Below are 503,059 nucleotides of genomic sequence, written 5' to 3' on the forward strand. Positions count from 1 at the left end.
ACTGACATATACCTGCATTACTCTAAGAAAAGCACTGTTGTCTGACGTCTTACATAAAAGATGTGAGGATGGGGTCTTTTGAGGCATGTGCTCTCTAGCTTGACCCTTCCTTCTAGCTGGAGGGGCTTTCCCAGTAAAGTAGAAACAGAAAAAGTGAATCATGGAAAAATAATCAAAGAAGTTTTGTTCTAACTCCATGATTTCTATTAACACAATAAATATTCTTTTCACCAAAAAATATATATTGATTTCTCACCATATTTTATGACTTCTCTAAAGACAAGTAAACTGAAAAATAAATGAGGTGATTATTGTTTTTTTTGCTATTGTTAACTTAATATGTATTTGCAGGTTTCAAAAGTTTTCCTTTTTACTGTTTTGATACTCTTATGTGAAACCTGTTGACAACATACATTTAAATTACCTTATTGGTGGTAATGTATGACACATTTTCTTGGTTAATGCTAGGCAAAAGTGAAAGAGGTTAATGCTTTTGATTATGTCACTCTGAAGAAACTAAAAATTGAAGCAAAATTCTCTACTACAAGATATCATGAACATCCTTCACATTAAAGGCTTCACTGGAGTACATTAAAAATACCAAAAACGTACATAGAATAGGTTAAACCCGTAACACAGACTTTTTGGGAAAGTTTTGTCCTATTTGCGAAGACTGTCACACTAAATTGCTTCCAATGGTCCACTTTCTCTGCTAAATGTTGAATCCCTGCCCACACCCACTCTAATAAAAAAAAAAAGCCTCATCACAATCCTGCCAATGTTGAGAGAAATACTTTATTGCATAATATTGAAGTAATCCCTGCTCAGGTTAAATCCAATCACTCAAACATCCTGTGACACACTGAACCCACTTAACCCAACGCAACCCGGATCTAACACATCAATTGGCTGTCTTTGACGCATTAGTCCCAAAGGTGAGGCTAAATCACACATGCTGAAATCTCTGGTGAGCCTGAAAATCCATCCTCAGATTCAAGAATTATTGCTAGACTAAGTATGCTCTTGTTTCTTTTTACTCCTGTGTGTCTTCATGTTTGTTTAGGGGGACATTTTTAAACATCCTTCTTTGCATTGATGCCAAAAATCAAAGGATGGGTCGTCAGAAATGAGTCTTGATAACTCTTGTGTGTTGCTCATGTAATCTGATTAAAGACTTACATTTGCTTCTTTATTAAAAATTATGGCCCCTACTTTAAGCTACAGCATGCTTAGAAACATGTAGAGATTAAAGAAAAGTTGAAATCAGTTTTGTTGAGTGCTTATTTTTTTCTTGTTTTGGCATCTAAAATCATCCTAAACTGCTTCTACTTTTATTCACTTTTAATCAATCTTACATTCCACCTTCTGATTAAGTTTCCAATTCTACATTTTTATTGCTTATAACAGTATTTGCAGAGTGAGTGAGTTTGACAGAAAGAAAAGGTACAAAGGTGAGTGTGCATTTTGACACTGATGTGGTGTATTCTGGGAGCCCACATGGTGGTGCCATAAGACTGTTGCATTGCTTACACACCCTAACAAATATGTGCAGAGGCAGCTGCCCCCTGGTGTGCCCCCTCATGATAATGACCTTGGTGACATTTTAAAGACTAAAGGTTGATATGTAAAACATTGTTTGTGTATCCAAAACTTCAGGTACAATGTGCCATTTCAGATTATTTTTTATTATTATTATTTTGCACTTAACTCACTGATATCCTAAGAATACAATAATACGTATTTATTTAATGCACACTTGTAAAGTGGTTTAAGAACAAGCTGTTTTTGTCCCTGGTATCAGGTCGAACACATGGCAGCAGATGTTTTGTGTAGAAGCTGTAAACAAATTCATTGTCATGTATAACCTGTAACGCTTTCTCCCTCTCTGTGGATGAGACAAGAATTCTAATATGAGTGAGATACAGGTATGCTAAGGCTCAGACATGCACGTCTTGATCTATAATTTATCAAACCGCTGAGTTCTGGCTGGAAAAAAAGGTTCTCCTGAGAAACTGAGGCAGACATAAACCTTTTCTGAAATGCTGTTGAGACGTTTGAAGTGAAGATATTCTGCTCAGACATGCCCCAGCCATGGAGAGCAGCTTACTTTGATCGACTGTAAACAAACTATAGCAGGCTAAAAACCGACTGAACCTATAGATTTCAGGAATATCCTTGATTTGCTCAACATGCATGGAGCAACAGATTTTCATAATTTCTGTGGATCTGGTTGATGAAGTTTTAGCCGTTGTACTTTACCTTCAGGGCTTTTTGAAAACACATCTGCACATGAAACACAGTCACAGAAGCAGCTGAAACAGAGTTGGGTGATTTATTTTTGTTAAAAGTGCCTTTACAGTACCCCATGAGGTATACAGTGTGACAAGAGGAGAGGTGAGGTTGTCCATGACTGACTCAAGATTTTATGTGGATGATGTTTTTGTTAAATGGAGTGACATAAAATGTATGAACAAAAGCTTTCAGAATCTCAATTTCATGGCACAGTCCAGCAAAAACAGAAAATTGGACGATGAATCCAGAGTAATGCTAAATGATAAAATCCTGACACTTCAGAGTGAGGATTTCATTTCACAGTTGTGGTCCTAGTTTGCTTTTTTTTAACATTCCAACAATCACAAGCACGTGCTGCACCAAAACTATCCCTCAGCCACTCAAAAACCTGAAGCACAAACGTCTAAACATCCAAATAAAACATCCTTGGTGAGGCTTTCTTCTTTCTAAATAAACCTTCTTACATATTGCTTATTTTTGGATCCATTGGTGCAAAACTTTCAGTGACGATTAACATGAACCAAAGGTAAACCCACACACCTGGGACATCACTAACGCGTTTTGTGTAAGGAGTGATATTGCACTGCTTCTAAACAACCAGAAGGTGTTACACTGACGTTGGTCAGTACACCCACGACACAGGCACCCACTGTGGAGTGGAAGTGGCCAGCTCCATGGCCTCCTCCACACCTTTCACACTTTCATCAACATCGTTGTTGACGAGGACCACGTCGAAGAAATGTCTGTATGTGGCCGCAATGGCGTCCGACTCTTTCTGGATCATCTGGAGGTTTTCCGTCTAAGAAACAACACACAGAGGATGAGAAGCTTGAAAATGGATTCAAAGTTTTAAAGTAACAAAACATGCACAGAGAAACGATAAGTACCTGAGCAGCTGTGTCAGTTGGAGCAATGAACACGACAAGAGGTGCAAATTCAGCAGTCCGCAACACTTTCAATGTCTGCAATAATAAAAAGTGAAGAACAAATGTATATGAAAAACAGCTTGTTCAAGAAAACAAAAAGGCTGCTTTCAGTTCTTCAGGGACAAGATTGTTATGTTACTAAATGTTATGCCTCTGCATTACAACTCCAGTGTATACATTTCTGGAACAAGGGGCGGGTCAGTGAAAGTTCAAACACCTTTCACAGAAATGATTGAAGGTTGAAAATTGACAAAACATTGCAACTCAAGAATGATTCATAGTTTGACTAGATGTTGTTTTGAGAGAGAAATTTGAAAAAGCAGCCAACTGAATCTAACCTGAGTACTCAACCTTTAGCACATCAGCCCAGCACTGCGATAAAAATCCGGATTATGTATATATTTTGCGAGAAATACGACTTATAAAGAAAAGCAAACAGATAGGCAACTTGTCCAACTTGTGTTAGCCTTCATTTACCAAGTATAACCTCACAAGGTTATCCATAATCTTTAGTTCTGCCACTTTTGATAGTTCCCTGAATTTTACTGTGCTGTGAGAAAAAACTAGTGTTTTTCCCATGAGCACTTGTACCTAATGTTGTGAGAATGTGCTGAGGTGTGCGTTTATTTTGAAGCAAATGAATGGAGAGATTTTCTTTTTAAAAGTACTGTTCCTTATTCAAGACAACTTTTTACCAAATACAAAGCACAACTCACAGGCCGACACAATGAGACATGTCTACAGTGTGTAATGTTAGAAAATCCTTGTTGGGTCCTACCAGTGCTTACAGCCTCACCAATCAGAGCTAACGTAACCTCACTCTTCATTTTATTGATAGACTCATAAGTTTGAACAGACCACTGCAGAATAACTGCTGACTGTGGGTTGGTATAAACATTAACACAAACAGTTTAGCCTGTGTATCACTCTCCTGTTAAGCTTTCTTCTGCTCTTTTGTCCTTTTCCTGTCAGACAGTTCAGCCCCAGTATCCACCATTACTACAAAATTAATCCAAGAGATGTTTTTCTTTTCACTACTAAACTTTGTAAGTTGGTGTGGTGTTGTCATAGGAACTAGTGCCTAAATCAATCCTGCCCGACTTGACTGGGAAGCTGAGAAATTGCATTTAGAAATAGCCTTCTTTGGTGCTGCTAATCTCACTGTAAAGTGTGGATTACGATCAGACATTTATCTAGAAGTGAGAGAGCTATGTTCTTGTAATTGCACTATTTTTGTCAGCTTTAATCAAAATGTAAAAGCCTATTCTCATACATGTACTTAAATGTTACCGTACAACTGCAATTTTCCTTAATTAAAACTAATTCTACAACCAAATTCCTGAAAAGCTCAATTTTGTTTAAACCTCTGTCCAAAATGACAACAAAGTTTGAATCTTCAAATGTTTTTGAATAGCTAAACATCACATTTTTGTGACTTCATAGCCACAACAAAGCAACAACTAACTTGACAGTTTAATCCTATGTGACACTGAGTTTCATTCTTCTCCTTTATAGTTTTCATTAAAACAGCGAATCTCACTAACAACCCTAAAATGCACACCTGTGGTTCTACATCCAGCAGGGCGATCCTGCCCTGGTCGTGGATCTTGTGAATGGTCTCGAGTTTGGTTCCAAACATGTTTCCCTGAAAGCTTCCGTACTCCAGCAGTTCATTTCCAGAGATGCACTTGGTCATGGTCTCATTGGAGATGAAATAGTATTCCTCTCCTTGCTCCTCATCCTTACGTGGTGGTCTGGTAGTGTCTGCATCATAAATAAACAACTCATCAAAATAAACAACAATCAAACAAAGCTGGTCTTTTATTAGAAAAAATAAATTGAGCGTATGGGTCAACTTACGTGGAGCAGGGTAGGAAAACTTCTCTGGGTATTTGGTTAACAGTGCCTTTTTGATGTGGCTCCTTCCTACACCAGGAGCACCTAAAGAGAAAACACATTTTAGTTTACAAAGACAAGACTCGTGTCTCAAATTTTATTTGCAGTTCAAAAAACATTACTAATCTACCTACAAAATCTTTTAAGGTCTGTAAAAGAAGCTCTGCATATTTGGACAAACAACTGGGCTGAAATAAACATCAAGAGAAATTACAGGCCTCCTTCCGGTTTCCACTTGTAAGTAAAAAATTTTGGAATTAATCTAGTTAAATAAAAGTCTAAAAGAAAAGCATAAATTCTGGTTCCATCTCTAACTTTTTGAGAACATTCACACCATTTTGAATGATAAAGAAAGTTTGTCCTGTCCTTACTAGGATTTCATGTCTCTAATAGGATGGTTATTGGACTCTTACCGATTAGCACCAGTGTTTTTCTTTTGAAGGCAGGAAGCTGAACAACCTCCTCATAAGAAATCACATCCAGCTGGTCAAAAACTGCAACAGAATGAGCTCAGTTTAAGAAAAGTAAAATGAAAGAGAAGCAGAAAACGTGAAGGAAAACTGACTGCAGAGCAGCACTCACTGGCGCTGTGTTTAGCCAGATACTTGTCTTTGCACTTCTTCTTCTTTCCAAAGGGGCTGCAGGATTGGCTGCCCTCTCTGGCTTTGCTTTTACTCGCCACCCGCCTGCAGTCAGAGAGGAGATTTAGAATAATCTCAGATCTGTGGTCTGTGCTGAAGGACAGAATGTCAGTCTTTGTCATGTCAGTACGACACGTCTGACAGATCACTTTACCATTCCTGCAGCTCTGGGGAGGGGATCAGTCCAGCGAAGTCAGCAGCGCTGCTTTCCACTCGGCCCTGCCACCAGTTTGGATCCTGCTTGTTGATGATCTGGATGATGTCACCAGTTTCGAACTTTAGGCCTGCCTCTTTGCACGGGATGAGGTCATCCTTGGTGGGGTCATATTCAAACTGAGCCCTCATGTACATCTGTGGATTAAGAGTGCAGATTAAATCTCTCATCACCTGCATAAATGAACCCTGATACCATGTTGCAGTTGAAAGAACTTTACAGAGAATCCTTTGGCTATTTTTTTTTTTATCTGTGGAGCTTTTCTGAGCTGTAAGAAGAAATTTGTTCACATTTTCTGCCAGATGCTTGACATTTTTTGTCTTTTAATATCTGAAAAAAAAGATAATACTTTTACGTATTCCATGCATTAAAACACATTGTAACAGTACATGTTGTTCAAAGATGCCTGTTTTTTAAAAAAAAATTATTAATATTACTTCAGATTAGTTTGCATACAACTGTAGAAAACTTTCTGAACCAAAGTTAAGAGAGCATAATCTGTTTAACGTTTGCCCTTCGGCAAACTGTGGACTACAAAGACCTACAGTACCTGTCTGAACAGGCTGACTACATGTGGAAACTCATAACTTACCAACACAAACATTTAAATTCTACAGTTAAAAAGAAATCCACCCTCAAAGAAAATTTTGTGCTTGTTGTGTGATCTTGGACAGCTTAATGTCTGTTGTGAGAGCAAATGATTTCTAAATTAAATCCTGCAGCTTGTTAGCAGAACAAAAAATGAGTGTCCCACTCACACCCAAGTGAGAGGCTGCAGAAATACAGTTTGTTCACAATACATAATGCATAAGCAAGCAACTTCTGGGAACTTATACATGCATTACTGAGTTTGTGTAGGGAACTTATATGTTAAGACCACAGGAGGAACACACATAAGTTCTCTTGAGGGTGGAGTTTTCTGAGGTTAGTAGAGTTCATGAACATTTTTGGTTCCCCAAAGTGACAGCAGTGACAGCTGTACTCATCAAAATGAAGGCTCACACTGAGGTGGTCTGGGTCACCAAAAATGATGTCATTTAAGCATCTAATTATGAACTAAGTCTACATTTTGATAGACTACAAGCTTTTAAGACTGCCATCACTGACCACAGCATAAACTTAACGTAGTGAGAGCCTATTACTATGTGTAATGTGTTTATTCTTTGTGGACATCAAATTACAGCTCTTTAAATTCATCCACGTTGTGGAATCAATAGTGGCTGGAAAGCCAGCAGCCATCTTTAATGCAGAGGAGGATCGTGATTGGCTAACGGAGAGCAACTGATGTGTTGTGGCCAGTAGATGGCAGAGTGAAACACGCTGACGTGTGTTTCAGTTCAGCTAGCAAACAGATGTGAATGTTGTTCTCTAGATTTAAGCTATTTTTTATAGTCACCTGGGTTGTTCATTGACTAACAGAAGATTCACCTAACAAAAAAACAAAATGCTTTCAAAGGTAAGTAGAGAGGAAAAGCTGAAGATATGCAAACAAACAAAACTTCGAAGACCAAACCACAGAATGATACAAGTGATTCAAAGCCGATCTTTTTGGTTTACACATGCAAACAAGAACACAAAATCCCTCACACCAAAAGACAAACACCACATGAGTAAAGCTGAGTGCAGATCATGCCAGTAGTGATATTACCTCACACGCCCTGGGTCGACTCTGCTGCTTGGGAATGATCTTCATTGTGACGACTCCATTGGTTTCTTTCTGCATGTGAAAAACCCCAGTTCGACTTTATTCACAGATCAAAATAATGTCATAAAAATCTGATTTTAGTGCCAAAGCAGTCAGTTATAAACAACTTACCAGGACCTTCTGTAGCTGATCTACGCTTTGGTTCGTCACACTCTTTCCGTTGATTTCTGCTATTTCATCCCCTTCATGCAAAGAGCCTGCAGAGAGGACATCAGAGAAGTGGATGAACTCCAGAAATGTTCTTAAGGATTCACTATGGTGCTGTAAGTATACTCCTAATAAGTGCAGAGAGCTGCTGGAGTTTTATTGATTCTCCTGCGACAGAGGCTTCTCCTCTCTTCTTCTTTGTTTTTCTACTGAAGACCTGACTGGATCTTGTTTTAAAGGGATATTGCACCATTTTTTTACTCAAATTCTCTCCTTGACACTTCTAAACTTTGTTTTAACTTTATACATTTCATTGATTGATTCCTTTTTTGTTTTGTGAAAAACAGAGTTGAGTTTGTAACTATTCGTCAAGTTGCAACAGATGAAGCCAGTGGATTCACTAACAACTGTTTTTATATTCAAGGGATACAACCAGATTCTTTGCCTTTTTCTATGTGAAATGTCAGACATAGTTCCACTTTTATGACTGATTAAACATTTTACTCTAGATTTTGTCTACAGTGATATATACAACACTATAGTAGCATTTAAGTAGTGCTCAGACAAATTTCTCATTCTAACCCAGCACACAGGGATGCTAACAGTGCTAATGCTGATATACCCTCTACTTTATGTTAGGACTCTTCTCTCCAACACACACACATGGTCAGTGCTCTACTCACTGACACTGGAATCCAATGAACGAGGAATGCTTACCTTGTCTGTGGATCATTCCCCCGTGCAATATTCTAGCCACTGTGCACCTCTGTCTGTCATTCATCTTCAGAGTGACCCCCTTAAATAAACAAAAAAAAGGATGAGAGGGGTCGGTTACAAAGGAAAATGTCACACACACAGTGTTTATGGAGATGGAGATAAATCAAGTACCAGTGGCTCTGAAGAACTCTTTTCAAATGCTACTTCTCTCATCCTGGTGTGCTCTGTGCCATTCATGAGTTTGGCACTGCCGTTGGTGTAGACCTCGGCCCCTTTATTCTCGTAGGTTTGCATAGTGGCCTGTTGGAGACAAGAAAGAGAACCAAAATAAATCAAGTACTGCTCAATCTCCTATCTCACTCACAACAAAGTCAACTTTGATCTCTTTTTATGCAAATACTTTAACTCTTCGATCTGCAGATTTAGCCGAGCAGATGAGATATTTGTATTTCCAGTAAGTGCAGTGAAACCTTTTTGCCAATTTGTGCTAACAGGTACGTTTCATTTGCAGTTTCAACATATGTTCAAGGTTGAAAATTAACCCAGTGATTTAACAGCTCATTAACCACATCCAGTGATCTTGTGAACCAGGTCCATGTGGTCATGGAGACCACCCGTGTCATCAGGTGGTCATCATCAGAAACAGCATCAATGTAGGAAAGCTAAATTTGTCAAATTAACTATTTTTGAAAGAAAAGTGTCTGAAGCTTTGAAGAAATGGTATACTGACTTTGTGGAGTCATTCTTTGCTAATACTCCTAAATGAACCTGAATATAAGAACAGAAACAGGAAATCCTCTAAGACAAAGATAATTTCCATACCCCTTCCATGTGTCAAACATTGTTTCCATTTTGAACCACCTTCAGGGAACAGATGCACGTGTTTCAAAGTTCCTAAAGACATGGCTATTAATACATGACCTCATGATATATTAGGTATAAGATAAGATAATGGGACTCAAGACATGATTTGGCATTTAATGAATGGCACTCGTTCTGAATATGGAGCACTGAAATTACAACCTCCAAAGGTTTATTAAGTGGACACTAAACTGACAACAGAAACAGAATCTGCTGCATCAGCACAAACTTTCTAACACATCAGCGCTGCTTCAGCAGAAAAATAAAATTATCTGTCCTCCAGAATCAGCTCTACCATAAAACAATAAATATCATTACAGCTCTCCTCCTCCTCCTCCTCCTCCTCTGAGGCTGTAACCTGAGCCCTGAAATAATGTGCAGACTGTGACAGCAAACACAAGAAAAAAAATAAGGATTGCTTTTCTTAAGTCTTGTTTAAAAACATTACTTCTTGGGTGGTAACTTTGAAACACATGCAGCGTTTTTAGCTGCGTCAAATGATCTTTGGGTGTTGACTGCAGCATTAGAAGATGATGAAGGAGGGGTCTTGTGAAACAAATAGTGGTGAAATGATCTGCTCTCCACTTTTGGACTTTGGTGTAGAGACTAGAAGACAGAAAAGAAAAGCTGTAGTACTTACTGGATGAGCCTTCAGTTTCTGTGCACACTTTTTACTTTAAAGATTAAATAACTTCAGAATAATGTTAAGCAACAACCAAATTAAAATGTTTTCTTGTGTTTTCACATGCACAAACTGTGACTCAGAAGACAACTGTAGTCAGTTGTTTTCGTGAGCTACCTGATAGTTATTTACCAGCTCTGTGCTGTTCCCTGTGAGAACTGTTGGTACCAGGAGGGAGGATTTGGATGTTGTCCCACAGTGAACAGATGAAATTACATACTCTCAGGAGGAATCTGTACTGCAGCCTTGCAGCAACGAATTTCACTAAACACATGCTGTATCTATCCTAAAACTCCAAACAATCATTTTTATCCGCAAAATCCAAAGGGGATCTGATATGTTATTTTTCATCCTGGAGCAAACATTTCATTCTGGAGGAGTCTGAACAACAGGATATTAATTTTGTGAATGAGTATGTTTGTGAACTTATGACTACTGTAATTTAAGACTGTGAAAGTGCAACAACAACGCCACCAACAACAACAACAACAAAGAGTTGAGCATCCAATAAAAACATTGTTTTTTCCTGATTTTGAAAAAACATTTTATGTTGCAGTTTTCATGAGGCACAAAGCAATGAGAAAGAGGCTGGGTACGGTATGACACCACACAATACAAAGGAAATGATATGATATGATATGATATGATATGATATGATATGATATGATATGATATGATATGATATGATATGATATGATATGATATGATATGACACACCACTCTATTATCCCCTTAAAGGAATCCATCTTGGACTTAAGTGCCCGACATCACAGTATTAACCCTATTGAAATAACCAACAACCTACACGTAATTAGGGATTAAAATGAGAGATCTCATAGAACAAAAATCTAATCATCACTTGTAAACTACTTAAGCTCCAAACCATTGACTGCAGAGTTTTCCCTCATTCAGCAGAAAACAAAAGATGGAAGTCCTTGACTAAGTGCTAAAAACTTTTGATGGGATTTGGTTTAGCACTACAAAGCATTTCAATGTCTCATTATGATTTACATAAAGAGCCCCATCAGCTCTTATCACACACAGTACCAGGCAGTAAACGGATAAAAACACATGATTTAACTAGCATTCATCGGGCCGAGCTTCAATCATTGCTAACAGTCGACACGTGTTGCTGTAACTGGGGTCAGGAGGCCCTCACAGAAACCTGAATGCCAGTTTTGGGTGTGGAAAAGCAACAGGATAAACAAAGCAGGCGAAGAAAGGAAAGAGCAGAGAGCTTCCTGTTCTGGATCATTACTCATCTGGACCACAGATGAAGCTTTTTTGAGTAGATTAAAGAGTGCAAAGAGTGTATTGGGTGATTTTTCAAGCACACCACTATTGTCTCACCCTCTGATAAAACCAGTACATTACAAAGATATCCCTCTGATTAATGTGTGCTTTCTCTGCAGATAATTAGGCTTTAGAGACGTGAAGCATGAATAATTCAGCCTTTCCCTCCGTCAGATTTGGGGTGGATCTATTGAGGGAGCACAGTAGGAGATCAATATCTGACCTTAATGAACCTCTGTCTTTAAAAAAGAAACAAACAATCAGGTAAAGGCCTGTCAGACAAACTTGAATGACCCTCTTCTTACTACTGACGTGCAGACTTTGCCTTGATTGTTGGAAAATAGCTTTAGGCCGTGAACAACCAGAACATTAAGTCATCTGTGTATGTTAAACAGTCCTCAGACATGGGGAAACATCTTGATCTTAATTTATACTGAGGTGGAGACTGAGACAAAAACAACAGGTGTGGTTTAACATGAGTTGCAATGCATGAATGGTTGTTTTTGTAGGGCTGGTTCACAGAAAGTCTGAGGTATGCACTCTAAGTAAATCAGAAAAACAACTGAGAGGTGGAAAATGGAGAAATCTAAGCCCACTCCACCATGTTTGTCTAAAAACTCAAGAGAAGGAATCTGTAAAATTCAGAAATAAGTCTCACTTTAAGTAAAGTCTATAACCATAAGGAAACCAGTTATGACACTCAGCAGTCAGCTCTGTGACTTAATGAACCATGTGACCTCTCTTTAAGTCACTGATTTCACAAATCAGCATCAAGCAGAAGAAGAACACACTGGTGAGATTGCAGCTCAAGGCTACTGAACCTTAAACTGCTGATGTCAGGAGAGGAGTTTCCTCCCTTCACCGTGGCTCTGTGCTGACTTTTCAGATTCAGAGAAGAAGTTTAGAACAAAGAGCTCCCTAGGTGCTACTGAATGCCAGACTGTGGCCTGGAGTTTAACTGGGATTTAAAGTTAAGACTCCTTGGTGGTCACACATGTAGGGGCTTGAGTGTTGTTTCAGGACAAAGTCAAGCTTAGAAAACATGTTTACATCTTAAAACAAGAGTCTGGAACAGTGAGATGGAAGTAAACAACATGTCATGAATCAGCTGACAGAAATTCTTCAGTTGAAGTCCAGTACAGCCTCAGGGAACTTTCAACAGCTCTGTCACAAACGGACTATCATTAACTTGACTCCTCTTTTAGATTGCACAATTACCTTACCAATGAAACATTCATTTTTCTTGTCACTGAGATCTACGATCACGACCACAAAGACTTTATGACGTGTTTTCCCCACTGTGTCAAGTGATTTCCATAGTTTTGTGGGAAATGCAGAAGTGAAATTGTCAATGTAATGTCTACAGGGTCCCAACTTCAGCTGACTGAGCAATGCAGTGGTTTGCTTACACAGACCTGCTGATTTGTGAAGAAACATCTGCATGAAGGGTTATATGTTAAAGACTGATCAACACGCTCAGGGTAAAACATAACGGGGTCTATTTTTAGAGATCAAGTCGAGGAACAAACAAATGATCATGTGCCCCATCTCTGCCGCTGCTTCCCCGGAAGCAAACATGAGCAAAGGGGGCAAAGAAAAACAGGTAAAAAACAAAACAAAACACCACCTTACCTTGTCAGACTTTGGTTTGTTTTGGAGAAGCTGCTCCAGGTACAGATCAGAGAGGGCTGTCCGGACGCTGTTCACAGGCTCCAGTATGACAGCAGGTTCGTTTTTATTGGATTTTAACGTCATCTTTACTGTTAGCTAGAAAAAAAACTATGAACCCTACGTGCCCTCAATCAAAGTCCACGGGAGGGTTGATCACAAAAAGCTGTGAATAGCTGATAACAAGGTCTGACGGTGAGATAATCTTTGAGTGATAAAAGTCCAAGGTTCTGATCAGCAGCAGGTGAGGGCCAGGAGGTATCTACTGCGGGGACACCGCTGACAAAGCAAGTAAACATGTAGCTGACTGCTACTCACAGGGGCTGGCTCATGCTGCGTTCAGCGACCAATCCTGAGCTCTGAAATAACAATACTCCAATTGTAGTAGGAAGAGTTAACTTGTCTCTGTACGGAAGTGGAGCAGAAAAGACCGTGCATACAACACATAGGCATGTAGGCCTACTTGTTTTTTAATGCACACTTCTCTTTTCAGTTTGGATTAATATGCGGGCTAGGAAGACTTTTTAATCTACCGTGGTCGTTTTAGAGCATTGGACACGTTTTATTTGCGATTTCTTATGCTTACTTACATTTATTAAACATTAAAGTAGGCCCGATAGACACGTGAAGTGTAGTCAAAGCAAAGTGTACGATTTTAACTCATATTTTACGTTATCACATTTTTTTCGTGTTAGGATTGCGACACGAGAAAATGATGTGTCTTTGCGATTATTCCCAGCTGCCTTGACCGAAATAAACTCTTACCACACCGTGAAGTTTAAAAGAGACATAAATATGGCGTCAAACATTGTATTTTCACAACATCCACTTTGTATGACTCGTCAAAAATAAGCCCCGTTTATGATGCCTTTTCTTTGTGGCCTTTCCTGCACACTCATTGAGAATTTTTCAAATTTCGGACAGTTCTTGAATGCAGCATTACCGCAGCGTTTACAGCAGCAGAGCAGAGCAGCACTCTCAGCTTCAGGGGAGAAAATAACGGAGTCCTGATGACTGAGATCTTAACAGCTCATCTGATACCAACAGTGCAGCAAAGACTGATTGCATTATTGCTCAATAGATAGAGGCAATCACAATATTAACGTGTAGAGCATACCGAGGCGAACGTGGCCATTCATTTCCGGGCAGAAATCTTCAAGTCAAATTGGTCTTTTTTAAATTTAGGGTACAGTTAACTAATAGGGTTCAGTTTTCTTTTTTTTACTCTTTCTGTCTGTGTTCTCTGTTTATCTAATGATTGCATTCCCAATTGAATCATCCCCATGAGGAGAAAGGCCTCATCAGACACATGGAACAGAGAGGCAGGTGAATGGTGAATGGAGCGCTGTCTTGATATTCAAGTTGTTGGATATTAAAAAGGTTGGATGTGGTTGCGTCCGTAACTATTTTTTTCTGTTTATATTTTATTTCTTATTATATATAATGATGATGAAACCAACTTGTTTGTACGAGGTCACGAGAATCGATTTAAAGAGAAACCTCTAGAGGGAGCCAGCGTGCAGGGTTGTATCAAATTCTCATATGAGCACCCAGTGTTGGAAAACAGCACGCAGAAAGAAAATACAGTATCTTAAAGACCCTGAGCTTAATATTATTGGATTAATCTTGGGAAAAGAAAAAATATTGAATTATTAAATTGTTAATACTATATAGATTTTTAAAGTTTTGGATTTTTTTGTTACAGTTTATTATTTTATAAAAGTAGTCTCCAAATGAATAATATTAAAATAAAATTAGGTAAATAAGTAAATAAATAAATAAACTAACAGTTAGGCAAGCAAAAGTTGGTTTGGATATTGTCTAAAACTAAGTTGTGATATGAAAAAATGGCATAGTATTATTTTGTTAAACTGATGGACACTTTGACTTTCCAACTCTAACTCATTAAGCAAATTTATTTTAGAAGGGCTTGTAAAAAAGTGGAGGACAATGTCACAGATTGTAAGCAAATACAATATATATATATATATATATATATATATATATATATATATATGCTTCTTTTGCTAATTTCTTATGGACAGTTTTGCACTTTCTATACTCTTTCTTACTTTTGTTTTCTTAAATGCTGCGGTGACTCCTGAATTTCCCCTCGGGGATAAATAAAGTATTTTCTATTCTATTCTATTCTATTCTATTCTATTCTAACAGGCAACTGATAAGTTATTTTGAGCCTAAATTTTGCCCAGTAGCTCTTTGTATCACCATATTTCTTGTCATAGTGGTTGCTGATTTTTTCAGAGGTGAACAACAATGGTTGTCAGATATCCTATATTCATACAACAAAGAACCAGCAAAACAGCTCTATAACTTGAAAGGCATTCAAGCCTCCTGGGCTGCATGTTAAAGGGGGGTAGCATTCAAAAGATAATAAATGAAATAGGCCTTTACAAATTGCTCTTTTTTGGCCTATAGCTAATTCCATCAAAAAATATAAAACATATCTGTAAACTGTGAAAACAACGCAGAACCCAAGATAGAAGCTTCCCTGAGAGGCTTTAGGTCACTTACTTCAAAATGAAGGGGAGTACTGTCTTGAAGTATTTACTTTGAGCTCTGGGATGCTATTTCAAATACACAATGCGTCATTGGAAAAAAAAAAATAATAAAAAAATAAAATAAAACAAAAAAAAGGTGTGGGATTACTAAAGATTCAAGGCTATCCCCATGATATTATTGTAAAAATCATTTTGGTCTTCGTTTAATCTCAGTAGTTTATTCTAGTTATCAGCCTTCTTCATTACTGAGTGGTTGATTCTCCATCACTGTATACTGTCACCTATTGACAACTGGGTGTTTTACTTATATTGGTATGACCTCCTTACTGGAGGCTGAAAGGAGCTGTAACTTGTATTGCTAAAACCAAACTGAATTTCAGTCATTTTTGCCAGCTGTTTCTCACCCTGGGGAACAAAAAGTAGCAAATGAAATATCTGTAAACTCATCAGCACATAGAGTGAGGTTGAAAAGTAACCAAAAAGAAAATTTAACCCATTTCAAGTAAGAAAAAAAAGGTTCAAATTATAATCCTCATTCAGGGAAAATTTACGCAGGATTTTCCTTCAACAAAGATTCAGTTGTTGCTGTTGTACGTGATATACTAACAGCTGAGTCTGTCAAAGTTGGCAAGTTTTAGGTGTGTCAGACATATTTAATATGTAGGTTCAAATGTAGGTCCACTGTGTTCTGTACATCTGGATGGGAATGTAAAGGACTGTGCATGTGCTCAAAAAGCAGAATGGTTCATAACACAGATAGCAAAAAGACCCTGAAACTGCAAATGTAGCAGTTCCCATTTTGACATTTTGTTTTGCTTGAGCGCACATAACATAAGAACATGGGGAGATGATTCACCAACTAGACAATCACTTAAATTCCAAACTGGGAGCATGGGAACAGAGTGTAACTAATGCTAAACAACAGTTAGTAAATAACTTCATTATTAACCACAAGAATAAGGAAAAAACACCAGCTGGCATCTTTATAAGATGAAAAAATATCAGTTTGCAAGGATGCTGTGTAAAAAACAAAATTATGAGATAAAAATACCAACCATGATAAGCTAATAAGCTTCTTTGAGGAACTTTTGGTCTGCAGAGATTTCAATACTCCTCTGTGGACAAAGTGTCTCATTTCCTTTGCAGGTATGACTTGCTTTGGTGTTTGTAAAGGGAGTTTTCACTAAATAACTTATTTGTAAAGTCTAATATATCAATCTTTACTTTTTTTTTTTTGCAATGAAGAAGGGTGTTTTGATAAAATGTGGTTTATTACTTAATGGTGTTGTGACAGCAATGTCAGCCATTTAAAAATGAAAACAAAAACAAAAAAACAGGAATAATATTTCTCATCCTTTAAACCTTTTGTGGCCCCTTAGGAGATAAAGCTATTAATGTCATCCCATTAATCACCAGTGAAGACTCCTCTGGGAGCTTTAAACTGACATTAAACAAGAAGCTTGTTTTGCTTCAGATTATCTTGCAATAGTGCGATATGGGGTTTATATTTATAAAAAAATGAGGGGATTTGTTTCACTGCCGGGAACTCTGGGGATATATACAACTATAGTTTAATAAACTTGTGAAATAATTCAATTTAACATTTCATGGAGTGCACTTCCGCATGTTTTCCTTGCCTGGTTACACCCCGGTTCGATAGGTGGCGGTAATGATCTTATTTGCTCGTTTGCTTGTCATCTGTCGAAGCAGGTCCTGATATGGTTCCACCGTTTCCACCCTGGTGAGGTTTAGTTTATCGTGGTTAATATTTACTGAAGTGAACTTTTAGTAACAGGAGAACATTTTATTATAATGTTTAATTATTGATATCTTTAGAGAAAGTGGGCAGTGAGGCGTAAAGGACTTGCATCAGCGCACACTCACAGTGCTGCATCCTTGGAGTAAATCTATGAAGCAAAAGTTGTGTGTTTACTGTCAGGATGTTTGGTACCTTGACTCACAGACTGCGGGCTGCTTTCAGACAGACTCATGTGCTGTCTGCAAACTGGATTCAAAACTCTCAGACTCGAGCATGTGCTGCTCGATCTGCAACTTTTCACTTACATGAAGACCACCTTGGTGAGTTTGATCCCTGTTACTTTCACAACATCGTGATGCTGAATTCTTAACTGTCTAACTTTGGGGATTTAACTCTCAGTGCTCAACTATGGAGGGAGTGGGATGCATTTCAACTATGTGTGGCTGCGGGATCACTGCCGCTCTGAGTCCTCATACAACTCTGTGACCAACCAGAGAAACCTGGACACTGCGAGCATAGACCTGAATATCCGTCCCGACAAGACCAGTGTGGAGGACGGAAACCTTATCCTCACATGTGAGTCAGCTTTGTTACACGGTTTGGGTGATAAGCTCAGTGACGTTTTTATTCGATTTCCCTGGTGGTATATATATATATATATATATATATATATATATATATATATATATATATATATATATATATATATATATATATATATATATATATATATATATATATAATTATCTCTTGCAAAAAAAACATTTTAATTTTAGAAATGCACGTTAAAGATTATATTCATGTCCAGAGTTTATGCATCACATCCACAAACAGATTTATCCATCAGAATTTACATTTGAGCTCAGATATTTTTGCATGTGTGAGTTCACCAGTTCATGTGTTCTTCTCAGGAGGTGAAAACTCTCAGGTAAATTTTGCTTGGTTAAACTGTCTCAAACAAACTGGCACACAGACATCTTCAGGTTGTACTTCAACTGTTAGGTATTTGTGGTCTGTTTAATTGTGGCATTGGTTTACCAAAGTTAAACTCTGATAGGAGTTAAAGTAACTGGGGACATCACAGAAAGTTATAATTATGGCCCAATAACCTAATGTTTCCAGATAAAATGTGGTTTTGTGTGGTGCTTTTGGCTTCCCTGAAATAAAACCATTTTGAACAGATGCAAGTAAGCCTAGTTGCTACTTGAATGCATCATATTTTGAATCTTTTAAACTCTGAGTGCCAGCTCAACAGACCAATACTTCATGAGGCTGCTCTAGTGAAAGTTTGAGGACAATGCATAGTGGTAATAAAACCATAAAAGATGCAACAACAGTTTTACAATGTGTGACCAGAAGTGGACTTTAATCTCTGCAGTGATAGGATTGTCTCTGTTCGCTGAATTAGATTTAGACCTCATCCATACAATAAAATAAAACTGTTAGAGTTGAGGAAAACAACGGGCCTCTTCTGTCTCAGGGTTGATGGGTTATGGGAAAATCTAAGATGTTTCTTTCATTACATACAGTTTTCATTTACGAATACCAGTATCAGGGTAATCTCTGATTTCCTTTCAAATACAGACACAAAATGTTAAGCGAAAAAAGACTTAGGCTTTTTTTCTTAGACAAAGCTTGGAAAATATAAGCCATATTTTTCGCCTGCTGAACAGGGTCAGGGGTAATCAGTAAGCTTAGCTTTTGCTAAGACTGGTGAAGCATGATTCCATGTGCTTTGTTATATTTATGGGTTAGTATTCACTGTATCAAGCCAGGTCAACCAACATTATAAGCCTTAAAATCACAGGAGTTGTTGGAGAGCAGCTTTTTAAGAAACATTCTTTGACCAGACTGAAATAATTCAGTGAATCTGATTTGGCCTCCTGAGGGAAAAATGCAACCAAGCATCCCTTTGTTCCCTCATAAAGATATTCCTCTGTTCTTTTCAAACCCCTATCCTCCACCTAATCACCCAGAAGAACGAAAACCTGAAAGCAATCCCTCTCTGAGCTGTTCCCTCTAGAGGTCTAGAGGAGGCAAAGTTCGATATAATTTCACCACCAGCCTTACAATTGGCTGGAGTCATCCCTTATTATGTCTCCAGGACTGTATCTGCTTGCTCCTGAACACAGAGGGATAAAAAGCCATGTGGGATTTAGCTGCTTCTTCTGAAGTCAGAGGAATAAATAGCCTTTCAGTTGCTACAGCTGCAGCCAGGTTTGAAAGATAGCTGGTGTAGATAACAGCAACACTCGAACATTTTCTCCCCTGTTTTATCATTGATTGTTGAAATAATGGATCTGTCTACGTTGACCCTACCCATTAGTTCATTGACTGGCTATTTGATGCCTCCAGCTCTCCATCGAAGCAGTCACTAGTTGCCTCTGTAGAAGGCAGAGCTGGAGAGGTGCAACAGGCTGGGACATGCTAGCTTATCAAAGCCATGTTTTGTCTGTATCTGTTGATATCCCATGTGAGAGTTTTCCTTTGTCTCTCTTCTACAGTGCAATGGTGGTTGCTGACCAGAGATTTATACGTATCAGACAAAGAAAGAATGGAGAATGTCTCCATGCAGACTCTTGTTCATCCACATCATGGTTATTCTGAAGACTCAAAAAACAAGGCGACTGGACTGTGTAAAGTTGGGAAGTTGTTTTGCCTCTCATCCAAGAAGTTTTATCAGTTCAGAATTGCTGGTGAGGGAAGAAGGTATTAATGTTACTTCTTTCCTCTTTTCCCCAGTTTCATAAACATGTGCTTCCCAGCAATTTGGAACTGATGAAGCTTCTTGAATGAGAGGCAAAACATCTTCCCAACTCTACTTGGAGATTGTTGTAGACAGGCTAACCTCTCCAGTGGAGAAGCACTGGCATTTTAAAACTTAATTGGCCAAAAAAGTCATGTGTGGCACAGATAACTGCTCATTATTACTAACACGAGTTAAAGGTCCCATATTTTGCTCCTTTTCTGCAGTTTAATATGGATCATTAATGTCTTCATGAAATGGTAGTAACATGTTTTGGTCCAAAAAAGTCAATAAATCAAGCACAGCAGCATTGTTTCCAGGCTCTCATAGCCCCTCTGTTCAGAACACTCTGATTTAGTGGGCGTGGCCTTCATATGTAAATGAGCCACCACTGATAATTCCTACTCTTCCACGTCACTGAGAGCGACGCTACGAGCTCCGAGTGCACAATGTTTAGAAAACAGAGAAGCTTGTTTATCATAACATTACAGGCTAAAACAACAGGCTAACCACAGCTTTAGTTAGCATCCTGAAGCTAACACAGAGACAGGGGGGACACTGAGGAAAAGCTCTTATATCTGCTCCACAGCACACAGCATTTAAAATGCTCACATTTCGAGAGTCCGAAGTTTGTTGGTGAATGATTGGTAATGCTCCTGGATTCAGGACCACTCTATTTGCTAGCCCTCTGTTGTACTGTCCAAAGTTGGAAAAGCAGTCGGCCGTGAAGTGACTAGCACACAAATGCACAGTTTTACTGAGTGTAGCTGGCACATTTCCTTGATAAATGAACTCTAGCCGCTTAGTCTTGTCTTCTTCCGAGATCGGAAGCTTGTGCATGGAACTATGTGGCTGTTTACAGCCAAAAACAGAGCAGTGATGGCTCTTCAAATTCGGCATTCTCGAGGCGAGTGGGTGGAGAGGGGGTGCGGGGGGTATTTGCTCCGGTGGACCAATCAGGTCAGACTTGCTCCTCATTGATCAAAGAAGGGAATCGCTGACGTCAGCAAATCCCCAAAATCCAAACAGCTCGTTTTAGGTCAGGATTTTACATTCACAAGCACTGCTAAGTACAGGTTTTGTCATTAAATATCACATATTGTGGGCTGGGAGGAAAACCAAATTTCACTAAAAGACTTAATAAAGTGATTTTTGCACAATATGGGACCTTAAAGTAAGGTATGTATAGTATAGGTAGTATAGTAAGTGGATTATTGAGCAAGTTACAAACACATCAGGGTGACCAGGACCCTGACTTATGAGGCCTCTTGTCTTGACACAAATAACACAGAAGTACACAACTTGGGCATCTTAACATGGGACCTAATGGGGAAGATAGACATTTGGAGCAAGCCTCAAGTGGCCTTTTGAAGTACTGCAGTTTTTGTCACTTTTCCCTTTATTTTCAGCCCAGAGGTTACTGCCAACTCATCACTCTTATTTAATCTCCCTGATTGGGTCCAGAATAAGCAGGATGATAATTACTGCATTTGGACAGCATTTAAAGTCTCAGAGCATTCAATGACACAGCAGTGTTGTCACATTGTGACAGACTGGAGATATTCAGCTCTCTCCCTTTCTCCCCCTCCATGCAGCATTTGTCTGGCTTACTATAAACTACTCAGACACAGGCTGAAGTCTCCTTCTGGGCTCAAGCTTTGATTGGATGTTGCATTGTCACAGGGATTTAGGCTTTAGGAGTACTCAGTGGCTCTGGAGCTTACATAAACTGACAAATGGGCACCCGTCAGATACTGTATGATGCAAACTCTCCTGTAGGCATACTGACACTCTGTGATTTGAACTCAAGGTCAGCCAAGTCTGGCTAAGTCTGGCTGAACACTGACCTTCACCGACTTGATTTAATAAATACTCACCCCTAATTAACTCCAGTCTCTCTCCTGCATTTTGTCCTTACTCTGTTGCCTTAGGTGCCCTCCAGATACAAAACAACCATTTCATTAACCATATCCTCTGTGTCTGTTTCCCAGGGCCTGATGGTCATGTGACAAAGTACAGCCTGAGCTGGCTAGCTGAGAACAGCTATGAAGCAAGAAAGCAAAAGCCTGTCCAGCCTCGCATCCTGTGGAATGCAGACATCTATACCAAAGCGAACGTCCCTGCTGCAAAATGGGATAAGTTCATGAGCTGTGATGAAGAGCTGAAGATGTTTCTGCAGAACTATCTTCTATATGGGTTCGCTTTTGTTGAAGGTGTTCCTGCTACAGTTGAGGCAACAGAGGCAGTAACTCAGAGAGTCAGCATTATTCGGTACTGAGTGGTGTTTTTTTTTTTTGTGAAACTCAAAGCTTCTCTGATAAAGTGGTTTGAATTCAGTGTGAACATTTTGAGACCTGAGCACTTTCTCTTACTCTACTTGTGTTTCTGTTCAGGGAGACTACATATGGAAGGATGTGGAGTTTTACTGCTGACTTTTCCAGAGGAGACACCGCCTACAGCACGATAGCTTTGGACCGTCACATTGATACCACATATTTTTATGAGCCATGTGGGTAAGTAGAGCAGATGTGCTGGTTTGAGTTTTTTGACACTGGAAATGTGATTGTTGAAGAGCTGCTAGGGAATGATTTTTACATTTTTATATTGATTCTGTCTTGACAAACTTTTTTACAAAACTAGTGATCAGAGGTCTTATCATTCCTTACTTCATCCTGCTGATTGTCACTGCAGGATCCAGGTTTTTCACTGTATCAAGCATGCAGCAACTGGGGGAAAGACCCTTCTTGTTGACGGGTTTCACGCCGCTAAAAAAGTACAACAACGGTCTCCTGAAAACTTCGAGCTGCTCTCACGTCTCCCCATCCCACATGAGTACATTGAAAACACTGGGAGTCATCGAAACCACATGATTGGCATCGGACCTTTGATCAATACTTATCCATGGAACAAGGAAATGTATCTGATCAGGTGAGAGGATCACTAAACTGATGTCAATATATACATTTCTGATCATATTCACTCTACTTTTAGAAATATTGTATTTTATGTTCAGATTTATTGTAATAAATTGCACAAATTCTTTGGTGAACAACTTCCTTTTATTCAGTTCTTTGGATTCGTAATGCAGCCACTGTCTCTAACAACAGAGAGGTGTAAAAATGTCACAAAACTGTGTTTCACTGCTGTAATTTGGTTTGCTAACACCACAAAACAACCCATAACAACAATAACATCACTTGTTTTGTTCCAGATTTACCACTAAGGTTACGACAATGTTGCTCATTTGCTAACGTCAACTAGTTTTAAAACAGCAAATTTATTAAGCATTAAGTCAGTGTCAAGCTAACATAGCTGTTTGCCAGTTAACAGTTTTATAAGCTAGCTAACATCGTCATAAGCTTTTACGTTGTGCTTTTTCGGCTGTCTCCTGTAACTTTAACATCAATGCTAGCTTGGAAGTGGTTGAATGCTACTGTTAGCTCCTGTCAAGCAAATGTATATGGTTTGTTAAACACGTTTTTAGTTTTAGTCCAAACCATTACCTTTTCTTCTTCTAGGGTCTTAATGTTAGTATAAAACATAAACCCAACATGACACATGTTTTATTAGTGTTACACTATTATTAATACATTAGTGATACAATCTGTGGCTTTAAACAGTTAAAACAACACAACATCAGTTTCATTGATTTACCCTACTGGTCAATGACTTTTATCTTCAAGCTCAACAGATTGTTATATCAGTGTCTCAGAACTTACTGTAGTTGAATTCATGTTAGTTTATTAATATAAATAGATGGGTTAAATATTTTAAACCTTACCATTTTTTTCTTACGACAGATACAACAACTTGGATCGAACAGTGATAAACACAATACCCCATGACCTTGTTCAGAAGTGGTACGTGGCACATCGTGACTTAACTACGGAGCTGAGGAGGCCAGAGAATGAGCTTTGGGTCAAACTGACTCCAGGAAAAGTAAGAAAGCTTTAAATACTTCTCTAAAGGGCTTTGTCTGCCAACACTGTTTTGGGTAGATAGCATCCGCGACCGTGTTGGTGGACACCGCCTTTATTGCCAGTGTAGTTGATCATTTACAGCTGAAGAATAAACAGAAAGACACAAACGCCAGTGAGATCTAAACATTTTACCCTCTTTTGTCTTTATAAGGTCATTTTCATTGATAACTGGAGGGTCATGCATGGGAGGGAGTCTTTCACTGGAGTGAGGCAGCTCTGTGGTTGCTACATGACCAGAGATGACGTCCTCAGTGCAGCACGCAGCTTTGGTCTGCAGGCCTGATCCTGATCCTGAGCCTGAAGAACCCTGATCTGTGCCTTACTGTTTTACTTGATGTGCATCTAGCAAGACTCTGCACTTTTTACTCTCATCATACTCTATCTTGAAAATTTATCCAAAAAGTTAAATCTTCTGTATTCTGTGTGGTCAACATTCAGAGTTTCATGTTGTTTACAAGAGAAGATGAATCAAATTGCACTGTGGTCTTGTTTGTGTTTACCAATCCACAAATCTCACTACCTGTTGAATCGAATCAATCTCTTCACATTACTTTGTGATCAGCTTTTATTGTTTTTGAACCATTTTAAAGTTTAATTTAAATTGATTCATTATGAATCCATGTACTTATGCTTGAAACATTAAAATATTTAATTTTCTCAGATCAAGTGATTTCTTTGAACTCAAACGAGCATGTGATCGCCACAGACCTTTAACTGACACTGCAAATGTTACTGACAGTAGAGTAAAAAAATAAAGCTCGGATGATATGAGTACATCTTATGGCCTCATAAAGATGCCCAGCAGCCAAGGTAATTAACCTCATGAAAGTTGTCATACATTAGCCATACTGTTATAAATGTATAGATAATATCTAAGCATTGGAAGAGGAGTATCCAGCTTGTTCTGACTTATGGATTATATGAGCGAAGCTAAGTGATATTTTATTAAACGGATAGGGAAATTATTAAAGAGACAACAAGATTCTTTAGAGCATAATGTCTGACATTCATCCACAGCTGATGTAAAATTCATCCACAGCTGATGTAAAATTCATTTTCTGATTTCCCGTTTTCCCCTGGAAAAGAAAAAAAGCTTCAATCCTCAATACTTCCCTTCAAACTATAAATAACCAGAATCAGAAATACAGAAATACATTCATAAATAAAAAGAGCCTTCATGTGCAGGATGTTATCTCTGGTGTTCAAAAGTTGAATCACAGCCAAGTTGAGGTGTGTCGTCTTATCTTTATGCTCAGAAAGAAGATGATGGTGATGATATGTTGTCTCCATGACTAGTTTTAAGAAGTTATTTTTGTTGAATGACTGAGTTTTTAGAGGGGTTTGACTTTCTCAGACTTTTCTGTCCAACACTGAAGCTAGAGCTTTAGTTTTTTTTATTACAGGAGCTTATGTGTGCTTAGCAGCTGACTCTTATCAAGTGTTACAGAGAAGATTCAATGTAAGTTTGCTGCCACCTAGATGACACTTTGTGTTTTTGGTCATGGTCACATGGGAAGAGCTGGATGACTCAGTCACTCAGAAAACACACCGCTTTATTAAAACTGAATCTCTGGACATTGTCACAGAAGATGATTTGTGTTTTCAAAGCCCAGCTATGAGTCATATAAGACTCCCTGGTAATATCCTGTGAAAGATTAATATCTGTGGTTGTTTTAAATTATAGATAAAAATGTACATAAGATAATTGACAGTTTAGGCTAGAGAAATGTCAGGGCTTTGTCAATTTGATATTATAACATTGAATATTTTTTTCAAAAAGATGACAAGACTAGGGAAAGAGCTTGTTGTTATTTATTGTACCATTACGGTGTCAAGAACAATCAGTCAGTCATAGTTGATTTGTTGTAAATTTAAAATAAATGTTAACACAAGACTCTATGAAAAGGATCCAGTTTATACTCTTTGTGATATTTTACTAACTCAGAAAAATATGCATATTCCTCTCACATCTCTTTAGTACGAATTAAAAATATTTGTCCTTGTATTGTGTAGCCTGTACAGTGTGACAAATCATTGTGTGAATGTATTAGCAAAAACGAAACAGTGTGCCAAATGAAAACAGTATGACTGTGTCTCCACTCACAAGCAAATTCAAGTAGAAGCACACCACATGGGGGAAAAAATAAAAGAGATTTTAAAGAGCAGATAGAATTGAACTTAAAACAACTTTTCACTGAACATTATCAGTCTATATTTAGCTGACATGTTTTTTATACTATTAAATATTCCAGAAAAGGAGAGATGAAACAAGCTGTAGGAATTTGAACAGGCAGTATTATTGCTAACTTTGGAGATGAAATATCCCACAAAATGAAAGCTCTGTGTTAATAAGATTTAAAACAGGATGAATAACATCAAAGACCAGACCTCCTGTTGCTCAGAGGAGGGACAGAGCTACAGTTGTTTTCATCAGGTCTTTCTTTTTTCAGACTTGTGCCTCATCTCCATCGGCATGGAGACTGAGGGCTGTGGTTGCCATAGAAATGCTGTGTGAGGCTGCCAGAGTCTGACAAGAGCTCCCCCTGGTGGACACATGAAGAGTTGATGACACCCACTTAGAACAATGGTAAGTGGATACTCCCTCAACTGAAGCTGAAGAATGTTTCTTTGACATTACTTCAGTTATGTTTCGCACAAAAACACAACGTATAGACTTTTTCAAGTATCTTAATAAATGATAATGAAAACATGCTTGCAGAAGACTCAGTCTTGCCAGTAAAGCTCCTGGTCTCTGCATCAGGCTCCCACGCTCACTTTGGCTGGTCAGAGTGACCAAGTGACCTGATTCCACGTCACTGTACTGAGCAATAAGGAGCCAATAAGGAGCAGAGGGGGTCTCCAACACATTACAAGAACTGCTGAATATGTTGGATGATTCAACATGTAGTCCACCTGAACCTCTTCACATTATTACTCCAGAACTGTAAATGCACTACACATACATTACTCTACTTTATGTTGTCATTAGACTGAAAATGAGATTTTTTGAAGGCATGTATGTATAAATTCTGCTGAAACATCTTAAAAATGATGTGAGACTGAAAAAGCTTCTGCTATTTATGATGTATGACAGGCTGCGCAGCCTCTTTTAAATATTTCTGTAATTCTCTGTGACAGCTAGTGATGATAGAAATCATCTTTGATCTCTTTATAGTGAAGGATAAAAGCAGCCTTACATATTCATGCAGCACTCATGTATGCAGCATACAGGAGCTGTCAAACCCATCACAAAGGTCGTACGACACAAGCATGTGGTTAGCATGCTGCAAAGGCTTGCACAGACACTCTGTATGCAGTTCAAGGACGCAGTCACAGTCCTACTCTGGTTTCCTACTCTGACAATAAGGAGACTGCTGCAGTAACCATGGAAACTAGTGAGGCCTGTGAGGTTGTCCCTGGTAACTTGCTAAATGAGAGGATTCAAACTGAACATTATGCCCTGATCACAGCTTTCAGGGCCACTATTTGAATAGATTTGTTAATGTTACAACACCGATAGCAGGGCCGGGAGGTTGGATTTGAGAAGAACAGGTACGTTTCATACACAGCAAAGTTTGCTTCTGTTAAATCTACCTGCAGGAATCGGATCAAGGACTTTATGTTTTCAAAACAGCTGAAATATAAGAGTCTAGCTTATCCACTCATGACAGATAAGCATGCAATCTGCATCAAATATGAGAAACAAACAGAAAGAAGGAGTCCAGAGACGAAGTCAAACTCATCAACGCAGAAAGCCGAGAAAAGTCATAGACTGAAAATGTGCTTGTGATCAATGTTTCACGAAGGACTCTCATAAAAGAAAAATTGCTGAGGTGCTTCGATGGCATTTACATTTGAGATATTTTTTTCTTCATCTGTTTCAGAAAAGCTGTTCTAAACAGTAAAAGCAGCTCATGCTGTCACACAGATACACACTCTTGGTTTAAACACTAGATTGAAAGTAGAACTGAAAAAATAGTATGATGATATTTAGCTGCCAATGCTTGTGGTATAAGTGTGGACTGAGAGAATATCACATCAGCGCAAACAGACAACAAATTCAAATACAAGCTAGTTAAGCATGTATAAGTCAAAAACAAATGCAATAGAGGAAACGTGTCTTCAAATACAAGACACACTTCAGTGTTACAAACACAGACTATTATTATAAAAGAGAATTGCTGCAGATCAAGCTGTTACACTTATTGCAGTTTTCATGTAAGTCGTGTTGTCCTGTAAATGGGGCTATTGTCAGTTTGATGTCTGGCAGAGACCAAATAGGATCCTAAAGTATGTAGTCTATGTAAAAAACTGACACTAATTTGAGTTCCCGCTTGAGGCTAGCTGTAGAAACTCCAGAAACCACATACACACCTAGCCAGAACAGTTGATCTTTAAAGGTGTTACAACCTGGTTCTCAGTGGGTTTGGTTTCTCTCAGCACGGCATGACCATATATGGTATGACTATATATGGCATGACCATATATGGGCAAAACTCAAAAGTTTAAGAGCTTTGAAAATGGAAAAATTATCCTTGAACAGTGTGTGTTGATAGAGAAATGAGGGACCACACCCCACGCGTTCTGTCCCTCTGATGCAAGCAAGAATTTAGACTAAGTGCAACAAAGTGCTTCAAGTTGGTTTGGCGGCAAGTGCTGCCATCTAGTGCCAGAATATATTTTTAATGAGCTTAATCAAAAGTAATGAAGCCAACACTTGTAATTTATCAACAATAATAACATTCAACATTCAACAACTCAGACCCAAGCCATGGATGTCCACCAGAGACTGGCTGCAAAAGCCAACAAAGACCCATTAGGTCCGACATCAATGTGCCCAACTGAATTCATACAGCCAATAGTTGTTGTTTTTTTCAGGCAAAAAGTGATACATAAATATGCAAGTGGTGCTAGAGGAGGGCTTAGATTGCAGATCTGTTGAATATCATAGCCTCACTTCAGCTCTACCATGGAACAGCCAACCACTAATCTGAGTTCAATAGTAGATCTGTCTTTCAGCTTCTAACATCTGTCGGCAAATTATTTTTTAAGGGGCCGTTATAGAAGTGACCGAAAGTTGTAGCAGTTAGATGAATCCATTAATTTTTGGATCTTGGACAGAGAAGGAAGAAAAACCAACATCACCTGAGGTAAATGAGAGCTGAGATTGAATAGGTCTTTAAAACCATTTCAGATATTAAAGCGATAACATGAATCAGAAATGTTACAGTTGTTTGACTTTGTTGTTTTAGGTTACCTTGTATTGCTTCCTTCAGAGCCCTTGGTTTTATTCATCATTACCAACATTTGGTTTCATGAAGCTGCACCAAAATATTTCCAAAGCTTCCAGTTTGACGTTTGTAATGCTGGTCAGTTTCCCACTGAAGCACATGTTTGTAGATCTTTAATAAACCGACTCGTGCTTGGTTTGCTCATGTTTCTTGTCCCATGACATTGATCTCTTGGAGCAGGCACAGGTCTATAACCGTGTGCTCACTCTTAATTAAACTGTTAATCATTTTAGAATGGAGCAGATAAAATCTTTGGAGAACCTGTGTGTACATACATTCATCAATAACTTTCATTTCACCGAAGCATGCTGTGAGAGTGTGTGTGTGTGTGTGTGTGGGGGGGGGGTTGACTTATTTGTCAGGTGAGTAGCACAGAGTGCAGTGACACTAATGGTTAATTCATTTTTCAGTACTTTGGCAGTAGTTTCACCACAGCTCATCACTCCATCCTCCTTGTCTTGTAAGTCATTCTGGGTCAGGGCCTCTGGCGGAGGAATTAATGTAATTTAATCTCCACCTGGCCTTTATCGCTCGCCTGGAGGAAGAGTAAGCCAAAGCAGAGCAACATGCTGCTTATCATTGGGGACTTCACTCCCCGGTGCTGCGTGCTTAATAAAGGAGGGTTCACCTTTGTCGTTTGTGCTCATACAGCGTGGAGCGCAAAGCTGCTGGAGAGAGACACAGTGAATCACACATGATTAATTGTCTATAATTACCAGAAGCTGACATAAGTGATTAACAATGTGAAAAGTGTTGATCAGGGGTGAGTGGAGGGGTGGGGGAAGGAGGCGCTGGATAATGTGGGCAGTGGAGGGAGGCGTGTGGAGCTCATTATCCTGGAGACACTGACGTGATAGGTCAGGAAGTGAGGCGATCTGAGTGTCCTGAGACCCTGACTGAACAACACACGTGAGAGCAGCTGTGTGTTTGAGCTGAAGTGCACAGTTCAACAACAGGAGAGGAGGGGGCTTTATATAAATAAATTCAACCGCATGACTCATGAACAACTCATCAGAAACGCGGACTGAGAAACATTTACAAAGAATCAAGATGCCAGTCTGAGGAAACAAGCGGTCAAAGAGGACTCACTGTCATTCTTATGTAGAGAGTCAGGGAGAGAATTAAATCTTAATCAATGCACAAATTTCCTCAACATGTGGTCCTGATTTTTTAAACTAGCTGTTAACAGTTCATTCAGTCTGTGGCATGCAAAGGCTCTTTGAAGGGCAGGGGCATATAGAAAAGAAAAGGCCTATACAGCGCACCTAAGTGCCACCTAAGAGGACCATGTGCTTTGCCGACCAGGAGAGCAGAGCTTGTGGCTCCAAAGAGGGCATTTGAGCATGTTTTGGATCCAAATTGGCCACTTTAGCGCACATTTTTTTTAACAACTGGGCCATGAGGCGGGTCAATTGCACCCCCTCTGTGCACACCATTGAATTAAATGATTGCTCTGCTAATGAACCGTTCACTTCTGATGCCATTGGAGAGTGTTTTAACAACCAAATACTGGAAAGCTTTATGTCTCGGTGGTTTTGAATATGACCGACAAAAGCTGATGCCTTCCCTCAAGCTTTTTGTCGTTGTTTAGAATTATTTTTTGGGACTTTCACTTTTGTTAGACAATTTATCTGAGGAGGGAGAGAACATGTGAGGTGTAGAGAGCAGGAGGAGGACATGTATGACATGTTCCAGGCCACTGGTAAATTCACCACCACTGTGATGTGGTGAGGTGAGGACTTCAAAAAACAAACAAAGAAATAATAATACATGAAAAAAAATCTTAACTGACTTGATAATTCAAGTTAAACTTCTTATTTCAGGATATTACAACTTTTTATTTTATTTTTTATTTTTTGCAATATCTTGACTTGAAAAGATTGTGTTGACTTGTCAGGTCAATGTGATTCACCATATCAAGTCCAGTAAGACATTTTTTTTACAAGCAATAAGACAAAAAAAAAACAAACAAAAATAAAACAAAAAACAAAAAACAAAAAAAAAAACAAAAAAAAAAAAAAACAAACCCCATCACAATTTGAGTTTTGATTAAGATTCACTTTTCTGGACTTGTAAGCTGAACATGGCTGAATTCAAGCTGAATAAAACTTTTTTTAAAAGAACAAAAAAACCTACTATTTCTAGATTTCTTTTTTGCAGTGCATGCTTGATGGTAATGATTGTATTCAGTGATGAAAAAATGAACAAAAGCCAGAATTAATGTTTTTGTTATTAGTGACACTTCAGATGTCTCTGGAGCAGTTTGCCAACAATCAATAAACCAAACAATAGGTTTTTATTTGGAGAGGCAATTCAGAATTTAAAGTAGTGGACATCCAAATTCACTGAATTTGTGATTTTTTTTTTTTGTCTTTTTGCAAACATGTTCTTTTTGTTCTTCATGAAAACAAGAGTCAGATCATACATACAGCTGAGCACAGCTGATCTTTAAGAGGAAACTCCCCCAAGTGCCACATTAAGAATTACATTAGCTCCTTTGTGAATTAAAATGTCAAAACAAAGAGTCTTGGGTCATGCTAGCACTTGGGTATTATGTTAAAATGCTAAATGCTAAATCACACTGCCATAAGCTCCTCTTTCACCACCTTGAATGGTTTAGTGACTTGCCATCATTTTCTCATATTCATAAGTTCGTTGTGGGTAGCAGATTTTTAAAGTACAAGTTTGAGGCTTTTTTTTTCAACTTTTATTAACTGTGTGAAAATCAATGTAAAATAGTCTGATTGAATTCTGAGGTAAAAGACATCTATGTATGTGGTGTGTGCCACTGGAAGCAAAGAGTAACATGTAAAGATGGTAGAGCAAAACATTGTTATATTGGATTAATTGACCTTGTATGATAGCAATCCTTAAAAATTATTCTTAAATCATCACTGGCAGAAAGCACTTGGGATCAGTCTGCCACAGTGAAATGAAGGTGTCTGGCTCTGAAACTACAGCCTACTCAAACCTCCAGCAGCTCTCAGTGCAATACCTCCACACAGACTTATTCATCCACCCACAACAAGCAGAGTTTCCTTGTCAGCAGACTGAGAGGAGGCATGAATCAGAGCTTTGGCTCAGACAAACAGACAGAGTACACACTAGAGTAGTCCTCTCTGACAGACCTGTCTGAAGATATTTTTGATGTTCCAGCAGCTTCATTGAGTGTTTATCCCTTAGTCTTAAAGATAATGTGTTATGTGGTATGGTATGTTTGGTTATGAAGAGGTTGGGCGGGACAGTTACCGTTGTTTCTTTTAAGAAAACTAGAGATGCAGTTGAGAAGTTGGCCATTAGGTGGCAGGCAAGGCTATTGAATAGTAGATCTCTGTGGTTCTCTGTTTGTGTGTGTAGGTGTTCTCTGTGCGTGAGGGGGGGCAGGGAGCTCTAGAGGGCCGATGGCAACAGAGCCAGAGGCGACACACTTTGGCCTTTTTCCTCCTCTCCCTCCTTTGCTGCTTTGAAGCCTTTTAAAAAATATAAACACATGCAGGCTAAGCATATCATATAATGCCATTACTTTTCCCTACATGTTATTACACAGTTTATAACAACAGTGCTGGTATAACCTAAGAAAGGTCAGACAGAGAGGTTCACAAATACTGACACAACTGTGCAGGTATAGGACAACATCTTCTGTTACTTTAGTCTTCCTTGGTGGTGAAGGTGACCTGTCATAGAGTATCTAAAAAAGACATAAAAGAAGGAGGTCAGCAGGTTTACATCAGCAAGAAGAGTAATTGACAGGCCATCAGTGTTAATATTCAGACATAACTTTCATAAAGTGCAGACAGTTAAGAAAGCAGCAGACGCATAGCTGACCCTTGTTGGCAAAAAGAAACATTACGCTTCATGGGAACACATTATAGTCGAATAAAAGCTTTGTCAGATGGCATCTCTGACCATCTGAACTCTGTCCTTCAATACCTGAAGAAAATACCAAAATAAATTCAGAGCAGACATTAATGTGCCAGAAAAAGTTTCTTGTATGGGTTTGAATTTTAAACTCACAAAAAATTTATCCCATGACCAAAGCCAGGGCTGAAAGCAGAAAACAGTTGAAGAATAAGTCAGTTTAAAGGAGCATTTATGCTGGTTGCTGCTGTATTGTCTGTGTGCTGGTCTGTGCACTTACGGTGCCTTTGAATAACGTAGTGTGCTTAAACACCCATTTTAGCAGCTTTATTAAAGTGGTGGTCATGTAAACTTGAGCACCCACCAGCGCAAACATAAACCGGCGCCTATGCTGCCCATAGCTCTGCTGCTGACAGGCCTCCAAAGGGCTGGCCAATCAGAGGGAAGGGAGTTCGTGGAGTGAGGAACCTTTAAGAAACAGCAGCTAAAATGAAGTCATTCAAATGTTGATCGACATTAGGCTTTTCTAAAACATCAGTGTGAAAAAAAAGTTTTTTTAAGCTTTTTCTTAAGTGCAATACAAATAAAATGTATTGTTATTATTATTATTATTATTATTATTATTATTATTATTATTATTAGTATTAGTATTATTATTAGTATTATTATTACTCTGTTGGGGCACCAGACTGGTATAAAGCCTAAAAAAAAAAACGCACAATAACAAGTCACTATTTCCAGTATGGTAACTGCCATTGTTGGGTTTACTCTTGGATGACATCACAGAGACTGTCTTTGTTTTATAGTCTTTGGTAAACCACCTACTTGCCCCAGATGTAACAATGTCTGACTTTATGACCTCTATCTTTGACTAAACACTCTTCTTGATGCTGCTGTGACAGCGCTCAAATTTAAAAATTTTCAAGCTGTTGGTAACATTTGAAGCCATTTTTCTAAAACAGTGATGATAAATCATATAACACCAGAGGGAATTCACAGTAGCCCTTCATTAGGGAGCCTGACTTGTTTCTCAGTAATCATGTGGCTTTCAAAACAATGTTGAAGCTAGTTAGCTAGTTAGCTAGTTTTTCTTGTTGTTTGTATATCTCTCAGTTTTGTCGTTAAGAAAAGTGAAAAACAATACAGTTATCTTTAACCTCATGAAGAAATTAATTTATTAGCATAGGCTGTTGGAAGGTACAGTTTCTTAAAAAAACTTAGTAAAACCTGTAAAGGTATGGTGTCATGATTTTCTTAAGAGTAGAGAAAAGGCAGACGATCAATGTTCACAGGAATAATCCTGCACAGTTGTCCCCTACGAGCCTCTAAATGTGTGTCAGTGTCTGCCTAAACCCTCTCCCTTGTTTGATTGCTGATGTTTAGGTTGTTGAAAAACACAACCAAAGTGAAACAAAACGCGTAACAGATTAAGTTTTTTTTTTACAAAATGAGGGTGAGCTTGGCTCAACTTTCATCGACTTTCAAGGACTTCAAGAGCAGCTCGAGATGAAAAGTGACGTGAGTTAGCTTTCTGCTAACCATGTGTGTGTCAATTACCCGCGATTAGCTTGTGCTAACTAGCCAAGTCAGGTGCACAGCTCTCAAGTCTCTCCCATGTAGAAATGCAGCGCTATGGGTGGTTGCTGATCTAGTGAGAGTGTTCACGTAGCTTCAGTCAGAGGGTGTGGGTGTGTGCTGCCGCTGGCACTGAGCCAAGGAGGAGGAGCCCAGTTTGAATGTTGTATCTACTAACTGATCATGAAAATTTGTGCAGATACTACCTTTAAGCTAGTGACAACAGTGCTATTAATGATTGAGAATAGATTATCATGCCTTATGTATACATTACAAAAGACCGATATTTGTGTGTGTGTGTGTGTGTGTGTGTGTGTGTGTGTGTGTGTGTGTGTGTGTGTGTGTGTGTGTGTGTGTGTGAGTACCTGAATGAAATCTTGTGTACTGATTAAAACCAGCAGAATAATGCTGGAGGAGACTCGTGTGTTCAAACACAGCCTCTGTTATCGATACAGTTGAACTAATTGTTTACCATGTGTACCTTCTTAATTATTTCTGTCATGTAATACTCAGCATTTACTTCTTTCCACCCACATTTAACCCCACCTTTAACTGCTCCCCCACCACCAACATCTTTTCTGTCTTTCTGCGTTTTCTCCACACGCTCTGATTTCTGAATGATGCCCCTGAGGGGGTTGGGTTTAGTGGTTCCAGCAGTGGTCACATTGCATAAAAAGGATGAGTCTTAATATTTTATTGGACACATTATGTTTCCACTCTTCTTCATCTCTTCACTCTCTTTTCAACCCCCCCAAACAAGAATTCTGTAGCAACACAGATAAACATCCTGAAAGAGGTGAATAAATAGACATGAGGAGGAAAGCAAGCCTCACATTTTATCAGGTCAAAGGTGACGCTAGGAGAAAGTTGTAATTCTTGTTGGAGGTAAACCACAAACAGAGTTAACTGTTTACTGGCTAAATAATTGATGGTTTTGAGGATGTTATCTGTCCAGCAGATCCATGAAGAAGTCAGTTCCAGGAAATCCCTCTGAAACTGTTTATCTTTGCCGTGTATCGGTAGAGTCGCTGTGTTGTAAATTCCACAACAGTGTACGCCTCTTTTCTTGAAACACCAGATTGATTTTAAAATAATTAGCAATCATGTCTGTAAAAAAGACAGCTCCACATTATTTAGTGTCTTTTAAAACAAACATCTTTGCATAAGAATATAAATACTGTAGACTGTGGTTCAATCATGAAGACAAATCTGTAGAATCGATGTATTAAAAGCACGAGTGTGGCAGAATTTCATGTACTAGACCACAAAGCGGAAGCACACAGTGCTCTTTGACCACTCTTTTTCTCTCATAGAGGAAGAGCCATCAATTTCTGACCCATGTTAATGGATCCTTTCAATATTTTATGTTTTTATATGGAGTGCTGACAATGGAAGGCAGAAATGGAGGGCACATTTCGTCAAGCTACTTCACAGCCTCTGTATCTGTCTTTTCTGCTGCGCTCTTCACTTCAGTGTAGAAGAGAGGCAACCCATAGAAAGGAAGGTGCAAACACAGGCAAACTAAACTCAGGCTGCAAGCTTATTCTCTTACCAACACTACACATTAATGTTAACAAGAAGATGTAGTAGTTGTACATGTCCTGGTTTGCCATTGGCTTTCCAAAGGCAGCTAATGGTCCTTTGTGATAAATCATAATGTGCATAATTTGATCTTGATATAACATGAGGAGATCTCAGTACATCCCAGCACGTTGGATGTATTATTTATATACCTTGGCTCCTTTCAAGGTGAACTCACTTAGTGGTGTAATCAACTGTCCAAGAGCTTGGTAGAGGAGACCGAGAGTAAATTAAAAGAAATCAATTAGGTGAGACAAACCTGTGCCTTAAATCTGCCTCGTATCTGAAAGCTGACACACAAGGAGAGGATCATTACACAGGTCACAGCAAGTAGAGGACGATAAAGGAAACATCATGAAATACTTCACATTACAAAAAAAAAAAAAAAAAAAAAAAAAAAAAATCCACTTTCAAATTTCTTATTTATGCTAAAAAGATAACTAAACTCTTTATAAATTTTTATGTCATGTTTAAAGAAGGGGTATTGGACTTCTGTTAAGGATGCTGTCCCTGTGGTAGCCTGTGATACTTTTTCATGATTTATAGCTCAAAACAATCATCATACAGAAAACACTAAGACACTTTTAAGCTGCTGTGTCTTTAAGGTTCCCAGCTCTGCAGAGCTCCTTCCCTCTGATTGGCCAGCTCTCTGGAGGCCTGTTGGACAGACCTTGGAGTTTGAGACCTCCAACTTGTCATGTACCAGATCGGGGATCCTTATGTGATGACTTCATCATTTCAGCAAGTCTCGTGAAGATCAAATGATAGTTTTGAAGTGGACTGTTAGCTAAAGTAACTAAACTAACTAAAGTTGACTAGTCAAGGGTTTAGGGGCTTCATTGGTTTACTTTGCTTCACAAATGGAGGTTTATGATGCTAGTTTGATGTAACTTGTTCTGGGATGAGTGTTTGCTCCCTGTACCTCCTCATCCTGACAATTATCAAATAGTTTAAAAAAAGGTTGGTAAAATCCAGCTATTGTCTTAAATATGCTGTGAGGAGGATCTGTTTTAATTGTACTGCCCTGCCACCTTCTGGCCTGGAGTCTCCAAACACTGTCATAAATGTGTGTAAATGTATGTTTGTTTTGGAATTAAAAGAAACCGCTTCAAACAAATTTTCTCTGTTCAACGCAACTTTTTGGTGGATACAACGCGCCAAGGTAAGGTATTTATCAGTACAGTCATGTAGAGCTACGGATTGAAACATGAAATCAAGCAAACCTTGTTGTAGCCGGCGATATGTAGCACCATTGTCAGCCTGGTGCTCCGACGTATCTGTAGGCTAATGTGACAACAAGTAAACACTGTCAGTTTGTAAGTAGTTTAGTAGACGTTTATATTTAGCACAGCTGACAGCCAGGTGCTCTAAGACATGTCTGTAATGTGTAACGTTAGCAAATCCTGGTTAGCTATGTCCTGCCAGTCATCTACCAAGCAGAGCTAACGTAACCTCACTCTTCATTTTATTGATAGACTCTCAAGTTTGAACTGACCACTGCAGAATAACTGCTGACTGTGAGTTGGAATCAACATTATCACAAACACTTTAGCCCCTGAGTTATAGAGTGATACAACCTGAGCTAAAGGCTCAGCTAAACAATTAGCTAAAGGCTAATTAGCCTTTAGCTCAGGTTGTATCTCTCTCCCATTTATCTTTCTCCTGCTCTTCTGTCCTTTTCTTGTCTGACAGTCAGGCTCCTGTGTCCACCATCACTACAAAAGTAATCACAGAAATCGTTTTCAGCAGAGAAAAACATGGATATCTCTTCTCACTTCTAAACCTTGTCAGCTGGTGTGGTGTTGTCATAGAGACTTAGACGTACTGTAAATCAGTCTGGTCCTGCTCGACCCGATCAGGAAGCTAAGAAGTACTATCTCGAAAAAACCCGTAACCTGTAATATTGGTGCAGATAATCTCATTTTTAAGTGTGGATTATGGTCAGGCATAAATCTAGAAGAGAGAAGAACACTTAGAAAATCCTCGAAACCTTTTTAAATGAAAGATGTTCTTATCTTTAATGTTGGAAAACAACCATTTCTGACTGACTTAACCGTTGATTTTTTTTTCTCAAACACCGGGCAACAAAATAAAAAAAAAGCCTCTGATTGGGAAACAGACATTGGTTTTCCATCTCCATACTCCCCTTCAGTCATTTGTTAAGATCCATTTAACCAGACTCCTTTAAAGCACTTTTGTGCACTTTGTGATCTGGTCTCACTTTGGTCCTGATGATTTGATTCCAGCTCCATTACTCCACCTGTTTGGCTGAACACATTTTTCTAAACAAGTGTCTCTACCACAGCTGTTAATGGCCAGTTCACATATTAGTGGCATTGATTATACACAAGCCTAAGGGCCTCCTGGTTATCTATTAGGCATTTTTCATCTTGGAATAATCAATACTTGACCACTGACCTCAGATTAGTCATGTTAATCTCATAAGTGAGCTCTCCAAAGCTGAAAAAAATGAGTATTCAGGTTACTGGTCAATAGAGATGTTGATGCCACTTAATGATCTGTTCTGTCATTTCCATGTGGTAATTTTTTTTTAGCAGTTTAATAATGATAAAGATTTAAACATTCTTAGTCTTTTTACAGGTTGATGTAGAAGCACACTGACTCTGAATTGTAATTCTGTCAGTTCCTCAGGAGTTAAACCATTTTCACTACTCTTCATGTCCTGACTGATCATTTGAGCGCACCAGCACATACCATGCTGTATATACTGTAAAGTTGAAGAGTGCTTCCTCTCTGAACTATGCTGCCTCATGCCTTTATGTGCCACAGTGCATTATTTATAACAAAACAGCTATGTCTCAAAAAAGAACTGATGTGGAGCAGAAAAAATGGTAGCTGGGGAACACAAGTGCAATGTAGGATGAGGCTATTATTCTAATGGTTCATATGTGGCTGTTTTGCATGTTTGATGTAAGGTCAGGAAATGTTACCCTACACAGAAAGAAAGTGAATACTTGTTTTTTCTGTTTTCTTTTGGGCAAATAATGAAGAACAATATGGTTCCACCCAACTGTGGTCGATACTTGGTTTCTTATTGGTCAAAACTTGATAATGGTGATTAATTTCTCACAACAAATGACTCATTTTACCTCTGCCTACTGACACTTGCAAAATAATTAGTTTTTATGTCAGACTGATCTTCAGATGGAAAGTATCCCACAAGCCTCTGCTGTTTTGGTTTAGTTTATTCGCAAATGTTATCCCCCTTATGTCAGCATTATGGCTATATAGACATGTTAGCATTGAGTTTAGACTCATTGAAATGTTAACATGTCTGGAAAAGTGTAGCTAAGGTTCAGTTGTTATTTAATTTCCCGCAGTTTAAAAATAGCCGTACTGAATGCGTCAGATATTCATCGCTCTCAAGATCTTGTGAGTCAAGATTTCTAGGGAAATCGGATTGGAAATACAGCTCACATGTAGCTTTTCCCTCTGATGCTTTGCAGTGTAGAAGACATATTTCCACATCATAAGTGGCTATTAGAAAACTCATTTGAACCGTATTCTAATAACGCCGGTAAATTATTCATCACCACATCCCATATCCAAATCATTTCCAAAATCTGCACACTGCTGATGAGTGAACTGTGCTTGCATGTCCGTTTCACTTCTCACGACTTACATCCTAAACATTGCACATGGAACAGCATATGTTGTCATTTGTATGCATGTGCAGCATTCACATGAAACCTCAGGTCGTGTGTCCTGATGACATTGAAGTACGAGCGTCTGGGGATGTGTCTGTTCAGAAATCATTAATGAAGCCCGCAACTGATGACTGTTTAAAGCCATCAATGAACAATTAACAACACGTTCCAATGTGTGTTGAATTAGACATGTAAAGTCCAGAGCTGTGAAAAAAATGAAATCCTATCAAATGTTTTTTGTCTTGTTCTAAGCAAAATTGTCTTGTTATACCTGATATGATCCACATTTAACTGGTCAGTCCAGCAAAATGTCTTGTTTAAAGTTATTTTCAAAACAAAAATGAGGTCTGAATTGCTTGTGACAAGTAAACAAATTTGCCCATGGAAAAAGAAAAATTTGCTTGAAAATGTGTTTAAACTAAAATAATGTCTTAATACAAGTAACTTTCTTCTTGTTCCATGTTCTTCAAAACTATCCTTGTTTTCATCTATTTAATTTTTTTTTAATTAGCGTGAATAAAGACATTTTTCTGGACTGGTCCGGTGAGTGTGGCTCATATTTAGTCTAAAAAAGCATTTTCCACTCATAATAAGACAAATAGACATGATACGATTTCATTTTTTACCAGTGCGGTAACCATCTAATTTTCAAACTGCTTGTTCTGTCAAGTGTTTCTCGGGGGAACTGGAATCCATCCCAGCATGCATTGGGTGTGTAAGGCCCAGGCATGTTGCCAGTAACACACATGTAGACATTCACACTGACGTTCGCACCTATAGGCGGTCTGCAGTGGACCTGCTGTGCTGCATGCCTGTGAACAGTGGGAGGGGAGTGGAGCACCCAGAGGACTTCATGCAGACATGCAGAAAACATGTCAACTTCATGCTGAAAGCTCTCTGATGGACATGTGTAGCAGGGTATAAGACGTCTCTGTGGTTCTGAGCTGTTGGGATAACATTTTTTTAGAGAGGTATATTAAATATTCAGTATTTGCTCAGTAGCATACATAGGTAGAATCAAATGCTGTTTTTATTACACAATTCAGCTTAATCATGCTCTGCTACTGCTTATTTAAACCTAAACGAAGTAAAACATCTTTAAAAACATGTTTCATGTTAGCAGCAATTCATGGAAAATGTTTTACTTCATGGCCTGATAGACATCAATAGACAAGTCTAGTTCAAGCATGCATGGAAAAAAAATGCGACAAGATGAGTCTTTGGACCTCAATTTCCAGTATTTTACCTGTTATAGACCTTTTCCTGATGTTTATGTTCACATACCCTAAACAGTATATCAAGTGACTTTTTAAAATGATATTTTTCATCTTTACACTAAAGCTGCTTCTAGGTCTAGAATTGGAAACAGGTTCAGGTCAGGTGTTTAATTTCTTTTTTTGTTGCTGCTATTGAGGGATGGGAGTTTATATTTCTAACCCAGAATGACAAACACATTATATTTGATACTGAAGTTTTTGAAAGAATACATATTTACTAAAATGTTGCAAAAACCGCCCCGAATGATACAAAAAAAAAAAAAAAAAAAGTCATAGCCAAAATGAGAAAGTGTTTTTTTGTGGATTTTGTTCAAAGGGTATATAAACATCTCAGTGGAACCTTCTGTCTGTTTTTTGATGGCTCAGGCCACACAGGGTTAAACAGATTCTCATGACAAATTAAAATGTGAGTAACCCTCGCAGTTTGCGATGATATGTTTTGGGGCAGCGCAGCAAGAAAAGAAAAAAAAATATCATTAAATAAGAAAGCAAAAATGTTTTAACATGATATAAGAGTACAAGATGCTGTATGAGACAGTCTCATTGGTCATGAGTCAAAGCCAGGCTCCACTTTGAAATGAAGACTCGGACTTGGAATCAGAATCTTTCATTAACTTCATTTGAAGCTGAACAATACACATGAGGACTCAGCCTTCACTTTTTAAACACTTTTCTTTTTGCAGTATTTCTGTGTTTTTGTACAAGGCCTGATCAATGGTGCACTAAGTCTGAAGAAAGAGTTGGCACATGTTATCTTGCTCAGTAACAGTTCTTCCCACAATGCAAAGAGAGACACCCAAAGCTGTGAATATTTTAGCATATTTTTTCTTTACAGTATGCTGCAAAAACTAAAATCTAAGTTAAGTTTTTTATGTCTTATTTTTTTGGGTAAAAATTGTTGGTAACACTTTATATTAGGAAATAGATATTAACTATTAATTTGTTGCTTACTAATATGCATGTAAGTGGCATAGCTTCATTAGTAGCTGCTGCCCAGCCAGGTCCCTCTTGACAAGAGATTTCATATAGCCACGTATACATGGACCCAAATATTCCGCTTGCATTCGGTTTATTTGCTCAAACAGAAAGAATTTAACCTTTGTATACACCTCATTCCGAAAGAAAAGTGCCAGTCCGAATGGACATTTAATCGGTTTCACAGGGGTGGAATATTCCTTTTCCCAAACCGATTGAGGTATCATGTATCCACTCAGACAGAAAGTTGTCAGAGTGCGTGTTTTCAGCGCATGCTCAGGTATGACGTAAGACGCAACAAGAGACGTTCCACAACTTTAAAAATGGCCACGAGCCGTCAGCACTGGACTGCTGCGGAAAGTTTGTTTTTGATCCAAACTTTGAAAGAAGTGAACATCATTTCAAGACTGGACGGACGACAAACTTGCAATATGGAGTATTGCAACACCGTGATAAACAAACTGTCGTCTTCCAGCTTTGATAAATCTCGTGATGTTTGCGTTTTTCTGTGCATGCCCCATTGACTATTCTGTTTGATTACAGCGGCGCATGTAGACCAGAGATTGGAATATTCCTTTCCATGTATACTAATGTTTTCAGAAAAGTCATTCGTCAAGATTCCAGTCGGAAAGACGAAAAACTCCTCATGTAAGTGAGGCTAATGAGGCTTTTATCTAGTTAAATAAAGTATATAATAATAATGATAAAAAATAATAATTATGCAATTATTAACACCTTATTCTACCTTTTTTACAATATGAATTAAGAGCTTTTTATATTGTATTAACTCCTTTTTTATCACTTATTGACTGTAAATGACTTTTTTCTGTGAATTTCAGGGTCCACATACTTTAAGATTTCAGAGTGATAAAGGAAGAATTACTTTTCTTGTTGTACTGCCCCTTTATAAGGCCCAAATAACCCACATCATTATTCAAATCATTATTCAGAAACAACAATGCATTTATCAACAAGCTATACGTGATAATTAGGAGTTAATACAATTCAAAAATCTGAATCTATATCGTAATAGAGATAGAATGAGGCCATGTGGAATAAGGTGTTAATAAGTGCTTAATGAATACTAACAAAGGGCTAGTATGCGACTTATGTGCATATTAGTAAGCATCTAATTAACAGTGACTATCTGTTCCCTAATCTAACTTGATACCAAATTGTCTCATTAGACTCATCATAAGCCACATCCACCTGAAAAATCGAGAACATTTTTTTTTTAGGATATTTAAAGACATGAGAGAAATGAGACCTGAATTTAGAAAAAAAAAAATTGCCGATGGTGTAAAACCAACCATTAGAGGATATAGTGCCATAACATATCTCTTGTGCTTTTGTGATACCATAATGTTTAAAACCAAAATCTGGGACATGCGTGTGATGCTGTTTGGTGCGAAAGAAGGTGTCATAACCATCTCTGTTGTGCCACTATGGTGCAATCTCCAGGGGTAAAGGGGACTCCTGACAGGATCTGAGCCCTCGAGTCTCTGGGATACAAGTCCTGTTTGAGCCATTCATCCCTCCGGCTTGATACTCTGCATAAACTGCATCAACCCCTTTTAGTGTGCGTTAAAACAATAAAACTGCAGGAGAAAGAAAACCAGAAGAAAACCTGAAGGTGTTTTCTTTTGAAGTTTTTGACCACTGTTCAAGGTAAACCTAGAGGGGTGCAACCCCCCCCCCCCCCCCCTCCCCCCCCCCCCCTAAAACACTGAGCTGATTCAGACGCTGGTGCATTGTCTCCCACAGCTGAGAGGCATATGTGGACTGTAATATTTAAAAAGTCACACTGGATCATTAGCGCTCTCCCTGCTCCGGGTGCAGTCACATTCAGAGGGCGTTCTCTTCACCTTCACCACCTCAGCACTCGGAGTATTTTGAGCCCAGAGTAGGAACAGGAAAAAAAAAACTTCCAGATGTGCAACCATATATAGCGTCATGACCTCCACATGGGGACAAAAAGTTTCAGCAAAGCAGTTTGGTTGCATCTGTCCTCTCCAACAAAACAAATTAATTATCTAGTGTTTTTGTAGATGCAGAGCTCAATGTGCCCCAGAGAGGCCACAAAGATACTTTATCAAACTTTTACTGGAGTGGAACAGTTGTAGTCATGTTATATTTGTCAGTAAGGTAAAAAAAAAAAGTGATTTATTATTCCTGAATTGAAAAAGGGGCAAATATTACACCGTCAGCAGGAGTCACTTTGCGTCTTTATTCAGGAAATAGGGTATGAAAGGAGGTATATTCTCATAAACGCGCAATGTTTTGTAATCAAATTAAAGAAGATACCCTTCTTCTTCTTTTTTTTTCTTTTTCAGACTGTTTTCTTATCCAACAGTCCTTATCAAAAGCAAGACACCAACCAAGAGGTGGGAGCTCTGACAACAACCTGTAAAAGCAATGGTAAATACCTGATTTTGTCCTCTTATTTTGCAACACTGAATGCTATTTACCTTTTGGGGACTAATATCTGGAAATACATTGATAAAAAGTCAAATGAAACACTGTCGAGTATTAGTCCTCAAAGGGCAAATGAAAAGACACTAGCTTTCTTTACTGTATAAGCCTTTATTTGTAAAAAGTCTGTTGTTTGAATGATAACCCTTTTTATACCACATACTTGAACACCTTGTATTTGTAAAAAACACATTTTGTTCAAACACCTAAAAAAGCTGATTGACACTATAACATTAATTTGCACTGACAAAAAAAATACAACTTCATACTACACAAAATGTTGATTCCATGAGTACCGAAACTCTGAATGAAATCAAACACCTTATTAAACAACTGAATCAAATAAGCGCCCAATGTGAACAAAACGATTACAGTACAAAAAACCAAATGCATTTTTCTTCCAGTGCCAATATATCAGATGAATTACATTTCCTTCTTATGAGAAAACAACAACACCAGTATAAGAATAACAATCCATAACAAATGCAACAAATACAATTAATCAGAAATGAACACAGAAATGAAAAAAAAATCCTTTATAACTCATATTGAAAAATAAATGGGCTTGTGGGTTTTTTCCTTTCATTGCCAATTTTTCTAAAGAGTTGGGAAATCTTTCTTACCAACCGGTTCAACATGAGATCCCTCTCTGGTACGCTCCTTCGGTCTGGGGAGGTATACTGGTGTGTAACTGGGAAACAGCACAGCTTCTTGCATGTATCATCACATGGTAATCGACAACAGACTATGACCAGAGGCAACTTATTGAAGAGAAAATACAGGGAACACCCACTCAGTGTGCAAACACATGGCTTACGTTCAGATGCTACAGCTGAGCATCTTTACATCCTTTGTAGTTGAAGGGAGGTCGATGTTAATGCTGAACCTGATAAAAACTACAGCATGCACCAGGTGCATCTATTCCAAATTGTGTGATTTACAGTAAATACATTGTATAGAAGTACATATTCATGATTCATATGAATCACAGCATGTACGCTCCATGTTTCCTCCAGTTTTACACACACACACACACACACACACACACACACACACACACACACACACACACACACACACACACACACACACACACGCACACACACACACGCACACACACACACACACACACACACGTTTGTTTCACAAGATTTAAAAGAGCTGGCTGTAAAACAAGTGCAATTTAAGCATGTAAACACTGGATCTTTCTTTTGTCCTGGTTGTGGAGATGAAACAGATGGTGTGGAGTAAAAATATATGAAAATAAACCTTTCAAAACTCAGTTCATGCAAAACAAAACCTACAAGGTACGTACAAAATAACGAATGCACCAGCAAAAGTTCTTCCAACAGTGAGGGGTCTGTCAGCCATGTTCGAGTGTTTGGTGGGTGAATTTTTTTTTTGTGCATGGTGGAGGTTTGCTGTTTTATTAGAGGTCAGCCTCAGTGCGATTCATAAGTCACAGTCAGCAGTTCAGTGTTTATGGGTTCAGCTTCTCATGCATATCTTTTTGGGGAGTGCTGAAATCCCAGAGTGAAGACTGGAGTCAACAAAAAATGACATGATTTATAACTTTTGTGATATTGGACTCCAGCAGGTAATTATGGCACTGGCTGTTTTATCACGCTACACTACTTGGCTTAAATTACTTGTAAAGAAACCGGGGGGAAACTGTATGAAACTGTTCTTCATCTTAAATGTATCCAAAGAACAAATTCTGATCAACACCCGCACAGGGCGAAACATATTTAGCTTACTTCTGTTAGCTAGCCTGCACAGACTTCTTCTCTTAGCAGCTGAGCAGCTGCTCTTGGGCAGTTGGCTATGTGCCTTGCTCAAGGGCACACATGACTGTCTTATTGAGGAACAGGAAAGAACATCCCACTCGCCCGCTTAAGGCTATCCTGCTCCTCTAGCCTCTATAAGCCAGCTAGCCAAACACGCCCTCTGTATTTCTAGCTTACACGTCTGTGCACGGTTGATGTCTGAGGTAAACGCTGCGTCTGTGCTCTACTAAAATCTCTAAAAGTTTGGATATGGTGAATGGGAAAGTCCATGAGAAAAGACACCAACCCATTCTAAGAGGTGAACTAAGGCAAACTGTAATGTCCAGTAATCCTTAACAGCGTTAGCATTAGCAGTAGCCTTGTTCTCACGAAACCAGGCAAGAAATACAACCTCAGAGCCACCAGAACCTCCTTCACTGTGAGAAAACTTTGCGTTGATTCCTCCATTATTTTGTTCACACCGTGTATTTCTTGTGTTTCATTTTTTAGGTTTCGTTTGCAGAAGTATGCCAATGCTAGAGAAGCTGTCCATGCCGTTAGCAGTGAGGCTAGCTGGTATTACGAACTGCCATGTTTTTGTTCATGCATTAAGAACTATTAAGTGAAAGATATCATATTTACAGTACAATTCACATATAATTACACATATACACTAGAGGCAAGAAAATTCACATTGAAATCAGTTCAACACTTTTTTTCTGCTCCTCTTCTCCTTGAAACATATGAGTCAAAAGAAATCTCTTTTCTGTCTTAAAGAAGCAAATATCCTAAAAGTTAAAGCATAGAACAAAAGGTCCTCACAACTTTTGGGATGAATGTGCTGATTTCATGTCAGGAAAGCAGGTAATACATGTTCTGAGTGAGATGAGTGGTATTTACTGAGAGCATGCAAGGGGCTGCTAATTTTTCTCCTCTGTGTGTTTAGAGTTTATCAAAACTGTGCATCAACTAACTTTAAAAAAAGTCACAAAAAGTAATACCTGATTAGGCATGTTCTTCCATTTCAGGGAAATCATCGACCTGAATGCGTGTTTGACTCTTGTGTCACAAAACAAGAGAGCATTTCTATTAGTAAATGGACCGGGTGTTTTCCTAGTTGAACAGGTTCCGTTGATTTACTCAAAATTAAACTTATGGTTGCCTTGAGTCCCACATTTTTTACACGCTGTATGTGTTTGCTCATCTTTTATTTGAACAAAAGTATCCCCAGGCCTCACAGTCTGACTCAACTCCAAGGTAAAGCTCCATCATATTGCCTTTTAACAGTTTGACAAGCTGTTAGTGTGCAGACAAGAGGAAATGATGCCAAAAGAAAAAAAAGGTAAATGGGATTCCTCTTGGACTCATTGCTATGAGTAAAAAAAAAAAAAAAAAAAAAAAAAAAAAATCAGAGGTTGAATGTGCACATAGGTCTCCACCTTCAAAGTGCCTGAATTAGTTAAAATTGCAGCATTTTTATCTCAGGAGTTTATATTATTAATCAAAGGCAACTCCATCAATATTACACACCAATGTGTGTTTACAGGTATTAGAAAGGACAAGGACAAGTTGGGAAAAAAAAAGTTGTATTAATCCTTCTCTGCCTCCAGAGGGAGCTGAGGGAAATTTGAGATCAAACAAACAAAACTCTAACACACACAGATAAAATATCTCCCCTTTTTAAGGACCAAAAAAAAATAAAAAATCACAAATCAAAAATAGGCCACTTAGCTGAGACTCACTCCCTCTGGTAAAGAGTAAACAAGAAAAATATTTTATTTTTGTGAGCAGAGTTTTGTTTGTGTGCTCAGACCTTCACTACTGTTCCTTCAAAAATGCTGTTTGAGCATCGGAGCCATTCGCTCTGCTACTGCTAACCTTCAATGTACAATGACTGAAGTGATGTCACTTGAGTCTTTGTCTGTTGGGCTGAAAATGGAAAACAACTGTAAATTGAAGAAGTATGTAGGGGTATAGATTCAGGAAAATTACCTTCTTATCTGTTCTTCATCTCTGCTTTAGGCTAGCAGCTAGATGCTACATTAGCTGCTACTAGCATAACATATGCCAATTCCCATCCTGACTGTTAGCAGTCAAGATGCATTTGGCAAAAGTAGGCACCAGATTTTGACCAGGATGAAAAACTTGAAATAAAAAGAAGATATCTCTGGTTTTGCTGCATTAATTTTGATCCTTTAAAAAAAAGGTTTCTATTCTGAGTGCAGCACTGTTATCAGAAAGCTAATACTTAACCTGTAAAGTACGCCTCTCAATCTATGATTTGTTTTTGTAAAGTGACAAATAAAATGCTACTGTAAACAAAGTTCATTGCATTTCAGTCAACTCACTTCCATTTGGCAACTTTTAGAAGAACTTCAAATTTGTTCACCATCACAATTGCACCATGTTGGCCTGTACTCTGACCTACAGTACACAATACTGAATATACGTCCTCTATTTAACACAGTACACACTGTTTTTTCGATGGTACCGTTTTTACCCACAGGTCATTTTCTCACAATATTTGCTGCTACTTTACATCATTGCTCTTATCACTTTGTCTTATAAATAACAACAGATTTACTCTCTTCACATTTAAGATTGATCACTATGTTTTGGTCGTGTAATCCTTTGGACTCACAGTTGACTGAGAGACAAACAACAGATTGTTCGGTTGCAGACAGAAACATAAAACTCAGCTCAGTTTTTCTCGTGTCCTCTCCTGATCGTAGACTCATACTGGATATCTGTATGGATAACTGGATATTTAAAGGTGATCTTTATATTCTCTCTACAGTACAATGACTACAATGCATAAAACTCAAACAAAAAGAAATATTAAACTCTGATCACAGCTCGGGCCACATCACTGTACACACTTCACTATGACTTACGGAGACAAATTGGTTTCTCATCAGTATTCCTTTTTGAAGACATCTTATGCACACTGCGCCCTGCGCTCCAGAGGGGAGTGGATATTTCTGATGATAAATTGATTACTCTGCAGCCTTTCCATCTTCCCCTAGTCCCCCATGTGTTTGCGAATACGACAATTTCCCTCTCTTTCTCCATTTGTATGATTCTCAGGGACCTGGCTGTGCTGCGGATCACTTTATTTTGCTACAGGATGCAGTGGTAGGTTTGGTTGGGTTAGTTTTCTTTTTTTTTTTTTCATTCAGACTGTAGTTCCCAGTAGAGCCCATCTGAAGTGAAGATGTCACCCGAGAAGATGCTGATCTGCACTTTAGCTGAAGCTCTACGGGCATGGGAGGATTCTGAGTTTGATGTCCTGCTTTTTCTGCACTGTCCATGTGTCTGTCACTCATTTTGATATGATAATCAATAACGATGTGTTTATGTTGTCTGATTTCTAAAGTACAAAGGTCCTTAAGTACCTTTCTCCCCTTTTGCATGAACCTGAGGACTGGAAATGCATCTTTTTGTGTTTGTGTGCATATGGATTTCAGGCTTTAACAATCCCTGGCAATGTAGCAAAACGTTTCATCACCCAATAATGACTACTACAATTAAAAAAAAGAAGAAGAAAAAATCCCTCCCCATATGTCTTCTCCCCTTTGTACCCAGTAACGCTCTTGCCTTCAGGAACTCCAACACTGAAGAAATGCCCAACAAGCAAATAAGTACTGTATACTGAATGACAACTGGTCAAACTGTGGGCTGATATGTTGACTCTTTTGAATATACACATCCTTACATATTCACTGTGGAACCATGTCCGACAAATCACAAAAGCACCCCCCCTTCCCTCTTTTTTTTTTAAGCAAACACAAAGCAGGATATGACGTCAATGAGCTCTATATGAATCAATAGGAGGAAATCAACAGTACAGTATACTTTCATGAGCATCTGAATGATAAATGTATAGAGTATGTTTCTTTTTTTTCACACAATCAAAATGAGTAATGCATACCTTTGACTCTTTTTATCTCATAATGCCCTAATCTCTAGAACATATTCTGACACTCCCGGAAATCACAGTATTTTCAAGACAAAATCATATCTACAATAATCAGCACTTGTTTGTAACCATAATGAAAAAGATTCCCCTCCCTCCCCTTCCCCGACCATCTTTCCCGAAGAATGTGTTTCTAAAAATAACATGAGAAGAGAAAGGAATAGAAGTTTGCGTTGACTCTGCGGCGGTCAAACATCCCATCCAGGCGGCCCTCTAATGGAGACCGATGTCTGATAAAGAGAACGATATCACTTCAAAAAACCCAAGGAACAACACATAATCCAAACAAGGTTGCTGTACATAGTAGAACCGGAGATTTCCGTGCATGTTATCCATGGGTAATGGGAGGAGGAAGGGGGGCGTGGGGTGAGGGTTGGGGGGAGGGGGGCGTCAAGGATCTCGCTCAGCTGATGCCTGAACAGACGAGCCACCAGTGATGTCATGAGCTGCAGAAGAGGATTTTTGATCACGATAAGTAGCAATAAAAAGTCGATGGGACTCTGAGACATCTTTTCTCTCTCAAGAGCTTTCATTTTCTCTTTTTTCTTGTTTTTTTTTTAGCAAAAATATCATGCAGTCTTTAGTTCCAAAAACCCCTGATGGGGTCGTGTTTGTTGTTTGTTTGTTTCTTTCAGGAGCAAAATGGAACTCAAAGCCTTGAAATTCTTCTTTCACAATTATTCTTAAACATTCAAGTCATCCTATTAATACTTTGTACAGCAGAAAGGTCCCTCAGGTTTCACATGTGTATATATAAATATAATATATAGAAATATGCATATACATATGTTCAACTTGTATATGTGTATACATATTTTAGGAACTGTATCAAAGCCAATTTAATGTGCTCTCAAAATATGGCCCATGATTCCTAGTGGGATGCACATCAATTCACATAGTACAACCAGTAGATTAGGTTGAAAAATCCAAAGGTGATGGGGAAAATGACCCGGGACCATTTGTCAATGGTGCTAACATCTGACAGGTTTGGGATTTTCAACTTGAGCTTGGAGGAGCGTCGCCGTAGTCGGCAGTTGGCTCGGCTCCTCATGGCACTGCGATCCAGAGAGTGGTGGCTGAAGCCGTCCCGAGGTGCCATGGGCTTCCTGAATTGGACCCCGGAGCTGTCGAAGGACATGACAGAGTTCCGAGAGTCACTGACACTGCTCCCCACGTCAGAAGGCATCACTTCGTTGTTCATCTCCAGCGTGGTGAGGAGGATGTTTCCATATGCATCCACCTATGAGGACAGGGAAGGGCAGGAGTCAGCGAGAGGGAGTGTTGCAAAAATAACCCCCAAAGCCCTCCTTATCCTGTACTTAAGTTACCCCCGCCTCCCATCCCAAAAGCTGTCAAGCTAAAAGCAAAATGTAGGGATGGTATGGAACGTCATTTTAAGCATGCAACAGAAATAGTTAGCAAAGTTTAAAGAGACAACTGTTAGTGTTTTTTTACTTGCAAAAAGGTGACATAGAGCTTTAATTATCTGACTTTCATTGCGAAGGCTGGCCTACAGTCGAGATGATTTCTAAATGCATGTACCCCAACTTTTCTTTGTTCCTCGAGATACAGATTTCTTCTCTGTGTATATGACCTGAAGGTGTTGGTTTGAAACGGCGAGGAAATGGAGTCCTTGCAATGTGAAAGAAAAATGAAGAGAACATTAAAACGGCCCTTAAAATCCTGGCAAATATGCACAATCATTCTACAGATTACACAAAGTATTAGACACAGAATAAACAGGTACAAGTTTGAACAAAGTATTTAGTACTTCACACACAGAAAACACCAAGAGTGGCTTCATTCAGTCTGACAGTTTCAACATTACACTGTTACATCAGACCTTGTTATTCTGTGTTTTAACATCTTATCTGGTTAAAATAGAGGTAACAGTACAGAGGCAGCAGATTGAGAGTGAATGAAGCCTTCGGCACAACATAGACGACAACCTAAATAAGAAATGAGAATGTTAACACCCTGTTGAGCTACATGAATCATTATCTCAATGCGAAAGGCTTTGCTCGATAAGAGGCAGTCAGTGCTTGAGGGGGAAGCGATGGATGATGGTCGGTGAATGCATATTGGGCTGTGGTGGCATTAGTATGCTCCTGGAACATTACTTCAGGGAGTACTCCACACTGTATGTGTCTTTGGATAAATGAAAATGGCTTTACATCGTATCGTTGTGTTGTACTTGAACTCTGACTGACACGGGGAAGTCATGGGACAGACAAAAAAAAAAAAAAAAGGTAGCAGATGAGGATGCAAACCTGTTCCCTCAGGCGCTTCTCTTCGTATCTCGTGCGCTCGTTGTTGACTTTGTTCAGCCGATCGCTGAGTTTCTTCTGTTGCGCAGGACCCCGGCCAAAGAACACGTAATTTACAAAGGCATATTCGAGCAGGGCCAAGAACACAAACACAAAACAGCCCATGAGGTAGACGTCGATGGCTTTCACATACGGGATCTTTGGGAGAGTCTCCCTAAGGTGGGTGTTAATAGTTGTCATGGTGAGCACCGTAGTCACACCTGGAAACGACAGCAGAGAAAAAGACACAGTAATTAGCATTTAGGAGAAGTGAAATGTCGCCTAAAGAATTAGCTAACAGGGCAATAATAAAGTCTTTGAGACATGAAGGAAAGATCAGTCGGCTTGTCACGAAATCAAAACCTGTTGACTTCACATAAAATTAAAAAAAAGTTGGATCTAAAAATCACGACAATGAAACTCACTAAATACTAAAGTAACTTAAGTCCTGCTGCAGTGTGAAGGCATGCACACTCCTCTTCAAGCTTCTTTTCCACCTTTGTTAGCTACTTTGTTGTTGCTGTTTTTGCTAATTAGTAGGGTTTACGAACACAGATTTTTGTCTGGTGTTTAATAATTAATTTGATTTTATTTAGAAATGATAAATTATAATATATTTTTTAAGAACTTTGAAAACAGTGGTTTGAAACAATAAATCTGTAATCATAGTAAAATAAATAAAGAAATAAAAGAAAAATCCTAAAATCACTGGCTGTTTAATATCAGTACCAGGAATGCTCATTGTGAAGTAAGCTGATTGTCCCAATTTAGAAAATAATTATGAAATGTCATTATTATTCCAATAATACAGTGTCAACTGAAAATAACCAATAAAAGTTGCATCTTGCTGTCATTGTGTACAAAGCAGAAAAAGGGGAATTATCTGAAGCAGGAAAAAAATGGCGTTGCATGTTTTTTTCCATTGTGCAGATAAGGATAACAGTATAAACATCCAGAAACATGCTGCAAGTTTTCTGAGAGGGTGAAAGGGCCTAAAGTTTTAACATGACAAACCTTTAAGACGCCTTAAAAGTCATAACCACAACTTTGGATTTACTAAAAAAGTAAGACACATCACTGGTGAAAGCTAGTAGTAGCATCAATAAAGGAGCAAGAGTTGATTTCAGACCTGATATTATCCCTGAATTTACAGAACATGATGATTTACTAGCTCACATCGAATTTGGAACAATATCTTGAGTGACCACCACTTCCATTACTACTACTTTTCAGACTTATCCACAACTGTCCAATAAATCAGTAATCTTACTGACTTTGACCACCTAAAGCAGATTATTATTGGTTGCCAGCAATGGCTCAAAAAACTATGCTGAGCATCCCTAATTATTAAATATAATGATATTTATTTTTTTCTCCTGATCCACCAACATTTGTAACTCTTATTTCTGTTTTATCTAAGGTCATATTTCATATCTATGGTCGCCTAGTCTGAAATATTAGTAACTGTTTGTCATAGTACAGAGTCAGAGTTATACAAATTCTGTACACTGCAAAAAACTGAATTCTTATTTAGTGTTTGTCTTATTTTCAGTTGAAAATGTCTTTTTAGACTCAATATAAGCCATATTTACCTGACTCGCCAAGAAAAATGTCTTGTTTTAAGATGTTTAAAGACAAAAATGAGGGCTGAATCGCTTGTAACAAGTCAAAAAAAAACAAAACAAAAAAACAGCCAATACTTGTATTAAGACATTATTCCAGTTTCAAGCAAATTGCTGAGCATTTTTTTCTTGTTCTATTCCAATTCAGACGACCTCATTTCTGTCTTTGAATATCTTGAAACAAAACATTTTTCTGGACTAGTCAGGTGGATGTGGCTCATGTCAAGTCTGAAAAGACATTTTCAACTGAAAATAAGACAAAAATACTTGATAAGATCCCATATTTTGCAGTGTACTCAAAAAATGCTACATATATTTGCAAATATTACATAAAAAGTGTCAATTTATCTCTGGATTAGCCGTGGTATGAAACAGGCACTTCATATTTTTTCAGCCTAACTCTGTGTTTTGTGCATAAATCGTGAGTAATCAAACAGACTGGAAATAGCTAATGTAACTTCTAGCCTTCAGGTGTGTAATTACTGTTGGGGTATTTTATAACCGTAAAGTAGTTTCATATAAATGTAGATTATGTAAATAGCATAATTGAGCACGTGATGCCCACATGTGGTTGGCTCCTGTGACAGTTAGTGGATCTCAATGAAGACAGGTAGAAGTTTAATAATGCAGCAGAGGCCGTGTCTTACCCAGGGCCACCCGAGCTGCAGAGGCATCGTAATTGATCCAGAAGGAGACCCAGGAGAGGATGGTGATCAAGATGGAGGGCATGTACGTCTGCAGGATGAAATATCCAATGTTCCTCTTAATCCTGAAACTCAGCGAAAGCCTTGGATATGAACCTGTAAGGGGGCGGAAAAAGGATAGAGTGATAGTACGAAAAGGAGCAGGACCGAGAGAAATCACATCAGTGGATTAAAAAAAGGGAGAAGGGGGAAACGTTGGCACAACTTAAGACTTCCAAAGTCTGCACTTTGACAACGCGCGGGGTAGTCATTTCTCCATTTGTTCAGATGGAGCACTTAATTTCCCCAAAGCGATGGATTCCTTTCCAGGGACAAGTTCGATTCCAATTAAACATGGCAGAAAGTCGCAAACACGGCAGATTTTTCTGCAACCCCCTATCTCAGCAGGCAGCTCCTGCGTCCCTCTGAGGATTGTCACAGAGAGCTACTCTGCTTTTCTTTTGCACTCTCTCTGTTCTCTAAACATTACCAAAAGGGCATGTTAGAGGTGCATAATTGCATTGCATGCTTTTACTCTCAAAGAGGAAGGAAAATATACAGTGTGTGATTGCAGAGGTGGTAAGTCATTTCATTGCACAGTTTGCAGGGGAATATGAGCCGGCTGTGCCAAGACATTAATTGCTCTTTTGACTGCACTTTAATTTAAACAAGCACAACAATACAATGCTGATGCGAAAAGCAATATAAACATCAAGGGGGGATCTCTCTGCGTCAGATAGAGCTGGATATTTATGAGGTTGGAAACAATACAAATTGCTCTAAATATAGTTAAGTCCTATTCCGTGTTTTTTTAATCTACGGTTTTATTTCCATCGTGTCACCAAAGAGAAAAGGCTTCAGATAAGCGTGATGGTTTTAATCTAAAAGGCTATTTGCTATGGGGCACACACAATGATGAATGACCTCATCATCTCCAGGTTGCTCTAAATCTTTTAATGAATCAATACCTTACCGTATGTACTTCATCAAGACTGGGACAAACGCCTTAGATCACCTGAGTAAATTCAAGATTAATGCCAGTTACAAATGTTTACAGATTTCACTAAACTCAAACATGACGACCACACTCACGTTTGACTTTCAGAGGCTGCTTTATGCTCAGGGGCACAGCTGAAATAAAAGTCTTGACACATTCACTCTGATTCTAAGACACATCACTTTGGATGGACATGACCACTGTCTTATGCAAACTGTATGGGTGGATCTACTTTCATTTACTTTCCTCTGCTTTTGTCCCATTTTACTCTTTAAAAGTTTCAGGTATTACAGATTACACAGAAGATATAGTCACATTTTTCACTGATGGTCTGGTTTGCTTTTGTGGGTCATGAAGCAACACCAGCGTTAATTCCAGTCTGTTTCATAGCCACCCAAAACCTTCTGACAGAAGCTTTAAATATCTCCTTATGTCAAGTCACTCCACAGAGAAGAGCTCTACATTTTGCTTGGTGACATCATACACAGTAAGGTAAGCACAAACCATTAGCATGCTAATTGTGCACAGATAAACCACATGGATATCTTCATTCTGGATCCTGTCCAGCAATCCCAGTGACACCGGAGGGGCAGGTGAAAGAAACCTAAGGTTGCTACAAAGGAATCTGAAACACGAGTGGTGGTGTTGATATTAGTGTTTGAAGCTGTGCGTGTGTCAACCACAGAGCTCAGAGAGGACGAAGAGTTGAATGAGGACAGTTTAATGCTAACATGACTACAACAGGCAGAGAAAAGTCCACAAATTTGGAATCAATGAGATGTTTTTAAAAAAAAAAACTGGACTCATAGATCATCTTAAATCAATAAAACAATCTATGAATCATATTTTTCATGTGTTTGTGACTTTAAGTAGTAGCTGGGTAAGAAGTGGGATAATGTATGGTTAGCATACTGTAGGTGCAAGTACATGCATGTGGAAACAGAGTTTAAAAACGTCAACCGTCTGCACCTCTAAAGTCAGTGATGATCATTTCCAAATCTACTAAATGTGAAAACGTGGAAAAATTTATTTAACTGGCGTGAGTTGGACCATGACAGCCTCACCTGTTGTGAATCTGACCTCCCTGGAAACCAGGCGAATATCTACGATGGAGAACTGAGGTAACTCTAGCTTGTCCACACCCGTCACGGCGCTGTCTCCTCCTTGCCAGAAGAACTTGATGTCATCTGTGGTGTATCCGTCTGTGTACAGACATCAGAGGAGGATTCAGGAGAGAGAAGAGGGAGATCATGATGAGTTAGTGTGGTGAAGAAACAAGCATGTTAACTACAAGTAAAGACCAAATAAATAGATCTGGTAATACTTGTGTTTTCGAAGTAGGAAAAAAAACAGTTTTTTCATTAACAGCAACTTAACAAATGACAATAATCTTTATTTTATATTTGCAAGAACCAGAAAAAAAATCTTTTAAATGAAAAAAAAATCTGTCCAACTGACAATTGTTTGATATATCAATTAATTAATGACCCAACCTGGAAAGGAAAGCTTTTTCATGATAATACTTGCAGTTCATCACAGCAAGAGTATTTCAATTTCGTGCAACACATGATTGGCTCCTCTCCAAACATTAAGTCTTCTGTATAATGAGTTTAAGCTCAACATTAATGTTGGAGGTGGCATTGTTTTTTACATACTTTCTTATAAATCTAATATGGATAGGGATGAGTTTTGGTGGTAAACTGAAAACTTCATACAATGGGATTCATATAAAATAGAAAATGGTACAAAATGAAAAACTCAAGTGGTGTAGGCACTGATCAAAGCCAGTGATATTAGCTGCTGTCTGTACTCTATCTGTCAAAATTGTTCATGGAACCACTTTTCATATTGACGACAGAGTTATGAGAGTTATACTGAATGTAGTATGGGAGGTAGACCTTTTAATGATCAGGCCTCTTCTTTGGAAGTCAACCTCCAGGAGGTAAACACCATCTCTGCTTTTAAGAGTGAAACTTTTCTTCATGATAAAGCTGATTGTTAGGGCTGGCTCAAGCTTGACCTGACCCTTTGTTATGCTGCTACAGGCTTAGACCAAGCAGGCATTTCTGAAAGGAAACCACCTTAACGTCAAGTAAAATGATAAAACTGGCTAAGCTAAAGCCCTGTGTCCACCACGCAGTCTGGTTTAGATCAGTACACTTTAGTTCAGGTTGGATTGGTAGAGTCTGATCCTGTTTGCATTTCCAAAGCCAACTGTCTCCTTTTGTGGTAGGCTATGGTGTGACACCATAGCAGCGTGACACAGTGTACCCCACTAATAAATCCAATGAAGAAGAAAAACGCGTCACAGTAAACAAAGAGCAGCAAAAGCAGACATCCAGCAATTCGCCTTCTTTGTAACTGGTATGTGGCTCTTTGTTATAAAGCCTTATGAAGCCCTGTTTTAGAGGAGAGATACAGCTGTTGTCGCATGGGAAGTGAAGATTCTTTACACCAACCAACGGTCTGCTGTGATGTAGCTCCACCTTCTGGGATCTGATCAGTTTAGTCTGGCTTCCCAACAGAAGGGTCCCAAAAAGTGGGACCAAAAAGTGGGACCAAAAAACGGGTTTTGGTCATTTGGGGATCGGTCCAGGGATAAGTTAATGCCGCAACAAGAAGAACCAAACTGAACCGCTTGGTGGAAACAGGGCTAAACTTTGACTGCTGTGCTTTCTTCTGTGTGAAGTGATTCAAACAAAACCTCCTCTGATTGATACCTGCACCTCTTTGTCGGCCTGCAGTCCCATGCTCCACTGTCCATCTCATATGCAGCCATATCCCTGCATGCATTACCACCTGCATGAATATTTATTAACATGTGTCACTTTCCACGGCGCTCCCACACATCCTCCACTGGCAGAGCAATCTAAAGTGACCACAGCAGCAGATTTATGTCAATAGGGCAGTATGCATTCACTGCAGAGCCATTCCTCAGCGGGCTGAGTGTTACTACATTTCACATCCTACTACCCCACGTCCAGACCTGGATGGCATTAAACTCACTAAAGGACCGGGATTCATGACCATTAAATCTTTCTCTGAGGTTATAGGCTAAGCAAATGTGACATTGTCCATGAAATTGAAACAACTGCTGGCCTAATCGATCAAACTAACGCTTCATGTGCACGAGCCCTGCCAGCGGAGAGCACAAACAGCAGATATTCCTACAACTTTTAATTCCTGGCATATCCATATTTCACTGCCGTCTGATGTCCCGGGGGTAAACAGTCGGCACTTTTACCCCCAAGAACAAGAACTGCAAATATCTGCTGTATCGAGCATGTGGGGGTGATTGATGTTGTGGTCAATGAAAATGATCAAGCAAATACAATTTTTAATTACAGCACCAGCACATTTTCTCCTGGATATTGATTTATCTAAATTAAAGCATTTGGAGAAAAAAAAGGGGAGACATGAAACAATGCTATTATAAGACATTGTGTAATATAATGTGAAACCTCATTTATTTTATCCTGTTTTTGTGTGTTCATACCTTTTCTGAGATGACTTCAAAAACCACGTGAGAATTTCTCTACAGAGTAAAAACACCAATTTATAAAACTTCTTCATATCTTTTTTTTTTTTTTTAATCTTAAAAAACATGAATAATGAACTCAGCTACTGCCGTGTGACTTTCATGTACATATTTTTTCATTGACTTTGAAATTTTAACTTGAACCAAAGCTGCTTTTCTTCTCCCTTCTCTGGGTTTGTTAAAATAATTCTAATTCTTTTTCTGTCAATTGTTTTGTCAGTGAAATGTGTCGCATAGATAAATTGCCTCACCTCTGCTAAATTAGTCTCTGGACAAACTGACTACAGAAGTATGACATTAAATTTGATGAGTGTTTGCTACATATCATTATAACTTCATCAATAAATACACATACAGACACAACCAGGGGTGGAAGTAACTACTTACATTTACTCAAGTTACTGTCATGGGTAACTTTTTGTGTACTTGTACTTTTTTGAGTAGTCTTAAAAACCTTTGTTTTTATTTTCAGTATAATTATATTTTGTGTAGATTGATGTATTGTACTGCATTTTACACTGCATCTGTTACTGGGCCAAAAAAAAAAAAAAAAAGCAGAAAGGATATAAGCTGTCAATCAGCAGCGTGACAGCCAGCTGATTGGCTGACTTCAACCACCAACTGATCAGTTTAACTTGTGTAGATAAGAAAAAAAAAAACAAGCTAACACAAATTCTTTCACGATTTGACCAAGAGGCAACATCCGGTTAAAGAAAAATTCAGCCAATGAGGAAGTGCTAAAAGTTTCTATTTCTCGAGTATCAGCTTGAGGCTGGCTGCAGAAAGACTGGAAACCATGAACACACCAAGCAAAAAACCAACAAACCAAAAACCCCACCGGCTGTTACCACACTAAAAGCATATTTAAAGCCAAAACAGCTAGGGTCTGAAACTGGAATTTCATAGAGAGACACAGCTCAGCTCATGTGACTGACGGGCGCTCTATAGCTGTTGGAAAGGAAGCTCAAAGCTCAAAGTTTGTATCATATCCAGTAGGGGTGGGAGAAAAAAATCAAAAATCGACATAGCGGGATGTTTTGTTTGACAATATCAAAGAGATTATTTGTCAAAACAATCGTTTTTGCTTCAAATTCAAATTCTTCATTTCAGTCTTTGTTTATGAACTGGATTGGAAACAAGTTACCACTTTTCTCCAGCAGAGGGTGAAATTTTTCTCTCTGACTCATGTAATGTGCATTTCATGGTAAAATATGGCTCCTGATATAGTCTGTAGACATTGTCATCATAGTTAAACTTTTTCACATGGTCTACTGTTAAAAAGGAAACTAAAAATCGCAAAAATCACAAATATCAAAGAATTGCAATTTAAATCAAATTAGCACCCCAAAAATCATAACAGAATCGAACTGTGAGAATAGCATATCGTCCCAACCCTAATAACCAGTGTGGCTGTGGTCAAGGATTGGCTTCATTTACCTGTTTCAGGTACAGACTCGTGATGTCGCAGAGACTACGTCCATACTACATACAGTCTATTGGTTTGTCCTACCAAGGCCAATAACTCATCAGTGAAACATTTCTTTCATAAAGCATCCTGAAAACAAGTCCTCTGTCAAATAGACAATTCATACTAACCCCTCAGTTGCCACGGTTACATGAGCAGTTTTTCCTCTTTCCAAATGGAATCTTTCTGAATGACTTTTACGAAAACAATAGTATACATGGAAAATAATATTCCAATCTCTGGTCTACATAAGCTGCTTTAATCAAACAGAATAGTCAACATGGCATGCACAAACAAATGTAAACATCACCAGCAGTCCAGTGCTGACGGCTCACCGCCATTTTTAAAATTGAGGAACGTCTCTAGTTGCGTCTAACGTCATATCTGAGCATGTGCTGAAAGAACGCACTCTGACAACTTTCCGTCTGAGTGGATACATGATACCTCAATCGGTTACAGGGATATTTCCCCCATGTGAAACCGATTAAATGTCCATTCAGATTGGCACTTTCCTTTCAGATTGAGGTATTTACAAAGGTTAAATTCTTTCTGTTTGAGCAAATAAACCAAATGCAAGCGGAATATTCAAGTCCATGTATACGTGGCTACTGATTTCATGCAGTGCCTTACAAAATCGACAGTTCTACTCCCTCTAAAGTAACATTTCATTAAACAAACTGTTATTATACTTAAGTAGAATATTTTAATATTCATTCCACCCCTGCACATAACCATGAAAGGTTATTTAAAAGACAAAATAAACTGGAACTGCTAATATGGAAACCACAGTCAGAGTAAATACTTTAATAATTGCACACAATAAGAAACTCAGTGTTGAAAAACTCACTAATCAAACATATAAGGACATGTTGACTCATATGCTGATTGTTTTTTTCTTTGAATTTACTTCATTTTGAAGCCACTGTATGGAAAAAGTCAATGTTTACAGAATCTTTTGTTTTTCTAATCCATCTCTATGACACATTAGTTAAAACTCTCTGTTTTTCTCCCCTCAAAGACAGAAGACAATGCTTTTTGTCTTGACATCACATCACAGTGAGAGTACAGATCTCTCATTTGCTTCTATAACATGAGACTGAACTTTTCCTACAGGAGAAATAATGACTAAAAGTTTAATATTAATGAAAATATGTTTGATGCTATCTTGCTGTGCTGAAAATCCAAATATATCTACATACTGATCAGCTCCTTAATGAGCTATCCCTGAATCAGGTGCTTAATGACACTTCACCAATAACTAATTATTTTTCCCTATTAGTCACTAGCTATGTGTCCCATGTGAAAATTGTTCATTAAGATGATTACAGTGGATGGGAGCTAATATTAGACTACATTTATTCAGGAGCTGCAGGACACTTATGTAATTTAGAGGTTAAGAGTCACTCTGAAGGTCAGCTGGAGTCCTCATATGAAAGTCATCATTTTGCCTTCAGCGTGCCGTGATCCAGTGGTGCCCTGTCCATCTGTCACTCTGAGGAAACAGTAATCAATGCACACCACCAAAGCTCTGTGATTTCACCTCTATTTCTCATGGCAGTCATCAGCTGCAGAGGTAACACGTCTGACAAACAGCACACATGGGTAAAGAGGGGGAATGTTTCTGTAATGACTCCACTAAATCATCACACAAAAATCTATTTACCAAAACAGAAATATAATCATCAGTGGTTTTAGTTGCAACAGTTCCTTCATTGGTTGCAAGGCGCTGCCCCGTTGGCTACGGCTGTCTTTTGCAGCTGATCTCTCTTCTTTGTCCGTTACTTGTAATTTTTTTTTCTCTTTTTCATAATCTTTGTATTTGGACTGGATAATTACTTTGTATGGCTCATTTGTTGGTCATGGACACCTAACTTTTTGTTGCTTCAGTAAAATTTTTACTACAGTTTCTCCTGTGTTTGTCTGGAGATCCTACATGTAACCATAGCTGCATTGTTTACATGTGAAATCAGCTGTTAGCAGCCTGTAGCATGTCAATGCTAACTGGTGTAAGGCCTGATGTCTTCCCACAAGGTGAGGAGAAGGAGGTGAGGATGACGTGCTGCTGTGAGACAGAGACTGAACAGACTGCTGAAAAAGCTCAGTCCTGGACCCTGTGGAGGTGGAGGCTGGCTGAACTGGACAATGATGGACAAGCTGTCATCATCTATTTTCTTATGGACCTTTTTGCACTTTCTATACACTTTCTTACTTTTGTTTTCTTGATTGCTGCTGTGACTTCAGTTTCGTTGTACTTGTTACAATGACAATAAAGTTCTATTCTATTCTATTCTATTCTATTCTATTCTATTCTATTCTATTCTATTCTATTCTAACAGTTTGAAGACATGGAGTGTTTCCAAGTGAGAACAACCTTCTGGCAAACATATGAAGGTAGTCTCTGTGACTTCACCTCTTTGCTTCTCATACAGGGCTCTGCAGCCTATTGATTATCAACAGGGGCCATATTGCTAATGCTAGCTAGCTTGGTTTAAGTAAGGATGAGGTAAAGAGGAGGCCTTTAGAAAACATGGCAACCACCTGTCAGTTAAGAAAAACATGTAAGTTTGTTGGCTAACAGAAAATAATACAGTTCATTTAATTATTCTGTTTCCTTGGATGGATTTTTTTTGTGTTGTCTCATTTCTCACATTGCAGTGCCCCTCTTTTGTGTTGTACTGTATGCCTGAGTTGTGTCATGGTGGTGTTTTTTATTACTTACAGCTTTCAATTTCCAGGGTGCAGTTCTGTTCATCTAGAGGGTATCTCCTCAGGTCCATCATACAAGCAGCAGTGGTGGTTATTCTGAGTGGAAAACACAAAAAACATGTTTTACTGCAAGTGAAATCATGTAAACCCAAAGAGTTCTCAAGTAGCTTCAACAGTTTCCAGATTTAAAGGTTTAAAGTTGAGGCGCAAGGTCTTGGTGTGCGACAACATGCTCTTTCCTGAAGTAGTTATATTGTCGTTACATTGAAAGCTTCTGTGATTTACTGCAGCAGTTAAATAATCTGCATGTTCTTTAACAGAAGCTAAAAAAAACAGCAAACCATCACAACGTTATTTCGAAAGGGATCAATTGTTGTGTTTCAACAATTTTTCAAACTTTTTTTTTCCAGAGACTTTAAAGTATGATTCATTTTAATGTTCCTGTGCGCAGCATTGTATTTTATGTGTACCACTAACTGCTCAGCATCTGCAATTTCGTCAGTGCCCGTTATTTACAGTTAGCTCTGACGATGAGTTTCTGCCAGGTAGTTTTAGAAAAGATGTATGCATAGCAGTTTATGAATGTCAATAAATCCAGCGGCCCAGAAAAAAAACAGCTTTGGCTACAAATTACATGTGAAGGGGTCTTTGGCATTCAACTGAAATATTTACCGGTGCAGCACATTTCAGTAATTACATTTCTGCTGTTCATACCAGATGCTGTGTGTTCATCACACACTTACTGCCCTCCTGTGTAAATGAAATAGAAAAATTAATTTCCAGCTCATCATCTGTGTGTCAGAAGCCAGCAGCATGTTCAGAGGGGAGGTATGATGTGCACAGTATGTGTCTCTGTGTGCATGTTAGTGCATGATGGGGGGATATGAAGTTTTACCCTTTAAAGCATGTTTCACGTTTTGGATGCATTATTAATCATGTTTACGTCAAAGCCACTGATGCTGCTACAGTGTGTTGTTCACACTAATGCAGCAGGCAGACCTGCACAAGCATGTACAGTACCTGGAATTAGTAACACAGTGGATAATAATAAGCTGTTTGCATTGGGAATATATTGCTGGAACATGGAGTTTTGTAAATTGGTCATGGTGAGCGAACAGCGTGCTGTCGTCAGGTAATTGGAAAACAAAATATGATGCTGCTGAAGCTGATTGGACCAGATGAACAAATATGGGGGCCCTCTGGGTGCATGATAGCAGAAGGCACCAGAAGGGTAAAGAAAATAATACATAAACAAAATATGTGACAGGTTTTTTTTTTATTTATTATTCACAGTGACACTGAGCTGCATTCTGCTGCACAAACACTAAGCTGCTCAAACTGCATTGTGTTGTACTCGGCTATGCTGCACCTCCCCGCTGTCTCACTGTGCTGCTCCGCTCCAAGAGTGCAGCAGGACCACAGCTCTACACACTGAGGGGAGATAACATCGGGCCTAATTACATTTACAGGAAAGGTCAGTTGGCCATCAGGATTATCTCGACTAACAGAGAAAAAAAGAAAAAGGAACATCTTTTCTTTTTTGCCATGAATGAGGCTGATGTCCATTTCACTCAGATCGACCGAGGGATTTTAAAAACACCTGAAGTAATGTAATGTAATGTATGAAAAATGGATGAAGAGTTTTTGAAATAATATCTAACCTCTTTCCTGCTTCTTTTACTCAGTCAGATGTCAGCTGCTGTCTACATATTCTATAAACAGTGTTTTGTTTACTCTGCTAAGGGTTTCCCTTTCAGTGCCACTGAAACAACGTAAATGATGATCATAGGATGCAAAGCATCATGGGAGTTGTTGTCTTCATTTAAAAAAAGCAAATTCTGTGGATGAGATTTATTTAATGTAACTCATAGAGAAGTCTATTCACATGATACTATTTCATTTAGAAATCATCTGAATCTCCTGTGAGGAACTGTCTGTGTATTGGCGCCCCCTGTGGAAAAGGTGGTACCTCCTACATCTCTACTGATTTTGTCGTGTACATACGTAGTTAGAAACGCCTTTTCTTCTGCATCATGCTGTGAATGGTCTTGATTGACTTTTCCACGTTTGTAACAGTAACAGTAATCTAAAGTTACGGTCTTGTTTGGACAAAAGTTGTCTGTTACAGGTCAGATAGAGATAAAGATGGGTACCTTTCACATTTGAAACAATACGGTACTGATGCCCGGTACCTGGCAATCGGTATTGGTACTCAACGGTACCAATTTTTGGTTCTCTTTTGTGCTAAAAAATATCAATTTGTTATAAATATATATATATATATAACAAATTGATATTTTTTAGCACAAAAGAGAACCAAAAATTGGTACATATATATATATATATATATATATATATATATATATATATATATATATATATATATAGCCAAAGTAGCCAAAGCTGTTTTTTTCTGGGCTGCTGGATTTATTGACATTCATAAACTGCTATATATATATCATTAGGGTCGTCAGGTGGACACCTCCTTTCATCAGTATTTACCACAGTACGTAACATCCTAACACTTTCAGTATTGCCATATTTAACAGACCCAGGCTTAAAGAAGTGACAACACTGATACTACCTACCCTCCCCCAAGCCGCCCCCACTATCGGCCTCAGCAAAAAGAGAAAAACATACGAAATACTGTTTTTTTTTCACGGGGGCGCCAAAGACAACATAAACATAAAGTTCCTTGCTGGAGCTTTAAGTGATTTCCAAATTGATGGGCTCATTATTTCACCATCTTCTCTAAATCACCTCTGAATTCACTCTTGGTCGATCAATAGAGAGGTGCTTGTATCAATTTATTGATCGTCCTCTACATAATTTAGAAAAACACATTCAGATAATAAAGTGAAAGTCAATGAAAAATGGATCATCTGAGGCTGCGATCAATGAGAAGAAGCTTAAGGTGACCTGAGAGATATCGAAACAGCTAAATCTATAAACTAAACTTGTTGTGTCCAGAGCTCCCTTGTAAAAAAAAAGATTTTGTATCCCAGAAGGAATGTATAAAATAAGGGTTAAATAAAATCCATCAAAGAAAACATCATGGGAATATTTTTAAAGTCTTTTATTTAAACAGCCATTAGGGTAGTGAGTGGGTTACCAGGGTGGGTTGAGCATGATGGGAGGAAATTTCTTAACCAGTCATTCCTCGAGTCTCCCTGCCATCTAAGAGCAGCAAGATTAAGAGGAAGACAAACTGAGATCTCTTGATTAAAAAAAAAGGGGAATCATTTGAACTTCGGAGTTTAACACAGATCATATGGTCGATCTCATCATTTGATGAAGGGATGCTCCGATCCAACTTTTCTGGTTCTGAAACCGATACCAATACTCTGGCTTTGGTATCGACTGATACATATACGTATCCAATAGCTGTGTAAAATAATAACCTGCATGACCTACTGTGGGATAAGACTGGTGATGTGTCTGTTGTGAAAGAGATAACTCAAAGAGAGGGCTCTTCAACGTGAACGATGGAAGCTGGCCCCTGGTTGGGAGCCAATTTTTTTTTTTTTTTAAGCTGCACGTCACTGGAGCCTATTCATTATTATTATTATTATTATTATTATTATTTTTTTTTTTTTGGGGGGGGGGGGGGGGGGGGGGGGGGAAACAACACAAATGCACTATAAAGGTAAAGTTCAGAAAATGAGTGACGGCAAGAAAAGGAGTAAAGTCTGCAAGATTAAAATCTCTTATTGAGCCACTGATTCTGAGTTATTATTTAAATTGTTTTATAGAAAAAAAAGCTAAAAGTTAAATTGTTAATGGTTACACATTTGTTTTTGCATTTTATAATTAATTTTTTAGCACCCTGTAGAGTGAGTAAATAAAGGCAATGTATATAAATCTAAAAACATAACAAAATGCTTTTTTTTACATTAATAATTAATTTTGCATACAATTTTACAATATTGTTGGTAATAGATTAATTTAAGCAATAAAAAAAATTGAAGAGCCGCTTGAAGCCGAAAGAGCCGGCTCTCTAAAAAGAGCCGGAATTCCCAACACTAATGTTTTGGGTAAAAGGCAAAAAATGACTTTATGGAATTACTGCAGTTACTATTTATTTAAACTATGAAATATTTAAATGTTTACTATCAAAACAATTCTTCAGAATGTAAACAAATTATTTTCAGTTGTGAACTTTTATACCCTGTTGACTGGTAATGTGGCAAAAACTAAAGAAAGTGCATCAGAGGTAAAATTTCAAATCAAGTAGCAAAGAGCGCTGGTAAAAAAAAAAAAAAAAAAAAAAAAAAAAAAGGCACAGAGCTGTTTGCCTGGATCGGCACCATGGATCTAGTCCTACTGATACTGATTGAGCCTTGAGGGACACCAATACAGTAATGACCGATACCACTGATCAGGATCGGAGCATCCCTAATTTAATGGTTTTATTTCTTAACAAAGAACTTTCGTGCCCTGTGCAATTTTCATGAGCCTATTTGTTCATACTGTTTTACATGAAGTAATGATTTGAAGTCTCAAAAAGTATAATACTGTTACACAACAGATCTGCATGAGGACTTACTCTACTGGTTTTACAATAAAGAAGGAACAAAACATGGAGAAACACCACAGATCTCTGCCCGAACCATTGAGATGAAGCAAGCTCCTATGTGATCAGGAACAGGAAGACTTCTCCTGTCAGCACTCAGTTACTGCTCCTTAAAGACAAAACCGCTGCTCACACAGCGAGGCTGAGAAACTCCTGCAGAGGCAGCAGCTCTGAGTCCTGGACAGAAATGAATTCTTTACCCCTTGGCAGGCAGAGAGGAAGAGGAGAAAAAAAACACTTCTATGAATAAAATGGACTTTATATGTGACAGTTAACAAGTGAGGAGAGAATAATCAGTGAGCAGGCACGTGTTGGGATGGCTCACGGCGAGGAGCTGGGATTTGGAAATGTCAGCAGATGTAGGTCAGCAAGTTAGAGTCCCAGCAGAGAGGGTCAGCAGCAGCAGCAGCCTCAGACTTGAGCAGACACTGCACGAGGACACTCAGCACTCTGTTTTACTTTACTCTGTCTAACATGATATGCGCTACAAGCAGGTCTGGAAAAAGGCTGCCCCCAAAGACTCAAACAAAGTGAGCCGATTACAGCTGTCCCAGCTGGGCAAGATTTTACTGGTTGTTTTTTGTCTGTTGTTGAATCTATCTGTGGTGTTGGAAACCTGGCATTGTTTTAAACAAGGTGGCTTCGTGAGTAACATATCCGTGTGAGGGACTCTTTCAGTTTTTGTAAAGGAAAGTTAACTGCTTCTTTTATATCTGTAAGAAAAGCATCAGGATGTAGCAGTGGCTGAGTGAAGTCCAGTGTCCCAATGTGTCCATGGGATGTGAGGTCACAGCTACTGGTTTTACAACAACAGCTTTTTTTAAAGATGTTTTTTTCAAGCCTTAAAATGACTTAACTTGGAGAGAACAGGACAGTGGATAGAGTAGGAAACTAGGCAAGAACAGGGAAAGACATGCGGGAAACAGGCGACAGGCTGGATTCGAACCCAGGCCACCCGCTCGAGGGCAAACCTCATGGTGTAAGACCTAGACTGCTAGACCGCTAGTTGGCCATCTGCGCCCCACAGCAACAGCTTTAAAGGTCTGTGTTGTATTGTCAAGTGCACCAAATTAATGAAGCTACATTTTTATGCAACCTTATGTCTATGTTATTTCTTTATGGAAGACTAATCTCTACTTCAGATTACTTTAAAAAGATTATAACTAAGGACAGAATCTGTTGGCCCAGGACAGGATTTTGTTCATGGAAATGTTCTGGGTTCTGTTTGTAGCCTAATGTGCAGGGATATCTGCATATACGTGCAGTAAACACTCTGCTCTTTGATTCTGTCGCTTGACACCACTTGCTTTTTTTTCTTTTGTAAACATTTTCAATCGAAACAGAAGCAGAGAATGGACTGTTTGTGTTGTTTAGGGATGAGTTCTTTTCACATTCAAAACATCATGGCACCGACACCTAGTACCTGGCAATCTGTATCAGTACTCAATAGCACCAATTTTCTGTACTTTGGTGTGTTAATGTGGTAAAATATATATATATATATATATATATATATATATATATATATATATATATATATATATATATATATATATATATATATATACATATTTAATAATCTTAAAGTTTGTCAATTCAACATATTTATTTTTCAATACATAAACTTGCAATGTTGTGTTCATGTCCAGCATGGAAAATCGCCTACTATTTCACTCCCTCACAGTCACAAGGATGGGTTCATGCTGTGTTCCATTTGTACTTGGAAGTCAGAATTTCTGAGTTACGCATGGAAAAGCCCAACTGGAGTGCGCCCCCCCCCGAGGTCGGAATTTCTGACTTGGAAGTCGGAGCACCCACACCAGTCCTGAGTTCTCAGTGGGAAATACCTATGAAAGTACCTAATTCGGTACCCATTCCTAATGTTGCTAACCACTGACCACTCAGGAAAAGTTGACTGTTGTTCCCAGAGGCTATGTTGATCTATTATAGCCTCCAGGTTCCAAAACTGCTTGTTGACAAGCTTGTAAGTTTCGTGTGAGACCTAAATATGGGAGATTTACCCAAATGATGCAAGAGGTCAGAGGAGTTATAGTAACAATTTTCAATCAAATTGATAAAAAAGGCTGAGCTTTCTCGTTCTCTACCTTGACACTTTTGAGTTTATTGCCCCGGCCTCTATTGTTGTTAACAGCTGGATGTGTGAAAATAATAGTTATTTTCTTAAGAGTTAAGGAGAGTAGAAAGAGCAGGAAACATGGTGAGAGTGGGGAGTGATATGCAGGAATGCCACAGGTTCAGATCATAGACTGTATATAGAGTGGACAGTGTGGCATCACCATTTATCATTGTTTGGTTTTAAAGCCAAAATACCCCCGTCACAGGCGCAGCCATTGGCAGCAATTGCAGCCAGAGTCTGCGCAGTAGAGACTGTGAGGGATTCTGGGAGAATCTGAGTGGAGCCGGGTGACAAAAATAATATATTTTTTTTCTTTGTGTCTAATCACTTCTTGACTCTGCCTTCCGACATATTTGACAATCCCTGAAAAAAATTACATGATAACGACAGCTGTCAATCATCATTAAACGTGTCGTAAAACCTTGTTTTTAACCTCTTATAACTAATGAAAATGAAACGTTTCAGAAAAAAAGAGGACTTGAATACAAGACAGCCAAATAATATCTTTAAATCACCACAACAATTGGATGTGAGAAACATTTCTACTAGGTGTATTAATCTTTTAAAGTTTAACCACAGCCCATCTGGAATGACTGGGAAGCCGGATTTTTAACATGTAAAGCAGCCAGCCACCAGGGGGAGCAGTTTTTTTTTCGTGGAGACCTCACTTCGAGCCGAGTGAGTGGACGTCCATTTTTTTTACAGTCTATGGTTCAGATTTGAAACTGGGCCACCAGCTCAAGGGCAAACCACATGGGGTGTGGCCTACGCACCACCAGGCTAAGGGCCCCCTTAAAAGAATGGTTTAAAAGCTAACAACATCTATTCTTTTTCTTCTGCTCTCATTTACAGGTGGGCTGGAGCTGCCATTGACCAGCCAACCACAGAGTAAACATGGAGAGACAAACACCTATGGACAGTTTTAACAAGCATGATCAACGTGACGACATCAACTCCACACAGGAGTCTGATGCCCAAATTCAGAGTGAGTGGCTGCAAAAGTAACAACTCCAGTCTCACTTTAAAGGAAATGAAATTAAGACACAGAGTTTAGGCCTGAAGCCTGAGGAAAAAGGAGCTTTGGATCCAACAATGAAAGGTGCAGTCCGCTCATTTCTACAGGCCTCTTCCAGCTCCAGACTGTGAATCGTGCCAACATTACGTGAGAACTAAAGCAGTGTGGAGGTGGATCCCAGAGGCTCTGCACTACAGACCGCGAGCGAGGCTTTCAGATATGTGAGCAATAGTTTTGACACCTACACAGTCTGCTCCCGTATCCCTGTCTGTGAGGTGTCTGGCTTACTAAAGAGGATCATAGTACTACTCCACGCTTTCACAAACAGAGGAACACGAGAGAGCACATTCACAGGACCGGGAAGAGAGAAAGCACCATCTGGACAAAGCTGAGCTCAAAAAAGCTCTCAAAGCTCTCAGGAGCCGATGCACTATACCAGACTGGATTGTCAGCTCACTAACGATGATTCAGCCTCTCGACTCACTGGCAAGTTAGAAAAAAAGCTGCTCCATCATTCACACCGGGCCGGACACTTCCGACTGACACATACTTCTGTTATTGACGTTTGGAGCAGATTCATTTGTTTGCAACACCCAGACACTGTCCTGCAACTTCTGCAGCGCTCAGCGGTCTTTAGACCCAGCCAGCGCCCTCCTCTCCAAACAGAAAGAAAAAGCAAACGATTAAAATCTGTCTCTTGGACATCTTAAACGTACAGAAATTAAATTCAAGCCAAGCTTTCAAAACATCATTAATTCTGGGTAGTTGACCAAGACTCCGGATATGAATTTAAAGCGTCTATCCAAACTATCCATTTAGAATAATCATAAAAAATTCATAGTCTGCTGGTTTACTCTGTTCGTAGAGCAGACGGCTCATATACAGAGGCTAAAATCCTCAACGTAGTATTCATGGGTCTGACTCCTGCCCTCTGCTCTTTGATGCACGCCTCCCCGACACTCTTCTCTCAAACACTCGCTGTGTCTAAACCAGGGGTGGCCAACCAGTCAGAAAAATTACCATGGTTCTACAAAAAGCCACATCACACATGTACAAACTCACTTCCTCTCACACAGACACCAAATGATATAAAATGAAAATCAATACATTTACAATTTTCAAAACGAGAATTTTTGAGTTTGTGTGTTTAAACTTGGAGCCGTGTCAAAGACAAATTTCTGTTTTTACTGCAGAAGACAAAAAAGTTCTATCTATCTATCTATCTATCTATCTATCTATCTATCTATCTATCTATCTATCTATCTATCTATCTATCTATCTATTGCTATTAGCACATGAGGGTTTGAGAGGAGCACATGTAGAGAAAAGAAACTGAAACTTAAGTATCAATCTCATCACCCAAGTATCCCAAGGTTGGCATCAATATATCAATGTTTTAGATTGATTGACACACCATTATTCATAACAATACATGTACAATACATGTATATTTTTTATGAATGGATCGAAAAGCCACACACCGAAAGGCCAAGAGCCACATGTGGCTCACAAGCCACAGGCTGGCAACCCCTGGTCTAAACATTTCACCTTCAGTCCTGTTTACCAACACACCACCACAACCTTTTTCTCTGTCTGAAAAAAAGTAATCATGGTAAAAGTGTTACAATCTGGGTTCAGTAACAGAATTTTTTTGATGTTGTTAGATCTGATGCTGAAAAAGAGATGGTTAAAACTAAAAAGGGCAAAGTGATGACAGAGAGGAAGTGAGGAAGCACTTAAATTGATTACGACAGTAGTAATAAGCGATTAACAAAGTTCAGCTCAAACTCAAGTATCTGTAAGCACTGGATATCAAGGTAAATAAAGGCTAAAAGAAAAGGTACAAACAGCAGCAGTCTCAGCACATTTCACAGTGAGTGGAGAGGTGAGAGCGCAGCACCAGGCGCAGCAGTGTGTGTAATGTGATTGTCCACAGTTTGCATTTTACTGTGCTCGAGAGTAGCACTGGGGACGGATTCGAACAGGCGGTCTGCACAAGAAAATGCATTTAAGGCAACAAAAACCTCAAGTGGTCGAACTTAAGAGGCGAAACACTCAAATGAACGGCGAGTACAACATTTATTGTTATGCTTTTCATCTAGAAAAAAATGTCCACACAACCCTTGGGCAAAGTCAAACATTCGAACAAAGCAGTTTAATTGCACACTTACAGGAGGACTGTAAAGGTCCTGGAATCACCACGGCATGCAGATTATGCACTGCTTCTAATTACTGTATGCTGCAGAAAAAACAGCGAGGACAGATCCAAGGGCTCAACACCATCTGCCTTTTACTATAACTGCAGTGTGTGATGCTAGCTGTAAAGCTCTATGCAGTGTGCTTCAAAATGAGATGTTGGAGGAATGTTAGTGTCCTCAGCAATGTCTCAGCTTTCTCTTTCATGTAGGCTCACAGCCAGCAGAGGTGCAAATGCAGGTGTAATGCCATTTTCTTCTGGCACAGGTCCATTTTACTCTATACATGGTCCAGCTTGGCATTTTAAGGGGAGGGTGGATGTGCAGAGGTACAGCTGGGTGTGTTTACTCAGACCAGGTGGTGTAGACTGGATCTGCTTCCAGTCTGGCTTGAAGCTGATCCTGTTTACACCAGCTGTATTTGGTGGAGGCACATACATGTGGAGTCTTATATCCGTAATATAGACTCTATACGAAGTCGATGAAGCAACCATCAGCCCTTGGTTTCTGAGCTCCTTCTCTGAGGTTTAAGGGTTTTTTTTTTAATTTCTCAGTTCATCATGTTTTTTTCACCATCTTGTTTTTTTTTTAGTCAAGATGGATTGTGTTTTAAATGAAAGGGTGGTTGCTAATTGTTACTTAAAACTTGTCATTTAAAGATGCAGACTATATGACATCATGTCCAGCGCAAAAGCTACCCTGAGTGAAGCTGAAAGCTCTCTCTGCTGACCGGCTACATATTAAATCTTAATTTGTTTAGTTATAAAGTCTGTTTTTCGATTTAATATATTTATTTCTCTATATATAAATCTGCAATGCTGTGATCATGTCCAGTATGGAAAATTGCAGACTCTTCCAGTCTCACAGTCAGAAAGGGTACGTTAAGGTAGCAAAAAAAAAAATGCCAGTTACAGTGGATATCAACAGTGTCAAATATATGGCGCAAGTTTTGTTGGAAAAATGTGGTGAGATTTTTTTGTTACCCCTGTTCAGAAAAGACATCAAGGAAGTGGCAATGCTTGTTGGAGACTTTGTGGGTCTGAAGGAGCTGATTCATCAACATATTAGTAATGTGTTTGGATTATACATTCCTTTTAAGTGTGAAACTGTGTACTTTGGTGATTTATTGTCTGTAAGTTGTAATACGAACAATAAAAAAGTTACTTGGTATACTATTGGCAGCTAGTAAAAAAGCCATACTGAGGAAATGGTTGACAGCAGATCGACCCACCATAGAGGTCTGGGAATGGATGAAAATTGTGCATGGGATCCATATCATGGAAAAGATAACATTTTTCCTCAGAGTACAAGAAAAGTTTTGTAATATGTGGTCTAAATGGATTGAGTATGTAAAACATGCAAGATCAGACTCTAACTGACTTTAATTATTAATTGTTAAGTTAAACCCTCTACACATTGTTCTTTTACCTTTTTTTTTTATTTGATCTAGAAGTGGTGAGCTCCCCGGATCTGTGGTTCATGTTATAGTGTATATTGAAAGGACTTAAAGGGGAAAAAAAAATCTGGCAAAGTATAATGGAAAAAAGTCACTCAGACTTTTTGTACTAGTCTGATGGATACTGAAAGCTTTGTGTAATGGAAAACAAACTGTGCTATTCCTAATAAAAAGACTATTGCAAAAAAAAAAAAAAAAAGGGATTGTTTTATTTCACGTGAAACGTTACTAAGTGCTATAGACAGAATTTGGTTGGTACCTATAAAAGTACCTGATTCAGTACCCATCACAAGTCATTACATCTTGTTTTGTCATGCTCATTAATGTCCAGGCGATCATTTTTACAGAGAAGTTTAATCAGCGCGTTACTCAGCACTATAAAGACAGGATGTGATGTCATGATTGACAGGTCTGTTGGAAACGTGGACACTGGTACTGACACAAGAGCCTTTAGACTTTGCGTAAGGATAAATGTTTGCTTTGAATCAACCTAAGACCCTGTTTTACTGAGGACTGAACCACCTGAGGGATCCCCTTTGTTTTAGCCGTAGGAAGCCACTCCCGAAACACACCCTGTTTTTATCGCCTGCTTTGTTCTTTGTAGAAATGTGATTTACAAACATGAACATCATCAGAGCACAAGTAAATTTGAAAGTCAGATAGGTTAGGGGTTTTATGTCACTTTAAAACAATGCAACATCCCTCTAAAATGCTAAAAAAAATTATACGTGTATACACATTAAGTAAGAACATGAATGGACTATTCCTTTCTAATAATGTTATTGACAGCTGCCTGCAGGATAAATGAGAGACTGGCTGCCATGACGTAGCTGGACAGAAGCACAACCAAACAGACACTTTGTACAGCGACACCGTGTTTCTTCACGGTCGCACACCTCCATTACCAGGCCAACTGTCAGAGAGGGTAAAGACGTCTGCAGACACCTTCAGCAGCAGTGAGACTGTGTTTCTGCTCTGCCTCCCAAAGAATCATCAAAAGGAAAAAGAAAAACTTCAGCCATCATATCTCCTTTTGTGTCGGCACCAATTCTGTAATTCAGAGTTTGTGAATACTGATTACTGCATTAATATTTCATCAGCTCATATGATCTACTCCCTGTCACTGCCGGTTTCTTTTATTCATGGAACAAAAATGTGTTCCCAGCACCATCAAAATACTTTATTTTAATAACTTGTGTTAAGAAAAGCAGCAAAGAGCTCGGAGTTTGAACAGACCTCAGGACATTTCTCCTACTTTTAGACGTCCCTGAAGGCTTTCAGATGGGTCCCTGTGTGCACACTCACTGACGGCTGACTCGTCTGGTTTGTCACAGTGATCTGGGACATTAAGGTGGGAAGCATTTGGAACCTGTTTTATCCTTTCTGGGGCAATGAAGTTTGGATTTCATGGACCTTTCTCCTTGTAAAATATTATTATTGTTTGTCCTGAATCAGACATAAAACTTTGTAGACAATCAGCTTTATAAATAAAGTCTGTTTGTCGCTGCCAAAAATACATCTGTCGTAACTCATCCTGCCTCAGGACCAAATACTAGCAGCACTGATCTTGTTTTTCTGGCGCTACATGTGATCACAACTTATCAAACTTTCACTTGTTATTTTAATGCCTCATGACAGAGATTTATTACAAAGAAAGGCTAATAAAAAGATATCATGACTATGACAAAAATAACTCCTACTTTTCCAACGGCAGTGAAGTGCTCCTGTTTTGTCTTGGGCTGACGATTTCTTTGAGCTTTTTCTAATCCTGTTTTAGATCAAATAGGGATGATAGGGATAGAGATGTATGAATAAAAAAAAAAACATTGAATATCTGCACATAAAGTTACTATTTGAAAATTCATTGTTTTTTTATTTGTTCATTTTTTATGAAAATTGCAGCCGCTGTGAGGTTTTTAAGTCCCTCTGGAAGAAAAATGCTGATATTAAGATGAAACCAAACAGGATGGAAAACAGCAAAATTATACAGTATTGATTACGAACATATTAAAAAGGAGAAATGCTGATATAAACCTCCAGGGGAACCACACAGAGAGTATAAAATCAATGCACATAACAAGACATATATCTGTATATATAGTATATCTGAAATAAAGCAGCCTTTGCACCGCTCTTACCTCAGCCCGTATAACACGGTGCCGTCAGGGTGCAGGCGGATCATCCGGTTTTTGACTGTCACACCATGAAGAAAGGACTTCTTGTCATTAAGGAAGTAGGTGTCAGGGAGCCACAGCTGGTCTGCTACACGGTTGTCCAGAGTCAGGTTCAGATTCAGCTCGCCGTACGCCAAACGCTTATCTCGCCAACTCTGCTGGAAATACATAGTGATGGTGTAGTCCTGGAGAGGGAGAAGAACTCGTCTTTAGTCTCAGAGGAAAAATATATCAGTCCATTCCTTGTATTCCTTATAACCATCTCTAAATAAACAATTTCATGTTAAGATTTCAGTAAGTCATGACCACAATAATGCCGTCAAAAGACCCAGAATCCCATTCACCCACAGTAAGACAGGACGAGCAACAAGGAAATGTGTTAAATCAGAAATCCATTGGTTTAGTGCTTTACATTGATATCACAAATTGCATCTTCCTTTCAAATAAAAAAAGTATTCATAGATGTAAAAAACTTTATTTTATTCTTGTGTTTGTTTTATTAACAAAGCTTTCTCTTTGAGCTTCCAATTTAATTCCCTGTGAAAAAAAGGCACCAAAACCTCTGTCAAGGAGAGTATTTTTTGGGGGGGGAGTTTGTTTGTTTGTTTGTTTGTCTGTGAACAATGTAACACAAAAACTAACGACCAGAGCTTGATGAAATTTTCAGGTAATGTTCAAAATGGGACAAAGAATAACTGATTAAATTTTGGAGGTGATCCGGATCACTGTCTGGACCCAAGACCTTTGAGAGATAGGGCTGTTTTCACCATATGTGTATATACCTCCATGATAAATGGTCAGATTGCTTTGCAAAACAATACAACACAAGGTCACAATAATTTCTGACAGATGTAAAAGTACGATCCAGATCCTGGCAATAATCTGGATACTTAGATCCAGAATATGAAATATGTTCTGGGTCATCATAATTTTCAACACTGTCAGGTAACAAATTATTATACAAACCTGCAACTAACACCAAATTGTAGCAGACAGTTTGCTGAAAGGGAGTATGACATTAAAGTAAGACTAAAGTGTTGGTGACAATAACAATATGCTTGACATCCAACCTGGGTGGCCTTTTTCAAAAGAAAGAAAGAAAGAAAGAAAGAAAGAAAGAAAGAAAGAAAGAAAGAAAGAAAGAAAGAAAGAAAGAAAGAAAACAAAACTCCAATACATTCTTAAATTTTGATTTTCCCTTTAATTTTGACCTCTCTTTTGTTGATGTCTGTTTTTTGCTTTGTAGATTATTTGCATTTTATGAAATCCTGTAAGGTCCATGAAGTAGAACACTTATGATTTTAAAAGCAGGTTTGTCTTTGTCTTTGTCTTTGTGGTACCCTTCAACATTACTGCTCCTCACTGTAAAATAAATAATGGCTGCAGGATTCTCTCATAGATGTTACCCCTGAACGGAAAGCAGTACTCAACACAAAGCAAGCAGCTTTCAAAGATGCAAAATGTCTCCACCAAAAGTTATTGAATCCTTTCCTTGAGTACATTTATATGAGACAGTTTGTTCAGATTTAATACTCAAAGAAGTGTGTTTCTAAAATACTTTTTTTTACTGTTTTTGTTTGATGTTATGTAAATATCTAGGTCTTTAAACTTAAATGAGAGCATAAACTTATTTCATTGTCTTTAAATGTGTTTCAACTTTGTCCAAGTCAAACCATGACTTTAATTTAACCAGTTTAATGCAAATATAACGAAAGAGGAAATCACATACGAGCAAGCACTGGAAAAAAGTATCTGCTGTGATCATCAAGAAAATTGTTGAGCTTTTTTTATTTTTACATACAATCAGAAAAACTCCACAGCTCAGCGTTTGTGTGTGGGGACATGGGCAGCAAACCAACAAATATAGCGGTGTTAGGACTTCTCTGTAACACTGCTCCCAACAAAGAAAAAATGCTTAAGTAGAGATATAATGCCTGACAGATAATACATCACTGCAAGTGTGCAGTCAAACTACCTGAACTTCTGTTCTACACGCACTAACTTAGTTTATCTACTCAGAACGGTGATTCCTCCCATGATGTTTTTAACACTACGTAAACAACCACCTTTTTTTGACAGTTATTAGGGGAAGAAACATTAACTATGTAACGTGGCAATCACAAAGAAGAGCAGACATTAGCTTTGTCATTTGGTGGGATTTTTTACTAATCCATGAAAACTTTGTAAACCCTCATAAATACCATATCACACGTGTTCACTCAGCATGTCCCTTTCTCTTCGACCAAGATGAGATCATTTCAAGAGGTTTAAAAGATATCAGCAACAAATTCATACAGTCTACTGCTGGTTCGACAGGGTTGAAATTATTTCATTGTTTCAAGAACAAAAGCATGACGGACAAAAACAGAGCAAGACAGAGAAAAAGAAATGAGATTAAAAAAGGCTAAAAATAGAGAGAAAGAAAAAACAACAAACAAAAAAGACAAACAAAGCAACAAGAAAAATAAAATCAAACAAAAGAAAAGAGGAACCATTGAAGCAGCCTCACCATGTGACATACACCGTAAGCTGCTTGATGTCACGCTGAGTGAAATAAAGAGAGCACTAAAAGAGTGATGTCACAGCTAAGACAGTAGCCATACTGCCTTTTTCAAACCTCAGCCTGCGCTCCTGAGTATTCGCAAACAACACAAAACAACGGCTAACATACAGAGCTGTGGATGGACTTCACTTCCACCAAATTATCAGCAGTGCAAGATTAAAGCACTCTGAGAAAAAGTTAATCATCAAAATCAAATTTGAGGTTTTATCCACGAGAAAGATTTGTTAAAGGGGCTGTGAGGAGTTTAAAAGTGATCTTAAAAAAAAAAAATTCCCTTCTAGATATGTGCCTGATGATAATCCACACTTTAAAGTGAGATTATCAACACCAATAAAGGCTATTTCAAAATGCTACTTCTTAGCTTTACGATTGGACTGAGCAGGACTATATTGGTTCTCAGCACATCAAAGTCTCTATGACGACACCACATCAGCTGATGAAGTTTGGTAGTGGGGAGATACATCTGTGTTTTTCTCTGCTGAAAACGATTTCTGTGATTAGTTTTGTAGTGATGGTGGACACAGTAGCCTAACTGTCAGACAGAAAAAAAGACAGAAGAGCAGAAGAAAGATAAACAGGAGAGTGATACAGCCCAAGCTAAAGGCTAACACAGGGGCTAAGCTCTTGGTGATAAAGTTCCCACTGTCAGCAGTTATTCTGCAGTGGTCTGTTCAAACTTGAGAGTCTATCAATAAAATGAAGAGTGAGGTTACGTTAGCTCTGCTTGGTAGATGACTGGCAGGACATGACTGAGATTTACTAACATACACATTATGACATGTCTCAGAACACTGGGTTGTCAGCAGTCAGCTATTAAACTGCTGTACAAACTGACAAAAGTTTGTTTGTTGTTACGTTAGCCAACAGATATGTCATAGCACCGGGCTGCTAGAAGGGCTACAATTAGACAGTTACTGATGTACGGTACAAACTTACAGCATTTGCTTGTTGTCACGTTTGACACAGTAGCACTACGTAAATGCACTGATAAATACCTTACCCTGTATCCAGTAAAAAGTTGTGTTGAACAAAGAAAATGTGTTCATACAGAAACACACGCCGTGTTAAAAGTCATGTCTTCACGACAGTGTGCGTAAGACTCCAGGCCAGAAGGTGGCGAGGCAGTTCAGGTAAACACATCCTCCTCAGAGCTGCTTTAAGTTTTTGTCCATCACTGCTGGGACTATTTAGTGCAACAAAACTGGAAACTGTTGTTAGTCAGTGAGGGAGATCATGTACATTTTTGGTCGGGCACATGATTCTTGTTCTACTTTGCTGAGTGCGAACATGGTGGTATGTGAAGGGGGCGGGGCTAAAAGAGAAACTTCCAAGTGTTAGACTCCATAAAGGGTCTTACTCCCTATTGGGTTTAATATACATTGTTGTTTTTAGTTGCAGATGGGAAAACCTTGAAAAAGTAAAAATTTATCAGATTTTCTGATGTAGCTTCAACCTGGAACATGACTTTATGATATTATAACCTGTACATAAAAATTGTAAGTTGAGCAGATTTGGTTTGTATGAAAAAAAAAAGTAGAGGCTGAAATCACTGACTACTAATGAAGATAGACAATGAGTCTAAAACTCCTCCAGCATCGCACAAAAATGAAGCCAAAATAATCCACCGTGGCGACATACTGTGCTGTGAGGAGGATTCAGGCAAGAGTCTGATTGATGCCGAGCCCTCTCCAGTAACCAAGCACACATTTATCATCCCAATAAAACGTCAAAGATGCAGCGAACTCGGTGCTACAGGAGCAACGTCTGACAACAGAGCTGTAAATCAAAGCGCCTTACCCCATTTTGACATTTAATAACTAATTAAAACTTAACTTCTCAGACAGATGGGTATTTGAAGATGAATCAGCATGAAGGGAACTAAGTATGATGACAGAAACCATGTTGAAGAGGAATTCTTTTCCCCGTGTATCTTAATTGTAGTCCGAGACACATCACCTACTGGTTTTTGAAGGGGGATCTCAAAGCCTGTCAGAGGTGACTCACCTAACTTTGAGTCACCCTAGAATCACATGGGTTGGTCTGAGGTTAGCTACAAGGGGCCACTTACAAGACAAGGTTTAGGATGAAACTCTCTCGGACGCCTCTCTTTTACATGGAAACAGCATTCTAGCCGACTACGGAAACTTTTGAAAATGGCCTCCAGAGTGGATTGTTTCTGAGACCTTGCAGCCACGGTCGCAGTGTATACAGCAAGCGAGTTTTCAGTGTCATGCACTTTCACTGTGGCGCCCTAAGTTGCCACGCATGAACTGGACAGCAACCACACTAACAATGGCAGACTACCTTGTTGTGCTCGTGCTGCTGGATCTGCTGACTGCCTGTCAACGAAACGTCCATCTGTTGCACTGCTTCTGCAATCACCGAAGTGTGAAGAGATGCCCATAATGTGTCCATTAACACTTTATTATTAGTTTGCCTGAAGATTTTTTCTTTTTTCGTAGTCGCGTGTGTGGTTACTTGTTGATCTTTTAGCGTAGTTGTCAAGTTTTCTTACTCATATTTATGAGAAATGGGCTTTTTAGCTTTCGTGTAAACAGCATCTTGGCCTCCTGGCCCACATACACAGTTCCTCGCTGTTTGTCGGCTTGGTCATGCCCCTATTAATGGAAATCCATGCATTTCACTTAGTATCTTTAAAATGGATAGTTAAAGAACTCACTCCTGTACTGTGAGTTTGAATTAAGGCCCATTTATTTTCTCTTTACATAAGAAAAATGTATTTGTCCTTTTCAATTTATGTTACCATCAGTGCTCACATACTTTCATGCTTTTTTTTACGTTGGTATTGCTGTTAACCAATACATCCACAAGGGGAGGCAGCCCACAGTCAAAAGTTTATGACAACAACAATCTCAAAAACAAACATGTCGACTGTGGGGGAGGTATTGCTAATGCATACCTCCCCCACAGTCGCTGTAGAAGGCCGTTGTTGGTGAGGCTTGTTAAGTACATAGTGAAAGTTCCGCCATTGTTATTTCTTCTTTGGGTCTCACCAAAGGTACGTATTGGGTAGTAACAGCAACACTGCCCCCTCAGTTTCCACTGGTACTGCTCTGTTTGGCTTTGGCTTTGGCACCCAGAAGCTTTGTAGAAACGTGCAGAAACAGGGACAAAATGTCTGTTTTCCAAACTGCCTACTACATCAGTAGTGCCTACTATTTTGGCTGAAATGCAGTATGTAGTCAGCGCTACAAGAAAACTTGAAAAATCTGCAGTATGCCAAAAATCCCCAATGTCCTACTGATCCAGGAATTTTTTCGGAGATTACCGCCCTCTACTGGAATGAGTCGGCATTACAGTACAACACTACAACATTAACGTTAGACAATTAAAAAAATTAAAGCCCATATAAACCAATAATTACCTTTCTTTAGCCATAAGTGGATTATATGGAAGTGTTTTTTTTCTATCAGCTGTAAAAATAAAAAGTTAATCCCTTCCAGATTTTTTTAAATGAACGATATAACTTCTGGTGTAAGATTAAATATAAAATATGATGTTTCTGCTGTGCTCTGATTATCAAAATAACTAAAATTTCAAGATCTACCCATTGCTTGTTTCGTAAATTTTTTAAAAAGTAAAAAAAAAAAGAAAAAAAAAATCATCATCATCATCTGTAGCTCTGCCGTACAAGACTTAAAACCAGAGTAGTAAACTACAAAACAGACCCAACAGAACAGTCGTACTACATACCACAAGCAAAAGCACTAGGTAGTATGCAGTGCCTACTACATACTGCATTCACACGTAGTATGTAGCAGGCGGTTTGGAAAACAGCCAATGAACACATAGCACAGGCAGAAGGCTCCATCTGTATTTAGATCTGTGTTTAACGTTGAGCCTTTAGGAAGCAAAGTATTGAGAACAAAAAAAATGTTCAAACCAGGCTGTAGAAATGTTCAATTTAGCTGTAAAAATTAGCATTTCTTTATGAGTGTTCATGGGTTTGACAGTCTCAAACGGACACTCCGGGAACTGTGGTTTTGGAAAACCTCTGTAATGGCTTCATATCTCAACAGAAGAGGGCCAAAGGAATCATCACGTTTTTAGTGTCATGTTAGTGAAGCTTTCATGCTGTCCATCTTTTATAGAGGTTATTGTTGAAACTCACCATGTTTACTTCTGAGATGGAGTCGATGCTTGCTATGTTGATGCTCATTCCTACGATGACTGGAGAACCTGAGGGAACAGAGGAGAAATCATCACTTTCTATCCCACCACACGAGGTTAATACAGCATATTTCATAACTAAATCAGCTAAATCAGCTTTTGTTAGCCGATACATTTCGAAGTGCAGTACTCCTGAAAGTACCACCAAAGTTTCACATTATGCGTTTTCCACACACTTGAACTTTGTTGCAGGCTACTCCTGTAGTGAACAATACACCAGAGACAAATCTAAATCTGCTCGAACAGCTCAGAGTGGGAGATTAAGTGTAAAACAGAAAGTAAAGATCACTTCCTCTCAGAGGCTTATACAACAACGCTGTGGAGACGCAGCCATCCATACTGATTTGTAGGCGAGGCGTTCACGTAAAGGACCAGGAAGAGCAAACTGTGCCTCATTTACATGATTACAGTACATGCTGCAGACATGTAAGCAGCTCTGCACATCTTCTTCTTTACATGTGCAGTAAACACTTAGAGCGCTTCAATATTCACACACAACTTAGAGTTTACAGGGATTATCCATTCACACAGCGGCAGAGTGCTCAGTGAAGATTCACCCCGACCAAAGGACGTCGTCTTTTAACATACAGATTGATTCTGGGGGAACTGCTCTTGAAAGTGAAATACAAGCTAAACTCCTGTGTGTTTGCTCTGTATTTTGAATAATTGCTGTGATTAATTAGTATTTACCTCAAGCTACTGTGAGCTATTCCCAGAGTCCCCCTCCCTGACTTTAATGTCTACAGTTTGTCAGCGCTTTCAGATTGAGTTGTACTCAAAATGAATCATTTCAAGTAGAGTAAAAGTGTAACTTATGTTTTTGTTTCAACAAAAAGTCTTGAAACTAAAACTGTTTGTTTTGTCTCGCCTGTTCTATGTTGGCCTTCTTAAACAAAGGGAGAAAACTCACACTTCAGCAGCCGTTACCCGAGGCAGTGGGTTACGATTTGAGTGAACAGCAGAGTTTGTCTGTTTCAGAATAATTTGCTCCCATTTTTATATGAATATTACCCCAAACATTATCTTCTGCACGTACACACTCTTCCTCCTCTCCCTCTTCTTCTTTGCTGTGCACCAGCGAGAGCGATCGAGCCACAAAATGTGAAAAATAAGTGCTGACACAGAAACAGCAGAGAGGGTTCAGTGATTGGTTCATATGGCAGTGCTGAATCAGTATATTCAGATGATGTTCTGTGGTATTATAGTGGAAATGGTATTAGCATATGGATCATAAACAACACAAGACACAGCTGCACTACAGTATGTTTGTAGTTTATCATATGCGCTGTCACAAGCAAAAGGTACAAAACACATAACTATTGGCGTAATTTATAACAGAGAATTTATATTTATTCTGATCTTTTCTCCTGCTTTTATCATCGTAGACCGTTTCCCTCCCTGCCATGCTGTTTGTCTTCATCCTTTTTCGCTTACTCACTGCACAAATTAGGAGAAAAACAGATGACGCTAAACAGTTTTTGTACTTTCCTTCACAGAAGTCACTTTATTTGTTCTATATCAGAGAAATGTGCTTCCACATCTGTTTGGATCACTTCCTTTGTCTTTATTTTAAGCTTTCCAAACTATATTTTCCTAACTATGTTTTCTAAACCATGAAACAGTTTCAATCTAACAGATTCTTAAGTCGGTGAAACTTTACACCTATTTTTACACTTCCATCGCAGGAAGCTTTTCTTTGCAACAATGTAATATGATTTGCACATTGTACAATGTGGACACACCAGACAAAGGTACAGACAGTGATGGGACACCGTGACTCATGTAGGACAGAGTGATTCATTTCTACACTCAGCTGATGAATGCACTGCACGTGTCCCCTGAACAGATTCTTTTTTTCTTTTTAAATCTGAGAATATATAGTCTCTGTCTGACCAGAACAGATCTACAACCCTCCCTGTCTTCTGCACCCTCTCAAAATAAAATGCTTTGAAATGCAAACAGAATGGAAAACAGATCCTGACAGTCGCTGCAGACAGCAGGAGTCAGGGAGATGTTTGTGGGTTGCAGGCTCGCACAGTTCAGAGCCCGAAAAGCTTTTTTGACAAGGTATTAAAATTGCTAATGTAACCCTTATCTTTCCAAAATACCTTCACAACCCTGAAATAAAAAACTCGGAGTGCATGAAAAGGCCGTATGACTCTTCTTCTTTTCACTGGATGTGGCTAAAAATAAAGCTGTCAGTCTGCACTTAAGCCTCACAGTAAAATAGACAAAAGAGCACAAATTGTGTCTCTAGCTTCAGTCACTTACAGCCTGAAGCTCATTGTTCATGGAGTTGTAAATAAGAAAGGGATGACGAGATTTTTTTTGTGTGATCTGAAACAATAAATTATGGACACAGTTTTTTTTTAGGTTTGTGATCTGTAAGGAAATCAAAATACTTTTGTTAGTGGGTCAAGTTTGTTCTTTGTTTTTTAAGGTGGTGCATGTGAGGGATGATGCATAGTGAGTGGGTGGTGATGCGAAACAGAACCCTTAAACCAGCTTGAGACAAGACCCCAGTGTCAAGTATGGAAGTGCTCACTCTGTCTTTTTGCATCCCTCACTCTGTGGTACATGTTTTCCCTCCTTTTATCGCTTGTCTCTGCTCGTGTAATTAAATTGTGTACTGGATAGCAGCGTGACATACAGGATGTTCTCGGGTTGCAATGACAAATCGATAAATCCAATGAAATTTTTTTAGTAAAAGCATCAACAAGGTTTTTCCATGATCATTGCACTGCGCTGCGCCATTACCGTGTCAGTTTCTCTTCTGTTTATTCGTCTTCTTCCTTTTTTGTTGGATTATTTAGCTGTTGGCACCGAGCTTAAGGTGCATCACCGCCACCTACTGGACTGGAGTGTAGATTACCTGGGCTGCGGGGCTGTATGTGTCACGTGTAAACAGATGAGCGTGGCAGAGGAGAAGCTGAGCCGGCAGGTGAGGGAAACAAGTAAACACGGGGATAATGGCAGAGCTGGAGAAGCCATTCGTGTCAAAAAAAACCCCAGAGTTTGGAAGTATTTCATGCTGAGTAAAAGCACACAGCGTGTTAATTGACAAAAACGATCTTGGATGGCACAGCAGTACGACTGCAATGATCCAGGTATGTCTTTAGGACTCGTCTAAACTTTTTATTGAATCGTCACCATGTTTGAAAACCACAAAGAGTTCATTAAACTAACGCTGGCATTAGCATTAGCTGCTAGAGATAGTGGTAGGTCAGAGGGGGTGAACTGTTTGACCTGCAGGTGAAAAGATTGAGGACACATTTTTATTTATTTGCATTTTTAGCCCACTAAGCTCTTAATCTGATGACAAAACAAGATATTTCTGTTATTTTGCCCTAACTGTTAATTCTTTAAGTGACAATACATTCGTATCACTTTTTTTACTTTATAAATGTAGCATCTGGTCACTCTAGTTATGCTCAATTATGCTGTTTCTTTGTATATCATTAAGCAAACAATAGTAATCAACTTAAATAACAACGTATGTTTGGTTTTAATTTTTACTTTTATGCATTTTCATCCTTTTTTTCCCACGGTTCATCAACTAATCGTCAATATAACTGTCAGAGTAATCAATCCCTAAAAAAAAATCATTAGTTGCAGCCCTAGTATATTTATGATTTTATGCTGCTTAAAGGAATATTTCACCACACTTTTATTTCAAAAACCTCTGTACATCCACATATTCTAGAGTAGACTAGACTAGTATGAACGTATAATGTGAATCCTAATACCTCATGGGATTCAGGACCCAAGACTCAGTGACCCACAGCAAACAAGGGGCCAAAACCTTCTAGGGATAAGGTGGTTTAACACGTGTTTGTTTGCACGCCTGGACAGGCTCAGACTCTCTCCTGCAGGGCACGCTGCCAGCATCTGATCCAACCTTAGACCACAAGGACTGGAGAGTCTGCACCAAAACGAGTCTGTCCCAATGAATTATTTTGTGCCTCATTCATGAGTGATGTGTCTTACCTCTAGCACAGTTCTCTCACAACCTTAGAGGAAAAAATACTGATGAATGAACTACACTAGCGTGAAACATATCATTGCAGTCATCCTTTTAAACAATAAAAAGTAATTGTGTTGCAGCTAGCACATATAATTTAACAGGCAGGTAACATATGGATGCACTTAACACCACCTGGCTGCTTTATGTGGCATGGATAAATGTTTGGAAATATCCTGAGACAGCTGCTTAGAGGGCGATTTCATTAAGCAGTAGGTCGGTACAAGACATGTTAAACATGTTCCTCAGCAGCCTCAGCTCTGAAAGTGAACATGTTTGTTCTTATTTTTACTGCTAAAAAAAAAATTGAGTCAATGTGATGGACTGGACTTATTTTCAAAATGTCTAAATGACCAAAAAATCCAGGGTCAGTAACCTGCACGCCAAGAGAGCTGCATCATGCATTAAGGTGGTTCTTTATTGTTTCCATCATTTCAGGCAACTAAATGTAAAAGCTGGCTAAGTTCCACCAAAACAGTTTTCCTTCCAACACTATTTTACAAAACAAACAAACAAACAAATAAAAATAAAGCAAACATTTCAGCAATTCTTTATGGTGCATCACCGTTAGAAAAACCTAAAACAAGAGATGGATACATGATTGTTGTACTGTACAAACAGTCTAAGATTAGTGCTAACACATATGTTTAACAGAGACTGTGGTTGGACGAGTGCTGGTGACCAAGGTTACAAACGTTTTGGATTTCTCATTATAGTTGAGTAGTAGTTAGTTTTGACATTTTTTCCATTACAGTTTAGTTTATAGAGCAGGCATTCTAGTTTTTATTTAGTTTTGATTTTTGCAACAAGGCTTAGTTTTAGTTTGTTTCAGTTTTTTTCATACCTTATTAACCAGGTGCAGGATTCAAAAAGGTCAGAGTAAATATTTTGTAATACTGTTTATTTTCAAGTCCAACATAGTGCTCACTGCTCAGTCAATGCTGATACTGAACTGTTGGCTGCTGCCTTAAACACAAGAAAATAATATAAACTTAGTGTAAAAACATAAATTATTTAAAAATTATGTTGCCATAAATTACATATAAAATAATATAAACATAAATTAAATAATAAAACAATATAATATGAGCTTCAATAATTAGACTTGGACTCAAAAACAATTAAAGGCAGACTCATATACAATTAAACTATTACAGATGCTCTGATTCATTGCTCCACTACGTTCGCAGCACAGTGCACAGCCAGTCAGTGCAGTAAACAAATACGTCCCAATAAGTCACTTTGATGGTGCTGTATGGCACTGACAACTGCCGAAAACTGTCGTGAGATTGGTTAGGAAAATGTGTTGCATTCATTTAAATCCTAAAGGCTATTAATATTGTCAGAAACGATAACTAAGGACATTTTGTCTATAATTTTGGTTAGTTTCGATTAGTTTTGTGAACACAAGATACAGTTTTAGTTTACTTATCATTTTTGTTTTCTTTTCTAGTTTTTATTAGTTTGAGTTAACTGCAATGTATTTTAAATTTTAGGTTTTGTTTTCAGCTTTGTTTTAGTTAACTATTATAACCTTGCTGGTGACACAATCTGTGATTGGATTTGACAAAAGGCCCCATGAAGTAACACACTGCAAAAACTGGAAATCTCATTAAGTGTTTTTCTGTCTTATTTTCAGTAAAAATTGTCTTGATATACTCAATATGAGCCACATTCAACTCATCAGTCTAGAAAATATCTTGTTTTAAGTTATTTAAAGACAAAAATGAGGTCTGAATCACTTGTCAACAAGTAAAAGAAAAAAATCTGCCAATAGAATAAGTTTTATTTTCCCTTAAAAATTAGCTTAAAAACAGAGTAATGTCTTACCACAAGTAACTACTCTCTTGACCCATTGGCAGATTTTCTTTAACTTCTCACAAGCAATTCAGACCTCATTTTTGTCTTTAAACGACTTGAAATGAGACATTTTTCTGGACTGGCCAGGTGAATGTGGCTCATACTAAGTCTAAAAAGACATTTTCTTCTGAAAATAAGACACAAACACTTGAAAAAATTATTTTTTTTGTAGTGCACTGTTGTGAGAAAATGTCACAGTTTTAACTAAAGTTGCAAAGTTGGAAAGGAAAGTGGAAAGACTGGTTGATTTGTGTAAATTGCAGCTTCTTGGAGAGATTGATAAATAACTGACATGAGGGACTAATAACATTACATGTCCTTTATCTTCAGGCTCTGCTTCATTCAGATCTAGGTACTACTCTGTTCTCTCCTGTTCCTACTATCACGAGATATTAGGGTCAGGAGAAAGTCCTCTGGGCCTGGAGGGATACAGTCGTGTCTTCCTTGGTCTCTGACATCACAGACTTACAGTAAGAGACAGAGTTTGAGTGTAAAACTTGTTGGAGCCTACTTCTGCTGAATGCAAACTGGAGTGGAAAGTGCTCCTATAGCTGAAAGACAAATAACACAATCAGATATGAAACCGTTATGGACCTACACTAAGGTACTCAAACCCATACTCGCCGTTAAGATGTACTCTGAAATATTCATTGAAACGGCTCTGAGATGATTCCTTTCTGCTCGATTCTGGTTAATTATGACGTTTCTCTTCAAACACTGAAGGTGCTAAAATATTAACCAGCGAACCACTTGGCTGAAATGGCCCATCTATCCTCTCCCTTACACCCTGTGATCCTGTTTCCCTCCCCCCGCCACTCCTCCCACTACACTAAATGCCCTGCAGCTTTGTCATATTCCCTGACCCATCTGTTTCGACAAAAAAGTAAAGCCATTTTCCATCGCACTTTGTGAAGGCAACCAGTAACAGTTTTCCCCAGAGATGTCAAAGTACATTCGCTCGCTAGATGAAAACAGAGAGCACCAAATCTCTCTCTCTCTCTCTCACACACACACACACACACTGCATATTTTGACCCTGCTTTAGTCAACGCTCACTTTGTTACCACAGCGTTCTTAAAATAAAACCACAACCTCTTGCACTTCACAAGTTTGGAGAAAAACAGCTTTAAAAGAAAAAAAAAATTCTGCATTTTTTAACGAGCATGTCTCCATCCACTGTCAACCACATTTGGAATATTTTCCAAGAAATGTTCGATGTTTTTTTCCTCCTCAGAATACTTGGAATACCTCTTCAGTCCCACCTGGTCGCCAATCCATTCGCCATTCATAAGACATTGTCAAAGTATTAACAACAATGTCTTTGTCAAGCAGCTGAATGCAACAGACCAGTTCACTGTTTGTAAACACTTACAGCTGCACATATTTTGGCAACAGAAGTGCTGTAGAGTACATTTGTTGGTGAAGCAACGTTGAGGATGTTAACCACCAAAAAACTTTTTTTTTTACCTGAATAACACCAATTTGACATATGGTAAAGAACTCACAGGTTCATGAGAGATTAATGAGTGGATGGTAGACGTCAACATGTGGAAAGACACTCAGTGGACAGACGTTGTTAGTGGAGAAATCCAGCGTGTACTCCAGAGTGGAGATTAAACACACAAGTCACTTGTGGACAATTACCAGACTCTGCAATAGAAGACATGAACTTCCAAACCAAAAAGAGCTCACAGACAACTGAGTCTGAGGCCTGAACCACACATATATGGATATATTCCTAAACACACATTTTTCTGTCAAATTGGGCCTCTCAACCACACGAACACGGCGATTTTGCCCACATAAACGGAGATTTTTAAAAACTGATAAAAAAGTGAAGAAATAAAAAATTATCCAGTTGAGTGGATCCGTGTAGCGGTGTTAAACGGAGCTAGTGTTGACGCGATGACGTCAAGCGCCTAGCAACAAGTCACTGTGTTTGACTGCGCCTTCTATGGTTTTCACATTTTGCTAACCTGCCACTTATCGGCCAGGCATGGCATTGCAGGCTTCAGAGGCGATCGTTTTCAGTTTGGCCTCTTCGTATGAACAGAGCTAGTTCTGTGGTGTAGACAGAGATTTTTTTTTAAACGAGGACAAAGATATCCGATCAAAAAAATATCTATATACGTGTGGTTCAGGCCTGTGACCTGGGTTATAGTAAAGAAGACAGACAACTATGCCCAGATAAAGAACTGCACCTCAGAATATCAATATCTTAGCATATCAATGGTTTTAGGGGCTGTTTTCACAGCAACGGTTTTAGGGTGAACGCAAAAGTATTGCTGCGTTTAGGCCTCCAATTTGGCAAATTGGCTGCCTTGTATTCAGGTCCTCTTTTTTCTGAAAAGTTTCGTTTTCATTAGTTATAAAAGGTTAAAACGAGGCTTTACATCACGTTTAACAATGATTGGCAGCTGCTGTTCTTCTGTATTTTTTTCGGAGATTGTAAATATGTCGGGATGTAGAGTCAAGAAGTGATTAGACTCTCGAAAGAAAAAAATATTATTATTTACTTTTTGTTAAGATTTTATGCAAAGAGAGGGCTGAGTGAAAGACAGGATACCGTCTCCAAGCAACCCATGTTGTCTCTGAACACTTACTGTATGAGTGTCTAAATACTCTTTGTACTTTTCCAAGACCCACAAATGTTTCATGTGTACTTTTTTCATTCAAACTGAAGTTGGCTGAAGTACAGTAGCGAGAGCTTACAGCAGGCTGGCTGGACATGAATGTGGTTTGTGAAACACAACAGAGAATGAAACAATATGTCCTTATTTGAAAGTATCAATCAGTTTGGCCTCCTGGCTGAACCCAGAGTGCAGCTCAGTGACAGTTTAATCAGAAGATTAAACAGATTGAGCAGAATTTAACAAAATAAAAGCAGCCCAGTTGGGTTTCTGACCTTTTTTGACACAGCAAATGAATGATGGCATGTTCTATCAACATGGACACCAGGCTGCACATGCTTGATGAGGGAAAAATCTGGTTTGATGTTAAATGCACTATTTATGAATCATACGAGAGAGTTGACTGATGTAGGTTAAACTGAGCTTGATAAAATGGGAAAACATTATGTGGAGTTTTACAGTTAAACTTTCAACAGTTATCTCTTAAAGAGATGCCTCTTTTTTATTTGTGGTTGTATGAAGTAAGAGTCAAAACTAAGTGTATTAGCCAAAGGGAAATCATCTCAGCCACTTTGTTGAGAAACCAGCAGGAGACCCAACTCTAAAGTTATGCTTTCAACAGCCACAAACGGGATTACTCATGTTATTAAACACATTTTGAGAAAGTCTAACCTAAGTCCGGTTTTAGGCGCCGCCCTGTTGGCTATGGCTGCCTTTTGCAGCAGCTCTCTTTTCTTTGTCCGTCTCTTGTAATTTTTTCGTATCTTTTTCGTCATCTTTGTATTTGGAGTGGATCATTACTTTGTATGACTCATTCGTTGGTCATGGACACCAAACTGCCTGTGCCTTCAGTGATTTTTTTTTAACTACTTTTTCACCTGTGTTTGTCTGGAAATCCAACATGTAACCATGGCTGCATTGTTTACATGTGAAACCAGCTGTTAGCAGCCTGTAGCATGTCAATGCTAACTGGCGTAAGGCCTGATGTCTTCCCACAGAAGTCACCAGAAGTGACGACTTGGACCCGTCCTTCCTTCCATCGTTATTGGGAACATAAGATCTTTCTCTAATAAGATGGACGAGCTAGCCGTGCTAACCCAGCAACAGTGGGAATGCTGGGAGGGAGGCGGAGTGGCATCATGCTGTTTGCGGACGTGGCTGGCGGAGCTAGCATCAGGCACCGGTGCCGCATTGGAAGAGCTTCACCTGCTGTAAGCAGACAGGATCCAGGAGACAGAGACTGAACAGACTGCTGAAGAAGCTCAGTCCTGGACCCTGTGGAGGTGGAGGCTGGCTGAACTGGACAAAGATGGACAAGCTGTTAGCATCTATTTTCTTATGGAGCTTTTTGCGCTTTTGGTGCACTTTCTTACTTTTTGTTTTCTTGATTGCTGATGTGACTTTAATTTTGTTGTACTTGTTACAATGACAATGAAGTTCTATTCTATTCTAAACACTGAGGGCAGTGTAAGTGAATACTCGGTTCCATATGGTCTCGCTGCTTTACTTTGCGGTTTTAAAGCTTATTATATTTGGCAGCATTTATAGACGAGTTGCATACTGTGCGTATAGCACTGCAGACTTTTAAGGGACAAAAAAAAGAATCAAACTAAATAATGATTTCACAGTGACATGTTATAACTGTTCCTGTCTAGAAAGAGTAAGTTCCTTGCTTTAGTCCTCAGACTGGGTTCTCAACAAAGAGGCTTAGCTGACTGGTGATCCCTGTGATTGATATATATATATATATATATTTTTTACACCACATGCATAGATAATATGCAGAACTATAGTATGGCAGAAAAATCTTGACTATTAAACTTGTCATTGAAAAGTTGACTGTTCCCACTGTGCTGAATCTTAAACCACTTTTTTTTTTTTACATATGATTTGTTGAAATAAAGTAAAGTAAACATGAAGTTTTTCAGAACAAGTCGTGTTAGTATGTACAGCAGTATTTCAGCTTTGAGTATAATTGACACGCTTTTTAAGTTACAGAAACTGGTCACATGTTCACACTGTTCCTTCCCTCCTGATGACTTGGTATAACAAGAGAATCTCCCTAATCTTCTGACCTCAGCCTGCAGCCTTACGTCTCTGATCAAACAGCTGCTGATATATAACTTATCAACACATTTTGCCTTTCACTATACTTCACATTTTAAATGGCAGACAGAAGAAATAACTCTTGAAATGGTTATTAATTTTGTCTCAGCAAGGTTAAAATAAATCCTTACATCTTGATTTTTTGGATTCATCTCGTCTCATCTTTTGTATCAAGTGTTCCCGGTCCCGGATCATGGCCACAGAATCTACTCCCAGACCAGGAACTTTGCAACAAGGACAGCTGTTGTGTCGAGCAGATTCCCCCGACGGCTCCAAAACCAGCCAGTCATCCATTTCGCTGTGCTTATCATGTTTTCACCCCTTGTTGACAGTTGCTTTTTTTATTTTGCTCAGCTGTCCCCTCCTTTGCTCATTATCTATGTATGCTGTCCTCTCAGTTCCAGCAACGTGTCGCCACATTCAGCTTCCAGTCTGACAGTCTTATCTCGCCTCGGGCGGACGAGCCGCTCTGATGTAGTGGGCAGTGAGGCTGCCCTAGTTAATGTTTTCCTCGGTAAAGGACTTCATATAAGAATGGTATAAATTCAGTGTCAGAGGGTGGTCTGGGCATTAAAGACATATTCAAACACCAGCTGAGGGCAGTGCAGGAGTGCCTCTGAGGGGGAAAACTCTTTCTAATCTGAATTACCTCACACAGTAAACGGGCCTTTGGGATCTAACATGAGCAATCTCCTAAGTATATGTCAAATGCAGGATTAACTAGATTCAGGTAAAAAGTCCATGTGATTGTTGAGACAATGCCAGCTGTACCCTGGATGGTCTACGTTCAGTAATGGGTGGTCATAGGTTACAGTTAATGTGGTTCTTCGCTGAGTGCTCGCCAAATGAGCAAAAATCATTAACTGCTTCTGTTATAAATTGTCGATGCGAGCCAAAGCTCATCCCTTTTCACATATTCCTCCAGATGAAATACATACACAGCTAAGCCTGCCTTTTATGGCAAACATTTTTTCTTCTGAGAATGTATAAAACGAAAATATAGACCAACAAAGCATGTTCAAGTTTTCTTTGCAGATTCTCATGAGATTTCCCTAGCTGGAAAGTACAGGACAGGAGACTTCTGAACTTACATTTGTTTGAGTGGACAGTGTTTATGTTGGACCCTGGTTTGGCCAGGTGGTCATGCCATGTGCCCAGTGTACAAAGCTTGTGTGCTGGTGTAATTCCAGCCCCTTTTCTGGATGTCACGTCCCCCTGTTGTCATGTTGCTAGGAGCTGCCCTGTTGGTTGTGGCTGCCTGTTGCGACACCTCTCTCTTCTTTGTCATTTCTTCGTCTCTTTTTTTGTCACCTTTGCATTTCGAGTGGGTCATTTCTTTGTATGGCTCACTTGTTGGTCATGGACACCAAACTGGTTTTGTCTTCAGTGATATTTTTACTCTTTTTTTCTCCTGTGTTTGTCTGGAGATCCTACATGTAATCATGGCTGCATTATGTACATGTATAATCAGCTGTTAGCTGCCTGTAGCATGTCAATGCTAACTGGTGTAAGGGCCTGATATCTTCCCACAAGGTGAGGAGGAGGAGGTGAGGACGGCGTGCTGGTTCTCAGGTGTGAGCTTAAAAGTGATGACATCGGCCTGTCCTTCCATCCATTGTTATTGGGAAGTTAAGATCTATCTCCAATAAGATGAACGAGCTAGCCATGCTAACATAGCAACAGAGGGAATCCCAGAGGGCAGAGTAGCATCATGCTATAACGGAGCTAACATCAGACACCACTGCCACATTGGAAGAGCTTCACCTGCTATGGGCAGACAGGATCCAGGAGACAGAGACTGAACAGACTGCTGAAGAAGCTCAGTCCTGGACCCTGTGGAGGTGGAGACTGGCTGAACTGGACAATGATGGACAAGCTTTTTTCTTCTATTTTGTCATGGGCCTTTCTTACTTTTGTTTTCTTGATTACTGCTGTGACTCCTCATGAATTTCCCCTTGGAGATAAATAAATTCTATTCTATTCTTTTCTATTCTATTCTATTCTATTCTATTCTATTCTATTCTATTCTATTCTATTCTAAATGGTCTGTTCTGAAAATAGCATGAGGTCTTCTAAAGATCTTTATAAGACCTGCTGAAATGAGGTAATCCCATAAGGATCTCTTAACTGGCTCCTGACAAGTTGGAGGGGCGGGCCTCAAACACCAAGGTCTGACAGTATCTCTTCTCCAGACAGGCCTCCAGAGAGCTGGCCAAGCAGAGGGAAGGCTCTGGATGACTCTGAATGAATGCTGACCTGTCACATAGCCTACAGACGGAAGGTGTAGGATACTTTTATGATCAGTGGTCAGAACAGAGCCCTGCGATGAGCTAGTGACCACTCCAGGGTGTACCCAGCCTTTCAACCAATGACACCACGTGGACATGAGGTATGATCACTGGGGCCACTCCTCTCGCCAACCGTTTTAAACGATACTGTGGATATTGGAGGGCTGTGTCCGACCATACTCTCCAGCCAGGGATCGCTGCTGCCAGGGGTGGGGGCAAACATGCTTGTGTATGGCACAGTTGGAGCGGCCAGTGTGATCGTGCCCTTAAGAATGATTTCTTTCAAAATCGAACATCACTGATGTAAAATAGTACCCACAAATCCACATTTGAGTGTCTGAATTTTTCTTGTTTCTCGATGACAGCCCTGACTTCTTAAATCTATCAATCTCAAAACAGCTCTTTACCATTTTAAAGTCTTTCATTGTGCTTTGGCTGCATTCAGGCTGGACACTGAAGCCTCTACTTGGATATGCTTTTACCACTCAACACCTGTAACTTCAGGGACTCCCACCTGCCATGATATCATGAACAGCCCCCATTAAAGGAGCAGGGGGGGTTATGTTCAATGTGCATCTACTGTCAATCAAATCTTGGAGATACTTGAACAGAAAGCATGTGTTTATGTGATCAGCTGACAACATGAGCTGTGAGGACATTGTTTCAGTTTTACATTGGGAAAATTTGGCAAACCTTACATCACACTACAGATTTTAAGGTTCTCCCCTGATATGAAAGGATGTTTATGTTTCTATCTCACATTGTGCAGAGCAAGAAAAGCAAGACAAAATAAACAGTGATGAGTGAAAAAAATGTTACTTTCTCCATTAATAAAGAGCTTAATCAGTCTGGTATCTGAATACATCCACAAGAGGGCAACATGATGGTTTCCCCCTCTCCATCCTCACCGCTCATTAACGGGAAATTGAAATAAACACAGCAGCATAAATAACCAGAGAGCAGGTGCTGAGATTAGGGGAAAGAGTTGACTCTTTTGGCATATCTGGGTTGATTCTGTATTTAAGCCTGGACAGATGAGATTTCAGCTGAGGAGGAGACTTCTGACTGCAGCTCACAGCACGAGCACACAACGAAACCCAAGTAAAGAGGCTGCTTACATGATTCTGTAGGTTAGACACAGGAAGGAGAGACACTGCTCTTCTATGACAGCAGTGATTACACCTGAAACCTTTTCATGATGTTTACATTTAATGCAAATTTAGATGGCTAAAAATACTTAGTATACCAAAAGAATCTCAGTCTAGAGTTTAAACTTACAATAACAGATCAGTTGAATAGATTTATATGTTTATGTTTCCTCAGGTCTTGTCAGTTCAGAAAACAAATTTGCTGGACAGAAAAGAAAAAACAGCTCTGCCTCTTATATTTATATAAATAAAGAAAAACTCTGATAATCAACCCATTGCCTAGCAACAGAGGGTTCCATAGCAACTGTGCAGCATTTTCCCTACAGTGTTGCAGGAGAAGCATGATGATTTATCTGAGCGAGTCTGTGTTTGCTTTTGTTTTCAATGGCTTCTGCTCTCACAAAGTCCTTTTCCTCAAGACGTGGACAAATAGAACAAAGTGTTACGTCTTCATCTGCCGTCAATAAGAGCAGCCTCATCAATTATTTCCATATTGGCAGAGAGAAAGCGATGCAGCTGCAGAGCACGCAGAAATGAAACAAAACCAAAGGCGGTCTCTGATCGGCGCTGACTTTCACCAACAGAGGGGATCTGAAGGTGTCTCAGATTTCAGTCAATGCAGTGTTTAAACCAAGAATGCTGAATTTGAATCCATCATGTTACCATGTTGGCAAATTAAAGGCGTAAATGATTTAAATGAGGCTCTGCAGAAATACTTAGAGTTGAAGCTCTAACTCCAGTTTTGTGTTTCACTGGTGACTAATAAAGTCTGTGATCTCAACATGCTCATATGTAGCGTTGTTCTGGTCTAATTCCAGTTTAATCACTAGCCTCAGATACAGGCTGGAGTCTTATCAGCAGTAAGCCTTTACATGCATCTTTCACATATCATTACAGAAAAAAGCCTCATATCAAGTATGCAACAATAACAATACAGTGTCCATGAAGAGTGGAGTATTATCCACTGTATTTGTTGGAGGAGTACTCTGAATCTGAAAACACTTCAGTGACCGCAAACATTAATTTCTAATTTAATTTTGATTCTAATCCGGGTGAAATTAGGGTTTAAATTACCTCTTCGGACCATGGTCTTGATAATTTGCTTATAGGCCAAGCCGAAAACAGACAAAAACAAACAAAATCAAGCCCAAGATACTTCATAAAGATGATGATTAGAAAATTAGACTAACTATGTGCACACATTGCCGTGTTTCTTATATTAATCTGCTCTCTCTGATACCACTGTTATCCTGGCTTCGTCTTGGGTGTCTTGTGGCAATAAAGATATGTGGGAAAAAGAAAAAAAACACTTCCTGGTTGCATGGTTTTATATAAACTTTAATCCTATTTTTATACATATTTTTAACATAATGAATCAAACATAAAATTTTTAACCGTTTTTGATTTTGGAAGGTATTTCGCCTGCATCGGGTAATGGTGGTAATGAATCGGTCCAAGCTGGACACTAAGGCTAAAATATAATTTAGTCTACTGGTACTGAATCAGGATCGGTCGATACCCAAAGCCCAGGTATTGGTATCAGTATCAGGACCAGAAAAGCTGGAACGGTGCATCTCTTCTCTGAATTGCAGACTGATTAAGAATTTCTCAGTGTTCAGATCACAAGTAACATCGAAAACATAGTTATCCACTGTCTCTGTAAAATGAATACTTTAACATTCACAGTGTTAAGACAGCACACATGAGATGATGAACATCTACCTTTAGTTTTTTAAATTTATCTATTAATTTCTCTTTTATGTGCTCCTTCAAGACTTTGTGGCAGCTGGAGAATATTCCCCAGCATGCACTGGGCTCCAGAGTCAGTGGTCTATCACACGGCTAACATGCATATAGAGCGACAAACACATTCACACCTGCGGGCGACTGAGGGTTTCCAGTTGACCTAACTTGCTGTGGACTGTGGGAGGAAAGTGGAGCACCCGGAGGACACCCACTCAGACACACAGGCAGCCTCACACTGCACACTGAGAGCTCAGTGTTGAACAGATTGACAGACTTGAACCCTGGACCTTCATGCTGTGAGGCGACAGTGCTAACCACTGCGCCACCATGCTGACATTATAAATATTCAGAACTTATAATTAATATTCAGAAACATTTAGAAAGATGCCTTATCAACAAATACCGTCTCCCCTGCTGATATTTCAGGGCCAAGCAAAACATGTTTGCTTATATCTGTCCTCTGAGCACCCACCTGTAACCACCTAGAACAAATACAAGAAATAATAGCTTTTTGTGCACGCAGGGATTCACAGCACAACATGTAAGATATTATTGCTTCACTGTTGTTTTACAAACACAACAGATCCGCACATCTCAGAAATGCACAAATATGTTGGTATTTACACGTCACATGTGAGTTCAGTATGATTTTCTTTTAGTTCTTAGGGACTGATGAAACTTGTGTTTCAATCACTTCAAGCTGTTTTGACATGTTTAAGCAAAGACTTTCTTTTCCCACCCAGGTTTAGAAATTTGTGCTTCAGAAGTTTAATGGCAGTTGGATGGTAATACGATCAGCAGTGAGTACAATTTGAGACTAAGTTGTACCTTTTTTTTCAAGCTTAGAGACCATCCTTCCCTTTATTCAGATTTTTCAAAAAGCCTTTCATTAAAACCTAACATCACTTAATACTTGTTTTTGATTTGTTAGAACCTCAAAACAACAATAATTTTTTCTCACTGGTAGAAGCAGCACCATGGACAATCTGATCTTGCACATTATATCATTGTTGGCTCTAGAAGAACCAAAAACCACTTGTATGCCAAGCCAAATAAGACGATTTTAAAGCAAAAAAAAAAAGAAAAAGAAAAGCAAAAAACTGACTTCAGTATAAATAACATACTTTTTATGACTCAGCAGTTTAGAAGTTATCACGATCTGGAGTTTGCTCAACCAGAAGCATAGCTCACCTGTGTGACAGGTAGCTGTTAGTCAGTGAGTAGGCTCCAAAGCCCAACTTCAGTTAACATTTCCAATATGGCTCCTGGCATATTTACTTAAAAATAACCTCCAGTGTGTACGAACGGAAGGATGGTTTAGGCCTAAAAACATGTTAATGACATTAGTAAAACAAGGCATATCAACATAGATGTTGATGGGTTTCCTTTCATTTGGAGCCAGACTTATGTGGATATCTGAAAAACAGCATTTTTGATTTTTAGTTCCTTCTTTCTTTCTTTCTTTGGCCTAATCTTGCAACAACTAAAAGCTTTATATTTTTGTTTAAATTCCTGACCTTAGTCATCAAACCCAGACTTATTCGTTACACCAGTGGTCCCCAAACTATGGCCCGGGGGCCGGATACAGCCCGCCTCCACATTTTGCCCGGCCCCCTGAACAATAAACAAAGACTTACACATGCATAGAACGTAACTTTCTATTCCACCCTTCTGCAGTTTGTGCCCTATCTGAAACCTCTCCCTTTAAAAAAAAAATCCTGTTATATAACCATACTGGTAGTGAAATGTATTGTGCTGGTATGTGTTGTATCACCTAGTTCTGTTTTTTAGCCTGCTTGCTTTCTGGTTTTCACAGTGAAGTTAATGAGAGAGAGCTGCAAACAGTGGTTTCTACAAGGAAGTTAATATTTAATGGTCTTTATTATCTGTGAAAAACCTGAAAAGGGTTATTTAGTTATTATTTATTTCATAAATAGTGTTATATATTTCATTAATAGTGTTATTATTGATTTTCTGTCAAGATCCCAGAAAGGGTTGTTAATATTTGGTTGTGTGGGGCTTTCTGGGAAAAAATAAATATTTACGTTTGGACACCTCTGCCATCGTCACACTTTTTTATTACAAACTGACCCTGGTCCCCCATCAGAGAAGGGAAAAGTTGTTTGGCCCTGATGAGAAAAAGTTTGGGGACCCCTGCGATATACTTTTGTGTCATACCAAATCATTCCTTTTCAGGAAACAATGAGCATAAAATCTGCCTGCACACCACATTTTTTTAAGCCAATGAAATGGGATTTTATTCTTCATTTCAAAGTGCACGCTCCATCTCTACAGGACCTTCCTCATCAAATGCAAGTTACAGCATTCACGATTATCTGAGAATAATAACCTTATACTGTAGCACTAACTCTGCTGAACATTAGGTACACTGTAAGGGCGACTCTGGACAAAGAAACAGCAGAGTAAGATTAGTGATAGCTGGTGAATAAAGGGAAATCATTAAAGCAGCTCTGGCCTGAGGAGTGAGGAAGGACGGAGGAGACGGCAGAGGAAAATGATGAGGGACAACAGAGGAGCAGAGGCAGTTCATCACACAGAGTCGGAGACTCAGAGGAGAAGTAAAGGTGGCCTCATCGGATCGTCCTCTCCTGTCACAGACCTCCATCTGATATATGAAACCTAATCAGAGTCCACGCGTCACCAACATTTCTCACTTACACCAATCCTTTCTTTAAATTATGAAACACACAAGCATTTTAGCGCCTGACTTGTACATTACAATTACATGAGGAGCATTAATAATGTATTCATAAAGACAGAGGAGTGAATTACAGGTTTGGTTTCATTTAAATTACATTTCTAGAATATTGACATACAATTTAGTGCCTCACTATTTAATGCAAAATCTTAACCAAAGTTTTTAAAAGCAAGAACAGAGCAAGTTTAAAACTTTAAGCTTTGGAAAAGTATTAAAAGCAAAACATTATTCAGCCAATGAGAAACAATGATGACAAAAAAACTCTCTTATCAGGTAGAAACCTCCCACTGGCCCAGACTCATAGGTGGAAAGTCATCTGCCACAATCTGCTGGGCCTGGATCTCAAATGTCCAGTATCATAGTAATGTTTAAAACTTTGAATAAATTGTATTTTTGAATGGACGCATAAAACCACTTCCACCTGTGAATGAAAGAATAGACTAAAATAAGTTAATTAAATGGACGTAGCGATGAAATATGTTGAAACAATACCTAACATCATCAAGAGGAGCAGACTGATTCACTGTCAGATGCTTTGGATAAAAGACAGTGTGCCAGTCATGATTCTGTTTCAAAACAAATCTAATTAGAGGAGAAAAAAAACTGTTGAAGGTTAAAAAACAAAGGCAGCGTGCCCATGTAAGGAGCGAGCATCTGAGGACAACTCGAGCCCACTGCAGGGTTTATCCTGAAGCCATTAGGAAACTTACTGGCTAAACACGAGTATAATTCATTAAATAGCCCTTTGTGCTCCAACTTATAACTTATTTACATGAAGGCCTCATTTATTCAGCAAGAAGCACACTGGCAGTTTTAAGCAACTCCATTATTTCCAGTCCTCTCTCTTATTTCCAAATGAACATATGGTGCAAAGAAGGTAAGGTCGAGATATTGAGGTATTTGGTATTCTTTCACTGCCTGTCTCTTTTAACTGATACCATGTGCCAAAGCTAATCTCCAGAGGAACTCGACGTGCAGTAAATCCCACTTCCCTCTCCGTGGCGTGCCGTGTTTGGCAAGTCCTGCAGAGGCCGTCTGCATAATTACATTAACTTGTGGTAATTATGTGCAGATCCTCCTCAGCGATCATGGCTAATACGTCTCAGGAGAGCAGGATTCTTGAATTAATTCTTTATTAATATGTTCACTTGTGACCATTAGACTCACTCCGGTGTGCATGCAGGGAGATAGGGGATCATGAAGCTGGCTGCCATTCCTGCAAATATGTTTTTAAATGACACCAAGTTCCAGTGGCTGCTGGAGAGGAAAGGGGCTGTACACAACGTTATACGTAGTATTTTAACAGTGTTTTAATGACATTAAATTACTTTTATTTTAACTTGTAGAGCAGGAGTGGCCAACCAGTCAGAGACCAAGAGCCACAAAAATTACCGTGGTACTACAGAGAGCCACGTCACACATGTAGTTTTACAAACACACTTCCTCTCACACATAAACAAAATGACATAAACTGAAAATCAATACATTTCCAATTTTCAAAGCGAGATTTACTGTGTTTGTGTGTTAAAATTCGTACTAGAGAAGAGAAACTGAAACTTAAGTATCAACCCCTACTGATCCCAACGTTAACATCCATTCATATATAGTTTAGATTGATCGGCACACCACTACTCATAACTTTATATATTTTTTTGTGAAACACCGAAGACAAAGAGCCACATGCAGCTCACGAGCCACAGGTTGGCCACCCCTGTTGTAGAGTAACAGTAAAGATGACCACTATCAGGAGTGCCAGGTTCAGTTTTCCCAGTTGGACCAGGATGTACCCATAAACCATATTCCTGAAAGTTAGCTTGTGTACATTACCCATTGGAATCTGGAGAGATGTTGAGACAACAGGTGATAGTGATCACCATATTGGAAAAACTAATTCAATTTCATTTGAGATCAGTTTAGAAATCGCAAAGAAAGAGGAGTTGAGGTACATCTGTAGCCTCCTGGAAAACAGCAGCAAAGTGTCCAACAAACAGTCAACCAACATGTCCCTGATAATGCAAGGTTGGCTTTAATATCACTATAACAGGATGGTTTTAGAAGAAATCAATCCATGTATAGTGTACAGAAAAAAACTTGCATTTGCTATCTTTTTTTAAACCACTGTTTTTGATAATTTTCCTTGTGTCTCAAAAATTGCCATTTTAACATAGAGCTGCCTCGGCCTGGGCAGTCAGCCTCAAGTGGACACCTGAGGAACTGTAGCGTATTGCACCACCACACTAGCTTCACACTCCATCCTAGCTCCTTAGGTTTTGCTTAGTGGGACATAAGTTAGAGGTGCGTTCTTCCTGCCGCCCAAGAACTTCCTGTTTTCTCCTGAAGCATGAGTCACTGATCAGACTCACTGGAGGCCTGGTGTGCAAGTCTGTTGCATCCAAACTGGAACATATGACCACTCAGTAACAGACAAGCAGAACATTTAATCCATATTTTTAGGGGATCCTGCATCCCGACTGACCAATTTTTGTTGCTAGGTTTAGGTTGTCCTGGGTGCTCACTGCAGACTTAATTTTTGTTGTCATCAGAGGAAAAAAAATAAAAATCACTGTATGACTAAAAAAATCTTGAGGTATCTCAACATTGTTCCATTTAAAATTGAAAATGTCATCACCAAAAAATGTCAAGACAGCATTAACAACACGCCTGCCTCTACATGTTAGCCCTGTGATCGGCTGGTGACCTGTTCAGGATTTACCCGCCTTTCACCTAACGACAGCTTGGACAGGGTCCAGCCTCCCAATGACCCCAAAAAGGAAAAGCGGTAAAAGATAATGGATGGATGAATCAACTCTCACTGGTTTATAGTTTTTGCTTCCTGCCAACTGGAGTGGAGAGTTCATTTATTTGCACATGAAAAGATGACACACAAAAAGAGCAGAAAAAGTCACATTGTGCTGAAGAGGTAAAAAGAAAAAAATCTTTGAAACAAATATTTCACCTCAAAGAAATAAAGGAACAACAATGTGACAAACACAAGTCAACAGAAGTGGATATCAGACTCTAGGTCTGAAAAAAGTGTTCAGGAAAGCCCTGCATGGATGTAGGGTGAGGAAAACAAAAATAAACTGATGAGGACTGGGGGACAAAAAAAACCCCAACAGAATCAAAAGGAGATGAGACAGTTTGTGTTTTGTATGTTCAAAGGCAGATAAAAGGGAGGAAAATAATTTATCTTGTGTTACCAGAAGTTGAGTTTAGCTCATTGTTTATCTGATTTATTTTACCTGTGAAGCATGAGAACTCACGGGTGTAAAATGTAAAGGAAATGAGCAACTTGCCGGTACAATATGATACAGTACAGTGGATGTAAAACTGTTTACAGCAGTTATGATTCTTTAAAGTACAAAATGTTCAACCACCCGCTGCTCAACTCTGTAAACCACAATGCAAAAAAGTCGACAAAAAAGCATTCTTACATTATATAAAAGCTTGTACATATCTGACCGAGACCAGTGAGTGGATAAAAGCTGCCACAGTGTACCCACACAATAATGTACTAACCCCCAAAATAAAATAACAAATCTTGAATAATGGATCATTTTTTGAAAGCATGTGTTAAATAAAAAAAAAACAGTGTAAACAAACAGCTGGCTGCTAGTGATGACAAAGCTAAACAGTTTGTGCTTCGGTCGAGCTCTAAGTTTAAAATGCAGGAGTCCAACTCTGCTGATGATGCAGGGAAGTTACACGGAAAAGGTCAGATACCTTAAATGTGACACAGATGTCTGAATAGGTTACTTTTAAAATGTCCATTACAGAAGTGGAAATTATACCAGCTGCTTAAAAACAGTCTGTAGGTTACCAAAGTCAAACTGGTTTGTTGAGTGTGACCAGTATGAGCTAGCACCAACAGCATTTAATCCTCCTTTCACATTGACTTGAAGGTCCTGCACTAAACAGATGTTCTAGTTTTACTGGTGACCCTGTTGGGTGGCAACTTTTACTCAAATGGACCTGCATGTCCACAGCTTTTAAAAAAGAAAGAGTCCCTCTTCATTAGAATGTCAAATATTACTCATCGGATACATCTTCAATGAATAACTGAACAAAGAGGCATCTGCGAGGATTCTCTCTGTTTTAAACAGTTGTCCTAACAACGACAACCACAGACGCATTGGCTGAAAGTCACCATTTAACAGGGTAACACATTGAGCTGAAACACCCGCTCGCAATTTGCGATCTTGGTGTGTCTGCAACATCTGTGCCGACTGAGTGAGGTCTCGACTTTCACCAAAGCATGTCGACGTGTTAATTCACTGAACAGAAATGTTTCATCAGTGCAGTGAGTGTGTGTTTGTGTGAGTGTGTGCTCTGTTCACAAGTTTTTCTGTTCTGATTGATGACAGGATGTTGTTGTTCGGCCCAGACATGTTGCTCCAGGCCTTCTGTTACTTTAAAGATTGAACAGTGGTGACTTCTGTTTATTTGTTGACGTGGTTTGTGGGAGAAGAGGACATGTGTTGCACATGTTGCAGGACGTGTCATAGTGGCAGATCATTGTATAACTGTTAATTTCTATTGAATGATTTTCAGACGTGTTTTGAGGGAGAACAAGACGAGTTCACAACACTTGACACAAAGAGATATCCAGCAACAAATAAAATGGGCAGCAAACTTATCATTGAAAATGCTGATGAATTGTTAACTAGTGATCAAGTAATTTTGAAAAGTGTTAAGCTTTTTAGCAAATTTACTGTTGGATCAACTTGGAAATTAGTCACTTAGAACATCCCATAACATAAACGAGTCGTGCATCTTAACATGCATTAACTCCGACTGCTCTGCTGTATATCATTAAGAGATGATGCACAGCAAAAAGACAGAGAAATTTTGTCAGCAAGCTTATTTTGTTTTTAAATCAGGCCAAAATGTGCCTTTTTTAATCCTGCTAACTCGACCATAAAGCCCCCTGCCTCATGCCAAACTAACACTTGAGTACAGATGTTCATGTTCTGCTGCTAAGGGCTGCTGCGCAAGCTGCCATGTTTGAGCAGTTAGGAGTGAGAAAGCGATGTGTGTACACATTGTTTGATTGTATGGTAATAAGCAGTCAGTTTAACTTGAGAAAGACACGAACTTTATTAAAAATACTATAAAGATCTTCGTTCAGAATAACAGAAAGTCTCACCTCTGTATTTTAAATCTGTGTCTCATACTGTTCTTGTTTTGTCCTCCAGCTCTGCGTGGTGCATAAACCTTTTTTTTTATGTAGAAACCCACTTCACATGTCCGGCTGCAGCAGTTCAATAATGGGATGGGCTTTTAAGCAAGCTTCTTGGTAGCGAGGATGACAACATCTATCTGCAGATGCTGTAAATGACATTTCTTTCCTTGTTCATCTTTGTGAAACAATTGGATCGCTGCATCTTGCCCTTGGCCAGCCAATCTCGGCCCTGTCAAGGACACACCTCCCATCAATCACCACAGGTTCAAAAAGTGACTCACAGGGGACCCTAAGAGGAGGAAAAGGGGAGGAAAAAAATATGCCCGGCATGCAGGATGCCTCGCCGATGTCTGACCCAGGCATTTAGTACTCTGCAGTCCACTGCGATACATTCTGGTGCAATTCTATCAGCATTTTTCTCCTTCATTTCAAAGTTGCTGAAAACAACACTTTGAATGGGAAGATGAAGTATGTCTCTTCTCCTGCATGCTTTCTCTCTGCACCCTTGCCCCCCTCTGCCTGCCTGCATACACACCTCATTTAATTCAAATAGAAAATCTAAGTGAAGGAGAGAGGGAAAAGCACCCAGCTCAAGCGTTTCTCCTATGTTCCCCGTGAAATAAATCACTGGGCGTTCTCTCTTCATCAGGATAGATTTCACTCGTACGAGGGCCGACATCCATCCTGGGATTCTGACAACACGCTCCTGTTTCCCGCTGAATAGGCATTACTTTGAGATTGAGTTACGATGGCCTGTGCTATCAGCTCGTATGCAAAGCAGCCCACCATCTGACATGTGGCGGGGCACAGGCTAAGAGAATGTCCTCAGTGCTGCAGAAGTGTCCACTGCTCCTGAAGGAACAGCTGCCATTTATCACCACAGAGCTACAGCTGACAAAACGCAGGTCGGAACTGATGTCACACACAAATCCATCAGAGCTGCAACGTTCACAGAGGGGAAAAGGACTGCGTGGAGGCTGTTTCCTGAGAAGAGCTGAGAAGAGGTGGGACAATTTGGTCTGATACAATGAGCTATTACACACACCATACATTAAGTAAGGTAGACCAAAAAATATACAGTATCACATCATAACTTTCTGCATCATATTATTACAGAAATGGAAAGTATTTATTCATAAATGATCAAACTAGAATGGGCAGTAAAAACACATCTTTTTGGTATACCATGATCTGTTTTTGATTAAGGCAGCAGGAATTAAACTAGTATATTTCATTTTAAGTCATATATGATTTTTTTTTTTTAAATCTAATAATACTAAGAAGAATACATTTTTCTATAGCGTCTTTCAAGAACTTAAAGACACTTTGCAACTGCTGAAATAAATATACAAGCAAGGAACACAAACACAAATTAAAAGCTTACTTAAAAAAAAGAGTTTTTAACAGAGATCTGATGATGAGTTAGAGCAGCTTTGAATATAATTGGGGAGTGATGACTGAAATACACCTGCTCTGTCTCTGTTTCATCACAACGTTGGATTGGAAACGTATCCACTCAAGCCCATCTGTCAACTTACACTGGATCCACTCTGTGGTGGTCTGGCTGAGAGGGTGGTCCAGCAGGTTGCAGGTCTTATGCAGCCATCCTGTTTTTGTAATTTGTGCTGTGCAGTGGCGATTGCTCTAAGACTGCAAGGGAAGCTCAGCTTTCCCTAAAATGTCCCCAAAAAAGTGTTGATATGTTCTGCTGTGTGTACATTTCATTGACAAAATATGCGTTAGAAGTCCTTCATCTTTTGTTCAGAATCAGCTACCTATCACAGGTAACTGGCTCCACCTCCTTCTCATTCATCCCCGCAGCGTCTCAGCGCTTTAACACAGTTTGACGCTGAGCGTCTTTTGACTTCAGCGGGGAAGCATAGAGTGGGTTGTTCCACTGTGGAAACTGGACTGTCATTGGATAAACGCTGGGCTTTTTTCCGTCCATCAGACGCTGAGTGTCTCATGGGGTCTATGAGGCACTGGGCTAGCCTGGACGCTGGGCTTCTGCATGATGATTAGATGATCTGTCTGAGGCCAAATCCCTTTTTGATTGACAGTAAAATGAGCCAGTCAGCGATCTTGAAGTATAACCCTCCATCGGAGTATCTTCTCTTTATCTTTGCTTTATCGATCCCCAGAGAGTTTACCTTTCTTAAAAACGATGAGCGTTGAGAGAACACTGGTAAAATCCCTGGAAGAAACACCTGGTTGGTACGACAGGGTCACAGATAGTTTTCTTGAAAGGAACGGAGGGTAGAATTTATGTTTAAATCAATGAACAAATTTTTGATGTATGCCGGAAAAAATTAGCTTCCCCTCCTTGACTGACCAGCAGCCGCCACTGGTGCTGTGGGAGCCGTGATGTATAACTTCAGCGTAGGAAAGATCAACCAGGACAGGAAGTCATGCTTGGAAACTACCCAAAAACAATCAGTTACTTTCAAGATAAAACAAACCAGATCATATTTAGCTCGACTACTATGATGTCAAATAGACATAATGGGCAGAGTCAGACCAGAAGTCAACAGGTTTGAGGTTTTACAGACCAACCAGAATTAAGAGAGACTTTTCAATGCAGTGAGAAGTGTGGGAACTTCTTGGTCTAACAACTCCAGCGGTTTGTCAACACGCAGCTGTTGTGAGTTAACAAACACAGTCAACACGCAATGGAGCAGAGCCAGACTGCAGACGGATCTGGTGCATTTAAGGCGTTACTTTCAGAGGGTGGTGAACAGGTTTTTCCTCACCTGAGACTTCACAGTCTTCAAAAATTTCCAAATTCAAGAAAACTACCACAGCTCAACTTTCAATTCAAACTTTATTTGTAAATACAAGTTGGTATTGTGTCCCTTCAGCTAAAGCTAATCTTAAGTGATAGAGATTTGCAAGTTTCCGTGTATTAATCTGAAACAGACAGTTTAACTATGACTTCCCTTTGCTAGAAATTCATTTACAGCCTCCAGCCAATCAAAATCAAGTATCTAATCTAACCAGGGAAGCAATTTATGTAGCAGCAGCACTAAGAATTTCAAAAAATGTCTGAGTTTGCTATATTGAATCATGAATTAGATATTGTGGTAATATAATTGCAGAGCCTCCGGTGATTTTATACTGTAGTACATTAGATACTGAATCTACAGCTCTGCAGCTCCTACTTTAACTCACACATCCGGCTCTTTCTTTCATATTCGGTCAATTAAGTGTCTATTCTACTCACCAGTCACGCGCAACTGAGCTGCTGTCTCACAGCCACATTTACTGCTTTTCCATTACAAACAAGATCAGGCTGCAGCTGGGACTCATTTGGGTCAATGTGAAATGAGATCAGTAAAAGCGGTATGGCAGACAGGGACAGGTGACCGTACTGTGATGACACGGCTGCAGGCTGCATCAGACTGCAGAAATAAGATCCGCCTGTGCTCAGAGATCAGGTGCTTACAGTTATGTCCACAAGCTTCCTTACTGAAGGAGTCCAGCTCCCACATCCCTGTGGTCCTGGCACCTATCGATGCCTTTTAATGTTTGAGATCGTTAAACTGCAAAATGCACACTAATGCTCTCTCAGTTGGAGTCATTAAAGGATCATTTCAAATTCCTTTACAGTACATTGTGATAGATACTGAGTCCAGTCATCGTGGGGCCAAGGCAGACAGAAATATGAAGCATGAGAGCAGCACTACTAGATACTGAGGTTACATAGCTCTCAACCTACTGGACAGTAGAAGTACAGTTTTTCTTGACGAGCTGAGTTTGACATGGTTGAAAAATGTCACAATGAGACTAGAACTAGGTTGTGTTCTTTGTTCATGTTCTGATGTTTTACTTGTGTTTGACTGTTTACTCTCTTGCTTTTTAATGGTCCTTTTTTTTATTAATGAACTATTGTACTCTGTTTTCTGTAAATCATTTTGCAAGTATGCTAAATCTTTTGCCATGTCTTATCTTTTATAGAGCTTGGGTCAAGCATGTTTAGAAAAATCAGGAAATTATAAGGGGTGCACCGATCTTTTATTTTTTATTTTTTTCAACTGACATTATATACCTCCAATGTTCCAATCTGATCTTATTGAAAATCATTGAACAATACCTGTGAAAGAATAAAATCTTTATGTTTTAACTTAAAAAACCAATTAAGTGTCCTAAGTATTAGGTCTAAGTGCAAAAAGCAACAACAGCTGTCTGTCAGGCCTTCCTGGAGGTATATAAGATCAGTTTCATACGAAAGGATGGGCCTATCGCTGATCACTAATCACCGATTACCCAGAATTAAGGAAATCAGCACCGATCAATCGATATATATATATATATATATATATATATATATATATATATATATATATATATATATATATATATATATATTGCAACATACAGGTATACAAGTTTTTAGACGTGTTAGAATTTTTAACCACAAACCTGCAATATTATTCATTATATAGGACTTGATTAGCTTTTGTAGCTAGCCTCAAGTGGAGACTCCAGGAACTGCAGTTTTTTTTTTTTTCTTCATTATTTGGAGATGAACAGACTTTTGTATTATCATGGTGATGTCTCTTAAATAAAATAATCTATTCTATAGAGATGATATCTAAACTGAAACAGAAATAGCACCAACAACCCTTAGAGAACCCCCTGAGACTGTAACAGCCACTTCCTTATCCTCTTTGTTCACTCAGTTGAGTAGCATACTGGTGAGACCTAACAGTCCAAGCACAGGGTGTTACTTTTCTGACCTCTCTGCATCTAAGGTAAGTGAGCTTGAACGATGCAGCTTGAACAGGCACACTTTTCATACTCACATGCACCTCAGCAGTCCTTTGTTCAGTGTTTTTAGCAGTCACGTGGATTTCTAAAATCTGCAGAGCTATCTCCATCAATAAACAACACTTCATAAATTACTTGAGTACAGCACCTTCTGTTAGACATTTACAGGCTCCACTGTTTCTTTGTCATCCTGTTTATGCATATCCACAGTATGCTCTGCGAAATTCATTTTCACTCTGCTGCACAAGTGACAGAAAACCATTCAACACACACTAAGCCCATATCACTGTTTATTACAGTGGACAAGGACAGAGTAAGGAAGCAGAGTAGCTTAGGGAAGCATCACAGAACTGTATTTGTGCTGATAATCTAACTTATTCTCCATGTTCTGTATAGGATGGAGAGAAAGGCAATGTAAATGCTGACATAATCAACAAACAGACAAAAGAAGCTGAATAGTATGAAATGTGACTTTCAGAGCACTCTGTATACAAACATCTGTTTATCACACAATCATGGCCTTCGTAATCACAAAGGGTGATTCAGTGCTTATTTAAATCATTACTACTTTATGCAATAGTTCCTCTCCACTGTCTTTAAATCTGTTTGGAGTCATCCACTGTTCCTTATTGAGCCTCAGAAATTGTATTATTTTCACAAGTCAACATCATGATGTTTCAGCTTCAACATAAATCACTGACAGTCAGGTTGTCTATTTGAAAAGAACCAATTAGTTAACATGAATTTGCTACCAAGTTTATATAAAGGGGAGAAGAAAATGAATGCATTCTCTAATTAGTTTAAGAGCCTCAAACCATTCCTGAGTAATTGTTCACTTAAATGTTGCATGTAAAGCAACTCGTGTTTTCCTGTAAGTCCATTAAATACAGTGGTATGTGCTGTCTATTGATTAAGAGCAGTGATAGAGGAAACACACACACTTTGACTAAAGAACCTCTTACTTAATGGAAATCAAATGTTTATGACCCTCATGCTAAGAAATGAACCAGTGTTGAAGGCTAATACTGAATTTGTTTGTGTCTTTCTGTAAACTATTGAAGGTGGGGGTTATATGAGGCACATTTTCCGAAGGTGTTCCAGTTAGTTTAGCCTTTTTGTTGAGAAACCAGCCAGGCATTAAGCTTAGAACCAAGCTAGACTATCACCTGCTGAAGATCAGGTCCACTATATTGCATAATTTAGAAAACTATAAAGACAGTCCAACCAAAACTTTAATATTGCTCTTAGTGCATTATATTTGACCCAAAGCAAATCTGTTTCTGCACTTCTTGTAGACCTGACAGGTGTTCTTCCACCAGCAGTGGGCTAATTTGCTCTGGTCTGCAGAGGAGACACAATAAGAGAGGAAGACTAAAAATATTTAATCTGACTGAGATGTTGATGTTTACTTTGTATGAAGTGCAGTTTACAGACGAAAATGAGACTCAGTGTGCTGACTGAAGAGCAGGGAGGTCTCTGGTTACCTGGTGGTGCAGCTGTGCAAATTTGGAGCAAATGCCGAGGAAGAGTTAATACTATTATGAGAGGGGCATTTTCAGCATTTGTTGCTTAAATTGATAAGATTCAAAACTTCCAGTGTTATCAGTTTATCAGTATACAGGAAAAAACATCAAGTTGACTCTTACATTACAGAGCCAATTTGCTTTTTGGTATCTGCAGGAGGAACAGAACAAGTGCCAAAACTAATGGGCTTTCTTTCTTTAAAAAATTAAATAGCAGAAAATGTTTTGCATAGGCTAACGCCAACATAAGGGTTTGGTTGCACTCTCTTCAGATTGACTGAATTACAGCAGGTAGTAGAGTCACAGGTAGAGTCTGCTGGATGAAAAATAAAATGTCAACTTGGGTGTCAGTGTCAGTGTCTGTGCCTCAAACCACTTCCTCTGCCTATATGCTGATGTTTTGGTTGTATCGGATCATTTCTAAGAGGAAAGTAAGCATGGTTACATAGGCCAATCATAGCTCACCCAGTGCACAAGTGACTTTAGTTGTTGATTAGCAAGTGTAAGAAGCTATATTGAGTGGCTCCAAAAGTGGACATAGCACAGAGCAAAGAAACAAAACAAAACAAAAAAAGCAATGGGAAACGAAACTCCAAACAGATAAAGCTTTTTCCTGAAAAAGGGTAAAGTATGGCTTGACTTTTCACTTGCTTTTTGGGAACTTGAACTTCAGGGTGAAGAGTGACACGAGTTAGCTTTCTGCTAAGCAAGTATGTGTGGAATACCCGTGATTAGCTTGTGCTAACATGCCAAGTCAGGTGCACGGCTCTTGAGTCTCTCCCACAAAGAAACAAAATGGAAGTAGTTGCTAGGCTGGTGAATGTGTTCACATAATCACAGTTAGAAGCTGTGAGTGTGTGCTGCCGCTGGCACTGACCCAAGGAGGAGGAGCCCGGTTTGAATTTGTTCACTAACAAGTAATGAAAATTCCTGCAGATCCTACCTTTAAATCCCTCTCTAGGGGAGGATAGCTTAGCTTTTGTGCCAGTTCCCCAGCTGGTTACTCAACAGAGGTGCTGAGCTGACTGGCCTCTCCTGTGGGTCATACACTCACAATTGATAAGACCATACTACCCCACTTCAAAAAATCTGACTACCCCTTAAAACGGCACCTGGTCCAGATGACATTTGGAAATACATTAACTTTACTGCTAAAGCTCATCCCAAAGTCACCATTTAAAAAGTGCTGCCTCAGTGTAAACTCCCTGGACATCTGTCCATAGTATTTAGAGGGAGTACTTTAAACTTCACACTTTGCTGTTCATGATCATCACTGGATTTGAACATTGTCATGCCATGTATCACCTTAATGCGGTCTGAACAGTTCATTTAGTCCAGCCGGACTCGTCCTCCACATGGTCAAGGCACAGCAGGAATGATGGCATGTCTCCAGTGTTTATGATATGTCACCCGTCATGCTTAGTTAATGGTGAGAGCTGAGATCATAGAACCTATCCCTGTGCTGTTGACAGCTTGATATGAAATACGTCCTCCAGAAGGACAAATGTGTGACTGAGATGAGAGCAGGGTCACCTGACTTGACGTCATGTATTTCTCTTCAGTAGAGGGACTTTTGCTGAGAGGTGTCCCAGTACTATTTATTATCACAGTTTTTCAGGAGAAACCAATATAAATGATAGAAAAATGTCAGATCACTCTGCCTTTTTCTAGGGGTTACAGTGCATGAACCCCCCAGCTGACTTACAAGGAAAGATCTCGGACTAAATCACAAGAAGAAAAACAAACACACACACAGGTTTGCAGACAGCTACTAAAAACTACTATTTTGATGAACACACATTCAATAACTGGCCTCTGATTCTTCAGTTAATATATACAGCAGGTAAAGATGAGCATGATATTTTCACAGGTTACAGGTTTAGCCAAATGTTCTACATCAGTAATAGTTTGGCCTTTAGAAATATGGATAAACATGGATGACAAATTAGCTGTCTTAACCACAAAAACCACAACCCAAAGAAAGCATCATTAAACATTTATTTGAATCTGTTGTTACTTATAAAACCTCAAATATTCATTCATTACGAGACCACAGCGTATCTGTAATGTATCGATCATGTATGGGTCATGTATGTAAAGGTCATGTGTTTAATCCTCTACTTGATAAATTCTGTCAGATACATTTTATGGGTCATTGCTTTTATGAAAGCAATTTATAATACAGCTTGACATCCCACCGCGCTAACATGTATGAGCTGGAGCCATATGGAAGACACACCATGCCATGTGGCTTCGAGGGTTTTCTATGCTGTGATGTGGGCTGTGTTATCCAGGATATTTTTTATGTGTTAATTTATAATTCAGAGAGATACTCATCTGATATAAAACATGTGACATCTTTAGCATGTGTTTACACCCCTTCAAGGATGTGTGAATGAAAAGGGGAAATATCAAACAGCATGTCAATATGCTTGCTTATAATCATAACATTACTGCAGTGCAACTATGTTTGAGTGAAAACTGATTATCTAACAAGCAAGCAATACATGTTTTGAGTTGGCATGTAACATTCTGTGTTATTACATGTTGCAACAAAAAACTTTAGGACAAGGAGTCCTAATTCTACAATTCTCAATGTGCAAAAATGGGTCAAATTCAACTGTATGTACTGAAAATAACTTACAAAATATCCCAACCAAACACTAGCCAGCTGTTTTTTCATGTCTTTTTATGACTTCCCCTTAAAAATATATACCAAATAAGATAATCTAATTTACATTCTAAAACAATGACTATTCTTTTAAGGTATTGTACAAAGTCTGATATAGTTTCTGCGTCCGTGCAAGAACAGAGAACAGAACTTTCATGCTGCAGTTATATGACACACTTATCCAAGCCAAAATGACAGCTGTAGCTCATTCCTGTCAGCTGGTTAAAACTGCAAAGCAAGAGCCAATTTTTTTTACGTTGGCACATCTCTGAGCACATTCAGTGATTTCTCTACACAGGGAGAGGATGGTGTTAGGTTGAGAGACAAGAGTCTTGATCGTGAAGTAGCTGGGCCCAATTTCATACTGCCCCGATGTCTCCAGGTGTGCTCTGGAGGAAAAAACAACAACCTGCAGGAATGTTTCCTAATGAATCATTTATGTGACTGAGACATGGAACTCACCACCACAACACTGGACATAAAGCATCACAGATAGACTCAACAGACTTTTCGCTAGTGAGCCTTGGTGGTATCAGATCCACTGGTGCAAATGGTGGTGTGTGACAGGGTAACAAGATGGTCTCAGTGCTGATAATTAGCACACCAGTCTCCCATGCTGACAATAAGTCAGGACTCATCTGGGTTTGGATAGCTCAAAGTAATTCCCTGCCCACAGTCATCTTGAGTACGACATGTCCTCAAGCAGTGTACAGTCATCTCTGTGAGCCTTCAAGCCACTGTCTTGACTGCTTGTGATTGCAACCCTATAAGGCAGGGAGTAAAGAGGAGCTAAACTGGCACAGTGTATGCTATTTCATTGCATCATTTCTCTATCAAAGACCCCAGGTCAATGTTCCTCCATTGCCTGTGAGTGGAGATTTGTGCAGGTCAAGGCTGCAAACACTTTATTTTGACAGGGCTATCAATTTACTCTGAGAGGGCCTCCACAGTTCAAGGAACAGATGAAGAACATCTCTCACTGAGTTGGACTTAAGAAACTAAAGTCAGGAACAACCAAGAAGCAACCTCGAACTTTAAAAACCTTTGAGGATAATAGAACCAAACAAAGGAAGCAGGATCCTGGAGTACTTCTTCAAGGATCTACAATCATTAAGAAAAATGGTCTGACCATCTTTCTACCAGAAGAACGGTCCATCTTCCAGATCATTAAACTTAGGACAACAATGTTGGAGACAAGCATACAGTGACAGCCCCTGACATTTATAGTCCCAGAAACCATGGACTGTCTACAACAAACTGATAGACTGTTGGCTCTCCATGATACCTGGCTATCCGCTCCAGGACAGATGTTGTCACTGAACACATCAGTGTGTTATTTAACAATAGGCTTAAGTTGATTTGTTTGTTGATCAAGGATTGATTGATCATAGACTGTACAGTAAATGGGTGTAGTCTCTGCGACGTCACCTGTCTGTTTCTGAAACAGATTTTTCAAGCAAATTTGCTGCCACCAACCAAAACAGAAATCGGGCAGGCTTCAGGTCTCTTCACAAACAGCTATAGGGTGCCCGTCAGTCACGTGAGCTGAGCTGAGCCTCTGATTCAGAATGTTCTGGGGAAGTTGTTGGGTACTGACTGAGTGATGTCTTAGCGACCAATGTGTCTTTGTTACCTACTCTGTTCTTTAAAGGGCAACTCCAGTTTTTTGACACCTGGAGCTTATTTATAGATGTGTGCATGCTCATGTACTCACTCAGACAGACATCGTGCAGCTCGGAGTCCTTCAGAAGTTATTTCGATCCAACCGATTTTAGCCGCACTTAGCGGGGGCCACGGCAAGGGAGCTTCAGCACGGGACATAATCTCTGCAAAATCGCTCATTTTAGCTATATTTTTTCATCCATCGCCAGTGTTATCATAAAGTCAGCCCATCTACCGTCTTCAGACTACGACTTTGAGTTTGACGGTTGTCCTTACCGGTTTGAGCCTGAGTACACGGACGAGGAGCTCCATGAAAGAAGGATGCAGAGGGAGAGAGACGAAGAGCTGGCTCGAGAATAACAAACAGGAGCACGTCCACGACTCAATGTGAACTGGTGGTGCGCTTGTGGACAGTGTTTGCCTATGGCAACAGAAGAGGAGTGTGTTTGTGATAACGATGGATGGCAATGGATGAAAAAATATAGCCGAAATGAGCGATTTTGCAGAGATTATGTCCCGCGCTGAAGCTCCCTTGCTGTGGCCCCCGCTAAGTGCGGCTAAAATCGGTTGGATCTAAATATCTCCTGAAGGACTCCGAGCTGCACGATGTTTGTCTGAGTGAGTATATGAGCATGCACACACCTATAAATAAGGTCCAGGTGTCAAAAAACTGGAGTTTCCCTTCAAAGCTGATGTCCTAAAACAGATACAAATACAACGACCTTAAATGTCAAAACCCAGCATTCCTGTTGTTAAAAGTCCTCTTTGGGCCTCCAAGAAATCTCATGCTTTTTTCTGGAACTCAACAATACCCAACAAAAGGCAACGTATGCTACCATCATAAAATCTTTAGAGCAGATTGTCCAAAAGTATGTCGTCAAAACTTTGAGTCACGGTGATGATGACGACACAGTATATAGGATATGTTATGAGCTTAAGTGTTTTTTTAAAATTTCTTTATTAATTTATTTCCTGTGAAGTAACTAGAAGGGTTCTTAAGATTTAAATTTTCTTTGACAGCTTTGAGACAATATCTGAGAGGGAAGAGGAGGAAAGATCTCATGAACGAGACTGAGAGCGCGTGGGACTATGCACAGAAGTGGCTAGACAAGAAACAAAGCTTCATCTGATCATGTAACTCATCAGCCTCTGCAATATATGTCTCGAATAAACAGTTCAGATAAGCATTGTTGTCTGGGTGTTCACGCATCAAGTGTATTAAAAGCCAGCCCCAGCTCTGTGTGTTCATAAATAATAACAAACCTTTCATTGGCTACATCCTATGATGTCACAACCACCAACGAGGGCTGACGTTGAGCCAAATGGAGTCCCTAAAAATTTTCACCCCTCTATGTCACAACTGTTTTTTTGACTAAGGAAGAAGCAGCACACAGAAAACAAAATATTGCAGGCAGTTCATTTTGAGAGTCGTGGCATTCCTTGATGATTGTGTACATCGTAATGCAGATTCTATTTCTGCTAACTTAATGCTAATTTTACACCTAAAACATACAAACACTTGTGTACAAGGTACATTTATATCTTAACCCTAGATCACTATTTCGACAAATAGAAACATAGAAACATAGAAAAATAGTTGTGTTTTCATAATTAAAAAAGGTGTAAATACATTTTCTCGGGAGAAAATAATGTGGCAATAATGTTCTGGGGTTAAAGAAAGACAGTGAATGAACAAAAAGGTTTTAAACGCAGAAACCTAAGCCACAATGTGTTTCACTCTTGTTTTATTAATGCCAAACTGATGTAAGGAAGAGATACTTCTATAGGTTTTGCTGAAATGCCACTGGGTGAGGTGAAAAACAAAAGGACTTCAGGCAGTTTAGCCTGGACTCAGTGTAAGTACAGTAGTAGTAGTAGTAGTGGTGGTATTATGCATTCAGCTTGATTTTACTCCAATGTATATCAACTGAGTTCCAAGCAAAGCTCCCAACTCAGTGTTAGAAATAGACTGATGTATTAAATAAATTAAAAACACCGCTGCTATACAAAATGAGACTCTCAAAGCTGGGTCCGCACAGCTCTGATTACTGTGCTGGATCTAACTCTATGTAATGCATCATTCAGGTTATATGGAGGTTGTGGTCTATGACTCAGCTCTATGACCACAGGCAGTTTGTTAGGAAGCTACAGCCAAGGGTGATAAATCCAAGCGAACAGATAATAAAAGAGAAGAGATACCATCTGCAACCCATGCATGAGTCTTCAAAATGACACAAAGCTGCAAGTTTTTCTGCAAATTACTAAAAGAAAATACATTATGACTACGGTACTTGCAGAAGAAATACAATTCAGCTCCTTTGCAAATTCTCCAATCAATACAGTGGAGAGAGTGGGCCTGGAATGAGTGATGGCAGAGGGAGATTTTCTTTTAGACTCAACCCTATGGCGTCATGCTCGGCAGATTCGTTCTGACGACAGGGACCGTGGTCTTCCTCCCACTAATGTACATCTCCTGTTTTCATTTCAAATATGGGTGTTGTCTCAGCTGTAAGCAGCCACAGTCAGTGTCCAGCACTGTGCCAAATTAAAACCCTCTTTGTTGAATGTGAAGAGCTGAAGGTCGTCAGCAGTTGTGTCACGACAGAAGTAGCTGACTGATGTTGGAAATATCAAGACATGATGGACTGCAGCTCCCAGGCCTGAGGCGGAAGCACAGCCTTACTCTCCCTCTCTTTCTCTCTCTGGGATATTCACTCTTTAAAACTTAACTCCCCCTACTCCAATGCAGTCACAAGCTGCTGTGAAAGAGAGGGCCACAAACAAACAAAACAAAACAAACAGGATAAAGTTTGTCTACCACACAATATTACTTTGATTTCTTGTTCAGTGTCTTTTGCTTTTGCTTTTACATGAATCAAAGATAGAAGCTGTGCTGCAGGTTTATGCGTCAATTTGTTGTTTGTCAGAGCTAAATCCTCAATACCATCATACTGTAACGTCACAGAGACATGGAAATGTGGATAGTTGCCAAAGATAAAGGATAATTATTGTCCATGCAGAGATTCATGATATACAGAATATGCACCTATCACAAAATCTTCTTAGAGTTCTTTCTTCTCTGTTAATAAACCTTTATTACCTCCACCAAGACGGTTACGTTTTTGGGAGAGTTTGTCTGTTTGTTTGTCTGTGAACAACATAACTCAAAAAGTAACAACCAGATCTTGATGACATTTTCAGGAAATGTTCAAAATGGGATAAGGAAGAAGTGATTAAATTTTGGAGGTGATCCAAGTCACCGTCTGGATCCAGGATTTTTCTAAAGGATTCTTTATAGTTGTGAGATAGGGCTGTTTTCACCATATGCGTATATAACTCCACCATAAATGGTCAGATTGCTTTGCAAAACATAACAAGACAAGGTCACCATAATTTCTGACAGATGTAAAAGTACGATCCAGATCCTGGCAATATTCTGGATACTAACATCTAGAATATGAAATATGTTCTGGGTCAACATAATTTTCAACACTGTCAGGAAACAAATTATCGTACAAACCTGCAACTAACAGCAAATTATAGCAGACAGTCTGCTGAAAGAGAGTATAACATTAAAGTAGGACTAAAGTGTTGCGTGACAATCACAATATGCTTGGTGGAGATCTGCGCTCTATGAGTGATTTTCTAGTTAGATAAGTCAACTGAGGAGGGGCAGGATAGTGAACAGAGATCAGCAGGGAAGACTGACTGCAAACCATCAAGGCTGGGAGTCTAAACCATCAACTGCTGCAACAAAGGCTGTAGTCTCTGTGAATGAGGTACAAGCTTTGAGGACTAAACCAAACCAGCACCCAAAGTTTACCAAATCTTATGCTCATACTTACTGTGTAGCCTTTCAGTCATGGTAAAGAAGGCCCATACAATGTGGTGATGCAAGTGATGCAAAGTGCAACCGGGAACAGAAAGAGCTAGCGTAGCCAACTAGCTGCATTAGCTGAGCAGAGTGATGAGTGAATATGTTACGGAAACATTGACTTTGAGACTGTGTTTGTTTGCAATGGAGTCATATTAAATATTTAATGAGAACAGACCTTGCAAGCTGTGATTCCCCGAGTGGCATTGTCTGCAAATTATAGATTCTTACCAACTACCAACGAGCAGGATAAAAAGGAGGACATAAAGTTGACTTGGCTCCATGAAGGAGAGTTCACAAGGCACATGACGGGAGAGTCGCAGCGCCGCTGTGTCTTTCTATCAACCACACACAGGTGCTCTTTGGATACTTCAGGCCTGTTTTTTACTTCTTGTGGAGAAAGAGACGCATGTGTAAAAAAAATAAAAATCTAAAACTAGAAGCTCTATGAATGTGATGAGACACAATGACAGAGCATGAGACATTCCTTTGCAGCTTCCTCTCATGCTACCTCCACTGAATCTATGAAACCACTCTGTGATGGCAGCAGTCCAAAGCACAGAGCGAAGGCGTAACCTCAACTATAACATATTTTCACAATGGCTAACATCAGGCTAACGCTTTTTGGCACATAAACCTTCATCAGAGCATCTGTTTTTTGGCAGAGAAACCATCCAGAGGAAGGTTATATAAGGAAGTGCACCTGCTATATGTTTCTCACTGCATACTCTCATCAAGTGCAGTGTGCTGCTAGCTGCACCGAGCAGCCTGATTAAAAACACATACAGGTGAGTGTTATCTGGTAAAATGCCCTGTGAGGAGTTTCCATGTTGTCATGATGCTGATGAACTCTTCCAATGGAATCAACCTTTTTCTTTCTTTACAGGAAGCTGTCATCAAGATGTGGCTATTTATAAAGAAGGGAAAGCAAGGGAATTCTTTATGTAACTTTTCTATGTTCAAGAACTTTTTTTGCAGGATGCATAGTGATGAGGTCATGTGCTGATTTGTTGCAACTGTAGCGTAACAACAACAAAACTCTAATTCATGTCTGTCAGTGGCCTACCAAAGGTAATCAGATGCATCAGGGTAATGAAAATCGTCACTGTTACCTAAAAAATCGTAAAAATACACATGGCTTCACTTTTTGTTACTAATTTGCAGTCATTTTGATTGTTGTGAGCTATTGCTATATTATTTTACATGAGAAAAAAAAGACAGTTCTTCCTGCACCTGCAGACAAATAACTTGAAGCACTTTATCGCACTAAGGTTTCCCTTCTGTCTAAATTCTTGCTTGTGTTGTGTGTCACTTTGGACAAAAGTGTCTATTAAATGTAATTGTAGAATTGCAGAAACAGCAGTCAGCAAGAACATTAAACAGTTTTACCATGCTATATCCAGTTCGTAATTGTGCAAATTGTACAGCCCAGGGCCTGTATTCACGGTCAGTCAGTCCTAACGTTCTGTCGTGGAACGGCCCATTTGGCTTCAGCGTTAGCCGCATGCAGGACTGCAAATAATCGGCCAGGTAATTACACCATGAGAGCGACGCAGGTGCAGATCAGTCATAACAAAGGAGAACCTCCTGGAAAACCCCATCCAACAAATTCGGATTGCACATGTCTACCACTCATAAACAACGATACACCTGTCGAGTGATAGCGGTGTGACTGAGAGAAGATCAAGAAAAAAAAATTTCAGTGGAAGAAATTGACATATTATTACAAGAATGCACACAGAGAGCAGAGTCAATCAGATAAACAAAGAGAAAGAGAAAGTTTGGCAATCTAGAACAGAGTATGTGTGTGGTGTTTCCGAGCGAAGTAGACAACCTAAAAAAAAAGCAATATGAAAGCTGCTTTGCAGAACAAGCGCTTAACTCCAACATTTCACCACACACATCTTGGAAGCACCCAGACGAATTAAAGCAAAGAGCAAATCAAACTTGTAAAACTAAAGGCAGTGAGCCCGGTTTGACACTTCGATTGCCTCCTTCATCTCATCTGTTCACAAAAAAAACGTTTTGTCCCCTAAATCTAAATTTGCTGTATGACATTGCCACCTTTCCAAAGGACTGTTTTCTGTCTTTGCATATTTTGTTTCAAGCAGTAACACATTTTGCAATGTTCGCCTTTAAACAGCCAAACAGGCACTGTAATCTTACAGTTAGCGTCTGTAATGGTGGGGTGTACCACTATTAAATATAACACTCTTTTGAGCCGTTCACCTGGCTCATGCACACTAATCAATTTTTTTTTTCGCTGTTAGTACAAAGGGTCCGTTTTTCTCATCAATAGTTGGACATGCATAGGGGCCCTGGTTGTAGAGTTTAACTGGTTCAACAGAAAACATGTTTCTCTAATCCTGCTCTACTATCAGTCATAAGTATCAAAAATAATAAAATAGAAAAAACTACTCATGCTTGCTAATAAATGCTGTACACAATGGAACAGTACGTTTCCATGTGCAAAATGCAGGAGAACACATCTCACAGCCATCATTTTTTTACTGTACTAAAAAGATACACTGTGCTCCCTAAAAACAGAAGTTTTTGTGAGCCTAACAGAGAGAAAAATGTTCAGATTTTGAGTTACAGCAGACATTTGGCCATGCAAAACAAGACACTGGAGGAAATCTAAGTGGCAACAGACACACTGTTCTGCTACTCGCTCTCATTAAATTAACATCACACTCTGTTAACATGCTGGAAGTAAAAGCCTCCTTTGTTCTTTGTTTTGCAGACAGCGAGTGTAGTAAGTGGCCATAAGCTTCTCTGAATACAAACTTTCTAAAAAAACATCAGAAGCACGGGCGGTAACAATGAGGCTGGTGCTGAAATTAATAGAGGCAATCATTCGCTGTGCTGAATTAGAGTCTTCACTGCAGCTGTCAGTCGGGGCTGAAATATGATGTCATCAGTTAGTGGCCTCGCACAGACACCTGAGTGTTGATGGAAAAGCATGAAACAGGAAATATCTCAGGCATCGTTTTTAAAGGTGCCATGCCTAATTTGCAGACATTTCCAATCCTCAAAATGTCCTTAAAGCCTTTGATTTCACATGAAAGTAGCCTGATTGGAAGCAAATTCATAAGCAACAAGCTAAAAGACAGAAATCCAACTATTTTTATGCCTCTTGGCATCTTTGTAGTTTAATAGTTTCAGTAAAACAATCAACCCAAATGACATACACTAATGACTTCTAACCCACGCTTTCTATTTCCAGACATTATCAAAATAACCATTATTTCTAAGAGCGGATATAAAAGATGTACAATTTCCAATAAAAGTTAATGGGGCATAAGGTTTTCTCAGATCTGCAAATCAGATTCTCAGAATCACTGCAAGGAGCAATACAAAGAGGCCCTGAAGCATCTCTGATCATAAAGTATTAAAAATCAATACATCGACTATCCCCAGTTTGGAAGAAAAACAGTGCTCACTCGCTGTCTCTCGTACGTGTGCCCTATTTCTCGAGGAGCAGCCATCTTCGATATGTGAATAGATGCATAGTAATGACATGGGAGCAGTCACTTCAAAGCTCTTCCCTATATTGTGCCACAGGCCAACTCTTCGACGTACTCCAGAGGAATGACTCGTAAATGCTGTTTGTGAGCACACCTCGACTTGTGAGCAGAAAATCTCGTAGAAACAGACAGAGCTGCGACACATACCTCCAAAATCAGGCCTTAAACGGATGTCATATCCCTTCAGCAACTTGTCCACGGTAGTCTTGGCCACAGACATTCCCATGCTTCCTGGGGAGGAGCTGAGGGCAAAGCATAAGAGTGTAAAAGATGGTTTTTGTGTTGTTTTTTGAGCACAAACAGAGATGTCATGTCTATCACAGAAATGTTACTATACAGGACATATTCTTGACTAAGACTCATGTAGTATGTACTCTTTGTTCTCAACATTAATGGCATGTATGCCTCATTTAATTCATTGACATGCTGTGACAAAGAAAAAGAGGATGATAGAAATAAGAAAAAAAATCATATTTAATTTACAATAAGCTGAATTCTGTGGTGATTTGTCTGTCAATCTAAATCTTAGCCGAAATCAACACAAGTCAACTTTTCCAAGGGACAATCTTTCACTCATAAAAACAAAAAAAAGCCTACATACAAAAGACAAAAAATGACAACTGTGAAAAGAACAATATGCCAGTAAATCAGGCTTAATCTCATGTTGCTGCTCACTGACACCAACACTGATGGTTTCATTACAGCAGCACGTTTGTCACACAACAAACAGTTTTATCGAGTTCTTTTTTGTTGTTGCGGTCAGTTTCTGAGGAAAATATTTGCTCTGTGCTCCTGCATGACACAAACAACACTGTGGCTCCTGTGTTGTCATGGAGAAGCTTAAAACACGGGCGCATTTTCCCCCACCTACAGAGTGTTCCTGTTATGAACTAAGAGAGCGTGACAATGATACCCCATCCAATCGTTTTATAGACGTTAGCCCTTTGAGGTAGTTTTATTCAGAGTAACTTTGGTCCAGTTTTATTTGTTAGTACGTATTTCCATGAGCCATCCCCAGAAGGAGCCATTTAGTCCACACTGGTCTGACTGACACCTCTACCGTCAGTGTCATGACCTGCATCACCTGACACACAGACCAGCTCTCCAGCTGAGGTTCCTTGTTACGGGGGAGAGGGAATGTGTGGGATGAGTGCAGGTGAAGGAGGGGAATACGAGCTGGAAGAAGTGGGTTAAAACTGCTCCCCTGACAGGAGCACTAGCCCTGGGCTCAGTCAGGGAAACACTCTTCAATTAGCTCATAGGCTGTGCAGCTGTTCATCAAGCTGGTCGGCTACACGACTTGTAGGTCTGACACCTGAGAGGGAATCTCAGTGACACCTGGAACACGGGCTGGGATGATTCCAGGTTCTTCTAATGGAATCAAAATGTCAAAAAGTGGTGCGACCCAGTTCTGGCTAAGCGCCTAAATCTCATAAGTGAGGCTGTAGGTGACTGCAGACAGGAGAGGGGGAGGAGGAGGAGGAGGAGGAGGAGGAGGAGAAGGCCACAGGGGATTTGTAACAACAGAACAATAAAGGGGGCTGATCAGGGGGATTGAAGCTGTGATGATCATAAAGGCTTGTGCTGCAATTCACACTGTAACATTACAGGACCTGGACAAGAGCTGATTTATTAAAACGTTAAATCTCACACTGTTCTTTCTGTCAGGGGAGCAGCTGCAGATAGGGATGGTCACCTGCTGGGCTTATTTTGAAATCTGATTGATTTGGCTCCAGTCATGAAATTGGGTGATTAAGATGATTACATGGATGGAATTTGAGGCTAGTTGGCGTTTAGACGGTGGATTGAAGAAGTAGGCTTGTAGGCCGAGGGGCCACAGCAGTTTAGACCTGTACATGGAGCTGCTCCCCATGGCGTAATCAATCGATCTCCGGCTGATTGAGCCTATCATCTAATCATCGGCTGAGCCTACATGAGCCTACGGAGGGCAGTCTCATCAGGAGCACAGCAACAGTCGCCCCTTTTATCAAACATGTCACACGTACTCTTCTCTTTTTTTTTTTTCATCTAAGGAGTAGACTACGTTTCACAAAAGGCTTGCTTGGAGTGCACGTGCATGTTTTCACGCTCGCGCGCTCCACAGCACCGTCTATTAGAGCCTATATCGGCAGCAATGCCCCTAATAAGTAGGCCTGGGTACCCCGTTAATGCGATTTGCCACATCTCAGCCCTTTTATTGACCGGTAATCACGTCTGCTGGTGTGAAAGGTTTTTCCAGGGGAGGTTTTTCTTACCTTTGAACAAAGCATACGAAGGACAAAGCCGCCAGAGCAAAGAAAATTCCACATAATTTATCTTCTTGACGACCCAACATCTCCACAAATCCTTAGATATAGTTTCTATAATCCAACCAGTCCAGTGGTCCTCCAGAAAATGCACAAAGTAAAAAAGTGGCAATTAAAAAAAGATAATTGCCTTTGAAAAATGTCGACTAAACTAAGCCTACATGTACTCATGCGATGTCTTCATTAAAAGAGGCTTCTGGATTCTTTAAAATCTGGTCTAATTGGCCCCCGCTGTTTTCCCTCAGCTATGGAAATCCGTGCAGGTCACAGAGCCCCTCGACCAGCACCAGGAGATCAGACATCTTTGCTCAAAAACAGCACACACAATACTTTTGAAAGTGATGACAAGTGTTCCTCCCCTTAAAAACACAAACACTGGCATGAATGAGAGAGCAGCAGCCTCCCGGTGATCAAATCGGTGGATGAAATTTCCCGGTCCAAATCTGCAGAAGAGGCATGGTTCCAGCGACGCTCCGGCGCCAGACTATTCCACACCGTGATTTTGTTCACAGATATTTGTTGTTTGAGCTGGGAACACTGCTCGGCTGGAGGGGAGCGGTGGGTTCAAAGAAAAAAAAAAAGAAAAATGAAATCTTGATTTCTTGTTTTTTGTGCCCCCCGTTGCCGCTTTTTCTGCTGCTACTGCTGCTGCTGCTGATGTAGATCAGCGCAAAGTCACTGAGGGGATAATGCACATTGGAAAAGCAGTGGGTAATATCTGATGCAGACGTCAGAGCAGCTATATCACTCCTCTGCTGGAAAAAAAATTACATGCCGAGAAAATATGGATGGCCCCTAGCACAACAAAGCATCTTAAGGTCAGGTTTTGTATCAAAAAGGTGCAAACCTGTGAGGAAAGTCCCCCAGTCTCCGCTGTCCAGCGCTAAATGGCGTTTGGACACGTTAATGTGCCAGGCGCGTCTCCTCCGCCAAACAATTCAACAAATGACACAGAATCAACAGTCCGAAGACTCATCATGCGGAAATCTCGCCTCTCTTTTCCTTTTCTCCTTCCCAGTTCTCAGCTGAAATTACAATAATGCCCAATCGGAGAGGGGGAGAAGGAGGGGGGACACCTAAGGTGAATTCCTTAGCGACAGCCTGTTCACGCGCTGCTGAATTGTCTGTCTTTTTTCTCTGGAGCACATTAGGATGCTGGGTGTGTGTGTGTGTGTGTGTGTGTGTGTGTGTGTGTGTGTGTGTGTGTGTGTGTGTGTGTGTGTGTGTGTGTGTGTGTGTCGGTGTGTTTTTAAGCTTTTCTTTCACTTTGGCACATTCTTAAACACACGCTCAGTCATTCAGAGAGGGACGGGCGCACGGTCATACATATGGGCACACACGCGCGCAATCAGTGGGAACACTGTGTTTATTTTTACTAATTTAATTTCTTCTCATGACTAAAAGTCTCCCGCTTTTTGTGCGGCGACATATAAACATGCTTAGCGGAAAAGTGCTTCAGCGCACATCACAATTCAAGACATCGCACTCAGCTTGTGTTTTATACAGAGGAGGAGGAGGAGGAAGAGGAGGAGAGGTTTTCTTCAGGGATCTCTGTGCTGTCCAGTTGCTAAGCAACCTCATCCAGCACTGATGCAGTTGTGGTGAAGGCTCTGCGCAAAGACTCATTTAAAGGAGCAGACCCGGTGCTGTCACCGCTGCGCTGTCAGTGGGACAAAAGCACACAGCAGCTCATGTACCATGGAGCCATTTCTGTGAGAGCAGAGAAAGGATGAAACATGTGTTAACATTATTACAACGAAATGTGGCGTGTCGTGGGGTTCACACTCTGCTTTTGCTTCATCATCATTGTCCTCTTCCTCCTCCTCGTCATCATCATTTTTGTCAGGGCCACAGGTGCTGTGAGAAGTGAGAGTCGGTAGGTCTGCAGCCTGAGTTCACTTTGAAACATATTCACATCAGTAGACATCTGTTGCATATTCTCAGCTGAGCTCCAAACCCAGAAATGAGCAAGATTCACGTGGCTCCTCCTACACATGACGTCACAACATTCAACAATAAGGACTCTGAATATAAAAAGACGGATAATTATTGTGTTTGATTGTCAAGCTGGTTTGGTCAAATTTAGCTCCATTTATTAAACTGAAGGATAAGAGTTGGTGCTTTTATCACGCCTTTAAGTTATGATGACTGAACAGTGTAAAACAACCTGAATCTGTAAAGAATGAGTGATTACGTTAGGTTTATTAGATAAACTGAGCTGTGTCAGACTTCTTCAATGATCAACTTAAAGGGGCTGCAAGGAGTTTCTAAGAGATCTTGAAAAAGTCTCCCTTCTAGATACATGCCTGATTGTAATTCATTTTTTAAATGAGATTATCAGTGCCAATGTAGGTTATTTCTAAACACTACTTCTTAGCTGCCTGAGTGAAGCAGGGCTGTCTCTGTGATAACACCATGCCGGCTGACAAAGTTTAGAAGTGAGAAGATACAAGTGTTTTTGTCTGCTGAAAAAGATTTCTGTGATTAATTTTGTAGTGGTGGTGGACACAGGAGCCTAACTGTCAGACAGAAAAAGAAGGACAAGAGAGCAGAAGAAATCTGAATGCGAGAGTGATACAGCCCGAGCTAAAGGCTAAGACAGAAGCTAAACTGTTTGTGCTAGTGTTCATTCCAACCCACAGTCAGCAGTTATTCTGCAGTGGTCTGTTCAAAGTTGAGAGTCTATCAATAAAATGAAGAGTGAGGTTACGTTAGCTCTGCTTGGTAGATGACTGGTAGGACATGGCCAAGATTCACTAAAGTTACACATTACCGACACGTCTCACAGTACCGGGCTGAGAGTGGCGCTCACTATAGATAGCTACCAACCTACAGTGCAAAAAAATATGCTTGTTGTCACATTTCAAACGGTAGCGCTACGTAACTGTACCGATAAATACCTTGCCTCAGCACGTTGTATCTAGTAAAAAGTTGTCTTGATCAAAGAAAATTAGTTTCAGTCCGATCTCCATTTACTTCCAAAAACAAACACATGCCTTGTTAAAAAGCCATGTCTTCACGACAGTGTGGGTGAGACTTTGGGCCACAAGGTGGCGAGGCAGTCCAATCAAAACAGATCCTCCTCCTAGCATCTTTGGAAAAATTAGTATGCCTGTATTCTTGTATGCCAATTTCATTATCCTTTTTGAGCAAAGCTGCATCTCTGCTTCCACTAAAAAAAGTCACTGACTGTGTGAACTTCCTATACTAAAGGTGAATAAAGGCATTTCTATATTTTATGCTGGAGATCCCTTTGTCTGGCACAGACCACGAGGCAGCTGTGAAGGGCATTGAAAAGAGACATCATGCCGAACATCTTGTTGGTGTTTTAATGTTTCTCTACCACATAAATAAGAACTTTAACCTCAAATTTGTGTTTCAGTTTATCAGTGCTTGCTAACTTTTGATGAAACACAGTTCCCTAGCTCATGTAACCTGACTTAATGTGGATATTTTACATACAGTTGTGATCCAGTCATTGCATACTGCAGACTAAAGGGCAGCACCACAATTGACCATGACCTGGCACCCAAGGGTGAGCAATTAACCACACATGATGTGTTGACACAGGCTGATCTCCACATGCTATATCACAGGAGTCAAAAGGTCAACAGCTACAAGAGCTGGATGGCAATGAGTCTGTTTAAACTATCAGATACTAAATCAATTCAGTGGATTTAGAAAAGTCACTTGAGACAGTACATGGAGTTTTTGGGAAAAGAAAAAAAGTCTTATACTGGGAGAAATTCACTTGTTCACTTAAATTCAAAGAAGATCATGAGTGAGATTACAATAGAATTACAAACTAATGCAGAAAAACAAAACAAAAGATTCATCAAAGTTAAGTAAGTTATTGACACTATCAAATGTCTCTTAACTAGACACAGAAAAAAACATGTCAAACACAGTACTGTCAGTGAATGTGCATTCTGCCTAAGTCCCTTCAGATTAATTTACATACACCTTGAACTGGAGTTGTTTAATTGTGAAAACAAGCATCATGATACTTGTCTACACACAACATCAAACAAATCTGTATTGTTTCTGAATGTGCAAAAAAAAAAAAAACTGATGAACCCATTCAAGATTATAATGGTAGTATCTCAAATCAAAGGGTGATCTGTTACCTTCCTTGTGAATGTCAGTCTAAAACAGACATGGTTTATTAGAATTAGCAGGGGGTATTATTCTTATTATGCTTTGGATATAAAGTAACAGTGCTAGATGTTCAAATTAAAAATAGGCAGATTTTCAAAACCTCTAATATTCATGTGTTGTAGACATCCCTCAATCTGTCTGTGAGCTGCTCAAAGTGGTCCATTCTAAAAATAGCACAAGATCTTCACGAGACTTGCTGAAAGGATGAGGTCATCGCATAAGGATCTCCTAACTGGTTCATTGCACTTTGATGGGACCTTAAACACTAAGGTCTACCCGTAGCTCTGCACCTGCCAGGCCTCGAGAGGGGCTGGCTTATCAGAGGGAAGGGGGTTTGTGGAGCAGCAAGCCTTAAAGAGATGGCAGTTAAAGCAAAATATTCACAGAGATGCTGAAATAAGGGTTTTCTAAAACGGGTATGAAGCCTAAAAAAGCACTCTGTTGGGCAACGATGACTAAATAAACATTACAGTGTATGTTTGTGATAAGCATATGAATCATTTAGTTTTAGTACACAATCTTAATCGTGATAGAAAACAGACTATATTTTACATTTATAATAGGATAAAAAAAAAAAAATTGTATTGTCAGTTTTAACTGATTTACTCATTTTGGATCTAAACGTAGCAACTCTGTCTCAAAGTAGTATCAATAAATAGAATAGGAAAGAGCTCGTTGCTTCTTTTGGCTTCTTTGGATATCTACTCAATTCATAAACCAGAAGAGTATCTAGTTTTGTCAACCGCAAAGGTTTTTCTACTATATATCTGGAGAAAAATTGTTTCCATGTACCTCCATGAACCTAGATTTCTAGAGGGTTTTGACATTTAAATCCACAGTGGATACTTAACCTGACCAATACCAGACGGGCTTTCATGATGGGATTCAGCTATTTAAATGCAAATGATTCACCAGGCCGAGAATAAACTAACCTGACGTATTCCCGTGTTCCAATCAGCCTGTTCATGCAGAGGTGCCAAGGTAACATTAAATGTGCTCATGATGATGTCTGAACAAGCACACTTGTCCACACATGTATTCCTTAATAGCCAGATATTTTCCACAGGTTTTCATGGTGAAAGTTAGAGACCAGCATCGGCCGCATGGTAGAGATAAGAAGTGTAACATGGAGTTAAGACGTGTGACGGCCTGCCACATGGATCTTTTCATTCACTGGGCATGCTCAGTCTGCGTTATTGCTCCTACTTACAATAGTGCTCCCATTCACAGCATTCCCTGATTACTGCAATTAACTCTAAATGGCATCTATGACAAGCAGATCCGAGCCCCTGAGATGTGCATATAGTATGCTCTTTTTCGCTCCATTCACATGTTGCGTAACACATATGAGTTACTGGGTCACCCTTGCTCCTCTGATATAAATAGTATCACATGGTTAATGCATTGGTGCCTTCCAGTCACTCCCTGCTCCTCTCGCTGTTCATATCTGTCAAACCCCAATCGGCTCAAAGTAACACATGATATATCTACTGAACTGTTTGGACATGTTTGGACAGGTTTCCTCACACAGCTCCAGCACCAGCCCCAGACAGAAGTGAAGATCTGTGATTTATGAAACAGGAATCTTAATGGGAGTTCACTGAGCAGTAATGTGTTGTGGGATTTTGTGCGCTCCCTTTGATTAAAGAACACAATCAAGGCTCCTCATGAGGAAGTTTTATTCGTAGGGAGAGGGCGTGTAACTTTGAGATGAGATGGCAGCTCAGGTTCAAGTTTGGTCAACCTGACCGTGAGAAGGCTTCTCCTTGGATAATCACCATCACTCCTGTCTGCGCGCGGTGTGGAGGAGCAGGCCAGCAGAGCTCCCTGGAGAGATGGGGTTTTCAAACTGTATTGTGTAACCAAGACTTGACTTACCCTGGCTAGATGGAAGAGAGAGCCGTGCTACTTCTACGGGACAATGTTGAATGCCCTGAATGCTTGATACTGCTTCCATGGTGGGCTGAAGACTTTCCAACCACCTCTTTGCTTAGACTACATCAAGAGTTTGACAAATACAGTCATATTCAGGTAGGGTGATGTGAGGATATCCCCACATACACTCCAGAGCTTTCTCTTACCTGAAGGACTACCTTAACACAGTGTAGTGCCCTGAAGCATCAGTACTCTCCATCTGACCAAACTTTTCTAGAAGTGTCAAACCTCATTTCACTTTCAAAAAATCCATTGTGTTCTGAATCCAACAGTTGAGGCGCAAGTACCACCCATATGATAAAACTTCTGAATACTATAACATTCGCTTAATGTTACTCATGTGATGCAGTTCATCATGGTGGTGTCTGTTTGCTGTGAGTTTGTAACCCTAATCTGACATCAGTTTATCATCACTTTGTAAAAATGTGTTGTTGTTTTTTTGGAAGTGAATAAACAGTCGTTCTGCCTACAACAGCCGGCCAGCATCTGGGGTGATGATGGCGATGTGGCATCTCATTTCGGAGAGATGTTTTTCTTTCCCCTTCCCCTTGGACCTTAAAGCAGAGGGCCAAGGGGAAGGGGTAAGAATGACAATTGGGATTGACCTTAAGACATGTATCGAGACATGTCATATAATATACAAGCAGACTAGTAAAAAAAAAAAAAAAAGAATAAATGAATAAATAAATGAATAAATAAATAAAACAAGATGACAAGTTTAAAAAAAAATAAGGGAGCTGTATTCTGTGAGGATGGTGTGTGTCAGTGTACAAAGTACAGTACAAATTTTCTTAATCAGACAAAATATCTTCGACACATTTTTTCTTTCTTTTGCTCGTCTTCCTTCTCACTTCTCCTTCTCCTTTCCCCCTCTTTCTTTTAATTTTTCCTTTTAATTTTTTCCTTTTTCTTCCTTGCCACTTTCTCCCTTTCCTTTCCTTTTCTCGCCTTTTTTTCCCCTTTACTTTTCCTTTACTATCAGCCTATCTATTGCCACCACCTTCACCCGTAACTCAACAACTTTTCTTGTATCTTTGATAAATAAAGTCTACCAAACTTTGACCTCCTGCAGCCACGGTAAACCTTTACTACGAGCATTTTAGTTTTTTTTTTTTTTTTCCAGGTTTATTTTGTCCCTGTATAATCTGTGTAGTAGCTTTTCATGATTCACAGAACAAAAGAATCCTTTTTTCTCACCCTGGTGTTTTAGAAAACCCTTATTCCAGCCTCAACATTCTGTTTTAGCTGCTGTCTTTTTAAGGTCTCTGCTCCACAACCCCTTCCTTCTGAAGAAAGCCAAAGAACCACAGCCACAACAACAACAAAAACAAAGAGTAAAGTGAGTCAAAATAAGAACAACTACCACAAAACCAGAACATATGATCCAAAATTACCTAAAAGAGAAAACCAGACCCAAGTCGATATGAAGCAATTTGAATAACAAAACAGGTGAAGTCAGTTCAGATACAGAAACAAAAAGCAATAGTAACAATAACAGAAGAAATATCTTAAATAAGATTTACTGAATCAGAATACCACAAACAACTACTCAACATTGAAATTGATTTTCATGCTGGTGTCTTTATGTTTGAAACCTAGGGCTTGGTAAACATCCAAACCCACAAACTGGTTAAGAAGGATGTGTACAACATAATGAGCCCAGTGAACTGACACACCCTGGTAAATATGTGACCAAACCATTGTGCCAGGTCCAAAGCACAGGAGTTTTGAGGCCAGGGAATCTTGCCTAATCTTCATTAAGGTATTAAATTATGTTATATATGTGATAAATGCACTGAATGTATTTGCTTCACTATTTTCCATTGTCCCCCCTGGGAGCACTCTGACAGGAGGTCAAATCAGCAGCCAGAGATTACCTCCCTGCAGTGTAATGCCGCACCTGTCAAGCTTTGAGAAAATAAAGGTTCAACTTCAATGTACATCCTGCCTTTCATTGACCACAGAGATGAGATTGGAGTCTTTGAAAATCCACACGGTTTTGAAGCACCACCTCGAAGCAGGCAGCCAGGCAATTGTTGCTATGCTACCTGGAAAGCCCAATCAAAGTGCAGTGTGATGCTCGTCGAGGTTGAACTGCACCGCGATGCTTCAAATACTTGTGAGGATCACTGTTTACACTCAAATCACAGATAAAACACATGAAAGAAGTTGCACAATAATGCAACCTCAGGGGGGGAAAACACCATGTGAGGGTATCCACATGAATCACATCACATGAATAATATCTATTGATCATTATACTGTATTCACCTACACTACAGAACAGTGAATACCTGATATATGACCCTACGTGTGGCGTACATTCATGATAATTTAACCTGGTGATAAAAATGAAATATATCCAGCTTCAACATTTATTACTTCGTTTCACGCCTGATTGTTACAGTCTGATGTCAGGTGTCTCACCACAGCGTTTCAGCCATCTGATACAATTAGAAACAAATGAACATGCTGACAACGAGCAAGACAGTCATCAGCCTTTAAGGACTCAAGAGAAAATGTGAGACACATTTTTATAAAATCAATAATGATGACACATGGGGCTTATCCTCAGGGGATCTGAATAATAACAATCAAATACCAATGTGACACACACCATTAGTGGAAAGGACAGAAGTGCTCTGTTTGTGCAATAACCCATATCAGGAGAAAAGGATATCAATATATAAATAGATATATCCTACTCTAATATGTCTTTATAGTGTATTTGAAGGATATTAAATCAATGTATTGAAAACATTTTACTGAAAGCTCCTGTGAAGAGTGTTTTGGGATGATAATGAAACAGACTAAGATTTACATTGGATCTTCGTTATAAGCTACAAAAGTCAAGCAGACCATCAGTATTGATGTTTTTATTGTCTGTTCAGTTCAAAGCCTGAAATCACCTCTAGGTGGTAGGTGCCATCCAAAGTGAGTTACAGCCACAGGTAAATATAATAAGTGATGGTACAACAGCCACCCAAAAGTGAAACCAAAACGTTAAAGCTCCCCTCTTTTCTGTTTTATCAATCTGGGACATTCTTTTTCTTATCAGTCACAGCAAGCAGAAAAAACATCAACAAACAAGAAATCTTCAAGACTTCACATGTTTCAACATGTATCATGCTGACAAATGCACTAGTGTTTATTTCATTAGGAGCTTTGCTTTAATCATCTGATGTAAAAAAAATAATAATAATAAAATAGTGAGGAGATGCAACATCAGGACAAACAGCTTTGTCAACAACTACGGCTTTCTTTGTTATTCTTTAATTAATTTGCAGAGCATAAAAAATGTATAGAAGTGTAAGAAAAAGTGTACCGAATTCAAACCCTACTGTTACCTACCGAGTCTGCGTCAGAGACAAAATTAAACAGGGGAGCACAAATTCTTGTTCATTATTGGATTCATAACCATTGTGCAAAGTTCTAATTCACATATACAAGGCACTGTACCACAAAGAAAGCTACGTCTCCCCTCCCATTGTGCAAACAACCGTGTGCCTTTAGCACACCAACATTAGAGTGAACATCAAATACCACTCAACAATCAAATAACCACGTAAACCAAACAATATTAGTGAGCTAAAGACAGAACTACCTTTAAAACAACTGGAGCCAGTGAGTGTTGCAGCTAAATCTCCAGAGGACAGCGTCCTCCCACTCCGTCGTACATCTGCAGGTCAAGTCTGTTTCAAAAACAAGTTGGGCCTTTCTCCTGAGGAGTACCGTACGTCTGTGATCAAAAATTATGTTCCTCAGTGTGGAGAAGGAATTCCCACACCTGCCAGTGGAGGCTCTGAATGTTAGGGCATGTCTGAGTGCAGTCAGCATCGCTCAGCATTGCGGCCATATGAGCATAATATTTTGACAGAATACACAAAATTGTCCACTTTTCTTCATTTTGACTTGTTTTATGCCGGATGAAAAATTCTATGGCGACCTCAAACTCAGTCTCAACGACAGGTGACCCCTTCGGTAGCTTAGAGGGCACCTGCAGCACCTTTCAGCCTGATGTCCATCTCTTCCTTGGTTAGCAGCCTTTTACCAGTCTCCCATAAATTTGGCCAAAATGTTAATACTTATTTTCCACTGAGTGTAACACAATGTAATGATATCAGATCAAATCAAACCAAATCAGTAGGTCAGGGGTCATGCCAGGACCAATCAGCACCTCCCCTAACTGGACGTCAGCAGATGTGATCAACATTTTATTTTCTCCATTTTCATTGTCATTTAAAAAATTCCCTTTTAAAAACACATTTTCTGAATCACTTTTTTAAATATTACAAGAATCAATGAATTCTATTTATATAATAAAACAGTTGTTTGTTATAAATTGTCTGCTTTCCCTTGTGGGGAGCACAGTAGCTCAACAGAGGGTGCACAGCCCGCAAACGCCTCCCTGTGATGCTGGCACTGGTTACCCCCTTATTATGACAGTCTGCTTCAGGTCAAAGCAAGAATTTGTCCCGCTGAGAGACCTTTGACATCTTATGGTTAAACGTGTTTTAGTTAGAGCAAGAGACATGACATCAGCTTCACATGCAAGACCTTTCCTGTACATGCTCTGTCCTAAGATTTGTCACGTCAACCCCCATCTGAGAGGAATTTTAGCTTCACTTTTTAACAGTTGGAGGAAAAAGAGGTATGTCATCCACATTTATATTTCAAAAACTGCCAGAAGAATATAACCTGACAGTTTCATATATCCGCCACGGAAATATTTCACCAGTCCATCTAGGTAGCAGCTCTTCCAATTTGTTTTCAGAGGCGATGATGAGGCGGTGATTGGACGGCAGTTCTGATTAACACACTCACCATGGACCAATCCACATCAAGCCATGGTATGACGTAGCTTATGTGAGCCGATGCTTCTAAGAAACAATAAATGAATAACAACTGAATCACGAGAAACAGCTGTGAAAAAGGCGTTAGACGACAGCTTCCGTTTTTATAAATTTAACTTAAGAATCAAAGGAACGCTGACAAGTACGAAGGTCTGCTGACGTCACGTCTGCTCCCACAGCTCCCGCCTCTCTTCCCTGATTGGGCCGGTCAGAATTTAGCCAAGTGAAATCGTTGGTCATTGGAGCCTGGCAAGATGGACCTGCAGGAGTTCAGAAACTGAATCAGGCAGGTCCGTCTGCTCTGCAAGGTTAAGAAGGATACGTTTGACTGTTTAAAAGCAGCCTAAGCAGGATTACATATGTAGTAAACAAGGTCAGCAGAGATAAGAAGTGCAGCTTTGTCCACAGAGGGTGCTAAAATCAACACCAGGAACTGTCTCACAGGAGCTTTGATGAGGTTTTGTTTTGTTTTTACCCAGCACCATATTCATAAAAAACACATACAAATGTGATTGGAAGACTGGTTGTTCTTGTTTTTCAGTATATAGATCCAAGAATCTTAAAGAGGGACCCACTGGAGGCTCTCTGGCTACATTAAAGGCTCATCAGGGATAAAAGTAATCATTAATGTATGCAGGAGACAGTCTTAGCAAGACCTTTAGAGGGATGTAAAATGCCAAAAGTCAATGCTAAAACTCAGAGGTTTCCAGAGCAAGAAAGCTAAATTGAAGTTATTTTCCTTTGTTCTGAACAATCAGTAGTCTAGCAACAGCTTTACTTCAAGTTAACTGTGCTCAACATGATCAGACTATTATTTTTAACATGCTGACTGAAATGAAGACTACCATTAGAGAGGATACTAGCTTTCCACAGCTAGAGGTGATTATGATGAACAATGAACCAAAAAATGAGATCAGTAGTAGAGTTTTGGTCTGTGAAAACACACTTCATCCAGTCTAACATCCATCAGCCGATCTTAGACCTGATTTGAAACACCACTGGAGGCCAGAAGCAGGATCTTTTCATCTATCCTCCCTGTTATCAAATAGACACTCCAGGCCTGGCACACTAACTAACTGACCTGAAACCCTTGTCTGTCTGCTACACCAGAGGAGCACTCCTCTAAAACAGTCACGTGACTTCCCAGCTCTCAAATTAGCAAGGACAAGGCGCAGCGCTGGATGCTAAATAGCTATTGACGGAGGACAAACACTAATACCAATCTGTAATTCTGTCCCTTACCTCACACATGTCCCTCTGCCACTCTCACTGCTATTCATTAATAGAAACACTCAGGCTGGCGCATATCTAAGCAGACCCCTGTGGCCTTTTATTGATACAATCAGAATAATTAATTAAGTGTTTGTAGAGGTCTGGCATGAGGTTAATCTTCTCAATGGTTTATCAATATCAAAGATGGCATGAGCTGTGACACATGCGACACCCAGTCTTGAGTGGGTGCATGCTTGAACGTGTGCATGTAAGTTTGTCTTTGCATTTGTAAGCAGATACATGCAGTATCAGGCCACTGTCTCCCCTTCTTTCTGTCTTAATGCACACCATCGTGCAACAACATCAAAAGGGTTTTGTTTGGTCATTCTTTACTCCTCTAAAGAACAGCTTTGCATCAAGCTTTTTTTATTTTAAGTGCCCACATTCCTGTTTTCCCTTTTAACTTAATGCCAAAGCTTGATGTGATGGCCTTTAGTTCTCTGGTAAAGACAGGAAACAATGAAGCAAGCAAGCAGGGATTCTCCACCATGCAGCAAAAAAAAAAAACATGTAGCATAAATAGTAGCATTTTGTTCAAAAATAGCACCGTAGCATCCCATCCTCTCTCCCCCCCTCCTATCTGTATTCTACGTGGGATTTCTACACAGAGCTCCTGCGAGAAAGGGTTAATGAATTCCTCACACAGATAGATATTGCCATGGAAACAGCTGCGTGACTGCTTGCAGCTTGTATACACACAGGAGAGGAAAAAAAACAATGGTGCCAAAGGTGTTTTAAAATTCAGTGAGCAGAGGCTTTCCAGTGCTGCATTTAAGGATTTTTTTTTTTTTTTTTGAACGAGTGAGAAGTCCCCACCTAGCATCCTCAGCCCTGGTCCTCCCCCGGCCCCTCCTTCACTCCCTCGTCCTCTGTCTCCATCTTTGCAATTCAAAGGAATGTGATTGGCATTGGAGATGTATTTGCAGTAGCCATGGAGTTAATGCATTCAAAAATATGAGGTCTGGATGTGGTAGATGGGAAATAATACTCTGTGCTGTCATTTTCTTCGCAATAAGAGAGTACACACACACACACACACACACACACACACACACACACACACACACACACACACACACACACACACACACACACACTTGCAGCAGAGAATAATTAATTCACAATATGAAACAGACCTGAGGCAATGTGCCTCACAGTCGAGCTGAAAAAGAAGGAATAGATTGAGGGCTGTGATGCTTCTTGGGCTCTCAAATACAAGAATGTACACAACATCAGACTGCCCTGCACACACACCTACACACAGAAACACACACTGTGGACATGAACATGCAATAATTATTTGTCCCTGGAGATTACACAATCCAGCCGTGTTTCAAAAATGGGTGGCACAGTACGCTGTGTGCTGGTGGGTTAACCTAATCCACTTCAGCACAAAAACATGTTCTTTTAGTGCCATTAGCCGTCCTCCCAATAGCCAGTCAATAGCTTCTTTCGCGCTTGTCCAAATGGACTTTTATGCCTGAGTCTGCAAATGTGACTCTATAGGTCGGTTTGTGCAGCGTTCACTGCCTGCACTCAGTGGCCGAAGCAAAATAACTGTGTTTAGATTCATAAATATTTTGAGGTGCATTGAAAGCCTTTTCAGTCCTTGGAGAGGAGTTTGCAAGGAAGTGAAGGTGCAGCAAGAAGCATAGCGCATGGAGGGTTAGGTAAACAAACAAACAAACAAACAAAGTAAGCCAAAAGGTAAACAGACATAAAAGCGGATGCACTTTTCTTTTTACTTTCAGAAATCTGAAAGTTTTTTGATTACAAACATCATTCTGGTAGAGATGTTTTTCTCCTCCAATCACAAATAAGAGCCGGGAATTCTCCCAGGAACTGAACCACATTCCACCAGAATGTGTCCAGTCCATTAAATGGGATGTAAAGAGCACAGTATGCTCCATTTCTTTACATACCCTACATGGTGGAAAACAACATTCTTCATGCTTCACATTAAACAACAAACTGCAGATGTAAGAAAATAAGAGTTTTCAATAACTTGTAAGTAAGTACTGTGGTGTTTCATTTTTTTCTTCAGCAAATAAAAAAGGCGATCAGAGCAGCTTGTTAAAACAGTTTCAGAGTATGAGATGTTGCTAATTGTTTTTTTCCAGCTTTGATAACAACACATAAAAAAGTGAAACGTGATTATAAGAGAGTAACACATCAAGTGGGAAAAAACAAATGATGAAAAGAGACGCCACAACTCTTCATCAACAGCCACAGGTTGCTCCTCACGTGGGATCAGTCAAACCATGCTAAGCTCAGTCCAACATAATTTCATTCAAGTTTTTGAGCCACGTTCATCCAGGTTAATTAAAAAGAGACGGACTTCTGCAATCCCCTCGTCACACAGCAGGACCAAACGTGGTCAAGTGTAATTACACAGCTGTAAGCAGATCATAATTGGATAATAATTTTTTTAGTGATTCCTTTTGGGATCAAACCGTCCGCTGGGAGTGTTTAATTGATGAGATGTTTCACAGCTGCCAGAAGTTACAAGATGAGGTGATGATCGCAGCTTATCGCCCGGGCAGAGGGAGAGGGAAGTCACTGAGCTAATGAGCGGGTGGCTCAGTGACTTTGTCAGCCAGGTATGTTAACAGATATTATCTTATTTGCTAAATGAGCCATGGGTGGACACTATCATTTTTTACGGCTTGACATTACACGCTAGGCCCATACGCTGGTGTGAAGGTAAAATGCAGCATCTGCTTTCAGGACATTTCCATTCCAAAGTTAATGTTTCTAATTATAGGCGAAAATTTACGATAAAAATTAAACTCAAAAGTCCATGTCAAAAATGTTTTTACAGTGTCACAGATTTCTGTCATTTATAAAGACATTAAAAGAACATCCTTTTGTTCCTCATGGCTTCACACAAGAAGGCTGAAACATAACCTGATTTAAAGGCACTTACTGTGTTTTCTAATCTTGGTGAGAGTTGACAGGATTAAAAACACTTACTGATCTGTAGTATGAACATGAAGCCACTGCTCCAGCTTGCTAGCTAAGCTTAGCATTGAGTTTCTACTCCCTGCATGCATTCGTTTCCTGGAAATTTACAATTGACTTTTCGACTCTATAGCGGGATCACATCATGCTCATCTGGAAGTCATCATTTAAAATAAATGAAGTCTATGGTTATAACATAACATCTTACATGCTCATTTAAGTTGATAGGTCATTTATCCAGTGATGCAAATTCATCTGCATTGACCTCAGCAGGATGTAACAGAACCAACTTTAAGTTTTAGAATTGTTGCCATATGCACCACTCGCTGATATCTAAATAAAATATGCAGCGAAAATTGAGAAAATGTCAACTTTTACAGGAATCATCTTGCTCAATCGTCTCCTACAAGCTTCTATACATGTGTGTCAGGGTCTGTGTCTGCCTTAAACCTCTCCTCTGCCTGTTTGTTGATGTTTTGGTTGTGTCTGGACGTTTCTGGATGGAGAGTAAGCATGGTTACATCAGCCAATCACAGGGCGCCCAGTGGGCAAGTGATTTTATGTGTTGATTAGCAAGTGAAAGAAGATATCGGCTACTAGGGTTGAAGGGTTGAGGCAGAAAAATTAGGGATGCCTTCAGCAGCAGGAGGGGTGTTAGCAGCCCAACTACCAATAGTAGAGTGGGGCATCAGTTGTGGTAATGTACTAGTTTTGCGTTGCAAATTATGCTAACATGACTTTTCATTTCAATAAGAAGATTTTGAGGTATTTCTTCAAAATGTATTCTGTCTTGTCTGTCCTTTGGTTGTTTTCTCTAAAATCATGAATGGTACCGGTTATCAATACTATATTTCATGTTTTCTATGTTGTATCAATGAAATGTCTGCATTCTTGATGGACTGATGATAAATAACCAGTCTAAGAAAATATATTCGGTAAAACACTGTGGTAGCTTAAAAATAATTTGTGCCTTTTTAAAATCTTATCCTGTTTAAATTTTTTTGTAGAATTAACTTTTCCAAATGAATCATATACTTTTAGTTATGAATAAGATAACTGTATCTGTCATGCTTCAGGTATGAATCTTCCTGTGAGTCTGCCAAATGGTTTTTGTCCTGATGTTGCGGTAATATTGCTCTCTATACTGTTGCACATTCGACAGACCACCATGTACCACAGGAAGCTCTCAGTGACAGATTTTACCATGTCCTTTGAATTCATTCCACTCGCACTGTCAAGCCATTCATTTAAGCTTTCCCACTTACGTCTGTGTTTCTGCATCCTTTCCTTTTTAATGGGGGGAGAACCAGATGCAGCCACAGGCACAGACATGTTAACTTCAGATTTCCTGTGACTTTCTCTCACTTAATTTATGAGGAGCACTTATTCCACACTTAAAACCAATCAACCAACTGCCATTTTTTTGTGGGCGGACGCAAATTTGTGTCGAATTCAGGCAGAATGGTGCTGCGTTCAAGGCAAAGTAGAAATACAAGACAAATCACGTCCCATATTGATTAAAAATGGGACACAATATTGAAGTGAGGAATACGGGTAACATAAAGATCCAGAGAAAGCTTTTTTCTAAACGAGGATGAAGCTTGACTTAACTTTCACTCGCTTTCAGGGCACTCAAAGAGCAGGGACGAGGAACGACATGAGTTGGTTTTCCACTGAACAGATATGCATCAAATACCCTTGATTAGCTTGTGCTAACATGCCAAGTCAGGTGCACAGCTCTCAAGTCTCTCCCCGTAGAAATGAAATGCTACAGGTGGTTTCTGGGCGAGCATGTGTGTTCACATAGTCATGGTCGGAGGCATTGGGTGTGTGCTGCCGCTGGCACTGAACCAAGGAGGAGGAGCCCAGTTTGAGTCTGTGATTATTAACAAGTAACAAAAATTCCTGCTGACCCTACCCCACATCAACCACTTGTGACTTGTTCCTCAGTAAAAGCCCTCTTAATCTACACATCTCAACAATGTCACACTGCTCACAGCATCACATTTCCTCCAGATTTGTAAGAAGAACACTCCTTCATGAAGAGAAAATGTTAGGACGGTCATTTTAACAGTCTTGAAAATAAATAAGTACAATTTTTCTTTTGAAGTGTCAATAAAATATACCTTACATCTAAAAAATGATCCAGTTGTCATAACTATACGTCAGTCTTTAGCACAACTTCAGTGATGAAGCTTTTGGAGTCTCAGATGTCAAATTGACACCCTTAAAGAACTCTGTCTTGTATAGACAGAGTTATATATAAAATTGCAGCTTTACACTCAGCTTTATGAGCTGTTGTGACTGGTCTGTGTGCCTTTCAGCCAACAGAAGGTCCTCACCATGCCATCAGGTCACACACCTCCATCACCAACACCTCCAGAGTAATGACTCCCAGCCGCTGTGACTGACACACAATTTCACAAGTCCTAATTATTTCTGAGACACTAATAAGGCCTCCTGCCTGAGGAGTCACTGAGAAGGTATAATGATCAGGTGATAAACAGTAATAAAACGTAGAGAGGGGCATTTGTTTTGGTTTGAGAGCAAGATGCCGTGGTTGCTAACGACATCGTACTCCACCTTGATGCAGGTGAGAGTCAAAGGAGGCAGAAAATGTCTTGACTGTCCAAACAAGAAGCTTCATTTCCAGATCAGAGAGAAAATTTCAGGACCTGGTGAGTTGTGTTGATTCTCTGGGACTGATCAATAATCCTATCAAGCTGGTTCAGATATATTATGGTCATTTTGTGCGACGGGGCAGTAAAATCTTTCTTATTACCCCTTTACAGTAATGTGGAGCTGTTATTTATTGCAGACATTATTTAGCCTGATATTCGCTGTGGAATCAGCTCTGCTTGTGCGCCGACCTTGAGCCTCTGTATTATCTGTGCCACGCCTCCTTCATAAATATCTGCACATGTGGCACACACTTCTGGGATTTATGGGAATTTCACTGTTAAACAACAATCTGCACTCCAAATTAATAAAGCTGAAGAATACAAATGAAAAACTGGAAATCTTCTACTGAAATTAAATGTCACAGAAATTGATGGGCAGTAGTTCAGTAGGTGTGAATTTTATCTGCCTTTTTGGTGTCGTTTGCCTTGACATCTGGAGGAATAAGATTTGCATTTGGGTGAGTGTTTATTTTGTGTGTATGTTACTGGAGAAATGAAAAACAAAATTTTCATTAAAGCAGAAAAAGTATACATCCATCTACATAGTTGAATCGGTCAGCACTATCAATTTTTACAATACTACATGTGAATTAACTCCCAACTCTTTTTTTACTCTTAACACTTTAGGTTCTTTTATTTCAGCATTTTAATATTATGTTGGAATAGTAGATCTTCTTTAAAGGTTATTGCACCCAGGACTACAATTTAAAATAATTTACAATAAACACTTAATTTGCTGTATCAGTCTAATTGCACAGATTTATCCGATTTCTTTTATTAACATGAACAGCATGCCCCCCATTCCTCTCACTGTGGAAATGAAGCCAAAATGCTGCCTCAATGAAGGCCGACACATTGGGCTGGTGGAGCCAAGGCATAAACAGAATAATGAGCTGTTGTACTCAGGGCTCTGACTTCAAACCTCTTCTGCTGAACCAAAACATTTGTTTAACTTAACAATAGAGGTGCAGGACTTTCATCACTACTAGAATCACCTCAAGACACTATTTTGACTGCTAGGTTCATAACATTCTGATCTGTCTTTTTTTTTTTCTGAGCACCTAATAAAGCAACACATATCTACTTTATCACAATAAAAAAAATAATTAAAAAAATGGTAACACATTAAAGGTTCGCAAATTTCATCGCACTTAGGTAATAATACGACAAAGTTTTTCCTTATTTCTTAGAAATTACCCCTGAAATTTCATGAGAATTTTGTGAAAATTAGCACATAACGTCTGGTAAGATTCTGTTTTACAGTGCGCCTGTATTCACAGTGTTTATCACAATTAGGTAAGACCAATTTACAACCCCACTCTTGGTGCATATCACATCTGAAGCCTTCAGTTGTATCATGTTAAACATTATAGGCCTAATCATAAAGATTTATCATTTTGCGTGTGAACAGACTTGGTGAAATTAAATAACAAATGGCTACTATCAGCTGCTTATCGGGAAACTGAATTATTCACATAACATTTCAAAGGTAATTATCAGAGGAAACAATGAACCTAACTTTTATCTGACATCACATTGGCTTTCGACTCACCATCATCCCTCAAGCATGCAGCATCTCCAAGGCCCAAACAACCCTCGTCTTTCTCTCCTGTTTCCTGTTTACTGTTCAAAGTTGTCCTTCTGTGCAAAATAGACTTGAACTAGAATTTCACCTGCCCTGACACTTCCTGCCATTAGTGGCTAGGCAACCAAAATATTAATTTTTGAACACTATAGCCGCGGGGAAACTGTACGGTTATTACAACCACTTATGACAAAATAAGTTAGATTGAGAGATATTATATGCTCCTCAAGTGATATCTGTATAAAAAACAATTAGGTATTAAACTATAGACACTTTTAGGTAAAGCCAGTGATCCTTGGGCTCAAAAAGTGATGACAAAAAAAAAACATGTTTTGGAGGTTCTAGTGTTAACGATCAAGAGCCACAATCTCTCAGGGCAGTATAATTGTTGACACCCACATTATGGAATATTGAATGACTCCTGTGTTCGTGTTGGCAATATTTTCCCTCTTTTATCCTCTTCTAATCTGCTAAACTGGTACAGAGCTCTGCAGGAGCCCATGCGGGTGAAATGAGCTGTCAGTCATGTCATCATAACATCCCTGTGCTCCCGTGATTTCTACATATACTGCATATTCACTGTGTTGTATACAGTGAGATACGTATCTGGTGAATGTATTGTATTAACGCCCTTATTTGAAAGGTTTAAAACTTGTGGTTCAACAACAACAGGATTATTTCTGAATTATCCCCTCTTATCATGTAACAGTAACCAAAGAGTGGACAGTGGTTCAAAATCTGTGTGGAGGGCCTTCAAAGCAGGCGGTTTGAAAAATGCAGGCAGTCACTGCCAACAATCTATGTTTCATCAATCTTTAAATCTGAACTTTTCTCCTGTGTGTGACCAGCTAAATCTAAACACAGCATCTAGATTGGCCAGATTCCAGGTGTGTTATTACCAGGATCTCATCCCATGGATATGTAAACAGTCCATTTAGAGTATTAGGTTACAGTATGTTCAACTTAGGTTCTACTTTGTTTTGAGAAAGTGGAACCATCCATAACTTTGTTTCAAATAAAAAAAACAACAACAAAAACTCATAAAAACTGTGAAACCATTTTTCTGTTTTAGACAATGTGTTTGTGGTTCAGGGCATGTCTTCAGACACAGCTGCTCACTGACCTTCAGACCCTGAACCCAAACAGCCAATCACAGCCAATCTGTCAACACGACCACTTCTGCTGACACACCTCTCAGTTTCTGTCAAAGTGCTCATGATTTAAAGCTGCAGCCAGCTGTACCAACGAGGAAAACACACAACCAGTGGTGCAATGCTCAGAGATTTTAGGACTCTTTTTTTGTGACACTTCACTCCTGAGATTTTAACAGGTGTGATGTTACACATTTTTCATTGTTCCTTTAAAACCCTACCAAAAACAGGATCTTAAAATTAATCTCATTAGCTCAACAAATTAATCAAACATCAAATCATGTCGCTCCAGCTCTGATTCAGGCTTCAGTCTCACCAGTTTAATAAAAGCTGAAGGTGTTGGTCATATTTCCTCTCACAGCTGAACGTCAGCCTTCATACTCCCTTGTATAACTGGCAGCTCCACTGGTTCACTTCCACAGAAGGCTGGGAGACGCGAACATTTTCCTCGATCACTCCTCACTTTGCCAGCAAGCAAAGCCATCCTACGCCCAAATTTCAGTTTTCTTTGGCTGAGATTCTGATGAGATGAAGACTCATCCACACACACACACACACACACACACACACACACACACACACACACACACACACACACACACACACACACACACACACACACACACACACACACACACACACACACACACCAAGGCCGGCTGTCTGGTAGCGAATCCTGCGCATCCAGAGGAAGGCCTTTGTAGCTCCTGAGCCTCTCAGCTGGACAGATAAATCACTGTGCCCACACACTTAGAGCCAGAACAATGAGTTTGGCTGCTGCACTCCAGACTAGCTATTGTACATGATGTTACGAGTTGACCTGTTCCAAGGGTGGGTCGCAGAAGTGGGACACCAGGTCCTGGATGGCCACTGTAATCCAGAGCTTGATGATATAATGGTTTGTAATGGGAGAGAAGAGGAGCAGAGACATCCATGGGTCACTGTTACACTTGGCTTTGTTATTGTATACAAGTGAGTCTAGAAAATTAGTCAGCAAGAAAATGGACATATAACACACACATATCACTGCAAAAAGCCCCACATCAAGGTGGACTGTTGAACTAACACACATCAAAACCTGGTGGGCTCCTCATCTTGGTTATGAAGACGTTTCCAGAGAATCAGAGTGTTGAGTCCCCCTGAAAGATATCTTTATACTGGAGTCCTCACGACACAGGAGCCATCATGACACCATTATGATCAAGTGCAGGGGGGCTTAAGTCGTCCACACCCGGGCCCGTCCCCTCATAATCTATCTACAGGCTTAAATTGCTCCATTTATCAGCAAGAACCACTGCTGACGTCCTGGACGCCCATATCTTAAATCACACGGGTAGTGTGCTCCTGTGATGTACTACAATACGCCGCCTCTCTCTCTCATATTTTAGCCGTGTGATCCCATCAGCAGCAGGAATGGCACAGGTGTCATTTTCAAAGAGGAAATCCTCCCTGTTGGAGAAACAGGAGATCAGAGCAGTTTTCCTGGCAGAGACGCAACGCTGCTTTTCCAGCAAATTTTCTCAGTGCCAAACACAGTTTTGTCTGGATTTTATAATCCTCGTATTCAAACACAACAACAGATTGAGAAAAGTCTTTGCCGCCTTCACACTCTGTGGTCAGTGTGCCGACATGGACGGGTCAAGTGGTGGGCAGCCTTGGTCAGAAGATAACAATGCAGTCCAAAAGAACAAGTTAGACCAGTTTCTCATGATTAAACAGTTTTCACAAAGAGATTTGTTTCATCTTCTGGTGACTCATGAAGATGGACAAACTACCCATTAGTGCGGTCAAATTTAACTTGGGTGGCAAACGGGAGCCTTGCATGGGAGACTGTAGGGGTTGACTGTTTTTTTCTTTTTTTGGGTCAATATCTGAATTAATATCTAGGATTTGGTCGATTATCTCTATCCATAATTTAATTTACTGATCACCAAAAAATTAAAATGCTAAAAAAAACTACCACACTGGCTCCATTACAAGTGTGTCTTTCCCACTAGGCCTTTTTTTTCACTCAACACTCAGCCTCATCCAATGTCCCACCCACAGACATCCCACTTCTTCACCGGTCAACTGTTAACTCCTGTTAATGGTGCTGAAAGTTTTAGTTTAGATGAAACATTTTCCAAAGCTTTTAAAACAAATTATCGTGTAGAGTTTGACAGATTTTTGAATTCTGGCTTTTGATGTTTGGTCTTAAAGAGTCATCCTTGTTGTTTTGCATCAAGGCTCAGGTTTGGTATCACTACAGACCCCAGAGTCCCACTTTCATCACTAACTTCCCCAGGCAGGGGACCAAGTACATTAAGACTCCAGCCACTGTAATGTACTGCACAATAAACCTTTGCTCTCACTAATGCACTCACCAATGATTGTTGGTCTTTAAGTCCCTGTGTCCACCTCTCACCAAAATATTTGCAAGAATGTTCTTATCATCAAGTAAAATAAGATCAGATTTATTATAGACAGTCCGGAGGATGAAGGGTTCACTGTTCACATCAGATATGCTGTTTCACACAGGAACAAACAAAAAACTATTATCTTTCACAGAAATGTCAGGGTAGTGGTGTCAGTCAATATTGTAGGTTTAAGAATTTAACTAAGATTAGAGACTGGAAAAAAAAATTAAATCTTATCAAGTATTTCTGTCTTTTTTTTTTTTTTTTTTACTAAAACTGCCTTGTTATGCTTGATATGAGCCACAGTCAACTGGTCAGTCCAGAAAAATATCTTGTTTCAAGTTATTTAAAGGCAAAAATGAGGTCTGAGTCGCTTGTAACAAGTAAAATAAATCTGCCAATAGAACAAGCGAAAAGTGACTTGTTTTAGGACATTATTCCAGTTTCAAACAACGTTTTCTTGTTCCATTGGCAGATTTTTTTTTTTACTTGCTACCAGGGATGGGTACCAAATTAGGTACTTTTATAGATACCAACCGAATTCTGTCATAAGTAACGAGTACCAATTCACGTTAACCTGAAAGGTACCATGATTAGGTACCTAAACGCATCCTTGTGGCGGTGAGGGAGAGGAAGAGTAAGCGATTTTTTATGGTTTAATTTGAAGGTTAAATATTGAAAAATGAATATGTTAAATTGAAAAAAAAAAAGGTTTATTATTTAACAAATTGACAATTTTTACCACATAGACAGAAAAAGTACCAAAAATTTGGTACCCTTGAGTACCTGTACCGATTGCCAGGTACCGGGTATCGGCACTCTATCGTTTCAAATGTGCAAGCAATTCAGACCTTATTTTTGTATTAAAATAACTTTTTTTTTTTTTTTTAAAAAGACATTTTTCTGGACTGACCAGTTGAATGTGGCTCACATCGAGCATAACAATACAGTTTCATCTAAAATAAGACAAAAAACACTCGATAAGATTTCAGTTTTTTGCAGTGTATGGTTTAATCATCAGGAACAATTATATTTCAAACCTGTCAAAACTCCTCACAGAGCCTTAAAATATGATTTATTTTGGACCAAAGTGATGATCCAAAGCAGTGACTGAGATAGATAAAAAAAAAAAAAAAATTCCTTCCCCCTACCCTTTGTCATTTATTTTAAGTTGCTTGTGCCATGTGGCCAGCTGCTATCCATACAATCCAGCTCACAATACAAGCTGAAACACTAAAGCACATCTGGCTCATCAGAATACAATCCAAGTCTCCAGGTCCAACACCTAATCAATCCTGGCAGAGCAGGTTGATAGAAATTGCATGAAACAACTGACGCCAGCACTGTCTGCCTGTTTGACAGTATGCTAACTACGCCGAGGGATCCCGTGTCTGACACCAACCTATGCATAGTCCTAGTGGCATAGTGCCACTTTTAATTGAGTCGCTGACACTTTTTCATAGATTTCTTGCTGCCTTTGCTCACTGTGTGTCTAAAAAGATAATGAATGGGATGTTGTCGATTTGCAGCTATCGGGTGTCTTAATAGAATTAGGGCATCTGTTTCCACTCGTCTTATTTGCAAAAGAAAGGCAGTGAGTAAGATCAGGATTTCTTACAGTTTTGTTTTAGTTATGAATTGCCATTGAAGCCCAATAATCGAGCATGTTTCACCATCTGCTCTTACTGTAATATTCTGACAACATCAGTAAAGTAATAGCGATAGCTTGCAGTGCATTTTTAGTGAAACATTTCATTTTCTGAATAATGTTACAAAAGCAAGAAATGACCTGAGGTCAATGTCATTTAAGTAGGGAGCAATCAGCAACCACTGTCCTGTTCACGCCTCATTGGACACACTGATTGTGAGGAGATCGATAAATACTCTGCATGAGGCAGAGGCTGGGCGTTAAACCTGTTCCTTCTTTTCCTCCAAAAATTGTAAAATTCTTAATTATTTACGTATTAGTGCGTTGAATACATTTCAAGTTTAACACATGCTTCAAAAGCTAAGTAAATAAGCCAAAACATATGTTGTCTTGCTGGTGATCAACTTCTTTGAACAAGGGAATATGAAAGACATTCACATAACAACAGAAACACAAACACAAGAAAAACAAACTCAGCAACGCATGTAGTCTTCTAAGACACCTGTCAACATCAGCAACACACAAAGAAAATCATGTTTACCATCTGTTACCTGAAACCTTTTATCTAGCTGCACAGCATGGGAAAACAACAATGATGAATGAGCCCTGGGCAGAGCTGTGTGCCATTTAACATCAGAACCAACACCCGAATACAATGACTCTGATCCCTAATGAGATGAGCAATGCTTTAATTGCCCTATTTATTCTTGATAAGATGGAGTATCATGTTACTTATATCCCTGGGTTGTGAAGATGAGGGCCGTCACAAGTAATGTTGAATTAAAGAAAAAAACAGCACCCATTTTTTCTCATATCTGGATTTGTGGAGATTTCAAACATCTTGCTCAGGTTGTGTTCAGGAGGTGGCCACGTGGGCACCGGCCCCTGTTGCGATCTGAGAGGCCACCCCTGGTGCCATTAAAAAAATCCATGATCTTGATTCATTGTTTGCCCTGGAAGAGACAGGGCTTATTTACATATCAACTACTGAGTCTGTGTCAATAAATGGGCTGCTGCTTTTTTTGAAGTTGGATGTGACAGATTTACTTTTGCTCACAATTTTTTATTTTTTTTTTTTACTTTGGACAAGCATCCAAAGACTTCTGACAAACAGACACACATCTTATTTCAAGCTTCAATATTTGCTTGTGCCCCTCTGAATATTTTCTCATACAAATCCAATCAAACTTTTATTATAAAGCACTTTTTATGTAGTAAAAAAAAAATAAAAAGATGTAAAACACAGTGCTTTTCAATCCATTAGTCCAAATACAGTATTAATCAGGGGTGTCAAACTCATTTTCACACAGGGCCACATCAGCATAATGGTTGCCCTCACAGGGCCAGATGTAACTGCCCAACAAAGACAGAATTAAATGTAGCTAAATGTAACTAAATGAAGCACAAATATCTTCTTTGAAACAGCCTTCAACTTTTCTCTTACTCGACATTTTGGGATTATTGTTTTATTTTTCAACTCCACTAGTTTGGAAAATGGCACAGATATGAAAACACTGCAACCTAATGGTGGGGTGTTGTCAATTTGTGGGTAACATAATTGGTGGGTATTACGGGAAACGTAGTTTATGGTCAGTGTACCCTTTTTACTTATCTATTATAAGACAACCAGACCTTTTAAGCTCTCGCCGACCACATAAAACAGCGTGGCAGGCCACATTTGGCCCGCGGGCCTTGAGTTTGACACATGTGGTATAAATAGTTGTCAAAGTAAAGAAGACGGAGAGGGTCGTTTGTGTCTGTGCACTCATATCTCAGTCATTCTGCTTGTGCCAGTACTAGGCCACTTACGTCAAAAACATGTGAACATGGCCCTCTCCTTACTTCATCACTCAGCTTTCTCAGTTTGAAATTCATCCCATCACTCCTGAAGTTCTGCAGGTGGTCTAAAAAATTTGTTAAGCACTCTACATATTAATTTGACAGTATTTATGATCACCTAGCATTTAAGTTAACAGAAAAATTTACAGCAGATAGCTCATTATCTCATTAAGTACAAGAAAAACTGTTTTTGAAAAGTAAGAGAAAATAAATGAAATAGTTTCTTATAACCTTGCACACAGTCTCTGAGCATCAGACAGCAGTTTTGTGCATAAACAAGTCAGTATGAGCGCAGTGGGCACTTTTCTTAAATGGCGCCATGTTTGGATGGTTTTCTCTCCCCACCTCCGCCGGCTCACTTGTCCCTTACTCTATCGTCCCACTTCAATATTGCTTTCTTTCTTTCTTTTCTGCCATCCTTCCCTCTGTCCCTCAGTTCTAAACGTTCGTCTGCATGCAGAGAGGCAGCGTTTGGCTGAAAAGTGTCAGTAACTCAAATGCAGTTGGTCTGTGTGTTTCGAGCACTGCTTAACCAATAGTGTAACAGTTTTAAACACTGTGCTGGTGAAATTAGAAAAGTCACATCAAGTTTAAAATCGCCTTGTAATTTACAGATGATAGGTCCTGGTCAGTATAGGAAAGTGTCTGGGTCTGGACCCTGACCGCAGTCCACCAGTTGTCAACCTCTGCACTAAAGCAAAGCTGAGAGAATCTGATGAAACTCAACACAAATCATTCAATATGAAGGAGTCTTGCACATTTACCCTCTACCTGTTGACACTGTGACAAAAAAAAGTTAATTAACTCTCTTTGAATTTACAAACATTGTGGAAAAAAGATATTTGTTTATTTCTCAGAATGGTTTTGTAAGTCAGAGAATAGCAATACCAACTACAGAAAATTACCTGAAAAGCTTACAAGCCTTAAACATCTCAGACACACAAATTAAAAAAAAAAAGAAAAAGAAAAGAGTGAAACCCTTCAGGGTGAGCAGGACCCTGATGTGACTCTTACTTAGGTACCAGTGCTGGTTATTCTTTGCTGAATGTATGCTGTAATAAACCATCCCCCAACTGAGGACAGATCCCAGGGATAGCAGAAGATGGATTAGGGTACCTTCATGAACACAGTCATAAAAAAACTGCAGATATGTCTTAGAGAGGGTAGCCATTATATAAGCCCTTTTTTCTGTTCGCGTTGTATTTGGTAATAAGACCATACAATAAAAGATTTGAACAGATAACACCTCAATAGTTGGAATCAATATCATTTGGATTTATTGTAAGACTGTCCTTGCACACTGACAACAGATCTTTCTCCCTTTTTAAAGTCATGTAACTCATGGCAGCTTGGCTTTAATGAGATATCCTTATTAGAAATGCCCTGAAACTTACAGTCACCCAAGTAAAACCAGAAACAAAAGCATTGCCCGTAGGAGAAATCCAGTGAAGCTACATGGGGTTAAATGCCTTGCTTAAGGGCACATCATCAACTGGCTTCTAAGACATTTTCCAAAGCATTACTACTTAGAAAAAATGCAAAATTATGTAGTTCTTTGTCTTATAATATATTTTATTCAATATCTGACATTTGTTTTTATTCATACCAATCTTCCCTGAGGTATCTATTTTACATACGGTCATGTCGACTAATTGTGGCCTTTTTTGATCCAAATCACACAGACTCCCAACAGGAACAGCTGCAGAAAACACCCCAGGGAAAAGGAGATGTGCATGTGTGTGTTATTGTGTGTATTTCTGTAAATGTGAGCATGGGATTGTTAGTGCTGTGGGATTCAGCCAGTAGACCCATCTGTAAGCAGCTGTGTTACTGGGAGGCCACGCAGGGGCCCAAATTCATTTGTATCATTGAGTGTAATGTGTCTATTTGTTATGGTCTAAAACATAACGCAGCTCATTTAAATCCACTTCTGAACGCATAACGTGATTAAGATCATGTAGAATCATACAGTAAGCATCCCACTCTATCAGCCATTACATGATTTATGCCCTAATGAAGCTCACCATGCATATACTATAACCACAGTCAATATTACAAACAAGCACATGACTGACTGGCTTGTGTTCTGCCTCTCTCTTCGAGATGGTCAGTGTTGAATTAAGCTCACTTGGAGCCTGATTATGCATTCTTCCGTAATGCAGCCTTCAGTAGCCACTAATTTAGAAACAGCATCCTCCCCTGGGCTTCTTTCTGCTTTACTTGTTATATATGGATTCCTATATATATTTATAATTCACCTTGTGTTCATAAGGAAATGGGGGATGTGGACTCATGAGCAGGTCCTACTGGGTCAGGGCTTAGGACCTCCATATTTCTTCCAGCCAGTTGTGCCTTCACACTAAAACCAACCCAGAAAGCAGCGGTTGTCACTGCAGGCAAGCCGAGCCCTTCTCTCGTGGTGTCAAACCAAATGTAAACTAATCTGTCAACCTAAATGTGCACAGCTCAGTATTCTGCATGTCTAAGAGACCCGAGGGGAGAAACTCATACACTGTACAGTCTCAAGCAAAGACAAGAGCAGAGCTGACGTAAGGGCCTGGAAAGCAAAAGGATTGTGCAGGAGAGAGAACAGAGGAAGAGGGAAACTGAGAAACTCATAAAATGTAAGTCCTGTGGTGGATGATCAAATTGTAATCCTCTTCAGTGATTAGTGCAGGCTATAAAAGCTATTTTGACCAACTCCCAGCGATCCTTTATTTATGTCCTATTTGCCATGACGACACATCATCTGTAGGTTTGTAATGCTGCTTTTTAAAACTGTAGGATGACAAACACACAAGCAGTTCTACTGTTCGGCAGAGTTGGGTGAATACAGCAGCCTCGTCCATTAGAGGGCAGCATAAACAAGTTTCCTCTAAGCGATTTATTCATTTTTGGCAGATAAAATAAACTTGTTCACAGGCCCTGTTCAACAAATTATTTACATCAACAAACATCATTTTACCCTCATTTCACATATAGAGGTAGAGCCAGGGTGGAATCTGATTGGCCATCCCGACATCCTGAACCGTGATTGGCTATTTGCCTTCCAGAGTCAGCACTTCTATAGATAAATATTTACTACCATTGGCGGCTGCTGGTCAGTCAAGGAGGTAAAGCTCATATTTTTTGGGCCTACATCATAAATTTGTTTATTTATTTAAATGTAAATTCTACCCTCCATTGCTTTTTCAAGAAAACAATCCGTGACCCTGTCGCACCAACCAGGTGTTTTTTCCAGGGATTTTACCAGTGTTCTCTCAACGCTCATCGGTTTTAAGGAAAGTAAACTCGCTGGGGATTGATAAAGCCCCCTGATCAGTCCAGGACAAGTAAATGTAGAACTCAGAAGATGCTCCGGTGGAGAGTCATACTTCAAGATCGCTGACTGGCTCATTTCACTGTCAATCAAAAGGGATTCGGCCCTAGACAGATCATCCAATCATCATGCAGAAGCCCAGCGTCCAGGCTAGCCCACTGCCTCATAGACCCCCAGAGACACTGAGTGTCCGAGGGCGGGACAAAACCCAGCGTTTTTCCAATGACCGTCCAGTTTCCACAGTAGAACAACCCACTCTACGCTTCCCCGCTGAAGTTAGAAGACGCTCAGCGTCCGACTGTGTTAAAGCGCTGAGACGCTGCGGAGATGAATGGGAAGGAGGTGGAGCCAGTTACCTGTGATAGGTAGCTGATTCTGAACAAAAGATGAAGAAATTCTAGCGCATATTTTGTCAATAAAATGTACACACAGCAGTACATATCAGCACTTTTTTGGGGGACATTTTAGGAGAAGCTGAGCTTCCTTTGCAGTCTTAGAGAAATCGCCACTGTTAACTACTTAGATTTTGTCTTAACAGACTGGTGGAAGCTACTTTATGTTTGAACGTGTAACATGGTCCTTTGTTGATGGTACAAATGGCTTACTTTTGACAAACATCTGTTTTTTTTTTTTTTTTTTTGAGTTTCTTGACCTTTGCCGTCAGCAGATTTAAATCTTTCACTTTGTTTTAAAATCATTAACTATTTAAAAATTTGACACTCAGATGTGATCACATGTTTAATGTGGTAAATGTAAATAATCTGTGCTTAATTTTGAGTATTTTTTGAGAGTTTTCTTACATTTCAACTGGTTGGGTAGACGAAGAGTTGCCACTCTAGCAGATTAACGATAACTCTTTACACTGCTAGCTAGTGCTTGCAGTTGGCTCAGCATGATGTTGTGCTAATGACCCTCCTTTTAAACCTTTATTTTAATTTTCATTTGAGCCTGTCCTGTATAGGCTCAAATTCACCACATGTGTCTCTGGTCTGGCCCCACTACAGATGCCAACTCACAGTGGCTGTGTGTTCGGTCCGGCATGCCGACTGACTGACATCTGGAGTCACAAGACCGAGGAGTTCCTGTGCTTCTCCATCGATAAGTCTCTCTTCATTCATGTTGGGCTCAAACCTTTTGACTCCATATCTTGTTCAGCTCGTCCATTTGTTGTTGTATTCAAGCTAGGTACGATCTGGTTTTGATACAGTTTGTTTTTTTATTTTGAAAGTCACTTGGTGTTTTTAGGCGGTTTCCGTGCATATCTTCCTGCCCCACTCAATCTGCCCTACAGTAAATTGAAGGCTTGAATGGAAACATATTTGATCTGGTGCTGTGATGGAGCCAAGCTGAAACAGAAACCCATCTGGTGTATTTCAACCATTAGGTTGTCAAATAATAATAAATACCTCAAATCATAAACTTTTAGTAAACAAAGAAAGTAAACAGTAGAAAATCTTCCCTTAGCCCTGTATGAGCAACACTGAGACATAAACAGCGGTACATTAAAAAAAGGAAAAAAAAAAACAAATCACAAAAAGCAAAAATCAGATTAATGTTGTGTTACTATGGGATTGTATGTTGCCATATTTTTGAGGATAGAATTAGTCTCAACATTAAGATAGTTGTGAACATTTTTCTAATCAGGACATTGCATGTCAAAACTACACCTCTACATCCTTGTGTATTTTTGGAGTTGTGTGAAGCATGGCTCAGCCTCACCAGTCCCTTGGGTCTCCTTTGATTATTTCTGTGTGAAGATCCGGCGTAGGTGCGTTAAAATGTGCCACATTTGTGCCTCCTGATCTCATCTGACAGAGCGTAGAAAAAAACAGCGCTGACAAAACTGTGCTGATTTGTGCAGATGTGGACCGTCCTGAGGGAGCCCTTTTCTGCGCACGCGCTTCATTGATTTCCCAACTGAGGGGAACTGTGGAGCCAGAGGTCACACCCTGGCGCCCTCGCACGGATATTCACCCTTTTAGGGGAATAGGATGTGCACAGTGAGCAGGCAGCAAAGTGTAATGTCACATTGTCCGCACGTGTTACCACTCAAGCTTAATGGCTTCCTGGATCAGCGACTGAACGGCCCTTTCAAAAGAGAGGAGGAGAAATTTCAGTCTAAACATACTTGGATTCTTTAGGTAACCCTTGACTGCCTCTGGTTAGTCCAGTGCAGGCCCAGTAAAGCTATAACTTCCTTCCTAGTAAAGAGAATTTAAAGCCACTACATCATTTGTCCCACACTGTCAGCACAGAAGCGGCGTGTGACTCTACCCCTGCACATTTATCATGCCAGTAAAGCAAGGCCAAGGAGGGAAAGAGAAAAAAGGAAAAAAAAAAACATAAAATTTTAATCGAATTTGAAATTGATTTTAGTTGTCAATGCCACAACTTCAAGTACAGTTCATTGAACCAGCAGTTTAATACCATAGCATTTTCCATCATTGTCATTTCTTTTCCTAAAATCATCAATCTGTTTGTCAAGTTGTGTAAAAGGCTGGAATGTTCTCCATCCAGCAGATTGGTTTCCCTGGATGAGCAAAAACAGATGCAAATAACCTAAACATATCCCTGGGACAAAACGCAGCAGTTAATAAACGTAGTTAAACCAGAAAGTTCAATCCTCATTTCAGCCTGAAGATTTGTTTGTGTTTGGATGAAACAGTAGCGTGCTGACGTGCCATCTTGTGCTGCCATTGTAAGTGCTTCTGTACGACCAAAAACCAAAGACAAGGATTGATTTATGAATCTACCTCCTTCAACCCAGGGGGTATTGATAGACCACTCGTCACACCGCATCTCATTGCCAGCATTGATTGCGCTGTATTTCAGGGTGGGGGGCTGTGACCTCAGATAGTGTTGTGGATTGCCTGACTGTCACTCACTTCACATCAAGGGTCACACGCAGCCCTCATGCGGCCCATAACACCAGAGCGCTGTCTACTGCAGGGCACTCTGTCTGATTACGAAAAGTCTAACTCTGTGGTCTGACACTCTTCAGCAGTATGCAGACAGAAAAGAAATGGATTATTATTTGCTTATGCACACTCATTACAAATAAACAGAAGGAAAATCAAAGTTTGCAGCACAAATTGACCAAAATTATCTTCAAATTCAAATTATTGTTATCAAAGGCAGGATCCATGATTCCCTGAATGCTTTTGTGGTCAATCCATTTACACACGTAAGAGGGAGTGTAGTTTACCAGCAAGCTGCAACTGGCAGCAGTAGACAGCTGGTGACACAACTGCCATCTGACTTGATGCTGAAGAAACACACATAAATGTAAAGCCCAGCTCACACCACAGGATTCTTGGGCTGATTTGACCCCGATTTGGTTCTCCCTATGATGGTCAGAGAAACCTGGTACGGGGTTTCTCCAACCAAAGTTGGCACCAATGCTTGGCCCAGATTATCTTCTAGTGTGAGTAGGGATGGGTATCTTTTTATTTGAAACGATACGGTACCAATGCCCTGTACCAATACCAATCGGTATTGGTACCCGATGGTACAAATTTCCAGTACTTTTATTGTGTTTATGTGGTAAAAAAAAATATTGATTTGTTTCATAATAAATCAGAACAATACTGACATGACAAGAATACTAATAATCAGTGTTCACCTACCAATTCTGTATTTACTGTAAAAAGACTACAAGAGAAAACCACTCAACACACCCACAGAGCACACGCTGGTTTTGATAATGATGGAGAGAGTACACATTACTTTTGACAGAAATCAGTCGGTACCTATAAAAGTACCTTTTTCGTCATCACTAAGTGTGAGCAAGTGACAGACCAATATTAAACCCCAGGGTCGGCTCACAGAGTTGTCAGAGCCACCCCGATAATTTTCAAACATGTTTGATATTTATCAGAATGACTACGCTACTCGTTTTCACCGAAGAGAAATATGACCAATCAGAAAGAGCTACTCACGGGTACCAGAAATGATCAGAAGCTAACAAAAAAATATATAGTATACAAGCGTGTTGGACAGCATACATCTTGATTTCACAGTCTTTAACATTTTTTAAATCCTGTAATGATCCAGACTGGGTTTTTAAGTTCAATCTGGGTACAAAATTTAAAAATGTTATGAGGATCTGTTTTAATTGCACTCCTTCGCCACCTTGTGGCCTGGAGTCTCTGCACACTGTCGTAAATTACTTTTAGTGAGGCATGTGTTTGTTTTGAAATTAAAAAGAAATCTGGTTAAATAAATTTTCTTAATCCAAGACAACTTTTTTTGGATACAACGTACTGAGGTAAGGTACTTATCAGTACAGTTACACAGCGGTACGGTTTGAAAGGTAAAGCAAAGGTAGTAGCCAGCTATATGTTAGCTATATCGCCAGCCCGGCGCTCTGACGTATCTGAAGGCTAACGTGACAACAAGTGAACATTGACAGTTTGTAAATAGTTTAGTAGCCAGCTGTGCAAGTCAGTAAATCCTGGTTAGCTATGTCCTGCCAGTGATCCACCAAGCAAAACTAACGTAACCTCACTCTTCATTTTGTTGATAGACTCTCAAGTTTGAACAGACCACTGCTAAGGCTAATTAGCCTTTAGCACGGGTTGTATCACTCTCCCATTTAGCTTTCTTCTGCTTATCTATTCTTCTTTTTGACATTATTTTGTTAAAAAAAAGTAGTCAACTAAATGATATCAATTTACATGAAAGCTCAGCACACATTTTTACATTTATTGGCAGTTTATGCATCTACAGCCACCAATTGGACAAATTTCAGAAACTATTCAAGAGTTTATGGTTTAATCTACTATTTGAAGACAGAGATTAAGCATCTCGGGAAGTCTGATCTGTCTCATGATTCATCCCTAATTCACACACATAGTAATAATTTCTCAACTAGAATCTGGTTAAGCAACTAAAATGACTGAGCAACTGTCACAAGTCACAGGTGCACCAATGACCATCAAGAATTACGTACGAGCACATCATGGTCCAGCACGTGTCACTGTCAGCCAGATCTGTTGAAGCTGTCGTTTGGTTGAATATTAACTCACTCTGTCAGCATCCTGCAGTCTTTATGCCTTAATAGTGGTCAGAGCTGCACAGCTGCAGCCTTTTTTTCTCTCATCTCCACTGGGGGTTGTTTAAAACTGCACTCCTTATGATGTCTGTGAACCTTGGTGTTAACATCACACAGCCAGTAATGTGCTGTGGTTGTGTTTTGGAATGAAAAGTTACTGAAAGTTTTTTTTTTTTTTACTACTGCTGGAAATGTATAACTATCATTTCAACTGAGGAAAAAAATGTGTGTTTAGACCATAGACTGTGTATAGAGTGGACAGCGTGGCTCCGCCATTTACCATTGTACAGTTTTGAAGCCAAAGTTCCCTTGTCACAGGCACCACCATTGGTGGCAGTTGTGCAGCCTGAGTCAGTAGAGACTGTGAGGGATTCTGGGAGAATCTGAGTGGAGCCAGGTGACAAAAATCATAATTATTGTTTTTCTTTCAAGAGTCTAATCACTTCTTGACTCTACCTCCTGACACATTTTACAATCCCCGAAAAAAAAAAAAAAAAAAAAAAAAAACGAGAACAGCAGCTGTCAATCAGTGTTAAACGTGAAGTAAAACCTTGATTTTAACTTCCTATAACTACTGAAAATCAAACATTTTAGAAAAAAAGAGGACTTCAATACAAGGCAGCCAAATAATATCTATAAATCACAGCAACAATTGGATGTGAGAAACATTTCTCCGAGGTGTATTAACTTTTTATAGTTTGACCACAGCCCATCTGGAATGACTGGAGAGCTAGGTTTTTTGACCTATACTGCAGTCAGCCACCAGGGGGAGCAGTTTTTGTGGCGACCTCACTTCGAGCTGAGCAAGATGACGTCTGCTTTTTTACACTCTCTGGTTTAGACAGGCTGATGTCTTTACCACATTTGGGCATTTGTTCATCATTTTTCCATGCCTTCACACATTTTTGAAAAACGCGCCTCTGGGTAAGAACGCCCTCTACTGCCGCACATGGAATTAAAATTACCAGACCCTGATGCCAGCCATATAATTTTTTTTTTTTAAGCAAGGGTCTGAGCATTGTTGTTCAAATGGATGTGCTAGCTGATGAAAAGATATGTCTGGTTGTGCTGTGTGTGAAGAATCCCATCTGAAAAAAAATCCCAAGAGGGGTATTTTGCCCTTCAGGCTCCCACACTGGCCGCAAGACTAAAATCCTGATTTCATCTTGTTTTCAACCAAATTCCAACTCAGCAATCTTTGATGGTGCTCGCTGGGCTGCCTTGGGTGGTTTGAATTTTTACTTTATTTACACAAGGCAGTTATCAGACCGGAGGCAGTGTGTGTCAGACTAATAGAAAGATCCAACAATGGCATCAAGATCCAGCATGTCTTAAGGCTCAGTTTAGGATACAGGCCATTGCCCGGTTACATCATGGTCATTGTTTTATGCTTGGTACAGGATTCTCGGCTGATGACTAGCAGGTTACTACAGATGAAACCCCGTGGCTACTTTTGGCATATCGCTTATGATGTTCATAACGTGCCCTTTCCTTGTTAAATGAAGTGAATTATAACGACTGGTATTAAATTTCTATCATTCTGCATGTTAATGTGTTAGTTGGCATTGTGACTGAATTAAAACCAAACAGTGCATTTGAAACACAAGTGGCATCCTTTACATGAAAATGTGTTATCTGTGAATAATGAGATGAAATCCATCTTGAATCCAAACAGAGATATTCCATCACAGGTTTCCTTTGAGACAGAGCTAATGGAAAAACAAGGCTCCTCTCCACCAGCACCTATAGTTCTGTGTTATATAGTGCGGTCTGTATGCGCCCTAATCACATGTAAATATGTCTATTTATAAACGCCTGTGTGTTTGCATGTGTTGCTGTGTGTGCAGCGGCCTCCATGTGTTCAGCATAATAAAACCTGTTTGAAATATTGCAGCTTTGGATTGTTTGTGCCTGTGCTCATGTTAGCGTTGGCATGCGTAGGACACACAGTGGAAGTGTGACAGGTGAAGCCTCCACCTGGCCCCGCTGGGTCCACCTGCTCCCTCGCTGGCAGGTGACATGGAGGGGGCTGACTGTTGCCATAGTGAACAGGCAGATTGGAGAAAGGATTATCTTTTAGTGGCAATCTGGAGGATCATGGGTGAGCACTTAGTTCCTCAGGGCTTCTGGCCTCTGACGACATGCGTGGACTGGCACAAAAATGGACACATAATTAACGACATTATCTCACCTGGCGTTGTTAGCATGTGTGTTAGCATATTCTTTTATCCCTCAGTGGTGTGCTGCCTGCATCCGTCTCCTGCTTTCTTCCTCTCCTTCTTCTGTTCCTACACCTCCTCAGAAGCCCCCACCCCTTCATGTTGCTACCATTATAGCTCCTATGACTGGCTGTACTTCTCTCACTGTGTGTTTTTGTGCACACAGCAGCTTACAATGACTGCATATGTTTGTGCTACCGGAGCCTCATGACAAGCAGGAATCCCACATGTGGAATTGGATGACTGTCTTGTTTTTTTTATTTGATTGAGCAGGGATGGAGGAAAATATTCTAATGAGGAGATGAGTAATAGCTGGGGAACCCTTAATGAAGTCTTTGTTTATACTTTAGTTTGTTTCTACTGCTGTGAGAGTACCATTATTTTGACAGCTCTGTAAATGCACAGTATATCTTCAAATCTGTACAAATCTACAGGATGAGGATCTGGTTTACATGAGGATCTTGGTGCATATGATGTTTAAAAGTGTTCTGAACTAAACAGTAATGAATGTCCTCATCTATTCAAAGCATAAACAAGGCCAGTAGTTCAGCTTGTAATTCAAAAGAGGGTGCCATACTGCAGTTATTGACAAGGGGGGATGTCAGTAAATTTGCATTTCTCAGCCAGAGTCAGTAAAAAAATAAAAAGCAGAGGTGGGGGTGGGTTTTGGGGGGGATGGGGAAACCCCATTGAACTGAACAAAGCCCACAGAGGATTTTTGGTCTCAGGAAAGTAGGCCTCGTAGTGGTGGAAAAATGAAACAGCATCCACAGAGAGTCTCAAGAGTGAGGTGTGGGGCTAGCACAGAATTACTCTACAACAGCACGCCCATTGGTTCAGAGAGGAAAAGACAGCTCAATCCGCTCCTGGGGGGAAGAGGGGAGGAGGAGGAGGAGGACGGCACAGCCTGGAGAGATGAGGATCCACCAGAGGAAGGGAAAACAAGGCTCCTTGGAGCACGTGCAGAAAAACACCACAAAATTACAACCTGAACCAATCTGAAGATATGAGTTACAAAGGTATATAACACTGAAGGGGGAAAAAATCTGTTAGACAATGCAGGCTTGCAATATAGTTGCCATGGCGATGAGCAAAGTCTCCCAAGCCTCGTCATTTCTCTGACTCCTCCCGTGAACGCTGGGATAAAAATAGACATGGGCAGAGAACAAAGAGCTATTTAAAAAAAAAAAAAAGAAAAGAAAAGACGAAGATGAGTGAAGAAGAAAGGTTGTGGAAAAATTGGGACGTGTGTAGAGAAGTGCACGTGAGTGTGTGTGTGTGTAAGTGTGTGTGTTATGGTGGTGAATGAAATGGTGTGAAGCAACAATGCAAACATGGCTCTCTGTTAAATGGAGGTTCAGAGTGAGTGATAGACACAGCCTGGCTGACTGAGCGAGAAAATCCCATCATGACTATTTATCATTATTAAAGCTGCAGACGAACAAAGTGACGGACTTTGTCTCCATGAACATCCACCAACACATACTTCCACTCCCACCCTGTACAGTCTTTGTCTTCGGTTCTTTTGCATCATAATATTAATTACCTATAATCATTATTACAGTTATGACACTATTGTTATCGTGTAGTATCATCACTCCATCATTATCAAAACCAGTGTGTGCTCTGTGGGTGTGTTGTGTGATTTTCTCTTGTGTTTTTTATTTATTTATCTTTTAACATTAAATACAGAATTAGTAGGTGAATGCTGAACATGTGCTTGTCATGTGCTGTTTTGATTTACAAGTTGTAAAATCACCTACTGTCCCAGCAGAAAGACCATAAATAAATAAATCAACATGGAGTGCAAAAGGGGCAAAACTTATGCCCAGTCCATAGAATGTACACTATGTGAGTGTCACCAATCTGTTGTTGATACAGAGAAGCCTGTTGTCAGCAGGTAGCATACTAGAAATGTTGAACTTAACCAAGCTTCATTTAAGTTAGGATGAGGCACAGAGGCAGCCTCAAGTCTCTTTGCAGACAGCTACAGAGTGCCTGCCTGTCAGTCAAGCCAACCAATAATAATAATAATAATAATAATAATAATAATAATAATAATAATAATAATAATAATAATAATAATAATAATAAAAATAATAGCCAGAAAAGCACTCAGAGAGCGCAGACCTCCACCAAGCATATTGTGATTGTCACCAACACTTTAGTCCTACTTTAATGTTATACTCCTTTTCAGCAGACTGTCTGCTACAATTTGGTGTTAGTTACAGGTTTGTTTCCTGACAGTGTTGAAAATTATGATGAACCAGTACATATTTCATATTCAAGATCTTAGTATCTAGAATATTGCCAGGATCTGATTGTACTTTTACATCTGTCAGAAATTATGGGCACTTTGTCTTGTATTGTTATGCAAAACATTCTGACCATTTTTCATGGAATTATGTACACATATAGTGAAAAAGGCCCTGTGTCACAAAAAATCCTTCAAAAAAATTTCTGGAGTGGATTTAATCACTTTCTTCTTATTCCATTTTGAACATTTCCTGAAGATTTCATCAAGATCTGTTTCTTACTTACTAAGTTATGCTGTTCACAGGCAAACAAACAGATAAACAAACAGACAGACAAACAGACTCTCCCCAAAACCAAACCACCTCGGCAGAGGTAATGATGAAACATTCAATTTATTAAGCCCTTTTCTAAACACTCAAAGAAACTGTACAGGGGATAAACATTATATAGAACAACCAGATGAAAAGCATCACAAATAAAACAACACACAATAAAAATTACATGATTGAAAACAATACAAAAACAAACACAGCAGAGTACATTTAAAAGCAATCATACATAGAAAGCATTTCTGTAAAGGTTGGTTTCACGTAAGGTTTGAAAGTGGACAGGTTTGGGCAGTTAGAAATATGAAGCTGTAGAGCATTCCAGAGGGTAGGGGTGGCAACAGAGAAAGCTCTGTACCCCCAGGTTCAGTGCTTGGTGCTTGGTGTCAGGTGGAAGGGAGAGGAAGTGGGCTTCAGAGGAATCGAAGGTTATGGGATGGGGTGTAGTGGTGGAGCAGGCTGGAGAGGTAGGAAGGGGCCTGGTTATGGGGGGCTTTGTGGGTAAAGAGGGGGGTTTTAAAATCTACTCGATGTTTGATGGGGAGCCAGTGAAGGTTTTGGAGGACAGGAGTGATGTGGTCTCAGGAGCAGGTGTGGGTGAGCAGGCGGGTGGCAGAGTTCTGGATGTACTGCTGTTTGTTGAGTTGTTTGGAGGGAAGGCCATATAAAATGATATTGCAGTCAATGAGACTGGAAGGGATAAAGACAAGGATGAGGGCTTCAACAGTGGGAGGGCAATGTTTTTCAAGCGGGTGAAGGCAGTTTTGGTGAGTTGATTGACGTGACGTTTTAAAAAGTGAGACGAGAGTGAAAAATGATACCAAGGTTGTTTAAGTGTGAGGACAAGCTTACATGGATAAAAACTTGTAAGTTTAACAAGCTTAAAAATATCAAGTTGTGCAAAAAAATACCTTGTGCAGACATATTTTATGGATTATAAATTGCAAGAAAATGTGATCAACCCTCCCCTAAGTGATGTTTTTTTTTTTTTTGACCTGATTAGTGTCTTACTGGATGAAACACCGACGTTGTCTCAGTGACAACACCCATTGGTTTTATAAGAAGTATTATGAATTGACGTCACCATATTGGAAATGGCATTTTAGTTGACTCATCTCTGGATAATCTGTGAACCAGCAACTAAGTGAAGTTTAGGCCCTAACTTTGGCGACCGGCAAACAGCTAAAATTAGCCCTCCTGGTAATCAAGACAGGCAATCTTGCATAATTTTCTCTAATTTTATGCATTTAAGATGAGTTAGTGTAAAATAAATGTCCCCTGTTGCATGAACAAGTAAAGAATGGTATATGGAGAGTGTCACAGTTTTCACAACAGGCTTAAAAGATGTTCTGCTGTAAGAATGGGGAGTTTGAATATGGGGCCTGTTTGGGATTCCTTGTATTTTGGAGCCAGCCTCAAGTGGACACTGAATGAATTACACTTTTTGCACTTCAGGCTTTATTTTCCTATTTTCTTATGAACACAGTTCCAACCCTCTGGTGCAATGATGAGTTCAGGATTCAAGTTTTGCCAGTGAAACAAAGGCTTTAATATCTGTGGCCTCTTACGTATCTGCTCCATGTGCAGCTACATGTGTGCAAGTTTTGTGTTCAGCCGTCAAAACAACAAACCTGAAATAAAAATGGGTCTATTCTGTGGACTCAGGGGAGACATGGAGCCCACAGAGAGACACAGAGAGTAGCAGCTGGCTCCAGCTAACAGCACAGCAGCTAATGGGACACCCCATCTGCTGCCCCTGTTTCTCTGCCCGCCGCCCTCTGCAGTGCCAACCTCTGTGCTTCTGGAAACCGTCCTGAGCTCCCCCGCTGTCTGGCATCCATCATCTCATAACATTATTTACACCACATCCATTTCACTGCCTTCAACATTTGACACTTCTGATGCATGAAAATCAAATGGCAAACAGTCAGATCAGGCAGAGCAGCAGGGGGCCGAGCATTTTTAGAAGAGTTGAAGTCCTTTAGTTTAGACCTACATTACAGACCATCCAACATGATTCAATCAATTTATATTTCATACAAAAAATGCCTATGACATTTTGATAGAAAAGTCTTATCAGTCACTATTTTATGCTCTTGAGAGGACTTTTTGGCAGGTTACAAACCAGACTCAAATGAATGTTGATGTATCTGTATGACCTACAAACACAAACAAGGGCATCTACACAAAGATCTACTATTAGTACAGTGTTAATCCTAACATATTCCTTTATTCGCCCCACAATGGAGAAATTTAGGGTTTCAAACTGGTGGTATAAGTAGAAGCATTAAACTTCACACAGTGTGGATCGCTTGCCCTATTTTACTTTTTTTATGTTGTTAATAAGTGATGCATTGTAGATATGAAACAAGTTGTGTAACAATTTTGAAAAAAGAGCAGTATTTACACATGTACAAGAATCGATCAGCCAAGAAAAAGAAGTACTGCTTTGTCCATGAGGGGTGCCAGGACATTTCCTGTGAGAATTACTGGCTCATTGTTACTCTTCAGATCAGGGAAAGTAAGGTTTGGGGATTTAAGCCGCTGGTTTGAAATGAAGAAAAGTGAGAAAATGTTCTGAGATTTATTTATGTGTTGTGTTAATGTGTTTTTTTTTTTTAGTTCATCATGCAAAAGAACAATAAGTTAAAAAATAATCAGAAGATGTTAGATGCTAACATTTTTTGGTTTTTGGCTCTGTTTTGTTTCTTTACTTTACTGTCATTTTACTATAAAAGAATAATTTTAAAAAAATAAAATAAAATAAAATAAAATAAACAGGTTTGCTATCTACAAACTGCTACAAAAAAAGAATGGGGACATTTTGTGCTTTTGATTTCTCTTATGGGGTAAAAAAAAAAAAAAAAATAGGGGGATTTTTTTTTTTTTTTTTTTTTTAAATTCTGACTCAGAAACAGATTGCTGAAATTAAAGCCGGAACTCAGATTTCTTTTTCTTAGAATATTTAAACACTATTCAAAATGTGAGTGAACAATTTGTTGTTTTTTTTTTTTTTTTACACGCACAACCTCTCCCCAAGAAAATTTCAGTGACCCTAATCATCTTCTATAAATCTCAGCCCAGTGTTTTCTTTAAGACTTGAGATCAGGAGCAAATTCTACTACTTAGCCCAACATGCACTATTTAGAGTTTAAGCGAACTGACAGTAGAAACTGGAACCTGAATCATCAACAAGGAAACAGATGCGGCCTCTTTGTTTTTATCTAGAAAGAACCCTTTAATTTTCATTAGCTTGATTTGCCCTTTAACGGAGGATTTTAATGGACGACTTATTGAGTTTCCATTAATAAAGAAATCCCTATTATCTGTTGATAATCAGTGGGTTCTTGTCAACAGGTTTATTGGATATATGCAGAGTCTGAGAACAGAGCAGGACTTTAGCAGCATTTAGAAAAATAAATGGAGTCCCACAACAGTCCATCCATCCTCTGCTATACAACACCTTTCATTGATTTGGGGCTCAAAGTGGCGAGTATATGGAGAATTGTCTGCAGTGATGATCCATCTTCTCCATTAAGACGTAAGGAGCATTGTCCCCCCGGACCTCTAATTTCTAAAGTGCAAAGCATCACTCTCCTCAGCTGCATATATATATCAGCCTTTTCCCTTCTTGTGTGGGATTTATAGCGGTCATCAGTCACTTGTCTGCACAGCAGACATCAGAGTTATGATGATTATCTTGATGCGAGTGGCCCTCCACTTCCTCATTCCTTCATGCCGCTGCCTGCAGCAGCAGCAACACATGGATCAAACCTGCCGGTGCAGCACCATCTGGTGACCACTGCTGTGATTCAGCGAGGCTTCTCGCAGATGAATGAGGGAGGAGAAAATTCAGCCAGCCTCACACACGATGCTGCTCCTCACCTGTAATACCGCCCAGATCCTCTGGATGGTGTCTCAATCCTGTGTCCTCCTTGCTCAGTGAATGTTCAGGGGGGATTTTATTTGCTGCACATACATAACCCACATGAGGATTTTTGCACACTACAGGCACAGTTTCATCTGTAGCTGTGAATCTTTCACCATAAGGATGTTTTATTCCATGAGGGATCTACACAGGCTGCTCACAGGCTGCTTTATGAGTTTTATCTTCTCCCACTTCAATTCAAGCTTCTGAGCTAATTCATCAGGGTCAGGGTCAGAATAGCCTTCATTCACCAAGTATCTTCAAGAATACAAGGAATTTGACTTCAGTTTGAACTGCAATCTCTCAGAACAGTTATTGTGAAAAATTACATCACAAAAAAAATAAATAAAAACAGAGCTTAGGTAGTAAAAAAATAAAAATAAAATAATGACAATGAAAAAAAAAAACTTGTATCGAGGTGAATTAACAAATGCACATTTAAGTTAAAAAACAGTGCAATGAATAAGACATCAAAGAATGTGGAATTTGCAATAGAGAAATGAAAAAATGAGTGTGCACAGAGAAACAGGCTGTGGTTGAGCATGAGGTATATGAACGATTGTGTAATGGCAGGGCTCATCAGTGTGATGACCTGGGAAAAGAAACTGTTCCTGTGTCTAACACCGCCCCAGAGGGGGGCAGTTTAAAAAGTTTGTGTCCAGGGTGTGAGGGTTTGCAGAGAGGTTACCAGCTTGCTTCCTGGTCCTGGACTGGTATAAGCTGGCTCCGATGTTGTTTTTCTGCAGCCCTGACAGTTCTTTGAAGTCTGTGCCTGTTGTGTTTAGGGTCAGAGGAAAACCAAACAGAGATAGGGGTGTAGAAGACAGACTGGATGATGGAGGTGTAGAAGAAGTCCTGGGGCAGGCTGAACTTCCTGAGCTGTCTGAGGAAGAAGAACCTCTGCTGTGCCTTCTTCCTGATCGAGTGGGAGGTCCACTTCAGATCCCAGCAGATGGTGGATCCCAGGAGCAGTAAGGAGTCCTCAGTAAACACAGTGTTGTCCACTGTCATCTCCACGGTCTTGAGCGGATTCAGCTCCAGGTGGTTCTGACCACACCAGAGGACCAGCTGTTCCTCCTGCCTGTAAGCGGCCTCATCACCATCCTGGATGAGACCGATGATGGTGGTGTCTTCCGCAAACTTCAGGAGTTTCACAGAGGGGTCCCCTGAGGTGCAGTCACCAGTGCAGAGGAAGAAGAGCAGTGGAAAAAGCACACACCCCTGGGGGGCGCTGGTGTTGACTGTCCAAGTGCTGGATGTGATGGGCCCCAAGAGTCTTACCTGCTGGGTCCTGTTAGTCATGAAGATAAAGATCCACTGACAGGTGGGGGCTGGCACAGAGAGGTGGGAGAGCTTGTGGTGGAGGATGTCAGGGATGATGGTGTTGAACACTGAGCTGAAGTCAAAAAACAGGATCCTCACGTACGTCCCAGCAGAGTCCAGGTGCTGTAGGAAGTAATGTAGTCCCATGTTGACTGTGTCCTCATCTGACCAGTTTGCCTGGTAGGAAAACTGAAGGGGGGTCCAGTAGGAGTCCTGTGAAGTCTTTCAGGTAGCTCAACACCAGCCGTTCAAAAGACTTAATGACTATAGACGTCAGAGTGATGAGCCTGTAGTCATTTGTTTTATCGATTGCTCATATCTATGCTTTATTATCATTATTCTTTCATTATTCTGTTGATATTTATTTTACAATTTTATATATTTATATTTGATGTTCTGATTTTGTTTGTAACTGTCTTTAATTGCCCTTTCCATTGCCTTTTCCTCCTTTATCTCACTGAGTTTATGTTTTTAGCTTTTATCCCAGTCCTCATGGTCTCATTTTAAGCTGTTTGGTTCTTGTATTGTCTGGGTCCCTGCTTCCTGTTGCCCTCATGCATGATGTCTTTCTGCACAAGTGCCTCTTGAACTGTGTGTTTTGTTTTTGTGTTTCTGTGCTTGTTGTTGTTTGTGTTTCTGTTAAAGCACTTTGTAAACTTTTATTGTAAAAGGTGCTATATAAATAAAGTTATTATTATTATTATTATTATTATTATTATTATTATTATTATTATTATTATTATTTAGTCCTGTTATATATAACATAATATATATAAAGACCACAAATAAGAGTATTTCTTCCCAAAACTGAATCTTACTTTTTCAGTTAGTTCAGGGGGGAAAAAAACATTATAAAGGTTACATAAGAATGGAATTTGGATATTTTGGGTTCCAGTTTTTCATTTATAAACAGTAATATTATAGAGATAGAGGACAGAGATTTTTAAGCGATTAAAGGAGCCACCCAGTTCCTCAATTTCAGCCATTTTACGGCTCCATTTTTTTTTCTTTGCACTTTGATAGCCATCAGTTGAGGGAGTACACCTATTGATCAGACCCTGACCTGTGACCTTTCTGAGAGAGGAAAAAGGAGCAGTTTTTTTTTCCTGTAGCAGTGAGAGTGTTATACGATGAAGGCAACATATTGTGTCTGAAATAATGAAATAATAAATTTCTTCATAGTGTTGCCACCCCAGTGTAATACGTGTCAAAAGGAAGTGTGTAGTGTTTGGGGAAAAAAATATGCAGAACATCAGACAGTCTGTGACGAAGACTAAATAGTGGCTTGAGGAAGTGAAAGCACTCTTCATAACATATGCAGAATTTTTCGTTTTCAACTGGAAAAGTTTTGTTAAAGACCTTGAAAAGAAAACTTTGGATTCAATTAGTTTCCTGCCTCAAGTGTCTGTTTGAATGCGAACACAGTAATTTTATAAGGGAGAAAACTTTTCAATATCTCACATAAAAAATTTGTCATCACCATTTTTCGTCAGCTTGAGTTTTGCCTTTTGTTCTGCCTGGTTGGACGTGGGCGGGGCTCAGCTGTATCTCTTCAAACCAATCAGGATTTATTTCAACGTTGATCAGGATGAGCTGACAGCTTTTGTTTGTTGTTTGTTGTAATAATCTTAAAGCACAGCTGTTGCTATTGTTAGACAACAAGAAGTTAGTTAACCTCATGACCCCTGAGCATTAATGTTGTCATGTGTGGGTCAGAGTTGTGCCCAGTTTCTTCCTGATATTAGAGACAGAAAATGTTCCTGTAACGCTCTTTCATCTTTATTTTCAGCTGGATAAAATTAGCCCTGCTCGGCCCTCAGTGTTGAGACAAAGAACCCTAAAAATAAACAAGAAAGGGCTGAGGTTTAATTTTTTTTTCACCGCAAAGAAAACTTTGATCCTGAACTTGAAAAACTGAAGAAAAATAAGTGCCGTCTCCAACAAGAAGCAACATCATGACTGACACATCAAAGAAAGGGGCTTTAATTAATTATCTAAAAAATGCTGAGGTAAATGAAGTTAGGAGGAGGTATTCAGCTTCCTGTCTTTATAAAATGAATGTAAAAACAACATATTACAGGTTGAAGTTATGTATTAAGGATTTAACTGAGGTAAAGAAGTGTTAAAGTGAAACCAGCCAGAACAAACACACTGGAGCAGCAGATTCAGAGGAAGTGATGTCATCGTTAACACAGTGTGCATGCAGCAAATCACAGCAGAGCACCATTTGTTTAGTTTAGTGTGGTGATGATAGAAGTTTTGTCTGTTTTGATGTTCCCTTACAGTAGTCTGGCCTCTTTTTACTTTACTGCTGCTGTTTAGGTTACAGCACATGTTGGTCTGAGCTACAAAACAGGTTCTAAGTATCTACATTTTAACCAACACCTTCATTTTTTGATCAACAGTTACCTTGATGATAAATTGGTTCACTCCTGTTGGGACTCTATATAGGTTTAGGGAAGCTTATAGGTTTTTTGTGTCAATTCACAGTTGTGTCGGTTGGATTCATATAGTTTTGTTTACCTTTGTAGATCACAAACACTAATCCACACACAGTTTTAACTCACTCACCTCAAAAAGTGGCATTTTTGTGTCCTGAAATACACTCTCTGAACTCATTCCTGTCCTAATTCTATGACCTGAATAACTTGCTCAGACTCCGACCAAACCAACTTTTTCAAGGCCCAACCTCGATCAATTTATTATTAGAATTTTAAAAGTAAGTGTACTAGTTCTGCAGTATATGTTTATTTAAAGGGACAGTGCATATTAGCGAGCATTTCTGCACAACATCCCCTGAAATATCCCAGAGGTAGCCATGAAGCTAATTTTCACCTACTCCTTTGTAGGTCATAGCAGAGTTCATAACAGTATATATATATATATATATATATATATATATATATATATATATATATATATATATATATATATATATATATATATATACAGAGACACACACACACACATCCCTACATATTTTCCATAAACCTGACTGATCACCTGAATTTCCTCTAATGATGACAGCATGTATGTTTACAATGTCACATCTTTAACATTCAAAATGTTAAACTTTCTGAGACTGCAAAGTTTGTAACATGGTTGTCTTACTCAGTACCCTGCATGCTGAAAACACAACAAGGCTCCAGTGTGATTATCTCTCTTTTGGGAGGATCTAAATCCAGCCACAGAATCCAGTGTCCTTATGAAGACTCTCAATAGAAAATCCCTTATTTTAAATCAATACTTAAATTCCTCTTTAGTTTACTAACACATGCTAACAAGAGTGAGAAGGAATGTGACCACAAACTGGATAAAATGAGGATGCAGTGTCTATGACGTCACTCATTTTTTCTTAAGGATTAGAGGCAGGTCTTGGGTCTCCTTGCACACAGTTACTGTGTGCCGCCTGTCAGTCAAGTAGGCATGCCAATACTACTATCTACTTCACCTTTCTGTTTTACCCCGCATGTTAAGAACCTCCAGACCAAACCCAAAGCCAGAAGCCCTCCTTCCCTCGTGCTGCCATACACACCCTGGTCATGATGAAGGTACTCCCAATTCTGGATTATGGCGACATCATTTACAAAATGGCCTCAGGTTTTTCATAAAAGCTTGACACTTTATCACTCAGCTATCTGATTTGCACTAACACAACCTTTCACACTCACCACTGTGATCTCTCATCCAGAGAAGGATTAAGGTGGTCATGGGTACCTAGGCTGTTATTTCTCTGGGGCCCCTTATACATCATGCCATCGTCTTTCTGTAGCTGCTGACGACTGGGCTAGCTTAGAAAACATCCTCAAACTTTAACTTTGACTCCACTCACCACCTTTGAGCTTAAACTACAACAGATTGTAGTTGACTGTTGCTTCTGCTGATCACTTCAGACTTAACTTACAAGCTTACTTATATGACCTCATGCACATTGCTTCTAACTTACTCACTTTTATTCTATGATAAGTTATAAAGCTATTTGTGTCTGTAGCCTACATGTGTATGTGTTCCTGTTGGCACCTCTTGGAAATGCCAGGTTTGTAAATGAGAACTTGTTCTCAAACATTTTTCCTGGTAAAATAAAGGTCGAATGATGAATAGAAAAACAATACATGGGTTGGCATTCTAGCATTTCACAGATTTAGGGTTAGCCAGAGCATTTGCCCCAGTTGCTCATAGCTGATGAGTGGAGTGCTCCTCAAAAGAAGCCAAAACTTTGCAGCATGGGTTGCAACTTTCCCAGAGGGCTGCTGAAAAATCAGACATTTTAGACCATCACAGAAAAGTTCGCAAAAGTTCACAACTTCCTACTGCCAGCCTGGTAAAGTGTATTTCAAAAAGCTGAAGGTACCCCACTGGATCAAATGATAACCAATCGAACTCTTGGAGGTGGGTTTATGCTAAAATAATAAAGTCATCAAATAAGGATACTAACTAACAGATTTATGAAGTGTTTATTCAAGCAAAGCCTCTGTACATGGGACGTACTTGGTCCTCCAAGAAGGCTGCCTGGCAATGAGTCTGGCCTGTGGACCCTTTCAGCGTGCCATTCCCATCTCTCTCTTCTCAGTTTTCTACTCTATCCACCCTGGTGTCACTCAACACATGTATACAAGCCCCAAATCAAACCAAGTTCTTTGGTTCTTTTATCAAAATGACCAAATATTTAACTCTTTAGATAAATGAGTGTTTGAAAAATGTGACTCCAACTGCATCACTGGTAAAAACCAAAGATCTGCCAGAAGACGAAGACGCAGAGAACAAATAAACTTCACACTGAGATGCTAGAGATTTTCATTCAAGGGCTCTGAAATCTGAGACAAGCCTTTGTGCAAGATCTGATTTACTCCTGGAACTTATTTTATGCTGCGACTGGAGACACAACAGAGCAGACAATGAAGCCTCTGATTTGAATAGAGATTGTGAAATATGACTCTACAGAGCTGGCTTCAGGGGAAATAAATATGAGGTGTAAACTATTCTTCATTTCGCACAGACCTCCTGGGTCACGGTTAAAGAGCTTTTCACACTTTTTAAGGACTGTCTGTGGTTCGGCTCTTTAGGCAGACACACAAAGCACCACCACAGTGGTACACATATTGGCTCTAGTCTCTACAATTGATCACGAACGCAGGGAGAAAAAAGCTGCCTCATTATCGCTCAGAGAATTAGATTTCATGGTGGAGAACGAGACTAAATAACTGCTTCACTGCAGCCCCCTCCTCATGCTACTCTTCACACAACATCTCCCCCAGCTTACTCTGCAAAAAGCCAACTCGTAGCTCCTCTTGTCACTCTAATTTCCCCGGAGCCTTTATGTATGAGGAAGTATTTTAGAGATGGGTTCATACATACAGTCCAAAACACTCCTGCTGCTGTCATTTACTCCCTCACATTCCTGCCGACAGATAAAAGCCTCTCTTTTTCCATCATTTGGTTTTCTCAGCTGCAGCCTCAGTTTGTCATATCGGCCCTGGTTTTCGGGTCACTCTGAGTGCCTGCTCTCTCTACGAAGGGCGCACAATGTTTAAAGCCGGCACATAAACCTGTCATCTGCTCCTGAGGCTGGCTCTTCCAAGGCACATGCATCATTTGTGGCACTTTTTTTGCACCCTCAGACTCCTGGGTGGTCTTTCGCATCCTGTCCTGTTTGAGTGCATTCGGCACTCTAATCAGCTAAAGGGCTGCGTGATTTACATTCACTGTCAGTCCTCTCCTCCTGGATCACCGGCCCAGACATGGCCAAGGTCACTTTGGGCACAGAATCCAACAGATAGTCCGTGCACGCTTTCTTATGAAGTATTAGCTGTTCAAATGAAGGTTTGCCCTTTGCCCGTACAAAAAGCAAAGAGGCTCCATGTCGTCTGTGTGCATGATGTGCATGAAATATCTCTGGACCTGTCATATCACAGGGTGCGTGCATGTCTGCAGCCTGCTATTTGTCTGCAGTACACTCCCCTGAAAGATAAAGCCACTTAAAGCATCGCTCACATTGTCCTGATAATAATTACCTTACATTATATGACAGCCTTATGTAACGCTGTGATATTTAACAGCACTGCAGTCTGTTGCAAATGACGGAGCTCAGGAAGTGCTACAGCTAATGAGCAGCCACGCTGTGAGCAAAACACAAGGAGAGATTAAGTGTCAGAGATGACAATTATACTTAGAAGAAATTCCTTCGTAATGAAAGTTTTACCAGACAAGATGGAAAGACGGAGAAACAAGGAGTGAAACTTTCCTAATCCAAACTACAAAAGAAGACACTTTCTGACAACTTCTGAACACCAGGGGGCAAATTTCAAAACACTGCTTGGCCTGAACTGGACTCTAAAGTCAAACCAAGAGGCAGCGATTCTAGTTTAATTTCATTACACCAATGATAGTGAGCACCTCAACTCAGAAAGAATTTTAATTATTCCGTAAATCACCTCAGAAGAAAACCATACTGGAGTCAGAGATGATAAAATCAGCAACAAGTTAAAACTGCATTAAGATACAAAATTGTGAATGCTGTACAAACGTAAAAGAAGGCGTTAAAATCAATGTTGGGAAAGTTACTTTTAAAAAGTAACTAGTTATAGTTATAGTTATAGTTATAGTTAGAGCTGAGAAAATGTAATTAGTTACTTTACTAGTTCCTAAATTATAAAAGTAATTAGTAAATATTAACTAGTTACTTTACTTTACTTAAAAAAAAACTGGTGGTACAGTAACAAAAAGGTCAACTTTATCATTATAGATACTATTTTTATGACATATAGTGGAACAATAAAACGTAACAAATATGTTAAGAAATATTGACAGGAATATTTATTTTTGTAATCCTGCAAAGCTGGCACCGCTGCCTTCCATGGTAGATGGTTGTGAGGTACTCGTCTGCTCGCTGCTGCTCATCTTGTCATGTTTGTTTACTGTGTGTGTGCGTGCTTGATCATACTCATGTCTGTGTGCGTGCGGCAGCATGGGCCCAGCCAACTCTGTTTCTGATTGGCTTACCGTCAGCAGTTCCCCTGTGTTAACCAATCATCACTATCACTCGCTTTCTCAGCAGAAAGATTCATGTTAGTGTGAGAGCTCACCGCTCCTCATCCATGCGTTTGTGAGAGGAGGAGGAGGAGGAACGGGGAGTGCTACATTATAACGCGACTAACGCAACTAACACACCTTTTTAATTCAAAAGAACTACAGAATGACCAAAGTAACGCGTTACGTCAGAAGTTACAGAGAAAAGTAATTTCGCTAGGTAACATAACGAAAAATAATCGTTACTTCCCAACACTGATTAAAATGGTAATGGCAAATGGACCAGTACTTATATGGCGCTTTTCTAGTCTCTCAGACCACTCAAAGCCCTTTACACTGCTAGTCTGTCATTCACCCATACACACCACATTCATAACCATATCTAATACATTCATTCCCATCCACACACCACTGACCAACAGTGGAAGCAATTCAAGGTTCAATGTCTTGCTCAAGGACACTTCGGCATGTGACTGCAGGAGCTGGAATCGAACCCTCGACCTTCCAATTGAGAGGCGACTCAGTTATTATCAATCATCATTAGCTAGCTCTGGAAACAGGGATGAGCACAGAAATGTCACTTATGGATATTGTTCAGTGAAAAAGTATGAAAAGTGTACAAATGCTAAAAACTTTGAGATTATTTGAAACATTTTAATATCACGCATTAAGAGCCAGCAGTCTGTCACATTAGCTGAGCCAAAAAAGAGTCTGACATCTCAAATACACCAGATCAGCTCAAGCATCCACATCATCTTTAAAACATTTTCCATTCAGCCACCCATTTACCCATCCGTTGTTTTTACTATCCTTCCAAACCTATGAGTGGATCTTATGTAACCACATACTGTAAATCTGTCTGTCATGACTCTGGAAGGAGACATGGCTTGTTTTTTATTCATGTAACAGATAGATAATTCAATATTTACCTCCGCCAAGGAGGTTATGTTTTTGGGAGAGTTTGTCTGTTTGTTTGTCTGTGAACAACATAACTTCAAAAGTAACGAACAGATCTTGATGAAATTTTCAGGAAATGTTCAAAATTTGATAAGGAAGGAGTGATTACATTTTGGAGGTGATCTGGATCACAGTCTGTATCCAGGATTATTTTAAAGGATTCTTTATCATTGTGAGGTAGGGCTGTTTTCACCATATGTGCATATAATTCCAAGATAAATGGTCAGATTGCTTTGCAAAACAATACAAGACAAAGTCACCATAATTTTTGACTGATGTATAAGTATGACCCAGATCTTGGCAATATTCTGGATACTAAGATCCAGAATATGAAATATGTACTGGGTCATTTTAATTTTCAACAGTCAGGAAACAACGTATCCTACAACCTTCAACTAACACCAAATTGTAGCAGACAGTCTGCTGAAAGGGAGTATTACATTTAAGAAAGACCAAAGTGTTGAGTGACAATTACAATATGCTTGGTGGAGGTCCGCGCTCTCTGAGTGCTTTTACACCTGTGCTGTCTTATTGTGACACTTTAGTTCCCTGTAAAATAAAAAGCTTCTGTTTCTGAAAATATTACTGTAAACATCACAGCCGGTTGTCCATCAGCTTGCTTTCTCAAAGAGAAAAGAGACCGTGATACAAAAACTTGCCATCAGAACAGCTGCCCGAAAGCTGAGGAATCAGACTCCACAGAAGCTGTTTCCTTAATTCAATTTAGTGTTTTGGCGCTGATAGTGAAAACAATTACTTGAGGAAGTGTTTTCACCGAGTGCTACAAGAGCTGCAAAATAACGAGGCAACAGATCTCGAACGCCTGGGCAGATTAAAGTGTGCCAATGAAAAAGTCCCTGAGTGAAGAGGACAGGCTAATCAACGTGGTGCGACGATGAGTGAGTGCTTTAAAGGCCATAAAAGAAAAGCTTGACACACTATTACAGCCTGTGATAGAAGTAAACAGTCGGTGGGATCATGGAAAGAGTCACATAGACAGAGGAAAAGACCTCAGAGATGGTAAAAAAAAAAAAAAAAAAAAAAGTAAGGAGAAAATCTGCAGTGAAAGAAGGTCAAACATGAACACTCAAATACCTTCAGATTTACCACTTAGCACGACTTCCAGTTAGAGCTCAGCCCTTTGAGATCATGAGGCGGAATAAACTGCAAAAAGGAAACAGGAAGAGGAAAGGAAAGAGAGGTGCATGCAGGAGAAGAAGAGCTTCTTCGGTGTAGTGTAAGAGGGAAAAATAGGCCAAGGCTAATCCCCAACATTACAGCTCAGCATATGATTAGGGGGTGCTGGAGTAATTATGTAACCAAGTGTGCCATTAAGTCATAAAAATAGTTTATTTTCTTGATTTAAACTTTTCTCACTCTGTGTTTCTCCCACTGACAGACCTGTAAATCTTTAAACATGACAAAATCTTGAGCTTACATGAAGCACTGAAACTAATTCTTTCAGCAGCCTGAGCTGAATATTCATGTTTTGGTTGGCAAGTTAAACCCTGACAAAGCTTTAGAGCTCGAATCAATTCAGGCAGATTCATATACAGACTTTCATGAGAGATTACAATACCAAGTGCAAACAAACTGAACTAGACAAATAGAAATGGACTAATAAACCCCTTGGAAAAAAGCAAAAAAAAAAAAAAAAAACCTTTGCAAATGCATAAGAAAGCAGAAATGCATCTCAGAAACAGATTTAAAGAAATCTTACTGAAAAGAACTAAAACTTCAGAGATTTACACAATTACACAGTGGGGTCTGCTATCAACTGTGTTCCCTCCATCATGTGTCATTACAGATATTTTAGATCAGGGATGTCAAATTCGTGCCATGGAGGGCCAAGAAGCTGCAGGTTTTCTTTCCAACCGAAAATCTTCACCATCTGATTTCACTGATTACCTCACCTTCAAGCAGAGAGCAGGGACTAATCAGTGAAATCAGCTGGTGGAGATTTTGGTTGGCATGGCACGAGTTTGAGATCCCTGTTATAGATGTTTGTCTGCTGACCTTCTTCACTGTGGCGTTTGACTCTTGGTTTTGCCGACACGTGCGCAGCGCACTCCACACTTGTAAGCTCTGCGTGTGCTCTGACCCTCAAAGCAGAGCAGTGACTCACAGTTTAATTCAGGTAATAAGCCTTTCCACACCAGCAGTGACGCAAATAAATGGCACAAAATTGTGAAAAATTTGTAAGCGTCACATTCAATATCTGCAGCTATTCTCCTTCAAATGATGTCTTTGTAGTTTTTATGTCTTTGTTGTAAAGAACCGGGTCCTGGGACACAAACACAATCAATGTTGAATGCTTAGGTATGTGACGTGTCAACGAGTGTTTTGATGGATTGGATGTGGAGTCGCCGTGAGCAAAACTTTCGAAAAATAGACCTCCGTCCAAAAAATAAAAGCCACAGTTTCGCTCCACAAAAGAACGTTGCTGGTGTGAAAGCTAGCACTGGAAAACAGTAGGTTTGAACAAAACTAATAACATATGAAATGTTTGCCCGAAAAAAAACACATCTGGTTTGTAAAGGGCTTAACGTGAACTGTGCCTTTTAGTTTCCATGAGCAACAGCAATACATTTCTGTGATTTACACGGCAACACTGTTTTCCTTCACAGACATAAATATGCAAACATGGAGTCGCTCTCTGCGTGCAACATGTTGGCACTTGATCATGGTACTTATAGCATTGAAATTAAACTGTTAAAAAAAGGGAGGGTTTCTCTGTTTTATTGCTCCTAAATCTAGATTATTAGACATGTATGGAGAGTCAGGGCTTTTGTCTAAAAGTTGTTCTGTATGCATAGAAATCTGTTGTGCATGAACAAGAAAATCAATATTTCTGATCCCTGGATGTAAGGGGTAGGTCTCAATAAGAACTGATCTTTTAAGTTTTAAAATAACTGAATTGGTTATGCATATTCAGAAGTTGTCAACGTACATTGTTTGACTGAAGCCATATGTGGACGTCTTATTCCTTTATCAGAATGTACGGCTGGCTGTGTGCTGCAGATTGAGGTGCTGCCGCAAAAACATGTGTGGCTGTGCAGAGTTTTCAATCAGAAATATGAGAAACACCAAGTGATATACAGGCATGCAAATACACCACAATGAAAACTGATGTCAGGGAGTAATTCTACAATAACCTAAGGTACCAGTCTAATACTAATCCTGTGTAATAGGGCCTTTTTTGGTATTACAAAATTACCAAACAACTGGTTTAACACATTCATGAAAAAAATACTGATACATCACAAAATTTAAAGTACTGTATGTATTTTTCATCTCCCTCCAGTATTTATTGCTTTCTGTGAGCTTCAAAAGCTGGTCACTCATCATTATAAGCAAGCGCATGGATTAGGTCATCGACAGACAAAATGATTTAAAGTATGCATACAGAGAAGCCTTTGTTTACCCTTCCTCAGCAAAGATCTACAATAAGTTTGACTGTTTGATCCTTTTGGTCCTGACAGGATTTAGTGCACATTTTTTCAAGCTGTTTTGCCAAACAAAGATAAAACTCAAAGATATTATTATTATAAGAAATATACAAAGCATCAAAAATATTAAAATGTCTTCCTTTCATCTGTTTGAATACTTTAAGGTGGACCTTGTCTGAACAGTAATTTAGGCTTCGGCATCATGTCCACACAAGTTTGGTTGATACTCTTGAAGTTCTTCTCTCCTGGAAGAACTTTCCTTTTTGTGTGTGATCAAAAAGAAGAGAGACGGGAATGTTTCTCCAACTCTGTTCCTCATAAATATATTTTTAACAGCATGATGTGAACATTTCTAGCATGGCGGTCGATTCTTCATCTTTCTGTAAAGTAATAATGCATGACTGCAGAGACAAATCTCATTATTATTGCATTTTCTTCCAGTTCTTGCTCCATCCTTTGTATCATCATGTCGTCAGACCCGGGTAACTAAAGTAGATTCCTTTGGATTTTTATCAATATTGACATAGCCGTAGATGTTTTTGGTAATGCCCCTGATGGAAATTCATTACAGCAGCACAGTTTATTTTCATCACAAACAGCCTCTCTGTTGAGTTCAGCTGTTGGCAGGCTGAGGGGGTGTTCCACTAAGATAAAAGAGAAAAGCCTAACATGTATTTTTACAATCAGCAGTGATAAAACATTTGGCAGGTGCTTGGGTAAAGCTGATGGGAGTCACACATGCACAGCTGGGCATCATCCAGCCTTGTGCAGTAAACTATTGGAGGTTTGATTTTCTGAATGAAAACACAGTTTGTGTGATGGTGCGGCAGATACGAGGTGTGGAGTCGGAATAGGATTTGGAGCAGACTCTTCCTTTATCAGGCTGTGCTCTCCACAGGAAAGTAAATATTTTAGAGTGGAGACTTCATACTCTGGGTTATCAACTCTCACTCAACATATCTTCTTGGTTTTTTTTTTTACTTGCAATTCTGCTCCTGCCTCCTGCTCCTCCTCCTCACTATTGATCATCTCTCACAGGAAGGTACCTCCACTGATTTCACGCATCAAAGACTATGTAAAGGTATCAAAAAGTGCTCGTAAGGTGAAGTTTTACACAGCATCATTCTCCAGCTGGTCAGAATGCAATGCGCAGTGATGAATAGCAGCAGCAGTTCCTGGAAAAAACAGATCCTCTACCTCAATTCATACATAATTGTTGCTAGGCGCTGCCCAAGTGGCTGCCTGTTGGGGCAGCTCTCTCTTTCCTGTCAGTTTCCAGTCATTTTTCATCTCTTTTTCATCATCTTTGCTTTTGGAGTGGGCCATTACTTGGTATGGTTCATCTAGTGGTCATGGACACCAAACTTTTTGTGTCTTCAGTGATATTTTTACTATCTTCGCTCCTGTGTTTGTCTGGAGATCACACAGGTATGGCCATATTGTTTTCATATGAGAACAGCTGTAAGCAGCCTGTAGCATGTCAATGCTAACTGGTGCAAGGTCTGATGTTTCCCCACAAGGTGAGGAGAAGAAGGTCAGGACGACGTGCTGGTTCTCAGGTGTGAGCTGAGAAGTGACGACATCGACCTGTCCTTCCATCCATCCTTATTGGGAACGTAAGATCTATCTCCAATAAGATGGACGAGCTAGCCATGCTAACCTCGCAACAGAGGGAATACCAGAAGGCAGAGTAGCATCATGCTATTCACAGACATGGCTAACGGAGCTAACACCAGACACCAACAGCACGTTGGAAGAACTTCACCTGCTGTGACTATTTAAGACTTCTAAACTTAGCCCTTTTGAAAACTACAGATAACACGGACTGGTGAGGGTTGTACCACAATGTATTAAATTGCATTCTCAATTAATTTCAATCTTTAGATGTTGCTCTCCAGAATAAAGTGCATAGCAATAGTCTACTGTAAAGTGAATAAGTGTCTAGATTTTTTTTTCAAGTCAGCATGAGAGAAGTTCACTATCTCTGCAAAACAGGACTGCAAACTGTTGATCACCTGGTCAGGTACAGGTGGAGTCAAAATAAACACATTTTTTGCCTTTTGATGGACTTCATAGATAGATAAAGACAGAGCTAGAATAACTATGGCAGCTGGAATAGGGGGCAGTCGATATTACCACAATAAGTTCTAATTTTGGGTCTTTTCGCTGCAGAAACGTTTAAACATCCAATTCTTATTTTCAGCAAGCCAGCTTAAGCAAGGCAAAGAGCTGAGTGTCATCTGCATAGCAGTAAAAGTCTTTGAAATACCAATACAGGGTTGTTGGGGTTTTTCCCCAGAGAAAATATTGTAACAGACTGTCTGAGTTATCAATGTTTCTGTCTGAGAACGTGTTGCTGTTAACAAGAATGTTGTGTGTTTGAGAGTTACAGGGTTCAAGTGAATGCACCATGAGCTGGGCGGTTCTTCAGGTTAGGTCTGTGTGTGTGTGTGTGTGTGTGTGTGTGTGTGTGTGTGTGTGTGTGTGTGTGTGTGTGTGTGTGTGTGTGTGTGTGTGTGTGTGTGTGTGTGTGTGTGTGTGTGTGTGTGTGTGGGTTGAGGAGAGGGGGAATGAACGGTGCTTGTTGATTCAGAATTCTAAGAGAGCTGAACTGTTGTATTCTTTTTTGGCGTGGTTACAGCCGACAGTAGCCGGTTTCGGGTTTCTCATTAAACCGTTGACTGCAAACCTCTCAGAGCCTCATTTGTGGATGCTACAATATGTAAACAGTGAATCAGAAGGGACCCAAACGAGACCCCTGGGGCACCTCAAAAAAGGGCTGTACAGGAGGCACAAGAGGCACTTCCAACATTAAAAAACAGAACTTTTAAAAATAGCACATAAATCAGTTTGACACCAAATCAGTAATAGCTACAGTGTATTAACAGCTGTATTGCAGAGTAAAGGCCAGAATCAGCTGAATGTCAATGTCAGTGAAACTGTGGAGACCTTGACAGTTTTAGTGCTATGTTGGGGATAAAAACCAAATCTAGTTGTGATTAACAAAACAAATCAGCTGAATGGGCAGACATTTTTCATGCTTAAGCATCTAGATTATACAGGATTTAACTGGAGCATGTTTAAAATGAAAACCCCAGACAAGAGCAAACAATGTATCATAGTTAGATCCAGGCCACTTGCCTGAAACACAGCTTCAAGCAATCTGAAAGGCAGAGGGACCATACAAAACACTAAATTTCATTGATAAAAATGAAGATTGGGAGTGAAAGTTAAGGGTTAGAGAGATAAAAGTTTCAACAAGTTTGTTGGTGAAACACTTTTGAAATTGTTTACATTTCTGGTGAAGGTCCAACGGGCTGACCAGGTGAGAGATTCATAGCAGAACTGATAGATTTTAATGAGGCTCTTCAATCAGGACTGAAGGAAATATTCAACGTGACACATTTCCCCTTCTCTTCTCAAATCTGTGACGTGTAAGAGTAAGGAAGCATATATAACAGACCCAGGTGGCCTCAAGTCAACCTTTTTAGATGGTCGTGACTCAAGGCAAGATTAGCTGCAATCAGAACGGAAATGTCACAGTCGAGCTGCATTGTAGGAAATGGGAGCCCACAGGTTTGACAGCAGAAGGCAAAAAATGAGATATTTCTGCTGTAGTTGTTTTCCTCCAGTGTTCCTGCTCACACTGTTGGGATTCTTAGTCGCACAACCCATCTATTTATCATACATAAAGTATCTTAGTCATAATTGTGCAGATACAAAAATCGTATACAATACTTTAAAGAAACAATGTTTCAAGTGTAATTGCTTAAAAGGTTGTGGTTTTGAATGCATACAAATGAAATTAGTTTCTCTAATATTTGTAATGAGTTGAGATTTCATCAAGTTTTTCAAAGCTGGAGAAAACTACAGTTTGTTTCTCATTATTGTTAAACTGACTGAAAAATGTTAATTTGAGTTTAACTGAGCCTAAAATGTCACAGCTGAAATGCCAAGAGTTGTAAATTATTGTTCCTGCTGGAGCTCCTGACCTGATATATTTAAATACAAATAGAAGTGCTTGTGGAAAAAAGAAATTGGATCTCCCAGGTTTCATCTGCGTGCCAAAGACGACAAGATGCTGATACAGAAGAAATGTTAAAGAGAGCAGCTCATTTTCCCAAATCACCACACAATTTATTTTTAATTGCCAAAACCTGAAGAAAATATTATAAGTGCATCTAAAACTTCTCAAACCCAGAATTGACACAGAGGGATAGCTGTTAATGAGAGTCACTTTAAAAGAAGACTTGGAGATGAACTTCAGACTTAACAACACCCTGGGGTCCACCTCCTCACAGATCTGAGGTTGCACTGCAGCTCATAAAGAATTTTAAGGTCTGATTTGTTCTTTCTAAGTCGCTCCAGCATCAACTCCACCAAGTGTTACATAGTTATGATCGGACTCTGATAGTTGGTTTAGAGTTCAGCGGCTGCATGTTGCGCGATAATTGCAGGAGGTGGAGAGATTTCTGGCAGAGAGCCGAGCACAGGATGAGTCGGGCTAATCTAGACAAGGAGAGATGAAAGCAGGGATAGCTTTCTTCAGGTCAGTAAAGGATAATGAAGGGGGAAGGAAAAATAGGGAGACCTTGCCTCCTTGCTCTCAATCATTAAAACAGAGATTGGAATTAGGGTTCTGGTGGCTTAGCTCGCTAAAGCCAGCACCACAAAGAAGCATCCCTGGCTCAAATCCAGCCCAGAGCCAGTGTAGCATGCAAGCCTCTTTTCTCTCTCAACCCATCCCGTCAGTCACCTTAAGCTGGGAAATACAGTTTAATAATGGGCATAATTATGCTGCACAAAATGAAACAGGATTAAATATACGGAACACTGGTGTGCTGTTTAAGGACGACGCTTTAAATGCAGCAGGTGCCTGATAAATTATATTCAGACTCGCTGGTCTGCCCTGGCTGTGACACATATAACAGCCATTTCTGACCAGTAGTATGAATGTTTATAATTCAACAAAATAACTCATAATTCTGGGGCCAGGTACCAAATGTGATGATGTTTTAGGTTTTTTTTTTGTTTGTTTTTTTGTATAAATCTTTGCAGCAACAACAGACGGCAGTTAGTTCAGTCTACTCATTGAGAAGCTGCTGGGAGAAACAGCACTCAAGCTCGACACAACTAGTCACACACACATCGGATAGGGCTTCCCACGTAATATAACCAATTCTAAGAGACTCTAACCCAAGAAGAACACTTAGTTAGCATCACATACCCCTTTTCCACCAAGCTGGTTCCAGGGCTGGTTCTGAGCTAGAGCCAGACTTAGCACCAGTTCTTTGGTTTTCCACAGACTAAGCACCGGTTGCTTGGCAAGCACCAACTCTTTACTTGGCCAGCAGAAAGAACCACGTTACATCGGGGGCTACAGGCTTACGTCAGGGGGGGTGGGGGTGGGATTATTGACCAACCAAAGCAGAGGAAAAACATGGAAGAGCGCCATCTTTAAAAAGACGAGTTTGGGGAAGGCGAAACAACAGAATAAGAAGATAAGTTAAGGCCAACACCCGTTTGTGGAAAAGCAAACGGTTCTTAACTAGTTCGCACTTGAACCAACCATGAACCGGCTAGCACCAGCACTAGCACCGGCCCTGGAACTAGCTTGGTGGAAAGGGGGTAACAGACTTCAACCTTGTAAGAACCAATTGTGTTTTTTTTTTTTTATTACCTAAGATCCAGAGTTACCGTTGTTTTGATGACTCACCCTTGACAGGAAGTCATGTTCTTCATTTGTGGACATTACACACCTGTATTACTAGATTACTTGCGGATTGATACTGCTTGCCAATTAGCATAAATGTTGCTGCACTTTTTTCTTCCATGCATTGAGCCACCTCTTCCTCTGTAAACTCCTGCTCATAAATGTGTCTACCTGTGTCAACGACTAACAGCATTGCATCAGCAAAGTTAGAATCACTCATCATTTAGTTTGGTGGTATTGTTGCCTCAGACCTGAACAGCTGATAAGGGCTGTGATGACATCCAGGTCTGTGTTACATACAAATGTTTCACTAACAAATGGGCTTTCTGAAGGCAAGGAAATGTGCTAAAAGATATCCTAGAATTTAAATCAGGATGAGTGCTAAATTAGCTAAATTACCATAAACTGTATAAAACATGGACGTAGTCTCCCCGATGTTACCCGTCTGTTACTAAAACAGAGAATGAAGCACGTCGGCTATCGCAGCCATATTGGTAGTGGCAAGGGCTTCACGTACAGCTAACAGTAGGTCACGTGACCCTGAGCTGTGCCTCTGATTGGGCGAGCTCGCAATCTTAGTATCCTCTGAAATGCAAAGTTAGATAAAAATTCACCCCCCGTACAGTGAGTGCCAACAGGAAAATTAACGATTCAGATGTTTTTTGAACCAGGCTGTAAATAGGCTAATTTCTGCTTTGAAAACAGTTTTTTTTGTTTGACACTCACACTGGTAAACACTCGAGAAACAGCAAATTTTAGCACATCCACATTGTCTCAGATTCTTAAACCGGAGGTTGGTGCTTGTAAATTACGTGGTATGCCTAGCCTCAAATGCACAGATGCATAGCCTAGCTTGCACGTTGTCTCTCCTGGCAGTTTTGTCGTGTTCTGTCATTGGCTTCTTTGGCGCCACCTGTTAGCCTGCAGAACCTCACACAGGAAGTACACTGGTTCTTAAGGAAACAGGAAGTGTAACCTCTATAAAAGGAACAGAAAGTTGGAGGTTCTCCCCTTTCGTAATCTTCAGAGCGCATGTGCCTACTCCGGCATAAAGCTCTGACTTGTGTCACTTCAGACAGCAATGACTGTGAGTCTGTCACTCTATATGTTTGCAAGGCGGCTAGTTAGATGTTTTGTTCGGTGATCACAGATCTGTATTTCTGAGTTTCTTGTTTGATCGTTCCGTAGCATTCTGTTTAACCTAGTGTCAAGGTTAGCATGTAGCTTGGTTAGCCTACAGCTTAGTAGTCTTGCTTATTGTGGTATGTGTTTAATTTCGCTTATCATTTTGCATCGCATGCCACTTACTTTCATTAATGGCTTGATTTAGCATGGAAGTTAGTACTTAGCATTGGCTTAGCATTAATGCTAAATTTGTTTCAGAGTAGATTTATTATTTTGAGAAGTTATTTAAGGCATTGTGCAAATCTGTGCATTATTTTCCTTGTTATAGTTTTTCATTCTGAGTTCAACAATGATGAATCAATCAAGATCAACTAAAACCTGACAACTTCATACTTTGAATTTGGAGTTTGGCTGACTGTCATCATACATGCAGAGAAGACAGTTACATTCAGTAAAGGGGGCAAGCTGACCAGAATCCATTGTGGATAGTACAATTACCACTGATGTAATTATCTAGTAATTGAAAACCTCCCTTAAAGCTCTGTATCAACAACAACTTGACTGTGTTCGACAAGTATCGGCAGTGTACCTGCAAAAGACTAAGTGTTATCAGCCAGCTAACAATCCACACACACACACACAAGCAAAATTTACACCCCAGCAGTCTAACAGTGCTGCTGTTTGTGTGAGGATCACTGACAAGCTCTCACAATTTATACCCTGTTCCACCATCTGCACTGCCGGGGAAGCTTCACTGACAGGGTTAGTGCACTTACAGAGTGTTGTCAGCTGAAATGCACTGCAACATGTCAGTTCATACTCCGAACAAGAGAAAGATTATGCTGAGTTTATATTGTAAGAGCAGTACAGTGATGCTATTATATCCATCCATCCATGTATCTACCCATTTATCTGTCGTCCATCCATCCAGCAAATCTGAACCCACCAGTGTGGGAGGAAAAAGGCCTGTTTGGATATTATTTCCATACACTCATATGTTGTATTTTTACTTCAAATATTTTTCTCCTGAAGCTCAAAGGAAAGATGTTTGTGAGTGTGCCATACCCTCTGTCTCCTGCTGTTTCAGTATCTCTAATGATTCATCACAGCTCCCACAGTGATGATGACTTTCCAGCTTCACTGCAGGCAAAGATCAGTGAATCAAAACCAATGCAGGTGTGAAGTTTGCCATGTTCAGCATCTTAACTGAAGTGAGTTGAGAAAAAGCCCAGAAGCTGACAAGTATGATTCAGGTATGACAGTAATTGTGATCCTTTTGAGCTTGGTAATGTCTGTGTTGTCTATCCGTGTTTAATATAATGGTGTTTTACAACAATGGAATGAAAGAACATATCCCAGTTTGTTGATTTGCTTTATATAGCACACATGTACAATTGTCTTTAAATTATTCAGCAGCCCCCCAAGCCATGGTTCGCAGACCCCTGGGGTCCTGCGACCCTGCTTTAAGAAACACTGCCCCAGATCATTGCTGTAGATAGCCTGTTGCAGTGGACATTCTGCCTGTTAAAAGGAGCATAGATCACCACTCATGGTGGACTAAAATGAGTGCAGATTTCTTATCTTGTCCCTAAGTTAGGTCATCATAAATAATATAACTTAGCAAGTCTGGACCATAGACTGTTAAAAAAAAAAATGATAATAAAAAAATAATAAAAAAATGTCATCTTGCTTCGTGTCACCACAAAAACTGCTCCCCCTGGTGACTGGCTGCAGTATAAGTAAAAAACATCCATATTTCCAGTCATTCCAGATGGGCTGTGGTCAAACTGTAACAAAGTAATACACCTGGTAAAAGTGTTTCTCATGTCCGATTGTTGTGGTGATTTAAAGATATTATTGGGCTGCCTTGTATTCAGGTCCCTTTTTCTGAAAAGTTTCATTTTCATTAGTTATAAGAGGTTGAAAACTAAGTTTTCTAACACGTTTAACGCTGATTGAAAACTGCCGTTGTTGTGCATTTTTTTCAGAGATTGTAAAATATGTCGCGAGGTGGAGTCAAGAAGTGATTAGACTCTTGAAAGAATTTATTTATTTATTTATTTTTTTTTTTTTGTCACTCCGCTCTGCACTAAGATTCTCCCAGAATCCCTCACAGTCTCTACTGCGCAGACTGGCTGCACAACTGCTTCAATGGCTGCACCTGTGACGGGGGAATTTTGGCTTCAAAACTTTACAGTGGCGGAGCCACACTGTCCACTCTATACAGTCTAAGGTCTAGACCTGTTAATGTTTTTGGAAAGTGTCTTGAGCAGTGGCAATTGCTCTAAGACTGCAAGGGAAGCTCAGCTTCCCCTAAAATGTCCCTAAAAAATAGTGTTGATATGTACTGCTGTGTGTACATTTCATTGATAAAATATGCGCTAGAATTCCTTCATCTTTTGTTCAGAATCAGCTACCTATCACAGGTAACTGGCTCCACCTCATTCTCATTCATCCCTGCAGCGTCTCAGCGCTCTAACACAGTTGGACACCAAGCGTCTTCTGACTTCAGTGGGGAAACGTAGAGTGGGTTGTTCCACTGTGGAAACTGGATGGTCATTGGATAAACACTGGGCTTTGTCCCGCCCATCGGACGCTCAGCGTCTCTGGAGGTCTATGAGGCAGTGGGCTAGCCTGGACGCTGGGCTTCTGCATGATGATTGGATGATCTGTCTGAGGCCGAATCCCTTTTTGATTGACAGTGAAATGAGACAGTCAGCCATCTTGAAGTATAACCTTCCACCGGAGCATCTTCTCAGTTCTGTGTTCAGTTGTTCTGGACTGAGCCGGAGGATTTATCGATCCCCTGTGAGTTTACTTTTCTTAAAAACGAGCGTGGTGTTTAAAGATTCTCTCTCTTTTCACCAATAAGCAGCTACAGCTACAGCTGCGGAGCTTCTCCCCCTGTCACTCACACTTACAGCCTGTTGTAGTCTCACGTAGCAGCTCCAGCTGCTAACAAGCTGACGCAGAGGATAGAATTTACGTTAAAGTAAACAAATTTATGATGTAGGCCAGAAAAAAATGAGCTTCCCCTCCTTGACTGACCAGCAACTGCCACTGGTCTTAAGATAACATTTATTGCTTTACTGATAAAAACTGTGACTAGAACACACAAGTGAATAGGAGTGACCTTTGAACCTTGAACAAAGGCTGGCCTAATCCCATTTGCTGTATCAGTGAACATCTGTGAGCATGATGACCAAGCGTTGAGCTAACCTGTTGCTTGAGTTGGAATATGTAAACTCTTTTCTTGTCCAAACAGCTTTGAAAGAGGTTGAAAACCCCAGCTGAAAACAGCTTTTATCACAAAGCCGAGACATGGATGTATGAACAAAATATCAATTGAATCTGTCCATCTATTCAGAGCATTCATCCATTATAGCTGCTGAATTATTTCAGTCTGTACTCAGTCAGGCTAGAAGCTGTGACCTGAAACATCCCAGTAACCATAGCAGCTGATTATAATTATAGCAATTTCAGCCAGTCAGATGCAACCTGTTATTCTGAAACAAAACCGTAGTTGCTGATTTTTTCCTTCTTTTTGAAATGCACCAGTGACAGAAGGAAATCACGGACAGCTTTTGTATTGAAAGCAGAGTCCAAGCACAAAAGTTACAAACACAAACTAGCTGGAGCTACCACCTTCAATTCATTTTCTTTTTTCTATGTGAAGCAGAGAAACCTTGACGATGACAATACCACAGCAATATTAATGATCCTGTCTCCACTGCCAGGCGGATGGCGTCACTGACAATATTCAGACTCTCTATTCTTCAATTCCTTCCTTTTGTTCACCAAATAATTCTGCTTTCAGTGTGGGGTTAATAGGACCAAGCTCAACTGTGTGACTGTACGCGGCAAGAAAAAAAATCCCCACTGTGATACCTCTGGGGCAGCGTTACTCATCCCCTCCTCCACACACATTTCCCAGGAAAATCTGATCATTAGTAAGGGATGTCTTCGAGGTTCCAGTCTGCATTTCTCACCTTGACATCACAGCTCCATGGCCCCAGTGGTAGCAGATTAAATTTATGGCAAACTGGCTTGCTACAGTCCTCCTCTCCCTCTCTGAGCCCAGAACAAACAAACAAGGGTTTATTTTGTCCAATCTGAAACGTGTGAGTCAGAATTAAGCCACACTGCGAGACGCACAGCTACCTCATTATCAAAAAACTCATTTATCAAATTCAGAAGACAGAGAGTCCTTAAATGTCAGTCCATGTGTACGCTATCAGCTGAGACAACCTGACACTGTTTCTGGGGTCCCTCGTGGGAGCGTGTACAGAGGAATAATGGTTCCAGTGTGTTTTGCTTGAAGGAGACAGTGTTATTAGCAACGGGCTCTCGACTCAGTAAACACAACATCTCCATGCTGTGAAGTACTGTAATCAGAGAAATTAAAACATACTGATCTACCAAAACAACACAAGCACTAAGATCAAAATACAATCTGCTATGTTATCTGCACAAGTCTGAAGCTTTTTGTTAGATATGTAATTAAGAAGCTTTCCCATCAAGTTCTCTGTAGCGGAACTGCAAAGAAAATTAAATCATCAGTGAGATGCTGATTAGTGGACCAGCGTAGCAGGATTTGGATATCTCTGAGAAAAAAATATCTAAGAGAAAGTCAGAGTTCGACTTCTGTAGTGGACAAAAAAAGAATGAGCTAAAATATTTTTTATTCCTCGTTTGAGTCTTTATCCTGCTCCTTTGATGCAATCATTGGGATGCCTTTTTTCAAACCATTTTGACTTGCTATCATTATGTCCTAAAGCTACACTGGAAAAAATGGAAGTCTTACCAAGTGTTTTTGTCTTATTTTCAGGAGAAAAATGTCTTTTTAGACTTAAAACTGCCAAATTTATCTGACTAGTGCAGAAAAATGTCTTGTTTCAAGTTGTTTAAAGACAAAAATGAGGTCTGAAAAGCTTGAAACGAGTAGAAAAATCTGACAATGGAACAAGAAAAAATTTACTAGAAAATTTGCTTGAAACTTATGACCGCGAATTAGAAAATAATATAAATAAATAAATAAATAAATACATTTTTGAGAAAAAAATTCAACATTTTTGAGTTTCTTAAGTGGAAAATTTACAACTTTAGAAACTCAAAATTTGCAAGTTCATAAAGTGGAAAATTTATGACTCAATAAACCAGTAAATTTGCGAGTCAATGAAGTCACAAATTTACGACCTTGTAAAGTCGAAAATTTACTGGTTTATGAAGTCACAAGTCCTGGATGTTAGTTGATGCACAGGGGATGCCATGCTTGAAAGAAGCAGATGTGATAAGCTGAAAAAAAAAAAAAAAAAAAAAAAAAAAGGATTGTAAAAAAAGGTTGTTTCGTGACAGATACGGGAGATAAGAGATGTTTTCATGTGTCTATCTACAATTTTTTTGTTCATCTGTGATCTACTAAGAAGTCTGAGTGGACTGTAAACTGTAATCAATTGCCGTGGTCTCCGCTGGAGAAGCGCAAGATTGCCTGTGCATTTTCTTTTTCATTCCATCTTTTAAATACTCCTGAGGAGGAACGTGCAATGACTCGTTCTTTTGTTCATGTCTTGTTGAACCACACACCCCATCTGTATAGCTCAGAGATGTAACCATCTTTATCCCTGCATCTGCCCGCTGTGTTGAGCTTATTGTCGGATAAACGCTAACACCTCATCAAGTTCAGCGTGCTGCTTTCTTCTGAACAGCCCCATGGCACAACAGCGTCTTTTCAGATCCGACTTCTAAGAATGCGATGACTCTGGGCTAAAACCAGTAGTATCTCCCTATTGCTGAGACCAACTCAAAAGTACAATCTGATGAGGCTGTCAATTGAGGCTGTTTACTGGTCTATAAAGTTGTAAAATTGTGACTATATATACGAGTAAGTTTTTGAGTTCAATGAGTCGTAACTTGTGACTTTATAAACTTGAAAATTTCTAGTTTTTATCTCGAAAATTTCAAGTTTAATTTTTCAAAAAAATATTATTTTGATTTCTTTAAGTGGCCCTAATATGCCATCATAGACACTTAATACAAGTAACTTTTCTCTTCCATTTTTCCAGCATTAAGTTACAATCGAATCTCCCATCTGTCTCAGGGCTTGTTATTTGCATATTTGTTTTCTTCTACATTAAGTTTGCTAGTACTGTGACTTGTCTAGTAAATGAAGTCTAAACCAAACCCTGCAAAAACCGGGAATCTTATCAGGTGTTTTTGTCTTATTTTAAGTAAAAATTCAACTTGTCAGTCCAGAAAAATGTCTTGTTTTAGGTTATTTAAAGACAAAAATGAGATCTGAATTGCTTGTAACAAGTTTTTTTTTTTTTTTTTTTTTTAAAAAGCTGCCAATGGAACAAGAAAAAATTGCTCTTAATGTAAGTAACTTTTCTCTTGTACCATTGGCAGATTTTTTTAAACTTGTATCAAGCAATTCAGATCTCATATAAATAACTTGAAATTAGACATTTTTCTGGACTGAAGAGTTGAATGTGGCTCTTGTTTAGTCTAAAAAAAACATTTTCTAGTGAAAATAAGACAGTGTAGTGTAGACTATATTACATGAACCTAGCCTCTGAGACCTAACCTTTTTGTTTATGAAGCAGTTTCAAAGCCATTTGTTGGTAGGTGCCATATTGGAAAAGCTGATTCAACCAAATGTGTTTTAAATTAGGATGTTAGAGGTAAACAGAACAAATTTGTGCTCAATAACACGTGTTTCCGAGCCTAAATGTCAAAATGTCATAGTCTAAATTCATAATCTTTCTTTTGAGTTTTGGTCTGCTTCAATGAAACGAGCCATTTTGGTTGGACTGTGCATCTTTTAGGCTGCAAGTTGGTGCAGTGATAAGCACTGTTGCTCACAGTAGGAAGTTCAAATTCTGGTTCGTGTAAGTTGGGCTTTTCTGTGTGCATGTGCTCCCGTGCATGCTTGGGTTCCTTCATAGTGGTCCAAAAACATGCTCATCAGGTTAAGTGGTGGTTCGAAATTGCCTGTAGGACCAAGTGTACCCCACCTCTCACCTGAAGACAGCTGGAATAGGCTTCAGCCACCTGAGACACTGAACAGTATGAGGGGTAGAAAACATGTGGATTGATGGATGTGCATCTCCTTACAATTTTCAAGTCGATAGTTATTCAAAATATCTATATAAATAAAGAATAAAAATAATTTTCTTGTGAAGAAAAAGTTCTGCTTTAAACTGGGAAAGCAGCAGAACATGTGCAGAGCCTGGGGGGGTAGAGCAGAATTATTTTGAGTGACAGAGACCGATGTTCACGAGTATAGCTCTGCTCTCTGTTCTGATGGAAACCACAGGATGACTAAGACCCACCGCAGAGTTACTTTTGTTGATTTAATGTGCTTCACTGGAAGCCGCGCTGCTGTCTTCACTGCACATGGACACCCTGGCTGCTGTCAACCTACGCACAACTCAGCAGCACATACACATACACGTGCGCACACATACACACAAACACAAAGCACTTCTCAAATCTGCACTTCTTAGTGATCTTGACATCATGTATGGTTGAAATTGTGTCCAGTATTGCACAGAAATCGTCCTCAAGGGTGAACCAGGGCTGTGCTGATGTGCTCAGAGTTGTGACATTTAAATCGAGGCTTAAAGTCACACAAACTCCTCGGTGTTGGTTATCGCACTCTGACAGGTCCAGCATGTTCTCACAGCTGCTGCAGACTTTAGGTGACGGCAGACATGAGAAAATATCGGCGCATTGATCACACTCAGAATCCCCGGGCTGAAGAGATAATTGCTGTGGAGCCTTTCATTACCATAACTCCTCTGGTGATTGTAGAGGTCATCACCCTTATTGTCAGCTTCTTGATGCTGCCATGTTGATCAATGCCACACATGTGGCAGGCTTATTGATTGTAGGAAAGTGCCATACAATAAATCATTTTTTCATTCCTTTAAAATACAGGCTCCTCTGGAGATTAATCTTAACCTTATCCTGAAAAACAACAAGTTACAGCTTCCTGTCACGCCTACAAGTGGAAGGCTTGAGTGGATTAAACAGGAACTGTTGCTTATACTAGTTTGGCAGCAGTTGTGCTCAACAACTCCCCTTTTTATTTTCAAATTGACAATGTAATTTTTGTGTGCTGTTTCAGCTTAACTGGTAACGCAAACACCCCTGGTGAACAGAAAATAAGACAAATCATGATCTCCATGGAAACCTGAGACGCAGTTTCTTCTGCTCTAAAAAGGAGGGGACCCATTGAACCCGATGGTCTGTGGATGAACAAGTGCTCATGGCATGGGTTGCTCAAACATTTGGAAAGGCAACATTAACACTGAACAAATCACGCAGCTTTTGGTACAATATCCTCCCATCCAGAAAACACTTTTTTTCAGGTTGGACCTTGCATAATACAGCAGAAAGATGCCAAACTACACCTTGCATGTGCAACAACAACATGGCTCTGGAGTAGAAGAGTCCAGGGGCCTGTGCTACGAAGCAGGATTAACGCATCCAGGATCTTTCTCTGTTACTTTGGTTGACTTTGCAAGACATTTGCAGTCCTGATAAGCAGTCCTACAAAGCTGGATATTAACTTAGTAAGTGAGCCCAGGGTTTTCCGGTCTTGATCAATGCAGGCTGACACATAAAAGGGGCAGAGTTTGCAGCATCCGACCAACCACAAACATGAAGAAACCCTGCAGAGCAGCCTACTTTACCCTGGAGGAGCAGGCAGTTATTCGTCAGAAATACAAAGAACTCAAACACATATCACCCAGGCTAAGAAGCAACACTGTTGCCGCAGCAAAATCCAGGAGCAAACGCTTACAGAAAATTGCCAGCTCTGTTAATTTGTTAATTCGTGAGATCATACATTATCAATTAATTAGACAGTAATAAACAGACAGCACTCTGATGAATCAGTTTCACTTTATTATGGCACAGACTTTTGGGGCAAGGCCTTCCTTAGTGCTTTTCCTTTGGTTTATATTTTCCATTAAATTCTTTGAGGCTCAGCACCCTCCATGTGAGTGCATTCTGCGTTTGAATATAATTTCCTCACTGTGACCGCATGAGTAGTTGTGTGTCCCATAAATTCATGTTTTTGCAGTTCTGCCCAAGCGGCAACCTCCAGTCTAGGAGTATGAGGCAATGCAGAAGTGCTAAAATCTGCTGTTTCTTGAGTGTCCGCTGTGGCTGTTTCCAGAAGTACTGGAAGTCACATACACACCAAGCATAAAAAAGCTGTTTTAAAAACAGAAATTAACCAATGTACAGCCTGGTTCAAAAAAACGTCTACTGTCTGAGTCGCCAACTTTACTATCAGCACACACTGTATGGGAGGGTGAATTCTTTTTTAACTTGGCAGTTCAGAGGATATTAAGATTGCGAGCTTGCCCAATCAGAGGCACAGCTCAGGGTCATGTGACGCCCTATAGCTTTACGCTAAATCCCTGGCCACTTCCAATAGCCCATGTGCTTCATTTTCAGAAACAGATGGGTAACGTCGGGGAGACTATGTCCATGTTTTATTCAGTCTATGGTATTGCCACGAGTGACAAATTTTTCAGATGCGCCATGTGTAACATTTGTAACATAAGGCTCCATCAGTTTACAAATGTAGCTCAGGTCATCTGATAAAGATCTGTATCTTTGGTACAGGATGTCATCGGGGACATCAAAAGGATTACATTTATCCCTCAAAACTCTTTCTCTTCTAAGTGCTCCACTCACGATCCTCGCACCACTGTTAACAGGATCTTCTAAGAATGGGCAGACTATTTTCCAAGAGAGCTGATTGGTCACGAGGTGGTGCTTTTATAGTTGCTGATCTTTGATCCAGATCCTAACCTGCTCTGGAGCAGGTTAGCCGTTTCTCATAAGTTACCGTGGTTACATGTCCAAGAGAAAATCCATGTCTCTAGAACAGGCCTCAGGTTTTTTAAAAGGAACCCTGACTGTAAGGACTAATAGGCATAAAAATGCTTAAATGCTTGTCTCAAACAAGAATTTGTTGTTAAAAGACAAAAAGAATTGTTTTTCTTTAAAAAAAAAAAACAGTTTAAGAAACATTTCTATCCTACGGGCACAGCCATTGTTTTATTCTTGGTTGATGACGTAGATTGGTTGCTTGGTGCCGAGCTTCTGGATTTACGTTTACTCACTACTAGTCGCCGTGAGTCACTAGGTTTCAGGAGCGAAAAAAACTATCACAATGCCACATTGCGCTGCTTTTGGGTGCACTTTTCAGTCAAAAGGAAACAAGGAGACTGATGTTAGTCTGCACAGCTTCCCAAAAGACAAGAAAAAAAGGAAGTTGTTGGAAATCGCTTGTGGGCGTAAACAACTTCCATTGGACAACATCAAGTCGTCGGTCATCCTCATGTAAAAAACACAACAGCGGAGGATTCTAGTGACTGAAATTATTTTTCATAGCATTAATTTAATCAAAGGACAGCTAGATATTGTTACCTTGAACGGCTGATGACAGAAAGTGAACCTTCTTCCGTTGACATAGCTACGCAGCAGCCTCGAGCACACCAGCGACTTTGGCAGGCTCTCGCCTCTTCTCTTCTCTCTCTCTCTTCGTCCTTGTTAGTCTTCATTTTTAAGTTCGTTTGATTGTCTGTTTTCAGTATTATCATTTTCACTTACGTCTCTCTCGGGTTCAGACTGAAATGGTTGAACAGACGACATGACTTTGCGTTGTGAGGTTAACTCCTATATGAGATTGAGACTGGTGCAACCATATGACATCACTACCCAGACGTCATTGCCGCGTAAACAACAATGGCGACCTACAAGTGAAAATATTTTTTCAAATTTTATACAAACTTAGATGTTTTGAGAGATTTTATTATCGTTCTTATGTAGCTGGTAAAAACACTGATCCTTTAGGAAAATGACGTTCTGGTAGCCAGGGTTCCCTTGAAACTACTCTAACAACATTAAGTGCATAAAGGCACACAAAGTATGTTAACGGAGACTAAAATGTTGAGCTGCTGAAATCCTTTTCTCAGACAAAGATTGGACAGGCTTTCACTTCAAAATTTGAAAAAAGTGGTCTCCTGAGACCTCAAATGTGTAAAAAGTGGTGTTAAAAGAAGAGGTGATGCAACATAGTGGTAAACATGCTCCTGTCCCAGCTGTTTGCTGGCAACAAATTTAAACACACTGTGATGATGATTTTCAGCTGGTTCTGACACACTTAAATTAATACTGATGTGCCCAGATGATCTACTAAAGTAAAGCTGACCATCTCTGTAAACTATCTCTTAAAAGGCTGGTCACCAATCACTCTGTGTTAGTGATCCACAAAGGATTTAAAATCACAGGGACAGGAAGGCTTTTTGTTTACAGTTCTCACTGAAACAATACAATAACAAGATGGCCTTTTTTTCTTTTTCAGAGGAATGTCACATGTCGAAGATTCTGACGACAAGTCTGGCTTCACTATAATCATAAATATCTGGAGCGGTGAATGGATTTACACTGCATTCTTTGTGTTATGTTCTGATGTAAGAACAAAGCTATCTGATAAAATCATTGTCTCATCTTGGTGAGAATGACATTCAGGAGCTTTTCCACAAATAAGGCACCCAGGGAATAATAAATCAAACACGCCGTCCCCAGCACTTTGGTCGATCAGTGGTGAACAGCTATCACTGAATTATGCTACCGACAAACAATGAAGTCATACCTCTACTTCAGCCCCAGTTTGTGTGGTGTTACAGTTCAGGGGTGAGTATTGGCAAGAACCTCACGATACGATACGCATCACAATATTTTAGTCATGATACAATAATCGCGCAATATCACAATACTGTGGTGTATTGCAATATTCTACCCAGTTAACTATTTGATTAAAAACAACTTTTCTATTTTATTGTGTTTTAAATAATAATAGTCGGATGTAGTGTTTCATACATACACTTAACTTGAAAACACTTGTGTCAAATCTTGTGACTTGAAACAAGTGTGTCAAGTTAGTACCTTAAACTACTGTGGCATTAAAATAATGTTGCAAAGAAATGATTGAGTGAAAGATGAAGTCAGTTTGTGAAACTTATAAATGTCACTTGGTATAACCCATGTTACTCAAAAAATGTAATATTGCGCAAAACATAACTACGATCATTATCCTATCAGTCTACTACACTGTAAAAAATAAAATTCAAATGATTTTAAACTAACTGGCCCAAGAATAGAGAGAAAACATTGATGTTTACGGCATCAAGTTTAGAAATAAATGCTTTGAATATACTTTGAGATATTATTTATTACAGAGTTTTTGGGTGACAAACAGCGGATTAGCTCTTCAGCGCCATCTACCACAGTGGAGGTGCAGAAGATGTGTTGTACTTCAAACTCACACAAACTATAGTGATACTTTATCCCATATCAAAGTATTGTGAAATATTGCTGTCTCAATATTTTTTCACACCTTTAGTTCAGTTTGGCTGATGTTAGCAACCACTAACAAATCAGCCTAAAAATGCTGATCAAACTATTCAGGTTGCTGTATCATATTTATGCCGGCCCAAGTACATGTTACCACTAGCTAGTAGTGTCAGTGTTTAGCATGAAAACATTAGCTTTAGCTGAATTCCAAAATACTGCGAGCTTTGGTTTTTTCAGAAAACAAATACGATTCTGTGGCGACACCACAAACTTATACTAACCAAGTGGCAACCTCTGGTCTAAGAATATGAGACAATGTGGAAGTGCTAAAATTGCTGTTTTTCCAAGTGTCTGCTTGAGGCTGGCTCTGTAAGTACCGGAAGTCACATACACACCAAGCCAAAAAAAAAGCTGTTTTCAAAGCAGAAGCTAACCTATTTACAGCCTGGTTCAAAAAACATCTCCTGTCTGAGTCACTAATTTCACTATCAGCACACACTGTACAGGGGGTGAATTTTTTCTTACTCGGCTGTTCAGAGGATATTAAGATCACAAGCTCACATAATCAGAGGCACAGCTCAGGGTCATGTGACTGAGGGGCGCCCTATGGCTGTACTCGAAGCCCTTGCCACTTCCAATATGGCCGCGATAGTCGATGTGCTTCATTTCCCGTTTCAGGAACAGACGGGTGATGTCGGGGAGACTACATCCATGTTTTATACAGTCTATGATACTAGCATCTAATAACACTAATACATGTACAAAAAATAATAACTAATAACAAAAAAAAAACTTTGAGCTGCAAAGTGAACAGAGAAGTTTAAGAGTAGAAAAAACCCTGAAACCACAGATCCCAGGCTCAGAGAAAGAATTCACAAGCAGAGTCCTTCCAGCATTAACCAGATAGCTGATGATGTAAGGGATCAAATGTAGGATATAGTTATCTCCAGCATTAGTTCACATTATTTTAAAAAAGTGTAATTGGTCTTCATAGTTGTCACTTTATAAAACTGATTACATAGTATTTAGCAATCATATAATATATTCAACCAATTAAAGAAATCTGAGATATTTTACTAGAACTGAAAATATTAAACTATATAAAAACATGTTTTGTTTCTTACACCTGAAATATGAGACAGATAAATTACACGACTTAACACTATCTTTTAAATTGAAACATTCATGTTAATACTTGAAATTTTTAAGTAAAACTATCTGTTTTGCATCGACTTTTGACAAGCAAACACAGTATTAAACATGTACATTTTTTGATAAATATAGTCTCCAGGGTGTTGCAGCACCAATTAATCTTTTTTCAGTCTTTTTTAGGTCCACTTTTCTCACAGACTTCCTAATGTGGCATTTTTGGCTGTTATGTCCTTAAGACTGCTGTGCCTATATTTGTGCCTCATGGAGTCATTTTAATGAATGTATTTTATCTATATGCTCTATATCCCCTCATCATAAGTTTCAGGATTACATGAATAAAACATTTGGTGCAAAGTAGAGGGTATACTGCATCAAAACTGAGTATCACCATGAGTGTGTTATTTATTTCTTTTACACAAACTTCATATGTGCTCTTTTATTTTGCCCTTGCATTTTGAAATTTTGTGTGAAACATGTCAACTATAGTAAATAAAAATAAAGTCTTAAACTCTCTGTAGATATATGTTATTACTCCCAGCCTGATATTACAGCACATGAAAAACTACTGTACCACCTCCCCGCAGAGATGAGTACTCTGACTTTGTGTCCCAGTTACAGTAAAACCGTTTCTTTCCCTCCACTCGCTGCTCTTTTTTATCTGCCTCTGAAGACGCCTTTGGCTGTTGATGAAAGGCTCGGTTTTTCAAGCTGTAAACTGTTCACAGTTCAGCTTTGGCTGCAGGCTCCGAGTTGTGCTTTTCTCCCTGTCCATATGCCTAACGTAAAGCATTAACTGCCTCTTCTTATGGAGAGCACAGGGAGCTCTCCAAAGTAAACAAAGAGCTGAGAGATGGCCCTTCCTAGAAGGTCAGCTCTTACAGGACGATGTTTGTTTTCTTTGGCACAACACAGAGCCGTTTCTTTTTTCTTTGCTTTGGTTTTACACTCCCTAGTGTGCCAGGGCTGACCCAACTGGTGTCTGTTCAATAATTCTTTCTTATTTTTTGTGCACCTAAAATGCCATAATGATGTATGGTTGTCTCTCATAACACATTAATAATTCATTCATGTTGGTTTACTTTGAGTAACTGCTTCTATGCACTGCAGCGCATGGTTAAGTAGTCTGAGCTGAGTGTACTGAAGAACTAACTTTGCATCCCCTGAGGATACGTGTCGCGACTGGGGCTGCGTCTTTATGCTCTAGATAAGCATGGTTTTTATTTTTTCTTTATTTTCTAATATTACATTTATTTGACACTGTGAAAAGCAAATGGTTTCTTTCCTTTTTTAGTCTTTTCTTCATACAGACTTCAGTTTCAGAAGATTTGTACCAGAAATGGAAGCGTCAAAAAGGAAAGAAAAAAAAACATGTAAAGAGTAAAATAAGACTATCAATAATGAGACTGGTTGTTTATCATTGATTATAACTGCTTCATTGGAGTAGGTGTTAAACGTACTGAGTTACAGTGGCTTGGAGTGGGGGGTTAAGCTTTATCCTATCCTGTCTCTCTGGTACCCTGTATCAACTTAACAAGCTTTAATGCTTACAAAAAAAACCAAACAAACGTATATTTACTCACACTAGTGTTTTAAAAAATCTTATTTCAGCCTTTGTTTGAAAAACTTCTGCCTCTTTAAGGCCCCCCCACTCCTAAAACCCCCTTCCCCTAATTGGTCAGCTCTGGGAAAGTGGTAGAGCTATAGGACCTTGATCTTTGAGGCCCTACCCCTCTAAACTGTTGTGCACCAGTTAGGAGACCCTTATGGGAGCTCATCGTTTCAAAAAGCTCCATAAAAATCTTATTTTTCTTTCTTAACTGGCCATTTTGTGTATTTTTATGAAGTGATCCTGTGATTTTTCAAAAAAATTTAAATATTTTCTCTAAACTTTGAGCCCAACTGTTCTCTGAAAAATTGTTACTGATTAAGCTCAACTGGAGCTGGAGGTACATGGCACTCAGTTGTCTGTTTTTCACCTGAGGGTAAAATTAAATGACCACAAACGTGCAAGTTGCCACTGTGTGGAATAAATTAGGAAAACCAAAGTAAAAAGAAGGCGACAGTCATGTTGACCTAAAGGCAAAAAGAGGTTGCAGATGCAGAAGCTCTCCGTGTGTGTCTGACTCCCATGAAGTAGTTTTCTAACAAACGTACTGCATGTTACAAAGCTCAGCATTGTCTGATGATTTACTGATGCTGGCCAAATGAATCACTGGTCACCAAGGAAAAAAAGGAAATTACCAGCACTTGTTTATTTTTTTCTTATAAAAGTGCTGTCAATGAGTGAGACTATTTTTTAAAGAATGAGAAAAGAAGATTTCCACTGTGTCTCTTTCTGGTACCATCTGTGTTTCAAGCAAACAGTGCAATTAAGCAGGGGTATCTTTTGTACTTTTAAGGTACTTGTTGTAATGTAACGAGTAATGCATCTGTTTTATCTATAGAATTGTTGGAAAGTCATTTTTGTCATTTTGACAACTGTTTCTTGACCTCTCTCATTTTTTAAGGAAAATATTTGCCTTACAATTGAATATTAAATCTACATTTTTTTCTAATCAGGGAATATGAAATTAGCATATTCTGCTGAAATGTACCCCCCTCTGCTGGTCATTCGTTGGGGTCATTGGCATTTCATTGACTCGCCATCCTCACCATGCATTCAGCATAAACTGTGGCTTTCTTTTTTAAGTGCCATCTTCTGGGTAAAACACCATCACATAACAAAACACCTTCCTCCACATATTTTTTATCTGTATATTTGTTCCATTGGCAAAAGGATGAAGCTTCTTTATTTTAAAAGAAAACAGCAAAAATGCTTTGAATAGAACTAGTTTTCCAGTTATGTTTGATTGGAGGACTGATAAAGATGTAATTTCATATGAGCATAAACCAGTGGGACACTTGAGTGAGTTGCATCTCTTGTTTCGTGTTGAAACTGCCGACAAGTGATCTGTACAGTTTCAAGGGATATTTCACACCTACATTCATAGATCTCAGTCTGTGATGGGTGTCTAAGTGCTGCAGGAGATTTTCCCAGCAGGAGTCATTCTTACCAATCGTACAGGTTTTCTCTATCCCCAAAAATCTTTTAAGTCTAAATTCTGCTTCATAAAACCAACATCATAACGGAAAACCCTTTGAAGCCTATAGAGCTGTCTGGCAGGCAGGTATTTTTTTCTTTCTCTCATTGATGCTACATGTAGCACAAAACCACCAGGGTCTGTCTAAGGATGTACATCTAAGATACAGACACTCTGTACTTTTTTTTTTCATTAGACGAGAGATCAAAGGCAGATATGAAAAATCCTCAACATCTCTATCCTCCTGTATGAAAGCTTCTCGAAAACTCTTCTACAGCCTGTACACTTAATAAAAAAGGAAAAACACTTCAGTATAGCAGAGGAGGCTCTGCTGCATCTGTCCACCTAATCCCTACTGCTTTAATCTGTGTGTTGGAAACAAAAAATTACTAATTAAAATATAAACAATAAGCATGAATTTAAAATCTCTTCCCATCAGCCTCCTTCTTTATCACATTAATAGAATGTGAAAAATTCAGCTTGTGATTCTCCCTTCGGATTTGGAAAAGGCATTTATAATGTAGCTTCTCTGCCAACATTATTACAGTTTCATGAGCTCTGTCAATAACATTTTTCATTGTATTACTCATTCCATTGTTTCTGAACAGAGCAGAGCTTTGGCAGAATTTCTTTCCTTTAATATTAACATTAACTGTGCATTATTCATAGCATTCTTGTTATTCTATTTAACTTCAGCAGCTTAAAGCAGGGATTTATTTAACAACACAGAAAGAGTGCTTGGTTGAAAACAAAGCATTTCACATTCCATCAGTTCCCCACGGGTTCCTCCGACAAGAGTTCGAGCTGGTAGTAGTGAAAATTTCATAGAAGTCTCGAGTTTCTGTGCCTTTTTGTGAGTAATCCAGTACATCATTTTAAATGCAACATTTAGTTATTGTGGGGATGACTACAAATCTTTTGTGTTCTCTTCTTTCAGTTCTCTTCATGTTCTTATATATATATATATATATATATATATATATATATATATATATATATATATATATATATATATATATATATATATATATATATATATATATATATATATATAGATTTATATAAATGCATTGAAAGACAAAAAGGAAGGGAAATACAAGCAAATTTTCCAGATTTTAATGGTGTATTCAAGAAACCAGGATATTTCTAGGTTTCTCTGCGTGGTGGACCAAAGATGTGACAGCTCTGTTGCTTTTTGTGGTAAAGAATAGAGATGTCAGATAATCCTGAATATTGGCAGCAAATTAAAACTGATGTCATGTAATGTATTATGTATTATAATTAGATTTTAATGTTGGGGCTTTGGGAAGCATTTTGCGTAGCCTTCTCTAGATAATCATACAGTACAGTACAGTATTAACTTACCATGGTGCAATAATGACTAATATTTCCCCAGATGGCTTTCAGAATAAGTATCTTAATTATTATCGGTCTATCTTTAGAGGAATGTCTAAGGTTGCACTGCAACTACAAGTCAAACATGACACAGTGTCCAGGATTTGTTGCCAAATCGCTTCTTCCTATCTGATCCACTTATGTACTTTAAACCCTGCTTAGAAATGTACAGCTTTAAACAAAATGAATAGTGCTGAGCAAGTTAGCGCGTTATTTTTCGCATTAACCTGTCAATCTATTAACGCCGTTGAACATTTTATCGCACATTAGTGCATGTTGCTCACATGCTTTTATTTTGTAAATGTCTGTTGCTGACCGCGGTGGAACCGGAAGTGAAATTGGCGGAAAAACACGATGAGTAACCAAAACAAGCATGGAGAAGAGGGGCAACGCCACGGAACTTAAAGGCGCTTGCCGCTTAGTGTATCAGTCGGCGTGCCAGATATAAACAAAAGCAGGTAGTCTGCCAGGACCAAGAGACACGATGAGAGCTAGAGCCTTATTTAGCGGTGTTTTTGTGTGAAAGTAACGCGCTGAAACTTCTCTAAATAAAGCGTGAATGCAGACCAATATCAGATTTTTTTGGGTGGGAGTCCGTTTATTTGTGTTTTTGGTCAAGTAAAATATGGCCCCGTCTGAGTGCAGAGGAAACCGGCAGAGGAGCAGGGAGGGGGTGTTTGGTGCGAGCGCCCTGGGCTTCTGCTGCACAAAAACACTGCTGTAGGGGTAATTTCTGCCCTAAACCTTGTGATAGGACCCAACTTGTTCCATCCCGGAGTATCACTATAATGCCCTGACAGTGGCAATAAGCTTTAATTTTGTATTTACATTTTGTTAATTTGATTTGCACAAAATATGTGATTTAACTATTACTGTATAACAAGTACTGATTTAGTGTTTGCATGACAGATGTTATGGCACTTTCACAATGTGATTTATTAGGATTAATCAGGGAAATCATGCGATTAATTACAATTAAAAGTTTTAATCATTGCCCAGCCCTAAAAATGCTACTTGTGCTCCAATGAAATGGAAAAGTATCTAGTGAGGAATCCCTCAGTCTCCACTGTGTCTCATCCTTTTAGTCTAACTAAGAAGTTTCATAGCCTAACAAATGACCCAAGATGGCAAGTGGTGTTGTGCAATATCATGCCGTCTACGATAATACTGGTATATTTTTTTGACTATATATATTTGTCATTTTGCGATATTTACAGTGCAGAGACGCAATGACGTATGATGCTCCCTGCTTTGTACAACAACAATGGCCAAGAGCGAAAGTAGCACGGCAGCATCAACTTCGTCCTCACATGAGGATTTGGTGCCTAAAAGAGGAGCTACCTCAGTGATGAGGTGGTTTGGCTGAACAAAGATCAGACACGGAACAAAACACATTGAATGCAAAATGTGCGGGAGAACTATGCAAAGGGTGGCAACACCACAAACATGCTCCCCCATCTAAAACTGAAACACATGGCCAAATACAACCAGGCTATGAAGACATGTGGGGAGGACGTGAAAGCTACGTTATCATCGGTGGAAATTTTTGCTTCTACGACTGACGTGTGGTCGAGAACGTCTGAACCCAATATCAGCATTACCCCTTATTCACACATAAAGCGTGAGCACAGTCCCTTGGATTTTGGGCACATGCCAGTTCATACTGGATGTGTCTCTGGAGTGCCGTGCAGCACAGCACAGGTCAGTGCCCATAGCAGCTGGATACCTGTGATCACAAGATCACAGGAGAACCACATGTTCCTGCAGGAATCCCACCCATGACAACGTACTTTCATGGTACTTAATTAGTATGTTAAGCTCACCTGTCCCTCCCAAAACTTCAGCACCTTCAGTCCATGCCTTCTCCTTTCTGTTGGTGTCCTTATAGAAATGATCTGTTGTGTTGTATAGAATTATGAAGTTTTTCACCTGCAAGATTAACTTTTCCTCTTCCGAAATGTCAGATTTCCTCCAGATCTGACCTACTTACTATGTTTACATTTCAAGCTTGCGTAGTAGTAGTAAATGATGGAAAAGTGGCTTCCATACTTTGTGTTCAATAAAAATGCTTCATCAGAGGCAGCAACCACTAATAATAAGTTGTTCGTTTTTTTTTTTTTTCCAGTATTATCATAAATATCGTTATCACAAATTTCCTTTTAACATTGTGATGTAATTTTGAGGCCATATAGCTCACCCCTTGTGGAAAGCATAACCCACAGAGCATTGCAACATCCAAAAGATCTGGGCTTTGTTAGTGCAAGCTCCAGGTATTGACACACCCAACTGTTAAACTACAGTTGCACTCCAAGATTTAGTTTGAAGCAAAGTGGCCAGAAAGCTGGACATGGCACAAAATGAAGCGATCAATCTCTGCCATCAGATTCTGGGGAGGAGGGGGGGTTTAACAACCCTGGAGTGACTAAAATAGACCTGCAGCAAGGTTTTGGCACTAAGGTTTCCGTTAGCACATTTTCCAAAAAGCATATCTCCATTGTCAAACTCAAAGATACTCAATTTTACTGACCAACAAGCAGAGGATAAGTTGGCTTTCACAAACTCAAAATGACTTACATAAGTCACATAAGTCTTTGGATTCTATGAAGAGATTAGAACAAAACAAAACTGTTAAGGGCCTATGGTTCAGTGGGTATGCATGAATGAAAAATAATGAACTTATCATTTGAAAAAGAACAACTACAGTAAAGCAAGGCGGTGGCTCTGTGAGGCTCTGGGGATGATATTTTAATGGCCATCATGGTCACCTGACTTGAACCCCTCAGAAAATCTGTGGTGACAATTAAGGGAGCTGGATGCAGTATGCAAACCTGGGAATATTCATGAAATGCAGGCCATTTCCCAAGAGGAATAGGGTAAGATTCCTAAGGCACACTGCCTTAAGCTTGTGTAAGGCTATGCATCATAACACCAAAAGGTGCAGGTACTGCTAAGTACTAAAGATGCTTGTAATGGAGGGTGAAACACACAAATACTGGCTGCATTGAGATTTACACTGCTCTCAAATGTATTTGATTGCAAACAGTGAAAACTTAATACATTGTGCTTTTGTTTTTTCTTTTTTGTATTGTCGGCAAACATCCAGCTCTGTGCCATTTAACCAGACCCTTGTGTCAGCTCCCACTGTGAGGAGGCCCTCCTTGGAAGGTGGCTTGTACAGTCAGTAATCATGATGATGATGCGGTAAGCGGCCTGCTCAGGCTCCCCACACTTGCAACTTCCTCCAGGGTGACCCACAGCAGATAAACCCCGGTTAGGTGTTTGAGGAGAGTTCATCGTCGGTAGGTAGTAGTTCATCTTCAGTGCCATCCCCATGGACGTACTGGTGCGAACGCATCTGTCCTGCCAACTCCCACTCTTACTTTCAAGCAGCTGATAGGCAGGCCTTTACAGACAAGTCCTCTGGGATGTACGCGAACAGTTCTTGAGCCGCCATCTTGAAGGAAGGCGCGGGGGGGGGCTAAGCCTGCTTGGAGGAGCTGACTGCATTGTTGTGGCATGCAGGATGTGTCAGTTGTGTTTGGCTTTCCTTGCAAGGGAGAGGGTAGCCACCTTTTGCGTAGGCCAACTGGGGCGCTTCCTGCTTCAGGGTCATGATCTGGATGACATTGTTGGTGCCTCAACAACACATTTTGCTTATAAACCCCAATTTGCAGTCAGAGATGAACAATTTTGTGTGCAACTGTATATGGGGCACAAGAGCCAACACACCAACATGGATATCAAGTGAGAACTTCCCTTCACCAGTGCTTGGTCAAGTTAGTCCTACAACACCTCAGAGAGGCTCAACAGTTTTCTCCACTGCTAGCTCTTACCGTCCATCAAACCCAAATGGGAAGAGAAAAAGAAGGAGACATACAGAGAGGAAACAGATGATGGAGGGAGTTCAGGGAAGGCAGACCCAGGATTTAAAGCCTGTCTGAGCTACAGCTCTCCTCTGCCAGGTCAGGATGCCCACTCCTCATCCCTTCCACCCTTTTTCATGAGTTTCTCCGGTTTCTCTTTGTGTTCAGAGTAATTTCAGTTTTTTCTGTTATACTTCTATCATAATGGACTCTCCCAGCGTACACATTGTTAAGGGGAGTGGGGTCAACAAGGATCTTTTATACAAGGTGCTTTCTATTTATGAGAGCAAACTGCCTCATTTAATAACATATCCATATTTATACACACTCTGCCACATGTAAGAGAAAGTTTTATTTTTCCTCTTTGAATTGCCTCTTTGGCAACCTCATAGTAACAACATACCATGGGAAAGAAATATTCTTTTATGAAACAACTCCTCAAACACACAACTGGGAACTTGAGTCATTCTGATCCTGTGTACACACAAACCTGTGCAATCTCCAGAGATTTATTCCTGTGAACAAATGTAAACTTGTGTTCTGTGCTCAGCAGTCATTACACTTCAGGGACAAGCAGCGCTCACACCCAGTCTCCCCAGGGCCTGCTGCACATATACATACATCTGGGGGACGACTGTGGGGAGATTTCAGCTTAAATATGTTCCTGGCCTTCATCTCAGCCATCTCATCAAGCCCTGATTGAGCACCTCGGTAATGAGAGAATGCAATGAGCTTCGATTAACGAGGTGATGGGACAGAAAACCAGCAGACGCTCAGATGCCAAGAACAAGGATGGAGAAGCGTGGCTGTAGAACGACGTGTTTGGCCGTGAGCTCCTCCTGTCCTCTGAGCGGCAGCGCTCCTTGTGTGGAAAATGCCAGAGAGTCCCATCTGGGATTATTTTGTGCTAAATGGTCTGAATTGAGTTTGCTGCTGAGTCTTTGAGGGGATTTCATTTATGCTGCGTGGGACCGAGAGTTAGTCATGGTCTCATTACACATTTAAATGTATTACTCCAAAATTACCTACGAAATCAATACATAAATCAACACAGACCACGAAAAAACCTTGTTTGATAGCAACTTGATTATCAGCCTCCAACAGGAGATAGCACAAAGTCCCAGTACTTGGCGTGTCATTTGTTTTTTTTACCCATCTTGATGGTCTTTACATAACCCTAAACAATGGGGTCATTTCCTCATCATGTTTGGGAGTAAAGAGTGTGGGAGATATAAAAGTGGTTACACTGACTGGACAGTTTGATGGATGGAGGGAGGGAGCACTTGTTAACAAGCAACAATATTTTCAAAAGCAATTAGCATCAAGCTTCTTCTTTGGACCATGACAAGCAGTGTTTATGAGCTGAATCCCAAAGCACTGGGTGATTAATTACACGCTTGACACTGATTTGTGCTGCTTGATTTTTATGTGGTGATCACACAGCACTGCTTTCATACACGGGGGCTCCTCCAAAAGGAATATTTACAACATGTTAATGCTGGGTTGTGCCAGTAATGATACCTGAAGTTTAAGGCCCTCTCATATTGCCTCTAATGAAAGGTGTGAGAAGGGACGCCATCTATTGCACCATCACAGTACACAGTGCTGTTATAATTGAGTTTCTGGGAGATCTTCTGGTTTTATCATCTGTTTCTCCTTGATCCATGTAGTCGCTTACACAGCAAGCTGAAGTTCCCCAATGATGCCACCATGAAAATATTACATCAAGCACTGGCAGCTTCTATCATATAGCAGCATGGAAGAACCAACTACAGGGTCTTGGTAGATGATACATTTTAATGAAGAGAAAAACTGAATAATGCGGCTGCATCTTAATAAAAAATACAGAGTTTCTCCTTAAGAGATGGTTGATATTTCACGCCTGTTCTGAAGGCCAAGATGATCAAGATGATACCCAGATTTCTTACTGATCTCCTGGCTGTGTCACATGCTGGATTCTGATTGGTCAAAAATCCTGACATGAGCAATGCTAGAGGCAGACTGATCACACGTCATGTCAAATCAATCTTCAGAAAATATTTCTGTATAACACAGACTGTAATTGAGGGACAACCATCAGTTTCAGTTTGCTTCATGGTGGTCAAAAAAAGTAGCTAAAAACGCAGGTTGTGGTTAGCATGCTAACTCAACAGGCTTAACAGTATTGATACTGGATCCTGTCCAGTAATCATAACAAAGGCAGTGGAGCAGATGAGAGCAGCTTTAGGTTCACAGTTAAGTGTTAAGAATTGTGATATTTGCCATGTTATTTCTTCAAGGCGCATCAACTGCAGAACTTGCACGAGAGCTTAACGAGAATAGTTTAATCTTAACTTGACAACTACAGACAGCTATGATTCCATTGCTGACAATTTTTCAAAAACTAAATAGATAAATAATATCTAAAAATTCAATTATGGTACATTTGTTACACAAAATGTTTTTCTCTGATGTTAGTACTGGAGTACCTAGCATGGTGGTGCATGGTGAGTGGGCTGTTCATTTGGGTCTTTCTCATAACTACCCGCTAACCATACATTGTCTCGTACTTAGCATATGTTTGTTTGTGCTTGTTTTTTTGTGGGGGTTTTTTTCAGTCAGAAACTTCACTAAGAGAAAAAAACAAAAAACAAAACAGGATGTTTGCTCAATGTCTGGTGTTGCTCTGTTTAAGTCTTCAGCCTACCAGTGAAGTATAACAAATCCTCTGGAGTCTCTGGTAGCAGACACAAATGATAAAATTCATAATCTGTGATTTGTTTGAAACATTTCAATTTTTGGATCAAGCTTTCTATCACAAAACCTTCTTCTGTCGTGAAGACAATAGACGACCCCTAGTGCTGCTGAAAATAACCAAATTACAGAGTACTGTCTATGAAACACCATGCCCCCCATGAAAACACCTGTCAGATCCTGACAGGTGTGGGGGTGGTATGCATTGTTGGGGGTTACCTCTCACAAGGTTTCTACAATGCCTTGGCCGACTGCCTGAGTATATCACCAATAATAACAAATTCATTGTATGTAACTGTATGTGATCAATAAGATAATCTTTCCTCACTTTTACCCTGAAGCCCGCCATGGAGGCTCTGCTGCAGATGGTCAAACAGGGATTTAGAAAACAACGATTTGAGGTGTGTCGCACATTAAACATGAACTGTCTCATACTGCTGTTTGGAAACTTGAGTGCAGTTGCTGATGTTCCCCCACTCTGGGACATCCTAGTCCTGGGATCATTGCATAACACCACGCCATAAACAAGTGATGCCCAAAAGCTGAACACTATGTATGATAATAGAAAATTATGTAAAATGTTCTTTAATTCTTCGATGTTTGCTTTGTTTATGTTTTACAAAAAGTCCACACAACATTAACAGTTGACATACTATGGTGTTGAAATAGATACAATTACACTTTTATCACATCTCTACCCTGTGTATTTAATTTCCTTGCAAGGAAAAAATGGTGCATCATTTTTAAAATGTTGGTTTGGCTCTTTTAAAAAAAAAAAAGCGCACACTTCACTCAGAAACATCCCCATCCTACCGTTTTAGCCATTACTGCAAAAATGTTAACGGAGGTGCATTCAGCAGCAAAGAGTGTCTTTTCAACAGTTCTCCATGTCAGAATCCACAGCCCACAGGATCAAAACACCCCGGTGCCACTTAGACCAGGGCAAATGTATATCCCTGATATGTGCTCGCTGTTATCATGCAGGTCCACAGAAACATACCACTGCCTCTATATTTGATCACCAGGGGAGCTGGCACAGGCGGAGGAAGAGGCTGCAGTGTTTAATCCACACAAAGAGCAGTGTGGCAGAACCAGTGAATGACAGAGCAGCTGATGGCTTAAATGAAAAGCTGACAGCTTCAATGAACTGCCTGGCATTTAATGCTGAAAGTAATTAGCGCTAATTAGCATCAGCTGATGGCTAGCTGATGTGGCGTGGTGTTTCCTGCCTGAACTTGTCCGTTAAAAAAGTTCTCTCACATTTCAGACATCATGGACATGGCCCTGTGTCATGCATAGTGATGGGACTGATTGTTAATTTACATAGATACTCGAAGCTGCCACAGGGCGGTTACACAGTTGAAGGGAGATTTATTGATTTATCTCCAAACAATGACGACACAAGGCCCATCTGCAGGGAACTAACAAGCTGCTTTGTCTTCATGAAAGAAAAAAATCAAGTCTTGCCATCATCTTGCTTTTATTTATCAGCCCTGACAACCTCTGCACCTGTGGCTCAGGTCTGGGCACACACACACAACAAGGGGAGCTCAGGGCCTCTTGGTTGGGTTTTCATTATTTACTAATGAATGTAAGAAAAACAGCAGCCTCATTTTCAGAAAAAATAAATGTGTGAAAGGTCACACTCATTAGGAGGAAAGAAAAGAAGAAATAAGGAGACAACAGGAGCAAAAGATTGGGTGAAACAGTGGGATTACTCACCCAGCTGACATTCACATGCTCATGTTCACACCTTGGAGAGGCCGTGAGTAACCTTTTGACCAGCTCACCTCTTTATGCTGGAGAGCCCCTGACAGACAGTCCCTGACCTGCAGACAGAGAAGCTAATGAGAGATAAGATATTCTCAAAATGGATCATGTTGGGCAATGACAACACTTGAGCTGTAAGAGTGATTCTTAATTGTGCGACTGCAGGATCACCGTGTTTGAACCAGTGCTGAAACAACACATTCTGAAATGTAGACAGATCTGATTATGGAGTTTAGAGTGTTGGGAATGAAGCTGCTGATTAGTTCTCTGAAGTAAAATGAATCACCAAATGTTTGACTAGTGTTTGAGTTGTTTGAGGGATTTCTTTTTTTTAAATCTCAAATATTTGCATATTCAAGCTTCCTCATTTTGAAAAAATAAATTAAAAAATTAAAAATAACTGTCATTTTGCAAATTAAAGCTCCTGTTAGAATTTTTCAGGTTGAACCGATTTTTTTTTCTTTACACAAATAGGTACCTCTTTACTCTTTAGGAGAAGAATTATCCTCTACATGTGTGAAGAGGGATTATCAGCCTACGTCATAAAGATGAGCACGCATCTTGACCGCAGAAGCAGAGTTTAGCTCCAATCATTCAGACGAGTTAGCATTTTTTAAACACTAAATTCGACCTGTTAGCAGCATATAAATGTACGGTTGTTCTGTGGTCAGTTTTTAGAAACGATACTACTCAACAGAGGCAACGTCTATCAAGTTTTAACCGTCGCAGAGCAACCAGTGTTTTGGAGTTAATAGCGACCATGCTAACTGGTGACTCTCAGGAGACAGTATCAGTGATTAACAGCCACGTGTCGCCAGTTAACAGGGTCACACTTTACACTGAGACACCAGCTCATCTGCGGTTAAATAATTATATCTGGATGTAGTTTTCTGGTTCTCTTATCATGAACCGGGTCTCAGACTCAGCAGTCCGTGTGCTTTTTTTGGTCTGGGAGGGTTTGTCATTTATTGACACGCTTACACTCTGGTCTGTCACAGTCTGGTAAGTGTCCACGAATAATGCAGTCATGAGCATCGAGTGACAGTTGTGTGTTTAAATTGCTCTCTGGGTACACGTCGGATTTCTCTGCTAAAAGCGTCTCTCCACTTGCTGATCTCTTCTGTCCACTCACTGCTATGTTACAAACCTGGTAGCCGTTTATCATCTGTATAGGTGATGATATTTAGTTTAAAAATGTGTTTTTTGGTGGTTAGCTCCTCTACGTGGGTTGACAAACCATTATACTCCACAGTGCTACTGCACCCAAGTTGCGCGCGCATCCAGCGTTGTTGACAAATAATCCCTCTATAAGGAAGAAGATTAGGACCATGTGATTCTCAGTCTTTTTGTTGCCTATGAAGAAGCTTCAGTATTTGTTCAGTCTGTTTTACATCCATCAAATTTTTTTTCAAAAGCTTCAACAATCTTGAACTTTAGCAGCTAGCAGTGAAAAATGTTGCAATTGAAAGGCGCTGCTTGGGATCTGAGAGATGTTTATGATTGTTACACCATGGTGAAAAAATATGTACATTTTACTATGAAAAAAAGTATTTATAAACAGAATAATTTATGGTAAGTCTAAATTCAGGGGGCCACATAGTAAAATGTGCTAGTCCTCAAGCAACCTCCCATTCCCAATCTGTAGCCCTTTTCTCTAGTGTTACACCCCACTCTCTCCACTCCTGTCCTGTCTGGATAGAGGTATTAGAAAAACAAAAACAAAAAGAATTCCTTAACATCCCAATATATTCAAAAAGCTTTTATAGGCAAACATTGTTTTAGAATTATGAGTTGTAAGCCAACAAGGCTCTGTTGTAAAGCCTGTTCATATTTTTATGAGTAAAGTCCTTTTTTAAAAACTAACTGCCTCACTTTCCTCTGCATACACTTTTTTTTTTCTAAAGCCAACACATCTCTGTCCACAAGCTGGGACTAATTAACAAAAGCAGCCCAGACATACACATATCTCAGTGTCAGTTTTTACAGAGTCTATAATTATTAGCTGGAGGACATCATTATGCCAGCTCAAGGAATTATTGAGGGGAAGCTAACTGTAAGACACTCGGTAACTGGAGACAGCAAGGAAATGGAAGATTGTGCTTGATTCATGAAGTCACACATCTACAGCACAGGAACTGTAAAATGAGTGTGAAATGTTGTGTTTTAAGCTGTTCATGCAACTACTACAAATGTGTTGGGAGGTTGGGTATAAAAACAAATAAGGGCAGCATTAGATAAGCCAGAGGGCAGCAAACAAAGCAGGTGGCATCGATGACACAGGCAGGAAGCCATTAGCTCCAGGGTCTATTATAATGATTTTCACCCCACAATAAAAAAAACCCTGAAAACCTAAAGCCAGACACCCGAACCCGTCTCTGTTTGTGTCTCTCAGGCTCACAGGCCAGCACCTCTTCCTCTCCTCGCCCACAGGAGCTCACAGCAAATCAAGTTTATTACAGCCTCTAATTGCAATTACAGTCTCCAAAGGCCTCACAATGAAACAATAAATGAAAATGATAAATGAAAATTGTAACGCGACCTTGAACCCACTGCATGAGCAAGGGGGAACCCCTCTGAGGAAATGAAATTAGGGGCAGGACGCAAGACGGCTTGGAGTGGACCACACAGAAGGAATCTCACTTTGGCCTTTCACTCATCATAAACACAAAGATGGAGTTAAAAGCTGGGGTGATAGGTAGATTAAAAAGTGGGTGGTGGTGTGTTGTGTGATGTTCCACTGCAAAGTGGAAAAAGTAATCTAAATAAAGCAACAATTATCTAAGTTAACATTGTTGTGGTTAGTATAGCCATCATAGATCAGGCAGAGGTATCAACAACGAAAGCAATAACATCACAGAAACATTTACAACACTGTTGCTATCTGTGCAACACTTTCAACCAGCATATTTCTGAGCAGCACAGACGATGGACTACATTTAATGACGTGTGGGATTGTGATCTTTCTGCTTTGGAAGACACTGATGGAGGATCATCAGACACGGCACATTTCACTGAACCACCAGCATATGCAGCGGTGCATGATGTTGCACCTCTGTTGCTCTCCAATGTAAAGAGGTGGGTGGACGGTAAGCGAGAGTTGAAACATGTACTTAAAGAATAAAAGATTACTGAATGCACAGATGAACCCAGGATTCTCTGAATCCAACAGGAATCCTTGTTCCTGCTCTCACCATACTGGCAGCTTTATGTTTTTAAAAGTGAGGTCTCTCATGTAGGTTAACTGATGTCTCGCTGATCTTAAAGTAACAAAAAGTTCTCAAATTTAATATGTTTCCCATAGCTCAGCTTAAAAAAAGGATAAGACCTGTCTGTTGTCTACCTTGCTAAACTCATTTCAGACAAATAGCAGCAGTTTTGCCAAAGCCCCCTGTGGATTGAGGAATAATCTGAGCCGATATTATACTTTTATTCTCAGAGGGTTTTGTCTGCAAAAGTTGCTCATTTATTCCTCATGAATCTTGAATGTTTATTTGGTTTATTCCTGACTGCAGGAGCATGCAGAGCAACAGGATACTGCAGGCCCTGAAAACAGTCAACACAGCACAAATACTGCATATAAATTATTTATCTTTTATGTTTTAATCTGTTTTTATCAAAGATGAGGGGTTTTAACAGCCAAAGTGCATATCTCTAACCAAAATCAGCATGTATAAGCTCTTTTGTTAGATCAGATTTAGATTACGTTTAAGACTGTGTTTATACATGTGTGTGGTAGGTGAAAAAACATTTTATGATCAACATGAATTTTCAGTGTCAGTATTTGCATCAATTACATCAACAACTAAATGCTTTCATGTTTCTTCATATATTTAGGAAGAAAGTTGCACCTGTGAAGATGAAACATTTAACCATATATGGTCAATTTAAGGGCAGTGTGAATAACATTGTAAGGTTATCCAATAAAAGATGAAGGTTTGACAACAGAATTAAAAATCTACATTCACTGAGATTAAGATGCTTTTCTCAGAGCTGCTGAACCCCCCAACCTGAGAAGAATTTGAAAAGAGACATTTTGATAACTACAGCAATACATTTCCTCAAAAAAGTAATCATTGTGATTTCAGCCTTAGGCTCTTTAATAAACCAATACAGATACTGTTATATTGCAAATTGCCAGCAGCATTTGTGCATATGATGCAGTAGAGTTTACATCAAATGTGACCTGCTGGCAGGTGCTCCACATGAGTTTTTCCATCTGTTTTATATTATATTTCAGTAAAGTGTCATATATGAGCATTTTGATCATCAGAGTAATGCTATTTTTTAAAAGATGAGAGTTTCACTTGAGACATAATCCATGTTTAATCGGATTAGCGTGCTTGTCAAAGATACTTGACCAAAAGTTATGCAACATGTGAGTCGTCTCTTACATGGAAGTACACACAGTTCAGAAAATACAGCACAGCACAGCTGACAGAAGTCATTGTGGCTCCAACACAAAGCTTTGCAATAAATCCAAAAAGTGTTCATGATGTATGATAAGCACAGCGATTATCAAATCAAATGCAGCTGCAATACTTCATTTTGCCAGCTGTTCCATATTTGATCTTGTTCATTAAATGGAGAACAAAATCAGGTCAGACTCCTGGCTGCTCACACAAACACTCCCACAAACACACCTGGGAGTTGGCACACTGGAAGTGCTGTCTTGTACTATTTGCTGCTGCTTGAGCAAGGGTTAGAGGTGACATTGCACGCCTTGCACAAGGGCACCTTGCAGCACGTTTTTGAAGATAGAGGTGAAAGGTCTCACCACCCCCTTCTCCAGCACTGATTTTTCACTGCTCTTTTCATAGATTAGACCCCCCCACCCCACCACCCCAAGGTCACTGAGTGAAAACTACGTGCACCCATTTCCTTCTACTGCAATGACTCATATGAGCTTGCTATATCACTGTCAGCAGCCGCTCACAGGCTTGGCATCTCTGTCGGTCCTGGTAGGACCTTGGGCACCTGCGTCAGCGCTCAAACCGCGGCTCGATCGCGCGGGCCCACTAACTGCTGTGTGTCCGCCCGGGAGGTTGTTGTGCAATAACGCACGAGGAGGAGAAGAGAGGAGGGAGAAGGGAAAAAAAAAAGAAAACACAGGACTCCCTTCCAGCTGTCGGGAGCATCACTGACAAGCTGCTTGGTTAACAGTACAAACGTCCAGTGCGTCCATGTGCGCATTGATCCGCTTGACAGATCACCGCCTGTAAAGCAGCCCTCGGGTTCAGGGTTTGCCCCTCCTGGTCGGCACCAATCTGAGGTGGGCAAGAGGAGGGGGCGGGAAGGTTAGTTTCAAGAGGGCAGAGCTGTGCGCGAGGACGCTGATTATTTCCCCCTATTATTTCACCGCTGGAGAGAAGAGGAAGAAAAAACCCAGACCCAGTGGACAGTTACAGCTGAGGGAGAAACCACACGGACCAGACGTCTGAACCTCATTAACTCCCAGGAAAGCCAGCCGGGGAAGAGAAGAAAGAGCAAGAAACGCGTCCCTCAGTGCTGCTGCTGGTGAGACTGTTATTTTTTAAGCCTGTCATTACCTATGTATTGTGCTTTACATATGACGTGAATTGTGGGGTTACGCACATGTCACTGCTAGAGTTATAACTGGAGACAGTTGGAAATGTGATATATAGCAATGTTTCATTCACATGCAACAACTACCGCAGTATAATTGACGGTTTAACAGGTCTCCCTCGCAAGTGGGAACGGTGCTGTTGTGAGGATGCGGCGCTGCCTGCCTCAGCTGCCCGCTGATCAGTGAGCTCGCGTCGGCATGTTCAAAGTGCTGTTTTGGCGGTCAAAGCAACAAATGTGCTTTGTATTTGTTTTATTTCTTTTATCTGACGGAATTCAGCCCGAAAATGGCGGTGTTAAACGCTTTTCCTCAGCTTGACTTCTCAGGACAGTCAAATGCAATGCGACACAACGGCGCGAGCATAATTGTCACTTTCCCTTAATGGGCAATTAAAAGGAAAGCGCGCGTGACTCTGTAGGTCATAAATCCGCACCTGGACTGTAACTCCGGACTCGTGCTCTGACCCAGGGTGCCAGTGGAAATCCTGTCAGGACCAAGCTACCGCAACCTGTGACAAGACTGTTGAGTACGGGCTAACTTAACCTTGAATTAAACCCCCGGTATAAAGCGCAGGCTGTGGCAGCTAACTGCCCCTCAATGTCAACAACAGTGTCTGTAAAATAAATGCTATCGGCGACGTGTTTGCGTTTCTTGTCTCCTAATCGATACATTTCACTGACGCAAGAAACAGACTAACTAATGCGGGCAGACACACACAGTTCAAACAGTCATGTGTTTCTTTTTCTCCCATTTTTATTGCCTTTTTCATATTCAAACTTATCCAAACTGGGCTTTGCTGTAGCATTTAATAAGGAGACAGGAGCCTGCCTCATTAAAAACACAATCTCCTCTCTCCCTCTCTCCTTGTCCCCTCACCCCTCCTGTGTCTGAGCACGCATGGCATGTTGTGTGTCAATAGTCACATATGCTGCTGAGCAGCGCTTAACTGCAGTGATGTCTCCGCAACACTAGACTCCAGAGCCTGAATAATTTAAGTCCTCTAGAAAAACATCTCACCCCTTCCAAATGTACATGCAGCCCCCCTTTAAAGGAACGTGTTAAAATGGGTCAACAAAGCATAGGACACAGACAGGACACCCACTCATGGGTCTGGCATTGTTGTTTTCATATTTGTCTGCTACCCATGATGAGGGAGGGTGCTGGAAATCCAGTAGCTCCTACAACTCAAGGTCCCCAGCTGAGCACCATATGCAAGTGAGCACAATGTGGTGTTTGGGAATTTAGCAGGAAAGATAAATCATTTGCAAAGGGCTCCTGCTCATAGTCATGTTGAATCCAGCGTCTTGATTTCTGGTCTGTCATTGTTCTGTCAATGTTAGTGCTGAGCCACGTGATTTCAAAATATGTATCTATGGCTGAGTTTGCTAACTATGTTACTGTCTCACAGGTATTTGTTGTTGATTTTTCATGCTTTATTAAAGTCCATCGACAGACAACACTGCAAAGAAGCTGGTTTTGAGATGGTTATGAGTTTGTGGGTTTGATTTATATGACAAACATGTCCACATGCAAATAAGCACAACATAAATAAATGATAAATGTAGCACAAGAAGAAATATTGCATTTCACAGCTTTAGGCTAGAGAGGTAAATAGTCATGTGCAGAGGTGATAAAAGAGGCTTATCAGGCAGACACTCTACACACAGTGCTATGATTAGCCTCATCTTTTCATGTTTTCACCCAGCTCATGTCAGAGGTCGAGCTCTGCTCCTAATTACTGGACATCCTCCAGATCAAGGTTATGAGATGTCTTTCAGTCTGAGGATAATTTCCCCACTCCCTCCTTGCTCAGTCTGTCCTCCTCCTGCCTGCCACATTTTAAGCCCTTTTTCCTCTCCTGCACATCACATATTTATGTTTTCACCACACCTCTCATTTGATGTACTGCACAGTCATCTGTAGCTCCTCACAGCCTCTCCCCCCACCCACCATCTCTCAGCCTGCACGCTACAGGGCTCATAATGCGATGACTCCCTGGACTCATGAGTGTGACCACAAGTAAATGACTTCTTCTCAGCCAGTTTCTTCATCTGCTGAGACACACAGCGCTGCTTTTTTCACAGTGAATGGCTGCATGGTGGAGAGGAAGCAAACTCAGATTTATTGTCCAGCAGGGAACGTGTCAGGCGGAGCAGATTTTGTTGACAGAGAAGGTGTTATCTTTTTTTTTTTCCTAGAGCTACAGATGGATATGTTGTGCTTGTGTGACTTCGTCAACCTGCTCCATCTGAAGAGGCGCGATTAGGGGATCTGTTTGTAATTGCTATTCTTCAGATTCTGCAAACAGATGCAGTCAAATAAAACGTGTAGCAGAGATGGAGGCAGATAGTTGCAGGGATTAGCATTTCCATATTGTTCCTGGAGGCACAGTAAGGCATGATGCAGTAAAATGCAAAGTACCTCAAGTGATTACAAAATAAATGAGGGTAATGTCTCCTAAAGTGGTGTGGGAGAGCACTGGTTTGGGTTTTTTAGCATTATGCAAATATTCTGCACATAAATTAGTGTTAATGTTCAGAACACGTTTTGGAAATAGCTCACTATGGTACATAACAGGGTTACTCTCCAGTCAGCAACAGCAAGTAAACAAGGAAAAGGAATTAGCACAGGCTCAGGAGTGTATTGCAGTAACATTTAAATTGATAACCCTGCACATTTTATCCAAAACATCACCAGGCAGGCCGTGGAGCAGCCGGTGACAAACCAGAATAAGCTACACCTGCTGGTTAGACTGAAGACTTTGACTTGTACATTTGTTACTACACACCCACTCACAACAGCAAAGTATTAGTCAAGCTGCTGGTTGAGAAAGTAGATTTAAACTGGGAAAGAGGAAGAAATGTGTGAATGAAGGTGAACAAAGCAACACTAAAGTGAACTCTCAAAGATAAATGCTAGATGTCTCAAGAAATCACTCATGAAGATGTCAGCAATAGCTCAGCTAGCAGCCTCCCAATCAGACGGGCTGTTTCTTCTAGAGGGTAAACAAGAAAGTTACAGATTTTTAATATGATCCAGGTTTGTTTTTTGCTTCCAGAAACAAGTTGAGCCAATGTTGGCAGCAGCAGCTTAGCTTACAGCCATGTCTGACTCCCTGTATGGAGCTAGTTAAAGCTGTAGGTCACCCATCACCACCACTAGCTATAGCTACCACCATAATTCTACAATGCTTGGCCTGGTTGTATCCCAAAAAACAACCGATAGCATGCACAAGATGTTTTGTCATTATTTTGTTCTAGAAAAGGAGTTAATGTTGTATGCAGGTTGTGTGTGGTTAAACTGGAAGACAACCGCCTGTGACCAACATAGACAAGCAGTTATTCTCCCGCACACAAGACTAAAGGCTAGAGGTGCTAGCCAACCATTTGTTTATGTTTACCTGAAGATTCTTTGGTCCTGTGTTGAGCTGTGCCAAATAATTTCTACTGAATTCTGTTATGTTTGCTGAGTTCTTTGTTACTTTTGACCAATCAGATTGTTGGAATTCAGATTTCTTACTAACAGGATGTTGGTCAGCACAGACCACCCCTAGGCACTTCTCTTTAAAACCTGTTATGGAGGAAGCTTGAAAGGGAATTTTTATGTTTTTCCATAGTATAAACATATGTATAAATCAACACTGGTGGATGTTCATGCTAAACGCGTGAACATTTTCAAAACCCTACATATTCAAGTGTTATTGAAACCCCAGAATCTGTCAGTAATCTGCAAAAATGGTCTGCTCTAATAGTAGTAGCACAAGATCGTCTTGAGATCTTGATGAGACTTGCTAAAATGACAAGATCATCTCATTAGGATCTTGCTCATTATGGATCTGGTTCATGACACATTGATGAGGCGGGCCTCAAACATCAAGGTCTACCCAGTGCTTTCCCCTCCTACAGGCCTCCAGAGGGCTAACCAATCATCAGGGTGGGGGTCTCTGGAGTGGGCAGCCTTAAAGAGACAGCAGCTAAAACAAAGCATTTCAGACGGTGGCTGGAATAAGAGCTTTCTAGAACACCAGAGAGAGAAAAACAGGGATTCTGTTAAGCTGTAAATCCTTAAAGCTACTACAGGAGTACCAGAGGGGATGGTATAAAGCGTAAAGCGCACAATATGCCCTCTTTAAGGAATTCTTGTCTAAACAAGCTAATGATGAAAAACAATGAGGGTTAATATTAGCCACAGCTCAGCGCACAGCTCCCCTAACAGCCCCAGAACACACACACACACACACACACACTCTCTCACACAAACATTTACACTTAGCTCTAATAATAAGTAATATCCTATAGAAGCTCTTGAGATGTAAACTCAGTATGTATGTCTGTATGTAAACTGGGGCTCAGGCATAGAGCTACAGTGTGATGACGATGATGATAACAGCTGACAGGGAGTGATAACCACAGCCCCCTAAGTCTATTGAAGCCTCTGCCGTGATCATGTCAGTCATGACCAAGAGGCTTTAGGGGAAATTTACAGCTTGGCTCCACAGGGCCAAATCTGACGAGAAGTGGAACAAAGCAGGACAATAAGGAGGCCGTGCTGGGTTAATACAGAGAGTGAGAAATGGAGACACACTGGCTTCACTCATCCAGCACCACCAAACATAATTTGTAAGACCGGGTGAGGAAATTGAATATTTTAAGGTTGTGGAGTGCTTCTGCATTACTCTGAATTTCTCAACATATCTACTGCTTCTGGGAATTTCACTAACCTCATTCATCCTCCAGCTCCCATCATTTCCCCATTTATGTGCAGGAGAATTAATCACTGCTGCAGCGTTCACATAGGAATAATGTTACCTCCAGACGCCCACTGATAAATGATCATTTGTGTGATTGTCGCCGATCTTAATCTGGCACAAATTTTTCCACCGTATCCGTAATTTGTAAGGTAGATTATCCACTTACAGATTACTTGTACTGCTGTATTTTGGCAGAGAGAGAAAGGGAGAGGGATCTCATGTGAATGTACGACGCAGTAATTTAGGGTCTTTCAGTGCTTGCCAAGACTGCATTCACGTTTTCAACAGGTACATTATTTACAGTGTAAATCATCACCTATTGTCTGATGAAAGAATGCTGGAGCTTGTGCCAGTGTGGCACAGTTATCAAACTGATCCAAAGGCATTGAGATTAGATCAGCTGTTTGATTCGAATGTACAATATCCATTAAGTGGTTTACAGTTTTCAGATGGAGAAAAATCCAAAGCACAAAGGTATAGTTTTCATTTCAAGATCATTTAGCACATTTAGTTTCCTCTTAATTAAGCAGGAACATTCATACTCCTGTGCTCAGGATGTCACAGCAGATGTTCATCTTCTGTGTCTCATGTTTGTTCTGTCGAAGCATAAAAATCAAACTCAATCAAGCTGTTAATTTGTGATTTTCAAATAGAAGCCAAAATTGAATTGCTTTCGTAGGTTTTGTCAGAGTCAAACAATCTTTATTTAATTTTCAGATTTTTCTTTATCCTTATATAACCTGAGGTTTTACAAAAACAAAGCTGTCTCACGCTCACTATTTTTACCTGCTGCCTTTAATGTGTCTTCAGGGTTTACTCTGACCTTAAAGGTTGACAATCAAAATCTCCCAAATGTCAGACTCCTCCTGAAGCCCAACGCTTTCATATCAGGACTGACTACAGCATATTGGAGAGGAACAGCAGAATCTCCTGAAAAACACTGATGTTTTGCTCCGGGTTGCATTGATGTCATCACCTGAAGCAAAGACAGTCAATAAAGCCTGAAATAAAACAGTTTTCAATCGAAGCTGGCAGAGGATTAAGAGGTATTTCAGGCTTTTCATGGGGCAGATAATGAGCGGTCAGATTTTGTTCCTGATCCAGGCTGGTTGAGAAACAGAGCTTCAAGGTTATCAGCAAAGACAGCAGGTGTATAGTTTGTGAATCAAGGTGCATGACACAGATTGCTGTCACATAGTTGTGTGTATAGTGGGAGCGGTGGCACTTCTGCTGTGTTAAAAGCTGGGAGCACTCTGGAACAGACAGTTAACGCCTCATATCGTTACACAACTTCCTGCATGAGATTGAAAATAGTTCTTATTCTTTTCCTCCAGTGTCTCGTTTCCTGTCCCATCCTTGAGGAATTTAATTAACACTATGATATACAGTCACCGGGCACTTTATTAGGCACACCTTGCTAGTACTGGGTTGGACCCCCTTTTGCCTTCAGAACTGCCTTAATCCTTGGTGGCATAGATTCAACAAGGTACTGGAAACATTCCTCAGAGAGTTTGGTCCATATTGACATGATAGCATCACACAGTTGCTGCAGATTTGTCGACTGAACATCCATGATGAGAATCTCCTGTTCCACCACATCCCAAAGATGCTCTATTGGATTGAGATCTGGGGACTGTGGAGGTCATTTGAGTACAGGGAACTCATTGTCATGTTGAAGAAACCAGTCTGAGATGATTCCAGCTTTGTGACATGGAGCGTTATCCTGCTGGAAGTAGCCATCAGAAGATGGGTACACTGTGCTCATAAAGGGATGGACATGGTCAGCAACAATACTCAGGTAGGCTGTGGACTTTAAACCATGCTCAGTTGGTACTAAGGGGCCCAAAGTGAGCCAAGAAAATATCCCCCACACCATTACACCAGCAGCAGCCTGAACCATTGATACAAGGCAGGATGGATTCATGCTTTCATGTTGTTGAAGCCAAATTCTGACCCTACCATCTGAATGTGGAGCAGAAATCCAGACTCATCAGACCAGGCAACGTTTTTCCAATCTCCTATTGTCCAGTTTTGGTGTTGCTGTGTGAATTGTAGCCTCAGTTTCCTGTTCTTAGCTGACAGGAGGGTCACCCGGTGTGGTCTTCTGCTGCTGTAGCCCATCTGCCTCAAGGTTGGACGTGTTGTGCGTTCAGAGATGCTCTTCTGCAGACCTCAGTTGTAACCAGTGGTTATTTGAGTTACTGTTGTCTTTCTATCAGCTCCAACCAGTCTGTCCATTCTCCTCTGACCTCTGGCATCAACAAGGTATTTTGGCCCACAGAACTGCTGCTCACTGGATATTTTCTCTTTTTGGGACCATTCTCTGTAAACCCTAGAGATGGTTGTGGGTTAAAATCCCAGTAGATCAGCAGTTTCTGAAATACTCAGACCAGCCCGTCTGGCACCAACAACCATGCCACGTTCAAAGTCACTTAAATCACCTTTCTTCTCCATTCTGATGCTCGGTTTGAACTGCAGCAGATCATCTTGACCATGTCTACATGCTGAAATGCATTGAGCTGCTGCCATGTGATTGGCTGATTAGAAATTTGCGTTAACAAGCAGTTGGACAGGTGTGTCTAATAAAGTGGCTGGTGAGTGTACAACTGGTCATGCATCATATGGGCCACTTCAGATGATTCTAGATAGAAATGTGCTGCAGCATAATGTCACTTATTCAATGAGAGGCGACACACACACACACACACAGCTGTTTCCTCGGTAACCTGATGATATGGAGAGGAGGAGTACTGTGAACCAGTGGTCCTGAGGCTCCCGAGGGTCCTCAGTGATGTCAATAGGAGAGGGAAGAATTAATTCTTTGAAGATTTTCTAATCAACCTGAGGAAATGGCATGAGTCTTAAGTGTCCTCCAGGGTGTATCCTCAGCCCTGAACACAACACATAGCCGAGTTTTAAGATATCACCTAAACAGTGAAAGGCAGGAAGACCTTTCAGGATTTCATTAATGGAAACGGTGAATATGGGGTGTGAATTTCTGTTTTGACGTGGCACTATGAATCTCAATCAAGATTCAATTTAAAGGATGACACTCCTGCATGGTCAATTAAGATACTCAAGTGAGAACATAATATCTGCTGTTGATAGTTCCTCTTCTGTTATCTGATGTGGTAAGCTTCATGCATCTGTCGAGATTTGTGTGAGTCATTTTTTTAATTTATGATGTTTACTGTAAAGGATGGCAATGGCTTTTAAACAACCATAAAGCTTCTATCTCTAAACTTATTTTGTAAAATAAACGCTAACTGGATATAAAATGGATAACCCGTCCCCCTGGCATTGTACAATGAAGCCAAAATATCCCCTGCTTACTTTTTTAACAAGAGTCTGCACAGTAGGGATCTGGCTTGTCATTGAGGTTTTCCCCTTTTCTCCAGGCCATAATAAAAAATTGCAAATTTCACCAACAGAAAAAAAAACCCACCAAAGAAATCTGCACACTTTACATAGAAAAGCCTCTTCACAGATGTGGGTTAAAAAGGGTCATAATAAACACTGTAAAAGAGGATAGACAGACAGCGTTTGCTAACAACATTCTTCCAGATCTGTCTCTTTTCGATGGCCTGTTTGACTATTTCAGAAAAAAAAACTGCAAAAATTGGCACAGTCCACAGTAGAACAACTTTCTGTGCCAGTTTAAAGCTGATGCTCGTGGTTATACCGAGTAAATGACCCCTGTGTCAGTGTTTAAGTTTCCTGACACTCTAACCTTGTGCTCAAAGCGCTGCAGGAGCTGAATTTGTCAAAAGAGCTGACAATCATGGTGCCACAAGGCTCTAGCTTTCAAGCACAGAAATGATTACAATCAAAGATCAAAAGTTGGGATGGAGATGGGACATAGATCAGTGTGATACTGGAAGCCTAAAATGATACAGTTGACCCATGTTGAATCTGGCCAACATGCCACATTTAGTCAGCGCTGCATACAACACGGCCAATCCTTTCCAATTCAAGTCAATGTTCCAGTTCACTCAGGGAGTGCTGCAGTGCGCCTAAGCTGCATGTTAAGCAAGTTGGAGAAGTCCCTTCCCAGCATGCTTCATCGAAACTAAGTATATCAACCTGGACAGGAAGTCAGGCACACTAATGGTGCAGGTCATGCTGTCAATTTTAAACTCCACATACAAATAGGGATGGGTACCTTTCACATTTGAAACAATACGGTACCAGTGCCTGGTACCTGACAATTAGTATTGGTACTCAACAGTACCAATTTCCTGTGCCCTTTCTGTGTTCATGTGTTAATCAATATTATTTTTTTGTAATAATAAAATCAATAAAATCATGTTCAATTTAACATATTTATTTCTCAATACATAAACTTGCAATGCTGTGTTCATGTCCAGCATGGAAAACCACCTACTCTTCCACTCCCTTACAGTCACAAGGATGCATTTAGATACCCAAACATAGTACCGTTTGATTTTACGTAAATTGGTACTCCAGATGGATTTCAGTCGGTACCTATAAAAGTACCTAACTCAGTGCCCATCTCCACATACAAACTCCCAGATTGTTTTAAATGGGAAATACTCATTGATCATGGACGTAAAGTCAATGGCTACAAAACAGACATGTCCTTGATCCATGAAAACTGCAGCAGGACTCTAAGCTGACAACTTTTTTAGAAGGTAACAGCAAAAGAAAAGTATCTATGAATTAAACACATTTAAACCTACTAAAAGCTACACTTTTTAGTTTAGCAGGATACTCATAAATGGAAGGACTGCAGAAGTCAAGGGATTAAATCCCTATGAGCAGTAATTCACTCACAAAAAGACGATGTCACCTGTTTGTTTGTCCTCTGTATACTGAGCCTAAACACAGACTGAGTCAGACTTAAAGGTAGGGTCTGCAGGAATTTTCATTAGTTGTCAGTAAACACAACATTCAAACAGGGCTCCTCCTCCTTGGATCAGTGCCAGCTGCAGCGCACACCCACTGCCTCCAACTATTACTTTGTGAACACATTCACTAGCCTAGCAACCACCTGTAGCTTTGCTTTTCTATGTGGGAGAAACTCGAGACCCTTGATTGCACCTGACTTGATATGTTAGCACAAGCTAATCATGGGTATTTGACACATACCTGGTTAGCAGAAAGCTAACTCACGTCACTCTTTGTCCCGAGCTGCTCTCAAAGTGCCCGAAAGTGAGTGAAAGTTAAGCAAAGCTTCACTCTCGTTTGGGAAAAAGTTGTGTTTTTCTTTCTCCACTAGCATACCCACTCAGGATAATTTCTTCCACTCTCTATTTTCAACACACAAAGTTGCTTGGCCACTGTGATGGCTGAGGTAACCACGCTTTCTCTCTGCCCAGAAACGTCCAAAACATCAACATACAGGCAGATGAGGAGGTTGAGGCAGACACAGACACCAGCACACATGTATAGAGGCCTGTAGGAGATGCCTGTGCAGGATTATTCTTGTTTAAGTTGTCATTTTATTTTTTTAGGAAACTCCTGCAGGCTCTACCTTTAGGGGAGCTGTCACCAAGTCCATCTTTTCCTGCTGGCTTTGGCTATAGGAGGACAGAAGAGCAGCATTACAGTAAGCACAAACTGTTTGCGTATAAAATTATATGTTTTCTGCTACAGTAATGGCAACAAATACTTAAAGAGTAAGATTTGCTGCAAGTACAATCATTTAAAGATGCAACTTTGGCCTTAAATTAATGATCTTAGAAGCTAAATGATTTATGGTTATAGTGAAAATATTCAGCAGGTTTGTTGAAAGAGGAAATAGTTCTTGGTTTTATCCTTATCAGAGGGTAGAAATGGGGATGTTCTGAAGCTACCAGTTTAAAATCAATACCTGACTGTGAGAGGGGAAAGCGCATAAAATAATGAAATTTGTTCATTCAATATGGCCAAACAAGGGTTTACAAAGTAAACAATTCAAAATGGGTTTGAGAATCATGGCTTAGGTTAGCAGAACTAGCACCACATGCCTTTGCTCTTCATTTTCATGATCAAAATTTCACCAAACCATGCCCAAAGGAAGGGAATACATCAGTCATCTCCACTGATAAATGCAATAACAGAGAGTGAACAACTTTACAAATTCATATATATGACTCAAAACGCTTGTCCCCAGTACTTGTGTGTTTCTTTTCTAACCCAAAAACTATCTCAAGGTGCCAGAATTTTACTCAGAAAGAACCATTTTTATTTGACTTCTATTTGTAATGGAATTGGATAGCTTTAGTATTTTGAAGTCTTTAAGTTTTGTCTTGTGAAACCGACAGTTCCTCTTAGCCATTTCCCAGTTTCACTGACATTTGTTGAACAGAACTATATCATACCAATCATCAGTTGTAGTTCCAGTGGCCTTTGAGTTTCCTTGATTGAAGTGGGAGGTTTTATAGTTCAAGCTGTGTTGCGTCATGTTGTCACACAGAAAGTTGACAGCCTGATTGTACAGCGTTGCATGGACTAACCTCTGCAGAGGAGTAAAATGTTCTTAATGTAACTCAGGAGTACAAAAAGGCACAGAAAATCAACTGCTCAATACTGAAACTAGTATCGTGTTTTTTTCTGTTAATCACAGGTTGCCAAAGGATTGTGGGCAATGTAATGTTGTGTTTGGCCTCCTTCATGCTGTCTCAGCCTACTCTTTATTGCAGCAGGTGTAGCACAGAGACATTTCCTTCACAGGGATTACTTTACATCACTGTTGCATCTCCGTGCTCAAACATGGTGTAGGTGTGTTGATAGCTGCTGGAATATATCTTTTAAATGCACAGGGGGATTTTACACTTTAAATTAGAACATAAATTATTCCTGTCAGGAACAATAAGTATCAGATTTTCTGCATTTGCCACGGGGAATCTGTTAGTCAAGGTTATAATGACTGACTAATGTAAATGCCTCAATAAACAGAAGGAGTCCTGGGGATAACAAATGCAAAATAATAAGATCGGGAAAGGCAGCAGGGATGCAAGAAGGAAAAAACATCAGAGGTGATAAAAAGAATCTAATTGCAGTGTCATTATGTTGGAAACTTAGAAGCCATGGAGGCCTGACAGCAGCACCATGCTCACCTTTAGTCTTTAACCTTGACACAGAGCTGTGAGGAGGCTCCTGTCCAAGGATTTCAGACTGGAAATGAACAATCTCCACTTTCTGATAAGTTCAGACCAGGTCATCCAGAGACTTAAAAACATTAGCTACTATAAAATCAATAAGACAGGCATCAAGAGAGAAGATGCCAAATACAGGGCAGGCTGTGTATTTCTCATTAGCTCTGCTGAAAGCTTTGCTGCAGTACCTTAATGGTTAAAATATAAAGCAGACATCCCAGCATTAAAGTAGTCATTGAAAGTTCTATTAAGACGTCATTTAAAGTTCATTTACTGTGTATTTTTATCCACAACGATGAAATATTCACAACTAATGGGCAATAAAACTACCATTTATAACAGCTGATAGACCATAAAAAGGACTGTATAGACAAAACACCTCAACAAAATATCATTCAAGCTGTATAGCTGCTCTGTACCAACCTGCCAGAAGATCTTTTATTAACATTATACTGCACACTGCCTGTAAACGAACACTACTTTACAGACGTGAACTGCAGCTTCTGGTGCACTAAAATCACCTGTGTAAGACCTTTACAGACGCCGAGGGGCATACCTATGAATACTGATTGAGTCCTCAGGTAATCCTAAAACTGGAGCCGCGCAAAGACTCTCTCATCTCCTCAAATGGAAATAAATGTATTCTGCCAACAAATGTCACTGCTGTCAGCACACAGTCAGTTTGTCAGTCTACCAACAGAGTGTGTGTGGAAGAGGAGGAGGAGGAAGGCTTTTTTCATATTATGTGATCCGTGCAGCTTTATCTTCAGGAATCATAAATGCAAATGTAAAATAAAACCACACGAAAGCCAGAAAACAAACAGCCAAAGATAATATGAAAGGCGAAGGATGAAAGAGGAAAGCACGAACACAGCCACTGTGCTGTCTGCGAGCTGGACAGTCAGACCTTGGCTTTTGCCTTGATGCATATCCATGAACATCACGAATAAGCGAGGGGGCATCTTTGTCTGACTCTGACACCCACCTTGAATGAGTTTGTCTTCCTGCCAGGATGAAGAACAGACTTATCTGAGAGGACAGGATGACTTGCAGCAGTGAGTCTGTCCTCCTGAGAAACTCGTCACAGGTTACCTCTGACAACTTGGCAGCCTGATGAAACCAGCTGCTGATGAATCCACTTTCAACACACTGTTTTGTTTGGGTTGCGTGTAGCATCACCATATAGCTCCATATAACTGCAGCGTTAACACTGGTACTTGACATAAGTTGGTATATGATGAGGTATTTTAATGAGAATTATGAGGATAGTTTTATGATGGTTTGGACAGTTTTACTGCGCAGTGAAGGCTCTGGCCGGAGATTTTATGTTCCAGTTTGTTGGTCCGGTCTTCTTATTCCTATCTGTGGGATTTCTTGGCAGACACCTGGAGGGAGTCTCTTTCATTTATTTTTCTTTTTGGGCGGTTTTACTTTTACTGGACAGGATGGCTAAAAGAAGACAGGAAATGAGGGGGGCACAGAATGAGGAAGGTTTGCAGCCAATGCTCGAGGCTGGGAGTCACTGGGACAGGAACAAACCCTCTGTGTATGGAGGCGAACCTGAACCACTGGGCCAATGGCAAATCTCTCTGAATTCTGTGCAAATGGAGTAAAAAGTGCTTTGATTTTGGTCATCAAATGTTAGAAGTGATGATCACGGTAAGCACACTTGTGCCCAATTCTTCTAATGTCTTTGTATTGATGTTCACTAATTTTCCTGATCACTGGTTGATCAGTACTTGTCCTGCTGGGATTCACCCATCGTTGCTCATGCCTAACCAGTCACCTTCTCTGTCTCTCTTTTGACCATTTCAGCTCATGTCGGTGCATTTCATGCACATTATGTTGTTTTTAAAGGTGTATTTACCCCAAAGTTAGAGAGATTAACTTCAATGCATTATAGATGTCTCCATCATACTCCTGTATATCAAGAGGCCAATCTGTTGGAATGAAATGAATACTTTGTTGCTCTAATCCTCATTGAGACTTCAACATTTCTAACCCCTTTCAGTGCCCTCAGATTAGGGAAATGATGTTATTTTGTCTCACTGAAAGGCGGATTTAAATCTGCAGGTGTTTCCCATCGTATTATTCCCTGTTCATGTTTTGGTACAGCAGAGTCAAATATTACCCAACAGCCGCAAACTAAACATAAAAGACTCTGTTCTCTGTGTTCAGTGTTATGTGTGGAGTAATGGTCAAGGTTTTCAAGAAGAAACTTTGCCGAGCTCTCAATTATAAATGAGGAATAGAGAAAAAAAAGCAGAGCAGCCTGAGTAAATAAATACGCCGGAGGTAGATGTATTGTTGGAGTGCCACTGGCCTTGAGTCTTCTTCATCAAACAACAAACTCTCCTCTACTCCTTCAAATCCAAAGGCTTAAGCCTTAATGGTTTATAACTAACTGAAAAATAAGCAGATATCATCATATCTACATGTTTTTTCCAATTCTTTTGGCTTATAGAGTAATCATTTTTTGTCCTATTGAATAATCAATACATGCAGTGGTGGTCCAATCAAACTAAAGGACTTTTATGGGTCATGACAGTCATATTTATAGAAGGTGAGGTATGTTAAATGTGTGCTTTTTGGAATTTTGAGTCGCTCAGAGAAAAGAGCACTGCTTTCACATCAAAGAAACATAGCAGAGCTGCTTTTTTAATTATTCATTGATTTTCATTTGCATCCTAGCACTACTATAACACAAGAGTGCAATTCTATATCTTATATATTGAAGCTGTGAAGTTTTTCATGACACCAAAGATTTGGTTTACCCTAAAGCCGCGTTTCCACCAAGCAGTTTGGTTTGGTTGAGTACAGTTTGGCATGGTTTGGTATGGTTAAGCCTGATCCCATTTGCGTTTCCTCAGCAAACTGTGCCCCTTCCTGGTAGGTGGTGTGTAAGCCGGATGCCGAAAGTTGCATCTGTCGTATAATAGCAGCGCGACACAGTGTACCCCGCTAATCAAACAAATAAGAAAAACACGACACAGTAAACAAAGAGTTACGATGGAAGACATGCAGCAATCTGTCTTCTTTGTGATTGACATGTGGCTCTTTGATACAAAGTGCAACCAAGCTTTGTTTCAGAGAAGAGTGTGTGCTGCCAGAAGAAATACAGCTGCCGTCGCATGGTAAGTGACGATTCTTTTACCCAATCAACGGTCTGCAGTGTTGTAGCGCCACCTCCCGAGATCGGATTGGTTTAGTCTGGCATCCCTATGGAAGGGTCCCAAAAAGTGGGGGATCTGTCCTGGGATTAGTCAGTGGAAACAAGGTAAAATGCGCGCCATGCCGAGACAATCCGAACTGAACCACTTGGTGGAAACGGGGCTCAATACAAAGGAAAATCCAACCAACCAATTCATTAGAAGTTGAAACTAACAAAGTTTGATTCTGACTTAAATGAAAAATTAGAAGACACTAATAAATTACTTTAATTACTTAGGACTGAGTTGTCAAACTACGTGTGGTTTAACTAGCACCACCAGCTATTGTTTCTCCTTTTGGGTTAATGTCCATATCCCTGTGTAGACTACAAATGGCTGAGGTTTTGTTGCTTTGTGAAGTAGCATACAACTTTATCTTTATGTCCATCCATCTATCTTATGTATACTTATCCTGTTCAGGACCACAGGTTGCTGAAGCCTACTCCAGCTGTCTTAGGGCAAGAGGCGGTGTACACCCTAGGCTGGTCGCCAGTCAGTCACAGGGCTTTTATCTCTATGTATCTACATCAAACTACTGAGACGCTGTCTGTGCTTCTTTACCTCTAGTTAGAGCATTGCATAGCCAGAGAAGTAGCAATTTCAGGCCTGCAGTGATAAGATTATTAATAATTGGGTTAACCAATTAGTCAAGCTGGTGCCAAACAGGGCAGGCTCACTCCTTTCAACCATATTCTGCAATGTGGGCGCTAACACACTGTTTTGACCCATTACACCCATTATTGTGAAAGCTTATAGAACATCATCAAGCTGCCACCAGAGCATAGATATCTGAGGACGCAATGGTAGCAGTAAATGGACTCTGTGTGTCTGTTTGTGAGTGTGTGTGTGTTTGGGTGTGTAAAGAGAGACAGCTTTCACAAGTCTTCAGACCACTCAAAGTGCTTTTATATCACATATCACATTGACCCACTCACACCACATTCATATACTGCTAGCAGGGGCTCCAAAGGAACAAGCAAATCAGTATTAACTAATCCCATCCACACACCAATGGCACAGTCACTGCAGACAGTCTTGGGTTTCAGTGTGTTGCCCAAGGACACCTTGTCACGCTTGAACAATGTTTTCTTCTGTCTGGCTTTCTGCTTGACCATTCTCTATTCATTCCATGCTCACCTTGTCCATGATATCAGTGCAGAGGAAAAGGTCTGACTAGTTTGTTTTTCCACCAAGGTTTTCTGCCTGAAAACCATGCAGTATTCCCCCCGAGAGGTTGAACCTGCTAAATTTAAGTCATACAGTGAAAGAACAGGTGTTTGGGGCACGCAAAGGGAATGAAAGAGGCACCAGTCTTCCTGTTTCATGTCACCGTCGGTCAGCATCAATAAGGTTTTGGAGCCGTCCTTCGTAGGTAAAAGAGTTACATAATGTTGTTCTTACAGTGGAGTCTGCAGGAAGTTTCATTATTCAGACTGAGGGGACACAAGCGGCTCAGAAATCAACTGCAGAAGGAAAAGCCAAGGTCCCAAAGATTTTTTCACCTCAAATGACCTGAAGACAGCACTTCAACACGTGTTTTATTCAGCGACTGTTTTGTTTCTACATTGAATGTGTTTATACTACCACTATCTTATTCCATTATTTATTAATTACAGGTTGTGTTTTTTTTACCATGTGAATCCCAGCAGCACTGCATGGTGCACTGTTCTCTGAGCCACAGAACTTTTAAATATTCCCGTCTTTGAACTCGGGGGAGGGAACGATAAGAACATTATATTCACTCTGAGCCTCAGGAACTGAAGGTACTCGCCACTTTGTCAGGAGCGTCGGCTGTCATTTATTTTGAGACCACATTGTGATCTTACTATTTTATGTATATCAGTGGTACCAAAATAAATGAAAGCTTCTTTGCTTCTCAGGAGAGGGGAAGAAACAAAACACTCAGAGCACACTGTGATGGTTTGAAGACTTTACTAAGAGGTTTTTAAAAGAAGACTTTAAATTTATTCACTTTTTAAAGTTACTCAAAGGCAGGCTGTATAATTAATGTGACCATTAAAACCCAACACACTTTTATTTGACACTGTGGGAAGAGTATTGACACACCCATTGTCCTGATAAATGAATGTGTTTCTTCTTTTACAACTTTAATGACCTGCTTAAGAGAAACAAGGTGCTTTATGAAAGTTTTAATGAGCTGTAACAGGCTCAGCATGCATGTTAGTAATACCTTAATGTCTTTGCATACATTAAAGTGGATTGTATATAGATTAACACAGTCACCAGTTATTTAAGAGGTAGATAGCTAGATCTAGCTTTCAGAACTTTTGCAGCCTATCAGAAGCAGCTTTATTAATTTAATTAATATATTTTTCAGCAATTTGTTTTGAAGTTGTAGGCGGAAGAGATTAATTCAATTCAATGCTCAGTTTGTCATTTCAAACAAGTCAGTCACTTGTCCTACAAATCTATTTTTAAGACTGAAGAGGAGGTTGAAGATAGCTGGGAGACATGATGTCAGATAGCTGTGCCAGTGATGAGTGTAGAGGCTCTAATTAGTGCTGAGCCAGCTATGATGTAATATTAAGATGTGACACTCATAAATCTATTTGAATCAGCTCAGACATGCCTCCTCCTTTTGAATCCCATCGAGCCCCAACTTTAGATTAATAGCATTTTACATGTGCGTTCATTTGAATCTACCGCTGAGAGGATAATCAAACCCTAGAATAACCACCTGTCATCATTTCTAAATGGCACAAAGCTCTTGAAAAACATTAACTCACAATTTTAAGAGAATTCAAAGACAGTCAAGGTCTGACATTTTCAGGACTTGCCCTTTCACACATGTCCAACACCAGTGGAAGACAATGTGTGTCAAATGTGAGTGTGTGAGGGGAGGCTTCAGTGTTTTGTTGTTCGTAGGGGTCATAAGAGGAGCGATCATCATTAGAGGCTCCTTCAGAGAACAGCAGAAAAAAACAGTGACAGCATGTGATGCCTGCATAGTATGCCTTCAGAAGCCTCCCAAATACCCCATGAGCACGTTAATGGTTGAAGTAATGACACAGACAGCTTAGCGTTAATATTATTGGCAACCTGTTAGTCCCTTCCTCATTTGAGTTGCTTGTAAGAGACACTGCAACACTTCACTCACAAATATTGCTGTGAGAGCTGGGTGACCGTAATTACACTCTGCAAAAGTCCCAAAACGTGAGGCGGGTGGGAAAATGAAGGCACTTACTTCTCGTCAGAGAACAAGACACTTGTTATGACCTTCCAGTTCACAGAGTGTAAGCAGTAACAAACGCACACAGAAGATGATCAAGTTAAAGAGGGGGTATCGGGCTGTCCCATATTCTAAACATGAATGTAAAGTAACAATACTGGATGTTCATACGAAACCTGTTCAGATTTTCAAAACTCTGGATACGTCAAAATTGTTTTAAAAAAGGCATGTTTGATGTCGACGTGAATGATGAGGTAATTGCATAAGGATCTCTTAACTAGCTTGTGGCATGTTGGAGGGTGGGCCTCAAACACCAAGGCCTGCCCTTAGCTGTGCCTCTAACAGGCCTCCAGAAGGCCGGCCAATCAGGGTGAAGGGGATTTCTTGAGTGCAGAACATTAAAGAGACAGCTGCTAAAATGATGCATTTCTGACAGAGGCTGAAATCAGAGTTCTTTAGCACAAGTGTGAAGAAAATAGGATTTTTATATAGGTATAAATTATGTAAAGCTACTACAGGGGTATCAGAGGGACAGTGCAAAGGCCCAAAAGGTTAATACCCCCTCTTTAAGCAATACAGTGTAAGTTTATGAATAGGGATGCACCGATCCAATCCTGGTATCGGATATTGGCCCTGATCCAGCCCCTTAAAGCTGGATCGGGTATCAGAGAGAAAGGATCAGTTCAAACTTGACACCAACGCTAAACTATGATTTATTCTACAAGGTAAAAATTTTTACAATCAAATAGTCATTTCTGTGAATTCTGAAAGATTTTTTTTAACCAAACTCCTGTAACTCAAAACATTATCAGTCTTATTGCACAGTAGAGCTTTCAGGTTATTATTTAATGCTGGTATCGGATCCGACTCAGTATCGGCCGATACCCAAAGTCCAGATATCGGTATTGGGTTCAGAGAAGCTATCTATCTATGAACAGCTGAATGTTACAGCATTATTAAGATGGCCCCGTTGGCTTTTGGAGACTTCTGGTGTCTAATGCTAGAGGTTTAGCTCTGCTCGGGATGGGAATCGAAAACCAATTCCAGTTGAGAATCATTAACAGTTCCATCAACGAATCCATATCATTCATCTTTTTGCTAATCAATTTCCTTATCAATTCCATCCAATTGACAGGGTTCAGAAGCGTCACAATTGTGGCTAAATTTCAATTACACCTACTGCACAACCTTAAGTGAGTGGAAACACCAGCAACTTGTAGAAGCAGTTATCTATACTGGGATGCATGTTTGGCATTGTTGCCACTGAAAATCAGACCATTTGCCCAAATGCAAAATTTGCTGGAATCGATAAGAGAATTGTTAAAGAATTGGATGGATTAGCAGGATCTTTAACAGCATTGGTATTGATAAAATCTTATCTATTTCCATCCCTAAGCTCTGCTGAAATGCATTAGATGCATTGTGATTCATTGTGCAAGCCTAGAATCAGTCATGGTTAAGTGAGGAGTTGAAAAGTTGAAAGTGTACATATGTACTTAGCACATGCAATCCACCTAGGCAAGGTGTAGAAAGTTTGTGGAGTGCAGTGCAGTGTGAAATGACCTCACTGACATTTGACTGATTGCAGAGCAAACCTGTGTCCCTGGCCACATTAGTGACTGGAAACATTGTAACCAGAAACACACTCACCAGAGTGTGTCCAGACTGCAGGAGTGGTGGAGCTTATCAGCCTCTCACACTGTGCTGCTTGAAACAAACAGAGTAGCACTAACACAGCTTAACTGTTTTCTCCAGCTGCAGTCAGTCTCACTTCTCGTCGTCGTCGTGTTCATCACAGCCTCTGCCCGACCAACAAACTCCACCAGAGTGATAACTTGCTGCACCAGCAGTCAAAGCTGCTTTGATCACCAGAATCACTCTCACCACACTTTGTCAGTCTGCGTGCAGCAGCAGCCCACACAGAGCAGCAGCTTTATACTCGTCACACACACTCAGTCACACTCCATGCAGCCTCAGTGCAAGTGGCCAGCTGCACCGAGCCGCTGCTTGCCATCATCTGCCTTCGTTTCTAGCCGGAGTGGCTCTCATCCTCGCTGCATTCAGCATCACTCTCGCCAGAGACGTGCTTGCCTGAGCCACAATCAGTCATGCTCAGTGGAGTGCTACACAGGCCGAGCAGCTGGCTCCATACGCTACATGAGAGGAGGCAGCCATAGTTGGGAGTCACACTTGCCAAAGGCTCCTTCACAGCTGCCATCATTCACTCTAAGTAGGATCCTACTGGCCACACAAAGAGGCCTCATAAACATCTTCTCCACGGAGACTCACATCAGGACGGTGAGCTGATCACAGGTCTGCTTAGAGCCACACCCACCTCCTTTCACCATAGGGAGCTGATTATTATCTCAGGAATGGTAGCCCACAATGGTGGGAGATACGAAAAAGCTATGAATGTGTTTATGCACAGGTGTTTGTGAACTGTATCGACATTCATGGACCATATTTAAACATGTCTCCCATCCATCTGTGTGCTGTAATAAGCTGGTAATGGAACTTGATGTGTGTGCTCAGATATGTGGGATTCACACTTGCAGCGTAAGGTCTTTTTTTGATGCACAGTTTCTGCTCTTCAGATAAGATTAAATATTTCCCACAGCTTAATGTATTTCAGGAAGGAACACCATCAGTAATATCCCTCCATGTCACATGGAGAAAAATGGGTGGCCAAGTCTCACAGGGGCCATACGGGCCTACATATCTGGCTGAAGGATGATAAGTTAAAATACGAATTGCCTAGTTAAAATTCAGCAAAGTGACAGAATCCCTCCTGTGTATATAGACAGTGTTAATGACACATGTGGCACTGAATCCTATATTCACAGTGTTAAATTGTTACATTGTGCTGATGCTGCCTGTTTCAGTAGAAAGCGTTGGATATCATTTAGAGTTTAAAAAAAAAAGGTATTTAAAAAAATACTGATCAGTCCAGGGATCATTTATAAAATAGATCAAAGATCTGCCTCTTATTTCAGATTCATGAAATACAGTATACATGTAATGTGCATGTCAGATATCTGTCAGAGCAGATTAATCAAATAAAACCCTGGAAAACTTGGTACAGCAACACTCTCGTTTTTCCGCTGTGCCTTTTTATATTAAATGTATCGATCCCCAAATGGAATAAGCTTGTTGCTTTAGACAACAACCTCTCTCATATTAACCCATTGATGTCACTGTAGTATTATACAGGTCCCTTTACAGCTCTATAGGCTAAATTAAAAACAATAACTATCATATTTCAAATAAGAAAGGTTGGTGCTTCAGTTCAAGTTTTTTTCAGCATCTTTTATTTGCAATTAGTCAACAATAATATCTATTTTGTATTCTCCCTGAGGAAAAAAAAAAAAAAGAAATTCAATCCTGAGGACATTTGAACCACTTCAACAGTTTTACACCTAAAGCTTGGTTCAAGCTTTGGGCCACAACAAACCGTACTGCACCACAAATGGCGTCTGTTAACACATATTCAGCATAGGAGCCATAATGCATTAATATGTGGCATTATTTGTCTTGCTTCATGCAAATACACCTCATCCCAAAAATATTCACTTCACCATCTTTAGTGATCATGAAAATTCGTACTGTTATTCGCACATGTACTCAATTGTTCTATTGTAGCTTTGAAATAAGATTTATCTTTTATTTAAGAGTAAAATCTAGTGGGGCACCGAACCAACTTTACTGGTTCCGATACCGATACCAATGCTTGGACTTTGGGTATCGACTGATATCGTTACCTATACGATACCAGTGTTAAATAATAACCTGCATGCTCTACTGTGGGATTAGACTGGTAATGCTTTGGGTAAAAGGCAGAAAGTGAGTAGATAGAATTACTGAAGTTAATATTTATTAAAACTATACAATGTTTAAATGTTTACAAGCAAAAAAAAAGCCAAAGACTGTATAGAAATTCTATTCAATAGTAAACTTTTGTACCCTGTAGACTGGTAAGGCAGCAAGAATTTTAAAGAAGTGCATCAGAGGTAACATTTCAAATCAAGTAGCCAAGAGTGCTGATAAAAAAAAAAAAAAAAAAGGAGGGGGCATGGGGCTGATTGCCTGGATGGGCACCATGGATTGGCCCTTGAGGGGCACTGATACACAATACACGATACCAGGTTCGGTATTGGTGCACCCCTTGTAAAATCAAAGTCAAAGGATTATGTTCAACACATGCTGGGACTCTGTTTATTTTAACCTGTTTATTTAAACAAGCTATTCTTGGAGGTTTGCTTTAGGAAGCTGTGAATATCAAAAATTTAAAGACATCCATCATGAATCGTTTTCACTACACACTGGTAAGAAGTCACTTCGTAACACTGAGTGAAGATCCTGACAGCTTGTTACACATTAAACAAGAGCAGTATATAATCATTACATGGACTGCTGGCCAAAACACGGGCTGTTGTGTGTTTGATAGGGCCCCAAGACACACAATCAACCCACATTATTTCACACACAGTCCGTGTTCCTCTGCTCACTAACCCTCATCACAACATTAACCTCACACTAAACCAAACCAGTGATTTTAAAATGAGCTTTCACCCTCTCGGGATAAAACCCTGCTGCACAAGCTGTTCCCAGTCAGTTTGACCTGAGGCTGGTTTGTGTTCCTGAAAGTGATTTAGGTATAATGATCAGGGTATAATCAATAACACCTCTTTTCTTTTACATCCCTTTTGGTCTTTTTCGAAACATATTGAATTTGTTATTTTATTGTACATTCTTTAACCTTCACAGTTTATCCTTATTTGGATGGAGTAAGAAACCAAGAGCACCTTTTCAGCACCATTTCCAGTTACAGTAAGTGGTAAAGACAGGTCTATAGAGCCTCAAGGTGAACCACGGCACAGATGTTTGATTTATGGTTTAAATTATTCTGTAGGGCCAGTCTGGTGCTCGTGCTGGACTCTGCTGCTCTTTGTATAGCTATTACCACAGAGTGAAACCTTGCATTCCAATTACAGTCTGGCTATATAGCTGTCATTCACCTTAGTAATGACTATAGCTCCTACTTACTAAATCCTGCAGCCTGCACATGAATATTTTGTCTGTTAGTGTGATCGATAGCCACTGATCAAGCCACTTTAGAGACGCACTCTTGAGTTGAACAGGTTCAGTGGCGCTGTTCAAAAGTCACATAACTCTTACGTAAAGAAGCAGGATGTTGTATTATCAAATGAGCATTGTTTGTATGTTCTAGGTTTACTAATGTGTGTGCTGAGGCTGGTTGAGCAGCCAACCTTTACGTCAAGAGATAAACCAATAAGTGACTGATCCATGATGACCTGGAGGGATATTGTTTCTATACTTTTAGATAATTTGATTTTACTACATACAGGACATGGTCAGCTGTAGTGTGCAGCAGCTTCACTCGAGGTTTAGTGTGAACTAGATTAAATTTGCTGATTCTAAATTATGCAAAGAAATTTCTGCAAAAGTGTCATTACCTAAATGATAATGGCTCCAGTGGTCTTTGATTTAATTTGACGGCACATTTTGGACAATTTCAATCTTTTACAGCCTTTACATTTCTTTTTATTCAAACTCAGTACTCAGGAAGGTGCCCACCCCAATTTTCTGTTGTATACCAGGAGGTTAAATTCATGCAGAAAATAAAGAAAAGCAAAGACTAAATATGTCATGGTTATACAACTTCAACTTCAACTTTATTGTCCCCTGAAGGGAAAATTGCTTTGCAGGTTGCAAAGAAAAACACAAGAACATAGAAAACACAGACTCATTCAGACACCACACTGAAAGCCACAGATACTCTGAAGGACAACTGAAGGCAGCACCGTCATTACAAAACAAAAGCAGAACTGTCACCCTCTGAAATTAGACAAAAAAAGAGCTTGTATTTTGGAAGGTGACTATTATAACATCTAAAATTATACAACAAATATCAGCCATGGGCAACTATTTAATTCTGTGTTGAAGCACCAAAGTCAACAGGGTTTAATTTACAGAAAATTACTCTGATACTTTAACTTCAAGTTCCATAAGAGGTGTCCAAAATCCCACCACAAATCGGTGACATCACAGCGGTTATGTCTTCTTCCATAAAATAGAGGAGAGTTGAGATGATTTTTTAAATATGAGAACACTTGAACCTGCTTATGGCACTAGAGGAAAAAGTCATGAGCCTCCATCCTGCAGAGAACATGGCTGTTGAGACAGTTCAGATTACTACCCTACATTCCCCCTCACTGAGCATGGCTCAAAAGACGACCGGCAAGCAGAGACTGTGACTGATAATTGTGAGGGACACCTGACATGTTCATGCACTGAGCGTCTTTTTTACATTCCTGATGTGAAGTGATGTGCCGAGCGTTTGATTGATGGCGGTGACATGAAGTCCCATCAGAGAACAAATAGCCCGTTACATGTTCTCGACTGGTGGGTCTAAAGTCTTATGAAACTCCTGGACACAGAGGACATGATGAAGCCAGACAGACGTTTACCCTGTGCCCTCTTGTCCTCCTTCACTCGGGTTCTCTGATGACTGCGCAGCACTATCTGCCGGTCTTTAGAATGGACTCCTCTGTTGAAATATTTATGCTGGTACATTCACAGACTCACTTTATGACTTAGGAGTTTGTGTAGTCAGGGTCACAGTGGTTAATAGACCAACAAATAAATGATGCTGGTGATGTACGATTCATCTCAGGTCTGTATGGAGCTTGTGCAGTCCTTTCTTCTTTCTATTTTTATTTCTTTTTTTTTTGCCTGTTTGGCACCAATTAGTACCACCAATGAGCCCACATGTTGTCTTTACCAAGCGGCAACCTCCAGACTAAGAATATGAGACCCTCTGCTAGGGATGGGAATTGATAAGATTTTGTCAATACCGATGCCCTTATCTATTCTGCTTATCAATCTGATTCTTTATCGATTCCCTTATCAATTACTGTTATGAATTTTCTTGGTTCAAAAAGTAGCTTTACAGGTTTTCTGTCTCAACAACATTTAATTAAGTTTATACTGTAAGTGAATTAAATGTAATTGGTCCCTGAGTCTGGATAATTCTGGGCATAAATATACTGAAACAGGTAAAAATTGCACACAACGTGACGTTGATGTATTGTGTTGTAATATATCAATAATTCAAGTAGGACATCTAGTGTCTCAAAGTGGTTATAGCAATAGTTTAAGTTGTTTGGAAGCTTTCCGTAGTTATGGAGTCAGCCATGAGCCTTTCATTAGCCTGTTAGCTTTTGACATTTGAAATTCTCAGTATTTTGTACAAAGAGTTGATGTGATATGTTTCTGTGATGAAAGTTGATTTTCTATTCTAAAGCTTAAGTTATACTGATGTATGCTAACTGCTAGCATATCAATGCAGTTTCCCATATACGTTAGCATCAAGTTTGCGCTATTTTGTTATTTTGGTAAATAAGGTGATTTATAGCATTTCGAATGTACTGAATATGAGTCTCCTGAGAGAGTTATGTTCATTTCTTTGTGAAGTCAGTTCTTCAGTATAACTTCAAGCTGAAAATCCCGAATCAGAGTTTTCTAGGGAAACGTTATCTAACTGCTAAGCTAAGATAGCTGCAGCAGACTAGTCGACGTAAGGCCCGGCGGCTCCAGCACAATGTGAAGAATTGATGAGGGAATCGTTAAGCACAAAGGCTAACGATATCAATGGATTGAAAATAGTCTTACCGATTCTCAACAGGAACCAGTTTTCGATTCCCAATCCCTACCTGCTGTTTCCTGAGTGTCCGCTTCAGGCTGGCTCCAGACATACCGGAAGTCACATACATACGAAGCCGTGAAAAAATATCTCCTGTCTAAATCACCACCCTATAGCTGTACTTGAAGCCCCTGTTGCTTCCAAAAAGGCCTTAATAGCCGAGTTGCTCCAAAAATCTGTTTCAAAAACAGACAGGTGACGTCTGTGTCCATTAATTATACAGTTAATGGCCTCTACAAAGAATAGCTATCTTTGACCTTTAACACTTCAGCGAAGCCCTCCTCTCCACTTTAAATTTATGGTTGATTTATGTAAGATGTATATGTTGGGGTAGTTTTAAGGAAGCAGCTGGAGAAGCTTTTTCCAGCTCCTAAAATCCCCTGAAATGACCCAAAGGGTTCAGCTCATTAACTAAACTAGATGGCGTGAAAGTTGAAATAGCAGCGCCGCCGTTGCTCTTGGTCTCGTCCTGAAATGTCTCGTTAGTAATATCCTTTATTGGACACTGAACATAAAAAATGAATAAGAATGTAACCTATCTGTTAAAAGTGATTCCTTGTTCATAATTTATTGCCTCTTGGCTCGGCGCCAGCGTTCCTCTGGGAGATAAATTTGATGGAGCGATGACTCAGCGTCTCCCAAAGTGGACAACAGTTTGTCTGCTGTCGACTGATGGATAGGTTTTCTCTCCTTAAATGACTTTACACATAATTAGTTCGAGCACATAATGTGCTTATTACTCTCAATTGATTTATTATGATGATTTTGATGGCGCTTATTAGCAAAGTCTTTTCTTATTTTGGATAATTATATCATCATCTTTTTCACGGTGGAGTTACTTTTTAGCGTGTTTGTCTGTCAAAAGTTTCTGTTTGAGGAAGCTCATTGCTGCAGGTGTTGTGTGATGAATCTCCTGTGGAATCCAGCTTTTTCTGACTTCAGGTCCTTGAGAGATCTCACGACCTATTTAAGCAAAGTTTTTACTTGTTTTGAGTTGCATTCTCCTTGAATTTTACGCCAGGAGACTCAAACTTTTGTAATCAGACTGCAGCTCAACAATAAGGAGCTTTTTGGGGCAAGTCGACCCTCTTGGCCTCAATCAGCCTGCTGAGCACGTCAAACGTGGATTTTGCCAAAAATCAGATAGCAGCGAGATGGCTTAAAAACATTGGGAAGATGAAGCGAGTGTGCAATCAGCAGGTTAATTGTATAACAATTACTGGCATGCAAACAAGTGGCACATGCTGTTATTCATTAATAATGCAGGCAGCCCCAGGGTTAATTAGCCAGGGTGCATTGCATTTCAAATGGGATTTCTCAGGTGATAACTTAGACACCAGAGACTAGATTTGACAAAAGCTGGAGGGATAAAACAGCTCCACGCAGGGTCCAGTGAGGCCAGGATCCATGAGGGGTTTATTGTTCACTTTTATCTGCCGTTCACGTTCCTCAGAGTAAGGTAGCGCTTCATATGCTTTATCATTTCTCTGTGTATCTGAAGCACAATACAGACCACAGCTATTCTATGGTCGTTGTGTCTCTCCCCTGGCATAGAGCTGCAGCTGTATCCGCTGCATGCAGACTTCATTTGTATTCCCATAGCATCCTCACAGCGGTAGGTTCCTGTGCTGACCGGCAATATCATTTCCAGCACACAACTGAGCCGTGTCAACGTCGCTGTGAACTGATTGGATAAACCAGAGTGTTCATGCCAGCAGCTGGGAGGAAGCCCCGCCATGTTTTAGTCTTGTGCTGTGGCTTCTGTTTAACTTCCCAGAGAGAAAAAAAAAACTCTGTTATTCTTTTTCTTGAGTTTTTGTGGAGGTTGGAAATCTCCCCTTGTTTATTTACTGCAATGAGAAATAACTGACCTTTAATGCAAACTCCTTAGTTGCTGATGCAAAAATGTTTTTACTGAAAGAGCAGCCGCTGAATTAGAAACATTCTGCATTTTGTGAGTGAGCATTAACATTTTAAACACAGAACGGAGAAGAGAAAGATGCAACGTAAGTGAACTGGTTCCTTTCTTCTGTCCAAAGCTCAAATCGATCACTACACAGGCTTTTTGGTGTTCATTACCTCTGCCTTTGGGAGAGTTTGTCTGTTTGTCTGTGAACAACATAACTCAAAAACCAACCAATGGATCTTGTTGAAATCCACAGGAAATGTTCAAATTGGGATAAGGAAAAATTGATTAATTGTTGGAGGTGATCTGGATCACTTTCTGGATCCAGGATTTATTTAAAGGATTCTGTATCATTGTGAGATAGGCCTGTTTTCACCATATGTGTATATAACTCCACCATAAATGGCCGGATTGCTTTACAAAACAATACAAGACAAGGTCAGGATAATTCCTGACAGATGTAAAAGTAGGATCCAGATCCTGGCAACATTCTGGATACTAATATCTTGAATATGAAATATTTACTGGGCCATCATAATTTTCAACCCTCAGGAAACAAATTATTGTTCAAACCTGCAACTAACACCAAATGGTAGCAGACAGTCTGCTGAAAGGGAGTATAACATTAAAGTAGGACCAAAGTGTTGCATGACAATCACAATATGCTTGGTGGAGGTCTCTGAGTGCTTTTCTAGTTTTAAATCGGTGTCATGAGTTAGTTACTCTTCTCTTCCTAAAGCTTTGTGTTAGATTAACACTATCAGTTGTATCATAGATGCGTCCTTCTTTCTACTTTGCGCTAACTCTGTATGTTGTTCACAGCTAGTATAGGGAAGTACTGAGAACAAATCAGCACCTGCTAACATATGGTTAACATTCAGTGCTTGCCAGATGCAACATGATGAAGCAACTTAATACAAATTCAAATCTAACATTTTCATGAAATTATACACCCAGATGACTCATCTCCTACTCTCACATCCCCACACAACAATTCACATGACGTTGTATGAAATATACTGAACATCTCACTTCACAGTCCTTTCCTCATGGTGCCCACTTCTTCTCCTCGTAAGCCCCTCTGGTTCCCCTCCTAATGAGAAAAGACTTTGTTCCAGCTATAATCATAATCCGTTGAGGAGATGCAGAAAGTGTCGCAGTCTAAACCAAGATATTAATTTCCCCTCCGTGTGGGGCCCGCTCTGCTGGCCATGTAACGCTATCAGCTTTGAAGGAATCTTGTCTGCTTAAGCCTTTTAAAAACGCTCTGCTTGACATCTTTTTTCTTGGTATGAATTCATTCTGAAGCAAAAAAAAAGATCTTTTCACAATAAAAGCACAACTGTCACTCTCTTCTATCAAATTTCTGAACACTTTAGATGTTTATTAATATATCATCTACATTTTTTTATTCCCTTACTTCCAAAATGAACAATGTTTAAAAGAATAGGGATTGTTATGCATTGACAAATAAGTTTAATGTTTTAAATTTGTGTGAAGGTTACACAAGATATTAAACAAGCCAAATATTTTGACACTTAATTGTTTTTTTTTCTCAGAGTGCTGAATGAAAACAACAGTACTACATGTGAAAAACAATTGAATCTTAAACCTAGAGGACATTAATGTTGTTTTTTTCCGTCTGAACCACTGGGCAAGCAACATTTAATGTATTCTGATTTATTTTTCATTATTTTGTCTTCTTATGCTTTTGTCTTTTGCAAACAGTGACTTCTTTCTCTTGCTCTCGGCCCTAAAGCTTAAATTGTATCCCAGCCAAGGAACCGCTGCTAATGATGTTATTGTTCTTTCTCCCTGTTTTTTTTTTCTTTTCTTTTTTTTTTTTTTTAAGGATGATGTTGAAACTGCATTAACAGAGAATTACTGAGCCTGACACAGTTTTCCTCCCATCCCCACATATGGCATCTGCACCCAGCATTAAGGAGCACTCTTATTCCTTTTTTACAAACCCTGTTTTTATATTTGTGACCTTTTCTCACACTCTGCAAAATGATTGGTGTCTGAAATGTAAATATAAACCAGTATGCCTGCGCCCTTAAACGAGTAAACAGAACTAGGAGTATTAACAGTAGCGGTTTGCAGCCTGAATGGTGCAGACATGGAGCTGCAAACAGAGTAACGAGGCCTGAGGTAATGCATGTGCACAGGTGCTGAGAGCCAGAGAAGGTATTGCTCTTCACCAGGAATCCCTGATGAACTCTGACAGATTTCAGCTACGAGGCAGACACCCTGTCTCAGGCTTAACAGCTGCTTTCCAGTTTTTTTTTTTTTTCCAACATCACGGTCACAGTGACTTGTATGCAGATCAGCAGCAGTTTGGCTCTCCGTGCCTCTAATTGTAGAAGTCACACTGATTTACATGATAATTCTATTTATCTGATTAGATCTGTTCCTCTCTGCATAATGAACGTTTCTGCAGGGACAATTGCCTTATTAAAATAAGGTAAGAATATTACTGCACAATGTTTGTATCTCTGTCACACGTTTCCTTCTATGTTTTTAAAAGATATTGTTCAAGATTATGAGAAATATTTTGATCGCATATTCTAATCTTCAGGGTTATTGTGTCCCTTTTTACGAAGCTCTGTTGGTCTCATCGCCCACAAACATCCCCCAGCCACTTCTTTATTGTATACTTTACAGATTTGATAAATGGATACTTAATATTGTGGATTCAGCAGTATCTCTAGCTGTGCTATGTGTGCAAACGTGCTTGACTGGGTAAGCATTATAGATCTCACACATTAGTAACTTGACAGAGGTTGATGGCTTGCAGAAATATTGAACCAAGGTGTAAGCCAAATCAGCTTTATCCAGACACAGAGGGGAATATCAAACAATAACTCGTCACTCACACACATGGAGAAATGGGCTGAAAATGGTGATGAAGGCTGGGGTGAAGGGCAGCACAATAGACTGTATTTTCATGCGACATGAACATGTGCTGAAATGCAGAGCATCAACTGCCTGGGTTTAACAACGAGCATGCCAACACTTGCTCTGCGAGATATGTAGGGGCTATGCATTCACGCCTTTGGCAATCAGATTAAACCAAAGCTAGCTGTCAGCTGACCTCAGATTAATTGGTTTCACTTTGTTGCCATTCTTGAGGTTTGCTACACAGCGACTGTAGAGGAGAGAAGAAATGTGGCTGACGCAGATCTCCTGCTTAAAAAGTACAGCTTATCCACTGTTTGGAAGAATTTGGAGGCAAAGTACAACATGAGGGAACACAGGTGGTGTTTAAAAACAGCCACACATATAGGGACAAAGTCACTTTAAGCTATAGCAAATATAAAAAGATGAGCAGACACAAGCATTTCCATCTGAAATAAACAATCATAGCATAACTCAATTCAGGATTGTGGGGTTAAATGAATATTGAAAACACTGATGATATTTGACTAGCTTTGATAAATATTACACTCACCACATATTTCTTTTTACAACTTCTGTAGAAAATAAATCAGGAATCCATAGGCTGACACCATTTGCTAGGATTGCTCTGATATCTGCTTGCACTTACAGGTCTATTATTAACTAGCACCCCAGTGTGCTTTGACTGTATGCATTAAATCAGCCTTTGTGCTGGTTGCTAGTCAACAGTTAACAATGGCGTCACACTGATAGAATATGATTGGATAAAAGTCCAATGTTACGAACCAACCAGAAGCTTCCCCTCCAAAGTTAGCCAGTACTACAAGAGGCTACGTTTTATAGATAGTAGCTGATGGAAGCTCAAGTTCAACTTTCCAAAAGAAATGAAATATTATTTATTCTTAGATTTTGGCTTCTAAATACTCAAGTCTGATTGGTCAAAACCCAAAACAACAGTGGCTGATCGTCAACAGTAACAGTTACATCATACACAGGTTACTCTGTAGAAAGGAGTGAAGCACATTTACCCCCTGCCTGTTGACACTGTGGCAAAAATAAGTTAAAGTTAGTATCAGATTGGTTGAACGTTCTGGCAAAACCAATAAAGTCTGTTACGTTAGTTGGCAGGTTATGCAGCCTGGACGATATTCTAACACAGGATCCTGTCCTGTAATTTAAAGGTAGGGTCTGCAGGAATTTTTCGTTACTTGTTTGTAAACACGACATTCAAACGGGGGCTCCTGTGTCTTCGCTCTGTGCCAGTAGCAGCACAAGCCTTCTGCCTCCAACTGAAGCTACGGTACCACATTAACTAACCCAGCGACCACCTGTAGCATCTTGTTTCTGTGTGGGAGAGACTCCAGAACTGTGCACTGGACTTAGCATGTTAGCACAAGCTAATCCCAGATATTACGCACATACCTGCTCAGCAGAAAGCCAACTCACATCACTCTTCGTCCCGCGCTCTAAGTGCCCCAAAGGGAGTGAAAGTCAAGCCAAGCTTCACCCTCGTTTAGAGAAAAAGCTTTATCTGTTTGCTGTTTAATTTCACTTTTGATGTATCTCTTACTACGTGCTATGTCCACTAGCGTTGCTCCTTGTGCATGCTGTGGTTAGCTGATGTAACCAAGACTACTCCCCACCCAGAAACGTCCCAAAACAACCAAAACATCAACAGGCAGAGGAGGGGGTTGAGGCAGACACAGACACTGATACAAACGCACAGAGGCCCATTAGGTAGGATTATTCCTGTAAAAGTTGACAGTTTTTTTTTTTTAGGAAAATTCTGCAGTCCCTTCCTTTAAGCAACTGGAGCAGAGCTCAGGAGAACATCTCTAAGATGCAAATTGCTTAAAGGTAACTTAAATCATAAGCAGTGGGGATAGCAGAATGAATGTTAAAGGCTGAGAGTGTAGTGGAAGGTTGTGATATCAGCTCCAGTCAATTTGCACAAAAACGTTTTTTTGTTGGTTTCACATCATTTGCCATCACACTGTCAGACCAGACAATCTAACGTCACAAATTTCCCTTGGATCATGCAGGCCTACCACTTTTTATATAAGACCATTCCCTGAGCAGAGAGCCATCATGGTTTTATGAAAGCCAAGGTGGCATGTCCGTGGGTCTAAACATTACAGGTTTTTACAGGAATCTGCACTTCTCTGCTGTTTCTCTCACTGTTTTATCTCTGCTCTTTGGTCTGCTGTTTCCAAGCCTTCGAGGAAGAGCTCCGCTCCTGAAAGCCTCTCCTTGTCAAATATCAAGTCGTATTCACTGTCACATGTGCTGTATTGTCACCACCAAGACCACTTTCTTGTGCTCGCGGTTTAAGTTTCTTTTTTCAAAGAGGGTTTTGAGCTCCTTGAACATCAAATCACAAATGTTTAAGGGCTGTGACAGTGTTTTGCTTTTACCCACTCTGGCCTCATTTCAGGGGACCAGATTTCAGTTTTTTCTCTCTCTCCTGTCATGTAAATTTACGCACACAGCATGAATAGTCCAAATCTATCTGTGTAAAAATAACTCCATCTGGGCTATTTTTTAATAATTTCTTTATGCTAATAAGGAATCCAAGTGCATTTTAGGATGTGGCTCAGTTTTCCACTCCTGTAAGCAAGCAGTGAAATAAGAGTAGATCTTGAAAAGACCAATAAGTGTAAGGCTTCTGTCCTTAGACGCCTGCCAAGTTTAGCACTAATAAAAACATTTATCAAGTCACTTCAGCCCAGATCCAGAGGAAACTAAAGATGCCTGGCTGTGATTTAACTGGACCAGCCAGACCACTCTGACTGGTTTATGTTACAGTTTTACAGTCCCTTTTGAGCACCTGTGCACCGTGTACTTCATCTGAACGTTATTCAGCCAAACCTTGGCACTGCAGGATGAAAAAGACACCGTGAAATTTATCTTTCTCCTGGCCTAAAAACAGCAGCAGAGGCTCATTGTCGTGTGCTGCTGTGTTCATTATGGATCGACTCCACTCTCATTACATGTCTGTGAGGAACAAATCTAAATCTTGACAAATTATCACTGGCGTAACATTATAGTGATGAGCCCCACTGGAAACAGTGTAGCCTAGCAGCCAAATACATTGATCATTTGGCAGCGATGAGGCCTAATGATCATAATAACGTTCGTGCCCAGAGTCCTGAAACAGAGAGAAAAATTGTCCCCGCTCATTAGACCCACCTGTTTTCCTTCTGCAGGAAATTATATACAGCAGGGAGTCCCAACCTTTGTGTTTCACATCACCCCCCCTTAATTCAAGTACCACTTCAAGCTGAACACTACAGGTGTTCATACTGTTCTTTGAGAGGAAAATTTTAAAAAGGCTCTTAGTTCCATGCAAGAAATTACATCAGAGGTTTTTGTTTATGTTATGCTATTTTAGACTGTAGGTCTAGACTGACAGTATTTGGAAAATCCTTCTTGGGGTCAGAGACTTGATATCTCAACCAGTTAGACTTCTTAATCTAAAAGCTAGCTATTCCAAATTCATCCATATAAGGTAAAAACCCTATAAAGCAATGCTAACACTCTTAGCTAGAAGCTACTATTTCCATAACTTTAAGCTAGCTCATTGCTTTTCATGTCTCGCTAGCTGATTCACTAATTGTAGATGCTTATCATCGAGCTAATTATTTCAAAGTTAGCTGATAGCTTGCTTCAGTAAGCTATTTCTTACTCTGCTGTTTTGCATCACTTTTGGCTAACTCTTTCAACCGTGATGTTTATTACATTAAGCTTATTGTTGGTTTTACACAATATTAAATGGCAGCTAATTATCAAGCTTATTATTTCCCAAGTGGTTCAGCCAGTTTTTCTTTATTTTAGCCTATAAACACATGCTAATTACATACCTTTTGAGCTCTTTCCCAACACTCTAGCATTTCATTTTGAGTTTATTAGCTAGTTACTGCTTCGTTTAGCTGTTTGTTATTCATTTTTCTTTTTTTTTTTCATTTGTTATTCATCATGGAGTTTGTTAGTCTTTCTGTTTGCTAACCACACAGCTATTACTTATTACTACAGGCTAACTAGTTCATGTTTTCCATTGTTTGTACCAAATTATTCACTCCATTACTTTTGGTGAGATATTTCCGCAGTATTGCCTAAAAATGTGGCCTTCTATTCAAACCATTTATCAATAACTTTTCCCCTCTGGTTGGTTTTCACTGATTTATACTACAAACCAGTTTGTTAGCACACTGAAGATCCAGGATCACTTGGTGTCATGGGATGAATACTTTGTTTCAAAAAGATGTGCTGAAAATGTTTTCACCCCAGAGCTCTTTGTTTTAATATCTGCTTCAACTCTTTGACTTCAACTGAGGGAAAAGACCCTTGCTGGCTTGGTGGAATCAATGTGGCTTTTATTCTTCCTGATACGTAGGATAAGTACAGAAGTTATCATAATACATACATAATCCATGCAAGCATTTTAAAAATGCTTTCTTGATATGACATAGAGGGAATAAGAGACAAAAAAAATACATTTTCAGATGTTTTATGGAAACTGTAAACCCCAAAGATCGACGCCAGATGCACAGTGCGGTTCTGTCACATTAAACCAGACATTACAGGATTTAGGGCTATTTTTAGTCAGCAGCCAGTTGGATTACATGCCTATAGAGCTGTGTCCTAAATTCAACAATTACTGCAGTCAACATGTTTTATGGCTGATGAAATCCCTCATTTTCTCCTGTTTTATTTTCTGAACAGAGCTGCTTCTTAACACTCCAAGCCCTGACATTGGGAGAAGTTATTCACAGAATATATACAATGTTCTTATTACAAAACCACCTGAATTTTACTTTATTAAAGGTCATAAATGGCTGACAAACTTTAAAAATAGATTAAAGCTCACATCACCAGCACCGACACTTACAATTGTTACAAATGCTATTTTCTTTGTTGTTGAGCAAATCACTGTGCATTGCCGTCAAGTCAGATCATTCAGTGAATTTCCATCAAAGGCATTTATGGCCTTTTAATACTGTCAAAAGTGATTATATTACTCATTCTCTCTTAACTAAAAAAATAAAAACACAAACTGACGGAAAAATTAAAAACAAATGTTAAAAGACTGGGAAATGGCTCTGCTGTCACCGGAGGCAAGCTATTTTTAATTGGCAACAAAAGCACACGTTTTTTTTTTCCCCCTCCTCTGTTATATTCTGTTTTAAACTCAATCTGAGCCTCAGGGACCACTCAGCCCTTCATTTGCATGACAGGTATTGGTAAATCGAGTGCAGCACAGTATACGGTGGCAGACAGCCGGTCTTTTATTGCTTGTTTTTCTTCTTCTTATGGGGAGAATTTGTTGACACTTGTAAGAGTTCTCTCGCGTATGCTTTCTCGATGATTTTTCGCTGCAGCTCTAATTGGTGCTTTACTTGAAGAGACGTGAACTAAACAAACAGAACAAACGGAGATCCTATATAAAAAGTGATGGATGAAGTTCATGGATGAAATAATGAGACAAATTAACTTTTAACTGCCCTTATTTTCACCATATTTTGTTTACTAAGCACGTATTTGTGTCGAGCAGCTTCTTCTTATCTGTGTGTTTTTAATAAGAAGCGATCCTCCACCCCTTTTTCTACAAACTGTAATGACTGCCAGCAGTAAATCCACACTGGTTAATGACTGAACCTCGAGGTGCGCAGGAATCAATGTGGTTTTTTTGTTGTTTTTTTAAGATTTATTCATGGAGGACATTTCAAGCCTTTAAGATCACACATTCTCAGAGATTGTCCCCATGTGAGAGGAAATGACTTGAACAGGTTACAATATATATCAGGAAATTAGAATTGCAATTTGCAGACAGACATTATAAAGATAAGAAAGCGGTACCTCTGACCCCTGAGGGCATTCTGTAGTTTTTTATGAGTGAACATAAAATCTTTAATGGATAACGATCCAGAATTCATTTGATATAAACCCTAAGCAAAATGTAGGGATAGAAAAGAGAAGAAACAGAGGGAGAAAGAGAAATGTGACAAAAAATGAACTCAGCTGGCTGCAGTTTTGTGTTTACCAGTGTTTGTGGAGCAACAAAGGGCCGGTTTAATTTGACACACTCTGGGACTTGGCCTGCCCTTGAGCTTGACATCTGTTGAAAGAGAGATGAGGGCGGAAATTATGAAAAAAATAACGTTTCAGCTAATTTGCATGAGCCTCACTTGGTGTAATTAGCTGCATTTACAATTTTGTTTCATAAGTGGATTTTCAAGAGACTCGGTTCAGGTTAAATAACCAGGATCCTCAATGTAGCAGTCATAATCAGGATAACCTGGCCTACATAAAATTCTGCCTCAGGGTCAGAGGCCTCACTTACTCACTGAGACCTCCGTGATTCCTCTCATACTTTACAGCTGAAGAAGAACGCTGATCTCATAGAAAATGGATGGATGGATGCTCATTTATGGCACTCAGTCCCAAGTTAACAGTGATGCTTGTAAATATCCACAACTCGTGGCTATGGGATCAATGAAACTGGATGATAATCAGTGTTGCAGAATCCTCTGCAAGAACATTGATTTAAATGATCAACATGTTTCTAATATAAATAAAAACGGCTAAAGGAATAGATTATTCTAAGATTACTAGGGATGTCCTGATCCCTAGTATCAGATCGGCTGATTTTGGCATTTTTTAAGGTATCCGTGATCGGGAATTCTAGCCAATCCTCTCAATAGATCATTCATGTTAGCCGTCATAAAGCCAAAATTGCTGCCAAACGCCAATGCGTCATAAATCCGAGCTCTATAAGTTCGCCAGACCTCATAAAGTTAATGAGAGAATGATAAAATAACGTATGGCACAGTGATGTAGGAGAGCAGCCACGCTTAGTTTTATTACAGAACACGTGCACAACCAGACATGTTACAGCAATAACATCGGCTTTACAGCATCCTACGGTAACTCAGCGAGGACAAACAGCTCAAAGGGCGAAAACACACAAACACAGTCAAGTTTGTTAGCTTAGCACCTACATTTCGGTGGCTTCAGTGTCAGCAGTGTTGAAATACATCAAACTATAAAGTGAAGACAGTCCAACAGCCACATCTATGCTCTGCAATCTTTTCAAGAGGTTTACAGCTCAATCAAAACATCCTAAAACAACCAGTACAAGGATGTGATGATGGTGAGATCAGTTTGACAACAGAAGTTTGTCTAGTGTTTCTGCTGAGCCTCGCAGCACATGAGATTGATCCCATGCCATGGATGGTTCAGGTCAGTCAAAGTGATAACCCAGTTGGTAGCAAAATAAATGTTTCCATGAAAAGGGGAAAACCATGATACAGTCCCGTTGGTGTCTAATATGTACGTTCAAAGTCTCTCACCATCTTCAGAGAGTTGCGTTCAGGGCAGCCTCTGATTTTAGCACGACCCATTCAGCAAACCCATTCAGGGTTTGCTGAAAGCCTTAAAAAGTGTAGTTTTTTTTTCAACTAAATTTAGTGAGCAGATCAGTCATTTTATGCAAATGTTCTGAGATAACGTGAAATTCAAAGCAACGTTGATGACATTCTCCTGTCTTCTGTGTCACGTTAAGACATGTTTCGACCTTCGTATGTGATCAATTCAAATCCCCTTCAGAAACTTGAGAATCTGACAACTACCCCAGAGTTTTCAGTTTTTGGATTGGACAAATGGCTTGTAAATTAAAAAATAAGTGTTATTTTGACCCCACCAATGGGTTTGGGATCCAGAGGGTTTTAACTTCAAAACTTGCTGGACTTAGTTAAATAGACTTATAAGCTTTAACTTTATTTTTTACTATTCTGTATTGTTAACGCACAACAACAAAAAGACGGTGTTGCTTCATATTCTCACTTCTTCAGCAGAGTTTATCTCCAAACCCAAAAATTGGATTGGGACTTGGTATCAGCCGATACTCAATGTTAAATAATTGGGATCGGGGGCAAAAAATGCTGATCAGGACATCCCTAAAGATCACACTTCCTGTACAACAGAGGGAGGTCATTATGAGTGTGTTAATGGGAGCACATGCTGCCAGGTGGTCATCTCTCGGTCAAAACAAGGAAAACATGATTTTTTTTTGCCCTTCACTACAGAATAGTTTTGGTTTGGACCCGAAGCTTTCTGGGTATGTAATCTGTCCCATTTTATCTTATTTTTTTCATGCAGCGTCACTTGGCACAGAGCGTGCAGAGGCTGTTTAGTCGGACACACAATGAGATGGAAGAGCTTGTAATTATTCTAAATGCCACAAGAAGCGACGTCAGAGTTTTTGTATCTGTTGGAACAATGGTTCCAAGAAAAGATTTTCTAAAATATCACATCGTCTGGGCCAAAAACACACTCATCAGGTTGATTGGTTTCTCTGTGTTGGCTAGCTGTTCATATGTACCCCACATGGTAACAGCTGAGATAGGCTCCAGCCCCCTGTGACTTAAAAAAGTAAAGCAGTAAAGATAATGTGTGGATGGATGAATGGTTGAGAAACTAGCTTGTCTTTTTCCTCTCACATTAAAGTCATTGTGAAATAATTAGCTGTTCAATCTGAGTTCTTTGGCTCGCAAGCACCACTGCCTGAGTAAAGATTTATAAGATCTTGATTTAACTCAGCGCTCAGCTATAATCAATAGAAATAAAGCTCTTAAAGCTGTTTCAGAGTCGTAAACCGTGCAGAAGGAGGTCTCATGTTGTTGTCGTGTTTATGCAGCCTCTATTCATTTGTTCACTCGTCCTGTAATGATCAGTGCTCTGCAGTGGCACACACAACACTGATTCCCCCTCAGGAAAACATTTGATCTTCTGCCTCTGTGGTGGCAATAAAGGAAGAAGGCTGGGTCGCACAACGGTACAATGAGAGCCTTTTAAGTGCGACACACAGCTGCTACATGTGTGTGTATCCTCGGATTGCTGTGTGTGTGTGTGTGTTACTGCAGAGCCTCAGTGTTTTGCAGACATTTGATTTCCTCTCCCTCATCTTCAAGGTTTTTTTAAGCTGCATTCTGTATTCTGAGCACATGTTTTTTTAATGAGGGGTCATTTAATCTTTCTCTAAATTGCCAGACTGTAACCTCCTTGCAATAATTAACTATAATTACAGAGTAAGAAGCCCAGTCGCTATGCAACGTTTGAGAGAAGAGATATAAGGAAGGAGGAAACTGCGTATGGATGTATAATGGGTTTATTCCTAGGGCACGTTGGCGATGTATCATCCTGTCAGTGTTTGGTAAAACCTGTTTCATGCACCACTCAAAGCCATGGAGCTCGTGAAGTTCGTCATCTCTCTTGATTACTGAGGGTTCTCTGAGAGTAAGCACACACTCAGGCTACCACAATGACCACTTGAATGATTGAACGTGTGTTTATATATTCTGTTTAATTTGATTCAAGGATTTTTGGTGGGTTGTTTTAACCTTAATGTATTCAGTTTGAGGTGGACTGATTGTGGCTCAGATCCAAAATGATAAAAGCTTTAGCCAAGTCTGGGAGCGTAAGAACAAAAATGACCTTACCCTACGCTCTGAGACACAAATGACAAAAACCTGCCTCACATAATCTCTATCTATGGGGACAAACATTTTTTTTTACGGATGCAGCATGCCCCATATCATTAGCCGAATACAACAATTGCCTAAGTTGAATATTATACACATTTAAATAATTATTTTGTGAGCCTCATAGGGCAAATGCCTGAGTCAAAGAAGTTTAAATGAATAAATAAGTCAACACTAATTCGTATGGATTACATAGCACTATGAATAGTATTGAAAAATAACAAATAAACATAAAAATGGGTGTTTGTTTCTGAAGGCTGTGTGCCAAATTCCATATTTCTACACTTACACTAACTATTTTGAGTGCATAAGTGTGTTCACACTGTCAGTACGGAAAAAAAAAAAACAGTGCACTTCGATTTCTCAGTTGGTGAAGCCATAACAGTCAAAAATGGCCACCATATTGGCTACAGGAACTGATCAAATGATAGTTGTAATCAACAACAGCAGTAGAACACCTGTGAAGTTTGATAAGTAGGACACCGATTAGTGCAAAGCTGCAGCCTTTGCTTTGGGACAACACTACCCTGTAAGATTTAGTACACAGTTCTAGTAAGTGCAGAGTGTTCACAGTGCACTCCATGCAAGTGTACGCACAGAAGTATGCAATTACACAATACAAAAATTGGGAATAAATAAAGTTACAAATGAATTAAATTACCAAAGAATTGGCGGTGTGAGACATCTTACATACTTCATAACTGGTAAAGCTGCTGGTATTTTCAGTACTGATATCTGTATCATGAAAAGTACAAGCTAAATTAGTGACAACCTCCTTATCTTACACCAGATTGACTCAACGTTTTGTTGAGTCAGCATTTCCAACGTGCAGACGGTAGGCTTTAAAATGCTGCTTAGAAAACAAATAAGTGATGTCACAGAAACTGCTTACATGTTACTTTTTAAAACATCTAGGTGCATCTGAATGAACCCTTCAAAGAAAAAACAGCCATCGAGATTTGTAAGCACAAACTTGTTTTGCTCATCGGTACATGTCACTAAGGCACGAGCATTTACGGAGAAGGCAAAGTTACATTTGACTTAGTTAAACAAGGTTAGAAGTCTATCTATCTATCTATCTATCTATCTATCTATCTATCTATCTATCTATCTATCTATCTATCTATCTATCTATCTATCTATCTATCTATCTTTGTTCTTCTCTCTCTTCTACCTAAAAAGGAAGAGCAACTTTTAGCATCTTAAACATGTAAACACATAGATTTTAAATGGTATATATCTACTTTGAGAAAAATTCCAAAAAAATGACAACCAGCAACTAAATATTTTAAGGCTGAGATGTAGATAATAAGGATTTTCTTCTTCTGTTTTCTCTTCTTCTTGTTTTTATGCATTTGGAGCAAGCAGATACCTTTAAATTTGAAGTTATTGCAAGTAAACTGCAGTTCTTCAAGTGTCCACTTGAGGCTGGCTCTTTTTGGTCTAGTTGCATCATTTTTCATAGGGGAACACACTGAACAAGAGGTGAGTTTTTTTTTTTTTTTTTTAATAACTTAGCTTTGTAGATATAAAACTAAAGAACTAGATCAATCAAACGGATGTTGAGTGGTCGTCTTAAATACAGTGCCTGCAAAGGACAGGCTTCAAATGCTACATCGGTAACAAATGGATGATGTCACAGAGACTACATTTGGTTTAGAATCAGCCTCAAGTGGATAATCAGTGAACTGCAGTGTTTTACAATTCTGCCATGGCTTCAGTTTCCAGCAGTGGAGGTTGCTGCTTTGATTGAGGAGAGTGGATCACTAAAACAAGAATAAAGAAACACCAAGGATGGAAAAGATTTATGTGAATATTGTACACTATCTTTATTAAACAATAAAATACAAAACCAGAATTTGTCAATAAAACATTTGCTGCAGACATTATAGAGTGTTGTGGCATCTTTCATTTAATCTGAATCTAATGTTTTTACCAAAGATGATGCGAGTTGCTGCAGTGATCAGCTCAAAACGATAAAAAGTTTTGTAGCTGCCCAAGGAGACAGATTCACTCTGTATGTTTCTGATCACCGGCTGGAGACTCAGTGGAGTGTAGCACACAGGTGTGAAATCATCTCACTGGTAAACATCACTTTACTAATTATTGTCTGCGAGCAGGAGAAAGGGAAGCAGCTGTGTGCGCTCTCACACAGAGCCACCGGTGAGCTCCTGTAAGAAGCACACTGCGTTGTGTGAATTATATGTATTCAAGCTTCTGGCTATTTGATGGTTAACTCACTGCGTTCAAGACATCCATGAACAAAAGAAAAGGTGTGAGCAGCACACATCATTTACTGTTAACAAAACTGTCAACCTGTTTGATTTATGTCACATGATAAAAAGGTCTCACAACGTGATGTGTGACAGGAACGTGCCTCGGGCTATAAACATGTCAGGGAATCAGTTTAAGAACAAGCTGACACCTTCAGCCACATATATCAAAAATATAAACCAGTCAGTGTGAGGATGAGGGGATTGGTGGATTATAATCAGGGTTTAAATGGATGATTAGAAATAAAGGGAGCGGTTAACATGTTTACAATGTCTTTTAAAGTAGCTTATGAGCTGTTTACTGGTATTTGTCTGCAGCCTCATCGTGACATCATCTCTTTTTCCCTCCACAGGAGTCCTCGGTACAAACTGATATGGCTGCTGCACTTTGGAAACCAAAATCTGTGGACCCAGGACTGTGGGCCCTCTTTGTGCTCCTCAACATACTTACTGTATCCAGGTATGACAACAAAAACAACAAGAAGAAACTGTTTTCACTTTTCCTCTTTCTACTTCATGTCAGTTGTTTCTTTTCCTACATTCATTTGGTCCTGACCCTCCTGTATGGGAGGGTTCCTGTTTTCATCAGGCTCACAGCTGCAGGAGCAATTGTAATCAAAACAACACCATTAGAAAACTGAGTTCATCAATAATGTAAGCAGAGAAAAAGCAGGGACTATTTTTGTTATTACACAGTGAGATGTGCTCAGCTGGGACTGTCAGTTTGGCAAATTAAATTACCAAACCCCCGTTACGATGTTGAAAAAACTGCAGAACAGCTCTAAAATCCTTTAAAGTCCCTGGAAACTGAAATAACAATAGCCCCCAGTACTTTAGGGGTAACTTTTGGCCTCTCAGTGCGTCACATTATAGTAGCAATCCATAGGTGAGATGGTCTTTTAAGTTTCTGTAAACTTTGCTCATATTGGCTTTGTTCTTGACCTGGTTACAACCAGAATTAATCAAGAAATGTGGCAATTAATTACAAGAAAGTGAAGAAAAAAGTTGCTTGGCAGCTTTACAGCTTTAAGCAACAATAGCACGAAGCGAGGGCCAAGTATTGACAGCTACTAGTACAGAGAACCAACTGCAGTTGGCTATTTTTGGTCTAAAAGAGTTGGTGCAGTTTAGTCCTTCTCTGAACACACTGTTCATGGCTGCTCGATGCTGATTGTCAAATGTGTCACTGAGGAGGAGGCAAACAAGACGTCAATCAAAATGTGATTGGCTGCACCTACACAGTCTTGATAAGAAGCAGTATGTCCCGCTCACACCAAACCTGAATGCAGTTGAATTGGAATGTGTCAATAACTCACTTCCTTGAGGAAAACCAAAAGACAAAGATTTTGTGAGAGGGGAAGAGTCCCTGAAATGCCACACTGGCAGGGTCGGTTGTGCTGATTGTGACAGGGTTAACCTGCAAGTACAACAAAGTGACAGACACCGGTTTGCACAACTTACTGCATAATTCAACCTTACTCACTCAATTCCTCAAAGCAAACTCCTCTTTTTTTCCCCATTTCCATAAACAAGTAGTTTCACAGGAATCGTCACACCAAAAATTAACCTGTCTCATGAGTTCTATATGAATGACTCTCATCTGCAGGATTTTCCTAAAAAAATTAGATGTCAACTTTCACAGGAATAATCTTACTTAATCATCTACTACAGGCCTCTATATGTGTATCAGTGTCTGTGTCTGCCTCAACCCCCTCCTCAGCCTGTATGTTGATGTTTTGGTTGTATCGAGACATTTCTGGTCAGAGAGTAAGCATGATTACATCATCAATCACAGAACACCCAGTGTGCAAGTGACTGTACGCGTTGATGATAGCGAGTGGAAGCTAATCAGAGCAGCTAAGATAGTGGACGTAGCACAGAGGAAGAAAGACACAACCAAAGTGAAACGAAACACCAAATAGATAAAGCTTTTTCCTAAATGAGGGTGAAGCTTAGCTCAACTTTCACTCACTGTGGGACACTTGGAAAGTAGCTAGGGATGAAGAGCGGCGTGAGTCAGTATGTCAAATACCCATGAGTAGATTGTACTAACATCTCCAGTCAGGTGCACGGCTCTCGAATCTCTCCCACAATACTTAAGGAGGTTGCTGGGCTCCTGAATTTGGTAACATAGCTTGAGTCGGAGGAAGAAGGCGCTGCCGCTGGCACTGAGCCAAGGAGGAGTAGCCCAGGTTGAACTCTACCTTTAAATAATTTGCTTGAGTTTAGATTTTACAACACAAATGTCTCAGAATTTGATTTGTTGACTTAAATTTGCACCCACATTTTTGTGTACTTTGCTGTGCCGGTCAGGACCTTATGTCAACTTGCATTTTTACATTGACTTAACATGTAATTCACTCACTCAAATGATTTGTTTCCAACGTTTTTGATGACAACCATCCAGTCCACCTTGGTAAACATTTTGACCTTCCTAACAATGTGAGTCTGACAGGCAGTGCCACATTTTTAACAACTTTTATCCCTCAAGTTATCAAAATCCAACCGAGACAGAAAACCGTGATGAATGAGCCAATAAAAGTGCAACATCCAGGGGGGCTGATCTCTTGCCATCAAATACACACTGTGCGTGATGAAAAGTTTTTGTAAAGGTTTCCTTGTATGGAAAGTTCACATAGATTTAACTTTGAATTCAAATGTACGCTTCAAGTTGTACATCCAGAGACTCTCATACTCCGTGAACGAGTAACCTACATAATATTCCTTATTTGCATTTTCAGTTTATTTTTATGCTCAAGGACCTCCTGGGCGACACTGTGACTTTCACATTTTGACAGAGATTAAAATAGAAACAAAGCCACCTTGTGTATAAATTAGGCCCAAAAAGGCAAACACAGATACTGAGCTTATTCTCCCATGAAGCCATGCTCTCCTCAGCACAGGTCTGAATTTTACTGACTGCTGAATTAATTTGCATTGTGCAGCACACCAAGGCTACGATTGTCCATTCACAGCATTTTCCCTCCTGCATCCTGTGCACATTTTTCACTTTGTGTGTCAAGAGTCAGCAAAAAAAAAAAAAAAAAGGGCTGGGCACCAGGATGTCTGGGAGTCATTCTGATCACACCTCTGGTAGATTCAAACGCAGAGTTTGCACAGGTTGCCGTGTTAGCATTGTTTATCAGTCAGGATGTCACAGCAGGGAAAGCAGCAGAGTGTAAATCACTTCTATTCGAGAAGAGGCTCACCAATCCTGGGAGGGAGCCGGCTGGGGGGAAGAAATCAGAAGAGTGTGACAGGGATTAGCCCAGTTTGCTTTGTCATTGTGCCACTTGGCTCTCCTTGCTTATTAGGAGCACACAGCGCTGGTAATTACATATATTTAATAGAAATGTGTGGCCAGCAGACTCATGGCCGAAGCTGGCAAGAGATCTTTACAAGAGTATGTGCTTTGGCATTACTGCACCTCTCTTATTCAAGGGCGAGCTAGATGATGTAGGGGACACACCTGCTGGTTCTCACCCTTGTCTTACTGTGTATCATTTGTCTGGGGGCAGTTTTTACGATGTGGGTTACCACGGAGCTCCACTATAGAGGGAAACTTAAAGCTACAGCTATAACCTGTTCTCATTTTCACTGGGAACATTTAAAGATGATTTAAGGTCTGTACCAAACTCAGAACTTGGCAGTTCAATACAAAGCTATGCCTCTCATGTTTTTATCTCCTTTATTAGCCTCATCTGTTGACAGTCTCACTTTTTATCAAAAAAATTTGGCTGGACTTTGTTTCTTGTCTCTTGTCCTTCAGTTTTATGTTTTTTATACTAAGAGCAGATGAAGGACTTCAGTTCAGGGAAGTGTAATTTTCCAGAGAGCAAAGCAGTATTAAAGTGATGGTCACCTCAAGTGACACCACAAAAGCCTACACGATGACTGACTTGTTACGTCATGCCACCCCTGAATATTTCGTTGTACTTGTTGCAATGACAAATAAAGATCTATTCTATTCCAAGTTGGGGAAGACCAGCCTTAAAATGAGGCCATCCCTTGGGCTGAGAAAGATTTATTTGGTAGAGGTGTTCTAAAAAGTTTTTTTTTTTAATACAAACTCTTTTGGTTTTTTTTTTGTTGGTAACAGAGATCACAAATCTAAGGAAACAGAGTCTGATTCTTTCTGAAATCCTTATCAATGACAAACAATTTCAAACTCGTCTTGTGTAACCAAAACTAGGAACATGTTGTCACCCACTAAGACATTTCTCATTTTCTCCGTCTTGGGGTCAAAAGGCAACTCTGGTTTTTTGACACCTGGACCTTATTTATAGGTGTGTGCATGCTCATATACTCACTCAGACAAACATCGTGCAGCTCGGAGTCCTTCAGAAGTTATTTAGATCCAGCTGATTTTAGCCGCACTTAGCGGGGGCCACGGCAAGGGAGCTTCAGTGCGGGACATAATCTCTGCAAAATCTCTCATTTCAGTCATATTTTTTCATCCATTGCTATCCATCGTTATCACAAACACAGTCCTCTTCTATTGCCATAGACGAACACTGTCCACAAGCGCACCATCAGTTCGCACGAGTCGTGGATGTGCTCCTGTTTGTTGTTGTCGAGCCAGCTCTTCGTCTCTCTCCCTCTGCATCCTTCTTTCATGGAGCTCCTCGTCCGTGTACTCAGGCTCAAACCAGTAAGGACAACCGTCAAATGTTTGTTTACCAGGTCAGCTCTGGGTCAGCTGACCCACCTGAAGAAGGTAGACGAGCTGACTTTATGATAACACTGGCGATGGATGAAAAAATATAGTCGAAATAAGTGATTTTGCAGGGATTATGTCCCACGCTGAAGCTCCCTTGCCGTGGCCCCCGCTAAGTGCGGCTAAAATCGGTTGGATCTAAATAACTTCTGAAGGACTCCGAGCTGCACGATGTTTGTCTGAGTGAGTATATGAGCATGCACACACCTATAAATAAGGTCCAGGTGTCAAAAAAACCGAGTTGCCCTTTAAGACCAGGCTGAATCTAAGTGATGGATATCTGAGCTGCTGATTTAAGTCAGATGATGAAGATCTTAATGATAAAGTGAATCCTGATAATCTCTGCTTGTTATCTGTGTGACTTCACAAAGTTTAGTATTAACCTTGGTTGACATTATTCCAGTGAAATGTTCACCAAGCAATCCCTAAAAAACTCATCCTGAGCAGTTTCAGTGCTGCTTGATCAGTGAAACAGATCTGTGTTACAATTAATTTTGGTTGTAAAATCAGTAAGGTCTGGTGAAGTCCAGAGTCAGAGCCAGGCTCTGTGGAAGCCTGCATTATGTCTGCTTCAGGCCCTCTTAGGACATTTGGAGTGAGTTGTGGGTTCAGACAGCCCTCAGCACTTGCAGAGCTCCCAGGAAAGAACCTGCAAAGTCCACGTCTTTAAGACTTATGGAGTCGTGACATTTGGATTTAGCGCCTGATTTCCACCCCCATCTGACACCTTTGGGATGAATTTTAACAGCGGTTGTGGGCCAGGCCTTATCAGTCCCTGACCTCACTAATGCTCTCGGGGGCTAAATGGGAGCAAATCCCTGCGGCCAGGTCCCATCATTTCATGGGAAGCTCTCCCAGAGGAAAGGAGTCTGTTGTAGCTGCAAATTAAAGAGCTGGGTTTTGGAATGAGGTATAATGCTCAGGTGTCAACATCTTTTGAGATTAGAGGATTCAAACCGGGGAGACAGCTGGAGGAGAGAGCGCATAGGGAGACACATTGTGCTACAATTTACATCAAATTAGTCCTCCCTGTTGGGATCTTAGCCTGAATCAGTCAAATCTAGACACACAGGCCTGATATCCTTATTCGTGGTTCATTGTGACTTAAGCTTTCTGAGGATATTATTATGTCAGCTAAATCTGCTCAGAAACCATACAGAATGATGCTCCAAATAAACACCAAATCAAGTCAGAATGGCCACAGATTCCTGTCACTTTGAAGTAGACACTTGTATGGTTTCAACAAAGCTTGTTGTTTTTGTTCTTTTCTCTTACCTCCTCCTCTCTCCTGCAGAAGCTGTATTTGTTAATAGAGCTGTCAATCATTGTGTTAAACCCCTTTCTAGAGCTTCAAATAGCAATAGGAACTTAACTGCAAAAAAGTAGCACATAGACATGAGTCAGCATGATTAAAAAATCCCTTTATTTACTCAACCATGTTTGAAAAGTCTGATGTTCTTGATTCAAAGTTTATCAGTGATGGGAGAAGCAGCTCTTTTCAGTGTACTGAATCAGTGGAATCAGCTCAGTAAAGTGATTTATTCAAAAGATCTGTTCACAGAAGCTACAGTTTGCAAACTGCAAGCTGCTAAAACTACACTCGCCAGCCACTCTATTAGACACATCTGCTCGTTAACACAAACTTCTTATCAGCCAATCACATGGCAGCAACTCAATGCATTTAGGCATATAGACATGGTCAAGACGATCCACTGCAGTTCAAACCGAGCATCAGAATGGGGAAGAAAGGTGATTTAAGTGACTTTTAACGGGCTGGTCTGAGTATTTCAGAAACTGATGATCTTCTGGGATTTTCACCCACAACCATCTCTAGGGTTTACAGAGACTGGTCCCAAAAAGAGAAAATATCCAGTGAGCAGCAGTTCTGTGGGACAAAATGCCTTGTTGATGCCAGAGGTCAGAGGAGAATGGACAGACTGGTTGGAGCTGATAGAAAGACAACAGTAACTCAAATAACCACTGGTTACAACCGAGGTCTGCAGAAGAGCATCTCTGAACACACAACACGTCCAACCTTGAGGCAGATGGGCTACAGCAGCAGAAGACCACACCGGGTGACCCTCCTGTCAGCTAAGAACAGGAAACTGAGGCTACAATTCACACAGCAACACCAAAACTGGACAATAGACGATTGGAAAAACGTTGCCTGGTCTGATGAGTCTGGATTTCTGCTCCACATTCAGATGGTAGGGTCAGAATTTGGCGTCAACAACATGAAAGCATGGATCCATCCTGCCTTGTATCAACGGTTCAGGCTGCTGCTGGTGGTGTAATAGTGTGGGGGATATTTTCTTGGCTCACTTTGGGCCCCTTAGTACCAACTGAGCATGGTTTAAAGTCCACAGCCTACCTGAGTATTGTTGCTGACCATGTCCATCCCTTTATGAGCACAGTGTACCCATCTTCTGATGGCTACTTCCAGCAGGATAACGCTCCATGTCATAAAGCGGGAATCAACTCAGACTGGTTTCTTCAACATGACAATGAGTTCCCTGTACTCAAATGGCCTCCACAGTCCCCAGATCTCAATCCAATAGAGCACCTTTGGGATGTGGTGGAACGGGAGATTCTCATCATGGATGTTCAGCCGACAAATCTGCAGCAACCGTGTGATGCTATCATGTCAATATGAACCAAACTCTCTGAGGAGTGTTTCCAGTACCTTGTGGAATCTTTGCCATGGATTTAAGGCAGTTCTGAAAGCAAAAGGGGGTCCAACCCACTACTAGTATGAAATGAACAACTCTTTTCAGTAAGTGATTCAGTTAAGTTCATTCACCCAGATGATGTTATTTTTGAACGAATCATTCATGAACGTCACATCACTAAAGTTAGTTTCATGTCCCATCTATCAACATAAGGGAGGCAGGCTTTCTGACCCATGAAGCAGCAGCTGGCCAGCAGGGGGAGCTTTAAATGTTTTAGCTTCACTTTAGCTGCTATTTGTTTATACAGTCAATAGTTTACTACTTTTAATAGCACAGATTTGACAAATTGGAAAAAAAAAATCCAGAAATAATGTTAAAAGACCGACCTGAATAAAAATGAAGCTTCGTTTCACACTTCTCCTGAAACCACAGGTGAGACAGGATATGAGTTTCAGTTCTGTATTTAATCAAACCTCCATCCAGACCTTGACTTTCACCTTGTTAACTAAAACCAATATGAGTGAATAAATTATTAATAAACTCATGGCGATAAAACTGAGAAAGTACAAGGAGCCTGACCCTGTATTGATTATGCAGCATGAGGCTGGAGAACGAGACTGTAGATGGGATTATTGGCACCAGCTTTCAGGATGGTAATAAAACGATGGAAAATCATTAGATGTGATGGGAGGAGTGGGTTAATAATGGAAAAGCATAAAGTGTTGACACATTCAGGGATGGAAAATTGTCATCACACTCTTTGAAGCCGAGCCAAAGCAGTCAATGCTGTTCATTATGCATGAAGCTAACGGCACGTGACGAGGATTTTCATAAATGTTAATCTTTCTGCAATTACTTGAGACATGATGTAGAGCATATATGCAAAGCCCTCGCACAGCAGTCTTTCCTCAACACTTCTCCTTCACTGTAACAAACACTAAATGAGGCTTTATCTTTAGTTCATTCGAGGGCAGACTTTTTGTTGCCTCTCTGCAAAGCTAAACCTGAACTAAATATGGAAATGCATGCATCTGAGAGTGAAAGTATGCATTAATTGTCCATCAAAGTTCAAGCAGCTGGAGTTGAGAAATAATCCTCAAAACATCTGAATATCTGCGTATCAGCAGAGCAGTTTCTCTCTTGGAGCTGCCGCCCCCCTCTGATGCCCAGTGATGCTATCTGCCTGCTCCAAATCGGCTTTACTACAGTCGAGGCAGAAGACTTTTCCTAATGGATTAAGGTGTAACAGACAAATCCTCCACATAAGGGTCTGTCATTCTCCACATCACCACATTTCCTCATTCCTCCGCACAGTACAAGACGAGGCTGATTAAGCTATTATTCAAAGGAATCCATGTATTACATATAAATGAGAAGTCTGAGTTTATTTCCATTCCAAGGAGCACTTTCAATCTATCAGCTGCTTCGCCTCTATCTCCTCCTCGCCCTTCTTCCTTCTTCTTTCCTCGAGTCAACACTTAACAAGTGTGGACACTCCGGCTGTCTTGTTGTCTATTTTGTTTGTAATCCGTTGCCAAGCTGCCAGCTAACGTGGCACATAATCAATGGCTATAAGGATGAGAGCGCTATATGTACACTTTGCCTATGGATTGGCGCTGAAGTTGGCCTGCCTTTTCTGGCTTCCCCACCACGTTTCACATGAATTATTCACAGCGTGGCAGAAAAGGGCATCACTGTGAGATGTGACCGGGTCACCTGATAACGCTTCGTTTCTGGAGTGTTGTCAAGGTTAATGTGTCACAGGTCCAGACAAGGGGAATGTGTTCAAGATGTACTGCATGGTTGAGTGACTATTAAGATAAATTTATTCCTTGTTTAAAAAAGACAAAATACAATAAAAAAAAAACATTTAATGGGAATGAATGTATGAAGGAAAAAGTATCTTTTTGCCTAATGCACAGAAAAAGACAGCTACTACATTGGCTAGGAATATATGGATATGATTAGAGATTTTCAAACCAAACTCCCAATTTCATCTTTTATTTTTAATTTATTTGTTTCAAAAGAATTTGCAAAATCTGAAGTCTGAAAACCAAGAGTCTTTGGGAACATACTCCACATTACTGCTGGCAGCCATGTGATGTTGAATGAGTGTTTCTGTAGAAAGGAGACGGGAGTGTTGGATGGAAACTTTGGGAGTCCAAGGAGAGCAACGTGGGAGGTTAGAGAAAAAATCAGGATTTTCATCTTAAAAAAATCAACTTAGAAAACAACTATGAATTAATCAATAAAACCATTTATCGCCCAGCCACAAAACAACATCAACTTATCCTTTTTGTCTGTAAGAAAGCATAGGTCTTGCTTGTGCTCTAATAATGTCATGGCATCTAAAGCTTAAAAGGATCTTCCAGTGCTTCAATCAAGGAGAAACCATCAGAGTGGGTACCTTGACAGCGTAGAAGAGGAGTGTAGTGACTGTGATGTCCGTGACTGACTAACCTCTATTTACATATTCTGCATAAAATTGTAGAATCTGTGGGCGGGGGACTGGATTTTAGTTTGAGAAGCGTTCTGGTTTCCGTTTGTTTTACATCCGTGGTCCAAGAAGCATTGGCCAATCATGTTCCAGCAGGCTTTGAAAAAAAACAGACTGCCATCTGCCATAATGATAACCCAGCTCCAACTGCCGGTTATCTGACCACTATTTACTCTCCTTGATAAAGAGACATCTGCATGCAAGTGCAGCTCACTTTTCCGGAAGAAAATTTCAGTTTGAGCTGTAAATCTGCTTGGATGGTCAGATCTGCTCTGTGAGAGTGTGACAGAAACCGATCAGTGATTGAATTTCCCAGACCAGAATGAATCATAAAGGATCAATCAACAGAAGCTACAATGTAATTTAAGGCCTTATTGATATTAGTCGAACATTTATTTAGTGAAATCATACACCTACCTACATGTTGAAAAATGAAACTAAATCTTGGAAAAATGTCATCCTAAAGGTAAAATATGTGTGATTAATATGCAATTAATCAGTTAAACGATGAACAATTTGAAAAACTCATGTGACAGTGAAAGTGAAAGTCCCTCCAATCTGCCATATGACCTTGTGTTATTGTTTTTTTCTTTTTGTGTCACTTCCTGTGCATTCAGTGGTCAGAGGAGCAGATTTATCCATGGGATGAGTCACACTTGAATCCATTATTGCATTTACAAAGGAGAGTAGTTCCTTCTGTCAGTTCTCTCGACCTTACTTTCCTCTCTGCCAGCAGTATTTTGGTCTTATCCTGTTTTTGGTTTACATAGATTCTTTTTTATTTCTTTCAAACCAAACACAAACAGTTTTTACCACATCTAAAACTTTGTGAAATGACTGATAGTATTTCTCTAGGTGGAATGTTTTAGATTTTTGCACTGACTTCTTTGTTCTGTCTCGACTCTTTGCCAGTTAACAACAAAATTTCATTACAGTTTGAGTTTATTGTTGTGTTAAAAATGAGGGACTACTGTAAGAGGTTCAGCTCTCTTTGCATAGTAACCATCCTTTATCTACTACAAGTAGCGCTATTCATATGCTGTTTTTCTCCACTTTTACTTCACTAAGAAATAGGGGTGCACGATAACTATCGAACCGATAGTTATCGAGCCGATAACGGGAAATTGTTACATCATTCCTATCGGTACGATATAACGGCGGCTAGCCCGATAACATGTCCATCTTTGTCAGCACGGCGGTGCCCCGCTCCCAAAGACATGAACTGCCTGCAGTGAGTGATGCGTTCAAGCGGCGTCGGCAAAAAAAATTACAACACTTCCTGACTGGGAAAATGTAAGCGTTCCCCCTCATGTCGGAAAAGACTCATTAAATTGGTCATATTATGGTAGCTACAGACTTGAATTGGCATCCACAGTATTTTTTTCACGTTACACATAAAAAATACTAATAAAAACTAGAAGAAATAGGGATAGACAGATCATCAGCCGGGCCGATTATCGGGGCCAATATTTGGCATTTTGAGGCACATTGGTATCAGCCTTTTTTTTAATTCTGATGGCTGATAAGAAACAAATTTAAAACTGCGTTGTTGCAGCACTGATGCAGCCACTCTGCTTTCTGCAGTCACTACTCAGTCCCCAGCACTGTCCCACCCACGGTATCATCTAATTGGTTACAAGCAGAGCCATGGCTCGGGTAACAGCCAATCAGCAGTGCAGTTATTGCAGATATTACAGTTGCATTGAAATTTTAGGAAACTTTATTTGTTGTAGAAAACTTTAGCTATTTTTTTTTTTAGTGTTTTCATTTAACTTTATAAAGCATGCTTCTGAGCCTGGGAGCTGTTTAATAAACTCGTGCTTGAAGGCATTTGATTGCAGTTAAATGTTGGAGTTTGTATTATTCAAAATTTTGACACCAATATTTGCACTTTGACTGCAAATTAATATCGGCTTCAAATAACGGATATCGGCCTCCTTGACTACAAATAATCAGTATCGTTATCGGCCCTGAAAAATCCATATTAGTCTATTTCTACAAAGAAATCTCTACAAGTTCTTCAACTTTTGCCAATACCCTCAAGCATTAGTGTCTGAACTTACATTTCAGTGAAGACAGTGTGTGTTTTTGTCACCCGTAGCTTCCTGCTTTATTTTACTGACATTCACAGAAGATAACATTTCATTCAGATCATCTTTTTTTTCCCAGCTAGAGTCGGTGAATCAGATTTTGTTTCATTATGCATCATCCATCTCTGGTCTTCAATCAGAAAGCCAGGTTAAGTGTCTGTTTTTCATGTGTGGTTTTGGTTGTATTCAGACACAGCTAATGCACTTACGGCCGGTTAGTGTGTTGCAAAACGAAAGCTCTGCAGCCTTTAATGGATGCATCAAATGGATGTTAATTAATTCAACCCTCACCTCCGTTCTGACACCTTCATAAGTGCTTTAAATGAAATGCAAAAATGAGTTAATCTAATTCACATTTCTGATTGTATTCTCACCGTTCAAGTGTGAAACCCTCTCAGTCTCAGCCTGTGAGTCTCAACCAAATGAAACAAGGGACAAAACCCGACAGAGAGACCAAGATTCATTCAGTGCTCATTCTTTTAAAGTTTTATCGATCAGTATTATAATCAACTTGAATTACTTTTACTTTTTTCTACTAATCAAGTAACTGGGAGTTTGAGTAGTCAATCAGAAAAGCTTGGTTTCTAAGAGAACAGGCAGACAGCTGTAAACAAGTGGAGGACTAATGATCAGAGAGACCGAAGAGTGCTGTGAAATCGCTGTCCTTCCACCATGCCAAATTCTCGCTGAATTTCATTGATCTAAGCACTAATTACTTTTGAGTTTCAGTCAATTTTCTATTGATATACTGAGCATCTGGCCAATGATCTTCAGAGTGACCAATTAGCGAACAACCCCGGCAGGCATGAATCAAACTAAGGCTGGGATGGATTTCCCAGAAGCCATCTGCAGAGCTGCACACAAACCGCTCAGTCCTGCAAACACACAAACGCTGACCTCATGTCTGGACCGCTGGTTGGTCCCGTAAGATTGAAGTATTTGTGGCATTAAAGTGTTGTTCAAACGCGAGCACTATCTTTTTCATTAGGTTTTTTATGTTGTTTATTCACCATTTCTTCCTGGAGGAGATGCCTCAGACTCACTTTCCATGCAGCGTCGTCCATAAAACACAATTATCTCAGCACACCCGTATCCCACGCCAACAGCAACATCCACCCCCGACTCCCTCTGAAGTTCAGTCAATGTCTGAGGTAGCGCTATGGATAACAAGCCCATTCAATACAGATTGAAATCCTCACACCAGGCTGTGCTTTTGGATCCTCAAAGTGCTGTGAACAAAGGGTTTGTAATAAAAAGTGTAGGTGTACACTTAATTCAGAAACAGGAATTGGCTGCTGTGCAAGGTTTGAGGGGTTTGAAATCAGATAATTAAACTCTAACTTCATAGTTGCTTTTTGCAAAGTAAACACTCAATCGATGTTACTTTTATTTTAACCACAACTCATTTCTTTTCCTCTCACTGAAGAGTCAAAGCAGTTGATCAGATTCTTTTAACCACGACTGAAAGGACATTTTGTGCAGCACAGTTTGCACAGCCTTTTCCCAAAACTTACAAGATTCCTTCCTGTCACAGACTAACAACCAACAGCTGCCAAACCTCGAATAAAAAATGTAAAGAAACAGAAGCTGTGAAGTAGTGATGGATTCAATATCACACCAACCAGCTGTGCAGCATATTTTAACAGCTCAAGGAAAGCAGCGGACTTCTTTGACAGCTGATCAGATAGCTTTTTGGAGAACAGAATATTTAATGGTTCCTATTAGACGGATGGTTTTTATTCTCCAGTCTGTGCTCTCTGAAGTCAAACATTTGGCAGGGACGTTTGAGAGTTGTTTGTAGGAAGCATTATCACAGATCTTAGATAACCATTGTATCTGTGCGCTTACATTGATGACCGCTAGCTAAGCCGATTATCATCTTATCAGCATTTGTTCATCGGCCGATGTACCCTTCTAATGTATTGATTGTTTAAGAGCTTAAAGGTTGTAGGTCTGCTTTCTGGTGAAGAACATATTTTAATACTCATGTTAAACAGCTAATGAATCAGAAGTAGTTGATTTTGTTAATATAGTTTCTCTTTCCTCTCAGACAAATGTTTGGTTTGGGCTCAAATCGTTTATGTGGCTCACTTGCAGTTTGTTTTAGAGGCTCTGAAAGATGGAACAGGGACAAATCTGGGACAATGTGAACATCAACTGAGCAGTAGGCCAAATGCTTTATGAAGTATCCTTTGGATCACAGTTGACTGTGTGCTTTGGAATAAATTGGAAATACGAGTCCAAGCAGTCAGATGGCTCCTGAGACCTACATTATGCAAACCATTCTGTCTTGGGAGAACTCGGGCTTGTTCAGAGAAATGTGTTATTAGCAGATGGTTGGACTTAATAAAGAGTACATGGGTAAGAATAACAGCCATGGGAAAGGGTTCAGACTTGATACTGCCTTGATCATTATTTACAGTTCATTTTCTGTGTGACTAAGCACTTCAAAGTAAAAGGTACAATTCCACAAAAAACTGGCACGACCCTTTTCTAATCCACACACCTGAGATGTTCCCAGACATGCTGTCTGTCCCCGCACCGAGGGTCTCAGTGCCTAAAAGAAGCTGCAGCGCTTGGTGTAATGTTTTAAAGCATATCCAACATTAAAAAACATTCTTTTATTTTGGTTCACCATCTGTTGTGTTTTATGTTTCACTCTGTTGTTTCTCTCCCAACCTGTGATATATTAAAAAAGGTGTCAGACAACAGAGCTGCACACTATAACTTTATATCAAATCAAGACACTATCAGTCAACAGTGTGTGTGCTCAGCTGTTCTCGTAAGTATCAAACAAGTGTCCATCTTCTGACGCTTATCCGGGGTTGGGTCGCGGGTGCAGCAGCCTAAGCAGGGAAGCCCAGACTTCCCTCTCCCTAGCTACTTCTTCCAGCTCTTCTCAGAGGATCCCAAGACGTTCCCAGGCCAGCCGAGAGATGTAGTCTCCCCCAGTGCCTTGGGTCTGCCCCAGGGTCTTCTCCCTGTGGGACATGCCCTCACCAGGGAGGCGTCCGGGAGGCATCCGTACCAGATGCCCGAGCCACCTCATCTGGCTCCTCTCAACTTGGAGCAGCAGCGGTTCTTTGGGTCTCTACCCAAAGCTCATGACCATAGGTGAGGGTGGAAACAAAGATCGACCGGTGAACAGAGAGCTTCGCCTCCCGGCTCAGCTCCCTCTTCACCACGACAGACCTGTGCAGAGTCCGCATTACTGCAGACGCTGCACCGATCCGCCTGTTGATCTCTCGCTCCATCCTTCCCTCACTCGTGAACAAGACCCCGAGATAACTAAACTCCTCCACTTTATTAAAAGTGTAATATTTATCATTTGAAATGATTGTGGTCATAATCTTGGTCAGTTATCAGTTGTCTTTATTTGATTTTATTTTGTTTTTGCTTATTTAAACTGACTTTGGATGTAAAATTTGTAAACTCTGAATGGTTACATCATTCTGTCTGTGATATCAGTCACGTTTTCTGATAATGAGCAGGAGACAGTTTCTGTCGCTGACTTTGGAGCGGTTTGATTCACATTTCTGACTAATGACAAAAGATGACACAGCAGATACTCAGTCTGAGAGCGTTTCTGTTCCCGTGTTTGGTGTGGTCCAATAATCAGCTGCAGATGAATTCATACACTGTATGGATTTCTTTCAAAGCTGACAACTTCATTAACAGGCTGGAAAAATGGTTTTGCAGCCTCAGTATAAACTCAGTGTTTATCATTTAGATGAGTTTGTCTTGGTAAAACAGACATGCAGCTCCTCAAACTGTACAGAACCTGTTGTACAGCGCTCCTTTACAGCAAGCATCAGTGTTTTGTTAAGATCACACAGTGATAGCACTTCCTTCACAGATTGTTGTTCCTGTTATATCACTTCACCTCAGACTGTCTCAGGTGGAGGTGTGATGTGCTGCACCCGGTTGTCATGTAGGTGAAAGGAAGTAATTTTTTTTCGTGTTATCCCAGTTGTTATTGGGTAAACGTGTGAGCACAATGATTAGCATGAGTTGATGTTCTCTTGCTATTTAAAGGAACTTTTTTTAAAATCAAATCTCATCTTACCAAATCTCATTTGGTAAAATGTTGAATTGTTGTGAGTTTAAGAATGGATATACACAGTGAGCATTTTGGAGTAAGAAAGCAGTCAAACTCACAGTAAATGATGTTAATATGAGGATTTGACTTACTGGCAACTCCACCAAGACTTGACAAGGATTTTCCTTTGTCGACTTTGGGTGAATTCCAATTCCTCCCTTAACCCTCAATCTTAACCCTCAATCTCAAAAATGCGTGATACCGCTAAGTGCCAGTGCTGTCCCGATTCTCAGAATGTTAAGTCAAGGGACAAGTTCGAGGGCTGTACGGCTTAAATTGAGATTTTCTGGCACCACCCTTGGGAGTAAGGGCTACCCAGAATGTATTGCGTATTTCCACCAGCTTCACCGCAACCAACATGGCGTCCAAAGTGGCAAAAAGAACGAGCTACAAATTTAGTATTTTCGGCAATGTGAAATAGAAATACCATTGTATCATCTTATTTAAGCCCTCTTCATGGATTATTGACCTCATTGTTGCATAACTTTCATTTTATTTGACGATGTTTCGTTCATCACCTAAAGTTACGGTAGCGGAGATGGATGGAACATTTTGTCCGTATTTTGCATGAAAATACAGCACATCTAACGATTACGGGCCGGCAGACGAAACAGAGGGACACATGGAGTATATAAATGGGTCCTGCACACTGTATAGCAACAGAGGACTGACATATATTCTACTGTGTTTAGCTAATTTTACTAAGATAAACAGAGCGGTCGTTTCTCTCTGTCAGGCTACAAGAAACCTGCAGAAAAAAACCCATCGGTGGTAGCTGTTTCTGGCTCATGATAAAACTGACAGGGTTAACATTGCTAATATGAAAAATAATAAACAATGTTGTCCCTATGTCACTTCAGGAACTACAGAAATGGCTTCTTCTTCTTCTTCTTAATTTATTTAAATTGGCAGACTGAATGCAGCTTGGGCAGAGTGCTGCCCCCACAGCCTGAAGACATAACTGCATTTAAGGGGTGTCCCATTTGTAAGTCACGAAATAGCCCTTAATCCTTGGTTTTGAGTGTCACTGAGATTGAGGGTTGAAAATGAGGGTTAAGATTGAGGGTTAAGGGAGGAATTGAAATTCATCCCTAGACTCAGACTCAACTTGAACGCTAAATACTCAGTGCAGACACATTGCTCAGCAATTCTGCTACAACATAGCACATAACCAGCATTTAAAGCAAGTACTTGCATGATATTGATGTTCTAAAGTAACTAATGTCCTTATCCTTTAAGCAAAACATATATATATATATATATATATATATATATATATATATATATATATATATATATATATATATATATATATATATATATATATTTTACTGATTGAGGTAAGGTTAAGGTTAAGGTTTTGTGTCAGTTGAGTGGTTGTGAGCCAGTTTGATCCAGAAAACAGAGACAAGGTTCCATTCTGCAACTTGCTTAAAGTATTGATAAACAGCCTCATAGTACAGAAACATGGTGGTCTGTGCTTGTTTACATACTGGTAGGGAGTATTATAGCATCATGGAGAAACAATTAACCTTAAACAACAAAGACACTAACTCAACTATCCAACCGTAACTTGTGAAAGCAACACCTTCTAATTGATAAGACAACCTTTAATCAATAAGTGGACTAAATGTCCCGACAAAAAAACATCTTGAATCAAGGTAAAGGTGCAGGGTTACAACAGTAAAGAAGTGTTAAAATATTAAAGCCTTTTGTATAAGTTATGTTTCCATCACATAGGTTCCTCCATCCCCATCATTGCGACAAACTAAGGCTCCACTGTGTTCAATCTGTTCTCTAAGTTGGTGTGAGTCCTGTACTTGTGTGTCTGTGTGTATAGAAGGTCATCTGAATGTCCTGGATGTCGCAGTATGGCTGGCATGCTGTAGCCCGCTGTGACTGACACAGGTAGCTGCTGACACGCTTCCTCACTGCAGAGGATATGCTCTTTACACTTTTCGACAATTAAGGACGAAAACCTTATCATCTTAAAATCAACGCTTTTTAAACTCCATCTTATACATTAAGTAAATCACTTCCTTTGTCTGCTTACCTTTTCAGTAATAGACACCAGCTTGAACACTAACATTTAGATCTTTTGACACATTGATGTACAGTGTTTTTCAGCTGGTGTTTGCAGAAAAAAGTCAGAAATCAAGTCGATAGAAGCAAAGAGATCAGAGAAGAGAGAATAGACGTTGAGATGGAAAGTAGTAAAAGGACAGGACTGCTGTCTAGTTTCGAGCTATAGCAAGGAGGGGCTCCACTATATTTATCCCCCTTTTTTGTGTTACAGAGGCCCAAACTCTGACATACATGCTGCCTGGACAGATGGGGATGCATATGCTTCCTGTTAAACCTGTGAGACACTGTACTCTCTGAGTGTCCTTTACCTGTGGCTTTGAATCACAAATCAAGGCAATATAGAAAGGAATTTAAACTCAAAAGCCTTGATTTGTGGCAACAGGGAGTGTCGTAAAGCCAGGATTTATGAGCAGACTTGAAACAATAAACTCAGACCACTCCTATTAGATATATTGGTTTCTGTTCATGTTGTTGCTCCAGCTGTAAAATGCTGCATTCCTCTAAAAAATTAACAGGGTTTTGGATTAAAGTAGACAAAGATCTGCCTTTACATCACCAAAGTTTGAATTAGTTTTAACACAGATTTCATCAGGCCTCATGGGAAATTATTCACTACCACATCTCTCTTAAAACAGTCAGGTAATGCTCAACCTGAAGAGGCACATGGAGTGGAAGAGCATGCTTAGAGCTGGAAATGGTAACGTCATTGCTTCTGATGCAGGTGACTGTGCCTCTCTAATCCCTGATGGTGTCACTGCTGCATGTGACACTGAGAGGCCGGGAAAGTAGGTTGCTGTCACAACTCTTGATATCACACATTTCAGATCATATCTGGATGTTAGATAATTTCCTGCTGCGGGGAGCCTGTTGTCTTATCCAGCTGATTTACACGTGGTCCTGAGAATTAGAGGTCGGTTTCCTCTTTCAAAACGCCCTCTATCTCAGATTTGATGCATTAAATTAAATGTATCCCTGCAGTGACACCTTGCTAAGGACCTTCATGGAGCCTGGATTGCATTTTCATTTCTGGTAGAGTTGAAACGGTTGGTTATAATGTTGTAATTGGGCAATGAACTTTCCCGACCTAGCACTCATTATTTATGAAATAACATTTCCCCAGTTTTTTAAATGTGTGTGTGTGTGTGAGTCTTCAGCAATCGGCCTTCATTTTGCAGTCAGAAGAGACAGCAGAAAGACACTCCCTGGCCCCTCGCCGACCTTGGTTGTCATAGCAGTGAATTAAGCGCTAGTTAAAGATCAAGGACAACACAAGAGGCGAAAACTGTTAAAATCCAAGATCAAGTAAGGCAGAGGCTTTTACAGGGATGGACTGGGGAATTGAGGTTGTGTGTGGGAGGAGGCTGAATGTGGATGGAATAGAAAGAAGACCACAGTGCAGGAAAGGAAGGGCCAGTTAAAGTGAATGATGCTGCTACAAATGATTCTGTAAGTTCAACTTCCCTTCAGTCGATAGATACGAGTCCTATTAGAATACTGTCACCTCAGATCATCTCTCAGAGGCTGCCTTTACGCAAACCCTACATGCACGTTTATCTTACCTTACCAAACAAAACTTCTATACAGAGCTGAGTCTGCAAAGTGCAGCAAGTAATTATTGAACCGTCCTCCACAAACAGTCACAGATAGCATCTTTTCTCCCGACACCATCAAGCAGAGGGCACAGAAAAGCAGTGTTGGACGATTTGTTGCCAGTACCAGCTGGAAATTAACATTTTCCGATTGATTTTATTCTCTTCCTCTGGTTTCACTGTCTGAACGCACAGTTCCTGTTAAACACAGTCTCCCACTCCTGGCCTCTAATGGTGATCAATGGGCCAAAGAGACCTCCACCTCTCGCTTTAACTGGGAGTGTTAAACAGATGGAGGAGAGGACATTGTTGCCATGGCTGCACCGGTACTGGAGAACTATTGAAAACCTTTTCCCAGGTTGAAATAATTTCAGCAGAGCTGTTTTTTCAAGACAAGAAAGCCAATGCAAATCTCTGGACACCGTCTGAAATGTTTGTAACAGTCTGTTCACTCCAGTCAATACAATGGATAAAAGAAGGCGGCACGCAGGAAGGAAATGTTCCCAAAGGACACAAAACCTAACTCGGCATAAACTCCAAACACACAGAGCAAAGTGTGTTCAGTGGGGGTTGTTTGGGCATTGGCTAGAAATGTCCCTCAGGAGCTTTGCTGCAAGAAGTGTGCCAGGCAGGGCCAAGTGGGAGAAGACCCGAGGTTGGACCCAGAAAATGGGAGGAAGTCATGGATCAATGTTTGGATGTTGTAGAGCTACAGTTCTGTAATGGATATGTTGTTCAGACCCTGAAAACATGATGTGAAACACAAACAGTGCTGCACAGTCATGTTGACAGTTCCCTTATTCTGCTCAAAACAGCAACTTCTAGTGTTGAAAATAAGCTAATGTGGAGGTAAAACAAATTTCAGCTCCTTAAGTCACAAAAGCATAGGACTCTCTTTAGCTTTACACTTCTAATCCAGAATCAAACCTGTTTACAGCCTGGTACAAAACAAGAGTTTTGGGGAGTTTACTTATTTAGTTGTTGTCTGTAGAGCAGGTGAACATTTCCACATTGATACGAGTTCCTCATAAGTTTGGGTACAGCTGTGTTGATGGGTAAAGTTGAAGCACTGGAGCTGTTGTGGGGAGGCTATAATTTCCAACTTATTTGGTTTTGGATCCCTCAAAAGTTAAGTTGAGCCAGCATTTCTTATAGGCACCACCACTGCGGTACATAAAAAATCTTCCCAGAAACCAAAGGACTCATCAGTATCTGTAAATATTGTTTATGATTTTTTTTTTTTTGTTCCCAGGCTACATAACACAAAATAATGAAATGGTTTCATCGCATTGCTTGTTCAGCAGAGGACGACAGAAGTCTTCTATTTGCAGAAATGTAAGATCACAGCATTAATCACATGGTTATTCAAGATTTTTTTTTTTAATCTTTTCCAGAAATTTTGGATTAAGCTGAATAAAGTGTGAAAAGGTGTGCTCCTGTAATTAACTAACTTGACTTGTTTCATGAGGTCACTTTTTTATCCTGCAGCTCCTGAATGTTAAATATCTGAGGCAGTCTGAAATAATCTGATTAAATCCTCTCTGTACAAACAGCAGGGCACACTTTCATTATAAGCTGAAGAAAAGAGCTCAGAGGGGGCACCATCGGAGGCCAGAGCTAAAGTCGACCAATTAAGATCTGAGTGAAGAACTGTGGTTAATCCTGTGAATGTGCTGCGACTCTGTTTCCTGTACAGTGTAGCTATGGCTGACTTAAATTTCCCACAGAGAGGTTTTACTTAAGAAATGTGATGATTTTCCTTTCATAAGACATTAGAGCCACACCTGTGATAAAGAGAAAACAAAATAAAGCTGATGAGACCGGCTTCAGAATGAATCTAAATTACTGCGAGTGTTGACTGTTAAACACAGACACACACACATAGGACATGACTGACAGTTAGCAGAAATACATTCCTCGCATGCTGCAAATAGCATGATGTTCAAAAGCAAAAGCAACGCTCATATGGAAAAAGGTTTTACTTAAGGCAATGGATGAATGAAGGATGACTGAAACAGAGCTGGCTGCAGTCACTGGCATCATGTTTTATATGAAGTGTCAAGTCAAACAGGTGGAAGGGAAAAGTTTTAAGTTTTCAAGTTGAAAAATGAAATGTGAACAAATTTTCACCAACAGGTTGGATATGCCCGTCAAACTCTGAAAAGTGCAGATGCATTTACTGCCTCATCTGGATATCTTTTATACCAATTTTACAGTACTTTAGATCTGTACATTCAACGAATAAGCTTAGAAACATACATAGTGTTTCATCTCAGTAAAATTAAACCAGTGAATCAACCATTTTTTTTCTACTGTGCAAAATCACACCAAATGATATACAAAATTTTAACTACTTTTAAACCAATGTGCAGTAAATAGATGCATTTATCCTACTCTTCTTATTCTAAGGAGTACTTTGCCATTTTGCCTCATCAGATATCAAGACGTCCTTTTAAATGCTGTCCATATTAATCCTAACAATATGGCAACATGGCAATATAACTGTTACCTGTGACCATATACATCTCTTAATATCTTTTTTATGATTCACAGAGTGAGTCTAAAAATACGAAGCCTATGCAAAAGTGTTAAAATCTGCAGTTCCATGAGCATCTGCTTCAGGCTGGCTGCAGAAACTCCAGAAACCATACAAAAACAAGGCCAACAGGGACAATCTACAGCAAAAATAAACATGTTTACAACCTGGTTTGAAAACATGTTGGGATCTACGTAGGTCATTTTTTCATCGGCCCACACTGAACAGGAGGTTAATCTTTTTAAAGCTTCTTATTTTCAAAGGTATTTTGATATATATATATATATATATATACACATTTATTTATTTATTTATTTATTTATCATTATATATTTATTATATATTTATTTATATATATATAGATAGATAGATAGATAGATAGATAGATAGATAGATAGATAGATAGATAGATAGATAGATAGATAGATAGATAGATATTGATATATATATATTGATAGATATATTTATACATGAAATCCCAATATCTACACCTTTATGTCAAATTCATTGTCACTTTTCTCTCTAAAAGTAAATAACACTGGGGTCTCAAACAGGCCTCAACTGTCAGGCTGTGATTAATAAAGGGATCACCAACATCATTAGGATTCATCCCCAGGGAAGCACTAATGTCTGCACAAAATCCAATCCAGTTCAACCAGTGGCTGCTGAGACATTTTGGATTGCTGGTTTTGCAGTTTAGCTTTGTTAGCGCTTCTTTATCCATATTCACATGTGATGAAATAAAATGAGGAACAAAGGTTTCAGTGCAGCTCTCCTTGGACCATGGATTGACAGTGGACAGAATAAGGTGCAAAGTCGATGAAAGGAACTATATGAGACATTTTGTCCTCAGTTTCAGACTGTAGATATGACAGTTATCTCTGGAGTCGACTGCATGCCAGATTCTCCCCTGTGTGTACTATCTGCTCACAACAGGCACGTGAAAGACACTGCGAGAAGCACACAAAGAAAAATCAGTCATATTGTAAAGGCTTTGAATGATACAAGGAATCCATGCAGTGAGACAATGAGCTGCATAAAGCACAGCTGCATAACATTATCAATATATTGTGGGGAGACAGGAGAGAAAGTGAGTGGGAGGATCTGGAGAGAAAGATTAGTTAAGTTTTAAAGGTTAACTAATGCATGAATTCAGCCCTGGAATTTGCTATTTATTAATCAGAATGTGCTAATTAGACATCACCACCTCCTTGCCATTTCCCCCTCCTCCGGGATTTAGATGACAGGAAGATGGAATTTAATACTTCTTTCCACACGTGTAATAAATAAACTAGTGCCCCCATAAACACAGTCAAGAAAAGTCATCAGCTTCCAATACATCTTCTCTACAGAGCTCCCAGCAGCCTCTCTAATCCCCCCTTCATTCGATTTCGGCCGCCTGTGGAGCAGAGCGGCAAGACAGTTCAGTGAGTGCGATGTCTAGGCACTTTGGTGGTGGATGGATATCAGGGTTCTTATCAGTCATCCGCCGCTCACACATCCCTGCAGAGGAAGTCATGCAGGCTCAAAGAGAGAGACAAGTTGGTTGGGTGATGTCAGGGCATTTCCTGAGGTGCCCACTTTGAATTCAAGATGCATAAGCAGCCGCAGCCAAATGTTTGTTTGGGTGGGAATAAATCAGAGAGGCTGTTTCCCTCTATCGCTCTCTTTCACTAAGCTACGTGTGAAATACTCTCCACTTCCCCAAACATATACAGACTTATCTGAACAGAAGTGACAAAAAACAACAAAATAAGAACAGCAGATCACAGATAGACTCTTTTTTTGTCTGTTCTGTCCTGGTCAAACTAAGCACCTATATTACCCACATTGCATCTGAACTGTAAACAGGTGGTGCAAAAATTCAGTGTGTCAATTTTTTTCCACCACATAACTTTTGAGTTTTTGAAGCCTGTGTTTTGAGAGGATTCAAAAGCCCTGTTTCCACCAAGAGGTTCAGTTCAGTTCATCTTAGCACGGCATGCATATTACGGCGTTTACAATTACTAATCCCGGAACAGACCCCCAAATAACCGAGACGGGCAGTCGCACTTTTTGGCAATTTTTGGCACTTTTTGTCACTTCCCGTACAACGGTGGCTGTATTTCTTCTGGCAGCACAAAGTCTTCTCTGAAACAAAGCTTGATTGCACTTTGTATCAAAGAGCTACATGCCAATCACAAAGAAGACGAAATGCTGGATGTCTTCCATGCTCTTTGTTTACTGTGTTATGTTTTTCTTCTTCGTTGGATTTCTTAGTGGGGTACGTTGTGTCTCGCTGCTATGGCGTCACACTAATATGTGACTGATGCCAACCCATACCAAACCGTACTGATCTAAACCAGACTGCTTGGTGGAAATGGGGCTGAGCCAGAACCTTAAGGGATGATCCTTTGTGGACTTTGTAGGTCAGACATGGTCCGTCCTTTCTGCCCCCTGGTAAAAGTCTACCTCTGCCATGGTACTGACAGTTCTTCAATCCAACTTTTCTGACCACCTCCCGGTGAAAATGCTAAAGTTCATTAATTTAAACTCAGGATTGATCTCACACTGTCTGAAATGCTGCTCCAGCTGCCTCCTTCAAACAGTAATCCATCAGTGTAATGAAGTGAAACTCCTCCATGGGAAATTTCAGCTGGATGTAGAGGTATTATGCAGGTATGAGCAGCAGCAGATTCACCAGCTTAAGCACAGTTCTTCACTCAGATCCTAATTAGCCGACTCTTGTTCAGGTGCCCCCTCTGAGCTCTGTCTTTAGATAATAATGAAAGTATGCCCTGCTGTTTGTACAGAGAGGATTTAATCACATTACTTCATACTGCTTCAGATATTTAACATCCAGGAGCTGCAGGATAAAAGAAGTGACCTCATGAAGCAGGTCGAATCACTCACTGAGCAGAGCACAACTGTAGGTTTACAATTACTCCCCCTCACTCAAACCTTTCTGCCATCACTCAGCCGGCTCATGAAACACCTTCATCTCCCTGTTGCCCAAACAGCCCTCATTACAGCTCACTTTCCCTCCAGCTTCCCCGCTCTGCCTACAGCGCCTGGCTGGCAGCAAGCACACAGAACCTCCAGAGACCACCACTACATCTCTTCCCCCGCCAAGTCGGCCATCTTTCACCTGTCAGGCCGGTTCAGTGCTCTAACCTTGGATCAAATCCAGTCCACTCACTCAGTGGCTGCTTGTCACACCAACACTGGCTGCTCAGCTCACATTCATTTACACCTGCATTTAAACCTGATTCACATTTACAGTCACAAAACAAACAGGAGACTACTAATCTCCATAACACCGGGCACTAAATGACCTGCAACTTCCATCATCAAGAACTGCTTCCAAATAGATCCAGCTATCAAGATCATTTGCCTTTATCCTCATCGATTTTCTTACCAGAGCCGTCCACTTAGTTCCACATACCTTCAGAGCAATAGCTTCACATCAACAACCAGGGAGTCTGGGTAATAATCATGAAGGACGGGAGACATGTTGACGCAGAAGCATCAGTGTGACTGTGAGACCAGTGTTTCACTTAAAAGAGTGACTGTTTAATCTGGAGGATTAGCATTCACGTACAATTCATGCTACACATCATTGACTGAAAGCACCAAAGTAGAGATAAACTAAAGCATCCAAGAAGTTTTAAGAAAGAGAAAGTTGGAAAGGTTGGATTTTAGATAACACATTTATAAAACTTGAATATTTAGTTTTGAGTAACTCCATCAATTTTTCATATTTTACAGATTTTAATCATTGGAGATGCCCCTCATCAAAGGCCTTGAATTGATGTAGTGTTTTTTAACCTTGTAAACATATTTAATAATGAGTTTAATACTTTAAACTCTCTGATCTGTTTTCTGTCTCCAATCAGAGGAGACCTGTTGCAAATCTGCCGTAGAATTTGAATTGAGAAAAAAAGAGAGAAGGACTTTTGCCAAACATTGGTTAAAAAAATCAACTTTCTTTACATTTGAGGAGAAATATTTTGATATGAAGTTGTCAGATTGTTCAAATGCTTTCGCTAGAGTCTAAAGAGCTGCTCCTTGAAATCCTTGCCATGTGTGTACACCAAGCAGTCTTAAAATCTAAAATAAATCTTTAATGCTAACACTCTCATTCAAATTGTGCAGGTTAAATATGTCATTTTAGTAGCAGTAGCATTGCAGAGTTTGGCCCTGTGGTTTAGATATTTGAATGTGCACCTTCAGAAACCCTCTTTGGGTTACCTTTGAACACTGTCACTGCTCCATTAAGTCACAGAGAGTGGGGACTTGCCACAGAGAGAAGCATGAGTTGTCTGGTTGTTTGTAAAATGTCAGACTTTGGTGGATAACTGCAGCAGAGAAGACACACAGAAAACGGTTTAGAGAAGTCCGTCGTGGTTTGTTGCCCGAGGCAACTAGTGACCCTGGTAAATAAAAAGCAAAACCAGCAGAAGTTACTCAAAGAGTTGAGTAAATAATAAATCTGCTTCGCTGGAGGTGTCAGAGACAGATGTTCAACAGTGACTAATTTCTAAGTCATCTCACTAACTTGTCTAAAGGTAAAAAAGAAAACAAACAAAAAAAAATGCTCAAGAAGCAGAATTTAAGGACAATTTATGTAAAACTACTAAACACAGGGTCATGGTCTGCTATAAATAGAGCTGACCATACCCAATGTGGCACGCTGAGTGAGCTTTAATATAACGTATGGTTTACATACACTTGCAAAAAAATCAATTAGCTTTGTTTTTAAAACAAGAGATAGCATGCCACCAATTAACGCTAGTGCTGCATGACTTGGTAAAATTATACAACTAGAAAAGCAGTCAGAGAGCGCAGACCTCCACCAAGCATATTGTAATTGTCACCAACACGTTAGTCCTACTTTAATGTTATACTCCCTTTCAGCAGACTGTCTGCTACAATTAGGTGTTAGTTGCAGGTTTGTACCATAATTTGTTACCTGACAGTGTTGAAGATTACAGTGACCCAGTACATATTTCATATTCCTGGTCTTAGTATCTTTAATATTTGCAGGATCTGGACTATACTTTTACATCTGTCAGAAATGATGATGACCTTGTCTTGTATTGTTTCGCAAAGCAATCTGACCGTTTATCTTGGAGTTATATACACATATGGTGAAAACGGCCCTATCTCACAATGATAAAGAATCCTTAAAAGAAAAAGTCCTGGATCCAGATGGTGATCCAGATCATCTCCAAAATTTAATCACTTCTTCCTTATATTATTTTGAACATTTCCTAAAAATTTCATCAAAATTAGTTTGTTGCTTTTTGAGTTTCATTGTTCACAAACAAACTTTCCAAAAAACAAAACCTCCTTGGTGGAGGTAATTATGATAATTTTGTACAATATTGTGATTATAATAAATATCAGTCTACTTTGTTATTAAGTGACACACATAGGTTATTGTTTGATGTGAAAATGTACTCTCAGTTAACAAAAAACAAGTATTTTTCATACATTCTGAGTTTTAAAGCACAACCAAATAAAGCTTGCACAGAATTATTTTTTGGTTGACTGCAGCATTGTTTAGTTAAATTTTTTTATGCTTTGTTTTAGTCTTGTTTTGTTTTCATCATTTATTTTATTACCATTATTATCGTTTAAGCTGTATTCTGTTAAACCTGTATTTTTAACACTAAGCAAGCGTAAATGCTATTAATCATAGTTTGAGCTTACATAATTCATGTCACTCTTCATGAGTCAGTGCCCTCATACCTTGTCACAGGTATTTGATGTTGCTTTGCCCATCAACGGATGGATTAATGCCTAACAGTGGCTTAAGCTTGTAACCCTCTACTCGTGGACTACAATAACAGAAAATGTCAGGTAGAATCCAGTGAAGGTTTTCATCATAAATATTTACCTATAATTAAAGAGGGGGTATTGTGCTTTTGGGGGTGTTAAAACAGTACCTTTGGTACCTCTGTAGTAGCTTAAAAAATCCCTATTTTCTCAGACAGTGTTAAAGAACTCTTGTACTTTCAGTCTCTGTTTCTTTAAGGCTCCCTGCTCCACAAGTCACCTCCCCTCTGATTTTCTAGCCTGCCAGAGGCCTGTCAGGGGTAGAGCTATGGACAAACCTTGGTGTTTGAGATCCACCCCACAAGGTGTCATCAACCAGTTAGTAGGCTTGTACCATGACCTCATCATTTCAGCAAGATCTCACTCTACTTTAAACAGACGGATAATAGAATTTTTAAACAATATAAACACAATCAGGTTTGAATATCTGAATGTTTAGTATGAACATCCAGCATTGCTACTTTACACCAATGTTTAAAATGTGTTACGGCATAAAAGTATTTTTTTATGCTTGGATGTAGTTATACACTATAAACTGTATTTAATGTTAAGATACTTTAAATGGATGTTAAATGGTATTTGTAAGGGAGCTAATCGGTAAAAAATGAAAAACAACACCACTAAAGCAGCAAAGTTACACAGGTGTTTTAACATCTGGTTGATCAAACTTTTTCTCTCTAGCTTCAGACAGATCGAGCCATCCACTCACAGTCCTTTATGCAGCTGACAATTTGACCTGTTAAAGCAGGAAAAACAAGAGTTGTAGCATTATTGATTAATACTGCATTCACAGAAAGTGTTTGAGTAAACCATTCAGTGACTCACAGTGGGCCAGGAACCCTGCAGGTATTGTATTATTAATGTTATAACACCTACACCTGTGTATGAATGTCAACAGCCACAACTACACCTTTTTACAGCCACACGTGCAACTCCGTGGAGGATGATGGCACACATCTTTAAGCTACATACATGAGGAGACCTCTGCAGCTCAGTCATGAAGCCTCACACAGCATTGTTGCATTTGACTGAGTGCATCATCAAACACGCACTATTCACTTTTAAGCATCAGGCTTCAAATCCACAGATCCCACGGAGAATAACGCAACAAGACAGTATGGCAGGTATTAAAAATTCAGTATATTTGTGTGGCAAACCCATGACTGAAACGAATATTGAACATGTGCCACAGTCAGTATCTCAGTGAAACGACAGCAGGGAGAGAAAGTCGTGGGTTTGGTGTGTGTTCAGTGTTCACACCTACAGTCACTTTACCTTTTTTGCTTGTTACGCAACGCCTTACCTTTGGGAAAGATTATAAAAACTAAGAGAAAATGTCATTTTTTGAAGCAGTTTGTTCTCCTGAAAGATTATTTTTCTGCATGTGAGAAGTTCACAGCTAAAAGGACTGTTCTGTCCTCCTTTTTTCTCTCATTAGGTATTTATATGTATTTGTGTGGAGACTGTGTGTATAATGACGGGGGACTGAGGAAGTCAAACAAGCGGCTGCATGATTATAAAATCTGTGTGTTTAACAAAGAAAAAAAGTTGAATTAAGCCGGAATGGCCCATTTCTTTTTCTCATCAGGGAATTAAACAGCTGCCTGACACAGGAAGACGTTGAGGTGTGTGTGTATGTGAGTGTGTGAGAGACACAGAAAGGAGGAGAGTGCTTCAGTAAGAGCACACAGATGCTCCACACCACACGAGGACTTTGTTTTTGTGAAGTGGATATTTCAGTGTGTTGCAGACACTGTGGGAACAGTTTCTCAGGGACTAAAGGTTTCTCATTAATTTTTGAGTTTGTACTGTTGCTGTGGGAGAGGCCACAGAGGCTTTTTGTTTGATATATGATTCATGTTAAGTGAGATATTACCTATCGCGGTCAAACACATCGCAGCACTTTCCAAAGCTTTTTGTATTTGGTGTTTTTGTACCTTCAAACATGCAGGACTGTCACTTTTTGATAAGGTGCGTGAATGAAGAGCCAGAAGTGTGTACTCCACTCGAATATTTATGAGTACACCATTCTTCTGTCATATTTCTACATATTTTTGGCAGAGCTTAATTATACAGTTAGGTACCCGTTTGACAAGCAGAATATATCAGACCGTGCACCGCTCAATGAGGTGCAAATTGTGAGCTCAGTGTTTAAAAAGCTCGCTCTCAGAGGAGCGCTCTTAGAGACACAGAGCAGAAAATATCTGAGATCATTTTGCTAATCATGGGAACTCTCCTCTTTAAGCTGCATAAGATTTCAGGCACGGTTGAGTGGAAAGTATGCTTAACAATCCCCCAAATCCTTCTCCAGTAGCCTCTTTGTTTGTTTCTATCCTAACAGCAGAGAAAAGTGAATAAAAGCATCCTAACTTTCGAAAACGCAAACTCTGTCCTCATTCTCAATTCTGCACCAGACAGTGTTCGCTTTCTTGTTTAAACTTTAAATCTGCTCTTTATTGCTTTTTCACAACCAACAGCTGCTGCCTTAGCCCTCTAAGTTCCTTTTGTCTCCTGAGTTAGTGTTGTTAATAATCCAAAAAGAACATCTTTGGATTACTCTACAGATGTTGCAGACACCTCATCTGACTCACTGTTTTGTCCGAGGTTGGTTTTGCTCACACTTCAGAGTGTGTGGATGAGAAACATCACAGTTGTCAGGCAAAGAAAGACTGAAAAGGGGAGCATCAGCCAAGAGGTATTAGACATAGAAGTTCATAATCAATCCTGGATTAAGTGTTGAGGATTATCTATTCTAAAATTTTAAGCATCATAAACTAGGTTCCCAGTATTTCACACTGTGGTGATGGGAATAATAACTTAATACTCATATGGTGTGAGAACTTTATTTTGTTTTGTTGTTGCTTCGTTTTTTATCAGACTGAACAGCTTCTGGTGTGGACACTTTTCTCTTCACCAGTCGACATTTGTAACTCTTAACTCCAGTCAAGCAGTAGGGGTAGGAGAAAAAAAAGATTTATGGTAGTGTCAGATTTTATTTTTTTATTTTTATTGTTTTTTTAAAGTCATTTTGGGGTATTTTTTGTGCCTTGAATTGGATAGGTGAGAGGACAGGCCAGAGATTGAATTTGAACCCAGGCCACTTGCGCTACGGCGAATCTCATGGAGCACGACCATAGACTGTATGGTGGTAAAACGTGGTAAAACGTGGACGTAGTCTCGCCGACGTCGCCCATCTGTTTCTGAAACGGAAAATGAAGCACATCAGCTACCACAGCCATATTGGTAGTGGCAAGGGTTCCGCATACAGCTGTATGACACCCCTCAGTCACATGACCTGTGCTGTAGAGCCCGATGGGCCGATTAATCGGTTGGGCCGATTATGCCTGTCACGGATTAATCAACATCAGCCAAAATGTAGCTGATTATAAAAATTTTTGCTCCACGGAGATTCTGTCCCTCCTGCTCATGTGGGTTTGTGTATTGGGCTGCACACTGCCCGAGTGCCCGCCCCCTCCGTCCACCATTATGTAATGTTAGACTATAGAACAGTGTTTTAACGTTGTTTAAGTTGCTCACTGTGTGTTTACATTTTTTTTTATGCTAACTGTGTTTAAAGTTTTACTTATTTATTTAAGGTGTTTACAGTTTGACTTCTTTATTTATAATGGTGTTTACAGATTGTTCTTATTTATCATTGGTTTACGCTACAGTTCTTATGTTGACAGTTTTATAATTAAAGTTCCTTGTTTTAATTTAATAGTGTTCTGTCTCTGTCTTGAATCATATGGGTATTATAATGATTTGTGATTATACACAGTATATATACCGTGTATATCAATGAATTTAGTATATATATCAGCCGACAAATTGGATATCGGTTGATATATTGGATATCGGCTTTTTTTGGCCCCCAGTATCAGTATCGGCATCGGGCCCCAAAAATCCTATATCGGTCGGGCTCTACTGTGCTGTGCCTCTGATTGGGCAAGCTTGCGATCTTAATATCCTCTAAACAGCCAAGTAAGAAAAAAAATTCACCCCCTGTACAGTGAATGTCGACAGTAAAATTAGCAACTCACACAGGAGGCGTTTTTTGAACCAGGCTGTAAATAGGTTAATTTCTGCTTTGAAAACAGTTTTTTTTTGGCTTGGTGTGTACGTGACTCCCGGTACTTCAAGAGCCAGCCTCAAGCGGACACTCCAGAAACAGCAGATTTTAGCACTTCCACATTGTCTCATATTCTTAGATCGGAGGTTGCCGCTAGAGCGCGACCTAGACCACCAGTCTATCCTCTCTCCAAAGTATTGGGAATTTTTGTTTCCCTGATTAAATCCTAAAAACTGACTCGCATGCAATGTGGATTTTTGGGCTCCTTATATAGTCTGTAGACATCATTGTTCGACTTTTTCACTCAGTCTTGTAACAAAAAAAGCAAACTTAAAATCAAAAAAATTAAAAAAATAAAAAAACTGAAGAATTGCAACTTAAATACAATCAGCACCCCAAAAATGTTAAAATAATCGAATTAGAAGAAAATCATATTGTCCCAGCCCTATTGGCCAGCACCATTGATTTCAGGACGTAGCTGTGTTGTTTTCCACTTTGCACATATGAACTTTTGTTTTGTGATATAATTCATAGCTCCTCCTGACAAGGTTTGGCCCCAAAATTCAAAGAGTCACACAGATGTATAAAATCCTGTCTGTTTTGGGAGATCTTTCACAGGAAAGTTGAAACTGTCTTCTTTCCTATTTTTCCAATGTGTTCAGCATATTCCACTGTGTTCACTTGTCAGTGCAGCTCTTTCTAGTACTATCTTTTTCAACATATGGTGTTTGAAAACCTGCTCCCTGTATGGCAGTTGAGCTTTCCGCTGATATAACAGTTGTGAGGTAAGGACCCATTACCCTTAACCATTTCCTCTGAAGTCACACACACTCGCCTCACTGGTCACCTGTTGAGGAATCTTTAAAGCCAAAACAGTGCTCCAGAGAGTTTATTTACCTGATGGTTTTCCACTGTTTTCTTTAAATGCATGATCATGACCCAATTAGGGAGAAAAGCTGTTAAAAAGCAGCACCGCTGAACCTTTCTGCTTCGCTTTGTACCCAGCAGGATTTGTGGTGACAAGTCGAGATTGCATACAGGCCAGTTTATCACCCAGAGCCTTCCACTACAGTAAAGCAATGCTGCTGTAATGTGTGCAGCATTTGGTTTGGCATTTACGTGGCTGCGTTTATCCACGATAAGCTTTAGCTAGAAAATGGACCTTAAGGTAAAACAACATCTTGCATTTCAAACTGATATGTTACATGCAGCCTTCCTTTAGTTTACAAATGGTATTAAACAAGGAATTTAGCCATTAAATATCATGCCACGTCTCTTTGCTGATCGGTCCTTTGCATAGACATCTATCGCGCTGCCCTTTACCCGTCTCCTGTTCGACTCACTGTGACACTTAGTTAACATTTTCCTCAACAAAGGCTCTTTTGATCCGTGTGCTGTAAACGTCTTCGTCATAATCTGACCTGGTGACAGAAATAGCCACACTGAAAGAGTCATTTTATAACAGTCTTGTTCCTGATCGCCTGCCATGATGTTTTGAGTTATGTAGATGCATCAGTGTTGAACTGAGGCTGTTTCATAACCAGAGAAAAAAATCCACACAGTGACGCTCAGAAAGGAAGATTCAGTCTAAGAATATCCGAAAAACAACTGTTTACAGTGCTTTAACAAAGAAAACAAGTCAAAAACAAGAAGAGGAGAGGTTGCAGGGAAAGACTGCATTATCAAGTAGAAATAACTGCATTAAAAACTTAACATGAAATACTAGCAGCAGATGTCCTGATAAAAATAAAAGCATTTGTTTTCTTCCCCTTCTTTTTTGGCTTCTGGATATTCTTATTTATTCTACCACACACAGCTGGAACATGAGGGAACCATGATGCTTAGCTGATATTTATTTATCACCCACACATGCCCACATAATAGCCACTTAGCTGGGCTCCAGTCATTCGCCTGAATTCTTCAAAACAGGCTCTGTTTCCTGTATGCATGTAAGCATGTTATTTTGAAATCCTCAACATCTTTTAAATGACACACGATAGTAAACACTTTTGAGTCAGTGACCTCTAAGAGATACACAGTCTTTAAACAGACGGGATGTGGATGTAATGATGAGTTACTGAAAGTCAGAGCATGCCACAAAGCGTCCCAACATGAAACTCAGATTTTTGAAAATCACTTCGGTGGTGCTGTGCGATGTGTCCAATCAAAGCTATAATCTGAAACCCAGTTTGGCTGAGACACATTTCAAAAAATACAGCTCGGGGTAGTGGGGTAGGACGAGGCAGGACCATGGGCAGGAAGGTGCGTAGCAGGGGAGACAGGGGATTGGATGGACTCACGCACAAACCTAAAACAAGGGGGACGGCGGTTCGGATCGGTCAATTATTATGTCGTTTTGCAGCTGATTTAATGAATGGGTTTTTTTCATTCTTTTTGCTTTTATAGCGTAGAGTGGAACATCAGACCATAACAGCCTCATTAACAGTGTTATTAATAATTACCAAGCTTTCAAATCATAGACCATAGCTTTAATGGTCAGCAGCCTTGCTGTTTAGAAATACAAAATGTTGTCCCACAAGGGTCCATTATGGGTCCTCAGTTATTCATAGTTGATCTCAAGAAATAATGTAGACATTAGGGATGTCCCGTTCATGTCTTTTTGCTCACGATCCGATTCCGATTTTTTTATTTTGAGTATCTGCCAGTCCCGATATTTTCCGATCCGATCTTTCAGCAAAACATTAGGAAAAAAGAAAAGAAAAAAAACTCCTACAAGTTGTCCTTTGAGTTTTTTTATGTGATTAAAATGAAGGTATCATTCTAGCCAACATGGATATAGCTTTTTTCCTCCACTTAGTGCAGCATTGGATCAACAAAATGAAAACAAAGCTTCTCAGTGGTGCACCACAAGATTACCTTGTATGTGTGTGACAATAAGGTTGCAGTTTCATTGTTTGCAATTTTGTTGCACTGGTTATAATGACAAATAAAGTTCTATGCTAAGATGAATGATGATGTGCTATTATACACGTTTTAATTAAAAACAAGAGCTAAGGCCCCAGGCTTCTTCTGATTCCCTCTTCCCCGATCTCCAATCATTAAAAATGCCACGATCAGCCCAGATTCCAATCACATGATCGCATCGGGACATCCCTAGTAGACATGTTACAAAGTTTTTGCTCTTATTTTTGTGTCCTGCAATCTTACTACGCTGCCACTACCAAGTGGAAACTTAATGTCTGCTGCTGTCTGCTGACAGTGACAGGAGTTTACAGGTTGTTATGTTAATCAGCCAGCTGCCACCAGGAACTGATGTAACCAGGGCATCCTAACATTACTTTGACTTTGTCGATAACATAATCTTTTATACAGTGTTTTCTCTGCTGGGTAGCTACATTTGAGCTGCATGTAATCATAATAAACCATCTGCACTAGCAAAAAACAAACAAACAAAAAAAAAAAAACAGAACAAAACTCAACACAAACAGTCTGTGATGATTGAAGAACACAGCTGTCGACTCAGTTAATTTGCTAAAGGAATAAATTTATCACATATGAAAGGCAGGTGGTCATTTTCCTCCTCTTCTTTATAATGAAATCAGGCTGTTGTAACAAAAATTAAGTTATTTGAGCTAGCCAAACATGCAAAATATTCAGCTTTTTTTAGAAAAAAAAGTTTCAATACAAAATAAAAGCTGTCACTAAGGCTGTTTGTCTTCTTGTTACGTTTGGTGCACTTTTTAAATCAATAATTTTACCCTGCTGGTTTTCTTGATGTACACACTACCTTATCCTTCGTAAAAATGTTAAACTCAGTGTACGATTCCATCTTCAACTTTGTATCTGGTTGAGGTTTCTCCACAGAGCATTGCACTTTGTGTGACAGAAACTTGTTTTTTTCTCATTCAAAATCAGGATGTTTTTAACCAAAGCTGCAGGATCAGAGCATCTGAAACATTTAGAAGACTTTTCTGTGAATCTTTTATGCTGTTGTCTCCCATGCATACCTGCGTTAGAATTAAAGTGAATTAAATTGAAACAAATTGATAAAAATAAAGCCAGAGCTCTTTGATCTGCTCGAAGTTTAATCCTCACCGATGAGCACAATACCATGTGTCTGAGACTAAGTGTATGGAGATGGGGGCTGATTGTTGACGGGGTTACTTGGATATTATAGGGCAGTTCCTCGGGGGATTTAGGTTTAATTAAAGATTCACTCATTAACTCATCAGTGCTCCACCTACAGTATAGTGGCCTTTTCATCTCACCACTATATTGCTCTATGGGGGATTGTGGGCCATGTAAATTAATAAGCAGTAGCTGATAGCATATGATGAATTCTCTGGTGAAACTGTGTTAAGTATTTACATCATGTGTGGAAATTCACCGTATTGGACCAACGCCATTCTGTAAATAAGAGGGCTTAACACCTCTGCTTTAGATCTATAACCAGAGAGCTGTACAGCACTCATCACTGAATTCTATGTGACAAGGAGGCATCTATCACTCCTATCTCGAGATCTCGGACTGGACTCTAATTAATTCCTGTTAAATAACTTGACTAATCTGGACCTCTACTAACTGTCTGATGCTCCCAGTCATGTGGGTTTACTATGAACCTGAAATTGCATTTCAGTGTTGTTGTTTTTTGCTCCAAATACGCTGAATTTGTCTCAACTAGACCCATCAAACCACAACTTGATTGATTGCTGAACTTTTAGTACTTTTATGTGATATACTAGATATGCAAATCTGCTCTTACTTCTCTGCTCTTGTTATATGTTGCTTTGGACAAAAGTGTCTGCTTAATGAAATCGTAGAATTGTAGAAATGTATAATTTAAAAAAACAATATTATATTGCAGTTAAATAATTTCAAGACCACATTTATGCTATATAGTAAGTAGTTCTTATCAGTGCCTTTAGTTTGGGATCGAATGACTGAGCCAGTGGTAGTGGTGACAGCTAAACAGTGATAAGTTGTGGAAAATCCATGAACTGGAACCAGTCCAGTCAAAAATTGGAACAAGACCTACACAAGACATGCTGAAATGATGAGGTTCTCTCAAAAGGATCTCTTATCTGGTACATGACACGTTGGAGAGGTGGGCCTCAAACACAAAGGTCTGGCCATGGTCTGCAAGTATTTCAGACAGAGGCTGGAAAAATGGTTTCTAAAACACCAGTGTGCCAAAAATAGGGATTTGTTTTGAGCTATAAATCATGGACAGCTACTACAGGGGTAGCAGAGGGACAGTACAAAGCCTAAAAAGCACAATACCCACTCTTTAAGCAAGTACTGAGGCAAACTTTGTTGATAAAGTCTCATCAAAGGGTTTTGTTGGCAGAGGCAGGACAAAGTCACAGCAGCTTAACTACAGAGCACCACAAAGACCAAAACAGCATCCTAAATAAGGAGGCAGAAAAAGAAAGGAGATAAATGGGAACGTTACTCCTAATCTCTCCATGATTGAGGTCCTGATAGTCCAAGTAAAAACACATTTTCTGTCATTTCTGTTGGACAATTCAAGTTGATTACCTCAAACTATCTCATCTCAGTGTGAAATTGTCCTCACTGTAGCTCCCTTTGATTTGTTTTTGTTGTTTTAATTGTTCATCTTTTTTGTGTCTGGACATCACTGCAAATTAGGAACACCTCGGGATCTTTGAGGTTTTTATGGAGGTTGATGATGATGATGACAATGATGGTGCAGTAAAAACATAACACAGAAGTGTTGGACTCAAAAAGAAACATGACTGTTGGGTAAGTTTAGATGTTATTATGGAATAGAAATATCTTATGAAAAGAACTGAATTTTTCAAAAATATTGAATTCAAAACAATTTATGTTCAGGCTTTGTACCACAGCCATCAGTTACAACTGGATGGCCACAGATAACCTCGCTGATGGGAACAGAGAATCATTATTTCATAATTTAGTTGCATTAAAAGCTGCTCAAATTGTCTGACTAATGAGTCATCAGTACATCCATTTCCAATGTTCTGTGTATACTATTGAAGTACATCTGTTATAAATAAAGACTAGGCTTTTACATCTGTGCTCGCTAAATTTACCTGAGTATTACAATATATCAATGTCCTCTCACATTAAATACATTTTCCATCTTATGACTCTATCGCTCTGTCTCTGTCTCCTCCTGCAGGGCGGTCGGTGGACACAGAGAACCGTTGCCAGATGATAGCAAAGACAATATCACCATTTTCACCCGAATCCTCGACAGGCTGTTGGATGGATACGACAACAGGCTACGCCCGGGGCTGGGAGGTAAGAAGGTCTACGGCTTGTGTTAGTAAACCTCAGACTGAACTGGAAAAGAACACTTTCAGACTGTTTCAGTCATAGACTCCTAATTAAAACTGTATGTGTTCACTGAAGCTAAAAGATTCAGAGCTCCCCCTACTGACTGGCTGCAGTATGGGTTAAAAAAGTAGTTGTGTTTTTAAAATTAAGAAATGTATTCCTCTGAACTAAGACCATATTCCAGCTGCTGATGCCAATATAAAAACACAATTAGATGACTGGTTGATTCTATAGACGTAAACCAGTATCTTGTGTATTTTTTTCAAGTGTCTAAACCTCCGATCCTGGGTCACCAGCTACTCACTCTGAACTCTCCTACTACTAGTAGTCATACAGGTGGCACACTAGCACCAGGACTGCTCAGCTCGGGTCACTGTTGTCGGAAGTCTTCCTTCCCTTGAGTTGAAGTCTTTGTTCAGTCATGCCCAAATGGCAAATCAGCACATATGTCAGGGAAAAGCCCTATAATTGATGCCTTTTCATCCAAATATTCACCCCCCCAAGGACAGCAAACTGCATCACAGCGAACACACATGCTCAAGCAGGCTCTGCCGTTCCTCAGCCAGCCAGCTGGAACACTCCTTTCTGCTCCGCTGCTCACTGCTGGAGCCACGAGCGAGGCTACCAGGCTGCAGACCCACCAGGCCGTATGACCTGGACTCCATGGCAGCAACCAGAGAGAAGAGGCAGGCACAAGACGCTAATGTCACATTGTGCCTTTGAGCTGCAGAGCTTCACATCCAAAGGCAAGGAGATGAGGTGGTCTGAGCTGCCTGTGAGGCTTTCCCTTTGTAGTCCAGTGACTCTGGGTGCAGACCTGTGAGCTGCAGTGAAACAGAGCAGGCTTCTACACCAATTACATTTGGCTGAAAAGGCTGACTGAAGAGCTTAACACAGGGCTAGAGGTGCAGTTTTTTAACTTGTTATAATGTAATTAAAGGCCCTTTATGATATAGTTTCTCACTTTTTCATACACTGACTTTCCAAATTATAAACTGTCAGGTGGTTTTCATTTGGCTAATTCCCTGAGCAGTAATATGGCCACATTTAAATGATTCATTTCTTCTTCCTATCATTTTTCCTCTTCAAAACATGATTAAAGAGCACTTCCAAAGTGCAGACCCTCAACAAGGCCATTAGTCTGGTCTTTTACTTCAGAAAATATATCCAATGATATGTAGTGTGCTTCCAATTTGCATAAACTGAGATTTATTTCAAATGTAGTACTACCGAGATGAACATTTTCAATTACCATAAAGCTCAGAGTGCTTTCAATATTTGTTGAGGCATCCAAAAAAGGAGAGCTTCTTCCAATTCGGTGCAACCCATACACCAGTTTACCATGCAGGAACAGGTAAACTGTGTCACAGGATTTCATTGGGAAAACTGTGCTGGATACAAAGTAAGGTTGAGACATTAAGCAGCACCACTTTTAACAGCTTTCCTACTTTATGTCATAGTCATGTCATGTGGTTAAGGAGACTGTGAAGATTAGGAAAAAACTGCAGGAAGTTCGTACTGTAGCCAAAATATAGTGAGGTAAAGAAGAACAACTCACACTAATATAGATACAAAAACAGTCTAGGTGTGTCGTATGGGGTCAGACTAGAGCTGGCCCAAGGCATAAGTGAATTAAGTACCTGCTTAGTGCCCCACAGCCACTAGGGGTCCCCCAATACCAATTAACGAAACAATACTAAAAAAATCTATTTTTTTATTTTTTGTGTTTATGAGTGATGGTACAATCAACAACATATTATTGGCTATAACACAATTTTATGTCAACAGAGTGCTGCTGATGATGTAGGGCTAGTGATTCTGACTGACTGGCCGGTAGTGTGAGCGTCCTGCCGTGCAGTGAACACTGCACACTGCACATTGAAAGCGCAGGTAGTTAACACAAAACATGAAAAATGACTTGCCCTTAAAGGACAGAGAGAAGAAACAGAGAGAAAGAGGAAGATGAGGGGGAAAAAACACCAGGATAAAAGGATGTTTGCATGTCTTAGTAAAGGAATGTTTATCAAAGAAATTTGTGTAGCCAGTAATAGCAAATCAGCTAGGTAGTTAAAAACAAGAGAGAATTTCTTTTGCTTGGCCAGTTAAATAGCTTAAAATCATGCTAACCTCTTAGTATTTGTGTAAATTTGAGTTGATTCTCCCAGGTTGGCCTTGTATTTTTTGGCTGTTTTTTTATTTTTTATTTATTTATTGATTGATTGATTGATTTTTTTTTGGGGGGGCGGGGGCTTCAAAGCAAAAATAGAGGACCCCAAATCAAATTTTGCTTAGGGCCCCATGGAGGCCTAGGCCAGCTCTGTGTCAGACCAAATGAACCTTCTAGGCTCACCCTACAGGTTCAATTGAATTTAAAAAAAAATATATATATATATATATATATATATATATATATATATATATATATATATATATATCCATAATTGGAATGATGGAATATTTTGATGTATATTAATTATACCTTGTGATTTTAGGTAAGGATATGTAACATATGCATTTAGCACAAGTACAAACAATCTCAAACATTAGATAGAGCTTTGTCGTATCGAGTCAACAGTGCACTTGTGATCTCTTTGTAAAGCTGGAAAGCGATTTAGTTTTTGACGAGGATCCACTGCACCTAAGACATCAAATTTCTGTTTATCCTGAAGTAAAATAAAAAAAGGAACAAAAAATTCTTCATTTTATTCCCCCGTGAGAATCAAAATCCCCCAGCAGTTGGTTTAACACTTTGGGCTTAAAAAGAAGAACACTCAACCTGCACCATGCACATCAGTAGGGGCTCTTTCTCAGTCGAGGTTAAGGGCTTCCACAAGATCACAAACAAGATGGCCACTCTGGCTCTTGCTGGTCACACCCCGGTCCAGCTCCCACCATCAATCGAGCAGAATAAGTCCCATGAGGCCGTCTCCGACACACAGACTGATGGAAAGTGGAGAACATTTAATTTCATTTCCAGCAGCCTCTATTAGCTCGGCCCATGCTCCAGTGCACCGTTGTAAACAAAAACAGGGCGACTCATTCTGCTCCCTCGCCTCTGTCTGCCATGCAAACTGCTGACTGGGTGTTGTGATAATCACGTATTTGTGCGAGCTATTTGTGTCACAGGAATGATTAATGTGGAAGTGGATCTCCGTTCTCATGGGGGCCCTTTGCCAAAAGGATGGGAGACTTCACCTGTGGGTGGTCGCTCAGATCTGGGACACGGTTAGAGCCTACGGTCTATTCACTTTTGGAGAAAAGCCTCATCAGTCTCAGGTTGTTGCACCGCTGGGAGCAGCTATTTGTCTCACCGATGGCCCTGAAGTCGTCTTCACACATTCAGCCCAGAGGAGCTGATTCAGCCCACAGTGAGGAGGGCAAAACTTGATCCGTCACGACTTTTAATATTCTGCTCCACTCAGAGCTATATTCAGCTCCTTTGTGAAGTATCCAGAAACAATTTGTCCACAGCTGCTGATGACATTCACAATTAAAATGCTTTTTTAGGTTAACTTTTAAGGGACATTTTTGCCTTTTTTGTCAGGTCAGCTGAAGACAGGCAGACGTCCCCGTGATAAAGAATCCTGACCAATCAACTGTATATTAAAAATGTGCTTCTATCCACTGGATGGAGCTGACATGGGTTGCTGGGTCATTTATTGGACTGATTTAACTCATGCATAGTGCAATAAATTATTTATCAAAATTTGAGACAGACTTTTGGCAAGAATTTAGTATTCAAGTTACATAACATGCAAATATATGCATTGCTGATTAGATAAATTGTATATTAACTAAAAGGAAGTAAATAAGTAAATTGGTCCCAGGAAAATGCAGGGCAGAAAATCTCCATCAGACAACCAGAATAGACCCCATCCTGTCTAATGTGATTATAATGCATGCATAGAATTGTGTAATGGCAGCAAAGTGTGCCCATTATCAGGATAAAATATACACACAGATGCTCTCTCATACACGTCTTTAATGCTGAGCTGCCGCGTTTTATTCCTGAGCCAGTATTCCCTCAGGGACTGTTAATGTTTTTGAGGCAGGCTAACTCAAATTATTTTGGGTCAAAAGGGATGTCTTCTCTCTAAAGATACAGACTTGGACCTGGCCCAAAGCACATTTTATGCTGTAGTGGACAAAACCAGCCGGAGCCAAATAAACGGTGGTTTTACTGAACTAAAGACTTCCAGGAGCATCTGTGAAGCTGTGCACAGCAACATTTTCAGACCTGAAAAGTTGATGGAAAAATGAAAATCCTTGACTGAATTTTTTTTTATGTTTGTAACAAACCCTCAGCAGCAGATCTACGTTTTAACAAGTTTTGAACACTGTAGCATGATGGTCTTCATTTGCAATCTGTGGCACAACATCGACAACATTTTGACAAATGACGCTCAAAGACAGCTCAAATCTGGGTATTAGGCCGTCCAGAAAGGAGCACATCCCTTACTAAATCCACACATTCCCTGGGTTTGAAATGCTCCTCTAACCCCTGATTACAGTTGAATTTCTTGCACGAAGCAGCTTATTGAAATGCCAACAGGCAGACTTCACCGTCATGTTCAAACAATCAGCTTAACAGACAGAGCTGCAGCAAAGCTTCCTGTATCCCGAGCACACTCTGATGTTTCCTGCCTCTTGTTTTCTTTTTTCTTCAGAGAGCGTGACAGAAGTGAGGACAAACATCTACGTGACCAGCTTTGGCCCCGTGTCGGACACAGACATGGTGAGTCTCTTCTTACTTTGATCAACCACTACAAAGTCTGAGTTTCTCTCTTCATTTTGCTGATAAATTCAATACGTTAACTGAAATAAATGTAACGTGTTGCCAAGGCATCAAGATTGATCTCTGCAGCTGTCCTTGATTCACTTTGACGGAAGTGCTTGTTTGTTTTGCCATTCTAGGCTCTGAAACACCTTAGCAGAAAAACACATTATTACTTAACAGCATCCTACAGTTCTACAGTTTCATTTAACAGACGCTTTTGTCCAAATCCTATGTTGCCTCCCCTTTCAGAGCCTTCATTATATTTTTATTTCAGTCTGTTTGCTATTTAATTATCTCAGACAGCATTTTTAGTGAGTACAGTTGCAATTTCTTCCTTCATTACTCAAGTTTGTTTTTTGTCTTAACTTTTGTCTGCGTAAGAGTCAAATCTGAAAAACTCTTACACAGAAGCACCAAAGTTCACTCTTGTTATTCATCAAAGATAGTTTACAGAATAGAATAGAATAGAATAGAATAGAATAGAATAGAATAGAAAATACTTTGTTTAACCCCAACGGGTAATTCAGGAGAAGTCACAGCAGCAATCAAGAAAACAAAAGTAAGAAAGTGTAGAGAAAGTGCAAAAAGGTCCATAAGAAAATAGATGACGACAGCTTGTCCATCATTCACCACAGAGTCCAGGACTGAGCATCTTCAGCAGTCTGTTCAGTCTCTGGATCCTGTCTGCTCACAGCAGGTGAAGCTCTTCCAATGTGGCGTTGGTGTCTGATGTTAGCTACGTTAGCCATGTCTGTGAATAGCATGATGCTACTCTACCCTCTGGTGTTCCCTGTGTTGCTGGGTTAGCACAGCTAGCTCGTCCATCTTATTGGAGATAGATCTTACGTTCCCAATAACGATGGATGGACGGACAGGTCCATGTCGTCACTTTTTAGCTCACACCTGAGAACCAGCACGTCGTCCTCACCTCCTTCTCTTCACCTTGTCGGGAAACATCAGGCCTTGCACCAGTTAGCATTGACAAACTAGAGGCTGCTAACAACTCATTTCACATGTGAACAATGTGGCCATGGTTACATGTAGGATCTCACAGGAGCAACAATAGTAGAAATATCACTGAAGACAAAACCAGTTTAGCGTCCACAACCAGCAAATGAGCCATGCAAAGTAATGATCCACTTCAAATGCAAAGATGACAAAAAAAGACAAAAAATTACAAGAAACCCACAAGGAAGAGAGATGCTTCTCCATTGGTTGAAGAAGAAGGCAGTGGCAGTGCTGTTTTGAGGGGGCATTTGTTTACAATGCAGCCCATGACAAAAATGCTTAAGAATCATCAGTGTACAGACATGAGATCATGTACATGGTGAGTCAGGATCAAGATCTTTTAAAGATTATCCGTGCAGCCCTAGTTAGTGTATTGTTTCTGATGTGTCTGCAGCCAGCCTCAGGCTTGATCAACCGCACTTTTTGACACTTCCGTATAGCTTTAATATTTTAGGACTAGAGGTTGTTGCTTTGATAGGTGTCAAATTTTGATCCGTGCCTCAAGAGGGCGCTCAAACAAACTGGTCTCTACTTCTCTTTCCCTGTCCAACTGACACTCACTTCCTTGCCAGCAGTCCTTGCTGTAGTGCTTGTGCCAGGTAACATCTGAAACATGTTTCTCATCAACTCGTACAATATTTTGTCAAAATTTTGTCATTTTTGTTTGTATTTTTCTTTGCCGTGGTCATGGATCTACCTTGGACTGTTGGATACACTTTTCAACATCCTTCCCCCCACGATTCCTCTTGGTCGCATATCTATTCTGTTTCTTCAAGAAAAAATGCAGAGTAATGAACCTAAGGTACAGACAGAAGGCTTTCACTGTATGCATATCAGATGTGAAGTATAAACAGACCTTAATGAAGAAAATCGAAAAATTGTGATGAGACAATACTTTTGTTGAAAGTTAATTAATAGTCAACACCCATTAGGCCATTATTTCCTTAGTCATGAGAGTCAAACAATGATAGTAAGTGCAGAGTACTTGCTGAAATAAAAGACTTTTGCTCCCATTGGTGACTTTTTCTGCGGACAGTTTTAGTCTCCAGAACATTTCTGGACAAGCTGTTCTTGGTCTTCGTGTTTTTAAATAGCTCTACAGCAGAGATTTCATTGCGTGCCCTGGCTGACCTCCTTTAGACAGCAGATACTGGAGATGGCTCATGCTTTGTCTTGAGACCTCATGCGCCATTTGACATATTTGATCATGCAGCTCTAATTGAGCGCCTCCAGCACCGGGGTTGTTTCTCTGGCTCATCGCTGAGCTGGCTCGGCAGTCCGTGTGACGAAAGAGAAGTGGTCTGGAGAAATTTGATCTAATTTTTGTTCCTATAAGAAGCCTTTTCATACTGTAATAAGATTTCACAGCTGGACTTTATCAGAATCAGACTCAACAACATGAGTTACTTGGCTGAAAAGTTTCAGCGCACACCTCTAGAGGTGCTACTGATCCTTACACATTAATTTAGCCAAGAAACCTAAACGTAGATGACACGACACACAGAAAAACCAACAGCAGAGTTTGAGCTGACATGGTCCTAAACAATCATACTGAACATTCTGTCATGAGAACTTAAACTGACTGTATTACTTAAATTGAGCAGGTACCATGTCCTAACTATTCCCACACTCAAAGGGGGAAGCTTACATTATTCAGCTATAGTATTAATACTTAATGTCATTTAATTTTGCATTTTAACTCCAGTGGAATTTTAGAATGTGATTTAAAACCTAATTTGAAGCCTACATTTTTTATTCAGTGCTGCTCTGTTAGACCCATCTGATTCTGAATTTCAAGAACTTTCTTCACCTCTGACACAGGTCCTGGTACTCAAACCCATCTGTTGATTTAACATAGTGCTCATGGGTTTTTTAAAGAGATACTCCAGGAGTAAAACAAGCTCAAGGATACTGAGTAAAGACTGAGCTATAAACTAATTTTCACAAGAGGCTCTTTTGCTCGTATGCCGTGACCTTTTTTCCACTCATCAGTTTCCCTTACAAATTGCAAAAGTGCAGTTTTCTTCTTTAGATAAAAACATAAAAGGTCAAAAATATACTTTTCTTCCCAGATCAACATGTATTGTTTGTTCAGTTATTGTTGTTGCTGTTTTTGTTTCATTTATTTATTTTTTATTTTATTTTTATTTCTTTTTTCGAGGTTGTCTCCTAGAAACACTACCTTTGCTGTCCACCACTGTGTTTGCTTAGAGCCCAGAGGAGGCTAGTTCTTTATCATTTTACCAGTATCAGAGCGTGTTTGACTGTCATTTTTTAACTCATGGATAGTTTTCTGAATGGAATTTAAAAAAAAAAAAAAACAGGGATACAACAAGGCACAAAACAACATTCAGAGCAAATCAGAAGAGGAACAGAGCAGCCACAGCAGCACTGAATGTTGACACAGAAATGCAAATGAGTGGAGTGTGACACAAAAAAAACACTAAGATGCTGCAAACTATAAATATATGCCAAATGACCACAAGACCCTTGAAAAGATGTTAATGAGCATAGAAGGCACAAAATAACTACAAAGTGATGCAGAATGAGCACATGCACACTAATATTGTCAATTAGTAGAGGGGTGGCCAACCTGCCGCCTGCGAGCCGCATGTGGCTCTTTGCCTTCTGGTGTGCGGCTCTTCGATCCATTCATAAAAATGTATATAAATATATTTTTATGGGAAGTGGTGCGCCGATCACTTGAGTTTCAGTTTCTCTTCTCTACATGTGCTCCTCTCAATCCCAGATAGATAGATAGATAGATAGATAGATAGATAGATAGATAGATAGATAGATAGATAGATAGATAGATAGATAGATAGATAGATAGATAGATAGATAGATAGATAGATAGAGCTATCACAAACACACTAAATCTTGCTTTGAGAATTGGAAATGTTGTGGAGGTCGATTGATTTTCATTTCATGTCATTTCGTTTATGTGTGAGAGGAAGTGCATTTGTAAGACTGCGTGTGATGTGGCTCTTTGTGGCACTACTGTAATTTTTGTGGCTCTTGGTCTCTGACTGGTTGGCCACTCCTGCGTTGGTATGATATGTGCTTCAAATGATGTGATAAGACATACATATAAACTACATGCTGTGGGTCTCTCTGCTCTGCCTTCTGTCACAGCCACTACAGTGATAACCCTCCTCACTCACAGGTTGGCACACACTGAGGTTTACGAGGTCTTTGTAGTATCTAACATGTCTTCTGCAGATGGACAGCAAGCAGAGGAGAAAGTCAGCTATGTCTCCTGGTCACTTTATGTGATGGTGACCATTTCTGTACCAGCACACTTTGCACACAGAAACATAAACAACAATTAACTGTACCAAAAGGTGGATTTTTTTTTGTTTGTTGCTACAGTATCTCTGTTGTTTGTATAAAAACTTGTTGGAAGCCTTACTCCTATTTTGTTCTCTCATGCCAGTGACATCTGTTGTCAGAGACATTTTGTACAGTTGTTGAGCTGTAAGTGCATACATATTTTATGTTCTATGATTTTTTATGAATGTGACATCTAAGAAATGCCAGGAGGTAATATTTTTCTCTTTACGACACCAATGTCAATTCACATTTAGGGTAGAAAAGGTTAGATTTTAGTGCTCAAAGGTTAAGTTCACTTTAATCTCTTCAAAGAAATGATTTTGGCCACTGTTCAAGAATTCATGAACTATTCCTGACACAATTTAACACCACTGTCTATAGTAGGATAAAATGATGAAATGGTGACATTATTAATCCAAAAAAGGTCAGAGGTCAACTTCACTGGGACATCATTATTTCCTGATAAGAATATTTTTTAGGCCTCTATTCCAGTCACATCCTTCTGAAAGCTTTATTTCCAGGGCCCTCAGAGGAAATAACTTTCAATGTCCAAATGGACTCATGAAAGAAATTGGATTTTGGTGGTCTGATGTTATGGTCACAGAGAAATGATGTGCATCTCATTTGTCCAAACGCACATTTCCTTCAGGGAACTTTATTCCATTAGCTTCAGCTTTATCGAGCTATCCATACTCATTTAGTCCCTTTTTTATAACCAACCTTTATTTTGACTGTGGCAAGATTGGTTTTCTCACAATCATGGGCTCTGCAGAGGAGCTCAGAGAGACGTTGGTATTATAGCTGGTCTGGCTGGTCATGGTTTTAGAGTAAGGCTGATCATGAAGGGGGGCCCCCTGGCACTGATATTTTGTCTTAGCTAAAATACTGATCAACAATCAGTTAGAAAATGCCAATCTGATACTTATGCTCAGGATCAGGACATCTCAAATAATAATGTTTTGTTTCTCTGGAGCAAAGTTCTGCTACAGAAAAGACTAATTTCACCTAAGCCTGTCAATAAAAAAAGTTTCTGTTAGTCTGTTCTAAGTTGGTATGCATCATGTACAATATCTTTGATATTTCTTAGCTTTATTTTGGGAACAAAAAGCTTAAGCTCTGAAAAAAAACTTTAGATCTGAAGATAATGACTGGCTATTAAACAGCAAAAACAAAAAGAAAGGAGGTAAACACATTTTGCAAAGGCGTTTTAAAAGAAAGACATGAAGCAAGAGCATAACAGAGCACAGCATGAGCTTTAGCTGTGTTGCAGTACGGGTTGTGGGAAAAGACAGTGCCAGCAGACTTTGAAAGTTGTGGAGAAATTATTTCATGCATAATTTGAAAATGCCAAAAGAATACACTGCAGTTTGGCTAAGATTATCGAACAAGCTCTATTTAACGCTGAACCAGGGGGAACATTTTCTTCACTGAATCTAGATGGTGAAAAGTAGGGGATTACTGACGTCAGAGTTTTTCAGATCTACTTATCCATCAATAACGTCGAAGTCAAGTCAACAAGTCATATGATGGCTTCATCACAATGACAGTGGAGGAACAACACAAGCACGCAGCCGTTCAACAATGAGCAACTTGTATTAAAGTTCACTGCAATATGAACAATGAACAGTAAAGTGCAGAAAGTAAGGTGCATCAATACAAAACATAGACTAACAGCCTTGAATTTCATTTTTTACTAATGTCTCAGAACCACAAACTGGCACCACTCAAACAATAAAAATAAAAAAAAATGTGACACTTGCCAGCTTCTTAAAATAAAGAGTAAATCCTCCTCTCATCCATGAGGCTTCATCAGTGTCATCCCAAACTATTAACAGTCCAGTTGTCTCGTTTTTTAGTGTTCAAAATACACTTTTATTATTGAGTTCAGCGGGGTTCGAGTTGTTAGCAATGAGCACAGAGTTTGGCTGCTGGAGTGGAGTGAGGCTCTTTGTGCCCACTCTCAAAGTGGGGACCAAAAAGTTGTCATTTTCCAGTCTGGATTTCCCCATCACTGGCTCTGCTTCATCGTCTTCATCGCTGTGGAGTTTTCACAGACGAGTGACGAAAATGATCAACCACACGTCTGTCTGCATTGATGGCCTTGGTGATTTCAGGTAGGTTTAAACCTGCCTTTATTGCCACCTGTAGTGTGTGCCTGGTGCATCCTATACCTTTTGGAGAGTATTTTCACAGCTCCAAGGTAAGGTTAATCGCTGCAGTGTTATCATGCACTGTGCAAAACACCTGCAGGCCCTATGCTTTAATTGTTGCAAAGAAACATTGTGAAATGTTGACACCCGTGTGTCGCTCTGATATGAGAGAGGCAGTAAGCACTCTGGCTTTCCTATCCCACACATCTGTAATGTAATGAGCAGTTACTGTGACATAAGGCTCCATGGTTGAGGATGTTCACAGGTCTGTTGTTAGCGACACACTCCTGCCTTGCATCTCCTTGATCCGCTCTCACAGGCTGTCACTCTGCTGGTTGTTAATAGTGCAGAGAGCTGTGTGGGACTGTGATGACGTTAACAAGCAAATCTAGGATCTGCTATTTTGTCCTGTCTGTCAGTGTTTTTTTTTGTGTAACTGCTCACCGTATTCTGCACTTGACGTCTCCCTGAGCTGCTGCTAACATCACTGGGGTTAGCCAGTGGGTGCCACTTCAGATGGCCATGCATGATTCCTGTACTTTTGTTGTACTTTAGAGTTGACTTGCATAATGTGCAGGTCACTGTGCTGTTTTTTTCATCTATTATGAAGTATGTCCACACGTGATGTGTGTCTGTCTGTCTGTTCTCCATTGATTTGTCAGGCCCGTCACTACTGTTTTGTCTTCAGCCATGTCTTCTACCAGTCTTGTGTTTACAGGCTAAGTAACATTACCTTAACCTGACACGCCATACGGACAGTTTCATATGTCCGCCATGGAAATATTCCACGAGTCCATCTAGGTAGCAGCTCCTTAGATTTGTTTTCAGAGGCGGGACCTTCAAAAAAATCAGCAGCTGGTGATTGGACGACCGTTCTGATTTGACACACTCACCACAGACCAATCTGCATCAAGCCACGGTATGACGTAGCTTATGTTTGCTGCTGCTGAGAAACAATAGAAGAACAAATACAGGAACACGAGAAACAGTTGTGATAATGGCGTTAGACGACTGCTGCTGTTTTTGTAAAGTCAACTTAAGAATCAAAGGAACGCTGACAAGTATGAAAGTCTGCTGACGCCAAGTCTGCTCCCACAGCTCCCGCCTCTCTTCCCTGATTGGGCCAGTCAGAATTTAGCCGAGTGAAATCGTTGGTCAGTGGAGCCTGGCAAAATGGATCTGCAGGATTTCAGAAACTGAATCAGGCAGGTCCATCTGCTCTGCAAGGTTAACAAGACTGCTGGTTATATCTAGGATAAGATATCTGCTTTAGCCAATCAGATACAGAGTCTACACACACTAAACAACTGCATAGAGGGAGGGAGAGACAGAAGAACACAACAGGGTGACTTGTGCCACAGAGGTCCACACGTCAACAAACCAGCTTTTCTGTGAATGCCCTTGTACAAAGCATAATGTATAGTGAGCATCCGGTTTGAGTGGATAATAACTCACAGGTGGCGATAGATCCCTCTGCTTCCCATAGAGCTTAACCAATCTGATTCCAATCCGCTGTGACAACCTGCTCAACAATTATCCTTCACTTAAAACCAGCCCTAGTCTGGACCTCACATTCACAAGTCTAAACCTCGCCACTACTTTATAAGACCATCTCTGCCCTATTGCAGAAACACTACGCTGACCACAGTGTGAAGCAGCATTGTGAGATAGTGTTAGCCCCCTTACCTTATTACAATAGACAGTGCTTTATCTTTTTCAGCAGATATCACCTTCTTGGTCTCTCAGGGCTCAATTCGTGGTCCAATTTTTTATTCCCTTCACATGCTGCACTTGGCAACATCATGAATCAATGGAGCAGGGCACTGTAGCACTGTGGCAACCCACTTGTGGAGATGTTTTGATCAGAGTTAAAGTTAGTGGGGTCACAGCAGGTGTTTTCTATCTGCTGTCAGAGACAAAATAGCTGCTGTCCACACACACTACCACCTCTATCCTGTTATCCGTGGATGCATAGCAGCTGCCAAGTTTCTAACTGTCCCCGTATCTGGAAAGATAACACCAATGCATTACATTTTTATGGAATTTTGCATTGCTTTGTTGTGTTGGATTATGTCTGAATTTCACTGATCATTACCCTGGAAAGACTCTGTATGGCCCGAGGCAGCGCTGTGCTTTCTGTCTCTAAATTCACATGAACACTGCACCAAAGCTCTCAGCATTTCCTTTAAGATTTTCTACAGCGAAGCCTCAAGAGCAGAGCAGGCTTTAGCTCCAGGAAACACACATTACATTATGGAATCAGCAGCTCAGTTTTTTCCAATAGCATGCAGTCCTTCTTTCAACAGCAGATAATAATGAGACTGCAATATTGGACAGAATTAAATCGTGGTATTCATCCTCTCTGCAATATGTGTTGGTATCTGAAGAAGGACACGAGTTTAAACCAGGTCAGTTCAGCTCAGTGTGTTTCTATGTGCTCCTAAACAACTAAATACTTCAGATTTCTCTCCTACTTTTACCAAACTGGAGCTCTAACAGGGACTTGACACCTGCACTGAGAAATAGAGAGACAATAGGAGGACAGAGAGTCCAGGTGAAGGAACACTGACTTTATTAACTTAATTAACACTTAACTCACTCTGGAGTTGTTTCTTTCTGATGGTGTTAAAAGTTATGCTTGGTGTGCGTCATCAGTGCTGTGATAGTCACTTCTAATTAAATCAGGATTATCACTTTTACAGCCCTACATTGTTTGTGTGTTATGGATATAGACAATAAAAGTAAACAGTCCTGATTGCAGTTGTACATGTGCCCACACTGTCACAAGAATCTGTACCTAAACAAGAACAGACTACCTTGAGATCCATCTCACTTCATTGAGGGCTTGTCGGTAGATGGTCTTGTCTTGATAGCAGAGATAGACCTATTAGTCTCTGATTAATCAGACTGATTATTAACATTTTGAGATGTAAATAATGGAGGAGACAGATCGGAGGCGCTATGATCGAGGAAACACCAGAGCTGGCTTTACAGAAATCTTTTCACTGACAGACACGGCCCCATATGGAATATCACTCTCTGATTGGACGCTGCAGTGGCGCAGACTTCTCTATGTGAAACTTCACAAACAAAGCGCAGTTTAATGAGAGAAAAGACGAGCTGAAAACAGGCACAGAGGATCTTCCAGAAACTGGTCATAAAGCTGGGATTTAAGTGTTTGTTGTGAGGTTAAAGCATAAAATACTGAACACAGCTGTCATCAAATCAATAAAACAGTGGGATTAATACTGAAAACTGAAATCTAATAAACAATATCTTCCCAAGAGACAATAATCTAGGTTATTATACAATCAGATGCGATCTAGATAAAGGCTAAATTATTAATAAATAATCTAAAAATGACACATTTTAGCAGTAAAGTGATCCGTGTGCTTCAAAACAGCACACAGAATAAACAGAGAGCAGGTTTTCTTCATGGTAACGTGTGTGTTTAACTGGATAAAGGAACAGACATATCTGTTTATGTTTTTTTAAAGTTGTTACGGCGCACATGCGCAGACACACAAACAGCTGTTAGAGCTGACTGACAGATGATCCAGAGGTGATCAGCTAATGCCGTCATCACTGAAACATGTTGCTTGTGCCTGATTTAGCTCTGGGTCTTCGTGTTTCCACTAACAACAACTGGCTACAGGTTAGGGGTGGGTAAAAATATTGATGAATCAATGCATCGAAATATTTCCTAGCCTAATTCAATATTGATTCAGCAAATCCTCTGAATCGATTCATTTCCTGGCAAGTGACTGGGACTGTGCGTGTTATTTGCGTTGTATGGACGAGGGCCACCAGACACCAAACAACAAAAAAATGGCAGCCAAAGCAGCAGCAGCAGCATAAAGCCAGATCCTTTGGTTTTAAAGTCTAACACTTGGGTTGTTTTATTGCTCCAAAACATAAGATGACATACCACATATGTTCACATGGGGCATGAAAATCGATAATCAAAGCACTTAAATCAATATCCGATTAAATCGATATCGAATCAAATCGCGACCTAAAGAACTGAAATCGAATCGTAAGGTTCTTGGCATTACCCAGCCCTACCACAGGGGATTGGACTTAGTGCTTAGCAAGCACCAACTCTTTGCTGGGCTAGAGCTAAATACCAGCTATGTGGGGGGCTGGGGCGGGTTACAGAGATCAATGATCAGTGTGAAAAACAGTCTTTGTTAAAAAGGAAAGCTGCTGGGAAGGTCATCCATTGTTTCGTTAGAGTTTCCTCATTCATTATTTCAAATGGAGGCAAAATTAAAGCACTAATGCCTTTCCTCTCTTATAGATCGGGTCTATACCTTATTATTTTATTACACAGACTAACCAGCATCATGTTATTTATCATTCTTAAAAAGGAAAGCTGCCAAGCGGGTCGCCTGTTGTTTTGTTGCCGTTTACTCATTCATAACTTGAACTGGAGGAGAAATTGAAGCAGCAATGCAATGTCTCTTATAGATCATGTCTTTAACTAATTACTTTATATAAGAGACCAAACAGTCTTATATTATCTATCTTAGTTATGTGAGGAGGGTCACTTTTGCCTCATGTTTGTGGTGAAATCTCCCTCAGTAGCTTTGATTTTTGCATGCATCACGTCTTGAATCAGTGAAAAACAAAATTGTTTTGTGTGTTTTGGTTAAATTTTCTTCTTCGATATTGCACAGACAGAAAATCCATTTGGAGTTTCCAGTAACTGCATTGCACTGTTTGTACTAAATGAAGCCAGGTAGAATTTAACACAGGACTTCATGGTTTCATGATTTCTACAGGAACAACACTGAGCACAGATCATCACTGCACGTTCCAGGAGAACAGAAGGACAAGGCTGATAATTTTACAGAACAGTGAGCAAATATGATATGTAGGCTGCACTAAATTAATTGGTCTTTGACTCTAGACTGTAATAGTGAGCGATCTGAATCCCTGAAATCTGTTTGGTCACAAAAAGGGAGGGCATCCAAAGGGAGTTGGTTGGAAAGTGGCAGGGAAATTCACTGAGTTTCAAAAATAACATTGTTGTAGGTAGAGAGCTGGGAGCTCGACCAGGTACTGTGGAGTTTAAATGGACAGAGTTTTATTCACCTCACCAGTATTAAGACATGAATCAGGCTTGCAGATGCTAGGAGTTGTAGTACTGCGATCCAATAAAGGCTTATCCACAGTAGGTCAGGGTCGTGTGATTGTGTTTTCTGGTTCATGAGTTCCCCAGCTACAGAGTTCAGAGAAAGTCTGATGGGTTATTTGAGTTCAGAGTGGGACAGTCTCAGAGTTTCCAGCTCTGCAGTAAACAGTCCTGGGAAACAAAAGCATGGACAGCAGTTTTCTAGGTCAGTCAAAGCAGAGGAAAGGGACTAACCCTGGAGGTATTTCAAAGGTAGAAAGAGGCTTTTTAAGGTATATCCTTGATGTGTTCACCAAGGGAAAGTTCTGTAACTGAGTCAATCCACCCGAGTTTAACAGATTAATTTGAGAGAGCTCTCCAGTCTTCAAGATAAAGTGAGACAAATGTTGTGTATGCTCCTGTGTGCAGGTTCCTTATGGCATGAACGTATCTTAACTTGATCTACTTCTTCTTAATATGTTGAGACTGTGCCACTGTTTCCTAAAGGCTAAGTGCCTCTGGATGCCTTCAACAACCAAGCTATAATGAACCCTAATCTCATTAAACTGATAAATCACTTAAAAAAATCCAACCAAAGCCTGAAATACAATCCAGACTGAACCCAGATTCACCCTTTCCCTTTGACTATCTGTCAGCACTAAAAGGCAGAGGAACACCAAATCTTTTGTCAATGTGGGAATGAAAGTCAAAAGCTGTTACCCTCTCAGATTTTTTAATCATTAATTAGTCAGCTTGAAGTTGTAAAAAGACATTAAAGTTTTATTTGAGGCTTGTGTTGTGGATTAAATGGGGCAACACTGAAGTGTTGGAGAAAGGAGATAAGTACACTGCTGTGAGGAAGGGGGCATAAAAAGATGGCACTGGATTTAACCTGCTGCTTCACTCAAGTGATATTAAAAACTGAGTAGAGGCAAATCCCGTCTCAGGGTTTACTTTATGTAATAGTTCAGAGGAGCACATCCACCGCATTCACTGCAGGTGAATGTGGACTCAAAGCTCAGATTTAAGGCGAAAAAGTGAACATGTTTGCAACAATTTATACTTGATTATAAACTGATGGCTCTGCAAAGTAGTGACCTTAGAATAGACTATCAAACACACCATTGGCTGGTAGACACGTCGATTATCTACAGTATCTAAATAAAGAGGTCATCTACCGCTGAACATCCATTGGTGTGTTCATTAATGCTTTGGCTTTTTATTTAACAAATCTTTGTTTAATGACAACTTTTCAGGTGACCTAATAGATTGTACGTCAAAAACTTGAAGAGTTAGGTTTTCCCTTCTCTCAGAAAACTAGTGACACTATATTTATTTCATCATCAATCATCAGCTTGCCGCTGCCCTGCCTGTTCCTCATCTGTATGGAGTGGTAGACAGCATACCACCACAGGGTTGTGTTGCTCAGGTCTGTCAATGAACGGATGAATGTAAGCCCTTTTATCTGTTGTTGTTGTTGTTGTTTTTTTATTGACAGGATTGTTATCACACTCCTATTAATTAAACTTCCGATCATCCTGCCAATATATTTCCTCATCCATAGTACTTGTTGTGTTTATTTGACTTTTAGATGAAGTTACCAATGAGACTAAAAGTTTAAGGCCAAACTCACAGTTCTGTAGGACAGTACTCAAACAGATTGGCACTAGCTAAATCAGGGGTGGCCAACCTGTGGCTCGCGAGCCGCATGTGGCTCTTTGCCTTTCGGTGTGTGGCTCTTTGATCCATTCATTAAAATATATAGTTATGAGTAGTGGTGTGCGGATCAAACTAAACTATATATATATGGATGCCAACGTTGGGATCATTTGGGATTGATACTTAAGTTTCAGTTTCTTTTCTCTTGTACGAATTGAAACTCACAAACACAATAAACCTCGCTTTGAAAATTGGAAATGTATTGATTTTCATTTTATGTCATTTCGTTTATGTGTGAGAGGAAGAGTATTTTTAAGACCACATGCATGACGTGGCTCTCTGTAGTACCACGGTCATTTTTGTGGCTCTGGGTCTCTGACTGGTTGGCCAACCCTGAGCTAAATGCTTTAGGTAGCATGGTAATCCTTCTATTAACATAAACAATGCACATGTCTCAGGAGTTAGCAGTCATAGTTTGACTTCGACATGTCATCCTGCTTTAAATAGCCTGATCTCTGACTCTTTCTTCCAACTTTGTCGAATGTTTTAAGTATGATATACAGTAGAAGCAACATAGACCAACAGAAGTTTTTCTGTATGTGTTATCTCTGTTTGCCCATGTACATGTACATTTTCAAAGTAGGTAACTCTTTTCAGTTTCTACAAAATGCTAACATGAGTTTTGCAGGTCTCTGCTTTTGAACCCAATCTCATTCAGCAACTGTTTGTGTAAATATTTACTTTGTCAAATATTCAATGCAAACAAACTTGCTCCCCAAAGGATAAATCATAAAAAAATGAAATTTCTTGGCAGTCCATTTAATAGTTGTGGAGATATTTAATAAAAAATCAAATGTTTTCTGTCTGTGGCACCAGGAGCTATCAGAACCACAAAGTCCGTCAAAAAATACTGCACGACAAACATGGATGTGAGTGAAGTTTTGTAACAATCCATCCGGTATATGTGCAGTCACTGAAAAACAGAAGTCAAGAGAGACCACCTAAGCTGTCAGTTTCATCATCTGGATATCATGGGAATCCCTCCATCCATCGTTGTGATGTTTCACTCTAACTGTCCGTCACTGCCCTCCCTAAGGCCACGCCGCGAGCACGGCTAAAAATGTGTAACCTAAATGCTTCAAGATTGGTTAAAACAGAAATGTTCCTCGACAGAGCACACTCTTTATCCAGGGCATCTCTGTCTCTATGTCATGTATATCCAATGGTCCAATTACCCATCTCTGTTACATCAAGTGTCCCAGAACTGTCTGCGCCTCTCTCACCCTGAGGGCAGCTTGTTCAGTTGTCACTTGGACCCTGATATGCCACATCTGCATCCTCTGTCCAACTATCACAACAGGAGGGAGCTAAAAGCATAGTCAGAGTGAGGCTCAGATATCAGGCCAATAACAAAGCCTGTTGTTCCTCCCACGGCAGAATTCTGCAGCCTGTCGCACCGAGAGCCTGAATGAGGCTTTATGTTCTTGATGCTGATCTCTGGTAAAGAGGTGGGTGTGTTTGGACTCAAGCCTCCATTTTCTTTTGGATGTGTTTTCTTTTTTCCTTCCACACAGCTATATCTCATTCACATGTATATTAATGTTGTGGCACATTTACTTCTTTCATGGAGGGGTGAGACAGTTCTGCTCTGATGGATTGGGGACGAACTGAGGCTGTCATAGGCGCTGTGCTGGAGTTATAGTTTGATGGAGATGTCAGTGATGGTTTCACAATCTCTGGGAGAAAATATTTCTGTATTTGAGATTGAAAGCACACGTCTGTTTACTTAAATTCAAAGGAAAATATCCCAAAAGCCCGTGCAGCTCAAGGTCTTTTGAAGAAAACAGATGGTTTGTGGCTTTCCAAAATTTGAAGGTGAACTTTGTGATTCTGCATCCATCAAAGTAGCCTTGTTCAGAAACATGCAAGCTCAATGAAGTCCCTTTGAAAATAATCTGAATCCAGCTAAAAGGAGTACTCTACCTAAGAGAAGGGCAGAATTTCCTCTTCATGCTTTACAAGAACTTGTGCTCTCCAGGCTCTTAGATTTACTTGTGTTTGGAAAACTTACAGAGGAAAGTTTGTATTGAGTGACTTCAGTACTCTGCAGTTATACAAATGAAAGACAGGGGGTGTTTTCAGTCCTTTTGAATTACTTCTTGTACCAGTCCTGGTCTGAACTTGTTTATTTTCTGGTCACAGAAAAAAAACTCCATTTACAATCAAATTCATGATGAAAAAGGCAATTGTTGTCTTATGCAGAAGAGACAGAACTTTAGCGTTTAAGTGTTCAGTACAAACAGAAAATCTGATATTTAACCTTTTAAGATCCGAGCTTTCTCTTTTGATGTGCAATATTTTATTCACCTTGCTATTTTTGATAAGTAAGACCTTATAAGTATATTAACTAAACTTGGTCTTTGTACGGGAAGTCTGTTAGTAGTGTTGTAATTAAATAAGATGTTTTTTACCACTAAAATGGGTGTAATGTTGTGATTTCACCAAAAGATGACGTGGACAGTATCATGGGTCTCAGAGGCAGAAATGTAATGTCCACATATGTGGTCGCTGGGTCTTGAGAGGTTAAAGTGTCTCAGTTGTTAACTCTGCATGTAAATTCATGTTCTGGTATCAGAATAAGAACAAACCCAAATCTTTGTTTTGGAAAGCCTCATCAGGGAATAGTGGGATAGGAACCACATCATTACAGGATGTAACACCTGGGTTAGTGTTAAGTCGGGGTGGGTAAAAATATTGATGAATCAATGCATCGCAATATTGCCTTGCCCAGTTCGATATCGATCAAGCAAATCCCCTGAATCGATTCATCTCCTGGCAAATGGGGGGAGTGTGCGTGTTATTCCCGTTGTCTGGGCGTGGGCTACGAGAGACAAAACAATAAAAAAAAAATGGCAGCCAAAGCAGCAGCAGCATAAAGCCAGATTCTTCAGCTTTTAAGTCTTACGTTTGGGTTGTTTTATTGCTCTAAAAGGTGAGGTGACACACCGCATATGTTCACATGGGGCATGAAACTCGATAATCAAAGCATTTAAATCAATATCGAATCAAATCGAATCGATATCGAATCAAATCATGAGGTTCTTTGCAAAGCCCAACCCTAGTGTTAAGGATTGAATAGAGAAGACGGCAATACCAGTCAGGGTTTTCAGTGGCTCTTTTGACCTGAGGGTTGTACTACGGAGCTGGATTTCCTCTTATTGAGTTAACTTCAGGTTTCTCCCTGGATTTTTTCCTACATCACTGGTTCACCTCTTACAGGATAAATCACCATGGTAACTCATTCAGAACAGCTAACCTGCTCTGGAACAGGTTGAGTTAAGAAATAAAAGTACCAACCCTGACTTTGAGCTACGGTCACAGAACAAAGCCATTAAAGTACATTAGATCAGTCTACATGTCATATTGACTCAAATATACGACAACCAACTCCTGACTGTCTGCACTTTTGGGCTTGCAATCTTCAGTCATCCCCTCTCAAACCATTTTTATTTAAGGATTGACAGTTATTCCATTTCTTAGCTGAACTGTTAACTGTTATTCCAAAATCTGCTTCGGTGGGTGAATAAGTTGGCCCCATTTCAAGCTCTTTTTGTTTCAGTATCAGTGCATCTTTACATCATGTTTCTCCCTGACACTGTGGATGTGAATGACAGCTGCCCTCAGATAAGAAGAACAGTCTCTTAGCAGATTATCGGCACCGTCCACAGTTGTGAACTGATATTGTGCATTCAGAAGTCTAGATCCCGAAAATAAGATGATCACACTTTCTAAAGTGTACCTGAAAGAAAAAAAGCTACTCGGTTTGGGTCAATATGTCGTGCTGCATTCTGGGAGCTTCCTGGGAACAGATCATGATGCAGTGCAGGCTCAGGCAGTGCAGACTGTGTTTTTATGGTTTCTAATAAGTCCATTTCACACAGCTGGATCTGAAGCTATAGCCCAGATTTTAAAACTGATTGGATTCAAGGTGTTTTTCACAGATTATGGTTAATAATTTATTTAATTTATCTTGATCCTGCTGCATTTTTAAAGTTTTTCATGTTTTATCGAGTAACAGTGTTAAACTAAATGTAGTCTCAATACAGTTGACACTATTACAATACTAGTTCATTTTTAAGAGCAGTCTATCTTTCCTGGTTCCCAGCCGCAGCCGTAACTTTCACTGCAATGTCTTTTTTTGTTCCAATCAATCAGCCTTACTTCAGTAGAAAGACAATGTTTGGCCCTTTTTTTGTGAGGAAGAAACATAAAATGGCCCTGAGGCAGAAAGCTTGACTTAACAGTCAGTCAGTAACCAGCATGGTGGTTCCTCGTGTCTCTGACTGGGGCTCCAGGCTTTGTTGAGCCAGCTTACGTAAAGAAGCTTGTGTGTGTTGAACTCGCTCTGTAGTACAACCCTCTGGTCTCTGATCTTTCTTTGTATGTACAAATCAAAGAAAGTGATATGGTGAGAAATCACAACACAGGCACAAACAGATGATGAAACTCTGGATACTGTCAGGAATGGGATACAAGGGTGTGAATGAAAAAAGAACAAAATCCAATGATGCAGCAACCAAAATGAAACCCCATCCAGCACCGAATGTGAGCACCTTTTTGTCGGCAGCAAACATCAGAGGTCTATTTGCCACATAACTTCCCTGTATAACAGCTGTATGATCAATAGCAACATGTGTCAGCCTCAGTTTAACATCATAAACTCTGAGTTCCTGTGAAAACACACGTAGACAACATAACAAGGCTGGAAACAGGCAATCTGAATAACATAGAGGCCACATTGGTGCCTTTGTTGAGAAGAAGAGGACACAGTCACACATGTATATGGTGCTTGAGTCATTGTGGCGTAGGGTCAACGCATGCTTTGTGTGTGGTGCTCCCATTTTCCAGTCCATGAGGGGACATGGGATTGAATCACAGAGAGCATTTGATAGGATTACGTGTACCTTTCTACCTCTACTGATAATAGCACGAATGGTCTATGACAGGGGGATTGGATAGTTAGCTGATGGTTATGCCAAACAGAAGTCAGGGCTTGGCATTAAGGTCTTGACCACCCTGAAGGGATGTGGCTCAGTTAACACTAACAGGAAAAAAAAAATACTTGGCTGCAGAGCTGACAACATTGTGTCCCACCCCAACTTTCACTACCTCCTCCTTCTCGTTCTTTTGGAAACAGTTTTCAGGATGAATTCGACATTAATGTGTCAGTCAACAAAGTTAAGGGATTGTTGGCCTATTTATCTGCAGTCCTTTGGCATTTAGGAAGTTGTAGTCCTTGGTTTGTGTTACACAGACACACAGTTTGAAATAACCTTTTCCACTGTGTCCCCTGGGTGTCCCCCTGCTCTCCAAGTTGTTCTTCATTGTTACATAATTTATCTTCCCTGTTCTTTCACTAGCCTCCACTCTTGTTTGCAACTCTTATTTCCTCCCCTTGTGTATCTCCTGACTTCCTGCATTTTAAATCCCCAAACTTGTCTTTTTTTAAGCAGTGTGGAGCTGCCGTTTTATCAGAGAAGTAAAATATGGACACACTTCTCTTTACCATCAGGCCTTGAGCTCTGAATCTTGTTAAAATTCATCTTTTGTAGTCTGTAGATCAAAATTAAACATTTTTGAACACACTGCTTTGTAGATACAGTTTTGCTGAGCTCAGGGATCAATGCGATATTCCTTGTGCTGCACAGAGGACTGGTGGTCAGAAAAGGCAGAATTCTGTAAGACATCCTGGTGCTTTTGAGAGACAGTGTTTTAAATCAATGCATCAGAAGATGAAAATATTTTCTTGGCAGACTGAAGAGAATGGAAGTATTGATACAAACCCAGAGAATTAGTTGCACCTGTCTCATTGTTTTTCCCTCCCTCTGGGTTTAGTTTGTGCTCTCTCTGGGTGTCAGTTTGTACCTCAGTGTGTAGCTTCCAGATGTTTGGTTTTTAAGTGTTTGTGCTTCTGCTATTTCTGAACATGAGCATTTTGTCCCCTTGACCTCTCTTTTATCAGATTTGTCTGCTCCTCCGCCCACCTGTGTACCAAACCTTTCTGCAAGAAACAACTGCAGTTCTTTCTTTAATCAAGAGAGTGACTTGATTGATGGGACTGAGTTCTCCAATCTGTCATTATTTTATTGTCACATAACTCAATGGACAGGTTTAAAAAAGCTTACTGGAATAGTTTCCTTCAGTATTCACCCTAGTACTGTTATTACAACACATGATAGAAAGATATGGTATATGAAAACTGCATAAAATAATTAATTAGTCTTACTTTGAGTGTAGGGCTGCATTTTATTGTTTTAAGTTTAAATCTGAGTGTACACAATCATTTCAGCTGGTGTTGGCTGTAAACAGGGAAACAGTCCATGAGGAGAGCACAAGAGGCTGTAATGCAAAGAATTTAACAGCAGCCATGAAAACAACTAATCTTTGACTATCATCTTTAAAACTGATAACTGTATGAAAATTTAGTGTAACTCAATAGATGAAAAGAGGGAACCAGGAAGAAAGAGCGTCATCAAGTGGCCCAAGGCAAGTGACATGAAGACATGGCAGAAGCTGGACCTCAGTCTAGTGCTTGAACACTCGCTATGTGGTGAAGTCGACCAGAAACTCAACATTCTCGGAGACATTCTGTACGAAGAGTGCAAAGCCAGATTCAGAAGTCTCACCAAAAAGCAGCACAACCCCCCTCTGAGAAAGGGGAGGAGGGAGGTAGAGATTGATGCCCTGGAGCAGAATCGGCGCCAGCTCTGCAGGAGATAGAGGAAAGCATAGGAGGAGGAGAGGCAAGGTCTGAAGGTGCTTTGGGATGAGGTGAGAGACCAGTTGACCTGCTTGGGAAGAGCAGAACCTATTCGCAGACACAGGAAAAGGAAGGAGAAAGAAAGAGCTAGCTTCATGAGGAATCCCTTCAAGCACGCCTGTGAACTTCTGGACGAGAAGAGAAGCAGGTGGCTGGAAGCCACCAAGGAGGAAATCGAGCAGCACATCAGGGGGCAATACAGCGACCCAAAGAGGAATGTTCCCTTAGGTTTGCCTGGATACGTCCCCCCTCCACGCCCGCCAACCACACAGTTCGACAGATCCCCTTCACATCTGAGTGAGGTAAGAGCAGTCATCAAGAAAGCAAGGCCAGCATCAGCTCCCGAGCCAAAGCTCTGGAAAGCCCCTACAAGCTCTACAAGAACTGCCCCCCAAGTGCTGAAATGCCTGTGCAGGCTCATGAGAACAGCATGGAAGAAACAACTCATACCATCAGAGTGGCAAAGAGCCGTGGGGGTGTTTATTCCAAAAGAACAGGAGTCCCACAACATCAGCCAGTTCAGGAGCATTGCACTGCTGAAGGTGGAGGGAAAGGTCTTCTTTGGAGTCATGGCCAGACGATTAACATCTTACCTCACAGAAAATGGCTATGTCAACACCAGCTGCCAAAAAGCAGGAGTGTAACCTTTTCAGGGTGCACAGAACATTCTTCTATGATTTGGGGGCAGATCCAGAGAGCCAAGCAGGAAAAGAGCAACCACCACGTGGTGTGGCTTGACCTCGCCAATGCTTACGGGTTTGTCCCTCACAAGCTCATCCATTTCCCATTGGAGTTCTTCCACGTCCCTGGTTCCAACAACCTGGTAACCAGCTACTTTAGGGACTTGATGTGTTTCAGCCTCCAGGACATCACAACAGGATGGCAGCGCCTGGAACTTGGTATCACTATGGGGGGCTCCACCTACCAGTCCTGTTTGTCACAGCTTTTGATATCATCAGACCGTAGGAGGGATAAGGCTGCAGACAGGGCAGAGGCTTCCACAACTCCGAAGCTACATGGACATTGTCACCGTGTTACTGCAGACAGCCCCATGCACAAGAAGGTGCTTAAAGAGGCTGGACGAGCTGGTGACATGGGCAAGGATGAAGGTGAAACCCTCCAAATCACGGAGCCTCTCCTTGTGTAAAGGCCTCAGGAACGACAATACCATCTTTGTCACAGGAGGGGAGCAAATCCCCCTACTGGCCAATCAGTTCATCCAAAGCCTGGGGAGGCAGTACAATGTAGATCTGTCGGACAAGCATGCAGGCAAGGCAGCATGAAAACAACTCTAAGAAGGCCTGGCGAGCATCAACAAGTAGGGATGTCCTGATATTACATTTTCACTTCCGATACGATACCAATACTGCAGCATTGAGTATTGGCCGATACCGATATTAATCCAATGCGATACCAGCATTAAACATGCATACTTTTATTACTTATTTTGTAGTATGTCTGTCATGTTACAAAAGGCTTGATTGAGTGATACTATTCAAACAAAGAACAGTAGTCAGCAACAGTAGGTATGAGGAAAAACTGACCCATTTATTATTAACCAATGGGTAACAGAAACCGCTTATATCGGAGTGCTTATATTGGAGATTTTAGATGCATTCCGATACAATACCAATACTTGTTTTTTTGCCGATATCGGACCGATATCCATGTGGCTTCTCTGACACAGGCTTGTTTGAGGCAACGTCGCTGCAAATAACGATTCAGTCCATTACCCTGGGCTTTAAGCTGGAGAAGGCCAGGTTGGTCTCAAAGAGTTGAGCTGAAAGAATCCTCTGATCCTACTGTAAGGAATGCACTTGTCCCCACCCGAACAGAAGTGGCAAGCAGGCCTAGAGGTTGCCAAGGCCATTGGCAGGCTCCGACACCAGGAGATTGTTGGCAGGACACAGCGGGGCTTGGATGGGGAGATACTCTGCTCCTCTGGTCCAAGGCCACAAAGAGGGAACGTTGTGGAAGAGGTGTCAAGGGCGAGCCAGGAGCAGTATACCATCAAGGCCATGTCACAAGGTCGCCAAGGAAGATGGACCACTTGGGAAGGCACCATCAGGAGATCCCTTAACTGGGCCAACCTGTGGAAGATGCCACAAGCTAGACCCAGCTTTCTGCTCAGGGCAACCTACAACACCTTGCCATGCCCCAGAAACCTCCACCAGTGGTTTAGCAAGGAGGAGAGTTGTCCACTCTGCAGTGCACCCAAGGCCAGCCTACAGCACCTACTGTCGGGCTGCAGGTTGCACTGACGCAGGGGCACCACAGATGGCAGCACGACCAAGTTCTGGCAAAGCTGGCCGAAGTCCTGGAGAACTGCAGACAAAAGGCCAACAAGGCCTCCCTGTCAGGTTGGTGAGGCCAGGGGAAGACAGTGGAGGCGCCAGCCGACGAGGTCCCTGGAGCATCCTTTCGCAGGCAAGGGACTGGAGCATGAGGGCCGGCATCAGCAGACAGCTGCAGTTCTCCAGTGAGATCACCACCACATCACTCCGGCCAGACATTGTGCTTTGGTCTACTGCTTCCAGGTGGGCCATGCTCATAGAGCTCACCAACCCCTGGGAAGAGGGAATTCAAGCCACCTATGAGCGGAAGGCAGCCAAGTATGCAGATCTGGCTGCTGAGTGCAGAGAGGCAGGCTGGTCCATTACCATCTACCCTGTGGAAGTAGACTGTCGAGCTACGTCAGTACATCAACAACAAGGCTGCTACGAGATACGGGAACAACAGGAGCCAAGCTCCGAAGGAAGACCAAGACCCTTGCTGAGGAAGCTGAGAAAGGAAGCTTTTGGCTGTGGCTGAGGAGAAGGGATAAGAACTGGGGGTCAAGGCAATAAGATGGATCAGCTGCAGGGTGGTTACCGCTGATCTAATGACTTTAAAACCACAGAGATAGAAACAAATTAACTCACCACACAGTGCGTGCCGATAGTGAAATCAGTGTTTTAGACCCAAGCCGTTTTTTGAACCAGGCTGTAAATACGCGTTTTAATGCCGTAAAAGTCTGTTTTTATGGCTGAGTGTGTATGTGACTTCTCGTCTTTCTGTAGCCAGCCTCAGGTAGATCCTCAGTGAACAACAACTTTTAGCATTTTCAGACAGGCTTCATTTTACGAACCGGAGGAGTATTGGGAGTAACAACGCACGCAAAAAAGTGTTTTAATCTATTTGTGACTTCAAACATGTTTGCATTACATCGTTGGTGTGTAGTAGTGTGTTTAGTACGTAGTGTAGTTTTTGTGTTTTATGTGTCAGAGCAGTTAAGCAATTCATGACAATTATTCTATAAAATCTTGTTGCCACCCAGTGGTTTTGTAAATAGTTGTACAAAAAAGGCTGGCAATTTCCTGTTTTAATGTAAATGTAGTTCAAAATTTGTACATTTAGTGTTTGAAATTTACTATTTATATTTGCACTCTAAGTTATAAAATAAATCACTGCCCTTTTGAGTTTCCGCATTAAAAAAAAAAAAAAAAAGACTTTTTCCTACTCAGATTTTTTTCTCTCACTGTTTTAGGTCCAATGTGTTCATACATCAAAATGGATACATAATTAATATCAATAACCATAATTAATATCAATATACACTGCCTGACCGTGGAAAAAAGTTGATAACAATAAAAAAGGTCACACACTATAATATTTAACCTTCAGCTTTGACTACGGCACGCATTCACTGTGGTATTGTTTCCATAAGCTTCTGCAATGTCTCAAGATTTATTTCCATCCAGCATCACATAAATTTTTCACCAAGATCTTGAAAATTGTCTAGTTATTATCAGTTTCTTTTTTCTTTTTCTTTTTTCTCATTTATTTATTTATATATTTATTTTCATAGGAGAAAACTAGAGCATCCTGGGGAAAACCCACGCACAGAAAACGTCCTGACAGACAAAAACCTGCTGGACGATGGTTTCTGTCTGTCAGGACTTCACATATGACTCCATATGTGTGTTGGAAACAGGCTTTAAGGGCGTCTCTGCGTCTCCTTTTATTGGCGCAGGCACCGAGGAGTCATAAACCTCTTGAATCTCTTCCACAAAGTCTTTCTGACTGGCCTTTCCTGGACTGGGTCTGAACCATCGTCCTTTTGAGCTGAAAGGGGGGGCTCCTCCTCATGCAGGGCCTCCTCCACCTCTTCATCCATGACCTCCTCTTCCTCCTGCAAGACCTCTTCCTCATGCAGGGCCTCCTCTTCCTCCTGCTGGGGCTCCTCCTGGACTGTGGGACTCTCCAGCAGGTTTTCACTGGAAGATGGATCTTCCGTCTGTTTCTGTCCGAGCTCCTCCAGCTTTCTCTGGAGGTCGACTGCACTCAGCCTGTGCTGCTCCTTCTCTTCTCTGAGCTCCTCCATATCTTTCTGGAGGTTGATCGCACTCAGCCTGTGCTCCTCCTTCTCTTCTCTGAGCTCCTCCATATTTTTCTGGAGGTTGATCGCACTCAGCCTGTGCTCCTCCTTCTCTATTTTGAGCTCCTCCATATCTTTCTGGAGGTTGATCGCACTCAGCCTGTGCTGCTCCTTCTCCTTTCTTATCTTCTCAAGCTCTTTCTGAAGCTGGTCCACCTTCAGCTGTAGCTGCGCCTTGCACCATACCGTGTCCTCCAGACTTGTCTGGAGGTGGTCTGCCCACAGCCTGTGCTCCTCCTTCTCCTCTTTCAGCTCTTGCTGCTCTTTCTGGAGGTGGTCTGCTCTCAGCTTGAGCTCCTCCTTCTCTTTTACCAGGAGCTGCACCTCATTCTTAAAATATTCCATCCTCAGCCTTTCCTCCTCCTTCTCCTGTTGGACCTCCTGCACCTTCTCCCGCAGCTTGCTGTTTTCCTGTACAGTAGCCTCCAGGTTTTCACATTTCTTTTCTGCTTCCTGAGCCTCAAATGTGTGTTTTCTGGATTCTTCCATCTGGCAACGTAGCGTTGTTCTCAGGTTATTTATCTCCCCATTCAGAGTCTTGTTCTTCTTTGATTCCTCTGAATGTTTCTGTCTAAGCTCCTCCAACTCTTTCTGGAGGCTGTCTGCTCTCAGCTTGTGCTGGTCCCTCTCCTCTCTGAGCTCCTGTCTGAGCACCTCTATCTCGTAGAGGTAGGAGGTGAAAGCTGTCATCATGTCAACACTGTTTCCCATCTTTAGTTTGTGGATGAAGCGTTGATGAAGTTCAATGTAGCTCTCTGGCGGTTGATCAGTATAATCTGTATGTTTGTGGTTTATCACTCAGGTCAGTCAGTCCTCATGTGTCCAGAGTTCCCAAAGTGCCTCCCTCCCCCCTGTGACATCACAGTCACTCTGTGACATCATGGAGTCACTTTGATATTTGAATGTAAACTAAGTGGCTGCCTCAGAAAAGACATTCAGGGCCCAATTCTTCCCTTTGTTTTATCCTTAGACTGTAACAAACACATAGACTGTAAAAAAAAAATGGACGTCCACTTGCTCGGCTCGAAGTGAGGTCACCTCAAAAACTGCTCCCCCTGGTGACTGGCAGCAGTATGGCAATATTTTTACCACTTTTCTCCTGTGTTTGTCTGGAGATCCTACATGTAACCATGGCTGCATTGTTTACATGTGAAATTAGCTGTTAGCAGCCTGTAGCATGTCAATGCAAACTAGTGTAGGGCTTGATGATTTCCCTCGAGGTGAGGAGGAGGAGGTGAAGACAATGTGCTGGTTCTCAGGTGTTAGCTGGGAGGTGATGACGTGGACCTGTCCTTCCATCTATCGTTGTTGGGAACGTGGGATCTATCTCCGGTGGGATGGATGAGCTAGCCGTGCTAGCCCAGCGGCATTGTGCTGTTTACGGACGTGGCTGTATAACGGAGCTGACATCGGACGCCGGCGCCACATTGGAAGAGCTTCACCTGCTGTGAGCAGACAGGATCCAGGAGACAGAGACTGAACAGACTGCTGAAGAAGCTCAGTCCTGGACCCTGTGGAGGTGGAGGCTGGCTGAACTGAAGAATGATGAACAAGCTGTCATCATCTATTTTCTTATGGACCTTTTTGCACTTTCTATACACTTTCTTACTTTTGTTTTCTTGATTGCTGCTGTGACTCCTAAATTTCCCCTCGGGGATAAAAGAAGTATTTTCTTTTTTCTTTTTCTTCTCTTTTCTACAGGTTTAAAAATACGGCTTTCCAGCCATTCCAGATGGGCCATGGTCAAACTTAGAAAAATTATTACACCTCGTAGAAATGTTTCTCACGTCCAATTGTTGTGGTGATTTGAAGATATTATTTGGCTGTCTTGTATCCAAGTCCTCTGTTTTCTGAAAAGTCTCGTTTTCATTAGTTATTCGAGGTTAAAAACGAGGCTTTATGTAACGTTCAATGATGATTGACAGCTGCCGTTCTCGTGTATTTTTTTCAGGGATTGTAAAATATGTCAGGAGGGAGAGTCAGGAAGTGATTACTCTCAAAGGAAAACAGTTATTATTATTTTAGTCACCTAGCTCCACTCAGATTCTCCCAGAATCCCTCATCGTTTCTACTGCGCAGACTCTGGCTCCAAACTGCTACAATGCTGGCATCTGAGACGGCAGTATTTTGGCTTCAAAACTGTAGAATGATAAATGGCAGAGCCACACTGTCCACTCTATACACAGTCTATGATAAAACATGGACGTACTCTCGCCAACGTTACCCGTCTGTTTCTGAAACGGAAGATGAAACACATTGGCTATAGCAGCCATATTGGTAGTGGCAAGGGCTTAGCCTACAGCCATAGGGCGCCTGTCGGTCACGTGACCCTCAGCTGTGCTTCTTATTGGAGGAGCTCAGGATCTTAATATCCTCCGAACGGCTAAGTTAGAAAAAAAATTCACCCCCCGTACAGTGGGTGCTGGTAGTAAAATTAGCAACTCAGATAGGAGACGTTTTTTGAACCAGGCTGTAACTAGGTTAATTCCTGCTTTATCTGGCTTTTTTGGCTTGGTGTGTATGTGACTTCCAGTACTTCCAGAGCCAACCTTAAGCGAACACTCGAGAAACAGCAGATTTTAGCACTTCCGCATTGTCTCATATTCTTAGACCGGAGGTTGCCGCTTGGTTTTATCCTATCGTCTACCCCTTCCCCTGGTCCTCTGTTTTGAGGGCCAATGGGTGAAAAATCCTCCTCTTCTGTTAGGCTTTGTCTCTTCAAAATTTAATACAAATAAAGGCACAAGACGTGCAGCTAGGGGGACTGCACTTTTCCTCTAAGGAAAACAACCTTTGGTCAGAGGGTGTTCTCATTCAGAGCATCACTGAATGTGATGTGAAACTCAGTACCACAGTACATTAGAACATCACCATCTTACTGTTGCATGACTGCATGACGAGCCGGGAGCTCTACAGGGAGGTGTGCAGCTACAAAATCCAACATACACTCCTTTCATATGTTGTGAAATGCATGGTATGTTTTTAGGACTCATTCAGTCTTTTCATAAAACTGTCACACCGTTTGAAAACCTTGAGGGGTTCATTAAACTACTGTTAGCATTAGCGTTAGCTGCTACAGAGGGGGTAAACTGTTTGACCTGCAGGTGAAAAGATTGAGGACACATTTTTATTAATTTGCCTTTTTGGTCCACTAAGGTCTTAATCCGATGACATAATATATTTTCTGTTATTTTGCCAATACTGTTGATTCTTTGAGTGACAGTACATTCATATCACTTTTATACTTTATAAATGTAGCATCTGGTCAGTTTAAACTGCGTTTTAGATATGTTGTTCTCTATACGCAAACTATAGTAAACAACTAACTAAATACTAAAAAAATCATTAGTTGCAGCCCTAAATGATTGTACCCTGTGTGTCAGGGCAGCTGTGAATTACAGTATGAACATTTTGTTCCACCACTGGTGATAAAAAGTGTCATTTTGTTGACATTGCCTGGGAATACAAGCTTTACAGCACCTCTGTTTCTTTTCAGACAAACAAAACGTGATGATGAATTTGCTTCTCAGCTCCACTCAGGTTTAGTTTCGTCCTTATTGCCATCTAGACTGCAAGCCTCTTTTTTTCCCTGAGAGCAGTCCACAATGACTATAATTTAATAATGTGTCCGTGTAAAGAAGATCTAAAAATGCTTCTTGTTTTTACAGGTGTTGTAATGTTCACCGCTGCATATCACTGGTTTGTTTACCCCTCTCTGAATTTATTCTGATTCTGTCTGTGGAGCAAAGTGTGAGTCTCTGAAATGTTGCTCACTGAAGTGCTCAAAGTTGTTGATTTTTTTGCCTCAGAGCTGCAGAAGAATCTGGTTAAATCTGAGGATAATTGGAGCTGGTGTGGGATTCACAGCTCATTGCGAGTCTCACGTTTCATTCTCAGCAGGGAAAGGTGAGCGGCTCACAAGAAGCGAAGCGAGAGAGAATAATTGACACCTGGAGAGCGAGATGGATTAGTAATTAAGACATTAAATAAATCTTTTGCTAATCGGTGCAGTGCCCACAGCGTGAAGTTCAGAGGAGCTGGTTCAGGTGGATACATGGGCTTTAGGGAGTGGTCGGTTTTATCAGCTCGCTGGCTGCTGGTCTGCTGAGTGCTGCCAAAAACAAGACGTCATAACATGCATCATATATAACAGATCTGCACAATAAATGAGCTTCCTCCCACAATGGAAAAACTTGTCAGGGGCACTAAATCAAACTTGTCAAAGGAGGCATCTAATAAAGATGCATTGTTGTTTAAAATAACAGCAGAAAATGAGTGACCGAAGGAATATTAAAATTTCAGTGACTCAGCGACTGCACTGCCTTGGTGTGCCATTAGAAATGTTTCTGTGAAAAAGAAAAAAACTGTTTAATATTTGGTTATGTTGTTCTCTTGCAATGAACACCTGAGGAAATTAAAGCTGAACAATGAAGGCAAATGAGCTAAAGGAAGGTCCACCTTTGTTTGAAGTTATTTTATTTCTGTTTCTTGATCAGCTTTTTAGCGAGTATCCACAGCAGGGGGTCGCCAGCCTCCAGCACCTCTGATTCTGGGGTCGTGGGCTGAAAAACTTTGAAGCACCTGCTGTGCACGGTACATCTGATAATGACCTCATATAATCCCACTTCCAAAACCCAAACTAAACTTTCAAATTAGAGACAAAATGTTGAGATCTGTTAAGTAAAACCAAATTAAAGCTAGAACCTAATTACATTATTAAAGCAGGAGCTAATAACTGAATGTTTAGAATTTAATGAAGTCATTAATTCAAGCTAAAAGGCTGCGTTAATATTCTATCAGTTATTAGATATATTATCCTGCTGTAATCAAAAAACCAGACACTGTCGTTTTTAACATCCACTCTTTTAGCCTGTCTGCTGTACATCCTACCTTGACTGACACCGTGTCAGCCTCCTTTATCACTTTCCTCATTTCCTTTCATTCTCATTATTTTCTCTCCTTTGGTGCTGCAGTTGGCGTCTCTTTCCCCTGAGCAGCTGAGCAAAGGAGATGTTTTTTGTGAGAGTGTGACATGCTTGTTCTTTCTCTCACTTTTACTTTCTATTTTTATCCTTTTTGAGCAACTGTTTGCTTGAGAAACACTGCTGTGACAGGCCAACGGTATTTACTCGGTGTGGTAATTAACCTCAACTTCATAGCATTAGATACACATTTAGTTGTAGCGTATAGACTATGACATCCGTTTCCACGTCATTAAATACAGAGATTGTTTCAACTCATTTATTTGTGTTAAAAAGCCTTTCACAGCATGTGGCAGTCAGAACAAACAGTGTGTGTTCACTAAAAGTGGCTGCATTTCATGTAACCTGAGGTGAGCTCTCTGATAAAACTTCCTCACCTCAGTGACACAGTAGCTGCTGAAATAAGCAGACGCTTCACGGTGAACTGGAGCAAGAAGGATGAGAAAGCATACTGGATCTGTTGCTGCAGAGCAAAGAAAACTGCACTTACAAAAAAAGAAAAAACTTTCTCTCACACACTATCACTGTCCAACAAACAGCACAAAGTCATCCATTATCAACAATCCTACACAACAACATCCTATTGAGTGTTTTAAACCACTGCAGTACATTAACAGTATGGTAAACCCAATTGTGAGACCATTAATGTTATTTAACCCAAATATAAATCAAATATTAACCAGAGAAGCACTCAGAGAGCTCAGACCTCCACCATGAGTGATTGTCACCAACACTTCAGGCCTACTTTAATGTTATACTCCCTTTCAGCAGACTGTCTGCTACAATTTGGTGTTAGTTGCAGGTTTGTACAATAATTTGTTACCTGACAGTGTTGAAAATTATGATGACCCAGTACATATTTCATATTCCAGATCTTAGTATCCAGAATATTGTCAGGATCTGGATTGTACTTTTACATAGGGATGTCCCGATTTACATTTTCACTTCCGATACGATACTGATACTGCAGCATTGGGTATTGGCCGATATCCATATTAATCCAATACAATATCAGCATTAAACATGCATACTTTTATTACTTATTTTGTAGTATGTCTGTCATGTTAGAAAAGGCTTGATTGAGTGATATTATTCAAACAAAGAACAGTAGTCAGCAACAGTAGGTATGTAGGTTAACCAATGGGTAACAAAAACTGCTTATATCGGAGATTTTAGATGTATTCCGATACGTTACCGATACTTGTTTTTATTCGGACCGGCACCGGATATCAATATCAGAATGGGACACCTCTTCTTTTACATCTGTCAGAAATTATGGTGACCTTGTCTTGTATTGTTTTGCAAAGCAATCTGACCATTTATCGTGACGTTATATACGCTTATGGTGAAACCGACCCTATCTCACAATGATAGAGAATTCTTTAAAAGAAAATCTTGGATCAAGACGGTGATCCAGATTACCTCCAAAATTTCCAATCCCATTTTGAACATTTCCTAAAAAATTAATCAAGATCTGTTCATTACTTTTTGAGTTATGTTGCTCACAGACAAACAAACTCTCCTAAAAACACAACCTCCTTGGTGGAGATAATGAAAGCATAATGTGACTCTTCGCAGATCATTTATAAGCCATATTTGAGGAGTAGTGTAAAGACAGTAAAACAAATATTGAAACTGAAAAATGTATGCTCATTTCAAAATTCAAAAAAGCAACACATTTCCAAACTGCAGTGACTGAAGAATGTTTACCATCATCTTGCATCACTTGGTCTTTGTTCTTTTTTTGGGGGAACCAAAGAGATCAGGTTCAAAAAAGAAATATTGCTCCATTTTTTGCCTGCCATAGGATTTCAGCTGCTCAGCAGTTTGAGGCCAATTTGGTTTTGTTTTTTTCATCTCGTGATGTGCAAAGACCAGTTTGACATCTGGACTCTACTACTACAGAGCCATGCAGAATGTGGTGTGGCATAGTCTTAGGCCTGAACCACACGTATATGGATATTTTTTGATTGGATATCTTTGTCCTCGTTTTAAAAAAAAATCTCCGTCCACACCACAGAAATATCTCTGTCCATACGAAGAGGCCAAACTGAAAACGATCGCCTCTGAAGCCTGCAATGCCATGCCTGGCTGATAAGTGGCAGGTTAGCAAAATGTGAAAACCAAAGAAGAAGAACGTTATGAGTATGCACAGTCAAACACAGGAAAAAGAAGCAGTCGATGCGGATGTGCTTGACACCATCGCGTCAACACCAGCTCCGTTTAACACCGCTACACGGATCCACTCAACCGGATATTTTTTTATTTCTTCACTTTTTTATCCGTTTTTAAAAATCTCCGTTTATGTGGGTGAAATCGCCGTGTTCGTGTGGTTGAGAGGCCCAATTGGACAGAAAAATGTGTGTTTAGGAATATATCCATATACGTATGGTTCAGGCCTTAGAGAAGGTCTGTATGGTAAAAGACACAAGATAAACATTTGATGGCAGCAAAGAGTTGGCGAAAACACATGAAGCACAGCCATGGTCAACTCTGACAATGTTTGAATCCAGGCTGAAAACAGTTCTGTTAAGCTTTAAATATGACAAGTGAAAGTATTTCCTCTGCAATCCTTGCTTTCAAATTAACCAACAAGTGATTATTTTAATGTTTTATGGAATGATTTTATTTTTCCCTTCTTGTGGTTTTATGTAGCTGTAAAGCATTTTGAGCTCCCTTGTGTACGAATTGTGCTCTACAAATAAACTTGCCTTTCCTTGATTAAATGGAAAATTCTACATTTTATCAAGTTTTGTCCAGAGGAGAAGTGTGAGATCTCCTCTTGTTTTACTCAGTTGTTATTCAAGGCATTATGAACATGAAATTCAGTTCTTTGAAAAAAAGAAAATCATGTTTGTTAAGTTGTAGGGATGATTTAGTTGTATATAAAGGTTTCTTGCTGTTATGTGGCATTCCTCCATCCATCAAACAACCTTGTGGGATGTTGTTCCCGTTTTCTCTTTCCCACCTTGTGCTGAGTCTCTACAAAATGTGTTTTTTTAAAAATGTGTGCAGGCATGAAAAAGAATCTGTGCTGTGCTGGAGAGGAGCGTTTCTGTATTCATGAATCTATTTGTAACGCTGTCATTGGGATGTCATGAATGTGTTTTAAAGTGTCATTTAAATTACAGTTGTTTGCTTCAGTAAATCTATTCATGATGCTCCCTGCTATAAAAGCGACATTTGAAAGTAATGTTGGATTGAAGCTGCGCTATGTCTCCTCTGTCAAGGAGAAATCAATCAGTCCGTCCCTGGAGGAACACCAGCTGGCATTTGAACTGATTGTACCATTTGGCCTTGTGTAGAGATTGACTACGCCTTTTTTCATTTCTGTTTTCAATCTTCAAATTAATACCCTGTGTGTACAGGAGATTTCTGTCAAAAGACACAAATAAATGAGGATTTAGACCTGCTTGGCGAGGAACATTATCCTGTGTATTCATCACAGGAGGTGGCTATGGGACCTGGACATGTTTGTTTTAATAAATTAAGGTAACTAAGTTAAGCATCTGGGGTCTTTCTCTGTTATCCATTTTGATTATGAATTAAGGTTTAGAGCTCTGTTGTCAAATCTGCCAGGCTTCTAATTACGCCTGACAATAAGGCTGATTTTACAAGCAACGCATTTCAGGAAGTTGAAATAGTTTCAAAGGAAGAACAATCCCACATTTAAGTGTGTTTTATCTAAAAATAAAGTGCTCTAACTAAACTCACACAACACTTAGTATAAGGGACTTCATTTAATTTATTTCTTTGCATTCAGATTTATTTTTATTTTTTTATTGGTTAATCTACCAGAGGTGTCTGAGTTGAGTTATTTGTGTTATCATGTCCACATGACTGTAGCCTGTTAGCCTTAAAGTTTGGCCTTACTGGAAGCTTTCTAGAGCTGAAACGATTCCTCGAATGATTCAAGGTACCCGATTACAAAAAATACACAAGTAATTTTCTCTGCCTCGAGGACTTGTTTAATTTTAAAAAAGATCAAAGAGAGGTATTTCAAATAGAGCCATTTGGGTCCGCAACATTTGATGAGATGTACAAGGCACAAAAATGTGTTAAAGTGTTTTTACAAATTTTGGATCTACCAAAGCAAGTGCTCTTATTGACATGCTGCATCAGAAAACTATATTTCTTATAGAGAAAAATTTTCATTTGAAAAATAACTGCTCTTTAACTTAACAAAAACGTATTTTATCCGATTACTCAATTAATCGATGGGATTTTCAGTAGAATACTCGAATACTAAAATATTCGATGGCTGCAGCCCTAAAGCTTTCATATCCGTCCCTCTCTCCTTGAATTTGTGAATTTCTGACAAAATATTGAGTCTGATACTTTCCTTTCACCATCAATATGCACTGTTCTACAAAACCTGTTTTCAGAGCTGTGCAGTAAAGAGCCAACACACTGCAACCATAGACTGTAAAAAAAAAAAAAGGTCTATCTTGCTAGACTGGAGGTGAGGCCGCCACAAAAACCTTCTTCCCCCTGGTGGCTGGTTGCTGGATAGGTCAGAAAATCCAGCTCCCCAGTGATGGGCTGTGGTCAAACTTAAAAAAATTAATACACCTCGTAGAAATGTTTTTCATGTCCGATTGTTGTGGTGGTTTGAAGATATTATTGGGCTGGCTTGTTTTCAGGTCCCCTTTTTTATGAAAAGTTTCATTTTTATTAGTCATAAGAGGTTAAAAGTGAGGTTTTAAAATATGTTGGGAGGGAAAGCCAAGAAGAGATGAGAGGCTCAAAAGAAAAAAATATATATCATTTTTGTCACCTGGCTCCTCTTCTCTCTGAGTGCCCCCATAGCCTCTACTGGGCAGACTCTGGCTGCACAGTGGCGGTGCCTCTGACAGGTGTATTTAGTGGGGATGGCACAATATCGGTATCGGCTGATAAAAGCTTAAAAACAGGTTTATCGATATCGGCAGATATGAAAATTTCTGCCGATATGCACAGCCGATAAGGTGCTATTCAGTTAAGATTATTATTATTTTCCATCTGAAAAATAAGCTCCTTAAATAAAATGTAGCACTTTATTTATTTGCACTGCAGAGCTCTGTGTCTGTCACCAGGTTGTTACAGTAGTTCTAAAATAATCAAATACAACTTGGTTATGTTTAAAAATGCATTGTACATTTAAAGTTCATGTGATCTAAAGAAATCATTTTTCTGTATTTCAATACTGAATGTCTTGAGTTTGAAAAAATAATACATTTCTTTTTTATGGTAAAATCAAATGTTTTTTGTCTTGTTTTATGTGTGTTTCTTAAACAAATAAGACAGTCACAATAAGAGTAAAATATAAATTCCAGTACAGGATAGACTTAGCTTTCTTTACAGTGAAAAAAACAAACAAAATTGTGATTATCGGTATGGGTATCGGTATCGTTATCGGTATCGGCCAAAAGGGGTTTCGATATATCGGCATATCGGATATCGGCAAAAATCAAATATCGTGCATCCCTAGTATTTAGGCTTCAAAACCGTACAAGGCGGAGGCATGCTGTCCACTCTATATACAGTCTATGGCTGCAACCAAAACTTGAGGTTGCTCAGGATTTATCATATTAAAACTTACTCATTTAAACAATGCCAGAGAGACAGAGAAAGACAGAGAAAGAAAACAGAAAAAAATGAATAATAATAGTACTAAATTTCCAGGCATATTTACAGGAAGGGAAGCCCCTGTTTGGAATAGAAAAACATAAATGTTCTTTATAGAGGTGTTTTCACTTTGCAGCTCTAGCAGCATGTTTTCCGATGCACCAGCCTGATTAATCCACATCACTCTAATGCTGGAAATGTAGCAGAAAATAAAAAGTCACCAAGTGCTGTCCTTGGAAAACAGCATCTCTCATAGAAACATGTTCATTGCTGACAGGTACCTGAGGCGGTACACTGATGCATAAAGAGATCCAAGGTTGTACCGAGTGTATGGTGTGCCACGTGTCAGTGATGCCAAATGAAGGTAGCTGTAATGTTGTGGATGGTTGGGTGCCAGATCCTGACCCCAGAACTGTCGTCGCACATCCCTGCTGAACAAAGACACCACTTTATCTACTTATTGAGTTACTGCCCTCATTTAGTTGTAATGTTGTTGAGAGAAACATGTTTGTCACACTTAGGCATGTATTCGTCTCTGCAGCTCTCTGTGGGCTTTATTAAAAGCTGTGTTGTGAGGGCAGACAAAGTGTAATTTTGTTTTCATGGCGCTGTAGGTATGCAGGCCGCCAGGAGGTCAATCACATCAATTAAGGGACGTCCATCCCGCGCTGTAAAGAGGAGCCCTGTTGATGTTCTGAGTGGAGGCTGCATACCTCTCCTGCTGAGGACGATGACTTCCTGTTGTTAAAGCCTCAGAAAAATGACTTTCAGGGTGTTTACTGTGAGCTCAGGAAGAAGTCGGTTACAGTTGGCTGGTAAGCGCTACACAAGCCCTTTAACTGAACCATCAAAGGCACAAGAGAATTAAAGGGAAACACATCCGCCATGCTGTTATTGATCACCAATGATGTGTAGTGTAGCGTGAGATACAGACAGCTTACTTCCATCTCACTCTGTAAAGACGCTGCATCAGTGCACACAGCAGCTGTACGCAGCTGATGAGGGAGGCTGTTGCTAGGACACCAAGTCCTATTGAATGAATAATGAGAAATAAATCTCTCTTGACTGGCTACCTCCTGCATTCATTTTACTTTGTTTACTTTTTCTGCGTTGGCAACATAAAGTTAAGACTTTGCTGCATATTAATAAACCCTTAAACAGATGTATTGCAAGGTTTCTCTCTGAGGCTCATTTGCGTCTCAGGCCCGGGTTGGGATCAGAAAGATAAAGAGTACCATGTAGAGAGAAAGGTAAAACAACTCGACAACAGCCAGTAAACACAACATGTTCTGTGTGCGTGTATGTATGTGTGTGTGTGTGTATCCAGTTCAATACAGGACACAGGTCTTATAGAACAAATGTTGGCTGGTTTGCATGAGTGATTTTATGCCAAAGCTGCTCATTTGTTTGCAGACTAAGTGAAATCTGGAGAAAAGGTAGCATTCACTTTTAGATTATTTGTCCTTTAACAAACTTAATTTCAATCAAACACCCATAAGTATTTGCATACTCCTTCAGAACTTGTGGGTTACTTTTTTTATTCATGTTCATGTCAGTGTAACTTCCCACTTTCCAGCAGTCTAAAGGGTTTTGATCACACTAGCAGTTGGTAGACAGAATCTAAGACCATTTCATGGTTGACATTTTAACTGACAGAGGTAAGATGAGCGCAGGTGCAAATAATGTAATGAATAATGTCTCCATCCTAATTAGTGTCTCTGTCAGTCAGTAGCTCTGCCTGCACAATACCTCAGCTGAGATGTCATAAGAAAATGGAGTACAGCCTATCATCAGTGCTCCTGGGAAGTCCAAAGATTTTACAGAAATGAAATACCATAAAGGGTGGCACTGCTGCTTCACAGCTAGAGGGTCATCACTTTAATTCCCAGTTCAGGCAAGGGAGGCCTTTCTGTGTCGAGTTTACATGTTACCCCCGTGCATGCCTGGTTTCTCCCCAGGTTCTCTGGCTTCCTCCCACAGTCCAAAAACATGCTTATCGGGTTAACTGGTGATTCTGAATTTCCCGCAGTTGTGAGTGTGCACGAGAAAGGTTGTCTGTCTCTGTGTGTCAGCCCTGTGATTGACTGGCGACCAGTCCAGTGTGTACCCTGCCTCTCAACCAAAAGACAGCTGGAGAAGCTCCAGCCACCTGCACCCTATACAGGATAGGCAGTGGAAAAAGGGTGGATGGAAAATGCCTCATGTAGAATTTTGGATGCATCCATCCAGCTTCTCAAGTCTTAAAGTGATACTCCGGGATGGAATAAGTTGGGTCCTATCACAAGGTTTAGGGCAGAAATTACCCCTACAGCAGTGTTTTTCTGCAGCAGAAGCCCAGGGCTCACGCACCAAACACCCCCTCCCTGCTCCTCTGCTGGTTTCCTCTGCACTCAGACGAGGCCAATTTTTACTTGACCAAAAACAAAAATAAACGGACTCCCACCAAAAAAAATCTGGTATCGGTCTGCATTCACGCTTTATTCAAAGTGAACAGCAGGTCGTCCTCACTCTCATAATCACTCATCTTTACGTTGTTATTGCATAATTCGTAACGCGCTGAAAATTCTCTAAATAAAGCGTGAATGCAGACCCATATCAGATTTTTTTTGGTGGGAGTCCGTTTATTTGTGTTTTTGGTCAAGTAAAAATACGGCCCCGTCTGAGTGCAGAGGAAACCGGCAGAGGAGCAGGGAGGGGGTGTTTGGTGTGAGTGCTCTGGGCTTCTGCTGCACAAAATCACTGCTGTAGGGGTAATTTCTGCCCTAAACCTTGTGATAGGACCCAACTTGTTCCATCACGGAGTATCACTTTAATACCTGGGCTTTGGTATGAGGTGATATCTATACTAATTAATTTAGCCTTCTCCTTTAAGGTAGGGTCTGTAATCATTTCTGTTACTTGTTGGTAAATACAACATTCAAAATGGGCTCCTCCTCCTTGGATCAGTGCCAGCGGCAGCACACACCCACTGCTTCTGACTGAAGCTGCGTGAACACACTTGCTCAGCAACCACCTGTAGCATCATGTTTCCACGTGAGAGAGACTCGAGACCAACAGGTGTTGATGACTTAGTACATTCACATGGTTGTTATCAACACACAACTGAGTTGACCTGATCTATGCTATGGATCAGCCCTTTGTCCCCTTTATACAACCTAACTTTCTAAATGTGTATTGGACCAGTTCCTACCACCAAAAAATATATAATGAAATCTCTTCATTTCCTTTGCTATCCTTTCAGGAATACACCATCGACGTCTTCTTCCGTCAGAGCTGGAGAGACGAGAGGTTGAAGTTCGATGGGCCTATGCAGGTTTTACCCCTCAACAACCTCCTGGCCAGTAAAATCTGGACTCCTGATACGTTTTTCCACAACGGGAAGAAGTCAGTGGCACACAACATGACGACCCCCAACAAACTTCTACGACTAGTTGACAACGGCACGCTGCTCTACACCATGAGGTGAGACACTGTTAAAATGACAACAGAGTGGTGCTAACATCTCTGAGGAACTTAATCTCTGTAAAGTTAAGCTGGATACTAAAGCTAGCATACAAGCAGGTGTAATGCAAGATATATTCACAATCTTTGATAAGCATGTTCTCTTGCAACATTTGTTCATAGTTTAACACAAAAACAGCTGTGATGACAAGACTCAAAGATAGCTTTAATGAAATATCCTCTGAATGCAGGTGGTTGAAATAAAACAGCATGAGAAAGCAAAGTTTCATATATTAAGACAGGAACTGCCTGCCCCCCCCTCACAAACACACCCCACAGTCTTGCCAGACAACAGAAACTGATTGGTTTGTTGTCTTCAACTGCATCTAATTTTGGGATTATAGTCATGAAACGTGCCTCAACCACTGGATTCTGATTTAAACCAAAATGCCTAATCCATCTTTAAACATAAAACCTTCAAAGTAAACTAACTTAGATGACTCATCATTACACTCAACATTTTTAGTAGTGAGGATAAATAAGTCATTCATCATTTCCACCTTTCTGAGAGTTGCATTACGCTTGCCTGAAATGATCATCCCTCATCGTAATGGCCAAACTGAAACGCTCACTCGATGCTTGTGTTTAATGACAGGTTTCTGGTTTATCCAAGAGCTCACAGTTTATCTTGGCAGGGAGATGAATGTATGCACTGAAATTAAATGGAAATTTAACCAAAGTTAGGCGACTCATTTTACTTTGGAAAAACATATCAGGCTTAGACTTTTAAAAAATATTCTCAGGTTTTAAAGTAAAGATGTGAGCGGACTTTGGAGCAAATAACCTGGATTATTTGCTGTCATTTACAATTTTAATGTCAGTTTACTGACAACACATTCACAGAATTCACTTACTGATGAATTACTGGATCACAGATTTCTACTTTGGATATACTTTCCCTGAAATACATCATAAAAAGAAGACTCAGCTACCATGACAGTCAGTGAAGGTTATTACCTGCAGAGCTTGAGTTTTAATAAGTGACTGGTTTCTACCATCTTAGTGATCACTGAATCTGTCAATCCTCACACACACACATCTTTGCATCAGAGCTTTCTGCGACTTTAAAAGAATCATATTCCACTCATCCACAAGGTCGGTATTGATTTCCAATGCTAAAGATGAAATAATCAAAGAATTTTATCATCGTCTCACATGAGTACTTTGAATGAGGGTGCAGCTCTGCCAAGGCCGAGACAGACGTCTGAACTCTGATGGAGTAAGTGGAAAGTGGAGAGTGGAAAGTAAAAGACACAAATTATGTTTCTGAGACAAGTATGATTATTATTAGTCAGACAGAAGTTAAAAGCCTTTTTTCCATTTCAAGGTTGATTTTTAAGCAACCTACCCAAAACAAACACAAGGTACTCGGAGCTAGTGACCCATCAAATGGCTCTGAATGGTACTTACACCTCCAACACACAGGCCTCTCATTTATGTTGGCTTCAGCTGATACTGCCCACCCTACCTTAGGCCCTGACTGTAGGACTACATGAGCTGTGAGAACCAACACCACAAGGTAAACAAGTGGGATCCTTCCTTCACTGGTGTTTTGTTAAGTTAGGCCCCCTCTGGAGATTTAACAGTTTGCTCACGCAGCCACCCCACACCATGTTAGCTCTCACCACCATTCACACTGACATAGAGAGAAAAGAGGGAAACAAACAGAGAGGATGTTAGAAGAGGATGTTGGAAGGAAGGCAAGGCAGGCAGAGCCAGGGCTTTGCTGAAGACCATAGACTGTAGAATTAATGGACATAGTCTCTCTGACGTTACCCATCTGTTTCTGAATTGGCTTTTTGAAGCAGATCAGCTATTGCAGCCATATTGAAAGTGAAAGGGGGCTTCGAGCTACAGTGTGCTCATCAGCCTCGTGACCTGAGCTTCGCTTCTGATTGGGAAAGCTTGTGATCTTAATATCATCTGAACTACTGAGTTAGAAAAAAAAAATGCCTCCCACAGTCTGTGCATATAGCGAAATTAGCGATCCGGAGACGTTTTTTGAACCAGGCTGTAAACAGGTTTGTTTCTGAAAACTTCTTTTTTTGTTTTGTTTTTCGTTTTGTTTTTGGCTTGGTGTATGTGACTTCTGGTACTTCCGGAGCCAGCCTCAAGCAAACACTCAAGAAACAGCAGATTTTAGCACTTCCGCATTGTCTCATATTCTTAGACCAGAGATTGCTGCTTGCTAGAGACTCACTCTTCCAGCTGCATGCTCTACCTTTCCTGCTTCACAGTTTTCATAAGTAAAGGAGAGGAAGAGAAAATGAGAGAGACCAGTTTTTGCATGACTGCTTTGAACAGATTCCTCCAAGCATTTTTTTAACATGCATATCAGTCTTCACATTTCTCGTTTGAAGCTTCCTGTTTCTTGATCTAATCAGAAAATTTCCTCATTTATGACTGTCTTGTGATGCACACACAAGAGGGTTTTCCAGACTCTCTACTTTTTCTTTGGCATTGAAATCTACAATTTCATTCAAATTCATGCAATACAATAAAATACATCCTCAAAAACTCTGAGAGGAAAATCTGAATTGTATCTCAGGAATTATTCGCAAAAATGTTTGAAGTGCTGAAAGCAAACTTTGCTCCCTGAAAGAGCAGCGGTAGATTAACTGAAGCAGGTCTGGATTTAAGATTTTCCCATGTTGTTTGGGGCAATAGGTAGCTCACAATAAGAAAAGACTGATAACTTAATTTTCCCAGAGAAAACCTTAAAGGCATTAAGCTTTAGAATACCAATCCATCCTTTTTTACTTCCACTTAACAAGTGCTTAAATCTCTTTAATCAGCACGTCTGCAGCTTGTGAATTGACAGACGCGGTGAAGGGCCTCGCTCTGCAGGATTGCATCATTATTTTGAAATGAGGCAGCTCGTATTGTCTGCCGGTGCTGCTGCAGTCTTGTTTTTGTATGAGAGCATTTATCATTCACTCTCAGCTCACCTTAATTTACTTCAAATTCTCTTGGCTTACCAAAAGCAATTTTGTTTTCGCCGATAGGGAGAGTTAATTTATGAAAAGTAAGAAAATGTACCCTTCAAGCACAGTGGTTTATATTTTGGGTTTGAACCTTTTGCGAGAACTTATATTTATTCTCAAATCCCCAAACTGGTCTTAGTAGTTGATGAAGCAACAAAAACAAACAACTGTGCCGCCACAGTCGGGATATGAAGTTCAAAGTGATGAAAAAGTTTTCAATAAAATCATACTCCGCTAAACAAATGATGCACGGCTCAGCGCTCACTACCGCTCAGCTACAGAGGGTGAAATGCTGCCTTCAGGAACAGACCTCTTAAATATCCACAGACTGAACATCCCTCAGAGCGTAGAAACTAAAGAAATACAGTCAGTGGTGTATCATCCAATCAACATCCTCTTTCTACAGAGTTTGTCAACTTGTAAAGCTGCAGCATGAAACTTTGTACTGTAGTGAACTCAGAGTGTCCTTGAAGATATTGGAAAATAACTACATAGTGGTTGGTCAAACACTGAATGGTAGGATGCATTTTGTGAAGAAAAAAAAACAACAATGACCAAATAATGAGCAGAGGAAATGACGAGTCTCTCCTGAGTGTTTTGTCATTTTATGGATGAGCTCTCTTTACAGCTCTTTCATTCAACTTTATGATAGTTCTGAAGCAGAGAATGGACAAATGGTTTTGGACACAATCAGCATCCAGCCGGGCTATCAGCAGAGCTGTAAGAACAGCACTGCCAGTCGCAAGAGCATTTCAGTCCAGGCTGTAATGTCAACAAATATTGAATCTACAGCCTGGACTGAGATGCTCTCTTAACTTTGAATTGATTTTTAAAGTTTCTCAGAAGACAAACCATATCTGGTTAAGCTGCAACAAGAATTCAACAGATTTCAGTGTAGTGCTTTGACTTGCGATAGTTTAAATTCTGTTACTTTTCATGAGGCATCATCACCAGTTATTAATTCTTGTACCCTGGTTTGATGCAACATGGGTTAAACTTAATGTGCATTCAGCCTCAGCTCTATTATGTATTTCAGTAAGTGTTGTTGTATGGTGAGCAGGTGGTTATATGAGTTATAATACAGACGGGGTGATGGGGGTTGATATGACAGGTGTGATCAGGTTCTCTCTCAGAATCAAGTATTTCACAGAAAAGATGTTAATGCTAATGTCAACAATGCCATAAGTGACATCTGTACACCAACTTCTTAAACTATAAAGACGGCCGTGACAAAGTAAATATTAGCATTTTAGCAAATCCCATTTAAGCATTGTTGAGTACTGGATGGAAGTAACTGAATATTTTAGTGATGAGGTATTTTTATCCATTGTTTTGCCAATTAATCACATTATCTAATAAGAAATATTGCATACTCAGCTTCTTTAAAAATGTATAGTATTTTTGCCATTACTGCTATAACAGCACAAATGTCCTTGTTAAAGTAAAAATACAGATTTATCTTAACTTATCTTCTTACAAGGTCTAAACTCTGAGATCATTAGACTGGCTGAAGCACATTCACAGAGGAGGCTTTTATATCAATATTAAACACTAGAATAGAACATCTGTACAACACTTAAACTGATGTGTGTTGAAGTAGGCAGCAAAGACAATGGGTCAATTCTTGTTGTACGATACTAAAATTAATTGAGGTATCAATAACATGATTTAATTCAATGCTTTTTAAGAATTAATTGAATCACTTTCTGCATTTTTTCAGCCGTCCTCCAGTACATAAATAAGTCAGTGTTGCCCCACAAACCACTAGCATAGCGCTGGACTCTTCATCTTGTTTACTTCACATAAAAGTTTGTCATCACACGCGCAGCTTGCTTGTCTTGGTAATGAAGTTATCTGTAATCTTTTATCTAATTTATGTTTCCTTTATGTCAGAGTGTCTGAACAACTTAGCAAAGAGATGAATTTGGTCAATTAGTAGCCAGTTTAAGTGCTATATGATATGCAGCGGTGCATTGCTCACTTTTGATTTATGGTGGATTGCATTAATTTGTGTAGTTACTGAGCCACTTATCAGTAATGAGGCAGCAGCAAAGAGGGTGTAAAAACAAGGATCACAGGATTGTTGCAAGCTGCAACACAAGCAGCTAATTAGAAACAATAAGTTTGTCTGTGGAAGTGGTTCGTTACGTTTGGGGGTTTTTATACTGGGGCTGCAAAAAAACTTCATAAGCGGGGCTTTCTGCTACATGAAACAGTGTTTATGATGCTGGTACCAACCAAGATGATCATTAAAGTACTTTTATCCCTCGGTGCACTTGTGCCCTCATCTCATAAGTTTAGTTCATACATCAAAAATCTGTACAAAGGCGTACAGTACTTTCAAGTTTAAGGGTTTAAAAACACAGATAACATCTACTCAGATCTTTTGTTTTCCTGTGGCTCAGATAACTCACTTTGGATTCAATGCAATGGCTGTAAATGTTGTAATGAAGTTACACTAACCCAGTTTGCGATCTATTTATGAGGGCTCAGTCCACTGTAAGATGGTTTTATGAGTTTCTGTTTTGTTTGAACTCAGCAATTTAATCCACTGGATGATTAAACATGCATGAACAAGTTAATAAGCATCGTCTCTCCGTTTACTCATGGAGTACATTTCCTGGCTCGGCCATCTGACCAAATGAAATCAACTCTGATCCTCTTCATAATTTTTATTTGTCAGTCAGCTGGACCCTCACTGTTAGCACTGCTGGCTGAGGAGAGCACAGAGTTTCTCTCACACTGTGGCTTTGTGACTGTAGATCTTTGATATTAAACTGTGACATACCATAGCAATAAAGGTCTTTATAATAGGCCTCAGTATCTGATATTAAACCGTGACATATCATAGCAATAAAGGTCTGTTTAATAGGTCTCAGTGTATAAAAAAACATTGATGTCACGTCTGACCATTACTGTAGTCTATAAAACTGCTCTGTGTTGTTTTCTGCTGACACGTATCATGATGTGTTTGTGTTAGCCGCCTCAGCCATCCTGCAGTCTGACCGCTGGACCTTTTTCTCTCTCTGCCCCTTCAGGCTGACCATTCACGCCGAGTGCCCCATGCACCTGGAGGATTTCCCGATGGACGCACACGCCTGTCCTTTGAAATTTGGAAGTTGTAAGTCAGTCCAGATGGTCACAACAAAAACAGAGTTCAATACCAGACCACAAACACAGGGACTGTTTTTTTGCAGATTTTGAGCACCTTTCATGCCTTGGGAAAACCTCAGAGAATTCAATCTGCACTCACTACAATAAATATGGCACTATTGGATAACTGTCAGAAGGAGTGTTTCTCTCAGTTACATACAAGAGTACTCCACTGCTGGCATCCTAAGAGAGAGTTCCCTTGACCTATTTCAGGAGTAAGCAGCTACACTAGCAGATCTGTGAGGCTCAACTTCAGTACATAGGATCTATGAGCTGCATGTTAACATTGACATGCTAACATGTCATCAAATAATGATGATAGCCTGCTGATTTTGAGCAGCTGGTCTCAACAGTTTCCTGTTTCTGTCAGTGGAGTAGTGGAGAAGGAGTTTTCAGCTCTTTGAAAGCCGAGCTGATTTTTCCCTCTATGCTCACACTCATAAACACTTTGAACAGCACTGATCCACACCCGGGTTGAGCCAAACTGCACAAACAAGGTTCAACACAACAAAGAAAAGGGCTGTACTGTATTTGATGCTAAACAAAATCATTTCCTCTTAGTGTTAAAGTATCACAACACCTGTGAAGGTTTCCTCCTGAAAGCGGTCAGGGAAAAATCTTTCCAGGAAAAGTTACTGATACTCCTTTAGTGAAGTAACAAGATGTAAAATCTTCCAAGAAATCCAAAAACAATCATTTTATCTATTTCTAAAAGGGCTGTGAGGAGTTAGAAAGTGGTCTTGAAAAATATGTCTGACCGTAATCTTCACTTGAAAATGAGATTATCAACATCAATATTGCTGGTTACAGCTAATTTTAAATTGCTAAATCTTAGCTTCCAGTTTGGGTTGACCAGGACCCGACAACATCACACTGGCCGAGGAAGTTTAGCAGAAAGAAGAGATAAACACAGAGATCTGTGTTTTTCTCTGCTGAAAACCATTTCTGTGATTAATTTTGTAGTGATGGTGGACACAGGAGCCTAACTGTCAGACAGAAAAAGGACAGAAGAGCAGAAGAAAGATAAACAGGAGAGTGATACAGCTGGAACTAAAGGCCCGGGGTGTACCACTCTATAACACAGAGGTTAAACTGTTTGTGATAATGTTCATTCCAACCCACAGTCAGCAGTTATTCTGCAGTGGTCTGTTCAAACCTGAGAGTCTATCAATAAAATGAAGAGTGAGGTTACGTTAGCTCTGATTGGTAGATGACTGGTACTTTGACTAGCTAACCAGGATCCACTAATGTTACACATTACAGACTTGTCCTAGAGCACCGAAGTGCCAGCTGCACTACATATTAACAGCTACTCAACTCCTTACAAACTGACAGTGTTTGCTAGTTGTCACGTTAGCCTACAGATACGTTGGAGCACCAGGCTGCTTACAGAGCAGCATTGGAGCCAATGCTGCCGGCTGCTACGTTTGCTTGATGTCACGTTTCAAACCGTAGCGCAACGTAACTGTACTGATAAATACCTTACCTCGGCACGTCATATCCAGTGAAAAGTTGTCTTAAACAAAGAAAAGTTGTTTCGATCCAATCTCCATTGTGCAAAGACTCCAGGCCAGAAGGTGGCGAGGGAGTGCAATTAAAACAGATCTCCTCATAGCATCTTTACAGGCATGACAACCAACAGTACCAGCAGAAGTACTGAAGGGGGTTGGGACTCACACAGTCTGCAGTTATGTGTATTATCTCAATCTGATATGTGGCAGCTACTGTGTGGGCCTGTTCCTTTAAAATGAGCAGAGTATTATTGTGGTGCTTCACACCTAAGGTGTGCCTGCTACAGGTGCAGGCTATCAACCTTGAATCACACAAGGAATCACTCAGGTGTAAACTGCTGCAGCTATGATGTCCAAACAAAACAAGTCCAAACATGATGAGAGCAGCTAAATGTTCAGGACTGACCTGTAAGCATGCTTCAAAGAGAGATGGATTTCTCACACAGAAGTGATGTGGCAAAAAAAAAAGAAAAAAAAATCAAATCCAAGCTGACTTCAGACAATTAAAATGCTACAGGTATTGTTTTTTAAATATTATTGCGACATGACTCACTAATAAACCTTTCTGACTTAAAAAATATAGTAGTGTAGAAAGTATATATGCAAATGCCGTGTTAAATCTGTTTTTGATCAGGCAGAGGCAGATTTTTGATACTGGAAGACCAAAAATTGAGAAAGAGCAACACACAGTGGAAGGGACTAAAAATAAACAGCACCACGTCTTAATTGACATCAGTACGTTGGCAAAAAAAAGTCAAGAAAAATACTGAGATTGTTCACCACGCTTCCACCATGTACCAAAAGATGTCAGACGATTTTTGAAAAAGTTCTTCAAATACTGATTTCAGCCTGGTAGATACTTGACTGATATTCTGACTCAACACGCCTCCTCTCTCTTATCAGTAAGACAGCACACTGCCCTGTACGGTTCTTTGTTTGTGGAGGCCAACAGGTCACTTTGCTATAGCACTTTGTGGATGGACGAAGGAAAAGAATATCTTTAAAAGCCTCTCTCACTGTTCATTCTTAATCGTGTTTTCTATCATCTCTTCCTTCCAGACGCTTACACCAACAACGAGGTGATCTACCTGTGGACCCAGGGGGATGAGAGGTCTGTAGCTGTGGCAGAGGACGGCTCCAGGCTGAACCAGTACGACTTACTGGGACATGTAATTGGAAAAGAGACCATCAGTTCCAGCACAGGTACAGTACCTGCCGTACTCCAGCTTGGAGGCTGTATAAAATACTTAAAATCAGGTTTGGAGTGTTGAGTTAAGGTGTTACACCTGCAGTGTGAACACGATGCTCATCCAGGCGACACTTCACTGCAGTTTGACAGATCATGCAGACACTAAAATTGTTTTCTGATAGAGGATCGAGCCGACGGTGAAACAGCAGAAGATTATTGTGGGATTAAACTCCTACCTGTGAAACACAAACTCTCGTTTGTTTTTCTGCATAAATGTGCTGTAAATTAAATTTTCTCCTTTCCTGTCATCATATTTACTGCCTTACTTGCTTGTTTCTTAAACACAGTCTGCACTTTTCTTGGGTTTCTGTCATTTTGGATTCAGCGTTCAGGCATTATTAGGATCCGTGGAGAAAATGATGACGTCTCTCTTTTCTGGAAACCATTCAGCATATTTACAAAGATAATATTCAGAGGTGGGCCAGAGGTGAAAGTCTTATTTTCCATCTGGTTTTGGGCTATAACCCAGAGCCAACTTTAATAAGCACAGAATTAAAGGAAAATGTGCCAGCTCCCGCTGTTGATTACATATTCATTTGATGTGAAACTCTAATCATCAAAACTGCTGCAGAAACCTTTTATCTGTCACACACAATCACATCAGTCTCTCTTTCTTCCTCCTGGAAGCCCATGGTAGCGCTTCAACATAAAGGGATGAAACAACAAGGTGAGAGCTGGAAACAATGAGCAGTTTACAGCAGTTATCTGAGATTATAGAATACAGTTCAACCACCCCAATAAAAAAAATATTTTCAATGTTTTAAAGCTGTTATCATGTAACAGAAATTAAAACCAAACACATTATTTTGATAGAGATCTATCAGGCTAATAAAATGATAATCAAGCTCAAGCGCTAGATAAAAGAAGAAGTTTGGAATTGTGAAGATCAGATTACTGCAGAGCTAAAGATAAAAGTTTGCTTCAATAGGTCAGTTCATAATAACTCAAAGAGTGAATATTTTCTAACTCAGCCTCACTGACATTAAACTTTAGGGATTTAATCCCCTTGATGAAGCTGATTACTGCTTTTTACATCAGAACAACTAGAAAGTTAGCACACAAAGGCAAAGGTTGTGTCATACCTGGGCTGTGGTGATTAAGTGAGGATAGCCCTGTCACGATAACAAATTTTGCTAGACGATAATTTTCCAAAAAATTATTGCCAATAAACGATATTATTGTTAATATTATTTTGATTTTTTTTTCCATTTTTCATTGATGTAAATATGATAGATGGGATAATAAAGTGAGTACACCATATCAAAAGCAAGAAACTTTAATTTCTTAAGAGTATTTAACTGTAATTAAAAGGTCAGGATCTTTTAAATAAATACATTAAACAAAAAAATATAATAAATTTAACAAACAAGAAAGAAAAAAAATACAATGAAAATGAAATGGACTCTCTATTTAAAAAGAATACATGTCAATGAAAAAAATTAATACTAATCAAAAACAATAAAACATAGACCCTCTCTTTAAAGAAAAAAACAACGAGTTTATACAGTTCCTGAATTGTTTGTAACATGTACTTTATCCCAGTCAATCTGTACTGTCCGTCAAACATTTTAAACATTTCTGGCTTTCAACCGTATTGAAGGGCTGCATTTCTTTGGCAATGTAGCTGTCTTTGAGCGCCCACCATTTGGCGCTTTTATTTCTATTTACTTTGCAGACCAAAAGCCTCAGTAAGAGCGGATTGTCAAAGAACAAGGCTCCGCTGCATCTCCCCTTTTTCTTCTTCGTCGCCACTATTTTCAAACAAATGCGACATATCAGCTCGTTGGTGTTCATGAGCTCACAATTTGTTCATTCTGATAAAAAAAAAACATATTCCCACACTGGGACTGTGGCAGGCGGCTTAAGAACCGCATCTTTTGTGCCATCACTTATATTAGCGTGTGTTTCCTCCTTACCCCTCAGGACGCTCGCTTCAGCTCTCTCCGTGTGTACACGCGAGCAGCCCCGTCTTCACCCCAAAGATCGCATTTTTGACAGATGTTCACTCCGCTATAAATCTTCTAAATTCACAATAGAACCTATGCATCCCGATGTTAGGAAAGATAGACGTAGTGAGCCATCTTCTCACTTTGGTCCGAAGAGAGGAGGAAAACAAACATGCATGCACGTTTATCGAGGCTGGCAAACTTACAGAGGACGTTTTTATTTATTGTTCGGTTAATCGATTTATTGATTATCGTGACAGGCCTAAGTGAGGATGTAGGACCTTTGATCTAGGGGCAGGATTTCAGCAAGCACAGTCTGTTTTCTCTTTGTAGTCCATACAGATTTGGTCAGTCATGTAACAGCAGGCTTTAGTGTCTGCGGGAAAACAGCCTGAGCGGAGAGCAAAAGCAGGCAGGAGAGATATCACGACGCACACATTCTGGCTTCTGTTTATCAGGAAAAACACTTTTACACTCCCTTTAAACATATATCTTCATGTCAGTGAATCTCACTAAGTGTTTGAGACCAAACCTTAACCTGCTGTGCTGAAAAAAGCAAGTAAGTAGTAAAATTTCACAATTTGAACAGGGCAGACATGATGACCTCCATTCCAATCCATCTTCATAAAGTTAATTTCTACCTGAAAAAGTTTGCACGTGTGTCTTTCAATGTCTTTATTATGATTTTACTGTTTCAGGAAACTCACCCAAGAATTTTCCATGAAATTACAAAAATTTTGGTTTATTTTCTGGCTCACAGTTAAAATGAGTCTGCGTGCATTATTCTTGAAACAGACAAAGAAACACTACTCTAGGGGATGTAATAGGTGAAAAAAAATAGTTGTCATCAAAATCTTTGGTGCAAGCACAGAAAAGGCAGTGTCAATTTGAAGTTGAAAAACTTTACCCGCGTCAAAACAACAAGAAAGTTAGCATCGCAATGCATCACACAGTGTGGTCAGACTATAACAAAGATTGGCCAGGGGTGGTGAGACTTATGGGCTGCAGTGATCTCTATTTTTCAAGTGCTAAATTGAAATAAAAAGTCTGTGATCTGACAAACTGGGACCAAACTAAACCACTGCTAAAACTCAGACGTTCGAAGTATGAGTTCTACTGACCGGTCGTGTATCAGCAGGCTCTGGTGCAGAACAACTGTCTGCAGAACACAAAGCAGGATGCAGGGAGCTGTGTTGATATCTTGGCTCCCAGTGTTGGTAATTTCTCAATACTTAATTTATTTCAGATATCTTAAAAATCAAAGTATAAAATCCAAGTTTTAACTTAACCATCTATCATTCTGTGTCAAAAGTTATTCCATTTCTTGATTAGTATTTAATAGGGTTGGATACCTTTCACATTTGAAACGATACGGTACTGATGCCCGGCACCTGGCAATCGGTACCGGTACTCAAGGGTACCAATTTTCTGTACTTTTTTGTGTCTATGTGGTAAAAAATGTCAATTTGTTTAATAATAAAATATATAATTTTTTTTACAACTTAACAAATTTATTCTTCAATATATAACCTTGAAATGCTGTGTTCATGTCCAGCATGGAAAATCACCCACTCTTCCACTCCCTACAGTCACAAGAATGCGTTTAGGTACCTAAACATGGTACCTTTTGAATCTACATGAATCGATACCTGGTACTTTTGTCATAACTCGGTCAGTACCTAAAAAAGTACCTAAATCGGTACCCAACCCTAGTATTTAGTTGGGCTGGGACTATATACTATTGTCGCAAGTCAATTCTACTACAGTTTTTGGAGTGCCGATTTGATTTAAATTGAGATTCTTCAATATTTACAATTTTTGCAATTTTTATGTAACCTTTTAACACCAGACCATGTAAAGTTAAATCATTTTTAAATCAAGTTAAATCATATTATCATCATCAAGTTAAATGATGATGATAATATCTACAGACTGTCAGGAGCCATATTTCCATAAACTGCACATCACGTGAGTCAGAGAGAAACATTTCACCCTCTGCTGGAGAAAAGTGGTCTCTTTTTTCCAATCCAGTTTATAAACAAAGGTTGAAATTAAGAATTTAAATTTGGAAAAAAAAGGATTTTTGACATAGAATACCAACTGTGACATTGTCAAATAAGAAATCCGAATATTGATTGATTTTTTTCTCTCACCCCTGGTATTTAGATTTTCTGACGACACCAGGCTCAGTTACACCAATTATTCATAACTTTCTTCTCACAAGTACAGACCTTAAAAAGCTGAACTTTTTATAAATTTGCATCATGTTGTTACAGAAAGCTTAGGACCCCTTATTTGTTCATTAACTGAAAGAGAATCAGTATCTGTGAGGGACTCACATCGCTGAAGTCAATCAGATTTAAGACTAATTGTGTAACTTATAGTCTGCTGTTCAACTGAGAGCTATGATAACCAGATGAAGAGGCAACACTCAGAGCGATGAAATAGAGCCAGAACGATGAGTTTATGTTGCAGACTTCAACAGCGTGTCAAAATTAAAGTACTGGCTGGAAGTCCTGCAATGCTAATTGTTACCAGCTAACCGCTGGCAACACGACAGTTAGTGAAAAGTTGGTCTCCATTCCCAAAAGCATTTGATCGCATCAGATGATAACAGAGGATGATTGCCGATGTGTCTGCTCAATCAGAGTCACAAACATCTTCATGTGTGCTTGGAGAACAAACCGCTTTGTTGGATGACACTCAGGATGTTTACGAGGATGCAGAAAGTGTGGAAGCTGAGAAATATCAGCGCTCATATGACTCTACAGAGGACACTTTCTGTGAGCTCATCTTTATTGTTGTGCTGTTCTGTGGTTTGACTCGAGGTCGAAACAGTTGCAGAAGTATCACAAAGGAGAAACACTAACTAAAGTCTGGCTTCAAGTACCAAAAGGATTCTTTCATAAGCCGGTTCAGCTCCAGGATGTCATAAAATCTCATTTCTTTAAACTTTAAACTTAATGGACTACAGTGAGTCAAGGGAGCGGGAGGATTTTAGACAGTTCAGCTCTGGTTAGAATCTGCTCAGAAAAAAATAACACCTCAGGGGGAGTGAGGATGTTTTTCTCATATCTGCGCGACACAGATTACAGACATGGCAATGAGAGCTGGTGCTTAGGGGAGCACAGAGTTCATCTATCTGCTGTCTTAATGACGTCATCTCAGCTGAGAGAAAGGTTCATCAAAGGCTAAGCATGATGCAGGTACATGCTGTTCACATGAACAGGAAAGGCAGCTGGGAGGAGACATGAAAAGAAAAACCAAAGGAATGCTCAGCAGTAGTTAGAAAAGTGGATGTGAAACATTGAAGCTTTCCAGCCCTTAAACTTAAAGGGGAAGCACAGTATTCATCATGTTTTTCTACGAGGCAATAAGAGCTGACAACATGCTGCTTCATTTACACTCATGGGATGCTCACTTTTTATTAGTCTTGTTAACTTCACACCACATGCACCTTTAAAAATGTTATCTAAAAATAAAAACTGCATTTACATGTGACCTTAAAGGAGAGAGTTTGTCCTCTTTTGCCCTTTAATGTGTTCTTATTCAAAAGTAGTGAGTTTAAAGACTGACTGTGCCTGCAGGACATCTTAGCAACATGAAACATAACGGTATGAGAATTCCACTTCAACAAAGACTGACTGGATGCTCTCTGCAGTTAGGTTGAACAAATATGTGCATATAGTTTAATTAGCATTAGCCTTAATAAGCCAGAGGATATCGGAACAACAGATAAATCCTGTGCTGTCCATCCTGTTTTATTAAAATTTTAAAAAATTACCAAAAAATTGAGGATGGCTTGGTTTAAATATCGTGACAATAAATTTTTTTTCATCCATTTAGTTAGTAAGTTAGTTGGTTGGTTAGTTATTATTATTATTAATTATTATTATTACTCTTGGAGGTGTATCCCGATGGGGTGGGGTTATGATGGAAGACGAAGAACTCCTCCATCATGTGAAGTTTATATGGAGTCCACTTTCAGCACTATGCAGAAACACAGGAAATCACAAACACACCAAAACAAAAAAGATTTACAGCCAAAACAAACATGTTCACTGCCTGGTCCACAAAAAATAGTTTTAGCCTGAGTGCTTCATCTCTCTAAGACCCTGTTTACATGACGTTTCATCTGAAAATGCAGTGGAAAAAAATATCTGTGTTTACACGGAAATGCCAAGGGACTGAAAACGCTGTAGTAAGCATGCCAGGCCTGTAGGTGGTGCCATAACTGTCTTGTCCAGAAGCAGCTTTTGGGAGCTCTCCACCGAAGTAGAGTTGAGCTGGTCATCTTGTGTATTTGGGGGATACTAAGTACAAAAGTGGAGCAACAAATGCACATTTCGTATGAAGACAGAAGATACAGTAGATTGAGCAGCAACACGGTAGTTTGCAATGATCATAACAACGGTGCATGTTTGTGTGTGCTCACGCGAAGCGGAGTATGATGTCGGCATTTCCACTGAAAACGCCGGCTTACTGTTTACAAGGCAACATGCGTTTCAGAAAAATCCCACTTTGGAGGCCATTTTCAAAAGTTTGCGTTTTAGGTCGGCTGAAACACCATTTCCATGTCAACGCGAGGCTGAAACGCAAACAAAACTTTTGCATTTCAGCCTGAAACCGTTGTCGTGTAAGCAAAGAGTCTACAAAGAGACGACAGGCCCGCCTCTTTGTCTCATTCAAACTATAACAAAGCTAGATCAAGCTCAGCATTTCCAATATGGGCGTCTGCTGACAATGAGCTTTAAAACACTGTGTAGGAAACAGAGGAGTGATATCAGTGCGATTGTCCATTAAGTATTCAGTGAAAGTCTTTCAAAGAAATTTTGTAATTCTGTCAATGAGCTATAACTTCTGTACTAATGTATTTTATTCAGAGAGCACTTAACTGTAGATTTGTGGTTAATGGCTGTTCAGACACCAGCTGAGAAAAGGTCACAAGTGGAGCCATAATAATAATAATAAAAAGCATAAGAAGATAGCATCACATAAAAAAAGGTGGTAAAAGCGTGTTTAAAGAAGTGATTCAAAAGATAAAACTGGTTTTGTGAGCCTCTACACAGACACCGAGCAAACACAAAGAGCACGAACAAACTGATGAAACCACCAAACAGGATGAGATTCAGCGGTGTCACAGGACTGGTCAAGTGAAAAGAAACTGAAATGGAGGAGTAAAAAGTCACAGAGAAAGAGAACCTCATTCAGGTGCTGGTGTTATTTTCTGTCTCTGTTCAGAATTCAGAACAAACACTTTGAACTGTGAATGAAAATGTGAAATGTTTTATTTTGATGTTGGAAGCTTAGGGAGAACTTTTTCAGTGAATTTACTTTAGGTGAAGACTGGGTGTGAAGCTGTTTGTGTCGCTGAGGAGTGAGGGTGATAACGTCCAGTGAGCAGGTCGTCAACAAATCCCTTCAGAGTGAGACACCGAACCCTGTGCTGTGGACTTGTCTCATCCCGTCAGAGAACTTAACTTTATCTCTTACATATTTGGTGGTCTGTCATGTCATTTACGTGTCAAACATGTAAAAATGTTGATTGCCCTTTTTTTTAAAAGTAGAGACTTCAAACTGTTTTCATTTTCCAGACCCCCAGTCCTCTCTTCCTAACATTTGTGCCTCAGCTCAAGGTCTCCACTGAAACTCAAGCATCCTCTGTGTTTTTGCATTTTGAGAACAGCACAGATGCCACTTTGCCACGATGACTCTCTTTTCACAGAAAGCACAACTGCATCTTGAAACCCTCACAGAAACATTGAAGTGAAATGTGTTGTGTTGTACTTTTTATTTCTCCTCTTTGGAGCCGCTGTGTTTGTGTTTTATTTGCCTCACATAAAGAGCACAACACAGCGTCTGTGTGTTATATTAGAGCACACGGTGTCTTTTCACAAACAGTTAAGTGACGACATGTTTTCATGTGTCTTGATGGCTCATGTAAGACACTGAAGATAATCCTATGAAGCACTTTGATGGTGACAGTCTACATGTTTGTTTCACTTTAAAAGACGTGACTGAATATTTCAGCGCATGTTTCCCTGACAGAGTGTATCTGTATTAATAATTATAACCTGTGTGTGTCTCTCCATCTCTCTCTGTGTTTCTCTGCCACAGGAGAATATGTCGTGATGACTACATATTTCCATTTGAAAAGGAAAATTGGTTATTTTGTGATTCAAACCTACCTCCCGTGCATCATGACCGTCATTCTGTCTCAAGTCTCCTTCTGGCTCAACAGAGAATCGGTTCCTGCTCGCACTGTGTTTGGTGAGTGCTGTCCTGTGTTTGTGTCATAACGTTAAGAAAAAGACTTAATGATTAATGAGACATGTGAGATCATTTAGCGGAGCTTCACCAGGTAAGAGCAAAACATGCAGAGCTGCTTTTCTAAATCGTCAGATGATTCAGCAAAATAAGTCAACTTGAAAAACGTTCCAATTATCAGAATGAGTCTCAAACACAACTCGGTGCATTCAGGTGCACACAGGCATGAAGGAGTCGTTCATTTCTCCACAGCTTTCATCACAGTATTGACAGTTCCCACCTCTGAAACAGCCATTCATCAAAGACAAGTCAAAGCAAAGCTGGAAAATATCAAATTGAAAGTGCGCAGCAGGTGATAGATGGAGGGCTGCATCTCCTGAAGACAATGTTCAGCTGTTTTGTCTACTAAATAAAGACAGTCAGACGAGTTTGAAAAGCTATCAGTCACTGAGCTGGGGCAGTGTCGACAGAAGCAGACATTAGTTTAAAAAAGTAGAGCTTCAATTTACTCTTTATGGGTCATTTGTCTGCCAGGAGTAAAGAAAGAAGTCAAAGAGAAAGGACAGAGTGGCCGGACACGTACAGCTTCCTGAAAGAGTTGCTCCCAGTGATGAAACTCGGAGGAAAGAAAATTCTTTGAAGTTTACGCTTTCTAAGAATTTCCCCTCAAAGATGAGACTAGACCCTGGTAAAGTCAGATACCCACAAACCACCCTGGCCCCTTAAAAAAAGCTCCTGAGGTGAAAAGAGGAGTGAAGTACACTTTTAGGAAGCTCATGAATTGCTCTACCAGAGAAGAAAATAGTGAGAAGCAGAATAATGAGGGACGTAGTTAGCAAAGCAGTTTGGGTACATGTCCAAAGTACAGAGGTTATAGTCCTCATGGCAGTGGTCGCTGGTTCAACACTAGGGCTGGGACGATGTGCTTTTCTCGCGATTCAATTCTATTATGATTTTTGAGGTGCTGATTCGATTACAATTGCGATTCTTCTATATCTCCAATTTTTGAGACTTTTATTGAACCTTTTAACAGCAGACCTTGTGAAAAAGTTAAATGATGATGATTATGTCTACAGACCATCAGGAGCCATATTTCACCATAAAATGCACATCACGTGAGTCAGACAGAAACATTTCACCCCCTGCTGGAGAAAAGTGGTAACTTTCTTCCAATCCATTTTATAAACAAAGACAGAAATGAAGAATTTTAATTTCAAAAATAAAATTGATCCTTTGACAAATAATCATGATTTTGATATTGTCAAACAAAAATCCCATGAAATCTTTTTTATTTTTTTCTCCCACCCCTATTCAAGCACCCAGTCACAACCCCTTGCCCACACTCTCTTCTCCGGTCTAATGATTATAACAATAAATTTTCATTGAGGACCTATTTTTTGTGACAAAGACAATGACAGGCTGAGATAATTCTGTGATGATGAAAAGTCTGACCAACAAAAGTTTCAACAAGAAGATGACGATGAGATGAAAATGTTCAAATCCATGATATTTTCCTCCTGTGTGTCTAATCTATCAAAACCTAATCAATGCCTTCCTGTAACAGCATTTGGTGATCTGTTAAGCATCATATTGTGTGTCCATTGCACATTTATTTGAATCCAGAGATTAAAAACAGAGCCACAGAAAGAGCTTCATCTTTTTTACTGGGCACAGAATAAGGATCATTCTTCCATATTGATACTTTTATTTGTGTGAAATGACCTTTTCTTACTCTGGAAGAGCAGCAGGTACAGCGCAACACTGGGAGGATTGTACCAGTCTCCGAACTGCTTCATGAGTGAATTAAAAGAGAAGAAGTTCAGAGTAAAAGTAGGCCTGTCACGATAACAAATTTTGCTAGACAATAATTTTCCAAAATATTATTGCCCAAAAACGATATTATTGTCAATATCATTTTGATTTTTTTTTCCATTTTTTCATTGATGTAATTATGACAAATGGGATAATAAAGTGAGTACACCATATCAAAAGCAAGAAACTTTAATTTCTTAAGAGTATTTAACTGTAATTAAAAGGTCAGGATCTTTTAAATAAAATAAATTAAAGAAAATATATATAATAAATTTAACAAACAAGTAAGAGCAAAAGATACAATGAAGATGAAATAGACTCCCTTTTAGAAAAAAATACATGTCAATGAAAATAATTAATACTAATTTAAAAACAATAAAACATAGACCCTGTCTCTAAAGAAAAAACGAAACTCCCAAAAAACCCCAACAACAACAAAAACTATAGCCTAAATAAAAGGGAGTTTATACAGTTCCTGAATTGTTTGTAACATGTACTTTTTCCCAGTCAATCCGTACTGTCTGTCAAACATTTTGAACATTTCTGGCTTTCAAACGTATTGAAGGGCTGCATTTCTTTGGCAATGTAGCTGTCTTTGAGCGCCCACCATTTGGCGCTTTTATTTCTATTTACTTTGCTGACCAAAAGCCTCAGTAAGAGCAGATTGTCAAAGAACAAGGCTCCGCTGCACCTCCCCTTCTTCTTCTTCTTCGTCGCCACTATTTTCAAACAAATGCGACATATCAGCTCGTTGGTGTTCATGAGCTCACACTTTGTTCATTCTGATAAAAAACAAAATATTCCCACACTGGGACTGTGGCAGGCGGCTTAAGAACCATATCTTTCGTGCCATCACTCATATTAGCGTGTGTTTCCTCCTTACCCCTCAGGACGCTCGCTTCAGCTCTATCCGTGTGTACGCGTGTGTACGTGTGTACGAGCAGCCCTGTCGCAAAAGATGCCAAAGATCGCATTTTTGACAGATGCTCACTCCGGTATAAATAGACGTAGTGAGCCATCTTCTCATTCAGCCTCTTTGGTGGAAAGAGAGGAGGAAAACAAACATGCATGCACGTGTCAGTTTATTGAGGCTGGCAAACTTACCAAGGAAGTTTTTATTTATCGTTCGGTTAATTGATTTATTGATTATCGTGACAGGCCTAAATAAAGTAAAGAAAGAATGTATGATGACTTAAACTATAGTCTAAAATAGGACTAAAAATAATAGGTATTTTTATCAAAAGAAGACTAGATCTAAAAGAGATGCCAAATTAACACTTTCCACTCCACGCTCTTCAGCTGCTCTATTTAAAAAAGATGAAAATGACAAAAAGCTGCTGAGATAGGGGCAAAATTTTCCAAAAACTGAATTACAGTGAGTTAATCAAACGTTGCTGATGGAATCATGAAGAGATCATGCTGAACACACACACATCCCCAAACCAATGCAACGACACTGTATCACAGAGAGAGTGATGTCAGTCTGAAGACATGACAAAACCTCAACCGTTTCACCCTCAGCCCTGTTCATCCCACATGTGAGCTTTAGTGAGGTTACGTTTTTCACTACAGACGGAGAAAGAGCCGTTGAAGTGTTTTTCAGCATCCTGTCATATTATCATCGCAGGAGATCTTGAGCTCAGTGACTCTGCCTTAACTCAACGTGCAGCAGCAGCAGCAGGATGCTGGCACTGTGGGCTGACATTTCCAGAACAAACACCTATAAAACAAGTTATGAGAAGACCATCATCCCCCCTTTTCTGTTTCACTCTATCTCACTTAACCTTCATCAGCCATAAAAATCATCAAATAAAAACAAATGCAGACTCACACAGAGTAGTGTAGAGATGGGACAGTGGAAGAGGGTTATGGTGTTAGAGAAGCTCAGTGTGAAGGGATGGACGGTTTATTAAAAAAAAAAGGTGTCGTTCGGTTTTCCTCACTCAGTTCAGGGGTGCGTGTACTTTGTTCCGTTTGTGTTTTTCTTTTTCTTCATTTTACTACTCAGTTTGAAGCGAGTATGTAGCTCCGATCATACGTGAGGTGTGTGTTGTTTACATGACGAGCAGAGTAGATGATTAATCGCTTGGGCCGATTATGCCTATCACCGATTAATCGACATCGGCCAAAATGTAGCCGATTATAAAAAATTTTGCTCCGCGGAGATTCTGTCACTCCTGCTTCTGTGTCTGTGTGTTAGGCTGCACACTGCCCGAGTGCCCCCCCCCTCTGTCCATCATTATCTAATGTAAGACCATTGAATGTTTTAACATTGTGTAAGTTGCTTTTTTGTGAGATAAACAGAGATAAATGCTCCTGTTAATTCACACGTCCACCATTATCAAATGCAAGACTGTAATTCGGCGTTTTAACGTTGTTTAAGTTGCTCATTGTGTTTACATTTTCAATTTTTTTTTTATACTTACTGTGTTTAAAGTTTGACTTATTTATTTAAGGTGTTTACAGTTTGACTTCTTTATTTATAATGGTGTTTACAGATTGTTCTTATTTATCATTGGTTTACGCTACAGTTCTTATGTTGACAGTTTTATAATTAAAGTTCCTTGTTTTAATTTAATAGTGTTCTGTCTCTGTCTTGAATCATATGGGTATTATAATGATTTTTGATTATATACAGTATATATCCCGTGTAGATCCACGGATTTATTATATATATCAGCCGATATATCGGATATCGGTCGATATATTGGATATCAGTCGATATATTGGATATTGGCTTTTTTTGCCCCCAGTGTCAGTATCGGCATCGGCCCCAAAAATCCCATATCGGTTGGGCTAGAAAAAGGTCGGGCTAGAAACAGCCTCATTCTTTCTGGTTTTTCATTACTTTACATGACATAACTGAACCAAAAACTGTGACTACAAAACCATGACGAAAAACCGAACCATGGATTTTGTGAACCGTTCCATCCCTAGACCAAAAGAAAGAAATAAGAATCAACAGAAGCTGTTTATCTGTGGACTCGCTCTTTAAACATTGTTAATTCAGTTATCACTCTCAGAGGATGACTGAGGGGACAGGCACTGTTTCTTCGAAGGGTTTCTCTACCAGACACCAAATAATTTCACCTGTTTTATGCTTTCAAGTTATGAATAACTTGCTGGATGTGATATGCTAATGAGTATACTCTTAAAACCAGGAGAGCTGCACAAGTGTCGTGTGAATAATGGATGTAATTCGTCCGTCGTGCAGCCTGCCTGTGAAAAACATTGTGTCTGCTCAGATCAGAGAAGATGCAATTTGTCCCCCTGCTCCATCCTTCAAGTGCTGCTGTGCTGCATAATCTATCATAAGTGCCCATAGCCCCTGTGTGTGTGTGTGTGTGTGTGTGTGTGTGTGTGTGTGTGTGTGTGTGTGTGTGTGTGTGTGTGTGTGTGTGTGTGTGTGTGTGTGTGTGTGTGCTGCATGTCCTGTATAATGATCCGTACATTAAGGACACGTGAAGTGCAGCACATGTTGTACAGCTGCAGAGATAAATACGAGGATTTCATGTTGTTGAGAAGCTGCGTCCGTTTCCGCGATCGATCACATGAATAAGAAATCCTGCACCTCTCACACACAGGCACACACACACACACACACCAGTCCTCTTTGTACACACATGTAAACACATTTCAGTCCCACAGTGAATTCCATTTTTAGAGACATGTTTCCTTCACATGAGGAGAGGAGCTGTCAGCAGTGTCATTTTCTCAGCACAGTGATTGAAGCATCGACTGTGAAGGCCACAGCTCGCAGCCGTGTTCCCATCATGCATTGGTTCCTAATGCTGTTGGTCACTTTGAATCAGCTCCTGCACTTTGTTCTTAGAGGTTATATGATAGAACGTTTGTGAGAACGTTGACTGGTGTATCTTCTCTGTTCCCCTGAGGCCTTTCAAGGCAGATTTACAGCCTTAATCAAGAACTTTTCTTTGGCTTTATGAGGTTTAGAGCGTCATGAATCAATATTAGAGCCCTGATTTATCACTCTTTCCAAACTTTATGCTTCTACACTGAAATTTGAAGCACCACCATGTCCTCTTATTATTCAACTAAGATTTATGAGCTTTGTTTTTTTTTTGTTTATCTCAAACTGTAGCAAAGCAAAGAGAGCGTCTATAAATTCTGTAGTAATCCAAAACAAAGCAGCCCAAAAATCAATCTCGTCCTCTAAAGAAATGGTATAGTTACCTATCAATCTTTTGTCACAAATTATAATCCCCCACCCGTGACATTCTGAAATGAGTTGACCTCGTCTGTTCTGCGACACAATAGCCATTTTTTGCAGCCCTCTGTGTATCTATTTTTCATCAGAAGAGATAGGCTGGAACAGATGATGTGATTGCTTTTTATGTGCTTGGATGGGTGACCATTGTCCGACCCACATTTCATTCCCAGCAGCGCTCAATGTGAAGCGAGGAAGTGAAATTATTGGTGAAAAGTTTCAAAAGTTTTTACTCTGAGGGACTGGGATTTCCAGATTAATTAATTCTACTGGATGGAGTGTTGCATTTGAGATGGCTTGGCCTAAATGTACGCGGACAACGGCTCATCTGTCTGTGTGTTTGAGGCTAAAGGACATTCAGAGTCTTCACAGCTTGGGTCTTTGTGACGCAGTTTTTAATGGGCTTATATTTGTCTTTTATGGTCCACAGTCTGGAACTTAAACTCCAGAAGACACAGCGCTTTGATCCCAAATCTAATGATGAAAATCGTTGAGTCAGACTGATTTCAACAAAAACACAGCCTGAAACTTTCTTCATCATGCTTCATCTCTTTGAGCAGAGGTCCCTCCACTTTGAACCTGCAGCACTGACCCAATGTTCTCACCAAGTTTGTTATGCACCACTTCATCCAGTCACAGCTCTATAGCTCTACTGTGCGTCTGAAACAGTGACTCGTGTGAATTTGCAGCTCTGCGTTTGATTCAAATTTAAATATAAAACTTAAACTTGTTTAAAGCTTTAACTAAATAAAGATCTTTACAGTTATAATTGTATACATGTATGTGTTTAGTGAGCAGAGCCAGTCAGGAAACTTGATCCACCTCGCCTCCACGATCTTGGTGATAGAAACGGGCTAAACAGAAAATGAGCTGCTTAAGAATATTATGAATACTATTCACTCAGATTTCAGCAGGTGGTAAATTAAACTCTGACTTTTGATGTCATATTTGCATTTTTACCATTAGAGCCAAATTCTTTGAGGCCATCAAGCTGCATGCAGATCGTTCATTTCCAAAACCTCTCAGGAGAAAGAAAATGAGAAAACAAATGGTTTCAGTGGTGACTGCTCCAGGGTTTGAGCTAGGCTGTAAAAAAGTGAACTGTCTTCTGAGTTTTGCCTTTTCCTAACATTTTCATTTCATCCTCAGGGGTCACCACTGTCCTAACCATGACCACCCTGAGCATCAGTGCTAGAAACTCCCTTCCTAAGGTGGCCTATGCCACGGCCATGGACTGGTTCATGGCTGTGTGCTATGCCTTTGTCTTCTCTGCCCTGATTGAGTTTGCCACAGTCAACTACTTCACCAAGCGCAGCTGGGCATGGGATGGCAAAAAAGAGGGCATGGAAATAAGGGTGAGTGATTTTTACTCTTTTGAGCTGCACCAACATCAACCATCTCAAAGAAATGGTCCTCAAACACCAAAATGAATTCTCTGTCCACTTTTTTTCTGCTGATTGAACACCAGATCAAATGTTCTCTCCATCTGATTAGATAACTTGGTTAAAAAGCTGCACAGTGAGTTCTTACTTTACACCAGAGGCACGATGAGGGCAAAGTGCACTTTGGAAACCCTGTCAGAAAGTTCCCTCCTTAAATCAGTCCAGAGGACTCAGTAAAGACTGTAAAGAGGAACTTTATTTATTCATTAACAGCCAAATGGAACAGGGACAGCAGGGCGGAGCAGCGAGAGCAGAAGCTGAGATAAACTCCCAGAGACACTGGCCCTGATTTATGACGGCAGCATATGTTCAAGACTCATCCTAAAGTCAGTGTAGGCTCCTTATCCCCCGAAAAAACCTCCACATCCAGTCTGCACATTAAACACACCCCTACGTGAGTGTGCATTCTTTCACACCTGGTGCCAACTCTTTTATTTCTAGCATTAAATTCAACACGTTACAGCTCACTGAATTTATCATTTATGTAGATCAAGTAGTCTAAAAATGTAGATTAGAGCTGAGAGTCGAAGCTCAAAGTGTTTTTAATGCCTGACTTAATTAAAAGCCTGATTCTTTTTTTTTATTTTTTTGTGGGATGCCTAAAAAGATGTTTTTCCTCTAAAGTTTTGATGAAGCACCACAAAAAAACGACAAGGCTCTCATTAAAACTTCATTCTTTAATTAACCACAATATTTTAAGATTATATGAAAATAAAAAGATTAGGACAATGATACAGTATCAGAGTTGGCACATTAAAGAAAATCAATCAATGGTTGTTTGAAATTAACTCACTTTGATTTTCCCTCAAAGTCGCTCGATTCATCCCAGGAGCGGATAAGAAGAGTGACAGCTTCAGGTGTTGACGCACTGTTTGATTGGCAGGGATGAGAAGCAGACTATAAAATGTTTACTTGCTGTCAAAGCTATATATTTACATCTATGAATAATTAATAGATGCTATGCACAGATGGTTTTGGGTTTCAATTACCTCTGCAGATTTTCAGTTTGGAGAAGGTGTCAGAGCAGAGCATCAGACTTGAGAGAACCGCATGCAGAGTTTATAAAGTCAGACTGATTACTGACAGCCAGAGAGCCGACACACACAAGCACATGTTTGGACTCAAAATGTGAGAAACTTCAGCAAAAGGAAACTTTTACTCTCTTTACTTTGCTTTATGTTGAGTTTATTTTTAACCACTAAATGAGCAACCCCAGAGCTTCTTTTTTTTATTTCAGCTTCTCAAAAATGTCAGTCAAGACATCTTTTGTCACTCACTGTGATGTTTGATGAACTCAGACATTACTGTGTCCAGTCACTGTTGCACACAGAGCATGCAGGAGCAACAGGACACTTCACATGCAGCCTCTCGCATCACTGCAACCAGAAAACTCATCATGAGCCAGCACAGAGAGGTGCTGGACAGAGGAGTCTGCTGGCTGTAACAAAGCTCTCTGCACCAGTGGTCAGTGTGAGGCCAGTTAACTATCACTCTACAACCTGCTCATGGTGAGCTGAGGTTTTACTGCTGAATGAGAGCGGGACACACACCTTAGCCTCAGATTCTTTGGTTACGGATGAAAATAAATGAACCAAGATTTGAGCAAATGTTGTGACCAGCCCTGAAGAGCTCAAATGGATTAGATTAGGCCACAGGAATGGAAGAGAATCTGATTTATTACTTTGAGACTTATTTGTTTTGGGTTTTTTATTTTATAACTCTTTTTAACTGATTCACTTTGTGTCCATGAATCGTGCAGATGTTTGGGTAAAATTCAGATCAAAAGCTGGAGAAATTTCTGGGTTTACTGGACGTTTGCAGTGATCCCACTGCTGCAGAATTACTCAGAATGTCTCCAACACAGCGCTGTAACTTCATTCATAATTTAAACCTCCTGACAGGCCGACAGGATCATGACGTGTTGTCTACACATCCAAAAATCCTCCAACGGCCAGTCCGGGTAAAGGAGCAGTTCTCTTTATTATAAATGAAGGTAAAAAGACTCAAGTCAGAATCATCTGAGCTGGACTCAGACTTGAATAATGAGGACTCCAGACTCACCTCAGACTGAAATGGGTACTGATACCAATGCTATAATTGATTCAACTCATCGATCTGATTCTATATCGATTCCGTCATCAATTCCTCCTGTGAATTCTCTCTGCAAGGAGTCAGCAACATTTTACTGATTTTAGTAAATAGTAGTAAATAAATATGACATTACACTCTTGGTGTTCAACGCTGTGCATCAACATGTTGGTGGTGTTGCCACCCATGTATGATATTACCACTTGGCAAAAACTGCACTCTGCACTGTTAGTGTCCTTTTTTTCTGTAAAGTAAATCAAAGCCTTCGATCATTTCGATCTCTCCGCCGTTGTCTTGGAAATTCTGCTGCTGACTAACAAGTGTGATTGACCTGTGGCACGTCACATGACGTCAACATAAGGTCCAGCTGCTCTGGAGTAATGTAAAGAATCAACAAGGGCATCATTCAGCACAAAGGCTAATGAAGTCGATGGATCGAACCTTTTCTAATCGATGCTTAACAGGAACCAGTTATCGATAACACCCAGCCCTACTTCAGACACTAGGTTTGGTGGCTCTACTTCAACACTGACCAGGACAGAGGGTGGACATTTACATTGGTTAATAAATCATGTATCAGACACATTCATGACACTTAAAATGTTTAAAGGGGACATATCATGCTGATCACTGATTTAATACTTACATATAAAATATTAAAGTTGAAAACAAGACCTTTCACCCGCTGAATTTTCAAAAAATGAGCTATTGTATTTTTTCTGATATCCTAGAACGAGATTTGATGCCTCTGAAAATAGGTCATTGCCATTTGGCTTCGAGATTTTGACCTTCATGTCGACACGAGGATCCTTTCTTTTTATTGGAGTAATCTGATAAAGCAGCTCCTCCTCTGTGATGTCAGTTAGTCACACAACCGCCACCGAGGGATACACCCACCAAGAGCCGAATATAAACGAATAAACTTTACACGTTACAGTACCGGTTTGACTCACCACACTGAAGCGTCCTGAGATGATCTGTGTTGAGGTGGATTTTCTTCCTCCTGAGCTGCAGAACCGTCCGGGTCTGACTCGGGTCCAATACAAAAGGATGTACCCTACACTCTGCCATTTTATTCGTGCTATCAATGCCTTACAGTGAAGTTTTGGCAAACAGCAAACTCGCTCAGTCTGCTCCATTTAATGTGGTGCTTTTGTAAATACTGCCATGCTGCAAAAACCGCCCCCTGGCTCTACCCCCTCCGCCCCTCTGATAGAACTGACCAATCAGAGCACAAAGGGCTGTGATGTTGCGAGGTTACTGGAGGTCATTCTGGACACTGAGCGTTTCAACGAGATCTTCAGAATGGCCCAAAATGAGGATATTGAGAACGCTATTGTGGGGCAATGAAGGAACTAAATGACTTGTACTGAAGGCAGAAATGCTTTACAGGCATCCTAGTCTGCCATAGTGAAAAGGAGAAACAAGCATGATATGTCCCCTTTAAAAACTCTGGTAAACCCAAGGAGGCAAATTATACAGCTTTGCTCAGAAAACAGCATCTAATCTGAGGTGATTCTTCCCTAAAAATGGATCCTCAAACCTCAAACGTTACTGAATTCAGAATGACTGTCTTGGTGGTAAACTTGTGAAAACTCATATGAAACTTTGCTTGTTGTGGTCTGGCAGATCCAGTTTTTTTGTTGCTTCCATCGGACCGACTCAGTGAGAAGAATATTTCTCGTGTTGCCACAGACAGCACCACAGATCTATTTTCTGTCACTAATGTACAAACAGTTTGACACAATCAGTACACCCTTTCCATTTCTCCATAGCTTGACATTTGGTCCTCTGAGTGATTGGCAGGACTGCATATTGCTGCCACAGAACTTTTCAGTCAGTGGGAAAAATTCAGAGCGATATATTGCTGCACAGTGGAAAGGCTCTTTTTTTTTTCCCCTTTTCCTTTTTCTTCCTTTTGATGCCTCGTCTTAATGGCAACAGCCTGGGCTGCGTTCTCGGAGGCTGTGCTGAGCATGCAGTTGTCATGATAGATAAAAAAGAATGGGGTCACAGAGGGAGACAATGCACTATGATCACACTCCCTGCCAGAACGAGCCACTGGAAAGCCAAGGCATCAACCTATGAGTGCTTTTTCCTCATTTTACATATTATTGTGTGAAAAAAGAGGCGACTGTGAGGACTGTGTCGTTCAGAAGAGAACTAAGCTAAGAAAGTCCTAAGAAGTCTTTGAAAATACCATCCACAGCCATCATCAGAGGCTGGGTTTCCACCGCTCCAACAGGATCTAAATGTCGTCTTCATGGCCCTCAGGCTTCTTCTTTTAAGGACTAAAACGGAGAGCTCCAGACGAGTCAACGTGCACTAATTTACCTTGTTATGGAGCTGCTCTGCCATTCTCCTCCCTTTTTGTCGACTAACACTCTCTCTGACAAGCAGTCTTTCTAATTAGCTCCCCCCTCACTGGCTGAAGGTGTGCTTATTATGGAAATTATCTGCTGGGGAGTTCGGTTTGAATGAGAGGCGTCGTATTTCCAGGCTCTCTGTGACACCTGATTGGACTTGACTGTGTCAGATATTATGTGCTGCTTTCATCAGGCAGAGAGTGGAGCTCGGGTTCATTGTGCACTGGGCGACACTGCTGGAGCACCAGTGTCTACAGCTACTGACATCTGAACACAATGGTCTGTCAGGGGAGACACAGCCTGCAGTCATCCTTCACAACAGTCACATGTCAGCATGGCACTGCAATCACTTCACTGAACAACAGGAGGGAACTCAGCAGAAACACACACCTGATCATCAATCTCAGGAGGCATCGTATTGTTATCTCTTTGATGGGTTACTTTCAAAAATCCATGTTCAGCTGATTAACCGCGTTCCCACAGCAGACATGCTCTCCCACGTTCATGGTGGGAAGATCGGAGTCAGTGTTTTTTCTTTTTTCAGGTTTTAACCCTGCATGGGTTATGTAGTGTGTTTTAAAACAGTTAAAACATTTATTTCAGACTCTTCTTTTAGATATCACCACACAGTTAGATAGAGATTTTGTTTCATCTTAACAATTCAGAAGCTGCTTCATATTAGCATTAGAGCTAATGGGTTTTCTGATCTTTGTCATAGTCCAGATAAGAATAGAAGTCGTACCACTATTATCAGTGTACTATTTTTTTATTCCATATCCGTTTTAGAATCCAAAACCGGGAAAACGGATAACGTCTTGTTATTTCATTTCTCGTTTTCAAATCAAAAATCAGAACGAATGATACGCTGATACACTATTCAATGTTTGATGTTGATCTCCTTCTTACAGAAATGTAAGTTCTGGAGGTTCTCGTTGTATTAGCCTTTCTTAAAAATATCCAAGGTTTTTTTTTTTTTAAGGTCTGGTAATATAGTCCCTGGTAAGTGGACTGTCTTTATGCATGTATTTGCTCTTTTCTAGCTTCCACCAAATGTTGCATTTAGCCAAAAACACATAAACACACACAAATAAAAAAATTGGAACTTAAAGGTGAGGACTATCTGAAAACGGTAATCTTTTTCTAAGATAAAGACTCATTTTCCCATTAACACTTGCAACCACTGTCACAAGGATATGGCTTCTACCAAGGCGTTTGTTTTGAAGCAAATGACGAATGGAGATCAGATCTTCTTTATAACACTATGTTTCTCTGTTCAAGTCTATTTTTTATTAGGCAACAAGGTAATATATATTAGCACTGTTGTCTCGAATGTGACAAAAAGCAAACATTGTTAGTTTGTACCATAGTTTAGCAGCCAACTATATTTAGGGCTACTCACAGCCTGCTGCTCTGAGACGTGTCCAAAATGTGTTAGTGAATCCTAGTTAGCTATGTCCTGCCAGTCATCTACCAAGCAGAGCTAACGTAACCTCACTCTTCATTTTATTGATAGACTCTCAAGTTTAAACAGACAACTGCAGAATAACTGCTGACTGTGGGTTTCAGCAGTTACTGTTTAGCTTTCTTCTGATCTGACGTCCTTCTACTTTTTGCCAATCCAGCTCCCTCTAGTGTCCATCATCACCACAAAATTAATCGAAGAAATCCTTTTTAGCAGAGAAAAACACAGATCTCTCTTCTCACCACTAGACTTTGTCCCAGGACTACACAACAAGAAGCTGAGAAATAGCATTTAGGAATGACCTACTTTAGTTCTGATAATCTCATTTTAAAGTGTAGATTAAGATCAGGTATTTGTTTGGAGGGAGAATCTTTGAAAGTCCTCACAGGGACTTTAACTTTTCAGAGTTTGCTTGTAAAGAATTGGTTTGCCAAGTGCGGCAAGAGTTAGCAGGGCTAGCACCCCCAACCTTCAGTCCTTACTGGCAGGTCAACATCCACGTCTATGCTGGTTACATATCAGTCCAGTCAAGTGTTCAGATTATCTGCTAAACCAGACAAAGACTTTATACAATATTGTATACTATAAGTCATATTACTTCCAAACCGAGTTGTGCTTTTTTTACTTCTAATGTATGAGAACACAGAAGAGGAGCTGCTACAGATGGCGACTGAAAGGAATACAGAGGAAACATCCACGGACACTGGACATCAAGAAGCTGAGTGTTACTGCTGCCACGACTGTTGTTGTTGTTGTTGCTGTAACAGGACACTCCAGAATTTAGAAGAGCAGGGAAATCTGTGTGATGAGTTATACAGACGGCTCGAGAGCCAGCAGTGTCCTCAGACAAATCCTGAAGAGTGTCTGTAACCAAGTTCCACTCGGGACAGCAGTAACACTCAGCATCCGTGGGCATTGAGTCACAGCTCAGACATTTACACCACTGAGTATTTCCGACTCTATCTTGATGTCCAGTGTCCACGGATGTTTCCTCTGTATTCCTTTCAGTCGCCATCTGTAGCAGCTCTTCTTCTGTGTACTCCGGTTCATACAGGTATCCTTTTGGTTCCAAAGTGAACAGAACTTCATCGTCGCTATCATAGTCACTCATTTTGAATTTCCTACGCTGCCTCACAATCCTTAGAGTACAAACAAAAGAATCATGATACTCGATCAAACTTAAACGAGGCCACAACCGGGGCCCGAAGCATAGCTTGTTTACATTCCCTACAGCTGAAAGGAGGAGGGGGGGACGGAGTGCACTAGCGCTGCACTGAAGGACACATGACCAGTTAGTTAGGTCCCGATAAATGTTTATATTTCCGAAGACTTAATGCACTTAAAAATTATTTTATGTAGCGTACTCTTAAACTGTGGTATTACTTTTTGATTTTAGTTCTTGTAGGCAGAGAAAACAGCCTTTGAATTTGGTACGGTCTCTCCCTGTTAGCGCCTATTTCCTAGTCACCATCGATTACAGTTTGTGTCTTACTGAGGGAGAGGAACTATCCCTTTAATGGCTTTACATCTGTCTGCCACCCAAATCTGTGTTTATATTACTATCACTACTTATTGCAGCCAAGAAAAGGACGTAAAGTGAAGGGGGGGGGGGGTTCTTTTAGTAAAAGTAATTAAACACAAGCTGTATCATGACCCGAGGTAATGAGACCAAACTTAGGCCACCCTCACAATTACCAGTGAGTAAAAAGTTAATAGTGCCGCTTAAAAACACACGGAGGAGAACATTGTGTCTCCTTAAACACACTCAGCCCACGTGTTCACACACTTGAGGCTACTGAGTGTGCAAACACTTCATCTCTAGTCTTAATATAAGGAAGAGCTGTCACAAGGTTCAGTTACACAGTCACACATACAGACACAGTCACACACTGAGCTCCAAACAGCAGGACAAAGCGCGGCACAATTACCCTGAGGATACTTAATCACACTCAAAAAGACATTCTGATGCAACAATTTGCTGAAGTAACAAAGACAAGGTCAATAGATGCATTGTATTCAGGCAGAGGATCTGTTCTTGCAGTTGCACACAGAAATCTGTGGCTGGGAGCAAATTGTGCTCTGTACCACATTAGATTCATGAAAACATGCACACAACCCAATGCCACATGTGGTTTCACCAATAAGTAGACCACAGATATAAGTGAAGAAGACAGCAGAGTAAAAAGGCAACAGAAATGACTTTGCTCGGCTCATTTGTCAGGTTTACGGGCACAGAGCATCTCTAATGCCAAGGACTGAGGCGTTGAAGGGACAATGATTAAGGTCATGTGACACGTTTTAGCAGTCATTGGCTTTTCTTGCTGATGTAAGCCATTGCTGTGATGAAAGAGGCTCTTGGTGGCGAGAAATCAATATCACGGTAAAGTTTCTGGTTATCCAGGGGGCATCAATGACGCTCTTTCTCCTCCTGCTCTGAAACACTTTATAGACGCTCACAGTTTTCAAACAGGCATACCAAGTCCCTGCTCAATGCAACCGCCTGTCTGTGGGCTCTGTTAGCTCTCCACACCCCTCTCTGTGTCCAAGATGAGCTCCAAGGATCATCTCTCTCCTGATGCCCTGCTCACTTGAGGAGGAAACACTGATCAGAGTGATCACGTCGTGTCCTCAGTCCTGATTCCTCAATCAACCACAACAAAAGCGTATTTGCCTCTGAGTGCTACAAGCATGTCCATATTTGTTGATACTTGACAGGAAATTGTTGTTTTCTTGATAAGAAGAGATCTAATCCTCAGCCGTCCTTCACATTTAAGGTTACTGAAGCTACGTTTTCAAAAGGATCATCAGTATGTGGCTTTTTATTTTGGACTGGAGCTGCTGATACAAGTCGTTCTCATGCCAGACTTCCTAATCCAGGTCGATCTTTGGTCAGATTGACTTCTCAAAGCTCAGTTCATCCAGTGTTCCCCCTAATTCTTCGTTTGTGTCTGAGCACACAAGCTCCCTGAGCATTCCCTAAACATCAGACATACACACTATGGCCACACCAGTATCCTTCTTGCATTTTCCTACTATTCTAAGTGCATTTAAATGACTTCTCTTTGACACTTGGGGTATTCCACTTTACCCCTGCAAAAACTTGCTTGCTACTTTGGCTTCGCAGCATGTTCTACAGAGCAGCCTTTTCTCTACTACTCTACAGTTTCATTTAGCTGACGCTTTTGTCTAAAGCGACGTACAATACAAGCAAGAATTTAAACCGTGGAAAAAAATCTTAGTTAGAGCAACAATGTGCTTCAGGTTATTTCAACCGCAGGTGCTGCCATCGCGTGGCCACAAAAAGTGGGGGGGTTTGTTTGTTTTGTTTTTTTTACTCCCTTAAAAAAAAAAATCACCAGTTTCACCTCTTTTTCTTTAATTCACATATACTCTGACAGCTGTTCCATCTTAAATAAACTGCATGTCTTTTAATTTGCCGCAATTACTTTTGTTAACTGCTGCACCGTTGGCTACACACTAACTTATTAAACAGCGTTATGTACACATTAAGTGCTGTAAATGTCACTGACTGGCTGCATTAGAAATGATTGGCTGGACAGCGTTAGTCATTGTTTTATCTGAGTTTACTGCTTTTTGTCACCTGTCACTGAGTTGCAACATCAAATAGTCCAGAATAAACAGTGTGTGGTTATTTTCTTTACAGTTCAGGTTGGATTTTATTTTATGCACTGCATAAATATGCTGTGCGCAGAGAACGTGGGAGCATTGTGCGATTGTGCAAACGGGCAGCTCAGAGGGAACACTGGGCACACTGTAAAACATACTAAGTTGACCTTACAAAAAATAGATAAATAAAAACACAGAAACTCGTTGCCACAAAAAAATTAAGTTACGCCAACTTAAATATGATAAGTTAATACAACTAAAATATTTTGAACTTGCAAAACTTTCCTTACATATTTCTTTTAAGTTAATGCAACTTTCTATGGGATAATTTGATTTTCTTGTTTTGTTTTCACTGATTGATTCAGCTTTTTGTTGTGACATCATTTTGTAACTGTGAGTGAGAAGCACAGACAGCCTGTCAGTGCCATATGGAGCATAGATAGCCTGTGCCCCCTGCACATCATCCTAAAGTTTTTCAACTTTTTAACTTCTAATTACCTTACTTGTTTAAAATGAGTGAGTAATAACATTTGGATGAAGAATCAGTTGGGTTCATTTAGTATTTTTATCATAGTCAATGTTGGGTTTTACCGTGCACAACATGTGTAAATTCAGCTTTAAGGTTCTGGTTAATGGGCTTAAAGTGATCCTCCAGGATGGAACAAGTTGGGTCCTATCACAAGGTTTAGGGCAGAAATTACCCCTACAGCAGTGATTTTGTGCAGCAGAAGCCCAGAGCACTCGCACCAAACACCCTCTCCCTGCTCCTCTGCCGGTTTCCTCTGCACTCAGGCGGGGCCATATTTTACTTGACCAAAAACACAAATAAACGAACTCCCACCAAAAACTCTGATATCGGTCTGCATTCACGCTTTATTTAGAGAATTTTCAGCGCGTTACTTTCACACAAAATTACCGCTAAATAAGGCTCTAGTTCTCATCGTGTCTCTTCGTCCTGGCAGACTACCTGCGTTTGTTTATATCTGGCACGCCGCACTGATACACTAAGCGGCGAGTGCCTCGTAGCCAGCTGTGGCTCTGCAGCGGAGGTAGCACTGTTTTATGCCATAATGAGAACTAGAGCCTTATTTAGCGGTGTTGTTGTGTGAAAGTAACGCGCTGAAAATTCTCTATATAAAGTGTGAATGCAGACTGATATCAGATTTTTTCGGTGGGAGTCCGTTTATTTGTGTTTTGGGTCAAGTAAAATATGGCCCCATCTGAGTGCAGAGGAAACCGGCAGAGGAGCAGGGAGGGGGTGTTTGGTGCGAGCGCTCTGGGCTTCTGCTGCACAAAAACACTGCTGTAGGGGTAATTTCTGCCCTAAACCTTGTGATAGGACCCAACTTGTTCCATCCCGGAGTATCACTTTAAAGAGACGTCTTCAAATAGGAGACAAACAGAGCAAACACAAAGCAGCACACAAGCTTTGGCACAAAGTAAGGAGAGGAAAACACTGATTCCTTAAATTTAATGTGAATGACAATGTGTAAGTGATAGTTGATCCAACCAGCAGGTAGACTGGTCTGAAAATACAGTTTACCATCAGAGGGGGCTTCTCTTATCAGCTCTAAAAGTTATTTACATTTAAATCAACAAAACAATTTAAAAACATTATCAAGAGATAACCTGTCTGTTGTTAGCTGTTAGCTTTGTGAAGACCCAGGTGAACGCTGTAGGTTGCGTCTTGCTTCCTTCATAATTGATTACTTGCCATCAGAGATATTTGGAGACAGTGATACCTTCCTTAGTAAGCAACAGGGAATGAGGAGCTGTCATCTTCTTCCCCTGATAGAAACACTGTCTTAAAATAAAACTGGTAAAATGAAGAAGGCACAGGTGGCAGCTACATGAAGCAGCTGGTGGAGTAGAAAAGATAAATATAAAGTATATTTGCACCGTCCACTAACTATGTATGAGACATGAACAGGGTGAGAACAACTTGCTGTGTGGGCTGCAGGTTTGTGAAAGTGAAGAAGAATTAATTTCTGGTGAAACAGTTTGATCTTTATCAGCGGTAATTCATTATGGTATGAGCTGAGTGCATCGAGAGCCGTACTCGCTGATACCTCGTCCTACATATTAGGTTTAACGGGCATAAGGATTAAGCACGTTGGCTTTGGTTTTACAGGACTCTATTCCCTGTGCACAGAGGTGACAAAGTGAACCAGATCAGAGAATGAACCCACATAGAAACATCTGTGTCACGTACAAAGCTGTTTTCCTGCCTTATTATTATTTGTGACAATGTGAATACTGGGAACAAAAGCCCAAACACAACATTCAGTGATGAGCCGTGTGCAGGAAGACATCGACCGTGGAGCGCTTCAGAGGAGGGGAAAGAGGGGACATTAGTTATGCTAATTAAAAAGATGAAGTCAAAGGAAATAGGAAGGAAAATTAAATGAAGCTGCAAAAGTGGAGCAAAAATTAAAGCTGGGCTCAAAGCAAAGTGAAAACAGGGAGCACTGAAAATGAAACACTTTGTTACATGGCACACACGCACACACAGTTTAATTTGCTGCAAGATCTTAAAGTGGCCACAGTGGGAAGGATGAATGGTGTGAAAAGAATCACCCAAGTAAACCCTCAAACACGCTGTGAGCCACACAGGAAACTAAAACTGTGCCCAGTGATCAATCTCAGTGCCCTACTTGTTCTCTCACATTTACAGTTTTCACTTCTCTGCACTCTTTCAGGCTGACAGCATCCTCTGCTGATGCAAGTTTAGCTATCCGAGCTCCCCAATTTAGCAAATAAAATCTGGCCTCCCTGTCCGACTTCAATATGAAAGACAGTCTAATGATTTCTCTCGAGGAGCGGGAGGACGACAGCTTCTGCAGCCAACTTTTATCACACACACAGCCTTTGTCGTGTTTGTTTTATCGCAAGCTGTTTGCCTGAAGAGGCCTGGCTGCTCTCATTGATACAGTTTGTCAGACATGTTTTCAGGCGCTCTTTTCTTGCTTTGTTTCGAATCCTGCTCTGAGCTGCTGCTGTTCGCAGTATCAGACGCCAGCCCGGCCTGCTTTCTCAATGATGCAAATTATTACTGTTCCCATTATGCAGTCTTTAATGGCCAGATAATAAGTTCATGATGAATTTTTATCATGGCTTTTTCTGCGATCTTGACTGACAGAATGCAGATTTGACTTGACATTATTAAAAGTGTAAAATGTTCAGAAGTACTTCCAGGTAGAAACTGATGATTAGAGTTTGTAAGTTGGGTAATTTTAATATAATTGGTAAACTTTTTTTCTTTTCTACTTTTCTTTTCAGGAACCGTTTCAGGCTAACATGGCAAGGATTAAAGATATGGTTAGGCTTTTGTTTTGTTCTTGTGTGTGTCGTGTCTCGTGGTGTTGCTTCTATTTCCTCTTTATGAGTTCAAATGGAAGTATTGTTATAGTCTGGTGCTTCGCCCCTGACGACCTTTACCTTTTACTGCCTTCTCTCTTTTCAGAGGAGAGAATCGGCGACTTTGTCCAAGAAGGCAAACAACACCTTCAACATTGTCGGAACCACATACGCCATCAACGTGGCGAAAGACCAGGGTTTGACCACCATTTCCAAGAGCGCCACCACATCAACCCCCAAACACCCCTTCCTGCATAAAATGGATGATCCCTACACGGAGGCCAAGAAGTCCTACAACCGTGTCAGCAAAGTGGACAAGATATCGCGCATCATTTTCCCCGTTTTGTTCTTCATCTTCAACTTAGGCTACTGGGCCACATACGTCAACAGAAAGCCCGCGATCATGAAGGCGAACAACCTAAACTGATCCCACCAAATGTTAGGCTTGATCTGTTTCGTGGTGGAGGGTAGACAGGTTCGCAGGAGGCCAAGTCCATTACATCTTTCTGTGTGTTTGTATGTGTGTGTGTGTGTGTGTGTGGATGGGTGTTTGGCTATTTGAGCGTGTGTGTGTCTGTTTTTTTTCTTGAGAGTTTGATATTTTGCACGTCTGTATAGATGAAAGGCGATTTTAAACATACGGTAGATTCACATTAAATAGTTGGACCTTGGAGGGAGCACATTGTCACATCAGCCCGTGTTAGTGTAGCTTTTCTTTTCTCCACTCTTAGCTCTGGCCCTGTCCCCCTCGTTGTGAGTAACCAAGTGACCCTTTGCCGTATCTTGATTGCTTGCTGTTTTCGTAGAGTAGTCGAGTTGTGTTTTCACTATGTTTTGACATGTTTGCGCTTTGCTTATAATAAGTTAGAGCGAGCATGCCTCTGAAGTTTTCATTGGAGCTCATTACCGATGATAAGGTTCTGACACATCCACGGAGTTAACATGCATGCACGCACGCACTCACTCGGACACACAGCCATGCATCGTAAGACGCCGTCGGCTGCTGCGCTGTGCTCCGGGCCGGCCTGTATAGCTCTATAGGAACATCATTAATAACCTTCAGTGTGTGGCCTTCAGCGCACGCTGAATCTCAACAAACCCAATGCAGTATCAGGAGGATTGCTGCGGCATCTCAAGGGGGCTGCCAGTGTGTTTTATCGTCCAGCAGCTCTCATTGGTTTAACTGGATGAGTATGTTTGATGACAGAGGAGTTATGTGCCTTGGTGAATAAACACACATGATAGGAGATAAGGCCCTTATACGTTCACACATCTGTGTGTATGAAAACTGGTGTCCACTGACTCCTGCACTGCAGTATGTGGCTCTGTTCCACCCACCCATCCACGGCCCTTGGGCATGGGCACCCGGTGTAAAATTGCCCATTAGTGTGGAAGGTTAACAGACCTCTGCCTGTGAAAAGATGAAGCAGAGCGATTAAAGGCTTCAGTGTCGTCCGGAACACTTCTCATGTGCGTTTATGTTTTGGCTCCTGGTGCAGCGTCTCCAAACTAACAGCGTTACCTCAGACTGGAGTCAAATCTGAATAGCAGTCCACTGTCCATGAAAATGCAAACGGCCCTGGATGTTTTATACACTGAAACACACACATACACTTCTTTGTATGCCTGCTGTTTCTCTTTGTTTTGTCTGCATCTGTCACTGTAACTATTTTTGGCTCTGTTTTGAATTTTCTGTCTTCATGTGCAGGATTGTGTTTCATGTTGAACTCTTGCCCTGTTACACTTGTTTGTGTGAAGCTCATTGGTGTTGATTTGATTGTCAACATGCTGTTCTGTTCTGTGTTTTGAAGTAGACAACAAAGACCTAAACAGTATCTCTAAACAAACTCTGGCGATACAACCATCACTGGAGATTTTTACCCTCAGAAATGCCTTTAAATCTTGGGATAAAAGAGAGGTTGCTCAATTTCTAAATCACTTAAATAACTATGAAGAAGATGTGGTCGGATTACAGAGAACCAGATTTGTCTCCAGTTGTGGTGAGCGTCTCCAAGTTCTGTTTCCTGACCGTTGTGTTTTTGTTACGTGTTGAATTTGGTTCCGTTTTCTGATGTTTTCTAATTCAGTGAAACCAGTTGCTGTTGTTTTTGTTTGCTGTATGCTCCATGGACTTTTATATTATTTCCTGCATACACTCTGATGAACACTGTACTTCAGACGCCAACATGGATCTCTTCAACCTGTCTCTTCAGTGGTAAGCATCGAGGAGTGAGTGGACTGTGTTGTTGCTTCTTTAAAAAGGTGTTAATAACACGAAACATGTACAACGTGTCAGTCATAGGTTAATGCATGACAATCTGTACACGTGTATGTCTGCAACCTCCAATAATGGTGTTTGTTACACTGAAATAGGGCTTAGAATCAGTGTTTCTGTACCCATTGATTACTAACGCATCACTTCAGCATCGTCTGCATAAACACTGAGACCTGCTCTCAGTGGAGAGGCAGCACAGCGCTCTGAAAGTGTTTTCACCACTTTTTGTTTCATCAAGTTTTCAAGTATCTGACAGTTTTGTTTTTTAGACTAGATTTTGTAACCACTTCATTTAATCCAAACCTGACTCGGAAACCAGAGAAAACATTTTCCCTTCAGAGGTTTGAGATATAAATGCCAGAGCGTGGACACCTCCTGTTAAACCATTTTTATATTTAACCCTCAAAGATCAAACTGACGTGATAATTCATGGCACTATTAACTCTGGATGAGATTTGTGAGGAATTCATCAATGTTTTATAGTCATGTAAAAATGATAATTACAAACCAGGTGAACATGTCCCTGTTAAATAGCAGTGTTAAATACCTCTACATATTTTATAACAGTGTCGGAAATTATCAACCCGACGTCAAACTGCTGATAGGCTTCGGCATATTATATTCAATATTTCAAAATGTGATTTTCTATTCTTCCAGGGAGAAACACAGTGAAACATTGAGTCTCTTTTTGGGCTCCTTTTTTATCACTTTGTCTCAAACCAACTGAGTCATGATGAAGATCAGAGCCGAGGATGTTCAAAGCCTGCTGGCTGCTGCTCCGTCAGGATCAGACGACACTAAGTGCTCATGTTTATTCAGGAATCCTTGAGTAATATGATCCAGGATTCATAGGTAAGAAGTTATGAGAAGTCGCAACAGCAAGAACTCAAGATGCATTTGTGTAACAACTTGGCTCAAAGTCAGCAACGAGTGAATCAACACCCTCAGTCCCAAATATCAGCAGTGTGCCCTCACGTCTCTCGCCTGTTCACACAATCAGCCTCACATGGAAACCTCAGCCCTTTTACTAATTCAATAAAAAACATAGACCATGCAGCAATGATTGCATAATCATAGGTTCAGGGTTAGCTAAAGCTGCCAGATTTGATCAATCAGAGATCAAAGATTTCTTAGTTTAAGGGTTAGGTTGTTCAAAGTGTTACAAACACACAAAGAGAAGGCGTGGAGGCTGCAAGCTGAGCTGCTGTTAACTTAGCCCAGTTTGTTTCAAGGGTCGAGATTCCTCATGAGCACTGAGCAAGGTCACAAGTTTTAATGTAATTAGGGATGTCCCGATATTACATTTTCACTTCCGATACGATACCGATACTGCAGCATTGAGTATTGGCTGATACCGATATTAATCCGATACGATATCAGCATTAAACATGCATACTTTTATTACTTATTTTGTAGTATGTCTGTCATGTTAGAAAAGGCTTGATTAAGTGATATTATTCAAACAAAGAACAGTAATCAGCAACAGTGGGTATGAGGAAAAACTGACCCATTTATTATTATTATAATAATTAATATAATAATTATTATATTTATTATTAACCAATGGGTAACAGAAATTTCAACATTAAACATGAGAATATACTAGTAATTGAATTAAATAAAGAATAAATTAGAAGACCCAGAAAATAACCTAAATAAATCAAATGTAAACAGCAGGAGCAGACTGCAATGGACTGATTATATCGGAGATTTTAGATGCATTCTGATACGATACCGATATCTGTTTGTTTGCTGATATCGGACCGATATCCGATATCAGTATCGGACTGACACCTCTAAATGTAATCATGAAGATATATCAAAAATCCTCACTTTTATAATTTTCTTTACTCAACAACAATTGAGGGGTAGTGAATGGAAGGTAAAAATCCCCATCGCTGAGAAGAGCTGGTAGCGAGGTGACCTGTTAAAATTATAAATATTGACAAACTACGCCACAAAATGATTTGCCAGTAGATTGGGTTACAGAAAGTTCCATCTGGTTTTTGATTTTCCCTCAGAAATATAATCTGCAGTCGTTGTATATTCATACTTTCTGTTGACCTGCCACTCTGTCAAATAACAGATCAGACCCAGTTTGAAAAATGATGTTACTTATTTACAAAACTCCTAAAATGAAGTCCGACCATAGACAGTAGAACAAATGGATTAAGTCTCTGTGACGTCACCCGTCTGTTTCTGAAATATAGTTTTGAAGCAAATTGTCGGCGGACGCCATATTGGAAATGGGGCGGGCTTTCAGGCTCCACACTTACAGTTATAGGACACCTGCCTGTCATTCAGCTGAGCTCTGCCTCTGATTGGGCAGAACTTGGGTCATCTTAAAGGGACAGTTCAGTTTTTTTATTGAAGTGGGGTTGTATGAGCTCTATGTAACCACTAAGGACATTAGATACAGTAGAAAGTTGTCTCCTCTCCCTCAGTAAGACACAAACTGTAATCGATGGTGACGAGGATATAGGCGCTAACAGGAAAATACCGTACCAGATTCAAAGGCTATTTTCTTGCCTACAAGAAATAAATCAAAAAGTAATACCACAGTTTAAGAGTACGCTACATCAAATATTTTTTAAGTGCATTAAGTTTTCAGAAATATAAACATTAATCCAGACCTAACTAACTGGTCATGTGTCCTTCTGCGCAGCGCTAGTGCGCTCCGTCCCCCCTCCTCCTTTCAGCTGTAGGGAATGTAAACAAGCTATGCTTCGGGCGCCAGTTACAGATATAAATGTTTATTCTGGAGCCAGCCTCAAACGGACACTAAGACACTCAACGAACTGCAGATTTTAGCACTGCCACGTTGCACCATATTATACAGACGCTATTATACAGACGCACCACCCTTGGTGGTGCCATAGAGATGAATTGTAGTCAGATTCAAATTTTTGGCCAGGACACTTTCATACTTCCTACATGGAGAAGTATGTATGTTCATGATGATCCTGCACCGGCCGTGTGTTTTCTATCGCTGCAACCACTCACACATGATTAATGTTCATATCAGAATGAAAAACACTAAAAAAGGAAACCGAAGTGCAGTTTGCGGGGTTTTTCCTGCACATCAGATTGTGAGGAGCCTGCCCTCAGTTTGAACTGCAAGTACTACTTCACATCAGTGTGGTAGAAATGTTGTATCAAAAATCTATCCAGTGCCATAAGAAAGCCACTGCCAAAACTGCCAAAAATGTAGACGGGCACTAAAGATGGTGCAGTGTCTGAAAATTAAACCACAGACAAAGATGAAAGATGGCACTGTCTGTATGACAGAGAGCTGACTCCAAATAAAAGCATGTGCAGTAGCCCAAATAAAGGCCTTGGTTTTTATCTGAAGAGCTGTGAAAAGTTAAACGTCTGTGAGAAGTATAAAAAAAGAGGGCAAACACTTTCAGAGCCACATTGCTATCACCTCTCCACTCTGCAGCCGATCTACAGAAGAATCTCTGTCATCCTAACGGCTCAGACTGACGGAGAAAGCAAGAAAAACATGCAACGGTACAAATACAAGAGAAGGAGAGTAAAAGAAGGAGTTTTCTCTTGAAGTGTTTCAGAGGGTGCACGTACAAAATGTGTTAGATGAAGAGTTTGTGGTGATTCAGCTCTTATTTCTGAGAGGTTTGATAAACAGGATTCTACTGTACTGTTAGTTTTGGTTCTTATGGTGTGATTTATTATTTATGTGGTCCATCTTTTCCTCACAGGGCCAGAGTTAACTTCAGCAGAGAGTTCTCATCCTATAAGATACAGTATATTAAGAGCATATTACTATATGAATATATTTATGCTATTCAGTACAGCATTAAATATTATATGTTTTATACGACATAATCTCTACAGCATTGATGCAAATCTCTTGATGGGTAGAAAGCCGTAGAAAAATAGATAAACTGAACAAATTATTATTATTAACTGAATGGCAACAATTCTAATTATTCAGATTAGTGTTACCAAGTTGTGAATTTGTAGATATTGTGAATTCAATGCCAATAGTTTTTGTGAATATTGATATGTCACGTCATTTATTTTTACATCTGATAAGTACCGCTGTCTTGCCCTGAGCTCTGTAACAGAGTGTCATGGTATTTTACAGACGTACAGTAGAGGAATTATTCATCGAGCTACTTACCAGATCAGTACCTTGTGTGCACTTTTCAAATCTAACTGTGAACTAGCAGCCGTCTGCGAGTGGAGTCGTACACGCCGTGTTCTCTCTCCAGATATTCCACTGCATGTCCTCACAAGGCGAGAGGTCAGAGACTTCCTCCACAAAGACAGCTCCAGGAACATAGTGGACTCTGTGTTGTTGTTGGGAAGTGGCTCTTTACAGTGAATATGCTCAGTGACTGGACTCTGTATGTTGCCCTCTCTCGTTCATGTTCTTACTGTATGACATGTAGCGAATGGAAATGAGGATTAAAAAGGACGTTGTATTTTGTCTTGGAGTTGCCCTTCCTTGTTGCTTTCAAGCTTGAAAGATGTGAAATTTAAAACATGGTTCACTTCAAAAGCTAACATGAAGAAGAATTTTTGTGTTATTCCCTTTTTGCATGCTTGTCTTTTAATGTGAGGTGTCTACACTGTGATCCGTTTAGTGAAAAAAAAAACAAGAACTATAATGACATTACAACTTCGGGGGACAAAACATACACAACAAAGCACAGGAATCCAAATCTGCTAGTCACAGGATGTGTGATCATTTTAAACTGCACACAAATCACATTGGGCTTATTACAATAATAATAAACTTCATTGATATAGCACCTTTAAAAACCACCAACCAAACCTCCTCACTGTGATCAAAGTTTCTGTCCTCTCCTTGCTCAGAGCTGCTCTCAGAAACTTCCTGAATCACTCTTGAGCTAATATTCCTTGCTAGAAATTTTTATGCTAATTTAGTAGCTCTCTCAGACAATTCTGAGAAGCTTTGTGAATAAGGGCCCAAGTCTCAGCGGTAGGTATATCTGTGTGTGTCATCAAAATCGCAGTAAAATAAAAGGTTGCGACACTGAATGATTTTGCCAAGCAGGAGCATATGAATAGAAAATAAAAGCGGACCCAAAATAGAACCTTGAGGTACACCACAGGTAAAATGGGAAGCAGAAGAATAGTACTATTTTCTCTAAAACTCTGGAGAAAAATGGAAGTTTGGCAATTGAGCTGTAATCACTAAAAACCATAAGAATAAGGTCTGGTTTCTTTAAAAGAAGTTGGATCACAGCATGTTTGAAATCAGATGGAAAGTGACCAGTTAAAAGTGAACTGTTGATAATTGCTAAAATGAGTGAAATGTTTACTTCCAACAAAGGTCAGAATTTAGTCATGAAAAAAAAACACCAGCAGAAATATCTTTAAAGCTGGGGTGACCGCCATTTCAGCCTGGGTCAAGGTAAAACTCCAGTAAAGAATGTGGTAAATTTTAAAGTCTTCACATCCTGTTTTAGTAATTAAAAAAATGTAAAATGCACAAACAAGCTTTGGTCTTTGTTGCCCCCATACGACCAGCTTAATGAAGACATAAGCCTGAGATTTTCATCTCTAAACACAGTCCACAGAATCGGAAATCTGCACAGAGCACTTTACAAAGCAGAGAGCGTTCGGCGTTAACATTACAGAGTATTTTCATTAAAACCTGTCTCTGGCGCTGTGTGCTCTCTGAAGGTTACTGTTGCTCTCTGGCTCCAGTCCAGCCCTCACTGCCCTGTAGGTGCTTTCGACTGCACAGGAACGCCATTATGTCGGAAGCTAAAACGCCTCATTTTTCTCAGTACGCCGGGGAAAATGAGCTCTATAAAAGCCTCCAACATGGACACATAAGGTTGTGTGCTTGTGTGTGCTTGTGTGTGCTTGCTATGATAAATGAAACAATCCATTATACATTTACTGGCTATTGTTTATATCAGCTCCAGGAACACAGGGCTTTGTGTTTGGGAGCTGAGCCACTGCTGGGGTTTTATGTGAACACCAAGAGAACAGGAGCATCTTCTGTCAAGGTGAAGGCCATCTGCTGCAGGATAATAGCTCTTTTGTGCAACATGCAGGTAAAATGAAAATACTGACACGATTCATCAATGTGACGCCCAGGAGGAGATGGTCGACACAAAAACATTCACTGCATCGACAGGAAATAGCAGTATGTTAAGGACTACTGGGTAAAAACAAGAACATGAAAAGCATTTCCTCAAATGTAGATAAAAGAGTAAAGATACAAAAAGAAGCTGAGAGTAAAGATTACTCACAATAACAGAGAGATAATGAGCATCCTGTCAACACAGGTCAGCCTTCACTCAGAGAAATACCACGCTAACAACATACACGCATGACAGAGTATAATGTTACTGATGTGGTTTACCTACTGTTGATGGTATAGACTGTATCCGACCTTTAACAGCTCTTCACTAATAAAGCCAGAACATTGGAGCTCCTCCTGCTGACTCACTGAGGTAAAGCCATACTGCCTGAGTCCTCCATGTTCACAGATTATTCACAGATTAAACTACAAAATTAAACTCAAAGCCTAACAGACATATTTTTAATTTTTATGTTGCTGATTTATGTTCAAATGTTCAGACTCTACTTTTTATTTTTATTTTTTTGGAAAGGTAGTTTTATGAAATTGTGTGATCTTAACAGAGGTAATCTATCTATCTATAATGTAGGGTTGAGTTAGTGGACAGGGCTGGACGTTAACATGGCAGCTCCATCAAGAAGCAACATCCAGTGATGAAAAATTGAGCCAATGAAGATAAACAAAAAAAAAACTTGAGATTAATTCCTTAAAGGGACAGTTCAGTTTTTTTGAAGTGGGGAGCTCTATGTGACCACTAAGGACATTAGATACAGTAGAAAGTTGTCTCCTCTCCCTCAGTAAGACACAAACTGTAATCGCTGGTGACGAGGAAATAGGCGCTAACAGGGAAAGACGGTACCAAATTCAGGTTATTTTCTCTGCCTATAAGAACTCAAATCAAAAATTAATACCACAGTTTAATAATACACTACATAAATTTTTTTTAAGTGCATTAAGTCTTATTTAAATATAAACATTTATCCGGACCTGACTAACTGGTCATGTATCCTTCTGCGCAGCGCTAGTGCGCTCTGTCCCCCCTCCTCCTTTCAGCTGTAGGGAATGTAAACAAGCTATGCTTCAGGCGCCGGTTGTAGCCTCGTGTAAGTTTGATCAAGTATCGTAATTCTTTTGTTTGTACTCTAAGGATTGTGAGGCAGCGTAGGAAATTCAAAATGAGTGACTATGACAGCAACGATGAAGTTCCATTCACTTTGGGACCAAAAGGATACCTGTATGAACCGGAGTACACAGAAGAAGAGCTGCTACAGATGGCAACTGAAAGGAATACAGAGGAAACATCCACAGATGTTAATAAATGTTTATATTTCCGAAGACTAAATGCACTTAAAAATTATTATATGTAGCGTACTCTTTAACTGTGGTATTACTTTTTGATTTGAGTTATTGTAGGCAGAGAAAATAGCCTTTGAATTTGGTACGGTCTTTCCCTGTTAGCGTCTATTTCCTCGTCACCATCGATTACAGTCTGTGTCTTACTGAGGGAGAGGAGACACCTTTCTACTGTATCTAATGTCCTTAGTGGTCACATAGAGCTCATACAACCCCACTTCAAAAAAACTGAACTGTCCCTTTAGACCATTGAAATGTGTCAGAGTTTATGTAAATGGTTTTGATCTCCCTACATTATTTCTTTGTTCATGAGAACTGGGCTTGAATTATTTTGACAGTCTGTGAGGTAAGAGTTACAGAAACAACCCAACCTCATCGCCAGATAGACTACAGATTGACAGGAAGTCACTCAAAGACAGTGTTTGAACAGGATGTCAAACATCTCTGGATTTCATGACACCTCTTCACAGAGCAGTCAGTGAAATAACAGAGACTACGTCGGTGTTAAATACAGCCTAAGAGTTCCTCCAGCTGATTCCTGCTGCACAGACTCTACTATCGAAACACTCACTAAGATCAGATGTTATTGTCTGTTGTTGTTTATGGAGGTATTTTAGCTTCACTTTGTACAACAGGAACAGTTAAGGATGTATCTTCTGTACACAGCTAAGTGGTACAAACTGACAGCCTCAGTAAACAATTTTGTGAAAAGTAGCACTAATTTACTCCATGACACAAAGGCAGCACATTATGGCCTCACTCTGATGCACAGATTGATATGGGGGAAGTAAGATTTCTGAGTGACAGGTGGAGCATCTCGTCAGACAAAAAGAAGCTGCCTCATTTCCTGACCCCATCCCAACAGTCCTTTTATAGCATCATCTATTCTGTAAGTGTCTTTTATATTTGGGGCACGAACAGTCTTCTGCCACAATCAAGTCCAGGACTCTCTGTTCTTACAGTCAATAATGTTAAGTGCTATTACGTGTGTCTTAGCGTGACTCAGTATTTGGCAAAATACTCGACAAACTTTGTGAAAAGCCGTTGATGTCTACCATTACAGAGAGTTCAACGAAAGAAGAACCAACATTCAGGTAAGTCTTCAATCTTACAGACATACTGTGTTAAACACACAGTTGTGCTGTGAGGAAGATGAACATCACTACACTGTGGTGGTGACACACATTACAGGCCCATGCATTAAGTCAACGCTTGAAGCTTGGTAGAGATTTGAGAGCAAAATTACATAACACGCAGCTATAAATAAAGCATTTATTCAACGCAGATTTTAGAGAATAAGAAAACTGTAGCAGTCTTCTTAAAGGGGACATATCATGCTTGTTTCTCCTTTTCACTATGCCAGACTAGGATGCCTGTAAAGCATTTCTGCCCTCAGTACAAGTCATTTAGTTCCTTCATTTCCCCACAATAGCGTTCTCAATTTCCTCATTTTAGGCCATTCTGAAGATCTCATTGACACGCTCCATTTTCGAAAATGACCTCCAGTAACCTCGCAACGTCACAGCCCTTTGTGCTCTGATTGGTCAGTTCTATCAGAGGGGCAGAGGGGGTAGAGCCAGGGGGCGGTTTTTGCAGCATGACAGTATTTACAAAACCGCCACATTGAATGGAGCAGACCGAGCGAGTTTGCTGTTTGCCAAAACTTCACTGTAAGGCATTGATAGCACTAATAAAATGACAGAGTGTAGGATACGTCCTTTTGTATTGGACCCTGAGTCAGACCCAGACGGTTCTGCAGCTCAGGAGGAAGAAAATCCACTTCGACACAGATCATCTCAGGACGCTTCAGTGTGGTGAGTCAAACCGGTACTGTAACATGTATAGTTTATACGTTTATACTCGGCTCTTGGTGGGTGTATCCCTCGGTGGCGGTTGTGTGACTAACTGACATCACAGAGGAGGAGCTGCTTTATCAGGATACTCCAATAAAAAGAAAGGATCCTCGTGTCGACATGAACGTCAAAATCTCGAACCCAAATGTCAATGACCTATTTTCAGAGGCATCAAATCTCGTTCTAGGATATCAGAAAAGATACAATATCTCATTTTTTGAAAATTCAGGGGGGTGAAAGGTCTTGTTTTCAAATTTATATTATTATTTGAAAGTATTAAATCAGGGATCAGCATGATATGCCCCCTTTAAGGATCTGAGAGAGAAATTGTGTTTTTCTCTACCAATGAAACGTGACACCAACAGAAACAGAACTTATACTGTAATAATACTGTATACTGTAATAATCTGCAAAAATCCTGATGACCCTCAGATTTTCATATATATATATATATCTCCAGGGTTGGTTTGCAAAGCAGCAGTCTTTGCAAATTAACCCAGACATCCTTTTCCCCTGCTCCTCCTTGGGGACCTGGAAGCATTTCCAGACCAGGTGGGACACAAACTCCCTCCAGTGAGCTTTGGGTCTACCCGGGGGCCTCCCCCCAGGTGGATGTACCTGAAAAATCTCTAAAGGGACGCAGGCTTATCAAGAAACCCAAACCACTTTCAATGACTCCTTTCTATACAGAGGCCCAACGGCTCACCCTGAGCTCCTGGCCCTGAGCCCTCTCATCCTTGTATCTGAGACAGCAGTCTCTTGGTCTTTTTGTTGGAACTACACACCTTAAATACTATTTTCACCCTCTATACATTGAGGACACCCTCAACCTTTCAGTCAACTCATATGAAGATGATTTATCTCAATGCAGAGTCTACAAGGTTGAGAAACCATATGAAAGTCCTGGTGTTGTTACTGCTGGCAAACACACACCAAGTTTCACACTTGGTGTTGCTCCATAGAAAAAAAAAAAGAGGCGTCAATAATAAACACAGACCCACAACAATTATGCAGAATCCTCAACGGGAGGGCGCCAGCTGCCATGTGGCCATTATCCAACAAAGTGTCTCTGAACATTGCAGAAAATAAACACTCCAATGAACTGAGAAGGAGAAATCTTAGCCCCACAATCCAGCTGACTTATGGCAACAGGCAAATGTCATCTTTATTCCAGCAAATTCTTATCAGCACAGACATAAAAAAGCTCAGGCTGTACTCATATGAGATGTAGATGACCTTAAGTATGCATGTGGGTATGAGTTTAAGTTGACGTTAAGTGCAGCTGAGAGCAGCAGCAGCAGAAACTACAGAAGGGAGGCGCGACACTTAAAGTGCAATTATGAGAAACAGTAAAGGAAGCTGTGATATTAACCTTCGACACCGAGCTGAAATGTTCTCCACGGCTGAGCTGATAGTTGACTCTGTGATGAAAGCTTTAATGTGACAGCCTGTGTGCCACAAAAACCTTCAATTTGAAGCTTGCACAACAAGGAACAAAGTAAATAAACTTTGCAAAGGACAACTGAATGTTTTGCATCAACACTGCAACACATGGAGACCTTGCCAAAATACACAAAAGTCACAGAGATGTATGCTAACAGCCACAAAACCTATTCAGCTCAAAATGATGCAACCATTGAAATAACAGTGAAATAATGAAAATTCACCACTATTTACCCACGTTTAAACATGTTTGGCTCCTCTCATGGATGATAATTTTGGGGGAAATGAAAATTAGGGAAATATAAGGCACACTTTCCAGCTATGTTATCAGTGCAGAATTAAACTACAACATCATCACAAAAAAAGCTCAGCTAACAGGTTGCTTTAGAGCAGCACAGAGAAGCTTTACCTCTCCGACAACTACACTATTTGTTAAAAAACAATGCCAGAGCAGCTGTATTACATCAATTTAAACTGTAATAGTGGACAAAATGAACTGATAGTTGAGTATGAATAACCAAAGAGCATGACCAACCACTTCACAGCCACAAGAATAAGCAAGAGGCAGACATATGAACTTAAAAATTACATAAACGCAGCACTGACACACAGTGAAATGAATGCAGACAAAGAAAGGCCCACACACGACGCGCAATTAAGCAAAAAAAAACATTAGCTCGTCAGCTTACCTTGATGTTGCAAATTTCATCTTTCTCTTCCCTGTAGTGAAATCTGTTTGAAGCCTCCTTTAGTTCCACGGGGTTACAGTCAGCAGGACAGGAAAGCTCCACCTTGAGGTTCGTTTTTTTTTTTGAGGTCTAAATGAAGCATAAAATCCGTCTGAAAGTTTCCAAGAGCCCAAGAAAGTCCACAAAGTTCATCTGAAGACTCGACACGGGTGAGTTCATTAATGAACGACGTACAGCAGAGCTAGCTAAGCCACCTGTTGGTGGTAGTTAACTAGAGGGACAGTGGCAGCAGCAGGTAGCAGGTAGGTGAGGTCGACCGCCATTTTCCACAGAGTGCGTTTGATTGAGGGATTAGTTGTTTTATCAACAACAGCGGGCGCGCGCGCAGCTTGGGTGTAGAAGCGTTGTGGAGTAGAATGGTTTGTTAACTGACGTGGAGGAGTTAACCACCAAAAAAACGCATTTTCAATCTACATGCGGATGATAAATGGCTCCCAGGTTTGTGAAATAGCAGTGAGTGGATAGAAGAGATCAGCAAGTTGACAGGTATTAGATGGACAGACGTTTTAAGTGGGGAAGTCCGGCGTGTACCCAGAGAGCAATTTAAACACACAACTGTCACTCGATGCTCATGACTGCATTAACCGTGGACACTCACCAGACTGTGACATACCAGGACGTAAACGTGTGTCATTAAATCACGACCTACCCACCCCCCGAGCAAAAAAAGCACACAGACTGCTGAGCCTGAAACCCGGTTCATGATAAAAGAACCAGAAAAATAGGTCCAAAGTTGATTTGTGTAACCGCAGACGTCGCTGGTGTTTCAGTGTGAAGTGTGACCCTGATAACTGGTGACTCTCGGCCGTTAATCACTGATGCTGTTGGCAGGGTCACCAGTTAGCATAGTCGCTATTAACGCCAAAACACGGGTTGCTCTGTGACGGTCAAAACCTGATAGAACTTGCCTATGTTGTATAGTATCGTTTCTAAAAATTAACCACAGAACAACCGTACATTTTTATGCTGCTAACAGGTTGAATTTCGTGTATGAAAAACGTTAACTGTCTGAATGAAGCTAAACGCTGCTTCTGGGTCAAGATGCGTGCGCATCTATATGTTGACGTGTAGACTGATAATCCCTCTATGTAGGTTAGTTTGTTTTATGACAATTTTGATGAATTTAGATTTTAATAACTTTCTATTCTTTGAGATTTTTTAAATTTAATTTTATAATTATTATTATCATTATTTACTTTTTTAATTATTATTTCATATTGTTGCACTCATGTGTTGAAGTGAAACACGTCATGATCAAGGTGCAACATCTGGTTAGTAAAAATGAAGCCTATGCCAAAGTGCTAAAAGTTGCTGTTCACTGAGGATCCACTTGAGGCTGGCTGCAGAAAGACCGGAAGTCCCGAACACACCTAGCCATAAAAACAGACTTGTATGGCATTAAAACGCGTGTCTACAGCCTGGTTTAAAAAAACACGTGGGTCTAAAACACTGATATCACTATTGGCACCGATTGGCACTCACTGTACGTTGAGTGATTTTTTTCTCTAACTGTGCGGTTTAGAAGTTATTGGAATCGTTTGATTTTCCAATCAGGGACACAGCTCAGGTGTGACTAAACTGCGCCCTGTAGCTGTTCCAAGAAAAACCCACAGCCAGCGTCATAGCAAATGTGGTTGCATCCACAGATTGGCTTCATTTCACGGTTTCAGGAACAGACGGTGACGTTGCATGTTTTATACAGTCTATGGTCATGATCACATCAGGATTGATCTCATGGCACAAAACTCAGTTGGGCTGGAGTATTAGGAAAAAAATGTTGATTTTGTCAGTGAAGATCCCAGTTTGGTGATATGCTTTTTCAATGATATAGCACACTTTTCCGATGGTTTTTAAATTGGATCACCCCAAACTATGGTTTGTGGACCACTGGGGGTCCTGGGACCCCACTTTGAGAATCACTGCTCCAAAAGTTTAGCGTGTGATGTTGCTGTGTTTTTCCAACCAAACTATAATTTTTAATTTTGGTTAAAAAATAAAAATCCACAGTCAGTAACGGGATCTTTCTCCTCGGTAGACCTCATTTGATTTAAGTATAAACCATCCATATAGGCCAATCATGTTATAAGATACAAGTACAAAATTCATGTATATAGGTCAAACCTTTCACCAAACCGGGTGCAAACCGAGTCCCAGCCTTTTCTTACCATGTCAAAATATGACAGTTTCCTGATGTGATGACAAGCTGCGACCAAATATCCTCCACTTCTGCATGTTATAAATGAAAACTTTTCCACCTGGGGAAGTCATGAAAGAGCTAATCTGTCACTGAAATGGTGGCAGTTCTTATTTTAAATAGGTTATAATTTGTGAAAGTATTCATGCTGTTTTATGGTGCTTTAGAAATGCAAGTGGAGGTGTATATAAGAGAAACTGCAGGGGCTTCAGTTCGGACTGGCATTTTACGAGTCAATCATTTTTCAGTGCGTGAAAGCCTGACCTTTATTCCCATGATGTCTTTGACAGTTATATAAAAGGCAGAGTTATTATCTTTAATCGCAGGAATGTCGAAAACTCTTCCTTCCTCATCTTCACATTTCAGGAGCATTTTTTCCTCCATGTCAGCTCAAACTTCCCTTTCTGCCACCAAGGTTCAAAATTGCAGGATGACCTTTTTTTTTTTGGACTTATAATTCATCATAATACAAATGTGATCACATATGTTTTCTTAATTTCACTGACCACTTGGACCATGATGCTTAGCACAACTTAACATGGCTCTTCATCTTCCTGTCATGTGAACAAGTGAAATAACTTTTGAGGCTACGTATCCTGACAGGAAAAACATGTCTGGATCAGAAGGTCACAGTATCCCTTTTATGGGTCATGAAAAATAGAAACAGTTTGGCCATTGTGTCAACACCAGGAATCCCTTGATTCTTCTGAAATTTAAATAAAAAGATAGAGTTGTAAAATGTATATTTTATTTATAAATAGCAGATATAACAAGACAAATTTATGCCAACACATTTTGCAGATTAAAGGCTGGCCTGTCAAAAATAGCCTGAATTTTTTTTTTTTTTTTTTTTTTAGCTCTTCAAACCGAAACCACAAAATAATATTGCTATATCATATTGTTTATGATACGTTTTTGTATTACATATGGTAATTTAGGTGTTTTTTGCAACATTTTTCATAAAGTTTTGAATTCTTCAATGAAGAAAATATTAATGTAGAAAATAAAGTGTAACAATTTGGATTTTTTTCTAATAGCAGCTTCTTGAAAATCAGCAATGATTTTTTTGGGGGGGGGTTGTGGATGATTTCATGAGAGTGACTGTTTTGAAAAGGGCCAAATACAACTTCATGATGATGATAATCCTCAAGGGGGAAGAATACATTTTTTATGTGTGTTTTTACATCGTTAACAGGTTTTATACAATTTATTATGTTGATGATAACATCATTTCACACTTATCACGTTGATAAGATAGAAGTTTTTGAAAATCATGTGTCAAAAATGATGCATTCTGCAGTAAAGGGTAAATCTAAGTTAACTACTCAGCTCCACTGCTGGATAAGCCACTGCCTGGGGATGCAGCTAATTCTGCTTTTTTGAGATTATTCTGAGGATGTCACCCATTTTGCTTCTTATTCTACATGAAATCCATCAGCTCATTCATTATGTTTTACCTCATTTAGTGCTGGATTGTGTCCAACTAACAAAATTCATAGAAATTACATCATTTCAATCTTGTGTTTCACCATAAATTTGCATCCAGTATGAGTGCTGAATCATGTTTCTAAAAAGAAACAAAAGTTCATGTTCAATGGGAAGTCACTGCCTCATGTGTGTTGATGATTTGTCAAGCATGCAAGAGCAGACTGTCTGGTCCAAACATCACGATGAGGCTGTTTCAGTCCTTTGTCGTGATGCTGCAATCAGAGAGAAGCAGAGAACCACATGGTTTCAGGGTGTGGATGACTTACAGTGAAAAATAAAGTCACATACTGAAGAAGGATACACACACATGATAGAAATAACAGGAGCTGTTGGCATCATTGGTTCACTATTTGGTGTAAATGAGAGACGTACAAAACAGAGTTGTGACCTGAGTCAACAGAAAAGTCTGCCATCATTCAACATTTTCCCTGAGTCATTGAGTTTTAGGCCACAGATCCAGTCACAGCCCTTCATAGCTGAAAGGGGAATAGCTTAAAAATCTCCATATTCTCTGTCTGACTATCTCTGGGAGTTTAATTTAAAATTCCCACCATGATTTCCAGCTTAGCTTCTGCCATCGATTAGCGAGTTAAAATTGACTATGTTGGCGTGTTTCTGTCGCTGTTAGCTCACTTGATGGTCTCGCTACATTAGATTAGCCGTGGAGTGGAAAGGCTCAGATGCCCTGCAGTCGGCATGGGGTATCCTCTTGGAGGAAGCAGCTCGACAGCTGCACTCGTCCTTGGGAAGATAACCCTGCACGAGCTGTGGAAGAAGAGGCAGAGCAGGCGTTTCATAGAGGTGATGAGAGGAAATGAAATACAGCATAACAGAGGTAATAAGAAAATGGACTGAAGTGTAGTTTTAATACTTTCAGGGTCTTGTGTAGCTGTGAGAGCAGCTGGAGGGTTAGATTGCAGTAAGATGAATTGCATTAACATACAACTCAGACATATAGCTTCCTGTCTCCACAGACAGTAGGAATGCATTGTTCTCTTCCTGTCAGTATCTGCATGCTGCATGCTCAGCTCGGTGTGACAGTGCTGTAACACACAATTTAATGTGCTCCACTGCCTGGCACAAACCTTAGTTCTGATGGTACTATCCTCTTTGCTTTGGGTTTTATGGTCTGTGTGCCCAAAGTCAGCCCACACAAGATCTCCAGAGATGATACTCTGACATACTTACCATTCTACTCCCCTCCTCGATACCCCCCACCCTCCTGCCTCCCCAAGGAGATGCATGGATGAGCAGGCTCATTCTCCTCGTGGGGTGTTCCCCATGCATGACTGATGTTTAGATTAATATCCTTGACTGATTCCTGCTCTGCGGTGAGAAGAGGAGGAGGCCTATCAGAGCCCAGCCGCCCCCTCAGGAGCCTCATTGATTTTCACACCATCATGACAAACACAAAGCTCCTAAACCCACAAAATACTTTATTTGTTGTCCATTTAGACGCCTCCTCATCCTCAGGGCCAGCCGGCCACATCTGCCTTTTTTAAAATAGCTTGGTGGCTTATGTAAGATCTGATTCTGCTGCCTGGTGTTCGCTATAATCTTATGTGTTAATTAGAATTTTAAATGTAGGCAAAGTTTAAATGAAGAATAAATTCAGAAATACTAATTCTGCTTTCTCACTCCTTATAAAACAGGATTTATTTGCTTAATTTCAAGTCTGTGTGACAGAGTCACAATGGCAACTTGATTTAGGGGTTGAATTTTACTTTTGCGGCGTGGGAAAACATTTGGCGCGACAGAACAATCATAATATCAGACGGAGGTAGAGTAATACAACTGAAAATTCTTCATTCTTACTCATCTTACATAACTCCCTCTAGACTTAATAGAAAAAACCCAAGTGCTTGAAATCTTTTTTGCCATTTGTGTGTCTGTTGGGTCACAACGCTGTGCAATTTAAAACAAGACAAGGAAGGAAGACAGTTGGTTTTTGCTGCACAAAGAAAGATTTTGTCAAACTGCAAAATTCACAAACAAAAATGTTTATCCATACAAACATGGACATTTGAGATCTTCAGTCTTGAAGGTATGAAGCAGATAATAGATACATTAAATGACACTAAGTTTAGGGCTGAAACTGTTTAAGAGCAGGTGTGGAAGCAGGGGTGAGTGCACATATCATTACCAATATTGATTTGGTTGAATATGATTTGTTTAACTGTTGAATTGAGTCAATATGAGAAATGTTATGTTTGTAACTGTGTAGTTTTTGAAGCCAGATCCAGCCCTATAAAGGAAGATTCCAACCTTTTGACAATAAACTGAATATTCAATTATGAGCATGCACTGATCTCCCTTATTTATAGTGTTGTTGTGAATGTTAATGAATATTGTCTGTATTTTTCTAAGTCCTGATCTGTGTATTGTTGTCATGTAAAAATTAGACATGCACCGATCGATCTGATCTGTGATCAGAGATCAATGATCGGCCCATCCTTACATAAACTGATCTGAAACTGATCTTATACACCTCTGAGAAGGTCTGACTGCCAGCCTTTGTTGCTTTTTGCTCTGAGACCTAAAACTCAGGGCACTTTATTGGTTGGTTAAGTTCAAACATAATGATTTTATTGTTTCACAGGTGTTGTTTCATGATTTTCAATAAGATAAGATTGGAGCATTGAAGGCATATACTGTCAGTTGTCAAAAAATAAAAAGTAAAAATTGGCGTCGGCCCAAATCTGTATCGGCAGGTCAGGCTTTTTAAAGATTGGTGATCGGCCAGAAAATTGTGATCTGTGTACCCCTAGTATAAATGTATAAGTTTAAAGTATGAATTAAAAAAACAAGCCTGTAGTGTTTTTTTTTTAATCTTGTGATTTACCAATCAAATTGTGTAATCAATATTGAATGAACTAAAGTAACATTGAAATCAAAGGGGAATGAATGTTTAGAGCTTTTATGACTCTCTCTGATTTATGCATCATGTGAACTTTGAAAGTTGTCAAGCAGCTGCACAGTTAAGACTTAGTTTATATTTACATTGCCAATAAAAAGGGAGTACTACAGCGATAACAATGCAGTTTAAGCCCTTCATAAAATGCTACATTGAACAGCTGTAGGGCTACAACCATAAAACCATCAGTTTGTATAAAAAGTGTAGTGGTTTTAAAGTTTTCCCTGTTTAAATTCGTCTCAAAGCCTCCTGTGGAAACTCAAAGTCACACAGCAAGGAAACATGGTAATATCGCCCCCTGGTGACGAAAACAGCACTGAGAAACCGTCTCTTCTTCAGAGAGGGGTTCAAACATTTCTTCAGTGATTTTCTCTTTGAAACTGAACATACATTTAGTGAAGATGGTATCTTCTGTGTGAACTTTCCTCCAGAATCCAGGCGTAAGCTCTCAGCATGCAGAACAGCAAAGCACAGACATCACAGACTGCGCTGTCAACTGGGGTACAGGACTGTGTGCATCTCTCTTCGTGTGTGTTCCTGTCAGACATAATCCATTTTATATTTGAACAAGCGCTTGATTCAGTTGTGACAACGTGGCTCATAATTTTTGTGGCAAGGAGAACTGGTGAGTCAAAGCAGCTTTGAATCATAATTCTTTTTTGGTGAGTCAGGGCTTAAAAACTGACATGCAGTGCTGTATGAGCTCAAAAAGTGACATGTTCATCGAGAAAATTAGCTTTTTGTGTATGACTAAATTACAGCTAGACTTCCAGAGGCCAAGAATAGAGTCTTGAGAAAGAAATGCTTTGTAGGGCTGTTGGTTTAAAGGCACATACAAAATATATATACATTTCTGACACACTATTGAAAAAGAAAATCCAAATGGTGCATTTCTCAGTGGTAAAGACTAAGTCCAAGCTGAAAATGAAGGAGAAGAGCTGTCAGAAGTATTGTATCAAATATTTCCATTGGCAGTGATCTCCTGCTGTGTCTGTTTCCTGACAAACAATCCAGCCTTAAACCAACATAAACAAACCAACAGCACAGACAGAAGCCTGAAAACATCTATTCTTTGTCAGTAAAACTGAACTTCTGCTGCTGCATTTTCTCTCTACCCAGCAGGTCTGTCTCGATCTGCAGCTAATTGGCCTTTTTCCAGCAGACCTGCAGGCTCTGGATTTCACTGAGTTACTTCTGACAGATTTTTTTTTTTTCTTGAGGAGAAGAATGTCTTGTGCCAAGAGAGCGACTGTCTTTTCATCCCAAGTGATGGGAAGCTGGTTGATCTTTAGCCTTCCCGCTCCTCTCCACATCCTGAAGCTGGGGCTGGACTTTATAGCCCACACTGGCTTGTAAAGTGAGTCAGAGGATTTTCCCTTGTGGGACTGTGAGAACATACTGTATTACCCTCAGAGGAATGTGAAAATGAACTCCATTTTATTTTCCTAGGCAGCAAGTGATGGGAAAGAGGCGGCTGCAGGCCGTCTCACTCCTCAGTGGAAGCCTGAATCACTGCAGCAATCTCTGCGGAGTCCTCCAGGTTTACTACGCTGATACATCATGGCTTTTATTTAACTTTATGTGATACTTTTATACATGGGAAAGACCAGGGAAAGCAATTGATTGATCAAATAAAGTCATTGATCTACTGTGATACTTATCCATCTGTGACTGGTGGTTTTAGGAAATAATGATGTCTGAGATAGTTTGAGGTTTTTAGGACCACAAAACTTTCAAATTTTCCCTGAAGCTTCAGAACACTGCAAAAAGAGTTTCAAAGCTTCTCTTAAATCCCATGCTGTGTTGTGCCCACTAAGGGAAGCAGTCAGAGCTGAAATGAGCCAAATCATCAGGGGTTCCCAAACTTTTCAGCACATCACACTCAAAATAGCGGTGCCTCAGACCGGCGACCCCATACTGTGGGAATATACTGAGAGACGAATACAAAACCAGACAAAACAAACAAAAAACTCCAACAACCCAAAAATACTTAATTTAGCTAGTCAGTAGAAAATTAGACTGCCCATGTGAACATAGTGCTGTTAGATTAACCTGGTCTAACTGACTGCATTGTTATCCTGGCTAAGTCACCTCAGGCGTCTTGTGGCAACAAAGAAATGTGGAAAAGAGATCAAACATTTTCTGTTTACATGCTTTTATATTAAATCTGATCACTATTTTGTCATTATATTTAAGATAATAGATAAAATATAGTTGTAAAGGTCATTTGTACAAGAAAAGTGAACTGAGATCCTTTTCAAGGATGTGGCCTGGGTTTGAAACAGGCCTAAGTGGGAGGTTCATCCTCATCAGTGGTAACTCCACTTTTGCCAAGCTGGTCTCATACCTTCACATCTATCAGAGTTGCTCTGCCTTCACGTGGCACTGAGAGCCCCTCTGATTCATTCCCTGACTAATATGTTTGTAAACCTCTGTGAGCTAATCCTCTGTTATTACGTGTGTAGTGTCCAACATTTAGCAAATGTGCTAATCTGTCCAAATGTCCACGAGGTATTTGACCTCCTCACAGCTCCAAGTCAAACCGTTACTCATTTTGTTGATAGGTCAATGGTTAATGCTAGTTGGCATCTTAGAACTTAGGAAATGGTGTCCCTGGGAGCATGGGACTTGTTACATTTAAGTGAACCATGAAGGTTTGGGGAAGGGTCAGTGATGTTTGGTGAAGTAATGTTTGGGACACAATTTCTATCATAGATAAATATCTTTGCAATACACTGACCTCCCACAATGAAAAGTGCACCCAGCATGCACAGCATCTATTTACCTTTGCAATGGGAAAGGGTGCTGTGATATAATGACAACCTGTGATTGTGAATTATTCTAGTTTGTGCTTTACCATATTGCATTGTGTGAGAACAGTCAGACCCAAGGGGGAAAATGCAACAATGTCCTCTTGAATCTAAATGAAGCCAATGAGATACAGGTGTGAAAAACACCTGCCTGTGCTTATACTTAGACAAAACTGCCGCCAATAGTTTCTGTTCTTACTTCAGGATAACATGAGCAATGCAATCCATGAGCTTCCTGATATCCAATGATTGAGCCTAAGTTTTCAACAGCTTGGCTACTGAGGCCATCATACACCACAAATAATGTTGTTATAACTACAGGGTCTTTAACAATGAACACAACTTCATGGGACTTTTCCTTATGACTTACACTCTAAAAGGGAAATCTATGAGCCACCACATTTATTCTCAGGGTCCATCAACCTCCCAGTGCAAAGACTTTAACAGCTCTTACAGGCTATTATCTCTGAGAGTAGTAAAAGTAATTCAAGGCTGAAGTCTTTTTGAAATCAAAAGCACTTATTAAAATGCCATGCCTACTGGTGACCTTTATAAAGTAACTATGGTAACGGGACTCGTGAAACTTCATGAACAATCCTACACATTTACAATGTAGAGCTTTTTTAAAGTGTTTCTCAATCGTAGACACACACACACACACACACACACACACACACACACACACACACACACACACACACACACACACACACACACACACACACACACAGAGGAGTACGACTGTTTAATTTTAATCTCACTGGATGATTCCTAGTGGAGTTCTCTGTCTGCACTGATTGGTATATTACTAAAATAATTTCTTATTAATAACCATTCATATTCATTTTTATTACCACACGCTGATTAAACACTCAGGCTCAGTTTCCACTCTATTGTCAGTAAAAGCAAACCAGGCTGTCATCTTTTTATGACTGTGCGCAGTGAAGCACTTCTGGCCTCTATTACAACATTTCAGCACCAACTCATTTACACCCAGAACACTGACCTTGCTTTCAAAAGGGCTTTGCACCACACTGAGTGCCACACAGACCTCCATGCTAATGGATAGATGTCAGTGTGTAGATAATTCAAAACTCAGGCAAGCTAAGCAAAGCAGGAGCTGTGGGAAGAACATAAAATGCATCACGTATGCTTTTCCCCTCTCCCCTTGTGTCTGCACCCTGCACTTGTTCATCCCTCTTGATCTCCTCTTGCATGATGGTGAAAAGGATTAACTAAAACTGCAGGGAATCCTGAAGCAATTACTGTAAAAAAGGACACGTCATTGGGCCCTCCCATGATGAAGGGAGAGCCAGAACAGTATGTAGGAAATTGATTTACAAATTAGCTCTCTGTGGACTGCTTGTTGGCACATGTGCATTTTAAGTTATTGAGTAAGGTCAGCAGTCCTTGATTTGTTCTCCTTTAAATCTTTCACAGGACTTATGCCTTCATACAGGCTGTTAACATTTATAGTAATACTTTGATTTCCTTTAGGTGTCAAAAATCTATAACTAATGATAATAAAAGAGAATCCCAACATATGGGAACTACAGTGGTTCTTTTTAAAAAAGTAATGGGGAGACCTTGTAGCTACTTTTTAATTCGTTATCTGTTTACCATAAAAATTCCTTCTGCAGTGATCCCCTTTGTTTAAGTCCTCAAGGTTAATTATTTACATCAAACTATCTTAAAATCTTGAATTTATACAAGTATACAGGGATCATACAAGTATCTATTTATCCAAAAGTGAAATGCTTCCCAAAAATACAATAATTTGGGTTGATAATTTAATTTGAACATGTTATATCTATCTATCTATCTATCTATCTATCTATCTATCTATCTATCTATATATATATATATATATATATATATATATATATATATATATATATATATATATATATATATATATATATATATATATATATATATATATATATATATATACCCGTCCTTAAATGTGGAGGAGAAAATGACGTCGATAAAAAACGTACGAGTCTGATTTGATTTTTACTTTTCAGTGTGGTGATGTAAAAAAAAACTTTTTTTTTTTTTTTTTTTGCATCTTCCTTAGTTATACGGGATTTGATTAGTGTCTGAGTTCTTACTGCACCTACAAAAATAAACATTCCGAAAGCCCCTTGAACGCACCACCAAAAAGTGTCACGTGTGCCGTGTGTCCTCCCTGGTTGCCGGGGGTTGTGTGTGCCCTCACATTTTTCTCTCAGGCGCGACGTGTAGAACATATCTTGAGGTAAATTACGCGCAAAAATGATCATAGACGCACGCAGTCGCAAGTGTAAGTTTGAGTAATTCATGATTGCTATCCTTGAATGTTGCTTAAATTTCATAAAGCTCATGCTCACCAACGCACTTGTTTATTTCCTCCCACATTACCTAGATCAATATAGTTAGCATCTACTTCAGAAATTAACAAGAAATTGTTTTAACAGACTGATTTTACTTAATTATTTCATGTAACTATGGTTTTATTTACACGAAAATCAATTTTCATGTCGACAATAGCGCCAATGCTATCCCAAGGAGAAACGTTGTTATCCTGACAGGCTAAACTCGGGGTGCACAAACACAGCGTGGTGCCGCTTCAGTTCACCAGGATACGTTCAGTAGCTTGAGAGCTAAGCTAGGCTAACCTGACCTCACCTGTGTCTGTGCTGTGGTTAGCTAACCTAAAACAAACTGTTCCTGTCCAGCTCTGTGAAATTGTACGTGACTACAAAACTGAATGTTTTGAAGTAAAGGATGCCAAAGCGGGACTGACTGTCATCGCCAAGTGGCTGAGTTTGTGTCTGAGGGAAGAGGCGTGAAGGAAGAGGGAGGTTGGCCACTTCCCACTACGACCAGCAGCTTGTACTGGTAGTCCTGACTACAGCTACCTCCTGTAGCTAGCTGAAGTTCCTCCTCCACCAGTGGGTGAGGTGGTGTAGCTCAAACACCAAAGCGGTGGATACATGTCTACCTCTGAACCTCGAGACGAGCCACGAAAGGGAAATCTTGCAGTTCATGTTTCGCCAAGAAGTCAGTGTGACGTCTTTTATTCCATCTTGTTCGTATCTTTTCCAACACGAGAAGAGGAATATGTCCAGATATAACATTTACAGCCTGTTGGACTGGGTCTACGGCGGCGTGGACCCCAAGTTTGAAGGCAATGGGGGCCCTGAGTGTGCCGCCTTCATCGCGCCCCAGCAGCGCATCAGTGAGAGCTTCATCATCATCCTCGTCTCCCTGGTGGAGATCGGCGTGGCGCTGAAGAAGATAAACCTCTCCAAAGAGCTCAAGGTGGTGGGGAAAGATTGCACAAAGGCGAAGGAGGATAGTATGGGCAAAAACCTGTTGCTGGTTGCTCTTTGCATGACTTTTGGAGTGGAGGTTGGGTTTAAGTTTGCGACAAAGACTGTGATATACCTGCTGAATCCGTGCCATGTCATGACCATGGTTCAGGTAAGGATGACACAATGTGAAGATTGAGTGTCTTTGGGCAATACATAGGTGGGGATCCGTCAGACAGCAAAAGTGTTATACGCATTTTAAGTCCACACCCACAGTCAATGTTTATGGTTTTCTCGGAGGTTAGGAAATGACTTTGATTCTACTTTATGATCTTAGCTGCATGTCCTGCACCGCTGTGTAAAAAGGGGTGTTACATAAGTTCGGATAACATCCTGGAGAGACACTTTCACATGCTTTTTTATGGAAGAGCTGCAGCAAACATCATGGGTTTTTCAGAATTTGAATGAGGTGTTAATTTTGTTATCTTCTTCACTTTTTTTTCTTGCACCTCGGAAAAAAATTTGCATAGACGCAAAAGTGCATGGAGTGCTCACTTTTTTGTTCATGTTGGACAAAATTACACTCGTGAAAAGAATGAAAGGAATGGGCTGAAGGCAGCTCACACTGACTTTGCCCTTTACCCAGCTCTGGGTCCAGATGTGGATGTTTTCATCTTACAAGTGTTGTCAAGTTCAGGATCAGGCTTGTCAGAGGAAATGTGATTCATTCTCCACCTCTCTTTTTGCTGCTTTTATTACAGGTATGAAACATAAAGTGTGCACTCAGAGGCATTTTAGTTTTGATCCTCATGAGTAAATCAGCATTCACATGGTTAACTGTGGACAGACCTGTGTGGTCAACCTCAGTGTAAATGGAAAATAATGAAGTCATGAAATTAGAATAGGAAACCTAGAGACACAGCTTTACTTTTGAAGTATGACAACATGGAAGGAGAAGTGTAAAAATGTAACTTGTTTCTATTAGTATTTTATGATAGAAACTTAAATAAGTCTAAATAATTAAAGCAAGGATTAACACTTTACTAATGATTTGTTAAAGAGACTCAAACCTGTTGTTTTAAGGTTAACAGCCTGAGGTATGTAAAAGGAGCCAGATGTGCTACATTATTACAAACAGCTCAGTAGCTTTTGGGGAGCGGTCTGTTTAACTGCACGGGGAGTCAGCAGAGAATCAGACTCATAGACAACAGGGAAATTTAAGTTTCATTTCAGTTTGAACCAGAGGTTATGGTTCAGAGAAAAACAATGGCTCTCTGTGTTCACTCTGCCACCATGAGAACATACTGTACCTGCATGTTTTCCTTTCATGCCTCCTGCTCGGCTGACCTTCACTGTGCATGATTGCACGCTCTGGGTCATGGCAACAGGTCAATGCCAGCTGCAACTTAATGTGTTTGTCACAGAGATGAAAAATGGAGATCACCTACCATAATGAATTCTAAATATTTCTCCTTACATGATTAGGAGTGGGCAGTGATGCTCTGCTGTGATAAAGACTTGACCCGCAGTCATCAGATCAACATGATGCGTGTCTGTGAGTGACAGTTCAGACAAAGAGGAAGAAGTGGATGTTTCTACTTCACGTTTGTTCAGAGCAGAGGAGAGAAGCAGCTTTTTTCACACATGAACTCCACACATTCTATAGATATTATCAGGACGTTCAGCCACAGCAATTTTCACAGCCATGCCTTTCACACATGCACGCCACAGCCTAGTTGGACATGATTTCACGAAGGAGAGAGAAGAGTGCTGAGTAACAGTAACAGCTTTGTGTTAATATCACAACAGCATGTGTAGATAGATTAATAATCCCATTAATCTTGCACATCACCTTTTATCATTACCCAGCCGTGTTGAAAACTTGATTCTGAAGAGCAAAACTCGTGTTCTTAACAGGGAAAGAAACAAAAATGTGAAAAGCTATTTTGATAGTCCCCAAACTTAGTCCTGCATTTTTTTACCACTGCCTTTTGACGCTGTGACAAAAAACCAAAGTGTCATTTTTAGGGATGGGTACCGAATTAGGTACTTTTATAGGTACCGACAGAAATCTGTCAAAAGTAGCGGGTACCGATTCACGAAGATCAAAAGGTACCATGTTTAGGTACCTAAATGCATCTTTGTGACTGTGAGGGAGTGGAAGAGTAGGAGATTTACCATGCTGGACATGAACACAGCATTACAAGGTTATATATTAAAGAATATATATGTCAAATTGACAAACACAAAAAATACTATAAAACAAATTGATATTTTTTTTACCAAATGAGCACAAAAAGTATCGAAAATTGGTACCGTTGAGTACCGGTACCGATTGCCAGGTACCAGGCATCGGTACCGTATCGTTTTTTTATGTGAAAGGTACCCATTCCTAGTCATTCTCCATGTTTGTCTTGGGGGTTTAGAAAGCAGGGCCTTATTGTCCTAGAATTGGCCATTTTGTATTCACAGACGTAGTCTTCTGCATCTTTAAATTTTTGTTACTTATTACAGGTTTGCTGTATTTTGACATCATTTTCATTAGGTGCTTATGACCAGAAGTTCCAGGAACTTTTAGCTGCTGAAGCTACGTGGTACTTGTGGCCCATTGTTGTCTTCGTCTCCATCTAGGCTCTAAATCCCATGGAGATTTTCCAAATCAGAAAAGATCAAAAAGCTGTTTCAAGTTTATTGAAAAGGCTGGTTGATCTCTGATGTCCAAAGCATGACAGCAGAGATTGAACAGTGTTTTGGCCTGAAGAGTGCCTGTAAATTCACAGCTTTCTGGCTGGTATATCCTTCTCAAAATTCTTCATTTATTAACATTAAACTGATGAGATATTTTTTTAAGTTATTTATAGGAAAAAAAATTAGATCCATTCCAGAGGACTTTATCATCTCACTAGAAAGCTATTGGCAGGTTCAGCTAAAGGTCTCCAGTTTACAGGGTCACTCTTTGAACTGCAACACCAGGAGCTGACAGAGACACATTTGGCCTTGTTTACACCAAAACGTTTCCTCTGTAAACGCAGTTAAAAAATCTGTGTTAACACAGAAATGCAGAGGGATTTAAAAACGCTGTAGTAAGCATGCCAGGCCTGTAGTTGGCACTATAACTGTCTCGTACAGACGTCGCTTTTGGTAGATCTCCACTGAAGTTTTTAAAAGTTTGCGTTTTAGGTTGCCTCAAAGGCCATTTCTGTGTAAACGTGAGGCTGAAACGCAAAAATACTTTTGCATTTCACCCTGAAACCGTTGTTGCATAAACGGCCTCTTAGGGTCTAAGAAGATGATTGTTTAGGAGTTTTTGAGCCAAGTCAATCACAGCTGTGTGTGATGTTATAGTTGACAGAAAGTGAAAAAAAAAACCCACTGTGGGTGCTCCCCCAATCATAAGCTTGCAGTACTACCCCCCAAAGGTCCTGGACATCTGGAAAGTACTACCCACCAGGCAGTGGCAGATCAGTTACCCCTGAAGTAAATTTAGACCCTGGTCCCTGCAGTCAAAAAGCACATAGTTCCTCAAAAAGTCTCCAATTTTAATATGCTGTCACCTCACACGCAATGTAAGCCTTTAGCTTTTTGTTGAACTGTCCAGAAAGAGGAAGAAAGGGAACCAAGAAAGTCACAGAGAGAAACTGTAGAATCAGAGTGTTTTTCTAGGCCTTCAGAGGTTAATTTTAGTTTTCACAAGGTAAGGATGGTCACTGAAGTTAAAATACATTTTTCAAATATTTGATGCTTTAGTGTTGGAGATTCTTTTGTATGGGTGTAGAAGTGTGACAGCATTGAGTCATCCTCTGATCTCACTCTGTGGATTTACAGTATACGGGTGTGGTCCCATCTGTAATCCCTTAAAGGCAGATGGAAATGTGAGATCTAAACACCTCACCAGCACCGCAAAGATCCTTTTTCCTGCCTCATCACAGACATGTTAACCCATTAACTCTGCAATTTATTGGTGTGGATTCTGAGAAGTTCAGTATTCTGTGCATGTTTTAGGGTTGAAGTGATAAAAGAGAATGTTTCTGTGGTTGAAGTTAGCTCAGTTCTTGAGTAATCAGCACAGGCAACCACTTCACCTGAGAGCTGATGTAAGATTTAACCATTTTTCTGTTTTGTTTCAGCACAGCATCATTATACAACAGCCTGTTTGCTGAAAACTTGTTGTCAGTATAAAATACCAGTGGAAACTGAACTTTTAGGGTCTAGTGTCATTTTCAAATTTTCAGGACGCTGTTGCCTCCTCCATCACGTTTTATTCTAATATATCAAACTCACATATTTTAAGGAAGCCTGCCTTCATCATCTAGAATACACGTACAATTTCACCACCCTTGAAGCAAACTCATTATAAAACAGTTGAAATAATGCATGGGAGCAGCTGTGGAGTTCACCCAAGTCTCTTCAAACATCGCTGTGTACGATGTGAGAGAGCCTCGCTGAGGGTGAAGAGTTCAGTGTCTGATGACGGATGAGAGGATGCCCCACTTCTGACAGCACAGATGTCAGACATGTTTTTTTTTCTACATGTGGAACAAAAGCCATCACACTGACAGATCTCAGACTGATCAATTTCCGGATGTATTTTCTTTTGAGTTAATGGATATGTTCCTGGCTCCATAAACAAACAAATCGAATTACAGCTACAGTGCAGTGAGGAGCCGGTGGAGAGAACCACGTGGCTTTTATTCCTTTGTTCTGCTCTGTTTTAAATGTAGTAAATGTGTAATTTTTTTAAGGCTTCTCCAAAAAGGCCCAACAATTAAGCCTTTTTTTATTCCCAGCTGCAGAGGATACAACAGGAGCATCCTTCATAACCCAACATATCCCGTAATTCTTGGTTTGCCAGTTAAAACAATGTGGTTACTGTTGGATGATAGTACAGTACTTCCTCTGCCATTATTGGGCAGTCCCAACAGAGGCACTTGCCCCTCCTTGGAGTCAAGTTAATTGTAATTTCCATATAGCGCCAGATCACAGCAGAAGCAATTTAGAGTTACCTCTCTTATAGATCAGGTCCATAACTTGTATTTTTTCATTTAAAAGACTAAATAGCCTTATTAAATTCATGAAATTCACATGACTGGGCATGGTTGGGTTCACATTTCTCCCTGTGATCACTCGCGCAAGACAAAGTTCTGCCCCAACGCGTTCACAGACACAGAAACATGTACGCACATATGCATACACAGACAAGCATATCCCGTATAGCGGACAGAGAGCTGGGAAAACCACCGCCAGAAACATCACCCAGCGCCTTCTCTGTGAAGATGCAGCACTCACTCTCTTGCGCTAGTTTTAACACAATTATAAGCTGCACAAATGTTTTATATAAGCATTCATTTTTATTTTGTTAATATTGGTGATGGATAGGGATGTTCAATACCACTTTTTTTCAGACTGATACTAGTACGAGTACTCCCTCTTGAGTACTCACCGATACCGAGTACCGATACTACTAGTACTTTTGATACATAAAATTTAAATCAAAAGTGACAGATCATTTTGATCAAAGACAGCACAGTCACTCTGACATTAATTCCAAATAAAACACAAACAACTCTCTCTGATTTTAGAATTTTTTTGATGAATATTAAAATATATATATATTAAAAGTGCACAATAAAACTAGCAACTGTCAGAGTTAAAGTATTTATTTTTAAGTAAACTGAAGAGCAAAATAAAACAGTTTAACTGTTAACTCTCCCTGGTTCGTTCATGTTGTCTGAACAGGACCTGACGCACATTTGCCGTGGTGTTAAACCACAGCAATTAGCAACTAGTGGCGAAGACGACTTGCTCGACGTAAGATTCTCTTGCCTAGAATATCTGCTGCTGGTATCTGCAGCCTTCTCGAGTACCAATACCTTGAATAGAGGCTAGTATCAGCCTGATACCGATACCTGGTATCGATATTCGCCCATCCCGAGTGATGGATTATATACTTGATGCTAACAATGCAAAAGAGTTAGCTAGGTTTGGTGCTATCCTACACTGGCGTTAGGGCAGTGACAGAGAATCCTCCAACTGTCTCACTTTTGTTTTGGATTTTATGGTCTAAGCAGGCCATAAAGACTGGGTCCTCTAAAAGCCCATCTTTGTTTTTATGGGAACCAGTGGCAGACAGAACTACACACCAAAAGCCACGTTGATAGACACTCATCGTCATGTGGTGGCATTATTGTTCAGCCTTAACATTGTGGAGTCAGCACTTACCCTCCAAGATAAAACATTCCCTTTGTTGTACAATTTAGCCATTAGCTGTTGAAAAAGGCATTTTATGGAAGTAAATGAAAAAACAACATAATTCATTACATGCCTATCCAGTCCTCTGACCAACCAAGTAATTAAACTACATTTCATCCACCGTGCAGTACTTCTGCTTTTGAAAGTGACAGGGGATCGAACCACAATCTGCTGATGGGTACATCACCTACCCAAGGGAGAGTTTAACACAATCAGGACTCTAGTCAAGAAACCAAACCAGGTTTTCAAACACGATTTTAGAGTTTGCTGCACTATGTTCAGCTCAAGTTTTCTGTCCCTGTTAAAACTGACCTGACCACTGAGGGTAGATGTGGTTTCAGCGGGGTGTTGGACTGACTGATAACCTTAGGTTACAGGATCCTGTGGGAGTTAGCTGGGACTTTCCTCTGAACATGTGATGATGGATAAGCTCCATCCAAATACTACAGCTTCCTTATCAGGCGAACTTTCTTCTCTTGTGGATTGCGTCCAATGGTCTAAAGGGACTAAACAAACTGATTACTCTCTTAATTATAGATAAGTATGTTGGCTGGTGATAACCACTTCCACACGCCTCAGGTGGTCATAACTCACACCTTTAAAAACAGGCCTCTGGCATCCTGCAGCAGCTTTGAATGGGTTTAATAGGACTTTAAAATACTGCCTGGATGCACACTGCGGCAATGAACATAAAGACTGTGCGCTTTGTCTTTCCTCCATGGGTTGAGAGCCGGCTGTAAATTGAAGAGCCAAGCTGTTAACAAGTGTGCAGCTAACATTCAGCATCAATGTAACGGACTACAGAAACAGCATCACACTTAAATAAAGCCTCAATTATCATCTGCAGCCATACCACTCTGCATTACAGATTGTTGACTCGTCTGCACTGAAAACACTTCACCCTCTTACTCATTGACTGCACTTATACAAAGTAAGTGTGTGTTATCAGTAAAGTGTGTGGTTTTACTTTCAAGAGGTCGTTGATCTGTTGCTCTCTGAGTCAATCATACACCTCTACTTTGGAATGTCTTTGCAACACAAAAGGAAATTATTTGAAGAAATTGTGACTTTGCTCTGTTTTGCTCCCAGAAGTAAAATGTGCTGCTCAATGTGACACAATGACTATACACAAACTGGAATAAATCTTATCCATGTTAAGCTCACAGAAGTTCAGCTAATGCAGTATGAGAAATATTCCTTAAAAGTTGTGGAAAGCTCACTATTGTTTGGGGAAAATCCAAACATTCATCTCATAACAAAGATCTCATATGTGGACATGGTATTTATTTGCAACTCAGTATAAAATGATTATAAAATGAAAACATATAGTTTTTCCCCTTTTAATGCCCTTTATCAGAGAAAAGGACAGTAGATGGAATTGGTTGGGGAAAACTTGCAGCCACAAGTTGAAGTCAATGGGGACTGGATCCCACTAACCTTGCTTGTTGGAATCAGAATAACAATTCCGTCAAAATTAGATTTTTAAATTTTATAACAGTGAAGGGCCCAGGACAGTCCGTTGACTCTCAATAGGATGGGTGGAGATGACTTTTCATGTAAAACTTCTCTGATTGGTCATAAGGGCTGGATAACAGCAGTCCAGTGTTCCCATAGACTGTAAAAAAAAAAAACAGACGCTTGGCTTGGAGTGAGGTCTCCACAAAAACTGCTCCCCCTGGTGGCTGGTTGCAGTACAGGTCAAAAAATCTGTCTCACCAGTCATTCCAGATGAGCTGTGGTCAAAAAAGATAAATACTCCACATAGAAATGTTTCTCTTGTCGGATTGTTGTGGTGATTTGAAGACATTATTTGACTGCCTTGCATTCAAGACCTCTTTTCTTCTGAAAAGTTTCATTTTTATTAGTTATACGAGGTTAAAAACAAGGCTTTACGAAACGTTTGATGATGATTGACAGCTGGCGTTCTCGTGTATTTGTTTCAGGGATTGTAAAATATATCTGGAGGTAGAGCAGAGAAGTGATTAGACTCTCGAAAGAAAAAATTTGTATATTATTTTTGTCACCCGGCTCCACTCAGATTCTCCCAGAATCCCTCACAGTCTCTACTGCGCAGACTCTGGCTGCACAACAGCTTCAATGGCGGCGCCTGTGACGGGGTTATTTTGGCTTCAAAAAAGTACAATGGTAAATTGTCAGTCACAACAGCTGTTAAAGTTCCTTGTCATTTTAAATTTATTTTGAACATTTTGGGACAAGAACATTAAAACATACAGTCTGTGCAAGCAAAGCCGTTAGTTATCACAGTGTACTGACTTTACCCTTTGAAAGGACCAAGAATGATGATACAGAACTTATTTTGTCCTTTGTCTTTTTCCGTTTTAAAGTAGATCTGGTGCATCATTTAAACACAGACTGAGGCAAGTAACACCAAAGGTATAGATATATTCAAAATCAAGACAGTGGTTTTGCCAGCAGCAAAAAATAAGTTGATACACCATGCACATAGCGTTACAGGTCAACCCTTGTTTCCCCCGTTCTGTATCAGTTGAATATATAGTCGAAGCTTCTGTAGAGATTTACATAATTTCCTTAAATCAGTTTCACTGTCCTACAGCTTTGTACCTTAAGTTGAGACACAACTTAGTCTTGCTGTGAAACATATCAGTTGAGTAAAAGCCGCATTATGTGAAAGTATGTGTTCTGGTTGTTTGACAACAGTACACCATTGTTTAACAGGCTAAAATGTGAACTAAGCACCCAGTGCAATAATTTGGTTGTTTTTGTTTTTGCTGATCTTCCTAATAACTGATGAGGCATCATGGATATTTTAGGTGAGAGTGCAACATCTCACAGGGAGCTAGGCAGGGTCTGCCAGAGCTTGTCAACTAAAATCATGCTTGTAAACTACTGTGGGTGAGAGCGGTGTGCTCTTTGGATGAGAGATCAGCATGGATATGAGGAGAAGATGTGAGATCACCGAGACATAGCGAGACATAGCGAGTCAGAAAAGTTCAGGCAGCTCACGCTCAAACTGGGGATGTGTTGCAGTAGTTCCAAGAGAAAGAGCGGCGCAGTCGTGTGAAAAAACGACGGAGAGGAGGAGGATGAACGTGATCGAAAAAGTGCCTTTTCCTGTCTTTTTTTCTTTTTTTAGATCAAAAACAGGAAGAGAGACAACTAACTAGTTTGAACTAAATGTGTTTCAGTCAGTATGGCTTTGAACTGTTAAGCCGTGTTCAACGAGTTATTCTCAGCATTGACTATTTTCTGTTTTTTGGACTTAGGACTAACTGCCTAACCTGACACGCCATACGGACAGTTTCATATATCCGCCACGGAAATATTTCACTCGTCCATCTGGGTAGCAGCTCTTCAGATTTGTTTTCAGAGGCGGGACCTTCAAAAATAATCAGCAGCTGGTGATTGGACGACCGTTCTGATTGACACACTCACCACAGACCAATCCGCATGAAGCCACAGTATGACGTAGCTTATGTGCGCCGCTGCTGAGAAACAATAGACGAACAACTACAGGAACGTGAGAAACAGCTGTGATAATGGCGTTAGACGACAGCTGCCGTTTTTGTAAAGTTAACTTAAGAATCAAAGGAACGCTGACAAGTACAAAAGTCTGCTGACGTCATGTCTGCTCCCACAGCTCCCGCCTCTCTTCCCTGATTGGGCCGGTTAGAATTTAGCCGAGTGAATTTGTTGGTCAATGGAGCCTGGCAAGATGGACCTGCAGGAGTTCAGAAACTGAATCAGGCAGGTCCATCTGCTCTGCAAGGTTACTAACTGCCCACCCTCCATGTAATTTGTTCAAGTGTACATTTTCAGTCAGGATTTGTTGTCCTGCAGTAGTTTTTCTCCTGGCAGAAAAAGTGAAGTTGTGTGATTTCACCATCAGCCGTTTCCTTAGATTAATGTCTCCCTTTGACTCATTTTTAAAGCCTCTGTCACCTTCCGTAAGATTAAGAAATATGAGTCTGATGTACTCTCAGTCAACTGTGAGCACATCAGTGCCAGGAAACAGGAAACATGATGACATTAGGCCTCAGTCTAATGTACTCCCACATAAATTTATACTTCTCTTGTAAAATTTATGAGGAGAATCAACCATCCGGAGGTAATTGTGTGTTTTATTCTGCAGCAACAGTTTCAAGGCCTGTTGGCCTCTCATAACAGTCATTATGGGTGTGGATGTAATCTGGGCTGGATTATTTTTCAGAACAAAAGAAGCTTGTTTACAGTGACCACAAGAAGAACAAACCATTGGAGAGAAAAGTGACCTAACATTTGTTTAGGCTTTTCTTGATTAAGATGTTTGGGGTCCACAAGTAATTATTCGGATTCTGTAAAGACTCAGTCAGTTGAGTCCTGCAAAGTTTGCAAGTGTTTATGTCTTGTTTTTGGTAAGAGTCGGCTCATCAGACCAAATTTGAGCCACATTCATCTTGTCAAGTTTCCTGAAATAAGAAAAATACCATATCTTGAAATCAGACATTTTTCTTGACAGGCAATAAACAAACACAGCACACCGTGTAATTTCAAGTTCATAACAAAGAAGACAAACAGAAACTGTCTTTTTCTCAAATCTGTCAGGCTGATTCAGCAGCTCACAGAATAATAAAACAGACTGTCTTCATCAAGCTGACATTCTGCCTCCTGCACTGAAGTATTCACCCTCTCAGACCTCGAGTTGGTGTCCAGTTTAGATCAAAATTGTTTTGCAGAGAAGCACACTTTGAATCCATCTGTTGGTGATATAAAACCTTCTACATGTCAATGATTTACCTTAAAGCTTCCTGTACTATTCAGCACACGTTTCGCCAGTTAGTCCCCTCAAGGCATCATAAACAGGCCTAATGACTGTGAGCTGCACATTGAAGGACCTGTTTGACTGAACAAACTGTGAAAAAAACAAGAAACAAACAAGCTAAGAAGCTATTCCCAACTGTCAGTGTGAAGACAAACACAACACAAAGGTAATAAATGACTTTGAATTTCCTGCTTCTTCGACCTGGTTGTCGTAGATTGGATTGAAGATCTTTTCAACATGAAGCAGACTCAACACATTCTTACCGGCAGAGATGACAGGAAAAGCACAGCAGGAAATGGCTGCTCTTTCCTCCACAGAACGCAGACACAGAGCTCAGTTTGCTGCACCAGAACTGGAGACAACAAGACCCTTCAATGTTGATAAAACATGTTTAGAGTTTCAGATTTTATTTGGGATGGATGGATTGAGATGAAGCCAGGGATTTATAGTTCAGTGCTAGATTAAACTTAAGCGTGCCTCTCACCCATTAATAAGATCAGGATTCAACGGGCCGGCCTCCCAGACAGGGATTAGTCCTGGTTGTAGACTGAGGCGGCGTTTTAGATCTGATTAGCTCGTGTTTGCTTTTTCAGAAATGTTGCAAAATAGGCTTAGATTGAGCGTTGTGAAATGAATATTAGTGTGTGTGTGGACAGACAGTGTGTCAACAGTGACTGTTGGATTGTTTGGTTAGTTTAACTGTAGACCAACAAGCAACAAGTAGTCAGACAAGTCCTCAGTAACAGAAACAACATCCTCAAGTTTGCATTGAGTCCAGTTTGAGTGTTAAATGAGAAACACTGAGAGGTTCTGATGGTTGGTGCTGCAATTCAGACTTTTAATGTCACAAACTGTAAGTGCAACCATTTCATTGGTTGTATTCCGTGCATCAGTTCACAAAAACAAATAAGATGTGAGGCTGGTAGTTTTTCGAGGTAGTGATTTTCATGAATTTGTTCCGAAGAGGGATGGGAATTTACAGTAGTTCAGACTATTTGATTATTCTAAATATCTAATAAACAAATACTCAAGTACTCACAGGTTATTCTTATTTTTTTATAACCACAAACAAAAAGGGTCTGTAGGACACAGACCTCCCAGACTGTAGTTAAAGTCTTTACATACATCATTTCCACTCTTGTAGATGTTAAGGGTGGGAGAAAAGATCAAAAATCGACATAATAGGATTTTTGGTTTGGCAATATCTAGGGATGGGTACCAAATTAGGTACTTTTATAGGTACCGACCGAATCTTGTCAAAAGTACCGCGTATCGATTCATGTAAAATCAAAAGGTACCATGTTTAGGTACCTAAATGCATCCTTGTGACTGTGAGGGAGTGGAAGGGTGGCCAATTTTCCACGCTGGACATGAACACAGCATTGCAAAGTTATTAAATAAAGAATGAATATGTGTAGTCAAAAACAAACATGTGTATTTTATTACTAAACAAATTGTTATTTTTTACAACAGAAACACAAAAAAGTATCGAAAATTGGAACCGCTGAGTACCGGTACCAATTGCCAGGTACCGGGCATCGGTACCATATCGTTTCAAAAGTGAAAGGTACCCATCCTTAGCAATATCAAGACAGGGATTCTTTGTCAAAAAATCCTTTTTTTTTTTTCAAATTCAGATGTACAAATTCTTCATTTCAGTCTTTGTTTAGAATGAGAAATTATGGCTCCTGATATAGTCTGTAGACATCAACATCATATCACCTTTTCACATTGTCTGGTGTTCAAAAAAGCAAACTAAAAATCGTAAATATCGAAGAATTGCAATTTAAATGAAATTGGCACCCCAAAAATCAAAATAGAGTCAAATCGCAAGAACAGCATATTGTCCCAGCCCTATTAGATGTTGTTCGGCAAACGCCAGCTCTTTGAAGCCTTCAGCTTTCACAAAACTCAAAGGGAGCATATTTCCAGTTAGCATTTTGGTTTTTAGCAAGCTAACTTTCTCCTCTCTGGTTTTCGTCACGACATATGCTAACAGGGCTAGCAATTGATGTCATAGGGGTAAAAATATTGGTGACTCATTGCATTGCCAGTTCAATTTCTATTCAGCAAATCCTCAGAATCGATTCACGACCTGGCAAGTTGGGACTCACTCTTCACTGCTCTCTCTTTGTGCTTTGCTCATGGTTTAGCATCAAACTAGTTATCCCATCGCATCCAAGTTTAACTCCTATATCAATCACTGCACTTAACTTTTTGTGGAAGTAACTCCATGCATCACTTTTTTGACTGACCTTTGACCTGTGTCGCAGGTGTAGCAGAGGCTTCTGCATTTGTTAAGCTTTTGCTGTATGATGTCACAGCATGTTCCTAGAGAGTTGCCGTAGCTGCCGTAAAACAGTTGCTTTTGCTGAAATCTACCTCATTGTGCTGACCATTTGCCATTCGTAGATGAATTATGAGGGATGCTAGGTATATGGCCCGTCCCGTAGCCAGTCAGCAGAGGGAGCTCTAACTCTTTGGGCTTCAATCCAAACTCAATAAACATTTATTTTGTTCGTCTTAATCAACAGTCTGTGTGATATGAAGATATGAAGCCTGTGCGGAAGTGTTAAAAACTGCTACTCATTGAGCGCCCACTAGAGGCTGTGCAGAAACACCTGAGACTACATACACACCAAGTGAAAAATGTAGATTTTAACAAAACCTGTGCCAAACATGACTCAGGTATTTAGCTCTTTTGTCTCAGCAAACACTGCACCAGGGGTGAGTTGTTGTATAACTCATTTAAATTTGAAGCCATTAAACTTGCAGGTTTCCCTTTTAGACAGAAAACCAGTTTACAGTGTCAGCTCAAATGTTATGATTAACTAATGGTCGATGTTGTTTTACAGACGGAAGGAGCTCACAGTTTTTTAAATTAGAAATAACCTGATTATCTCAGACCCATTTTCCAAATTCTTTGTGGGGTTATATTAACTAAAGCTCATATTGTTGCTGTAAGAATACATTTCATCATTCCTGGGTTCAGTTTTTAACTGTTTTTCATTACCCAATAGGAAACTCATTGTCTTTTTCAACACCTAAATGTCTTCACACTTTTTTTTTTTGTTGTTGTCACATTTCATAATCAGGCTCTTTAGCAAGCAGCCTCAACATCTGCTTTCACAGCTAGCTCCTGGTAGACAAACAAAACCTGCCGGAGTCTCTATGAATCAAAGATGAAGCTGCCGCTTTGAATAAACACAGAAACTAGCATCTCTTTTTAATCATTTAGCATAACAAGGTGGCGTTAAATACCTGCCTTACACACAAACAAGCCGAGCAGGGTGGTGAGTTGTGTTCATTGCTGAGCTCCAAAGGGAGGAGAGGGAGTGTTTATGTGACTCAGAGTAACTTTGACAGTGGTGTTGCTCCAGCTAAGAGGAGCCAACAGGAGCTAAGAGGCTAAATTTGGTAGCAGTTATCGAATGTGTTAGCTGAAGGCACAGAGGCACAAGAGAGGCTGGGAGGTGAGAGGGCGGTGAAAACACTGCCACCAAAAATGACATGACCGATGGCAGTGTGAGAAAAAGCTTGACATTAAATAAAGGGCTCGGCTGCTCTGCAACAACAACAAAAAGTCACAGGACTGATTTCAAATGATGACTGTACTTTGATTTTTTTCACAAATTGTTGCCTTAAAGTTCCTATCTCTAATGCTGAGCTGAAATCAAACAAAGGATCTCAGCAGCAAAGTTTCCCCCAGGCAGCATTACATGTGAAAACAACGCAGTGTTTGCTAACTGTAATAATCCTCTTGGAAGACTCTGGTAAACATTTCTAAGTGGTTTTCATACAACTTCACTCCTCTGAAATGAACCAAATATTTGCATGTGTCTGAAAGTTCAGTGGCGCATATTAAGTTTCTTATGGTTGACATCAAACTGGGACAAACAAACTTTGAGTTTTTTGTTCACGCTGCAGGTTAATATGAGCTGATAGCTACACAGCAGAGCAATCCCTCAGATATATCCCCGGGCCAGCGTGCGCTTGTACAACAGATCCAAAGTAAATTGCTTTCTTGTAATGTTTTCTGTGGCCGCTGCCTTCCGGGCAAACCAACTTCTTTTTGTGTCACTCGGCGTTTTGAGGTAATCCATGTTTGCAGTTTGCTCCAGGCCTGAGCGTTCACACAGTCACTGAGCAAAGAGGAGATATATGAGGGAGATATACATTGTGACCTGTGTTCTCATTTAACCATAAAGCTAATGTAGTTTGTACCCTGTTTAAAGTTGCTTTACATACACGGGTACTTATTAAGTGATGGGCATTGATAAGATTTTATACATTTCGGTACCCTTATCAATTCTGCTTAGCAACTACGTTTCTTTATCGATTCCTTTATCAATTCCCTTTCTCTGTAAAAAAAAAAAAAGTAGCTTTACAGGTTTTCTGGGTCAACAACATATGTTTGAGTTTGTTTTTGTTTTGTTATATATTATTTAACAAGTAGACCATCTAGTGTCTTAAAACGGTTATAGCGTTATTCTAAGTTGTTTGGAACCTTGCATGAATGTCTTTATGATAAAAGTTTAGATTCTATGATGAAGCCAAAGTTCTAGCAATGTATGCTAGCCACTAGCATATCAATGCAATTTTCTGCATATGTTAGCATCAAGCTAGCACTATTTTGTTAGTATAATTTTTCAAGGAGATTTACAACATATTAAATGTATTAAATAAGAATCTCTTGTAAGAGAGTGATGTACATTTCTTCAGTAAAACTTCAAGTTGAAAATCCTGAATCACATTTTTCATGGAAAACGTTATCTAACTGCTAAGCTAAGGTAGCTGCGACAGACTAGTCGTGTAAGGTCCTGCAGTCCCGACACAGTGTAAAGAATCAAGAAGGGAATCAAGAAGCACATAGGCTAATATCAGGCTAACGATATCAATAGATTGAAGCATTTCTTATTGATTCTCAGGAACCAGTTTTTGATTCCCATCCCTATACATATTAAACCAATGCACAGCTTCAGGACCTGTCAAAGCAGTTCATATTCTTGCACATTTGGTGAATCATTTGTAAATCGCTTTCAAATTTAACTTTGATGAAGTTTCAGGAAGTTAAAAATTAAGCATGTCAGCTGATCTGATAAGGCTCTAACACGCCAAGATTTATACACGTCCTATGTTCCTTCGCTCCCTAATAAAAATTGATTATTTCTCTTTCTCCATCTCAAATTCAATCTTGTTACGATTGTTTGTTTGAATATAAACCAGGCAATAAAACACATCGGTGCCAATATGCGGCAGCCATTCCAGTGCTTTCAAATACTCCCTCTGATTGTTCGGCTGTTCTCTTGGGTCCTATGTTAACTCTGCGTTCTGTTTTCTTATTAGACACACTTTAAAGTCGCCTACGGGACTCTGTTCCAGCTTCCTGCTCCAATTATTTAATAAAAACTTGTTACAGCTATTTGTTCCTGTTCTTTACTTACAGAAGCGAGCGCTTGAAGCTGTCAAAGCGTTCATGCTGTTTCTTAATAACAACTCTGAGTTTAATTTGATTTCTCTTTTTTTTTCCTAACAGATCTTCCTGCTGGCCTGCCCACCATGCAAAACAGCAATGATTGTATTCAGGTGAGTACATGTACCCACACTGTGTTTGTACTTGTTTTATTCAATGACTTTAAACTTTAGAGCAAATATTAACTAAAAAATGTAAGTTGTGATGCTTTTTTTTGCATTGTTAACTGCTGTACTCTTTATTGATTGGTCTGATGGTGACTGGGATCTTCCAGTTTTTAGCCTGTTCTTCTCAAGCAACGACCCCTGGTCTAAAGATATGAAGCCCATGCAGAAGTGATAAAAACTGCAGTACCTTGAGTGTAGGGATGGGTACCTTTCACATTTGAAACGGTACGGTACCAATGCCCGGTACCTAGCAATCGGTACCGGTACTCAACGGTACCAATTTTCGGTACTTTTTTTGTGTTTATGTGGTAAAATGTATTAGTTTGTTTAATAATAAAGTGTAGATTCTTTTCAATTTGTCTTATTTATCCTTCAACATATAACCTTGCAATGCTGTGTTCATGCCCAGCATGGAAAATCTCCTACTCTTCCACTCCCTCACAGTCACAAGGATGCATTTAGGTACCAAAACATGGTACCTTTTGATTTTACATGAATCGATACGCGGTACTTTTGACAAGATTCGGTCGGTACCTATAAAAGTACCTAATTTGGTACCCATCCCTACTTGAGTGTCCAGTTGAGGCTGCAGAGACACCAGAAACAACTAAAACAATGACCCAAAACTGTACAGGACTTGGCTTCTTTTATAACTTGCTATTTTACAAGTTTTGCTCTTGTAAAGGTATGAGGTATGGCTGACTTGAGGGCTGACTGACAGGTGGTGTCTTGGCCCGCCTCTTTAACTTCATTTATACTCAAAGGCTAGGAAGCTAGGTTGAGTTCAGCATCTGTCAATGACAGGCTTCAAAACTCTGCATTAGAAATAAATGGATGACATCACAGACAGATCTTTGTATGACACAGTCTATGCTCCAGCCATGGTCTGTGATGGCCTGTCCTCTCAAACTTAACTGACTCTGTGCTGATCCCAGATTTTCACTCAGGCTTTGGCAACTCAAGCCAAAACATGTAAGGTAGACTACGAAAGGTAACATGTTGGTATAGCTTGAATGAAATTCTCAGTGGAGATTTAGAAGCGTTGGTGCTGACAGACACTTAGGTTTTTTATCACAGTGTCAATAGGCAAAGGTGAAATGTGCTCTCAATCCAAAATCCAATCCAGTTGATAAACAAAGACTGAAATGAAGAATTTGAATTTGAAAAAGAAAATTGATTTTTTTGACAAAGAATCCTGGTTTTGATATTGTCAAACAAAAAATCCCGATATATAGATTTTCCATTTTTTCTCCCACTCCTAAAAGGAAATATTGCTGTTTATTGCATATTGATAAATAAAGGACAGAAACAAATGACAAAGTCTTAACAGATGCAAATATTGTTGGGGGGTGGGGATGCAAGTCTGAAAGTCTGCAAGTCTGCAGACAATACATTAAGGAAAAACTATAGGAGAGAGAAAATATCGATGAATCACAGATTTTTTGAATGAGGCCCAGTAAGAGAAGAGGTTCTGTAGTTTATTGATCACTTATGGCGAACAATGTTGAAATGGTCAGCAAATAAACTTTGAATTAGAAACTCTGGTGGTGCAACTTTAACTGCGAGATCTTCACCTGCTGCCAAAATTTCTGTATACCTCCACTCAGCCACAGACATAAGGGACATACTTCAATAAAAATAAAAAACAAACAAACAAAAAAACCCCCACATATTTAGAAAAGAGGGTTATTTAACAGACAGCGCCCTCTGCCTTTAAAACAAAAGAGACGCTTTGATTAATTTCTTGTCTCTCCATTTGGATCATGTCCACCAGTTGACATCTGTCCCATGAAGAGCTGTTACATCCCAAGTGATGTTGCTCTCCAGAGCCTGACTCAGCCTGTTATAAAATGTAATACAAAATAATTAGACAGACCCGCAGCTCAAATTTAGCCACAGGTTTAATTGTCATGTAAAAGCAATCAGCACTTTCACTGTTATTACTTGTTGGCTCCTGAAGTGTAAATTGGGTTTCTGCACCGATTTTATTGTAATGAATTTGTCGGGTTTATTGTCCTATGTCCTGTTAAACGGCTCTGGTCTGGACGGCTAATTAATCCCAAGAATGTCCTTGTTTTTGCCCCGGGGAAACAGAGTTACACCCAGTCAGGAATAAATTCAGGCAGGGTCACTTTGTGGCACCCATGGGAGTCACAATGAACGGCTGCGACTGTAAGGGCGACGGTTAAATCAAGGTGTGTCCCACCTGGAAGGATCATAAAGTTTATGAAGCTTTGTGTGGGGCATAAAACAAGTTTTTCACCCTTGGAAAACTAAACACAAACTCAAAATACTCAAAGGTTTATCAGGGACATACAGGAGGATCACGTCTTATTAAGCATAGTCCCAAACTACGGTGGGATCAGAAGTGTTAAACTAAGCAGGGGTCCTGCTGATGTTTTAATAAATCTACATTTGTTATGTGTGTGATTGTGAAATATTATTTGGATGAACAAGTTCAGTCTGGGCTTTGAAACCAAGAGTGCTTTAAATTTCTGTCATCGTCAGAGTTAAATGGTGTCACAAAGTGTGATTCAGTCCTTTCTGGAGCAGTTCCTTCATACAGACACAGCAGATGGAAATGTGTCTGTCTGTTTTCAATGTAACCACTGTTTCGATGAGGAAGTCAGTCAATAATTTGCCTTTTAGCGTGTACCGCACGACTACAGGGTGCGGTGAAATGAGTGGGTTTCTTTGCCGAGAAGTTGGAGGTTTACAGCTTTTTTCCTACATCTAATGGATAATCCTCCTCGCTCGGTTTCTCTGGAACATTCTAACAGTGACGGCCTCACAATAAAAATTCACACATTTCACCGTTTGAAGACTCTTAATGAGAAGCAGCCGGTTCAGAAATGTTTGCTTTGACTTTGCAGTGACTCAGTGGAGCTCTGATGCAGCTTAAGGAAAGTAAGGCTGATGAATCTGTTTTACTTTTACAGAAGTCTTTGTGCAAACGATACAACTGTACATTATATCAGATTGATGATTTCGGCAAAACTTATGGAAGAAATTAAATTAGCAATAACTAGAGACAGTAGATCAGAGATTGGAAAATGTGGCAAACTTTTTTCAGTGGGAGAATCCTTCTTTTTCAAAACGTGATGGGAGGATCTGAAAGATCTATTATCTAGGTCTCATTTTAAATAACTCAGTACTACAACTATAATACTTTTAAAGATAAATGTTGTGTGAGTTTGCTGAAAATACCCAGATAGATGTGTCTCATATTTGTCACTGGTTGTTAATGATCAGCAACTGTGTTGAATTTCAACGTGCATGAAGCAGATTTGTCCCAAAAGTAACGGGAGGCCCTTGGAGTGACAGCCCGGCTCATTTGAACAGACGCACCCTCAGCACTGCTGTGTTTCCTGTGACCTTCACCGTCACAACAAATTCTTTGGCTCATTTGACAAAACAAACAGTCATAGTCAGAGATAGATGTAGATCTTCACTCTGACACAGGAGCTCCTGGTTTCCCTCATACTGCAGCTCTTAGAGTAATTGTTGGTTTAAAGAAACATCGCTCCTCATGTTTACTGAACAAGCATCACACTCCCTCTGTCTGCCGGATCAGACAGGCTGTGTGTGCGCTGAATGGAGAGTGAGCTGGAAGGAACCAGGACTGACTCAGGACTGGGTTTTAAATGAAACTAACCAGTTCTTAGAGCCAGACTGCTGCACCGACAGTGTCCAATTTTATAGGCTCATAACAGATGGCTCAGCATGGCCCTGTATATTTCAAAACATATAACAGGTGTTTTAACCCATTTCTTTTTTTATAGAAAGTATAAAAAGTAGAAACAACACACTGGCTTATTTAGAAACGTCTCCACGTAGTTTGTCCAACAAAGGAGCATCCGGTGACTCCATGGTTTTAAGTACTCAGTACTCACTGCAGCACATTGTAGCAGGGCATTAAAGCTGAGTGCATGCTGGGCCACACTTCAACTGGTTGGGAAGCCTTTGGAGAATGTTTGGAGCAGAATTAAAAGGAAAAAAAAAACAGAGCTTTTTATTTTGAATTTTCCCTCTGAGAAGTTTTACTTAAATCTCAGACATGTAAGATAAAAGTCTTAAGTTTTGGTTTTTTCTTTTAGAACTCATTGATTTATGTCAAAACTAAAGTTAAAGACAGAATTATGATCTATATTCCCAGAATTCAGAGGTTAAAGTCTTAGTTCTAACTTTAAATCTCTGAAGTCTGAGTTAAAATTCTAAATTCTTACATTTTCTGTTAGAACTCAGAGATTAAAGACTGAATTTTTGAGAAAATATATGAATTCAAAATTTTTCATATTAAGTTATAATTCTTGCTTTTTCTCTTTAAATTCGTATATTAGTGTCAAAATTTGGGGATCAAAAACAGAATCATGATTTTAAATCTCAGAATTCTGTATTAAAGTCAAAATTCAGACTTTGACTGTCAGAGCCCTGAGTAAAATTAAGGATTGTTGCTTTTGTTTTGTTTCTTTTGTTTTGCTTTTTTTGCTAGGCGCCGCCCCGTTGGCTATGGCTGCCTTTTGCAGCAGCTCTCTCTTCTTTGTCTGTTTCTTGTAATTTTTTAGTCTCTTTTTTGTAATCTTTGTATTTGGAGTGGATCATTACTCTGTATGGCTCATTTGTTGGTCATGGACACCAAACTTTTTGTGGCTTTGGTGATGTTTTTACTACTTTTTCTCCTGTGTTTGTCTGGAGATCCTACATGTAACCATGGCTGCATTGTTTACATGTGAACTCAGCTGTTAGCAGCCTGTAGCATGTCAATGCTAACTGGTGTAAGGCCTGATGTCTTCCCACAAGGTGAGGAGAAGGAGGTGAGGACGACGTGCTGGTTCTCACGTGTGAGCTAAGAAGTGACGACATGGACCTGTCCTTCAATCCATCGTTATTGGAAATGTAAAATCTATCTCCAATAAGATGGACAAGCTAGCTGTGCTAACCCAGCAGTAGAGGGAATACCAGAGGGCAGAGTAGCATCATGCTATTCACAGACATGGCTAAGGGGGCTAACAACAGACACCAATGCCACATTGGAAGAGCTTCACCTGCTGTGAGCAGACAGGATCCAGGGGACAGAGACTGAACAGACTGCTGAAGAAGCTCAGTCCTGGACCCTGTGGAGGTGGAGGCTGGCTGAACTGGACAATGATGGACAAGCTGTCAGCACTTATTTTACTTATGGAACTTTTTGCACTTTCTATACACTTCTTACTTTTGTTTTCTTGATTTCTGCTGTGACTTCAATTTCATTGTATTTGTTACAGTGACAATAAAGTTCTGTTCTATTCTATTCTATTCTATTCTATTCTATTCTATTCTATTTTCTCCTAGATTTTAAGCTCAGAGTCTCAGGAAAAGAAAATTAGACCATTCTTTTCTGACTTTTTTCCAGAGGCCCACATTCCTTTCTGAACCTTTGAGAAGTCAAGATGGAGCAAAATTTGCTCAAGAAAACTGGCCAACTTAAACTTTTACCATATTCATAGTCTTTGGCCACAAAGTTCTGGTCTCTGTTTGTGGTTTTAGTCGTTGACCATGTGCATGAAAGCCATCCATGGGGAGAGCAAGGGACAGGATGCATTATTCTTCATAAATCCTGGAATCCACAAGCCACATTTTTTTAGTTTGTTAATAACTACTAATTTCAAACTTTTGTAAGTGTTGCTGAAATCCACAAGTTTCAACACATCAAGTGAAATCTTGCCTGAACCATCTTGGACCTGACCTCCTCGTTTCAAACCTCCCACTTGGATGTGATGTCTGTAAATGAAAGGCAGGTGCTGCTGACAGCATGAGGGAGGACTCTGATTTTCAGCCACATAAAACATCACAGTTGCTTTCAACCACCTGCTCCTCTGTGCTGACATCAGCTCTAAAACACTCAAACTGATGTGTTCATGAAACAATGATGTGTGCTGTGTGTAATCAGGGAAATGTTCCTGTGAGACAGACTTGAGTTTTATCTTTTTGTCAGATTATGTGTTTATTCCACGCCACTGATTTTATTTTCTCCTCTGCTTGTGTTTCCAGGTTGCAGGTCCACATGTTGAACGGGGCTTTGCTGGCTTTAATGTTCCCTGTAGTCAACACCAGACTGGTGAGTGAAACCCTTATCTGTGACTGAAAGGTTTCTTCTTTTTATCATGTTCACTCTCGTTCTGTCTAAAGAGATAAGTGTTGGAGAGATGTTCTGACTCCTGTTACGTTTATATTTCTGTAACGGCTCAACAAGCAGGCTTTATAATGTGACATTTATAAGAGTATGATGTTCAAATATAGTTTGAATCTGAATTTGAAGAGCAACCTGCACCGTGGGAACGACAGAATATTGGCCGGAGCGTCAGAAAGAACTTGATCATTGATGGGAGTCGGCTGTTTTAGTGAAGGAAATCGGTTCAGCCTGCTCGAAAGACTTCCGCTGACAGCTGAAGACAGACAGCAGATACTGAAGATAATGCAATTGGTTTAAATTCAATTTGCAGAAATGACATCAAGATGTGTCAGTTTGAACTTTGTCCTGCTCTAACAGAGCAACTTCCTCTGCCACAGCCCTGTTTTCTCTGTTAGATAAAGAACCTGTTCTCTCCAACCTGGAAAGCACTGTACGTCCTCCACAGCACTGTTAGTGTGTGGGGTTATCGGTCAAAATACAGGATGCAGCGTGAATAATATATGTACCAGCACATAAAAAATGATACCAAGAGATAAAGAGAAGTGGATTCAGTTCGAGTTGACCAGCACATCTCTGATTAGGTTGAATGAATTGGTTGCAAATCCACACAGGTGAAGAAAAATTAGTTTACGCCAATCGGTGATCCCTAAGTCAGGGTCTGGAAGAGGGGTGGTGACATGTCTTCCAAAACTAAAAACTATTTACAGTTGCATATTTCATCTGTTATTGTGAAAATACCTTTGAAAAATAAAGTTTGAAATTTATATAGAGCCATACAAACAGAATATGTTAAATCTGTTTTCAGTATTTCTCTTTTGGCCACAAGACCCCAAAGGCGATAAAGCCAGGTAGTAGGGATGGGTACTAAATAAGGTACTTTTGTAGGTGCAGATTAATTCTTTCTGTAGTACTGATTTATGTAAAATCAAACAGTACCATGTTTCAGTACCTAAACGCATCCTTGTGACTGTGAGGGAGTGGAAGAGTAGGTGATTTCCCATGATGGACATGAACACAGGATTGCAAGTTTATATACTTAGAAATAAATATGTTAAATTGAAAAACTGAGATTTTACAGTTCTACAGTTTCATTTAGCAGAAGATTTTGTCCAAAGCGATGTACAACACAAACAAGAATTTAGACAGAAGGAAAAACCTAGTTAGTGTGACAAAGTGTTGTAAGTTAATTGGCTGCAAGTGCTGGCTGCACATGGTTAAGTGCAGGATTTTTTTTTTAATAATGTAGAATAATCTAGACAACTAACCACAATCAATTGCTGTAACAATATACTTCAACCCTCAAAAACATTCAGTAATTAGTGCTGAAAATTCACCAAGAGCTGGGTCTTAGACCTTCTGACTCATTCTACCCCTGAGGACAAAGAGGAGAAGGCTCAGACTGAGTGTTAAAGTTTTCCCTGAACAGATGAGTTTTCAGACATCTTTTAAAGTAGAAAGGGACTCTGCGGATCGCATAGAGTTAGGTAATTAAATCCACCATTTGGGCACAATAGAGGAGAAGAGTCTGGCTAGAGATCCAGAGCCGCGCTGGGCTGGGAACATCAGGCGTCTTTCACAAGCAAAGCATAGTCAGTAGTGTAGACCTTGATGAGGAACCCGAGGTAGAAAGGAGCCATTCTTGTTGTTTTATTATTGAACAAAACATTAATTAGTAATTAATTTAGTACAGATACTGAATGCCAGGCACCCACACTCGGTACCTGGCATTCGGTATCTATACTCAGATGTGGCAATGGGTATCATTTCAAATGTGAAAGGTACCTATCCTACCAGGTAGCGATGGTATCAGTGGCGGCAGATTTATTCAGCAAACAGCGTTATTAGCACAATTCCTAAACTCAGCTTCAAATGATCAGCTGGATGAAGTATCTCTTGTCTGTTTTTTTTGGATTGGCCTGTTATTGTATTTCTATAGCAGGAGAGGGGCTGTTACTGTTTTCAAGCAGTGCCAATTTGGGGGTCTCAGGTTGAAAAGTTTGGGAACAAGTGAGATGAACATGACCATGCAGGTGAAGCTTATAAACCAGCAGCATCATGTTCCTGATGTTCTTTTCTGAAGACGCTTTCGCTGCGTAGCTCTACCAGTCTGCTGTCGGGTCAAGAGCTGAATAATAAAGCTTTTCAGTCATTTACATGCAAGTCTGTGATGTTTTTGTTTTCCAGCAGGGACATGGTGCTTTTATTAAAGAGACGGTGTTTATCACTTGAGGCAAACAGGAAATACAGAAAAACAGATGAGACTGTGGACCAGATATGTAATCACACATCTATGCAACACCTTTGTATATTTCAGTAGTTTATAAAAGTGCTCTAAAATGTATGCACTTTTTAGAGTTTAACAAACCGTTTTTATTCTAGAAAAACAAAGATTCCTCACTTTAATGATGACAAACTGGTTTAACCTTTGATTGGATGAACTGAAGCATTATTGATGGAGACTTCCAGTCAGACAGTGTGTTCAGGCTCCATCCAGCCCTGCCTGTTAATGCTGCTCTGTGCATCAGAGCGACGCCCTGACAGAGTGCAGGGAGCTCTCTGTTTACACATTGCTGGAGAGCCCAAGCCTAAGACTATACACAAATATCATTCCTGTAAATGTTGAGCTACTTCTTTTTATCTCACAAAGCATTCACACAACTCTCTGGTGAATCTCTCCTAGAGCCGCCTGTGTGTCCGTGTTTTATGTGATGTGAAAAACTAAAACTGTTTATTTTCTCCACAGCTTCCATTCGAGAAGGAGATCTACTACATCCAGCACTTCATGCTGTATCTGGTACCTATTTACCTTTTCAGGAAAGGAGGTAAGTGTTGTTCCTCAGTCGTCACACACCTTTCTTTATTCACACCTATGACGAAATACCTTCCACATGCCAGGAAGTGTGTTCTGCGTGGAAGGACTCCTGTTTGTTTGATAGCTGAGCTGCTGCAGGTTTCCCCTTCGTCTTTGTCCGCTTCCCTCCGCTGACGTCAGCTGCACATTATCTGTTTATGCTAAACAAACGCCTGCAGATGCTCCTTTAATAACACCTACATTCTTTTCCACCGTCTGCTGTGGAGATTATCCTTCGTCTGAGGAGGAAATGGGAAAGCTCTCAGTGTGTAGTGTTGCTCTGCCGCGTCTCTTAAAGGTCAAAAGACTTCTCCACATGTGGGGTATGACTGGAGGAGGCAGAGCAGCGATCCTGCTGGTTTAAATAAAACAACTCTGCTGCATTTCACCCTTTAGAGCAGAGTTCAGCTGCACAAACCGAATTATGCAGCCAAGAGATGCACTTAAGGGTAAAGAGAGTCACCTCAGGTCAAGAGCACAGAGCGGCTCCCAGCTGGAGATTCATGGAAATGTGAGAAAGAAACGACCTCCTCAAATGATGCTGTTGCTCAACATTTTACAACTTATTTCAGTGATTTTATTCTGTCTGTTAGTTTCTGTTGCTCTTGTGTCTAAACGAAAACCTTCCCTAAATCAAAGGTAAAGTGGCTGTGAGGAGTTTGAAAGTGATCTTGAAAAAGTCTCCCTTCTAGATATATGCCTGATAGTAATCCACATTTTGATCATTAAATGAGATTATCAATGCCAGTATTGCTGGTTACAGATTATTTTAAATGACAACTTCTTAGCTTTCAGTTCAGCTCGACCAGAACCAGATTGATTTACAGCATGTCTAGGTCTCTGTGACAGCACCACCCCAGCTGATGAAGTTTAGTAAAGAGAAGAGATAAAACACAGAGATCTGTGTTTTTTTCTGCTACAATGATTTCTGTGATTAATTTTGTAGTGATGGTGGACACAGGAGCCTAACTGTCAGACAGAATAAGGGCAGAAGAGCAGAAGAAAGATAAACAGGAGAGTGATACAGCTGAGTGATATACCAGAGCTAAAGGCTAATAGGCCTTTAGCTCGGGCTGTATCTCTCTATGAAATCTCTCTATAAAATGAAGAGTGAGGTTACGTTAGCTCTGACTGGTAGTAGAGCTGCACGATTTGGGGAAAAGGTGCGATTTGCGATTAGGTGGACAATATTGCGATTGCGATTGTGCTTGCGATTTAATAAAAAAAGTTGTGTCATGATGAGTCTATAGACTTGCTTGGTTATCATGGAGAAAAATCAGAATTGCATGTGCCGACATTGCGATTGCGATTGCGATATCCTCTTTTGCGATTACGTAATTGCATGTGCTGACATTGCGATTGCGATAATCGTGCAGCCCTAATTGGTAGATGACTGGCAGGACATAGCTAACCAGGATTTATTGATGTTACACATTACAGAAATGTCTTAGAGCACCGGGCGGTCAGCTGCGCTAAATATAACCAGCTACTAAACTACTTACAAACTGACAGTGTTTACTTGTTGTCACGTTAGCCTACAGATACATCGGAGCACTGGCCTGACACATAGCCGACTGCTACAACGTTTGCTTGATGTCATGTTTCAAACTACAGCATGGCGTAACTCAGCTGTTAAATATCTTACCTTGTCACGTTGTATCCAGTAAAAAGTTGTCTTGAATAAAGACAGTTTGTTTTGATCTGATCTCCATTTAATTCCAAAACAAACACATGCCACGCTAAAAATAATTTATGACAGGACAGTGTGCAGGCCAGAAGGAGGCGAGGAAGTCCAATTGAAACAGATCCTCCTCGTATCATCTTTAAATGAAAACTTCAGAAGGAAGTAGGGGTTAAATGTTCAAGACGAACCTCAAACTTAGTCCATCCATCCATCCATCCATCCATCCATTTTCTTAAGTGCTTAACCTGCTCAGGGTCGCAGGTGGCTGGAGCCTATCCCAGCTGTCATTGGGCGAGAGGCGGGGTACACCCTGGACTGGTTGCCAGTCAATCACTGGGCTGACACAGACAGACAACCATTCACTCACACACTCACACCCAGGGACAATTTAGAGTGATCAATTAACCTGATGAGCATGATTTTGGACTGTGGGAGTACCCAGAGAAAACCCACTCATGCACGGGGAGAACATGGAAACTCCACACAGAAAGGCCCACCGGCCAAGCTGGGAATCGAACCAGTGACCTTCTTGCTGTGAGGCCTCAGCGCTCTCAAACTTAGTCATAGCAAACAAACTCAAAGATACTCCCTTAACAACAAATGAATGCCTTTATTCTCCAGCTGGGTTTTAATGTTTAAACAAAATGAAAAAAGTTTGTCTCAACATGAAAGAGCACCTCAGTTCCTTTATTTTTCAGTTTTATAAAGTATTTCTTTGTCTTTTATGTAACTATAATTGCTGTTAAAATGCAGGCAGCCTCCTAAAGAAGTACATTTCATTGTTAGTCAGGTAAACGTGGAACAGAATTCTAATTGTTCACATAATCATCCAGGGTGTAGCACAGAAATCAAACCCCTGCCTGCAGCCTGCTTCATTGTTCTGGTGTAACGTCACACTGGAGCCACACAAAAGGAAAAACTCATTGTTCCTGTTAACCTGTTAGAATGACTGCTCAGTAAAAGCCTCCTCCTGGTATTACTCCAACACATGCCAGCAGTGAGGAAACAGGAAAAGCCAGTTTGGCACCGCATCCTGTTACTGGGTTTTGCTGTGGTTGCAGGGTGTTCATCTGTGGACGACAGAGGAGGGAATGGGAATGGCATTTGTGCTGGCACAGAGGAAGCATTCCTTATGCCTGATCTTGTTTTTTACACACACACACACACACACTGCTTCCGATGTTTAAAGAGTGTTTCTCTCTGCAGGTGTGTACAAGCCGGAGCCTCTGGGGGACATGGGGTGGGCGCTGCTGTCCACTGGCATCCTGTTCCTCTATCACTTTGTGTTCCTGCAGCTGCTCGGCCTGGTAAGACAGAGCCCCCTGCTGGGCATACTGTGGCGTTTCACTGAGGGAAGAGCAGACTGTACATGCCATCATTTCCTGGCATGGCAATGGATTATTTAAGACATGTGATCAGGAATACTCCAGTACAATGGGCTTCAGTCATCATGGTTTCTTACTTGTGACAGTGTCAGGAAGATCTTTCTCACATCCACAGAGACTCTAGCCTGGACTGAAAAGGTGTTAGCCGAGGCTGTATTTCATTACACACCCATGTAACACTACGACATGAGACCAGTTATATATAGGCGCTGCCAGGACAAGATGACCCTCTTTTCAGGGCTGATGTTTGGAGAGGAGTCTCTGAGAACAAAATCATATTTCTATAAAGAACAAAATCTTGATTAAAACCAAATGATATGAATAAATAATACAAAATAACACATTAAAAAAATGTTAGGTTGTTCCTTTTTTAATAAGGACAGTAAATTCATTTGTAAAGCACCTTTAAAACATAAAAACCCAAAAGGGATTCGAGCATGAAAGACAATGAATGAGTTTAAGACACTTAAGACACAACAAGTGAAGACCATGAAAGTATGAGAGGAAAACACGTAAATAGATATTGTCAATTGAAAGCAGGAAGCGTTGAGGGCTATCAGGGAAATTTTTTTTGCCGGTGTGAAAACTGTTTTTCCCATGAGCACCTGCACCCACTGCCGAGGAGGACATGACTCTTGCCAATGTGTCAGTGTGTTTTGAAGCAAATAAATTCAGATCAGATTTTCTTTTTAACACTATGTTTCTTTGTTCAAGAAAACTTTTTACTGGATACAAAGTGATTCGTTAATGTGTTTATAATTATGCAGTACTATTTTTTGAAATGTGACAACAAGCAAACTTTGTGAACTCAGTTTGTACTGCAGTTCAGAGCCAGGTCATGTCCTGCCAGTCGTCTACCAAGCAGAGCTAACGTAAACTACTCTTTATTTTATTGATAGACTCTCAAGTTTGAACAGACCACTGCAGAATAACTGCTGACTGTGGGTTGGAATGAATATTATCACAAACAGTTAAGCTCAGGTTTCAGCTTTTAGCCTGTTCTCTATCACTCTCCCGTTTAGCTTTCTTCTGCTCTTCTGTCCTTTCTTGGTCTGACAGTTCATCTCCTGTGTCCACCATCACTACAAAATTAATCACAGAAATCATTTTCAGCAGAGAAAAACACAGATCTCTCTTCTTACTACTAAACTTCTTCAGCCAGCACAGTGTTGTCATGGAGACTTCAGGGTACCGTAAATGAATCCTGTCTTGGACTACCTAACTATAGACTCTGAGAAATGGCATTTAGAAATCCCCATTTTGGTGCTTGTGATCTCATTTTGAATCATGGATCACGAAATCTTGGAGTGAGACTTTTAGAAGGAATAAAATCATTTACCATACAAGTTTAGAAAAAGAAATAATGAATTCATTGGCTTTTTTCCTTACTTAAACCAATTCTGACATAGTTTTTCTTTTAATGTATTAAATCAAAATATTTTTCAGGACTTGTCAGGTGAATGTGACTTCTTTTTAAATCTGATGAGATATAAGATAAGCGCTTGCTTAGATTTCAGTTTTTGCAGTCTGTGTGTCAGACAAGATTATTAACAACACGCCAAAGAAACAGACTTCTTTTTCACACGATACATGATGAGGTTTTAAGTCCTTTACCAATATTTACATATGTGCACAACAGAATTTGGCAGAGATGTAAAAGGTAGGAAATCGACCCAAACAGAAACGTCCTCAGAGGAGATTTAGTCTCTCAAACATTAAGCTGACCTTCAGTTTAGTGGATAGATGATGGGTCTTGTGATGTGCGTGCCTTCGTTCTGTTTTATAGGTACACCAAACATTCATCTTGAGACAGAGATTACTGTCAGTGACATTGCATAAACATGATCTGAAAATCTGCATACTCTGACTCAGTTTAGGATGAACTTAGCCAATTGCTGCACCACTGTGTTCATGACCATCACTGTGTCTCTCCGTCCCTCTGACGCTTTGACTGACATCTGGCCTCAGTCATCAGAGTTTACTGGAGTTACAGATGAGTGGAACAGTCCACTTTAGTGAATGAAAACTACCGTCAGGCTTGTTATCAGTGAACATGAGCCTGTTTATTTGTTGTAACTTACACTCTCACTGAACATCCTATTGAAAGTAATGTTGGATGAGGTGGGTGAGACTTTATTGGGAATTATTAACCTTGTTGTGTGGTGTTGTCTGATAAGATCCAAGTATTGGACACAGCTGAGCAATAAACAACATACACGGTTGTTTTCCTCTTACTGAAATGTACCTTGATTCACTCATTATTTATTTCTTTATTATTTCCAGATCGATTGTCTTGTCTTTTAAAGATTCACTTTAGCCGTAGACTCAGGTATGTGCTGCAAACTTCGAGGTCGATGTTGTTAAGTGCTTTTTCAAGAGTCCACACGTGACCGCTGCGAAGTAAGATCTCCTCTATGTCTCTTATTTTTTAATGATTCCTGAGAACTCGAACTCTCATTACTGCAGCGTTTTACATCAAAGTGAGTATCCTGCTTTGTGACACCGGCTATTATTCTGTTCAGTCTTTGTGCAAAATGGAAATTAGAGACAGCAGCAAGAGTGAGTCATATTGAGATGAAAAGAAATTAGAGTCATAAAACAGCCAAAGTTTGAGAGCATGTTCCTGGAAAGTAACTGAAGGATGAAAGAATAAAAATGAAACGTGTAAAAAAGTAAAAGCAGCACATCAATTAGTAAGTCAAAACTACAGTTGTTACCCCACTCTAAGACAACACTATGAGGTGAAAAACAAGCCATGACATGACCCAACAGTAATTACACAAAACACCTTGAAAGACTGAAAACTGAAAGAATTTGACCACTAAATGAAGGTTAACTTACGATGAAAAAGGAACACATAGAACAGGAAAACATAGAGCCAAAACAACCATGAGCCAACTGTTGACAGTCAGGAGAAAGACTTGCCAGAAGTGATAGCTCGGAGTGGGAGAAAAAATTGGTCCACATAAGTATCTGGGTTTTTTGTTTTACAATCTTCAAATTGGAATATTTTGTTCAAAAATCTTTTTTTTCCAAGTTGAAATCCTTCATTATGACCTTTTTAGTAGCATGGATACCTTTTACATTTGGGAGGACAAGGTACACACAATTCAATTCAATCAGTAACAATAAAAGTGCCTAATTCAGTTCCCATCCCTACATCCCTAGTTAATAAACTGGGTTGGGAGAAAGTTACTGCTTTTCTCCAGCAGAGGGCGAAATGTTGTTCTTCAACTATCTAGTAATGTGATGTCCCATCCCCTGAATAAATCCTAAAAATCGACTACCTTCATGTACATTTTTGGGGAATTCCTGATTCCTGATCTAGTCTGGATAATCATCAACATTCAACATTCTTACATGATGTGGTGTACAAAAAGCGAACTCAAGACCTGAAATATCCAAGAATTGCAGTTTAAATCTAATCGGCGCCCCAAAAACTGAAAAATAATTTCATCTGGAGGAAAGCACATCATCCTAGTCCTTGTATTCACTGATAAAAAATTCACACAGCTCATCACATGGCTGGAAGAGAAAAATGAATATTTTACATTTTAAAGTGTCTGTATTGGTGTGTGAATAAAATCAGTAAACGCTAAAAATCCCCACCTAAAGCATCCTCTGCAGTGGGGAGAGAAATCTGTGATTTCTCTACTCAAAACGTTTTCTGTGATTAATTTTTGTAGAGATGGTGGACACAGGAGCCTAACTGTCAGACAGAAAAAGGACAGAAGAGCAGGAGAAAGCTAAATGGAGAGTGATACAGTCTGAGTTAAAGGCTAAAAAGGCTAAACTGTTTGTGATAATGTTCATTCCAACCCACAGTCAGCAGTTATTCTGCAGTGGTCTGTTCAAACTTGAGAGTCTATCAATAAAATGAAGAGTGAGGTTACGTTAGCTCTGATTGGTAGATGACTGGCAGGACATAACTAACCAGGTTTTACGAACATTACACATTACTGACATGTCTTAGAGCATCTGGCTGCCAGCTGCACTAATGTAAACAGCTAATAGCTAATAAACTACATACAAACTGACAGTGTTTACTTGTTGTCACGTTAGCTTACAGATACGTCAGAGCACCAGGCTGCCACACACTTTGCATAAAGCCGACTACCATATCATTTGCTTGATGTCAGGATTCAAACCATATCGTAATAAGTCCCTTACCTCAGCGCGTTGTATCCAGTAAAGAGTTGTGTTGAAGAAAGAAAATTTGTTTTGATCCTATTTCCATTTAATTCCAAAACAAACACACGCCTCGCTAAAAGTAATTTACGACAGTGTGTGTGAGACTCTGGGCCAGAAGGTGGCGAGGTAGTCTAATTAAAGCAGATCCTCCTCACAGGATCTTTAATAAATGATTTGTGATTGACCATGGACAAAAACATCTGTCAGATCATATCGTTCCAGTGATGAAAAGCTGCTCCGCCCTATGCTTGGGTTTACTATACAGTGTAAACTTTCAAAACAGAAACATTGTTTTATGAATAAAAAGAAGAATAGAATACTTATGTCTGTGGTAATATGTCAGTAGTACATTTTAGCCTGGACCACTCTGATTAAATTAAATTAATGATTGCAAACCATGGCTCTGTTCTGAGGCTCCGCAGGCTCACGTGTAACGCCAAAGCCCGAAAGAGCATGAGAAAGAGTCTTTTCTTTCAAGTGTATCCACACAAACCCAAGGGAGAGCATCAGCAAAGATCACCAGGGGTAGAGAACAAAGTGAACATCAGCGAAGGCACATACAACATTGGTCAAATCCGACAGCGTAAAAGGAGCCGCAAAAGCAAGAGTTTAACTAGAATATTTAAAAATGTTGGACCGTCTTAAAATTGGGGTTTATTAATTAAAACCTGATACTTGTTACAGAAGGGGAGTGAATGTGTTACTGGAGTGAATGTACCTCTCGTGAAGAATTAGAGCTCCCTCAGTGCTCTGGAGATAGATGAAGAGAAAAGTAGGACTGAAGCTGCTGATAATTCCTTTCCTAGCATAGCTGGTCATGAGCTGCAGACACATGATACAAATGTCAAACAGCTGAGAAAAATGTGCTGTCACAGCGTGTCTTGTTTAAATTTGTTCAGACTTAAAGGTTGTGCAAAGAAGCATCTGCTTGTTTTTCATGATAAAGATTCATTTCTGTCCCTGCTCAGATGAGGGATAATGGCAACAAGAAAAACGCAACGATTTATTATTTAACAGAAATGAAAAGTCTCTGCTTCCCTCAGCTGAGTGTAGTTCATCCTGATTCCTGTTTGTGTCACACTTTGTTTACTAAACCCGCCTCTCCTCCTCCAGCTGACCGAGGTCAACCTGAACAACATGCTCTGCCCGGCTGTGTCTGACCCCTTCTACGGCCCGTGGTACCGGGTGTGGGCGACGGGCCACCAGACCCTGCTGACCCTCATCCACGGGAAGGTCCTCACGCTCCTCTCCCAGCACACGGGCACGGCCTGCAGATACGTGCTGGACACGCTGCGACTGCGCAGCAAGAAAGTCGACTGAATGTCCCGTTAGGAGACGCACACAGACAGACCACGCCTTTCATCCTAAATGCCTGCTCTCTTTTTTTTTTAAATCAATATTTTAAAGCATCTTTTAAGATCACTTTTACTGAAACAAGTGAGCATTTCAGGGCCAGTGCATCAACGTGTCATTTCTTAGTGTTGTAGTCGGCTTGCATGCACACACACACACACACACACACACACACTAGGCATTGTAAGGCTGGTAGGTAGCATCATGGTGAGGGAACGATGTTTCTTTGTTTTTCTTATTTTGGAAATTGTTTCCAGAAGCAAATATTGGGAGATTTTCTCAAGATGCCTTTTTGCAAATGTAAAAATTTGAGGACAGACTTTGAAGTCTGTAAGATGTCACTGCTGATCTGCAGCTATTACAGCTGTTGTGTATGATCGTATGTTCGTGGATTAAGCTGCCATTTTACTCGTCTCAAGTGCGTCTTGAATGTGAGCTGTTCTTGCTTGTTTATAGCTGCATTTTTTTTTTGTTTCACATGTATGATCGCCTCTTTGGTGTTGTCATGACTGAAAACTTGTTGATGGCGTCCCTCTGTCCTCACCTCTGCCACGTATTATGAAATCTGTGTCAGTGGCCTCTTTGTCACATCCGCCTCCAGCTGTCTCGGTCATTCCAGGTGTGATAATCAGAGGACACAAAGATGTTTTACATGCTGAAATTTAAAGTGATGAATGAGGATCTACACTGGGATGCTATTATTACCTCTGCCACGAGGTTCTGTTTATGTGTTTGTTGTTCTGTTGTATCATAGGACCATATTCAGTGCATACACGGCTTAAAGCATGGTTGGGATGACTGTGACGTTAGATTTGGAAAACTTTTGTATCTGGGCTGGAAACACACACATGAAACTTGAAACTGTTGCCTGATCGTCACATAACTCCTGACTTAACTCCACCGCACACTCTCACAGTGTCAGTTTTATGTAAGAAAAGCATCAGATGATCTGCATGAAGTCACTTTGGGTCATTTATTGACAACCCAATCAAAAGGAAGTATTAGCTTGCGTATGTGATGGGGAATATTTCAGTCATGGTCTGTATCATTTCAAGTGTGAGGGCTGTGTGTGTTAATGTAGCATATACTGTAAGTACAGTTAAGAAGGGACATGACACACTTTTGTATTTCTATGGGTTTGAGTGTATGTGTTGTATTGACAATAAAAGTGATTTAAGTTGACCATTTTCGGTGTGTTTGCTCACTTTTATTCAGCATTTTTTTGCACACAACCAAGTTCAGGAAATATTTAAAGTGACTGTTTTGATTGAGTAAGAGATTTTTCGTCCATTTGACCCAGTTTAGATAAAAAATGTTTGGAGTTTGTGTTTTTATTTTCTCCCTGCTACATTCATTATCGTACCTACGCACGACAGCTACTTCCTCTCACTGTTATCAACACGTAAATTCACTTATGCGCTGGGCGTGCTGTGATTGGCTGATGCAACCGCACTTACTCTCCGGCCAGAAATGTCCTGATGCAACCACAACATGAGCATTCAGGCTGAGGAGAAGGTTGAGGCAGATACTGACACATCTACAGAGGCCGTAAAGCGATAAATGTGCAGAATTAGTCCTGTTAAAGCTGAGATTTTATTTTTTTAGAGAAATCCTGCTGATCCTTTAAGTAGATTGTTTCTGCATCAAAAAATAAAGTATGTGTCATAACGGTGACACATTTACTGTGGTAGATGGAAAACTAACAAATGAAACAAAAAATGAGGAGGGGAAAAAAATTAACCAAATAAATAAAAACAAGGCTTTCCAAAAACGGTAACTAACTTAACCTGTATTTTAAGTTTGCAAAAATTATTTAAATAAACCACAATCACATTGAAAATGTCTTTAAGAGTCATCTTTGTCAATTAATGTCAACTCACCTTTTTGTTTTGTTTTTACCATCTGCCCTGTGACCAGACAGAATAGCACTGAGTGACATATCACATTGTTTCATGTGGATGGTTGTTCATCTGTGCTTCCAGTTTTTATCAGACAATGCTTTTTTTTTTATTTTGAATCTCGTCCCTGGCAACTATCCCTTTTAACAAAAAAAAAAAAATTGGAGGCAATCAAAACAGAACTAATGGCAATTTAAAAATTAAACTAGAAAAACTGCTTTAAAACTTAAAGGTCCCATATTATGCAAAAATCACTCTATTACGTCTTTTAGGGAAATTTGTGGGTCTTTGGCTTTCCTCCCAGCCCACAAAATTTGATATTTAATGACAAAAACTGTACTTAGTAGAGCTTGTAAATGTAAAATCCTGACCTAAAGGAGCTGTTTGGATTTTGGGGATTTGCCGACATCAGCGATTCCCTTTTTTGACCAATCAGGAGCAAGTCTGACCTGATTGGTACACCAGAGCAGATACCCCCGAAACCCCTCCCGCTGCTGCTCCAGCAGCCATCACTGCAATCACTGCTCTGTTTTTTGCAGTAAACAGCCACATAGTTCCATGCTCAAGCTTCCCTCGGAAGAAGACACTACTAAGTGGCTAGAGTTCATTCATTAAGGAAATGTTCCAGCTACACTCCGTAAAACTGTGCATGTGTGTGCTAGTCACTTCACGGCTGACTGCTTTTCCAACTTTGGACAGTACAACAGAGGGCTAGCGAATAGACTGGTCCTGGATCCAGGTGCATTACCAACCACCAGCCAACAAACCTCGGACCCTGGAAATGTGAGTATTTTAAATGCTGTGTGCTGTGGAGCAGATGTAAGAGCTTTTCCTCAGTGTCCCCCCTGTCTCTGTGTTAGCTTCAGGATGCTAACTTTAGCTGCGGTAAGCCTGTTGTTTTAGCCTGTAATGTTATGGTAAACAAGCTTTGCTGTTTTCTACACATTGTGTACATTGTGAGAGCGCCGCTCTCAGTGACGTGGCAGAGCGGGGTGGTATCAGCGGTGGCTCATTTACATATGAAGGTCACGCCCACTAAATCGGACCGTTCTGGAAACAATGCTGCTGTGCTTGATTTATTGGCTTTTTGGACCAAAACATGTCACTACTATTTTATGAAGACATCAATGATCCATATTAAACTGCAGAAAAGGAGCAGAATATGGGACCTTTAACTGCAATTGAATACGAAAAGTCAAAACAATCAAAACAACAATGTCAACAAGTAATCTCTGAGCTTTAAGAGAGTATAGCTTCAGAGATCTCCTTGCGAAGATTTTAAGTATGAAAATAGGAGGGGGTTTTTAACCAGAAGATGTAGATGTAGTCTCAGGAACATCACTAATGTATTCCTGAAGAAATGGAGTCACCATGTTGGGAAAATTGACTTTTTACCTGTCTGGATGCTTGTAAAGGTGTGGAGTCAAAGTGGGCTTCATGCCTTTTGGTACAGCAGTACAGGAGCTTTCTGCGCTGTCACAGTAACTTTGGTTTTTAAGACTGGAGATTCCTCCTTGGCGAAATCATTCCAATGGGTATGCAATCCTTTAAATATGATTTTAATAAAATGATTAACCCTAAGACCATAAATGTGCCTCCATTCCAGAGTTTTAATTAATTTTCTAAATTAAATGACATAAATCTCCATTTCCAACCCTCAACAACAGAGCTGAAACGCTTCTATCCAAAATAATTAAACTGTCTCGACTTCCCTTTCCTTTAGGCCCACTTCAGATGTGAAGTGATGCCAGGTTGTTTCCTGACTCATAAAATCTCAAGCGTCTGCTCGCTCTGTTTGGGTTCACCGCTCACTGTAAGGCTAGACAGGCTAAAAAGCTTTAAGTGCAGCGTATCGACTGAAGAGAGCTGCATGGAGTTTTCACAGGCCTGCAGCACTTCATCATCGAGAGAGGAGGTCGATCCAAAACCAACCACATCGGCTGCAAAGAGGCCTCAAGGTGACTGCGAATTAAGAGGAGACAAATGTTAAAATATGCTGCTCATCTCGTCAAGTGCTTTCTGCGGATGTGGGGAAACTGTGATCTTTGGTGAGTGGGAGAGCAGCACAGAAGCGTCACTGCCAGCGGAAACGAAGAGTTAGAGACAGTGTGTAATGGATTTGACACGGTTGACAAAGAAAGACAACTTAAATCCCTGGTTAGCAGAAATAAAGTGAATGAGAATAGACTTAATGTGAGTTTCTCCTTCTAAAAAAATCTGTTTAAGCCTGTTCAGCTATCGTTCTCTCTCATTCAGACAGATGGAGGCCCAGGGGCAGGCTCAAAGAGAGACAAAGTGCTGCTTGGATTTGATCTTAGGCCAGCTCCAGTTCACACACACACACACACACACACACACACACACACACACACACACACACACACACACACACACACACACACACAAAGTGAAATGTAAAGCTCTCTCTGAACACTTAGCCCTGAATATCAGGTAACAAGAAAAGTATTTCCAGATGCACCTGCCCAGACTTCTGTCACTCAGAGGTTTAAAGGTGGAGGAGCCGGCTGAGTGTGTGGTTACATTCCTCCTCACTGCTCTGACAGCTCCACTCAAGTCATTTGTGTGCATAGTTCTAACTTACTTTATGGGTTTGTACCAAGCAAAAACCTCCAAGCTTAAAATGTGAAGCCTGTGAAACTAAGTAGGAAGCGGAACTTGTGAAAAAGCTGTTGATTTAGTCATAAAATTAACTATGGAGACCCCATAGACTGCATAGAGGGGACAGCGTGGTTCCTCCATTTACCATTGTACGGTCTTGAAGCCAAAACCCCTGTCACGGGCACAGTCTGCGCAGTAGAGACTGTGAGGGATTCTGGGAGAATCTAGGTGGATCCAGGTGACAAAAAAATAATAATTTCTGTCTTTTGAGAGTCTAATAACTTCATGACTACTTCACAAGATTTTTTACAATCCCCGAAAAAAAAGTACACAAGAACGGCAGCTGTCAATCATAGTTAAACATGAGTAAAACCTCATTTTAACCTCGTATAACTAATGAAAACAAAACTTTTCAGAAAAAAGAGGACCTGAATACAAGGCAGCCAAATGATATCTTCAAATCACCACAACAATCAGACGGGAGAAACATTTCTACAAGGTGTATTAGTTTTTTTAAGTTTGACCACAGCCCATCTGGAATGACTAGAGAGCTGGATTTTTTGACCTACACTGCAGCCAGCCACCAGGGGGAGCAGTTTTTGTGGCGACCTCACTTTGAGCCGAGCAAGATGACATCCATTTTTTTTTACAATCTGTGGGGGACCCTGGTGTCAGCTGAGGTTTAGAAAACAAGTGAAAATCTGTTCTCAATGTGTTAGCAATCTGTGCCTACAGAATTATAATCCATGAAAGCTGATTGTTAATCTGTGAGCACCAGTTCACAACCCTGTGCACAATGCCCTCAAACTTTAAAAATAGACCTGTAAATGGCAAAAATTATTGCACGTTTCATTTGGGTTTTTTTAAAAGGTTTTATTCTGTCTCTCTTATGCCCCCTGTTAGTTTTATGTGATTTCTTAAAAAAAAACTATTATCTCTCACCTTTATTTTAGAAAACCCTTACTTCAGCCTTTGTCAGAAACATTTTGTTTTAGCTTCTGTGTCTTTAAAGCTTCAAACTCCACAAACCCCCTCCCCTTTCATTGGCCAGTCCTATGGAGGCCTGTCGGGACAGAGCTAAAGGCAGCCCTTGTTGTTTGAGGCCCGCTCCTCAAATATGTCTTGAAGTAGTTGGGAGATTCTTGTGTGATGATGGACTTATAATTATATAACCTAGTTCATTTATTTATGAAGACAGATTATGACTCTACAACTTGAATATGTAGCAGTTTAAAAGTCTGCACACGTTTAGTTTAGTATGTACATCCAGCATTATTACTTGATATCTACAGTCACTGGCCACTTTATTAGGCACACCTGTCCAAGTGCTCGTTAACACGAATTTCTAATCAGCCAATCGCATGGCAACAACTCAATGCATTTAGGCATGTAGACATGGTCAAGACGATCTGCTGCAGTTCAAACCGAGCATCAGAATGGGGAAGAAAGGTGATTTAAGAGACTTTAAACGTGGCGTGGTTGTTGGTGCCAGACGGGCTGGTCTGAGTATTTCAGAAACTGCTGATCTACTGGGATTTTAACCCACAACCATCTCTAGGGTTTACAGAGAATGGTCCCAAAAAGAGAAAATATCCAGTGAGCAGCAGTTCTGTGGGACAAAATGTCTTGTTGATGCCAGAGGTCAGAGGAGAATGGACAGACTGGTTGGAGCTGATAGAAAGGCAACAGTAACTCAAATAACCACTGGTTACAACTGGCATCAACAACATGAAAGCATGGATCCATCCTGTCGTGTATCAACGGTTCAGGCTGCTGCTGCTGGTGTAATGGTGTGGGGGATATTTTCTTGGCTCACTTTGGGCCCCTTAGTACCAACTGAGCATGGTTTAAAGTCCACAGCCTACCTGAGTATTGTTGCTGACCATGTCCATCCCTTTATGAGCACAGTGTACCCATCTTCTGATGGCTACTTCCAGCAGGATAATGCTCCATGTCATAAAACTGGAATCATCTCAGACTGGTTTCTTCAACATGACAATGAGTTCCCTGTACTCAAATGTCCTCCACAGTCCCCAGATCTCAATCCAATAGAGCACCTTTGGGATGTGGTGGAACGGGAGATTCTCATCATGGATGTTCAGCGGACAAATCTGCAGCAACTGTGTGATGCTATCATGTCAATATGGAGGAAACTCTCTGAGGAATGTTTCCAGTACCTTGTTGAATCTATGCCACGAAGGATTAAGGCAGTTCTGAAGGCAAAAAGGGGGTCCAACCCGGCACTAGCAAGGTGTACCTCATAAAGTGGCCGGTGAGTGTATCATTGGAAAGCAAAAAACCCTCTCTTTAAATGGGAAGATTACTTTTTAAATTGTGGGCCCAGATTTTTACGTGAATTCAATCTTAGATTGTTAAACTGTAGGCAGGACTATGTAGGTTGTGAGCATGAACTCGTTAACGGTGGGGTGGGTTTGAATCAGGAATACTTAATTAATCCCAGAGGGAAATTTGATTTGTAACTGAGAGCACAATTTTGTGAACTGTTCACAGCACACATGATTTTACCACTACCTCTAGCTTTGTCCCATTTTTCTGGAAGTGAAAGTGAGGGTTACATTTTGCATTAGACTTTTTATAGCTATTATTTATTTTATTTAAGTTCAACATTTCTTCAAAACATGAGTTGAACCAAATCAAGTATTCGATCAATTCTGAGAGTTATGCCATTACCTCAGTTATCTCACAGTTGTAATAGCTGTCTGGAAAAACAGCACATAACATCAAATAAAAATGACGTTCAGTCACTGAAACATCTTGACTTATAAAAAGTGACTTCTCTGTTTTCTACAGTCCAGTTCAGGTTTGGAATGTTGTAAATCAGGTATTTGTTGCAAAACAGAGAGCATGGCTGTGTTCATTCTGCTTTAAGCCTCACATAACATTTTGTTTTCATCAACCTCTCCAACTTTGTGACAGAAATGTTTCCCTGATGAGGTGAATTACTTTAATAACACAGCTCTCACATGGAAAACTCATTTTCTTTTCAGCGGACAAAGAGCCTCTTTGTTCAGTTTCAGCTGTAGTTGTTATGAAACGACATTTTAAAAGCTATACTTAGGCCGAGCGTTGAATGAAACCTTTATCAATCAGTGGAGCCTGAAAATCAGAACATAGCCCACAGCTCTGCTGGTATGTGACGGCGTAACTTAAAGAGAGACGGGAACATCTGATCAGAGGATCAAGCGGTGCAATGACGGCTGGAAAAGCCTCATATGCTCTAAAGGAGCATTCCTCATAATGTTTCAAACACCTATCTGAATTTACAGATTGTATTTTGTTAGTTTCCTGGTTTGACTCTAAATCCTGTTAAAACACCGACCTCACTGTGGAGCAGTTTCTGAGGAACACGCAGTTTCTATCTTTAAAAAAGAAGCAGGTCAGAGCTGTTTCCTGGGTCAAACTGTCCCACGTATACAATCACATCAACTGTTGTCTCATTTTCCCACCAATTCCACTGAATGTGAACTGGTCTGTCACACACTCAAACACTTTGAAGAAGCCAAACAAGATTACACGATACTGATAGAGTAATAAAGAAGTGTAGCAACAACACAAGCCAAAAGCTCATGAATGGATCGATTTCAGCTTTTTCAGGTGTGAGTTTCATATTCAAAGGAAACTCCAGCATGCGGTGTGTGTAGATGTTTGTGTTGAAAGAAAATAGAGTGACACGTGTTTTCTTTTCAGTTGGTTTTATATTTTTTATTGAATAAATGATTTTAAAAGGTAATAACAATGTTTAAAACTACATTATCTTCACAGCCATTGCTTACATACTTAGATAACCCCTCCATATATATTCTTTCAACCCTCCCCCCACTTTTCTTTTGCAATTTTTTTTTTTGCTTAATTTCTTTTTTTGTTCCTCTTGGATTTTTTTGGGGTGTGTTTATTTTTGTGTTTTTTTTTTCTCATTTGGAGTCATACTATCATAATAAATGCCCGTTTCAAGTCGCGTCACACTAACAGCAATTCAATAAGAAAGGAGGAAGGGTCTAGCTCTACAGGGGATGGATTTGAAGTTCCCAGTTCATATTATTCCATCAACATTTTTCAAGTTACTATAAAGCAGAGAAAAAAAAGTTCCAAAAATGGAAAAGGAAAAGAAATCAAAGTTGGTATGAGGAGTTACACCAGGTAACCCTCCCAGCCCATCAGGCCACTGCAACAGAAAAAAGTCATTTTGTACAGTGACACGTCTTCGAAGTCAGTGTCTCAAAAGTTCAGAACATAGAAAACCACTAAAATAATTTTGAAACTAGATCCAAAATATTCTTTTGAAAAGAATTTATTTTGATGTACAAAAACAGTCATTTTCTTTTTTTATTTTCTTTTTAAAGTTTTATAATAAAAGTTTCAAACACAAGTTTATTGTAGTTCTTATTTCATTTGTCATTATCATTATTATTATTGATTCATTTATTCTTTTTTTTTTTAATTCATCTATCAGTGCGATTGTATACCAGTGCAGCTACTGGGTCCAGAGTAAAGAAAACAGGCTTTTTTTTCTTTAATGGCATAAAAAATAAGGAAAAATCCATCTTTTATACAAAGTATAACTGCTGGTCTTTAGGGAAAAAAACATTTATAAACCCATAAAGCTAGGAGGCACACCATGGGATTTTCATTTTTGTAAATTATAGCAATACGACTAATAATAATAATAATAATAATAATAATAATAATAAACAAAACAAGTAACAACAATACGCAACCATTTTTTACCATCTGTGATGCCATCAACGGCTTCAGAGATAGACTCAATGAAAATTCATTGAAAAATCGGGTTGCTCAATAAGTCAAGACAGTTGAGAAATCGCACAAAAAAAAAGACATAAAGAACATTTTTTTGTCAATTGCAGGGGTGTCTTTTGGAAGGACAGGAAGCCAAGCCTGAAGAGCAGCATTTGGGCATGGCCGCTGGCATCTTTGGTTCAGTCAAACATACGAAGGTAACATGAGCTTGAGCATTCCTCAAAATATGAGAATGACCACGCTGGGAATGCTGAGGCTGAACTCTAACCCTGGTATGGAACCAAAACACAATCTGCTACAACAAACTACTAATGTCGTTCCATAACGTCCCATGAGGTATCAATGCTGTTAAAAACAGTTGATCAGTACAGAAGCACGACTAGAACTCTACGTCTTCTACGTAAAACATTAACTCTGTGTCCCGTCAGAGGAGGTGCTCACCTTCAACGCTGCCCGAGAGCGTCTGTGAAGGCCTAACCCTGACGAGGCCTTCCACTCTGACGCCTCAGACTTTTTCCTTTTCAGAGGTCAAACGATTCAGCAGCTAGAGGAAAACGGAGGATGTGCTCTGAAAAATAAAAGCAGCCTCTTGTTTTCCGGAAGAGGCAAAGAGCACGGTTACTACTGCCACCTTCTACCGAACAACACACGTCACGCCTGGACAAACTAGGCCATGAGGTCGGGCCACAGTGTGGGGAGATATCGACAGGGGGAGGGAGGCTACGTGTGACTTCTTGTCCTTTCAAACCTGCAACGGGTGTTGACTTGCACTGGTAGGAAAAAAAATAAACACCTGTTGAACAGATCTGCATATATCAAGGATAGTAAAGGTAACACATGTAGGATTTTCTCTTCTTGTATGGCTGTTGGAGTGAAATAACGACCACTGACAGTACATTCACAGCCCCTATGATGGGTTTGCTGCAGGGACTCCTTCTTCCTCGTTACATCTTAGATATCGGTCTGGTTTTCCCATAGGGAATTGATCCCAAAATCACCCACATTGGACAGAATAAAAGGGGCTACTGTTTAACGGTGATGAACACATCCTTCGGTATTTTAACGTGTCGTCTTGTCGTATTTCACAGCCTGATACCACAGAGAAAATCTTACATGCAGCATCTTTAAGTATGATATGATCAATGAGTCCGCATGACCAGTCACGAGCTGTGACCACCCCAATATGAGGTCCGATAGCACCATATTTGTCTTTTAAATCTCTTAATGGGTAATAAGAGTGTCTAAGCCATAGATCAAGCATATCATGGATAAAACCATAGGTCTCATACTCATACATACATGCAACTGAAGACATTGCATGTGTATACAAAGACATATATGTAAAAGAGCATGGTCAATTTGGTTTTGCAGCAGAAAAATTCAGGTTGTGCTGTATTTAATGGACCGGGACATGAACACCTGACTGTTCCTCTGGGTCGTAATGTAGTGTATTGTATCTTTAATGCATACATGTAGCTTTCTTCCCGTAGTTTGGGGTGACATCACCACAGTGTCTGACTGCTTTTTCAGAGTGAGAGTGAATGAGGGGCTGAATTGAGGACCAGCAGCTGAATAAGACCAGGAAACAGGGAGCAGCAGGCATACGGGAGCCTCCATAACAAAAAAAATGTATGGCCTTCAAGTGAGGGAAATATCACGCGAGTTCCTTTCTTACACTGTGGTGTGAAGATGAGCTGGGAGCAAACAGACCACGGGACAGAGGAACAGTCAGGGCATCATCTACAGGCCCATCGTTGGTTAAATCATTCATTTAAGGCAACACAACTTAAATCCGGGTCATTTCTGGGTTACTGTGGATGGAGTGCCAAAAGCCCTTGACGTTTTTGCATAAAGAAAAAAATAACCTGTCAGTTAGTAAAGGCTGTTACGAAGAAAGATGTTGGTCAAGTAACAAAAACCTCTCAAAAAATTTTTCCAGTTAGCAAAACTAAAACTGACCCCAAAGCGACGGATCACACACGGCGTGGTCCTCAAACATTCTGGAAAGGAAACCCGACTAGGCTAACGTGTGTGGATGTGACTCACGACGACAACAACATAGATCAGGGTGGGAGATGGCTTCTTAAGTCCTTGACAAAGCCCTGGCTTTTTATGTGTAGACCTTTAACTGCAAGCCGCTTGGCCCCATGCAAAGACTCAGCTCTGACTAAGTCGACTGTGTTTGCAATAACCTAGTGCCAAACAGCTGACAAAACAGAGCGCCGTGCGAAACGCTTCCTGTGCTGACGGGATCTCAGTGAACAGAGTGTAGAGAGAAGAGTGGAGATGCGGCTCCTACGACTAAATCAACGATCTGCACAATGACTCAAACATGTTCATTAGATCACTTTCATTGTGCGTCTTCATTCAAAATGACAGTTTTTAATTACATCATACTTGGTGGACGAGTGACAATGGTTAGCTATATTTTGAAGAGGCAAGACAATGTTTCCACAGCGACGCAGGCAAGACGTGTGGCTGATGAGAGTGAGACGAGTAGCATTCAGTGGTGCAGCCTGTCTGAGGCTGGCTGGTGTAAAAAGTTTGCATTCAAAGGTTGAAGGATGAACACATCAGAGGCTACCAGTCGAGCGGCACTGAATGCAAACACTTGAAGCCAAACAACAGACTCCAGACTGGGTTACAGAGTGTAGAGTAAAAAGAGAATATGGCTTTGAGTAGTAAGAGCATGTCCCTGTCGAGTGACTCCCTGCCAGTTAACTCGCAGACGCAGAAAACTCAAATCCAAGCGTTTTCATGCTCGTCTTTTTTTTTTATATATAAATCATGGGATCTGTGGTACTACCTGCTCCACCTCTCCAAAGCAAACATCAGACCCACTTTTAACCTGTTTTTACGTTACCTGTGTGAACAAAATGGCTTCTCCTTCCTCCACATTTAAATTTGGAAAAGCTCAAAAAAAGAAAACGGGAACAAAGCTAAAGCCCTAGCCTAAAATACGCAGTTCAAGGTTTACAGGTCCAACACAAACACTTCAAATACTCAGGAGCAGGTCGTCAAAGAATCTCGGAGAGGGAAACTTTTGGTACAAATCCAATTCTAATTCACCCTACTGGTTTCAATTTGGTGACAGACTCTAAATCCACACACAGAAATACACACACGACTGTGAGCTTCAACAATAAACACTACCAGCAAAAGCCGGTCAAAGAGCATCACAATCCTACAAGCTATACTTTGGAGTACACTGATCCCGTTATAAAGTCCCCACTACATCACTACGAGAGTTTTCAAGGCCAACACAACCTCAGCAGTCACTCTATTTTGGTGTTTTTTTGAGAGGAATCAGAATAGAGACGACACAGCCTTTGAGAACTGCAGTTGCCTTGCTACATGTCAGGAGAGTAAGTTAAAGAAAAAGAGGGACAAAGAATCATTTTTAGTAAATGTTAAATTGAAGCAAAGCCTGGAGAATAGAAGCGTGAGACTAATCCACCCTCTTAAAGACTTCCTTCCATCCACAGAATCAAACACCTGATTAGTTTTGCTTTCCGATTAAGAAGAAAATCTAAAATTGGTTTAATTCGTCACATGTATGAATGAACGGGGGATAGATATGGGTTTACATATGCTGCAAAAACTTAACCACAGGCGAAGAAAAAGAAGAGTGGATTTCTTGCCGTAATCAAATGATGCTTCGTTGCCACCCGTTGCCATGTCAACGTCGGGGAAGACGGCCAGCATGGCAACGGAAACTATCATCATAAAATGGTACAGTAGTAAAAATAGCTAGACCAGGAGGGGGCGGGCTCTCCTGGGAAAAGGTCCGCGGAGAGGTCCAATGATTGGTCATGCGGCTCGCTGTCAGGAATAATGGTTGTAGGGTGGTAGAGGGTGCCCGATGCCATTCTGGTAGTGATGGTGCTGGCGGTGGGCGATGTACTCTGCATAACCCATTGTCATCTTCTCGCTACGGTACCTGAGGAGCAGAAGGGGGACGGGTTACAGACGGATGAGCCTCACTGTTAAGGTGAGGTAAGATGATCTGGACCGACTGCAGCACTGACTACATACAGCAAACATCCTTCTGTATGGCTCAGGCTTGCAGTGAGTTTTGAAAGTCCAATTATTTAATTTCATATCTGACTAAGCCTTTATTATCACAAATAAAATATCTCAGAAACACTTTATCCATGAAAAACAAGATTCTCTTGAACTGGTTAAGCTACCACTACTCCTAAGTTGTGTGCAGCGCTTTTTTATTGGCTTATCAAGGCCTTTGACACGGTAGACCACAAGCTGCTTCAATGCTGATTGGTTTTATCAGGACTGTCCAATCATTCAGCTACATGGTTTAAAAACTATCTTTAAGATAGAAACCAATGTGTGCAGGTTGGTGGGACTTTGTCACATAGAGTATTACTGTCCAAAGAAGTACCTTAAGGTTTCAGTCCTAGGTTCCCTCTAATTTATTATCTATATCAGTAATACAGGCTTTAATGTTTTTAATGCAAGTTTCTATTTCTATGCGGACGACACCGTATTGTATTGCTCTGCGACTACCCCGAAACAGGCCTTGACACAGTTACAAACTACTTTTAATTCAATTGAAGATAACTTTTATGGCTTGAAACTGGTTGTAAACGAAGACAAAACAAAAAACAGGCTGATCTCTGGCAAAAAAAAAATAAAAAAATCATGCAGATTGAACGTGTATACTATTACATATACCCTGGCATTTTAATCCACAATGCTCCAACTTGTAATTCATACATTCAGCAGCTTGTGAAGAAAGTTGAGGCTAAAGCTGGGTTTTTACTTCAGAGTCAGATCCTGTCTTTCCTTTGACGCCAAACTGAAACTTGTTGCTGCTACTTTTCTGTCTGTAAATGATTGTGGTTAAACATGCACACCTCTGTGCAAAGCTTGCATGCTCTGGATACTGTGTATAATGGGGCCTCAAGGTTCATTACAAACTTTAAAGCATCAACTCATCACTGTTGCTCTGTTCTCATGTAGTGTGGTCTTCCCTGTCGTCATGCAGACTAAAAAATTGGTATCTTATAGGTTATAATGCAATCATATGTCATAATTATATTGTATCTTAGGTCTGTTTCCACCTCATCTCCTCACCTATGTTGTACGAAATAAGTGCAGGACCTCATGGTCTTTGATCACAGGATCTTATTTTACCGTCTGTTCCCAGGGTCAGGACTGAATTTGTCAAAAAATGTTTCAAGTTTGCTGCTCCCTCTAGTTGGATCGATTTACAGAAAGACTTTATACTTTGTTAACGGTGCTCTGGGTGCTTTTAAACAGACCCTTAATGATTTAGCGTTAGATTCATCTGTCCACAGATGTCTTGTCTGACGTAAGATGTTTCTGAATCCTGGAGGTATTTATCATGTTTACATGTTGTGTTGGGTGTATAATGTCTATTTGTGTCTGTGGTAAATAATGTAACTGTGCTGCTGCTGTCTTGGTCGGGACACTGATGGAAGAGAGATTTTTGATCTCAATGAGTCTTTTTCGTGGTTAAATAGAAAAAAAGCTCCTGCACATCACACAGAAGCACAGTGAGCATGTTTTACTTCCCTGGTGACTTCTGTTTTGTTGGTGATGTTTATAAGTTCCCATGTATGGAGTTACACGTCATGTACACTGATTGGTGTTTACAGCAGCTAACACTGAGGAAACAGGTGATCACCAGGTGTGCAGGAAAGAAATACAGATAAAAGGAACACCAAGTCCAATTTCCCACATGTACAGCATGCTTCAGCTATTGATGCAACCACAACAAATAAGAAGCAAGGCCTGATCATCCCCCTCTATCATTAAAGTCTCTCTTTGTGTTTGTTTTCACTGATAAGTAAAAAAAACACACAAGGATAAGTGGATAACGCAAAAGTAGTGTTAAGTGGCAATCAGTTACTCTTTTGATGTTTACACATTTAAGACAGGATCACATGCATGGAAGTCTGAGCAGGCCAAAGCAATAACAATCGCTGTTTTAGTTTAATCACATCATAAACGTGACTGATTCCTCCATTTTAACTGTGTAACTGAAATCTGATCAGATCCTGAGGCCCTTACTGTGGATACTGCAGTTTAGATCATGTAGATAAAGAAGTTTTTAAAGTTTCTTAGATGTTACGTGTTGCATTTGCTTCTTCAATCAAACTAAAACTGAGGCAAACTGTGACTACATAACCAGGGTTTGAACAGAAATTGGATTTTTTTTGTACATTTCCAAGTAATTATCAAACCCCACCCTACAGATCCCTAACCTGCTAGTTTACAAGTCTGTGATCACTCAGGTAGCTGACCTTTCATAATCACTGTATGTGTAACTGCTTATGAATCTTTATCTCTTTATCTCACTGGGAAGTATCCAGGGTTTGAGATTTAAAAGTCATTCCACTCAGTCGTACTAAAGAATAAAAAAACATTGCGAAGTTTACACTTTGACCTGTCATCTAGTGAAGGAAAAGACTTCAGGGACTCAAAACTTGGGAGAGGTGGATGTAAGGAGTGTGAGGGATGTCAACATTGTATGCAAACAGCTAGTTTTTTGCTTTGTTTCCGCAGTTTGACCTTAAAATGACAGAATTTAGGGGTGGAACAGGTTTTTGAAGGTTGTGAACAGTTTACTCTACACGCTAAAATACTTTTCAGTCCCAAGGAGAGACTGATCATAAACACTTTTAAATGCAGGACAAAGACAAACTTAAAGATATCATGTAAACTCCAACATTTCATGTTTGGCACTTTCTAGCTAGATATAGAATAGTGTAACACCCATGTAGTAGAAAGGTCTGCTTTGGTTTCACTAAAAGAGAACTTTAGAAGAGAACTTAAAAAAAGCTGTTACATCAGAGTGTTTCAATATTTTCCTCCTCACGTTTAAATGTCCGCTCCTACACTACCTTAAAGCTCCTCTGCCTGAGGTGTTCACTCAGGAGAGTTAAGCTTTTGGCTGAAGTAAAGCCATGAGCTGCTAGCTTTAAGATCAGATAAGGAACAGCCCACAAAGGTCTGCTGAGCTCTTACAGCAACACCCTGAGCTGTTTTTCAAACATCATGCGTTGCTGGGGTAAAATTATCAGTTTTGAAACCTGTAATTCACTTTTACTTTTTAGAAAAGCGGTTCAATTAGCTGTTTTTGAAGAGTATATTCATAGTTTACCTGTAGTTGTTGTCTTCACACTCTGGCAGCCAGTAGCTTAGTTAGATACAAGAAGTAGGTTAGGCTAAAATAAGCGTTTTATTTCTGCAGCTAGTATGTTGGGTCACTAATTAATGCATGACTGCTGAATTTCTTTTGTAAAATATCTGTGTTATAACAGTATTTTTATCGAGTATGCCGACATCACCTGTGGGAATGTAAAAGATCTACTGCAGCTTCTTTTAGGGCATCAAATGATTCATACAAATGATTTTACCAGAGGGAGTAAAAACAGAATCTGCAAATGGTAATTTGTGAATCTGGTGAATTTCAGCTGTCAGCAAAGAAAAAAACCCCACTAAGAATCATTTTCCCACAAGAAAAAATCTTAATCTGACTTTGTAAGGGGAGAGATGAAGTATGTGACAGACATCAGACTGTAAACATAATGATCTTACCTGGTTAACTTAATGGTCTTCCTGAAGTCATTTGTGATGGGAGCTTTGTAGCCTCCCTTTCGTAGTAAGGAATCTATGGTTTGAATGTGGTCCCAACCTGAACAAGAGAAGAAGAGTGAAATCTCTTTACACATTCATAAAAAGTCAGCCTGTAGTTTAACAGATCAGTGCCTCGACTAAAAACAGATAAAGCTGCATTCTGAGGAACACAAGAGATCTCACCTTGCTCCTTTGCAACCTCTGGTAGGTAGGTGGCGGTGCGCTTTGATCCTTTTTCATTGAAAAACTCTATCCTAATACCATGAACACCCACCTGGAATACAAAACAGCAAACAAAAAAAAGAGCTAATGTCATTTTCAGGCCATAAATATCCTCACCCTACACAGCAAAGGCTCTAAAAAGAACGAGATATTCTCTTCAAAGTGTCTGTCAAGCCAACAGGGAGAACTGCAATATTTTCAACATGCATAGGTTTGGATTTTTTCAAACACTTTAATGCCTGGCTCCAAGGATTTCAATTTATTTCAAAAATATGAGACACGAGGGATGAATGAGCTTTTAAGCCGTTAGAAAAATAAAAATTCTCAAAGCACAAGTTGGAGCCGAGCGCGTCTCTCACCTCCCAGTCAAGGTAATCACCGACGTCTTCAAAGTTGGTGAGAAGAGACACTGAGCAGAAGAGGCGAGGCAGCTCGTCCCTCGTCATAGGGGGAAAGCGGCTGTCTTTAAGGGCACTGTGGAGATAAAAGCACAAAGAGAAAACACCATTGAGAAAACAGGAGAGAGAAAACAGGCAAGAACAAAGACTCAGCGTTCTTTTTTACTTTGTGTAGGGTAAGCAATCCCCTTCTTTAAAATTTGTCTTTTCTAATTTAGCTCAAACCTCTAACATATGATACAGAACTGTACTATGATACAGATGACCTTTGGACACACAGGGTCCAGCGTGGGCTCACAGCTCAGTGCTGTTTGTCATGTGTTTGTCTGCACACAAGTCCATTTCTTCTCTCCCAGCAGGAAATTTAAATCACAGAGGGAACAGTTAAATATGTTGCTCTTTTCTTAGTCTTTCAACTTTAGTTTTTTGAAACCTGTCAGTTAAGGCACTGCTCCTTCATCCAGTAGGTTGAATCTACGGAAATTTGTCAAGATCAAGAAGTTAAAACCAGGGTTAAAATAGTTTTGGATTTGTCATTACAGTTTAGTTTTAATTAGTTTTAGAGCGAACATTCTAGTTTTCATTTGGTTTTGATTTTTGCAACAAGGCTTAGTTTTTGTTTTTTCATACCTTATTAACCAGGTGCAGGATTCAAAAAGGTCAGAGTAAATATTTTGTAATACTGTTTATTTTCAAGTCCATCATAGTGCTCACTGCTCAGTCAATGCTGATACTGAACTGTTGGCTGCTGCCTTAAACACAAGAAAATAATATAAACTTAATATAAAAAATATAAACGCGAATTATGTTAAACAACATGAGCTTTAATAATTAGAAACTTGGACTCTGTAACAATAAAGTCAGACTCACATGCAATCAAACTATTACAGATGCTCTGATTCATTGCTCCTCTACGTTTTGTCGCAGCACAGCACACAGCCAGTCAGTGCAATAAACAAGCACGTCCCAGTACGTCACTATGATGGTGCCGTGCGGCACTGACAACTGCTGAAAACTGACGTAAAATTGGTTGGGAAAATGTGTTGGATTAATTTAAATTCTAAAGGCTATTAATATTGTCAGAAACTATAACTAAGGAAATTTTGTCTATAATTTTAGTTAGTTTGAGTTAGTTTTATGAACACAAGATACAGTTTTAGTTTACTTATCCTTTTTGTTTTCTTTTCTAGTTTTTATTAGTTTGAGTTAACTGCAATGTATTTTAAATTTCAGTTTTCGTTTTTAGTTTCGTTTTAATTAACTATTTTAACCTTGGTTAAAACTTGTGATTCTACAAATTTCTTCGCGTCCCTGCCTCCTTATTTCAGAGCAAGCTCATCAAGACTAAAAGAACTTTAGCATCTTCCTACCACAGAGACCAACTGTGGTAATGCTGCCAGCAAAGGAAGTATTACACATACACACTTTGACATATATAATGCTGTGTGTTTATCTGTATTCATTCATACACAGCTAACCATCAGTAATTCATTTCCATATATGGGGACTTCATTTTAAAACATTCATTAATCACTTAAATTTACTCAAGAGACTGTCTATTTCTAATTAGCATACATCTAGTCTGAAGGTACAGCATTAACATTGTGTTGTTTCTTACCTGGTAAGGGTGTACTCCCTGAGTCCTGAGTGCAGATTCATGGCAGAAAATGTACCTATACAACCCCTCAACCGCTTGTCTCTGCCTATTTTCCATGTGACAAACAGCGGGCTGAAACACAAGAGAGAGACACGGGGTTCAGTTAAAGCAGATGGGTTTTAAATTGAACATTCATATGCGCACACACACATGGATGTACCTTTCATGCTATGCATAAGAGTTGCTTAATAGACCCACATCTCTTTGGTATGCAGCAGTTAATATGCAGAAGTGGCATGACTGTTTTTTACATCATCGGTTTTCATCCAAGAGTGCAGGCTTTTGTTCAGAACACTCAGCCATCTGTCCACCCATGACTGGATAACTCACTCCTTTATGAAACAATAACTTTCTACCCTTCATGAAGCCTTTTTCTGTCCAAGTATGTGAATAAACCTTAAGAGACATCTAAACCACACAGGAGAATGCCTTACATGTGATATTAAAATCCACCACTTTCTGATTCATTAATAAAATGTGTGACTGAGAATGAATTATCAATTTTAATACTGTAAAAGAAGAGCCAACAGTGCTTTAGTGGAGTGCATGATGGGAACATTTTAATGGCACCTGGCTGCAAAAACTAGTTCTTAATAAAAGGATCATTTCAAAGAGCAAAGCTTCAGGTTATGACATTGCTGGTGGGCTTCACGGAAGACTAAAACGCACTTTGTGCAAACAGAATAATTGCCTTTGTACGCCTTTTAGTTTTTATCAAGCTTACTGAAACCAAATGTTCTCGTACTTCATTTTATGGAAAGAATTCTTAGCTCTTTAGCCAGTTTCACAAAGACAGCCTTGATTTGTACAACAGCAGGATCTATGATTTCACTCTGAAGTAGCACCAAAAAAAATTGAGGTTATCTTCATTCTAAACAGCAATCAATTCAAAACAGCTGGATGGATAATGCTCATTGCCCCAAGGAAAACATTTTGGGCAGAATACAAATGTAATCCAAAAAAACCAAACAAATAACAGACTTGTATTCTTGGAAAAATGTAAATTTTTATTCCGTTCACACATGTAGCACTTAATAAAAGATGACAAAACAAGACGTTTTTTACTTTCAAAACACAAGTAAAAACAAAGTATAAAGTTACAGCAGTGAGGTTGCAGAGGGTGTGTAGTAAAAAAAACACCAGATGGTCATAATAGCTCATTTTATCTTTTTTTTTTTTTTTTGTCAAACAAAATCTTTGCATTCCTAAAGAAAACCTTCTCTCTTCTCAGTAGCCAAGGACAGCCCGGGTCTTCTGGGGTCTCTTAAATGAGGACTTGAGCAGGAAGAAAGTCTGATGTAAGGAAAAAAATGACAGATTGCTTAAGCCAACCTTTCAAACACATTTAATAAGATAACATTTTAACAATAAAGCGTTTAGTATACTGACTGATAGGGATGTAGCAATACACTCAACTCAGGATTCAATGCAATTTCCAATACTGGGTTAACAATGCAATTTTCTTGCGATTTTTCTAACAGAATGAACTTACAGGCAAAATAAGACTGAAAAAGAGTCTTTTAGTTATTTCTGCAACTGCAAAACACAAACCATGCAATTAATGCAAAATTTAAAACAAATCGTCACTCATTTGTATCAATGTTTAACTGTCTTGGGATGCATCGTAACATCCCTACTGGCTGAATATACAAGTATAGTAGTGTATTTAGCTACAAATAAGCTAGCTTTGAGCAACATTTTTGTTAGCTTATACAACAATGACCAAAATAAATTATTTAACTAAACAAAGAGTGACTTTATCAATTAATACAAGTATCAGGGTCACCAAATGTGATTTAGCAGGATTAGCTAAGTAGTTATGGTACCATACCTGCAGCACAACCCACTGGCTAGAGCGGTCCATAGACGTTCTTGCAGTCAAAATGAAGTGAAACATTTTGAAATGTATGCCGTGTTGGCAGTCCTTGAAGCAGCTGCCTTTGCACATAAAATGAGTCACAGCTCTCAGCATATGATCTTCCATTTGGAGGGGCAGATGTGCTGTATTTATGAAATGCCAACAACATGCAAGACGGCAGCCTGGAGAGCGGAAATCCTGTTTCAAGGTAGATGCAACATATGTTTTGTTCCATAATCCCACAGTCTCTTAAAATATCAGAGGCTGTCTGTAATCTGCAGCCCTGCATTGTTTCACTGGGTAATTTAGAGGAGCACTGTGTTTGTGTCAAACGTTGTAGTGGTCTTAAGCGTTTCAATAATTCAATCTGACAATGGCCCCAAGAGAAGGACAAGTTGAGGACACCACAGACCATGAGTGGGAGTTTCTCTGTCGATGGCAGTTACCACATTGGTAGCTTTTGGCAAACATCACTGCCAGTCATGACAGGCTGGTTTGGGGTAGACCTTGGTTTTATGTGGTGAAGGTTAGGTGAAACTCCAGAGTTCACTCTTTATTTCTGACGGACATAGACTAATCAAGTATGGGGCTATTTTTCTGTAGGGGGTTGCCAATTTTAAATAGTGCATGAGAAAGTGAAAAACAGCAATGGCTTACTCTCTGGGCTTTAAATATTCACTTCTGTACTGCTGCTAAGTGAAAATCCCACAATTTAAAGTTTCATACTCCTCTTTTATTGGCCTGTATTCATTAAACACAGGGACAGATAATGGATAAGCACTACTAACAAAATCCAAACACGTATTGTATGAATGGGAAAGTTAGAAGAAAACAATTGTTTTCAATAAGTACAGGTAAATATCAAACGGCCCAATTTTTGCATGATTTAAATAACTTTTCCCTTACATTATAAACAAATGCTCAACAAAAAGCTTCCACAACTTGGACTAAATCCCTACATCTTCTTGGGACGAGGCACTTATCTTAATAAGATGCTTGTGACATTAGTTAATGTTTATGAAGAAGTAATGCCTAGCGTTAAAACTAAGACTGTGACTTGGGGTAAAGGTCTTTGGTGGCTTTTTTACAGTCAGACACTGACATTTGACTTTTTCTTGTGATGTCTATGGCAACATTACTTTGACCTGCAAGGCCAACACTGTGAAGGTAAAGAAGAAAGCAAAGAGAAAATCTCTGTTAGCTTATCTATCACAATGTGGTCTTGTGCAAAAATCCAGAGTGGCAGCCTGTCTGAAGCCAGTTTACAGCAAAAAGGCAGAAGCAAACAAACAATAGAGTTGGATTAGCATTTCTTTGACACACACAGACTTGTAGCTTTGCCTTGGGAAAACCAGAGCCATGGTACAGTGAGCTGTATCCACTGTCTGGGACATGTCAGTTCCTTGTACGGTTTGCCACAGCACTGTGAGTTCAGATGGGTTGTCATATCAGTGTGTAGAGCCTTATGTGGGATTTAACCAAGTTTATACAGAGACAAAATCCCTTTGAGGAAACCTTTCAAATTACAGGCAAGCACAGAGAGAATTTCCATGGTAGATGAGCATGTTCAGTATGACAATATGTTGAAATCACAGATTTAAGTACAGGCTTCGTTTTATTTGTTTATTTAGTACTCTGTGTGCAGGGTATGAGAGGAGAGACAATTTTGTATGCATTGGTACCCCCGTGCCAAAAGTAGATAAGGAATTCCTTGAAAATCCTTTAAAGTGTTCCGACACTTACATACCATACATAAGCACCTATGTTTCCAATTGTCTCTACTTGCAATCTCAGAAACTGATTATTATAGTAGTATAGCATGACAAATGAAAAGAATCAAATCCCCAGTTACTCAGATCTGTACACAAGACGAAAAAAAAAACACTTAACGTCAGCAAAAGGCTTTGAGCGTACTCAAAAATTTAAACGTGATCCGGATCGAAATGGTCACTATAAAGTTGTGTTCACCCGTTGCTCGTCGATCAACAGGACGAGTCAGATGTAGCTGCAGTTGTAACAAATCCCTCCATAGCCTCCAATGTATGTTTACAGTACATAAAGTCTCACACTATCGCATTACAGCGTCTGTATAAGGTGGGGTCAATATGTATCAGATGAGGACGCTCGTACAGGATGACGGGCAGAAAATATACATTTAGTGGCTTGCAAACTAACTTTCACATGACACGTGTCCAATCGATACTTAGAAAGTTTAAACACGTTATCCGCTCTACATATTTGGCACTGTCAGTTTCGTTTTTTGTCATTTTCAGTTTTTAAAAAACAATTAAGTATGCTAAGTATTTAGCAAGAGCCAGCTTTTCTTTGTTGGTTGATGCTAAATAGGTTTTCGCGCTTTGTTTCCTTAAATCTGAAAGTGTATTTACTCTACAAAACCTGCCGAAAAATTAATATCTTACATGACTGCTAAAGTGGCTTTTAAACGAGAGAGGTTTTAGATAATGTTAGTGTAAGAACATATTAAAGAAGCCCATTAATGCCTCGTTGCTAAGCTAATGTAGCTCACGGCTAACGTAGCTAAGCCTGGTATGTGCCGATCCAGAGTTCAATGAGAGTATCTGAAACGAATAATTTCACCAAAGCTGACTTTCTTACTGCATTCCAGTAGTTTTAAAAATACACGCTATCCTCCAAAACTGCTGGTGTTTAATGAAAACAGACAAATCTTGGTATATTACTTGATACACCCTCTTTCCTTTAGCTTAGCTTCACTGTTAACGGCTAGCTCGTATAAGCGAGTAGCTAACAGGCTTAGCTAGCGATACCCACTGTTCTTCGAGTTGAATAAACAATATCGTGAATCGTTATTTTCGTCAAGTAACGACAGTAAAACAAAAAGCTGTACGTATTACAGTAGTTGTCAGCTATTTAAGTCGTTGACATCGAGTAAAACCATTCATTGATGTTGTTAACATTTGGTGGTGCAGGCCGGTGCAGAGTCTTTTTGATAAGGCCCGGATTTCAACTTGGCTAAACTGAGCTGTGGACGGGAGGTTTTACTGTTAAATTCATTATTAGATAAATGCTGTTTCGACGTGACAGTTAGGGCACTGAGTTCCGAAAAGAAATCCACAGGTAAACCCATCAAGTACGTCGTCAAATCATCTGTTGAGAGGCTACACCTTTGAGCTTTGACGTGCAGCAAAACAACAAAAGAGGGAAAATACTCACTAGGGATCGTTTGTAAACCTGGGTGTTCTCGGAGGTTGGTATCCGTACAGATGGCAATAAAGCACGTCAAAACAGAAGCAGCACATCTCCGCTGAGACGACCATTTTTCTGCCTCCACTTCCCGAACCAGGTCCCGCGCTGAGATTCGGGGAGAGGCCGGATGATGTGTAACCGGCCGGGGCTGGGGACAGAGCGTTCGTGCCACTGCTACCACCACCACTACTACTGCTGCTGCCGCTAACGTTACCCCCGGGTCCCCCCAGGCCGTTGGCTCTGCTCACGTTCGCCGCTGCTGCTACGGTCGCCGAGGAGCCAATCCCCAGCTCCGAGCCACAATGTCCGGTTCCTGCCACCCCGCTTCCCGCCCCCACCCCGCCGGGACCCCCCGACCCGGGCGATCCCGACAGTTTCTGCTTCTTCACCCCGCAGCACCCGGCCGCCATCTTGGAACAATCTGCACCGACACACCGCTTCCGACCCATAACCGTCACCGCGGGAAGGGTGGGGGGGAACGCCGACCAGACGTAGAAATCCCACTGCGTTGATACGTACGACGGACAATACTCCACTTTCACTCTTTTATTTTTTTGTCGGACGACGAAATAACCGATATGGTGAGAAGACTGCAATGTCACCCTAGCGCTGCCTTTAAAAATGCGTGACTTCGCTACGCAAAATCCATAGCTGGATGAGCGTTTTTTTCCATGAGTAGTCTGCCAGTCCAGCTTTGGACCTCGGTGTTCCAGTGGATCACCGATAACGTCAAGTCCAGGCCAAATAATCACCCCTTCACTCTAACACGACACCATCCGTCATTTCCCAGTACAAAAACAAGTTCAGGGAGTGCACAGTCCGAATAGGCCGCAGATGACAGTACCAAGGCGGTCCAGATGTGAAGCCGACAGCCAGTGCGCTGTAGCCCCGCAGCACACCTCTCCAAGTGGAAGCCGGGAGCTTGAGTACGCAGGACCCATAAGCTTCAGCACAAATTGCGCACAATGTCTGGGGCAGCGTAGCTTCTCATTGCACCAGCTTGTTTGCTACAGCCTCACGAACTTCTAATTACACAACAGGCCCAGTTTGTTGGAATTCCAGACGCTGGGATAACGCAGAGTAAAATGGCATCTGACAATGCGGGGTTGGCATGGCACAATGAAACGCGTCAGCGCCGAGCAAGTCATTTCAGTACCACCGTTAGCCCACAATTTGCACCTGCATCATGTCTGCTCTTGGACCGGCTTTCAAAAAATCTCAATAACACCCCCGCGTCAAATGTAGAGCTGAAAGTTTTCTGTGAAGGATTGTTTGGAGGCTGTCATCCATGTATGGGGATACATATGGAAGAGCCTTCTAGTCCATAAGCCGTGAGAAATCCTCCGGGTTTGGCAACCCTCGCTCCGCACCCGTCTCTCAGCTGCTACCATTCAGTGCTGTTCGGGTAAAAGCCCTGTGATCAGTCTGTGGGCATCGGTGTCGTCGGCACTCCGGAAGCGGATTCAGAAACTGTGTTGCGCCCACTTGCTACACTTTCTGCGTAAGTTCTGTGGGTATCAAATGTGTAATTCAGAAGAAATGCACGGAGCTGTGGAAGCATGCGCGCTCACGACGTGCATACGCATGTACGCGTGCGTGCTTGAAAAAGTATCGGTATCCCCCAACTAAAAAAAGGCACGGAGCAGGAGTGGTGTGAGCTCCTAACACGCACGTTACAAGTTTAAATGATGAAAACAATGATTTCCCATTCACATTTTTAAACCAGGGGTACGAAGCACACATGTGGATTACGAGCAGGGTGAAAAAAGGTGAAACACCAGATGCCAAATCTATTGAAGGGCAGTTGCTTGAAATTCTATCTCTCCTGATCACAGCTTATCTGGGACCCTGAACCAGTGTCCAAATAAAAATACCCTGTCAACTTTTGACCCCCTGAATCATTCTCCAACCCCATCCTCATCTGAATTCCCCTCTACATGAAGTCAGCACTGAATGTATCACTTTAAAGCAAGGAGTGCCCATGGACTAAATTAAATGTCAGTATGGGTGAATAATACTGAAATAACAGCTGATGATGACCATGCCCTGACTCATGATGCTAGGCTCAGTGGGATATGGAAATGCCTGACAAAGTAAATGGGTGGATGGCATGATGTGAGCAGAGGATCTTAGTGTCATATGAATAAAGACACAAGTATCTTAAGGTTTTGACATTAAGTGTTTATGTATTTATTTATCTATTAATGTTGCACTGTCCATATAGACTCATTAAGATTATATATCTTGGTTGATCTACAACTTAGCTTATCGTAACATGCTTCCCCCCTGAACATAGAATTAAAGGCATATATGACTTCAATATTATCTTCCAATACTTATTTTGCAACTACATTCAAGGGAAATATTTCAGGTGGGGGTACATTTGTACTATGAGTCATTCTTCTCCAAGGTGTGTGTTCCAATTTAACCTGGAGACTTTGGGAAAGCTGCATTTGAAGGCAATTTATCATGCTTAGAAAGTGAAGACTATCGAAAACAATTATCATTTACTTCAAACCTCAAAGGGGAACCTTTTTGTCAGTGAGTGTGTACAGTACCATCGACTGTAGATGGAAGAATGAAGAGGATAAATATCCCCTGTAATTTTGCTCTATTTGTGATATTGGTTCTCATAACATAACAAGTTCAGTGCCAGTGAAACAGATGTCAACGTTTCTGTGACTGCAGTGCCAAAAAGTGCTTGCGCTTACTTATCCAGAGATTAATGTGCTTTCAGTGTCCATTTGCTTCATCTTTACCCTCATTTACTGACACCGTCCAGACATAAATGGGTTTATTATCTGGGCCAGAGCAGTGAGCAGAAACCTACAGACACTCCTCCTATAACTTGCCTCATGACTGACTCAGCACAACCCTCCAAGCCTGTTTTAAATTGTGCAGCTAATTATTTCTGGCTCTAGTGGATATTTTCTGAGAATTTGCCTGGTTACAGATCTCCCTAAGCCTTTAGGAAGGCCCAGGCTGTTTTGTCTGTTTAACCTTTTAGAAGGTGTATGATAAAAGAAAATGTATAGAAATCAATCTATGAACCCATGTTAAAAATCTTACATTGAGTAGAGACTGTGGTTTTATGTTGCTTTTTTATTGTTTTCTGAGACAATCCCTTGTGTTTGTTATGCATTTCAATTTTTTATACTTATTTTGGATGGAGTTAACTTTTACATGAGGTGTTAATTTTTAACAGGAAGCTGGTTTTGGTTAAAATTTTAGGTCTGCATATGGCAAACAAGGATTTTATTGGATAAAACTGTAAAATATTTCAGTGACATTCATATCAGAATTTTCTCAAATTGCAAGCAAAAACAATTTTACTTCTTTTGACAGACATAGTCCCTTGAACATCTTATGAAGGAATCTCATTATAATCTCTAAAGACTCATAGGCCTATGTATTATGTGCAAGAATACTTATTCTGATGCTTTTTCCTTACATTCACACTTACACCTTTCCTTAAAGCTCTTTGACTGATTATGAAACAGACTGAAATCAGCAGTCTGCATTTTTATGGCTTAAGAACTTAAAAGGACCACCAGTAGCAAGAACAATCATTTTAAATGGTTACTTTGAATGCCTGTAAACACTGCTGCATGGTAGGTGTCAAAGGGTTACCCAAAAGTCTTTATGATTTTGATAGATTCTTGATCAGTCGTGTCTTTGACTGTAAAAAGAAAAGCAGATGACCCACCTCAAAAAGAAATCAGCGACAATGAGAGGTAACACATTGTAGCGCAAAGTGAACTTCTCTTGCAAGAGCCATTGAACCATGACCTCCACAAATGTATATGTCTTGATTTGTGATAGTGCACCTTCTTGTCCTCATGTTGCTGCATTTATCAAAACTGGTGCCAAAAATATTAAGTTTGTTAAGCGTAAATAAACAAAATTCAACCCAAAAAGTTGATGGAAAATTGTAGAATTTTTGATACCATTATGTTTCAACACTTATTTGTGAAACTGGTTTTGCCTTTACTGAAAGGCAAAAAAACATCATACTTATGAAATACAAGTTCATGTTTAGCACAATGAATTACACAGTTTAGTTAACTCAAAATGTAATATCAAATGTCAACAGATGAGCTCATTATTCACAATGACTAATCACAATGACTGCAAAACACTTGAAAAGCAATGTGCCTCATTCACCGCCCAGTGTGTTCATATGTAAGCTGTTGTAGATGAATAAACACATTGTTAAAGTTTCCCTCTCTGTGCGTGTTAATTCCAGATACACAGATTGTGGCAGTAAGAATGTGTCACGAAAGCTTACATTTTATTCTGCAGAAGTATACAACAGGATAATGTGGTTAACGCCTATAAGCCATGGTAGGGTGATGTTTTTCTTAATCAGCTCTGATGAAAGTTCAGCAGTGGGTGGGTTAACCTTGTTGATGTTTTAGTGATAAAGCTTTGCAGCAGAAGTAAAATCACCAATTAGCTTAATGATCTCAGTCTTGTTTTAGCTAGCAGCTCTTGATCTCAGTGCATGGTTTCCATGATTAAAGGGTAACCCAATTAAAAAACTATTAAGAAACATAAAGGATGGTGAAGCATGAAGCACATGTTATGGCTTAGTGCAGATGAGTGTGACCTCTTTAGAACTCCTTTTCTTCATGAAGCCAGTGGATCTGAGGCTGGGGTGATGTCATTGTAGTGCAATCCACCCCATGCTGATCATCTTTTGAAACTACAACAGGAAAAAAAGCAGAGCAAGCCGAGTTTCCTCTGGGCCAGCTTCATCATGAGAATGTGAACAACTGCTCAAGGTCAAGACAGCTTTGAGGAGAACTGTTTTGGCATTAAAATCTTCCTGGTTTCTCATTCATCATTTTGTGGTTTAGTACAGATAAAATAGATGACTTTGTTCCATCCATTCACTGTCTGATCTATTCTCAGCAGCAGAGACAATCTGGCATGTTGTCGTTAGACCTCGTGGTGGAATTTCCCACAGCTGACTGTAGTAGCCGACTGAAGGCTATTTAGATAAACACAGTGTTATATGAAATATCAGAGGATTGAAAAGAGACTGACTTGAGCACGAGTCATAAGAAGCTTGTACATCCCTGGGGTGTGGAGATGCTAGTGGATATGATATATAAATGGGATTTTGATCAATAAAAAAGACACATTGGCTATCATGCCCCTGATGGAATATCTGGATCAAAACATTAACTCACCTTTTTGGAGTTGTTGCCAAGACACAGTATGTTTTAATGGAGTTTGCCCCCCTCACTTTTTGCACCATTGTGTCTGTAGTAGGTGCATGAAATTATTTTTGAGAGGGCTCTTTGTGAAAGAAATTAGCACTCAGGGTCTGAGCTATTTACATACGTCAGGGCCTGTGCTGCAAGGATTTTAGATATACATCTCTGGAAGAGAGCAGATTATTGTAAAATGCATTTCACGTCCTTTTGTTTTTACTCTACTTAATTTTACTGCCCTTAACACCCTTGTTTAATAGAATAGAATAGAATAGAATAGAATAGAATAGAATAGAATAGACTTCATTTATCCCTGAGGGGGAATTCAGGAGTCACAGCAGCAACACAAGAAAACAGAAGTAAGACAGTATATGGTGAAAAAAGTCCATAAGAAAATAGATGATGACAGCTTGTTCATCATTGTCCAGTTCAGCCAGCCTCCATCTCCACAGGGTCCAGGACTGAGCTTCTTCAGTCATGCTCCATCTCTGTCTCCTGTATACTGTCTGCTCACAGCAGGTGAAGCTCTTCCAATGTGGCGTTCAAGTGTTAGCTCCGTTAGCCATGTCTGTGAATAGCATGATGCTACTCTGCCTTCTGGTATTCCCTCTGTTGCTGGGTTAGCACGGCTAGCTTGTTCATCATTATTGGAGATAGATCCTACGTTCCCAATAAAGATGAATGAGAGTACAGGTCGGTGTCATCATTTCTCAGCTCACACCTGAGAACCAGTACGTCATCCCCACCTCCTTCTCCTCACCTTGTGGGAAGACATCAGGCCTTGCACCAGTTAGCATTGACATGCCACAGGCTGCTAACAGCTGATTCACATGTTAATGATGCAGCCGTGGTTACATGTAGGATCTGCAGAAAAACACAGGAGCAAAAATAATAAAAATTTTACTGAAGACAAAATCAGATTGGAGTCCACAACCAGCAAATGAACAACACAAAGTAATGATCCACTCCAGATACAAAGATTACGAAAAAATGACGAAAAAATTACAAGAGACGGACAAAGAAGAGAGAGCTGCTGCAACAGGCTGCCACTTGGGTGGTGCCTAGCAACAAGAGCAACAGCATTTCATTATGCTAGTACCTGTGTGCTTCACTAATGATTAGGCTAAATATCAAATGAATGGACCAACACCAGTCATGTATTTTTGCATCAACAGTGAGAGTTAATATCTTTTTTAAAAGAAAGTGCTCTTGATTGAAGTTCCAGCCAAGAATTTATGGCATGGCATGGTGTGGAGTGGCTGGTGCTTCACTGTGATGTGTGTCTTTGTGTCTTGTGTGTCAGTGTCTTTGCTGATCTTGCACTATACTTGTGTAAAATGGTCATTTCAGGGTAAAATGTGTGACCCTACTGTTACACCTATAAACGCATGGAGTGGTGGGGCAGCTGCACAGCCTCTGATTGACCTTTTAAAGAAGTGTATTTGGAAGAAGACAGTTGAAATGTTGAGCTGTCAGGGCCATCAGAACAAGAGTCCCAATGTGGCTTTGTTTGTGTATCTAGGGATCCCAATGTGTGTGTTACCATCACATGCCTCTTGTGGCTCTGCTGAAGGCTGCACAAGAACTAACACACCGATGATATGCGTTGTGACTGTGGAACTTTGGCATGGCGCTCTTGTGGAGCTTCTGCATTTACGTGTTTGCTAAAAAAAAAAAAGAATAAAAAAAATCATATTTTTAATAAGTCAAGCCCCTCCTTGTTGATCTTGCCATGGAAATTTTATGACATGTCTTTTTTGTGTGTCTTGTCTGACACCTACCCACAGCTGCCTTTTCCAGCTGAATTTAACTATATACAAATAATGAAATGTATTGCAGATGATCTCTCTTGCTTTTATGGCTCACATGGGGGCACCAGTATTAATTTCAGTATATTTCATAGACAACTACAAGCTCCTCACAGAACCTTCAGTAGTTTTCCCGTCAGCTGTTAATGTCTGCTCTTCATGGTTTTGGAACAAACAAAAATTAGAAACTGAATGATTAACATGAGGCTTACACAGGACATCAAACAACTCTGGAAATCGGCTCATGTAAGCGTTTAGTCTGTGGCTATGGCTTAGAGGTAAAGTGGGTCAACTCCCAAAGGAAAGGAGTTGTCTTTCCCGTCTACATTTTGGAGACTCCTTGGGCAAGATCCCAAACCAGACATTACTCCAGAGGGCATGGCCTGCAGTGTATGGATTTGGGTATTAAAAGTTACTTTGCGTGGCTTAATTAGTTCAATGTGACTGGTGACATGTAGTGTTAAATAAAACAAGGAAGATGCTGTGTGAGCCTGTTTCCTGGTCAACTTTTTTGCAACATGAGGCAAATTTACTCAACTTAACTGAAACTGTAGAAACATGACCTCATTTTTTGGGTCGGAAGGATCCAGGGTGTAGGCCAATCCAGACATCTGTGTTGGAGAGGGAATGCATGACCACTGTTGTTGAAATTTCCACCACATAAAGTTAAAAAAAAGTCATAGATTTTGTATTAAAACTGTTCTATTAATATTTATTAGGTAATACATTTGGGGGTGCTGTATAGAGGATAACAGTTGAGGATGTTTCCATGGACCACAGAGTGGCAGGAACCTTGAAAAATGTTACATTCACAGTACTAAAATTACAGGGACAAGTATGATACTATTTTTCCTTCAGGGCCAAAAAACCCTGGCAGCACCTCTTTATGCATTATTAAACTCTCTGATTTATTGGTGGGACAAAATCTAGATCAAGGAGAACCATTCTGGTAACGCTTGTGTGTCATTTTAAGAATGTATGAATCCAATACTGCAGCTTATCAGGAGACCAGTCCAGGCTCTGACACCTGGCATATTGCTTTTTCATATAGCGCTCTCTCTCCCCCCTGCAGAAACCTCATCATCACTTTATCTGGACTCAGCTGTTTTCTCCCTCTGCTTCCCAGAATAATGACCTTTCTCCTCCAGCCAGAACACAGGAGTCACACCCTTTTTTTCCCCCACTGTGAGCCGAAAACTCATCTCATCAGAAGAGATGTCATGTCACCTACTCAGCTTTCTTTCTGCAGTCTTCCTCCTCTTTTCTTGAAATTAATAAATAATGATGATAATAAAAACTGTGCTAAAGTCTTTTATTTCAATTTCTCAACTTGGCACGAGTATCTGACACAGTTATCGAGCCACGTGCTGTTCCCTGGGCAGCTTGAGTACGATGTTTGTTCTCTTCCATCGTCCTTTCACAATCTTTCTCTGTAATTTGTCTTGAAGCAACACCTATCTAACTGCCTTTATTTCAGAACCTACATAGATGAACTCTCATGTGACAATGGTGACTCACCTCCCCTCTCTAACTATGATATAAAATACTGGTCATTTATGCCAAGCATGTGATATAAACTTTCAGTCTTAGACATGGACTGCAAAACCTCCAAGCCTAAATCTTGTACATACACAGATGCCCCTTTGAAGCTTAAGCTTAGTACTAGGAAAACAGAATCCTTATTGATGTTGATAATGCATTAGAATGCCGATTTGTTCACTGACTTGATAACAAAAGAAGTATACAAAAGTCTTGAAAATGGCCATATGAAAGCCCATTTCCACAGTGGGAAAAAAAGAAAAGTATCTGATAAATGTGACTTTGAATCTCCTTGTAATGACGTACAAATCTTTTTTTTTTTTTTTTTTGATTAATGTTATTCTTATTTTTTATTTTTATTTTTTCACTGGGAGTGAAAAGGCTTCCATGGAAATGGGCCTCTGTGGAAAAAAAACTGCTGAAGAAAATTAAAACCAAAAGCTTTCTCTGTGAGCAGGATACGTAAAAAAAGTGAAGGAGTCAAATAGGCTTAGAGAAAAACAAGCTTACAGTTTGTTTTTATTGTACTGTTCGGATAAACAGAGTAAAAGATAATGCAGTAAAGGCAGTGTATTTTTGTGCCTTGGTTGATGTGTTGTACTCATAGTGTTTTTTTTTTCCTGTAGAGGTCAGTGTCTCAGCCGAGCTGCGTAAACTCTACCGGATATCTTAAAGTAGAAGAAGAAGATGGGGCGGGGCTTTCCGTTTGAAACTGGCGGGCTGTTTTTTCAACATTGCAGACAGGGACAAGAAACCAAAGTTAACTAAGATAACCGTAACGGGTGGCATATTGTCAGGTCGGTTCATTTTCAGTGTCCGGTGACAGTGCTGTACATTGTCAACTGGAACCGTTGAATGCAGTTTTCGTGATATTAAAAAGTTGTCACAGGAGGACGCTTAAGAAGGTACGTTGACTCCACACGGTTTTACTGAATGGGGTAGTCAGTCTCGGCACCATTGAATTGACGCAGAGGGTTGTATAATGACTATTTCGAACTGAGTTTTACGTAGAAAACTACGAAGTCTAGTTTCGAGAAATATAGTTTTGTTGTACGTCTTTGAAAAACGTAAGGCTGCGTGCTACGTATGCCGCAGACCGTTAAAGCTGTAGGCTGCGTAACACAACCCACCCTCAAATTAAAACCGCACAATAATCCAACGTGTCATCTCTCAGTTTTTAATGAACGTAAACGGATATGTGGCTACATGTTATGCTGTCATCCCCATACTAACCACGGAGCTGCTCCACATAGGCTGCGTGAATAATAGAACTCGTTGATCTCCATGGCAACTCATTCATGGAGATTTCCTGGGACATGGAGGCATTTTGTTATTCACCACTGAAAGCTTCATTGTTAACACATCAAACTGACTGGATCTAATGTCCCAGACAGAAATAGGTGATAGGCCTGTGAGGATATGTCTTAAGGAGACAGCTTGCCACATTTGTAAATACTGACTCTGAGGTTATAGTGTTGTAAAATGAAGTTCTCCTGTTAAAATGCTATAAAATAGATGTTGATTTACAGGGCTACATGGTTTTAAATCACATGCCCACCTTTTGTCAACTATAAAAACCGAAGCACCAATGAGATGTCTATTGTTATGCTAATTATTGCAGCTGACCACATTTGTCCAAGTCTGGCAAGCTACAAAACCCATGCATGGGAAAGTCAATATTTAACTTCCAGTGTAGCCAGTCTACAAAAAAATCAATAAAAATTTGCACTGATAAAGGAAATGAGGACTAAAAAATGATGTTTGGAATCACAGTATGGGTTTTTACTTTTAAGTTCTTACGTCAATCTATATACCTGGGCTTTGATATCATCTGATCCTGATCTGATCTAATACCCATATAATTGCAACCTTCTCTGTTCCTTATGATGAGGATGAGACCAAGAGTTAGCTGAATAGATTATGGATCGTCCCTTTGATCACTGATTTCTGCTGGGTTTGTTCATCCCTAGTCTTTGCATTGCTTCTCCCTTTTTTTTTTTCTAATGAGCCATAAATGCACCACACCGCATCGCACCACAGGCAGGAATGGCTAATGAAACTACACAGCTCCTCCCTCTGAGGATCTCACACTGTCTGACACTTAACATATTTCCCCCATACTACATTACAATGGGATTTAATAAACAGCCAGTCCAAACTTGTCAATATGTGCTTAACTGTGTTCAACATCTACCATGCAAGGATCAGTCCATCATCTTTTGATATCCTTACCACTTTGGTCAGCCAACTATTTTGCATTTATTGTTATTACCTCCGCCAAGGAGGTTATGTTTTTAAGAGAGTTTGTCTGTGAACAACATAACTCAAAAAGTAACAAACAGATCTTGATGAAATTTTTAGGAAATGTTCAAAATAGGATAAGGTACAGGTGATTAAGTTTTGGAGGTGATCCAGATCACTGTCAGGATTTTTATGAGTTCTTTCTCATAGTAAGATAGGGTGGTTTTCACAATATGTGTTTAAAACTAGAGGTGAAACGACTCCTCGAATGATTCAAGGTACTCGATTACAAAAATTACTTGTGTAATTTTCTCCGCCTCGAGGAATCGTTTTATTTTTTAAAAGATCAAAGAGTGGTATTTCAAATAGAGCTGAGGCCATATTAAGAAAGTTTTCAGACCCCTCAAGCTACCTCTTATACAAAATAGCAACTAGCAACAAATCTAGCTTCTTTTCTGGAGTTTGGAGACTAATGGGTCATTCTACAAAACGGGTGCCATTTGGGTACGCAACATTTGATGGGATGTACAAGGCACAAAAAATGTGTCAAAGTGTGTTTACAAATTTTGGAGCTACCAAAGCAAGTGCTCTTATTACTTATTACTCTTACATGCTGTATCAGAAAATTCTATTTCTTAAAGAGAAAAATTTTCATTAGAAAAAATAACTGCTCTTTAACTAAACAAAAATGTATTTCATCCGATTACTCGATTAATTGATGGGATGTTCAGTAGAATACTCGAATACTAAAATATTCGATAGCTGCAGCCCTATTTAAAACTCCACAATAAATGGTCTACTTGCTTTGCAAAATAATACAAGACAAGATCACCATCATTTCGGACAGATGTAAAAGTACAATCCAGATCCTGGCAATATTCTGGATACTAAGATCTGGAATATGAAATATGTACTAGGTCATTATAATTTTCAACACTGTCAGGTAACAAATTATGGTACAAACCTGCAACTAACACCAAATTGTAGCAGACAGTCTGCTGAAAGGGAGTATAACATTAAAGTAGGACTAAAGTGTTGCGTCACTATCACAATATGCTTGGCGGAGGTCTGCGCTCTCTGACTGCTTTTCTAGTTTACATGTTTGACAAGGAGAGAAAATCTTGGTAGGATGAAATTCAAAACTGTTTGGTATCTAGACTTATTGAGCTATTGTGCACTCATGTATCTCAAAACCAGTTTGTGACAATGATCGTACAAGTCCATTCACGTGGTGTTTCAATAACCCTGCATTTGGTATTGTCCTAAACATGAAGACATAGGAGTATTTGTCTCTTCTGTTTAATAAGTCCAGAATAACCAATGTCATGTCATCTCGTCATTCTTTCTGATGTGTATTACTTGGCTTTGTTGTGATTATAATCCTCTCCATGTTGATGTTATCTCCAGGTAAAGGTTGTGGTCCTGCATCATGTCACACGAAGATGCAAAGGTGATCCCTGTGCGGGTTGCCTTACGTTGTCGTCCACTGATTCCCAAAGAAATCAACGAGGGGTGTCAGGGCTGTCTGACATTTGTGCCTGGGGAGCCACAGGTCTGAGCTCAACAGATGAGAGAAAGAATCAGTTTCTGTTTAATTTGAATTTACATTGTTGCATGTAAAAGTCATTTTACGTGTTATACAGCTGTGTTCTGCAGTTTTTGACGTTTGCTCATTGTTGTTTCTTTTCAGGTGATTGTTGGCACAGAGAAAGCTTTCACCTATGATTATGTATTTGATCCCACTGCTGAACAAGAAGAAGTCTTCACTACGGCTGTGTCCTCTTTATTGAATGGACTTTTCAAAGGTAACTTTGATTTTTAAACTGTGATCCATTAACTTTAGGTAGAAAGTTAGTCTCCCTGGTTTAACCTTGTTCCCTAGAGTCAAAATTCTGTGACAGCAGATATTTTTTGAAATTTTGCGCAAATGAGACTACACAAAGGCAGCTGCAACCTAGATATGACCAAGATGCCTCCTAATTCTAACAGTATTTCTGATCATCATTGATTAATGTGCTCAATATATTGCCCTTTTTCAGGCTACCATGCCACAGTTCTTGCATATGGACAGACTGGATCAGGGAAGACCTTCTCCATGGGCGGCACGTACACATCAGCTCAAGAAAACGATCCTTCAGTTGGAGTTATACCAAGAGTTATAAAAAGGATCTTTGAGGAGAAGGAGAAGAGGTCAGACTGTGAATTCCACCTGACAGTATCCTACCTGGAGGTTTGTGGACAAACATTCATTAACATGGAACAAATGCTGTGAATATCCAGATGGTTTTCTTATTCAGTGATCCTGTTTCATCCTTTTGTTTGTAGATCTATAATGAGGATATATTGGACCTTCTGTCCAAAGATAAACCCACCATCTGTATTCGGGAAGACCCTAAAGATGGCATCAAGGTGAGACATTTTGTAATCAGTGCACATGTTTAATCATTTTGTTGAAGCTCATTGAATGACAATCACCCCAGTGTTTTTAGTCCTTTATGTTTTCCACATTTCTTATATTTAGCATGTTGTCAGTTTTTCTGTTTTTACATTTTGTCAAATCATTTTCTTTCCAGATTGTTGGTTTGACAGAGAAGCAGGTGTTCTCTGCCTATGAGATGGTCAGCTGTCTCGAACTTGGAAATTCTGCGCGTACTGTAGGCTCTACAGCCATGAACGCGACTTCATCTCGCTCACATGCAATCTTCACCATCACACTGGAGCAGCGTCGGGGAAATGACAAGTCAGTTTGGGGATGTTTTCTCTTATCCTCACTTTGGCTAACGTCGGTCACATTTGACTCTGACTTGAGTTTTACACAGCATCAAGGTTCACACACCCTGCATGTGTACTACATCCTGTGGTGTATTGGAAACACTTAATGTTGCATGCTTAAAGAGGGGCTATTCTGCTTTTTTAAGGGATTCCAGTAGTAGCTTTCATGATTGACTCTCAAAAAAACCTTCACACTGGTGTTTAAGAAAACCCTTAGCCTTCCTGAAATGCCTCATTTTAGCTGCTGTCTCTTTGCGAAGGCTCCCCGCTTTACAAACCCACTTTCCTTTGATTGGCCAGTCTCCGGAGGCCTGTAGGGGGCAGAGCTACAAAAAGAATTACATGATCTAGGCTTGCCCCTCCAACAAGTCATAAACCAGTAAGAGGTTCTTAATGCAACAATATTTTTGTTTCAGCAAATCTGCTATTTTTCAGAATGAGATGTTTGAGCAGTTTACAGACAGATTCAGGGATTCCCACAGCGTATGACAATGTAGCGATTTAAAAATCTGCATTCATTTAATTTTACATCCAGCATTATTAATTTACACTGGCCGGCCCCCAAAAAATTTGCCCCACAAAAAAAAGGTCACACACTCTAGTATTTTGTTGGACTGCCCTTTGATTACACCACAAATTCACCATGGCATTGTTTCCATAAGCTTCTGTTATTTCACTAGATTTATTTCCATCCAGTGTTCCACAAATTTTTCACCAAGATCTTGCATTGATGATGGTAGAGTCTGAATCCTGGCATTGTCATCTTGGAATATGGCCGTGCCATCAGGGAAGAAAAAATCTGTTGATGGACTAACCTGGTCATTCAGTATATTCAGGTAGTCAGCTGACCTCATTCTTTGAGCACAGACTGTTGCTGAACCCAGACCTGACCAACTGCAGCAACCCCAGATCATAGCACTGCCCCCACAGGCTGGGACAGTAGGCACTAGGCATGATGGGTGATCACTTCATCTGCCTCTCTTCTTACCCTGATGGCCCGTCACTCTGGAACAGGGAGTCTGGACTCATCAGACCACATGACCTTCTTCCATTGCTCCAGAGTCTAATCTTTATGCTCCCTGGCAAACTGCAGAATTTTTTCCAGTTAGCCTCACTGATTGCTGACTGACAGCGGTCAGACTCTACCATCATCAATGCAAGATCTTGGAAAAAAAATAATGCAACACTGGCTGGAGATAAATCTTGTGACATTGCAGAAGCTTATGGAAACAATGCCACAGCAAATGCGTGCCGTAATCAAAGCTAAAGGTGGTACAACAAAATACTAGTGTGTGTGAGACCTTTTTCTTTGGTAGCAACTTTTTTTTTGGCCAGACAGTGTCTATCCATGTTTAAAATACGAGACGCATGATACCCCCTCTTTGGGATTCAGGAATAATTTACTGAGAATGGATTGAGACTACGTATAATATACTACTTTATGTGTCTGATTGGGGAAAGTGGCCACATAGTAGGTCAGCGTCATGACTTGTGGTGCATTTAAGCCACTGTATACATGTTGTGAAGTAGACAGTGTAATGTTTGTCTCATTTGCACAGCAGGCACAAAAGTGCTGGATTCCTTTTGGGAATAATGTTGAACTTTCAAAACACAACCAAAGCCCCTTACTGGATATATTAAATTGCATTTCTAACACCAAAGTGGTGAAAGAAACAGCTGTGATGCCTTGATTCAGGAAACTCCTCAATGAGATGGGCTTTGTTATGTTTTTTGACTGCGACTGAAACATTTCTATTCTGGCTATTTTTTTAATTTGAGCACAACATATTTATTGAGGTCAAACTTTTATTTGCAGATCTTTTTTTCTGCTTAACTTACTGAATTTACTTGGAACAGCTTTAAATTGGTTATTCTGTTGCACCTTATCAAAAACACAGCTTGCCCCTAAGCTGAGTTAGTGTGTATGTGCCACATTTTCTCATTCCAGTTTAAACAAAACATTTTCTTCTAAAAGTTGAGTTTTTCTAGAGTTCATTGTTTGTGTAATCCTTTGTTGCAGAGTCGACTCGATTGTTTCTAAATTGCACCTTGTGGATCTGGCGGGTTCAGAGAGGCAGAAGAAAACCAAAGCAGAGGGGGATCGCTTAAAGGAAGGTAAAACGTTTATGTTTGTCTTCAGATTTACCTTCTAAAAAGATGTTTCTCCCAGTGGTGTAAAGTAAGAAGAACATTTCTGTGTCCTCTCCTCTATCCTGAAGCGTGGGCTTTGTATCGAGAACTCTGTTTTGATGATATTCACTTTCCGTTCAGGCATCAGCATCAATCGGGGCCTTTTGTGTTTGGGTAATGTGATCAGCGCCTTAGGGGATGAAAGCAAGAAAAACACCTTTGTTCCCTACAGAGACTCCAAACTCACCCGCCTGCTACAAGGTACGCTTTGATTTAGCTGTTCAAGAGTTACTTTGTGGTCATTAGGGCGGCCTCAGATACTGTTCAAAACTTCAAACATGAGAAAATAATATGTGGGAATCAGAGTGGGCAGCCTGTTTGTCTTAGCTTTGATGAAAAGTTTTTTATTGCCTGGGTCCACAAAAGAAATTTAAATGCTGATGTGTAAATTTAGTACATGGTAAGAAGATCAACAAATTGTTTACCATTTTTTTCTTAATATGCCAGCAATCCTTGTCAAAGTGGTTCAAAACAGCAACAATGCACTGATTCAGTAACTGCAGAATAATTCTCTGAGTGCTTTTTGTGAACTGTATTCTTTTCCTGTTTTCTTCCTTTCATCAGATTCTTTGGGAGGCAACAGCCACACTTTGATGATTGCCTGCGTCAGTCCCGCAGACTCAAATATGGAAGAGACCATCAACACACTACGATACGCCGACAGGGCTCGCAAGATTAAAAACAAACCGATTGTCAATGTTGACCCCAGAGCTGCAGAGATGAGCCGCCTGAAACAACAGGTAAAAGAGCGCAGAAGTACAAAGTACAAACTGCTGCTTACTTATGTTACAATACTGCACATACATTCCGCTTTGTGTGTTTATTGGCAAAAAAAAATCTGAAAGATTTCAGGAGTTTGGAGCAAATGTAGATAAAGCTAAAGACTCCTATTCAGGATAAAGACAGTTACATCTGTGAGGGGGTTTATCTTCCAACAGTTTTTGGCAGAAGCTCTAAGGTTGTTGTTACTGTCAGAAATGTCTGAATTTAACCTTATTAAAGGGGCTGTGAGGAGTTTGAAAGTGATCTTGAAAAAGTCTCCCTTCTAGTTATATGCCTGATCGTAATCCACACTTTAAAATGAGATTATCAGCGCCAATATTGCTGGTTACAGGTTATTTTAGCTACTTCTTAGCTTCCCGATTGGGACGACCAGACGGATTGATTTACGGCACGTCTAGGTCTCTATGACAACACCATGCCCGCTGAGGAAGTTTAGTAGAGAGAAGAGATAAAATACAGAGATCTGTGATTTTCTCTGCTGAAAATGATTTCTGTTATTAATTTTGTAGTGATGGTGGACACAGGAGCCTAACTGTCAGACAGAAAAACGACAGAAGAGCAGATGAAAAAAGATAAATGAGAGAGTGATAGAGCAGTAGTGATAATGTTCATTCCAACCCACAGACAGCAGTTATTCTGCAGTGGTCTGTTCAAACTTGAGAGTCTATCAATAAAATGAAGAGTGAGGTTACGCTAGCTCTGTTTGGTAGATGACTGGCAGGACATAACCTATATTTACTAATGTTACACATTACAGACATGTCGTAGAGCACCGGACTGCTAGCTGTGCTAAATATAAACAGCTACTAAACTACTTACAAACTGACACTGACAGTATTGTCACGCTAAACTACAGATACGTCGGAGCACCGGGATGCTGATGTCGCTAACATATAGCTGGCTGCTACGACGTTGGCTTGATGTCATGTTTCAAACCGTTGCACTACGTAACTGTATTGATAAATAAAACCTCATTACATTGTATCCAGTAAAAAGTTGTCTCGAACAAAGAAAATTTGTTGTAAATCTTGAAATTTAGTTGATGCATTTCTTTTTCCAAGACTTAAAGCAGCAGATAAAATACTGTACTGACCTGGATATAAGACATTTTTTTCCCACTGAAATAATATGAAACAGTAGAGGTTGTCTCATAAACAGAGTCTAACCATTGACACATGCTGATAATTGAGCAGAGAGCGCCTGCTTTTTCTGAAGCCAGTGACCTCATGGTGGCTGCAGTGATGTGTTGATCACAGCAGAGACACAGTGACGGGCGCTATGGAGGCGCAGTGATTGTCCAGAGCAAAGTGGACCAAAAGTTAACAGCCAAAGAAAATTTGTTTCGATCTGATCTCCATTTAATTCTAAAACAAACACATGCCTCACTAAAAGTAATTAAGACAGTGTGCGAAGACTCCGGGCCAAAAGGTGGCGAGGGAGTCAAATTAAAACAGATCCTCCTCATAGCATCTTTTAACGTGTCACAGTTCATTTGCAGTAACCCCATGGTGTAACCATCACAAACAAAAGATTCTTTACACAGGTATGTGTACACGTTCTTGGTCAGTAAACTTGATTCTTCTTCTTCTGATGGCGTTTAGGTTCAGGAACTGCAGGTGATGCTTCTGCATGCTCGTGGAGGAGTTGCCCCAGTGCTTTCTGGGTAAATAAAACCTCCCTATTATGTGATGTCCTACCTATGTGATGTCAGATAAATGCACCCCCAGGCACAATTTACCCGTAACAAAAGGCCATAACAGTTACTCAGTCCCTGTGTTTCAGGCCCGAGTCAGCAGAGAGTGTGACTAAGCTGTTGGAAAGGAACCGCGCTCTGCAGGACGAGAACAATAAACTGAGCAGAGAGCTGAGTGAGGCTGCTGGACAGACTGCCTTCATGTTCGAGAAGATCATTATGGTGAGCCAGGCCCGAGCCAGAGCACTAAACAAACCATCCTCTACACTCATTGTGAAGAGCTGATGGGGAAACTGTGTGTGAGTAATAATGTGCTCACTTGAACCATGGGAACAGAAAAAACACAGGGAGCTGAAATTGGCGTTTAAATAAAACATTAAGAAGTTTAAAAATAATGAAAACACATTTTATCTTTCTAGATCTCCATTGTATGATTTGTCTGTGTCATGTTTGGCTCATTGTTTGTCTATTTTATAGACAGAACAAGCAAATGAGAAACTACAGGGCAAACTGGAACAACTGCGACATCATGCGGCGTAAGTACACAAATTGAGTGAAGCTACAAGAATCATTTAAAGACTGAATTTTCATTTTAGTGGAAAAAATTAAAAAAGGGATTTCCCTTTTTCCCTTAATCACTAAATGTCTTTCAACAATGACTCAAAGAAAAAAAACGCAGCTTCAACTCTCCTTGTCGACGACTTCAGGTTTCATGTTTCTTTTCAACCTGTTCTGCAGCTGCACGGTGGATCTTGAGAAGGTTCTGGGGACTTTGGAGGACCAGGAGTTGAAAGAGAACGTTGAGGTGATGAAGAACCTACAGGACGTCATCCTGGAGCTTAAGGTACAATAGTCAGCTTCTACCAGACTCTGATAAAAAAAAAAGAAGTTGTGTGATAAAAACATTTTGGGCAAAGTTGTTCTGTCTCTGAGCCTCCCTCAGAGGTGGGATGGTGGAATAAGTGGTGAAGTGTAACGTGGGAGGCAGAGATGATCTGTGGGAAACGTAGTCACAATATCACGCTTTCAGGTTGTTGAATGACAGCAGAGCTCTGTCCAAGCTCTGTTGCAGAATTGCAGTGTTTGAAAAGCTAATGTCTTACTTTTGAAATTATTCAAGCCTAAATATTTAATTCGTACTACATTTTTGGGTAAAATGTTAATTTCATTGGGGAAAAAATAATATTTGTGTAGGGTACAGATAATTTTTTTGGCTTTTGAAACAAAACAAAAACGAAGAAATGATAACCCCAAACCTCCAAACCTCAGCTAAATCTTGAAATTTAGTTGATGCGTTTCTTTTTCCAAGACTTAAAGCAGCAGATAAAATACTGTACTGACCTGGATATAAGACATTTTTTTCCCACGGAAATAATATGAAACAGTAGAGGTTGTCTCATAAACAGAGTCTAACCATTGACACATGCTGATAGTTGAGCAAAGAGCACCTGCTTTTTCTGAAGCCAGTGACCTCACGGTGGCTGCAGTGATGTGTTGATCACAGCAGAGACACAGTGACGGGCGCTATGGAGGCGCAGTGATTGTCCAGAGCAAAGTGGACCAAAAGTTAACAGGCAGCTGAGGTGGAGTTGTGATGTTAGTGCTAAGATAATGATGGTCAGTGGAGCGGAGACGTTAAACAACTGTCAGGCATCCAAAAAATACAGAGTTATGAATTGTGATGTCTGACAATGTCATGTCCGAAGATGGCAAGATGGCCCAAAAAGACAGTCTGAAAAATGAGAACTGTAAAAGAAAAGCTTATCATGGTCCTCAAAGTGGTGAAATGTAACATTATTGAGAAATTAAACAAAGGCATGCCTATTACAGAGCTGTCATCAGAATAACATTTGAAATACAGATATTTGTGGCTGTATTAAGAGCCAAAAATAAAAGCAGTCTCTAACTGTTTTTTTCAAAAATGTTCTCATAATTTCAATAAAATTTCAATAAAATACAGTTTCTTTAAACAAAGTAAATTTTAGTTGTCAGTGTTTTTTTCTGAAGATTGGCCTCTAAAAGAGGATGGTTGTCTTAAAGTCAAGGTCGTCCTACATCCGGGTCAGTATGTAGATGGTGTCTGTGATGGACGTTACCTTCACACTCTGATATGGTTTCTCTGTCCATTATCTCCAAGTGATGGTTTCCTCACGTCTTTTTTGTTTTATGTCCTGTGTGTGTTATTTTGCCCCTGATTAATATGAAATGTTTAAAAATGACTAAAAACAACGTGTCAGAAAAATAGCTAGTTATGCAGAGTGACGCTAAGGAGCAGTTGCATTTAATGCTTGACCTTGAGTCAGCTGTATTTAATCATTTGATCAAGGAAATGGGTTACAAAAAAATGACATGGTTTATCGTTTCCTTCTCCTTAGAGTGAGAGTGCTGGAATTGCTGCCACCATCGATGCCATGACCACAGGCGAGGATGGACAGGACGTTTCAGGGAATGGCAGTAAAAATTCAGCAGAGGATTCCCCATCGGTATGTTGAATGTTTTCCCTCCTGATGAATTAGTGTTTTTCACACCAATTGTTTGAAAAAGAAAAACCTCACAGTCTTTCGCTCTTACTCATCAAACAGGACGTCACAGCCGTGGCTGCCAAAGACTCCCCAGAGGACTTTACGACCCATCATGCACTGCGGCAGGCCCAGCTGTCCAAGGAGCTGATTGAGCTGAACAAAGTGTTGAGCCTGAAAGAAGCTTTTGTGAAGAAAATGTGTCAGAATGACACCCAGCTGGAGCCCATGCAGTCCGAACACCAGGTGGGAGGATTTTTAATCTGCACTGTGACTCTGGAGGTTATTTTAATCATTTACAACTGATCAGTTTATTTGGACACAGCTTAATTTCTGTCAGAAGTCTGGAGAGCCTTAGAGATCTGTATGTGTTTTTTACTTAACGTGAGTTGGTCATTTTTTTGGGTTGAATTCAAAGTTTTGTATTGTTTAAGAACAATGAAAAACTTTATTTATTGAACTTTTTGTTTTACAGAGAAATGTAACAAGCTTGCAGTCTGCAGTTGATTCCCTCCAAAAGGAGAAAGAGGACCTGATTTTAGCTCTCCAGACAGCAAAGAAAGACACCAACCATGCTAAGTATGGACATTTAGGTTGTGCCTGTGCATACACTTGCTTTGCTGAGTTTGTTTTAATATAAAATGTGGTCTGATGAGTCTTCATCTCTTCTCAAAGGCTGAGTGAGCAGCGCAGGAAGAGGCTGCAGGAGCTCGAGGGTCAGCTCGTAGATATGAAAAAGAAACTTCTGGAGCAGTCCAAGCTGCTGAAACTCAAAGAGTCCTCCGTCCAGAAAGTCAGCAAGCTCATGCAGGAGATACAGGCAAGCAGGGTTTTCTTTCATCAAATTTACTAAGGTCAAAAATGCACTGACACTAGGCCTGTCACGATAACAAATTTTGCTAGACGATAATTTTCCAAAATATTATTGCAGATAAACGATAGTATTGTCAATATTATTTTGATTTTTTTTCCATTTTTTCATTGATGTAATTATGATAAATGGGATAATAAAGTGAGTACACCATATCAAAAGCAAGAAATTTAATTTCTTAAGAGTATTTAACTGTAGTTAAAAGGTCAGGATCTTTTAAATAAAATAAATTAAACAAAAAATATAATAAATTTAACAAACAAGAAGGAGAAAAAAATACAATGAAAATGAAATGGACTCTCTTTTAAAAAAAAAAAAAAAATCATGTCAATGAAAATAATTAATACTAATCAAAAAGAATATAACATAGACCCTGTCTCTAAAGAAAAAACGAAAGTTAAAAAAAAACAGTTTTATCAGAAACTCCTTTTTCCTGCAACTGTCCGTCTTGATGCTTACGCCACCACAGTGATAAAAAACCTCAAAACACTTTTCTTTGATCACATGGCATCATGTGCACCAGCTCTGCTTGGAGCATTATCTTTATTTCCTTGACTTCTTGTTCCACATAAAAGCCAAACACACCCATAATAACCCTGTTGTTCTCACAGGCGATGAAGTCTCAGCGCACACAGCTGATGAGGCAGATGAGGGACGACTCTGAAAAGTTCAGACTCTGGAAGAGCAAGAAGGACCGCGAGGTGCTGCAGCTGAAGGAGAAGGTAATAACTGACAGTTTGTTCAAGATCCTGCTGTCAAACCCTTTTCTCCTCTCAACATTTCACGTGAGCTTCTTTGACTTTCCAGACCCCTCAGTTGATTTTTCTTCGTCTTACAGGATCGCAAACGTCAGTACGAGCTGCTTAAAATGGAAAGGGATTTCCAGAAACAGGCCAACGTTCTGCGTCGTAAAACTGAAGAGGTGAGCCCTCTCGGTCTGATTGTACCACTGCTGTCAGTAGACACGGGGGGATTAGCTGGATTTTTTCTTCCTTAGTTATAAAAATATCTTTTTTTTTTTTTTTTTTTTTAAGATTGAAATGATTTCAGTGCATCATCATTTCTTCCACAGGCTGCAGCTGCAAACAAGCGGTTAAAAGATGCTCTGCAGAAGAGAAGTGAGGTGGCAGACAAACGCAAAGATGCTCACAACAAAGGAGTGGAAGGAGCTACTGCAAGAGTCAAGGTAGAAAACAAACAGCGATTACAAACAAACTCTAAATGAAATTTAGTTAATGATGAGACTGTTTCATACTAGACTGTAGATTTAAGCACTTGTGTGTTTATGTTAGAGTTGTGTAAATGGCTTTATGGGAAGGTCTGACAGCCAGCCATTGTTGCTTTTTTGCTCTGAGACCTAAAACTCAGGACCCTTTATTGGTTGTTTAAGTTAAAACATAAAGATTTTGTTTTTTCACAGGTATTGTTCCATGATTTTCAGTAAAATAAGATTAGAACGTTGCACGTATGCTGTCAATTATAAAAAAAGAAAATCGGTATCGGCAGGTCAGGCTTTTTAAAGATTGGTGATTGGTGATCGACCAGAAAATTGTGATAGTTGCACCCCGAGTTATAACATGACTTGAGCGCAGATAGCCTAGTAGTTTAGGTCCCGCTCCATGAGGTTTGCCCCCCATGCAGGTGGTCTGGGTTTGAATCCAGCCTGTGGCCTCTTTCCTTCATGTCACCCCCCACCCTTGTCGTGTTTTTGTACTCTATCCACTGTCCTCTACAAAAAAGCCCCCAAAAAACGTTTTAAAAAGTGATTATGTGACTAATTCAAAATTATAAATGCAGCTACAGAACTACAGAACAAATCCTCTAAAAGTTTGGGTGCAGTTTAGGTTCTTAATAAAATAGAGTTTGATAGTTTGAAATGTACCTTTAATTAAACTTTTACCTCCCCCCCTTTTGGCAGCCTCAAGTGCTGAAGCACAGATGACAATTAAATAATAACAAACTGAATTTTTAACGAGCGTCCAGCAGAGCAGTCACCAGCAGCTCCTGTCTGAACTTATCACACACTCAAAGTAGGAGAGCACTATAAATGAACAGAGATTAGTGGCACGCAGAAGGAGGTGTGGCTGCCGCCATGGCCAGCAACTAAAATTCTACACGGTGAAAGATTGAGACATTTAACAAATGTTAACCTCTAAAACCTCCAGAAACTGATCTCTTAGGTTCCCAAAACTTTACAGAATGGTGTCAAAAAAGGAAGTGATGCAACAAAAACATGTTGTTGCTTCCAAATTTATGACGAGCGCCTATTTTTCATAAAATTACATCAATGTTTCAAGTTTAACATCCCATATCTGACTCTTTTGGAATTGGGAGTTGGAGTTGTACGTCTGAAAACAGGGGTTTGCTTCCTTAACTCTGATCTTGTTTTTTGTTTCCAGTCATGGTTTCTCAATGAAGTGGAGTTGTTGGTCAGCACTGAGGAGGCCCGACGTCACCTCAAAGACCTGCTGGAGGACAGAAAGGTCCTGGCTCAGGAGATCAACCACCTCAAAGAGCAGATGGAAGCAGGAGAGCGACCTGCTGCTAAAATCAGGGTGAGAGGAAAGTTCTCCGTGGCTGTGATGGATCAGCTGTGACGATATGTATGAAAACATTAAAGCTTCAGCAAAGAAAGAGTCGGTTTGATGCTTTTGTTGTCCTCCACAGCGTCGCACACTGATCATCTCTGAGCTGGAGACCCAGGGGGCGCTGGAGACTCCCCTGACCAAACAGCTGGAGAACCTGGAGACAGAGATGGGCCTCAGGTTAGTCTGAATCACAGGTTTCTACTGCCATCTTTTACATCATGTCATTATAAAAAATATTTACCGACTCTTTTGAACTTTTGTCTCAAATTAACAGAAATTTACAAGAAACAATTTGATGTAAAAGTTAAAGGATGTTTTTTTTCATTTAAAAATCAGGAATGCACAGATAGCTGACCTGCAACAGAAAGTTCTCGTGGCAGACGGCGATAGTCGTTTGAAGCAGCGCGTAGACGCCATCACAAGCATAGTGGATGCCAAATGTGCTCTGAGGGTTGCCATGTCTGAGGTGAGCAAGGAACACATCATTCTGTATTCACAGCTGTAAACTTTCCCAACTCTAAAACTGATCTGATTCTACATGTGACCTTCTATCCAGCTGGTGTCTGCCAAAACAGCAAACTCCAAGCTGGAGAGCGAAGTCAAACAGGAGAAGGACAACGCACAGGATCTGAGGAAGATGATGGTTGATGAGAGGAACGTGATGTCCACCATGGACATGGAGCATCAGCAGCAGCTGGTAGAGCTTGAACAGAGGCATCAAGAGAAGGTTGGTGGATATGTTTTGTCTTTTAAGAGGCTTATGAAGTGAAATGATCCGTGTATACTGAGTGTTTTTTCCTTGAGCAGGTTCTTTACCTGCTGAACCAGCTCCAGAACAAACCCATCTGTGAAGAGTCAGACCAAACAAAGACAGATGAGGAGAGTGCAAAGGAGAAGGAGCTTCTGCAGCGCCTCAAACTCCAGGTTTGTCTCCTGAAAAGAGTTTGATCAGACTCTGACTACGTAGTTTAATCTGAGGTGAAATTTTGGTGATTAGCATACAACGCTAACCTTTTAATTATTTCACCAACATTCAGGAGGAAGAGCTTGAGAAGCTACGAGAGTTAAGTGAGCAGAACCAGAAGCTGGTGGAGCAGAATGAGCAGTACAGACAGGTGACCTCATGATTTACACACCTCTTCACTTATCGTTATGTTTGTCTTTTGTATGAGCAGCACAGTGTGAAATGTGTGTCTCTGGCTCACACTCATGTCGGCTCTCCTCCACAGAAACTCTCTTTGCTCCAGCTGGCCAGTGGACATAAAGTCCTTGTTCCTCCACCCATGAGTGAAATAAACCCAGATGACACGTTTGAATACGTCCCTCCAAAGGTCAGACAGAAGTGGAATCCTTTAACCCACTAACTCTAGGACATCGAGAAACCTTTTCTTTTCATTTAGAAATCTGGGATGGTTAAGTCCATGTGTGTGTTGATCTCTGTTACTTTGTGTCTTTCCAATGAAAGCCTAAAGCAAAGCGCTTCACCACAGCCAGAGCACCTCTGAGTATGGACATCAACGTCGAGGAGCTGATGTCTCCAAGTGAGGATGAGGAAGAAGTTGAAGAGTGGCGTCCTGAGAAACCCGATAAAGGGCGCAGAGCTTCAAAAAAACCAAAAGCAACTGGCGTAAGGCTGGAGGGTTTTTAAATGAAGCGTGTTTTAGACATCCATGCAGCAAACATGTTAAAAACGTCTCCATCCTCTTGTCCAGTGTGCGTGTAAAGGACGCTGCAGTAACAAACATTGCCGGTGCCGTAAAGGAAAGATGACGTGTGGAGAGAACTGCCAGTGTGACCACGAGAAGTGTCGAAATATGGATAATCAGGTACCTGCAGGGCTTTGATATCTGGTGCTGTCTTTTATTTACACTGAGATGTGAAACTGGGGATGATAAGAATAGTTCATTCATCGGCTGCTGACTGATCTCATGTGAGGAAACTTAAGAATGTGTGTGAAGATCGTAAACAGTTAATATCAATCAGTTAGACTCTATTTGTAATACATCTTTCATACAACACAGTGACACTCAAAACTGTCAGTGCACTTTAGAAGTTGGAGATGTATTGAAGTATCAGGGTTATTTGTGCAAAAATCTTTTGTTCTGTTGTCATTTTGTTATCTTTTTCTTTTTTTTTTTTCTAATTTAAGTCCTTCATTTTAGTCTTTGTTTATAAGCTGCGTTGAAAAAGTTGAGGTATCAGATCCCTGTGCCTTTTTTGGGGGCAAAATTTGGCTCCTTAAGTACTTCTTAAACTTTTTCACATTTCACTAAAAATCACAAAAATTGGAAATATCTAAGAATTACAATTGAATTGAATTGGCGCCGAACGAAATGTAAAAGAATCAAATTGGGAGAAAAGCAAATCGTCCCAGCCCTAGTGCACGTACAGTAAACATACATGTAAAGAAGTGTACAAATACAGGACGACTGAAACAAGAGCTGAGCGCAGGAAACACTATCACAAGGTCTGACTGAGGAAATCCTGGAGGTTAAATTAAATGAAAAGTGAAAACAAACAAATGGAGGTTTTAAAGAAAAGATATCCCATACAAATCCACTGGAATGATTTGAAAGGAAAATAAACTAAAAATAGAAACAAGTTAAAAAGCAATACAATAGAATTATAAGACTGTGATTGGTTAAACAGAGTTAAATTTAAATATGATAAATAAGTCAAAAAATTAAGTGAGAATTAAGATTTATTCTTCAATTCAATGTTACTGCTGTTCACACCGCTGTCTGAACTGTTTGTGATTAAGTGTTTTGAAAAAACTGCAATTGATACGAAACATACCAAACAATTAGTTAAAGATAAGTGTGATTTAAGTATCAGTTTATTCATTTAACATTAAGTTTGATTTTAGAGGAATTAAATCTTCCTTTTTACACTTTTTTTAACCTTTACAGTATCTGAAAAAATATTGTTTTATACAATTCTACTTAGTTAAAAAAGAAGAAATAGAATTGAAAAGTAAGTTGATAACTCATAGTTTTACTGAGTATCAGGCCATAAGAATGACCTGAAACAGACTGACACTTACAACATCAGCCACAAGCATGTTAATTATAACAGATCCTAAACTTTCTAGCCCACACCCCCAAAAATCATTGAGCCAAACACCAGCAATGCCCTGCCTGAGGTAGACAGTAATATTTCAATCCACAAACTAACAAGAGAAGTGTAAGATGCTCGATTTACCTGGCGTGTAGAGTCAGACTATTTATGTGCTCAAATTGCTAAACACGTTGGTCATAATCTGACTCACCTCCAACCTACATTTTTTTGGATCGAACATTTTTGTTTTTATGGTTTTATCATAAATGTGATATTTTTTCAGTAAAAGATGAACTATGAAGTTGTTAATAGTTTCTGATTTTGGAGGGCATTTCATGGCCCCCTTTCGGTGTTTTGAGACCTCCAGTGGGTCCTGACCCCCACTTTGGGAACCACTGTAATGGGTCATACTTGTTTTATTTAAAGTGAAACTTGGATTCTTTCTTGAGCTAAAAATACAGAGATGTGCTGTTTGTTTTCTTTCTTAACTTAATGAATTTTTTTTTGTATCATTTCAGGACGTCAGTCAGGCAGAAAGTGTTTCTCGAGACTCCGTGTCTCTCCCGGACCCCACAGCTGACAGCCCTGACAACAGCACCTTCTTCAAGCCGCCGTTATGCACACCCACCAAAAAGGTGAGCTGGCTCCTTAAAGACTGAGCAACACACAGAATAACCATCTCAATGAAGCCACCGCCTAACATCTGTGTGTTTTTGTGCTCTGCTTCAGGTGCTGAAAGAAATCGGCGATATGGGACATGCAGACCTGAAGCTGGTCAGGAAGCCCAGCGCGACAGAGGAGGCAGAGGAGGAAGACGACATTGAAGAGGGAAGAACAACTGTCAGCTTCCTCAAGAAGAAGAAGAGGATCCTGACGAGTTTTCAGAACAGTTTTTTCTCAGGATGCACTCCGGTCAGAGAGGAGTCTTAGTCAGGACAGAGTGGATTTCATCCGTAGGTGTCTGTCTGTGTCGTTAACGTCTCTTTTTTTGTGTGATCAAAGCGTTGTGTACTGTAACTTGAAATAGATGTTGATTCTAAATCACTTTGTTTTCAGGAGAGGGGATCAGAGGGACTGTGAATAGTGTTAAATGTTTTACTGGAAGTAACAATGAGATGATCATTCTGTACATAGTGTTTTAGATTAATGTAGCTTGAGATTTTTCCCATTAGGTATGATGAAAGTCACTTCACCCACTTTTAACTCCACTTTTCACCGTCCTACAGCCTAAAGGTTTTTTTAAAAAGCCTAGTGAGCAGCATTTTCTCGGGGGCAGTCTGGATTATTTCTCTGTGCTTTTACTGTCAGAGCTCAATAAAGTCTTACAGTCAAACCCTGTTTTTAAAGAACAAACCTTTTTGTCTGAATTTGTACAAGTTCCAAAAATCTGAGAGCTATTTATTTTATTCATTAGTCTGTGATGGATTATGTTTCACTTTTGACCCACTTTAAAAAGGTTTTATGAAGTAGAAGTGGAAGAAGTTTGATTGATCAACAAATAAATCCTTACAATGATTAAATGTTATTCTCTTCTCAGTTTGTTGTCTTGGTAAAATTAACTCTTGTCCCAGAACGAGTCACACTGAGTGAACTCTGAACATGTACTAACAAGAACAGTTCCTTCCTCACAGATCTCTGAAAGGCTGAGGAGATGAAACGGAAATTTAAATTATCTTAGTTATAAAAGGTTTTGTTTGTGTAACATTTTGGCATTTCGATCTATTTGTGTAAAATGTTAATGGCTAGCTGAAGTGTTGAAAACTGAAGACTGAGTGTTTGTCTCATTTCTAGCAAATATATACTGTTCAAAAAAGAAACACAGATCCATTAATATGTTGAGAATAGTGATTTCATTTACGTTTTAAGTTTCTCTGGCAGAGAAACAGACAAGAACTCACTGCCTCAATTTGTTTGGAAAGACATTGTTTTGTTCTCAAAACATTATGAAAAAAAATACCTTGAAGTGGGTGAAACTGCAAAGAGTTTCTGGCTCCAAAACAACCAGAAATTCCCAAAATAAACTTCATGGCTCAGTGGATGTGGATGACATCCAGGCCGGTGCAAATGTAACATCAAATTCTACATTTCTTTTGCTTTGATAGATCGCATTTGTCTAAGGATGAGTAACAAATTAGGTTTTATTATAGGTACCAACCGACAAACAGCACCATGTTTAGGTACCTTAACACATCCTTGTGACTGTGAGGAAGTGGAAGAGAAGGAGATTTTCCATGCTGGACATCCGGGGTACTCAACCCAGGGCGCGGGTGCCATAGCTGAGAAAAATTATCCTGGCACGCTGAGAATTATTACAATGAGGCAAAGGACAAAATAAACAAACAATATGAATAATAACAAAACAATCAAAATATACTCTATAAATGTTCTTGCTGTAAATTTGATAAATAATGTTAAATGATAAATGTAAATAATGATGTTACAAGAATGTGCCTTGCAAGTGTGTCATCACAAACCTCTTGGGAGTTTAGTTGGTTAGCTCCCAATCGTAGCTATTTAGCAGTTTTATCATGGCAAGCAAACCAAGTTTCAGTTCTTTCCAAAACAGTTGGACAAGGGAGTGTGGATTTATTGCCAAAGGAGATCAGGGGGTATGCTGCCTTTGCTGTGAAGGGTGGTATGTGGGACATCAAGTTTCCAATGTCTTTTTGAGACCAAATGCCAAAAAAAAAAAAAAACAACTTCTGAGATAAGACAGACAAATTGGAATTTGTAAAAACAGTGAAGGCAAAGTATGCTAAATAGAGTAATACAGTCAAAATGTTCTGTACTGTTAAAATAAAGAGTCAACAAGAGGAAGTTATGTCCTTTCTCACTGCATATCTAAGCATGGAAAACCATTAGCTGACTTGGAATACAGGAGGGAGACTTTCCTTTTGACTGCTGACATTTTATTTGATGAACCGCCAAATACAGTTACACCAATGCGCAGAATAAGCAACAAATGTGGAAAAAGGTGCTAGTGAAATGGCAGAAAATTCCATCGCTGTTGTGATGAAAGACAGATGAGGGAGGAGCTCTACCATAAACATGTTTACTCACTGCAAAAATACTGTAAAAACAGATAACTTACAAATTGTTTCATGAAAGACGGACGTATTGGCACTTTGGGCACGAGTGTATTTTAAAGTGGCACAAGTCATGGAAAAGGTTGCCTCCCCCTGCTGTACATTACCACGGCATTGTAAGTTTATATATTAAGAATAAATATGTTAAATTGAAAAACTTTAAGATTTTATTGTTAAATAAATTAATATTTATAACCAAATAAACACAAATAGAAGCATTGGTACCCTATTGTTTCAAATGAGAATGGTACCCATCCCTACATTTGACATCCCAAAATATCACAGCAAAAGCAAGGTGGGCTTTATCTTTATTTGAACAGTTAACTTGACAGAGAACACATTTACTGACATGACCATAAATATGTCTTATTAAAAAAAAAAAAAAAAAGTAAAAAAAAAAAACATTTTAATTCTTGCAAAGTCTACAAAAGGAGTGAGAATAAAGCATTTGTTTAGTTTCTTGCACTGAGACATTTTTATTTCAATACATTTGAAAACTACATTTTCTTTTTTTCTACCTTGCAAAAAATTGATTTGTCTACTTTTTGTCTTTAACATCTTGAAATAAGACATTTTGTGGATTCATCAGGTGAATGTAGCCTATATTTACTCTAGTGAGACATTTTTTTTAACCAATAATAGATGAAAAAACTTGCTTGGTTTATCATTTTTGCAGTTGGAGACATGCCGCTGACCTTGATGTTGTGCCTTTAAAGCTTGCGCTGTAAGAAATGTGAAAAAGGGAATAAATGAGCTGTACATACTGGAGCTGTTGTTACCTGCTTCTTTTTTAGTCAACATATTACAGCCTGGTTTTTGCTCTCTCAGTTTTTCATTTACTGCCCTAGAGCACTGATAGATGAATGATGGATCTCACTGAAGCAAGTATTAAAGATCTTGAAAAGACTTGTTGATGTTTCCAGCCTCCAGCTCCCTCTGCGACTCAACCTGTTCTTTATTTGAGAACAAAAGCTTTCTTGACCTGATGGCGTTTTAAATCCCTGCCAACTTTTCTCTTGATCCCACAAAAAATGTACACCTGATTAAGAGCACATGACGTCGCTCTGAGCGTGGAAAATGTGGCGCTCTGAAGACCAAGCCAGAGACAAAGAAGTATTGTTTGAAGGAGTAATTTGTTTATTGATTTTTCAGATAAAAAGAACTCAGAGCACATCCAGACTGAAAAACAAACATGGAGATATTTTCTCCGACAACACGTGAAAGCAGAGCGTGCATGGGAAACAAATTACAGATTCAAGCTAGAAAAAGGATCTGCATGGTTAGCAACTCGAATGAAAGCAGTTCAACAGAGGACAGACGAATAGAGTTCAATAGGTGAGCGATTTCATCAGGTCTGAAGGAAATATGATGTGAAAGCTCTTCATATTAATATGAAAACATTCATTTTGTGTAAATAACCTCAGAAATCTGACGGCAGGATGAAAAGGAAATGAGGGGTTGCTTCTTTCAGACAGGCAGACAAAGGCTTTGTGCAGGATTTAATAAAGTCTGAGAAGAAAGAGGCCACAGCAAATCAACAGGCCTCCAGCTGTTGTTGTGCAGTGATGCCTGGTCCCCAACAGAGGGCGGTAGAGGGTCGACTAGGTAGGTTCATTTCTGGGCCGTTTATGGTCAGGTGTTGAACTTTAGTATCTTCACTCAAAAGAACCCCTATTAAGACTTAATGGAGACTCAGATCCTCTACATTTCATTTTCCTTTAATGCCTTTCAATCATCAAACATCAACACTTTAATTTCTTCAAAGAGATATCCTTACACTATTGTTACCGTTGGCTGTAAATACACTTGATGGCAACATTACAAATCAGTGAAAGCAACCAAATAAATTCTTAGGATTTTGTTGATTTGCTGTGTGTCAACTGTTATCAGTCAGTAAAGGTTTTCTATTTCCTCCTCTATGAAAGGCTGTGAATTTAGAATCAGAATTTCTTTTACTTATCCCAAGGGGAAAATTCAGCCACTAGTAGTAAGCCTAGACACAATAAAGTGAGGCTATTATTGGATTTACAAATAGAATAAAGAATACATACTAATTTAAATATTAAAAAATGGAATTAGTTTTCAGAGGTTAGAAAACATTTTTAACTGTAATTTACTTTATTTACTTTTTTGAACCTCTGAAATAAAATAGTTCTGACCATAATTTATTTATTTTTGTTTTGTTTTTTTGCTGAATTTTTGAGACTATTAAGTCTTTATTTTGAGAGTATTGGTCAATGGATATGCTGGGAACTGGGAATGACATGCTGGAAAGGGGGCTCAGGCTGGAGGCGAACTCACACCATCCTCTAAGAATCTGAGACTTTAATAAAAACTTTAAAGATGGTGTTTTTTACTTGAGTAGTTTCCTCCTGTTATTTATCTTTATTTATTTATGTTTTTGCTGGGCTTGAATATGAACAATAAGTGTCTGTTTTGCAGTCAAACACTGAAAACACAGCCCAGTTATTAAGAGGACTTGATA

General features: G+C 40.0%; 7 protein-coding genes across 11 annotated transcripts; 4 read left to right on the forward strand and 3 right to left on the reverse strand.

Annotated features, from left to right (window-relative positions):
• Positions 1 to 2,299: 2,299 nt before the first annotated feature.
• On the reverse strand, positions 2,300 to 13,364 carry mpp1 (MAGUK p55 scaffold protein 1). The gene is made up of 12 exons (XM_074672935.1): positions 13,007 to 13,364; positions 8,710 to 8,838; positions 8,539 to 8,617; positions 7,786 to 7,871; positions 7,618 to 7,686; positions 5,910 to 6,106; positions 5,697 to 5,800; positions 5,528 to 5,608; positions 5,079 to 5,159; positions 4,780 to 4,982; positions 3,180 to 3,254; positions 2,300 to 3,091 (listed from the first exon to the last, which is right to left on the reverse strand). Exons 1-12 carry the CDS (start codon positions 13,127 to 13,129, stop codon positions 2,915 to 2,917), a joined length of 1,404 nt encoding a protein of 467 aa, XP_074529036.1. The 5' UTR covers positions 13,130 to 13,364; the 3' UTR covers positions 2,300 to 2,914.
• Positions 13,365 to 17,175: 3,811 nt separating this feature from the next.
• Positions 17,176 to 24,950, forward strand: tmlhe (trimethyllysine hydroxylase, epsilon). The gene is made up of 8 exons (XM_074672358.1): positions 17,176 to 17,302; positions 17,398 to 17,640; positions 17,720 to 17,896; positions 22,058 to 22,337; positions 22,460 to 22,579; positions 22,758 to 22,994; positions 23,867 to 24,005; positions 24,198 to 24,950. Exons 2-8 carry the CDS (start codon positions 17,502 to 17,504, stop codon positions 24,327 to 24,329), a joined length of 1,224 nt encoding a protein of 407 aa, XP_074528459.1. The 5' UTR covers positions 17,176 to 17,302; positions 17,398 to 17,501; the 3' UTR covers positions 24,330 to 24,950.
• A 19,533-nt stretch (positions 24,951 to 44,483) lies between these two features.
• Positions 44,484 to 399,369, reverse strand: gabrb4 (gamma-aminobutyric acid type A receptor subunit beta4). 3 transcript variants are annotated; one of them, XM_074672397.1, is made up of 10 exons: positions 398,866 to 399,369; positions 125,978 to 126,072; positions 84,048 to 84,115; positions 77,317 to 77,537; positions 63,816 to 63,898; positions 57,158 to 57,295; positions 55,061 to 55,213; positions 52,756 to 53,012; positions 52,028 to 52,117; positions 44,484 to 51,725 (listed from the first exon to the last, which is right to left on the reverse strand). In XM_074672397.1, the coding sequence occupies exons 1-10, from the start codon at positions 398,883 to 398,885 to the stop codon at positions 51,372 to 51,374; spliced, it is 1,479 nt and encodes a 492-aa protein (XP_074528498.1). In that variant the 5' UTR covers positions 398,886 to 399,369; the 3' UTR covers positions 44,484 to 51,371. The 3 variants fall into 3 exon arrangements, with proteins under 3 accessions (XP_074528498.1, XP_074528497.1, XP_074528499.1); XM_074672396.1 differs by lacking the exon at positions 398,866 to 399,369 and adding an exon at positions 128,086 to 129,235; XM_074672398.1 differs by lacking the exons at positions 52,028 to 52,117; positions 398,866 to 399,369 and adding an exon at positions 128,086 to 129,235.
• gabra3 (gamma-aminobutyric acid type A receptor subunit alpha3) lies at positions 222,628 to 389,962 on the forward strand. 3 transcript variants are annotated; one of them, XM_074672399.1, is made up of 12 exons: positions 222,628 to 223,194; positions 233,489 to 233,583; positions 266,206 to 266,312; positions 304,148 to 304,269; positions 308,973 to 309,040; positions 347,416 to 347,636; positions 353,698 to 353,780; positions 356,383 to 356,526; positions 364,636 to 364,788; positions 371,975 to 372,180; positions 385,090 to 385,128; positions 385,274 to 389,962. In XM_074672399.1, the coding sequence occupies exons 3-12, from the start codon at positions 266,227 to 266,229 to the stop codon at positions 385,592 to 385,594; spliced, it is 1,443 nt and encodes a 480-aa protein (XP_074528500.1). In that variant the 5' UTR covers positions 222,628 to 223,194; positions 233,489 to 233,583; positions 266,206 to 266,226; the 3' UTR covers positions 385,595 to 389,962. The 3 variants fall into 3 exon arrangements, with proteins under 3 accessions (XP_074528500.1, XP_074528502.1, XP_074528501.1); XM_074672401.1 differs by lacking the exon at positions 385,090 to 385,128; XM_074672400.1 differs by lacking the exon at positions 233,489 to 233,583.
• Positions 399,370 to 410,925: 11,556 nt separating the features above from the next.
• tmem164 (transmembrane protein 164) lies at positions 410,926 to 447,111 on the forward strand. Its single transcript, XM_074671456.1, has 6 exons — positions 410,926 to 411,799; positions 428,193 to 428,242; positions 434,327 to 434,393; positions 437,212 to 437,290; positions 440,210 to 440,310; positions 445,693 to 447,111. The coding sequence occupies exons 1-6, from the start codon at positions 411,362 to 411,364 to the stop codon at positions 445,897 to 445,899; spliced, it is 942 nt and encodes a 313-aa protein (XP_074527557.1). The 5' UTR covers positions 410,926 to 411,361; the 3' UTR covers positions 445,900 to 447,111.
• An 11,418-nt stretch (positions 447,112 to 458,529) lies between these two features.
• Positions 458,530 to 471,703, reverse strand: ammecr1 (AMMECR nuclear protein 1). The gene is made up of 6 exons (XM_074671821.1): positions 470,176 to 471,703; positions 465,087 to 465,197; positions 463,430 to 463,544; positions 463,032 to 463,122; positions 462,810 to 462,906; positions 458,530 to 459,165 (listed from the first exon to the last, which is right to left on the reverse strand). The coding sequence occupies exons 1-6, from the start codon at positions 470,655 to 470,657 to the stop codon at positions 459,051 to 459,053; spliced, it is 1,011 nt and encodes a 336-aa protein (XP_074527922.1). The 5' UTR covers positions 470,658 to 471,703; the 3' UTR covers positions 458,530 to 459,050.
• Positions 471,704 to 479,471: 7,768 nt separating this feature from the next.
• On the forward strand, positions 479,472 to 498,946 carry kif4 (kinesin family member 4). The gene is made up of 31 exons (XM_074672993.1): positions 479,472 to 479,679; positions 482,423 to 482,567; positions 482,706 to 482,820; positions 483,055 to 483,245; positions 483,341 to 483,424; positions 483,589 to 483,755; positions 485,808 to 485,902; positions 486,059 to 486,178; positions 486,542 to 486,717; positions 488,362 to 488,423; positions 488,543 to 488,675; positions 488,931 to 488,989; positions 489,192 to 489,297; positions 490,829 to 490,936; positions 491,036 to 491,218; positions 491,448 to 491,551; positions 491,648 to 491,792; positions 492,455 to 492,565; positions 492,682 to 492,765; positions 492,916 to 493,029; positions 494,243 to 494,398; positions 494,511 to 494,608; positions 494,768 to 494,897; positions 494,988 to 495,158; positions 495,239 to 495,355; positions 495,469 to 495,546; positions 495,661 to 495,762; positions 495,897 to 496,058; positions 496,144 to 496,257; positions 498,007 to 498,123; positions 498,218 to 498,946. The coding sequence occupies exons 2-31, from the start codon at positions 482,445 to 482,447 to the stop codon at positions 498,416 to 498,418; spliced, it is 3,726 nt and encodes a 1,241-aa protein (XP_074529094.1). The 5' UTR covers positions 479,472 to 479,679; positions 482,423 to 482,444; the 3' UTR covers positions 498,419 to 498,946.
• The last annotated feature ends 4,113 nt before the right edge of the window (positions 498,947 to 503,059 follow it).

This window comes from Halichoeres trimaculatus, unplaced genomic scaffold, assembly GCF_033239565.1.
Source record: "Halichoeres trimaculatus isolate MK-OKI-2021-1 unplaced genomic scaffold, fHalTri1.1 fHalTri1_scaffold_6, whole genome shotgun sequence".
Lineage (NCBI taxonomy): Eukaryota > Metazoa > Chordata > Actinopteri > Labriformes > Labridae > Halichoeres > Halichoeres trimaculatus.

What these genes read in the sequence shown, in the direction of transcription:
- mpp1 (XM_074672935.1), bottom strand. Translation starts at nt 13,129, where the DNA reads ATGACGTTAAAATCCAATAAAAACGAACCTGCTGTCATACTGGAGCCT. An exon ending in GTTTTCCTACCCTGCTCCAC is followed by an intron (nt 4,983 to 5,078) that starts GTAAGTTGACCC and finishes TTTATGATGCAG; the next exon opens with ACACTACCAGACCACCACGT. An exon ending in TGCTGGATGTAGAACCACAG is followed by an intron (nt 3,255 to 4,779) that starts GTGTGCATTTTA and finishes TTATTATTGCAG; the next exon opens with ACATTGAAAGTGTTGCGGAC.
- tmlhe (XM_074672358.1), top strand. Translation starts at nt 17,502, where the DNA reads ATGTTTGGTACCTTGACTCACAGACTGCGGGCTGCTTTCAGACAGACT. An exon ending in CGGAAACCTTATCCTCACAT is followed by an intron (nt 17,897 to 22,057) that starts GTGAGTCAGCTT and finishes TCTGTTTCCCAG; the next exon opens with GGCCTGATGGTCATGTGACA. An exon ending in TCAAACTGACTCCAGGAAAA is followed by an intron (nt 24,006 to 24,197) that starts GTAAGAAAGCTT and finishes TGTCTTTATAAG; the next exon opens with GTCATTTTCATTGATAACTG.
- gabrb4 (XM_074672396.1), bottom strand. Translation starts at nt 128,165, where the DNA reads ATGTTGGGTCGTCAAGAAGATAAATTATGTGGAATTTTCTTTGCTCTG. An exon ending in TTTAAGGCCTGATTTTGGAG is followed by an intron (nt 84,116 to 125,977) that starts GTATGTGTCGCA and finishes CTGTTCCCTCAG; the next exon opens with GTTCTCCAGTCATCGTAGGA. An exon ending in AGAAGCGCCTGAGGGAACAG is followed by an intron (nt 52,118 to 52,755) that starts GTTTGCATCCTC and finishes TCACATTGCAAG; the next exon opens with GACTCCATTTCCTCGCCGTT.
- gabra3 (XM_074672399.1), top strand. Translation starts at nt 266,227, where the DNA reads ATGGCTGCTGCACTTTGGAAACCAAAATCTGTGGACCCAGGACTGTGG. An exon ending in AAGAGGGCATGGAAATAAGG is followed by an intron (nt 372,181 to 385,089) that starts GTGAGTGATTTT and finishes TTTTCTTTTCAG; the next exon opens with GAACCGTTTCAGGCTAACAT. An exon ending in TGGCAAGGATTAAAGATATG is followed by an intron (nt 385,129 to 385,273) that starts GTTAGGCTTTTG and finishes CTCTCTTTTCAG; the next exon opens with AGGAGAGAATCGGCGACTTT.
- tmem164 (XM_074671456.1), top strand. Translation starts at nt 411,362, where the DNA reads ATGTTTCGCCAAGAAGTCAGTGTGACGTCTTTTATTCCATCTTGTTCG. An exon ending in ATGTCATGACCATGGTTCAG is followed by an intron (nt 411,800 to 428,192) that starts GTAAGGATGACA and finishes TTTTCCTAACAG; the next exon opens with ATCTTCCTGCTGGCCTGCCC. An exon ending in TTACCTTTTCAGGAAAGGAG is followed by an intron (nt 437,291 to 440,209) that starts GTAAGTGTTGTT and finishes TTCTCTCTGCAG; the next exon opens with GTGTGTACAAGCCGGAGCCT.
- ammecr1 (XM_074671821.1), bottom strand. Translation starts at nt 470,657, where the DNA reads ATGGGTCGGAAGCGGTGTGTCGGTGCAGATTGTTCCAAGATGGCGGCC. An exon ending in AGAGGTTGCAAAGGAGCAAG is followed by an intron (nt 462,907 to 463,031) that starts GTGAGATCTCTT and finishes TCTCTTGTTCAG; the next exon opens with GTTGGGACCACATTCAAACC. An exon ending in AAGACCATTAAGTTAACCAG is followed by an intron (nt 459,166 to 462,809) that starts GTAAGATCATTA and finishes TCTGCTCCTCAG; the next exon opens with GTACCGTAGCGAGAAGATGA.
- kif4 (XM_074672993.1), top strand. Translation starts at nt 482,445, where the DNA reads ATGTCACACGAAGATGCAAAGGTGATCCCTGTGCGGGTTGCCTTACGT. An exon ending in ATTGAATGGACTTTTCAAAG is followed by an intron (nt 482,821 to 483,054) that starts GTAACTTTGATT and finishes GCCCTTTTTCAG; the next exon opens with GCTACCATGCCACAGTTCTT. An exon ending in TATGCACACCCACCAAAAAG is followed by an intron (nt 498,124 to 498,217) that starts GTGAGCTGGCTC and finishes GCTCTGCTTCAG; the next exon opens with GTGCTGAAAGAAATCGGCGA.